Raw genomic sequence first — 576,716 nt, forward strand, 5'->3', positions numbered from 1 at the left:
TAGCAAATTACAATTATACAATACAGTGTTATCAACTACAGTCACCATGTTATACATTAGAGCCTCGGGCTTTCTTTGTATTATAGCTGAAAGTTTGTACCCTTTCTACCAATCTACTTCTACTTTCCTCAACTCCTGGAAACCACTTTTCTGCTATTTCTAGGAGTTTGGCCTTTTTTAGATTCTACATATAAGTGATATCATGCAGTACTTATCTTTCTCTGGCTTATTTCATTTAGCATAACGCCCTTTGGGTTCATCCATGTTTACCCAACTGGCAGGATTTCCTCCTTTTTAAAGGCTGAGTGGAGCACCTGCGTGGCTCAGTTGATTAAGCTTCTGACTCTTGATTTAGGGTCAGGTCATTATCTCACAGTTTTATGAGTTTGAGCACCACATTGGGCTCTGGGCTGACAGTGCAGACCCTGCTTGAGAATCTCCCTCTTTCTCTGCCCCTCCCCTGCTTGCGCTCTATCTCTCTCAAATAGTGAAAAAATAAAAATAAAGGCTAATATTCCATTATATATGGATACCACATCTTCATCCATTTAACCATCAATGGGCACTTAGGTTGTCTCCGTATCTTGGCTATAATGAATAATGTTTCAATGAATATGGAGGAGTAGATACCTTCTGCTTTTCTTTCTGCATGTTATAGAAAAAAGCCACCTCTCCCAGTTTTGTCAGACAATTTTAATGTAGTAGATGAACCTCATCATCAGCCCAGCACATGCTTCTCATTGCCTCTCAAACCACCATCTTTGTTTTGGGGCAATCCCAGTAGTTGGGAGTATGCCAAGACCAGTCAGTGTCTCAAATGAGATGTTTGTAGTCAGCACCTAGATGTAGTGTGATTAGAAGCCAGACACTTAGTCAGCAGCTGGGAAAGTATGCAGTCAAACCCATTTAAGGGGAAAACTGTGCATTTTAGCCTGCTCCCTCTGCACTAATCCAGGCTGTATTGCCATGGGTATGGAGGGGGGAGAGTGTTCCTACACCCACTTACAAAAACTCCTTTTCTGTTTGCTATAGTCCTGTAGAACTGTAAATGCAAGCCTTGTGATTTAGGGACCCAGCCCTCAGATGGTAGCTATAAAAGTTGGAAGTGCTAAATATGTGGACAAGCATCTTTCACGGAGATGCTAATAACAGTTTTGTTGGAGAAAACCAGAGGGAGAAAAGTGGGGAGGGGAGTGATCACCAGTTCTCTCATGTTCCAAGTTCAATCACAGTCAACACCTAGATGCCTACTAATCAGATGCCAGATCCTCAGGCAATAACTTGTATTCATCCAAAACCCTTCCAGACAAAGACCAAGAGAATGGGTGCTTTTGCCTGTTCCCTCTGCATTGAACTCTGTGGGGATAGCCATGGCCAAGTGATATCTTTGTTTGCTATAGGTCTGTGGGCCCCATGAATGAAAGCCCCATTTGCTTTCAGCTAAATGATCTGAGGGACCATACTTTGGGTGACGGCCTTAAAAGTTGGGGCACTAGATGTGTGGTCCAGACCTTTCCCTCTTCAGAGAGAAGCTGGGAGTTGGGGTTTCCCCCTGACTCTATACAGCACTGTATTGGGAGTTGATTTTATGGTGAGAACAGGTCTACCTATTTTGATGTAGGCATTTTCTCAGTCACCCAATACGTGAAATAACTCAAACAGTTTCTGGATTTCTGAGGAAATTCCTCCTTGTGTAACTATAGATTTGGTTCATCCATGGGAAGTGGGAAATTTAGGAACCTCCTATGTTGCCATGTTAGGTTGGATCCCCTAGCTTTTCTTATGAAATATGAAGTACTTCAGTATTTCTATCCTCCTCCCAAATTATAAGAACACTGGTATGCTTTCATACTCCTAGTCTATCCAGCTTAGAATTTTATAATTATCTTTTAGTGTTAAAAAAAGTGTAAGTAAAGTTTAAATAAAGATCATAAAAATGTTATTACTATCTGTGTCATCACATTATCCTCTTCTTTCTGTTTGGTGAAATTTATCCTTTAATAGTTCAAGTAAGGATCTATGTTTGATATTTGTATGCCTAAAAATGTCTTCATCTTTATTCCCTCCATAATGATAACCTAACTGGGTATAAATTCCAGGCCAAGAATTAGTTCCCAACAGCACTTGGATGATATTACTCTATTTCCTTCCCATATCCATTCTTCTTTACCTGCAATCTACCATTTACCTAATTACTGTTTTTTTAAAGGCAATCTTTTTTCCATCTGATAGTTTTTATTATCTCCTTTTCCTTGACATTTTTCATTTTCACTATGACTAGAAATTGGTATGTTTTTACTGACTACATTTAATATTCAGTGCATTTTATGATCTGAGAATGTATGTTACCATTCCTCAGATATTCTCCATCATTCACATGGAACACTGTTCTGAGTTGCTTTTCAGTATTTTTCCTTTTTAAAAAAATTTTATCTTTCCTTTTGTGATAACCTCTCCAGGTCTAAGAGTTTTGTGATAGGTCCCATCTGGTATTCCAGGCTTAAACATTATAATGTTAGATCAGGATTCTTGCTGAAAATGATATTGTAGAGATCTTACAATCCACAATCAAAGCTCTATGCAGATTATTTCAGTCACTAGGCTATATTAGAAAACAGTGCTATTCAAGAAGACTGACAGGTCATGAAAAAGAATAGAATAACACATCACAGCATGATGCAGGTGATTTCCTCACCTTCAAAAGCATCCTCAGTTTTCATGTTACTCCACATTACTCAGAGGTACAGAGATGATACTCTACAAACTCACATGTATCCCCAGTATTTTATTTTAGTGTATAAATTTAAAATACTAGATTGTAAGTTAAACATATACAACTAGAAATCATTAACATTACAATGATAAAGAAGCAGCAAAATCCTGTCAACCTTCATTTCACTAAAAACAATCTAAAAGGATGTCAGCAGGTGAGTGGCTCATCCTAGTGAAACAACAGACATACCATTGGTTTTAAGAGAGACTTCATATACAAAAATTAATTTTAATATAGAAGATAGAAACTAACATAGCTAACAGACTTCCGTTATTGTCATCTGGATCAATTGGACATTGTTGGAAACTTTTGTATCCTCAAACTGGTGACTTGTTCATATTGATACATTGATTTAAAAGAACATTTTTAACCTGCTCAATATATCCTGATCTTGTCATCAACCTTGATAAAAGCATTTTTCATTACCTAAGTATAACTGACATTTCTTGAATACTACTGAAAACCCTCTCAGTTTCATCTCCTATTCCAGCCCACTGCTACAAAAACCCATTTCTTTTAGTCACTCGGGAATTTCCCATCCCCACCCCTGTCTACATATCACAATCCAGAAGCAAGAGATTTAACATCACGTGGCAATCCTTGACCAATGGAACTAGCAGCTAAGGGATAAATGTTTCTCCTTTTTTCCTCAGGTAGATAATTCTTAGACATCATTTCCCCACAAGATTAAGCAACACATCACCAATGGGCACTGACTTCCCTCCTCTGTTCATTCCTTCCTTTTTCACTTGTGCTCCTGGAATCATATTCCCATATAAACCACCTGTCTTCAAGCTCTTTACTTAGACTTTATTTTCAGGGAAATCTACACTAAGATATTTTTCAAGAACCTAACCCTTGGGTACACAGATATATAGTCAATTGCAAAGCTACAACCCATGTAATGAGTCCATTTCTTTTTAATTACAAAGTTAATGTATGCCCACTTTTGCACTGAAAATAAGAGTCTCACCGTTTCTAATCTGATGTTTTTCTGTACAGTATTGGACATCAAATCCTTTAAATATAATTGAACTAATTTGCCTAAAATCAAGGCACATTCTTCTAGTCTCTGACACCCACCAGACAAAATGCCCAGAAAGACTCGAAGAGAAAACAAAGGTCCATTTATGAATTTGCTAGATTAGTAGATTCTGTAAGCATCTGAGGATACAAATTTGAAATAGGAGATATACCTGCCTTCAGTGAGCTCATATTATGGTAAGAGAAACATAATAGATTCATATATATATATATATATATATATATATATACACACACACACACACATATACATACATATAACACACATATATACATACACATATATATACACATACATATAACACACACACACCAATGAAGTATAATTACATGATATATAAAATAAAAAAATTATTCTATAGAAAATGAATATACAAATAACATGGTACTTAGATTCTACCTTCCCCCAAAAAGATCTTTGCTGCATAATTTTGGGTACATTATTTCTCTGAGTCTCAGTGTCCTGAAATGTTAAATAGAAACAATTATAACTACTTTAAAAAGTTTTTGTGAAAATTCAAGAAGACAATATGTGAAAAGTGTTTGGCATTTAATATATGGCATCCACTATTATTGTTCTTTGTTACAGACTTTTCATCGCTATCGTTAATAACAAATGTCATTTACTATCATTAATGTAAGAGGACATGACCATTAATTTAACAACATAACAGGAAAATAACCATGGTAAAAATAAATGAAGTTAGGGTATGTGGTCTAGAGAGAAGTAGGGAAGGCCAGAGGAGGCTTCAAACGTAAAGGTGAAGAGAAGGCGGCAGATCTAAAAATAAGTTCATAGCACAGGTGGGCTTGTGGGTGTTCCAAGTCCTTAGTCCACAGTATGGAGGAACTCACAATTCTAATTTGAGGTCATGACTTCCAGAGCCTGTCATTTGTGGAAGAGCAGCGTCTCCATCACCCCTGGATTCCTGACAAATACACAATTGTGGCTTCACTGGCTTCTCCCCTCAAGCAAGTGTTAAGCTGAAACTCACTCAAGCAGAGCTATTTAGCTGCCCTTCCCTCTCTGTTCTACTGGCTGTGTTGTCATCATGTGTATTCAATTAAGATTAATATCACTACCAAAAGAGTCTGAGTTCTCACCAAGCCCCAAACAGAAATCACTCATTGGGAACCAAAGTCCTATGGCTCCATTATGTTCTGAGGGCAAACAGCAACTGAATGATGAATTACATCCTCCATTTTGTTGTTGTTATAGTTGTATGGATTTAAAATGATTAAGATAAGACCCAGCTGTAACACATCAGTAACCAATGCAAACAAGACTACTCTTTATTAATGGATAGATAGTCCTTACATCCTTTTCCATTTTATTTTATTCACAATTATGGTCTCTAAGAACATTCTTGTTCTTATTCTTATTTTGGCTCATTTGAATTAACAAGACTTATTTCTTCTTGATAAATTATGTTTAATTAATCCTTTTGGACAGCACTGAGGACCAAATATTGGATGAGCTACTTAATCATGAGCCCTGTCAGAGCCCAAATCCACCCCAGACTAACTAATGGAAAATTGTACAAACAATAAGCATGCTAACAGAACAGATAAAGCTGTCCACAGCCACTTGAGAAATGCCCTCCCTCAGGATATGTTTCAAAACTCTGCGCACATATCTAAAAGGTTCCAGACTTTTTGTCTGGGATTAGTTTTTATAAAGTCAAATAGCAGATTCACCGTCACAAATCCAGTTTTGGGGAAGACTGAATCATATACAGTTTGAGGAGCCATTTTGAAGAGAAAGAATAAAAGTAAATAGGAGATAGATATAAATTTTAACATGGATTAAGGCTAAAAAAAGAAATGCTAATAAAATGTAAATTTTTTTAAAGTTGACAAATACCACAAACATCACTGAAGTCAGAAAAATAACATACATTCACTAAGTTACTGCGTGATCCATTTCTATAATACTTCCTCATACATATTTTTGCTGGTTTTTCTGGTTGTCTCTTCATATTACAACAATTTTGTAGTATCATTTTTTGATAGAAATAAATGGAAAGAGCCTTTTTCTAGCACGGTTGGTCAAATATTGTTGTTTTTTTTTTTAATTATTTTTGATGGCATTAAGTAGGCATCTGTGTGGACTGAATTCTTTACTTACAATGTTACATATCTGATGATGCAAAGAACATTCAACAGACAGGCTTCCAGTTCCTTCCCGTAAGCTCTGCTCACACAATTCCAGGGCCAGATACAGTAAGACACATTCACACTGTCATGTCACATCTTGATGTCACAATGTCCAGCATAACAAGCATTAGCAATATTCATGGAAGCCATTTCTATGTCAGGATGCTTAACAGCTTCACTCTTCATGTAAGTGGCCATTTTTCATTAAAAAAAAAGCTATTAGCATCCTTCAGCATACTAGTGAAAAATACTGGTCCACATCTTCATATGGTGACTTTAGCCTCATGTTCTCCCCCAAGTATATATGCCATACAATGTCTGGCCTTAGCATTGGAATCCAGATTCATTCATGCTGATATCTTTGTCCTTTTCTATATCTCTCCCAATCCTCTCTACGTTGAAAAAAATAAGAAAGAGCACAAAGCCTTCCTAAGCACAGAGTTCTTGCTGCATTTAATGGAAGGATTCCCTGGGGTTCTACATGTGTATCAGAGGACCTGGTTCTGCCAAAAATGGCAAATCTAATCATCAAAAGGACATTTAGAAAGGATTTTTCTTAAAAACACACCTTTGAAATTAAAAAAAAAAGTAAAGGGGAGAGAAAAATATGATTCTTAAGTTACTAGAACATGGTAGCTGCACACTCAGCTGTTAAAAAAAATTCTTGAAGGATTAACCATGTATTAGGGATTCTGCATTTTAATTTTGGCATGAGATCTTGGAGTTTTAAGGAAAATACAGTTGAAACCATTATTTTTTCAAGCTATCTGATAATTACATGGCTTACATCCTTTTCTTCCTTTTTTCAGATTCCTGTATTGGTTTTTTTTTTTTTTTTTTTTTAACTCTAAACAGGGCTACATTTGGAAGTGGTGACAAATTTAACACTTACACAGAATTTCTTAATGTCATTTCTTCTCCTAACAAGCTTAGTGAGAAATGAAAATATGAAGGAAAAGACATATCTTACTTGTGTGCTTCTTCCAAGCCAAGCAAGAGAATAGTTGTAACAGATTCCATGCATTAGTGGGCACTCCATTACCCCATTTTGCTAAGAATCAAATCAAAAGAGACATCTGTTCTCAGTAATTTCTCTTTCTTCTGTACCAGCAAACTGCTTCCAGCAGAGGAAGAACTCCACAGTGCCATAAAGAATCCCTCTGGCTTTCAACAAACCATTATGTGAAGGTCAGGTCTATATGCTACCAAGAAGAGTTAAGGTGAAATATACATATATATATATATATATATATATATATATATATATATATATATTACACACACACACACATACATACAGATATATAGATATACACACACACACATATATATATATATATATATATATATATATATATATATATATATATAATCAAAAGGGTAACAAATTGATCTTCTATTAATCAAAAATGGCCAGGAAGTCTATTAGATTGAATTTTTCCAGTTAATGGTAAACATGGGATACTTGTTATGGGACCTGTTATATGTCACACTATGATAGGACCATGCTTCTCAATGTTTTTTAAACTACATTCCTTCTTGATGAACATAAAAATCTCCACTTTCCTGGAGCTTCTACTCTCTGCCTAGGTCCATAGGCCTTGCTCTTGTCTTCATAATGGAATCAGTGAGAGACAAAGGACATTTTATTTTCTGTATGTTCCCATCAGCCAAGAAGTTCCCTTTAGCTTTTCTGATGCAGTTTACATTACAAAACTAATGGCCTTTTGTGACATTTCAATTTGAAAATTTGTATAATGTTAAATACATATTTTCATATTGCCCGCTGGGAGAGTGATACGTTCTCCTGGAGGAAGAAAGGTCTCTGCCCCGTCCCTACCCACAACTAAGAAATGCTGCTCAAAGACTAATGATTCCAATTTTCTGCTTTAGTAAATAGGATAGAGAGAGCATAATTGAATTCCATTTAGTGCTTAGGATCTAATAGTGCCTCAGGCTCTGGATGATAAAGTTGGATCTTCACTATACAGCACGATAGCTACAGATTTACAAAATAAGCAAGCTTGACTGGAAGGTGTACCACAGAGTCAGGAAATACCGCAAGTGCCCCTCCCCTATTGTTTTTTTTTTTTTTTTTAAACAGCGTTTCCGTCACTATGAGCATTGTTGAGAATTATAACTTGAAAATATTTAAACTACCCAATGCAGCTCATCTTTGGTGATTTTCCCCCAAAGCATCTTCTATCATATATGAAGAAAGAAGCTAATCTCTTTTTTAATCTATTGCCTTAGAATCCTCCTATATTTGCAGATATGTAATGACTTTGCCATGTCAGTATTTGCTCAGGCTCTGGATATTAACTTCCATAATTCTTTTCACATGCTCCTGGCAATTAATCCCTCATGCAATATGCATACTTCAGTGCCCTTTTACTGCATGACCTCCACGGTCACATCTCCCCAGGCTAATACCATGCTAACACCTTGATTCTGCTTTCCAATTTTAGGATATACTGAGTTCAGGAAACAAAAATAGAATGGGCTTGAACTGTCTCATTTTTGTTCCACCTTTTCATGGTCCCTGTGTGTTTCACCTTGAAATTAATTAAGAGAGGACAGTGAGGTGAAATTGCACTATTTCATCTGGATGTTACCCTGCTTACCCTTTTTTTTTTTTTTTGACTCTTAAAACACCAAAATTTCAGACATATATTTAAGCAATAATGAAAGGATCACAGCTCGTTACAGAGGTTTTTGGTCAAACACAGATGCATCCCCCCTCCTTGATTTTTTTTTTGTTCATAAGAATATGAAACTATTATTATGGCATAAAGTTGCCAAAAGGGGGAAAAGATTTTTTTTTAAGATGTTCATGAGATGAAGAAGTATGGTTGACTCCAGGTGCATGATGGAGACAGCAGATTCTGTATCCCACAAAAAGGTGTGATACCGGTACAGAGCAAGGGACAGTAGTAAATTAAATTTCCATGCCTATAGAGAGATGAGGAAACCAAGACAATACTTGCACGGCTGCTCACAGACAGGGTAGCAATTGTATACTTACAGGTGGGGGCTTGTGGGGGAATCAGCAAGATGAGGTAAAAATACTCATTCTCTTTGTTTCAGTATCCTAGGCCTCAGCTGATACCACATTGCTACTACCAGTCCAAAACTCACACACACACACACACACACACACACACACACACACACACACACCCATAATAGACACAATAGGGTTCAACAAATCATTCAGGCAGTTACAACAGGGAGTGCTGCACCTGGCCAGGCTGGAAACAGTAAAAGTAAAGAAAACTAATGTAATAAAGCATGAGCAAGCACCACTGGGGACACCAAGAGAGAATCTAGTATCAGTCAGACCAAGTGTGACTTCTAAACAAGAAATGCTCATCAAGGCATGAGGCATGTTTCCTGAAAGGTTTCCTCACGGTCATACCATGCAAGGGTATGCAAGCTGATTTACAGAGCACTACAGGTATTCTCCCAACAAGGCAATAAGACCTGGATCAGATGATAACTTGACTCATACGCATTTACGGAGGGACTACCATTCATTAGGTGCTATGCTGGGCATGGGAGAAGGCGAGCACAGACCCTTAGACAAGCAACAATCATGTCCTGTGCTGAATGAAACTACAAGTGCTCCTAGGGGTCAGGGAGATGGACATGGAAAATAAACTCATTCTAGAAGAGTCAAGGACAGCTTCACAGAGGTGAGTTCTCTGTGCGGAGTTTTGAGCATATCACACAGGATTCTTAGCTACAAACAACAGAATGCATTTGCCTATTTTTAGCAGCAAATCACTTTATCAGAGGAAAGCTCACAGGTTTTCTGAGAGACTATGCAGCCAGGAGTAACACCCCAAAGCTTATTATGGAACAGCTCCAGTGGAGAAACTGCTACTGCCACCTCTGGGCAGAGATCCAGTCCTGGGCCACAGGACTTGACCAAGTGCTGCCTCTGGAACTTGATGAACCTGCCACCTCAGAAGCTCTACTTTCCAATTCTGAATCTGGGGTCAGTGCATCTGACTGGTGGAGCCCGGGTCACATGCAAGAGAAAATGAGAAAGCCCACTTTCTGAATTTGAGACATACAGAGTAGAGAATGAATGCTTCAGGAATAGGAGGCATATTTGATGTTTCTGGGCACACAGAAGAGATGATAAAGGTTCACTTCAGAGGCCTATAAAGACACTCACAACATGAAGCAAGGAGGAATGGTGTGTGCAGGGGCACTGAGAGTGAAAGAGCCTGGCTTACAGCAGATCTGAGAGGTCATTGCTCTAGACTTTCAACCTCATCTTAGGAGAGGGATTCAAGAAGCAGCAACTCAGTTGTACACTATCAGAAGAGATTTTATTACTTTAGTTATTACTATTATTAGCACTCTTATTCCCAAATGTCGGATTCATTGTATCTTGGATGCTCTGTTCACACAGCACCCATCACTAGCCAAACCCTGTGCTCAAGCATTGGGAACTAAGACTGTGGAACAGCCACTGAGACCTTCTGCCCCCTCCCAGGGCCTGACACATTTAGATCTATTAAAGCTAAGACTTTTACAATTATTAACAATATTCCCCTATGCATCCTCAACTGGAGTTTGTCTAGAAGTATTTCCTATTAGAACATTTAATAACCAATTGCATATCATCCCATGCTGTATGAGCACATGGTTTTTGTTAGTTAAGACAGCAGCCATGGTGCATGCATTGTATAGCCACCTACTATAGAACACAGGCACAGAAGCTTGCTTACTACAAATATTTTATCATCATAAGCAACCCTTTCTTTACAGTAGCTGTCAGAGCGGTTTGCATTTACATTCACATATCTATCCACCTGTCAATCAGGAAACAATTAGAGGAGGCAATGAAGAGAGCAAACCTGCTCCTATTGGCTTGGCTTTCTCATGCAAATGCCAAGCTGACTTGGACAGAATACTTTCAATACTTTAATGACCAGTAAGTCAGAACTTCACACATTTTCAAACTTCCCTAACAACTCTGCATAGACACAGACAACACCTTAGGGATCAGTCTAGCTTATTAATTAGTCTTCACACTCTTGTCTGGTTTCTAACATTTTAGAGCCAGCTTGTAACATCAGCTCAAGTTACAAAACCTGCTGCATCAATAAGTTATTTCCCATAACACTAGAGGCACAATTAAATCAGTCTTTATAGCTTCTTGAAGATTTCATATTCAGTTACCAAATGCACCAGAAATTTCTCACTTTACTGAGCTAGGCATTTCCATTCTGTATTACTGCAATGAACTTCTTTCTGAGCTTTTTCAAGCTCTCCATTTAAATGCCTTGTTGAAAGAAAAAAAAAACTCCCAAATGTAACCAAACTGTTCTAGTTCAGTTTATGACTAAGAGCTACCTAAACACCCCTTCCCCCAGCTCTCCTTCTTCTGCCTCTATTTTTCTTTCTTATTGTTTTGATCAACTTTTAATTGGACCACCAGAGACAACTCAAAATCTAGGGAAGAAAGCTCATTGTCCTCTACCTCAGTGTCTAATGCTCACTCTAGGATGATCTTCTGCTCTTTTTTGATAGGTCTTTAGGGAGTAATCTCAGAGAAACCCATTTTTAATAGTCGGCCAACTCAAATAAAACCAGGAAAGATGTGGGAATATGGAAAGATAAATTATACTCCAACAAAACAGAAATATGATGCAACTCTAACAAATGAGTCCAAACTTTTTACAAAGAATTCTGTTGAGACCATACTTGGATAAGACTTTAGGACAAAGTATAGGGTTATTTAAAAGAAAACGCTTCAAAATGGATTTATTGCTTATTAGTGGACACGATTTCACATTTTAAAAGAACTATAATTTGTAATTAAACACCCTCACTCCACCCTACCCTGAATGATACCTACTTGTTCACAAATAGAGATAGGAAACTTCATTGGACAATTAGGGGTTTACATGACACGTTCACAGAAATCATCTCATTTTATCCTTAACATTAGGTAGAGAAGGTATTCTTAGGTCCATTTCAGTAACTAGTAAGCTGACCTCAGCACTTCCCCAAGATCACATATGTAATTAAAGAGGGATTAAGCCTCTAATCTTATCTTCTCACTTCTTACCATTCTCTTTTAAAGAGCCTTCAAACTAATGTTTGAACACCGAGTACCTGACTGTGTCAGTCATTCAAGAAGACCCCAAGGCCCTTCCTGGGTCTGCAACCCTTAGCACCACCAAAGTTGAAGGGAATGATGTCAAATGCCCCATCATACCTCAAATAGGAGACAGGTCAGTAAAGCAAATGTTTTCACCTTCATTACATTTTTTAACCACCTTACCCATGGAGGGTGCTCAGCAAAAATACCTTTCCAACAAAGCTTCACAATTTACAAAGGAAACACTCTGCATATCACTGTTCCAGGCCTTTCCCTTTTACCAGCTCTTACTTCCCCATCTTTCCATCTAATACTCTGTTTTAGTTGCCTTTATTTTACTAAATTTTTTTTTGCATTTCCTGCTTGTTATTTTGTCCAGTGATGAACTTTTAGCAAAGGCAAGACAATGAAAGCCACAAAAACCTTCACCTTCTTTAGAAGCAATGAAAGCCAAAGTCTACTATGACCACAGAGAAAGATTCCATTCCCTACCCATCCTATGTTAACAGCTTTTTCTCCATTCACAATATAGTATATTCAAGAATACATAAATGCTTCAACCCTTTCCTAATTCTGGACTTATGTGTTAACACAGAATCGCTAAGCAACCTAAAGCTAATTCTTTTATTGCTGGCCTCTTATACCAGTGCTTCCTGCCTTGGCTTCAAATGCAAAATCTGAATAACACTATGTCTGCCCTCATGAGACTTACATTTGTAATGGAATTCATCATAAAAATAAATTCTGTTTGAATTTTCTGGGTCTCTACCATGCCTAATACCATGGACTATATTTGTAACTCACCAAATATTTATTATGTTGAATTACAATTATGGTAAGAGTCAGGTATAGATATTCTGAAAAAATGTCTATTTTAACCACTGCTTCAAAAGAAATATAAGATAAGTGGTATATGATGGGGCACATGGGTGGCTCAGTCATTTAAGCAGCTGACTTCACCTCAGATCATGATCTCACAGTCTGCGGGTTCGAGCCCTACATTGGGCTTTGTGCTGACAGCTCAGAGCCTGGAGCCCACTTTTGATTCTGTGTCTCCCTCTCTCTCTGCCCCTCCCCAGCTTGTACTCTATCTCTCTCTCTCAGAAATAAATATTAAAAAAATAAAAATATATATAAGTGGTATATGAGCTTAAAGAGAACAGACATTAATATCTAAACTATAGCAAGGTAGCCTCAAATGTTCAAATGTCTCTCACTACTGAGTTGTGTCATTTATACTTAAAAGCAGTTTCCAGACAAATAGCTTTAATTCTCAGTGGGCCAGTTAGCCATTTCAAAACAGTTTTAAACAGGTTTCTCTACATTTCTTTCAAAAATTAAGTGTGTTCTTTAGTTTCAGCCATTCTTTTTTTCATTTTTGGTTATTGAACCTCCATAACACATCAATTTGTTTTTAATTCAATACAGCAGAACTTCTATTTTGGATTAGTTTTCATGTGGGCCCATACCTGTTCCCAGTGTTTTATATTTTCACATTATTCTTTATCAAAATTACCACATATGTTATACCCTTATTCAAACAACAAATGATGTCATGGATTAGTTCTATCATTTCCAAATTATTGATGGAGAAGCTGAGGTTCATGGCACCCTAAGCGGCCTCATAGAGGATTTCACAAAGGCATTTACTGAAGATGGTGATGGATGTAAAGAGATGGTAAGCAGGGAAGATAAGCATTCCAGGTGCAGAAAATAGCCAGTCAAGCATAAGTGGAAGTGCATAGCTGAGTGAGGACCCAGCTGCCCCAGGATCTTTCATTCGTGGGGAAATTCTCCTTTGTCACCATCCTGTAGCTCTTTCCTTGAACCACAGATTTAGAAGGACTACCTTGCCTCTGGTAAAATAAGTTTCTGATTTTTTATAAAGGAAATATAGAAAATACTCCTTTATTCTATAATACTTATTTCTACTGACTCTGACCCAAGTTTCAAAATTACCCTATTATACACAGAATTACTACCCACTGAGTCTGTATACTGTTTCTTGACACTAATACTATGTAACTTTGGGGAGACTCATGTACAAAATACAGGTAACAACACCTACTGTACATGGTTGTTGTAAGGACTAAACAAGATAATCTGTGAAAGTACCCAATGCCTGGCACAAAGAAGTATTGTTTGGGGATAATCTCAGTGAATTTGGCTATATTTGGCTAATGCCTCAAATCCAGCCTAAAAAAGAAAAGGCAGCCAGCTACTGGAGAGTTTATGCAATAACTTTCAATAATCAGTAACTAGGAATTTAAATTCTACCAGCAGTTTTAAAAAGTTGTAAAATGTTTTCCACTTCCCTCCAGAATCATGCTGATACCCCCCCAAAAAAAAATACATGAAAAATTATGTACAGACAATTGTGTTGAAGTAAATGGCTTAACTTTTTAATACTTCCCTCCTGGTGCATCAGTTAAGCCATTAGCACCAAGGACTTCTTCCTGGGATCCCATCTGCTCCCCGAGGTTTATTTTAAACAATAAGCTACTTATTCTAAGAGGAGAGATGCTCCCATCACATTAAACTAACAAGTCCCAAACACAGTTTGGTGTCCTAGTTATTTTGTCTAGAGACTTAACAGCTTAAATAATTTCAACCTAAATATTAGGAGTTGAGGGGAATAGAAACAATCTGGTATTAGATATTAGGCCAAGCAAACCTAAGTCAGGAGGCACTGATGGTCTGAAAAAGGAAATACACAAATGGGTGAAAAAAGGGTCAGATGAGAAGTTGAGTCCAGCAGCCTGCAGGCAAGTTAGGAGTTAGGAAGTCAGAGACAGAGAGGCAGGACGGAAACCAGGCACAGCCCCAGAGTATGGCAGATGAAGCACTTGCCGCACAAGGTTCTACTCTCAAAAGCAAGAATGGCCTGAGGTTAGCATTTGAAACATCCGCCCAATGACAGGTGCTGGAATTGGAAGGACACAGTTAGCTGAGGCCCCTGGCCAAACAACCAGTTATCAAATATAAAGGAGAATTTTCAGTTTTCATCTCTCTAACCTTTGTTATCTGAGGACATTAACCAGAAAATTAGAAACCCTTCTCCTTTGCCTGTAGAACATACAGAGGTCCTCATGCTGACTTCTGGCCTTTCCTTTACAGCCGTTTTAGCTGGGCCTGCCAGCTTCTAAACAGTAGTGTTTCCTTCCTGCTCTCTCTAGATGATCACATCCCTTCATGTTTCAACTACCACCTATTAAGAGATGCCCTCTAGATTAGTATCCCTTCCTAGATCTCATTTCTGATTGCCAGCCCCATTTGTCAAGTGTTTAAAGGACATCATGTGGGCATTTCATCACCTTCAGCCCATCCATACTTCCCCAGAATCAGTCATTCTCTCTCTCCCTTTCTCTTTCCCTTCCTCTCTCTTTGCCCTCCCTGCTTCATTTCCCTACACATACATACCCACACACCTACACATACCTACGCAAGTAAAAGCTCAAGTTAGTTTAAAATGCTGCTTCTTGAACCTTAATGTGTGTATAAATCACTTGGGTATTTTGCTACAGCTCAGATTCTGATACACTTAGGCTGGGGTGGGACCCCAGATTCTGCATCACTAAAAGCTCACAGGTTTCATCAATTCTGCTGGTCCCTAGGATATTCTTTTTTTTTTTTTTCAACGTTTTTTATTTTATTTTTGGGACAGAGAGAGACAGAGCATGAACTGGGGAGGGGCACAGAGAGAGGGAGACACAGAATCGGAAACAGGCTCCAGGCTCCGAGCCATCAGCCCAGAGCCTGATGCGGGGCTCGAACTCACGGAGCGCGAGATCGTGACCTGGCTGAAGTCGGACTGACGCTTAACCGACTGCGCCACCCAGGCGCCCCTCCCTAGGATATTCTTAAAGTCACAGTGATACACAGGAACTAGGTCACCTAAGTTAGAGTTTCACCTCAGTCACTGCCTCCATTCCCCTGTTTGGCCTCAGTGTCTTTATCCATAAAGGCACAACTACACTGTACAAATCGTGAGGTTTCCATCCAGCACTTAAAGCATGAATCAAGAGCTGAAGCCTGTTAACTGTAGCTAACAAAAGGTACCCCCATTTCTATGCAGTGAACCTGATTAAAAAAATCTAACCAGGACTTAGTAGCAATGCTAAATTAAACTAGGATTTAGTAACAATACTAAAGTGTTCAGAACACTGTCTGCAATAGATATGGGTCCAGGAAATACACACTCTTAAAGACACTGGGCCAGGGGCAAAATTGGCACAGTTAAAACACAGTGCTATTTTGTGAAATAATAACAATTTGAAATGACTTCTTTTCTCAGTGGGTCTGTAAATCAAATGACAGCCATCAGAAATACACTGAGAGAAAAGTCACTAAATAAATAGTACTGAAATAAAACCCAACAATAAGGGTATTCCAGGTCTAATGGTTATTTTTATGGCCTGTAAGCAAGGTGTTTAGGGCTGTAGTGTATGTTTCCCCAGTAGGTAGATGACATACAAGCCTATATTGGCTTTTATTTTAAAAGTGTTTACTTATTAAAAAGTATCACCTTTTATGGTGGTGGAGTATAGAAGAAACAAGACAAGGCTTGGAACACTAAGATTTGGGTTCAAGTAGAAGTTCTGTCTCTTGGTCAAATTAACGTGACCCTCTGTTTCTTTACTGGTGAAATACAGATCGTAATAAATCACGTACCAGTATACTGTTTTGGGAATTAGATTAACTAACTGGAAGAAAAGCTTAACAAAAACTACAGAACACCATAGAATACCAGAGAAGAGTGTAAGGAGAGAGGAACAGTGTGAGAGAGGAATAGTGGCAGTTATTTTGTGTAAACTGAGTTGACAACAGAACACTTCCTATCACTCCCTTTCTAAAAAACATTCAGTTACCCCACTGTCTACAAAGAAAAAAAGAGCATGCCCTTTGAGGACCACTGCAATTTTTTCTCTGCCTGCATTTCAAACCCACTTTTCACTACACCACATAGGCTTTCTACTGACAAGTGATGGGAGGGTCTCTGTGTTGTGTGAATGAATGAGTTACTACATGTTTAAGAGGAAAATGTAACTGCCATTTGAAATTACCTACCATGTGCAAGATGCCATGTGTTAGTTGCTTAATTTTTACAACCACCCTGTTGAGCTTGTAAATCATGTTAAACTTTATGGTCCCTTCTGATTGCCTTGGTTCTACCAATTAAAGGTCAAGTGACAGGATCTGCTCTGGAAGATTGTTCATTCCCCATATTTTACAGTTCTTCCTTTTGGCTTCTCAAAATGGGATTAATTAAATTTCTCAAAGATTAGAAATGGAATCTTTATTCTTCATTTCATAATACACCAGTGAAGACAAAATTTATGCCATGTCTCTCTGTCATTTGTTGATATAATATTTTCCAAAGAATAACTAAGAGTAGTAACAATTCTTATGTCCATTGCACATCTAGTCATATTTACTAGGTTATGTAGAATATCATGTGTTAGATACTACAGTACAATAATAGATTTACAGCTACTGTTTGGGCACTGGCTGTATAAGAAAGGGGAGAGGTATGAGGTTTGCCCCTGACATAGGGCTAAGTAAAATTGGTTCTAAGGTATCCATACCAGTTTACTGGGTGACTTGTACACAATTATCTCATTTTGATTCACTAATTCCTCTCCACCATCCTGTAAGGTAATTATTCTTATCTCTTTTGATTAGTTGAGAAAACCAAGACTAAGAGGGATTAAGTGACTCCCCCAAGGTCACATAGCCTATAGCTGCAGGGTGTCACTTTTTAAATATTTTTTTTAATTTTTTAATTTTTTAAAATTTACATCCAAATTAGTTAGCATATGGTGCAACAATGATTTCAGGAGTAGATTCCTTAGTGCCCCTTACCCATTTAGCCCATCCCCCCTCCCACAACCCCTCCAGTAACCCTCAGTTTGTTCTCCATATTTATGAGTCTCTTCTGTTTTGTCCCCCTCCGTCACTTTTAAATATACATCACTTAAGTCTGAATCCCTGTTCCTTTTATGACCCTACTTATTTCTTTAACAAGTAAATATACAGCACCTGCCACGGGACAGGCACAGATCTAGTAGCTCTGGACTTTCTGAGAAAATCATTTTATGGAGACGAAGACTCAATGCCTGGTTCCCCTACTTTCAAAATAGCATGTGATGTTGGAATTCATTTCTCCCTTGGACCAAGAAATTTAGCAATATCTAAATACCATCAGAAGTAATAAATTTGGCATTTCTGGAGACTCATGTTTTCAATCTTCTCTGTGATAACTAGTTACTAAAGGTTACCAATGTGTTGAAAAAGATGTTCGTTACTTCTCTTTTTTCCTGTTTTTGTCGGGGCACAAAAAGAACTCAGGGCAGGGGTGGGGAGTATAAACAACACATAGGAGAGAGAGATTAGAAACTTTTTAACTTTAAAAAGGTCTTTACTTATACACTCATTCATGCCACTGATTCACAGATTCATAAACTGCAAGAAGACATTAAAAATGGGCCCTTGGCAAGAAACATCATACATAAACCATTTTCAGTAAAAGGCAGTAGAGTGTAGAGGTTAAGAATATGAACATGGAAGAAGATCTCTTCCTAGCATCAAATCTCAGCTCTGTCACGTAATAGCTGTATGGCTTTGGGTAAGTTTTCTAACTTCCCTATACCTCAGTTTTCCATCTGAAAAACAGGGTGGAATATAATAGTGCCTATTTCATAGATTTGCTGTGAAGAGTAAATGAAACATTATGTATAAGGTACTTGGGAGACTGCTTGATAAATAGTAAGCACTTTAAAAGTACAATTATTACTGCCATTCTCTTGCTCAAAAACCTGCTTCTCTCTACCAACAGGCTAGGTCCAAACCACTCAACTTGACATTCAGGCCTTCTGAGATCCTAAACCATGACTTGAGTTTCATTTCCCACTATCCATTCAATTGTATTTCAGCAGTATTACCCAATCACTAAGCTCTTACTCTGGGCTAAGTGCAGTTTTAGGTGCTGGAGGTATAGAGGAGAACAGGCAACACATGCTCCTTGGACTCATAAAACTCAGTTCCTCGGATTCAGCCAGCCCAGTCTCCCCACTACCCCCTTGAAAAGTCATGGTAATCTTGACCTTTATTCGTAATATCCTCCTATCTAACATACTTGAGTAGCAGTTAGGATTCTCTCCTCTGCCTAATCAAATTTCATCTTCCTTTCCAAGTGCCCTCTTGCATGAAGTTTTCCCTGACAATTCAACTCAAGGTTGCTCCCCTTGAATTCCTATGTCACAGCATTTAATTAGCTACTCCTTCTATTCCTACGAAAATATTTTACCCACACTGTAACAGATTACAGCATTAATGGTCAGGAAAACTTTAGTGGAAAATCCAGCTCTGCTTCTTAAATATGTGGCCTTAAACAAATTTTTTAACCTCTATAAGCCTCGGTTTCCTCATCCATAATGGGAACAATAGGATTTACCTTACAGTGTTTTTATGACAACAATGCACATAGTGAGATTTCTGAGATATAGAAGATACTACATTAATGGTAGTCTCCCTTTCTTCTCTCCACTCCCATTGATCTTATCTTCCCATCTAACAAGTAAGTCCTCTGATTTGGTCGAATATGGCTCTAATGCCACATATGCAGGATTGAACATACGTTAAAAATTCAAATAATAAAGGGGAAGGGAAGAGAAAGTGATCTTAGTATCTAGAACTGACAGAGAACCTTCATGTCCTGCCTTGATGACACCATCCTCTTACCTAACAGCACTTTCTATTAAACTCTCTCATGTGACAAAATATCACATGCAAAGCACTTATTTCCAGTTTTCCACACATCTATGTTCATAATAGGTACCATGTGTTAAGCACCTCATTTTTGCTAAGGTGATTTACAATCCTTCAATGTCTGCTACAACCCTGTGAGATGGCAATTATTGTTTCCATTTTACAGATGAGAAAAAAAGTTCAAAGAATAAATAATTGATTCAAGGTGACCAAGCTAAAAAGTGGCAGCACAAGAATTCAAATACAAATCTGACTACTAAGCCATGATAATACTAAACATTTACATTACATCAAATCTAGAATGCACTTTTTTTACACCTCTGAAATCAGGATGAGCCCAACCCATAACTGACATTTTTATTAAATTACAATTATTAGCCTTTTTTTCTATCTTAGTGGCATTAAGTGCATAAAGATGATGCATTTCTCAGCCAATGGTTTATTTGATTCAACAAATGTGTTAACAGTACTTTTTATGCAGTAGGCATCACACCTTAAATCTACTAATTCATCTAATTCTCACAAGAACCTTGTGATATAGTCTTTTATTATCATTTTCATTCTACAGATAAAAAGACTAAGGCATAAGACAGTTAAGTAGCTTGTGTTCTCTCCCCTCTCCAACTTAACAGCTAGAGCACATTGTACTTAGTATTTGAAACCCAGATATGGTTCCAGATTCTGTGATTAAAACCAGTAAATTGCATGCATTGATGCTATGCTATAAACTGCTATGCTACATCAGCTCTCTCTGCACTGCTTTTCTGTCCAAAGATGTCCTTAAGAGTTATTTGTAGGTTTTTAACAAGACAGTAGATTTCTTCAGCTCTCTATAATTTCACAGTACCTAGCACAGTGTCTTGTTCATTGCCTCACTGGCAAATGCAGAATAAGTCTTTATTGAGTCTAATCTTAATACAAATATCAAAAGTAAAAATTTAACAGATTTATTGTAGCCTTTCAGCTTTCCTCAGGTGATGTTTACTGATGGATTCATTTAATTCAGTGGTTCTCAATAGGGCAATTTTCCTCCCAAGGGACATTTGTTGATGTATGGAAACCTTTTTCACACCTGGGGATGGGAATGGAGCTGCTACTGGCATCTAGTGAAAAGAAACCCTGAATTCACTGAATAGATATGGAGCACCTTCTCAAGCCACATTTTTCTTATCTATAAATCTAGAAATTCATAGTATCAAAAAAATTCTTTTGATCTGAATGTACTCCTACTCAATACATGAATTCCCTTTTCAGCAACCACATCAGATAGTCTTAAGACTCTATCTGAACACCTCACCTTCAGGGGCCAAAATTTTATAGACTCTGGGGAAGCCCACCCATTTCTAAAACCATTAATTACAATTCGTAACGGACATGCAAGAAACATGGCTACAATTCTGCTTAACATCAAATAAACCAGGCTCTATTACTATGGCTGATAAAAGCACTATTAAAAAAATCACCCATGACTTTTTCAAAATTACTGTTCTTTAACATGCAGTCTCAGTTCACTAACTAAACTCTTTCTTCATCTTAAATGCAATTTTCCACACAGAATATTTCTGACTAATGGTTCTTAGATAATCCTCAGAAATGTCAGTACCCTTCACTAATTCAGATTATCAGAGAAAAGCCAATCTCAAATAAGGACATTTAAAAATTATGACATAGCTATAAAATTGCCTCTTTATTACTTCTAAATGCTGTTTTCATTCATCCATGCAATAAGCCCTTTTGTATTCCCATGCTGGACCTCAGAAATACAGATGGAATAGAACCAAACCCTGGGATGAAGGTATCCACAGTCTGTCAGAGGAGGCAATCATACTACATTGTGACTGCAACCAAGGAAAGACTGATGAGGAAGTCACCAATTCTATCTGGGGGACTTGAGAATTTACAGAAGAGTTGCCTGAGCTAAGGTTTCAAAGATTTGTAGCATTTCCTGGACAAAACAAGGGAAGAGCAGGTGCAAACACACCAAGTCTGAAGGAATGAAGAGCATTCTGAGAACATACATAATCCAGCAGGCTGACACTCAAGCCCTGTGTACAGGATCTCCAAGGCAGGAGATTTTGTGGAAGCTCATATGTGCCCTGGTAGAGTTTGGACTTTATCCCAGGACCCAAGAGACCAAGTCAGAATGCACTGTAGAAAAGATCACTGGCAGAAGCGAAAACAAATTGGAACTGAGAGAGACTGGCATGCAAAGGTGATGGTGATTTATCTAGACATCTTGGAAAGGAACTGTCCTTCTTACAACAGTATCTGCCTAGCTTAATGAAGACCTAGAGTTTATTTTAAATGGAGCATATCAATTGCTATCATTGTATTAGGTCACTAAACGGCATGGAGAACAACTGTGGATCTTATGGAGGAGCCAACTAAGTCCAAGGAAGGAAAGTAGTTGTACTTAAGTGATACAGTAGTTAGAGAAGACATAGGAGGAGCACTCAGGGCTCTAAATATCCAACCCTTTCCACTTTTTCTACTGCTATGAGATTGTTGTTATTTGTTTGTGAAAGGCTGTTTTTTTTTAATCATGTGAGCAATTAAATGCTTCTCCTTTTTTTCTCTCCCATCATTCACCTGATGTTCTATTTACCCAATTAATTTTTACTGTGTATAAAGAGAGCCCTTTCAAAGCCAAGGTAAATTTCAGCCTAGACCTTGTCAACCTGCTGTTAATTCCTAATTAACTGAGATGAAAATGAATGGAGGTTTATTGTTATTGAGCTTCTGAAAGCCTTCTGCTTACACTGGATTTGGAAGCACTTGACAGAAGGATTGTGTGCCTTATATTCTGAACTCGACAATGGACAGATGACAGAGCAAGGGAGCCATCACAGGGCTATAGGACCCAGATGGGCAGGATGTTTCCCAAATTCCTTAGTAACTACTGTATTGATGCAGGGGGAATGCTCTAGGAAATGGCATTGGAGTAGGGTCAGAGTTCAAACCTTACACTGGTGACATCCTTGCATCTCCAAATTGAATAGTCTTGAGAACCTCAATATTGATGTAAGACAGGATTATCACTGCAAGTTTGTTATCATTTATTATTCTCATTCACACAACTATGGGGGTGATTATTATTCTGTGAAATTGGAAGTAATGACTACCCACAATTTCCTATGCTTTGTAAGTAGCTATAACAAGAAGAGAGAGAGAGAGTGAGAGTGTGGGGTAGAGGACAGTCAGAGAACACACACTACATAAATTTTCTGAAGGTTGCATAACAGCTTCTTTCTTCAAAAAAGAAGAAATAAAGTCAGCGGTTAATTTGTACAAAGTCACTTGGGAGAACCAAGAGTTATTTGCTGCTGAACCCACTCTCTTTGTAAAATCATTCATCTCCACTCCTCTAGTTTCCACAGGTAGGGACCTCTCCTACACAGTGACATTCAAAGCCTCTTTCAAAGCCTATCCCAGGTCTTCCCAGGGGTGGCAGAGTTGCTTATCTGTAGGGTTTAGGAGATGGACCTCCATGCAGCCTTTTATTCTCTTAATCAAGGTGAAATGTTAGTGAGCTGACTGCAAACCTTAACTACTTTCTCCAACTTCATTTTATGAGAAATAAGCTGATCTCAGTCTCTATATCTTGGGCTCCACAACCATCTCCTAATTCATTCTAAATATGAGCAAAGAAATTTATTTACTAAGTACTCCTAAAACACCTAATACTTTAACCACTCTACTGTGTGATACCTACTGCCTTGGAAGACTGACAATCTGGAATATATATAACTGAAAGTCTGGAGAGACTTTACTCTCCTCCTGAAACAACCAAAAAAATGGACAAAATATATCAAACTATGGTTTTGAAGATACTGGAAATCAGGCAAAGAATGACAGTGGTCCCTAAGAATAGGAAGTAAATAAGAGATAAAGTTGCCCAACTCTCTTGAGAGTGTTCAATACAGAGGGGAGGAAACCAGACAGAGCCCACTGAACTTCCTAAGTTGAGGAAATGAAATTAAAAGTCCAGAGGGACCAAGGTGGTTAGAGAGCAGACTCCTGTAAAGGAAAGAATAGCACAGAGAGAACTCTGAAGATCTGAAAAAATTTTCCTAGATTATTTAGCTAAGTGCTGATCAACATGTGCCTGTAAGGAAATGACCTAACACTGGGGGAAAAGCCACCCAAAGAATTAGAAGGAACACTGCCTGATCTTACATAGGCATATTGGAAAACTTCATAAATCATGGGGAATGGGGTAGAATACCCAAAAACTCTTGCTTTGATAGTGGGAAATAGTTATCTCTAGATTGAGTACTACTTGAAACCCAACTAATAAATCTTAAAAGTAAAACTCACAAGGATCAATCTATATCCAAGGAAAAGGACTGTATCCAGAACAAAGCTCAAGAAAACTTATAGGAATACAAAGATATCAAGCCCCCCAACAAGGTAAAAAAAAAAAAAAATCCATGTCTGGAATCCAGTCACATAACAAAAAAGCAGGAAAATACAACCCGTTATGAGAAAAAGCAAAACCCACCCACAACTGACATAAAGTTAGCAGAAAAGGAAATTAAAACATAATGTTATTCCATATGTTAAGAAATAGAAACATAGAAGGTATTTTTTTAATCCCAGTTACACTTCTAGAATTAAAAAATAAAATATGTGAAGTGAAAAATGCACTGGTTGAGATAAACAGCCAATTATAATTTGCAGAAAAGAGGACTAGTAAACCTGAAGACATTGTGATAGAAACTCTCCAGAATCAATCACAAAAAATAAAATATGTAGAAGGATAAAGAGGAGATTAAGGAAAGAGCATGAAAGTCCAAATATACAAATAAGTAGATCCCTGAAATTTATGTGTGTGTAGGGGAGGGGATTATTTGAAGAATAAGGACACAAAATTTTTTCCGTATTTGACTGATATTATAAATGTAGGGAGCCAAGAAGTTCAAAATACAAAAAAAAATGAAAAAACTATACCAAGGCACATCATAATCAAACTGCTCAGAACCAATAGTAAACAGAAAAATCTTAAAAGCAGCCAGAGAAAACACTACAAGTTACATGTACACAGGAATAAAGACAAGAATGACAGCAGACTTCTTATTGGAAACACAAGTGAGAAAAGAGATAACATTTTTTAAATACAAAAGGAAAATAACTGTCAATTAGACTTCTATACCCAGAAAAACAACTTTTGCAAATGAAGGTGAAATTATGACTATTTCACACATAGAAAATCTAAAAAAATTCAACACCAGGAGTTCATCAGTACAATAAATGTATTAAGAAAAAGGTCCTTTAGGCAGAAGGAGAGGAAAATATGAATCTACATAAAGGAAGGAAGAACACCAGATATGGTAATACCTTTATATAAAGATAACTGACTATTTAAAACCAGGAATCAACAGACTACAGCCCACTATGTTGTGGTATGAATGTTGTTACCTCTCCAAATTTCATATGCTGAATTTTGGCAACAGGAATTGCCTAAAGGTGATGGTATTAGGAGGTGGGGCTTCTGGGCAATGAGTAGGTCCTGGGAAGTGGACCCCTCATAAATGGGATTAGTGTCTTATCAAAGAGGCTCCAGAAAGATCTCTTGCCCCTTCTTCCATGTGAGGTTACAACAAGAAGTCTGCAAACTGGAAGAAGGCCTTCATCTGATCTTAATCTCAGATTTCTAAGCCGCCAGAGCCATGAGAAACAAATTTCTGTTGTTTATAAACTATGCAGTCTATGATATTTTGTGATAGCTGCCAAACAGACTAAGACCAAATCCTTCTTGCTTTTTTTAAAATAAACTACTATTGGAAAACAGTCATTCTCATTAATTTATGTATCACCTATGACTGCTTTGAGCTACAACGGTAGAGGTGATTTGTTGCAAGAGACCATATGGCACACAAAGCCTAAAATACTATCTACCTCTTTATAGAAAAAAAATGAGAGTATATGGTTAAGATTCTTCACTATGTGCAAAATGATGTAATATTTTTTGAAAGGTGTAATAAATTAAAGATGTATGCTATAAATCCTTAAGCCACCACTAAATTAAACAAGGAGTTGTAGTTAACAAGCCAATGAAAGATATAAAGTGGAATCATATTCAATTAATCCAGAATATAAGGAAAGTAGAAGAAGAGAAAGAATAGATGAAACTACTAAGAAAAAGAAGGTATATTTATACCTAACATATCAATACTTATATTAAATGTAAATGGCCTAAATACCTCAATTAAATGGTAGATATGATCATATTGGATTAAAAAGCAAGATCAAACTATATGCTGCCAAAAGGAACACACTTTAAACATAAAGACATTAACAGACTAAAAGTAAAGGAATGAAAAATAATATACCATGTTAACATTATCAAAGGAAAGCTGGAATGGCTATATTTGAACAAAGGATATTTCAGAATAAAGAATACTGTCAAGGGGTGCCTGGGTGGCTCAGCTGGTTAAGCAGCTGACTTCAGCTCTGGTCATGATCTCATGGTTCCTGAGTTCGAGCTTCACATCAGGCTGTGTGTGACAGTGTGGAGCCTGGAGCCTGCTTCAGATTCTGTGTCTCCCTCTCTCTCTATGTTCCTCACCACCACCCCCCTTCCCCTGCCTTGCTCTCTCTCTCTCTCTCTCTCTCAAAAATAAAGATTTAAAACAATTTTTAAAAAAATAATACTGTCAAGGATAAAGAAAGTTATTTGATAATGATAAGTAGGTTAATTCATGAAGAGAATATAACAACCCTACACATTTATGCATGTAAAAACAAAGTAAGCAAAATGTATGAAGCAAAAACTAAGAACTGAAAGGAAAAATGAATCCACAATTATAGTCAGATTTAGAATAATGTAATTAAAACTACAACGAGTACCACATCCCACCTATTAGCATTAAATTATTAAAGCTTAATTATTAAATTATAAAGCTTATCTTAAAAGTTGGCAAGGAGGTAGAAGGGCTAGATATCTCATACACTGCTGGTAGGACTTTGGAAAAATAGTTCGGAAGTTTCTCAAAAAGTTAAATGTGACCTACCATATGACCCAAACTTCTACTTCTAGATTTGCATGCAGGAGAAATGAAAGCATATGATCATATGCTTGTGTCCAAGGGCTTGTACACAAACATTCACAGAATCTTTATTTGTAATAGCCAAGAACTGGAAATAACCCAAATATCAATATGTGAGTGAATACACAAACTATGGTATATACATACATTACGATACTAATCAGCAATGAAAAGAAATGAACTACTGATAAGTGTTAAACTATGGAAGAATCTCAAAATAATTATGCTAAGTTAAAGAAATAAAACCCCCCCAAAAAAAGAGAGACTATATACTATATGATTTCATATATAGAAAATTCTATTAAATGAAAACTAATCTTACAGGAACAGAAAGTAAATCAGTCATTACAATGGGATGAAGGTAGAGGAGACCAGGGAGTAGCTAGTGAGAGGAATTATGAAGGTGCCATGAGGATAGCATAACTTCTAGGAGTTATGTTTTTATTAACTTGATTGTGGTAATAGCTTCACAGGTACATGCTTATGTCAAAACTTACCAAATGGTATACTTTACATGTGGCTTATCATACATCAATTAATCCTCAGTAAAATTATTTTTAAAAATGTATAGAGAGAATCACTGGTCTGTATCAAGGTCAGCCAAAGGTGGCTTGAGAGTGCCCACAAAGCATAATTGCTTTGTCTGCAGAGAGGTACAGGCCAAGTGGCTCCACAGTGTTCCTGGCCCCTCCCACTGTCACCTTCCAGTGCCTGAGAGAATATTTCTTCTAAACCCCATTTTCTTCCTGTGAGGTCACATACAGCTTCTGTTCCCCTCATCTCAAAGGTGTGGTAGGAGGCAGTTCTTCTTACCCACCACCATCTTTTCAAAACAACTCTCTCTGCCAGCACCAAACACTGACAGGCACTAGGGGAAGAAGAGCTATCCACAGCTTTCAAAGACTGCCAATGCCTAATTGGCGCTGTTAGATTATACAAGGGCTTCTTCTTATGTAATCATTTAGGAAGTATCCATGCTGGAAAATAACTTTTAAAGTACCAACAGTGTAATCCATCATTTTTTTTTCATCAATGTACTTCCCTGCACAAAGAGGAACAGTGTATAAATTAAGGAATTAGGGTAAGATTATAGATGTTTTGCTCTAACACAGTACCTTATATGTGCTTCCCTCTATGTAAAGTCTGAAAAGTTCTTTCCATCAATAAATACCACCCATATTCTATACTAGATACACATAGGAGACAATACTTGATGCACCCCCAAGTGATGAATCAATTGTCAAAATACCACTTATACATTAGCCAGAGGAAGACTAGACCAAGATCTCAAACTAGAAATTGAGAAAATGATAATTTGAGGAATTCAGAATTCTACTGAGTACAAATAAAGTCACCACTTGGACTTGATTTTCCACAAATTGACTTTTAAAACTGATAGCACTTAGACTTTGATGTGAAACATATTAATCTCAAATATATTCCACATGTTTTAAGATACAGAAATCTATTTAAGGGATACCAAGATGGTAATAGTCCATTTGGAGAGTGACATTTTCGTGGTGGTAGGAAAGATGGAAAAAAAAAAACTTCCCCAGTGTTTGTCAAGCAAAAGAAAGTGGGATCCCACAGCTTCCATGGACCCTCGCTGATACAAGCAATATAAGATAGAAAGAGGATTTTCTTCAGCTGAACCAATAGGCAAGAAATCTATCCACAGGCTTATCTTTCTCATAATCAGAAAAGGGCAAATTCTGTATTATCACTATATAATATATTCAATCACATTTCCGTTTCTGAGAGCAGATGAAAAGTGGGAAGCCTGGGATTCTAAATTAATTCCTTCTATTCCTTTTCAAGACATAGCTTCTGTGCTATAGAAGGGTATCACTGCTCCCTTCTCATTTCTTATTTATAAGTCAAACTCCCTGTCCTAATCATCTCCAGCTCTTCCCCACAGCTAAATGGTTTCAAAGAAACTGAAGTTTGGCATCTTTTGCAAAATGCCTACTGCTTTACTCCTTAAATACTCATATTGATTTTAGAGTTAAATAAAGTTAGTATGCCCAAGGATAATTCTGTATACCTACTGCTATCTCTGATTCTGACTGCTAATCCAATAGAATCATTGAAATAGTCAGAACTCTTTGATTCCAAGAGATAGAAATCCAACCCTGGGTTTTTTCTACAAGCCTGTAAATATAACCATAAACATTTTCAAGCTTATATCCTTCTAGGCTAATGGCCAGAAAGCAATTTTGAATTGCATATATGCAATTCAAGATGCTCAGAAAGGACTCTGATTTCTGCACCCCAAGACTGAGGTGTTATGATTTTCTGCCTACACCAAAATCACATAATTTGGCTGAGGAGGGAGCAATTTTTATAAAGGAAGGGGAAAAGGGGGAAGAGTAGGGAATAGGAAGTAGGAAGGGGGGGGAAGAGGTTAGGACACATAAAACCACTTGATGAATAGTTGGAAATTGGGAAACCAGTTTACTACATTTGTTCATCTTACACATTAGGTTTGGTTATTCATCTTACAGACCTTTTGAACCATCATAAAAAGTAACACTGATATGTGTTACCATCAAGCAATGGTAGGTGTCTTAATTTCATGGTCCAAAGGAATGGAATTAAACTATTTGCAGTTTTATTTGAACTACAGATTAGACATTCTCCCTTAAGTTAAAAAAAAATTAAAAATACCAAGAATTATGACATAGGTAACAGGTAGAACTCTTGTTTCAAGTAGAATAACCCTACATAAAATTTTGTGCTTGCTTGCTACTTCTTAACTGTTGCTAGAAATCTGCCTTCTAGCAGAATCTCTGCTAGAGATTTCTGCCTTCTTTCACCTTAAAACTTCAAAGAGTAAAATAGCTTCTCTCATATTGGCCCCTAAGTCTCAAAACTTTGAGGTTTGAACAACTTTCCAAAATGTGCTTTCACTTACAATGCAATTCTCTAAACTGATTTCAAAGTGGTAGATTTGGGCATTGTCCTCCATCTGTGTTAGTCATGGGAGGGATGCTTTCAGAAGATGAAAAAGAGATGTGCTTCGTACTGGAAAAATTCACAAGAAAACTCAACTAGGCTAACATCACCTTCTGTGTTATAGTCCCCTGGTGAGTCCTTCATCTTCTTATCCAGAGTGAGACCCCATGATGCTGCCCCACTTGCCACACAAACAGAAACAAAATGATGCTCCCCTATCTGAAGACACCTTAGACACCTTACTAACTTTCATAAAGACCTTCCCTTCATAACGTCTGTTATTTCTTCCAGCACAAATTATCACAGTAAGGTTTTTTCTTTATGTAAAAAAAAAAAAAAAACGTTTCCTATAGAAAACTGAAAATATAAATAAAATATTTCAAGAGATTACACCAGCTTTTTTCATTTGACATTGTATCACAAGCATTTTTCATGCAACTAAATGTGAAAACATGGTTATGTTGGCTGCAAACTATAATTCAGTCATATTAATGTTCTGTATTTTACTTAATCATTAGTATGTTTTCATGTTTTTTCTATTAATAACACTATTAAATATCCATAAATCTTTTTCTACACCATTATTACTTTGAAATTTATCCCCAGAAATTGATTTATCTCCTTCGATCTGTAATTTCTTTTCAAACTCTTAATACATATTGCCAAATTTCTTCTAAGTATGAATTAAATTCTCACTCTTACTAACAGAATCTGAGAGTAATTATCTTTGCCATCAATGGTATCATCATGTGAGTATTCAACAAAATTTAAGCAAAGTTATCAAAATAAAAATTTGAGATGGATTTTCACTCACCAGCTGACTTAATTTGCACCATGACTAGCATCCCAGTTGCTGATGTATTTTAAATGCAGACTTGCTTGTCAGTAACCTAAATGTTTATCAAAAAGGGGACAGTTAAATTATGGTACATTTATATATGTATTCCAACTATATGCAAGCAATAAAAAAAACTGAGAAATATCCATGCTTCTTTAAAAAAAAAAAAACCCAAACTATATACATTTCTACATACAGTAGTAACTGCATATAGTGTATACATATATGTTGTGTATATATCATGTATATAAAACTAAATATTCATAGAAAGATAAAAGGTCTGAAGAGATAAGCACCAAACCACCATGAACAGTCTTAACCTAGAAAGAGTGGGTTTCTTGACAGGGGGTGGGAGATTCTAGAGATGGAAATTTCAACTTGGATTTTACCACAATAAGCATTTATTATTTTGGCAATTATGCCTCAGTTAGAATAGATACAACACTCCATTAGAATTAATAGATATTTTTACTACCCTGTAAGGAAATTTTATTTTATAGATTTTGAAGCCATGAAGTAATTTCTGAGTGAGATGGGGAGAAAAACTAATTTTTTTATATCTACCTTTATAATATTTTAAGATCTACCTGGTAAATTTAGAAATAAAAAAAGTGTATTGTGGGTATAATTTGACTTGATCTTAAAATAATAATACTTTGTATATTTGAACATCAATGTGGGAGGGGGAGAAAAACACAAAGCAGAAAATATCAAAGGAAAAATTCTCTGGGAAGATTTATCATCCTCTCAAATGCTCTGGGTACAAGTCTAGGCATTATCCTGTACTCATTTCACTCTGATCTTCTGTATCCAACGTGGGTTGTATCTCCCAGTTCAACTCAGATCTACACCTCCTCTTCTCCCAAAGTCAAGGTCCCAATTCAGGCCCACAGTTCTCTCATCCTCAATAGCTTCCTAGAGAACTTTTTGCCTCTAAGTCACCTTCTGCCTCCTGCAGCTTATGTTATTCAGCACTTCACTTGCCAAGACTATTAGATTTTCATCCACTGTAAAGTCAAATACTAATTTCTTAGTACAGCATTCAAGGACCTATGCAATGTGCTGCCTGGTCCACCATTTTTCCATCACTAGCTACTGGATGTGCCTCCCCCATCCCAACTCAACAACCAATTCACATGTCTCTATACTTTCCTTCAAGTCTAACCTCCATGACTCTGCTTGTGATGAGCCATCTATGTCCCAGTTTTTTTAAATAGACGAACTATTGTCTAAGGATGTAAGAAAGGAGGAGAAACGAGGACATTCTTAACTTTGATCACAAAGATTTGGAAGTGAAACTGTATTATTTGAATTTGAATGCAAAATTCAAATGAAATTTCAAGGCAGTGATAAGCCTGTTTCTAACTATTCTCTCTAACACCACTACAGGTGGTGGCTGTGGTAGCACACACACACACACACACACACACACACACACACACACACCTCTCCAATCCCAGCCCCAGAGGTTTGTGGTCACTGCCTTTTGCTCTTTGGAGTCCTCTACTGGAAATTTTGAGAAGCACCGCTTGAAAATTTTTCCAACCCCCTTCTCTTTGACAATTCCTGTCCATTTTTAAGAGCCAGCTCCTCTACAACACATTCCAAAATCCCTCCAAAAAATAAAAGCAAAAATTAAACTCCCTTTCTTTACTCCCAAGAAATATATAATGACTATTACATATATTATATAATTATATATATTCCTATATAATTATATAATATATCCCTATAATATATAGGAATATATATAATATATATATTCCTATAACATATATATGTTCCTATAACATATAATATATATAATATATATGTTCCTATAACATATAATATATATAATATATATTCTTATAACATAATATATATATATTCCTATAACATAATATATATATTCCTATAACATAATATAATGTATATATTCCTATAACATATAATATATATAATATATAACATATAATATATACCATATATTCCTATAATATATAATATATTCTTATAATATATATGTTCCTATAATATATATAATTATATATAATATACATAGTATATATTATAAACTGTTGCTAAATTTAGGTGGGTTTATGGATTCCCAATCCCTGCCTGTTCACAAAGCAATGCATCTCAGTAAAGACCAGGAACAGCTTGAGTGAATTCATGCCAGGATGCAGCCTTACCAAGGTGTGGGGAAATAAAATTTCCCGGAATTTGTCAGTGATCCTGCAAAAAGCTTTAGCCTTCTGAGCTACAAAAATGTATATGCTCTAAAGTAAGGGAAAGCTTACTTTCACTTCTGGAAACATGTCTACATACCATAAGATTAGATCTGTCATTTAAAATTTATCCCCAAAAGTCAAGTGGGTACGTCCCAGGATAGGTACCTAGGTTAGGTGAAAAGGTTCTTGGAGAAGGGACCATTATCTACAAAGGTATTTCTATTTCAAGAAGTATTAAGTAATCCCTGTAATAAGTATCCCTGACCTTGGGATACCTCTTTGTCACAAATCCTAGAGGCAAAGGACTATCAAGTAGTTGGAGTGATTTTATTTGCATATCAAAGGGCTGGAGTCAGAAAGAAACCTTTCAGGAGAGATGGGAGACAGTTGCCTCCTTTCTCTTTGTGTGCAGAAAAAAGAAAAAAAAAGAAAAAGAAAAAAAAAAGAAAAAAGTCATTTTCCTCTTCCCTCATCTATGGGGTATCCAGCTACTTGCACTAAACAGCTAAAGTGGCCTTAATCACATCACCCAGGGGCCAAGACTAGGTCAAAGAGGAGGCCAGAGCACTTATTTACTTTGAAGTATTTAATAAGGAATGGGTCTCTGTTAAAGAATACTTCATGTGCACATTCAGCCGAAGTTAATAAAGATGAATATTAAAAACCTAAGGCCTATGAGAACTTAAATGTAGCCAATATTTGTCTTCATTTTTCTATTTTGCTACTATTGTTGTTTCTCCTCAACTCTCATCACCTGTCTCCAATCCTCCTGCCATCCATTTTGCTTCCAGAAGCCTCATTTATGTTTACTATTTACCTTGTTGTCCTGATTTTGGCATACGGCTGCTCATTAAAGCATCATTGTTTTCCAGAGGGGAGCTCTTTTTCAGTGATACAGAAGTGTTTTAATCTAGTTATAGACACCTGGGATAGTGAGTCAGCTAACCTGTAAGAGGCATGAAAGAGACATGGTAAGTCATAAATCCTCAATCATATCTCCTTGTACTAGCTGATAACAGTGAAAAAAATGCAAAGGTAGCAAATGAGCTTGTGGGATATAGAGGTTAGTGAGCTATGGGTGCACTATCCATGCTAATCATTCTCCTACTTAATATATTCATGGAAATTCTCACACCTACTTAACATATTCATGAAACTTCTAGTACTCACTTAAAATATTCATGAAACTTGCTCATTTTCAGTCCCACAGTGCTCACAAAAGTTATTACAAATAGATAAGGTGGGAAAGGTAATCTGAGGACAGAATGTGTCTGCCTCCGTCAATTGTGTTAGCATCTGGTCAGAAGCAGAGACTGTATCTAATGAATTCTGACTTCTCCAAACATCTAATATTATACTTCACACATAATAAAGTTTTACGAGACTAAATGTTTGTCAAATCAAGTCATTCCTACAGGGAAAAAAATGATTAATAGAGGATGAACTAAATCCTGTCAATGAAAAACTTAATCTCTGTAAAAAAACAAGTTATCACAGTGTTGGTAAGTGTATGGAGAGATAATTACAAATACATAGCTAGTGGCCATATAAATGTGTTCATTCTCTTGGAGGACCTCTTTTTGAGATTATCAAAATTTTACTACACACAACTTTGACCTAGAAATTCAACTTCTAAAAATACATCTTGTAATTGTACGCATATGCAAAAAAGAATGTGCACAGATAAGTGAATCCTGCATTGTTTTTAAAGCAAAGGAAAAATAAGCTGTATGTGCATTAATAGAGGACTAATAAACTGTATTACTTCCACTTATTAGGAATATAACATACCTACTACTAAGTTATTGACAAAAAACAAAATGTAGCAGATAGGTCTATATGATGTGAAAAAATCTTCAAGATAAATTGTTACTTGGAAAAAAATCAATTAAGATATAGAACAGTATGTTTAGAATAACCTGTGTTTTTTTGTGTGTGAAAGTAAACACACACACACACACACACACACACACACAAATTTACTGAAAGATTACACAACAGACAGTTGATAGTAGTTAAGGATTTGGATGAGAAAACCAACATTTCATTCTTCATTCACTGCTTGAATTTTTATTCTTTTTAATTATGAAAAAGAAAACAATACAAAGTTAAGAACAGAAAAAGGGCACTATAAGTTCTAGCCATAGCAATCAGATACGAAAAAGATATAAAAGGCATGCAAATTGGTAAGGAAGAAGTAAAACTTTCACTATCTGCAGATGACATAATACTATTCATACAAACCCTTAAAGAATCCACCAAAAAACAATTAAAATAAATGAATTCAGTTGGAAAATACAAAATTAACATACAGAAATCTGCTGCATGTCTACACACTAATAACAAAGGAGCAGGAAGACAAATTAAGAAAACAATTCCATTTATAATTGTACGAAAAGAATAAAATACCTGTGAATAAACAACCAAGAAGGTGAAAGACTTGTACTCTGAAAACTATAAAATACTGGTAAAAGGACATTGCAGACTCAAATAGAATGATATTCCATGCTCATGGAGTAGAAGATTTAATATTGTTAAAATGGCCAGATGACCCAAAGCAATCTACAAACTCAATGCAATCCCTATCAAAATAACCATTGCATTTTTCACACTAGAATAATCCTAAAATTTGAATGAAACCACAAAAGAACATCAATAGCCAAAACAATTGTGAGAAGTAACAAAGCTGGGAGTATCACAATCCCAGATTTCAAGATCTACTACAAAGCTATAGCAATCAAAATAGTATGGCACTGGCAAAAAAATAGACACATAGATCAATGGAACACGTTAGAAAGCCAAGAGATAATCCTACACTTATATGGTCAATTAACCTACAATGAAGGAGGCAAGAATACACAATGGAGAAAAGACAGCCTTTTTCAATAAATAGTGCTGGAAAAACTGGACAGTTACATGCAAAAAATGGAACTGGACCACTTTCTTACACCATACACAAAAATAAACTAAAAATGGATTCAAGACCTCAATATTAGACTTGAAACCATAAAACTACTAAGAGAAAACATAGGAAATAACCTTTGACATCAGCCTTAGCAACATTTTTCTAGATATGTCCCTTCAGGAAAGGGAAACTAAACCAAAAATAAACTATTAGGCCTATACCAAAATAAAAAGCTTTTGCACAGCAAAGGAAACCATCAACAAAATTAATAGGAAATCAACTGAATGGGAGAAGGTATTTGCAAATGATATATGCACTAAGAAGTTAATATCTAAAATACATTAAAAAAAAACTTACACAACACCAAAAAAACCCAAATAATCGGATTTAAAAACTAGTGGGGGGGGGCAGCTGGGTGGTTTGTCAGCTGAGTGTTCCACTCTTGATTTTGGCTCAAGTCATAATCTCACAGTTCATGGGTTTGAGCCCAACATTGGGCTTCATGCTGACAGCGTGGAGTCTGCTTGGGATTCCCTCTTTCTGACCCTCCCCACTTGCTGCCTCAGGCATGTTCATTCATGAGTTCGTTCGTTCTCTCTCTCTCTCTCTCTCTCTCTCTCTCATAATAAATAAGCTTAAAAAAACACAGAGGATCTGAATAGACATTTTTCCAAAGATGACTGACAGAAGGCCAGCAGACATATGAAAACATTCTCAACATCACTAATAATCTAAAAAATGCAAATCAAAACCACAGTGAGATCGCCTCACTCCAGTCAAAGTGGCTAGTATCAACAAGACAAGAAATAACAACTTTGGTGAGGACATGGAGAAAAAGGAATCTTTGTTCCCTGTTGGTGGGAATGTTAACAGCATGCAGCCACCATATGATCCAGTAATTCCACTATTGCATATTTACCCAAAGAAAACAAAAACAGTAATTTGAAATGACATATGCATCCCTGTGTTTATTGCACCATTACTTACAATAGCCAACATATGGGAGCAGCCTAAGTGTTCATTCATAGATAAATGGATAAAGAAGATGTGGGTTGTGTATACACATACAATCACACACAGACACAAAGAATATTACTCAGCCATAAATAATGAAATTTTGCCATTTGTGACAACATGAATGGACATAGAGGGTATTATGCTAAGTAAAATAAGTCAAAGAAATACAAAGACCACATGATTTAACTTGTATGTGGAATCTAAAAAATAAAACACACAAAACAAACCCATAAATACAGAAAACAAACATAGTTGCCAGGATGGGGGGATGGGAAAGAAGGGGGAAGGGGAGAGGGAGATATAGGCTTTCAATTATGGAATGAGTAAGGCATGAGAATGAATATAGTCAGAATATAGCCAATGATATTATAATAGTATTGCATGATGACAGAAGGTATACTTGTGAGCATAATATAATATATAAATTTGTCAAATCACTATATTGTACACCTGAAATACAGTAACATTGTGTGTCAACTATACCTCAATTTAAAAGAAAAAAAAAAAACAGAAAAAGGAAGTAAGCTATAAAATTACAAAGGTAGAAGTGTCATTAGAGGTAATTATCTCAAAAAAGGAGAAATGACAAGTGAGTTGTTAAAGGATACACAGCTGCTATTGGTGCTAGAAATACAACTAGGACCAGGTCCTCTGACTCCTAATTCAGATCCTTACCTAAGTTTCTTTAATAATGTGCATACAAGCTATCATTTATTGAGCACCTACTTTGTGCCATGTACAAGGCATCATACTAGGTACTTTATAGAGAATGCCTAGAATTCTTACAATAGCACTGAAGAGTATGGTTTGAAAGTGTCTTTCAATTTTCAGGACCATTTTATACCTTAGAGCAAATTCCCACGTTAGGGTAAAGTGGCCTAAAGTACTATGTACTTTATATACACTACCTCTGCTAGCTCTATTACCTTAAAAAGGTAGATGTTTCCACTTGACACGTAAGGACACCACACATCTTACTAGTGATAATACAGTTGATATGTGGTCAACCTGGGATTCCAACACAAGTTTGCCCAACTCTCAAATCTCTGTTCTTGGTACTACCTGACATTCTACATCCTGAAACTATGGATATTCTGAGAAGTTGATTCAAAGTTTTGCTTATTTGTCATAACTTATCAATTAACTACTGGCAGCAAATTAGTAGTGATACTTTTATATATTGACATGTATGTTCTCTTATGTATTGACATCCCACTCAAAAGCCATACATTTCATTGCCCAGTTTTATCATCTAGCTCTTTCACTACCACACATTCTGTTCTCTGTGATTCTTGAGCCTGAATCTTCTGTCACTAGCATTGCTTGCCAATATGCAAGCCCTGGTTTGATGCAGAAAAATCCTAAAAACACTTCAGATTCCACACCCAATTCTGCCTTTCCACACCTACTTCTCTTTTCAAAGGTATTGAAAAAAATCACCAAATCTTAATGCTATAAACTAATTACTGTACATCTGCCTTAATAATTACTATATTAAGCAACTTACAATTATGATTTCATTCATCTATAATTGGGCTCCACATATCTCACACTGATAGCTATTTTAGTTTCAAGACAAAATTCAACTCAACAGTTATGTTCGTCATTATGAAAATACATGGCTCCAACTATACATACTAACCAAGTGCCAGGGTGAGCTCAAGTTTCAGGCTTCTTGAACCTACATTTTTCTGTTCTCTATCTTCGGGTCTGAAATCTGGCTATATAACTCAGTTTTTGATATATTTTAATGATATTTAAGTGATATTTAAGTGATAAAAAATACTTTAGACATGGTTACATTTGTTTTGCTTAGTATCTCTCATTTTGAACAGAGACCTAAGTTTCACAATATCAATAATTACATCAATAAATAAATTAACATACAAGAAGAAACACATATTTAGAGTCCAATGTGATAACTTTTCATATATTTACCTGTGAAACCATCACTACAATCAAAATAATAAACATATCTCTCACCCACAATGAACTTATTATACACCTTTATAACCTCACCTTCTACCATTTCTTATTCCAGGCAACCACTGATTCACTTTCTATTACTCTAGATTAGTTTATATCATCTAGAATTTTCTCTAAGTTGAATCATACTTCATGTATTCTTTTTTGGTCTGCTTTCATTAAACATAATTATTTTGAGATTCATCCACATTGTCATGCCTATAAATAATACAAATCTGCTCTCAATATTTATGTAAAAATCTGTGTATGGATGTACACTTTAATTTCTCTTAGGTGAAATGACAGAATTATATGTTTGGCAGTTTCTAAAAACCTAACTGCTATCCAAACTGGTTAAACATTTTACACCACCACCAGCAATGTACAAGAGTTCAAGTTTCTCTACATCCTTACCAACACTTGAAACAGTCTTGTAAATTTTAATCATCCTAAAAGGAATGTACTATTGTCTCATTGGACTATTAATTTACCTTTCCCTGTGTACCAGCAACATTGATGATGTTTTCACACATTTATTTACCATCTGTCTATCTTCTTCGGTAAAGTGTCTGTTCAAAGCTTTTACCCACTTTGTGTTGGGTTGTCTTCTCATTATTGAGTTTTGAATGTTCTTTACATATTCTAGATAAAAATTATCAGATGATTTGCAAAAATCTTTCCCAGTATATGGCTTGTCTCTTCATTTTAAGTGTTTTACAAAATGCAAAAGGTTTTTTTTATGTATTTTTTTTCTTTTCAATATATGATATTTATTGTCAAATTGGTTTCCATACAACACCCAGTGCTCATCCCAAAAGGTGCCCTCCTCAATACCCATCACCCACCCTCCCCCCTCCCTCCCACCCCCATCAACCCTCAGTTTGTTCTCAGTTTTTAAGAGTCTCTTATGCTTTGGCTCTCTCCCCCTCTAACCTCTTTTTTTTTTTTTTCCTTCCCCTCCTCCATGGGTTTCTGTTAAGTTTCTCAGGATCCACATATGAGTGAAAACATATGGTATCTGTCTTTCTCTGCCTGACTTATTCCACTTAGCATAACACTCTCCAGTTCCATCCACGCTGCTACAAAAGGCCATATTTTGTTCTTTCTCATTACCATGTAGTACTCCATTGTGTATATAAACCACAAATTCTTTATCCATTCATCAGTTGATGGACATTTAGGCTCTTTCCATAATTTGGCTATTGTTGAGAGTGCTGCTATAAACATTGGGGTACAAGTGCCCATATGCATCAGTACTCCTGTATCCCTTGGGTAAATTCCTAGCAGTGCTATTGCTGGGTCATAGGGTAGGTCTATTTTTAATTTTCTGAGGAACCTCCACACTGCTTTACAGAGTGGCTGCACCAATTTGCATTCCCACCAAGAGTGCAAGAGGGTTCCCATTTCTCCACATCCTCTCCAGCATCTATAGTCTCCTGGATATGTTCATTTTGGCCACTCTGACTGGCGTGAGGTGGTATCTGAGTGTGGTTTTGATTTGTATTTCCCTGATAAGGAGTGATGTTGAGCATCTTTTCATGTGCCTGTTGGCCATCCAGATGTCTTCTTTAGAGAAGTGTCTATTCATGTTTTCTGCCCATTTCTTCACTGGGTTATTTGTTTTTTGGGTGTGGAGTTTGGTGAGTTCTTTACAGATTTTGGATACTAGCCCTTTGTCCGATATGTCATTTGCAAATATCTTTTCCCATTCCGTTGGTTGCCTTTTAGTTTTGTTGGTTGTTTCCTTAAAATGCAAAAGTTTGTAAATTAATGTACAATTTATCAATTTTTTTATGGATTGTGCTTTTGGTATTATATCTAAGAAACTTTCACCTAAGATTATAAAAATTTTTATCCAGAAATAATAGCTCTGGGGCACTTGGGTGGCTCAGTCCATTGAGAGACCAACTTTGGCTCAGGTCATGATCTCAAGGTTTGTGAGTTTGAGCCCCACGTCTGGCTCTGTATTGACAGCTCAGAGCCTGAAGCCTGCTTGAGATTCTGTGTCTCCATCTTTCTCTCTCTTCCCTTCCCCACTCATGTTCTCTCTCTCTCTCAAACATTAAAAACAAATAAATATTATAGCTCTTGATTTATGTCAATGATGCACTTCGAGTTAATTATTCTATATGGCATGATATATACACTGAAGTTTTTTTCTTTTGCATCTTGATACGCACTTGTTCCTGCATCTTTTGTTGAAAGCAACATCCTTTCCCCATTGAATTGCTTTTGCACGTTTTTCAAAAGTGAGTTGCTTGCTTTTAACTGTGAATCAATTTCTGGACTCACTATTCTGCTCCACTGATCATTTCTATCTTTCTAAGTTTTTTCCTCTGTGCATTATCCTTTCCTAGCCTTTCACTATTAACCAATTTGTGTTTTGATATTTAAAGTAGACTTCTCATAGGCAATATAGTTTGGTCTTGCTTTTTGTATCCAATATCTGCCTCTTAATTGATGTATTTTACATCATTTAATGTGATTAATATGGTTAAGTTTGATTTTATTATTTTACTATTTGTTTTATCTGTTATATTTTTCCATTCTTTGTCTTATTTGGATTAACTGATTATTTTTGTGATTACCCTTAATCGGCAGAGTTGACTTTTTATTAGCTGTAATTTTGTTTTTGTTTAGATTTGTAGATATTTTTAGTCATTATTCTAGGGTTAATAGTGTTTCTTTTCAGTCTATATTTAAATATTATACCATTTCATGCATTATATACTTTCATTTTTTCTCTCCAGGCTTTTTGCCATTGTTGTCACACATTTTGCTTTCACACATAAACCCTACTCTATATGGTTTTTATTTCTGTTCAAATAATTACCTTTTAAAGAGACTCAAATAAGACAACAATCTATAGACTACTTCTGGAAAAGATGGTAAAGTTAGAGGATCCTAAACTCACCTTGTCCCTCAAATACAACTAGGTAACACCTACATCAGTGTAAATAACTCAGAAAACAATCCAAAGACTGGCAGAACAGACTCTCTACAGCTAAATGTAGAGAAGCCACATTTGAGAGAGTAGAAAGGGCATAGTTGGGAGCCAAACTAACGTGTAAGACTGTTTTTCTTGGTGGGGGCGCGGGGGGGGGGGGGCAGAGAAGGGGAGGGAATGCCATGGGCATGGAGAGGGAAGAGAAATAGACTCGTATACCAGGCACCCAGGTATGGGAGACCTGTACTGGGAAGACAAATCCCTATAATATTTGGCTTTGAAACCAGAAGGGCCTGTGTGACTTGTTACAATTAGTGGGGCTTAACACCTAGAACTTTAAAATTCAGCCACTTGGCTGTCAAAGAGCCAGGAGGGCAATAGGAAACTGACTCCTCACCCTTAAAGAGACAGCACAACAAACAGCCCCACTGGGGATACAGCATAGAAGCAGCAGTTTAAAAAATGCCTGAGGTATACAGGAAGATTTGTTTACGAATCTCAGAGCATGTGCTAGAGGGGCAGGGATCTTTGGGAACTTCAAAAACAAAAGACCTAGAAGGTACTATTTCCCTCCCACCTCCCAGCCTATACACATGCAGCAGATAGTGCAGCAAGAACACTCTCCACCTAGCTTGGTAGCAGTGCACCCTGCTCCCAAGTTCTCCTGTGGACATTCCTCCTCTATCCAAGCTTCAGCAGGAGTTTTCCAGGGTGATTACAGGTCTCCTTACATAGTGGACCAGTATCGACCTTGCTGGCACCATGCACCCTACTTCAGCATTCTCCTATGGACTTGCTTCCTCCAACACACCTTTGCCAGGAGTCCACCCAAAGCAGTGTCAAAAGCATGGAAGTGTGCAAGCAGCCCCAACAGAAGCCAGTATCATGTCAAAGTGACTGCTACTCTGGGGATAAGGGAAGATAACCATGAACGTAAGTCTAACTGCAGCCCTAGCAGTGGGCTGGGGGCAGACATCTGGTCTGACTGCAGATCCCACCTACACCAGTGAAAACCTCTCAGGGGACAACAAGGGTAAAGTGCCCTGCAGATTGGTGCAGCTGCATCTCTGGCAAAGGCATGGTCTGACTCAACTCAAGCACAAGGCAGCCAGCCCAGAATGGCACACTAACACAGGACCAAACCCTGTCTACAACAGGCAAAGGAAACCATTACAGACAACTGGCCTGAAGGTAAATGTGGATCAGCCACAACAGCAAGGCACATGCATCACACATAAGAGATAACCCTGAAGGATCAGTTTGGGTAAATGAGGAATACTGCACTGCAGGACCTCTTCTTCCTAAGAACACTACTTAAAAGAGCAGGAGATGTAGCAGACTTTCCTAACACATAGAAACTGACATAGATGGTTAGTCAAAATGAAGAGACAAAGTAGTAGGTTTCAAATGAAACAAAGAACAAGAGAACAGGTCAAAAATCACAACAAGGGAGGTAAACAAAACAGAGCTAAGTAATTTACTTGATAGGAACTTAAGGTAATGGTCATAAAGATACTCACTGGGCTTGAGAAGAGCATGTTGAAACTTGAGACCCTCAACAAATACAGAAAGAACTAATCAGGGATGAATAACTCAATAAATGAAATTAAAAATAGACTCGATGGAATAAATAGTAGACTAGAGGAAGCAGAAGAATGGATCAGTGATTTGGAATACAGTAACTGAAAGTAATCAAACTGAACAGAAGAGTGAAAAATAACAATAGAAGAAAATATACTAAGGGAACTCAATGACACCATCAAGCATAATAACATTTGCATTACAGGGACCCCAGAAGGAGAAAAGAGTGAAAAGGGGGCAGAAAATTGATTTGAATAAATAATAGCTAAAAAGTTTCTCAATCTGGGGAATGAAACAGAAATCCAGATCCAGAAGGCAGATATCCCCCAACAAAATCAACCCTAGGAGGTCCACACCATGACACATAGTAATTAAGATGACAAAAAGTAGTATTAAAGAGAATTTAAAAGCAACAAGAGAAAAGAAAACAGTTACATACAAAAGAAACCCCATAAAGCTTCCAGTGGATTTTCAGCAGAAACTTTGCAGGCCAGAGGGGATATATTCAAAATGCTTAAAGAAAAAACAGCAACCAAAAATACTCAACCCAGCAAAGCTACCATTCAAAATAGAAGAAAAGGAGTTTCCTAGACAAGGAAAAGTTAAAGGAATTTATTACCACCAAACTAGCCCTACAAGAAATGGTAAAGGAGACTCTGAATGTATAGGAAAGACCATAAGTAGGAGTAAGAAAAGTAGGAAGCACAAGAACAGTAAAAATAAGTATATCTGTAAAGATCAGTCAAGGGATTAAAAAAAACAAAAGGGCACCCATTATGACACCATATACCTAAAGGATGAGGTGGAGGGGAGAGAAGAATAAGTTCAAACTGAATTAACCATCAATTTATATCAGACTGCTATATGCATAAGATGTTATCTATACACCTAATGATAACCTCAAATCAAAAAATGGTAACAGATATGCAGGAAGTAATTAGAAAGGAATCCAAGTATATCACTAAAGAAAGCTAGCAAGCCATGAGAGAAGAGAGCAAGAGAAGAAAGTAACAGCAAAGAACTACAGAAACAACCATAAAACAAGTAACAAAAATGGCAAGAAGTACATAGCAATAAGCACAATTACTTTGAATATAAATGGACTCAATGTTCAAATCAAAAGGCAGAGGGTGACATGGTAGATGAAAAAGCAAGACCCATCTATATGCTGCCTACAAGAGACTCATTTCAGACCTAAAGAGACATGCAGACTGAAAGTGAGGAGACAAATATTTGTCATGCAAATGGATGTGAAAAGAAAGCCAGAGTAGCAATATTTATATCAAAGTAGACTTTAAAACAAAGACTAACAAGAGACAAGGAAGGATCCTATATCATCATCAAGAGAGCAATCCAATAAGAAGATGTAACAATTGTAAGGATGTACGCACCATGGAAGCAACCAAATACATAAAGCAGCTAATAACAAAAAAAGTAATCAATAGTAATAAAATAGTAAAGAACTTTGAAACTCCACTTACATCAGTGAATAGATCATTCAAACAGAAAATTAACAAGGAAACAGTGGCTTTCAATGACACATTGTATCAGATTGATCTAACAGATATATTTAGAACATTCCATCCTAAAACATCAGAGTACACATTCTTTTCAAGTTCACATGGAACATTCTCCAGAATAGATCACATATTAGGCCACAAAACAAGTCCCAGAAAACTCAAAACAATTGAATCTTATCCAACCACAGTACTATGAAACTATAAATCAACCAGAAGAAAAATCTGGAAACAACATAAATGCATGGAGGTTAGAGAATGTGCCATCTCTAAAAAAAGAAAGGGGGGGGGGGAGTCCAACCAAGAAATCAAAGAGGAAATCAAAAAATACATGGAGACAAATGAAAATGAAAACATAATTGTCCAAAATCTTTGAGATGTAGTAAAACTGTACATATCAAGACAGGCCTATCTCAAGAAGCAAATTACCCTTAGTCCTAAAGGAGCTAGAAAAAGTACAGCAAACAAAACCCAAACCCAAAAGAAGGAGAAAAATAATAAAGATTAAAGCATAAATAAATGAAATAGAAACTTACAAAGAAAAAAAAAAGCAAACAAACAATGAAACCAGTTGTTTCTTCTAAAAGATCAACTAAATTAATAGCCATTAGTCAGACTCATCAAAAGGAGAGAGAGGGAGAACTGAAACAAAATCAGCAATGAAGGAGGAGAAATAAAAACCAGCACCTCAGGGGCACGGACCGCAAGATCGTGACCTGAGCTGAAGTCGGCCACTTAACCGACTGAGCCACCCAGGCGCCCCCGCACTTTTATTTTTTAAAGATAGGTTCTCTGCCTGTAAAATTCTAGGTTGACAGGTTTTCTTTCATTACCATCAAAAGCTTGCTACACTATATTTTCCCCTGCATAATTTCTAACAAGAAATTTGCTGTTTTTATCTTTGTTCCTCTGTTTATAACATCTTATTTTCTCTGGCTACTTTGAATTTTTTTCTCTTTATCACTGGTTTTGAGTAATTTGATTATGAAGTGTCTGCCTGTGAGTAGTTGTCTTCATGTTTCTCATGCTTAGCATTTTTGAGCTTCATGGATTAATCAGTTTATAGTTTTCATCAATTTGGGGACTGGGGGTAGAATCATTTCTTCAAAAATTTTTCTGTCTCTCCACTTTTTTTTTCAGGACTGTAATTACACATTAACAGGCAATTTGAAGTTGTAACTGAGCTCACTGATGCTCTGATGATGTTTTTATTTTTTCCTCACTGTATTCCATTATGGATAGTTTATACTGCTATGTGAAGCTCACTTATTTTTTTCTTGGGTGATGTCTAATTTATTATTTCCATCCTGTGTATTTTTCATTGTACATCTTGTGGTTTTTATCTCTAAAAGTTGAGTTTGATTCTTTTTTTATATCTTCCATTTCTATGAATTTTTAAATGTGTGAACCACCTTTGTAATAACCATTTTAATGTTCTTATCAGCTAATTCTAACATCTGTGTCAGTTATGGGTCACTTATGATTTTTCTCCTTTTATGGGTTGTATTCTCCTTTGAATGCATGGAAATTTTTTTTTTACTGGATCCCATACATTAGGAATTTTACTTCATTGAGTGCTGGATATTTTTGTATTGCTATAAATTTTCATTAGCTTCATCTGGAATATGGTTTTATTACTTGGAGTCAGTTTGATCCTTTGGGGCCTTGCTTTTAAGATTAGGCAAGAATAGCTTAACATTCAGTCTGAGGCCAATTATTCTGCACTACTGAGGCACAACCCTTCCACGTGCCTCATTGAGTTACTATGAATTGTTAGGTTTTCCAGGCTGGTGGGAACAAGAGCTTTTCCTGGTACTTTTGTGCATATCTGGTGTTTTCCCCTCTAATCTTTTTGGTTAGTTCCTTCCTTGCTTCAGGTGGTTGCATTACCTTCATGCTGATCAATACCCAGCTAAATACTTAGATGCAACACTCTGCAGATCTTTGCAGTTCTCTCCATGTGTGACTCTTTAGTCCTCTGTCCTGTTAACACTGGACACCTTAGTCACTTCATACTCACAACCTGTCTCCTCAACTCTTGGTGTCTCCCTACATGTGCCTCCACCTGATTTCTCTCTCTCTCTCTGCACCACGGCCTACAGCCCTCTCAACCTGAGACAATTTTAGAGCTCACCTCATTTGTTTCCTGTCTCTCAGAGATCATTGTTCTTTGATGCTCAGTAACTTGAAATCTATGGTTTCATAGACTGTATCCATATTTTTTTGGTTGTTTTGGGTAGGAGGATAAATCCAGTCCTAATACCCCAATTAAATCAGAGGTAAAATCCCAAGTCAATATTAATCTATCAAGGTAGAATTCCATCTGTAAAACTGATGACAAGAGGCGTGTTATGGTGAAGTAAAATAAGCATGGATTTAGGAGTTTTCAATTCCTGTTCCTGCTCCTAAACTGCCGTGTGGCTTTGGACAAGTGACTGCACATCTGTGAACCTCAGTTTTCTCCTGAATAGAAGATAATTGCAGATTTCATGTCCTAACATTTATTCATTTAAAATTACAACTACTTTTATATATACCCCTATATATGTATAAAGTGAATAGATGAATTCAGAGGGAGAAAGAAAACCCACATTGTGCCAGGCCTTGTCCTGGACTCCAGGAATATAGCAATAAACAACACAAGACTTAGTTTCTGCCTTCATAGAACCTAAGACACTTTTTGAGACACTATTGCATTCTAAAGGGAATTTTTGAATGTTTTGATATATCTTATTCCATCTATGACTGAATATTTTATTCATACTGCACGGCCCAATTAATATTTTATCTCTTCTTTGAGGTATTCTGTAATACATCCTCTTACCTCTGATCTAAAAAAATATATATATATATACACACAAGCTTTCAGACACATACATATATACTGAGTGTTATGTGCTTACTTTATTTATTAATTCTTTTTAATGTTTATTTATTTTTGAGAGAGAGAGCAAGCACAAACAGGGTAGGGGCAGAGAGAGAGAGAGGGAGACACAGAATCTGAAGTAAACTCCAAGGTCTGAGCTGTCAGCACAGAGCCCAACGCGGGGCTTGCACCCACAAACGTGAGATCATGACCTGAACTGAAGTCAAATGCTTAAACTAACGGAACCACCTAGGTGCCTCTTTACATGCTTACTTTGTATCTCAAGATATTCATTCATTTATCCATTTATTCATCTGTTATAAATTCAGTACATACTCTAGGCCAGGGCATGTGCTACGTATCAAGGATACAAACACTAAACAAATTTCAGTTGCTTCTCAAAATGTTTACAGTAAAGTATGTAATAGACTAGTATAATGCAGGGTATGTGATACAACGCTACAGTTGGGAGAAGTATACAATGCATTTCTTCATTGGAATGTGAAGAAAGGATACCTACCCACACCTGAGAGGATCATGGATGATGTCTTGTTAAGATAATTTTGGGGGCACCTGGGTGGGTCAATCGGTTGAGCGGCCGACTTCAGTTCAGGCCATGATCTCGTGGTTTGTGAGTTTGAGCCCTGCATCGGGCTCTGTGCTGACAGCTCAGAGCCTGGAGCCTGCTTCAATTCTGTGTCTCCCTCTCTCTCTCTCTCTGCTGCTTCCCCATTTGCACACTGTCTCTCAAAAATAAACATTAAGATAATTTATAAATTGAGTTAAATAAAAATAATTAGCCCACCTGAGTTCTCCTTCTGCTTAAAATGTAGAAAGATGACAGACACCTATACTCTGCCAAACAACAAGAAATTACTACAAACACTCAGAGATAGACTGGGACAAAACAAAGCAAGACGCAACTACATGATGTTTGTAAGAATTATACTTTATAAAACATCAGATTAAAACTCAAAGATTTGAAAAAGATATGCCACACAAACCCTAAATATAAGCAAGCTGGTTTTGGGACACCTGAGTGGCTCAGTAGGTTAAGCATCTGACTCTTGGTTTTGGCTCAGGTCATGATCTCATGAGTTCATGAGTTTGAGCCCTACATTGGGCTCTGTGCGGACAGCACAGTGCCTGCTTGGGATTCTCTCTCTTCTTCCTCTAACCCTCCCTGCTAACACTCTCTCACTCTCTTTCAAAAATAAACATTTTTTAAAAAAACTGAAGTTTTAATGTTTTAAAATCTGGAGTATTAATGTTAACTTCAAGAATATTAGAAGGAGAGGAGGATATTTTTTTAATTTTTTAAATTTATTTAAATTCAAGTTAACATACAGGGTAGTACTGGTTTCAGCAGTAGAACCTAGTGATTCATCATTTACATAAACACCCAGGGCTCATCCCAACAAGTGCCCTTCCTAATACTCATCATCCATTTAGCCCATACCCCACCCACCTCCCTTCCAGCAACCCTGAGTTTGTTCTCTGTATTTAAGAGTCTCCTAAGGTTTGCCTCCCTCTCTGTTTTTATCTTATTTTTCCTTCCCTTATGTTCATCTGTTTTGTTTCTTAAATTCCACTAATGAGTGAAATCAGAGAGGGTAATTTTATGATTAAAAAATCAATTCACCTGCAAGGCCTAACAGTCATAACATTTATTTAAATTATAGGAAGTGATAGTTGGCAGAGTTGGAGGAGTGAAATAAACACATCAGTAATTACAGTTCAAGATTACAACATTCCTTTCTTAGTAACTAATGCAAGAAATGAGGGGCGGGGAAAAACCCAGAAGATTAGACCAACACTATCAATTTGGTAATGTCAACGTTTACGGAACTACCATCAGTAACTAAATAATACATTTTCTTTTCAAGTTCATGTGAAACATTCAGAAAGATTAACCATATGACGCTGGCTCATAAAAAAAGGTTGTTTTTTTTTTTTTATGAACTCAGCGACTGAAATCACAAAGATTATATGCTCTGACCCTAACATTAAATTTTAAGTCAGTAATACTTTGTATAAAAAAGGTACGTCTATTTGAAAATGAAGCAAGACATATCTAATGCCCATAGATCAAACAAGATGTTTCAAAAATTTAAAAACATTTAACGGAATAATTCTAAAATATTAAAATTAATGAGATGCAGCTAAAGCAGTCCTCAAAGGAAAATTTATAGCCTTAATGTTTGCAGTAGATAAGGCATAAAATAAACGATTTGTACTTTAATCTTAAGAACCTAGAAATATAAACTAAAATTTAAGTAAAATAAGGAAAATAATAAAGATAATAGGAGACATAAATACTGTTATTAGTTGAAGAAATCAACAAAGAAAATAGTTTTTTGTAAGATTAATAAAGTTGATAAATCCATGGCTAGATTAATCGAGAGAGAGAAAGGGCAAATTCTCTGTGTCATTAGATCCTACAGTCATAGGACAATGAGGTTATATTATGAATTTTATGCAACCTAATTTAACTGCTTAGGTAAAATGAATAAATTCTTTTAAAAACACAACTTACCAGACTACAAGAACTAGAAAATTTTAACCATATTAATAAACACTTCCTCACTTTCAGAAAATATTTGCTTCCCAATTCATTTTAGAAGGCTAGCAAAATCATGATAAAAAATCCTTAAAAGGATATAAAAGAAAAATTACAAATACCCTTCATTAATATAGGCACAAAAATTCTAAACAATTTAATAGCAAATTAAATCTATCAACATATAAAATGATAATACATCATGACCAACTGAAACTTATTCTGGGAATACAAGGTTGGTGCAATACTCATATTAATTAATTCAATACACTACATAAACAGAATAAAGGGGGTAGGAACATGATCACAGTACAGGCAGAGAAGTATTTGTGTTTAAAAATGTTTATCCCTCAGCAAAGAAAACAGGATTTTTCTCACTCCGAAAAAATACATCTATAAAAATCCTACAGCTATCATGGTGGAATACTAAATGTCTTTACAATTAGAAATAAGACATGTTGGTCCATCTTTGCTATTTCTATTCAACATTATACTAGAGGTCCTAGCCAATATACTAAGTCAAGATAAAAAGGTAACAGACATTAGGACTATTTACAAAGAAAACTCTAAGGAATCTACAAAAAAAACAAAAAAACAAAAAACAAAAAAAAAACCTATTACCATCAACAAGAAAAATTAGCAAAGACATGGGATACAAGTTCAATATCCAAAAATCACTGCATTTCTATATAGCAAGAATTATAAAATGAAAATTAAGAGTACCACTTACAATATCTAAAACCAAAATACTTTAGAATACATTAACAAAAATGTATGAGATTTCTTCACTATAAAATATTACAGAGAGAAACTAAAGATGACAAATTAACTTAGGAAAAATAAATCTTATTCATAAATTGGAAGATTCAATATTGTAAAATTGCCAAGTATGCCAAAATTCATCTAGTTAAAATCTCAGGAGGTATGGCAAGCTAATTCTAAGATTTTATTTAGAAATCTAAACAACTTTGAATAGCCAAAACAATTTTGAAGAATAAAAATGAAAAAATTATACAACCTGATTTCAAGATTTACTATAAAGCTATAGTAATGAAGTCAGTGTGGTATATGTGAAGAACACACAGACCAAAGGAAAGAATATAGATCAAAGATAGACTCACATATACACAATTGATTTATTTTCAACAAAGCTTCCAAGGTAATTCCATAGGGAAATTATATTCTTTTTGACAAATACTACTGGAAAATTCTGGTATCAACATAGTACGAGTTGATTCTTGATTCCTACCTCAAACAATACACTGAAGTTTATTCAAGATATCCTAACCATAAAATCTATAATTATAAAACTTCTAGAGGAAGATGATGGAAAATATCACCACATCCTTAGTGTAGTCAAGGTTAATCAGGACACATGAGTTATAAAAGAAAAGATTGATAAATTGAATTTCATCCTAATATAAAACTTCTCTTCAAAATACACTATTAAGAAAATAAAAGATAAGCCCAGATTAAGGAAAAATCATAATATAAAGATATAACAAAAATGAGTTCAGAATATGTAAAGAACTTCTATAGATTTTTTAAGTTAGACAAATAGTGGGCAGAAGACTCATACATTTATCAAAAAAGATATAGGAATGTCTTAGAAGCACATGAAGAAATAATATCATCAGTCATTAGGGAATGCAAATCAAAAACATAATGAGATACCATGTCACAGCCACTGGAATAGTTAAAATTAACAAGACCAACAATACCAAGTGTTGTTAAGACTATGAAGCCACTGGAGCTATCACAGGCTGGTTGCTGGTGTAAATCCAAAAAGACACAAGCATTCTAGGAAACAATCTGGTTAATCATATATCTACCAGTAATCCTCCTAGATGCTTACTCCAAAGAAAACATGTGATCACAGAGGGAACAGGGGCTCCTCAGTGACTCAGTCTGTTAAACATCTGACTTCAGCTGAGGTCATGGTCTTGCAGTCTGTGAGTTTGAGCCCCACATCGGGCTCTGTGCTGACAGCTCAAAGACTTGGAGCCTGCTTCAGATTCTCTGTCTCCTTCCCGCTCTCTCTGCCCCTACCCTGCTTGTTTTCTGCCCCCCTTTCTCAAAAAAGAGTACAAAAAAAGTTCAAAGAAACTTTAATTCATAGTATCCAAAATTACAAATATCCCATATAGCCATCAACAGATGAATGAATTTTAAAAGTATGATAAATTCATGCAATGGATTCAGTAATAAAATAACACCAAAAAGAAAAACACACACACACACACACACACACACACACACACACAAAAAAAAAAAAACCCATCACAACATCATGAATGAATCTTAAAAACATTATGGTGAGTAAAAGAATCTAGACACAAAAGAGTACACACTATCTGATTTCAGTTATACAAAACTCTAGAAAAGGCAAAATTAAGCTATAATAGAAATCAAATGATCACCCAAGCCGAGTGTAGACAGTGAGTTGATTAATGTACCAAAAGAATTTAAGCGATAAAAATGTTCATTATTACAGTGGTGGCTACACCAGTGTATTTATTTGCCAGTACCTAAGACCTGGTTATATTGTCATCTGTAAATTATACCTCAAAAGCGTTTAAGAGTGCCAGTCTTAAAACAGATGAACATAAGGGAAGGGAAACAAAAATAATATAAAAACAGAGAGGGGAACAAAACAAAAGAGACTCATAAATATGGAGAACAAACTGAGGGTTGCTGGAGGGGTTGTGGGAGGGGGGAATGGGCTAAATGGGTAAGGAGCATTAAGGAATCTACCGAAATCATTGCTTCACTATATACTAACTAGTTTGGATGTAAATTTTAAAAAATAAAAAAATAAAGTTTAAAACAAAACAAACACTCTTCTAACTACCTACAAAAAAAAAAAAAAAAAAAAAAAAAAAAAAAAAAAAAAAAAAGAGTGCCAGCCTTGGGTAGATGCAAAGCTTTTCATACAATCGAACCACTTTTGCGAAGGCTCAGAAGGGAAAAGAAAATCAGTGCTGCAAAGTGGTTTATAAGTTACCTACTGGATGCTTTATAGCCAATTTTAATCCTAACTTACCAGTGTGTTTTAACTGAATTGTACACTCAAAAAAGTTCTTGGCAGCCTCAGAATATATGCACGTATGGTATGTATGTATATATGGTGTGTGTGTGTGTGGCATGTATGTATGTATGGTATGGTATAGTTTAGGGCTAGGCTCTGGAGCCAAGATTTAAAACCTAGTTCAAGTCCCGACAATACCTCCCCCTCCTGTTTAGTAGCTCTGAAATCTTAGTCAAGTATTTAATTTCTCAGTTCCTCTATTTACATATCTCTAAAATGGAGATGATGATAGTACCTCACTTTCAATGTTGTGTTATGTGAGCTAATACATATAAAGTAATTATTTATAAAATGATGGGCATAAAAAATAATTATAATTGAGGACGGGGTCTCTATCTCTTATTTTTATATATATATATAAATATAGATATATATATATAGAGAGAGAATATAAATATATATATATATTTCTATATTTATATATAAATATAAATATATATATTTCTATATATATAGAATATAAATATATAAATATATATAAATATATATATAGAATATATATATATATAAATATTTATATATATATATATATATATATATATATATATATATATATATATATTTCTACTCTTGGTGTTTTCCTTACAGATGGAAGTTACTTTCAACACCTCTAATACCACATCCACCAAAATTTTCCTCTTCTCCTGTGCAGCTACAGGAGTTAATTCATCCTAAGATGCATGAAGAAAGTAAGAAATAATTTAGTCTCAACTATCTTAATTTGCTTACCTAACATTTCATAATGTATAAGCATTAAAAATTGTGTACAATTCTCACTAAGGTACTTTCCACTCATTTATTCAAACCAACATAGCATAAATAAAATCTTTGATACGGCCCCTACTTCTTTTAGGCAATAAAGTTAATCATAAACCATATTCTCCAAGAAAATTCACCGTAGTCCGTTACCTGCTCCATTCTGCTATTCTCTCAAGGATTTATCGTAAGTCCTCTAATTACTGTACTATCCTAACTCTCAGAGTCTGATCTCATTGGAACTGGTCTCCTGATCCAGAATCCCTACAAAAATCTGGAAAACACAAACTGAGTTAAACCACCTTATTCTGAAACTGAGAGCCAGAGAGGTGAAGTCTCTTACCCAACGCCACACAAGTTGGTGTTCAATACACATAGATGTCAATTAAAGTGTATAGAGTGACAACTATGTGGCTTCTATTGGACACACTCTAGATCTTCAGAGAAATAAGAACTAGTCAGAACCCAAAATTCCAGCCTTCCTTCTGTTAACAATGCTTCAAAGGAAGAGAAGTAGAGGAAGGTATCTCCAAGAGGAAGATCAGGAAGAGCAACAATGGGATTTGGAGTGGGTGAAATTGAGGATAGCTTGATAAAATCTCCCAAGTCACTTTCATAAGGGGCTGCCTGTGATTTACTCATCTTTGTGTATCCTAGGATGGCTAGCAGTGTTATATCCACAGGATAAACTTCTGTTTGTTGTTCAATAAGCAGAGTAAAATTTTCCATCCACATCAATTATACGGAGCTTACAAAATGGAATGAGAAAGATGGAATGGAAGGGGATGGGATGAATTGGGATGGGAGGGAAGAGGAAGTAATCTGATGACCTTGAATGGAATGAAATCAAATCAAGTCCATGATAAATGGGCAGGAATCTATGTTCATCCATCTACATTCTCACTCCCCCCCCCCCCCCCCCCGCCCCTTGTGGCAAAGAGGCTGGCAACATTTGCTGAGGAAAAAAAAAATACCACATACCATTTTGGCCTCTGAGCTTCATGTAATAAACTACTAGGTCTACTAGTCTCAACCAGCAAGTCTAGGATTTCCAGCATGTCCCAACTAAATTAGAAGAGAGCACTTGCAGGGAAAGAGAAATGCTGAGCCTATTATAACATCTCTTACACAGAAACACAAAGTAGAATCAGAAAGTCGTCAGAGTTTCAGCCTACTTTCCCTACACCAAAAAGACAAAGCTCATGACCATTTTGAGGGCAAGTTATGTGGATGGATACAGCATTCATTACTTGAAGAAAACAGATCAGTCAATACTGCACATCCTAAAGAGAGAAAGGTATGGAAAAAAGGAGTCCAGGATAGAGTCCGGGACCTTCTCCAGCTTCATCCTGCACTAAGACTGAGGACAGCACTGCTGCCCATATCTGTATCAGGATCTTCATTACTCTAAAATTTAAGGCTGTGATTCATCATTATCTCAACAAGCATTTGCTCCATGCTCACTTCAAAGTTCTCAATACCTTCTTGCAGCTTCTTCAATGACTAGAACAACTTCATGCAGAGAAATCACTTCCATCAACACAAAGCAGATTGGCAGCACACCGAAGCATAGCATCTGAGTCAAGCCTGCTCAGAAAGATCATTTTACCTCTTCTTTAATTCCTCATGGCTGCTGTGTCAGAGTATTTTAGGTTATTTGTAACTCAGAATACGCTCACTTGGGGCAACAATGTGCCACAGACACAAGGTTTGACTGCCATTGTTCTCTCAATCTCTGTGCATTAGCTCATTGTCCAGCCTGATCTACCTGTCTTGCTTTGGTCCAGCAAGCTCTCCACAAATCCTATATCACCCTGTAGCTTCTGAATTTGCCTAACCACTTAGCCCTGCTACATATAAAAATAGAGAATAAATGTCTCTTTCTCTATTCTTTTTCAGATGGCAGCTGAAAATATTAGTCATAGGTTAGAAAACTCTACCATAGAAAAAGATGACTCACTTAACTTCAACTTGGTGATTTACAATGGGAGTAAAGTAGGGCAGATTTTTGGATTGGGCATTTATTCATTTCTGCACATTGAAAAATTTTACCATAAACGCAGTTACCTGTAATGCATTAAATTCTTTATGGTCATTAAGTCATTCAAGAAATCAGCTCATTGACTGCCTTCAAATAACAGGAAATGTCCTAGTCACTGGAGAATGAGGTGATTTCAATATCTAGCACAGAGAGTGGCACATAGATGTTGTTCCCCACATGTTATACTCTTTTAGGACTATTACATTCACTGCTATTATTGTCAACTCTGCTTGTGGACTTTCCTTTTCTTGGACAGGGGATTATTCTTACCTGTGGCTGACAACAGTGACCTTTATAATGTTCCTTTCGTTATTTCTGCCGGTTATCACCAGTGCAAAGTCCACCTCCCATACATTAAACTTTTCTTCCAGATAATAGAAAGACTGTCTGCTTTTTTTGGCCTCTGTTGGCAGCTTTAACTGGGATTTCTAGCTCCTGTTGCTAACGTATACCAGAACTCAGAAGTCTTACATACTTTGACAAAGCCTACAAAAAAAACTGGAACATGTCAAGTCCGTTGACTGGCAAGTCAGCCTTCAGATGAGGCCTGGCCTGTGGTCCCACCTGCTGCTTTACCACTTACAGGTGGTCCTAGGCAACAGTGGGAAGCAAAAAAAAAAAAAAAAAATTGATGCAAATGACCTGCCATCTTCTATCAAAGTATGTGTCACAGCTATCCTACCAAGCTACAGGAAAATTAAAGAAAAATGAGTACATCTCCTTTGAAAATCTTTCCATGAAAGGGATTTTTGTCCCCTTCCCTTGAAACTAGGCAGGCTTGTAACTTAATTATAACAGAATGTGCTGGACTTCTGAGGCTCAATAAGAGAAGGTGATACAGCTTCTGCCTTATTCACTGAGACACTATTTAAGGACTCCAACTTTCTTGAGGCCACCATACCGCTAGAAAGTCCAGGCCACATGTATAGGCCACCTGTAGGTGTTCTGGTCAACAGCGCTGGCTAAGGTCCACATTAATGGCCAGTATAAATTGCCAAACATAGAAGTGAAGTTGCATTCATAGGAGTCCAGTCCCAACCATAAAGTCATATCTGGAATTGCTGACCCACAGAATCTATGAACATATTACAATGGGTGTTTTAAACTACTAAGTTTTAAACTGATTAGTAGCAAGAGTAACTGGGACAAACAGTGTTTAAAGTCAAACAAGCCTACACTGAAATTCTATCTCTATCCCCTATGTGAAGTTCGCCAGCAACTCAACCTGAGTCTATCTCTGATATGTAAAGCAGTAATAACAAAACTTATAAAGAATTTGTGAACTAACTAATGAATACGGAAATAGTACCCCTCCCTTGGGTGTCTATTTCCTTTCTCCCTTGCCACTCATTCCTCAATCTCAGAGCTGACGAACCAAATGGAAGTTCATTAATCATTGCTATCAACAGTGCTAATGTAACTAATGCATTGTCTTTCATCTGAAACCTAATTAATTTATATAAATAAAGAGCAGTTGAGGGAATACCTTGCCCAAAAATAAAGATTTTCTCTCATCCTGGCTGCTCTTGCAAAGGCAGCTAACTTGGCTTCAGGCCAACTAGAGACATTCCCACCTTCAGCCAATCTTTGTGAGGGCTCTACAATTCCCTAGCAATTTCTCCCCATTTTCTCATGCATTCTTCACAACAAACCTATGAGCAGGAATGATTCTGCCCTTTCGAGGTTAAGAGATCGTGAAGCAGAGTCCACAGTACAGCACTAGAATTTATGAGGGCAGCAACATCAGGTTACTGTGGGTAAGCAACTGGTGTTATCATGCTATAGCTGGTCCAGGTGTCAGCTCAGCTCTTGGTTGGCAGCTATTTCGGAAGATAGCTTTAAGTGAGAAAATAGAAGAGGCTAATTTCGGCTTTTATGTAGCCTAAGTTACTGATATGGGGAGAGAAAATAAACATAACGAGCACTTAGCATGTGCTGAGCATTCTGCTAGCTGTTTTCCTACATTATATATTGCAGTTCTCAATACATTTATTTTACAGATGAGGAAACTGAGGCTCAGGGATAAGCAAATTTTCTTAAATTCACGCAAGAAGAAATGATGGTATATGCTGCAAGGCTAGTGTATCAGATTCTAAACGTATAGTTTCCCCTCTAGCATCTCTTATTTCCAGGAACAATGATTTATTGAATCAGTGTCATGTCAGTCAATGAACTTGGGCAGATTTGATGGATTGGTTAATTTATTGACAAATTAGTTGATAAGGCTTAGTTGGATTCAATATATCTTTTGGCCAAGTTAGTCCACGGTTTCCTCACTGACTTCCATGGGCTCAAGTCTACCTATAATTGACGTACAAATAAATTAGCCTGAGAGTAGAAGTTATTGTACTGAGAGCCTGGATTTCACTGGGTTCTGCCTGCTCAGAGCTCACTTGTTGGGCTTCTCTCCTACAAACAGAGATTCTCAGTAAAGGCAGCAAACCTGAAGACATCGTAAGCTTGGAATGAAAATTAACTTGAGTCTTTTATTCTCAACTTTCCTCAAATTTCATGGGAACCCAGACTAGATGTAAACATACAAGCCAGCAAAGGGAGAAATAACGACTTTAGCCCAGAATTAGAAAAGAAGTCAGAATTTATTGAAATTAGATGCAAGATGGCAGATTTCTGAGGGACCTCTCAATAGCAAAGAGAGGTGGGGCAGCAGATGGCCTTAGTTATACCAAGACTGTATGTGAGTCTTTCATTTGCTCACTGACTTAGGTTTTAAGGAACAGCTTCAAACTAGCTTTAGATGAGGAGGGTTGATTATAAGGAATCAGAAGTACTTTACAGGATGCAAGGGCAGGAAACACAGCCGAGCCATATACAAACTGGAAAATCTGTGAGCTGCTCCTTTGTCCAGCTCTTTCATCACTCTCTGAAGCAACATGGCCTCTTGTCTCTGCTAGAAACTTATTACATTCCTTTATCTTTTTCTATGAACTATTTTCTCTTCTTCCTAAAACCTCATAATTTCAATTTGCATGGAGCACCGTGTTGCCATGGTGCTGACTCTAGTTGCAATGTGACTTCACAGCTCCCTTACCAGTCCCCATCTGACAACATCTGGAGCATCAAGTTCTGGAGAGAGAATCTGATATTCAGTTCAGGGTCAGTAACAACAGAGTTGAAATCACTTCATACAACATTGTTCCATCCTTTCTTGACTTGGGTGGTGGCATGGCCTGAGAGGAACTTCCAAAGAAACTCAAAACGTACCTAGTACATAACTTCGGGGATGGGGGTAGAAATAGCCTAGATAGAATCTAGCCTAAAACCCAATAGAGGCATAAACAGAACCAAGAAAAGGTCCCCTCGAGTGTTTATATTTTAGGATTTTTACCCTCTTTTGTACAAACTATCTTTGTACATGAAATGTACCCAAACTCAAGCCCGGGTTTGAGTGACAGCTGTACATCCCATGGGCCTTCATTTCCTTATCGGTAAAATGAGCTGTAAGGACACCTGAGTAACTCAGTTGGTTAAGCGTCCAACTTTTGATTTTTGCTCAGGTCATGATCTCACAGTTGATGGGATCAAGCCCCACATCAGGCTCTGTGCTGATGGCTCAAAGCCTGCTTGGGATTCTCTCACTCTCTCGCTCTCTCCCCCACACCTGTGCCATTGGTCTTTCTCCCTCTCAAAATAAATAAACTTTAAAATGAGGTGCAATAAAACCATTAAAATGTTAGTCTTTTTCCCTGTGTCCCTAAAATAATGAGGGCGTGCTCTGTGCTAGACGGTGCTTATCACTGGAGATACTGGTCTGTGCCCAGACAAGCTAGTGTAACTGCAGAATAGACCACCTAAAACAAATAATTATACTGTCAGATGACACCCCAGGTGGAACAATGAGCTCCAATATTAGGGTTTATAAGAATCTTCTGTGTTCCTGCTTACAAGGCAGATTCCTAGGTCTTACCCTACATACACTGAGTCACAAACTCTGGGGTTGGAGCCCAGGAATCTGTATTTGGGGCAAACCCACAGAAAATTCTTTGAGTGCAATGTTTGAGAACCATTGCTCTCTTAGGTATATTGTCACAGTTGAGACCATGCCCCAGCCACAGGAAAGAGTGACTCCCTGTGCCTAAGAGTTAGAGAATGCTTCCTCAAGGGGTGACATTTGAGTTGAGTCCCAAATGTGTTTTCCAGGAAAAGGATAAAGATCAGAGAACCCTAGGCAGAGGGAAAAGCAAAAGCCCAAAAGCATGAAAGTCAAGGCAGGCTCTCAGAGGGCAGAGAAGACACCAAACATTTGCAGAAGAGCAGAATAGGAAGGAGACTGGAGCCTGTGGGGGGAAGAGCTAAGTATACAAGGCTTAAAAACAAAAGGTTCAAGGAGTCTTTTAAACAGTTTCTCTGACTTGTATTTTCCTTTAATACCATTTCTCCAAAATTCTTTTTTGCCATTGCCCTGGCCCACGAAAGGCCTCCACAATCTTCAAGGAGCTACTCATCAAACACAACTGTTGAAACAAAATGGAGACAGAGACCCTGGAGCTGGTTAGATCTGATGCCATTCACTGGAAGGAGAATTGAAATGCATCTTGAGATCTGTCAGCACAAGGAAAAAGGAGACTGTTCCTCAAACTTCTCTCTTGAAAGCCTGAGCAGACTGGGGATTGCTTTGGCCGAAATCAAACACAGTGTCAGCCAATGTCCAAGAGCTGCTTTGTCTCTTTGCCAGACAGGAGAGGCTGGGATTCTCCAGTGACTTCCTTCCCCAGGCCAGGAATATCCATTTATCTTGAGCCAAACCTCAATACTGGCTGCTTCCCTCCCAGAATCTGGCATTTCAATTTCTAAAAGTCTTCCAAATAGCCACATGCAGGGCAAAAACGCACACCCAGAAATGTTCTTTCTTTCCTTTTTCAAGAGGGACAATTTGCTTTTAAAATAGTCACCTAAGGTGTGATTGATGGGAAATCAGTACTTGTCATTTTTGGCTCTGTAGGAAATGTCATTTAGTCAAACTTAACTAAGCCTTTTATTTCCTATATGGGCTCCCTCATGAACTGGGGCCTGTCAGCCACCCATTCCAGAAACAACAGAGAGCCTGAGTATGCTGCAGTATTTTCACAGAGCAATGCCTCCAGCCTAACAGATCAGATTTCTAGGTCTTTTTGTTCTCTCCTCAAAAACAGACACCTCTCCCAGAGCTGCCGGTCTAACTTTACTTAGGTGCCAGTTAGAACAAAGAACAAGGGCTTAATTTTCTGCTTTCCCTTCTCTACACCTCCTCCATCCACCACCTGTATCCAGCAACACTGCAGGAACCCTGGCTTCCTGAGAAAGCCAAGTAATCTTCTGAGATTCCAACATTTTCCCTCTCACACTTCCAATCTCTAGAATTTTGAGGAGCTTGCCTTTAGGGCCAGCAGAGATGTCAATGTTCAAGGGTAGACTGAGCGTGCCAGGGCTCACGAGAAGGGCAAGGGCTTTGAAATCAGAATATGCAGGATTTAAATTCTAACTCTCCCAGATACTAGCTGTGTTACTTAGCCAAGGTATTTTCTTTATGTAACTTCAATTTTCTCACTTGTAATGGACAGTGATATTGACGTCTGTCAAGTTTTAGCATGAGCATAATTGTGGCAGACACTGTTTGATGGTCACTTAACACCTTCCACCTTAGAGGCTGAAAGAGCTTAACCCTCACTTTCCTAGGCTCCCTCTCAGCTAGGAGGGGGTGACTAGATAACACAGTTATGGGGAATAGCATAGAAGCAGAAGACTTTAAGTGGTTCTGCAAAGGTTTCTGTTTTCCTAATAAAAGGGACAGATGATGCTGACTCTCTTTTTCCCCTTCCTCATTCCTTGGACAAAGATGTGATGTCTGGAGTAGCAGGAGCTTTCTTGTGGCCTAGAGAATATCAGTATCATCAGCCCTGACATCAACAGAGATGTCATCAACACAATGAACCAATGCTGAATCCATCAAATTCCAGATTTCTCATATGTGGGGGAAAAATGACCCCTCTTTATTTAAACCACTGCAAGTTAAACTTGCTATTTCTTGCCAGCAAATGTATTCCTGATATGTGTAAGTGACATACATACAGCAGCTACAATAGTCACTGGTATTTGATAGTTTTAGTTCTGTTATCCTCCCCTCACTAAAAATGAGCAACCCTAATCTCCACCATGGGGTTGTTCATGTTTATGGTAGGGTTTGGGCCCAGAATATGGATCCAGACTTACTTTCGAGGCCTCTGCAATCTGTTTCTTCCTCTCATAGCCACTTGCATACTGCTGTCAAAATCCTAGTTAATGCCAGCCAAGCCAGTTGGTTACACTGCACATGTACTATACTCATTCTATTCCCAACCCTCTACTCTCCATTCCTGCCTTCCTTCCTTCTTCCCCACCGTCCTTTCCTCAGCCTTCCTGAATCTTCTCCATATTTCAGTTCTTAGCTGAAGCCCTACCACCTCTCTAAAACATACTTTCTGATGCAGTCAGACACAGGAGACGCAAGAGAATCCTGTGTACAAACATGGTCGCTCCACGGGGCAATGAGAATGAGCAAACAAGAAAACGTGGCTAGTCAAAGGAGCCCTTGGAAAGGAGGGATAAAGAGTTTTAATAATCAATAACAAAAGACAGCTGTACAGGGCAGTTGCAAAGCAGATCTCTGGGCTTGACTTTGGCGGCTATATTAATGCAAAGAACTGGAGAGCCAAGGTCACTCAGACGCTGCCCTTGAGGTGGCAAGAAGAGGTGCCCAGGGAATGTAGGATACAAAGACAGAAAGCACAGCGCATGTAGGGTCCGCAGAAGCTCCACATAGGCCCTGACCAAAGAAAAGGATAATCAAATTTCCAAGGCTTTGGAAGACTTCTTCTGCCACAACCCCTCAATACAAGGAGTGGTGGATTACCAGGTAGTTAACCAAATGAACAATGAACAATGACAGGATCAGCTATATTTGCCTTTCAGGCAGACTCCCTGGGGTCTACCAGCAGCTGCCATAAAGTCCCTGTTGTGCTCTTCTTGGGTAAACTGTGACACCTGCTGGTTTACAACAGAGAAAAACCAGGCTTCTGGATTTGGTTTAAAAAAAAAAAAAAAAAGTTGCCTGGTGCCAATGCAGGACAAAGGCTCCAAATAGACTAGGTTCTTTGCTAGTGAGATATTGTGCATCTTTGAGATTCTGTGGCCACATGCAGATTCGGCTTCCTATGGCCACAGTTGTTTTACAGTATTTGAAGGACAGTGGAAGTAACCAGAAGGTGAACCACTATAATAAGAAGATGTGACGGGAAGACTAACCACAAAGGGACTTGATTTTAGATTCTGCGACAATTCCATGGAGGAGGACATCTTTCCCCCAGCTGAGGGTCCTTCGGATGCACAGAAAAGGACAGCCTAATCCATAATGTCTGGTCAGAGAAGGCTTTCAGAAGGTGACCCAGAGTAGTGCCATACTTCAGAGAGGGGTTAACCAGACTAGGACCCAGAAGAAGTTTCATTATGCAAAAGAGCAGGAAACAGTAAATGCCAAGGAACTGCAAAGAGTTCAGGCTTAGGGTATATGGGCCCAATTGGAAAGAGTACAGTTGGAGAAACAAAGTCAGGAGATAGGTAATGAAGAGTCAGGTAATAAAGCCATGCTAAGGAATGTGGATCTCATTCAGTAAGCAATGGGAGTAGTTGAAAGATTCCAAAAGCAGGAGAGAGTGATATGGTCACTCTTACATTTCAGATAGGTCATTCTAGAAGGACAGTCAGACAGCAGCTGGGAAATTAGTCAAGAGGCTTTTGGAAGAATCTTGATAGGCAATGGTGATGGCCTGACTGAAGAAAGTAGAAGTGATGAGAGATGTGAGTGAATTAAAAATATAATTAGGATGTAAAATCCACAGGACTTGTGAACAAATTTGATGTAGGAAGTGATAAAGAGCAAATGATCCAGAATTTGACTTGGATGACCAGGTAGATTATGGAGCCACACACTGGTTCAAAGATAACAAGAAAAGCAGCAAGTTTGCAACAGGAAAAAGACCAGCATGGTTTTGTATATATTTCATTTGGGGTTTCTAAGGAGCCAATAACAATCCTCTTCTCTTATATAACACCATTTCCTCATGCACAAGCCACCTGCAGGGTTATATAACCATCCCAAATCTTTGTCTTTCAGCTCCTACCAACTCACATATTGATCTGGCAACACCACTGGTTTTCTGGCAATGGCTGTGTCACATGGTCAATCTGCCTACTTTCCATAGCTTTTCCCTGGCCTTCAGGATGGTGACTCAGACTAGCAGGCAACCAGGTCCCCAGCTAGCAGCTTCATGGATGGAGCTGGAACACAGAGCAGAATCAGAGCCAGACATATACAGTTGCGAGTAATCAACAGTTTGTGTAAGGGCAGCATGGAAAACAGCTCAGCTCACCCCAGGAAACTGTGCAGGGTAAGAAGATGAGCACAGATGGAAGCCTGAGGAGCAAGAAGAGAAACGTTAAGAGAAGAGCAAGGCAGAGAAGGGCTGACAAAGGAGGAACAGCCAGAATGACATAGGAAGAAAACCATGATAAACTCAAGGGAGGGGATAACTAAACACACAGTGGTCAGAGACATTCAGTGCCACAGGGAAGTCAGTACCAAAATCAAAATTCAGGGCTTGTGGATGCTCAGGTAGTTTCAGCAGACTGGTGGGAGCAGTTGAAGATGGAGGAAGTATAGACACTATCTTGTGAGGACAGCTCTTTGGAGAAATTTGTAAAAGAAAAAGAGGGGAAAAGCTAAAAGTAGTTCAATGTAGAAAGTATTTTTGGTTTTTATTTTGGACATTAGTGCTCATGGTGTGGCAGCACGTGTTGAAGTTCATGTATTATAGCTCAGCTTATAGAGCCAGACCAGCTGGGCACCTTCCTCAACTTCTCGGGATCCAATTTTGCTCATTCACAAGTTGGAGATACTAATAATACTGCCTATATATAGTTGTATTTAATAGTTACAAGTGTCAAGTGCTTACATGGTTCCTGAACCACTGTAAATGATAAATATTAGCTGCTTCTGTTGATATTCCTATTTCATAATAGGGAAAAGTGATTAAAAGAATGGAAAGATAAGGAATTAGTGATGGAGCAAAGTTCCTAAAGAGGCAGGAGATGGAGCAGAGCACTAAAGGAGGAGTAGCCTTAGACAGGAGGAAGGACTACCCTCCTTCCATCAGTGTGCTTACTGAGAGAGCTACAGGAAATCACCAAGGGAGTTTGGATTCCAATCTGTTGGTCTTGAAGAACAAGACACATAGTTGAGAGAGCCTCCATTTTCCTCTGTGAGATATGAAACTAGGTCATCTGCCAAGAATGAAGAAAGAAGTGGTGACATGGGGAGAGGGTTGTTGTCAGGAGGCATGAATGAGAAAGGTCTGCTACTGAGGCCACGGAGAGTGTAAGTCTGGGGCATGATTCTGGGGAGGAGTCCAACATCCCCCAGAGCACTAATGCATGTAATATCCTCAGGAATCTCAACAGCCTATGGAAGAGTAGAAATGACTATTGGTTGGACTGCTCCAGAGTTGAGACTTTGAGAGTCTGTGACAGAAGTTAAAGAGATAGGGACACAGAGTGTTGAACCGGTACAGAGTCCAAGCTAGAAGGTGGGGATATAAAGCCAGAGAGGAAAAAGATGGAGGCACAAAGGAACAAAGGTCTCCAACAGTAGGCACAACAGAATAAGTGAGTGGCACATAGAAGGAAAGGAGCTAGTAGCCAGAGACATTGTTTTTAAATATTGTAATAGATTAAACAGGGCCACAAATTCATTGTCATTTCTCCCAGTGAGAGGTGGAGTCTGATTTCCTTCTGCTTGAATCTGTGCTGGGCATAGTGATTAGCTGGACCAATACAACACGTTATAACTGATTATCTGGGCTTCACAGTCTGGATCATGAGAACTCTTATACACAGACCTCTTGGAACACTTGCTCTTCAAGTCCCAAGCAGCGTTATAAGCAGTACAGCTATTATTCTGAAGTCCCCAGGCTGGGGAGACCATGTGGAGATGCCACAGGGAAGGAAACTGGAATTATAAGAAGAGATGTCTACCCAGTCCACCATGCCAGGACCAGTTATTTGAATTATCCAGATGAGGTCCCAGATGCCATGAAACAAAGACTAATTGTTCTTGTTGACTCTTACCACCTTGCAGATTTAGGAAAATAAATGGTGGGAGTTGTTTTGGGTGGTTTATTATGCAGCATTAAACAACCAGAGCAATTGGAAGAGCTAAGCTTTCAGGCATAGTAGACTAGGCTACAGAGACAGCAACTGGCCATGATGACTGATAGCTGAAGAAGATGAAACTAACTGGTATTAAGAGTTCAATGGGAGGAATGACAGTAAAGATGGTGGCGTAGGAGGATGCTGGGCTCACCTCATCCTGCTGATCGCTTAGATTCCGCCCATATCAGGCTAAATAACCCAGAAAACTGTCAGAAGACTAGCAGAACAGACTCTCCAGAGCCAAGGGTAGACAAGAGGCCCAGAGAAGAGGGCAGGAAGGGAAGAGAGGCAGTGCATGCTACACAGACTGGTGGGAGGAAGCCGGGGCGGTGGAGGGGCAGCCCACCAGGCAAGGCAGAGCCCCTAAAGTCTGGCTTGCAAAAGCAGAGGGGCCGGACTGCATGAGTTCTGACAGCCAGTGGGACTTAACATCTGGAATGTTAAAAGTGAACAGCTCTGCTCTCAGAGAGCAGGGAAGGTGCTGGGAGGGAGAGTTGTTGAGCCCTGTAAGAAGAGCTCAGCTCGGCGGGGGAAAAAGGTTCTGGGAAGCCCCATCTCCCTCTCCCATTCCCCAGCCATACTCCAAAAGGGAACCAGTTCCCTTCACGGAACTTGCTTGCACTGCACAAACGTCCAACTCTGTGCTTCTGTGGATCCATCTCTCTGATGGGTCAGCCTCCATCCTGGTGCTGCAGGGCCCCTCGCACAGGGGACCACCATCGGCAAAGCAAGATAGGCTGCCCCTCCCACCACTGTGCACCTTGCAGATCCACCCCATCTAATACACCCTTGACCAGATCCCATCAAAGCAGCACCACAAGCCTGGCAGTGAGCAAGTAGCCCAGACAGGGGCCATACCACTCCACTGCCCCTGGGAGAGGGGAAGATAAAGTACACATCAGTCTGACTGTGGCCCCAGCAGTGGGCTGGGGGCAGACATCGGGTCTGACTGTAGCCCAGCCCACCAACACAAGTTTCTCTGGATAGCACAGGGGAAGAGCCCTGCTGTTTGGAGCCACCACAGTGACTACCCAAAATGATGAAACGGAAGAAGTCTCCTCAAAAGAAACTCCAGGAAGTAGCAACGGCAAATGAATTGATCAAAAATGATTTAAGCAATATAATGGACAAAAATTTAGAGTAATAGTCATAAAATTAATCTCTGGGCTTCAAAAAGCATAGGGAATGGCAGAGAATCTATTGCTACAGAGATCAAGGGACTAAAAAATAGTCATGATGAACTAAAAAAATGCTATAAATGAGACGCAAAATAAAATGGAGGTGACCACACCTCGGATTGAAGAGGCAGAAGAGAGAATAGGTGAATTAGAAGGTAAAATTATGGAAAAAGAGGAAGCTGAGAAAAAGAGATTAAAAAAAATCCAGGAGTATGAGCAGAGAATTAGAGAACTAAGTGATGCAATCAAACAGAACAATATCCATATCGTAGGAATTCCAGAAGAAGAGAGAAAGGGGTTGAAGGTGTACTTGAACAAATCATAGCTGAGAACTTCCCTGATCTGGGGAAGGAAACAGGCATTGAAATCCAAGAGGCACAGAGAACTCCCTTCAGACATAACTGGCATCGATCTTCTACATGACATATCATAGTGAAACTGGCAAAATACAAGGATAAAGAGAGAATTCTGAAAGCAGCTAGGGATAAACGGGCCCTAACATACAAAGGTAGACACAAAAGGGTAGTAGCAGACCTATCTACTGAAACTTGGCAGTACAGAAAGACATGGCCGGAAGTCTTCAATGTGATGGACAGAAAAAATATGCAGCTGAGAATCCTTTATCCAGCAAGTCTGTCATTCAGAATAGGAGACATACAGGTATTCCCAAACAAACAAAAACTGAAGGAATTCATCACCACTAAACCAGCCCTACAAGAGAGCCTAAGGGGGATTCTGTGAGTGAAATGTTGCACGGACCACAAAGTACCAGAGACGTCACTACAAGCATGAAAACTACAGATGTCACAATGACTCTAAACCCATATCTTTCAATAGTAACACTGAATGTAAATGGACTAATTGCTCCAACCAAAAGACATAGGGTATCACATAATGGATAAAAAACAAGACCCACCTATTTGCTATCTACAAGAGACTCATTTTAGCTCTGAGGACACCTTCAGATGGAAAGTGAGGGGATGGAGAACTATCTATCATGCTACTGGAAGTCAAAAGAAAGCTGAAGTAGCCATACTTATATCAGACAAACTAGACTTTAAAGGCTGTAACAAGAGATGAAGAATGGCATTATATAATAATTGTAGGGTCTATCCATCAGGAAGAGCTAAATTATAAATGTCTATGCACCAAATTCAGAACACCCAAATATATTAAACTAATAAGAAACAAACAATCTTATTTAAGAATGTGTTAAATGCAGGGACTTTAATACTCTACTTACAATAGACAGATCATCTAGACAGAGAATCAGTAATGAAACAATGGTCCTCAATGATACATTGGATCAGATGGACTTGACAGATATATTTGGAACTCTGCGTCACAAAGCAACAGAATATACTTGCTTCTTAAGTGCACATGGAACATTCTCCAAGATAGATCACATCCTGGGTCACAAAACATCCCTCAATAAATGTAAAAGAATTGAGATCATACCCTGCACACTTTAGATCACAATGCTATGAAACTTGAAATCAACCACAGGAAAAAATCTGGGAAACCTCCAAAAGCATGAAGGTCAAAATGACCACTAAACAATGAATGGGTCAACCAGGTAATTAGAGAAGAAATTTAAAAATATGTAGAAACAAATGAAATGAAAATGCAATAATCTAAATGCTTTGGGATGCAGTGAAGACAGTCCGGAGAGGAAAATACACTGCAATCCAGGCTTATTTCAAAGAACAAGACAAATCCCAAATACAAAATCTAACAGCACACCTAAGACACCCAGCAAAGAAGAGAAATAATAAAGATCAGAGTAGAAACAATATAGAATCTAAAAAACTGTAGAGCAGATCAATAAAACCAAGAGTTGGTTTTTTGAAAAAATAAACAAAACTGATAAATTTCTAGCCAGGATTCTCAAAAAGAAAAGGGAGAGGACCCAAATAGATAAAATCATGAATGAAAATGGAATTATTACCACCAATCCCTCAGAAATACAAGCAATTACCAGGGAATACTATGAAAAATTATATGCCAACAAACAGGACAACCTGGAAGAAATGGACAAATTCCTAAGCACCCACACATTTCCAAAACTCAAACAAGAAACAGCAAACTTGAACAGACCCATAACTAGCATAAAAATTGAATCAGTTATCAAAAACTTTCCAACGAATAAGAGTCCAGGACCAGATGGCTTCCCTGGGGAATTCTACCAGATACTTAAAGCAGAGATAATACCTATCCTTCTCAAGCTATTCCAAAAAATAGAAAGGGAAGGGAAACTTCCAGACCCATTCAATGAAGCCAGCATTACTTTGATTCCTAAACCAGACAGAGACCCAACAAAAAAAGAACTACAGGCCAATATCCCTGATGAATATGGATGCAAAAATTCTCAGCAAGATAGTAGCAAATCGAATTCAACAGCATATAAAAAGAATTATTCACCATGATCAAGTGGGATTCATTCCTGGGCTGCAGGGCTCATTCAACATTCACAAATCAATCAGTGTGATACATCACATTAATAAAAGAAAAGATAAGAACCATATGATCCTGTCAATCGATGCAGAAAAAAGCATTTGACAAAATTCAGCCTCCTTTCTTAATAAAAACCCTCGAGAAAGTCGGGGTAGAAGGAACTTACTTAAACATCATAAAAGCCATTTATGAAAAGCCCACAGCTAACATCATCCTTAATGGGAAAAAACTGAGAGCTTTCCCCCTGAGATCAGGAACACGACAAGGATGTACACTCTCACCAATGTTGTTTAACGTAGTGTTGGAAGTTCTAGCGTCAGCAATCAGACAACAAAAGAAAATCAAAGGCATAAAAAGTGGCAAAGATGAAGTCAAGCTTTCACTTTTTGCAGATTACATGATACTATACGTGGAAAACCCAATAGACTCCACCAAAAGCCTGCTAGCACTGATATATGAATTCAGCACAGTCACAGGATACAAAAATCAATGCACAGAAATCAGTTGCATTCTTATACACTAATAAAGAAGCAACAGAAAGACAAATAAAGAAACTGACCCCTTTCACAATGGCACCAGGAATCATAAAATACCTAGGAATAAACCTAACCAATGATGTAAAAGATCTGTATGCTGAAAACTATAGAAAGCTTAAGAAGATATAAAGCAACCTGGATGGAACTGGAGAATGTGATGCTAAGTGAAATAAGCCATACAGAGAAAGACAGATACCATATGTTTTCACTCTTATGTGGATCCTGAGAAACTTAACAGAAACCCATGGGGGAGGGGAAGGGAAAAAAAAAAAAGAGGTTAGAGTGGGAGAGAGCCAAAGCATAAGAGACTCTTAAAAACGGAGAACAAAGTGAGGGTTGATGGGGGGTGGGAGGGAGGGTGGGTAGGTGATGGGTATTAAAGAGGGCATCTTTTGGGATGAGCATTGGGTGTTGTATGGAAACCAATTTGACAATAAATTTCATATATTTAAATAAATAAATAAATAAATAAATAAATAAATAAATAAATAAATAAATAATAAACGGAAAAGCATTCCGTGCTCATGGGTTGGAAGAATAAATATTGTTAAAATGTCAATACTACCTAAAGCTATCTACACATTCAATGCAATCCCAATCAAAATTGTACCAGCATTCTTCTTGAAGCTAGAACAAGCAATTCTAAAATTTTTATGGACCACAAAAGACCCCGAATAGCCAAAGTAATTTTGAAGAAGACAACCAAAGCAGGAGGCATCACAATCCCAGACTTTAGCCTCTATTACAAAGCTGTAATCATCAAGACAGCACGGTATTGGCACAAAAACAGACACATAGACCAATGGAATAGAATAGAGACTCCAGCATTGGACCCACAAAAGTATGGCCAACTAATCTTTGACAAAGCAGGAAAGAATATCCAGTGGAAAAAAGACAGTCTGTTTAACAAATGGTGCTGGGAGATGTGGACAGCAACATGCACAAGAATGAAACTACACCACTTTCTTACACTATTCACAAAACTAAACTCAAAATGGATGAAAAACCTCAATGTAAGACAGGAAACCATCAAAACCCTAGAGAAGAAAGCAGGCAGCAACCTCTTTGACAGCAGTTTCTTACTTGACACATCCCCAAAGGCAAGGGAATTAAAAGCAAAAATGAATTATTGGGACCTCATCAAGATAAAAATCTTCTGCACTAGAAAGGAAACAATCAACAAAACTACAAGGCAACAGATGGAATGGGAAAAGATATTTGCAAATGACATATCGGACAAAAGGCTTGTATCCAAAATCTATAAAGAACTCACCAAACTCCATATCCAAGAAACAAATAATCCAGTGAAGAAACGGGCAGAAGACATGAAGACACTTTTCTAAAGAAGACATCCAGACAGCCAACGGGCACATGAAAAGATGTTCAACGTCACTCCTCATCAGGGAAATACAAATCAAAACCACACTCAGATACCACCTCACGCTGGTCAGAGTGGCTAAAATGAACAAATCAGGAGACTATAGATGCTGGAGAGGATGTGGAGAAATGGGAACCCTCTTGCACTGTTGGTGGGAATACAAACTGGTGCAGCTGCTCTGGAAAACAGTGTGGAGGTTCCTCAAAAAATTAAAAATAGATCTACCCTATGACCCAGCAACTGCACTGCTAGGAATCTACCCAAGGGATACAGAAGTGCTGATGCATAGGGGCACTTGTACCCCAATGTTTATAGCAGCACTCTCAACAATAGCCAAATTATGGAAAGAGCCTGAATGTCCATCAACTGATGAATGGATAAAGAAATTGTGGTTTATACACACAATGGAATACTACGTGGCAATGAGAAAGAATTAAATCTGGCCTTTTGTAGCAACGTGGATGGAACTGGAGAGTGTTATGCTAAGTGAAGTAAGTCATACAGAGAAAGGCAGATATCGTATGTTTTCACTCTTATGTGGATCCTGAGAAACTTAACAGAAGACCATGGGGGAGGGGAAAGGAAAAAAAAAGTTAGAGAGGGAGGGAAGGAAACCAGAAGAGACTCTTGAAAACTGAGACTAAACTGAGGGTTGATGGGGGGTGGGAGGGAGAGGAAAGTGGGTGATGGGCATTGAGGAGGGCACCTGTCGGGATGAGCACTGGGTGCTGTATGGAAACCAGTTTGACAATAAACTTCATATTAAAAAAAGTTAAATGGGAGAAAGACACCCTTGCCTTGTGGACACGGGGGAAGCTAGATCAGAGAGAGGGGATGAGGAAAGACTTGTCAGAATATACAAAACCCAGAATAGTTTTATTCTTAAGTACCACAGAAACATCTATTTTTATTTGAACACACTTATTAGGTTTCAAAGCGTTCATGCAAACTGGCCCCAAGGAACATACTTAGCAACTGTTTAAATTTAGAGTGTATGATGTTGCCCTAGGTGATCACTCTATAAATGTGAAATAATAAATTGCACTTCTTTAAAATAGTGCTCTTAAATATAGATGTTGTGTTACTCAATGATTACACCACCTCCCCCTCAACTCCCATTTATTGCCATATATAGTTTTGTTTCTCACTCTTATGATGTTAAACATTCAACAAGTCTGTAGGGAGCATCTGCTATGTGCCAGGCTCTGTGTTAGGTGCTGTACTTAGATCTTAATTAGTCAAGAAATGTCCATCTTTGGGGACTGCAATGGAGATGTTTATCAAGCATTTAATATAGGCTAGGCCCTATACTAGGCACTTTATAAGCCTTATCCCATTGAAACAATGAGTGGGTTCTGTTTCAGGCAGGGCTCAGTCAGAGAAACAGAGCCACCATAAATATAGAAAGATTTGTTACAGGGGGTTTGACACTATACAATCATGGGAGCTGGTTGTCCTCACATCTGATGTGGGAGCTGGAAGTCTGTAAAGGAGACAGTCAGCAAGGGAAGAAGGATGTAAAGTGGAGAAGAGCAAGAACAAACTGGAATATACAAAGTGGACTGAAATCGCATCAGTTTGTTTCTGATTTTCGTGATATGAATGTCCTGTAGAAGCCAGGGCCTCGTCCTGGAGCTAAACAGACATTCCCAGCCAACAAGTGAGAGAAGCCAAGGGAGGATCTGGGGGAGGCTAAGCCATTGCAGGCCTGATTGCTACCTCCCCCCACTGAGGTGAGCAGATTAACAATGTGTGTGAACGACCAAATGACTGTTGCTTTCCTTGCACTTTGCAAATCTCCCACCAGAATCTCTGTTGGGGCCACTCTAACCAGAAACATACAAGAAAGGAAATTCTGCTAAATGTGGTTCAGCCCCAACGAGCTGTCACATTACAAAGCCACCATAGAAACTATTCAAACAACAGAAACCAGTATGCACTATCATCACTGAAATTTCAACAAAGGCAGAAACAGGTGCTCTGTTCTCAGGAAACGATGCTCCGAGCAGACAGACTTGGACCTGCTTGATACCAAAGCCTGTGCTTTGAGCCATCACACACAATATTCTTGGCTTCTACTTCAGGAAAGTTTAAAATGGCAGACAAATAATAAAACAGGTTGGTCTCCTTACCCCTCAGCTGACACACACATGGTACCAGAACCTAGGACCTTTGCAGACGCCTAAATAAGTGGAGACCTGACAAAAGAAAATATATTCATTGCAAAATACAAAAAGAAAACTTACAATCCAAATGAATATATGCTTTATTATATATCAACACATCTTTTACTTACCTAAAACTTACATGAAATTTTAAATAAATTTTTTTATCATGCAAGATTTAGATGAACAACGTATTTAATATGAGAGAAGAGCTCCAAAACTAAGACACCTAGGGCTTACCAACTTCTTCTGGACAGAGGAAAATTTAGTGGGGGCATGGGGGGAACACATATTAAAACCCATTTTTTTGGAGACCACATTTGGAGCAGGTACTGCAGTCCTGTCTTACTCAGCAATTCAGAATTGCAGATGCGGCATGAAAAGGAACGGCACTGATATTCACTGGGGTTTTATATAAAATGAAGGAAAAAATGGGCAGCTTGGTCCTGGCACACTGCCCACCTTGCTGATATGTCGGGAGCATTTTAAACATATCACTGCGGGTGGTTGAATGAGAACAGAAACCAGAAACGTAGAGATCGAATTTAGCAGCAGATTGAATTGTGCTCACCAAGACGTTTGCCTCTATGCCTGTTCCCTTCTTCCTCTCAGCTCAGGCTGCAGGATGCCTAATCACAGAAGGCAGCCTTCTAGCAAATTCAATTAACCAAAGAGATCCTTGTGTGGGTTAACGGATAAGAGAAATGGAAAGAGACATAACTGCACAGAAATGGCCACGGGCAGGGTGGGAAGAATTCAGTGCTCAGCCAGACCGAGCTCATCCTTCTTGGGGAACCAGTTATCCCCCCAGGTATAACAGCTCCATATACAAGGTTGGAGGGTGAGGGAACACTTAGCTCTGAGACAGAAGCAGACTGCATCAAGGAGAGAGTTATACCTCTTCCTCCTCCCTTCCAGATGCCCATATTCTAAGATATAATGACATTTGTTCACTTAACCTATCTCTGTGGTATACCTATCTCATCCCTCTTACCTGGTCTAAAGTGACCTAGGTCTCTTTCTCTGGAAACTTCTGACCGGGCTTAGTTTTTAATCTCAAACTAAATTAAATTGCATCATGAATTGAGAGACAGCATTGGTTAAGAGTGTGGTCTTTGAAGCTACATAGCCGGAGTTTGAATTCTAGCCCTTATCATTTATGGTCTTATATGTATAGTCTTGAGGCTTTATACTTAAAATCTGTCACCCTCTGTTTTCCCATCTTTAAAATGGATGTAATAGTGCCTACCTCATATAAGATGTTGTGAGGAATAGCAAATATATATAATATGCTTAATACATGTCACATAATCCTCAATAAATACTGGCACCTAGCTCTAATAGAAATTGCTAATGAGTGTGCTGGGCAATGAAAATGACATTAGTCCAAACCCTTAGAAGCTCACACTTTAACTGAGGAAGCAGGCATTTAAGTATATAATCTTAATACAATAGTATGAGTACTAGAAGCCCAGAGATAGCGGTTCACAACCTTCCTTCTGTCCCCAAACTCTTGAGGAATAAGATGGAATCCCATGAGAAGCAGTGGCTCACCTCAGGACTAGCTGACCTACCAGGATGGAGGTATGAGAGGCCACCCTATTTCCCATTTCCCACTTTCCAACCAGCCCAAATTACCTGAGCAACTCTGATGACATACAGATTATAGCCCATTGTCTCTTGTCAACAAATGTTTGTTAAACACAAATATGCAAGGTCCTGTTTTACAGTGTGCATAGTGTTTGCAGTCTAGCAGAAAGACAACATTGAACAAAAAGTTAGGATGCCTGGGTGGCTCAGTTGGTTAAGCATCTGACTCTTGATTTTGGCTCAGGTCATAATATCAGTTTGTAGCATCGAGCCCTGTGTTGGGCTCTGCACTGACACTGTGGAGCCTGCTTGGGATTTTCTCCCTCTCTCTCGCTCGCTCCCTCCCTCTTTCTCTCTCTCTCTCCCCCTCTCTCCCTCCCTGCCCCCACCCCTGGCTTGTGCTATAAATATTTTCTTAAGAATTCCAAGTATTCTGAACATCAACAAGTAAAGGTGTTGAGGCTGAGAACTTTAAAATTTCCTAAAGGACAAGAGACCAAGGTGGAGTAGAAGTCAGTTCAGAGAAGGGGGTGAGAAGACTTAAAAGCACATTTGTCAAAATAAAGAGACTTCAGCTAAAATTATAATCTATACTATACTTAAATGCAGATGTATAGGGCGCCTGGGTGGCTCAGTCGGTTAAGAGTCCGACTTCAGCTCAGGTCATGATCTCACGGTCCGTGAGTTGGAGCCCCGCGTCAGGCTCTGTGCTGGCAGCTCAGGGCCTGGAGCCTGCTTCAGATTCTGTGTCTCCCTCTCTCTCTGACCCTCCCCCATTCATGCTCTGTCTCTGTCTCAAAAATAAACATTAAAAAAAATTTTTTTTAAAAATGCAGATGTATTAACAGATGCAGAACCCCTTAGGATGTAGACTGAGGACAGAACTCTACCTCCTTAATAGTCTGAAAAACTATTTCATGAATAGAACAGTTAAAATCTTTAAGGATACTGTAATAATGTGTAGCCTTTAATAAGGACAAGGAAAACAGCTACTTAAAACAGGTAAGAGTGTAACTGTAAATGCAGTGGTGTATAATTTCAATCAGTAAGAACATGAAACATACATGTAGACAGATATACACACTGAACCTTGGACCTCTTCCTCTCTGCCCCTAGAATTTCTCTTATGGTTGGCAATGAATGCTCTTATCTCATGAATTATCAAATCAAAGGCCATTTTATATTCACTCTTGATATAATTAACCAATAAACTAATTAAATAAAGCTGCCACCTTGCTTTTCCTCCAAGACCTAACCTTCCTGCCTTGAGCAGGCCACTGCTGTTTAGATTCTAGTCATGTCCTTCTGGCTGTCTCTACTGTCTCCCAAGAAATGCCATCTGGGGCATCCACATCCTCCCTCACAGTCTAGGAGATTAATGGACCCATCGCAGCACAGGTCAGAGGCAGCCTGGCAAGGAGGCTTTTCATAGTCTCTGAGTTTCTTAGAAATGGAGTGAAGAAGAGTTTAAACAGAAAAGTCTACAAATAAACTGGAATTAGACAAAAATGGCAGCTGAATATACAATTTTAACATACAATTTAGTACACTTTTAATTCCAGTATAATTAAGATACACTGTTATGTTAGTTTCAGGTGTACAATATAATGATTCAATAATTCTATACATCAGTGTTCATTATGATAAGTGTACTATTAATCCCCCTTACCTAGTTCACCCATTGCCCCATCCACTTCTATCTGGCAGCTACCAGTTTTTTCTTTCTAGTTAAGAGTCCTTTTTGTCTGCCTTCTGTTTGTTTTATTTCTTAAATTCCACATCGTCATGAAATCATACACTATTTCTTTCCAAATAGCAATCTTAATGCCATGGTGACAGGGTGACAATGTGCCCAAGGAGATGACCATACCTCCCCCTCTTTATAGCCTGGTGGTTAGGAGGCTCAAGGTCACAAGCAAGAGAAGCCATGTCAGAGAAGCAATCAAAGCAGTAAGGGTTTTAGAATCATGCAGAGTTCAATTTGAAACCCAGCCTTCCCACTTAGTAACTATGTATTCTTATACAGGTATCCTGAACCGGGGTTTTACATCTAAAAAGAGAAGAAGTGTATCTCATGGGGTAGTGGTAAGGATTATAAACACTTTATTCAAGCCAATGTATCTTGAATCAAAAAGCCCAATTGAAACTATTTTAAACTTAAAAACAAAACGCGTGTACCATGTAACTAGGGAATCTGGAAGCCCAAGGGAAGAACAAGTCTCAGAAACACAAATATTGTTTTCTCCTGTGTGGTGGGCCCATTCTAGCTTACTGCAGACAGCTTTCTTCCATGCAGCAGTGAGAGGAGAGGAGGAGAAACGACCACAGGCTAATCATCTGCCAGCAGAGAAGTAAAGCCTCTCTTGCCCAGCCTCTGCAGAGGATTCCATCAAAGTCATTTGGGCCAGGTTGCACCCTACGCTCATCCCTGTAACCACCACCTTGGCCAGCAGTGTGAGGTACTAGAATGAGCTAAGCCAGGTGCCATGTATGCCCTGCAGGTGAGGGAATGAGATTCCTGGATTCCAATCAGCCTCATCCATTCAATACTTGACCTTCTCCGTCTTCCCGCATTTGAAAAGTGCAACACTCATCCTGCTGAGATAAGAATAGCATATGGAGAAACAATATCCCCCTTGGCACTTCAAACTACTCAATCCATGTGAGGACACTGATCTGTATCTCCACTATCATAATTATCATTTAGTAACCAAACAAACCAGAAAGCAGATGCCTTTTATCTCGGGCCATTCTCTTATGCATGCACTTGTTATTTCATACATCCATTCATCACTTACTGAGCATTTATATGCGTCAGTGCACTAAACCCTTTATGTGCAAGATAACATTTAGTCTTTGCAGTAACATTAGAAAGCACTGTTATTAGCCCTACTGCACAGTAAGAACACAGAAGTTCAGAGAAATTAAGTAACTTGCCTGATACTTCACAAAAGCGGACTTGAACCTGGGTCAAATCAAATGCCATGTTCTTAACAGTTGGTAGAGGTTTGAATAAGACAGAAGATCATGGGAAACTGGGATTAATTTTGTCCAGGGGAAGTCTTGAAGGGTCAGACAGAATTTGCCCAACAGGAAACACGGGAAAGGGCACTTGAGGCAGAATAAGAAGGTGCACAAAGGTGTTGTGTGCTGCAAGTGTTCAGCATTTGTCGTCAACATCCAGGGGATCCTGCTAACTCAAACTACTAGACAGGACAGTCTTCGTTAGTGAAAGGTAAGAACTACGTCCTTTTATCAACAAAAATAAATGCAGTTTTATTACATTTCATTTGCTTACAAACACAAAATTCTCCAAAGAAAGGACAAGCTTATTAAGAGACCTATCTGCTTCATTTAGCACAGACTATTTTGGGCTGCATGGACATAGTGGACAAACACCAGTCTTCCCTGAACCATCTTAGAAGCATCACACAGCCTTTCTTTCTCTGAATTCCCACAGCCATCTTTTCCAGCCCAATTATTTGAAGGTTACTTCACATGTTAACCTGCTAATGAAGACCTATAGAAGACACCACCCATGTCGGGTATTTCGTGAAAATTAAACTTCATTTATATGGAGTTTTTGCATGTAAGGGGACAAATATCTTTGGAAGAAAATCAGGAAAGGTGTAAGTAGTCATAGGAAGTAAAACACAAAGACTGAATTTCCTCTTTCCTGTGATAAACGGTCTCTCCCCCCACCTCAATAAATACTACCTCCTTCACCCAGATTATCAAGTAGGAAAGTACAGCCAACATCATTCACTCCTCAAACCTCACATTCTCTCTCCCTTCCTCTTCAGGCAATTCCTTCATTCTGTGAGTTCTGCCTCCATATTTTTTACCTTTCCCTGGCTCACTGTTTCTTCTGTTAACGTATCAATTCACAATTCATCGCCTCTCTCCTCCCTGCCTCCAGTCTTGCTGCCTTCCTACCCGTCCTGTGGAGTGAGCTTTTTGATACCCAAGGCTGTCCTGTATCTCCCATCACTGGCAAGATTGGTCAGTCCAGACAAGGCTAACTGGAGTCCTTCCCCAGATCTGTGATACGGATGCTGACAAATTCAATTCAATGTCTCCTCGTGTCTCCTTCCCTGTGGGGAAAACTGAACGCAATAGGTGAAGCTAAGGCCAACATTTGAAAAGAAGGAGAGGTGGATGAGCAACGGCCAAATCCTTTTGGATTTGCCAAGGCCAAATCCTTGGTTCTCACCTTGATCTGATTCCTTATAGTTACCCCTGTATCATTATTAACCACCAAAGCCAGAAAATTTCTTTTTGCTCAAAAACAAAAATTTCTGGTTGTATCATCCCTGGATCTAGGCTAAGTTCAAGCCTGTGAGTCGGCAAGCTATAGCCTTCATAGCACGCCTTCTATCTCCCACGTCCAGACTTATCTTGGCAGCCTCTTTCACCACACTCAAAGTTCAAAGCTGTATTCATACTGAGCTGTTTTGCTGTTGATTTTGCTATGGCAATTATGGTCATTGGTGCCCGGACTCCACCATCCTCTTTTGATGCTAGACCTCTGTACTTCACATAGCCATACTTGGATCTGCTGAGCTAAATTCTATCTGTCCTTCTGAAGGCTCCTTCCTGACCAAACCCCTTCTCTACATACCCTTAACCTCTAAACACAGCTCTACTGTAGCAAAATAAATACACCATCTTGTAATCTTATAAATATATTTACTTTTTTGCCTTCTCCTATTCAATGAAAATGGGGAAGGATTGTTTCTTTCTCCTCCGTAATTAACAGTGTTGCTTTATAAACTGGCCCACATTCACAGAGGAAAAGGAGCAAATGAAGAGGTAGACCACACCAGAATGGTAAGTGACAGTTTTAATCCACAAGCGAACTTACACACAAGGCTTGGTTTTGGTGGCTGTAAGATAGGCAGATCTCTACCCATGCCCACCAGAATTTTAAAAGTTCATGTAGAGGCCTTAATGGGATTGAGGCAGGTCTATTGCCCAGATGGTCTCAATACACCAGTCTCTGAAGGTTGCATCCTTAAAACAGCTGTGGTAATGGTGGAAAGAATTTATTCCAAGGACAGAGGAGATGGTGAGGAGCCTCCAAATGCCCAGACCCACTCCTTAGGTCAACTGATGGTAACATCCTCTCAATGACCTCCTCCAACATTCCACTCCTTGTGGCTGGCTCTTACACCTTCTATGTTCCCTCTCCTTCCACAGTGTGCCCTGAGTGGTCAAAGGGTTTTACTAGCTTGGAGGTAGCTCATTGGTGGCTATCTGGCTGCACTATCCCGGTAGGACATTCAATTGCCAACTCTAGTAGGTAACACCTCTCCCAGGTGTGATGAAGCTTGCTGTTCCCAGCAGCATGGCGTGTTGATCCACTCTGAGAGGCAGGGAAGTATGTGATTTCCATACTTTTGTGGTGCTGCGTCCTTCAGCAGGGTCCCCAGTCTGGCATACGGGGTGACAGATCCTATTGGTTGATCATTAAGATATATTAAAGCCTGGAGTAGTTTTTCAGCCCACCTATCCAAGGTGGTTTTGTTAGTGGTGTAATTTATATTATATAAAATATTTAACCAACCATGTTGCTTATGGGTTATTGGGGAAATGGAATCACCACTTAATGCCCTGTTTTTTGGTCAGTTTTGTAGAGCATGACCTTTGAAGTGCGCCCCACCCCCATCATGATCCATCCAACAAGGGTATCCATACATGGTATTCAGTTTTTCTAATCTTCTAATGGCTGTACCCTGGTTCACATGGCAAAGGGAGAAAGCTTAAGTCAGACAATGTGTCCACACACCAAGGCATATTTAGAACCCTCACTCAGAGGGAGGGGACCGATTTCATCAATTTTCTAATCCCTCACCAGTTGGTAACTCCAGTGGATGGTCTCAGAATTCTTTGGCAGTTACCTTAGGCATTGTTTAGAACACACAGGACATTCTATGACTATATTAAATGGCATCCTTGGCTCCCACCCAGGACCAACAGTGGTTACTCTTTTTATGCTCCCAATCTGCTATATCTACAAAAGGGCCAGATCTTAGGGTTCATACCTAGGTTATGGCATCAGCTTCTCCATTGCCGAAGGGTATCAGTGCCTTATGAGCTAGGACTTGGAAACAGAAAGGATTGCCTTAGGCTCTTGCTGGTGAACTTGTCTTATCACATATCCTAAATCCACAGGGGCTTACTCATGACCATCCACCCCTTGGATTTCCATTGTTCAAGCCACAAGTTTAATCTCTTTAGAACAGCCCAACTAACAGCACGAAGGGTTAACAACCAGTGATCATGAGTGATCACCAGCCATCCCTGAGTTCAGCTCACTAGCTACTGTAGTTCCTTCTAGTTTCTATCCAAATGGGGTCAGTGTTGGGCTGAATAGTGACTGCAGTCCATGTGCATAGCTTGCCCAGACCAGACCCAGCTGTATACCAGGCATCAGGGGTAATAGTGGTAGGCACATTTGGAAGATCTACATACTCTACAGGGACTAGTAGCATCCACATTTCTAGTGGGCTGGCAAACAGGTGCTCCTCTGGTGCCAGTAGGCATGACACTTAGTACAAGTGGGAATTTGAGCCGTGGCAGAGGCAGGTTGATGGAATATATTCTTACCCCACTCTTTGCAAAGAAGGGGAGTTCTTACCAGGGAGAGCTATACCTGTAGGAATACTATATACATGGTTAGGACCTGTTGCTCTAGGCACCAAAATCCTAGCAGTAGCCTTTCCTTCTACTGATTGTCACAGTGACAATCCACACCTTCTGGAGTGACAGATACAGTTAATTCAAGAGGTATCCCTGCTTGGGAGACTTCCAAAGCTTTAATTTATTTCACTGTATTTTTGCCTTTAAAAGCAACTTATTGCTCTGATCCCTAGTCCCACACATGCCCTTCCTTTACCAGGTAGTATCAATGGCAAAGGACAGGTGGAGAACAAAAATTCCCCAAACCCTCAAATCCCTACCAAGGCTGCACCTCTTCCATGTTTTTAAGGGATGTATAGGCTTGCACCTTGTCAATCACAGCTTTTGGGACAATGCACATCTTATCCATCAAGTGGCTCCCAAAACTATGGCAGTGCCTGGGTCTGGAATTTTCTGTAGGTTTACCACCTATCTTCTCCCTTGCAGATGTTCCAGCAGTCTGCAGAGTATCCTGCAGCAGAATCAAGTCTTTACATGGTAATATACTTGACATAAAATGGACCCATTTTACTGTTGTGGAGGAGAATGGGGATATGATCAGGCTACCATCCCAGGACTTATTATGGAGCTATGCCCATAGCTTTGGGGAAGTACTTGAAAGTTCCATTATTGCATCCTCCCACATGAAGGCAAATGGTCTTGTGACTAAGTGGCCAGGGATATCTTGAAACACCCATTTGCTTAATTCAACATGGTACACTCCTACAACCATGGCCAAGGTGTCTAGGATAGTGGTGGGGCACCTGGGTGGCTCAGTCGGTTGGAACTCTGACTTCAATTCAGGTCGTGAGCTCATGGCTCAGGGGTCCAAGCCCGTGTTGGGCTCTGTGCTGACAGGTCAGAGCCTGAAATCTGCATCAGATTCTGTGTTGCACTCTCGCTCGCTCACGCGCGCACGCGCGCGCTCTCTCTCTCTCTCTCTCTCTCTCTCTCTCTCTCTGCCCCTCTCCTGCTTGTGCTCTGTCTGGCTCGCTCTCTCACTCATTCTCAAAAATAAATAAACATTAAAAAAAATTAAGATAGTGGCAAAGTTAGGCATAGCTGCATGGATGGGGACATAATCCTGTTCAATTTTTGGTAGTCCACAGTCAACTGCCATGAGCCAGCCAGCATTGTTACCAGCTGTACCAAGCTATTGAAACCAACATGGGCAGAGTGTAAAACACCCATTCAGTGCAGTTCTCAGATAGTTTCTCTTCTTATGCTCCCCTCACACCCAGGCAGTTTCTGTTGTTTGACAGTTAAACTACTCTTCCCAGGCATGGTAGACTTAATGGTTCCCAGGTGGGGTTTCCCCCTCAGCAGTGCTTTAACTAGTCTAACCCAGAGAAGAAATTCATCAACAGAGATTTACAGAGTTTGAGCTTGTAGGATGTCTATGCCCAGCATGTTCTCTGGTATTAGAAAGATAAAAGCCTCATTCTCTTCTAAGTGAGAACACCCAATTTGCGGTTTTAAAGGACCTCTCAGACCATAATCATCCGCTCTTTGTAACCACCAATAGCATTGAGGGGCCAGAAGACTTCTGAGGGTTACTGTGTATTAGAGTGTATTTGACTCCAGGATCAACCAGAATTCTTGTTTATTTCATGGGGAGGCAGCAGAAAACTAGTGAATAGAGAGCTCAACATGATACCCCGATTGCCTCCAATGGCCCTCACCTGGAGACAACCTTGGCCTGGACCCTGTACCCAGGGCATAGGAGGCACCCATCCCATTTGGACTACAACCTAGAGGCCTCTGAGGAAACAGGAGGTGTGTCAGGGACAATAGAGCCAGAGAGAGTAGATTGGGAAGGTCTGTTCAGGTGTTAAGGTTTTCCACATCAAGATCAACATAGAGTTGGGTTACGGATTCTACTTTTTAGGTAGTGTCTCCATAGCAAGGGCAAACCACTTACAGGTTACCTTTCCTGCACACTTTACAGACAATTGGGATAGCCTTTTGGCTTTTTGAGTTTCCTCCTTGTCTGGGATCTTTCTTACAGCTGGTACTAGTTCCTGGAATTTGTCAGTTTCCCCCAGATCAGGAGTAGACATCATAAATGTCTTGTCCTACAACTGGACTCAGCAAGGATATCCATGTCCCATACCAGATGCTTGGGGCATTCCTGCAGTGAATGTGGCTCCATCAAGGCCTAGGTGGCCTGGCTCATACCCAGCACCCTCAAGATTTATACCTCCTCTATGGATTTCCAAGACCCCATAACCAGGGAGAGGACCCTCACTGAGCCAAGCCTACCTACAAGCTAGAATAATCCATTTATAAGAGCATAAATACCTTAAACTCACCCCCTGCCCCCACAAGGGGGTAGAGGCACTATCAGAGGGCAGGGTGTGTGGTGATGACGCTCATTTTCTCTGCCTCCTTCCCAGAGAAATGCCACCTCTCCCCATCCCCTTAGTGGCACTAGCCACACCTGGCTACTTACCCTGGCTTTTTGCTGAAATTTGGCAGCTAAACTAGTGAACTCAGTGGGAATATATTCTTTCATCATGAACATTTCCTGAGTTGAGGGCTACCCTGTTGGCCAGGGTTCTTGTTGGTGTGCTTTTGTTTTCCTTTGTATTATTAGGGGTTAGACGGCATGGGGCATTCTGTCAGCTTCACTATCACAACATCCTCTCCTTCATTCTCCCCACTTTGCCTGGGATCCTCGTCTTGGCCTCAGGCTTTGTCCCAAATGCACAGGCTTTAATCCACCGTGGGCCCGCCCAGCTTTGCAAAACTGCAGCTAAGTTGCCCAGATGATTATCTTGCTCTCCCACCTTGTCTGCTGGCCCCAAAGCCAGCGGAGTAGGGGGCACCCGCCCTTCTCCAACCTCAGCGCTTACTCCTTTCTAACGCGAGCTCCAGCCCCGAGTGGGGCATCTAGAGCCCGCAAAGCTGCCCCCTTAGAGGCCAGCCCACCGTGGCCGCCACGCGCTTCCCTTCTCTGCGGCAGTGGGCTCGGCCCAGTTCCTCAGACAAGCACGTTTTTGGAGATGTCCCAGGGTGGTCCACAGCTTCTAGCGTACAGGCCACCCCTCCCCACACAGAGGTGGGTGGCCAGCTCAGGATTTCCCCCCACAGAGGCCTCTTCCCCAAGACTCGTTTCCGCCGACCCCGGCTGGCTCACCAATTGCTGGTTTGCAAACTGGTCCAGTACCCAGAGGGCGAGGACACGCTAAAGAAAGAGGCTGCTCCTGGATAGGTCCGTGGCAGGTTTAGTAAGGGAACTTACCTGCGGGTTTGTCTTGGGCTGACGCAAGATGAGTAAATCTCTACACCCGCCTGCCAGAGTCTGAAGCTTATAAAGAAGCCTTAAGGGGGTTGAGTCATTACACCATCCAGATGGTCTCAATAATACATTACCCTCTCCAGGTTTCATCCTTAAAATGGCTCCAGCTGTGAGAATGCTGAGTGAAACAGACATCCCAAGGACAGGGGGGCGCGCTAGGAGCCTCCAATTGCCCAGGTGCACCTGTTGGGTCAACCAGAGGTCATGTCCTCTCAGTGACCTCCTCCAATACCTAGGGTCTGGACTACATAGCAGGTAGCCAGAAATGTTTGTGGAATAAATAAATGAATGAATATACTGAGACTCTTCAGTTTGGACATCTTGGAAATTATATGGTACCAACTTGCTTTAGAAAATCCCCTAACTTGGGCCGCCCTGGTGGCCCAGTCGGTTAAGCGTCCGACTTCGGCTCGGGTCATGATCTCACAGCTCGTGGATTCGAGCCCCGCATCAGGCTCTGTGCTGACTGCTGGCTCAGAGCCTGGAGCCTGCTTCAGATTCTGTGTCTCCTTCTCTCTCTGCCCCTCCCCCACTCACGCTTTGTCTCACTGTTTCTCAGAAATAAATAAAATGTAAAGAAAACAGAAAGAAAGAAAATCCCCTAACTTGTGCAAGGCAGAATCTTCTCTCTGCCACTACACCTTCACTGAAGGCTGCAATACACATATATTCAACTCATAGGTTAGATTTTCTTGTGATTGAGCTGATTTTCTTAAAGAGTTTAATATTAGCTTTTAATTACATCCTGCCATGCAACAAGTACTTTAATAAATGTAAGGGAAGAAACCCCTCTGCATATCAACAGGGCTAATTCAATTCAATAATTCTATTTAATTAAGCATTTTTGTGCTTTAATAGTCAAATTGCTACAGGAGATGTCATTTCCATAAGCTCCTCAACTGGAGAATGCTGAGCAGTTACTTGAATACTTTCTAAGGGCTTCTTGTTTCAAAAGGGTTTTTAAATGATTTCCAAAGGCCAGCCAGTTCCCTCACACCTTCCCAAGAGTCTCTGCAACCTTTTCACTCCCCCTCCCAAAAGCAGCAGTCCTGGGGGCTGGGGGCTTTTTCATGCTACTTCCCTCACTTCTCATGCAACATACACCCATCTCCTCGCCTCCAAACAAAATGTTGTCCTCCTTTTCAAAGCTCATTCCAGAAGTCACCTCTTCTATTAAGCCTGCCCAGATTTACCAGGCATTGGTTTGGACCTATCAAAACATCCTCACTGTGATCCCTTAAAGCATGACTTTCAAGATAATTTAACCCAGTCATGACCTCAGTAAAATGAACGGATCTTCATGATTCACCTCCCTGAACTGTAAGGGAAGGAGTCCTGGACTGGAAGGCAGAGAATCCTATATAGGAACCCTAAGTCTACCGAATAGTTGTGCAAATTACAGCATCTGTCTGGGCCATAGTTTCTGCACCTGTAAAATAGAAAATATTGCTGACCTTCTAGGCGGTAGAGAGGATTCAAAGGCCTAACATGTGAAAGTTTATCACCTCACACCTGGGATTCAATCACTGATCAAATCACTTTTTCCAGCCAGGACATGTGGGACTAAAATGGCCATCTGATCATCACACTAAAGAGGACATCTGATAAATACACTCAATTATCCTTCAACCAGATTTCTCACCCAGTGGTTCTCAACCAGGCTGTGCATCCAAATCAGTGAGCAAAGGTTTTTCAAAATATGAATTCCGAGCCCTACTGAATTAGAATCTCCAAGGTAGGAGCTGTCAAACAGACATACATTAATTTGTTCTGCTGATGTTGTTAAGTAGCCAGCACAGAAAACTTCCAAACAACCTGCAACAGAAGTACCTCTTCAGCTGAACAGGCAACCAGACAGGAGGAGGTTCTATAACCACAAATTCCCAGCTCACAGTAATGTAGAAGTGAGCAATTATGGAAGTAATTGACTAGAGAAGGGGAAACTCCCCAAACTGTAGGCAGCCATCACATCAGCTCATCCAGGTGCACTGGAATAAAGAGGAAAAGCTCCTGCCTTTCTGACTGAAAGCAGTCGCCCCAGCAGGAGCATGATCAAAAAGACAAGTGTGTTTGGTGCACACAAGTGAGAGCTGGCACTATTCCACACCCACAGTATCTATTTGGAAAGGAGGTAAATGAGGTGTGGCAATAAGGTTAGCATGGCCTTGCTTGCTTCCACTTACAATGTGCTGGATACCATGCCTCCTACACATACCGTCTCTTACAATTTTCACAATAGCTAGCCCCATCAGGTAAGCATTATTATCCCCATTTTACAGAGGAGGAAACTAAGGCACAGAAAGATTAAATGACTTTGCAAGTATGGAGCAAGGCTGGACTCGAACAGAGATTTGCCTGACTCCAAACTCTGTCTCTAAGAGTTTGGGAACAATATGTCATTATTTCAATTCTATGAGCCTCTGTTTCTTTATCTTAGATAATGGGGATTTTTCCTATTGCAAAGAATAAGAGGTTAGGAAGGACACATGGCCATCACCAATAAATGATAGCTAGTATTGTTTAATGCTGCTAAAGGCCTCCTCTGAAATAGGACCACATAAGGGAGTGAGGTCTGAGGAGCAAATATGAAGGCATTTGCCGAGGAGATGTAAAAGCCAAATTTAACTCTTAAAGATGATGGCCTGGTTGAGATTTGTTACTTATTCACAACAACACACTTTGTTTTACCCTTCTTTGTCTTTTTTAGTAACTCTTAGAAAGTGATTAAAAATGTGTTCTATTGAGCCTCATATCGGGCTCTGAGCTGAACATGGAGCCTGCTTAAGATTCTTTCTCTCCTGCCCCTCCCCCACTCATGCGCACACGCATGTGCTCTCGCTCTCTTCGCTTTCTCTCTCTCTCTCTCTCTCGATAAAAAAATAAAAATGGGGCCCCTGGATGACTCAGTTGGTTAAGCATCTGACTCTTGATTTTGGCTCAAGTCATGATCTCACGGTTCATGAGTTTGAGTCCTGAGTCAGCTCTGCACTGACAGTGTGAAGTCTGCTTGAGATTCTCTCTCTCCCTCTCTCTCTGCCCCTCTCCCATGTGCTCACTCTCTCAATAAATAAATACATAAATAAATAAGTGGACTTAAATTTTTTTAAAATGTGTTCTTACTTGCAAAAGTCCTTCAAATTAAAAAGGAGTCAGTTACTCACAGTTGAAAAAGTAGATAATGTTGTAATGTGCTGATACACAAAAACCACAGTCTCCTGACAGAAACATGATTCTGGACATTTGCTCATCCTGTGGCATGTACACATTTGAGAGTCTGGGTTCCTCTTGCCTACTGAATCAGGGGTATCTGTGGGAACAGAAGGCACCCTTGCCCCATCATGCCTTCTGCCAAATGCCTGGGAAGCTACTGCGTGCCTCCTTGCTTCCTTCTCTTTTGTTCCTTCTCTACCCTTTTACCAGGCCATGCTGCAACACTCCATGGGGTTCCAGACCACGGTGCCCCTCTAGGGTAGAGGACAACTTCCACCAGTCCCTCAAGAAGACAGACAACCTAATTGGTTTGCTTCATGTTACATAATTATCCCACACTTGCAACTAGGGTTTTGGTACTTAACCACTTCAAGCCTACTAAGTGCGTCTACCCAGCATACAGCACCTTGAATTGAGTTAGCACTATAAACACTACATGTGTGTAAACTGTGAAGAGCTAAGCAAATGTTGGCCATGTCACTCTTATGTGTGCTGTGTCTTGCTTCTCTGTATCACCAGTGAATGCTCTGCTGTAACTGCCTGTTTGGTTTTGAATAAATGTTTGCTCAATGAATAAATAAAAGACAACAGAGTCTTTTGGAGTAAATAAAGACCTAGGGAAATGGTCATATCCAGTCCTGAGAACTGCAGAGGGCTCTCATTTACAGAGCACTTCCCTGTGTCAGGCATGAAGGATGTCACACATGCTCACAGAGGTGCTTTGATAGGAGTATTATTATTATTATCAGCCCCATTCTCCAGATGAGGAAATGGAAACAAAGAGAGGGGCAGGCACTACCCCAAGCCACCCCTGAAGTAACTGAGAGAACTGGAGACGGAGCTGAGACACTCCAGCTCTGGAGCCCGCGGCCTTAATTACCATGCTCAGCAAACATAAATTCAGATTTGGAAGAAAATGTGGCCATTTATGGAATCAAGCACACATATTTTGCTGATGATGAATATAAGACACAGAGCAATTCCAAACGACATCTATAGCCCTGAGGAGTGAAAAGAGCTTAGGCTTTTATTCTCAGAACACGGTGGGTTAAAATTCAAGATCTGACACTTAAAAGCTGTGTGGCCTTAGGCATATCACTGAGCCTCTCTGAGCAACAATTTGTTGTTTAAATGGCTGTTCCCTTTGGAAACCTGGGAAGAGGGTATGTCATTTCAAGTCTGTTGCCAGACTTAGAGATGTTGTGTATAAACACTCAACAAGAGTATCACAGAGTAGGTGCTCAACAGATGGTAAAATTGCTAGCTTTTAATAATCTGCTTCGTGCCACTATCTCTTTGAACCTGTTTTCCTCTTCTCTCATGTTCCTGACACACTCCTGTGCATCCTTAAAGGCTGCAGCTCAGGGCCTAGGCCCTCCGTGGAACCTCTTCTGGCCCTCTCTCCAGCGCCCCCTCCTCACAGAGGTTCTCATTCCTTCTTTAGAGCCACAGAAGATTCTGGATGTAGCAGCAAATCTCCGTAAGAGATGGGGGACCTGGCTCTGGGGCCAGGCCCCTCCCCAAAATAAAAGAGGACAAACAAAGACATTGGAGGACAAACTCAACAGTTATTGAACATCTGCCATGTGCCAGACATGGTTCTAAGCACTGAGGAAACAATGTTGAATACCGTATGCTTCCTGTCCTGCTGCAGATAAATGATAATGTGGAGGAGGATACAAAGCAACTCACCCCTTAACAGTCATAAGGGTGAAATCACACTGCAGGTAGGAGGAGTCTGAGGTGGAAAATTCTCCGACTACACTTTGGAAGACAGGCAAGAGTTTGCCATGGAAAGGAAGGTGGGAAGGGCCAAGACCGCCGGTCAATCAGAGTGGCTCACACAAAGTGCAGGTGTAGAAAACTGGGCACCCTGGCCTTGATCCTTAAAAATGTGTGGTGCCCCTAAAGGAATGAAGTGGAAGAGAAATGGGGTGAGATTGACTTTCTAGATAAATGCCAAATCCCTCCTACCCTCATGGCTCATTCTATTTCTTCCCACACATTCATTAAGACAACACTTCTCTCAACACCCATGCTGAGATTTGTTACTTTCGCCCTCTCAGATGTTGACAAGGACTGAGTCTTGCCTTACAGAGTAGAGATTAATGTAGTCCAACAGCACGGCTTCAATTACATGAAGAAATGTGATAAAGTGGTGAGGAAAGCTGTGAAGGATTTTTTTTTTTTTTTTTGAGAAAGAGAAATACCAAGACACTTGGCAGAACACATTTTATCATCTTGTGTTATTATCAGAAAAAGAAAGTCTGGTTCCCCTGCTCTGTAGGCCTTCTCCACCACTGTTCAGTGAGTAGTCTGCAATCAATCAGGGAGACGGTACTTGAATTCTGGATGGCCTGTCTGTCCGTCTCTCCCTGAGATGATTAAGAAAGACTCTTTTCATGACAGGGCCATTTATTAAAAGCAAGGTTTCAATACCCTTTCTGTGATAAAGCAGCCAGAGTCAGCTTTGGGCCCATTCTGTGATCAAGATATTCTACCTCTTCAAACCTCAGCACAAAGACTTACATCAACAAAGCTATTTATCTAAGAAGAGAGGAAGTCTCCCCAAAGTCCCTCATCTAAGATATCATAATTTTTTAACACTTGCTTTCTTATCTCTCTCTGATTTAGTATTTCTCTACCTAGTTCATGGACATTGCTACTTCTTTAGCTAATGCTGAATTCATTTTCTAGAATTTAATGGCATTTTAATAATAATGTCTTATCATTATATAGCTCTTTATGATATACCAAACCCTTTAATTTATGTTACCTGGTCCCCAAACCAAATGACCTCTCAGGTAATAGGTTTCTTGATTTTTTTTTTACTGCATTTAACAATCCTCATAACCTTGAAAAACTCCCTCTCTTGAAACCTTTGGTAGGATCTTGGGTCCTAAGTCTATGCCCAACCTACCTGTTGGCCAGCCTAGTGTATCAGTTAGTTTTCACTAGATAATGTTGGGGTAATAAATAATCCTGTCATAACTCAGATTTTTTTTTCTTAAATCAAGGCCCTTTCTATCACATCAAGACACCTAATCAGCTACAGACAAACTTCATTGAGTTTGCCTTCATGTGCTGTGGAGATGAGAAACTGTGATCCAGAAGATAGTGTGTTTAAGTAGAATTGTTCTTGGTTGAAAAAATATAACCAAAGAGTACTGATGAATCTGTCCATGCTCATCTTAAAGGAGGTCTCTAGAAGTATACTGTAGGAATATTCTCTAAGTCTTATCTTTGCCAACATTTTTCATATTTACTATATCAACAACATAAAGATCATGCTGTGACAGTCACCGGCACTGTTCATGAAATATCTTTGAGTACATGATAGAATTGCAATTTCCAACCTCCATGTGGTTGATGAGGCCATGAAACTAATTCCAGCTAATGAGCAAAATTAATGTGTATTGTTTGCAGGCATGGGCATCCAGTTGCTGCTGTGGAGTCTTCGAGAGTCTTCTTCCTTCTGCCATGTGAACCAGCAACATTTGAGGTGGAGGTTTCTCTCAGCCTGGTTCCTGGAGTGAAGAGACATGGAACAGAATACCGGGCAGTCCACGATGGACTGTAACATAAGCAAGCAACAAGCTTTCAGATTTTATTAACTACTGGGATTTAGAATTTGTTTATCCTTCAATAGAACCAATCCTATTCTGACTCTCATATTAACAAAATCTATTAATATAAAACAAAGGTGAGATAACCAATAGAATGATTGGCTAACTTACGGTGAAATAGGATTGCAAGAGGTTGGGATTAATGACCAAATATTTCAAACAAGATAGACTTTAAGAATGCAAATGTAATTTCCTGTGCTTAGGTTTCAGAAATCAACAACAGTTCCTAAGGGGAAATTGTGACCTATAATCTTAATAGAAATCAATATTATATTCTGGATGCCAAAAATACTAAACTTGTTGTGGTGTGTATGCATTAAAAAATGTAGTATCTAGGGGCGTCTGGGTGGCTCAGCAAGTTGAGCATCCGACTCTCGATTTCAGCTCAGGTCATGATCTCACAGTCTTGGGATTGAGTCCTGTGTTGGGCTCCGTGCTGAGCATGAAGCCTGATTGGGATTCTCTCTCTCTCTCTCTCTCTCTCTCTCTCTCTCTCTCTCTCTCTCTCCCTTCTCCCCGCTCAAAATGAATAATAAATAAACATTTTTTAAAAGGTAGTATCTAGATATCAAGAAAATGAATAGTCCTCTATACCATAGAAAACATAACAAAAGCACCAGCCTTCAATGAATGAAATATAGCTGATGGAGAATAACTTAAAGGCTGAGGAGCTGAACACTATGCCAGGTAAGGAATGATTAAAGGATCTGGGCTGTGTATCCCAGAGAAAAGGAGATTTAGGAGGAACATGGTGCCCTTCTGTGAAAACCTGGGGGAATGAAATAAGTGAGAAAGTTCTATTCAGTTTTGCATCAAGGTCCATAAAAAGGAATAGCAAAAACTATAAGAAAACAGAAGCAGGCTTTGGGAAGTCTCCCCTGACTTCCACAGAAAAGTGTGTCAGCTCCTCCCTCAGACCTATAGACAAGCTCGGCCTTTATTGAAACAAAGATCACACAGAATTTGTATGAAGATGTTAGAAAATTGTGAAATTCTTCAGGGGAAGGGGAGTGCATTACTTATCCAAATTCCAGTATTCAGTGTACATTCAGTATTTATAGAATAGAGTTCAATCAAAAGAAATGTCCTAATATGCAGAATCCCACAGCAGTGCGAAGAGCACAAATGCCCACATTTTTTGGGAATTCACCCAGTGAGGCAAGGGCTAGAAGAGAATTTTCTAAAATTTGTTCCAACTCTGCTTTCACCCTTCTGCAACTCAACTGAGTCTTCCCTGGAATCTGGCATAGATTAAACTCCACCTCCAATCTATGTTATGTTAAGACATGTGTAATTTGTGCTGTCTTCTTTTACATTTTTTTTTAATGTTTTTGAGATATAGAGACAGAGCATGAGAAGGGGAGGAGCAGAGAGAGAGGGAGACACACAATCTGAAGCAGGCTCCAGGCTCTGAGCTGTCAGCACAGAGCCTGACATGGAGCTCAAACTTGTGAACCGCAAGATAATGACCTGAGCCAAAGTCGGATGCTTAACTGACTGAGCCACCCAGGCACCCTGTGCTGGCTTCTTAAGAAAAAAAGAGAAGCTTAGAGTTCAAAATGGTAGATTATACTCCATACCTAGTTTCTTTGACTATATTCCAGTACCTGAGTTTCATTAGATGGATTTGTAAATAAATTAGTGCTATACTTTTCTCTTAGATCCATGTTTGACTTTCAGAGGCAGTGTGTGTACGTGTGTGTGTGTGTGTGTGTGTGTGTGTGTGTGTGTTTAACTTAAATAGAAGATCTTGTAGTATTGTATAACATGTCTGATATAGAGACAAAATGAAATCCCTTAGGGTAACTCTACATGAGAAAATATAGGTACATTCACTTAATCAAGAAATATGTATTAAGTTGTATGGTACCTCACACTGTACTAGGCTCTGATCATATAAAGATTAGATGGGTGGAGCCCCACATTCAAGGCACTTACAGTTTAGGAAGAATATAGACAATTATAATATATGAGAAGATGTGCACAAAAATCTAGGTGCAAGCAGGTTAACTGTAATGCTATTAATTAAAAAAAACCTAGGAGAAAAAGCCTAAATATCTAGAAATTAGAAACTGATTTAATAAATTAAATTTACACACACTTAAAAAATACTAAAATTTTAATAATTGACTTCTGTGGTAAATATGTCTGAGGTAAAAAGGATTTTGTTTTAATTAATAGAATTTATTTCTCAGAACAGACTTCAGTTCACAGCAGAATCAAGAAGAAAGCATGGAGTTCCCATTCCCACACCCCACCCCAACACATATATGCACGGCCTACATCCTGCACCAGAGTGGTACATTTGTTACAATGGTTGGACCTATTCTGATATGTCATTATAGCCCAAAGTACATATTTCACATTAAGGTTCTCTCTTGGTGTTATACCTTCTGTGGGTATTGACAAATATAGAATGACATGTATCTACCATCGTAACGTCATACGGAATAGTTTCATTGCCCCAAATATCCTCTGTGCTCTGCCTATCCATCACTCCTCTGGCAGGCATTGATCTTTTTACTGTCTCCATAGTTTTGCCTTTTCCAGAATGTCATATAGTTGGACTCACACCATAGGTAGCCTTTTCAAATTGGCTTCTTTCCCTTCATAGTATGCATCTAAGGTCTCTGTCACTTTATGGCTTGTTAGATCATTTTCTCTTAGTGTTGAAAATATTTCATTGTCTGAATATACCACAGTTTATTTATCGATTCACCTACTAAAAGACATCTTGGTTGCCCCCTATTTTTTCAATTACAAATAAATCTGTTATAAACATCTATGTGCAGCAACTTTTGTGTGGACATAAGTTTTTAACTCATTTGGAGCTAAGGAGTGTGATCACTGGATTGCATGGTAAAATATGTGTAGTTTTGTTACAAACTGCAAAACCACCTTCAAAGCTACCGAACCATTTCTTCCACCAACAATGAATAAGAATTCCCATTGTTCCACACTTGCCAACAGTTGGTAATGTCTGTGTTTTGGATTTTAGCCATTCTAATATGTGTGTCGTGGTATCTCATTATTGATTTTTTTTGAGGGGGGAGGGGTGGAGAGACAGGGAGAGAAATTCTTAAGCAGGCTCCACACCGAGCACAAAGCCTGACACGGGGCTTTATCTCATGACCATGAGCTCATGACCTGAGCTGAAATCAAGAGTCAGATACTTAAATGACTGAGCCACCCAGATGCTCCTCATTATTGCTTTAATCCAGTTTTCCAATGACATATAATGTTGACAGTCTTTTAATATTAATGCTTATTTGCCATCTATACATCTTCTTTGGGAAGATCATCAGATGTTTTGCCTATTTTTTAACTGGATTATTTCTTATTATTGTCTTTAAAGGTTAGCTATATATTTTGAATATAATTCCTTTCTCATATAAATGTTTTGCAAATATTTCTCCCTGTATATGGCTTATATTTACTTCATTATCTTAACAATGTCATTAACAAAACAAAACTTTTTAATTTTAACAAGTCTAACTTAATTTTTTCTTTTCATGATTGTGCTTTTGGTATTAGTTACAAAACCGTATCATCAAACCCAAAGCCACCTAGATTTTTTTCTCCTGTATTATCCTCTAGATGTTTTATAGTTTTACATTTACATTCAGGTTTTCCATTTTAGTAAAATTTTTTACAGGTGTGAGGTCTGTGTCTAGACTTATTGTTTTCCTCTTTGTCCATTTTTCCTTTTTTGTGAGGATGGAAATAACTTCTAAACTCCTTATATGTCAGAGCCAAATCCAGAATTCATATTTTCATCACGAATAAATACCATAAAGGTATAAGAAAATCTGATTTCAAATAATAATGACAGGAAAATGTTTAATTTAATGTAAGATGAAAAACAGAACCTTTAAAAATAGTATGATGAGAGAGAGAGAGTTTTTTTTTTTATCATTGTATATACATACAAGGGGAAACAACGGGTTATCCCAGAGCTGTACATTATCTAACTGCTTTTCATTTTTATATGTGATTTTTTTTCAAATATGCTACAATAAATATCTATGAATTTTATACTTAGAGAAAAACAATTAGTATTTTTTTGGAAAAGTAAAAGGAAATTTTCAAAGGTAGAGAGTATCAAATGCTGCAGTAGAGAATGGGCCAGACGCTTGGGGTCACAGGATGGGGTGGCTACTTCATGCTGACGGATTAGGAAAGGCTTCCCAGGGCCACTCCAGGGCAGCCCAACACACATTCAACCCAACGTTGCCTCAGATAGTTACACCAGGGATAGAGATCATGGCTTCTGAACTTTACCCAACTAATTTGGAAAACACAGTAAAATCTTTTAGAGAGTGTCCATTAGTGTGCCTAAACTCTGCATCTTTCTTTAATCAATTAAAACCTTGGTGGTAAAAAGCTCCCTGGGTTGCTCCCTGTTGCATCAAGTGATTCTTTTAGTTTTCCTTACATTGCCTTTTTTATTATGCAAGGGCTGTCTCTTCATTCTATTTCCAAATTCATATTTGGTGTGCAGTCACTTACAGAGGACGGCACCCTTCCCAAATTATCTGGAATGGGCCACAGGATTAAAATGAGCAGCTGAATAAAGGAGGCAACATTATGTAGACCAATGCAGAGCTGGCCCATCCCTAAAGATGTTGTGGGTGCAAGAAGATTTCCAATTCATAGTGGAATAGAGTAGCAACACACTCCTAGAATCAGAAATACATTTGGGTCAGCCAAGTTTAACACTTCACGTTGAACTAGCTGGAGCATTATTCCAAATTCAAGATTTGTCTTTAAATGGGAAATCTGCATTGAGAGAGAGAGTTATCAGAGAAACTAGTTCTATTTTAGTAACACAATTTTAAAAGATTGTACTAAAGTGACACATAGTAGAAAATAACTTAGGCATGACAGGATAAAATCACTTTAATAAAAAGTCTATCTGGGCTTCTGGTTTAAATGATGGATCAAAACCATATGCTCATCACTGTTTCTTCTGTCTATATTCATTTAAAATGATATCACAAGGATTCAAAAAGTATAAACCTACAAAGGGAATGAATGGGAGAAATACAGATGTCAACACATTTTGGGAAGATAGGAAGTGGAAGAAGGTGTGAGTGGACCTGAGGAAATTGAATACCAGGTGCTGCAGAAAGGATGTCAGTAAGACATGGTCCATTCATTCTGCACAGCTCCAGAGAAGCCAGTATAGAAGATGCCAATTTCCACCATAAAGGAGTTTAAGGCAAGGGAGTGAGTTGAAGTCTCTCTAACAAATAGCATCTCAGGTTCCCATCCCCATTTGTTGAAGCTAGATAACTACCTCTTCTGCTCAGGCAGGAAACTGGAGGAATATTTATGCCAGAAACTGACATAGAGCAGTTCTTGATTTGGGGTTACCAGGTAGAGTGGAAGAGGGCTATATTGGAAATAAGGAAATTCAGTGAAAGTCTACATACTTAACATGAGATCCCCCTAATGCCACCATGGTTTCAGGAATGCAGTTAGCCAGTGTGTTCTTCTCAGTTAAGAGATTAGTTTCCTGGAAAAATCAAATGCCCCACTGAGAAGATCCATAGACTCAGGTATTTGAGAATCTTTCAACAGAAAGGTCTGGGAAGTGCCCACCAAATCAACCCACAGTGGAATTCACATATGAGATTAGAGAGAGGAAGATGGCGGCATAGGAGGGTGCTGGGCTCACCTCATCCTGCTGATCGCTTAGATTCCACCCACACCTGCCGAAATAACCCAGAAAACCACCAGAAGACTAGCAGAACAGACTCTCCAGAGCCAAGTGTAGACAAGAGGCCCATGGAAGAGGATAAGAAGGGCGGAGAGATGATGCACACTACATGGACTGGCGGGAAGGAGCCAGAGCGGTGGAGGGGCAGCCCGCCTGGCAAGGCAGAGCCCCTGAGTCTGCCTTGCAAAAGCAGAGGGGCTGGACTCCATGAGTTCTGACAGCCAGTGGGACTCAACATCTGGAATGTTAAAAGTCCACAGCTCCGCTCTCAGAGAGCAGGGAGGTTGAGGGGATGCCAGGAGGGAGAGTTGTTGAGCCCCGGAAGAAAGAGCTCAGCTCAGCAGGGAACAAAGGTGCTGGGCAGCGCCATCTCCCTCTCATATCCCCAGCCGTAATCCCAAAGGGAACCAGTTCCCATCACCAAACTTGCTTGCACCACTCAAACACCCAATGCTGTGCTTCTGTGGATCCACCCCCTGACAGGTCTACCTCCCTCCCGGTGCTGCAGGGCCACCCCCGCAGGGGACCACCAATGGCAAAGCGAGCTAAGCCTGCCACTCCCTCCCCTGTGCACCTGCAGATCCACCCCATCTAATATGCCCTTGACCAGATCCCATCAAAGCAGCACCACAAGCCTGGCAGTGTGAAAGTAGCCTGGACAGGGGCCACACCATTCCAGAGTGAGTCCTGCCCCTGGGAGAGGGGAAGATAAGGTACACACCAGTCTGTGGCCCCCGCAGTGGGCTGGGAGCAGACATCGGTCTGACTGCGGCCCCGCACACCAACACAAGTTACTCTGGACAGGACAGGGGAAGTGCCCTGCAGTTCTGCGCCACCCCAGGGACTACCCAAAATGACACAATGGAAGAACTCTCCTCAAAAGAAACTCCAAGAGGTAGTGACAGCTAACGAGTTGATCAAAAACTATTTAAGCAATATAACGGAACAAGAATTTAGAATAACAGTCATAAAATTAATCGCTGGGTTAGAAAAAAGTATAGAGGACAGCAAAGAATCTATTACTACAGAGATCAAGGGACTAAGAAATAGTCATGAGGAGCTAAAAAAATGCTATAAATGAGGTGCAAAATAAAATTGAGGCGACCAAAGCTCAAATTGAAGAGGCAGAGGAGAGAATAGGTGAATTAGAAGGTAAAATTATGGAAAAAGAGGAAGGCGAGAAAAAGATTAAAAAATCCAGGAGTATGACGGGAGAATTAGAGAACTAAGTGATGCAATCAAGCACAAAAATATCTGTATTATAGGAATTCCAGAAAAGGAAAAGAGAGAGAAAGGGGCTGAAGGTGTATTTGAACAAACCATAGTTGAGAACTTCCCTGATCTGGGGAAGGAAAAAGGCATTGAAATCCAAGAGGCACAGAGAACTCCCTTCAGACGTAACTTGAATCAATCTTCTGCATGACATATCATAGTGAAACTGGCAAAATACAAGGATAAAGAGAGAATTCTGAAAGCAGCTAGGGATAAACACACTCTAACTTATAAAGGGAGACCCATAAGACTGGTGGCAGACCTATCTACTGAAACTTGGCAGGCCAGAAAGGAATGGCAGGAAATCTTCCATGTGATGAACAGAAAATATGCAGCTGAGAATCCTTTATCCAGTGAGTCTGTCATTCAGAATAGGAGAGATAAAGGTCTTCCCAAACAAACAAAAACTGAAGGAAGTCATCACCATTAAACCAACCCTAAAAGAGATCCTAAGGGGGACTCTGAGTGAAATGTTGCAAGGACCACAAAGTACCAGAGACATCACTACAAGCATGAAAACTACAGATGTCACAATGATTCTAAACCCATATCTTTCTATAATAACACTGAATGTAAATGGAATAAATGCTCCGACCAAAAGAAATATGGTATCAGAATGGATTTTAAAAAAACACCCATCTATTTGCTGTCTACAACAGACTCATTTTACACCTGAGGACACCTTTAGATGGACAGTGAGGGGAAGGAGAACTATCTATCATGCTACTGGAAGTCAAAAGAAATCTGGAGTAGCCATACTTATATCAGACAAACTAGACTTTAAATTAAAGGCTGTAACAAGAGATGAAGAAGGGCATTATATAATAATTACAGGGTCTATCCATCAGGAAGAGCTAACAATTATAAATGTCTAAGCGCCGAATATAGGAGCCCCCAAATATATAAAACAATTCATCACAAACATAAGCAACATTATTGATAAAAATGTGGTAATTGCAGGGGACTTTAACACTCCACTTACAGAAATGGATAGATCATCTAGACACACATTCAATAAAGAAACAAGGGCCCTGAATGATACATTGGATCCGGTGGACTTGACAGATATACTTAGGACTCTACATCCCAAAGCAACAGAATATACTTTCTTCTCCAGTGCACATGGAACATTCTTCAAGATAGATCACATACTTGGTGACAAAACAGCCCTTCATAAGTATACAAGAATTGAGATCATACCATGCATACTTTCAGACCACAATGCTATGAAACTTGAAATCAACCACAGGAAAAAGTCTGGAAAACCTCCAAAAGCATGGAGGTTAAAGAACACCCTACTAAAGAATGAATGGGTTAACCAGTCAATTAGAGAAGAAATTTAAAAATATGTGGAAACGAATGAAGATTAAAATACAACAATCCAAAAGTTTTGGGATGCAGTGAAGGCAGTCCAGAGAGGAAAATACATTGCAATCCAGGCCTATTTCAAAGAACAAGAAAAATCCCAAATACAAAATCTAACAGCACACCTAAAGTAAATAGAAGCAGAACAGCAGAGACACCCAAACCCAGCAGAAGAAGAGAAATAATAAAGATCAGAGCATAAACAATATAGAATCTAAACAAACTGTAGAGCAGATCAATGAAACCAAGAGTTGGTTTTTTGAAAAAATAAAAAAACTGATAAACCTCTAGCCAGGCTTCTCAGAAAGAAAAGGGAGATGATGCAAATAGATAAAATCATGAATGAAAATGGAATTATTACCACCAATCCCTCAGAAATACAAGCAATTATCAGGGAATACTATGAAAAATTATATGCCAACAAACTGGACAACCTGGAAGAAATGGACAAATTCCTAAGCACCCACACATTTCCAAAACTCAAACAAGAAGAAACAGAAAACTTGAACAGACCCATAACCAGCATAAAAATTGAATCATTTATCAAAACTTCCCAACAAATAAGAGTCCAGGACCAGAGGGCTTCCCAGGGGAATTCTACCAGACATTTAAAGCAGAGATAATACCTATCCTTCTCAAGCTGTTCCCAAAAAATTGAAAGGGAAGGAAAACTTCCAGACTCATTCTATGAAGCCACCATTACTTTGATTCCTAACCCAAGCAAAGACCCAGCAAAAAAAAGAGAACTATAGGCCAATATCCCTGATGAATATGGATGCAAAAATTCTTAACAAGATACTAGCAAATCGAATTCAACAGCATTTAAATAGAATTATTCACCACGATCAAGTGGGATTCATTCCTGGGCTGCAGGGCTGGTTCAATATTCACAAATCAGTCAATGTGATACATCACATTAATAAAAGAAAAGATAAGAACCATATGATCTTGTCAATCGATGGAGAAAATGCATTTGACAAAATTCAGCATCCTTTCTAATAAAAACCCTTGAGAAAGTCAGGATAGAAGGAACATACTTAAACATCATAAAAGCCATTTATGAAAAGCCCACAACTAATATCACCCTCAATGGGCAAAAACTGAGAGCTTTCCCCCTGAGATCAGGAACACGACAGGGATGTACACTCTCACCGCTATTGTTTAACACAGTGTTGGAAGTGCTAGCATCAGCAATCAGACAACAAAAGGGAATAAAAGGCATAAAAACTGGCAAAGATGAAGTCAAGCTTTCACTTTTCGCAGATTACATGATACTATACATGGAAAACCCAATAGACTCCACCAAAAGCCTGCTAGCACTGATACATGAACTCAGCAAAGTCTCAGGATACAAAAATCAATGTACAGAAATCAGTTGCATTCTTATACACTAATAAAGAAGCAACAGAAAGACAAATAAAGAAACTGATCCCATTCACAATTGCACCAAGAATCATAAAATACCTAGAAACAGACGTAACTAAAGATGTAAAAGATCTGTATGCTGAAAACTATAGAAAGCTTAGGAAGGAAATTGAAGAAGATATAAAGAAATGGAAAAACATTCCATGCTCATGGATTGGAAGAATAAATATTGTTAAAATTTCAATACTACCCAAAGCTATCTACACATTCAATGCATTCCCAGTCAAAATTGCACCAGCATTCTTCTTGAACCTAGAACAAGCAATCCTAAAATTTGTATGGAACCACAAAAGGCCCCGAGTAGCCAAAGTAATTTTGATGAAGAAGACCAAAGCAGGAGGCATCACAATCCCAGACTTTAGCCTCTACTACAAAGCTGTAATCATCAAGACAGCATGGTATTGGCACAAAAACAGACACATAGACCAATGGAATAGAATAGAAACCCCAGAACTAGACCCACAAAAGTATGGCCAACTAATCTTTGGCAAAGCAGGAAAGAACATACAATGGAAAAAAGACAGTCTCTTTAACAATTGGTGCTGGCAGAACTGGACAGCAACATGCACAAGAATGAAACTACACCACTTTCTTACACTATTCACAAAAACAAACTCAAAATGGATGAAAAACCTAAATGTGAGACAGGAAACCATCAAAACCCTAGAGGAGAAAGCAGGCAACAACCCCTTTGAACAGCAATTTCTTACTTGACACATCTCCAAAGGCAAGGGAATTAAAAGCAAAAATGAATTATTGGGACCTCATCAAGATAAAAATCTTCTGCACTGGAAAGGAAACAATCAACAAAACTACAAGGCAACAGATGGAATGGGAAAAGATATTTGCAAATGACATATCAGACAAATGGCTAGTATCCAAAATGTATAAAGAACTCACCAAACTCCACACCTGAAAAACAAATTATACAGAAGAAATGGGCAGAAGACATGAATAGACACTTCTCTAAAGAAGACATCCAGATGGCCAACAGGCACATGAAAAGATGCTCAACGTCGCTCCTCGTCAGGGAAATACAAATCAAAACCACACTCAGATATCACCTCACACCGGTCAGAGTGGCTAAAATGCACAAATCAGGAGACTATAGATGCTAGAGAGGATGTGGAGAAATGGGAACCCTCTTGCACTGTTGGTGGGAATGCAAATTGATGCACCCACTCTGGATAACAGTGTGGAGGTTCCTCAAAAACTTAAAAATACAATAGCACTAGCAATAGCAATAGCACTGCTAGGAATTTACCCAAGGGATACAGGAGTGCTGATGCATAGGGGCACTTGTACCCCAATGTTTATAGCAGCACTCTCAACAATAGCCAAATTATGGAAAGAGCCTAAATGTGCATCAACTGATGAATGGATAAAGAAATTGTGGTTTATATACACAATGGAATACTACGTGGCAATGAGAAAGAATGAAATCTGGCCTTTTGTAGCAACGTGGATGGAACTAGAGAGTGTTATTAAGTGAAATAAGTCATACAGAGAAAGACAGATACCATATGTTTTCACTCTTATGTGGATCCTGAGAAACTTAACAGAAGACCATGGGGGAGGGGAAGGAAAAAAAAAGTTAGAGAGGGAGGGAGCCAAACCATAAGAGACTCTTAAAAACTGAGAATCAACTGAGGGTTGATGGGGGTGGGAGGGAGGGGAAAGTAGCATTTAGGAGGGCACTTGTTGGGATGAGCACTGGGTGTTATATGGAAACCAATTTGACAATAAATTTCATATTAAAAAAAGGAATTCACATATCAGTTATCAAATCCCTCCCACAGATAGTTAGTATATCCAATCATCCATTAGGATGTCACTTTTAACCATGATTGGGCAGCAAAGGATCACCAGGCATTTGTATAAAGTTTTCAATATGAAAGACAGAGACCAAAATAAATATATGTTTTAAAAAAGTAATTCTACCCAGCGGAAACATAGAAAAGTACATGGGAAAAAAATTAGAAATCTACAATTGATAATCTTAACCCCATGTAAATCACATAGGAAAAACATAATCTAGTTTATTTCATGCATGTAAATAAAACAAGCTATTTCTTGCAAATACTTCTGATAATCATAATCAAAGTTTACATCATCTTCCTAAATCAATGTAAGATAATCACCTTTGCCAGTTTGGAAACCTCCATCAAATAACAGTCATTGTAAAGGCTGAACAACTTCCTCATTCTCACTTTGGAACATCATGCCTCTGAGCTTCATTCCTGTTATGGGTTCAAAGTCTACCAGTTTGTTTTTTGCTCAACAAAATATCCATATTAAGTAAAGCTCTCTGAATTTTCTTTTGACAAAAGAAAAGGCAATTAGAGAATCAAGTAAGAGGTCCAACATGCCGTATTCCAGAATCAGGAAAAGAAGAAAGGGCTAGGTAGGAGGAGGTTATATAAGAAACAATACTAGAAGTTTTTCAGAACAAAAGGATCTGAGTTTCTGAATTGAGTGTTCCCACTTACTGCTTGGAAATGTTAATGGAAAAAGGTACATATTTTTGTCAAATTTCAGAATTTAGGAGACAAAAAGAAGAGCTTAAACCTTACAGAAAAAAAAAACATAAGTGATATACTAAAGACTAAGAATTAGTATTGTATCATTTATAGCAATATTGGAAGCCAAAAATAAATGCATCAAATCCTTCCCAATTCTGAAGTTTCTAACCCAGAGTCATGACCAGACATGCTGTCATTAAAGTGTGAGTGTGGGAAAAAATACATTTTTACACATATAACTTCTCCAAAAAATTTTTTCCTTAAAACCCTTTTCCAGGAACTAGCAGATGACATTCTCCACCAGAGTGAGGAAATAGATCAAGAATGAAAAAAATATATATCCCAGAAATAGGAGATCTAACATAGGAGAGCAGTGGAGGGAAGTCCCAGGGTAACAGCTGTCAGGTGTGCCTGGAGAGCCCCCAGTCCAGGCTGTATCAGAAAGACAAAGGATCCCAAAAGAAAGGGATCCAGGAAATAAATAGATTAATAGAGTATATAATACCTGATGAGTTTGGCAATGTGGCTAATAATATTTAAATGAGCTTTTAAAATTAAGTTGAAGCATTTTAAGAATTAATAATAGGATCATAAAAATGTAGGTAAAATTCCAGAAAAAAAATTATCACAACACATGACTTACCTCAGCAGTAAAAAACACCTCCTCACACAATCTGACCCACTTCACACAATTACTGGAGTCATTGTTATTTAAGACCCATGTTATTTCTCTTGTTAAAACACCTTACTGTATTGTTAAATTGGGTTTGCTAGTATTTTTTTTTTTTTTTGAGAATTTTTGCATCCATGTTCATCAGCGATATTGGCCTATAGTTCTCTTTTTTAGTGGAATCTTAATCTGGTTTTGGTATCAGGGTAATACTGGCCATATAGAATGAATTAAGAAGTTTTCCTTCCTCTTCTATTTTTTGGAACAGTTTGAGAAGAATAGGTATTAACTCTTTAAATGTTTAGTAGAATTTACCTGTGAACCCATCTGGTTCTGGACTTTGGTTTGGTGGGAGTTTTTTGGTTACTGATTCATTTTCTTTGCTGGTTATCAGTCTATTCAAGTTTTCTATTTCTTCTTGTTTCAGTTTTGGTAGTTTATATGTTTCTAGAAATGTATCCATTTCTTCTAGGTTGTCCAACTTGTTGGCATACTTTTTTATAATATTCTCTTTTAATTGTTTGTGTTTCTGTGGTGTTGGTTGTGATCTCTCATTTGTGATTTTATTTATTTGGATCCTTTTTCTTCTCTTTTTGATAAGTCTGGCTAGAGGTGTATCAATTTTATTAATTTTCTCAAAGAAGCACCTCCTGGTTTCATTGATCTGTTCTATTGTTTTTTTAGTTTCTATTCATTTATTTCTGGTCTAATCTTTATTATTTCCCTTCTTCTGCTGGAAGCTGGATTTAGGCTTCATTTGTTGTTCTTTTTCTAGCTCCTTTGGTGTAAGTTTAGGTTGTTTATTTGATATTTTTCTTGTTTCTTGAGGTAGACCTGTATTACTACATACTTCTCTCTAGAATCACTTTTGCTGCATCCCAAAGATTTTTGAACCATTGTATTTTCATTTGCATTTGTTTCCATGAATTTTTTATTTCTTCTTTGATTTCCTCATTGACCCATTCATTGTTTAATAGCATGTTGCTTAACCTCTATGTGTTTGTGGTCTTTCCATAATTTTTCTTGTGGTAAACTTCTAGTTTCATAGCATTGTGGTCAGAAAATGTGCATGGTTTGACTGCAATCCTTTTGTATTTGTTGAGGTTTGATTTGTGACCTAATATATAATCTATTCTGAAGAATCTACCATGTGCAATTACTGTTAAAATGTCTATACTATCCAAAGCAATTTACACACTTAATACAATCCCTATCAAAATACCAACAGCATTTTTCATAGAGCTAGAACAAACAATCCTAAAATTTGTATGGAACCACAAAAGACCTTGAAGAGTCAAAGGAATCTTGAAAAAGAAAAGCTGAAGGCATCACAATTCCAGACTTCAAGTTACATTACAAAGCTGCAGTAATCAGAGGCACCTGGGTGGCTCAGTCAATTAAGTGTCCAATTTTGGCTGAGGTCATGATCTCATGGTGTGTGAGCTTAGGCCCTGAATCAGGCTCTGTGCTGACAGCTCAGAGCCTAGAGACTGCTTCAGATTCAGTGTCTCCCTCTCTCTCTGCCCCTCCCTGCTCACATTCTGTCTCTCAAAACTAAAATAAAATAAAATTTAATTTTTTTTTAAAAAGCTGTAGTAGTCAAAACAGTGTGGTACTGGCACAAAAGCAGACACAGAGAGCAAATAAACTATAGATAACCCAGAAATTAACCCACAACTATACAGTCAATTAATCTTCGACAAAGAAGGACAGAATATCCAATAAGAAAACAACAACCTCTTCAACAAATGGTGTTGGGAAAACTGGACAGCCACATGGAAAAGAATGAAACTTGACCACTTTCTTACACCATAAACAAAAATAAATTCAAAATGTATTAAAGACCTAAATGTGAGACTTGGAACCATAAAAATTCTAGAAAAGAACACCGTAACCTCTTTGACATTGGCCGTAGCAACTTTTTCCTAGATGTGTCTCCTGAAGCAAGATAACAAAAGCAAAAATGAACTACTAGGACTTCATCCTTCATCCTGTAAAAAGCTTCTACACAGCAAAGAAAACAATCAACAAACCTAAAAGGCAGCCTACAGGATGGGAGAAGATATGTGAAAATGACATATCCAATAAAGGGTTAGTATCCAAAATATGTGAGGAATGAATATGACTCAAAACCCAAAAAATGAAAATCCAATTAAAAAATGGGCAGAAGACCTGAATAGACATTTTTTCCAAAGAAGACATTTAGATGGCCAACAGACACATGAAATGATGCTCAATATCACTAATCCTTAGGGAAATGCAAATTAAAACTACAATGAGCTATCTCATCACTCCTGTCAGAATGGTTAAAATCAGCAATACAAGAAACAACAGATGTTGGTGAGGATGTGGAGAAAAAGGTACACTCTTGCACTCTTGGTAGGAATGCAAACTGGTGCAGCCACTCTGGAAAACAGTATGGAGGCTCCTCAAAAACTTAAAAATAGAACTACCCTAAGATCCAGCAATTGCACTAGTAGGTATTTACCCAAAGGATAAAAAAATACTGATGCAATGGGATACATGGACCTCTATGTTTACAGCAGCATTATCTCAATAGCCAAATTATGGAATGAGCTCAGTGTCCATCAACTGATGAATGGATAAAAAAGAGGTGATATATACATACAGCAGAATATTACTCAGCCATAAAAAGGAGTGAAATCTTGCCATTTGCCATAACATGGGTAGAGCTAGAGAGTATGATGCTAAGCAAAGTAAGTCAGAGTAAGACACATACCATATGATTTCATTCATATGAGGAATTTAAAACAAAACAAATGAGTAAATGGAAAAAAGAATAAACTGAGGGACAGACCCTTAACTATAGAGAACAAACTGATTGTTACTAGAGTGCAAGGGGTGAGGGAATGGGTTAAATAGATGATGGGGATTAAGGAGTGCACTTGTCCTGATAAGTACAGGATGATGTCTGGAAGTGTTGAATCACTGTGTTGTACACCCGAAGCTAATATTACACAGCAGGTTAACTGACAGGAATTTAAATGAAAACTTAAAAAAAAAAATACCTCAATGACTCACTGTGTCTTTCAGGGCACTCCATTTTATGAACTTAAGTGAATTTCCTCACTTCAGTGAGTAAACTAAGTGTCAGAGAGGTACTTCCTGCCTTACCCAAAATGGTTAATCAAGTCAGGATTAAGCCTGAAAGAATCCAGATCTCTGTCCCCCAGTTTATCACCCCTTCCACTGTCAGCCAGGCTGCAGAATCACATCTCCTATGATTATTTTACAGTGATCTGTGTTCTGACATTCCCAGTCATGCACAGTTCCCAATTAGAACATACACTCAATTCCAAGAGCTAGTCACTCTTATTCAGCTATCCCAGCTATCCCCTAGCCATTACATACAGAACAACAGAGGTTTGTTCCTTTGATACAATTATGTGAAAACCTACAAAGAGACTTGAGAAACTGGACTAAGCTACCATGAGATGCTCATTAACTCTGGTTAGGCTCTCGCCTGCCTCTGTCATGCTGCGTCACCTACACTTCCGCATTCCCAGTTTGAGCAAGGCATGAAATAACGGGCAGTTTTAAGAAAGATAATGGGGACAAGAGGCATCTAAACCTCAGTGCTCATGACTTAAGGCTGCCTTGATCCATGTCAGAACACCCCTCCCCCTTCACTTGCCATTCATCAAGGTTCCAGGCCGCTGCTGCAGTAGAAGTGTTGTGGGAACACTGTCCTTTTTCCTTGGCATTTATTCATTCACTAACCACATTTTTATTGGGTGTCTGCTCTGGTTCAGGCAGTGCTAGCGTATACAGCAGCGAGCAAGAGAGTCATAGTCCCTGGCAAAGATTAAGGGCAAGACTCTGGTGAAAGTTCACAGTGTGCACATGTGAAGGTGGAGCATGGTGGGTGAGAAAAACTGCCTCACTCACTCACAGCAACATGCCCTCCTTAGCATAACCATGGTCTGCCTGACAAACCCAGGCTCTGAAATAATGGATCAGAATAGGCTGCTGCCTTGGAGCAGAAAACTCCCTATCATGAAAGATGTTCAAGTGTAAGGTGATTGGCCACAGGTAGAGGATTTAAGCTGCAAGCCTGATTTTAGATGGAAAGTCCTCTACGATTTCTGCCCTTTCCCACTTTGCAATGCCTGATAAAATTCTGCTCTTCCTCCATCAGGAACAGGTTCACACATCCTGCCATGAGTCATATTTATCCTGATACCTCTCAACAGTGTCTGTTATCTCCACTCTGGGCTGCTCTAGCATGCTGGTCTGTTCACTACTGTTTCCCTTGCACTGTTTCCCGGGAATGCCTGGAGCATAATTTTTTTTTTTTTTTTTTTTTTTTTATTCACAAACCTATCTCTTCCACCAGGGAGTGGATGGTGTTTCTCTTACCAGCAAATTCTGGTGCACTGTAAGTGCTCAACCTGTTTTGTTAAAGGAATGAATCCAAAGCTTCACCATAAAACAAATCCTACCCTCTCTAATCTGTGGCTGATGGTCCTCAGCCTCCTCACATGCCCCAAACACACCAAGGTCAACCTCACTTTCTGATCTTAGCATATGCTGTTGGTCCTACCTGCAATGAATGCCCTCAGCTTTCATTCTTTCAATGAAGATTTTTTGAAAGCTTACTGTGTGACAGACCTGATGACAAATACAGACAAAACACTTTCTCCTCTCACATGGAGTGTACATTCTAGAAGAGAGGCAAGTAAGCAAGCAAATAACTGGATTGGCATGAGAAGTGAGGATTCAAGGACACACAGGGCACTGTGGGAGCCCACATTTGCTCCTAGCCCCATCTCATGGAATCAGAAAACTGTTACCAGAGGAGGTGGCAATGTTGCCAATTCCTGAAGGAGCAGCAAAGAAAGACTTGGATTCAAGCTCTTCTCAGCATTTTTCCTACCTCGAGGCCCACCTCCTCCAGAAAACCACTGCCCCCTTCCCTGCCACTTTAGCTCTCACTGAGCACTCTCTTCATTTTATCCCTGCATCAATGTCATCTATGACTGTGGTTCCAGTAAGGAACTGATTCAGATGGTTATTTAAGGGGTTCCTGGGAGGTTCAATCAGTCAAGCATCTGACTCTTGATTTCAGCTCAGGTCATGGTCTCATGGTCATGAGTTCAAGCCCCTTATTGGGCCCCATGCTCATGGTGCAAAACCTGCTTGGGATTCTCTCTCTCCCTCTCTCTCTGACCCTCTCCTGCTTGCATGCTCTCTCTCTCTCTCTCTCTCAAAATATTAAATAAACATTTAAAAACAGAAATAGATGTTTAAAAAACATGAGAGAACACAAAGCACAGATTTCTGGGTCTATCCTCACATACCCTAATTTGATAGAAACATATAGTTTCTGTGGGCTCCCCAGGTGAATCTAGTGTCTACCCAGGCTTTGGAGTTACTATGGTACACCATTCCTTTTAGTATATTCTACATTGAGCTATGTTTATTTTCTAAGGAGATGTTAACACTATTTTCTCACCTCTGTTAGAATCTTTTTGATCTTGAAATTGACATAAATTCTGTCATATCCACTGTCAACCTTATTTCCAACATATTGCTGCCATAAAAGAGGCACTCAATAAATAGTTTAAGTCAATGAAGAACATATATGCATAAGAGCCAGAAAGAATAGAAAAAGATAGACATTTGCCCTTTGAGACTAAAATTCATACCATATCAGTGAATGATTTTGATATACGACATTTATATGGTACTTTGCAATTTAAAACCTGTCTTCCCAGATGATTTTGTAGATGATCCAGCTACCCCATGGGGTGGGTAGGCAGGAATATTATTTTTACAATTTATAAATTAGCAAATTTAGGCTCTGAGACAGTAAGAGATTTGCTCAGATTCAAGAAAGAATCAAAACCCAGTCTTAAAAAAATCCAAAAATCTCCTTTGCATTTCTTTCCCACCCATCACCTGTACAAAGAATATTTTTTTAAAAAAAGGAAGGTAAAACATTATTTTCCTAGCTTAGATGGAGGGTGAAAATATTGGGGGTGGAATAAATCTCATGTAAGGGATATGTTTATCCATCGGCTAGCCAGTAATGAATTTGTGGGTACCAAGGAATCATTCCAGTCTGGTAGGAAGATAAATGTTTGCATTTGACAGGAAAAAAAGATGACTATGGCAGATAAAGGCCCAGGAGTCTCCAGAAGATTTTGTCGTTGTCCTCTGTGACACGATATCTGAAATGATTAATGGAAACTTTTTGTACAGTGATAGTTAATCTCTGAGTTTGGGGAGTTAAATTTAAACATTCAAACAGTGAAAAAAATTTCTCATCAAAGGCAAGATCTTGGGCTCACAGACAATATGGAAATGGAAGAAATTTGGACAGCTCAACAAAGTTACAGGGAAATGTGGACAACCATGCCTCAACTTATCCAGCTGCTGGTTCTAGGACTTTCTTTTGGGGAGGATTGGTCAGATTATCAACTCCTTACGGGATATTCTCTCCCTGGAAGATGGCTGCAAACTGGGCTTTTGACTTAGGTGGAAACAGTGTTCCCTTCTGCTGGAATAGCAATGGACAGAGATACCCTTAAGCTTCACAAACTTGCTTATCATCACAAGCTTGCTCAATCATTTTCATGCAAAACAAAATGTGATACTGCTTGGGAACCTTGAGTCAATCAGAGGGTCTTGAAGACAGAAAACGCTGTCAAGTAAGCAAGCATACATACTTCAAGCCCTGGGGCCCCTCCCCTTCTCCTTCAGAGTCACAACAAACTTAAACAGAGATGGTGTGCACCCCACACATTGACAGTGGAAGCACACTGTTTCCACGCCCACGCCCTGTTCCCAAGACCATCCTCAGCATCTCCCTCCTCCTCACTCGGCATCAGCTGAGCAGTAAATTGTGTCAGCTGGCTCCCTTCTCTTCCTTCTCATGGCCACAACTCTCGCTTTTGTTTGGAGTGTTTCTGTTGGGTGGAAAGGCGGTGACCACCACTGGAACCTCCAGAGTGGTTTTCCTCCTTTTGGGTTTTCTCTCCTTTTCCTCCTCTAACCTCCTGCCTGAGTCATTCTCCTAAAGCAACCATGGCCAGTTGCTTCTCTGCTTCAAATGCATCAAGAGCCCTTTCTTGTTATGGAGGCAGGGCGGGGGTAGGGGTGGCACGGAGAGAGAGATCCGGAGGTACACAAGTTGCTTGCATGTCTTTAAAGTCCTTCTTGATCTGAGCCCAGACTGCCTGTTTAAACTTCCTTTCCATCTACCCACCCCCCGCCCTCCCCTTCAAACCCACCATGGACCCTCAGGGCCCTATCACAATTCACCATCCCTCCTGTCCACTCTTGTGGTCCACATCAGGTCTTTATTCCTGATGTTCTTCTTGCCAGATCCACCCTTTCCTTCTCTCCACTCCTCACCTCTGTGTTTCTCAAGGCACAGCTCAGGAGTTCCTGTGCTATGACATCTTCCCAGAGCTACCCCCTCGTGGTTGCTGGTTCTTGACTCGGGTGTTCACATAGGCTTCTGTTTACACTTATGTCTTGGAATGTGGCATTTTGCATGTATTTTAGTTAGTGTGTATGTGGGGTTTTTTTCCCCTCACAAGATCCTTGAGTATAGTTCATGTATTTTTCGTCTGTTTTACTATAGTGCCTAGTAGGGAACAAATGCTTATTAAATTAGTAATTGTGGAACTGCATGGAACTGAACTGAAAAAACATTAACTGATTTTAATTGAAGACCCTTTTGAACCACTAGAAATAAGCTTATCATTCCTTTAATCTATTGCTTTAGCAAACTCAATCTCTCAAGATCAATTCAAGCACAAAGGAAGAAATTAAAAACATAATCCTGCTATGCAGAAATAATCCTATTTTGCATTTTAAAGCTAAAATGGTCCTACAACTAACTCTGGTCCCTAAAGCCCTGTATTAGACTTCCTAATTCCCACTGATGGAGACCCTCCTCCTTTCCCCTTCCTCCCTTCTCTCTAAACCTGATTTTCATGGTCATTCATTGCTTTCTTTCTTTTTTCATACTCACACGACCCAAGTTCACAACCCTAAATGCTATTGTCTAGATTTGCCCATTTCTGGACTTTACATAAATGTATTCATACATTACACACTCATTTTGCTCAGTATTATGTTTTGAAAGCTCATCATGTTGTTCTGTATAGCTATAGTTTACTCATTCTCATTGTTGTACTATATTTCATTTAACTCTCAATGGACATTTAAGTTGCTTCCAAGTTCTACCTATTTAATGTTGCTATGAACATTTTTGCACACGTCTCTTGGTGCATGGGTCCACACCTTTCTGCTGGGTACACACCTAGGGTATGTACTTAGGGTAGACTTGCTGAATATTTGCAATAAAAGTACAGAGTAACTTCCATCAATAGGGTAACAGTCCTTAAAGGAGATAAATATATGTCATATAAGGTGATACATGCTGTCAAAGAGGACATGTGACCACACAAGATATCATGGAGACCCAAAGATGAACATCACATATTAGCCAGAATGTGAAACAGTGGTAACTCTTATCCAATACTGGTGGGAGTAAAAATTGGTATATCATTTTGAAATTATTTTGACATTATCTAATAATGCTACAGATATGCACATTCCCATGACCCAGAAATTTTCTCTGCCTGATATATTGCTAGACTACATTTCCCAGCCTCTCTTGAAACTGGAGAGAGAAGGCACACAACTGAGTTCTGGCTTTAGGAGTACAAGTAAGTAGGAATATTTGCCATTTCCAGGACCAGTCCATAAAAACCTGACACATATTATGCTCTGTGCTCTCTCCTCCAAGCCAGTGACTGTGAATACCAAGTACTTGACAAATTTAATTGCACAAAAGCTTATAAAAAGAAGGAAGTTTTAAGCAGTGTGGCTGCACTCACTGCACTCAAGAAATGCGCATAACTAGCCCAGCCCGTTTTGGCATTACTTTTGATTACTGGAATGTGATTATCTATCTACTACAACACTGTAGGATTGGACTACATGCATAATAGTTCCAAAAGAAGTAGAGATCAGTCAATACATTTTTAGTGAAAAATTATGTGTCAGACTCTGAGCTTGGTGCTGAAGAAACAAAATTGAATATGACATAGGCCCTGCCATCAAGATGCTCAAATACTAGTGGAAAGGACAGAAAAGTGACCAACTGAATGCCCTAGAGTGGGGTGGGTGCTCTTGTAGAAGTGGAGGTGGGGGGCAGGGAACTAGCCTTCTTCCACCTTGTGGCCCAGCCACCTTCTCAGGGGAGATGGTAAGGACAAAAGTACACAAGGGTTTAGGAAAAAGTTAGGGAGAGAAGAAAGGAATAGAGTAGAAGGAGAGACTTGTTAGAGCCATAAAGAAAAATTAATATTGGCCTAGGAAAAAAAGGGGAGAGAACGAAAGAGATGAGAAGGACCTTCCTGACAAAGAAAACAGTGCATAAAGATGCAGACCAAGAGAAAGGGTGGTGGGTGCATCATGCAATTTGCAAGGACAGCAGAAACTCTTTTACAGACCTTGCTTAACCAACTGGTTGGTTTAGCTGTTATTCTCCACTCCTGTAAAATATATGGAGTGATGCCCACGGTACCCAGATGCCCACAGCTAGTCAGCTTCCTCCTCATGTGTCTGCTCATGCTGTGTCCCCCAGTTGAGTTGTGTGCTACAGAGAATCTGTCTTGTCTGTACCTACATCTGTGCAATCCAGTTGTACTTGATATTGTCATTAAATCATTTCATTAAATCCTAGGTAAAATTAGGAACTTCCGGAATGAAAAGAAAGAGAGTTGTTTTTTCTATGGAAACTAAATACTTGGGGAAAACTTGATAAAGTTATAAGAGAAACATCTGTAAAAGATACAGGAAGAAAACATAAATATCCAAAGGATGATAACCTTAAGTTGATTGATTTTCAAGTATCCTTAGGATCTTAGTCTACCTTAAAGGAATCAATACTAGAAATTGCCAACAATGCAGTAAGGATGTGTGGCTTGTGCAAGGAAGATAATACGTAATTTCAATAGTGGAACATGATCAAGGAAAAAGAGACTCTGAATTCCTGTCTGGGATGAGGTGAAGGGAGGACAACCTCAGGGCAGCTGCTCAGCGTCCCAGGACACAGCCCTAAAGAGCCTTCCTCTGCCCACATTCCCTCCAACGGCTTTCATTTCCTATGTCTGACATTTCCCCCCATCTTTCAGGTCAGGACTGTCTGTCTGCAGAGAACCCGGCCTTCAGCCATCATGAGAGCAGTGGCTTCCCACTGTCCCTGTCAGGAGCACCGTGAAAATGGTATAGGTTAATTTTCATAGCAGTCTTGCAGGGTAGGGGCTCAACCCCCCCAATTGCTGGTGAGACAACTGAAACTCAGATGAGACGATCTTGACAGATCTCTCCAGCTGTAACTGCTCTTTGTAAATGATCTGTGTGTTCAAGATGCATTGCTCATTCCTAAAGAGCTCATTCCTAAAGACAGTTCCTTTTTGAACTGTCAACCTATTACAATTAAGTGATTAATAAATAATCATTATTATTACAAAAAAATCGCTGACATTTCTTGAGAATTTATTAGGTGCCAAAGCAAATGCAAAAACCTGCATTATTTCACTTCATCCCACAATAATCCTTCCGTGGAAGATATTATCATGACCCCATTTTATACACCAGAAAGCTAAGGCTTAGAGGGTTAAAAATCCAGGTTGGTGTGTCTCAGATACTGGCTCCCCAGCCTCAGGTAAAATGCTGCCTCCCTGACTCCTCCCAATGTATGTTTGCAGATGCCTCTCTTGAGTCATACTGTGATCATTCTTTCCTTTGTTTCTCAAGTTTACAAAACTCACTCAGTATTGGAGAGTCCTGGCGGGTTATAATTAGTCACAACAGCTTGTCAATTGGGCCAAAAGTGGCTTGTCATCATTTCCCCTCACCTCCAGCACCAAGGACCTTACCATCTGCCACCCAGCAAGGATGAGATTGCTCTCTCGCTTGAGGGAATGAATCGATGGAAGTTTTCACTTCAAAGAAACTGGGCTCAGAGAAGATTCAGGCCACCTTGTGGCCTTGAAAAGCCTGGCTGCTCAGCATCTATCTGCCAGCATCTGGGGCTTCATTTACCTGGAAGCAGGCAATGAAATGGCATCTCCAAGAACCCAGTGCACTCAGTGAGGGTGTACCCTCCAGTCTTGAGGGTAGAGCCCATTATCCATCCAGGCTAGGAGTCACATCAGCAAAGTCCTGGCAGATGCTCCATCAGCCAGAATGATTGTGCCAGGGAGACTCAGAGCAGTGAAAATACAACCTCTTGTCCCCAGGACTCAAATCTGTTACTGGTAGGAAAGGGTTTAAGGCTGGAGAGGTAAGAGGGGCACTTGGATGGTTCAGTCAGTTAGGCTTCTGAATTCATTTCAGGTCACGATCTCGTGGTCTGTGAGTTCTAGCCCCGCGTCAGGTTCTGTGCTGACAGCTCAGAGCCTGGAGCCTGCTTTGGATTCTATGTCTCCCTCTCTCTCTGTTCCTGCCTGCTCACACTCCATCTCTCTCTCTCTCTCTCTCTCTCTCTCTCTCTCTCTCTCTCTCAAAAATAAAAATTTAAAAAATATTTTTAAACGCTGTAGAGGTAAGAATCATGACATCAAGTCTGGGGCCATGAGGCTGGAAGGGACCTTTGTCATCATCAAATCCAACCCTGTTGTTTTGCAGATGGCAAAGTTCTTGCTTCCTGTTACCTTCTGAACCCATAGCTAATCTTTAGATCTCAGATCAGATGTTGTCAGCCTTCTTCAGGAAACCTTCCCTAACTCTCTCTAAATTAGATAGGATCTCCTGATGCACACAACCTTAGTCCCTGCACTCTCCCTAACATGGCTTATCTTTTTGTCTACATACCAACCTCTTTGTTAGACTTGGAGTTAGTCCTGCTCACAGGATATAGCCCTGGCCCTTGTAATAGCACCAGCAAATACTTGTCCAATGATTGGGAAGCAACCCACTCATTTTGTCCAGGGGAGCTGGGACTTCAGACTCAGTAAGTGAGGTTGAGTCACAGCCTCCTCTTTCATTCAAAATCAGGGCTTCTACTTCCCTCCTGCACACAACTGAAGTCCTCACAAAACCTCTACCTGCCCAAAGATCCCAAGGTGTCCTGTGTGGCCTCTCCTGGGTTGACAGTCTCTTCCCTAGGTCTCTCTCCTTCTCCTCTCCATTCTTGGAATGCCCTCAGTCCATATTGCACAGTCTCATGGAGTCTCAAAAATGAATCTTCAGAGGGTCTCAGTAACTGATAACAAATGTTGCCTTCCAGGAGTGTTTCCACAATAACAGAAAAGTTGTAGAGATACAATATGATGCTTTAATTAATCTCTAACTATGCTCTGTTCTTCAGTTTATTGCCCTTTGTGACCTTGACAATTTGAACTTATTTTGTAGAATGTCCTCTAGTTCAAGTTTACCTGATGCTTCTTCCTAATTGTTTTTAGAATCAACCTTCTTTGTCAGAAATACCACAGATGTGGTGTTTGTCTTTCTTTGTAGACCATTTCAGGAGACACAGAATGTTGGCGATCATGTAATCATATGTACACTTCTGGTATATGTTTTCAGAACTCTTCACCCAGGATGGAGTGGTAGTTTTCTCCCCACAGTGCAGCCCCAGCACAATGTTGTGACTGCCCAGAACCACACAATAAGAAGGACTGTCAATACTCTGTGGAAAAGAGGGCCATGATCGGCCAGTATTGTCTGCCTCGAATACAAGTCACCAGAGAGGTGGAGCCCACATCATAAATGTGCTTTCCCTACTCTAACTCATTCAGCCTTTTTAAGTATAAATTATTTTAATGTTTATTTATTTTTGAGAGAGAGAGGGAGAGAGAGAGAGAGAGAGTGCGAGCTGGGGAAGGGCAGAGAGAGGGGGAGACACAGATTCCTAAGCAGGCTCCAGACTCTGAGCTGTCAGCGCAGAGCCTGACGCAGGGCTCAAACTCACAGATTACGCGAGATCATGACCTGAGCTGAAGTCGAACACTTAACCAACTGAACCACCGAGGCGCCCCTCATTCAGTCTTGATAGAAAACCTGAGGGGTAGGCAGGCCAGGAATCCATATCTACCCTTTGCAGGTTTTATTTGAGAAAGCCACAGGCAGAGATCCAGACTGGGTTGATTGAAGGTGGGTAGAAAGCAGTGACATATTTATGCACCTAACAAAGAGGGCGCCCTTGGACGGGGGTGAGGAATGTTTTTGAATTTCACTTCACCCTCACTAAAACCTTTTTTCAAGGGGTGAATCTCATCAACAAGGATAAATGACCTTCCATATCCCCGCTGTGAATAAGCTTTTAAGGAAACGTATGATTTTAATTAAAATGAGAAACTTTGGGTGAGTTGCTAAGAAACAAGACCCTATCTGTGGCCGTAGGAGCTCATGCCAATAACTTCTGGTTATAGATGGGTTTCCTTGGAAACAATTCACAGGCATTCTCAAGTATTAATGCTGAGCAAGAATAAAGTCATCTAACAGATGTAGATGAAGGCAGTAAAAAAGAATTGCTAATTGAGCAAACTGGCCAACAGAAAAGGTAAAATATGCCAGTAAAAATGATACTCAAATGCAATAACCTTCTCTCAATCTGTTCCCTGTTATGTTTCATTCTGGTTTTTTTTTCCTTTATAAGTTTATAGGGAAATAATTCAAATAGTAAGGAAGGGACTAAAGTGAGAGTAGAGCTATCCTTTTCATCCTCCACTCCAGGGTTCTTCCTAGAAGTAGCCACTATCAACTGCTTCTCAGGTGTCCTGTGAGATATTTTCTTCTCAGGCACAAACATGGATATGTATAGTTTTATTTCATACAAATGAAAATTGTATATCCCCTTCACAGAGACTTGCAATTCTTTTTCTCTCACAAGATGTCTTAAAAGGCTTTCCATGTCAGGATATAGAGACCTGCCTCATTCTCCTTGACACCCGCCCTCCAGCCCGGACAACACTGAAGAGAATGCTCACAACCATTCTCTAATATTGGCTTATAGTGTTTCCGTTGTTTGGCTATCGCAAACAATGCCGTTATGAATGCCCTGCGTCTATCTCCACAGCATTAGGGTAAATTCCTAAAAATAAAATAGTTAAGTCAAATTTCATACATCTAATTTCTCACTTTTGCCAAAATCACCTTCCAAATACATAACACCAATTTATTCTACCACCGACAACCTAGAAGGCTTCCTATTTCTGGCCCCCATTCCTGCCCCTGAGCAACATGGGGTATCATGGAATCTAAAAGGTCTATGGCAATCTGATTAGGAGAAAATAATACCTTACTTTTTACATTTAGCATCTTTTATTTTGAATGGTATTATGCATCCTTTCATATGCCTGTTGTCCATTTACATTTCTCTCTTTATTGACTGCCTGTTTGCAGCCTTTTGCTCACATTTGCATTGAGTTCTCTTTTCCTTACAGATGCCTAAGTACCCTTTGCTTACCAAGAAAATGAGCTCTTTATGTTTCCAAATATTTGTTTGCCTTTTCCCTTGAACAGAGGGGTCAGTTCTGCTGGCTTCACAGGGCTGTGCTAAGACTGGGTGAGATAATGGCATATGTGAAAGCGTTTTTTACTGATGCAAAGCCCTACCTGGTGTATATATTTTTATTACTATTATCATTTTGTTCATATTCTCAAAGCAGGAGAATCTGGTGGAAAAAGCACATCATTTGGAATCTGAAGAAAGCATCTGAGATCCTGGCTCCTGCCACTACTTGCTGAGGTAGACCGAGCAGATGAATGGCCCGACTTCACAGCCTCCCTCTTCCTGTGCCTACAGCCCTGCAACCCACAGTCCCCTCCCCCTGCCTCTGGCCTCAGCAGGGTGACTTGGTTTGCCTGTGCAGCACTAGCAAGCTCAAAGCCTGGACTTGAAAAAGTGCTCCCTCATTTCTGCTTCCTCTGTCGCTTCTGTGCCATCGCTGTGAAGACATAATCGTGTTATCCTGAGAAGAGAGACCATGTGGAACAGAGTTCCTCTCAGCCAAGACTCCAGGCATGTGGACGAGTCCAGCCAAGATCGGCAAGGTCATTCAGCTCCCTATAAACTCATGAGCAGCGATAAGCCACTGATGAGGGGGTGGTGGATCTGCTCTGCCATAAGAGCTAGCTGGTATACTATTTGTGTAATTAAGCTCACTGCATCTCAGTTGTCAAATTTATAAATTAGGGATCACATCAACTTCATAGGGCTATTATGGGCATAAAATTTCACTTATCCTAGTATTGATGACAGCCCAGTTCTTAATACCAGGGAGGAAACTCAACTACACGTAGTGTTTGGGAAAGTGGTGCAAGGCATATCAGTGGTTATATGTGCAGCCCCATGAAATAAAGGGATTGCTACAGCATGCGTTTATCACTAAGATCTTCTGCTAAAACGTCCAGGTCTACCAGAGTTGCTTAAAAGTACATGTTTAAGGAAGTGGCTTGACCTCTCTGGGTTTCCCACAGTCTCCTCCATCTCCCCACTGCTTTCCAACCTGACACATTCTCTCAACTCTTGGACTTAATCTGGGTTTGCAAACATTTGTCTTCATGTCTTTGTTCATAATCCAAGCCCTCCCCAACCCCCCAGCTCTCCACCTCAGTGTATCCCTCAAACTTCTATTACAGTAATAATTCTAAAATACAGGCTTGCTTTTGCAATGGGGTACTTAGCCCTCCACAGCTTGCCCTAGCCATGAGGAAGAAATGTACTTCTCAATGCAAGGACCCCACATCCTGTCTGACCTCTCTGGCTTCTTCCCTGGTCATTGTCATTGCCTGTGCCAGCTTGCATGTTGTCACACAGCTCTCAGGAAGTGCCTGCTTAGAGTCTCTGGGCCATCAGACATGCCATCTTCTCTGCCCTGCAGTACCCTCTCCATAACCTTGGATGTCTTGCCAATTTCACCCCCTAAGAAGCTTTTTCCAATCCAGAGTTGCCCAAGCTCAGTGCTATTGACATTGAGGCCAGATAAGTCTTTGCTGTGGGGCGCTTTCCTATGTATTACTGGATATTCAGGAGAATCCTTCCCTGTCCTCTCCCCACTTGATTCTAGTATCACCCCCTCCCAACTTGTGACAACCAAAACGGTCTCCGGACATTACCAGATATCTCCTCTGGACAAAATCATCCCCAGTTGAAAACCAATGCTCTAAGCCTACTCTTGGTCCTACCTCCAAAGGCAGATTTAATGCTCACTGCCTTCCTGGGCCTAATTATACTGAAGCACTTATGCTATAAGGTACATGTCTCTTACCAGCCTGTCTTTCCCATTAAAACTGACACAAAAATGGTGCCTTTATGCTTATATTCCTAGGTCTTTTCCCAGGTTCTAGAACAGGGAAGGTGTTCAATGAATATTATTAAAGATAAATAGAATAGCAATGTAAAAAATGAGCAACTATGGTTCCCAAACCTGACTGTAAATTACAGTCACCGGGGGGATGTTTTTAAAGTACAATTCCTATATATAAGCCCAGACTCTTGAATCAGTACCTCAGGGAGCAAAAACCAAGGAATGTTTACTGTTTAAACTCTGAAGTGATTTTAACGCAGCCCTTCCACAGGAAAAGCTGATCCAGAAGACAAATGGAAATGACCAACATTTACCATCTCTGCAGACTATCTGATAATGATTTCCATGACAGAAAAAAAAAAGATAAAATATTCCTCCAGAGAAAAGTAAATTGTTGTTTTACAAGGTGAGTGAAGAAGTCTCCAAGAAGCTTCCAGAAGAGACTAAGAGGACCTCTACATGTAGTCAGAGGGACCCTCCAATCAGGATGACAAGTAGCATTTATGAAAACATTCCCTTCTGAGGCAAAACATTTTTCCTATTCCCATGGCCTTCCCATGGCCTTCCCATGGCCACTGGAGCCCTGCTCTTTAAACTCCATGGACCATGCATGGCTCTTCGCTCTGGTAGCCTGCTCATTCTCAGCAGCCTTTCCTTCCAACAGAACTCAGAGGAACTTTGTGGCGTCAGCTTGCCCCGGGAGAACGGGATGAGGGCCTGGGTTAACTCAGAGCAATTTATTATACAAGTATGCACCATACAAAGCAATGCTGAAAATATATTTCACACTAATAGAGTTGTGCCTGGTGAAAATTGCTTTGTGAGAGGCTATGGAGGCCAGGTCTGAAGGAATGACTGATAGCCAGAAATTCATCGGGAGGCAGGGCAGTGGGGTGGAACTGGGTTGGGAAGTTGACAGGCTTGAAAAGAACATCCTCATTCACTCATCCCTGACAGGCTATGAGTACATGTTAATGGGGTAGGCCATCTGAGCATGCAGGAAGTTCTCTCTCTCTCCCACTGGGGGGACCAGCCATCTCTGGAATCTTTAATGATGTTATCCATTCTGAAAGCTATGGCTCTGTCAGAATGCTTTTCAGTCCAGGATGTCTGTATTAGTTTGCTAGGACTGCCATAACAAAGTACCACAGGCTGGATGGCTTAAACAACAGAAACCATTGTCTCACAGTTCTGGAGGCTGCAGTTGGAGACCTAGGTGTTGGCAGGGTTGGCTCCTTCTGAAGGCTGTGAGAGGAGGGTCTGGTCTCTCCTTGGATAGATGGCCATCTTCTCCCTATGACTATTCACATCATCTTCCCTCCTCATGGGTCTGCCTCCAAATTTCCCCTTTTCACAAGTGATATGGGATTAGCACCCATCCTAATGTTCTCAATTTAACTTGATTACCTCTGAAAAGACCCTATATAAGGCCACATTCTGAGGCACTGGAAGTTAGATCTTGTATATGTGAACTGGGGAGAGGCCGACATGCTTCAACACACAACAATATCTGACCCTACCAACCTACCCGCCCCCATCTCACATCCTGGGCATGCCCAGCTGCTCTTGTCTTCTCCCTTCCTCCATGTCCCTCAACTGTTTCTCTGTGGCATCTTGAGGAACCTTGGGAATCCACCTCATCCCACCAAAACAAATTGTGATAAACTAGAACCATCATGTGCTCTTGGAGAAAACAGACCTGGGTTTAAATATTGGTTCTGAGCTATAACAGCCTTGTGCCTAGAACAAGTTGCTTATCTGTTCTGAGCCCCAGAATCCTCATTTTATAGAACAGGTGCCTGACGAGCCATATCTTTAAATTACTAGTCATCTCTGTATCTGGAAGTGAAAGCCAGGAGTTGCCCAGAAGCAAATTCTGTTCTTGTTGAGGAAGCATTAATTAAAGTGGCCTTCCTGAGTTTCCAAGTAGAAAGGAGTAGTCGACACCTATTTCCCTTGGGAAAGAGTATATGGAACCTTTTGTGGCCTGTCAAAATCAGATCCTTGACCATAACTCAGGGTATGATCTCTGAGAAGGAAGTGAGCATATTTTCCTAAGGCCAGGAAGGATACTTAGTATAAAAGTCTAGAAACTGCACTCCCTCCTTTTAGGTATAAAGCAGGAATTCTCAAACTACCAGTAGTAAATGATATTTTAAAAAAAAAATCCCAATCCATCAGAGATGCATATTTTAGAAAATGCAATGAAAATGTATTATTTAAAAAATTAAACAAAAATAAAACGCATGTCATTATTTTCTATTATGAGATTCAACAGAATTTAATAATAACTATCCAAATTGCCATACAATGTTTCTAGATGCTTGCTGTCAATTTCTAAATGCATGTTTTTACAGGCTAGTTACAAAAAGTCTATGGACAGGTCCCTGTCCAGGCACCACATGTGAATTAACACCGGTTTAAGGTAGAACAAGGGAGTCTTCAGCCCCCATTAGAATCAACAGAAGACATCTATCTGTGGTGGTGAGTGATCAGGGTTGTAATATTAAGAATGCAATATTCAGCTTCAGACATTCAAGTAAATTTTTTGTCATCTACAGCAAGAAAACCAACTTGAAAGTCAAGCTTTGTCAAGAGAAGGAAAGAGTAGTAAAGTTGTCTCTTTCCACCCTTAAAACATCAAAAGCAAATAATCCAACTAAAAAATGTAGAGGACCTGAATAGACATTTTCCCAATGAAGTCATACAGATGGACAACAGACACATGAAAAGATGCTCAACATCATAACCATCAGGAAAATTCAGATCGAAACCATAGTGAGGTATCACCTTATACCTGTCAGAATTCATAGAATCAGAAAGACAAAAATAGCAAGTTTGGTGAGGATGTGGAGAAAAAGGAACCCTTATGTACTGTAGGTAGGAATGTATATTGCTGTAATCGCTATGAAAAAGAGTATGGGAGTTCCTCAAAAACTTAAAAATACAAATACCATATGATCCAGTAATTCCATTTCTGGGTATTTACCTAAAGAAAGCAAAAGCATTAATTTGAAAAGATATATGCACCTCTGTTTATTGCAGCATTATTTACAATAGCCAAGATATGGAAACAAACTAAGTGTCCATCAACAGATAAATGGATAAAGAGGATGTGGTATATATATTCAATAGAATAATACTGAGCTATAAAAAGTAGTGAGACCTTGCCACTTGCAACAACAAATGGGGTATTATGCTAAGTAAAATAAGCCAGACAGAGAAAGACAAACACATATGATTTCACTTACATATGGAATTTAAAAAAAAAATGAACAAACAGACGAAGCAGAAATAGACTCATAAGTTCAGGGAACAAACTAATGTTGCCAGAGGGGAGGGTGGCGGGGGGGTGATAAGCAAAATGGGTGAAAGGTTGTGGGAGAGACAGGCTTCCAGTAATGGAATAGATAAGTTATGGGGATAAAAAGTACAGCAAAGGAAATATGCTTTAAAAATCAAGATGCAAATAAGAAAGATCAATTTTGCTTTATGTCCAGAGTAAGGAGAAAGTGGTCCACTTCTCAGGGAAGTGTGAACATTATTATTAATATTTAAGATCACAGTGTTAATAGAAATAACATATTCCAGGGGCACCTGGGTGGCTCAGTTAGTTAAGCATCCGACTTCGGCTCAGGTCATGATCTCGCGGTCCGTGAGTTCGAGCCCCGCGTCGGGCTCTGTGCTGACAGCTCAGAGCCTGGAGCCTGTTTCAGATTCTGTGTCTCCCTCTCTCTCTGACCCTCCCCTGTTCATACTCTGTCTCCCTCTGTCTCAAAAATAAATAAACATTTTTAAAAAATTTTTAAAAAGAAATAACATATTCCATATGTATAATGACTAACAGCGTCCAAAGTGCTTTCACAAATGATGTACATTTACATCTCACTTCCCCTAAAGTCATATTTTATCCCCATCTTATAGACAAGGAAACTGAGGCAAGATTAGACTCAGGGCACTATTATCTTTCCCAGACATGGAAGGAAGGTGAGGTGTATTTTAAAGAGTCCCTGTGGGAGAATACTTGTGCAGATTACACTTGGGAGTGGAGCAAAGGAGTAACTGGTGTGAGTAAGGGAGACATCTCATCCTTGTCAGAAGTCAGATGCCCTCATCATCATCATGAACCAGCATTTGGTTGGCCCTATCATGTCCCAAACAAATGGAGACAATGGGAGGTAAGACAGAGTCCCTGCCCTCAAAGACCTTACAACCTGCTGTGGGATTTCAGGCAAGTCACTGAGCCTCAGTTTTCTCAATGGCAGATTAGGATAACAAAACCATCTACCTCAGTGTGTTGTGAGGATTTAATATAAAATGCACATAAACTATTTAGCACGGTGCATGGTGCACAGTAAATGTCCCCTATTTCCAACCAATCCTATACGAATTAGCCAAGTAGAGATCTGTCGGCTAATTTGAATGACTAGCACACCATTTTGCCTCTAGTCATTTCTATATACTTTGTCTTTCAAATACCTTTCATTTTCAAAATCCCTAAAGAATTCTATCTACTGTGAAATTAAATAACCAACCATCAACTGAAGAAGATTCTACAGAAGAACCCATCCTTGGAGCATCTTGATATTACATGTTTCCACCAAGCACTTTCAACAAATTCAGAGTAAGCTCTGTGTTCCATTCAGAACAGACTCTCCTGACCACTGCCCTTTGCCAGGAGTCTCTGTGTGAATTTCCTCCCAGCCCCTAGCTCAGGCTCCTCCCACATTACATATGGTCCCCTTTGGTTCCATTGCCACAATCTTCTCAGCTAGGGGTGGGATGATCTCCTGTAAGGGACTGAGCCCCTGAGATGACTCTAATACTTCCCACCACTGCACCTACTAAGAATCATTTGCAGTATAATGTTAATGTGAACTGTCAAATCAGTCCTTCAAATGGGGACAAAGACAATTGCTCTTGGCCCTGAGCTGGCATGGGGAAGGTTGCAGGTGCTGGGTGCATGCAGAGGAGGAGCGGTTTCTCCAGAGTGCTCCATCCCACCTCTACTTTCATTCTTAAAGCAGAAAAAGTATGACTCTGCTTGGACACATTCTCAAGCTTCCCCTCCTATTGTTTTGTTCCTCTTCAAGGTTGCCTTTGTGTCCACTGTAACATAATTCTACCCTGTTGAAGTTGGTTTGTCCTGCCATTAGGAAAGGAAGAATGAAGAGGAAAGACTTCTGAGCATCAGAAAACCTAGATGCTTGGCCTGTCTCTGGGACTAATTAGCTCTTTGGGCTGGTCCTTTTCATTCTCTGGGCTCAAAGAAGTTTAAACAGTGTGCTTCTATGATCATGTAGTCTGGCCCTTAACATAATCAGACTGGATGTGTGCATGTGTGTGTGTGTGCATGCACATACAAAATGGCAATAAGAACAGAAAATTTAACAAAGGCTTAATTATAAATACATTATTGTCAACTATAGGCACAATGTGGTTTTGACAGTCCATCCACTCCACCCTAGAGACCAGTAGTCCCATCATCATCACAGAGTCCTGACCTACCAGGGGATAGGAGGTCACAGATGACCTGGAAGGAGCTGGACATCTCGTAAGTCCTTCTTACACCACTAGGTGTCACTGTCCTACCTTAAACGCCCCTCGTCAAATTCTCAACCAGATTAACTGGAAACCCTCCCATGAACTTCTTGGTTCTTGGCACATGGATCCAATTTGCATCTACCTTTCTAGGCCCTTTTCCCCCTCTCCCAAAAAAGACTCAACACGACTATTTACAACACAACCTTACCTCCCTGCCTGACAGGTTTTTTGAATTGATCAGTGACATGGAATGTGAAGTGTACATCTGCCCAAGCTAATGGGCCTACCACCTTTATTCATTCTCATTAAATCATGAATTTAATGAGCACCTGCTATGTTCCAGGTCCTGTGCTGGGAGATAAAGACTCAAAGAATAAAGGCATATCCCATGCCCTCAAGAACTCACAGAAGACATGAAGACAGGAAAACAGGAAGAGCCCTTGGGTAGGCCTGCCTTGGGTAGGTAGGGAGGCTTCACAAGATTTGTCACAGCATTTGGGCTGAGACTTAAAAAATGTACAGGTCTTGTGCAATTCATAGGAACAGACCATTCTAGGCTGAAATCAACTTAGACCTAGTTACCTTGCATGGCAGAAAGAGAGGCCCCTACCCCATTTTCAATTTAACATACAGTCACAGTTGTCTGTCTTACCCTTGAGAGCAGAGATGTGACTTTTCATTTTTTTTTGTATCCTCAAAACTGACCACAATGGAGAATAATATATTCTGAGTGTACGAATGTATGAACAATTTGCTAGCTAAGCTACTACAAAGACCATTCAATTTCAAAGAGGCCTTTTACAGAAGGGAAACTGAGGCACAGGCCCACCATTAGAAGAGCCATACATGCCTCCTTTCTCCTGAAGTGCACTCTGAAGAGCCTGTACCAGCTCAGTCTTTCTCTGGGTAATTGACTCTTCAGGCTGATCAAGCTTAGAGAATTTCCTATACTTTTTTTCCTTCCATAGATTGTCTCTACTTCCCTTTCAGGAACACTGCCTGGCGGCAGGGGGTGGTGTAAGGAACTTGTGAAAACACAGAAGTTGAATCTAAGAGCAGTGCAGGTCATCCACAGTCTATTCTCACAATCTAGACCCCTTGGCCTTTAGCAGAAGTTAAATAACCCAATAATCTATACTGAGGCAATTTTTTTTTTACTCCCAGAAAATCATTATCAAGTTTTTGCTTCTGCCAAAACTTATTAGGAGCTTTGATACCTGGAAGAGTACACACTAGAGGAAAGGTAGGGAATGGAATGTGCAAAACACAGGAAGGAAAAAGGGACCACAAGAATGAGTCTGGCTCTGACCAGGTGTTGTGAATATTGGCTGAGGAGAGCTTGGTTGGGGTGTGGGAGGGAGGAAGTCAAAGTAGGTGAAAAGAAACTCTTCGGTCTGGCTCTGCCAAAATACTTCCACAGATAAGCCCCATTTCCAATGGAATGACATCCAAACTCCTTAGCCCAGCATTCATGACCACTCTGGTCTAGCCCTGACCTACATTTTCAACACTTGCTCCCACTAGTTTCCATTCTTTGCCCACACACCAGCGGAATGGTCCTGCCTAGCCTCACCAGAAAGGCCTGTTGGTTGCCAGCTACCTCTCAAACTTAGCTCTTGAGGTCTCCTCGTAGATCCATTTCATTCCACATCTACCTCTCCAGGTGGTCCATGCCCTCTCATACTACATTTACTTTCCTTCTTTAATTGTCAAATTTCTACTTAACCTATTTAAACTCCACATCATTCCGTTTGAAAGTCTTCCCTGATTCACCTCCTGCTTGAACTTTAGGACCCTCATCTTGCACACCGTGTACCTACAGTTATCATAGCTTTCTTTACCATGCCGAGAAATTATCAGTTTGCATGTCTCTGAATTCTGAGCATCTTAATGACAAGTGTCATGTCTCTTATTGTTACAGCACCATCTCTAGCATAAAGCTTAACACATAGTAAGTACTTAAGTAATATTTAAGCATAGAGTGCTAGGGCAGAGACTAAATAATATTCATCTTTGTGTCTCTAATCTCTAGATCATTGCTTGACGTGGAGAAAGACTTCAACATGTTTGTGAAATTAATGAATCTGCTACATGAAAAGAGGGTTAGTTGTCCATATTACAAGAGTTATTATGGTGGGGTGACCAGCTTATCCCAAGACAAGTACTGAAAGTCCCAAATCCCAGGAAATCCTTCAGTCCTGATCAAAACAGCTGGTCACCCTATGCTATGGCCACAACCCACTATGAGGATGGACCAGTAGCAGCTCTGCACATAAATTCATATTTATTTTTTCATTTATTTGTTTTGCCAACAAATATTTCCTGAATATATACACAAAGAACAAGACTCTAAAAATATAGTAATTTACAAACATGTGGATCCATTTTCTTACTTTTCTCAATTCACTAGTTAGAGCTAGTAATAACCTGGGACTATGCTTCACCTTGACCAACCTTGGCAGAATGAATAAAACTAACCCTCTCACTGAGCAGGATATGCTAAAGGATCCCACTGAAAGGAAGAAACATCATGGTCTGCACTGGAGCCCAGGGATCTAGTTTTATTCAAGATAGTGGTGCCCTGGCTAGTTGGTTTATCTATAGAAGAGGAACTGATAGCAATACTGGAGCTTGTTTGAAGAGCTTTTGTGAAGAGCAAATGAAACCAAGACTCTGTAAGTTAAAAAGCAAGCAGCAAATACAAGCATCCTCAGTTTCACCAGCCTTTGAGGTGATTATAATTTTGACTTTACTACAAACTCCTGATGGTGGGTAAATTCTGTTGCCAGCTAATTGCAGGAAGTCAACCTTTTCCCAAAATCCTACTTCCCAAAAATTTGAGGGGAATTCCAAGGAATTCTTTATACTCTTATCTCAAGATCAGTGAATATGGCCACTCCATGCAGCAGCCAGTACTGCCCCAGATACCAATAGTTCCACAGAGGGTCTATGCCAGCAGTGAATCTGTGTCCTGAATGCTACTACTGATATGGAACAGGCTGCTGCCCCTTGAAGCCAGGAGGAAATAGTTCTTTCAGTATTTTATGCAGATGACAGCAAAGGTTCCCACAGCAACAACGTTTCAGCCCAAAACCTCATGAGCATTAGTCACCCAATGCTTACCTTCCAGGATTTATATAAGCCAACATAGTAGATGGAATAGGGTAGGTGCTGACATCAGCTACCTCCATGTATCCAGAACCAGCTCTCCTTTCTGGCATTCAGGACTTTCCTGGGATCTGTTCACTCTGTCGCATATTTTCTTAGAGTGGTTGTTCTCAACTGGGGATGATTTTGCACCACCAACCCAGGGTACACTTGATCATCTCTGGAGACATTTTGGGTTGTCACAACTGGAAATGAAAGCTACTAATGGAATTAAGTGGGTAGAGGCTAGGGATGCTCTAAAACATCCTATAATGCATAAAGAAAAGCCCTCCACATGAAAGGTTAATAGTGCTGATATTGAGAAATTCTGTCTTTGAGTAATTTCTTTCTCAGGAATCCTGATGTTCCACCTTATTTGGCCTCCATGGAAACCATTCTTGTATATCAAACATGTTTCTTTGCATCTAACTCCAAGGTGGATGGATTTAAATCTTAGCCTCAGTCCTTGGTCCTTATGTAAATTATCAGATAAAAATAATTATGTATGAGGCTTTCTCTTAACTCTTTCACTCATAACATGTAAGCCCCGCAGCCCCTGCCCAGTTACATTATTATGTTAAAAGTAAGTTATTACAGATTCTTCCATTCAACAAATATTTGATGGGCACCTACTACATACTAGGCATGATACTAGACACTGGATACACAGTGATTAGCCAATAGACATTGCCCCAGCACTCATGGAGCTTACAGTATGGTCTGAGAATAAAAGTTAACACATGGATATATAATTACAAATTTTAATACATACCATGAAGGAAAAGTAGAGGGTACTTTGAGGGCATATAATAGCTCAAAAGGAAAGGCAGAGAATGTCTGTCTAAATAAGTAACTCTTGGGCTGAGGCCTGGGGGAGGCAAAGAAGTGAGTGTACTGAAGAGAGGGTGGGAAGAACATGTGCAAAAAGTTCTTGAGTGGGAAAACAATGGTGCCATCAAGGAGCAGGATGTGTGGCCAAGTGTGATGAGATCTAATTTATATTTTTTAAAAGACTGCTCTGGCTGCCATTTGGGTGATGGGTTGAAGGGTTATGGGTGGAAGTGAGAAACCCATAGGAAGGCAGTGGTCTTGGAGGTAGACAAGGGTGGCCTGGATCCCAGGATAACCGTGGAGACAGAACTGACAAGTCAATGAATGAGGTGCTGCTCTCTGAGGCAAAGAAGTCTATATCCGGGGCTGGGCAGTGGCTGAGACACTTTGAGACACCAAATATCACCACCTAAACAACTTTGGAGAGTTGTCATTCCTCAGAAATCAACACTCGCCTTCCCTGCTCAGCATTTCTGTTGGGAAGGAGCCACAGACATCATGGTTGGGTAAATTTTCCTACACTGCACTTGGGTTTTGGCCATTTCTTTTTTTTTTTTTCCTTTTTTTAAATTTTTTTAAGTGTTTATTTATTTTTAAGAGAGAGAGAGAGTGCAAGCAGGGAGAAGGACAGAGAGAGAGGGAAACACAGAATCTGAAGCAGGCTCCAGGCTCTGAGCTGTCAGCACAGAGTCTGACACAAGGCCTGAACTCATGAACTGAGAGATCATGACCTGAGCCGAAGTCAGAGGCTTAATCAACTGAGCTACTCAGGTGCCCTGGGTTTTGGCTATTTCTTCACCTGGGTGAAAAACTGAGTGGAATGTTTGTACATGTTTACTTGTGGCTGTTGGGCTGGAGGGAGGGGGAAATTAGTGATCTGTCACAAAACCCAATTTCCTATGTTTTCAAGAACCATTCATCACCATCTTGGTTTGATACCATTTCTTTCTGGAATGATGCTAACCAGGAGCAACCTGTAGCCAGGTTCTTGGAATCTTCTCCCTGGAAAACCTCACTGCTGGGCCTGGGCAAGTCCTCCTTAACCTCAAGTTGAGCCCCAACAGAAGCAACTAGTTGGGTAGTCAACAAGACCTGTCCTTGCAGGGAGATCCTTGCAAGCCCACTCTCAGGGGGGTTGACAGCACCAAAGAGCCTGAACTCACAAGGAAAATCATCTCATCAGCCTTCATGGCCATGGGTGGCAACCTTCATCTCTTCAGAGAGGTCCATCCAACATGTCAGTGCCACTGCCATCCAGACCAGAAGGAATCATCAGGCCTGGCCTAGATATGAGAGACTGGAGGGTCTGTGCTACAGCAGGGATCACCTACCTGGGAACAGCTGAGCCCCCAGGGCAGATTGTCGAGGACATCTGTAGTTCAGCAGCATTCACGTATGCACCAGGAGCCCACTAGAGGGGAAGTCCAGGTGGAAGGATTTAGTGAGCACCTACAGGTAGCAAGGCCCTAAGGAAGATGAAAACCATAGTTCCTGCCCTCAAGGAGCTGGTATTTAGTACGAGAAGCAGATGAGTAGATGAATAGTACTAACACGATGAGTCCTATGATGGAAGTGAACACATAATATTAGGCAGCTGGAAGGAGAGAAAGGAAGGGGCTTCTGACTCTGCCTTAGCGTATCAGGGAAGACTGGCAGGAGGAGGTGATGTTTCTCTGTTTCAAAGACAGCCCACCTGAATCTACAGGGTTTAATTAACTATGCTTAGAGTAATAAAGAAATGTGAAGGGCACATTTTTAAGGGTATACCAGCTCCATTATCCTGTTAAAAATAATGACCAAGTGAAATTAATTTCCCTCATTTATTTTTTACCCTATAAAATTATCCCTGAAGGGTGAGTTTTCAAATATAAAAATATTCCTTTAAAGGCAGATTGCTTTAGGGGCACCTGGATGGCTCAGTTGGTTAAGCGTCTGACTTCAGTTCAGGTGATGATCTCACGGTTCATGAGTTCGAGCCCCGCTTTGGACTTGTGCTGACACCTCAAAGTCTGGACCCTGCTTCAGATTCTGCATCTCCCTCTCTCTCTGCTCCTCCCGCAACTTGTGCTCTCTCTCCATCTCTCTCTCTCTCTCAAAAAATGAATAAGTGTTAAAAATAATTAAAGGTAGATTGCTTTAATCTTGGCATTTAAATCCAAGCTCCAGCAGTGTCCAAGCTATGCAGGAAATCTGCCCTTGAGATGCACCTGAAAAGATTTCAGGAACAGGGGCTTTGTTGTGGGGAGATAACAGATAAAATGTGGATTGAGCCACACTTGTCCAGCCCTCGTCTCCTATCACAGACACATTTCCAGGACCAATGTATGGAGGTGGGGAGAGGCAGGGAGAAGCAGGAGTAACCTCCATTAAATGCCTACATCATCAGAAGGCATGAACAGGCTGCAGAAACAGGTGAGCTTTTGAAGCTCTGAGCAAAGACCCTTATCAGAAATAAAGAAAATTCTGGGATTATTTTTTCTAAAATAAATCTTCTTTTTTTAATTATTTTAAGTTAATTTATTTTAAGAGACAGAGCAAGTGGGGGAAGGGTAGAGGGAGAGAAAGAATCCCAAGCAGGCTCTGCACTGTCAGCACAGAGCCTGATGCAGGGTTTGAACTCATAACCGTGAGATCATGACCTGAGCTGAAACCAAGAGTCAGATGCTAAGCAAACTTCTTTTTAAAATTTGTATTTCTTTATTTTGAGAGAGAGAGTGCGTGCACTCATGCAAGAGCACAAGCTGGAGAGGGACAGACAGAGAGGGAGAGAGAATCCCAAGCAGTCTCCCGTGCATGCTGTCAGCACAGAGTCCAACACAGGGCTCGAACTCACAAACCATGAGATCATGACCTGAGCTAAAATCAAGAATCCGATGCTTAACTGACTGAGCCACACAGTTGCCCCCAAAAGCAAATTTTAAAGAAAAATTTAAGTGTCATACTTTATCTTGTTTGCCCCAAAGAGTAAACATGATATAAACTGACAGATACAAAAAAGAATTAATAGTCCACTTCCATTCTCTGCCGTCCTCCTAGTTTTTGGGAAGAGAACCAGTAAGTCATTTGTATACCATCACTGCCCACTCTGCATGGGTGACACTGAAGTCTGCAAAGCTAGGGATATGCAGGGATGCAGAGATGGGGTGGGGGTGGGGAAGGAATTATAGTAATTCATAAGAATATAACATTTTGCCATTTATAAAGTGTCTTCACTCATATCATCTGATGGTGTCTCTTCAATCATTCCCTGAGGTAGCAGATCACAGATTTATTAAAGAGTGGAGAGAAGATTCAAATAAATTCATGAAATACATGAGCTATGAAATCAAAAGAAATTATTCCGACACTAAGATACAATTATAACAAAAAACAAAATTCACATCACAAACAAATGTAGCCAAGCCTGAAAAGGAAGAGATCAATTCTGAATAGAAGTCATGAAAAAGCTCCTGAATTATTTGATAATCCAATTAATGAAGAGGAGGGAATCATATAAATTCATTGGAAGGTTTTTGCTAATTGACACATTGAAAATGACTACATATAACATCAAAGACAAGCTGATTAAAGACCACTCTCATTTCAGAGAGTGTTTAATACAAGTACTATCCAATGGGGTGCCTGGGTGGCTCTGTCAGTTAAGCGTCCAACTCTTGGTTTCCATTCAGATCATGATCTCATGGTTTCATGGGTTTGAGCCCCACATCAGGCTCTGCGCTGCCAGCTTGGAATTCTCTCTCTCTCCCTCTCTCTCTACCCCTCCCCCACTTGTGCTGTCTCTCTCAAAATAAATAAATAAACTTTAAATAAAAATACAAGTATATCCAAGAATACTTGAATACAGCTTTTATATATATATATATATATATATATATATATATATATATTTTTTTTTTTTTTTAATTGACAGGCTTCCCAAAATTTTACACACTAGTGAAGCTAAGACCCTCTCAATACTCTAATAATAAAATAAAAATGTTGATGAGCATACAAGAGGAAAGAATATAGTATCTTTCTATTCTCTCTACAGACATTGATATTACAAAATTATTATTCTATGAAAAGGTAATCAGACAGGAATAAGGCACAAAAGGTGAGGAAAAACAGTATTGCCAAGGTATGCCTAGCAGCTAAATAATAATAGTTTATTATTTTTCTAAATTATATGATATTTTTGGTATTTTTTTAAATTTGGTTTTTAATTTGTAGTTTGTGGTGATTTCCTTTCTCATTCTAAATGTAAGCTTTGTAACTGATTTTGTATTCATAATCTTGTATTCTTTTTCTTAGTCAGGGCTCCCAAATTTGGCTCCCACAAAACCTGGATTTTATGCCCATTTCCAAGTGGGAAAATAAGCCCAAGAGAAGTCTCACCCTCACCCTGGGTCACAGTGATAGAAAGCAAAGAAGCCAGAACCCAAAGGTCGTGTTCCTCCTTCTCCACCACATTGTCTCTGCCAAGGGCCATTAACACACCAGATCACCCCCTACACATTCCCTTTGGAGAGGCACTAATAAAAGTAAGATAGGACATTTAAAAAACCCACAGGACTCGCTCAACTTTAAGGACCCAACATGACTTATAGTGCCCATCCCTTCTCCCTTCAAGACCCGTGTCTGCACAGAAGAATTCAACATACTGTCAGCACCCAAGTCACTATCACAGGCTCAAAGCAATGCAGGAATCCAGCACATGGGGTGGGGGTGGGGGATAAAGATGGGGCCCATGAAGTGCATTCTAGAAGTACAGGCTGACTAATTCTTCCTGAACGCCTCCAGACACTCACACCTGCATTTGTCTTTATCCACATGAACAATTCTCACCTTTCTAAGGAGAAGAAAACAGACACTCAGAGTGGCCCCACTTCTCACAGCTAGTAAGAGACAGACATAGACTGCAAATCCAGATCTGCACTGCCCCAAAGCCCACACACCCAGTTCTCCAGGAGCACGTTTTGCACTAGAGCTGGTTTACACTTGGGCAGGTCACTTCCAATCGGGTGACGCTGACAGTGTCACATGTCCTTGTTTCTTGGCCCCTCGCATGTCAAAGCAGTCAGGTGGTCATGTTCTTCTGCAAGCCCAGGTGAGCAGATGAAAACAAATATCCCTTTAAACCATACCTGGCACTAACTCCCCACCAGATGTGAGGTGATTCCTCCCAACCTCACCCAAGACCAGAGCCATCTGTGCAGGGTAGGAGACACCAAACCACAAGGGTAATCCCAGTGTCCTGAGGCCACGCCACTGTGGGAAAACGGGGTCACACTGTCTACAAGTGGTAGCTCTTGGCTCTTGCTGTCATCTAGTATGAAAACTGGGAGCCCAGGCCTCCCTCGAAAGCATGGTGGCCACCAGCCTCCCACTATTTCTGTGACTCCCCAAGGACTACCTACCACTGTGTCCTCTCAGCTCCCTCCATCCCACCCTTGCCTTCCATGCTTCTGAGGAAATTAGACTGATAATGCCAGTGCTTAAAATCCATGCCAAAAGCCACCAGCATCTGCTTCTGACAGAGGTTCACTTCTGTGCTAGCCCACTCAAACTTGACGTTCCTCGGTGTGCTGCCCCTTGTCAGACCATGTTCACTCTCCCCAGCTGACCTGATGCGTGGCCAGGACTCCAGTCACAGCGGACTTCCCTGTAAACCCTGGAACCTTACTGGGAGTCCACATCTCTCTCCTTGGCGGCTTTTAGGATGCATCAAATTGGAGGTCCCACATCTCTAGCCCGGCATATCCAAGTTAGATAAACCCACACCCTCCCCACCAGTCTGCCCCTCAGTGGATATTACCTAGCTCAGAGAAGGGCACCCCCCTCTACGAGGATGCCTGTGCCAGAAGCATGGGGCAATCCCCAGTCCTAGTCTCTCTTCCACCCCTCCGCTGAATCCTCACCCACATTCTGTCACTTCTACCTCGTCATGATCTTTTCAGTCTGCCCTGTTCTCTCCAACCCCACTTCTCTTTCCTTACTTCCTCCACCGTCATCCTGGCTGTGTGCTATCAGACCCCTAACCTTCTCCAAACAAAGTGTTTATCCATATTATGTAGTACATAATGCCAGGTTGAAATTGTTTTCTTTATCTTCCTGCAAGAACGAACTGTTTCTCAGCCAGTGTTGTGTCACAGGTTCTGGGACTGTACTGGGCACAATATAAGCCCTTGATTAGTATGATGAATGAATGAAACCCATTCTTTCCAAATCCACAAATGGTTGGTTCAGCCTAATGCTATCTCTTGGCTCGAGTATTTCAAAGTCCTAAGGGAAGGGCATTCCCAACTTCAGGCATTCTTTCAGGGATAGCAAATCCCTCAGGCCAGAGGTGCAAGAGGATTGGTCATCCTCTATATCAGGTTATGGTAAAATGTTTCTTTGTTAATTCATTCATGACATCAGTACATTCAGTCATTACATCAGTAACAATTTGCTATGACAGTTATTCACTACTTTAAAAAGATTTTCCACGGTATTTACTTCTTATTCTCTTTATAACCAATTGTAATAGTCTGACTGCATTTTTGATGTTTGCTGATTTCTCTTAGGCCTCACCCTCCCTTCCCTTTGGCCTCACATCTGGACAGGCTGATAAGAAGGCCTATGACCTCACCTCCTTTGGCACCAGCAGGAAATTTAAATCTCCCAAGTGCAGGAAATTCTCCCCAGTCCCATTCCTTAGCCACTACAAAGTCTCAAACCCACTACCTCTGCTTTGCCCAAGCCAACCTGGACTTGTTTGCACGTGCTCCACTCTTCCCCGGAGTCCCTCCTGTGAGTAATAAACTTTCTCTCAAATTCTTTTGGTGTGTGGACTGTCATCAGCCTCAACATCCAAACCAAATTTTGGGTGGGTCCTCCTGCTTTTACAGGGGGACTATACAACACCAGTGACCTGCATTAAACACTCACACACATGCACACTGAACCGCATCACATGTCACAACAGTTTGCTATCAGTTCCATGTTGATTCAGGTTTACATTCCCATCTGACATGTCAATATAGCCAGGAATGGATTCCCATTAATTCCATTTCTGCCACAGTGAAAATTGTGACAAGGTGAAATCTAGGAGGGTCTAGAAGGTGTCTCAGAGAGTAGGACAGCGACTAAATTCCTGCCTGTGATGCCTTCCTACACTCACCCTCTCACCACACATCTGAATAAGGCACAAGTTTCAATAATTAGTAATAACAACGGCTACACTGAGCTTTTACTAAGTGTCAGGTATTGTGTTCAGCATTTTAAACATATTTTTTCCTGTGTTCAGCATCTTGCATAACTAAAACTTTATGCCCATTTATGGTGAAGCTACTCTTCACCTCCCCTACCCTGTAACCTCTGACAACCACCACCTTCCTCTCTGCTTCTATGAGTTTGACTCTTTTGCATTGCACATCCAAGTGAGATCATGCAGTATTCATCCTTCTGTGCCTGGCTTATTGCCCTTAGCAGAACTGATATCAAGTCAGTCATCTGCTCGGAATCCTTCACTGCTTCCTATTTCACCCTGGAGTAAAAACCAAAGACATTTTAGTGCCCTGCAGTGGCCTGCACTCTGCCACCCACCGCCTCTGTGACATCATCTGTTACTTCTCAGCTGTGCCCTCCCAAGGCCCAGGCACACTACCGTCTGTGCTGCTCCATCAACCTGCCAGGCCCACCATCACCTCAGCACCATCATACTGGCTGCTCTCCTGCCTGGAACCATCTTCCCCCAGCCTCCACCTCCACCTCCAACTCTACATACCCAATCCCCCTCTATGCTTAATTTTTTTCCTTTTGTTAATTTCTTTCCATAGCTCTTATCACCTTCAAATGCCAAAGCTCCATGAGAACAAGAGATTTTGTCTGTTTGCTTTCCTGGTGCAGTCTAGCCCCCTAGGTGAGCAACAGGCACATAGTAGGCACCCAATAAATTGTTACTGCATGAGTGAAGGACAACGTAGAATGTAAGAACTCTGGCTCTGAGTCCACTGCACCTGGCTTCAAAGTCCAGGGCCACCACTCATAAGCTGTCTGATCTTGGACACATGTCCTGAGCTCTCTGTATTCCCATCTCCTCAGCTGAAGAAAGTCCTTTTGGTTTAAGGAGTGCCCTTTTGTTAGTACATATCTTTCACCCTGAGCACTAGTCCACCCTGTTTTAGCCCTGAGGAGAACGATTTTTAGGGAGGTTCTGTAACCTGCCAGGGCCACACAGCTGGAAATGTACAGCTCAGATTTGCTGTACCATATGTGACGACCCAAGAGAGATTGTTGATATTTCCTCCATAGTACAACCATTTTATAAGCATCTTAAGGACTCCATACGATGTAGGCCAGTGAGGAAACTAACAATCTTTCACATCTGTGTGGAACGTTTTAGTGAGAAGCAGATGTTCTCTCTAGGCAGGAGTTTGGGGTGAGTTAGGGCACATCAGAATTACCTGAGAAAGCCTTGCTGAAACACATATGCCTATGTGTACCCCCAAACCTCTAGGGGTGGCCCTGTGCAGGGACAGGTTCAAAATGTTTCTCAGATGATTCTGACATATTTCCTGCTAAGCACCCACTGCTTTAAATAACTGAAGTTGGTCCTTAAAACAATCTCATAAGATATATTTCATTGTTACCCCAGTGTGAAGGATTAGGGAAATGAGACTTAGGAACACAGAGGGATGTGTACACAGCCATACAGCTGGTGAATGATATGGCTGGAACCCCACCTCCACCCCTGTGATTCAAGTCATGTTTGACAGAAAGCCAGCGACTGGAGGTCAGTGGGTCTGGATCCTAGTCTTGATTTCTCCCTTCAAAAGTTAAGTGAATGCAGCAGGTCATTTCACTGCTCACCTTTCATTTTGGGGACAAAATATTATTGCTTATTTCTTTGAGGCAAAGAGGATGAGGAACAAATGGGAGAATAGCTATGAAATAATAAAGGCATAGTTTATCAATTATCTATTGAAAAAGAGAAACTCCCTACATTATCACACTCAATCTTCATAAGTGTCCAGCAGGACAGGTTTTATTACCTTTATTTTATTGAGAGAGACAGAAATATAAGCACAAGGCTGATACGTGGTGGAGAGGGATTCAAATGTCTGTCTTTCTGATCCCAAAGCGCACATACTTTCCAATAGGCCTTCCAAAGAGGATACCAGGAAAATTAATATCTGTAAGATAAATATTAGATACAAAAGGGTTGGCAGGCCATATATTACAAGTCCTATATATCTACTACACTGTACATAAGCAGTACAGCTTTTGTTGATGAGATCACACATGGATTTACAATTACAAATCATATTCAGTTAAATTCAAATGATATTTCCTAGGCACCTTCTAGGCACTGTGGTGGTCAGAGAGATGAATAACATTCAGCTCTTCCTGCAATTAGCCTGGCACATTTTCCCAGCAATGGCACGTATAGCACTAGCCCTCAGTTCAGATTTATAGCATGCAGCAGCACTCCTTCATACCTCTTTCTTTAGAAACAGTGAAAGCATGTTTATTGGGTGACTTTGGACAGGTACCTCCAGGGCATGGAGGCTGAGTAGAAAATCATCTGTTCCAAGACTGTTAGGACCCTGCCTACTGCACCTCATGATTGGTCAGATCCATCTGAGGCCCTGGGATTCAGAAAGACACTCGCCTAGTTATGCCTGAAGGCTAAACCAGACAACAGTTGGTAGAAGGCAGAGAGATGGGCAAGTATTAAGCACTCTCTGGTTCCTTCCAAGTCCCTGGCAAACCCGATAGTGGTCCTGGCATTCAAAGGGCTCCAGGAAGCAGCAAAAGTAGGAGAGACCTTTACCATGAGTATCCCAAGCCCACAACCCAGTGGGATAATGTGAGTTGTAGCTATGCATAAAGCAAATATCAGTACCTAGGGAGTATTAAGGACTAAGTTCAAACACAGAGCAAGAGATCTTGAGCTAAGATCAGGAGCAGGTTGGAAAGCAGGTTAGAAAGGGAGATCAAAGGTTTCAGAAAGCAGGCAATGAAAAAGTCACAGCCAACAGATTTCTGTTCATTTTTTTGTGTGTGTGATAAACATGTTAAATATCATGTTTCCATGGGTAATAGGAAGATAAACGATGCTTTTTTTTACAGTAAATACTGGCCATCCATGAGTCCCTCGGGCTGACCACATGGGGCATCAGCAAGAGTATTATACATTGGCCTTTGCTGAGTATAAGTCATTAAATGCACACACAGGGTGGGCCACTTCAGGACAAGGCCATGGAATATCTTATCTCCAGAGAAGGCCAAGGATAGAATCATGAGACTTAATGCTGAGTTCATAATGAAAACTGACTCCAAGTATATGGTTGTTTTTATTTGTTTTATCTAATTCTTAACCCCGTCTCTATGGTTGTATTATTAATAAAAATCCCACTGGACACCATGGCCTTAACAGCAATAGACTAGATTGAACCTAATAGTTTGGACAGTTGAAGTTAGAAGCATTAACAAGACAACTGATGACTTCCAAGTGTTTAACTGACATATGGCCCCTGGAATTCAGACAAGCAAAGCCTCAGGGAGGCTTTGCTCTGAAGGGAACTGGAGAAAGGACTGGGAGCCTTTCCAAGACTAGAGGAACTTGGATGGATCCAGGGGGATGAAAGGCATTCCTTTGCAGCCCCAGCCCCAGCGCTAAAAGAGCCTGGAGACCTTGGGAGCCAAGGTCAGGAAAGGAACAGCTTCTGCTCCCTGACAGAGGCAAGTAGGGCCTGGGGAGCTTTGGTTTACATGTTTTATTTTCCCCAACCCTTACCCACAAATTCAGGGTGACCTCTTCTCTCCTTTAACAACCTTGTGGAGCAAAAGGCCTGATCCTTGGCCCAATAGTCCCAAACTACTCCTGGAGAAAGGGAAATTCCAGGTATCCTTAGAGGTGTCTGAGATTGAAAAGAAGGAACACTGTTTATAGAATCCAAACTCCTGGCTATGTGCATTCCTCTAACCTGTCACTCATTCAAATTTTAACTAAACCAAAGTGGATTCACTCCTTGGTGAGTCAGAAACTGCACCAGGCTGAGCTGTTGCACAAAGAAGCTTTTATTTGCAGCAAATAGGGAGATCAGGGCAATGGATTCCAGAGCTGTGACTCCCAAGAGAGGGACAGAGGGTGAAAGGGTTCTTTGGTTTAGGGTTAGGATGAATACTTAGATATTAGATAGGGAAGACTTGTCATTATATGTAGAGGCAGACACAATGTCACCTATGCACCTTCAGGAAATGTGCCTATGCATACATTGTATGTTATGTAAACAAGGCTGAGGCTCTTCCCTGGGTGAAGATTTCAGTATTATAATGAGGTAAAGGTGCTGTAGGTCATTTCAGAGGTCACTCCATGACCCATCTGTGCAGGTGAGTCTTGGGTTTAGCTCAAAGGGTCTGGGTGGTCTGGGCCAAGAGAGACTTCATCAGAGCAGTCAGTCTCCCACGGGTGGTTTCAGGTTTCCTTTACCTGAGTGAAGGGGAAAGCCTAAAGAAGAACTTAGGAAAAATTTTAGACAAATGTTAGTGAGTACAAGCAGGTGGGCAATATAGGCCAAGTCTTGGGATTTAGCTGGTGACAAAATCTTATGCCTTTGCCCTTTATGAACAATTTCCTCTGTCCCAAGAAAGTAATACATATTATCAGCACTTTTCCAGATTCGTAGTAAGCATTACTGATAGAAAAATTACCAAAAATACAACAATGAAACAGATGACCATGAAAACTCTACAGGCTAAAATTGGTTATAGGCAAAAAGAAACTGAAGAATCACATATTATTGAGTACATTGCAAAATGCAAAAAGAAAAAATAATCTGAGGGGAAAAATCTGTTTTGAGGAAATAACAACAAAAAATAAAACTGTCAAAAGTTAAAACTTCACTCAGTAAATCTAGAAAAATAATCAAATATTGCAAATTTTACATCTAAAAAAGTTTTATCTATGAAAATTCAAGTTAATAAATCAACGAAAATTTTCAATAGCAAAACAAATGGCAATAATAAAATTAATGGCAACATCAAAGTTTGTTGTAAAATATACACAGAAAGCATTAATCCATGTCAACATTGGTAAAATAAAAGTAAAACTGGAACTGGTTTGACTGCAGTGTACAAAAAAATTCATCAAAGAACTAGATTAGTGCAGAGACCTTCCAAAGAAAAATGTTTTTCTCAATAGACATTCATCACTAAGGCACAATCCTGATTTAGAGCTTTACTGTTTTTAAATGTGGAGGTTAAATACGCTAAAGGTCAAAACAGCCATATCCAAACACCCAAGAAGTCCAAACAAGAGTCAATAGAATCAAAATATCTCATATTCATCTCACAGGATTGAATCTTGTCTCTGAAGCACATGGCTTTGATTCTAATAAACCATGTGACTTTGGCAAAGTCACTTAATGTCTCTAAGCTTCAATTAAATCATCTGTAAATGGACATGTTAATTCTATAATACTCTTCCTCTTAGTGTTTATACTGGATATTCCAAGAAAAGCCATGAGAGACCTTGAACATACCTTTCTTCTGAGAACTTCCCTACCCCTAGGTTTCCATGCTTTGTGTCATATAACCTCAGGCTCTAACCATGAGCTCCTGAACTAAGGATGAGTATCTGACCCAAAGATAACTTCCTCTGGAATGGCCAGCAGCCTGGTACAAAAACATTACCCAGAAAGACACTTTATATTAAATATTATCAGATAATCCAATCCATTAACTCCACTCTTAGGAAATTTTCCTACCGGATGTGCAAAAACAGTGAGCAGAGGGTAGGATCAATCAGCAGAAGCAGAGGGAGGCAAATAGAAGGCAAGAGGCAGAGGTCATGTGGGGACATGATTAATGAGTAAGTAAAAGGCATGAGCAAGCAAGGTAAAAGCAGAAAGGTTGAGAAGTGAAAGGAGAATGAGTCAGGAATGAAACAGGAAGAAGGTGGTGGGGAGAAACACAAAGATGGAGCTGCTGTGTCAAACTCAGAAGACTTCTCAGATTGTTATTGGGGCTCAGAGCTATTGACAGACTCTTGGTGCTGCTGTTGAATTATATGTGGTAACAATGTTCCAGGTCTCTGGAGTCCTGGTGCAGTTTTCCTAATTCTCCCATGTGTCCTTAAAATAGATGCCCAGTGCTAGAGAGAACAACCACAATAACAAAAAAGCAAATGGCCTTGTAGCATATGAAAAAACACTCACCTTCAATCATAAGATAAAAAAATAAATGTAAATTAAAACTAACCTCAGGTTTTTTTTCTCACCTCTCAGGCAGGTATTCAAAAGTTTGTTAAGAAATCTGTGATCAAGGCTTTGGGGAAATAGGTACTTCTTTGCTGGTAGGAGAACAAAATAATACAACTCATAGGTAGAGGAACTTGGTAATATCTAGCAAAATTACATATGTATTTGTCATTTGACACAACAATCTCATTTCTAAGAATCTATGCAAGCAGCCATGGGCAAAAATATAAAAAGATGTATGCACAAGACTATATATGTAAAAAAAAACAAATCCTAAAAGTAACATAAATGTCTAATCTATAGGAGACTAGTTGACTAAATGTGGTACATCTACACAATGGTATATGGTGATCTTAAAGAATAAGGAATGTTTCTATGTACTAAGATGGAATGATCTCCTGGATTTAATATTAAGTGAAAAAAAATCAAAGTAAAGAAGGGTACACATAGTATGTTAGTGTTTATCTAAGAAAGGAAACTACTGGAAGATGGTGGCATAGGAGGACACTCGGCACACCTCATCCTGCTGATCACTTAGATTCCACCCACATCTGCCGAAATAACCCAGAAAACCACCAGAAGAGTAGCAGAATTGATTCTCTGGAGTCAAGTGTAGACAAGAGGCCCACGGAAGAGGGTAGGAAGGGCGGAGAGGCGGTGCACACTACACGGACTGGTGGGAGGGAGCCGTGGCCAAGGAGGGGCATCCATCTGGCAAGGCAGAGCCGCTGAGGTCTGGCTTGCAAAAGCAGAGGGGGTGGACTGTGTGAGTTCTGACAGCCAGTGGGACTTAACTTCTGGAAAGTTAAAAGTGCACAGCTCTGCTCTTGGAGAGCAGGGAGGGCAAGAGGACATCTGGAGAGATAGTTGTTGAGCCCCAGAAGACAGATCTGAGTTCAGCGGGGGAACAAAGGCAGTGGCAAGTGTCATCTCCCTCTCCAATCCGCCAGCCAAAATTCCAAAGGGAACCACTTCCTGTCACCAAACTTGCTTGCACCTTGCAAACACCCAACACTGTGCTTCTGTGGATCCATCACTCCCACAGGCCTGCCTCCCTCCCAGTGCTGCAGGGCCCCTCCTGCAGGGAACCAGCCACAGCAAAGCGATCTGAGCCTGCCCCTCCCGCCACTGTGCACCTTGCAGATCCATCCCAGCTAATACACCCTTGGCCAGATCCATCGAAGCAGCACCACAAGCCTGGAAGTATGCAAGTAGCCCAGACAGGGGTCACACCACTCCACAGTGAGTCCTGTCCTTGGGAGAGGGGAAGGGAAGGTACACACCAGTCTGACTGTGGCCCCAGCAGTGGGCTGGGGGCAGACATCGGGTCTGACTTCGCCCCTGCCCACCAACACAAGTTACTCCGGACAGCACAGGGGAAGTGCCCTGCAGTTTGGAGCTACCACAGGGACTACCCAAAATGATGAAATGGAAGATTTCTCCTCAAAAGAAATTCCAGGAAGTAGCGACAGCTAACAAATTGATCAAAAATGATTTAAGAGGGGCGCCTGGGTGGCGCAGTCGGTTAAGCGTCCGACTTCAGCCAGGTCACGATCTCGCGGTCCGTGAGTTTGAGCCCCGCGTCAGGCTCTGGGCTGATGGCTCGGAGCCTGGAGCCTGTTTCCGATTCTGTGTCTCCCTCTCTCTCTGCCCCTCCCCCGTTCATGCTCTGTCTCTCTCTGTCCCAAAAATAAATAAATAAAAAAAAAAAAAAAAAAAAAAAAAAAACGTTGAAAAAAAAAATTAAAAAAAAAATGATTTAAGCAATATAACAACAAGAATTTAGAATAATAGTCATAAAATTAATCGCTGGGCTTGAAAAAAAGCAGAGAGGATAACAGAGAATCTACTGCTACAGATATCAAGGGACTAAAAAATAGTCATGAGGAGCTAAAAAATGCTATAAATGAGATGAAAATAAAATGCAGGTGGCCATAGCATGGATTGAAGAGGCAGAGGAGAGAATAAGTGAATTAGATGATAAGATTATGGAAAAAGAGGAAGGTGAGAAAAAGAGAGATTAAAAAATCCAGGAGTATGAGGGGAGAATTAGAGAACTAAGTGATGCAATCAAACGGAACAATATCCGTATCATAGGAATTCCAGAAGAAGAGGAGAGAGAGAAAGGGGCTGAGGTATACTTGAACAAATTATAGCTGAGAACTTCCCTGATCTGGGGAAGGAACAGGCAATGAAATCCAAGAGGCACAGAGAACTCCCTTCAGACATAACTTGAATCAATCTTCTGCATGACATATCATAGTGAAACTGGCAAAATACAAGGATAAAGAGAAAATTCTGAAAGCAGCTAGGGATAAACAGGCTCTAACTCACAAAGGTAGACACATAAGAATAGTAGCAGGCCTATCTACTGAAACTTGGCAGACCAGAAAGGAATGGCAGGAAGTCTTCAGTGTGATGGACAGAAAAAAATAGGCAGCTGAGAATGCTTTATCCATCGAGTCTGTCATTCAGAATAGAAGGAGATATAAAGGTTTTCCCAAACAAACAAAAACTAAAGGAATTCATCACCACTAAACTAGCCCTACAAGAGATCCTAAGGGGGACTCTGTGAGTGAAATGTTGCAAAGTACCAGAGACATCACTATAAGCATGAAACCTACAGACATCACTATTATTATAAACCCATATTTTTCAATAATAACATTGAATGTAAATGGACTAAATGTGCCAACCAAAAGACATAGGGTATCAGAATGGATAAAAACACAAGACCCAAATATTTACTGTCTACAAGAGACTAATTTTAGACGTGAGGACACCTTCAGATGGAAAGTGAGGGGAAGGAGAACTATTTATCATGCTACTGGAAGTCAAAAGAAAGCTGGAGTAGCCATACATATATCAGACAAACTAGACGTTAAATTAAAGGCTGTAACAAGAAATGAAGAAGGGCACTATATAATAATTACAGGGTATGTCCATTAGGAAAAGATAATAATTATAAATGTCTATGTGGTGAATATGAGAACCCCCAAATATATAAAAGAGTTAATCACAAACATAAGCAACCTTATTGATAAGAATGTAGTAATTGCAGGGAACTTTAATACCCCACTTACAACAATGGATAGATCATCTAGACACAGGATCAATAAAGAAACAAGGGCCCTAAATGAAACATCGGATCAGATGGACTTGACAGATATATTTAGAACTCTGCATCCCAAAGCAACAGAATATACTTTCTTCTCGAGTGCACTTAGAATATTCTTCAAGATACATCACATACTGGTCACAAAACAGCCCTTCATAAGTTTACAGGAATTGAGATCATACCATGCATACTTTCAGACCACAATGCGATGAAGCTTGAAATCAACCACAGGAAAAAGTCTGGAAAACCTCCAAAAGCATGGAGGTTAAAGAACACCCTACTAAAGAATGAATGGGTCAACCAGGCAATTAGAGAAGAAATTTAAAAATATATGGAAACAAACGAAAATAAAAATACAACAATCCAAACGTTTTGGGATACAGCAAAGGCAGTCCTGGGAGGAAAATACATTGCAATCCAGGCCTATCTCAAGAAACAAGAAAAATCCCAAATACAAAATCTAACAGCACACCTAAAGGAAATAGAAGCAGAACAGCAAAGACAGCCTAAATCCAGCAGAAGAAGAGAAATAATAAAGATCAGAGCAGAAATAAACAATATAGAATCTAGAAAACTGTAGAGTAGATCAACGAAACCAAGAGTTGGTTTTTTGAAAAAATAAACAAAATTGATAAACCCCTAGGCAGGCTTCTCAAAAACAAAAGGGAGAGGACCCAAATAGATAAAATCATGAATGAAAATGGAATTATTACAACCAATCCCTCAGAGATACAAGCAATTATCAGGGAATACTACGAAAAAAAATATATGCCAACAAACTGGACAACCTGGAAGAAATGAACAAATTCCTAAACACCCACATGCTTCCAAAACTCAATCAGGAAGAAATAGAAAGCTTGAACAGATCCATAACCAGCGAAGAAATTGAATCAGTCATCAAAAATCTCCCAACAAATAAGAGTCCAGGACCAGAAGGCTTCCCATGGGAGTTCTACCAGACGTTTAAAGCAGAGATAATACCTATCCTTCTCAAGCTATTCCAAAAAATTGAAAGGGAAGAAAAACTTCCAGACTCATTCTATGAAGCCAGGATGACTTTGGTTCCTAAACCAGACAGAGACACAGCAAAAAAAGAGAACTACAGGCCAATATCTCTGATGAATATGGATGCAAAAATTCTCAAGAAGATACTAGCAAATCGAATTCAACAGCATATAAAAAGAATTATTCACCATGATCAAGTGGGATTGATTCCTGGGATGCAGGGCTGGTTCAACATTCGCAAATCAATCAATGTGATACATCACATTAATAAAAGAAAAGATAAGAACCATATGATCCTATCAATCGATGCAGGGAAGGCCTTTGACAAAATTCAGCATCCTTTCTTAATAAAAACCCTCGAGAAAGTTGGGATAGAAGGAACATACTTAAAGATCATAAAAGCCATTTATGAAAAGCCCACAGCTAATATCATCCTCAATGGGGAAAAACTGAGAGCTTTTTCCCTGAGATCAGGAACACGACAGGGATGTCCACTCTCACCGCTGTTGTTTAACATAGTGTTGGAAGTTCTAGCATCAGCAATCAGACAACAAAAGGAAATCAAAGGCATCAAAATTGGCAAAGAAGTTAAGCTTTCGCTTTTTGCAGATGACATGATATTATACATGGAAAATCTGATAGACTCCACCAGAAGTCTGCTAGAACTGATACATGAATTTAGCAAAGTTGCAGGATACAAAATCAATGTACAGAAATCAGTTGCATTCTTATACACTAATAATGAAGCAACAGAAAGACAAATATAGAAACTGATCCCATTCACAATTTCACCAAGAAGCATAAAATACCTAGGAATAAATCTAACCAAAGATGTACAAGATCTGTATGCTGAAAACTATAGAAAGCTTATGAAGGAAATTGAAGAATATATAAAGAAATGGAAAACATTCCATGCTCATGGATGGAAGAATAAATATTGTCAAAATGTCAATACTACCCAAAGCTATCTAGACATTCAATACAATCCCAACCAAAATTGCACCAGCATTCTTCTCGAAACTAGAACAAGCAATCCTAAAATTTGTTTGGAACAACAAAAGGCCCCAAATAGCCAAAGTAATTTTGAAGAAGAAGACCAAAGCAGGAGGCATCACAATCCCAGACTTTAGCCTCTACTACAAAGTTGTAATCATCAAGACAGCATGTTATTGGCACATGAACAGACCCATAACCAATGGAATAGAGACTCCAGAATTAGACCCACAAAAGTATGGCCAACTAATCTTTGACAAAGCAGGAAAGAATATCCAGTGGAAAAAAGACAGTCTCTTTAACAAATGGTGCTGGCAGAACTGGACAGCAACATGCACAAGAATGAAACTACACCACTTTCTTACACCATTCACAAAAGTATACTCAAAATGGATAAAGGACCTGAATGTGAGACAGGAAACCATCAAAACCCTGAGGACAAAGCAGGAAAAAACCTCTCTGACCTCAGCCACAGCAATTTCTTACTTGACACATCCCCAAAGGCAAGGGAATTAAAAGCAAAAATGAACTATTGGGACCTCATGAAGATAAAAAGCTTCTGCACTGCAAAGGAAACAATCAACAAAAGTAAACGGCAACCAACGGAATGGGAAAAAACATTTGCAAATGACATATCGGACAAAGGGCTAGTATCCAAAATCTATAAAGAGCTCACCAAACTCCACACCCGAAAAACAAATAATCCAGTGAAGAAATGGAGAGAAGACATGAATAGACAATTTTCTAAAGAAGACATCCAGATGGCCAACAGGCACATGAAAAGATGCTCATTGTCACTTCTCATCAGGGAAATACAAATCAAAACCACACTGGGATATCACCTCACGCCAGTCAGAGTGGCTAAAATGAACAAATCAGGAGACTATAGATACTGGTGAGAATGTGGAGAAATGGGAACCCTCTTGCACTTTTGGTAGGAATCCAAACTGGTGCAGCCGCTCTGGAAAACAGTGTGGAGGTTCCTCAAAAAATTAAAAATAGATCTACCCTATTACCCAGCAATTGCACTGCTAGGAATTTACCCAAGGGATACAGGAGTGCTGGTGCATAGGGGTACTTGTACCCCAGTGTTTATAGCAGCACTTTCAACAATAGCCAAATTATGGAAAGAGCCTAAATGTCAATCAACTGATGAATGGATAAAGAAGTTGTGGTTTATATATACAATGGAATACTACGTGGCAATGAGAAAGAATGAAATCTGGCTATTTGTAGCAACGTGGATGGAACTGGAGAGTGTTATGCTAAGTGAAATAAGTCATACACAGAAAGACAGATACCATATGTTTTCACTCTTATGTGGATCCTGAGAAACTTAACAGAAGACCATGGGGGAGGAGAAGGGAAAAAAAAGTTAGAGAGGAAGGGAGGCAAACCATAAGATACTCTTAAAAACTGACAATAAACTCTAGGTTGATTGGGGGTGGGAGGGAGGGAAAAGTGGGTGATGGGCATTGAGGAGGGCACCTGTTGGGATGAGCACTGGGTGTTGTATGGAAACCAATTTGAGAAATTTCACATTAAAAAATAATAAATACATACATACATACATACATAAATACATAAATAAGAAAGGAAAGTACTAAGTACTCACACACACACACACACACACACACACACACACACACTACAGAGTCAATTCTTGTTATTCTTATTTTTGGCAGTTATGTTCAATAAAGTCACCATGATCACTGAATGAGCAAATACTGAGCCTTTTCTCCTAGGGGGTATATAAGGGTATGTTCCTGTAAAATTCTGGTCACATTGTTGCCGAACAGTCATTTTATAATTTTATTTTATGTATGTTTATGTTTAAAGACATCTTATTTATATATATTTTAATTTTTTAACCCTGAACTCACAGCGAAAAAGCACTATAGCTAATGCCTGAATGAAGCTAGTCCCACACATGTATTTTCTCTGTAAGGCATATCACAACCTTCTTATACTTAGGGACATTTCAGCAATATGCTTGGGGGCCATTTTAAACAGTGAAATCACCAGCAAAAAGCATAAAATGCAGCCCTAAGTACACTGCAAAAAGGACACTTGATTACTTATGAGAGCTGAAACAAGAACAACATTCTTTGTTCTACATCAGCTAGGAATGTCCACATCACATTGAGGTGACTCAAATTTTTCAGTGCTCTACACATGTCCATGAATGACCATGAAATGCTACAAGTAATGATTTCAGGGTTACAAATACATTTTAGCATGTAAGTGAATTTGCAAACATAGAATCTGTGAACATTGAGAATTTACTCTATATTTTTCATTTTTAAAAAAAGGAAAAATAAGCTATAAAGTAAATAAAATGTGAGAAAGGAATAGTGCAGGGATACAGAACTAGAAGATAAACATTTCTGTACATTCCTTGTTTCATGATTTGAACTTTGAACCGTGTTGAAGTTTTGTAAAATGCTAGAACAATATATGGGGTGCCTGAGTGGCTCAGTCAGTTAAATGTCTGACTTCGGCTCAGGCCATGATCTTGTGGTTCGTGGGTTCAAGCCCTGGATTGGGCTCTGTGCTGATAGCTCAGAGCCTGGAGTCTGCTTCGGATTCTGTGTCTCCCTCTCTCTCTGCCCCTCCTGCTAGTGCTCTGTCTCTCTCTCTCAAAAATAAGTAAACAATAAAAAAATGTTTTTAAATGCTAAAATAATATAAACCAAACTGAAATTAAAAACTATCTAAGTTGAATATGAAATATTGGCATTATATCATGAGGTACTTTCTTTTTAAAAATGCCTTTCCGGGGCGCCTGGGTGGCTCAATCGGTTAAGCGTCCGACTTTGGGTCGGGTCATGATCTCGTGGTCTGTGAGTTCGAGCCTTGCGTCGGGCTCTGTGCTGACCGCTCAGAGCCTGGAGTCTGTTTCAGATTCTGTGTCTCCCTCTCTCTCTGACCCTCCCCCGTTCATGATCTGTCTCTCTCTGTCTCAAAAATAAATAAACGTTAAAAAAATTTTTTTTAATCCTTTCCTAGCCCTTTTCACTGTTAAGACCTAGAAACAATAACCAATCCAGTAACTTTGAGCACTTTCATAACTTAATTATGGTCTCTAGTATTTATCACTAAAAGAAAACAGACCCCTTTGAAAATATGGCTCGTCTAGATCTGGGGCCAGAAATCTGCAAGATGATTCTAAAACATCTTTACATTCAAAAAGTAAAGAAGCTACCAAAGACTACTACAGTTCTGTCAGAAGGACTCCAGGGACAAAGTACAGAGAATCTCATTGCCTAAAGATGAGATTATTTGTGTACCAATAATAACTCCAGTTATATATATTATTATCAAATATATTTAAATCCATTGAGTTTATAATCACACACATACACATCCAACTCATTGTCTATTTTGAAGGATACTAGGAACTAATTCATTATTCTAAAAATTGTTAATTAAAGGTAAACAATCAAGCACTTTTTTCTCCCTTTCCTATATGAACTGAACTTTAGAACAATAAAATACATGCTGAAGAAAATTTTCTTTCTCTAGAAGCATTTCAGCTTACAAATAAATGAGGAATGATAGAATACTATCTTTTTCGCAAACTCCAGACCTAAGGATATGGCAATAAACATTAATTTCCACCAACTTCACAAAAGACAGATCAGAATTTATTACTGTTATTATTACTTCCTCATGGAAGCACACATCACCTATGAAATGGTTTTGTTTTAAAATTTCATACATCCAAGTCATATGAAGGGTTAGTTAGCTATAACCACTAATTAAAAGAAAATGGAAAGAATAGAGGAACTTGCTTCATGACACAGTAAGGCTGCAACCAATGCAACTCAGAATATGGAAAAACGTATACATCAAATGACTCTGTTTCTTCAAGAAAATAATACAAGGAGGAGAAACTACAGAATAAAAAATATCAACCAAATGCAAAATATGGGCCTTCTTTAGATGCTGATTTGAACAAACCAAAATTGTGTGTGTGTGTGTGTGTGTGTGTGTGTGTGTGTGTGTGTGGTGTGAGAGAGGAGAGAGAAAGGGAAAGAGAAAGAGAGAGACTTGAAATTTCACTAGATATTTGAGCATATTACGTAAATTTTTAGGCTAACTTTTAAATTCTTGATATAATATATCTAGTATTTGCTTCAAAATAATCTAATTGTTCAGTAGGAAAGGATGAGAGAATGTGGGGAATAAGCTTAGGAATCCCCCGGGCTTACATCAGTGGGTTAACAAGGCATAAAGAAGTACAAAGCATAGGATGCTCACACCAGAGTTTGGGTAAACAAGATTAGTACCCAAGAATAGGGAGATGCAAAGGCACCAAGAATAGGGAGATGTAAAGGCAACAAGAATAGGGAGGTGCAAAGGCACCCCAGAATAGAGAGGGGGTGCAGAGCCCCCAGAATATAGAGGGAGGGGCAAAGGCCCCATAATAGAGAGGGGTGCAAAGGCACCCAATATAAAGGTATATGAGGTAAGCAAGATTAGGCATTCAGGGCAAAAACGCCCCCGAATTTAGTACTATAGCAGAAAGCTGCTTTCACAGGAGGGAAGGACCAAGTTAGGTAAACAGGTAAATTGGGCTATAGACTGCTGTGCTGCACTGCAGGTGAAGCAGCCCAGAGAGGAGATGATTAACAAAAGAAAAGGTGCTTTGTTAACCCTGAAGCTATTTCCCCCCTCTGTCTTACCCCCGAAGCTAGCTAAGATAAACAGACATGGTGCCTCCTGACTGCCATTAACAACCATCTGCCCATCTGCCTGACTCAGGATTTTGTTTTATATTGACCTAAACCTCAAACACCGTCTATCTTCAAAACCCTCTTTCCCTCATGCCCATGAGTTAATGTTCACAGATTCACTGTCTCTTTGTGCACATCCATCACGTTTGTAAGCCTTCTGATCTTAATAAATATGGGCAAGGACCCTTATTCAGGGCTCTTGTCTTTTCCCAGACATTAGCCATCTCTCGTTTTCATCCTGCATCCTGCTCTCTTGTTAAGCAAGAGAGAACTTTAGACCCAGAGTCTATGACAAGACAGGGTTTACATAAAACAAGAACTTTTGTGGGGCGCCTGGGTGGCTCAGTTGGTTAAGTGTCAGACTTTGGCTCAGGTAATGATCTCACAGTTCATGAGTTTGAGCCCTGTGTCAGGCTCTGTGCTGACAGCTCAGAGCCTGGAGCCTGCTTCAAATTATGTGTCTCCCTCTCTCTCTTCCCCTCCCACCACTCGCACTCTGTCTCTCTCTTTCTTTCTCTCTCAAAAATAAATTAAAACATTTAAAAAATTTTTAAAAAAATAAGAGCTTTTGTGAATTAAGGTAGGAATTGTGATAGGTACAAAGGCTCCATTTTATAAGTCTAAGTTTAATATAAGTTTGAAATTTTTCATATTAAATTTTTAATTAAACATTTAAACCCCCATTAACCAGCAAACAATATATCTTTGTTTCTTGTATATTGAAAGAATCCAGTCAGTATAGAATTCTTGTCAAGATTGCATGAAGTAGCCTCTGTAGAACAGAGTCTGGTGGCTGGCAAAAAATAAAGCAGAGCTCCAGATATTGTGGTTAAAATATTATTATTATATGTCAGGATTTCAGCCTACTTCTGTTTGTTTGTTTACCTCAGCCCTATACAATTCAAAGAAATACTATTCAGCCCTATGCAAATAATATAGAATCTTCTCAAACACTGGTGTCCAGCCAGGGAGGCTTCCTTAATACCAACCTACCTGATGCACACTGTACTCCCAGACTTGGCACTGAATAACTGAGTAGCTCCTGACATCATTAATTTCTATTGTTCCTTTTCCCTATGCAGTGCACAACTGCCCATTGCTTCCTTCAAGTCTGATACATCAAGTTACTCTCTCCACCTTGATCTTGCTTCCTCTCAGGGCCCATTTCATTTCTCCAGCTAGACTCAGCTCCTCAGAATAGCACTTCCAACTCCTGAGGCATGGGTAGCTCTGCCACCAGCTTCATCATGACATCCCATGGCAAAGCTGACATACATTCCAAATGCCTCCTCCCTGTCCATCCTAACACCCCAGACCATCTCGCTATCCAGCCCAGCTGGTGTAAGTACCCCTTTGGTGTCTCTCTTTCTGCAGACACTTTGCGTCCATTTTGCAGTGGACTTTGTCCAGATTTTACAATAATCAACGAGTTCAGGATAACAAGTACAATGGTCTCATGTTGCCCCCCTAAAATTGTTACCACATCGTTGTTGACCTAGTTATTACATTTTACTGTTACCAGAAATCAAATGCTTAGGCAACTTTGAGATTATTTTGCATCTATTTATTTTATTTCACTAAGGAGGATGACCTTGTAGAATTCAACTGTTTATTCCCAAAAGTGGACCTAATGGTTGGCATTCTTAAAGCTTATGCAATTTCCAGGAATGCTGGATTCCATATATTGTTTGAAGGAAGTAATGCAGAACTCTGATTTTCCACCCCTGCCTATTCTAGTTGGGCCAAAAGACTTAAAATAATTTAGTACCCAACAGGATATATATTCAGCATAGAAAGAACAGAGAGATTAGTATTGTCTTCCATTAAATTCCATCTCCTAGGCTTCAGTTTTATCACCAATAATATTAACAGTTTTTTGAAATTTGTGTCAGTCCCTTGGAAGTCTTGTATGTATCCTGCAAAGAGTCCTTCAAAGTCAGGGACTGTATTTCATTTTCTCTGTATCTCCAATGCCAAACACAGTTCTGTCAAAGAGAAGACATTAATTTTGAATGACTGTGCAAGGTTCTGTAAAACTGTGACGTCCATGGAAGTATCCAAACCTCCTGACACCATCAACAGCTCAGTATGGCAGTAATAGCCATCCACTTGTGATGAAAAAGAGCTCTCGTCACATTAGAAGCCTGTCCCAAGTTACAAGATTCAATTCGAGGCCATGATCTTGGAGAGGTGATGGAGTACAATGGAAAGTGTGCCAGAGTCTCAGCAATTAAAGGGCGCTCTTGAATCTGTGCTGTCATGGATAAAGACTGACATGAGGAAATCACAAATGACAGGGTCAGAGAGACCTTAATGTGAAGTGGGTTCCATCAGTCCCCCACTTAAGTTTTTGGTTGTAAGAAACAGAACTTTGTTGAGCAATAGTAAGCAAAAGGTGGGTTTTTTTTTGTTTTGTTTTGTTTTTGTTTCTGTTTTTGTTTTGGATAAGGAGAAATATCAATCCAAACTCATAAGCAGGAGGGAAGACAGGCACCAGGTCTTTCTAAACTTTCGGAACTTCCAGAAACTAAACACATACCCTCCAAACCAGGCCATAGACCCATCCCACTACTGAGTCCCGCTCTCTCTGGGGCCACATGTTCTCTCATCATCTTTCCTATCCCTCTGCCCCTCTCTCTGCAGAATCATTTTTCTCATTCCACTTGTAAACAGGCTGAATATGGCTGCTCAGACCCTATTTTATTCTCAGTGTGCAGGTCAAGTACCCACAGCGGCTGGCTCGTGGCTCTGAGGTTTATTTCCAATTTTCTGGGAGATGCAGTCTGATTGTCTCCCTGTCCTGGACTGATGATCTCTGTGGGCCCACTCAGCAGAAGCTGTAGGAGCCTACTTTCTGAGGAGGGGTGATTTTATTCAGGGATATCAGATGGTCAGGTTCCCATTTTATGGACTCACACTGCAGAGTTATGAAAGATATCTAAGGCTGAGATTAGTTCAGTGGGTATTGCATCAAACCAGAAATGAAATGATGAAAGCTTAAGCAAAATCAGAAAAGCTCTCAGGGGCATAAAGGAGGAAATGAATGTGGGAAGTATCAAAGAATTAAAGTCACAACAGTAGATGTGGGGGATGAGAAAGGGAGGTTTCCGATCTCGAGAGGGAGGAATGGCAAAACTCATCAACCATCAGGGAAGATGAGAACCAGGAGGAATGGCAAGTGTGGGTGGGGTTGGGGGGAGAGGGGAGGGATGAACAAAGGCATTGCATTTTAACAAAGAACAAGAATCTGAATGAACAGATTAGGGAGAGATATCAAAGGTAAGGTAAAGAAAGGATGGTCTGTAATGATCAATTACAACTGTCTTTATTCTTATTTCTGCCCTGATTAAACACCCCTCAGCAGCAACTATTACTAGAGGATAAAATCCAGTCTCTTATGCATGGACCTCACAGCCCTTCATTACACAGCTTGTGACCACTTCCGTTTCCCAGGTTTCAGTCACAGCAAGCAATAAAACCAGCTTCAGTTTTCTGAATGCACCATCTTCTCATGTCTCTGTGCATTTAGACATCTTGCCCCCTCTGTTTTAATACCCTTCTTCCTTCAGCTTCCTTGTCCTTCTATTTGTCCTTCAAGACACCTCACCTATCCAAGGCTACCTTACTTGCCCTTTTCACTTGGTGTTCTCTGGGCCCTTAGCAAACTGCTAAATTGCAATATGACGTTTTGGTCTGACTCCCCCGACTATGAACCCATGAAATCAGGAGGTGCAACTTGCATCTCAGTATCCTCATGTCTGCCACATAGTCACACCTATCAAATATTTGTGAAATAGCTGGAATGGTAGAATGACCTCTTCACAGTAGGCACACAAAACCCTTAAGGCATTTTCCCCTGACAGTGTAACTCACCTCTCTCTCTCTTTCTTGTCTTTTTAAAAATTTTTTAAATATTTATTTTTGAGAGAGAGAGAGAGGCAGACTGTGAGTGGGGGAAGGGCAGAGAGAGAGGGAGACACAGAATCTGAAGCAGGCTCCAGTCTCTGAGCTGTCAGCAAAGAGCCCAACGTGGGACTTGAACTCACGGACCATGAGATCATGACCTGAGCCGAAGTCAGATGCTTAACCGACTGAGCCACCCAGGTGCACCTCTCTCTCTCTTTTATTCTTCTGCTTTTCCATTACTGTGCATGTCTTCTTTGAGTGAGGATAAAGGAAAATGGATTCAGCCTCTGCATTGAATGTGAATCCCCATGGCCTTGGTATTAAAAGAGCCATTGACCTCACAAAATTGTGTAGGGAAGGAAAAGAAAAAGAGACTTGTTTTAAGTAAATTAAAATATAATCAGGAACTGAGTCTACATGAGCTGCAAATATAAGGAAGAAGAGAAAATGGAATTCTTAAAAATTTACAGTGGATCAACCAAAAGAAGTTGACTCATAGATTTTAGATTTAAATGTTTAAAAGTTGGATACTGTATCCAAACATATCCCCTCTCATTTTTTTCTCAAGCCAGATTGCAATAGGATGGAGAGAATGAGAGACACAGAAGTAAAGAAAGTGAGACAAACTGCTCTTGCAAGAACTTCAGAAACTAGGTACTGAGAACCGTGAGGTGTAAGCTTAAACAAGACTGGAATGAAATGTGTGTGTGTGTGTGTGTGTGTGTGTGTGTGTGTGTGTGTTGTGTTGAAAGTTGTGTGTTGAAAGTGTTGAAAAGATGTGTGTTGTGTGTGTGTTGAAAGATAAGATGTAAGCTTATCTGTGGGTTGAAAGAGAAGATAAAAAGGAAGGGAAGAGCTCAAAGGGAACATTATTGGAGCAAGATCCTGGAGAAAGTCAAAGGGAGTGGAGCCAGGAGCACAGAAGAAACACACTTCTTCCTCTCAGATGATAGAGCCCCTAACAGCTTTTCCAGCTCCTCTCTCAACTGCCCTAAGACATCCTCCTTTCTAGGCCTTCTGTCTGTCTCTCTCTTATCATGCCATACTTTTTCAGGCCTTGATGGTTTTGCACATATAGTTCCTTCTACCTGGAATGCTGGTCACCTAACTGTTTCCTATTGAATTCTGACTTACCCTTTCAGACACAACTCACAGATCACTGCCACTGGGAAATTTTCCTGATTCTTCCATTTGAGCAAGGTAAATGCTCCTCCTTTGGTGTTAAGACTTGTAAGATACACAGTTACTGGTATACTTACTTATTCTGATTTCCCATCAGAGTAGGAGCACCCTGAACAGGAAGGACTGTGCCAGATTTAAAAAGATCAAACACTCAAGAAATGTTGAATGAATGAATGAATGAATGAATGAATGAATGAAAAGCCACTGGGTGCTTTAGGAGTTTGACATGGTGAAGCAAAGCATAGCCCCATGCTGGGCTGAAAAAGGATGAATGAGCTGAAGATTAAGGAGAAAACAGAACTGCCCTGAGCAGTCTCTGTTGGAAAGTCAGAGATTATAGAATGATTTAGAGGCACAGTGAGAGCTGAGCTGAGGTTTGCATGCCAATGGCACCAACTAATAAACAGAAATTCACAAAATGAGGTTCATGACCTTTCTGCAAAGTGAAAAGCAACTTTCCCACAGTCAATAGCTTTATCTGGGAAATAAATTAAGAGTGATCAAATCAGATTTGTGAGACCTCAGGGACAGAGAGTCTCAGACAGCTGGGGCTTTCTAAAAGTCATAAAAATACCAACATTCTGTCCAAGTCCATGATCAAAGGCTTGCCAAACTCACTCATGAAGAAGAAAATCTACTTAACAGTATTAAGATAGTCTTTGATTCCTAATCTTTTGCTGTGCAAAAATCTGAGTTTTATTCACCAAATGGCATTAAGTGTCAATTAGAATGTTTTTAAAGTCTGTATTGTAACTGATGTGTGGCTAGTGAGAAATCACCAGATATAAATCCAATGTAAGCTTGAGTGGACTTGTCTCATTTCATTCCCTTTCCTGGAACTCTGCAGTTCCATCACACAATGTTAGAGCTCTAAAGAACCTTGGAGAACATCTAGGCCAATAGACTCATTTTACAAGAGGCCAGGGTGGAAGAGTGAATTTCTCAGGCCTCCCATCTCATTAGTGGTAAAAGTGAGCTGGAAACGTGACTTTTCATCATATGGTCTTCCCTTCATACCATGTCACACACACACAAAAATTATCTTCAATGTTCTTATTTCAATTAGCAAATTATTCGGTATAGTTCAAAAGTTTCCTGTCCAAAAGAATTAAGTTAAATAATGTTTTCATGCCCAAAATGGTAACCCCTCAGTTAAGCAGAAAATACCGTTTTCTGCAACCCTTCATTTCCTTGGACAGCTTCAGAAAGAAGAAATGGCAAGTGTCCTATGAGTCTGTGACTAATGTGGGAGATGGTAGTAGATGACGGAGGACAGAAGCCTTGAATGGAAAGCCTGGGAGCATAGATTGACCATGGAGTCGAGCAGAATGGCATTCCTAACTAAGATAAAGGAGGGTATGACAATGGAACATTCAGGGGGCCCTGACTGCCAAATCTGGATTGGAATTAATTTGTTTAGAGCAGTGTTTCTCAGAACACACTCCATAGAACACTAGTTCCACACAACGTGCTCCATAAAAAAATAAGGTGGTGAAAGTTAATTCTGTTTGAAAACAAGATTGAGAAATGCTGTATACCCCACTACACATTAGCATATGAAAAGTACCAGGTTTTCCTATGGTCAAGTTTCTTTATTTCTTATACAGTATTTTAAAAATGTAAAAACTATTCTTACCTTAAGGACCATATTGAAACAGGCCACTACTTAATGTTTAGCTCTTAGCTGACCCTTGGCATAAAGGCCTCTTTCATGTTCCTTTTTTTTTTTTTAACATAATGCTTATTAATGTCCAATTTCTGATAAATAGGCTCTTGGACCCAATCTCAACGTGTGTATGAGGGGGTGTGTGTTCCCCACACCACCGACAATCAATGTTCTGGACACAAGCTGGATGTCCTACAATTCAACTCAATTCTGACACTATCTACCCCAAGATAGCATTGGATTCCACAGAGTAAGGGCTCAGTCCTATAGGCTTGCCTCACCTCAACTTCAGATGCAAAGTGCCAGCCAGAATGTTACCTGCGTTTCTGACTGACCAGCTACAAATTAGAGGTTCCAACAACCCACTTCAATTCAGGATGCCAATAGCGAGTCCAGGTTGTTGCCTATACTTCTGACCAGCAGGCTACAGATTGGGAGTTCCCACAACCTTCTTCTTGAGTTCCATTAATCTTCTAGAATGCCTCACAGAACTCAGAAACATTTTACTTTCTAGATAACCAGTTTATTATAAAAGTATATAACTCAAGAACAGTCAAATGGAAGAGATGCACAGGACAAGGTCTGAGGAAAGAGCACAGAGCTTCCATGCCTTCTCTAAGCACACCACTCTCCCCACATCTCAATATGTCTATCAATGGAAGCTCTTCAATCCCCATCATTTCTGGGTTTGGTTACATGGAGGCTTCATACATAGGCATAATTGATTAAATCACTGGCACTTGGCGACTGATTCAAACTCCAGCTCCTCTCTCTTCCCTGGAGGTCAAAAGGGTGGAAATTGGTTGGTTCCATTGGTGACCAGTCCCCATTCTTAGGGGCTTCCCAGAAATCACCTCATTAACATAACAAAAGGTACCTTTATCTCTCCAACATTAAGGAAATTCCAAGGTTTTTATAAGCTGTGAACCAGGAACCCTGAGTAAAGACCAAATATATATTCTTCATACTTTTTGGTTATCTGAATGACCAAATGTATATTTCTTACAAATCACAGTATCACAGCTTCTAATTCTGCTGGAGACATTTTAGAAAATACAGTTTAGGGGCATCTGGGTGGCTCAATCGTTTAAGCATCTGATTCTGGATTCTGGCTCAGGTCATGATCTCACAGGTTTGTGAGTTCAAGCCCTTCTTCAGGCTCTACGCTGGATCCATGCTTGATATTCTCTCTCTCACTCTCTCTTTGTCCCTCCCCTGCTTGTGCTCTCTCTCTCTCTCTCTCTCAAAATAAACTTTAAAAAAAATAAAATATAATTTAGAGAAATGGCTCTCAAACATTGAAGATGACCATCGACAAAGCGCTGGTTAAATGCAGTAGATTTGTGGATCTGGAATCTGTATTTTCAATCAAGCATTCTAAGGTGATTCTGGTACAGGTGGGCCAAGACACATTTAAGGGAAAGCTAACAGTAATGGAAAAATAAAGGTGATGACCTTGAGGTTGAAGGTCAAGAGATGACTACATACCATGAGGGCAAAAAAAGGGAGGTAGATTTTAGTTAGAGAACATTTTCAAAGCTTCTTTAGGGAAAAAACTGCCATCTCTCTTAAATAATCAAATGGAAGAATATGTTCCTGACAGGAGGAGCAGCCACAGTCCCCACACCCCTAAGATTCCCTGTGCCCTTGGGGACGTCTCACCAAGCATCTGTGTCACACCACTTGAGACTGGTCACTTGAGACTAGTGGGTGTGAGCCAGAAAGGTCTTCGTCCCTTTCCTAAATACCCAGTGGTGGAGCTGAGCCAGGAGAGGCATTCATTCAGCGCTTTAGGAAAGTCTTGTAGGAAATAAAGAAGGAAGAGAGCAATATATAATTAAATAAAGTAGCTCTCAAGGTTTTACTCAGCTCAATAACAAGTTTTATTTTCCAGAGCTTGCAGGCTCCACCCCATAGAAGTTTCTAGCTTGTTTCTACAATGTGGGTGACTTCATTCCAGAGGTGTGCTGGAGCTGGGTCACTGTGTGCATCTCTTTTCAGCTCCTGTTCAGTGAGGTGTCTTCGTGTTGGCAGCATGAACTTGACCATAGTGGGAATATTTACACCACAGAAATCAGCAAACATCAGGACATTCTTATTTATTTCTGAGAGCTGGTTGTTAAATAGTTACCAGCACATCCCTGCTTCAAATCCACTACCCAGAATGCATAATAGCTCCACAGATAAAAGTGCAGGCTATGTGCTATGTGTTTTAGAAGACCTGGTTTTGAATCCTATGACCATCCCTTATAGCTATGAAACTCTTAATCTTTTAGAGTCTCAGTCTACGTCCTGTAAAAATGGAGATAACTCCTTCCACATTAGGGCTGAGAGTTTTGAAGCAAGTACTATACAAAGAAATTTAGCCCAAAGCCTGGCACATGGTAAGTACCCACAGGTGCGTCTAGACATCATAAGGACTTAAAAGTAGAACAAAGAAAGGCCCCAAGAAAGACAGGAATTCTCTACCCCTCCTGTGTAAGCTCTTTACTTTCCTGCCTCTTCCATGAAAGACTGACAGTGAGAATATCCTCAGAGAGAGTTCTCTACACACAAGACCTTTTCCTACCAATTAAATTGACTAATCCTATCAGGATATGACCTCACAAAGTCCAGCTATCACAAGACACACATATACATTTGAGGTATGTTTTATTAAAGAACCTCCAAACCCATAATAATGCCATGTCTAGAGCACTTACTACTTTCTTCACCAGGTGCAGGTCTCGAGGACAAACACTGTGTCTGGTTTTCTGAATACACTGAACACTGATTTCTTGAAGGACTGATATGGCAATTAGCAAGAATGTAAAATTTTCATTAATCTTGAGATAGATTTCACTACTCTGCCTTAGTGGGTAAGAGCATTCTGCATGTGGTCAAGCTGTTCCAAGGTGTCTGATGATGTTCTGGGGCCTCTATGTCCTCCTCATAAACACAGTTCTCCCTTCCTGATACAGTAGCTAGAGAAGAAGAAAATTACAGTGACACAGTATGAACCAAGGGACAGCTCAGAGACATTGGTTGGGTTTGGACTAAAGCCCTGAAATTCTATCGTTTTCTTGTTATTTGCCCCTCCTAAGAGTTAAGAAGATTTACAGTGGACTGTGAGGCACCTTTCTACAATCCAAATTGATTAAGGTTTCAAAACCCAGATCTTACTTATCTGCCTCTCCTCTGGCCACGATTGGGTGAAAGCAGAGCTAGGAGACCCACAGTTTCCCTCCCTTCTGTCCTTTCCAATCTCTTTGGAAGAGCCCCATTGTCTTCCATGATTCCCCAAAAGGGGCAGGTTTTTTTGTTCCATAAGACTTTAATCGATTTAGAACAGAAATTAGTATGTAACCCACAGTCCCAGATATGTGAGCAGTGAGACAGATCAACATGTCACTTATTACATTAGCTACAATTTAATTACAAGCAGAAATTCTTTCCAGTTGTGTTTCCAATAGCCCTTGATGTTTAGAGTATAAGGACAACTTCATTTGGATGCAGAAAAGTTTTCAGGAAGAACTTCTGCAAAATCAAGCTTGGGAAATTCAAGTGTCTGCAAGAGATAACTTCAAAAGTATGAGTAGCCCAATCCTTAACATCCAACTTTTATTCACTATATATCTAGTAAAGGCCTTCTATCCCTGTGGCATGATGCTGGAAGTACAGGACAAAGGAGACCCCTGTCCCATGAGGGAGCATGCATGCCAATGAAAGACCAAACCTGAGACATGGCTGACACTAATAAAGACGTGATGACAAATGTAGGTAACCATCATGAAAGACAAGTGCAAGGAGCTACTAGGGGAAGTGGTGTAGCTGTGCAGGAGTTAGGGATGGTCCTCTGAGGAAGGGACATTTAGGTCAAGATTCAGAAGCTGAGAAGTGGGCATGGGATAGCATAGGGACAATTTTAGAATAAAGGACTACCAAGAGGGAAGTCCTGAGGGAAAAAGGAGCAAACCAAAAAACTGAAAGGTCAGTGAAGCACAGTGAGGGCAGACAGGCAGTGCCATGGAATGGTCAAGTTAAGGATTTTGGTCATTATCTGAAGAGCAAAGGGAAGCCATGAAAGGGTCTTCGGGAATGAGTGACATAATCAGCTTTGTGTTGTTTAATGATCCTTCTGGCTATCATGTGGTGAATGCGCTGGAGGGTGGCAGGAGAGGTTCTGGGAGGCCAGCTAGGAGGCACTGCTGTAGTCCAGGAAAGTACTATCAATGTGCTCTCAAACCAGAATATTGGAGATGCAGCCCACATGAAGGAAAATTCTATTCAACTAGAGCTTCCAGATCTACTAAGAGGTGGGAAGGAGGTGAACACTGTCCCTCAGACCAGAGACAAGTGACTCAGTGACCACGATTTCTCGAGTGCGAGCCTCAGTGTCCACAGAGACCCCCTGGCGGGGCCTGGGTCACTGGCTGCAAGCCGTCCTGTGTCATTTCTACTGGGACAAATACTCAGCTACACTACACGGCAACCCAAACATAGCTCCGCCTTTAACTGAGTGAAGAGACACCAGGCAGAAGAGGAAGAGGCACAGGAGAGGCAGGACTTCGGGTCAGACATGGAGCAGAAGCTATTTAGTGGCATTGTGACCTTACACCTGTTGCTTAACCTCCTGTGTCGTGTCATTTCTTCATCTCACTGCAACATGAGGCTGATACAGAGGTCCCATGGAAGTTTGTGGGGGTTCATATAAAGTAAATGGTTTATACGTATAAAGCAGTATTTAGAACAGAACCTGCCCAAAAGTCTTAATGAACAGCAGTTGTCGGTTTTCTTATCTGGTTGGCCCCATGGAATGTGGACTGGGCCCATGTTTGAATCCCACCTCTGCCACTTAGGCTTTGTGACTTTGGGCAAGTTAATAAAGTTCTCTAGGTCACAGCTTCCACATCTGTTAAAATGGGGGTGAGAAAACCTACCCAAAAATGTGGTCGTGGAGATCAAAAGCATCAATGCTAGTCACTTTGATTTCTACCCGGGCTTCTTCACCGGGAGCAGACTTCTCCCAAGGCCAGAGCGAGCACTGCAAGGTGGTGGGTAGAGGGAACTGAAGGGAGACAACTCTGAGTGCAGATGGGAGGACTTCAGGGCATCTAGGTAACACTCTCACTCCAAACACTCTCACTCCATACCTGCATCTCTGCACAAAGGGGCTGAGAAATATTCAGGGTGAAGCTGAATCTGCCAGATATCCCTGGGGGCAGACTCTAATTAGCATTTAAAGAGATGCTAGGAATGGATATCCCTGATAAGGTAAAATCCTTCAGCTTGGAACCTACTGTGCTAAAAATGTGCATCCTGCTCTCTTGTTAACAAAGGAAACCTCCACAAGTCCTTTTCCTGTTTTTCAATTGAGGAAGGGTGGTTTGTGCTTTTTCTGCCAGCTCCAAACCATCAGCGTCCAGCGAGCTTGCTCTGGGTGGTGCACTTTTTTCCCTTATTCAACACAGTCATGAGCATGGACTGAGAGCCAGACACCTCACTATGGGATGCATCGGCAAGGAGAGGGGCTTGGTGTGTGCCTTGAGGTGCTCACAGTCAGTCAGGGCAAGGACAACAGCTGACATGTGGGGAAAGGCCTACCATAAGGGCCAGGACACTGAGCAGCACACAGAGACTTTACAGAGGGAACATCTGAGCCATGTTTTGTACTGTGAGTAGAAGGAAAAGCAAAATAGGCACTCTGAACTGGGCAATGTATGAACACCATCCTGAGGTGGGAAGAAAGGTCGTGCAAGTGGAGGAAAGCAGCAGCACAAGCAGAAGTGGAGGGGATCTCAACCCCTGAGCTGAGCCACAAAACATCTTGTGAAATAATAAGAAATATGTATGCTGGTCTCTGCCCCTGGTTCCCAGCACAGAACTCCTGAAACCCTTGTAAATTTCTAAGTGACAGGAGGACCAGAAGCATCACTTGTTCGATGAGACGACTCTGGGTGGGCTCCTAGATGGTTTCAAGATGGGGGCTGGTCACCAGAAAGACCAGACCATGATTAGAAGTTTGGAATTTTCAGCCCCAACTCTCATCCTCCAGAGAGAGAAAGGGGACTAGAAACAGAGCTCATAATTGATCATGTCGACGTGAGGAAGTGTCCATAAAACTCCAATAGTGTAGGGTTTGGAGAGCCTCCAGGTTGGCAACACATCCAAACTGGGAGATGATGCATCCCAATCCCCAACCCTCTATGCATGTCTTCCATCTGGATGTTTATCTGTGTCCTTTATCATATCTTTTAATAAACTGGCAAACAGGTTTCCCTGAGTTCTAAGAGCCATCTAGCAAATTAATTGAACCCAGGGAGGAATTGTTGGAACATCCGACCTACAGTTGGTTGGTCAGAAGCACAAGTGATAACCTGAGTTTGCAAATGGCATCTGAAGTGTTTGTGTTGCGGGGGAAGGGGACATCGTGTGGGACTGAGCCCTTAACCTGCGGGAACTGATGCTATCTCTGGGAAGATAGTGTCAGAATTTAGTTAAATTTTAGGGCACTCAGCTGGTGCTGAATAGAATTGCTTGTTGTAGTGAAAGACCCCCATGCGTTTAGTGACCAGGAGTGTCAGAAGTGAAGCGTGCTTCCAAAAACCATAAAATACCTAGGAATAAAGCTAACCAAAGAGGTGAAAAATCTATACATGGAAAATTGTAGAAAGCTTATGAAAGAAATTGAAGACGACACAAAAAAAATGGAAAAATATTCCATGCTCCTGGATTAGAAGAACAAATATTGTTAAAATGTCGATACTACCCAAAGCAATCTACATATTCAATGAAATCCCTATAAAATAACAAAAGCATTCTTCACAGAGATAGAAAAAACAATCCTAGAAAATTGTATGGAATCAGAAAAAGCCCTGAATAGCCAAAGCAATCCTGAAAAATAAAACCAAAGCTGGAAGCATCACAATTCTGGGCTTCAAGCTATATTACAAAGCTGTAATCATCAAGACAGTATGGTACTGGCACAAAAACAGACACTCAGATCAATGGAACAGAATAGGGAACCCAGAAATGGACCCACACATGTATGACCAACTAATCTTTGACAAGCAGGGAAGAATATCCAATGTAATAAAGACAGTCTCTTCAGCAAATGGTGTTGGGAAAACTGGACAGCAACATGCAGAAAAATGAACCTGGACCACTTTCTTATACCATATACAAAAATAAACTCAAAGTGGATGAAAGATCTCAATGTAAGACAGGAAGCCATCAAATTCCTCGAGGAGAAAGCAGGCAAAAACCTCTTTGATCTTGGCCACAGCAATTTCTTACTCAACACGTCTCTGGAGGCAAGGGAAACAAAAGCAAAAATGAACTACTGGGAACTCATCAAAACAAAAAGCTTCTGCACAGTGAAGGAAACAATCAGCAAAACTAAAAGGCAACTGACAGAATGGGAGAAGATTTGCAAATGACATATCAGATAAAGGGTTAGTATCCAAAATCTACAAAGAATTCATCAAACTCAACACCCAAAAAACAAAGAATCCAATGAAGAAATGGGCACAAGACATGAATAGACACTTCTCCAAAGAAGACATCTAGATGGCCAACCGACACATGAAAAAATGCTCAACATCACTCATCATCAGGGAAATACAAATCAAAACCACAATGAGATATCATCTCACTCCTGTCAGAATGGCTAACATTAACAACTCAGGCAACAACAGATGTTGGCGAGCATGCGGAGAAAGAGAATCTCTTTTGCATTGTTGGTGGGAATACAAGCTGGTGCAGCCACTCTGGGAAACAGTATGGAGGTTTCTCAAAAAACTAAAAATAGAACTACCCTACGACCCAGCAGTTGCACTACTAGGCATTTATCCAAGGGATACAGGTGTGCTGTTTCGAAGGGACACATGCACCCCCATGTTTATAGCAGCACTATCGACAATAGCCAAAGTATGGAAAGAGCCCAAATGTCCATCGACTGATGAATGGATAAAGAAGGTGTGGTACATATATACAATGGAGTATTACTCAGCAATCAAAAAGAATGAAATCTTGCCATTTGCAACTACGTAGATGGAACTAGAGGGTATTATGCTAAGCAAAATTAGTCATAGAAAGACAAATATATATCTTCACCCATATGTGGAATTCAAGATAAAAAACAGATGAACATAAGGGAAGGAAGCAAAAATAATATAAAAACAGGGAGGGGACAAAACGTAAGAGACTCTTAAACAAAGAAAAAACTTGAAGGTTGCTGGAGGGGTCGTGAGTCAGGGGATGAGCTAGATGGGCAATGGGCATTAAGGAGGACACTTGCTGGGATGAGAAGTGGGTGTTATACATAGGGGATAAATCACTGGATTTTACCCTTGAAATCATCATTGCACAATGTGCTAACTTGGATGTAAATTATAAATAAATAAATAAATAAATAAATAAATAAATAAATAAAAGTATGCTTGTGACCTAGTAAAGGAGGATAAACATAGAAGATAAACATACAGTAGGGAAAATGGGGTTTCTCCCTACATGGAAAGGGAGAAACTTTTCTACTATACATCCCTAAGAAGAAAAGCCAGACTGACAGAATGAAGATTGAAGGCTTAAACACTATCCAATATTGGAAACAATCTAAATGTTTAGTACTAGGATCATGATTGAATGAATAACAATGAAACCACTCAATGGACTATTCCTCAGCTATTAAAATTTTACAAATAATAATAAAATACCCATAACATATTAATAAAAAGATATAAAGTAATGAAAATAATAAATATCTAAAAAAAGAAAACAGAAAAAATAATTAAAAACTGAACCAAAAATAATTGGAAAATGGTTATTTCGGTAAATGGTAATGAACTAGAAGTGATTTTTAATTTTATTCATTAATTCATTCATTCATTCATTTATTAATTTATTCATTTACAGAGAGCACAAGCAGGTGAGGGCCAGAGAGAGAGGGAGAGAGAGAATTCCAAGCAGGCTCCACACTGTCAGTACAGAACACGATGCAGGGCTCAAACTCATGAACAATGAAATCATGACCTGAGCCAAAACTAAGAGTCGGACGCTTAAGTGACTGAACCACACAGGTGTCTCAAACTAGAAGCAATTTTTAAAACTTTTAATTAGTTTTTTCAAAGTCTTTAATTAGTACGTTGTACCTTTATACTACTAAGGTATGCACAACATATATACGTAAATATTTATCTGCCTATGGAAATTAGGTTTCTCACTTCACCCTCTTTTGCTGGAAATAGTAAGCTAGCCATGTTTCAGGTCAGTTAATAGGCAATCTGTGCACATCAACTTGTGTGCCCAAAACTGTGCAACATACTGTGGGAGATAGAAAATAAAAATTAGGAGACACAGACCTGAGTTCACAATTCTTAGAGAAGCAAAACTAGCCCAAGTGCAGATTCTGGCGAATGGCAGGTCCTCATTACCCCCTGCATGAATGAGTGAATGAATGGATGGCTACAGGTCCATGCCAACTACACATATGTAGGCAGGAGTGTCTGTAATCATCTCAGCAGCATCCTGATCCCAGCCACTCAGGGGAAAGGCTCAGAACTAGCGCTAGAATCTCTTCTTAGTGTGGTTCTCAGAACTAGCACTAGAATGCCTTTCTAGTGTGGTTCTGGGTCAGTCTGCCATGGAGAAACTCTTGAAGGGCTCTGGAAGACTGAAGAGAAAGAGAAGTCAATATTCCCCAGGGGCAATTATTTGCAGGAACGGGGCATTTGGCAGGAGGCAATGTTTGGGGGATCACCCCGAGAATCATCCTTTTCCACAAGGAAAGCCTGAATCACCAACCATTGGCAGCCTTCTGGGAATTATTCCCCTTGGAGACACAGCTGAGGTCAGGGGCAGCTTCCCTGAGATGGCTGTACTTCATGGTTTCCTGAAAACAGAATCTCCATCTTCCAGCAGCCCCAGAAATGGCTAATTCCCTGTGTGAAACCTCTCCCTATTTGGAATACCTAGAGTGGCTTCTGTTCTGACACAATCATGACTAATACAGATGACATAGAGTGAAATGCAAGACTGAATGGATCCTGATATTCCATAAGCTCTCAGAATCCTTCAATCCTTCCTTCCCTCATTCAAGTTGCTTTCTGTATAGCATCTGCCTCTTTATCATCAGGGGACCTGAGAAAATCATGTCATGTGCTTTTTTAAAGCAACTGCTAATAAATATTGATTCTCCCCAGGAGGATCTAACTTGAGCAATTAGTTTGGTTTCTTGGCAGTGGTGGCGACCTTCCTGAAATAAGCCTGAGGTAAATCTTTGCCAAGTCAGAGACCTCTCAAACCCAGGCCACCCATTTCCTGAGAACCCCATACCCAGAGACCATGGAAGAGCAGAGCAAAGCCCACTTCAGTCTGGCAAATTCACTCAAGGCCAAGGACAGGTTTGCCCATCTCATTCAGACTCACTGTCCACATATTCAATACACACATGTCAACCTTCTACTCTGTGCTGGGCACTGGGTGGGTGACGGACACACAAGGACAGCAAGGCATGGGTCCTGCCCCCCATAGCAACAAATGTTAAAACTGAAATTGTAGAAGGATGCTTCTTTTAGAGTCAAATAGTGTTTTCAACCTAAGTGCTATTATAAAAATAAAGACTAAGAGGCTGAAGATTGAGCACTGAGTGGAAGTCATTTTACTCCCAGGGAGGAGCAGACAGCTGAGGGAGGTCCTGGAAGATGAGGCTTGGGAAAAAGAAAATGGAGTTTTTCTTTTAAAGCTGAAAAATAGCTGCAACTCTGTCTCATTTAGGAAAACAAGCCTCCAAATGCCACTGCCTGGCTGGTGACATTGAGGCTTCACGCTTAGGTACACGCAAGTGCCAGGATGGCTGCACAGATTTGTGCTGCATACAGGACACACCTGCCCTAGGACCATGGCTTCTGGCCACCTCTGCTCCTTACCCTGCATTGTCTAATTTTGTATTATGGCTCCCACTTGTCATTTTAGTAGAAGTCAGCTCCGTACCAGTGGCAGCAGATGACATGTCAGGGTTCATGAACAGGGTGACCATATAATTTATCATCTCAACCAGGACACTATTTAGAGTAGAAGAGTGAAGCTAATAATTATAATAGGACATCAAAACAGCTTTAGCTGGGACTGCCCCAAGGAAGGCAGGAATTGGCTAGAAAAAGAATCAGGACTAAAGCACAGAGAATACTGCATGCAAAGGAACAGTGACGTAAAAGAGCCTTTAAGGACACAGAGAAATAATGAATGATTCTGTTTGTCCAGAGAGAAGGGGGGGAGGAACACAAATAGGGCAGCTAACACCTCATTCCTTCCACTCAGCACTGCCTGGAGGAAGGCACCCATGGCTCAGCTGTGTCCGCCATGTATCCCAACCACAGTAAATGGGTCAATAGCAGGCACATGTTCCAAAGTGGACCAACAAAGACCTTCCTGGACACTTTTCTTCCAGATCTATTTTTAAAATCTTCATTCACCTGGGGTTGCTAACTGGGTAGCGTGTGAGTGGAAGCTGTTAGAACCATCTTGCCATAATGTAGAGAAAGCTTGTCAGCGACTTGGAGCCAAGGTTAAAGACACTGAGAGAGACAGATAGAGAAAAGGAGACAGAAAGAGTACCCAGAATACACAGCTTAAAATTCTGGATTGAGCCATGCCTGAAATTTGAATTTTACATGTCTTGTACAGTCCAGTTATATAAATAAATAATTTTGTTTTCTTGAATTCTATGGGCTTTTTTGTCCTAATACAGTGAATCTAGGATACAACCGGGCCATCCAAATAAGTATGTCCAAAATGTGTCTGCTGTTCAAGAGACAAGTCATGAGGCACCGATAAATTTGGAAATATCACCACAGGAACTGAAACCTCAGAAGTGACTGTCATTGTCAATTGGGGGCACATGGGAATAAAGGGAAGTGGACTAATGTCAGAGCCCTGGGGAGAGTAGTGAAGGGGAACCCAGACGACAAGACTGAGAAGGAGCCATAGAAGGAAAACAAGGAGAGAGTCTAAGCCAGAAGCTGAAGGATGAAAGCATAAAGAAGAGGGACTGCTCCTCAGGGCCCCATGTTACAGAAAAGTGAAAGGGATGGTCTCCTTACAGGACAACTGGAAACACACACACACACCCCGCACAAGGCTATAAGGTAGAGTAAGGTAATTTCTATAGGAGGGGTCAAAGTGCAACTGAAGGTCAAAGGCCAGATCCTATGACCATTTCTGCTTTCATCTTATTTGTAACAGTTGCCCATCCTTGACTATCTCTTCTCTCACTTTCGGTGCTACTATCTCCCTCCCCTCCACTGGCTTCTGGTTCCTTTCCTTCTTGGGGTTCTTTAGAGCTTCCTCATTCCCTAACCAACCTTGTCAGGATCCAAGACTCTCTTCTATCCTTGCCACACACTCTTTTTGGGGCCCAGGAGCACCCATGACTGCTAAGCCCCTACTGTAATCCCAGCATCCCCAAACCCACCCCTCCAGCATGGGAGCTGATGTGGCCGTGCAGTCCGGAAAGGGCATCCTCTCTGAATAGACCTCAAGTATGTCCATCAAGAATTAAGAACAAAGAAGTCCCCTGATGGGAGAGCCAGGGCCCACCAGAGATAAGACCTACAGACGTGTAGGTTGAGCACTGCATAAAAAAATGTCCAGCTGAAACTCAGTTGAGGAGCTGAAATTCAGCCTGTACTCCCTTCTCTGAGCTGCTCTCTTGAGCATGAGACTACATGCACATTGGAGAAGGGCTTCATGTCTTCATTAGCCCAGAGGCACCTCCAGGTTGCCAAAGTCACACACCAGCGAGGCTGCAAACACCCAGAGAGAAGCCCTTTTCTAATGTGTACAAAGATGGAGTACGTAACCATAGAGGCTCAGGGAACACAAGAGGCAATGACTAAGGGAGATCCTTCCAGAGAACAGAACGGGGGGCTGACAGATGAGACAACCCAGGAATCTACACCTCTACGAAGGTAAGGAGTCTTCAGAAACTCTGTCCTGGAAGATCGCTCATCGTGTCACGCCTGTGACTGTGCCACATCTCCCATTCTCTCCTTCCAACAGTGTTTATAGTGGTTCTCCTGCTGCTACTCCACCACTGCACACTGAACATGGGGGTGGGGGGAGGTGCAGAGGGGACGTGGCCCTCTAGTGTTTGCACCACTAGATAGTAGGGATGTGCGTGCACTGCCCGTCATCCAGAGATCCCGCAGTTCAAGCTGGTTGAGGTTTCAGGGTTGTCCCCCTTGGGAGGGGCAAGTGTGTTCTCTGTAAAGGAACAAAGGTGTTTTTGGTAACCAAATGGTGCAGTGGCTGGTGGCAGTTGCTGGCTAGATGATGACACTTCTCAGCCTCCCTTCCACTTACATGTACCCATTTGATCAAATGTCATTCAGTAATGTGTAAACAAAAGTTGCTGAGTAGGACTTAAAAAGAAGATAAGACAGTTGCAGTCGTAGGCATTTTGTCTGGTTTTATCTTTCATCCTTTCTCCTACTTCCTGCCTAGAATGCAAAGATGATGACTGGCACTCTAGCAGCTATATTTGACTAGGAGGCAATTCTAAGATAGCACATACTAAAATGGTGAAGCAGGAAGACAGAAGGGTTCCTTGCTCCCCAAAGACACTATGGAATCAACACACCCGTCCTTTAATATTAAGTACAACAAACTTTCATCTTGTTTAAGCCACTGTTTCTCCTGGTTTTTGACAATACAAGTAACAAATACACTAACAATATACAGAAGACTCCCAGATTTATAGTTGTGATCTCTTCCATTAATTACAAAGCTGCCCTCTAGCTGTCTCAAATTCAAAGTTCTCAAAATCAAATTTATTATCACTGTATCCAACCTCATCCCCCATTGAGTTTGTTCCTCAGCTTGGGGTGTGTGGGGATGAGGAATAGAAGAGCTGGCAAGCAATGAGCCCTGGGACCCAGGAAGAGGGACATGCACAGGACTGGCTGCCTGAGAATTCAGGGAGGAAGGGCTTCCAGCCATACAGCAGGAACCTTCCTGGGCTAAGATCCCACCATAGACTCACTGCAGGCTCCGCTTGCTCCAGACTAAAGGTCTGAGGGTATATACGTCTATCATGAGTGGGGAAGGAGGGAATGAAAACCCAGTCAAAGAGGCTCTGGGTGGTTTTTGTGGGAGTGGAAAAAGTATGGACCAGTTACTACTATTGGAAATGTCTAGTAATAGTTGATGAAGAAACAACCTTGGAAGAAATATGAAGAAAACCTATCTATCATGTAACACAGACATCAGACAGGAAATGGCCATGTTTTCAGGTTTGTTGGGCCTGAGGAAGGGCAAGGGCATATGGGCTGTGTGTGTAAGTTTGTGCAGTGCAGGACCCACAGTTATTTTAAATGGAGGTGGTAAGCAGAAACGGGAAGAAAGCTAGGGCTGCCTTTTCTGGAACGGAGGATCTAACATGTTGGAGGGGGTGACAATTTATGAAGTATCTTCCTATCTATGCACCCATGTGGGCCCCACTAAAGCTTGTGAGGTCAGAAGTAAAATTGCTCTTGCTTTTTCAAGAGGAGACTGAGGCACAGAGAGGCAAAATCCCATTAAAAGGAATGCCCTTCATGGAGGTGTCACGATGCCAAGCCACAGGAGAGCCGTGGGAATGCTGGTACTCTGGAAGGGAGAGGAGATAACAGAGTTACTGAGTTTAGTGTCCATCCATCAGAGGCTCTGGTGTCCCAGATGTGCACTTACCTAGCCATCCACTCCATCGCTGTTCACTGGCTCAGTCTCAAACCTGGATTCGGGCTCTCTTGCACAGCAGGCCTGCTGACCCTGGCTGTGTGATGGGGGGAGACAAGGTGAGAGGCTTGCATGACCACAAGATGCTCTCACAGGAGAAAACTGGCACAAGTGGGGAGTGAGTGGAGGAGGGGGCATGAGGGACGAGACAGTGGGCAGAATTTAGGTAAATCGTGAATACATTCCAAGCTTTCATTCTTTTACATTTAGGCCCCACCTGATTGAACTGCAGAGCCCCAGAGATTATGCTCTAAATGCCTTCTAAAATTGGCCCACACAGCCCTGCATGTAGTTTCTGCAACATGCTGCACACGTGAACAGCTGCACCGCACCTGGCCCAGCTGGGAGCGAGAGAGAGTACAGGCCTGGGTGGCCCTGGACAGGCGACTCACCCTTCTGGGTCTCCACTTATTCCAAGTAAAATTAGCAAGAAAGAGAAACTTCTCTCTTGGGGACTTGGGGTGAATGTGCAAGCATGTGTGGGCACGCAGTCCAGCCCGGCACAGGATGACATTGATGGCGTGGGGCCGGGCCTGGGAGCTTCTGACCAGATACCCATGCTCCTTGTTCTCTCAGCTTCCACACCGAGCTCATGAGCTCCTTTTCTCTTCCCTTCCAGATCGGCCTCTCTTCCCGTGCCAGTCTAAGAAAAGTGGAACTCTAAAGAGGTTTACAGGTTTGCAAGAGGCCTCAGCATCCGTCAGTGGAGAAGCCAGAAATCAGACCCTGGACCCCCAGCCATGGATCCGATCACTTCTTCCTTCCTTCTTCCCACACTTCTTGTATATACCTTCTGCATACCAGTCACACAGCAATAACCTGGATGGGGTGCCTGCTGGAGGTACTGAGAAAGGGAAGTCACCGGTCACCAGGTGGTCACACAGTGACAGTGACAGTGTTACGACTAAATAACCCGTCAGCTCCAGGGAGGCAGAAGAGGGTCCGTGCTGGGTTCTGCCCAGGAGAACTGGGAACCACTCTGTGCTTGCCCGGCGCTCATCACAGTGGGAGAGTGAGCCATGGTTTGCAGCCCGGTCCTGATGCTGGCCCCAGAAGGGGCCATCCCCATGGGCCTCACTCTGTGCCTCTGGACTCCAGCTTCCCCATCCCCCCATCCCTGGTGTGTCCCCAGACATCCGGGAGGCCCCGGCTTCGATTCCTTCCCAGAACCTTTGCTGCAGGGGCTCAGAACCCAGGAAGCCTCCCTGTACCACTAGGCCCTGGGGTGCGGGGGATTCAGGGATTGGGTATTAAGCTGAGAAGTGCACACTTGCTTCCCTTTTAGTCTTAGCTACTGGATAGGGCTGCTCGGGTCTCTGGGAGAGTTTTATTCCCTTCCCTCCATGTCATTCATGAGTTTTCTTTGTAATTTTGTTTTTAACAAAATATGTAGGTTATTTTTCTCAGCTCTAATCTGTTCCCATCAAAGCTGTTGAAAAAAAATATATATATTTTGATTCTGTTATGGTAAATGTCATGAGGTGAAAATGTCATCTCAACAGCTGGCCCCAGAGTTCCTCTTAAGGCAAGAACTATTCTTGTTTGGGGAAAATACTTTGACAAGCACCTTGGGGAAGAAGATGAGACTGACAGAAACCACTGGCTGAATGGACCTACAAGAAAACGATGAGAATTTGCTCACTCTGGAAAAGAAGGGGCGGAGTATAAAGCCAAGGGAAGGGGACTGGATGGAGAGAAAGCAGGAGAATTAAGAGTAAGCCTAGGTCTAGACAGTGAAATTCCTCACAGCAGGGTGGAGTCCAGATCCCGACCCCAGAGATGGTTTTGTGCCAGGAAATTGCAAGAACAGGGATGCCTAACATTCAACTCAAAAGTGTTTCATTGCTGTGGTGTAAACCCATCCATCTCCCCAAAGAACTTCAGCAAACTGAAGTTTTTTTAAGATATTTTTTTAAGAACTAGTTTCTTGTCTAAATCATGTCATGGAGAATGAAGTGTTTGTGAGATGTACTGCCCTTACTCCCTGGAAACCTGCAAAAATCTTTGGTTTAACTCTGGACTTCTGCAAAAGAGTTGTGGTTTGAGGAGGCCCAAGTTGACGTGCTATTTCACATAAACGCTAAACAATTAAACAAGTGACTGAGGGCACTGAGCCAAGAATCTAACTGGATGTAACTCTGTGCACAGCAATATCAATGCCCCATGCTTGCAAAGTGCTTTATTCTCAAGCATCGTCTCCTCTCACCTCACACCACCTCTAGGGGGCAGTTTAGCCAGAGCGGCTGGTCCTTATTTTAGAGGTGCAAAAGAGATGCCTCCTTTTCAGGCCCTTTCTGGCAGGGCCTTTCCCAGGGAGCTAGTAACCCTCCTAGTGGGCTCCCCAGGAGTTGGAACCAATAGGCTTGCTGAGCTATGGAAATTATAAGACCTGGAAGACCAGTATCGTTAGAAGGTACAGGGGTGGAGAGGGGGCTTTGTTCAGCTTGGAGTTTGGAAACAGTGTGTCCAGTGCTTCTGTGGTTTACCAAGATGCATTCTGGTGTAGAGCTCACTGGCTCAGGCACCCCCACTGAGCAGTGGGTCCTGATGTCGGCCCCCAGCTCCTCATAGAGGGCTCAGGAGAGCCTCCACATTCCTGAAACCTGAACCGTGCTCCTGAGACCCACCTCATTCCCACTTCTCAGCAAGCCCCAAATTCTGCTAATGACCTTTCTCCTCCAGCTGCTCTCCTATTCTCAGCACTAGGACTCTGGGTGGGATTTATAGGACTTACGCCTCTACTCATGCTTGTTCTCAGGGTTCACCTGAGGACCAGCTGCTTGGCCTCAGATCTGCTAAGGGTCTGAGTCCCCAGGAGGCCCGCCTGGATCAAGGCCCAGAATCTGTGAGCCAACACAGCCTCACCTCCATTTCATGCTCTGAGGCTTGGGGTGCTCTCTCAGATGTAGCCTCGTCCTGTGAGTTTTCTTAAGTGGGGGAGAGGGTATTTTAAGCTTTTTGCAGGGAGGAGTCATTTCCCGGCTGTGATCCAGGCACCGCGCGGCTCACTCTACCCTGCTTTCTCTTCAGTCCCTCCCTGCCTCTCCACACCAAACCCAAAGTCACAGCCTTCCTGGTGCTGTGGCTCTTCCTGTGTGACATATCCCCTAGAGTGTGTGTGTAGCAGGGGCTGGAATGGGGACTAAGCACCTTACGTCCTGTGCCATATAGGTCACATAAATGCCTCAAAAGCATCCTCTTGGGTTCCCTGGCTGGCTGTCAGAAGAACATGCTACTCTTGATCTCGGGGTGGTGAGTTCGAGCCCCACTTTCGAGGTAGAGATTACAAAAAAATAATAATAAATTAAAAATAAAAAACATCCTCTCTTCTAGAATTCTGCACAGAAGATATGGTTGCCATAGATACAGAAATACATGAATATATGAGAGTTCTAACCATTGCCCCTTTGTGACTGAGCATAAAACAGACAAACTAGGGCACCCGGGTGGCTCAGTCGGTTGAGCGTCTGACTTCGGCCCAGGTCATGATCTCACAGTTTGTGAGTTCGAGCCCCACGTCAGGCTCTGTGCTGACAGCTCAGAGCCTGGAGCCTGCTTCAAATTCTGTGTCTCCCTCTCTCTCTCTGCCCCTCCCCTGCTCCCACTCTATCTCTGTCTTAAAAATAAATAAAACATTAAAAAAAATTTTTTTAAAAACAGACAAATTAACCCCTCTATTTCCACAAGTCCATGCACACTTAGAACTCTGGTTTTCACATGAGAACTAACAGCTCCCAACAGCCTCTGAATGGGAAGTGGACAGTCCAGACAGACTGTGCCCAGAGCATGGTACCCACTGACAGCTGAGGGACAAGATGGGAGGGCTACAGAGCCCAGGCCCAGCAGGAAAGGAGCCTCTGCTAGGGAGATGAACTTGAGACGCAGCTCCAGAAATGGAATGGCATATGTGGCCAGGCCTGGCCCTGGGCACCCTGCTCACCTGCCTGAGCACATAAGTGTGTCCTCCTTACAGGAGGCTACCTCCAATCTCCCCCCAACCTGCAGTGCCAGCCTTTTCTCGCAGGTCAGCTGCTATTCAGAGGAAAAGCCAGTTAATGCTGGTCATAACAGGGACTGGCAGATGCGTGGCATTTCTGACAGCGGGCTAGGTGCAGGGAGGCAGGACAGCAGGAGGCTGCCTGGAGAACGCATTTTCCCACACCACTGTAAACACCTTGTAAACACCACTGAAGGGCAGACTCTATGACTGAGGATGCTGATAGCTCACGGCGTCCCGCAGGCGCTAAGCCCTCCTATGGCCAGACAGGCTGCCTGGGAGAGAGGCCGTCACCCAAGCTGCAGGGAACAGAATAAACACAAACAAAAGGCTTGCGGAGGAGGGGCATGGAGCCCCACTTGGGTGAAGACCCGCACGCGCAGTAGAGTGAAGACGGATATCGACTCATGGCTCGGAGAGCTGGGGTTCAGTTTATGGCCCTTTGATTCCATGGGGCAGCGCTGAACCACCATCTGGCCGGACACTGGATGTCCCCTGCACCCCTGCAGGATTCCCAAGGCTGGTCTCCGGCCAACAAGCAGAGCTATGCCTGAGACCAAGCCTAGCACAGTGAGCCGCACTCGTGGAGCGCGGGTGCCACCTGGTGGCAAGATCTGGCGTGACCGGCGCGCCCAGCGCCCGCAAGACCTACAGAACCAGCCAGGGCAACCAGGATCACCACTGCAGTGACTGTAATGATAGCAACACCTTATGAACACCACGCATCTTCCCAGCCATTCTGTACTCCGCCTTCTCTGTGGTTTGGTCAGGCTGGTCCCTCTGTCTCTACAATGATAAGGGTAACATCCACACCAAAAATAACCACAGAATGTCCACCATGGATCAGGAAATTACTTTCTGCCATGCACTGAGCTAGGCACGAGAGCGAAAATTACCAAGTTATGGTCCCTTCCTTCAAGGGACTCCTATGCTCAGATACTTACAATTAACCAAAATACAAGACAAAGGATGATGAGAAATTCAATAAGCTGAGCAGGCCCAGATGAGGTGGTAACTACTGAACATCAGGAGCTTAAAAGGAGGCATCACTGAGGCTGTGAAGTATGGACAAGATTTCAGCAGGTGACCAAAGGACGGACATTCCAAGCAGAGGAACTGTCCTGGCAAAGGCAAAGGCCAGCGAAAACACCCAGTAGGCGCAGGAACCAGCAAGTGTGGCCACGGAATTTTGTGGGAGGGGTGATGCATGAAGAGATGAAACTTTGAGGATAATTTGGGATTGAGTTGAGGTACGCCTTATACAGGCTAGGTGCTGGGTGTGAACATTTCTCCTGAGGGCTAAAATAAGCCACTGAAAGGTTTGAAGCAAGGGCATAACTAGGTTGATCTTTAAAGATCTGTTTTAAGAGGCAAGTGTGCAGGGAGACTGATTAGGGAGAATGGATGTGGCATTCCACTGACAGGTGAATTCCTTCAACCTTCAACAGACACTTGGCAGGCCTGCAGTGTGCCAGGCACTGGTTGTACAAAACGTCCTTCCCTCTTGGAGCTTACATTCTAGAGCATAATGGAGTGGGTAGGAGGCATGAACAGGAGGTGACAGGCGAGATATTGCAGAATCTGAAGCTCCATGATTTGATGGTCAGTGATAAGAAAGATGGGAGAAAAGATTTAGTGTAAGTGACAGTGAGAAAGTAAGACCATTCAAGGCTGGACCACAGCAAGAGCAGGTTTGAGAGGGAAGGAAATCAGACTACTTTTGAATGCGATCAGGAAACAGAACACGGAGCTAAGAAGCAAAAACTCCAAAAAAGTCAACTTTACGACGACCACCGCCCCATCCCCTGAAAACTCAGAGTAGGTTTTGCAGAAATTTCTCCTGCCTTTAGAGGTGAAAACTATATTGAATCAATTGTCAAATACAAATCTCTGTAAACAGATTCATTATGTGTTTGCTGAGGGAGCATATGGATAATAGTAACTGCTAATGTTTACTGAGTGCTCAGTGGGAATGAAACACTATGCTCATTTACTGCTTCCTCCAGTTGCCATATTCCAATCTCGTAAGTGGGCAATGAATAGGTCCAAGTCACACAGTTAGCAAGCATCACAAGCTCCTCAAGAAGGTCTGGATCTGTTTTTTACCCTCTCCTCCAGCAGGGGCTGGGTGCAGTAGACAGTTTTCAGCCTGGTGACACATCTCCAGCCATTTTCCTATGGTGGTCAATCTGCCTGAAGCTTTATTAGAAGAAGCTTCCGGCCCTTCCTGACTGGCCACAGTTAAGAGAGGTAAGATACCAAAAAGTGAGGGAAAACAGACCTTAGAGAAATAAAGAGCTAGCGTGCTGGTAGCACGACAGGGAAAAGAAGGGTACAATTGTTCTTCTCTTGGGAAGATGAAAAAAAGGAAACGTGGGTTTCAGTGGTGATGTGAAGGTGCAAGGCTGGGCAGCAGCAGTTATTTCTGCCTTCTAGAGGCTCGGACTCTCCCTCTGGCTCTTCCAGACCTGTGAAGAAAGCAGTTGCACAACTTCTCCAACTAGAAGGAGCCAGTCCAGGAGAGAAGCCCATCCACACAAGGTTCTGGGCCCTCCTGGGCCTGAGACTCCGGGATAAATGACACTTCAGTCCTTATCTTAGATGTGGAAGAATTTAATTTATCTTTGGCAGTCCTAACTTCCCACTATTCTTACTGTCATATTGAGCAGAATGCTTAATTAGTATAAAAGCATTCAAAACAAGACTGAAAAAAATGCCTAATTGAGTGAAACCTTTATAATAAGAGTAATAAAAATATATCCCTGAAGTAGCCCCCAGAAAAACTGTCACTTGACCCATATGAGGAATAAATATGGTCACACTGATATATATATATATATATATATATAAATTTAATTAATTAGAGAAAGAGAGAGAGCATGTACGCAGAGCCCAAGGCTGGGCTCCATACAGGGCTTCGTGTGTGACTCAAACTGACAAACCGTGAGATTATGACCTGAGCCAAAATCAAGAGTTGGAAGTTTAACCAATTGAGCTACCCAGGCGCCCCTGCTTTATGGTTTTTTTCAATTGATTACTCTTATAATCAGGAAGCCCAGTAACCATTTGCCAAATGCTTGCTATGTTACAGAAACTCTTAGGGGCTACCTCTTAGGGACAGGTCAGTGAATGAAACAGATTTCCATCCTTGTGGGGCTTACTCTCTAGCAGGGGAAGAGAGGGAAACAATACATTTAATAAATAATTTAGCACGTTGAAGGCTGTCAGTCGTGTTAAGGATAAAAAAAAAGTAGAGGTGGCCAAATGGGTCTAAGATGCAAAGATGGGGTAGGCCTCCTTGAGAAAGTAACATTTAAACAAATGAAGCACCTTGAAGAAGGTGACTTTGGCCTTCACAAAGCTACAGAAGTCCTAGTTATACCCATACTCCAGGACAAGTATCCAGTGCCTTACATTTATACTATTAAGATGGACCTCTCAAATAGGACTTCTTAGAACAAATTTTTACTTCATTGGGTGCCTGAGTGGTTTGGTTGGAGGAGTGTGTGACTCCTGATCTCAGGGTCATGGGTTCGAGCTCCATGTTGTTTGTAGAGATTACTAAAATTAAAAAAAAAAACAACAACAAACAAAACAAAACCTTTTACTTCAAAATGACCTACATCAAAAAGTAGCAGCAGTTTCTCTCATCAAAAATGTCAAGTTCTGCTCCCACAACTTATAAAACTAGGGTTATATTCCAAATAAAAGCTTCATAGAATACCAAGGCCAGTGGTACATCTGTAGGTCTGAGATCACTCAGAGATATTCCCTTGGTGTTTATTAGAAATAAATCTGTGCAAAGTTTCCAGGAGGTGACAGGGCACACAGAGAATGCTCAGCCAATTTTAATGAAAGTTACCCTCCATTTTTCTAAATCTTCCACAACCACTCCCCTGGGCTCAGGCACATGGCTTTAGGAAAGCTCATGTGGCCCCTGTGAAAAGCTCACATTCAGGATCACTGATACTACCTTAGGCCTACAGTCGACTCCCAGTAAGGAGAAGAATTGCTCTTTTAAAATTGAGAAAGATCCTCTTCCACCCAGAATTGTCTGTAGACATGAGGCACACAATAAATGCTTCCATAAATAATAAATGTTCTGCTTCCAGTAATGGTGGGATAGATATTTCACACACAAAAAAATCCTCCAAGTGAAAAAAGCCATCAAAAATGGGGAAAATATGAAAGAAACAACTTCTTGAAGGCATTAGAGAGCCAATTAGAAAATGAATTAATGAGCCAGATCCATAGGTAAGACAAGCCCAGAAAGATGAGCCAAGCATTTGGGGTTGCTTTCACTGAGAGACTATGAGACAGGACAAAGCTTTGACAGCCACAGAGCTCTGTGGTAGTATAAGCTGGAGTGGCCACGTTCCATAGAAGAGGTTGATCTAATAAACTTGAAGATGTGCAATCCCCTAAGCCCCACCCCCAGGTCTATAACCCATGGAAAAGTGTGTGCAGGGCACCGAGACTCATATACAGAAATGTTAACAGTGGCATCTTTATAATAGCCCTACACAAGAAACAACTCCTGTCCGTGGTATATTCAGAATACTGTAAAAAATAAAAATAAACAAATTACAGCAACACACAACAATCTAAAGCTGAGAGAAAGAAGCCAGATACCAAAAACAAAACGAACAAAACAAAAGCATCATGCATAATTCCATTCACATAAAATTCAATTCACTAGCCAATGTAATCTCTGCCACTTGGGAATGCATGTTAAGGCAGAAGTGACTATAGTAAAAAGGACACTGGCTACGTTTGAGGTAGATAAGCTTAGTGACTGCAAGAGTGTACAAGATCAGCTTCTTGGTGCTGGCAATTTCTTGATCTTGTTGGTGACTACATAATTATTTGTTTTGTGATAAATACTGAACTCAAGTTTTTTGTAGGATTGGAGGTTGTAATGTTGTATATTTCACGAGAGGTTTAAAAAAACCCATTAATGTTGTTGCATGTATCACTAGTTAATTCTTTTTTATTGCTGCATATATTTTATTGTATGCATATACCAAACTTCATCCTTTCACCTACTGGAAGACATTTAGTTTGTATCTACTTTCCAGCTATTGCAAAGAAAGCGGCTCTGAACATTTACACACGTCTTTAGTATGGATATAGAATTTTGTTTCTCTTAGGTAAATACTTAGGACTGCAATGCCTGACTAAAATGACACTATATGTTTGATTTTTTTAAGAAACTAGCAAATTACTTTCCAAATAAGTTGTTCCATTTTACATTCCCATCAGCTGTAGGTAAGTGTTCAGGCTGGTCCACATCCTTGCCCTCCTTAGTACACATCCTTATTATAGTCAGTCTTTTAGAGTCATTTTAGTGAGTGTGTAGTGGTTTCTCAGTCTGGTTTTAATTTGCAAGGATTCTGAGCATATTTTCATGTGCTAATTTGCCATCCATGTATCCAACTCTACTGCCTATTTAAAAAATCAAATTGTTTACTTGCTATTGAGTTGTAAGCACTTTGAATGTGTTATTCCATGGTCTTCTTACCTCCACTGTTTCTGCTAAGTCAGTTTATAACCTTATTAGGGTTCCCTTGTTAAATGATGCATCTTTTCTCTTGCTGCTTTTAATTTTTTTTATTGTCTTTAATTTTCAGCATTTTTACTGTGATGTGTCTATTTGCAGATCTCTTTTGAGTTTATCCAACTAGGAGTTCACTGAACCTCCTGGATGTAGGTTATGGTTTTCCAATAAATTTGGAAAGTTTTTAGCCACTATTTCTTTGAATATCTCTTCTCTCTCTTCTCCTCCTGATACTCCCATTATGTATATATCAGGGCATTGAAGGTGCCCATCTTCCTCAAGGTTCTGTTTATCATTCTTTTTCCTTTCTGTATTCTTTGGCTTGCACAACCTCTGCTGATCTATTTTGAGGTTCACTTAAGTCTTTCTTCCGTCAGTTCAAATCCATTGTTGAGTTTCTCCACTGAATTTTTTATTTCAGTTATCATACTTGTCAACTCTAGAATTTCCGTTTGGTTCTTTTTAAACATTCAACCTCTTTATGGTATTTTCTATTTGATGCTACATTTTCATCATACCTTCCTTTACTTGTTTTAATCAAGCTTTCCTTTACTGTGAACTTACTTGTAATGACTGCTTTGAAATATATTCCCATTAAATCTCACATCTGATTACTCTCACAAGTAGCTTCTGTTGCCCATTTCTTTTCCCCAGGTATACTTCCCTGTTTCCTTGCATGGTTAATAAATTTTCATTGGAAACTGGACATTTTAGATACCTTGTAGCAACTCTGGGTTGGAGGTCTCCCCACCCCCAAGACATATTGTTCTTACTTACTTATTTGTCTAATGACTGGTTGAACTATTTTAGTGAAGTCTATTTCTCTCTCAGCCTCTGTGGTTGCCCTGGGGGAGTGGGGGCTCATATAACTTTGGGTAGCCTTAGTGAACCTGAGATGACAGTAGTGATGGTAAGGTTCCCTTCCGTTTTTCCTTGACTGTGGAGTTGGGAGTAGAGACAATGGCAAGCTTCTTTTGGAATGACACTTTTACTCTTGGAGCTGAGAGCTCAGTGGAGGTGGGGAAGGGCAGTAGCCTGAGGTCCTCTTGGCTTGCTTTTCATAGCATGAAACCATCATCTCACAAGATGGAGAAAAGGCTGTCAGGGCCCCAGTATTCTCAGTATGCTGCACCCAAGGGAGAGCCCTCACTCCATGATGAGGGTTGGATAGAAGAAGAGAGTTCTCACCTCTCAACTGCACTTGGCAGGGACTTCGCCTCAGCATTAGTCAGCTGGGGACAGGATGAAAACCACTGAAGTCCTGCAACTCCTGAAAGAAAGCCTTCTTGCTAGCAGCTGGGGAGTGAAAGAGACCTATATTCTTGGCTGCAGCAGTATGGAGTGGAGTCTCCACAAAGCTGAGCTGGGAGGGAAGTGGGGAGGATATTGGTTCAAATACAACAGACTTTTTTTTTTTTTTTTACTGAAAGTAAGATTCACCTTTCTTACTCAAAGTACAATTCATCTTCCTTATTAAATTTTCATAGATATTCTTGAAGAAATGGTTCTTCATTTGCGTTTGTTCTTTGGGCCATTTCTAGAGGCTTTAAATGAGTGAATTTTAGCAATGATTTTCACCAGTTTCACTGGAGAGTGAGTCAGCAGAGCTGTTCATGCTGTTATGCCAGAAGTCATCTCCCTACTGAGTTTTACAGAATTCTTCATATATTTGGATAAAGCCCTTTAATAACTGTGATTTGCAAACATTTTCTCCTAGTATGTCAACTGTCTTTACATCTCCTTCAAAGTGTCCTTTGAAGAGCCAGTTTTCTATTTTGTTTGTTTTTGTGTTTGCTTTTGCATATGGCTACCCAAATGGTTCGGCACATGTGCTGAAAAGATTATCCTTTCCCCATTGAATTACCATGACATCTTTGTTAAAGATCAGTTAACCAAAAATATCTAGGTTGATTTCTGGACTTTGCATTATGTTTGACTGATCTATTTGCCCATCTTTGTATCAGTACATAGAATATTTTGCTTTTGGTAGCTTTATAATGTCTTAAAATCAGATAGTGTAGGTCCCCTTTGTTCTTTTTTGAAGTAGTTTTGGCCATTTTATATATTTTGCCCTTCTATATACATTTTAGAATCAGCTTACAAAAATTATCAATTCTAATAGTTTTTTATAGGTTTCTTAAGATTTTCTACATAAGTGAGCATGTTGTCTGCCACTGAAGACAGTTTTTACTTACTGTTTTCTAATTTGGCTTATTTTTCAAGTCTTACTGCAATGGCTAGAACTTCCAGCACAATGACATACGTGTCATGTTGATATTAGAGGGAAAGTATTAATTAATTCATAATTAGGCATGATGTTAACCATAGGGTTTTTTTTTCTCGTGGGTGCCCTTTATTAGAAAATTCCTTTCTATTCCTAGTTTGAAGAGATTTCCCCCTATTCCCAGTTTGCTGAGAGTTATGAGGAGGAGATGGTGAAATTTGTCAAACGCTTTTTCAGTTCTCTTGAGATGATCATTTTTTTTTTTTCTTTTTTAGCAGACTAGTATGATAAATGACACTGATTGATTTCCCATGTTTGCATTCTTGGGGTAAATTTCATTTGGTCATAATGTGTTCTCTTCTTTATTCACTTACCTAAAATTTCGTTAAAATTTTTTGTCTACATGTTCAGAAGGATGTTGGGCTTTGGTTGTCTTGTCATTTCCTCGCCTGTTTTTGTTATTAGGAAAATGTTGGCCTCATAGAATCAGATGTGAAGTGTTCTCTCTTTAACTTTCTGAAAAAGTGTGTATAGAATTGGTATTATGTCTTCCTTAGATGTTTGGTGGAACTCACCAAGGAACTGAGCTGATCCTAGAGTTTTGCTCGTGGGAAGGCTTTTAACTAAAAATTCTATTTAAAAGACTGCCAGCACTATTCAAATTATCCAGTTCTTCTTGCAGAAGCTTTGTTAGTTTGTATCTTTCAAGGAATTTGTCCAGTGAATCTAAATTGTCAAATTTATTAGCACAAAGTTGTTTATAATACTCACAATTTCTGAAAAATCTGTAGTGATGTCATCCCTCTCATTCCTAATAGTCCTGTGCTGACCTTTTATTTTTTCCAACCCGGCTAAAGGCTTACCATTGCTATTAATTTTTCTCAAAGAAACAGCTTTTAATTTTTCTCTTATTTTTCCATTTTTATTTTGATTTCTGATCTTACTACTTCATTTTTTTTTTTTATTCAATTTGCTCTTTTTCTGGTTCCTTAAGGTAGAAGTTGAGATCACTGATTTGGGGCGCCTGGGTGGCTCAGTCGGTTAAGCGCCCGACTTTGGCTCAGGTCATGATCTCACGGTCCATGAGTTTGAGCCCCGTGTCGGGCTCTGTGCTGACAGCTCGGAGCCTGGAGCCTGCTTCAGATTCTGTGTCTCCCTCTCTCTCTGACCCTCCCCCATTCATGCTCTGTCTCTCTCTGTCTCAAAAATAAACATTAAAAAATTAAAAAAAAAAAAAAAGAAGAGAATCTTCTATATAATACAGGCAACTAGTGTTATAAATTTTCCTCTAAGTATTGCCTTATCTATCTAATAAATGTCAATATATTGTGTTGTCATCTTCATTCAGGTCAAACATTTCTAAACTACTTTTATTTCTTCATCATAAGCATTTTGTTTACTTTCCAAATATTTGGAGATTTTCCAAATATCTGCTATTGATTTTTTAGTTTTTCTTTTGCCAGAGAATATACTTTGTATGATTTGAACCCTTTATTTACTGTAGCTTGTTTTATGGTCCAGAATATGGTCTCTGTAGGAAATATTCTCAACACACATGAAAAAAAAAATATATATATATATAGTGTTGTTGGGTGATCTATAAAGATCAGTTATGATGGCTGACCGTGTTTTTTCAATTTTCTAAATAGTTGTGGATGTTGTCTATATGTCTTACCAATTATTGAAGGTGTTGAAATATCCAACTATATTTATGGGTTGGTTCTTTCTCCAGGAAGATCTATCAGACTTTTCTTCATCTAGAAGTTATGTTATTATGCACATACTTAGGAGTGTAATTTCCTCTTATTGAACTGACACCTTTATCATAAATAACCATCATAATCCTTAATCTTGGTAATATTCTCAAGCTCTGAAATCTACTTTGCTAGTGCTATAGTATATCTGCTTTCTTTAGGTTATTTTACATATATATATATCTATATATATATATAGATATAGATATAGATATATATATATATAACATACCTTTAACTTACCAGTTTTCCTTCAATATTATACAACTTCGTGTATAGAATTCTATACTATGGTAATCCTTCCATCTTCCCCTCCTTAAACTTTTGTGTAATTATTATATTTTACTTTGACATTTTGCTATATTTGCTTTCAGCATTATCTTTTAAAGAGATTTAAAAATAAAGCTTTCCTTTTTATATGTTTATCATATTTTCACTGGTATTATTTCATATCTGATTTTTTAAAACATTTCTTGAACAGTGAGAAATGTAATACTGTACATCTGAAACTAATATAATACTGTATGTTAATTGTATTGAAGAAAAAATAAATACAACATTTCTTGTAATGTAGGTGTGCTGGTGATATATTCACTTTTTGGATGTTTGAAACATTATTTTGCCTCTGTTGTCTGAAAGATATTTTCACTGCATATAGAAGTCTAGGTTGACAGGTTTGTCTGTTCTTTTTACTAAGGATATTTGCTCCACTGTCTTCTGCCTTCCATTATTTACAATGAGAAATTTCCTGTCATTTTTATCTGAAATCCTCTGCATGTGCCATATCTTTTTCCCCTCCTTTACATGCTATAGAAGATTTCCTTTTTATCACTGGTTTAAAGCAATTTGATTAAGACGAGCTGTGACGTGATTCTCTTCCTGCTTCTTGTCCTTGGAATTCAGTAAGCTTCCTGGATCTGTGGGTTTCTAATTTTCATCTAATTTTAAAAGGTGGCCATCATGTCCTCAAATGACTTGAGTGAAGATGAAAACACAAAACATTTTTCTGTACCTCTCTCCTCCTCACACCTATCTTGTGTCCCTTGAAGACACTCCATTATATGTACATCAGGCTGCCTGACAGGTCACTGAAGTTCTTTGGTCCACTTTTTTTTTTTTTTTTTTCACTAATGAATGTTTCACTCTAAAGTTTTGGATAGTTTCTGCTGCTAGGTCTTCAATTTCCATAATCTTTTCTTTTGCATCTAATCTACTATTAATCACACTCAGGTTTTTGTTTTCCTCAGACATTTTAGTTTTCATCTCTTACAAGTTATTTTCTGGTCCTTTTCGTTTATTTAAGTTTGTTTATTTATTTTGACAAAGAAAGGGAGGGAGAGAATCCCAAGCAGGCTCTGCACTGTCAGCACAGAACCCTATGGGGGGGCTAGAACTCATGAACCAAGAGATTATGCCCTGAGCCAAAATCAAGAGTGGAACGTTTAACTGACTGAGCCACCCAGGCACCCCTCTGGTCCTTTTTATATCTTGCATGTCTCTACTTAACATGCTCAGCCTTCTCTCTTCTTCCTAACTACCACCTTCTTAAGGATATGACATACAGTTACAATACTCTTTTGTACTCATAGTAATTCTACTATTTGTGTCATTCTGGGTCTGGTGTTTTGTTGTTGTGTGTGTGTGTGTGTGTGTTTCCCCCTTTTCTTATGGGTTGTATTTTCTGGCACTTTGCAGGCTAGCAATTTTATTGGATGCCAAACATTTGGAATTTTACCTTGTTCTATGCTCAGTACATGTTTGTATTCCTATGTTCTTGTACTTTGGTCTAGGAGAGAGTTACTTAGAAACTGTTTGACACTCTTGGGCCTTTAGTCTACGGCTAATTTTGCTCTCCTACTGAAGCGACACTTTTGACTCTCCTATCTGGTGCCCTTTGAATTGCAAAATTTTCCACTCTGGCTAGCAGGAAGGCAAACTATTCATTGCCTTGTGCAGACTTCAATGATTGGCCTCTCTGCTCCTTTCAGAGGAGGCTGGTTCTTTCTCCAGCCTCAGGAGCTTCCTTCCAAGCATACAGAAGTACTCAGCTTCAGTCCCAAGGGGGACCCCTTTTAAAACCTCTGCTTCCTCTCAGCTTGCTCCTCTCTTGTACCCTGCCTTATCAACGTCACCCATTTTGGCCTCTCTGGACTCCCAGGTCTGTTTCTTCACCTCAGGAAGACCTCTGGGCACCATGTGGTGCTCTCTCCCTGAGTTGTAACCTGGAATCTCTCTCTGGATACTAGCTGAGGTGATCACAGGAGTCAACTCATTGATTTTCCTTCCTTCAGGGATCACCACCCTGCAGCGCTTGATGTCCAGTGTCTGAAAACTGTTGTTTTATATACATATTATCAGGATTTTTTTGGTATGTTTTGTTTTGTTTTTTCAAGTGAGAAGGTAATTCCAGTTCTTATTCTTCTATCTGAGCTGCAAGTAAATGTCAAAATCATTTTTGGAGGCATGATTTTTATTACAATTTTATATGATGATTTTTAAAAGAGGGGAGTAAAGATGCCACTTCTTGGCAGGGACTGTTATATTCTGAGAGAAAAGAAAAAGGAAAAAAAACTTAAAACTTTCAACTCTTGGAGATCTGAGCTCCAATTCAGGGAATGCCACCATGGGCAAATCATCAGCCTCTCTGATTCCCAGTTCTCTCATTGGTAAAACAGAACCAATAATATCTACCTCCTAGGCTGTAAGGTTTGAATGTGATATAAACGACCTACCCTGTATCACAGGCACCTCATGCATTTCATTCCCCTTCCTTTCCCCCTAAAAGCATCCAAAGAAGCTATTTGTTAAGGGCCCTGCCTATACTGTTAAGAATGATCCCAAGCCTTTCTCTCTCAAATATTTAAGATCCTCTCTGTTATGGGGAAAAAATAACCCTAATACGTGATTGAAAAGCCAGACATGAAGTGTAATTCTAGGAAAACTGCCTGTGAATTTTTACACTGTGAAAATGAATGGGAAGGAAGAGACTTGTGTCCTGCCCTGTCTGCTTCTGGTTTAGATTTGGCAGTTTTTAAAGTGGGGAACAATCCAGAATTCCAGCTCTGTCAGGAAAAAGCAAACAAATGAAACAGATGACAAATCATTTCTCTAAGACCTGAAGCCAAACTGGCTCTAATAGCTGCTGGAATGGTAGTAGGAGCCAATTTCCTGGAGTATTTACAAAATCATTTATAAGGATAATGTTTTCCAGACTTTTACAGGGATGGCTCAGGGTAGGTTTTCAGTCTGCAGACTCCACAAAGTTAGCATGTATTCGGTTGCTGAGACCACCACTTCCCACCCTAACACTCCACCCCACCCCTCAATACAAAGGCCTGGTTTAGGCACAGCCATGGGGGGATAAGCTGTGATCTTTGCCCTTCACATATACACACAATCTTTTAAAGGAGCAACAGGTGAGCGCACAGCTAATGAGACTCAAATGGAATGGGCTTTGTGGGAAGAATTAGCAAAATGCTTCAGGAAGACAGAGATAAACGATCAGCAAAACCTTCCAAGAGGTGACCGAATATTTCAAGACACATGCAGAAGTGGAGGAGGGGAGGAAAGCAGAGCACATTCTAAATCAAGGGAGGAGAGTATACAATGGGAAATGAATCTGAGGTCTGATCTATATAGGATTGGAATGTGTCGATTAGAAATGTTTTTAGCTGGACATAACAGAATCCTTGACTAAGAGAGCCTTAAGTGATGGAGGTTTGTTTTCTCAATTCTCAGAGTTATGTGGTTACTGGCGTTGGTTCAGTGGCAGAAGAATGTCATCTGGGAGGCAGGTTCCTTCCATTTTTCTGCTCTGACATCTTTAACATAATGGTTTTTCATGTTTGTACTCTTCACCTCGTTATCTGCAAGGTTGTTGCCACAGATCCATATCTCATTAACTAGTTTTCTGAACAAGAGAAAAAGGAGAGCTAAAAAAGCTTTCCTTTAATCAGGGAGGGAAAAATTTCCCAAGAGCTTCCCAGATTTCCCATTACATCTTACTGGCCCAAACTGGATCACATGAGCAGCTTCAGCAAAAAGGATGGAAAAATATCTGGACAAGAAGAAAGGAGTGACATATGAAACACCTAGAAAAAGCATGATCCATCACCTCAGCTGGGCATACTGCTGTCTTAAAATCAGTGCTCCATCAGCAAGGAAGAAGGATTAAACAGCCATTAGGTGAGCAATTAACAACAGCTTGCAATCCATTTTTGAAATTTAATTCGAGTTATATGAGGAGTTCTAGTGGGGGAATAAAAATGCCCGTATGATTTATTTATACCTCTAGTTCTGTAGATTTATTCATCCTGCCTCTTTAGGTCTTTATTTTTTATGTTTATTCATTAAAAAAATTTTTAATGTCTGTCTATTTTTGAGAGAGACAGAGTGAGTAGGTGGGAGAGGGGCAGAGAGGGAGACAGAATCCAAAGTAGGCTCCAGGCTCCAGGCTCTGAGCTATCAGCACAAAGTCTGATGTAGGGCTTGAACTTACGAACTGTGAGATCATGACATGAGCTGCAGTTTGGATGCTCAACTGACTGAGCCACTCAGGCACCCCTATGTTTATTCACTTTTGACAGAGACAGAGACAGCGTGTGAATAGGAGAGGGACAGAAAGAGAGGGAGACAAAGAATCTGAAGCAGGCTCCAGGCTCTGAGCTGTCAGCACAGAGCCTGACGCGGGGCTTGAACCCATGAACTGTGAAATCATGACCTGAGGGGAAGTCCCACGCTTAACCAAATGAGCTACCCAGGTGCCCCCTGCCTACTTAAGGTCTTAAGGAAACCCAAATTCCTGAGAATGATATGTTTTAAAATCTGCAGACTCAGATTTAGATGCAACTGAATTTCTTCCTGTAGTTTTGCAGATTTTACCTAACATACAAATTACAGTTCAAAAGGAGGAATTTTAAAACTTTATTCATATAAAACCTCTCTTAATACATTGAACACATTTTCAAAGTACTGTGGAAACAACTGCTGTCAGTCTTAAGCATTACAAGGCCATTCAATCAAGTCATGCCACCAACACTGAATACTTTGAGGAAGCAAAGCACCTTGTTAGTCAATACCTAGTTTGACCGCTGGCCTCCAGTCAGGTTCATACACATGTATATATGTATATACATATATACATATACATATACATATACATATACATATACATATACATATACACATACACATATACATATATATATATGTATATACCTACACACACACTCACACACACACATATATATAAAATGCTTGCAGACATGGCCCCTACACTAATAATTCTGAGAAAAATCCCCATTCCTTCTCTTTCATAGACTGTGTCTCTTCACTGTGCCAAGTCTGGTAGTATACACCTGTCTCATGTGTCACTGGAATATGACTCTAGATATTCCCATTTTGAATGAATCCCTCTCTGACTCACTTCTGAGGGGAGAGGAGAGGAAGAAAAGCTATCTCTTTTTCTAACACATTCCACAATATTCCTGCAGGCTCTTCTTTGACCGATGCTTATGTCTCTTCAGTTCTCTCAGAAACAAAAAGGAAAATAAGAACTTTCTTTTTCCTTCTAGAGAACTCAAACTGAAGAAATAAATGTCAAAGATGTGGTAGGACAGCACAGTGCTTGGAAGGTAAGAAATAGGGAAGAGGGGAGACTGAAACGTATGTGTGCAGTTTCCTCTCACCCACTCCTTTTGGCACCCCACCCCATAATGACCAATGACAGGAATACTTCATGCTTTAAACTTTTATGGGCCTTTGGCACCAATCCATCCCAATAACCACAGCATCCTCTTGTGTGACCAAAACAATCTGAAAAGAAAATTCACTTAAGGGGTTGACTGATGACTGAGTCAAGTTTAACAGACACTGGGGAAGCAGGCACCAGAAACTGCCTGGTCCAAATTAAGGGACAGAGGAAAGTAATACTCCTGGATGATTTCAGCCATTATAGGCCCACAGGTCCACTTGTGGAAGGCTGGACCTCCCCAGCCACACAGAGCTGCTGACACTTGTATGTTGTGTGCCAAGACCAGGAAACATCCTATTACCCACAGCTTAGGGTTTTCTTACAAGATTAGAATGTTATGCTTTAGGGTGGGGGCAGGGGAGGTGGGCACTAAACTGAACAAAAAACTGAACAGGCAAAGTACAGGGGCTTGTGAACTGGAGAAAAAGTACAAATTGCACCTGACATCCTGACGCCTCTGCTGTGGATCAGACGAAGTGTGTATGTGGTGTGTGTGTGTGTGTGTGTGTGTGTGTGTGCGCGCTATTACAAGGATTTGCAGGTTTGCAAAGACAAAGGATAAAACTCAATACATGATTTCACTTAGGACACATCTGGAGGAACCAGAGGTGGAAAGAAAATGGAGAAAGCAATAGGAAATAGGAAATAAATTCTTGCTTCTTCCATGTAGCCACAGCAAGTCAGGTGATGTCACAGGGTTGTTGAGAAGACATGGACTGTCTTGAATTTAAAGGCCCCACATTCAAAGAAGCACCTCTTTCCACACATGTACAATTATCCTCCATATGTTCTGCCCAAGAAATGCAGAGCTATATCAAAAGTCACTGTCCCTGAAAATGGTTATTCCATTTTTATGATCCCATTACAGCCTCCCCACCTTACCAGCTGCCACCAAAGGGAGCAACAGAGTGTTCACATTCAAGGAGATAGTTAGTGGAATGTAACACCAGTTGGCAGAAAAAAGGCAAGAGGCTTAGGGATGAGCGGGGTGGGGGTGGGGGGGGCGGGCAACACAAGGTCAGCCAGAAAGATTCCAAGGCTGGGAAGGAGGAGAGAGGAGAGAGCTGGGGCAGAGGTGAAGAAGGAGGAGAGAGGAGAGAGCTGGGGCAGAGGTGAAGAAGGAGAGAGAGGCCACGTCACAGACTAAGAGAGCATTACCAGATATTAACTCTTTCTCCCAGTTAAGTCACTCATTTTTCCCTCATGTAAAGTAGCACACATCTTATTCCCCACAGCTGGAAACTTAAGGCTATGCACTGCCCTGCTGCACTCCCAGGGCTGGTACATCATGGCCAAGTTCCTGCCCCTTCTCCACTTCCAGAAATCACACACCAGTGTCAGTCTCATGCCTTTGTCGTTACCCTTTCACAACCATAGTGCAATAGCAAAGTCACCTGAGGCTACAGATGAAACAGAAGCACAGCCTCAGTCCTGGGGTCCCCATATCACAGGCTTGAGGGAAGAATCATAGCCCCAGGATCTATGTCCACACCCCTAATCTCAGTCCCAGACACCCCCTTCCTCACCAATTTGACAAGAAAGAAGTGCAGAGCTAGCTAAGGCACCGACAGGGAAGGAGCTGTGAAAGGGAGGGTGCAGGCTTGAGGCAACTATAAGAACAGTCTCCTGGGCATCCACAAATAACTAATCTTATTTATTATTCATCACGGTTTCAACCCAGCCCTAAAGGAAACACTCATTTCTTACTCTTTTTCCTGTATGTTTTTCTTGGTCGTTCATTTTCAGTTATCCAAGTTCACCCCATGAAACTGAATACCAGACTGATAAGCAGCAACAAGTGAAGGTGTTAGGGGAGATGACGTTTTTCAGATATCTTAACAATTCAGAAACGAATACTTTTGTAAAAAAAAAAAAAAAACCATCCATGTAAGAATGATCTTGTTGCTCTGTCAGACTACCTTTTTTAAAGTTTATTTATTTATTTGAGACAGAGACAGTACGAACATGGAACAGGCAGAGATAGAGACAGAGACACACACACACACACACACAGAGGGTCAGGCTCTGCACTGGCAGCCCCTGATGCGGGGCTTGAACTCACAAAACCGTGAGATCATGACCTGAACTGAAACCAAGAGATGGACACTTAACTGACTGAGTCACCTTCTGTCAATCTACTTTCTGTCTTTACAGTACAGATAAATCACAGAAAGAATTCAAGGACTATAAGGGCGTGGCGGCGTCTCTGATTCAAGGCAGTAAGAACACCAGGCCACTGGTCCCAGTGGGCCTGCCCCTCTGGCACTGCTGAGAGGCTTCTTGATCACCACAGTGAGGGGGATGTGACATAAGACAATGGACGAAGCTCTTTGTGGGAAAAGGAAATCGATTTTCATTAACTATACACTGGCAGGGGACTCAGAAACTTGGGACTGTGATACCATACAAGCAGAATACAATTTTGTCAGTATTAACAACTAAATCAAATGTCAGCCTGAGCACAGTCCACAAGGAGACGAATGCTCAAGCTCAACAAAGAAAATACTAGGACAGCTGACCAATTTGGGTTTCATCACACAAGACATGTTCAATATAGAAAAAAGCAAATTATAAAATCGGAGAGCAAAGAATAAAAAGATAAAATTCTAAATAAAGTAACAACTGACTAAACTTCAGATGAGTACCAACAATAAACTACATATCAGCCAAGTGACAACCATGTGCACAGACCAAGAAAAAAGTTACCAATGTGACCACAGAATTTATGAAACGGCATAACCGAACCAAAGGTTTTATTCCAGAAATGAGTAATATAATGGTCTAAAACTATCTGACGAAACATTGGCAAGGCTTGAACAAATCGGAGACAATTTGTTATCCTGCAACCTCAGTCTTTACTGGGTTGGTACAAACCCTAGGATTTTATGACACAGGAAATAGCAGTGAAACAACCACACTACTACAAATACTCCGATGCACTGTTTTGCAGTCTACACATTAATGTTCGCTGTAACCAGTTCTGGTGGAAACTTAACATAGGCACAATTTCCTTAGTGTATAAATGGACTAAAAAAACCATCTATTTGACTTTATTTATGGTGTCACATGGTTTATTGATACCTGATTGGTTAGAGGTAGAGAGATATCATTTTGATTGTCTTCAGGAGCACAGACACAGTGTCTATTTTCTCAAACAGCTACACTGTGCAGTCTGCCTCAATGAAATCAAATTGGATTTCTCTTTTCACCCCTGAAAATTCATTAATTATTCACTAAAGCTATACATTCATTATCATGTTCTGCTTCATGACGGTTATTTCATTTTACATTTTATATTAAAAAATGACTGTAGCTTGAAAAAAAAAGGAAATCATAGAAATGCACCTTTTGACAGTAAGATTTTACTAAACAATCTCATCCAATTTCAGTAGGATTTGCCTTTCAACATTATAGCTTTTTTAATGTTCATGAAAACAGCAACGTATGAATTAAAATGTTTTTCTTTTAAACTGACAGGAAAAATATTATAAACATAATTTCTAAATAAAGAAAATAAGGTACAGGAAGCAGTGCTTTCTTCACTGCTGTAATACTTCATTTTTAAAATTAAACACAGTACCAATCATCATTTTGATTCTAGGTATAAAAACTGAAAACTTAATTTATTAAGCAATTTTGAAGTCTGAAACCAAAATGATTCCTTAACAGTATTGCCTAATAGACAAGTCAATTCTAAAAAATTAATCACAATGCAAAATTTTGACCTCATTAAAGTGGCTCTGTTACCACGGTATCAGAGTCTGTCTTTTTGTTGGGTTTCAATTTGCCGTAACTACTAAGGACAGGATTACACGTAAACAGAAATATACAGGGCTTGGTGAAATTGAATACGGCGGATTAAGCATTTTAAAAGTCTGGGTTATAATTCTTGTTGCAACACAAGTTCTACTGCATAATTAATTTACAACGGCCCAAAACTTTTCAGCAACAAAATGATATTAAAAAAATATACCATTATCCCTATATGTTGCATTACCTATAGACATCATAACCACTTAAGCCTTTTATTAAGTTAGAAAAGTATGACTTTTCCCTGAAAAACTCTGAAGAGTAATCATATTTCAATCACAGCTGTCCCGAACTAACTCATAATCAACACTACATTTTGTCACTTCTTTGTTCTAACAGGAATAAAAACAATAAGTTTTTGAAAAGAGGCTAGAGAACCTGAATCCCATAGTGATGAAATGGACTTTTAACAACTACTGGATTTTTATATTGTTTGTAGCTGTAAAATATCCACTGTAAAGGTGGGATGGTGGAGAGGGAACAAACTGACAAATTTGCCCAAACTACTTTTGATCCCTTCTAAGTCAGCGATGGCAGACAAACCGAGCTATGAAGAATTCAGTCCTTATAAATGCAAACAAACACCGTACACCTTCACGAGGTTTAAAAGCAACTTCATTTGCTTTTAAATATTCAAGTGTAATGCTTCTGTAAAAGATTAAAACATACATTTCAGCTTTATCAGATATGTCAAATTCCATTTGCTCCTAACCTGCCATTAGTACATAGGCTCACTGGGCTGCCAGACAGCCCGACTGACCATGAAGAGAGATGAAGGTATCAGTGGAAGGGGAGCATGGATACCACGGCATTTATCCGAACAGCACAAGACCCGTCTTCGCATCCCTGAAGTGAGAATGGCCACTTTCTTCAATTAAATTTCTTCACACTAAAGCAGCATTGTCTGGGAAGAGTTACTTCAGTTCCATAATATTTCACTACTATAGTTACCAATTCAAAAGTTAAAAAAAAATACAGACCAAATCCATGTACCCGTGATCCTCTGTATCCTAAAACATAGAAATATTCTTAGTTTTAACCAAGAATTATACTGGAATGAACTAAAAACATATTTTAAAGTAATTTTAAGTATACTCTTATTTGTTACTACATTTCTACGTAGATTATTTAAGATTGCTTGTAGACATAATTTAATCAATAATATATCATAATGTCAACCACTACAAGTGACCCAGAATCAGATTCTGGCTACAGAGGGCGCTTAATTATTAAGCAACACCTTCCTAAAAAGCTTCTGTACTTCTGACTGGTAAGAAAAACTAACAAGAAAAGAGTATCTCTCATTGAAATAACACTGAAGTTCAAGCTCAAGACTCCTTCTTTGTGTTTCAACATAGTTAACTCTTCAGGATAAAATAATGAAACATTAAGTCACATTAATAAATTACAGTCATCTTCAAGAAAACTCGATGGGCAACTCTGGTGTTACAGTTGTATATCTTGGATCCAACCTAGGGATAAAATCCTGAAAGTGTTTAGACGCACCAGTACCAAAAACATCAAGGACTTTTCGGTTCATGACAGCAAATCTGCAAAACAGAGGACACAGTGAGCAAGTATTTAATGAAGTTTATAAAAGAAGATGATTCACTTGACCTATCTTTCATGGAATGGGAAAACAGAAAAGATTGACGTGATGAAGAACTCAATGGCAGATTCAAAGTGGCAGAGTCACTTTGGTACTCTACCTCAAGATCCACTGTCTCATATTTTGTTTAAAGAGATCAGAATCCCTAGACCTGAAACCCCAGAAACCACCATTGTTATTTCAAACCCCTCTCAAGTTCTTTCCACCAGATTGTGTCAAACAGAAAAACAGATACATTACAATTTTTCTGATGAATGAAATCACAGGATATAAACAATAAAAGAGCTTAATATTTGCCAATGAGGCAAAGGTACTGAATGTAATTTCTTTCATAATTGACATTTTGATGTCTCACAATCCACAGAATATACATCCGAATGTGTATTTAACGATTAAAGGGAAAACAGCATATAGGATTTTAAATTTCTAATAGACATGATGAAGTAAAAGCATACCCTCATTTTATCCATCACTTAATTTAAAAGGTAAAAAATAATTTTTTTTACTTTTACTTTTATTTTTTATTTTTTAAAATTTACATCCAAATTAGGTACCGTATAGTGAAACGATTTCAGGAGTAGATTCCTTAATGCCCCTTACCCATTTAGCCCATCCCCCCTCCCACAACCCCTCCAGCAACCCTCAGTTTGTTCTCCATATTTATGAGCCTCTTCTGTTTTGTCCCCCTCCCTGTTTCTATATTCTTTTTTGCTTCCCTTCCCTTGTGTTCATTTGTTTTGTCTCTTAAGCAGATGCAGAGAAAGAGGATCTCTTTTGCATTGTTGGTGGGAATGCAAGCTGGTGCAGCCACTCTGGAAAACAGTATGGAGGTTCCTCAAAAAACTAAAAATAGAACCATCGTACGACACAGTAATTGCACTACTAGGCATTTATCCATGGGATACACGTGTGCTGTTTCAAAGGGACACATGCACCCCCATGTTTATAGCAGCACTATCAACAATAGGCAAAGTATGGAAAGAGCCCAAATGTCCATCAATGGATGAATGGATAAAGAAGATGTCATACACACACACACACACACACACACACACACACACACACACACACACAATGGAGTATTACTCGCCACTCAAAAAGAATAAAATCTTGTCATTTGCAACTACATGAATGGAACTGGAGGGTATTATGCTAAGTGAAAATAATTTTTAAGGACACATATTTAGATAATGTGCAGGATGAACCCATATCTCTATGCCCGATCCCAAGCATTTCTTCTGGGGAGAAGACAACAGGGTTAATTTTGAGCCACTGGCCACCATCACTATTCCAGGAACGATAAACGTAACTTTCGGTGCCTTTCCAAAGTTAAGTTCCCTCCCAAAATAATCAACTGCTTAAACTCCTTAATGGGCAAAAATCTAAATGACAAAGAAATAAATGATTAATAATAATAATATAAAGGATGCAGTCTCATGGCTAAGAGGAAGAATGCTAAAGCCAGACTGCCTGGCTCACAGCCCACAGCTCTTTTATTTGCTAGCTGTGTGACTCTGGCGAGCTAGCTGACCTCTCTGTGCACCTCAGTTGACTCAAATGTAAAACCAGGATACTAATAGTACTCATCTCCTAGAGCTATTTTAAGGATTAAACACATATGCATGTGTACACATGTTGTATGTGTATGTCTGGGACACAGTACAATACTATACAACTGCTGGCTATTAAAACTACGAATGATAATAATAACAGCTACAATTTATTAAGTGCTATTACACAACCATACAAAGAATGTATTACTGTTTCATAGTAGAGAGTGAGAAACTGAGGCTCATGAGGTAAAAAAACTTTCCACCAATAACACAGCTAAAGTTATCAGAGCCAGAGTCAACAGAGTCCATGGTCTCTCTAGTAGGTCAAGCTGCCTCCCAAAGAACTAGATCAAGATCAGAAAATGCTAACTAAAACAATAAAGAACATGATAATAAAGGCAAAGGAAAAGTATGCTTACAGAATCAAGCAAAATAATATGATTATTTTTCCCCCATTGGAAATCATTCAATTATTTAGGAATGATTTCTAATGAATCTGCTGAGTATTTCTAATCAAAAAGAAGAGATCAAAGATTATAAAAGTGAGACTTAAGTGTGTTATGTAGCAACTAATTTGCAATTTTCAAATCAATACAGTATTTTCCCACAACATTTAAAATATCTAAAATAATACAGGGAAAAGAAAAGTCAAAATAATGTTACCAAAAGAATACCCCATGTTATACATATTAAGTTGGACATATTTGATTTATATGTAGCTGTTTACTTTATCACTGAAAGAATATTCCCTCAAAAAGATGAAAAGATTCAAAACCTTTTTAGGGGGAAAATGCTTTTTTTTCTATGGTCAGGTACAACATCTCAGTCACTTACTTGCCCTTGGTGAGTCTTAAAAGAAACTTCCAGTAAGATGGTCGCAAAGTCTGAACTTCCATCACAGCCTAAGATTAGAGTATTCAATTTGAGACTTCTTTAGTAAAGAGCAAATATAATTAGTCATATTAGGCAACAGAGCACTTTTTTATTTTTATTGCTCACTGTATTTTAAAAACAACAGTGATGATAATAACGAAAATATGTACTTATGTTTAACTTGACAACTATCAAGAATATTGCTTATGAAATAATAATTAAGTCATTATTATCAGGAAAGCATTTACTGAATATTCATTAGATAGCTGGTATTTCCTTAGTTATAATAAGTGTATAAACTTGGCAGCATTACTCTGAAAAAGTGCAAATAAAAGTGGTGCCCCTGAATTTTGCAACAGTCCTAAAACCACTAGCATCAATAATGATGATTACATAATTTAAAGAAATTGAACAATGCTTCTAATAGACTAGATCCTACCTCTACCCACACTGCCTGAGTAATACGGGGGAAATGCAATTATTCTTATTTATGCTCATGGTATCTGTCTTCTAGTAGAAGTATAACTAAAATAGGCATTCTAGCCAAGGTACTAGTGTAATAATTTGCCTATAAATTGCACTCAATTTAAACCTAAAAATTATTGTGTTCAGAAAATTTTAAAAATGATCTAGCCCATTAAGTTAGCATGTTTACTGATTTGAAACTTGCAAGCTATCTTGGTAAAAAAATAAAAATAAAAACTAAAATCTAATCCATAGAAATTTTCCCAGGTCTTTATTGCCCACCCCCCCCCCATTGATTTAATGTAAAGAAATAATTCATTTCTCATATCAAAAAGCTATACTTACTGCCTGGAAGCAAATTGCTGTAGAGATGGAATAGATGATAGTATCTGCATGGGGAAAATAGGGAACCTTTCCTGCTTCAATGCCTTTGAAATACATTGTCTGTAGAACAAACATAATGTAAGATTTAGAAAAAAACCCACAACTTTAAATAGCATTAACAATAGAGTGGAGCAACAGACTCACTTGCTATCTACAACTATTTTGTCTACCTTCCAAACCTAATAATCCTTTCTGAGCTCAAATTACAGGTTGCATCTTCCATGACATTAGTTAAGTGTCAGCCTTTTCCTTCCCTCATTCCCTCACCCCAAACCGAGATACTAGTAATAATGCTTTTCTGTGAAATAGAGTAACATTGTATTTCTACTTCTTTTATATCATTTATACCTCAATGTTTGTTTGTTTGTTTGTTTGAAGTTTACCTTATTCTAAGAAGTTTATCTTATTCTGAGATAGAGTGCACACAAGTAGGGGAGGGGAAAGACAGATAATCCCAAGCAGGGTCTGTGCCGTCAGCACAGAGCCCAACATGGGGCTCGATCTCACAAACTGTGAGATCAGGACCTGAGCCAAAATCAAGAGTTGGACGCCCCACTGACTAAGCCACCCAGGCACCCTTCAATGCTTTTTGTATAATCCTCAGGTCTCCCTTCCCTGCTAGATCTAGTCATTCACTCATTTACTCATTCATTCATTCATTGGTTCAACATTTAATGATGTTAACTAATGCTGTTAACACTATGCTAGGAGCTAGAAATTTAAAAATGAATACAATAACATCTAAGTTAGTGCATAAGAGAAATAGCTAATGCACTTAGATATTTAACTATATATATGTTTAGTATGTGTGTGTGCATTTTTGCCCTCCCCCCCCCCCAAGGAGGGAACAAACTGCTCTGCCTAGGACAAAGGAACAAGGAGAATTTCAGAAATGACTACATTTGAATAGTGCATCTCAAACCACCTGCAGTGAAGCAACACTTCAAAAAAATTTTTTTCCAATTGCCATAGCTTGATACTTTTATAATACAATAAAAATAAATTACTAAAAACTAAATTTTAAAAACACAAAGTGAACAAAAATTTCACTTTTGTATTAAAAAAATAAATTACTCTGTCAAGTTGCTACAGAAGTTTCCAAATGCTTACTCTCTATTTCTATGCTTACTATGAACTAGTAATAAACAGGTCATAGACTGGCACTAGTCTACTGACCACACTTCCAACAGTGCTGCCTCCTAAGAGGCCTAGGATTAACAATGAGATAAGAGAGAAAAAGCAGAAAAAGCAGGGGTAATGAACTGGGTGAAAGTACACAATACATATGGGGAAGGCCCAGCTAATTTATATGGATAGAAGATGTAATTATTCACGGCAATAGTTTCTCTGAAACATGGGAAAGCTCAAGTAGAACTAGTAAGAAAAGAGGAAAGAACCAAGAGAGAATGATGTTACAATCAGGTGGAGAAAAGTTCAAGAAGACATGGGTGGTTCATGAACTAAAGAACATGAAATAATTTTTCCCCAATCTGGAAGATATATATGTACAAAAAGCTACACTCTACTTAGGAAGGAAGATATACATGCACCACTATTTTGAATATACTATACAGTATATTACAAGGTACAGGTATACTGTAGTGTATTCATGTTGACAAAAATGAAATTCAGATGTGGTAGAATAGCATCACAGAAACATTATATAACACAGGTATCTCCTGAAATATGTAACAATTGTGTTCCTAATTTCTTATAATAAACCTTATCTATTGAACCAGATTCTAAGTTAATGAAGGGTGGGAACCATATCCCATAGTTCTATATGCTTACCAGCACTTCATACAGTAGTGGGAACATAATAGATATTCAATATATACATCTTGGAAATAATTATTTCCAAGATAAAAGTTATCTAGTCAGCTGATTTTTATTTAATATTCATTATATAGTAATGCAGAATTTTAATATAAAATTAACTTCAATCATAGGAAAATGACTGCCTATTACACCACAGTCATTAATTCCACAAAGGACCTATTAGTAAGCTTACATTTGTAATTTCCTAAATTAAAAATAAATTCTTATCAGTACATTTTATATCTAGTTTCTTCTGCCAAGATCAAACATGGTCTGTTGATATAAGAAAAGAGCTATGCCAAGGTGCCTATGTGGCTCAGTTGGTTAAGCACCTGACTCTTGATATTGGCTTAGGGCATGATCTGACAGTCCTGACATCAAGCCCAGCATGGAGCCTGCTCAAGATTCTCTCTTTCCCGCTCCCTCTGCCCCTTCCTTGTTCATGTGCACTCTCTCTCAAAAATAAAAACAAAACTAAAATAAAAATAAAATAAAATAAAATAAAAATTTTAAAAATTTAAAAATAAGTTAAAAAAGAGCTATGTCATTGCTTGGCTTAAAAAACTCTAGCCATGTAGGGAAGCAGCTATAAAATACAGGTTTTACAAACCAGATCTCAATATTGGATTCTCCCTGTGTCAAAGAATGTATTTTTGCTAGCTAAGGGATATTTTCTTTTTCTGACACTCCTTTTCCTCTCCATTAGCAAATCTTGTCACCCTTACCTCCTAAACATATACGAAGTCTGTGTATTTCTCTCCATCCCTACTGCTACTATACTGGCACAAGCCATCATCTGTCTGAGACTAACTGTTCTCCCAGCTTCCAGTCTTGCCTCTATTCCATTCTTTATATAATAGCCAGAATGTTTTCTTCTTCTTAAAATGTGAATTAAATCATGCTACTTCCACACTTAAAACTCTCCAATGACTTCCAATTGCACTGAGAAAAATATCAAACTCACATATTCTCTCTCTCTCTCTCTCTCTCTCCCCTACACACACACATAGACACAGACACACCTGAATAAAGCAAGTATGTAATCCTCTTAATATCATTAGGGCCACAGATTTTCAGTGAGATAAAATTTTTCTTCTTTTTTTAAATTTTTATTTATTTGTATTTTTTTAGTTTTATTTTTTTAATTTACATCCAAATTATTTAGCATATAGTGCAACAATGATTTCAGGAGTAGATTCCTTAATGCCCCTTACCCATTTAGCCCATCCCCCCTCCCACAACCTCCCCAGTAACCCTCTGTTTGTTCTCCATATTTAAGAGTCTCTTATGTTTTATCTCCCTCCCTGTTTTTATATTCTTTTTGTTTCCCTTCCCTTATGTTCATCTGTTTTGTATCTTAAAGTCCTCATATGAGTGAAGTCATACGATATTTGTCTTTCTCTAATTCCACTTAGCATAATACCCCCTAGTTCCATGCACACAGTTGCAAATGGCAAGATTTCATTCTTTTTGATTGCCGAGTAATACTCCATTGTATATATATGCCACACCTTCTTTATCCATTCATCCATTGATGGACATTTGGGCTCTTTCCATACTTTGGCTATTGTCGATAGTGCTGCTATAAACATGGGGGTGCATGTGTCCCTTCTAAACAGCATACCTGTAACCCTTGGATAAATACCTAGTAGTGCAACTGCTGGGTCATAGGGTAGTTCTATTTTTAGTTTTTTGAAGAACCTCCATACTGTTTTCCAGAGTGGCTGCACCAGCTTGCATCCCCACCAACAATGCAACTTTCTCCACATCCTCGCCAACATCTGTTGTTGCCTGAGTTGTTAATGTTAGCCATTCTGACAGGTGTGAGGTGGTATCTCATGGTGGTCTTGATTTGTATTTCCCTAATGATGAGTGATGTTGAGCATTTTTTCATGTGTCGGCTGGCCATCTGGATGTCTTCTTTGGAGAAGTGTCTATTCATGTCTTGTGCCCATTTCTTCACTGGATTATTTATTTTTTGGGTGTTGAGTCTGATAAGTTCTTTATAGATTTTGGATACTAACCCTTTATCTGATATGTCATTTGCAAATATCTTCTCCCATTCCATCAGTTGGCTTTTAGTTTTGCTGATTGTTTCCTTTGCTGTGCAGAAGCTTTTTATTTTGATGAGTTCCCAATAGTTCATTTTTGCTTTGGTTTCCCTCGCCTCCAGAGATGTGTTGAGTAAGAAGTTGCTGCGGCTAAGATCAAAGAGATTTTTGCCTGCTTTCTCCTTGAGGATTTTGATGGTTTCGCTTCCTGCCTTGCATTTAGGTCTTTCATCCATTTTGAGTTTATTTTTGTGCATGGTGTAAGAAAGTGGTCCAGTTTTCCCTGCATGTTGCTGTCCAGTCTTCCCAGCACCACTTGCTGAAGAGACTGTCTTTATTCCATTGAATATTCTTTCCTGCTTTGTCAAAGATTAGTTGGCCATACGTTTGTGGGTCCATTTCTGGGTTCTCTATTCTGTTCCATTGGCCTAAGTGTCTGTTTTCGTGCCAAGAGATAAATTTTTTCTAAAATGAAGTCAAATAAATCTATAATCTTAACTTTGAATTGGAAATATCAATATGCTCATTATTTTCTCTTTCTCTAAAAAGAAAGGGGGAAAAAAGTATTCTCTAGCTCTTTTTACTGGGAAGCCCAAAAAATAATAACTACCCTAGAAGCAAGAAGTACCCAAGTACCCAAATTGAAGTCTCTAAATACCATTTCCCACCAAAAGAACAGGGGTCATTGGAGAAAAGACTGATTCTGTTTCTAGGGGAGGAAATGTCCAAAATGAGCCTGGACCATTTCATTTTATCACAAAGCAAGAAAGTTATCAGAGATATTGGCATTATATAAAAAAGAAACAGAAGTCAACTTGAAGAGGCTCTCATGGTCAAAGGTAGTGTAATTCCTGGGTTGAAACAAGACCAAATATTCTAAAATTTACATCTTCATAATGACATTTGAAAATAAAGACTCATAAATAAGTCAGTTTTGCAGAATGCTAGAGGCCAATTCTTTCTGAACACTGGTAAGTAAAGGGAAGTAGTCAAGCATTTTATTATGACTTTGTGAACAAATCAAACTATTTCAGAGTAACCAAACAGTCGAAAAGGGAAAAGTTTTTTTTAAAAGAACTCATGGGGCACCTGGATGGCTCAGTTGGTTAAGCATCCAACTTCAGCTTAGGTCATGATGTCATGGTTTGTGAGTTCGAGCCCTGCATCAGGTTCTGTGCTGACAGCTCAGAGCCTGGAGCCTGCTTCAGATTCTGTGTCTCCCTCTCTGCCCCTCCCCTGCTCATGCTCTGACTCTCTCTCTCTCAAAAATAAACATTAAAAAAAGATTTTAAAAAATCTGCACAAGTAAATAATTAGAAGAAACAATAATGTTATAATATCATTTTGCAACTCTCAATGAAATAATAAACCCTGGTAATGATTAATAATGGGTGCTACAACAATTAAGTGAAAGCCTAATGGGGAGCTTTATGTTAGTTGTATTAATAGAGCCCACTGATCAATCTTAGCATCACAAAAAGAGACACAACTAATGTGCTTCCTAATGTGATGCAATAGGAATTCATACACATAGTAAACGTGAAGTATTTCTGTCCCCTCCACCCCCTAAAAATTGAAACTGAATTGCTTAAACCTCTATATCTAACAAACAGTTCATAGGAAACACTTGGGTTAAAGAAACATATTAGTATCACCAGTAAGGATATAATTAGCAAAATCCAAAATGTGGGAAATTTCCCAGAACTAATAACATAGATCTTCAACAAATAAATGGCAAGGAAAAAAAGAAAGGGAGTTAGGGGGAGGAGGCAGCTATTAAAAACTAAAAGAGACTTTGGATCCCAATTAAAACAAAGAGATTGCAGAAGATATCTGTGAGATATGAGAATATAAGCTCTAATTGGATATATGATAATATTAAATACTAGGTTTTTTAAATGTGTGACAATAGTATTTTGATTGTACTTTGGTAGTAGTGTTGATTTGTTTTTAAGGAGTCTTTATCCTTTTAGCCATAGTCTTTAAGGAGTCTTTACCTTGAGTTATTTATGGAAGAAGTGATATGTTGTCTGGGATTTGCTTTAAATTAATTCAGTACTTGTGGGGTTGGGACAGTACAGGTGGAATAAACTGGTCACATGTTAACTGTTGAAACTGTATGAAAGGTACACAAGAGTTAGTTACTTTATTCTTTCTACACTTGTGTATATTTGAAAATAACACACATAAAGAAAGAAGAAGAAACAGGAGAACTGACTTTGTCAGTACTTTTATAGGATTGACTAGCCCTTGTAACTGGGATATGGAAGGCTCTACATCCTTTAGAGCTGTGCACGCATCAAGATGTTTGCTTACCTCTACCAACTTGGAAGCTAAATACATGGAAATTGTTGTACTTTTATAAAACATCATTGATACTCCTGCCAAAAAGCCTGAAACAACAAATAAAGCAAAACTGATCAAATCTCAAAGTATTTCTTTGTTATTAAGTCATTCAGAAATGTTCACTCACTTAAGCAAGACACAATCGATTTGTAGCACTGCCCTTTGTTATACAAAAATAAGGACAGTAATATATGTGATGACATTAAAATGAGGTGAATTTGTGGATATCACACATTTTTAAATTATGAAATTGACTTTCAGAGTTAGGAACACACAGTTTTGACATATATATTACAAAGACACTTTATATTCTAAATATAACTTTAAAAACAGTAGTCTTAACAAATATAATGATTTTCAAAAATAATTTTTAAAGGCTATTGATACCATTTCTCATTTTAAGTGAAAATATTTATTAATCAATTCTTCTAACAGCTCAAATTACTTTTAGTGATATCATCAAACTTCTCTCCATAGTACTGCCTTTGTTCCTTAAATGGGAAACAAAGGCAGAGGGAGACCAGGAATACTGGTAGCAGGAATATCACTAATAAATATCTGTAAACTGTCAATTTTACTTAAGTAGCATGTATGCTGTACTTGCAGAAAATGTTAATCTTGAGTTCTTATTTTTATGAAACTAAGTTCTTTAAAAATAAAAATATATATGATTAAAATATATGTCACTTGCCAGTGGCAAAACCAGAATGCTTCAAGCAATATAACTGTGCTTCCATTAGTCACCAAATTTTTTGAGTTTTATGTTCTTTTATAACACATTCCCTAGGATCCCAGGCCTGTAGCAGGCCAGATACCCAAGTCATTATATTGCCATTTCAAAACATCAGATGGCAAGAATGCCTGGGTATGTTAAACTTGGCGAATACAAAATGTGTGGACTGGTTCCTCAGTAGGGATTCTACTATGGAGAAAAAGAGTTATACAGAAATCAGATGAATTTGGAAACTATTTCTGAGTCATTCCTACCACGGATTGATGCAACAGCAGTAACTCTTGTGTTATCATTGCCTTACCAGCTATAATAGCATGCAATTCATCATCCAGGTTTCTGACCCAGCGCAGGAAGCAACTAGTACCCTACATCAAGAAGAAAATGCAGTGACTTCAGTTGTTTCATTTCTAGAAAACATGCATGTAACATCTATAATGAGTGAGTCACTAGCAGACCTTGATGGCAAATTGGTGATCTAAATCAAACTATTTTAAATATATGAGTTGGAAAACTATCAACAATAACCTGTTATAAAGTTATTGTTCTGGATAGACTCTATTAAGAAATTATACATAATATTTTTATTGTCAGGGCGCCTGGGTGGTTCAGTCAGTTAAGCATCTGACTCTTGATTTTGGCTCAGTTCATGATCTCACAGTTCGTGAGATCACGACCCACACAGGGTTCTGTGCTGACAGTGCAAAGCCTGCTTGGTATTCTCTCTCTGTCTCTCTCCTCTGTCTCTGTCCCTACCCTGCTTGTGTACTCTCTCTGTATCAAAATAAATTTAACAAACTTTAAAAAAAATATACATAATATTTTTATTGTAATTATTTTCCAAAATGAAGGCATAAATTTTCCTTTGCCTAGATGTAGAATCACTCCCACTGTAACAAGAAGAAAAATCAAATACACTATAACTCTAAGCCAGAATTCCAAACTCAGATAAAGTATTTTTCAATATAATGGTGAAATAAAGACTTTTTCCAGTAGATAAATACTGAGACCCACATAGTAGCTTTGTAAGTGATGAATTTTCATAAATGGTAAAAGGTAATTTTGCAGGCAGAAGGAATATAGTATCATTTAGATCTGAAAAAAGAAATGAGGAGCTCTGAAGATGGCAAAATGAAGATAAACTTAGAAGACATTTTTTTAAATATCATTTCTTTCTATACAAATAAACTATCAAAAGAAGAACTATTAAAAGAACTATCAAAGAAGGGGTGCTTGGGTGGCTTAGTCATTTAAGCATCCAACTTCAGCTCAGGTCATGACTTCATGGTTCATGAGTTTGAGCCCTGCATCGGGCTCTGTGCTGACAGTTCAGAGCCTGGAACCTGCTTCAGATTCTGTGTCTTCATCTCTCTCTTCCCCTCTCCTGCTAGCGCTCTGTCTCTGTCTCTCTATCAAAAATTAATAATAATAATAATAATAATAATAATAATAAAATAACTATCTAAAGCAGTGGTCATAAAATATGGCCCACTAGCCAAATCTGGCTTGCCAACTGTTTGTATGTGGTTCATGAGCTAAGAATGTTTTTACACTTCTCAATGGATAAAATAAAATTGTAATATTTTGAGACATGTAAAAATCAAATGAAATTCTAATTGAAGTGTGACAAAGTTTTATTAGAACATAGCTATGGGTGGCTCAGTCGGTTAAACGTCCAACTTTTGATTTTGGGTCAGGTCATGAGCTCACAGCTCATGAGTTCGAGCCCCATGTTGGGCTTTGGGCTGACAGTGCAGAGCCTGCTTAGGATTCTCTTTCTCTTCCCTCTCTCTGCCCTTGTCTCACTTGTGCTCTCTCTCTCTTTGAAAAATAAATAAACTTTAAAAAAAAGAACTATGCTCCTTTATTTATATATTGTCTATGGTTGCTTTCACACTACAACAGCAGAGTAGAGTAGTTATGACAGAGACCAACCATATCAGCCACAAAGCTTGAAACAGTTATCATCTAGCCAATTACAGAAAACGTTTTCTGACTCCTGGTCTAAAACAAAAATGGTAACAATAGATCATGGGGTTTATAACACATGAAAAGATAAATGTATACCACAAAGGATGAGAAGGAGGAATTTGAGGTATAATATTCTAAGAGTCATACACTATACATGAAGTGGCATAATATTTGAAAACAATAACTGATGAATTTAAAATGCTTATTATAAATGTTAAGGCAGTCACTAAGTTAAAAAAGAGGTATAAATAGTAAGCCAAGAGTGAAGACAGAATACAAAAATACAAAAAACAAAAAAAAAAACTAAATACATAAATTTTTTTTAAAAATCCAGGAGGAATAAAAAGGAAAAAAACAATGGAAAAAAATACAAAACAATTAGCAAGAGGTAGTGCTAATGGTAAACTATACCATTATCAAAAAGTACATTAAATGTAAATAGCTTAAACATACCAATTAATAGAGATTATCAAATTGGATAAAAAAGGAAGAACCAACTACATGTCATCTAAAAGAATCAACCTTTAAACTGAAGACACAGTTAAGACTAAAGTAAAAGGACAGAAACAATGTACTATCAAATATAATCAAAGGAAAACTGGAATAGCCATATTAATATCATACGTTGTAGACTTCAGAGCAAGGAATATTACCAGAAATAAAGAAGAACATTACAAAATGAAAAAAGAGTCCATTCCCTGAGAAGACACTGAAGAAATATGAATTGTTGCTCCGCCCTTCTCCCAATTACATCCTTATAAAGACGCTAATGGCATTGGCAATTTTATTTTAAATCCCATATGGCTTTGGAACACACTGTACCATTTTTTTTATAAGGGATTTTCTGACCCGGTTGTATTTTTCTATAGTTTAATACCATTAGTTTGTATTACCTGGGCAAATAAATAGTAACAGAAATTAAAGCAAACAAATGAAACATGCTCTGAGATATGCTGGATGGTGGAGAATAACCAATTTGGGATAAAAATGTTGGGAGACAATCCACATGCGACACTTAGGGTTTATGTTAAGAATAAACATAAACACTATGACATAAGAAATGAAAAAGAATATGAACATATAAAGTTACAAATATTCTGTCCTATTTAACTCTTGTATATTCAAAGACAGTAATGTTTCCTAATCAAAACTATTGAAAATATTTTCAATATTAGTAATATTTCATAACAAGTAATTAACTATAGCTTATCATTTGTTACTCCTGTTCTCCTTTCCATTTAAAAATACTTCCCCTATATGTACCTTATATAAATAAACTTTTACATAAAATGATACATAACCATCTTACCCAAAATGACTCCAGAATTCAAGTTTCCCTGCACTATTATTATTTTTTTTTTTTCACTTTAAAAACAATGTGTGTGTGTGTTTGCATATAGTCAACCTTAGTTAACATATTTTACCATTTGGAAACTACGTTTAGGTTTATAGTCTAAATTTTAGATGTTTAATAAAATGTCAGTAGTATGACTTATATATGAGTGATCCCCATTAAACAAAAGGCCATTACTTAAAATTTCAGAGTACTATGTCATGGATGATCCTTACAAATGTGTTTAGGTGTGTGCTTATACATGTGCTGGTATGTTTATAGGAACATGCAGAAACGGTGGAAGAATGTTAACAATGGTTATTTGAGAGAGTGTAGCAGGAATAGTGAGTAGATCAAAGAGGGATAACAAGTCATTTCTTACATAAGTCACAACAGAAAATCTTTACTGGCTCTATCAAGTGTTGATATCAGCTAGAAGGGTCTGAAATAAGTTTAAATTAATAACCAGGCAGTAAGTATGATCAAGAAAAACAAAGAGACCAGATATATTAATATAATTTTTGATGTTAGAAATATAACAGTTAAAATTTTTCAGTATCTACATTACTGAAAAAAAAGGAAGTCTTTGAAAATCTTTCATATTATATATAAATGCAAATATATCTACACTTTGAAGCATATTAAATAACATTTTAAAAGAAATTTTTCCAACCTCAATTCCCAATATATATTGCATATATACTTGGAGACATTAAAACATTTATGAATACAACAGAAAGAAGCATTAAAAAATGATAGATGGGTTAAGGCCGTATCTCATTCTAATAATAGCCATGTTATTTATTTCCCATTTTTCTCTCCTCTGCTGAAAGCCTTACCTTGTATATACTAACAAAAGAGCCCAGAAAAGCTCCGAGCTGGAAGTTTTCTTTATTGTAGAAGAGAGAAAATAGCCGGGATGGCTGTGTAAACAGATGCCGAAATGCAGAGGGAATTCGGAGGCAGCACTGGATCAAGTATCCCACGCTAAACATTCTGATGAAACCCTAGAGAAAATTGGGATAAAATTCTGATTTACATCCAAATATTTAAGTCCGACAGATATAAATTTTACTGGTTTAGAATCAAAACAGAACTCAAAAATAAATAAATAAATAAATAAATAAATAAATAAATAACACGTTTATATCAAAGCATTTTCAAAATTAAGTCCTAAGACCTCAAATAATTTTAAAACAATTACCTTAAAATAAGGGTAAAATTTTTCAGTGATTACACTTTCTTTGATTTTCAAAACCTTGGAAGTCTCACAAGCACTGGCCAAACTTGTCTATGCAACAAACTTCCATTTCCTGACATTCTGTTAACAATAACCAGGACTTATGATTCCTAAACCAAAACTGAATTTTAGGAACAAAAGCAATGAAATTCCAAAAAAATAGTTTACAAAACCAATGTGTTTTGGAAATTTTAACAGGGTACTTTTCTTTTTCTTTTTTTATGTTTATTTATTTTTGAGAAACATAGACAGAGTGTGAGTGGGGGAGGGGCAGAGAGAGAGGGAAACAGAATCTGAAGCAGGCTCCAGACTCTGAACTGTCATCACAGAGTCAAACTCACGAATCACAAAATCATGACCTGAGCCGAAGTCGGACACTTGCTTAACTGACTGAGCCACCCAGGCGCCCCAATAGTGTACTCTTCTTAATAACTGGTGTAAGTAGGAATTCTTTTGACAGAAAAAAATAACTTTATTTTTAGACCTTTGGTATCAACTTTTTAAATGATCAGGCTAAAAGAATTTTCCAGAAAAAAAAATTATACCTAGGTTTTTATTTCTATGCTTAACTGTGTCAGGTCAAAACATCTCTAAGAATCGGTAGCATTTAAGGTACACTAAGCAAAACTTGAAAAAGCAAATGCACTACAAAGGCATACTTGCTGCCAACATTTTCCCATATTACCTCCAACTATTTATAGGGCAAAAAAGAACAGAGAGGATGACTAGTGCTGGTCAATTTCATTTCAGTATTTAGGGAAATGAAATTTAAACATCACTTCTTACTGACAGACTGAAAACTTCTTATTAACACAAAACCAAACGTTATCTAAAAGAACAGTATTTTAAAAATTCATGTTTATGAATGTTTATGAAGTTTCATGCTCATAAGGAGGAGCACATAAGTCAGTGAACAAACAAAATAACTACAGATTAGTGTAAGTGTTATGCAGGAAATAATCAAGACTCTAGGAGGGAAATTAACAGGCAGCCTATATTAAATTGGGTGATAAGGGAAAGCGATGGAGGATGTGTCATTTAAACAGACAGAAGAGAGGAGCTGGCATGATGAAAACATTTCAGATAGCTTGGACAGAAAGCACAAAGACAAAACAGACTGGCAGGTATGAGGAACCAACAAAAAATGTGAATGGAGCATAGTGAGTTGAGGGGAAAGTAATTTGTATATTTCCTCAGGGATATGATTTAGCATGTGGTGTAACTGAGCTGATGGAATAATGAGGTACACTGTCAAAATATATTTACTATATTTATGGTGTAAATTCCTCACCTACAGGTCTCCAAATAATTTTACATTCACAGACATATTACTCCCATTTATATGAAAATTGCCAAGTTTATAGTATTGGTACACATTTGCTGATACAATGACTAGATTTCTTCAATCCTCAGTAATTCTCCGTAACATTCTCAGAGAATTTTTTTTTTTAACGTTTATTTATTTTTGAGACAGAGAGAGACAGAGCATGAACGGGGGAGGGGCAGAGAGAGAGGGAGACACAGAATTGGAAGCAGGCTCCAGGCTGTGAGCCATCAGCCCAGAGCCCGACGCGGGGCTCAAACTCACGGACCGCGAGATCGTGACCTGAGCTGAAGTCGGACGCTTAACCGACTGAGCCACCCAGGCGCCCCACAGATAATTTTTTTTTAATATCACTTCCCCTCTTCCCAAACTTTATCAAATACATCTGATTTAATCAGAATATTTCTCTTAGTTACCCTCCTGAAGTCTTCCCTTGAATTAGCAGTACGTCCAGTTGGAGGAAATAATGACTGTCTGGGAGCTGGCAGACCCTGACTGAGGCTGCCAGCAACGTTGCTCTCCTCCCCATTTTAAAAGTGGGGCAGAAAATCAGATTTAGAAGCAGTGTATCAGAAACCACTGCACAAGTGAAAAAACACTCTACTGCTTTAACCTCTGGTCATATCCTTGGGGACTCTAAGGTAAGTGTTGGCTTGGGCAAATGCCACCATCAACATTAATTAGATCACAGGCACTCATGTTCATAAGCACTAATGTGATACAATCCCTCTCTCCCAGAATGACTGCTGAGAGGCTTTTTTTTTTTAAATTATTATTATTATTTTAAAAAAATTTAACCTTTTTAAATTTATTTTTGAGGCGGGGGGAGGGGGGGTGCACAGAAAGAAAGACTCAGAATCCAAAGCAGGCTCCAGGTTCCAAGCCGTCAACACAGAGCCCAACGCAAGGCTTGAACCCACGAACCGAACTGTGAGATCATGACCTGAGCTGAAGACAGACACCTAACCTACTGAGCCACCGAGGCTCCCCCGGAAGGCTATCTGTTGGGGATGCTGTACAACTCTGCTCTTCTCATCATCAACTGAGTGGGGATAAGACATTATAAGAAAGAACATAAACTTTTTGAAGTATCAGGATTGTGAGAGCCCCATCCACAACCAAAGAACTTGTAGCAGATGGTGCCACCTGTGCCAGACTAACTGCAATTAAAATAACTTCCGTCCCAGAGTTGGTGGCAATGGAGGATGGGGGGATGACAGGCACAGAATGGGGGATGGGCGAGGAGAGACACTCCAGTACACTAACATATTATGGAGTGAAGAATTTATGCCAGTGGATATAGCTAACTTCCTTCATATAGAGCAACTGTGGACATGCTCCAGTTACATCCATGCGTTAAAAAACGTAACAACTTTACAAGTCCAACACCAAATACCACCGTACCAGCTTGTGCACAGTGTATGTGTGAGACTGCTCACCCACTAGTACACAGCATACTCCAGGGACCTTGATCTAAAATGTATTCTAGTGCGAATACATTACAAAGTACAAATTTTAATAACTTTCTTTTTCTGTCTTTTTTTGCTATGGTTGCTTCAGCTTCTCTTCTGCTTTGAAATTTTAACACTAATTTTTAAATAAGCGGATTTTAAAATTATTTAACAAAGGATCTGGTAAGTGAATACTAAAAGCTAAATTGTTACCTAATTTTCACAAATTCCTTATTTTTCAAGTCAAATGCAAAGCATGATAGCAATTACTGTCAATTTTTCCATTTACTTTGAAATCATGTTTTAATTATAAAGTTATTTCTATACATATTTCCTGCAGCGAATAAAGTGATACTTTCATATACTTACTTTAATGCAATAAGAGATGCAATTATCTTCATAGTGTTTGCAACATCTATGCCTTGGTCCATGCTTACATCTGAAATAAAACACAAATAACAAATTATGTGTTTATATATGTGTATGTGTGTATATGTGCTTAAAACTCTGTAACCTAAAAAGGAGAAAATATTACCTACTTATATTTAAATGCATACATCTTTTGGTTTCTTGGGACATAAAAAAGCAAATATAACAGATTTTTTTTTCTTTGCAGTTCAGCATTTGATACAGTGCATAAAATTTGTGACTGCAGTCAAAATACTTAAATGTGGAACAGAAAAAACATTGGTAAATATTTGTGACTAAGTATGAAAAATATGTATATATTATCTCTATACTCTGCCAAATCTTTTGGAAGCTTTAAGTTGCTTACTGAAGAGCATAACAGTCATAAATCATCCATGAAGTCAGTACTTGAGCAAAAATCATAATGGAAAGTGCTCAGGTTACTGGAATGTATACTTAATTATATTTGAAAGAAAACATCTGGAAAAGAAACATGATAGAGTATTAGAATTCAAAATTCAATTTTAAAAATAAATATAGAAATAGATCATGTGGGAATTCAAAAGTAGGTTATTTGTGATTTGACTACAAACCACTTGGTCCTCTTGTGTTTAGTAAACCCTTCTGCAAGGAAGACTACTGTTCAAGACACTGAAGATGCTGACTCCAGGACTATACATACATTCACTCGAGGCTTAAAAAAGTAAGTAACATATCTAACGTGGGTCTAGCTCTCCGCCTTTCCCTCTGAAGGATTCATGTTCTAAAATGAGTAGTCTTTATAACTCTTGCAGACTGCAGTTAATTATCTTCATGGTTACATTAACTTTCTTGTTGATAATAATTTGTAGAGTAATATTCTGGCTCAAGGTCTCTCTAATTCCATTTGCAAATTGATTAGCAAAACCTTTTGGGAAATCCAATTCTGAGCCACAGCTGGAGTATGCAGGCAGCCTTTCATACACAAGGATGACAGCAGTAGTTCCTACTGACCGTAGCCCTTATGTCACTAGAATGATGGGACATGTCTGGCCATGTGAAGTTGAGGGCTTAAAGCTGGAGCCTAAAAGAGGTAAAGCAGTGAAGGGTGGCCGTATGTAAACCATCACTCTTCATACTTCTAAGTGTCCTCTTCAAAGACATTCTTCAGCCAGTGCTACTGGAACTACACAGAGATTGTTAAACTCTCTTTGCTAGTGAAGTTAAATTCTAATAACAGCTATACTGTCATTTAATCTTTCCTTAGTCTGTTCTTAAAACTTCTCAAAACCTGGACTCCCTGTCTTATCTGCTCTGCTTATGCATTACCCTGCATCTGCTCTCACAGCAGTGGGTACTCTGACAAGTTCTACCACGACCTGATTAGCTCTGATACCCAAGGTATCATTCATCCACATAATACATTCTCTGCACTTCCCTCTGATTCTTGGTGAACATGATTTCCATGAATAGGGATTCCCTCTCTCTTTTCTCCACTTAGGTGATTCATAACTATTTTGAACTTACTTAAGAAGTTCACTACCAATCACACCACTGGATATTTACCCCCAAATTACAAAAATACTAATTCAAAGGGATATATGCACTTCTATGTTTATTGCAATGGTATTTACAGTAGCCAAATTATGGGAGCGGCCCAAGTGTTCACTGATGAATGGGTAAAGAAGAGGCGGTATGTATGTATGTGCGTGTGTGTGTACACACACAGTGCAATATTATTTAGCCATATGATATTGCGCATATGTGGAATTTAGGAAACAAAAAAATAAATGAGCAAAGGGGAAAAAAGGAAAAAGAGAAAAACCAAAAAACAGTCTCTTAACTATAGAGAACAAACTGATGGTTACTAGAGGGGAGGTGAATGGGGGAATGGGGGGATGGATGAAACAGGTAATGGGGGATTAAGGAGTATACTTATCATAATGAAAAAATCAAAACAAGAAAAAAAGATATACATAAAATTCTTTTAAAAAGTTCACTACCACAATTATTCCTGCCATCTGTTATCCCTTCCTTGCCTCTTACCTTCTGTATGTGGTGTATACTAAAATGAAGACAAACTCTTTAAATTCAGTAAAAATTCTGAGTACCTACACTGTGCTCATGTATGTGAGGCCACTCACATGTTATTTCATTTAATGCATACAGCATTCCTTAACAAAGATCGTTAACCCAAGTTAACAGATGAGCACTTTAGGATCCAGAGTGGTTAAATCACTTGCCCAAAGTCACAAAGCCAGCAAGGGGTAAAATGAGAGTCTAACATAGGTCTTCTGATTCCCACTTCAGCTTCCTATAACCGATGTCTAACTTTCTATATTGGTTATTCATTCGATACTCTCTCAAATATCACTACCAAGATTATTTTTATTAACTAATGTTCTAATTTTAAATCATTAAATTAATTTTCTTCAATATCTATACTAGAAATACAAATATTTGTATGAAATTCATACTTATTTGTATAATATACAAATAAAGTTATCTTATTCCATTTCTAAAGCCCTGAACATTTCCACTCTTGCAAAAACAAAAAAACAAAACCCTTTACTTAAGGTTTGCTCCTTGTACCTATATCTTCTTGAATCTCTCCCAGAACTTTTCTTTCTCCTTCCTACACTTAGCATATTTGATTAGCACATATTAATCTGTTTCCCGAAGTTCCCCATTCCAGCCTCCTGCAACTCTGCCTAGTTAGACATAGAAAACTATTATAAGTTCATATAAATCTATTAAAAAGACCATATGATGGTCTATAGTCCAGACAAAAATAATAAATAACATTGACTTGCTATTATGTGCCTTTTATAAAACTCTATGCATTGTTTTTTGCAAAACAAACAAACAAACAAAAAAAAAACAAAAAAAAAAAACATCATTACTGAAAAGAAAACAAAAACACTTTGACATGGTACAAATATCATAGAAAACAGTGACAAAGTGTGCTAAGTATCAAGATAAAGAACTTACACTGAATCCACAAGTTTCCTGATTAGAGCAATTACATTCATTCTTCTTGGCTTTTGCTCATGTTTCTCTGTCTTCTGTTCCACTTTTGCATATGCCGCTTCTGGTGAGTAAGAATGTGTGGGAATTTCTTCCTTCCCTACAATAAACCTAAAGAAAAGAGCACAATCTGAAGAATTTTTCACCTTAAAAAAAAAAAAAAAACCAAAAAAAAAAAAAAACCTTGACTTTGTTAATATATAAATACATTTTGGATAGTACCTTATCATTTAAAATAAGATTTTTCAAAATTTACATAAAATCTTATCCTTTAGAAATACAAGCTTTAAAAATCTGAATGCTTCGGAAATGTTGACAGCCATTTCTTTAATACAAATTCTTCCACTAAGTTTTTTTTTTTAATTCCAGGATAGTTAACATCCAGTGTCATATTAGTTTCAGGTGTACAATATAGTGACTCCACAATTCTGCACATTAGTCAGTGCTCATCATGGTAAGTGTACTCTTAATACTCTTCATGTGTTTCACCCAACGCCCGCAACCCACCTGCTCCATGGTAACCATCAGTTTGTTCTCTGCTTAGTTAAGTTTCTACTTCTTGGTTTGTCTCTCTTTCTTTCTTTTTTTTCCTTTGATCATTTGTTTTTGTTTCCCAAATTCCACATATGAGTAAAATAATATAGTATTCGTCTTTTTCTGACTGGGTACTTAGCATTAATTATACACTCTAGCTCCATTCATGTTGTTGCAAGTGGCAAAAGTGCATTCTTTTTGTGGCTAAATAATATTCCATTATATGTATATACCATTTCTCTATTCACTCATCAGTTGATGGACACTTGGGCTGCTCCCATAATTTGGCTAGTGTAAGTAATGCTGCAATACACATAAGGGTGCATGTATGCCTTTAAATTAATGTTTTTCCATTTTGGGGGGGCAAATACTCAGTACTGTGATTACTAGATTGTAGGGTAGGTCCATTTTTTAACTTTCTGAGGAATCTCCATACTGTTTTCCAAAGTGGCTGTGCCAGTTTGCATTCCCACCAACAGTGTAAGAGGGTTCCTATTTGGAGAAATAAGAACACCAACACCTTTTGTTTCTTGTGTTATTGATTTTAGCCATTCTGACAAGTGTGAGGTGATATCTCATTGTGGTTCTGATTTGCATTCCCCTGATGATCAGTGATGTGAGCATCTTTTCATGTATCTGTTGACCATCTGGATGTCTTCTCTGGAGAAATGTCTATTTATGTCGTCTGCTCACTTTTTAAAAAATCTTTATTTATTTATATTGAGAGAGAGCACGAGTGGGGAAGGGACAGAAAGAGAGGGGGAGAAAGAATCCTAAGCAGGCTCCACACTGTCAGCACAGAGCCTGATGCAGGGCTTGATCCCATGAACCTGAGATCATGACCTGAGTGGAAACCAAGAGTCGGACACTCAACCAACTGAGCCACCCAGGTGCCTCTCATCTGCCCACTTTTTAATTGAATTATTTGTTTTTTGGGTGTTGAGTTATATAAGTTCTTTATATATTTTGGATACTAACCCTTTATCAAATATGTCACTTGCAAATATCTTCTCTCGCTCTGTAAGCTTTTAGTTTTGTTCATTATTGCCTTTGCTGTACAGAAGCTTTTTATTTGATGTAGTCGCCACAGTTTTGTTTCTGTTTTTTCTTCCCTTGCCTTGGAGACAAATCTAGAAAAAGTTGCTATGTCCGATGTCAGAGAAGTTACTGCCTGTGCTCTCTTCTAGGATTTTTATGGTTTCATGTCTCACATTTAGGTCCTTTCAAATTTATCTTTGTGTATGGTGTAAGCCAGTGGTCTAGTTTCATTCTTTTGCATGTTGCTGTTTAGTTTTCTCAACACCATTTATGAAGAGGCTTTTTCCCATCGTGTATTCTTTCCTCCTTTCTCAAACATTAATTGACCATATAAACATGGGCTTATTTCTGGGCTCCCTATTCTGTTCCAACGATCTATGTGCCTATTTTTGTGCCAGTACCATACTATTTTGATTATTACAGCTTTGTAGTATAACTTGAAGTCTGGAATTGTGACACCTCCAGCTTTGCTTTGCTTTTTCAAGATTGTTTTGGCTATTTGGGGTCTTCTGTGGTTCCATGCAAATTTTAGGACTATTTGTAATAGTTCTGTGAAAAATGTTGTTGATATTTTGATAGGGATTGCATTAAATCTGTAGACTGCTTTGGGTAGTAAGGACACTGTTACAATATTTATTCTTCTGACCCATGAGCATCAGTTTGTGTCATCCATTTGTTTGTGTCATCTTAAATATCTTTTATCAACATTTTATAGTTTTCTAAAAATATGTATTCTATATTTTATAGAATACAAGTCTTATAGTTTTCTAAAAATATGTATTCTTTATTTTATAGAATACAAGTCTTTCACCTCCTTGGTTAAGTTTATTCTTAGGTATTTTATTACCTTTGGAGCAACTGTAAATGGGATTGCTATCTTTTCTTTCTGTTGCTTCACTATTAGTAAATAAAAATACCATGAATTTCTGTATGTTGATTTGGTACCCTACAACCTCACTGAATTCATTTATCAGTTCTGGTAGTTTTTAGGTGGAGTCTTTAAGGTTTTTTATATATAGTATCATGTTGCCTGCAAATAGTGAAATTTTTATTTATTCCTTACCAATTTGAATGCCTTTTCTTCCTTCTTCTTTTCTGATCACTATGGATAGGCATTCCAGTACTTGTTAAATATGAGCGGGAAGAGTGGATTTCCCCATCTTGTTCTTAACCTTAGGGGGAAAACGCTCTCCATTTTTTGCCACTGAGTGAAATGTTAGCTGTGGGTTTTTCATATATGGCCTTTATTATGTTGCAGTGTTCCCTCTAATCCTATTTTTTGAGGGTTTTTTTTTTATCATGAATGGATCTTCTACTTTAGAAAATGCTTTTTCTGCATCTATTGAAATATTTTTTATCCCTTCTTTTAATGATATGATGAATCTCACTGAACCACTCTTGCATCCCAGGAAAAAATCCCACTGGATTGTGGTACATGATTTTTTTTTTATTTTTTTTAATGTTTTTATTTATTTTTGAAGGAGAGAGAGACAGAGCATGAGCGGGGTTGGAACAGAGAGAGAGGGAGACACAGAATTCAAAGCAGGCTCCAGGCTCTAAGCTGTCAGCACAGAGCCCGATGCGGGGCTCAAACTCACGAACTGTGAGATCATGACCTGAACTGAAGTCAGACACTTAACCGACTGAGCCATCCAGGTGCCCCTGTGGTGCATGATTTTTTAAAGTATCATTGGGTTTGGTTTGCTAATATTTAGTTGAGGATGTTTGCATCTATGTTCAACAGAGATATTGGCCTGTAGTTCTCTTTTTTGTAGTGTCTTTATCTAGTTTTGGTATCAGAGTAATGCTGGCTTCGTAGAATGAATTAAGAAGTTTTCCTTCCTCTTCTATTTTTTGGAATAGTTTGAGAAGAATAGGTATTAACTCTTCTTTAAATGTTTGGTAGAATCCACCTGTGACGGCATCTAGTCCTGGACTTTTGTTTGCTGGGAGTTTTTTGATTAGTGATTCAATTTCATTGCTGGTAATCGATCTGTTCAAATTTTCTATTTCTTCTTGATTCAATTTTGGGAGCTTATATGTTCTAGGAATTTATCCATTTCCTCTAGGTTGTCCCATTTGTTAGCATATACTTTTTCACAATATTCTCTTACAATCTTTTGTATTTCGGTGGTGTTGGTTGTTATCTCTCCCAGTTCAAATTCTATTTTTTTGAGTCCTCTCTCTCTTTTAATGAATCTAGCTAAAGGTTTATCAATTTTTTGATCTTTTCAAAGAACTGTCTCCTGGTTTCACTGACCTGTTCTGTTGGTATTTTTAGTTTTTGTTTTTTTCTGCTCTAATCCTTATTATTTCCTTCCCTCTGCTGGTTTGGGGTTTTGTTTGTTGTTCTTTCTTTAGTTCCTTTAGATGTGTGGTTAGGTTACTTGGGATTTTTCTTGCTTCTGAGGTAGGCCTGTATTGCTATAAACTTCCCTCTTAGAACAGTTTTTGTTACATCCCAGATTTTGACTGTTGTGTTTGCATTTTCATTTGTCTTCAAGTATTTTTTAATTTCATCTTTGATTTCTTGGTTGACCCATTCATTGTTTAATAGCATGTTATTTAACCTCCATGTATTTATGTGCCTTCCATGTTTTTTCTTGTGGTTGATTTCTAGTTTCATAGTGTTGTGCTCAGAAAAGATGCATTTTATGACTTCAATCTTTCTGAATTTGTTGAGAATTGTTTTGTGGCCTAAACCGGGATCTATTCTGGACAACGTTCCATGTGCACTTGAAAAGAATCTGTATTCTGCTGTCTTAGGATGGAATGTTCTGAATATATCTGTTAGGTCCATCTGGTCTGATATTCAAAGCCATAGTTCCTTGGAATTTTCTGCTTTGTATGATTGATTACATATTGTCTTTCTTTGTCCCTAATTTCATGAAGGCTTTGTTTTAAAGTCTATTTTGTCCAATATAAGTTGGTACTCAGGCTTTCTTTTCACTTCCATTTGCATGATAAATGGTTCTCCATCCCTTCACTTTCAGTCTGCATGTGTCTTTAGGCCTGAAATGAGTCTCTTATCGGCAGCATATAGATGGGTCTTGCTTTTTTATCCATTCTGTCACCCATGTCTTTTGATTGGAATATTTAATCCATTTACATTCAAAGTAATTATTGGTATGAATGTATTTATTGCCATTTTGTTACATGTTTTATGGTTGTTTTGTAGTTCCTCTCTGTTCCTTTCTTCTCTTGCTCTCTTCTTTCATGATTTCTTGACTTTTTATAGAAAAATATTTGGATTCCTTACTCTTTATTTTTTTACAAATCTATTACTGCTTTTTGATTTGTAGTTACTATTAGGTTTATACATAACACCTTCTGCATATAAGTCTATATTAAGCTGATGGTTGCTTACTTTTGAACTCATTCTTTACTCCTCTCCTCCCCACATTTCAGATATTTGGTATCATACATCCTTTGATTTTGTGCTTCTCTTGACTGATTTTTAGATATACTTTGTTTTTATTTTTGTTTGTGTACTTCTCGTTTCTTCTCACTCTTACTTACGGTTTTTGTTTTTCCTTTTACAAAGTCCCCCTGAGCATTTCTTGTAGGGCTGGTGGAGTCGTCATGAATTCTTTTAACTTTTGTTTGTCTGGGAAGCTCCTTCTACTATTCTTAATGACTGCTTTGCTGGATAGAGTATTCTTGGCTGAAGACATTTCACTCTGAGCAGTTTGAATATATCATGCCAGTACCTTCTGGTGTGCAAAGTGTCTGTTAAAAAATCAGCTGATAGCCTTAACGGATTTCCTTTGTATGTAACTGTCTCCTTTGCTCTTGTAATCTTTAAAATTCTTTCTTTATCACTATTTTTTGTATCATTTTAATTATGATGTGTCTTGGTGTGGACCTCCTTAAGTTGAATTTGTTGGGGGATCTATGTGCCTCCTGAATCAGGATCTCTGTTCCCCGCCCCCACCACCACACCCCCCCCCATCCCCGCAAGATTTGGGAAGTTTTCAGCTATTATTACTTCAAATACATTTTCTGTCTCCCTTTCTCTCTTTTCCTTCTGAGATCCCTATACTGTGAATGCTATTACACTTGATGGAGTCACTGAATTTTCTAAGTCTATTCTCATACAGTATTTACTTGTCTCTCACCTATTCATCTCGATTGCTTTCCATTACTCTATCCTCCAGGTCACTTATAGGCTCCTCTGCTTTATACAGCCTACTATTTATTCCATCTCTTATATTTTTAATTTCATTTATTGAGTTCTTCATCTCTGATATGTTACTTTTTAGCTCTTTGGCAAGGGTCTCATTGATGTCCCCTACCCTTTTGTGAAGTCCAGTGAGTATCTTTATGGTCATTACTTCAAATTTTCTATCAAGCATATTATTTTTGTTTTACTTAATCTCCTGCTGTGATTTTGTCCTGTTTTTCATTAGGAACATATTCCTCTGTTTCCTCACTTTGTCTATCACTCTGTGTTGGTTTGTCTGTGTTAAGAAAGTCAGCTACATCTTCTACTCTGGAAAGTAGTGCTTTATGAAAAACAGGTCCTGTAGTGCCTTACAATGCAATGTCCCCTGTTCACCAGAACTGGTGCTTCAGGGGAATCTCCTGTTTGTGTTGCTTGTGTCCTGCTGTTGTGTCTGAGTCACTTTCTTTCAGTCCAGACGTCTTTACAACTCTGTGCTTGATGTGGCCTTTGCTTGCTATCTGTGGTGTTCGTGAGACTCTGGCTGCAAGCTCTGAGGAGGCAGGACTGCAGGATGGCTCAGAGGTGGGATGGTGGTGTTAGCAAAATCTACACAGAGCCCAGGACTGAGGCCAGCAGGCTTGGAGTGGGCCAGTCTTCAGGAGAACACTTGGGCAAGGCACATCGCTAGCAGGTTAGATAGCAAGTATCTGTGCAACACCTCCCACAGGTGGCCCTGTGTTTATACTGTGGGGCAGATGAGGAAAATGGTGCCTGACAGCTCCTTTGTTCTCAGAGAAGTCCCCCAACACACTTGAAATCACTACAAGGAGACCTTCCTCCCTCCCATTTGCCCCAGGCACTGTGCAAACTGTAGCTTCTAGGTTGTCTATGGTCTTTTTAAGGGCAAGACCCAGCTATCACTCACCCTCCCATCTTGCCCAGCACTGAGTCAGCTGACTTTTTAAGCCCCAGGCTCTAAATCCTGCTAGTTATACAAACCCATAGAATTCAGCCCTTCTGATTTTCAAAGCCAGATGTTATGGGGATTCATCTTCCCAGTTTGGGCTCCCAAGTGTGAAAGAGCAAGACTGTTTCTTTGACCTCTCTGCACCCACAGTTCCCTCCCTTCTGTGGGCACTCCCAACCACTGTTTCTGCCCTTCCTAATCTCCTAAATGTGGCTTCTTCTCTACATTTAGTTGTGGAGTTTGTTCTGTCAGTAGTTGGATTGCTTTCTGTTATTTTACACAGATGTGGATGATCTCTAGTTGTAAACATGGGATGAGGTGAGCTTAGGGTCCTCCTACTCCACCATCTTCCTAAACTCTCAACAATGCAGGTATTTTAAAATCAAATTAACCAAGTAAAATATAGCATAGAGCTTTTATGACACACTGTTTTAACTTAAGTCACCACTTTTTAAAGATACTACACACCTTAAAGTTTTTTCAAAGAAGCAGGTGAAATATTTACTTGGGTCTACTAATTGATCACAAAAATTCTATTTTTGCTCTAAATTCTACTAATAGTTACAACTGAATGAGTTTCTCATTTTTCAGTATAAAGTTATATCCCATCACTTTGAGTCATAAATAGCCACATTGCGGTAGAAATTCATATAACAATACTCAGGGAAATGGAGGGAGCTGAAGAATGAGGATCATAAAACAGTCAAGATTCCAAGTATTCTCACAAAATTTCATTAGAAAACCTTAAATTCAATGTTATCCTAATCTATTTATTTATCTTTGGAGAAATTTAGTATCAAGGAGAAGACACTATTCTTATCTCATTAAAACTGGACTATTTTTTTCCCAAAGACAATGCAAAAAGAAAAGAGAGGGGAAAAAAAGAAAGGAAGAATGAAAGAGTTGCCACCATTAGATATCCCTCAATCAGTATCCTTCATCTGTTTTCATTTTTGCTGTCTGTACCTTCACTATAAGAGTCATTGTTCTTTTAAAGAATAACTAAGCTTTCCTAAGAGAACTCTACCTGCCGAACTTTCAGGAAATACCTTAAAATGCAAACAAAACCTAGGGATCTATAATACTACACTAAGGTTCTGGAACATGGGACCTATGACAAACACAGTAAGAAAATGTAAACACTCAGAAAAGAGAGGTGAAAAAAAGCTATTACTATCAACTGCAACCCAAGTTTGTTAGGACAAACTTGATAAAACATCTAGCTTATTAAATCATAAGGGATATGCAATGAGATTGTGTGCCACAAGATGGCAGTTGTGCAGTCTAAGTAGCTCTCATTCCAAAAGAATTTGGTTCTTATTCATGGGTGTGCATGGACAGTTTAAGATCTGTACTACTGTTCTTTATGAACAAGATAAAAACTATGTTGGAACAGTTATAATAATCTCTCTTACACTGTTCATAACACTGTTGCTCTTTTAGCCAGGACTGACCATCTCAGATTAGAGGTAACTTCCTCAGAGAAGCTGTCCCTGCCTAAACTGGAGTGAGTTAGCAATCCTTCCTTTGTGCTATCATGTCCCAATAAATCCCCAATAGTAGACGTACCTTGTTAGTAGGCTATGTCTCCCGTTAAACTGTGGGGTCTTGAGAGACTCTGTACATCTTCTTTGCTATTATACCCTAATGACTGGTATAGTGTCTGGCACACAGTAAATATTTAATTAATATATATTGAATGAGTGACTATAGTAATAATTAGCATTTTCGGAGCATTTACTAAATGATAGGTACAGTAGTGATATTAAATCATTTAACCCTCATAGCAACACTACAAACTAGGTGCCATAATTTCCATGAGAGTGAGCATGAAACCTTGCCCACAGCCAATAACAGTAACTATTTGAAATCAGAATTGTCTGACTCTAAATCCTGGGTTCTTAACCACCAAGCTGTATATACTTCTAAGTATTAAACTATGTTGATCCAGGCTTACTATACCTTAAGGCTCCTGAACTGGCTCTTCCCCTTTGGTTCTACTCTTGACTCTTTCTATCTACTCTCATAACTTCTACTAAATTTTAAGCAATAAGTAATAACCATTTTTTTCCAGAACATTTTCCTCTAATACAGAGAAAATTCTAAGTACAAAAAGTCCAGCCCAGTCCTTCATTTTAAGTGGGTTTGAAGAAGAGACACAAAAATATCTGACACATTTTAAGTTTTTGTAAGGATTCTGGGAGCCTAAGGAGAGACAAGGGAGAAAAGGCTAAGTTTTCTCTTTAGGAAAACCAACTTTTGGTTTTGTTTTAAACTTTCAATTTAACACAGAATCCATTACAGCCAATGCAACAACAGCAGCAACAACAAGTTATTTCCTAAAATGTTTCATCATCTGTAAAAAAAATTTTTTTAACGTTTATTTATTTTTGAGAGAAAGAGACAGAGACAGAGTGTGAGTGTGGGAGGGGCAGAGAGAGGGAGACCCAGAATCCAAAGCAGGCTCCAGGCTCTGAGCTGTCAGCACAGAGCCCGACCTGGGGCTTGAACCCACAAACCATGAGATCATGACCTGAGCCAAAGTCAAATGCTCAACTGACTGAGCCACCCAGGAGCCCCCATCATTTTTTAATGAAGAATATAATATGAAGAAATCACTGCTGTGTATACTTAGTTATTGCTACTACAGAGTTTCCACAACCAAAGATATTCAAACAGTGGACTCAATCTGTCCCCTCCCAAACTAGTCTTGTTGCATGCCATCTGATTTTCTGTTAATAGTACCTTTTGTCAGGTACTTAGGTTTTCAACACTTGGCTCCTACCAAGGATTAGAGGGAAAGAGAAAAAAGGAAACTATCAGGCATTAGGTCTTCATTTTCTTCTACTGCACGTCTCAACTTTGCCTCTTTCTCTTTAATCCTCCACTATCACCCAATCTCAGTCCTTTTCATTTCATCTTTCTTCTTTCTTGTTCTTTCTTTATACAAGGTCCCAAATACTGTGGCCAGACTAATCTTTCTGAAATAATGTCAACTACCCTGCTCAAAAACCTTTAGTGGGCCCTTACTGCTCATCTTATCAAATTCAAATCTGTCTTCTTTTCGTGTTGTTGTTCAGATCTTCCATAATGTGGCCCTGCTTGATTCATCATAAAAAAAACAAAAACAAAAACAAAAACAAACAAACAAACCTTATAATCCCTAATATAAGCTTTTCATGCCAATTAAATTCCCACTCTTACTTCACATTTCAGGTTTATAATTTTCATGCTTTTGCTAACATAATTCCCTTCCACCCAGAAGCCTCTTCCCTTCCCTTCTAGTTCTCTAAAGCTACCCTTCAAGTACACTTTAAGGCTTATCCCCATAAGAGTACTAATGTAATAGGGAGCACCTGGGTGGCTCAGTCAGTTAAGTGTCCAACTTTGGCTCAGGTCATGATCTCATGGTTCGTGGGTTTGAGCCCCGCATCGGGCTCTGTGCTGACAGCTCAAAGCCTGGAGCCTGCTTCGGATTCTGTGTTTCCCTCCCTCTCTCTGCCCCCACCCCCACCCCCACCTCCCCACCCCCTGCTCATGTTCTGTCTCTGTCTCTCTTAAAAATAAACATTAAAAAAAATTTTTTTAAGAATAATAATATAATAATAGCCAACATTTCTTGAGTACTATGTGCCATGCACAGTTCTAAACATTTTTCATGCATTAACTCATTTGATCTTCAAAATAAATCTTCTAGTATTGAAATCCACTCTTTTCCCTCCTATACTTACATTGAATACTACACTGTTAATGTTCACTAAGCATCTACTATATGTACTTAGGAGAACAAAATAGGCAAAATTTATGACACAAAATAGAAGAGCATTAGGTTTCAAGTAAGTATATATATACAGTCACTGTGTGAACATTAAATTAGTCAAGGATTCTTAAGCCTCAATTTCTTCTTCATGACACGTGGGCATAAAAATACCCATCTCACAGAACTGTTGTGAAAATTTTCTAATCGATGTGAAAATGCTTGGTGAACTACAATATACAATGTTGGCGCTAACCAACATTTCCACAGTTATCTACCATCTGCCAATAACTACGGTAAGAGATGGGCTACAGGGTGAAAAGCAGATTCTAGTGACTCTAGTGAAGCTAAGAATCCGAAATGTGTCTGACATGAGCCCTGCCCTAATGAAGTCCAGACTGTGGTACCACAGAATTCAGTATTTAATTTTGCAATCATTGTCCATGTGTAGCTTTGTCTTTCCAAAGCTCCTTAAAGAGAGAGTTCTTGCAATTCTTTTCTAACATCCAATGATATGAGGCACACAATAGGCCCCAAAAGTATTTGGTGATTGACTGGGTTTTAGGGGAAAAGAAATCTAATAAGTTACTCTTTTAATGAAATATCACAAAAGTGACTTTGTGACTTCTACAATTATTTTCTGCTAGAAAACTGAGTAGATATATATCTCTTATAATATATGTAATGGTATTACTTTTTGAAAAAGTTAACTTGCAAATGCTTTCTTAACATGAAGTTAAATAAAATACGTTACTTACCTGAGGGCAGAGAATGTAAATCCTTTCAAACCATCTTTACATCTAGAACAATAAAAAATTTTATGCTAAGATAACATGTTTTGAGATATAAAGTAGTATATTAAATAGCTATTAAAAATTTTTCCTGAAATAGATTATTTTTAAAAGGTGGAACTCTTGGGGCGCCTGGGTGGCTCAGTCGGTTAAGCGGCCGACTTTGGCTCAGGTCATGATCTCATGGTCTGTGAGTTTGAGCCCCGCGTCGGGCTCTGTGCTGAAAGCTCAGAGCCTGGAGCCTGTTTCAGATTCTGTGTCTCCCTCTCTCTGACCCTCCCCCGTTCATGCTCTGTCTCAAAAATAAATAAACGTTTAAAAAAATAAATAAATAAATAAAAGGTGAAACTCTTTTAGGACAGTGATCTGAGCACTATAAATGCAACAAACAATGAAGCAAGCCATCTTACACAAGATGATTAAAATGTCCTATGCCAAATTAACATAATTTAAGGCTCAACTCTCATATTTGCAGGTGGAAGACAGATTTAAGTATATCTTCTCAGGGCTCCATGTGGACTTCATTTTTGGAGGCTGGGAGTGGAGTGTTTCACTTTAGGCAATCCCCAGGGGAGCAATTTGTTGAGAAGAAAAGGCCACATACACCTGCTGGGTATTATGAATAGGTCAATTCTAGGTCCTGACTTCTCCCTACTTAATAATTCAGTGAACGTGGAGCAACGCAGAGTTGGCAGACACAAAAAGGCCTCAAGTTTAGTTCACCGGTTTTAACTTCTGAGCGAGCGCAATCGGAACGGATAACATATCCTGGGGAACAGAGTGGGGCTGAGGGGAGGGCACAGGTGCAGAAGCCCAAATAATATTTACTGAGTACTTACTATTGCTGGGCATTGTTTTGGGCCCTTGATGTGTGTTGTCTCATTTAATTAGATCACACCTCTTTGAGTAGGTATTTCTCTAATCCATAGCTGGGCAGAGCCCCCACTCCTGTCCCCAAATGCAGCAACTTCCAAGAGGTCACAAAATAAATAGCAATATGAATTTAGGAAAAAAATTTTAAAGTCCATCTGAATTAAAAGCTATGGTTTTCTCTTATACCTCCTTCTGAAACAGTGTATTCCTTTTAATTGGGGGAAGATTCAAACTGTGTGACAAGTAAGAAAAAATGATTCTCAGATCTGCAAAAAATATTTAAAGAAGATTTTAAAACAATAAAATTGCTAGACTAGTTTTAATGTCCTGCTTTATAAGTTATGATCAAGTTAGTAAAGAATTATTGGGTATCTAATATCAAAATCCCTTGGAGAAACTATAGAGATTGGTGATAAAATGACGCTCTAATGTATGTTAATTTTAGATACTGGATATTCCTGGATAAAATGTACAGCCTCAAATCTAATTGGGCAATTCTCACAGTATGCCTTTTATATGAAAGGTCACAAAGGAAATGCACAAAATATAAGAAACCTATCTTAACAAGTTTAAATATATACATTTTTACTGGAGGACACATAGAATCTCAGAAAATAATTTAATTTAATTTAAAAGATCAGAGATCTTTTAAAACACTTAAGAATTCATTTCAATTAAGCAACATGACCTACTTTGTGGTCATGTTAGCAGTGAGAAATGTAAGCAAAGAATTTAGCGAACATACTAACATAATTATCCACCCCACACGGACTGAGGGTAAAGGCAAAGTAATTCATACGTTAAGCTAAAAATGTGCATGGGAAAATTGTAGCATTAAAATTCTTAAACTTATCCTTTTCCATCTAAAGAAAGTGTTTCTCAGTAATTTAAAACCCATAATTGGGCAATTTCTAGATAGGTGGGGTGGTGAAGGGGTAGGCTAAGAGTCTATTGACTGGAAAACAGCGGCAGATTGATTAAAAGATTATATACAAGGGGGAACAAATTTTTGGCTTTGGTATGTTATTGTTAAAAGATAGCCATTTATCTTTGTGCAATGCTGAATAGATAAAGGATTCTGACAACTTGGTCTAGTCAGGATTGCATATTTGTGACCTTAAACAATAAATCTAATTGCAGACCAAACATCAAAAAGTAGCTTTCAAAAAAAAAAGGGGGGGCATGCACAAATGAATTTGCAATTTCATTATGATGGAAGTTTGGTTCTTTCAGCAGAACCCTGTGGGAAGCACTTCATATTGATAAAGTCTTAGCCCGAATTCAAAAGAGGCTATTCTTTTTTCCATTCATGTGTATAAGGTCTGTTAATGTAATTGAGGGTCAGATGTCTATGTCAAAAGAACAAAAAAGTAATTATTCCCATAAAAAGAATCTTTAAAATAGTAATATCTCCCTGAATTTTGATACCAAGGGTATTGTCTGAGCTTTAACCTAACTAGGAAACACTATTGTAATTGGAATTAAATGTATAAAGTCCGATACACACACAAAGATTTATACAAAACACCCCATTAGAAGGGTGCCTCACTATTTAATGGATTTGGTTATTATAATGCAAATCAAATTACATTCTCCATTCACGTATTAAGGTTCACTGACTTACTCAACAAATATTAAGTGAATGCCTACTATGAGGAACCAAAGTTTAAGTTTTAAGGATGTAACAGTAGACAATACAGAATCTCTGTTTTCATACAGCTGACCCTCTATGTCTGGGAAAGGTACGACAAAACAAGTAAATATGTCATGCGGTGATAACTGCTATGGCAAAAAACAAAGCAGGATAAGAGGAGAAACAGATGGGAGTTAGGCTTTATTATTTTACATAGTGTAGTCCAGAGGGCCTCTCCAAGAAGGTGAAATTTGATAATTTGATCAGAAGCCTTATAGAATCGAGGGAACAGCATTGATTTGAAGGAAGAGCAAGTACAAAGTCCCTGATGAGGAGTGTGCATGGCATGTAAGGAGAACAGCAAAGTAGATTACTGTAGACAGAGCCGAACAGGGAAGGGAAGCAGTGGTAGGAAATGAGGTCACAGTAACAGTGTGGAGGGAAGGAGTGGTCTACAATTCTTGTATGGCCCTCTAGGCACCCTGAAAACTTTGGGTGGTTCTCAGCAGAAGAGTGACAAAGATCTGTCTTAGATTTTAAGATTATCTTTGGCCGCTAGATGGAAAACAACAGGAAGACAAAGTTAACAACAAAGAGGCTAATCAGGAGGGGAAAGATGATTGTGGCCTGACTAGATAATGAAAGAGGTAAAGACAAGTGGGAGGATTCTGAATGCATTTCAAAAGCAGAGTTGGTAGAATTTCTCGATGGACTGAATTTGTAGTGCACAAGAAAGAGAAAATTTACTAATTAGTAGAATATTTGGGGTTTGAGCAAATAGAAGGATAAAATGTCCATTCACTCAAGTGAAGAAGACTATAGGAGAAACAGGTTTGAGGAGAAAATCAAAGTTTTATTTTGGACATGGTAAGTTTGAGATTCATGTTACCTATAAATGGAAATGTTAATGAAGCAAGCAGCTGCTAGACAGGTTTGGGTTCAAGGAAAAGGTCTGATTCATTTATAAGCAGAACTTGAATCCATAGGACTAGATACAATCATCTAGGAGATAAGTGCCAATAGAGAAAATATCCTAGGACTGAGAATATTTAATTCCTCCATATTTTATAGTGCAGAAAATCTCTTCTAAAGGGGTGGGGGGAAACAAAGTCCTTTCTCTTTCTAATAAAATCATTCTCTAATACAAAGTCTTGTTGTTATTTTTGAGTGTGCATATAAATATAATGCATATAATGCATGTATACATAGACTTTTCTATTACAGTTAACCTACGTAAATGACATAAATAACTAGTATGACTCCATCATAGTTAATGAATCTCTACATTTGCAATGTTATGTGCAGGAAAGAGAAGGAGGAAAAAATTGCAGCACTATATCAAACAACGTAGCTGACACAACTAATTATAGAGGTTCAGGCTACAATTAAATAGTGTATGAGAAAGTATAAAGTTTATTGTTATTAGAATATACTTGGTCAAATGCCAATGTGAAGGGGAGCCCACAAACACAATTTTTTTTTCAATTATAAGTGTAAATGATAGTTAAAAAAACAATTCTGCCCACAAAGATTCTTTGTTTCATGCTTAACTTCCATGAAATTACTTCCAGGAGATACTTTTATCTTTATTACCACATTATACCAGCAGATGTCACTAGTAAACCATTTTTGGAAGAATTTCAAAATTAGAAAAGATTCCCCTTTGAATCTTGGCAGGAATAAGTTCCACATCAGTAAGTATTACAAAAACAATAAGCAAATATTAGTAATAACATTAATAGCAGCCAGTATTCTCAAGACAAATTAAGGATTTTTTGTATTTTTTTTACGTTTTTTAATTCTCAATGTTGGTGAGATAATCTGTATTACTAGTGATTTAGAAAAATAGTTTAATTTAAAACATCAATACTTGAATACGTAGAAAAAGATTAAATGGTGCAAAGGTATTCATCTCTATTGCCAGAGAATGTGAACTCAAAGTGGTCAACTTCACTAATAAATACTGCTATAAAAGTTTTGCCAGAAGGCATAAAATTACTAACGAAAATAGACGGTTTAGATTAAAATTTTTTGAAATTATGTTCCCAATGAACATGGACAATTGGGTGACAACAATGATTAAAAAAAAAAACTCATTAAGTATCAATTTCAGAGTTATTTTGTTCATTTTTAATCACTCTATTGGTTAGAAGGAAACTCAAATATTGTTTGAATATTACATCTTCTATCTTTATTGCCTCACAAATCATTAATTTATTGAGCACCTAATATAAAGAAGACACTATACTGCTGATCTTTTTTTTTTTAATGTTTACTTATTTTTGAGAGAGAGAGAAAGAATGCGTGTGAGCGTGAGTACAAGCAGGTGAGGGGCAGAGGGAAAGGAAGACAGAGGATTCCAAGCAGGCTCTGCATGACAGCAGCAACCCCGATATGGGACTCTAATACACAAACCACGAGATCCATGAACTGTGAGATTATGACCTCAGCCAAAGTCATACTCTTAACTGACCGAGCCACCCAGGAGCCCCTATACTGTTGATCTCTTGAGGAAAGCAAAGATAAATTATACACCACCTCTGACTATTAAAAAAAAAAAAAAAAAAAGTATTTGCAAATTTATGTGTAGGTTTGTCATATAAATAAAAATAACCTTGACTAAAGGTTATGACACAGTTTCTTTCATCAGTAGTGCTGTCCAAGAGCTTAATTACTCTATTGTACTTTGTAAGTTCAGCTTCAAATTTTAGTCCAGGCTTTTTCTTCATCTATCTCCTTAAATTATTATTTAATTTGACAAAAGTAGCATATGCAATATCATAATTAAAGATGCTAGAAAACTGGAAAAAATAAATAAAGATAAATTAAATTTAAAATAGTTGAGTATATTGATAATTCTTAAAATAATGTGTTGATTATATCATAATCACCTAAGTCAATCAGAATCAAAAACAAGTTGCATTATTTTATGTGAATAAAATTATTTAAAACAAAATGCTTCGGGGCGCCTGAGTGGCTCAGTCAGTTGAGCATTCAGCTTTGGCTCAGGTCATAATCTCGCAGTTTGTGAGTTCGAGCCCCACATCGGGCTCTCCGCTCTCAGCACAGAGCCAGCTTGGGATCTCTCTTTATCTCTCTCTGCTCCTCCCCCACTCACACTCTCCCTCTCAGAAATAATAAATAAATAAATATAAAATAAATAATTTTTTTAAAAAACAGAAGATGTTTAAAATTCAGTCATACTGAAGGTATAAAAAGAATGACATGAAGTTAATTATGAATAATAGTTACAGATAATAGCTGAATCTTCAAAATTTTGATTTGTCTAATTATCTAAATATTACTGGAACTAAAAACATAAGTATATTTTGGAGTGAATACAACTGAAAAGTTTAATTTGAAATTCAAAAAGCAACCAGAATGCCTATTTAAATGCCTCAAATTTGTGACTCACTGTTGTTATTTATTATAAAGGAAACTTATGCAAGTTTACATAGTTCATTTTTAATGAAAGAAAAAGTAGCATGATTTTATTGAAATGTTTTAGTACAATGTTGGAAGACCTTAAAATCCTATATTCTAAACCAGTACAAGCGCAACAAATGACGTACTTCTGAACCTAGCTGGCGTTTTTCTAACAAAGTTATAATACGGGTACCTGTAAGTTGACTAACAGAATTTATGTTAGAGGCTGAGCAGCTTTGGTATATTCTTATTTCTCGCTCCCCTTTTTGACTAGATATATGCCAAGTCCAGCCCATTCAGCTGAGTTGGACAGGACCAATGTATTTGGTGGTTTCTCAGTGTTAATGAAAACTTAAATGTTTCCACAAGGGATGTGCAAGTTCTGGGAGTAGGCTGCTCTTAAGGCCATCTGCATCATCTTTGTTAAATTGTATAGTTTTTTTTTAAGTTAAAATTTTCTTATTTTGTTTAAAAAACTAATATAAAAGAATAAGCCCCTTTTTCTAATTAATTATCCTAATTAGAATAATTAGAAGTGTAGAAGCCACCTCAGTACTCAGTTATAATTTAGTAATTGAAACTTGATCAACTACAGGATTTTGACTGACACCTGTTTATCATAAGAATTATCAAAAAAAAAGATTGACATAGAATTAATTCCAGCCTTTTATTTTTGTTTAAAAAACAAAAAATCCTCGCCATCCTAATCACATAGCATGCATTTCAATTTACTACTCAGAACTAAGGGTGTGCGATTAAAATACATTACATTGCTTATATACACACAACAGCGTTTTCCTCTTAGGTCTAATATTACTTGAATAATAGAGTTCAGTTTCAGACTGCATATGTCATTTTATATAAGAAAACAAAATAACTGATGTTATGTTCCTATCTTAAGGACATCATACAAAAATCTTAAATTGGAATAGTAACAAATTAAGAAATTTGAGGAAGACTATTTTGTTTGCTTCCCAAACACAAAATAACTTTCAATTGGATTTCCTTAAATACAAATGAAGTCTCCCAGTGCTTTAAAAATATTATTTTTGATTCTGGTAAATACTTTACAGTACTTATTTCCTATGCAATGGAACACTGGTGCTTAGCTTTGTTCTCAAGAACCTAAGAAAGGCTGCAGAAGCAGGCGGCAGTTAAGGGTAATCAAGAGTCATTGTAAATCCCCAGATGATTACTGTGCACTTTTTTCTGGTGCGTCCTAAGTATAAACTGGAAACATTTGGATACAAACTTAAAGTAACCACTCCAGTAGAATTGTATTTCTCCTTAAACTTGCAGAGGCGGGAACTGGTTTTGCTTTAAAATCCAGACTAAGGAAGGTCATACTCCAAAATGTCTTCAATTGCTAAGGAACCAAGAATCCCCTTCAGAATGTTTCTACAAGAAATGTTAATTAGGAGGAATTTCTTTCTCAAAAGGAACTAGTCATAGCAATACTAGTCAAACTTTAAAATACTTGTAAAAGGAGTAGATTTTAGTTGTCCTGGACCTAGCCTGGAAGACCTGTTTGCAGTTGCTGAGGAAATGGCACGTTTTTAGATCTGACAAATTAACTAGGGGCAAAAACCAAATTTAAGATCAAAATGGTGTTTTATATACATCCAAGGAAAAACTTAGCAAGCTTCTTAAAATCAAGACACTGCTATGACCACAAATTATTTACATTAAACTTAATTATAAGCACAATTCTGAACCAATCTATTTTTTAAAGGCCTCAAGACTGGCAAGTATTTTCATTTTTCCCCTCCTATAATGGTTGTAAAAAAGATTAAAAGAAATGTTTTCAATTTTAGAGTCTTTGAATCAACATTAATTTATTTTCAAACGCATGTCAGTATCTATGTCATTAAAATAATGGCAATTGGTTTTCATATTGGAACAAAATGAGCAACTATCAGAAGCTATACTAGGCCATGCTTCTTCATAAGTTTATGCATACTTAACATCAAGGTTCAAATGTAAAATAAATAAAATATGCATCTACAGGTAATGGAGCACAAAGAACACTTTAGAAGCTTTTATAAAACTACTATCTTCTGATGAACTGATCACTATAGAGAATCCTAACTCTGAAAGAAACATACTCACTTCAAATACTGCCGCTTACTGCATGCATCTCAAAGACCATGAACTTGGGGCGCCTGGGTGGCTCAGTCGGTTAAGTGTCTGGCTTCGGCTCAGGTCATGATCTTGCGGTCCGTGAGTTCAAGACCCGCGTCAGGTTCTGTGCTGACTGCTCAGAGCCTGGAGCCTGTTTCAGATTCTGTGTCTCCCTCTCTCTGACCCTCCCCCGTTCATGCTCTGTCTCTCTCTGTCTCAAAAATAAATAAACATTAAAAAAAAAAAAATTAAAAAAAAAAGACTATGAACTTAACTTGTGGTATGTATAATGGACATTGGGCAAGTTAACACATATTGGAATTTTATTGGCCAAAAGGCACTGAGAAAAATGGAATTTTGGAACTTGGGAGAATTATATTCTACAGATTAAGAAGCCAAGAGACAGGTTAAGTGATCTGCCTGAAAACAGTTGTTCCTAGATATCCTCAGACAACAGTAAAATCATTCTACCTCCCAGGCAACTACCTTTCTGCCTGCTGAGGTCTCACTGTGAAGGAGAAACACTCCAGAGAAGCAGTGCAATCTTGGGCTATAGAAGATAAACCACAAATCATCTGAATGAAGGGAGAAAGCAATGTTCTTCCAACTGGAACCAATTTCCATTTCCTCCCTTCCACATGTCTCCTATCTAAACCTGACTTGCCTGAGAGTGGGCTTTGGTCAGGCCTCCACGCTGGCTTCTCTCACGTGCTTCCTTGTCACAATAGCTATCATTCACCGCAGTCTTCCTGCACCTCCTGGACAGTCCTCAGGCCTACCCTGGGTATTAATTTGCCACCTTCAGCAACGGAAATTCTCAAAGCACCTCAATCCCAAACATGACTACCAAAAACATTACTGAGTTGAAGCTCCATTGTGTTTCATGTTATAGACCAAGAATCTGGACACTGTCCCTTTTATCTGTCTCTCAGTAGCAAACTCTGCCAGCAGTTATGTTCAGACGCATTTCACACTTTCTCACCTCTCCCATTCCATATGCAATGCCCTCTTTAGCCACCCTCCTTTGTTGAGAGAATTCCTTACTAAGTCCATCAGGATGGTATTTTCTCCCACCATTAGATGTGACTGTTTCTTTCTCAAACTCCCTTTGTTATTTGTATATTTTTAGCAACTTTTATGTAAATCTAATATGATAGTAATTTCCATGGTTATCTAATCCACTCTGAATGCTGGTGATGGCCGCCTTCACTTTCCGGGTACTTGGGGGGGTAGGCCGCTGGGCCTTGGGGACCCCTAAGCTGTAGGTTATGGAGCCTGCTGATAGAGAGGAGAGCATTTGCTTAGCCAGACGTGTCTGGAGCCCATCTTCTGGGTCCCCCAACTTAGTCCACCCTGGGTTACCCGACACCCACCTCTGGCACTAGGGAAAGGGCTAGTAGGGGCTGGGGTAGCAGTGGCAGGGGCCGGTGGGCCCTTGGGCAGGATGGTGCTAGTGGCCAGAGAGTAGATCAGGCCTGGGGGTGCCTGGGATGGCTGGCTCAGGGGTGCTGAGGAGGTGGGTGCAGGGCTGCCAAGGTATAACGCCATGAAGACGGGACCTCCGGGGCCTGTGCAATCAAATTTAGGGTTTCTTCCGGCATTTTGTGTACCCATGCTCCAGAAACCAAAGGAATGGTTTAATGGAGTTTACTTCTTTAATAATGAAGTTGGGAAATATTCTGCATTTTGTTGCTATAACATTTATTGAGTTATTAAAGTATCTAAGACTATGAACTAACAGGCTGTATCAGTCAGGAAAGGCTAAGTCAGTGGTTCTCAAAGTGTCGTCCCTGGAACACCTAAGCATCAGATAGTAACTTGTTAGAAACGCAAATTCTTGGTCTCCATCCCAGACCTACTGAATCCAGAAACTCTAAGTATGAGGCTCAACAATCTGTAAAACCTGCACAACCATGTATTAATAAAATCTTCACATGATTCTAACGCATGCTCAAGTTTGACAACCACTGGGCTAGGTTATGTTGCAGTAATAAAATTTCCATGGCTTTCAACAACAAAACTTTTCTTTTTCTTGCTCATGTGACATGTCAAACAAGGGTTGGCTATGGTTCAACTTATGTGTCGTCCTTATTTCAGACTTTAGGGTGAGGAAGAAGCATCTGTTCAGATCTGATTGTCATAGTAGAGAAAAAAGAGAGAATATAGGACACTATGTTCTGACTTAAAGCTTCTGCTCTCAAGTAAACATAAATCATTTCCACTCATATTTCATTAGCCAAGGCAAAACTAGGGCCTGGCATGATGTCAGCAGGATTGGGCAGTATAATGCTTCCCCAGGGAGGAGCAGCAGAGGTTTTTGAAAAATAACACAGTCTACCACACAGTCCAAGTATATTATTGCTCAAGATCAGTTGTATGTGTTTATTATACTTAAGGAAATTAAAATCACAAGTCCCCTTTTCCTCCCAAATCCTACCACCATTTAGTTTTTTTCACAATAACTTTATTATTTCACTTTAAATAATCTTAAAATCTTTTAGTACTGGTTTGAGAAATAGGCTTATCTACAACATATTAATTCATATTTTACATATATGCATAAACACATGTGTATGTTTGTGTATGTGTATACTAGGCTCCATTTTTTCTAGTTACTAAAGCATTCAGGAAGTTAACATTGTTCAGTTATGTATCCCAAGTGCCTACATCAACACAGAGCACCTAAGTCACTCAACAGACATATACTGAAAGACAGAAATTTTTATAATCTGTGTAGTAACTGAAAACATCATACTTCATAATAATTATATTTCTAATTGGGTACCAACTTTCTTGGATTCATTTTTTTTTAACAGCAATTCTAGAGTTTAGGGTTTTTTTAATATTCAGTTTCAAAAGAAATCGGTATATTTTTAAATCAGCTACCCCAATACTTATTTAAACTTTTTTTAATGTTTATTATTTGTGACCTGAGCTGTAGTCAGCCGCCCAGCCAAATGAGCTACCCAGGCGCCCCAGCTACCCCAATACTTATTAACAGCTCCCAGTGATTGTCTTTAATATCAATTTGTATTAGTTTTTTTACACTAACAATTTGGCATGAATTTACACTTAGACATAAATATGCATAAATAAGGGTCCACATAGGAATCTCTGATCTTTTCTTAATGAGGAGTTTTTTTTTTTTTTTTTTAAGTAGGCTCCACGCCCAACAAGGGGCTTGAACTCACAACTTTGAAGTCAAGAGTTGCATGGTCTTTTATTTTTTTAAGCTTATTTTTATTTATTTTGAGAGAGCAAGCGGGGGAGGATCAGAGAGACAGAGAGGGAGACAGAATCCCAAGCAGGCTCTGTGCCATCAGCCCAGTGTCTGATGCAGGGCTTGAACACAGGAACACAAGATCATAAGCTGAGAGGAAGTCAAGAGTCGGACGCTTAACTGACTGAGCCACCCAGGCACCCCAAGAGTCGCATGTTTACCAACTAAGCCAGCCAGGCGTCCCTGGAGCTTTTTGTTTTTTAATACCCCAGATGAAACAGAAGTGACTGTAATATAAAACTGTCAAGTCTAAAAGGTAGGACTGGGGATGCTGCTATAGATAGCTTTGTTAATTTTCAAGGAATTGTAACTGAGTAAAAAAAGTGAGACCATAGTTTGTAAGATGGGGCATTATTCACATTCATTCATCATGCATTCACATATTCACACACTTCAATATTTCACAAATATTTACTATGAGTTGACTATGTACCAGGCAGGTCCCAAGGATAGCTATTGTCCCTGTTTTCCTTAGAATTTCACAATCCAGCATGGCATATATATAAGTGAAAAGTGCTATAACATTATAGAAAGTACTTTAATATAAGGTCCACGGTGTTATAGGAGCACAAAGGTGAGGTGCCTAACCCTGGCTTGGTCATCGAAGTCTATCCAGAAAAATGACATAGTTAAGGTGATATGTAAAGGAAGAAGTGGAGGAAGAAAGTGGGGAGAGACAATATACAGAATTTAGAGAAAAGAGAACTTTTGGTGTTTTGGGAACTGAAGAGGTTTAACGTAACCGAGAGAAAAAGAAACAGAGTGGAGAGAGACTGGCACAGGTGAGACCATGCCAAACTAAGTTTGAAATTTACCCACAAGGCAAAAGTCACCATGCTCTAGAAGAATGGCATGACCAGATTTGTGTTTAACAATGATATTCCAAGTATAGTTTTCATGACCTACTACTGAATCTCATCTCGTTGTTTACTTCTAAACTAATCTCACTTAGTAATATTTGTTTAAACTTCTTAGTATGTCAACTTACAAACTTCTGTTGAAAGCAACAGATATTAAAGCCATCTAAAAATTTACATTGTTCTTTAAGGTAACAGATTAAACCACGCAAACTTTTAATACCCCAGATTAACAAATAGATTACTCTCAGTGCTTTTAACATAATACAGATCTGTTACTTGCCTGTTACTATCCAAGTAGGAATTCACGCAGACTGTCTCTACCTCAGAAAGTAACCTCATTTTCGGCAACCATAACAGAGTTCTACATATTGCTCTGTGTGTATATGATTAATAAAGTCACATCATTCATTTATTGCGGAAACAGGGAAGGATGATGACAATGAAGACTACCAACGAGTCATAGTAGATGGAGTTATATAGATGCTTTTGTGTTACTGATACCATATCCAGAGAACCCTGAAGTCATGGTTATTCATTTACACATTCACTCATTTGTTCCATAATTATTAAGCAATGAGGCAGCAGAGTTAAAAGGGAGGTCTATAGAATCAGAAAAGCAAGATGTATAAATTCTGTGTTTCTCTGTGTAAATTGCAAAAAATAGCACAAACTTCATATGATTATTATACTAAGTGCTCAATAAATATCACCTATTACTACTGCTTCTGTTATTACTACAATAAACTACAAAGATGAATTTGTGGCAGTTACTGTCCTCAGCACTGGAACTGTAAAGAAAATATAATAATCCCTACCCAGAGAAGAGAATGGGTTCCTGAAGTCTTAGTCCCTACTATGAGGATCTCTTAAGTTTGATGGCTCTTACCAGCCTTACAACTCCATTATAGTGAACACTGGGGGGTGGGGGGGAGGTGTTGAGTAGGGGAGGGAAGAAAAAGGGACTGGTTGCAGGGACACCCTGGTATTTTTTGAGAAAATTAAAGGAAGATGTGTTTTACTCCCTACCCCCCACCAAGCTTTATTGAAAATATAATTCTATACAGGTAGAAAACTAAAATAAAAAGGCTTTAACTCACCAGATTATGTGAAAAGCAAAGTTTTTTTTAATACACACATAAAACATGACAATGGATTTATATATAAACTATCATGTTTACCTTAAAAACAAAAACAAACCCTATCTGACCAGCCTAAATGAGGAACCATTAGTGTTGCAATAGAGAGTTTACTAAACAAACAGTAAAGCCATCTGGAAGATATTTCTGAGATATCAATCATGTGGCATTGATAATTTTTTTTTAATTCTGGCTCTTTGAACAATTAAAAAACCTTAAACAGAAATGTTGGTTTCTGAGCTTTTAGTTTCTCCAAGTAGAAAATGAAAGAACTGAATTGAAGGGTCCTTCAGATTCTTCAAAACTCAAAAATTCTGGTACAAAATATTATCTACAAATTTTTATGATTTGCTCAAACCTGATACAGTCCCAATCTGATTCTAAGTTTCAAAGTAAAAAACTATAATTGAATCAATACCAGATTTGTATGAGGTGCAAAGGAACATTCAATTCTACAGACAACTGAACATATATTCTATGTTCTAAAAGTAGAAAAGAGTATTGTATAATTAACATGCTACCCAAAGTAAAAGAACTTGTAATACAAAATGAATATTCAAATATTCAAATTATATTTTACTTTCAAGGGCTTACCTACTTCTATATGTCTATATAATATTTCCCTATGTGGAAATTACCTGAGTTCTGTTGAATTAAGTACTGTAGCAAATAACCTACTGTTCACAGTATCATCTATATTTTCTCTAAGCTGACTTTCTGCAACATGCTCTTGCTTTTATCAGCTCTGAAAGGTGAAACATTCATGTGCGACATTTTACAGGAAAATATCTTAGAGTATTTAATGTATATATGATCTAATATTTAGCAAGAAAATGTCTTAGAAGATTTAACAAACCTCCCTTAGGAAACGTTTGAAAACATATTAAAGAAGCTAACAAGATTTATGCACACACATACTTTTAGGATTATATATGTTCTTTTACAAAGATAGCAAAAAAAAAAAAAAAACAACTTCTAAGTGATTCTAATTACATCTTAATTCTCTCTTTAAATACCATACTAGCTAATGCCTATTCTTTATAGTTTTATATTTTCCTTCGCATATGTAAATTGAAACGCTGCTGAGTCAAAAGCAATAATATTATTTAAAAATGCAAAAAATATTTTTTCAATGGTACATGATTAGAGGTCCCTGTGGAGCTTGGCAGTAGGGGGAAAATGGGAGGAAAACTTTAAAACTCCAAGCTAACTTGGCTTTTTTCACTATGAGACTAACTTGGTGAAAAATGCACTTTGTCTTCCAACAAGTTTGTATGCGTGGGCTATACTTTAGGTTTTCAGTATCCTGCCAAGCAAATACTTAATACACAAAGTCATTTTTTTTTCTTAATTTTTGGCAACAGTATATCAAAACTCCACATTCTTAGAGTTAGTCCAGTGCCCTTTCCTAGAACATATAGTCACCTAACAGTCAAGTGACTAACAGGCTTTCGCCTTAAGGAGCCTGTAACGGTTGCTAGAACTTAAAGATGAGAATTTAATTTTGACTTCAAGCCATGCCTTGTTCTGCATCTCATTTTTGTAGAAAAAAAAGGAAGGAAATTCAAGCTTCAGAGGCAAAATTCCAAGAGGCTAAAGAGGAGGGAGAGTCCAGTGAAAGCACAAAAGACAATCATACAGTAGGATAGAAGAATGGAACAGTCTTGTATTTAGTTTGAAATAAAATTACTCAATGTAAGAGTAACACTTCACATATTTTTTAAATAGAAAAATTGTAGAAGTCTGAATGTAGAGATAAGAGCTTTTCAAATAATCATTCATCTGAATAAAACAGAAGATGAAGAAGAGGTTAAAGGTTATTTATTCTAGAAATACAACAGATGCCTCTTTTTTCCTTTTCCTTTTCCTTAAGGGAAAAAAAGATTCCTTTAGAAACCAGTGCACTTACAAATCATATTTTATAAATGTCCTGTCTGGCCTTCTTTAACATGAGCACATGGACTTAAAAATATGGTATTTATTTCTCAAGAGTTCATTCACTCCTGCCACTAATTCTCCACTTGAGTCAAAATGCAGATTTGCCACAAGACTTCTAATGCACAAAACACTCGGCGTATTTGGGGTTTTCTAAAAAACAAGTCAGAAAGTCAGAAGGTAAGAATGGACTGGTAGAACCTGAGAAAGACATGTTTGGGGTAGAGCACCGGGGAGCTAGAAAGCAGAAAAGCATGGACAGAGAGGAGAGCTTTGAGGGAAGCGGGCAGAGATTGTTATAAGCCACATTTGTGAAGACATGTCACATAAGTCTGGAGTTAGCCCTGAAAGTCACAGCAAAATGCCCAAACTTACAATTACCATTTAGCCTTGCCTACCAGTAAGGGGAGTAGCTGGCAGAAGAGCTGGGTTCTAAGGGAATGGGAGCAAGAAAACCAGACATTGAGAGGGTTTCACTTTTAGTGTTCAACAGTTTGCAGACCTGCAAGTTCCACTGACATTTTTAGCCTAGGAAAGGAAGGCCTTCTGAATGACTGCTACCACCCTTTCCACCCACACTAAAGACTGGCCTTGAGATCTGTTTCCCAAAACAGTACAAAATTCATTTCATAAATATTGTATCTATTATCCTTGTTTAAAAATGCTCAAATTTCATTGTTTTCTAGTGCACTTGAGACCAACTCGATATACATCATTAGCACAGAACTGGAGTGCCCAAAAGTAAACAGTGCTTACCAAATGGTGGTGGGGATGGGGGTGGGGGGATGGGGGTGCAGATAAACAATAAAGAGGGACCTGAATAACCTAAAAGCAAGTTACTTAACATGCCTGGTCTGCTGTAGTTCCTTTCTCTATAAGGTAGGTGGAAAAAAACAAAACTCCCTTAACAAATTGTAGTGAATACGAAATAACAAGAGGTAACATAAAATCATTTTTCAAGGGCAGTGCCTAGCACATGACAGGTATTGTCATGAATACCTTAACATCAAAGTGTTATATTCCTTTCTCCCTTCTCCTCAGACCTTGTTTTCTACAATATGTGGTGTTGTCCCTCCTCCCCCCTTGGTGTTTGGAACTGTTCTCTGAATCTATGATATCAGCTATTAAAAATCTACATGCAAATTCCAAGTGATGCTTTCCATTCTGTGCGCAATATTATGTATTTGTTCTATTTTTGTTTACAACTATAGTCTGTTAGAAGGACTGAAGATTGTAGAACCACATCAATGGATGAGGGAAAGAGAAGACTTAAAATGATAAGAGTAAACAGCAAGGAATAAACAACACTAGGAAAGCACAGTACTCTTGAAGTGAAGTGCTGTCAAGAAGAAGGCTAAAAGGCTACCTCTAAACAAGAACATGGGTAGGCTGTAACAATATTTAACCAGACTTGTCTTTTCCATCTAGATGTTCTGTGAAACCTAAACTTTTAAGAGAAAAACCTCAAACAGCTGGAACCTAGCTTAGGTACACAAAATTAATCACTTCTCACTGAAATTCACTCTCAAAACCTCTGATCAGGTTTCCACGAGCAACAAAACAAAGAACGTCAATAACACTAGTAAACTGGGTTTACTAATTGCACAGCAAGAGAAAAAATACAACAGCAAAGAGGAGACAGAATAGAATTGTTAAATCCATAATCATCCATCCAGTATTTTTGACGCTTAAGGTCAGAATTTCATTCCTAACACTCTTGAAATAAAGATGTAAAGGGTTTTCTCATTCTAATTCAAATCCTAGGTCATTTACTGGAAAATGAAATCACCTAAAGTGTGATAGTTGACAGTGTGTATAATGAACAAGTCATGTAAATATTTGTATTCAGACCATCTTTAAAAAAGAGTAGGTATACTTAACCTCCTCTGAAAATAAACAAGACTTTACTTAGCTATCCTGCATTCCAAAGCACACTGTCTTGTAGGGAAATAAGAATATGGATCATGACATTTAGTTTCATATATAGGTTTTTTAAATGTATATCATGCATACTTTCTAATTTCATGAAAACTTTTTACATGCTACCAAAAGCCATCATGAAATCCAAGCTGTGAATAAAACAACAAATAAACTTAAGTAACTATTTGAAGCTTAATATTATCTTCAGTGGAGGGAAAAAAAACTTCCAATGAAATGTTTTTCCTCCAAAATACTTTTGCTTTTCTTTTTCTGTATAATAAAACCTACACAACTCCATGTGGAATCAAATAGCACATCATCCACTCTTTAAAAGGGGGTGGACAAGAGTACTTCTCTCCTGAGAGAGAATTAAGAAGGAACTTTCCTCTGATCATTTAGGACTTTCTCAGTTCAATAATCAATCTTTTCCTACATACCTAAATAAATGAACTAAGTAAGAATTTTTCATCCACTCCCTTCCCATGTAGGAACAAGAAGCTCAATTTAAAAATACTGCTTTTGAGGCACATGGGTGGCTCAGTCGGTTGAGCGTCCGACTTCGGCTCAGGTCATGATCTCACAGTTCGTGGGTTTGGGCCCCACGTTGGGCCCTGTGCTGACAACTCGGTACCTGGAGCCTGCTTTGGATTCTGTGTCTCCCTCTCTCTCTGCCCCTTCCCTGCTTGTGCTCTCTCTCTCTGTCTCTGTCTCTCTAAAATAAATAAACATTTAAAAATAAATAAATAATATTCATTTAAAAAGTACTGCTTTTTATTAACCTGTTAACACATTTTATGTGAACGTCTAGTCCAACTTCCCTTGTCACTGTGTGGAAGACTTTTACTCCAAAGGAAAACTACAGTAATTATGACTTATACCCTCTCCAATTTGCTGTTTGTGCTACTCTCAACTATATGCCATGAGTGCACCCAAGCCCCATTCTATGGTTTCTCAATCCTTCTCTTCACCCGTGTCTGTTATTTAAATTTTCAGTTCAAAATGTGCTGATAAAATCAGTAAAAGACCAGCATGAAAAGATGTGGATACCAAGGATGGTATCTTGCAGACTGCTGGATACTTAGCTAACATCCATTCTCCCTAAGAAACAAATCCATTGTCTAGTTAGGCAAGCCGCTATCCAGAATAAAGGATCGCAATTCCCAGCTTGTATGGCCACATGACTTAATTCTAAATAATGAAATGACAGCAAAAGTGTTGTGTGGGCTTTGTTTAAAGAAAGTGAATTTTTTCAGAAGCGCCCCCCCCTCCCCGAGGCAGTGGGTCAGGACATAATGACTAGGGAGTTGACATATGCACGACTGCCTACCTCGGGTCTTCTTTTATGTAAGAAATAAATTTCTCTCACCTTTAAGCCACTGTATTTTGGGTTTTTCAATCTTAAACACTGAAACCTAAGTAATCCATAGGGACTAAAAAAATAGGGAAGAGAATGTAAAAGAAAAGTTTTATTTTTTTATGGGCCATATTCTTCCTGATATCACAGTTTAACATAATGTTTAAGATCATACATAGACTCTAGATTCAGACAGCTGGGTCCAGGTCTTGGCTCTGCCACTTATCAACAGGTTGGTTAACCCTCTGTACCTCAGTTTACCCATCTATAAAGTGGGATGATGACAATAATGGTACCTACCCCCACGGGATTGTTTTGAGTATTAATTGATGCATGTAAAATACTTAACCAATACTTAGCACAATATAAGTGTTACATGTATGTTAGCTATCATGATTACAGCCTTCATTATAAATTTGTATTTCAATAGTAAACAGATTTGAGGAAAATGTTCAACACAAGGAAATTTTCTCAAACATATACAGAGTCCAACACTGGAAGATGGGTACAGCCAAATATATCTGTCTAATAAGAAAAAATTTATTCTACTAGGAAACTTTAAAAAATATTTCCAAGAAACTGTAATGACCTCATTCAATAAGATAGCAATTTTTTATTTAGAAAAATAAAACAATTTTTATCACTTAGCAGGTTAAATAAATCATTAAACAGAAAACAACTTTTATACTATCTTGATAATTTATAAGCATGATCATATTATTATTAACTCAAAGGACATAAAACTTGGAGGCATGTTCTTGAAACAGCATGAGACATTGAGGAAAACTTAATTCCAACATGTGCATAGTCAGTTCATCACATTCACAAATAGAAGTCTACAGTCCTTAGCCTGTAAATGTTTCATTTGACTTACAAATTTTGCACTGATCTCGCCCATAGTTTCTCTTACCCATCCTAGTACTACTGACCTCATCTCATTAATCTTGAGATGATTAAAGTCTACCTGTAGTATGTATACTCCATTCCAAACACTAATACACATGAACCAAAAGAGATATGGACATAGTATCAGTGTTTAAAATCATCTTTTACAACTCAATATATCACCTTTTACTGGGTACATGTTACTTTGTGTGCTGTCCTATAATCTTAACTCCATCTTGAAAAGGTTTTGTGTGTGAATGTATGCTTTTTTTTTTTTGTCTCTTTGTCTCCAGTGAAAACTAGCTGTTCCTTAAAGACATCTATGTCCTGTAGCCACCTCAAACAAAAGCTATTTGTTTACTAATCACATTCTTCCTTGCTCACTATTTCTAGCGCTTGCCATTTATCTCTAATTCTTTAGTAAAGATCCTGATCATTGGAGGTTCACACCATTCAGTCATACCACACCCTTTGCCTCCTCATCACCATTGTATCTACTAATCTCTTGTCATTCTCCTTTATTCATCAAAGGCTTTGGAATTTAACTCACAGTCTTTCTCTCAATTCCAAATCCTTCCATTATTCTGGGTGACTTCCATATTCACATGTGTGATCCATGTAGTACTCTGGACTTCTCAATTCCAGAGAGTAACTCCACTTCATTTCAGCCATCTATTTCCACGGTTATTACTATAAGCTTGCCCTCCTAACAGCTCTTGAATCATTTATTCAAGCAGTCCACCTTATAACCACTTTCACCATTACTTCTAATTCTCTTGATGAACTACTCACACCATGAAGGTCCTGTGGTCTCTTAAGAGACTTCTAATTCATTAGCTTCATATTTCTTTCCATCTATGAGTGCTTTCTTTCTTCATTATCCTCCTAATCCAGTTTAAATTCCATGATCCTAGAAAACATTCTATTACTCTAAACTCTTTTCCCATTTAGTCCGTGCATTGCCTCCATTAGCAAAATTGCAATCATTGTGAAACTAACTACTTTCTCTATAACTATAATGAAGCTAGTGTGTGCTGCTAAGGAAAACTGCACAGCAAAATATAATCACAATGCTCAAATGAATCCTGAACATGGACCAGCAATCCTATTCTTTTCCTCTGATTTTTACAAAACAAGTATTTCAAATCCTCTTAATTCTGTTCAGGCCTTTGATGCTCTATCCTTAGTTTCATAAAACACCCTACCTTCTACTTTACTGACAAACACAGAGGTTAACAGACATGACTTTTCAATGAAAAGTTGAGGGTATTCATGCCGACAGCTTCTGCTTTATACGATTTTCTCTTTCTTCCCTCCTACTACATTAGATAGTAGTTAAAGCTATGAACATGAGATAATTCTCATTATCAATATCAATGGGATATTCTCATTATAATGAGAATATAGAGAGCTTAGAATCAGTCTCTGAAGAATTCTAAGATTTGATGGCTGAGTAGAGGAGAATGCAGCTTCAAATCAAGGTATGAATTTTACACTAAAAGCAAGTCAGCTACATTTGGGCTTTGTGTATTAATTCACACATTTCAGCTATATTTTGTGTATGGGTATGTATATATGCATTCATACACACATATACACATATTTATACAAGAAACTGGTTTTGAAGGCATATATGACTCTAGTGTTTTCCAACAATATTAAACATTAGTCCTTTGACAGATGAAATTTGGAAATGTTATTATTACTGAGTTCCAAAGAAATCTTTTCCCCTGTGGAAATGAAATAATCTTGGCAGAATTTTACGAGCCAAGGGTGGTGGGGAGAAACATGAAATTATTACCCTTTGTGGACATAAAACTTTCTAGTTGAAACAAAGATAGCTCTTGCTCATCAAGAGCATATGTAGATTTAAGATCCTTAACTATAAACAGTAGGCTTCAGTCTTGGGTGGTCTGTGTTATGTCCAATAATATATAAATTGGCTTATCCTCAAAATAAATATTTCCCTTTTCATAACTCTGAGCCATAGAAAAGATTCAATCTTTGTTTAAAAAAGAAAGGTTTTCACTAAGGTCTTTTAGATATAAGTCTACATATTCAATAGATAGTTCAGGATACTATACTTCATTTAATACCTGTAAAAAGATCTTAAATGATTTTCTCAGTATCTCAAGGAACATTCAGTAAACTGGGAGATGCTTAGTGAGAAGTGAATCCTCTGCATAGAATGATCACTGATATTTTTTTGCATAGTGTTTAATAATGAGCTATGATCCAGGGGATGAAATGAAGAACAAAATATCCTGTATTTCTGCTTTTATCTCAGAGATAACTTATTACTATACTATACTATTTGGTATGACCTACAAGCCACCTAAAAACTATTTTTAGTGTACATGTCTTTCATTTTCTTTAAATTCTATATTAAATGATAGCTGATTAGTTTAAATGTGTCTTTAAGAGAATATGTGAATATTTTATAAATGATGCATACAAATTATTTTCAAGGTTTCAGATCCTTATTGAAATTTGGTCTAAAGATAAGGAAAATTAGCATAAAGTGAAACAGAATTTCTTTTCTTTCTTTTTTTCATTCATTCTTTTTAAAAAAAAAAAAAAGAGGGGAAAACACTGGAGTAATATACTCCATTTATGTACAATATGGCAAAATGGCTCCATGAAACCATCCAAAGAATTGTTTTTCTCTTTCAGGATGAAAAGAGTCCAGTATTCTTCATGCATGATAGGAACTTGGTCAGACTCAGGATTTGTTTCCATACCTGCCTAATGACTTGGCCAGAATATATTCTAAAGTCATAACAGAGACATATCATCAGTGTGTAAAGATTCCAAAATCATCATGACCAGATGTGTAGGACTAAAAATCTTGGCTTCTGGCTGGATTTCTCACAGTTGGTCTATAAAATGAGCATTAAATATTATTTGTTCTAGCTCTAAATTTCCTCCTTCTAAAAGAGCTGATCTAAGTGTGAAACACTTTCTCTATGAAAAGTTAATGAACATTATGAGGAAATGTTTTAGCTGAAACTGGCTGTTTTCCAGAAGGTACATATGGACTCAGATGTTCACTCAACTCTTACATAATCCGATTCTCAGAACTACAGTTGTGGAACACTAACTGTACTTTTTTCCCCCTATATTAATATGACACTTTTTATTTTATTATTTAAATGTTAAAAAATTTGACCTTCAATTCTTAATACTGCAGTTTTTCCAATAACTGAAATTTATGACAAACACCATAACCACCTTTTAACTGAAAAAATCTTTATTGTATTGGGATAAAACAGGTAGAAAAAAGCTACACATTTTTGATACGGAGGAAGGTAAGATTTAGCTTGAGTCTGAATCTAAACATTATGCTAATATTACTAGGTACATTAAACTAAGTCTAAATAAATAGAAACCTAATAATGTTAGGGGGTGGGGAATGGACATTTGAAGTAAAAACTATACATTTTTTAAAAAGAGAATGAATAATAAAGAATACACGCTATCTTTACATTATTCTAGTTAAAAAATGAAAAACATTTTCTTTTCTTCCCTATTATAAGACTTTATTAACAGGAGCCATAAGCATGCAAACAGGAAACCTTTCATGTATTTATAGAAAACTTCACTTTAGAATTATAATTTAAACATTAGTAATTGCTTTATAACCCTTGGATGTGTCCATTCTGGAAGAGTGTATGTTTTCTATAATAAATTTCTTCAAGGATGACCCTCTTTCATATTTCATCCTTACTCTGATTATTATTATACAAAATTCTGGGGTGTAATATACCATTAAAACAATGACTTGATAAATTAGAATTTTATTATAATATCATTTCAAATAGATCAAAATTCTGGATAATATACTGTCATTTTATATGCTAATCAAAAGTAGCATTAGTTATTCAAAAACTAAAGATTCTTAATGAAATTCAACTCTTACAAGGCATGAAATAATAATGAAGAATATTATAACATTACTCAAACATAAAGCAAGATTATTTCTAAAACTAAACTAGAATTTGTTTTTAATTTTTTTTTATTGTTTATTTATTTTTGAGAGAGAGGGGCAGAGAGAGAGAGAGAGAGAGAGAGAGAGAGAGAGATAGAGAGAAGGATACACAGAATCAGAAGCAGGATCCAGACTCTGAGCTATCAGCACAGAGCCCGACGCAGGCCTCAAACCCAAGAACCATGAGATCATGATCTGAGCCGAAGTCGGACGCCCATCCAACTGAGCCACCCAGGTGCCCCTAGAATTTGTTTTTAAACTGTTTTTAACATTGGCATTTGCCACCAAAGATGCTTCAGCTACATATCACTAAATCTATTAATTTTGTCAGTTCTTTAGAATCCAAATATATACAAAACTTCCTGACATAGATTAGGATAAATTTGCAATTGTGGGATGTTTTTAACTTCTGCCTAAGTTTCAGCTGAATATTGCCTCTCTTCTCACATGGCAACAACATTCAGAAAGCCCTAAGCAGGGAAACAAGATTTTTTCAAATGCAAGACAATAAACAAAGTAGGACTTGAGATGAGAAATTTGCTTCATCAACAACCTTTTACTGTCAGATGAGCACAAAGCAAACAGCATTTTGATGATTTAATTTAACAGAAAATTTCAGGACTAATACCTATTCATATAGGAAAGTCAAGAATTAATATCTCTATATTAAACATGGAGAGTTTGTATGTATAAATATGAGCATGAGAATTATGTTATGGGATATTTAAAGAAGAAATTCAGTGTAACCTACTATTTATTGAGGGACTATACTACAGACAGAAATGAGGACCTATTTTGATAGGGTATTTGGTAGGCTTCTAGAATTAAAAAGAGTTCATGCCCTTCACGAAACTGTCTAGTGAGTTCTATGTAATATTACAGAAAATAAAGGGATTTTATAAAGGATACAACTCACAAGAAAATAAACAGTATTACTCCTTTCTACATTATGTATAAAAAGACGGTCTTAAGGTATCAGCACCACCTTTTGCAACAAATGTAGTTAACAAGAGGGTAGAAGGACTCCAATATTTTTAGCACCTTCTCAATTATAGTCACAGAGCTAAACATTTAATGTCATGCCATATACATTAGCTTCTATTTTTACATCATCAGAAGGTATTACCCTGCCCATTTTATGAGTACGAAAACAAAACGAAAAGAAATTAAAGAACTTGCCAAACATTAAGCAGCTAGAGCAAATGCTACGCATTTTCACCCAACCCCCAAATCAGGCAAAACAGATGCTCGGAGAGGCAATCATAACAGCAATCTACGTGGCAACAACGAGCCAAGCATTGTAAAATACTATTCATCTATAGTTCCTAACCTTCTTTTATCTTGCTTTCAGGACCTGTGGTGTTCAGTGGTATTAAACAACTACTCTCACTGTTATCAGACCTGGGGTACTCCACATTAAATGAAACCCAGAGGTTTTACGGCCAAACAATGTACCCCAGCCCCATGTTACTCCATAAGCATACTCATTAAGAATGTAACTTCTAGATTCCAACATGCCATTTAAGCAACACATTCTTATAAAACATATTCTCTGTTTTCAAAGGCCAGGGTGCTCAAGATTAATTTTGAGTTAAAGAACAATGATAAGTAATTTGTGTTTTCTAAAGGTCAAATCTTCACTTAGACCAAGTGAAGACTTTGTTTCATTCAGATAAAAATTGCAAACAATTTCTGAGTAGTTCTGTATCACTCAGGACATGGTTTTACAGCAGTAAGGAATTATGCCCCAATCTCAAAGGCAAAATACAGTAAGTTTATTTCTAGCTCACACTGCAAGGTCAGCAGGAGAGCTCTCTCTGTTCACTGCAGTCACTCAGGAACCAGGCTGGTGGGTGCTCCATCTGGACACATATTTCCTGAATCAGAGAAACAGGAATAGGAGACACGGCAACTGACACACGAGCTCTTAAATCTTCTGCCTGGAAGGGACATACATACATCACATTCATTCACATCCCTTTGGCCCAAGACTGTCTGCAAGTGTCAGTAGAGCACACTCCTACTGAGTAACACTACGTACGTGGACAAATCAAGATATTTAGTGAATAACACTAATAACTACTACAAAACCTAACAAATATTTGTTAAATATTTGCTAAAATGAAATATCTTCCTTAAAAGAAGTGGCCCAATCCCTACAAATTTACTGAGTACTTACTATGTATTAGGCATTGAACGATGCCTTACCAGCATTGTCCCTAATCCTCAATACAATCAGTGTAGGAGAAATTATTGGTATTTTATGAATGAATAAATAGACTCCAAGAGATTAAGTAAATTGCTCAAGGTTGAACAACCAGTGAATGGTAAAAGTGGAATCTGAATCCAGATTAATCTAATTCTAAAGCCTGTGCTCATTCCACTACAAAACCACCAACAAAAAAGGGGAGAGGGAGGGAGTTTAAGATTACATTTTCCCTCACTCCAAATTCAAACTAAAACGTCAGGAAAGATTATCTAAAATCACTGATAGAAATATAAATAGTAAAAAAGAGAAACCTAATCCCCAAGACTTCATTTCCAAGATGTTATTTAAAGGGGCGATGGGGAATCAGAAGTCACCTGGAATACAAATACACTAAAACAAATAAATATGTCTGGAAGAAAAATCATCAAAGAAAAAAGTCTTCTTCTATCTGGTATTAGTGAAAAGCAAGAAGTCATATTCCCTTTATAAGTGCTCAATTAACTTGCGAATTGTATTGTCTACATCTCTACATCCTGACAATTAAACACATAGCTTATAATCTCTTTATCAAAGAAATAGAAAGAACAAAACACTTTAATATTCTGAAAACTAAAAACTTTTCATAGTTTTGGCCTGCTAGGGCAAGCTATCAAAAAAATATATATACATATCAAAATTAACTTGTAAAGATTTTTTAAAAGAAAGAACAAAAAACAAACTGCAATAGGTATGCAACATAGCAAAATAAATCCGGGATGAATGACAATCATTGTTAGATAATCTTTTCCAATGAAATGAAAGAAAAAGGCATTACCACATAGGTGGCAACCAAAGCCAATCTATCCTCACAAGAGAATCCAACGTGTTTGGTGTTCAAAAATACAGTACTTGTTGTAACACCGTTTAAAGTCTATTACAAATAAAATAAAAACCCAATATAAACATCCCAAATCTGTAGACAAAACTCCTGTTCCAAATGCTCTCCTTTCATGAAATGTACTAAGCCTACAGAGTCAGACTAAATCAAGCCTGAACAGAACTTCTAAATTGTCAATAGGGTATTAGTTCTTTTTTTATATTTGCAAAAGTACAAAAGGCCAAAGAGATGGACATATTTAACACAAGTTCCTCTAAACACAAATCAGAACGTTTCACTTAAAAGCCTGAAGTAATACAACATGTCAAATATTTATGTATTTTTTTGCATTTGAACATTGACTATCATATTCCCCCAAAATCCTTCATGTTACAAGGCTGATGCTTGGAATTTTTTTCTTTCTACTTGCTGAGACTATAATTTATTTGAAGAATATATTTCATGCATAAGAAAGTTTAGATAAATACACCATATTTCATATACACTTAAAAATAACACTACATTGTTGTTAAACACTACTAGAAAAGGAGACAGAGAGAAAAACCATGTGTGTGTGTTTGTGTGTGTGCACTGACTCAAAAGACTTGTGACAGATAAGGAAAAACATTTTAAAACATGAATAATTGGAGGACTTCTTTGTCATCTATCTGGATTTCAATTCCAACTCTACATTTGATCGGACTGCCTAATTTTTTATGCTTCAGTTTCCTCATCTCTGAAACAGCTACAAATAATATTTCTGAAAGCTCTTTCAAGGAAAATAATGCACATAAAATGTTAACACAGTGCCTGGCACACAGTAAGAGCTCAATAAACATTAGCTGCTGCAGCTACCACTGCATCGATTATCTTTTTTAAAGGACAGATCAAATTTTCATAAGATATCTTCTTCTTTTTTTGAAATCCTATGGTGTTCAAAAGTCTATATTCTCAGTTGGCACCTGGCATATCAACCATTTACATTTTGCTAGTGTGTATCTGCAATAATCACTCGTTTCCTCATGCTCCCCACATATGCTGAAATCACAGAAATCTTTGGACTGTAACAAGTGAATGGCCATATTAAGTGACGCCCTAAGAATGGACTTTATAATCATGGATTTGGGTAAGGTAACAATTGCAGTAATAAGAATTAACATGTTATCAATGAATTACTACCTACCAGGTATTGTCCTAACAACTCTTTCAATCCTAGCAATAATCCTAGGCCTTATCATTAGCCCCATTCTTTTCTTGTTTTAATTTTGTTTTTAATGTTTATTTATTTTTGAGAGCAAGAGAGACAGAGTGCAAGCAGCGGAGGGGCAGAGAGAGAGGGGGAGACACAGAATCTGAAACAGGCTCCAGGCTGAGCTGTCACCATAGAGCCTGATGTGGGACTTGAACTCAGGAATGGTGAGATCATGACCTGAGCCAAAGTCAGATGCTTAACCAACTGAGCCACGCAGGGGCCCGTCATTAGCCCCATTCTAACAAAGCAAAGAACTGATGCAAAAGAAACATAATTTGTCCAACATCACATAGTAAGTGGTATTCAAATCCAAGCAGTAGACTCCAATTCCTGGGCACCTGACCCAATTGAAACCAGACCTTTATAAAAGGCCTTATAAATAAAAACACCTGAAAGAGTATAGACTTTACTCTAAGGGCAAAAATTGCATTGAATGCTTTAAACTGGAATCACAGGATCATAATAGTCTGGTTATAGTTCGGAAATGAACTGGACAGGTGAGACGAGAAGTGTGGAGACCTATAAGGCAGTTATGGAATCACGGCAAAGAAGGTCTTGAATAAGGAGTAGAGCAGCAGTAGGGGGCATGGAGAGAGTCTCAAGGATTCGACATATATTAAGGAGGTAAAATAGACAATTCTTGGTGACTAAATATATTGGACTAACTGAAAGGGAGAAGTTTAGGATGGTGGCCAAACTTCTAACTGGTAAGTGGCATTTCCATTCACTGAAATGAACAGCTAAAGAAAAACAGAGTTTGGGGGAGAAGAGGTTAGGGGAGGGGTTGAGACAGAGACAATAAATTCAACTTGGGGGACACTTATTTGAGGAGCAGTGAGACAACGAAGCAAGCAGTTCAGGAGAGATCTGAGACACAGATATGGATTAGGGGGTCATCAGTATATAGATGGTAACTGAACCCAGAGAAATCTGTAAGATTATCCACAGGATGTATGAAGAGTAAGAAAAGCTGAGGTCCTGGAAAAGAATACCGAACATAAGAACACTTAGGGGATGGTACAAGTAAGGAGAAGAATGAAGAGGAATGACGAGACAAGAGAGGAAAAGTGTGACTTCAGGGAAACTAAGGAGAGATTTTAAGGGATGAGACATGGGAAATAATGTCATAACCAGCTGAGAGACCCAATAAGAACATAAACGTGTCCATCAGATTTAGTTATGGGCTGTCTTTGATTATCTCAGTGAGATCAACCTCAGAGGCATAATACATGGAAATCAGATTACAGTGGCACAAAAGAAAAGCTAACAGCAAGTGTGGGCAAAGGATTTGAGAAATTTGGCTATAAAAGGAAGAAAGAAATAAGGTAGTGACTGGAAGAAACAATGGGGCAAAAAAGGGTTCTTTTCCTCATCTCGTTCCTCCCTTTGTTTTTAACATGTAAACATTGTTCTAAGTATCTAATACTATCAACTCTATCTGCATCACTGCCCTCATCACCAACCTCTTGTGTTTAACTTCTACTAATCTTTCAAAGCTTAGATAAGAGGCTATTTGTTAGTGAAACATTCACTATGTTCACTAATTAAAACCAATCACAGTACCCTTCCTGTTTGTTGCACTTTGTTCATGCCACTGCTACGATACTGCACATGTCGTATTAAAGTAATTTATGTACAAATATCTTAGCCCATTTGAGCTATTTTAACAAAATGCCATAGACTGTGTAGCTCATAAATAATAGAAATGTACTGCTTACAGTTCTAGAGTCCAAGATCAAGGCACCTACAAATTCGGTGCATGGTGGGGACTTGTTTCCTGGCTCACGGATGGCACTTTCTTGCAGTGTCTTCACATGGCAAAAGGAACAAAGTATCTCTCTTGGGCCTCTTTTGTAAGGACACTTTTCCCATTCATAAGGGTTCTACCTGCATAGCCTAATCACCTCCCAAAGGCCCCTCCTTCTAAACCATCACCTTGAGGGTTAGAATTTTAATCTATGAATTTGAAGGGAGAATGTGAATCTTTTTAACTACCAAAGCACTGCACACAGAAATACTCAAATGTTTCTTGAATGAACAAAACTCAACCATCAATTATATATGTTGTTATTATTACAGAAATAGGGGGAAAAGAGAGAGAGAGAGAGAGAGAGAGAGAGAGAGAGAGAGAGAGTAGTATAACAGATCTGAGAACACACCACCAATCCAAATTTCCACCACCAGGCCCGTAACGATAAGGTGAGCTGGAGGCACTGTGAACTTAAGAAAAAAAAGCATTTACTTCTCATCTCCTATTTTCTACAGAGACAATGTAGTGTAGCACAGAGCTTCCCAAGGATGTGCCTGCCACAAAAGACTGAAGAGGATGACTAGGTACTAAATCCTTCTTTACTTTGACTTGACTTGGTGGGGGGATAAGGGGAGACCTCTATAGTATCCATAACCTACAGGTCAGTTGCCTCCAGTTGTAAGCAGCCTTAGCCACTTTCCCCACCATGTGGGGAAAACATGTGTAAAAACACACATGTTTTCTATGTACAACATGATGTGGAAGAGACTGGGAAGTTCTGGTGTAGTCAGATAGAGTGAGAATTAAGGAGAATAAGCTCTGAGATTAGAGAGACCCAAATGCAAATCCAATCCCTTGTTTATTTCTAGTTACACAATCCTTGGCAAGTTACTTAACCTCTCAAAGCCTCAGTCTTCTCACATGTAAAACAGAGAAAATATCAGTACCTACTTTACTGTGTAGTGGTAGTAAGGATTAACCCAATACTATTTATAAAACACTTAGCACAATGCCTGGCACATAATAAGCATTCAACAAATATTAGCTAGCTATAATAATTTCATTTTTCATCAAAGCCTCAACATCCACAGCCCTCTCCAACTGCAAAAGAGGGACACACTGGCTCTGAAGCTCTGGGAGACACTGACTACTATGGTGGGTTTTTTGAATCATGTGAACTTCATATGCTATTTACATAGTAATACATGACTCCTTCAAGTTGGTAAAACTTCAATATCTGTTCCTCAGATTCATGCTATTTGTCTCTTTCATTGGTGTGATATTAATTCTTACCATAAGAATTTAAAACTTCTTCTACTTATGTTGCATACCCAGAAATCAGACTTTCTGCACTATTTCCTATAGAAAAGTGTTTCAAGTATGGGTGAATATGTGCTTAGGGTACATTAGTCATACTCCAAATATGACTTGCAGGGTTAGAAACAGGGCACGAGGTCAAGATCTGGAGCAGATCTAGATGTCATTCACCCATAAAAAGTTAAACCCAGAGGAATTATGATTTGGAAAGAATACTTTTATTTATTTGTTTAAGTTTATTTATTTATTTTGAGAGGGAGAGCACAAGGTCGGGGAGGGACAGAAAGAGAGGCAGAGAGAAAATCCTAATCTCCATGCTCAGTGTGGAGCCCAACATGGGGCTTGTTCTTACGACTGAGAGATCATGACCTGAGCTGATATCAAGAGTCAGACGCTCAACCAACTGAGCCACCCAGGCACCCCTCGGAAAGAATACTTTTAGACATGACAGAACATTATACAAGGTGGATGCGATCAGCCTAATATCCATTTAATTCAGTTATGGGACAAGAGGAAACAATATTTGGCTCTAAAAGAGAGATGAAAGCTGAACAGAATTAGAACTAAATTCAGTAAGCTAAAAAAGGAGAGTTGTGAGATGTGTTAGACACACAATAAAATTCTAGTCAATCTCTTTTATGACAACAGCTGTTAGTAACATTCCAGTTTCTGCTCTATGTCAAAGTTTCATATTTCAGTTGTAGTTTATTATTACTATAGTCAACTTGATCTGAAAACCAAGAATGTAAAACCTGTATTCTACAACATAGTTTCAGACTCATCTTATGAAATTTCAAGTAGTACAAGACCTTTAAAAAATAACAATTGTTTTATAAACTTCCATGGAAATCTAGTCATTTATTTTTTAGCAAAATAAACTTTAAAAGTAGCAATAAAATAATGTCCTCAAAGGGAATAAACACAGAATAAAGTTTAATATGTTTCTGATGTCCTATATTAATATATTAAAATATCTTACATTTATAAGATTAAATTTAAATGACAATTGACTATATGCACTGGCCTTAAGGCTGGAACTACATTGTGGAAATTAAAACAACCGAAATCTTTAACATGCAAAAACTGCTGTTCAAATAAATGTTTAATGCATATTTATTTACATTTCATAAAAACAATCAATACATGATAAAATTTTAGTGATGATTATAAATATATGCTAATGTATAGTTTCTTCCTCTTAAGCAATTAATAATAATGCATAAGGAAAGGGTAACACAAATTTAATTCCATTCTAAAATGCTATTCATTGACATATTTGGCACATTTAAAATGACCTAATGGATATTTAATGGTAAGTTCATAAAGCAATCCAGTTATTTCCTTGACAATATATATGAAAGCAAAAAAAAAAAAACAAAAAAACCCACAAACCAGAAAACAAAAAACAAAAATATTAAAAAAGAAACAGGGTGGTGAAGAAGAAGACAGGTAGGAAGAGAGGGAAAGAGAGACACTGAGACACAGAGACAGAGAGCACAGCAATATGACTACAAAGGAACTTTTCTCCTTTCTGGTTTAAAATCTAGTCATAGGTAAGGAATTCCAAAGATTTCACTTTTTTAAAAAAATTTTAATGTTTATTTATTTTTGAGAGAAAGAGACAGAACATAAGTGGGAGAGGCGCAGAAAGAGAGGGAGACACCGAATTAGAAGCAGGCTCCAGGCTCTGAGCTGTCAGTCAGTATAGAGGCCGATGCCGGGCTCGAACTCACAAGCAATGAGATCATGACCTGAGCTGAAGCTGGACGCTTAACCGACTAAGCCACCCAGGCGCCCCTCCAAAGATTTCTAATGGCAATAATCAGAAATACTATTTCAAATATAAAGACGAATAATTTCATGAGACACTATTTCTACTATAGTTAAAACTATTTCAAACACAAAATCCAAAATATGTCTGAAGAAAATTTTGACCAAACATCTATCTTCCTTAATTTCTAGGTCTGTTTAATTTCATCTTTCCTCTCAAAAAGACTTTCCATTATATTGTACATTTAAGAGTACAAAAAGAGCTGAATCTTTTGCCAAGTTCCTCACATAAATTTCTAAATATTCAACTGTTTTGGAATAATTTACGGTATTTAATGCAAATTATTCAAAATTCTACTTCTACCTCTGCCCTAACTGCTAACTGAGCTAAGACAAGTCACAAAAATCCTCAGAGATTCCACTTCTCACCAGGAAAGGGATAATGTTATATTACATAATCTCTAATTTGCTCCCTACTCTAAAAATGTATGATCCTCTGAAACATTAAGTATTGGTATTATTCACTTTAAAGGAAAATACTTTTGTTTACAGAATTGTGCAACATATTAAATGACCTCAAAATAATATAGCCCATGAATTTCTGAACCTCAGTTATTTTTAGGCTAGAATAAATAAGCATCAAGATCTATTTCAAATACATAAACTGATTCCTAGAATAAAAGTATTACCGAAGTCTGGTTCTACTAGGATAAATAATAAGCTCCCTCCCCTGCCAAAAAAGGAAGGAAAAAAAAAAAAAAAAAAAGGATAAGAGCCAATTTTGAGGGCTTTAAAAGGCATAGAAGAAATCTTCAAAGAATGGAAAAGAAGCCAGTGATGGTGATACTGCAGAGATAAAAGGTGTAGAGTCAGAAGTTGGTAAATATGTTTTAAATGTGCTCCTTACTATAAAAATAACCTAATCTCCATTTAGGAGACTACATTTAATAAGACAAATTTATTTTAGCTTCTCTCTTTTCTCTCTGTACAACATTCTAACGGTCACATTGATTGCTCAGAGATAAAAACACCGCTCTCAAATATGACCACATACACATCTGTCCATACTAGTTGAGTTATATGTCTGTCAACAATCAGTTGTGTTTGTCCCCAAATGTGTTAATGTCATTTATATTCACTAATGTAATTATGGAACTGACCTATATATTACATACACCAAAAAGGACTAAATTTTTTTTTCCATGGAAACAGAGTTGAATGTTTTGGAACAACAATACCTTAGAAGTATGGTTTATACAATGAAAACACCTCAGAACCCCAGCTAGAGACCTCATACTCAAAGAAAATGCCTTGATAAATGAGCGGGTATTTGTGTGTGCTAATACAATATACACACACAAATATTTCAGAGACGGAGTGAAAACAAATCTCATACCACTGCCATGAGGACAGCTTTCCTTGCATAACTTTTGTCCCCTCAGCTTGGGCATCAGAATGAACACACATGAGGAACAGAACTGCCCTAATTGACCCAGAGACCTGCAGTGTGACACAGAGCTGGCCTGGCCAACTTGTTTCTTACGTGGCTATGCTAGATACGTAATTTGCAGCTAAAACTGGGATAATAAATTAAAGTAAAATACATATTAAATGCTAAAAGAAGTTGATGTTGAGAAGAATGTAAGAGAGAGAAAAGGAAGCCTACTAATCTCTAAGCATGTAAAGTGAGTATATGAATAGCTGTTTTCTGTCTCAACTAAGAGGACTTAGTTTTCCTCTTGTTACAGATGTTTAGGATATTTGGGGGAAATGTCCTGATTCTGTATGTTGTCAACTATTACAATACGTTGCCAAGAGTGGCAATGAGATTAAAGTCTCTGGATTTTTATTTTATTTTATTTTATTTTAATCTTATAATTTATGTCTTGAGGTGACTTACAGATTTGCTGCTCAGAATGCGATTACAGGGCCAGCAACACTGGTATCACCTGGGAGCTTGCTGGAAATGCAGGAGCTAAGATGCCATTCCAGACCAACTGCATTTTAATAAGTAATCATCTGCATTTTAAGAAAATCCTCAAGTGATCTGTAGGCACATTAAAGTTTGAGAATTCCCTAATAGCTTTTACGTAAGATATCTGAATTTGCAACAGTTCAATTTACACCTCTTGAACATGAGTAACTGTATATTTTGGAATCAATAAAAAGGAATACCTCATTTAACAACAAAACCTTTCTTTATCATCCTTATTAGAACCATTTTATTTCTGCTTTTCTAAAAAATAATTTAAATGAGCTCTAATTCACTAGGCCTATATTCTTTTAAGGTGAAAGCCCTATCAGTTCAACTCATTCATTCACACAGTTCTTCCTATCATTAGAATGTAATAGAAAATTACAAGAGATATGAGCTAAAATCCAAAAGAAAGAGTCAATAACTTTAGTAAAGTGACCAAAAACTTTGATGATTGTAAAAGTCTTAGGACTCACGTAATTTCAACAAGGTTGACTTGCTATAATAAATACCTCAACATGTTTCATACCAGAAGTTGCTGGTGATTTTAAAAGGCAAGAGGAGTTTCACTTTTCATTAAGAGTCCCTGAAGATATCTTAAAATGACACCCTGCCAGAAGGGTTTGTCCAAAATATTAGAATCAGGAATTATCCAGTTGCAAGAGCATCTTTTTAACACTCAAGCAAGAAACAGAAGTTAAAATGGCAATTGTGCTTCTATTATCAGAGCTTGAGGTTTCTTTGATAGAAGAAATTAAATCTGATAAGCTCAACTGCTTTCTATTATCTGATTCTGAATATCACTCTTGTTCTGACTGTGCCTAAGGGGCTCAAATCCTAAGAATTACATACTTCATTTTTTTTAACAATCACTTCAGAAAGCAATCCAAGGTAGCTTGGATTCAGAGGTCCTGGGCTGCCACAACCAACTTCTTCTCTAAGGCCTGAGAACCCAAAGTTATGTTCTCCTCCTCTTTTTATTTTGCATTTTAGGATGACAGGAACATGATAAACAGCCAGCACTCAATCACCATCCAGTACAAAGAGGCTTTGTGATTGACAACAGAATATAAAAAAGGGAGGAGACCCACTTTTTTCTTCCTCTAGGGAAGACTATGGCTGAAATTTTAGAACTTAAAAGCTTCTCCCATTTCGACCAGCTCACCTTGCAGGTAAACACCTTCCTGGTTCAGTGACTCAGTCACACATTAGAGACAGAATCTGTGCTGAAAACTGACAATGGTGGAAAAATACTCTTTTAACTGTGAATTTCAGCTCAGGGCAGCTGTAGGTAATGTACTTCCTCTCCCAGTAAACCCTGTCATTAAACCTGTGCAGCATGAAAAATAAGCCTTCATAAGTGAATATTTTATTTGAAGTTTTAAGGATAGAGATTAGAATAAATCCAATACTCCTCATTTTTGCTGTGACTTTTTAGAAAATGTCTAGAATAGACCATGAAAGAAAAATAATTAATATTCTATATGATATAAATATTAATATAATTTCTTTCTATGCCTCTCTATTCAACTCAATAATTTTCTATGGCAAGGACAGTGATTTTGAAACATCTCCCCCCCAAATAAACAGAAACTACAGCAAAATTCTTCAAAATATAATCAATATCAATATATGTATAATCAAATGTAATCTATGAAATACATATTCAAAATATAATCAGGTTATTAACTAATAAATTCCAAAGACTGTAAATTTAATTTTCATTCAAACTACATTGGAATGTATTAGCAATGAACTTCCTAGGTATTTAAAGAACATCCTCATGATTGGTCTTTAGATGGCAATCCATGGCTTTTCATTTTGAGAAGAATGTATCAGACTTATATTTGAGAACATATTCATTAAAAGCCTGTTTCAGGGGCGCCTGGGTGGCTCAGTCGGTTAAGCGTCCGACTTCAGTTCAGGTCTTGATCTTGTGGTCTGTGAGTTCAGGCCCCACATAGGGCTCTGTGCTTACAGTTCAGAGCCTGGAGCCTGCTTCAGATTCTGTGTCTCCTTCTCTCTCTGCTACTCCCCTGCTCATGCTCTATCTCTCTCTGTCTCTCAAAAATAAATAAACGTTAAAAAGATTTTTTAAAAAATAAATAAATAAAAGCCTGTTTCATAAAAATAAGTTTATTTCATCCTTCATCTTATTTTCTTCCAATTAATAAGTACTTTTGATGTTGCGCCATATCTGCATATATTTCTGAAATTAGTCTTCATTGGAAGGCCTATAAAACTTTTAAGTAAAAAAGTTAACACCCTAAGTCAGTAAAAAAATAAAGTAAAAAAGTTAACATCCTAACTCAGAAATATAAAAAAAAACAAAAACAAAAACAAATTTCAGCACAATGTTATGTTAACAATATATACACTTGTGACTTCTACTGTCGTTTCCTCTCTTGTTTCCCCTGTAACTCCAAAGTGTAGTGTCTCACAACTAAGAGTATGCATATTCTAAACTGCAGTTCTGACAACTCTGGAAAGAGAGCTGACAAGCCTAGCAGTGCACGTGCATATTCTTCATTCTGTCAATCTCCACGGGAACGCTCCTTCAAATACACCTGAGAAAAAGGTAAGTCTCCCAATGTGCTCTTTCAGTGCATGTCTACGTACCCACAAAACCAAGCAACATCCCTGAGATGCAGCATCAGGGATATTTAATGCACCATGCCACTGTGCAACAAAGATCTGTTTCTAGATCAGATTTTTTAATAACTGCTATGATTTATGTAATATACAACTCTCTATTTGAAGTATATCATTCAGTGGTTTTTACAGTCACAGATTTGTATAGCCATCATCATAATTACGTTCAGAACATTTTCATCACCATTAAAAAAAACACTCATTTGTAGTCTTTCCTCATTCCCTTCAAGCCCCCTTGTCCTGGCAACACAAATCTACTTTCTATCTCTATGGATTTGCCTATTCTGGACATATCACCTAAGTGGATTCATACCATATGTGACCGTATAGCTCAGATTTAAATAATAAAAATAGCAAACATTTATTGAGTGTGTACAATAATTCTTAATTCTTACTTAATAATTAAGTAATTCTTAATAATTACTTAATTCTTACAGTAATCCCATGAGGTAAGTACTATTATTATTCCCACTTCAGGATGAGAAACCTAAGGCACAGAGTGGCTAAGTAACTTAGCTGCAATCTGAAAACAAGCTAGATGAAGGAAGGATTTGAACATATGCAGCCTGGCTTCACAGTGTACCCTCTATAACAATGCTACTACACTATGGTGTCCTTTAATTACCTCTAAGAAAACTCATGCAGTAGAAAATAATAGAAACATACAGTCAGGCTTGAAAAAAATCATAGTGAATTATAGCATTCCTCATAACCGATAAAATATGCAGTTAACTTTGCTGATGCAAAGTCTAAGAACTTTCTGTGATTAATAATAATTCTCCTTAAACAAGAAAGAGCACACAAAGAAGGATTCCCAGAACTTGATGGAATCATTATTTCAGTCCTGTTCACATTATTAAGAGTTATCACCAGTTTTCTTGGTGAGGAATCGAAGACTGGTATCAGAATCCTTTCTCCCACTTCTAATAATTGGTTACATATGCCTGTGCGAGTGGGTGTGAGTACAGGTGGTGTAATTAAAGAGAAGACTTTCTGCTTAGACTAATCACAGAAAGATCTTAGTCTTTTCTAATGCAGATACGCCAAGAAAAGGCATTTCATCATACAACCTACATGATATGATCTCATTTGAGAAACCAGAGGAAGAACATGAAAATATGTATATGGAAGGAGAGGGGAAACAAGTGAAGGAGGGAGGAAGAAAAGGAGGAAGGAAAGAAGGGAAAGAGGAAGACAAGAGAAGGAAGGCAGGTAGCCAGGAAAGAACGATGTGGCAAATGGCCAGTAAGGATATACACAAGGTGGTAATCTTTCTCCAAAAGATTTTGTTTAGTGGTATTTTCCTACAATGAGGAAAAAAACAAAGAAAAAAATACATATATTACCAAAAAAAATCAATATAATCTTAATTTGAGGCTATTTGCCCTCTAATGTATTCTACAAAATTCTGGTTATTTTTCTAATTCACAAGGCATCTGATCTCATTGCAGAGTAAGTTTTATCATTCTCCTAAGCTCACCATAATTCCCAAATTTAAAAATCTCTCTAGGTATTAAATCATAACCCAACCAAATAAAGCCAAAAGGTAATTCTTAAAAGAATCTGCAAGTATTTCTTCATCATCTTTTCACACCTAAATAGCTTCAAGCTTCTATATTTATCACTTATGAATTATATTCAATTCCAAATAACTTTAATCTCATATTTTCAAAAACACGATACTTATATGTCAAGCCCAAAGGGGATGGAGTAAGTTACATTTATGACTATGGTGTGTATAGGTGTGTGTGTATAGCTGGAATCCCTGGTTTCAGCTAATACAATAAATCTTCTAACAATATTTAACCATAACGTGGTATTTGGGTTAAAAATGAATAATAAATTCAATTCAAAGAAGTTTATAATTTCATACTTCCCTTTAAAGACCCCTATTAATGATAGGCATTAAGGAGGGCACTTGTTGAGATGAGCACTGGGTATTACACGTAAGTGATATATCACTAAATTCTACTCCTGAAATCATTATTACTCTATATGTTAACTAAATTGGATTTAAAATTTTCAAAATTTAAAAATATATAGAAAACCCCTATTGAAAGACTTTCCTTTAAGAGAAAGAAAGCTTACATGGAGATATTAGCTAGCCTCCACCTTGGGGTAGCAAGCAGGTCTGCAGGCCAATTTTTTTAATAGAAACCTGAAATATTAATGCACTAAATCAGAAGGTTGAAAAGCCCTTCTCAGTTGTTTTAGTTCAAGCCATTATAACAAAATACTAGACACTGGGTGGCTTATAAATAACACTAATCTAGTTCTCACAGCTTCAGAGGCTGGCAAGTCCAAAACCAAGGTGCCAGCCAACAATGCCCACTTATTCACTGGTAGCACGCTTCTCACTGTAACCTCACATGGCAGGAGGGGCACAGGAGCTCTCTTGAGCCTCTTTTATAAGGGCAATCAATCATTCCATTCATGAGGACTCTGCCCTCATGATCTAATCACCTCCAAAGGCCCCACCATCTAATACCATTACCCTGACATATCAACATATGAATTGCAGGGGAACACAAACATTCAGACTATAGCACTAGCTTTTAATCTACCAAGAGGATGACATACCAGCAAATTCTGGAAAAATATTGCCTTTTAACTACATTGAAGATATACAAAAATGAATGTAAATCCTTTAAATACATATGGCTACTCTGGCCAACATAACTTAGGCCTCCTCTTACCCTACTGCTTCTAGCAATTGTTTTCTTTTTCTTATTCCTCCTCTTCTCCGTTCCCACCCTTACAGGCAAGAGGTAAAACAGAGTCAACTGTATGAAAACAAGATCAAATACATGGCAGCTGTTGGATTATGAAAAATGACAAAAAAATGTTGCAGACACTTTCAGGAATCACTTGTGGCTTTATTTCATATATAATATGATGCAGTATGATGCCTAGAGAGATTTGGAACTTGGAAGGGAAAAGGATACCCTGATTGGCTGCATTCTTCCTTCATTAAGTTTTTATTTTAAGTTGTTAGTTAACATACAGTGTTACATTAGTTTCACGTGTACAATATAGTGATTCAACAATTCCATACATCAGCCGGTCGGTGCTCATCACAGCAAGTGAACTCCTTAATCCCCATCCTTTACCCATTTTAACCTTGTTAGATTTTTTTTTAATCCAGTTTTCAATGGATGGACTAGCAGCAACTAGTTGAGAGTAAGGCTGGCAACAGAAAGACCCACCCAGCCAAATCTTGCTGCTCCGGGAATTTGGGGCCAATACACTTCTTTTCTTCTCACTCCACTCCCCCCCTCCTACCCTCAGCCCCCACAGCGCCCATCCACCCTATACTTCTAAGACCCTTTCTTCTCTAGCCTCACTTACTCTGCTGCCCCAACACCCCTCCAGTCAGATGGCATCAAAGTAGGAAACAGATGGGAGAAGAAGAAAGAAAAAGGAAGACAAGAGAAAGGAAAGCCCCAGGTTAAACCATAATCCCAATCCCATGGCTCTTAAATTTGCAGGATTAGCCTGCTTTTATTTTGTTTTTAACCACTCTCTTCCTAAGAGGTCCAGTTCTGTTCTTCTACCCCTTCACTTCCCTTCTCCTATGCTCTGAGCTCTTGTTGGGACAGAGGACTCTGTGGAGTAGCTCAAGAATTGGATAAGTCCCAATCCTTCTGCTTTAGCTCTACCACATTGGAAATGAATGCATTTTTCCAAAAATACATTATCATAAATATTATTTGTTTCTATAGTACCACTGGCACTATACTCTAAGTACATTTTATAGATTCATTTATAGGTTAACTTTTAAAGATTGGCTTGGAAACATAAATATCATTTAAAAAATTATTTTCTTGTAGGAGCGTCTATTCTAAATTCTCATAGCCATAGGGATAACTGTATGAATAAAAAATTTAAAAAGAAACCAAACAAATAACTTGCTGAAGCTACAGAATTAGTAAGTGCTAGAGCCAAAACCTAAAGAGAGGACTGTTCGAATGTGTGGCATCAAAGACTATACAATTTCTATTATACCATAGAACCTCCAAAAATACATCTGTGTTTTTCATTAAGTAAATGAAAATTCTGAAAAGCTAAAATTTTACTTCTAATCATTAGATATTTTAAATTCAGTATCATTTATTAAAACATTTCCTGAGTACCCTTCTACCCAAACCACATCCAGTAATAATCACCGATGCTAATAAACTATTACTGACATTATCAGGGAAAAAAAAGTATTTAAATTATTTCAAGAATTCGCCACTATTGTTAAAAATCTATCATATTATTTCTCTTCCCTGTGTACATTTGATTTGCTCATACTTCTGTAAAGGGAACAGATTCTTATACCCAGGAAGAATTCCTTATTGCTCAAAACAAAAATGTTTATTGAAAAATGCTTTTCTCAAATCTTCTATCATCATTTCCAAAACAAAACATTTTCATTTCTCCTAACTTAAGAAGAATTATTTATAAGAATAATTATTCTTTTCTCAATAAAATAAATACAACTGTAGAACATGGAACAAAAGACTTTTTGCTCATGACACAGCTATTACTACTATTAAATTCTAGCTAGATCATATCTTACAGATTCATTAAAAAATAAATTCAACTATATACTGCCAACTTGATTTAGCTGAACAATGCTAAACAGAGGTTAAAAGGGTTTTAGGTCAGAAGTGTAAATCAGGCTATTAGTAAAAAAAAAAAAATAATAACATACTTATGGTTTATCCTTTTTAATGTTTATTTATTTTTGAGAGAGAACGAGGGGTAGGGCAGAGAGAGAGAGAAACAGAGAATCCGAAGCACACTCCACAGGGTCAGCACAGAGTCCAATGCGGGGCTCTAATTCATGAACCGTGAGATCATGACCTGAGCCGAACTCAGACACTTAACCAAATGAGCCATGCAGGTGCCCCATTTATGGTTTATCCTTTATTATAACTCGAAACTGCCATCTTGATTCACAAAGAGGCTCCAATATCCAGTGGAACCTCAGAACCACTATAGAACTAGAACAAGCCAACTGGCAGTGAATGACAGTAGTATGTTAATGGTATAAACTTTTCACTGATTCAGTAATGTGTAGACATCACCACCTCTTGAACTTTGACATTAGTAAAAATAAATAAGATATTTACACTTAGAAAATCCCCTAAAAATGCCATTTTTACTTTTTTTTTTTTTTAATTTTTTTTTCAACGTTTATTTATTTTTGAGACAAAGAGAGACAGAGCATGAACAGGGGAGGGGCAGAGACAGAGGGAGACACAGAATCTGAAACAGGCTGCAGGCTCTGAGCGGTCAGCACAGAGCCCGACGCGGGGCTCGAACTCACGGGCTGTGAGATCATGACCTGAGCCGAAGTCCTGAAGTCAGATGCTTAACTGACCAAGCCACCCAGGCGCCCCCCCATTTTTACTTTTGAAAATAAAATTGCAAAGACAACTGACCACTTCTACTGTGACTGTGTCCCCTTAGGTCTGTAAGGATTTGCATTTTAAATTGACAGTATTTCTCCAAACAGTATTTCTCTTTGATTGATACTAAAAACAATAAACATATTAGACATCAAATATTTGAGTACAGTATATTTCTTTATATGGGCACAGTATATCATGTGGCTGACAGGCAAAAAATGAAAATAGACTTGCCACAACTTCCACCCACAGATGGGAGTACATTCACCACATGGGCAGACTAATTTTCTCCCCCCAAAAACAAAGATCAGAGTCATATGGCTTGAAAATAAGCTCTCTATTGTCAGAGAAAGTGATTTACAACATTTATGAACCTATGTTTTCTCACCTTTTCCATTTGCTTTGAGGAAAGCGACAGTCCTAATGATCTCTATATTTTATCTTTGCATGGGCAGAATTTGCATTTTTGGTAAGCTCACTAGTTTAGTTACCTATTATGGAAGTACCTCGATTCACTTGCATATATCTTCTGAGGAATACTGGTTTCCCAAGCCCATGTCAATTTTTATTAACAAGTTAATTTACCTTTGGAGAATGGCAATGAATTTACGAAGCCAAAGGCCTAAGATTTTTCTATTTACTACCTCTCCTATGTATCAGTCCTCATCCACTTAAAACCATATGTTCAAGGCTTCCAAACAGAATGTCAGTATCCTCCTAGTCATTTAACATGCTCTCTCCCAGACAAGCAGGTTTAACAATCTAGCTATCTATGTTTACATTCTGCACTGCATGTTAGGCCATTTCTCTCCTCTTTCTCATTCCTCAACTTGTCAATCTCTCCTGCTTGCATAACTTTCTTTTACCCACTGAAACTTTCCCATGGTCTGGTCTCTCTTGTCTAAAAAAATAATAAACTAAGAAAGAATCCAAAAGAAAAACCTTAATCCTGTAACAACTTGCCTTATCCTCTCAAACTTCTTGAGTTTATTATACTCATTTCTACTTCCTCATCTCACATTTTTGCATTTATTTAAAAAAATTTCCCAACTTTCTCAAAAAAAAAAAATTGACAAATCTAACTATATATATTTAGAGTGAACATCATGTAACACAATCTACTCTTCCAACTCAACAAGAAAAACTTCTCCAGCAGTTTACCACTCCCCACTAAGTTGCTAGAGCAAATAAACAATTTTTAGCCCTTATCTTAAAGAATATATTTATAGTATTAACACTAAAAATAATGCCCTCATTCTTGAAATCCTTCATTTTAACTAACATTCTTTCATAGTTTAAAAACAATAATGCTGACTGGGAACTCTACTTCTGCTAAAGTAATAATCACGGTGCTAGGTGCTCACATGTATTAGCTTGGCAGTTTTCTCACTGCTATTGTTACCCATTAATGTTTCAATGCAGCTTCTTAAATAAATAAAATAAATTAGAATAAAAAAGATCCAAGTGTATTCAATGCAGTAAGGCTAAGTATTATTCTGGAAAACTTATGTGTGTGTGTGTGTGTGTGTATTCACAACATACAATTTAGCTCTTATTTTGGGTCATATTCAAAAAAGTCTGAAAGACACTGTGTCTAATTTAATCACCAGAACCCTACCAGTGAGGTCCATATAATTTACACTTTTTAATAAAGAAAAAACTAAGTATACAAAAGCTGTATAATTTGTCTGTAGTCAACCAGTTGGTGTGACATTCCAGAATAGCCTCTGTTTATCTCCTGATCTCCAAATACCCAAATGGTATCTATATTTCTCTATGCAAATATCTTAAAACACACTCCAATCTCAGAATTTAAAAAAAACTGTACTCAATTTCCACACATTTTCTCATTTGCTAATTTCCAGTGTTTCACTCTTCATCATCCAAGCATCAATCCTCATATCTTAGATACAACCACTCTTCACCATGTCATTACCACAATAACCTTCAGTCATGACCCACCCTTTCTTTCTAGAATAACTGCAAGAGTATCCTACCATTACCTATCATTATGCTCCCTCCAAGCCTCCAATTCACTCTCTGCTTTGCTGGAAGAAATCTCTTCAAAATATAAATCTAGGGGTGCCTGGATGGCTCAGTCAGTTAAGCGTGCAACTTTGGTTTCAGCTCAGGTCATGATCTCACGGTTTGTGAGTTCAAGCCCTGCACAGGGCTCTCTGCTGTCAGTGCAGAGCCACTTCAGATCTTCTGTCCCCCTCTCTCTCTGTCCCCCCACCTCAAAATTAAATACACATTTAAAAAATGTTTTTAATATATATAAACGTAATTATTTAGGGCAAACTCTCATAACTCTACAGTCAAACTGTAAAGTTCAAATGCAATACATAATTTCCTAGAATGGATTTTTGTGTACTTTGGGCAGTACTTTAAAAAACAGAACCTAATTGATATTTAAAGGACTTTTATTAAAATCAATAATGGTTGAAAGACCCAGATCAAAAACTCTTTACTTGCTGTTAAAGTTACTTCAAAGATAATAGGTTACGTTTACATAAGGATAGTTTCAAGAACAATCACAAATGTCTTTCACTCAAAAATTGCAGATAGCTAATAAAATATGCCATTTTCCTAAAAACAAAATACATCCATATCTTGAGACTAATGAAAGGGTTTATTATTTGTACCTTCACAGAGAGTTGACTAGAATTCATTAAATGGCAGGCATCAATGCTGTTTCTAAATAACGTTTCAAAAACAAAACAATAAACTTTAATTTGTGCTGGTTTCTTTTTTTTTTTTAATTTTATTTATTTATTTTGAGAGAGACAGACAGTGCAAGCAGGGTAGGGGACAGGAGAGAGGGGGAGAGAGAGAATTCCAAGCAGGCTCCGCACTACCAGCGCAGAGCCCAATGGCTCAAATTCACAAAACCATGAGACCATGACCTGAGCCAAAACCGAGAGTCAGATGTTCAATCAACTGAGCTACCCACACACCCCTGAGTTGGTTTCTAAATAAAAATGCAATGCTTTTCAATGTTTATAGCAGATTAAGATATGTCTACTGTGAATCAGTCATACACAGTCTGTAGATTATCTGCTATGACAACACTTCTAAGCCCTTCAATCTACACGTTTAAAAAAACTGTTGGATTTGTTGCTTCGCAAAGACAGGTGAAAAGAATTTCTAACTAAGTACTCACTAGGATGTGATCAGAGTTGTCAAAATATGCTTTATGATACTATTTTAAATTAAATTCTTTAAAGAAAAGTGAAGCTGAATCATTTTATTTTTCTAAACTATGTGTTCTTCATACACAGATATTTAGTGTTGAAAATGAAACCAATCAAATAAATTGTTTAAAAGTGTAGCATGCATCATTGTTTTTTTGAGCAGGATTAAGTGTAATAGTTTTGGCATGATTTTTGCGTTGTTGTTGATTCTTCCCTTTGCTTTTCAGTTAAAACAAAAAATAAGAGCTAATGATTCCAAAGAAACTCGTTTCTTTTCTCCACATGACTATTGGAAAGATCCTAATCAAGCCTGAATCAACAACTATAATAAATCCTTGACTTAAAAAAAACAAAATAACAACAAGTTGCTTTGCTCACAATACAGGTTTGTAAATTGAAAAAAAAAAAAAAAAGGCTTTACAGGTATACATGAGACAAAATATTCTACCAAGTTTTCAACCAGGACTTCTGCTTCATAGTGATAGGCATTTTTCTGAGGCAAAGTTATGACAAACATGCAAAATAATAAGACGACTGAACAAAGGAGGCAGAATCATTATGAAGAATGCCCACTAGGGTTGTACAGAGAGACTTCTTTCAAAACATCTTCAAAATATTGTACCCCAGTTCCTAACAGAATTGATTTCTGGTACACAGACTGAAAATCAAGATCGCCATGTATGAGAAAATGCGTGTAAAAAAAAAACCAAAACTACCTCTTAAAAAAAAAACAAAAGAGCTATTCAAAAGTAAGATACTTTCACTACACATTTAAATAGCCATAATTTCAAAACTAAGAACACTGGTTTGTTTTTTAAGTAAATTCATACAATAACCATCACATCCTACATGTCATTTTTAGAAAATACCTACAGAACTATTCCTCAAGTTCCTTCTCTAAATAAATAAAACTGGCACATTTTTCTCTCTATTGAGAAAAAATCTATTTCTATTTCCCTTTTTCCCATTTAGAGGCTAGGATAAAAAGACAAGTTGATTACTTTCTAACAAAATGTTTCCCTTATCCTCTCTTTTCCAAAGGCAGTTACTATGAATGGGGGTCAAGGAACAATATCATTTGATATTTATCTAATTTTACACAAAATTAAAATTGTTAATAAATGGAAAATTGTGACCTCAAATATCCGTACCATACACCTGAATTTTAAGAATAGAATATTCTAATGCAATTAGACTCACTAACTCCTATGTACAATATTGTTTGTTCATTGCAAACACATGCCGGAATTCAGCCAAACATGTAGCAGTGTTTTGTTTGAGTGTAGTACTTTATAAATGGTTTTTTTTTTTGCCATTTGCCAAACCTCTTTTGTTGAGTTATTCAAACTAACTTCTGCCAAGAACACTAGGAATTTGGTGATAGTGCTTCTTTTAGGAGAAAACAACCCCTTTCCTCAGAAAACGGAAAATGTTTATCTTGGCACTAAAACCTTGTATTGAGCCTTCTGGAAAGTATTTTAAATTGTTGTTTTTAACCTAGACTTTGTGACTGAAACAGGAAAAGGTTTCATAGCTCTACACCAAAATACATATTTATAGGGCTGATTTTCTTTCTACACCAAAAATACTACGTTGATGGCAGCAATTTTCAAGCACAATTTCCTAGGACCATGCTAAAGTTTGGGTATTATCACTATATTCAACATATGACTTGTTTTTAAACCTCAAAACTAATGACTAAGAAATGATAAATGATGATCAAATATGCTATCCTTAGATGTCATATTGGGAAGGATTGTTGCATTTAACTATGTTCTTTTAGGAATTATCACAAAAGGAAAATTTACTTGATATTGTACTTTCCTCCTATGGATGTCAACAAAAGAAAGGTTTCTACGTTTTCAGCTTTTTTATATTTTCCCCACTAAGTATGCTTTATCTTCAGACTAGATGAACATAAAGATCAACCATGTGAACTTTTTGCAATATTGTCCTACTAATAATCTGAATACAATATGAAGTTTTGGAAAATTGATGCAATGATACAGTCTTTGTCCTTAACACCTCTACCTCGCCCCTAACAGTTCAAACAATTTCACAAAGACCTCTAGAGAGCTGCAATGATTTTTCAGTCACTAATAACCAACAAAAAATACTATGCACTCATTACCAATCCTTTGCAAATCAAGCCACCCTAGCCTGAAATTTGATCCATTTTTTTTCCCTTCTATGGGCCTGGCTGTCCCTTTACAAGAGTAACAGCAGCAGTATCACTTTATAATGCATGTAAAATAGCTGATAAAGTGATAATAAGTTAAAATCATATCGTTGTGCTTATCAAATATTTATTAGGGTGTTCTGGAAGAAAATTGTTTTAAAATTCTGGTATGGTTAAATTGTCTTATTTAAAGGTATCTACAAAATATATCTTATTAAAACATGTAACTGCCTTTGTTAATCAAATACAAATTTTAATTTTAAAAGTTTGGTCCTTCCTGCTGTGATTGAATTCTTCCTATATCCAGAAAAATCATGAAAAAGTGTCTTCAAATTAGTGTAATAAGAGTGAGATAAATGGAAATTACTGGTATCACTGACAGAAAGGTTATGAAGGAGTGGACTCTTCCCAGTGAAAAATCCCATCCCTGCACTGCTATGGTTATACAGCGATGGTATCCTTTTTATTGGCCTTGAAATCCTGAGCCATCCTAACACTCCTCCACAGGCCTCACAGTTTCAGTGTGAATGAGAAATATAACTCCGACATTATGGACTAACTCAATACTTTAAAGACTATGACGAATATGCTAGTTTATCCCCACAGAAAATTTAGATTAAGCTCTACCATCACTTTTCTCTCATCTAAATCTAAAATGCTGACTGTTTTACAAGGAGAGTGAAGAATATCTAAAATCAGGTCCAGAAAAAACAAAAATTCACTTGTCAGAATTTGAGACTATTAATTTACATATTCAGCTTCCCAAGATGAACCTATAAGTAGAAAGTGAAAAAAAAAAACAAAAACAAATCTTCTTTCCCTCCCTCTATTCACTAAGAAGCAGTGATTTATCTCTATTCTAGAGGAAAGAAAAAAAAATACAACTCATGCCACTTGTGAGAAACAATTATTTAGGGAACAACTTTAGTTATATGGCTGATTCAAAAAACCACAAAGGACCACTATTTTTTTCCATTAAAATAAATAGGTATAACAGTACATACCTGAAAAAGAACATGTACATGGCAGCTGTGATGCAGAACAAAAGGACCTACAACAAGGAGAAAATACATTACTTGCAAAAGACCACTGACATCATTTGTGTGTCTTTCTTTTCAAATTTTAATTCCAGTATAGTTAGCATACAGTGTTATATTAGTTTCAGGTGTACAATATAGCAATCAATTCAACACTTCCGTACAACACCCATCGCTCCTTACAAGTGCCCTCCTTAATCCCCATCACCTATTTAACCCATCCCCCCCACCGACCTCCCCTCTGGTAACCATCAGTTTGTTCTCTCTAGTTAAGAGTCTGTTTCTTGATTTGTCTCCCTCTCTCTCTTGTTTTCCTTTACTCATTTGTTTTGGTTGTTTTTCTTTTGTTTTGTTTCTTAAATTCCACATGTGAGTAAAATTATATGGTATTTGTCTTTCTCTGACTGACTTATTTCGCTTACCATAATGCTCTCTAGCTCTATCCATGCCATTGCATCATTTGTATGTTATGAAGGCAAAATTCTCACTATTAAATCTTGTGCCTGAAACAATTTAAAGATGTGCACAACTAGTCATGCATGTACCACATTCCCTGTCTTTCAAATAAACCATGTTAAGGCAATAATGAGTCTGTTCACACACACACACACAAATGAAATTATACACATTATACAATATGTATATATATTACAACATGTATTATGTGTACATAGACTGGGTAGAAAGGTAACATGGTTCAAGAGGAACGATGAATTTTTTTAATTATCTGTAAGAATCCCTGAAGAAGCATAAGTAACTTAAGAACAAAGACATTTGTTCATTTATATAATGAAGTCAGCAAATAAATCATAAAGCTTATTAACTATTATACCAAGATGACCAGATTTGTATTCAAATGTAAAAAATGCTTCAGTGGTCAGCCAATTCTAATCAATAAGAAAAACTCCTAAAATTATAATCATCCTTTGTGGGATACAGACTAGCTGTAAAACAAAATTCCTCTAAAAGCAGGCATCCGAACACAATAAATCTAAATTTAAAAAGCTCCTCTCAAACACAACATAATAAGGTGTATGTGGAAAGAATCCAGAATCCAAGTCCTGACCAAAAGCTTAGTTATGCCAACAAAGTGGATCTCCATAAGGTGTTTTAAATCACTGAAAAACAAGTTGTAAAAATGTGTTCTTGTGTTAACAGTATAAACTAAAACATGATTGTCAATGGCCTCACATCACAGATAAATGACAAATGAGCAATCTTTAACTGTAAAAGGCTTACCACAAAGTACAACAAAAATGAATATAGGACAAAATAGTGTCTTGGTACTTCCAACACAATTTCTAGTCAACTAAGAAAAGCACAGTAGTTTTGCTATTACAGTTAAGCTTGACAGGTTTGCCACCTTGGCTTAAGATAAGCATTATAAACATAATCTGAATGGCTTAGAAATCTATAAACCTGAGACCCAAAAGAAAATAGGTATCATTTACTACAAAACAAATATTTCTATTATTATATAGAAAACACATAAAATCTCCTTCTCTATATAAAATATATAAAATCTCTTTCTAATAAACACACACAAAATCTTCTGTCCTCTCTCCTTCCTTTCCTCTTTCTCTTTTCCGTTGCCTTAAAAAATACCCTATCAATGATACGTAAGGTTTATATCACTGTTTTTGTAAACATAACATAAAGTGTATGGAATAACTTTCAATTACTGATTAACCAAAACCAATTAAAAATTAAAGTTCAAGTGAGTTTGTGTACTGGCCAGCCAATGACCCAGATCATGAAACTCAATTTTTAGTTCCCTATCATTCTATACCCTTTGGGCAAAGCCTTAGTTCCCAGATGTTCAAGGTTTCATTCTTTCCCTGAGCTAGTCATTTTTCCCCCTTGCAAACCTACTCACAAACCTCTCTAGAAGTGTCCCACAAATCTTTTTCACACCCTCCACCTTTCTCTAAGGAAAATTTCCTTAGTCACTTTCTCTTAAAATGTTGCTATGCTCTATCCTAATGTTCTAAACCTATTGATACTCATGTTAAACTAACATTTATCTTTGCAAATAATACACCTGAAAATGGGAAAAAGAACAATGTTAAAGATCTCAAGCTCTGGAATACAGCAGATCTGGGTTTGAGTCTAGTTGTATGTCACTTTCAATGCCTTATATAATTTCCCCTAAGACATAGATCTCTTGTCTATAAAGTGAGAATTGGAGTTCACTTTTTTATACAGTAGAGATTCAAGAGATAAAAATCTATACAAGCGGGGGGGGGGGGGAACCTAAAGGATATTAATGTACAATAGATCAATTCATTTAACAGATATTTACTGAATGCCTACTATGTTCCAGAAACTGTTCTAGAACCTACAACAGTACACAAAATGGGCGAAGTCCTTACCCTAATGAAAGTTATCTTTTAGTCAGGTGAAAGAAGATATTAAAAGAAAATACTATGTTAAATAGTGATAGCAGTTTAGGAGAAAAACAAAGCAGGATAAGGAAATAAAGTGCAGGAGAATAGGGGTCGTGGTTTTATACAAAGTGGTCAAGGAAGCCAAGACTTAGTAGAGAGAGTGAGGAGATGAGGAGTAAGCAAGGGGACTGTATCAACAGAACCACTGGAAAGATTCTGATTTTTATTATGAAAGGTATTCAGTACTGTGTTAATTAAAGGTGCTAAAGAAAAGATTTAATTTTTAGTGATGTAGTGTTTTCAAAGTTTTTTAAATTAATTGTGCTAATTTATTAAACATGGTGTCTTCAAAAAAATGCTTTTCCAAATAAATGACAATCTGCAGTTAAATAAGGAAGAATATTTTCTGTTTTTCAAAATTCAGAATTTGAAGGCAAAAGGAACTTAGATAAACCTCTATGGGTTTTTTTTTTTCATATCAGGAAACTAATGTCTTGAGAAGTTAAGTGATACATCCATGCTTACCCCAATAGCTGTATTTTGCATTTCCTTCGTTAAACAAATATTGGTCAAATGAGTCACTCTAGAGCTGCTCTATACAGAGAATATTTAAATACAATTTAGACCCTGAAGAAGCTTACAGATAATGACTGCTCCATTGTCCAAATCTGTAGCTGCTGTTCACATGTGGCTAGTTAAATTTTTAATACCTTTACTGAAGTAAAATTAACATATTTAAAGTACACAATTTTGTAAGTCTTGACATAGGTATATATACCTATAAAATCATCATCATAATCAAGATAACAAACACATCCATCACATCCAAAAAGTTCTTAACCTCATTCCCTTATTATCATCTTCATATCTGTAGAATCTATAGTAATGTCACCTCTTTCATTCCCAGTATTTGTAGTTTGTATCTTATTTTCTTGATCAGTCTATAGTAACTGCATTGATTTTATCAAAGAACAAACTTTTGGTTTAATTAATCTTCTCTGATGTTTTTCTGTTTTCTATTTCATTGACTTCAATTTGATCTTTATTAGTTCCTTTTTCTGTTTGCTTTAGATTTCATTTGCTTTTGTTTTCCTATTTTCTTAAAGACAGAAATTTAGGCCATTGATCTAAATTTTTTTCTTTTTTAATATCAGTATATAATGCCAAAATACCTGTTGTACATGTATTCTGATAATTTTGATAAGTTTGTTATTCATTTTTGTTTATTTAGAATACTTCTTTTAATGTATTTATCTATTAACTTATTTATTTGCAAGGGGTGGGGAGAGAGGGAAAGAGAGAATCCCAAACAGGCTCCATGCTGTCAGTACAGAGCCTGATGCAGGACTCAATCTCACAAACTGTAAGATCATAACCTGAGATGAAATCAAGAGCTCAACCGACTGAGCCACCCAGGCACCCCAATTCAGAATACTTTCTAATTCTGCTTTTGCTTACTGCTGTAATCCATGACTTAATTAGAAGTATGTAAGTTCCCAAATATTTGGGGATTTTCAGTGACTTTTCTGTTGTTAATGACTTACTTGATTCTATTATGGTCAGAAAGTACTTTATATGACTTGATTATTTCCAAATTTATCAGGACTTATTTTGTGTTCCAGAACACATCAGAATATGTTCCATATATTTGGTAAGTACCCATGTGTATTTTATTTATTTTTTTAAAGTTTATTTTCTTCTTTAGTGATCTCTATACCCAACATGGGGCTTGAACTCCCAATGCTGAAATCAAGAGTCACATGTTCCTCAGACAGAGCCAGCCAGGTGCCCCTCCAACCATGTGCATTTGAAAAGAATGTGCATTCTACTTTTGCTGGGAAGAGAGTATCAATTAGGTCAAGCTGGTTGATAGTGTAGTTTAAATCTTCTGTATCCTTATTGGATAAAGGGCTAGTATCCAAAATTTATAAAGAACTAACCAAACTCCGCACCTGAAAAACAAATAATCCAGTGAAGAAATGGGCAGAAGAAATGGACACTTTGCCAAAGACAACCAGATGGCCAACAGACACATGAAATGATGCTCAACGTCACTCTTAATCAGGGAAATACAAATCAAAGACACACTCAGATACCACCTCACACCGGTCAGAGTGGCTAAAATGAACAAATGAGGAGATTATAGATGCTGGTGAAGATGTGGAGAAACGGGAACCCTCTTGCACTGTTGGTGGGAATGCAAACCAGTGCAGCTGCTCTGGAAAACAGTGTGGAGGTTCCTCAAAAAATTAAAAATATGACCATTTGACCCTATGACCCTATGACCCAGCAATAGCACTGCTAGGAATTTACCCAAGGGATACAGGAGTGCTGATGCATAGGGGCACTTGTACCCCAATGTTTATAGCAGCACTTTCAACAATAGCCAAATTATGGGAAGAGCCTAAATGTCCATCAACTGATGAATGGATAAGGAAGATGTGGTTTATATAAACAATGGAATACTACTTGGCAATGAGAAAGAATGAAATCATGCCATCTGCAGCAATGTGGATGGAACTGGAGGGTATTATGCTAAGTAAAATAAGTCAGTCAGAGAAAGACAAATACCGTATGTTTTCACTTATATGTGGATCTTGAGAAACTTAACAGAAGACCATGGGGGAAGGGAGGGGGAAAAAAGTTACAAATAGAGAGGGAGGGAGGCAAACCATAAGAGACCCTTAAATACAGAGAACAAACAGAGGGTTGATGGGGGGTGAGGGAGAGGGAAAAGTGGGTGATGGGCATTGAGGAGGGCACTTGGGATGAGCACTGGGTGTTGTATAGAAGCCAATTTGAAAATAAATTATATTTTTAAAAAATCTTCTGTATCCTTAATGATTTGTCTACTTGTTCAATCATTGAGAGAAGTTATCAAAATGTCCTGCTGTAATTGTGAAGTTGTCTCCACAATCTCTCCTTGCAATTCTATCACTTTTTCCTCAGTGTATTCTGAAGCTGTTTTTAGGAACATAAATGTTTAGCATTATGTCTACTTTATCATGATGAAATTACCTTCTTTATCTCTGATAATATTCCTTTGCTCTGAAATCTATTTTATCTGACAGTAACTCCAGATTTCTTTTAATACTATTATCCATATTTTTACTTTTAACTGATGGAGTCTTTATATTAAAAGTTCATTGTGCATAGACATCTTGTTGTTTCTTGTTCCCTCTATTCTATCTGAAAATTCTCCATCTCTTCATTGGCACAGAGTGTTTAACATGACTACTGGTAAGTCGAGAATTAAATCTATCATCTTGGTATTTATTTTTCTATTGTTTCTCATTTGTTTCCTTTTTCCTCCTTTCTACCTTTTCTGGATTATTTAAAGGACTCCAATTTTTCTCTTTTGTTGGCTTATTTTAGTGTTTGTTTTAGGGTTTACAGTGTAGATCTTTAAACTGATGCAGTCTCCATTCAAGGGATATTATACCACTTAATATATAATGCAGAACTTTACAATAGTATTCTTCCATTTCTCTTCTCCTGACCTTTGTGCTACTCTTGCCATCTATCATACTTTAACCTATGTTATAAAATGGCTATATTTTAACCCTTTTCTTCAGAAATGTAGATCTAAAAATAATTCCTTTGTTTTGAAAGATATTTTTGCAGGGTGTAGACTTCTAGGTTGATAGACGGTTTCATTTCAGTAGCTGGCTCAACAAATGTCACTCTAATATCTTCTTCCAATTTGATTACCATGTGCCTTGGAGTAGTCTTCTTCATGTTTCTTGTACTAGGGCTTCATTAAATTTCTTGAACCTGTGGGTTTATAATTTTCACCAAATTTGAAAATGTTTTAGCCATAATTACATCAACTGTTTTTTCTTCCCTCCTTTTGACCTTTAGGAGCTCTAATTAACATACAGTAGGTCTCCCGAAGTTGTCCTACAAGTAATGTTCTCTTTACTTTGTAAAAAAATTCTCTTTACTCTGTGTTTCATTTTGGGTTGTTTCTACTGTTATGTCTTCAATTTACTAATATTTTCTCCTGCAATGAATGTCGACGCCATTCAGTAAATTTTCCATCTGATGCATTGTAATTATCTCTATAAGTTTGATTTATATTTTTTCCCCTATTTTCCATGTCTCTAACTTTCTGCAACTATGGAATTCAGATATAACAACTCTTTTTAATGTCCTTGCCTGCTAACTCCAACAGCTTTGCCATTTGGGTTTGGTATTAATTGACAGATTTATCTTCTCATTACAGGTTAAATTTCGTTTCTTCTTATTGCATGCCCAGTAATTCTGACTGGATATCAGACATTCTGAATTTTACCTTGGTGAGTACTGGATATTTTTGTATTCTCATAAATCTTCTTGTTTGTTCTGGGACACAGCTATTTGGAAACAGTTTGATCATTTAAGGATTTGCTCTTAAGATATTTTAGGAGGGAGTGGAGTAGTGCTCAATTTAGAGCCAATTACTCTCCATTACTGAGATAAGACCTGTATGTGTACTTTACCCAATGCCACAAGAATCTCAAGATTTTCCCATCTTTTTCCAGAAACAGACACTATTCCTGCTGCTATCTGAATGCCAAGCAATCAAGTAAGGACCTGGAATCCTTTCAAGTTGTTCTTTCCTTGGCCTAGGGCATTTCCCTCAGGTACAGGCCCTAACTGGTAAGCAGTTGAGCACTTTTCTCTCCGGTCTTCTGTTCTGTGAACTCTATCCACCATTGTTTCCTCTCGCTCTCTACTCTGTTTCTTCAACTCAGGAAGTCCTTGACTTTGTCTGAATGCCTCTTCTTTGATCCAAGCCTAGAAACTCTCCCAAGCATTAAGCTAGGGTACTCATTGTTTCCCAGCTCTGAGGGCCCTCTGCCCTTCAGTGTCTAATGTCCAGGACCTTGAGATCATTGTTTCATGTGTTTGTTTCATGTGTTGCAATTTGGTTGTTGCAGCTGTAAGAGTAAGTGCTACCTGAATCAACCCATAACTGTTATTTATTACATCAAGAACAGAAGCAGAGTGTGGTTCTTTAAATTTAAATTATTTACAATTAAATAATATTAAAATTCAGTTCCCCATTCACACTAATCATGTTTCATAGAATCCACAGCCACATGTGGTTGTGGATTCTATAACAGACAGGACAGCCACAGAATATCTCCATTACTGCAAAAAATTCTATTAGACTAATGCCTGGCCAGTGAATGATATTTTCACTGTGAATTGTGGTAATGTTATATAGCACTTAAAATATTCTCTCTTCGGTTGTAAAGTAGACATCTGCATACATCTATTTTTATACTTTACACTTTTATGTCTAAATCAACACAAAATTTATAGTCCTACCACTTACTTTACTCATTTGTAGAAACAATACAATACCATCTCTTGCATATATGTATGGAGTAAATGAAATAACATACATAAAGCCTGAAAGAGTTACTAGTATATCAAACATGCTCAGTAAATAACTACTAACAAGAAATAATTTCTCTGTAATTCTCTTCCATTTCACAACCATTGCACAATACACTTACGAAGGACAAGGAATTTTGCAATTGCTTTTTTCACTTTAATTTTGTAACATTTTTTTAACTCAAAAAGTAATGTAGGGCATGCTACAACATGGATGAACCTCAAAACATTATTTAACTGAAAGAAGCTAGTGACCACATGTTGTATAATACCATTTATATGAATTCCAGAAAAGACAAATCTATTTACAGAAAGTAGAGTTAATGGATGTCTAGAGCTAGGGAAATGAGGGGTGACAGCAACTGTTTGCTCATGGTACAAAGTTTCTTCTGGATGGGTGATGAAAAGTTTCTAAAATTAGATTGTAGAGATAGATGCAGAACTCTACATACTAAAACTCATGTAATTAACACTTCAAAATGGCAAATTTTATAGCATTTAAATTACATGTCAAAAACACTATTCAAATTGCTTTTTACACAGTAATGCATATACACAATAAAAACAAAACTGCAAACTAAACAACAAAAATACAAGGAAACGAAAGTTCCCTCCTATTCCAGATCTCTCATATCCTGTCTGTACATACCTCTGTACAGAGACACATATCTAATAAAGTATGTTTTATTCTTTTCTTTTAAATTTTACACACACCCATATGGAAATGCTGACATTTCTTAAAACAGTCTATGAATAGACATTTGGAGTGAAAGGAGCCAGTAAATACTGAATACCAAAGTACATTTTATAAAAAAGCGCACATAAAAAAAAAATTAAAAAAAATTAAAAAAAAAAAGGGGGGGCGCCTGGGTGGCTCAGTCGGTTAAGCGTCCGACTTCAGCTCAGGTCATGATCTCGCGGTCCGTGAGTTCGAGCCCCGCGTCGGGCTCTGGGCTGCCGGCTCAGAGCCTGGAGCCTGTTTCCGATTCTGTGTCTCCCTCTCTCTGCCCCTCCCCCGTTCATGCTCTGTCTCTCTCTGTCTCAAAAGTAAATAAACATTAAAAAAAAAAAAACTTAAAAAAAAAAAAAGCGCACTTACATCTCTTGAGGTAAATTCTTAGACCTGAATTCACTACATTAAGGCCTATCAGCATTTTTTATTTTGATGCACTCCCATCAACAGTATTGAGTGTATCTACTTCCTTACACCAGCCATTTCCCTATACCCAGAAAAACTGTTTTATCAAACTTGTTTATCCTTGCCAATCTGATGGATGAAAGAGGTGGTATCTCATATTATAGTTGCTTTTTCTATCAGTAAAACTAAGCCTCCCAGATTTATAAACCATTTTGGTTTCTGGTCGATCGGTTTCTTTTTCATATCCTTTGCCAATTTGTGGATTGTTGATCTGTTAGAAACTATTCTTATTTTTTGAAACTGCATATATTTATATAAAAACATAGAATGAATTTCATTATTATCTATTTGCACCAAGAATGGGAGTGGTTAAATAAAAGTAATCATATGAAGGAAATCTCATAATGTACTAAACCAAAAAAACATTTTAAGCCAAGAGTATACACAAAGTATAACAAATGATGTGAAACTAAAGTTCATTCAGCTGAAAAATACTGTTTTTTCTGGAATGCCTTTTTAAGAAGTGATTGTTTTACAATACAGGGGGCTTCCTGCTATAGAGCTTATAAAACTTCCAAAAAAAATGTGCTATTCCTCTCCTCACTATGTCATGCAGAATTTTATGAAAACTATCCCTTCTCAAAGCTCTAACAAATAAACAGTATCACAATATATGAATACTTTAAAATCCTAAAAACAACCAGAAATATTAAAAATGTGAATATGGCCCAATGTGAATACGTCCTGGAAAAGAGAGCTGTTTTTAACATTTAAGCCTCAAAAATGGTTAAAACACATATCCTGAAGTCATTTTAGAGCATACTAGAGACCTGAACAGATGGTGCATTTAAATATTTCCTACCACAGAGCTCTACTGCTTTTCTTTAACATACTCAATTAAATGTTCTTTGTCCCTGATCACTTCTTCTTGAGTGTATCCAAAGACAATGATGCCCCTTTGCTGCTTAGCCTTCATTACTCATTAAGCCCATTTCCCCCCCACCAATCCATTGAGACTTCTTCTTCCCTTATGCAAATAAATAATGAAATCTCATTTCTGTTTCGGGAAAAGAAGCAACAAGCTTCCCCTTGCCCATGTGGACTTTATTAATATTTTAGCCATGTATCCAACCCACCCATTCACAAAAATTGATCTGGTGTCTATGTGTTGCTAACACTTTGTGACTTAGCAAGTCAAACAGAGTGAAAAAGAAGAAAGAACCACAGGTTCTCACCCTCATATTTGCTACATTGCCAGTACACTGGGGAAACAAAATTACATAACACTTGATACCTATTGCCCTTCTGATGTCAGTCTAGGGGGAATGTAGGCATATTAAGAAATCACTCCAATACAATACACTAGGACAGAATATTTACACTTCATCCTACAAGAGATACTCACCAAAACACCTGATTATGTTATTATTGAAATTATTCAACATATTTAGGCAATGCTTTTTTGGCCATCTATATATCTTTCTTAATGTCTGCACCAGAACTTACTTGAAATACAAAGTACCAAAGGACAGAGCCTTTACTTCGTCTAATTCCATACATGGATACATTTCTTTACATGTAACCTTTTAATAATGATGTTTGTTTCTATTTATAGAATCCATCTTTCAAAAAAATAAACAGTTCTCCTATTCATACACTATTTAAAAGGCTGAACTTTAGACTCTAAGCATCTTTTCATTTTTTTCACAAACACAAATCACCACATGGTCTCTTGAAGAAACCACTCTTACTGGATGAATGAGTGCATCATAATTTGCAATGTAAAGATTTTGACTTTAAACACACAATTTATCATTATCATAATACTGACTGACTTTAGATAATGCATAATCTTAAACAGCACTATTCTCATGTTAAATAGCTATGTATTGCTTTATAATTTTAAAAAATCTTAGGTAACTAAAATCTCATTTAATATATAGTCCATCTTTATAATCTGTCCCTTTGTTTTAGACTGGCAGTTTTACCTACTGATTTTTTAAAAATTTCCCTCTGTGAGAAAACAAATACAGGGACAGTACAAAATACCTTAAGAGGAATTTTAGAGCCACAAATGCCAGACTTGAGGTAAGAAAGAAGTCTTGGGTCTCCAGAGTAAGACTATAAACTTGATCAAATCACTTCCATTTTTTTTTTATTTCTATCTTTTTTTACTTTAGACAGAGCATACGTGCGTGAGCAGAGGAAAGGGGCAGAGGGAGAGAGAGAATCTCAAGCAGGTCTTGATCCCATGACTATAGGATCATGCAGGACCTGAGTCAAAATCAAGCATCCAACATTCAAATGGACTCAGCCACCCAGGCACCCCAAATCACTTCCACTTTTTAAACCTTAACTTGTTCATCTTTAAAAGAAGTTATATTAATCTCTAGAATTCTTCAGAACTCTAAAATTCTATGATTCCATGTATCAATTTTTTTCACCACAGAACAAAGTTATTTCTTTTTTTTTTTAATATATGAAATTTATTGTCAAATTGGTTTCCATACAACACCCAGTGCTCATCCCAAAAGGTGCCCTCCTCAATACCCATCACCCACCCTCCTCTCCCTCCCACCCCCCCATCAACCCTCAGTTTGTTCTCAGTTTTTAAGTCTCTTATGCTTAGAACAAAGTTATTTCAAAGCAAACAGTCACTAATACATCATGAGAAAAATCTCAGAATATATGTGTATAATAAGAAAATTAAAGTATTTGCTCTGAGAGGAGTGTAGGAAATTACACGATGTATGACAAAAACTTGGGGCCAGTCTCTTCCTTCCACTGCTCACTATTCTTGATTTATACCTTCAAGGTTAGCAAACAGAGTCTGGCAACACAATAACCTTGAAATTTTCCAGTTGTAAAAGAGTTAGGTTAGATAGCAGCTGGGAAGTATAGACTATGTGATATCCTGTCCTTTTATGGTAAATGAGAAAACTGTACTTGTTTTCCATAAAAATAAAACAATTTAAAGTATACAACTGCGAAAAATTTCAGTACACAGGAACTAATACAACTTATAAGTTAATTCCTTATAACAACAAAATTCTAATTTCTGCTAGCAGATTTTTAAAAAACAAATAGCATTAAACAATTCACTATTTAAAAGACCACAGATAAAGGTTTATACATAGAAACAGTGCTTATAAAAAATTGCTTTAAAACTTAATGGTCAAGTAAAAGCCAAGACATGAATTTATTCACTGAACAATACTCATTGAAAGTATATTCTCAGAACTGCGCTATCAAAACCAATTAGACATTATCATTACATACCCACAATATTTTATTCACACCTCAATTATGATCAAGTAAATAAATGCAGTATATTGGAAGTAAGGTTTGGACACTGACTTATATTTAAAAAGTTAACAAGATAATCAACTGCTTTTTCCACCCCCCCATAACCATTTCTCTATTGTATGGTCAATTCACTGGTCATTAAAAGTCATCAAAAATGCACCGGGGCGCCTGGGTGGCTCAGTTGGTTAAGCATCCAACTTCGGCTCAGGTCATGATCTCACAGGTTCATGGGTTTGAGCCCTGCATAGGGCCCATTGCTGACAGCTCAGAGCCTGGAACCTGCTTCAGATTCTGTATCTCCCTCTCTCTCTCTGCCCCTCCCCCTCCCCCTGCTCATGCGCTCTCTCTCTCTTTCTCTCTCTCAAAAATAAATATTAAAAATTTTTGAAAAAAAAGTCATTAAAAATGTAATTCAAAACAAACAAGAAAAGAGCTAAGTATGAAAAGGAAGCCAAAATAAACCACAGAAGAGCTTAAGATAGAAAGTCAGTAAAGGTAAGTCAAGACAATCAAAAGGACCAGAGAACATGGAGAAAGAAGAAAGTAGAGAAATAAAACAGGTAACAAGCTGCTATGGATTAACAGTGCCAGGTACTACAAAAGATATTTTTAAAATACTGTTGACTTTTAACCCTAACAATAGCTCTTTAAGGTAGGTTTCTATTAGTCCCATTTTAAAGATGAGGCAATTGGGCTTGGAAGATAAATTACTCACCTAAAGTTACAGAATATTTAAGTGGTTGAAGACTATTCTGATTTCAAATTCAAGGCTTTCAATTATACTCCTTTGCCTCCAGAAAATATTTTATTCTTATTAATGTTGATTGAATATAGTGCTTCCATGATAAGAATAATCCCCATAATGCTTCCACCAATGTATTATTTTTTTAACCAGTGTCTGTCATTTTAAAAAAAAAGGGAATGAGGGGAAATTTTATAGAGTTCAATATAATAATAATTAAAATAACGGTGTTGGGGCACCTGGGTGGCTCAGTCGGTTGAGCGTCCAACTACAGCTCAGGTCACGATCTTGGGGTTTGTGAGTTTGGGCCTCACGTAAGGCTCTGTGCTGACAGCTCAGACTGGAGCCTGCTTCAGATTCTGCGTCTCCCTCTCTCTGACCCTCCCACGCTCATACTCTGTCCATCTCTCTCAAAAATAAATAAACATTAAAAAAAATAATAAGGTTAACAACAACATCAATTGCTGATGTTATTGAATGCCTGCTATATGTCACATGCTGTTTTAAGTGCTTGATGTGTATGACCTTACATAATCCTTAAAACAGCCTGCGATATAGGGATTATTATCCCCACTTCAGAGAAGAGGTTTAGGGAGACATACATAGTTACGGGATTGACACAGGTTTAGAAACCAGGTGTGATAACAAAGCCCATGAGCCGTCATGGATTTCTCTCAAAGTTTCCTTTTAAATCCTCATTACAGCATTACAGCTTTTATAAGTTTCATTCAAATTAATTATGAAACATCTCTTATTTTCATGGACAGCAAAGAAAAATAGTAAGTTAAGATACAGTCTCTGTGTAAAAGAATTATTTGCATAATGAGCCAGATTTAAGAAAAGCAAAGATGACAAGAAAATTCCATAATCCTCAAAACTTGTCTAAAATATTTATTCTAGTAAAGAAAAACACATCTAAAAATATATTTTTCATTTCCAAAATAAGTAATTTAAATATTACAATAAAAAACTAAAACAACAACAATGAAAACAAAACTCAAAATCCTCCATGTTTATATATTGAGATGAGAAAAAAGTGGCATGAGCCAGTTTTCCAGTATGTTTACATAGCCTATATAAGGGACTATTCTTTGTCCTAACGTGGCCAAACATGTTACTTTTTCATTTGAGAAAAAAACCAAACAACACAAAAAAGCTTACATGTCATTCAGCACATGGAGGAAAAAGGTTTTATATGGACTCAGAGCAAAGTCGAAGCTGAAAAAATATTGTGTTTTCAGCAGGGCAAAGTAGACAGGTCACCTAAGTGAAACTTCATTATTATAAGTAGACAGTTTGTAGAAGTTTAGTTATTTTCATCCAAATGGTGGTACTCTCCTTAACCTCAAATAAGAACGAGGCTTAGGGTGATATTCTGTTTTTCCCTCAGAGACATTACAAAAATAAATAAATAAACATACCCAGATTATTTTAGAGAGCTCATAGCAGGGCTACATATAAACAGCACATAGCAGTATGCAATTCAGATTTTCATCATTTTTTAATTTTATAATTTAATATAATTTATTGTCAAGTTAGCTAACATACAGTGTATACAGTTTGCTCTTTGCTTCAGGAGTACATTCTCATGATTCATCACTTACAAGTGACCTCCTCGATGCCCATCACCCATTTTCCTCTCCCCCCACCCCCCAGATTTTTATCATTTGATAAAGGTAAGAAAGACCATTAAACTGAGAGTTATTATTATCCTAACCAAGGTGTCCAGTGAGACAGCACTCACTACCTCACCAAACAAAGCTGTGCTGTGGACCAAAGGCCAACAGCTGCCCTCCACCTGGGTTCCAAATGTTTTAGGTGTCCACTGAGAACCAACTCAATCCCAATGCATAACCTCCCACAAAACAGCTATCAACAATAAAGAACAGGATATATAATTTCTTTACTGTTGTTTTAAACACAGCACATGGGTAATTTTACTCATGCATTGGTATAATAAAATGTCATTTAGTTTTCCCAAATAGTATACCCCATGCCCATTCTTCGGGCATATGCTTATTCCAGAACTCATTTGAGAAAATCCTTCCTTGATTAGGCATGGCATTGCTCATATCTTAGTTCTCACTATTTCTATCCAGCTGCTGATTGCTCTCTGCATAGGTTCCCACTGACTACCACTTTTTCAGGCAGGAAGGTCCAGAACTGATGGGCTATTTTATGTTGTTTTGTTTTTTCCTAATGAATATTTTTAAAGTCTTACAGCATAATGTAGTCAGCATTACCTCTACCAAAAAAGTGAGGGCGGGGCGGGGCGGGGCAGGGGGAGTGGTTATAGCTTGTGCTTGAATTCTGAATCAGATAAACTATGGAAGACTTTTCAATCATCTCTTCCAAAGTGAATCCACACAAGATTATTCCTTTTGAGCTTCCTATGCTTATTACATCAAGAAAACACAACAGATCAAGGCCTCTCAGTTATGCTGGGTTAACAAATTTTAAGAAACCTTCATTTTCTGTGTTTTTTTTTTTCCCTTCCCAATCACCAAGACAGATTCAGTACCTAGTTTATTACTAAGAGATACAATGATACTGAAATGTATACTTTTTCAAAATACCTACAAAAGCATCTTAACAGTTTAACAGAAAAGATAATGATAAAAAGACTTTGAAAAAATCACCAATACCTTTTAAAAGTCAACTTTGTTTAATACTTAATGGGTCTAGCAATGGGAAGAAACTTAAATGCTTATCTGGTCTTGTTACAACAGTAAAAATGATTTAAGAATAAACAGAAATAAAAATCTAGCACAAATGTAAAATGAAGTTTACATCCAGTATTAGCTACTAGTTATGGATTGCAAAATGATTTAAAAAAAAAGAATTAAAGAGTGGATGTTATTTCTATCATGGACATCTCTACTGCATGTGGTCAATCAAGATCTTGTATGAAATTTGTGTATAGGCAGTTTCAAGGATGAATGTGGACCATATGATCTAATATGCAGGCAGGAAGTGTTTGTCTGTCTAAAAGTCAAAACCACAATTTTAGGCACTAATACCTGGGAATGTTCATTCGGACTCTTCACCCCTTATAAATACATTACTCTTACAACATTGACGTCAGTGTTGTGTAGGTATGTATGCATGTATATATATGTGTCTGTGGAAAGACAGACAGAGATAGATAGGTACATAGGTTGCTTTATATTCAACAGTTCAGAATTCTCTTACCAAACGAGAGTATTCCCTGAACTTTCCAAATAAACTCAAAATAATGTACTGGCAAACCTGAGTACAGGCTATATTTGGAGAAATTTCTACCTTGTTTTTTTTTCTCCCCATCTTACTTGCTCTTTTCATAATGCCTCCACCTAAAAAGACGAGGAGTCTTCAGAATGAAGAGTGCTTTAGTCCCTCAACTATGTTCACAACCTGATAATCATCTACTCCTAAAGAAATTGTCACAAAAGGAAAAATAAGTTTTGTTTTCTCTTCTCAATCCTGAAATGAACAAAAGTCTTCTTAAACTTTCTCACAAAAGTATTGTTAATGTTCTCAGTCTTTTCTAGTAGCAATTGGCATAGCTGCAGTTATAACTTACTTCTCTTGCATATTACAAATACATTCATATTAATTTTATTTAAAAATACCCAAAATGTGAATTTATACTTCCTCTAGGTCCTATCCCAAAGAAGTGCCTTCAAAATGAAGATTATTGGACATATAGACATATGGGACATAGATTCATGGTTAGGAACAAAAAAACCCATTCATTTAAGTTATAGACTTAGTTATTTCTCTCATCTGACCTGAATTTTTTTGAGGTAGCTATTTTAAAGGTATCTTACAGTTTACAAAGTTACAGCTTTTTCAAAATAAAATTCTGAAAAATAGCATACACAAAGACACCCTTGGCATATTTCTGAAATACCATGTCTCAACACCACTGTTGCCTCCAGCCACAAAGTTACAATGAGGTGCACAAGCAGGGTTATCAACAGAGCAGAACAACCCAGTACAGGACTGTCATGCTGGGAAGAGGATTAGAAATGAAACAGACTAACATCCTAAAAAATAAGTCCTTGCAACACCCAAAGCACTTTGAAACTGATATGACATGGGCTTCTCAGTCTTCAAAATTTAATTAGTAACAATAAACCAAACTAATTGGGAGTAGAAGTTCTGAAGAGCATTTCTAAATGTAATTTTCTCAGTGTATTAAATACAGGGCATGGCAAAAATGAGGTATGCATGTATGTCAGCCAAAATTTTCACATGGAAATTCTGTCTATAACAACAAATAGTCTGATTAATATTTTAATAGAAAATGCCCCTAAGGAAAGCAGGTGGTTCCTGGTACACACAGTCTCGGTGTCTGAGCTATCCTAAGTGTACATTCTTTCATCTTAATCAAGCTAGGAGCCAAAGTATAAACTGACATTTGTGGAAGCATGATTTCATTATTATAAAAATGAAAAAGGGTACAATGACCAGTTTTCAAATGAAACCTAAACATTAAAATATCGGTATTTACACTGCTTCAAAAATTTCATTAGAAATAAGACATTCATATATATTGAGACCTAGCTGAGCAAAAAATAAATTCTTCAATTAAATATACTCAGTATTTAGTAGTGAGCATAGTATGAATGACTGAAGAAACTTTCCCCATTATCTCTAACAATAAGGTGACATTTGTATTTCATTTTGGATTACTAAGTCACCAAGCTAAAGATTAAAGCATTTTATTTATATAAACTAAATTTCAACACAAAACTACTGCATGATTCCATTTCTGCACACATATGTAAATAAAAATGATGGTCAGCTAACCTTCAAAAGTTAAGTGGTCTCCTGGGGGCACCTGGGTGGCTCAGTCCATTAAGCATACGACTTTGATTTCAGCTCTGGTCATGATCTCACAGTTGTGGGACTGGGCTCTGTACTGGGCATGCAGCCTACTTAAGATTCTCGGTCTCTCTCTCTCTCTCCCTCTCCTTCTGCCCTTCTCCCATATGTACACACACAACATACACATGAACAATAAATAAATAAATAAATAAATAAATAAATAAATAACAGTGAGTTCTTTAGGGAAAAAAAGGTTAAGTGATCTCTATCTCAGTTACTGTAGATCATTCTTAGTATTCATAATTTCCAGTACTCAAATTGCTTTCATTGATACTTTAATCTTGGTTGGTAGCTCTAATTAGCTTCATATAAATATGTGAAATATTTCTAATGTCTTATTTGAATTTTTATTTAAATCATTTGGAATAGATATTAGACAAGAATCACATTATCTTGCTTTAATAAACTATTCATATATAATCTGTGTGAATGACAACTTGCAAATTTTACAACCCTGTGAGTAGATTCCTGGCCATCTTGGACAGCAGAATCACCAGGAATCACCAGGGGAGAAAAAGAAATTCAGGCATTATTACCAATTAAGGAAAGAACACTAAATCAAGGAATAGGCATATTCATTTTCCTATTATCTACATAATAGAGAGCAGAGTGAAGAAACAGGGCCTAAGGGAGCAAAGTTCAATGAGATCAAGAGTCATTAGAGAGGACAGGCCCAGAAGGATGGACAGAGGCAACAGACCTTCAAGAGCATGATAGCAATGGAATTTACAATGTGATGGGCAAGGCAAGAAACTGTTGAAAATAATTGTTTCCTACTTCACACCTCTGCCTAAGGCCAGCATCAGTTGCCTTACACTAGTCTAAACAATAAATTAAATAAATAAATAAATAAATAAATAAATAAATAAATAAATGTCAAATGGACCACCATCTAAATCAGTCACTATGCCAAATCCCTAGAACCAAATCCCAGAGTTTCTCACCCTTGGCACTAGTGACAATTCTTTGTTGTTAGGGGTTGTGAAGTGCGAGGCTGTCCTGTGCACTGTGGATGTCTAGCAACATCTCTAGCCATCTCATGGCACCCCCAATACCAGCGAGGGCAACCAAAAATGTCTCTACACATTACCAAGTATCTCTTGGAGGATGTACAAAATTGCCCCCAGATGGAATCACTGACCTACAGGAAACCTACAGATTTTTTTACTTGGACCACTCATATAATCAAACAGTGACAAAACCCTGTGAACTATCTAATATAACCTCTTCTCTGCTATATGGCTCCCTTCTGTGATGACCATAAAAGGTCACTATATCGCTTTTGCTTAAAAATCTCCTAGAATGAAAAACTCTCAACTTTACCAGGCAACCAAATCCATCTTTCAGATACTTATATTTGAAAATTCTTCCTCATCAATGCACTAAAATCTATGTTCTCTAAATTATGCTTGTAATGTCTAGTTCATTTAAAAAAAAAAACAAAAACAGAATCTTCCATAAAACCAGTCCTTCAAAGATGATCACCTCTATACCTTAATCCCTTTGTAGGTCAGAACTACAAGTGACACTTAATCTCAACCAGTATTTTAGGCACCCAATGGTAAAGGAATCACCCAAGCTATTCCACGGAGGTACAGAGGAACTGGACTATCTTTCAGCTCCAGACAGGTCCAGTCCTGGATCACATATGCATTGATAGCAACACTTATAAACCCTTTTGTATTTTTTTTTTCATTTAAACCCTCAAAAATATACCTGTAACTTATGGAATAACTTTCTTTTCTAATTATTTCCTTTTCACTTAAATAAGCATTCAATTCCTGACAAAGACTAAATTTTAAATTCTTTTAAAAAATATCTACTCCCTCACTGGTGGACTAAATGATATATATTCCCTACACATAGTAAGACTTGTCATTTTGCTGCTTTACTATATTCATTGTCTCCTTAGATGTTAGTCCTTAATTCTGTATAATTTCTGTGTGTGTGTGTGTGTGTGTGTGTGTGTGTGTGTGTGTGAGTGTGTGTGTGTGTGTGTGTGTGTGTGTGTGTGTGTGTGTGTAACCAGTGCTCTGAATCCGGGATTGCCAAGTTTATAGTACATGTTTTTAAAGTATCTGATAAAAACTAAAGCATACAACTTCCCAATTTAGAAAATGTATTTTAGAAATGCTTAAGGCAAAAGTATTTTTATAAGGCCTTAGATCATTTGTGTTTTAACTATATAATTAACCTCATATATCCAAAACTCAGCTGGTCAATAAGTATAATTACCTAAAATGGCAGTTTTGTTTCTTAAGCAAAGAAACTCTTTGTTCAAATAATATAAAATCTATAAAAACTATAAGTAAAATAAATAAATGTAGAGATGTTCTGAGGTACTGCTTTGTCTTCCATACCATGCACACAGTAGTTCTTGAGAGGTTCTGCAAAACTCTAGATATATGTGAAGAGTATCTTAGGAAAGACTATCTTGGCACATAGTTTAAAAAAATGTTCAGAGCCTGAAAGAGATGCCACAATTAGCATGTACTTGATTTGATTTATAGTAAATTACCTCACAATAAATCTGTTTCTTAGTTTACATGTCATTCTAGCAAAGTGGATTAAGTGGTTTCAAAAAGATAGTAGCAAATTCAGCATAGGAAGGAGAGGTAAGAGACGGGATGCCAGAGGAAGGCACAAAAATAATATTGAAAGCAAAAGCAAAATAGGAAATTGGTTAAGAATGATACATTATTTGCAAAGTTGGCCAAAATTTCTCCTATCCCTGTATACATGCCCCCTTGTGATTTGACCCCACTGCTCTCTTCATTACAGATAGAAACAAGTTTCCCTCCCTTACTGGGTTAGCCCTATGATTTGGTTTCACCAAAAGAATGTGGCAAAAGTAACACTATGTGACTCCCAAACCTAGGCTCCAGTATCACCCTTTGGATCCTCGAGATCACTGTGTAAAGAATTCGAAGCTAACCAACTTGACAGCGAGAGACCAGGAAGACAGAAAAGTGAATGACTATCTCAACATCATCCAAGACCATTAAGTGCCCCAGGTCAAGGCACCCGAAGACTGGAGTTGTGTGAATCTAGAAGAAGAAATGCCCAGCAAAGCTGGGCAGACTAAATTGTTGATGTACAGAATTATAAGCAAATAAAATTGCTGCTGTTTTGAAGCCACTAAGTTTGGAGGAGGTTCACAATACAGCAATAGATAATAATAAGTAAACTAAGCTCAAAATTAATAGTCATATGCAGATCATTTAGTGTAGAATACAGAACCTTACCTTTTTTAATAGGTCTTAAATGTATAAATATTATAGGATTAGAAAAATTTGTATTAATAATCTAGGATGATATGAAATATTTTAGTTAATCCAAAATGTATAGAAAACTTGGGATTTTGCATTACTAAATACCAATGAATTGTTGGTTTTAAATATACAATAGAAATTATAACAAGTAATAGAATAAAATTCTTTAGTACCTATATTTCCTTATATATTATTCCATCAGTGTTGAACAGGAAATCAATTATGGATATATAAAACCTAGAACATACTTTTTATGACCTAATAAAGATGCATATTTTGGCAACTAACACATCTTTATCCAATACTTTATTCAAAAGGTTGGCTGAAAAATATCTTAGAATCATTCAATTGTTGTAGCTGCAGAAAACTGCATAAGTGAACCATAGCTTCAGTCTTTCCTTCCCATAACATTCCATAGTGATGTAATACTAAGGGAAAATGTTTTAAATACTTAAAATAAGACCATTTAATTAAGCAAACACTATAATAACTAGCATATATATATATATGTGTGTGTGCGTGTGTGTGTGTGTATATATACATTTATAATTTGCCTCATAACCTGGTACTGTAGCCAAAAGAAAACACACACAAAAAAAAAAAAAAAAAAAAAGGAAGAAAAGAAGAGAAAGTATTACAGAGTCCAAACTATATAGGTACTGTATTTTTCTTAAAGAAAACTCTCCTTCATGTGATGACCTACAGCACAGTCTACCAAGAAGCAACTTACCAATCCAGGTATTCTGTGAATAAGGTTTAAGCATACATAGCACCAATCTTACTAAATACAAGAAAGTTTGAAAACAGACCGGTTTTTACTGGCAAGGTACCTACAGAAGATCACCTAGTGGCCCCACAGATCCTTAGCAGGACTACCTTACATTGAGAATTCACAACAATGTAGAACAGAGGTTCTCAACCTTTACTCAGAGCACTGTAGAATTAAGAAATTAAGACTCCAAATAACACCAAAGTCAACAATGCTTACAACTACTACAAAAGAGCAATATACACAGTTTCCATAAACGACTTCATTTTCACTAAAAACTATTTTCCAACATCACATTATGTAATGTTATGAGAAGGAAAGACTGAAGTAACAGTTCACTTATACAAACTTTCTCCTGCTAAACTGAACAGCTATAAGGTCTTTTTTAATCACAGGGCGCCTGGGTGGCTCAGTCAGTTAAGAGTCCTACTTCGGCTCAGGTTATGATCTCGCAGTTTATGAGTTTGAGCCCCGTGTCGGGCTCTGTGCAGACAGCTCAGAGCCTGGAGCCTGCTTCGGATTCTGTGTCTCCTTCTCTCTCTACCCCTCTGCCACTTGTGCTGTATCAAAAATAAATAAACATAAAAGAAAATCTTTTTCAATCACCATTTCGAAGAGAATAGGTGTGTTATCAGCCAAAATATGACCTTTATTAGGTCATTAAAGAGTATGTTCTGCAAAAGCAAAACAAAACAAACAAAAACACACAATAAAAGAAAGAATAAAGAGGTGTGAAGAAACTTTTGGATGTGATAGGCTTATGGCATTTACCGTGGCAATAAATTCATAGGTGTATGCATATCTCTAAACTCATCAAGTTGCATACATTAAATATGTAGTTTTTTGTATGTCAACCGTACCTCAAAAAAGTAGCCTTTCCAAAAAAAAGTGTATTCTATGTTTTATATGTCCACAATTGACCTCCTATGCAACACTGATTGAACATTCATTCTACTCACCCATTCCATCACAAAAATTTACTGAATACATACTACCATGCTGAGGATCCAGTAGAGAACAAGAGATATAATATCTACTAGTTTGGAAGCTTAAAAAGCTGCCCTTCTATGCAGTCTGAGTATAAGTGGATGTTCCTCTAACTGTATTTTGTCATTTACTCTCGAGGCAAAGTTCTCAAATGGCCCAGAAATCTGTCTTTGGTGCTGGATTCTCATCACAGTGTACCTATCTCAGGTTATGTCACTTTGCATGATTCATTCAGGTCAATGTTCTGCCATATGATGTCATAATAGAACTGTATAGTTGCAGCAACAATAAAAAGTTTGTATTTACTGAAACTGGTAGCACACCTTCCATGGAAAACTACTGCAGGGGCACCAATTTGACTCTCAGCAGGCAGGCAAAGAAATCTGATTTCTTAGCATGCAAAGAGACTATTTACAAATGCTTACTGACATTCATCAAGCTATCAGAGACAGCTCTAGCTAAAATGTAGTTTATAAATTTATACTATATAACTGCCAAAGCAACAATTCATTCTAAGTCTCTTCTCCATTAATACTCTCCCTAAATGTAAGCTTCATAAGAAGCCAGATTATAACCAGAAGATTTATTGGTGAACAAAGCATCAGAGCAAGATGAGTTAATCGAGGTTTGAATACAGACTGATGTCAAGCTAAAAAACAAAAACAAAAACAAACAAACAAACAAACAAAAAACACCATTTCTATTAAATCAGTAGAAATATACCTAACACACACAGGACAATTTACAAAGTTCTCCTTTAGAATTATTGTTATATTCAGTTATATTACAGGCGAATTTTATTCTGATCTAGGAACTGTTCTGACTGTTTAGAGAAATTACATATCTCTGCTTTAATGCATCCATTTTGTAACTCTCACAATTGGGGCAAGAGATATTCAGTTACTACCATTTACTGGTAAGAAAAACAAATGCAGAAGAGCTAAAGTGGGTAGTGTTAAAGTAATTAAACAAGAAAGCCTTTACACTGAGGTGGCTCTAATGCCTTGGCAAGCTTCATTAGCAAGCCAAAACCTAAACTAGAATAAATTCCCGTAAATGCCTCAAGATAAAGAAATCTAGGGGTACCTGGATGGCTCAATTGGGTCTGGACTCTTATTTCGGCTCAATCATGAGGTCATGGTTCCTGAGATGGATCCCCATGACCCAGCTCTATGAGAACAGCATGGGGCCTACTTTGGATCCTCTCTCTCTGCCCCTCTCCTGCTTGTGTGTGTGTGTTCTCTGGCTCACATGTGCTCTCTCTGTCTCTCCCGCTCTCTCAAAATAAATAAACATTTAAAAAAAAAGAAAATTGAAACCTAAGAACAAACAATCACAGCAACCAACAAACTAGGCTTTCCCAAATAAAGCAACCACTTAAGCTATAGCCAATCAAATAATTTCCTTGCATTTCTACCATTTCTGTTCTATAAAAAAAGCCTTTCCCAGCTCCTGTCCACCGGAGCATCCCCAACCACTTTCAGTTTACTGTTGCCTGATAAGAGTTTTTGTTTGCTTAAATAAACTCTTATAAATTTTATGGTGTCTCAGTCTATCTTTTAACAGTGCAAACTGAAAGAAGTCTACAAGTTTTACTCAAAAACCAATGGCTTTTCCATAGATGAACGACCCAACACTAGTATCATCCTCACTGGGGAAAAACTGCAGCTTTCCCCCTAAGGTCAGGAACAAGACAGGGACGTCCACTCTTGCCACTGTTATTCAAAATAGTATTGGAAGTCTTAGCCTCTACAATCAGACAACACAAAGAAATAAAAGGCATCCAAATCGGCCAGGAGGAGGTCAAACTTTCACTCTTCACAGATGACATGATACTCTATAGGGAAAACCCAAAAGATTCCGCCAAAAAACTGCTATAACTGATTCGTGAATTCAGGGAAGTTGCGGGATATAACATCAATGCACTGAAATTGGTTGCATTCCTATACACCAACAATGAAGCGACAGAAAGAGAAATCAATGAATCGATCCCATTTATAGTTGCACCGGAAACCATAAAATACCTAGGAACAAATCTAGCCTAAGAGGTGAAAAATCTATACACTGAAAACTATAGAAAGCTTATGAAAGAAATTGAAGAAGACACAAAAAAATGGAAAAAGATTCCATGCTCCTGGATAGGAAGAACAAATACTGTTAAAATGTCGATACTACCCAAAGCAATCTACATATTCAATGCAATCCCTATCAAAATAACACCAGCATTCTTCACAGAGCTAGAACAAATAATCCTAAAATTTGTATGGAACCAGAAAAGACCCCGAATAGCCAAAGCGATCTTGAAAAAGAAAACCAAACCAGGAGGCATCACAATCCCAGACTTCAAGCTATACTACAAAGTTGTAATCGTCAAGACAGTATGGTACTGGCACAAGAATAGACACTCAGATCATCAGAACAGAATAGGGAACCCAGAAATGGACCCACAAACGTATGGCCAGCTAATCTTTGACAGAGCAGGAAAGAATATTCAATGGAATAAAGACAGTCTCTTCAGCAAGTGGTGCTGGGAAAACTGGACAGCAACATGCAGGGAAAACTGGGCCACTTTCTTACACCATACACAAAACTAAATTCAAAATGGATGAAAGACCTAAATGCAAGGCAGGAAGCGAAACCATCAAAATCCTCAAGGAGAAAGCAGGCAAAAACCTCTTTGATCTTAGCCGCAGCAACTTCTTATTCAACACCTCTCTGGAGGCGAGGGAAACCAAAGCAAAAATGAACTATTGGGAACTCATCAAAATAAAAAGCTTCTGCACAGCAAAGAAAACAATCAGCAAAACTAAAAGCCAACTGATAGAATGGGAGAAGATATTTGCAAATGACATATCAGATAAAGGGTTAGTATCCAAAATCTATAAAGAACTTATCAAACTCAACACCCAAAAAACAAAGAATCCAGTGAAGAAATGGGCAAAAGACATGAACAGACACTTCTCCAAGACATTCAGATGGCCAACTGACACATGAAAAAAATGCTCAAATCACTCATCATCAGGAAAATACAAATCAAAACCACAGTGAGACACTACCTTACACCTGTCCAAATGGCTAACATTAACAACTCAGGCAACAACAGATGTTGGCTAGGATACAGAGAAAGAGGTTCTCTTTTGCATTGTTGGTGGCAATGCAAGCTGGTGCAGCCACTCTGCAAAACAGTATGGAGGTTCCTCAAAAAACTAAAAATAGAACTACACTACGACCCAGCAATTGCACTACTAGGCATTTATCCATGGGATACACGTGTGCTGTTTCTAAGGGACACATGCACCCCCATGTTTATAGCAGCACTATCAACAATAGCCAAAGTATGGAATGAGCCCAAATGTCCAACGACAGATGAATGGATAAAGAAGATGTAGTATATATATATACAATTAAGTATTATTCAGCAATCAAAAAGAATGAAATCTTGCCATTTGCAACTACGTGGATGGAACTGGAGGGCATTATGCTAAGTGAAATTAGTCAGAGAAAGACAAAAATCATATGACTTCACTCATATGAGGACTTTAAGAGACAAAACAGATGAACGTAAGGGAAGGATAACAAAAATAATATAAAAACAGGGAGGGGGACAAAACAGAAGAGACTCATAAATATGGAGAACAAACTGAGAGTTGCTGGAGGGGTTGTGAGAGAGGGGATGGACTAAATGGGTAAGGGGCATTAGGGAATATACTCCTGAAATCATTTTTTCACTATATACTAACCAATTTGGATGTAAATTTTAAAAAATTAAAAATAAAATTAAAAAAAAAAACAATGGCTTTTAAAACGCAGATTATACTTACCTGTTAATATTCACCATTAGTTACTGGGTGTTTGCTATGTATCAAGTCTTATTCTTTATACATGGATAGACAGATGTATAATATCTGATTTTGTTCTTTTACTAAATCATGAGTATACATCACTGTGCACATTTTACATGAGAAAATACTAAAAAAGTTAATAAACATGCTGTGAAGTCAAAGAGCCCTCTATTAACCAATTTACAATCGGCTATACTATCTCAAGAGAATTTCAAAGCTTTTTACTTGGCAATCTTTACAAACAGTCTCTGTAAGAAAGAGTGGTTTAAAAACAGATCTCTTTAGTTACTCTGTCTTCCCAAACTCCATCTCCCAATCAACTTAAATGCACTTTAAAGGGAACAAAGGGAAGGTAATGCACACCAACTCAAGAGAGTGAATGGCTGAAGTTACCATTCTGTAATGGTTCTTGCAGCCTCCTCAATTCTACAAGGTCTCCTTACTTTCTAGGTTTTCTTCCTAATTCTCTTCAATATACTTATTTACTCTGTGGATCTCACTAAGCCTGTGACGAAAGGATGCCTAGAAACAGAAGACCAAGGACACAGTATGTAGCAATAGCAATGACAGCTCTGCTTCTAAAACCTTCCATGAAACAGAAATATGAAAAGTATATAGTTATGTAATGGTAATAAACAGAATATTGATAAGAAATATCAAAATCCAACTTCGTTAAAAATTTCATAGTCCAAGAGGCAGTGTGTTATTCTAGAAAGTACTAAGGCTCTGAAGTCCTTATTGTGTGTGTCCTTGGGCAACTGAGATAGCCTCTCTAAACCTCAGTATTATATTTGTAAAAATTGTGCTATGAATGCATACCTTTTGAGCTATTTTGAGCAGTTAATAATACGTATATAAAGCATTTAGCACTTTACCTGGCAAGGTGATGAGGTTCAATAAATGGTAGTGATTATTGCTACTACAGCTTGAAAAATTTATGTTTTCAATTAAGTAAACAATGTTACCTAATGACAAATCATTAAACTAGAAACATGTGATCTTTGAATCCCAAAGAAAGATCTAAGGGACACCTGGAAATTCTCCTGAAACTATTTCAGGTATAGCAAAGATCACAGGGAATCAGAGAATAAGAGCCATAAGGTAAGAGGATCACAGCAAAACTTCCAAGGCAATACAAAAGCAGAATTATTACTTTCACAACCTTAGGTAAAACTTTAAAATATTTTAAAACATAAAATTTGGTGCTGCTTTCAGAGTCTATCCTAAGATTCCAATGTCCCAAAACAAATAGCCCAAAGTTTCAAAATAAAACCTATCTGAGCTACAATTTCTAAAAAAGTTTCCTACCTCTCTTTCCTCATCCTTTGTTCCATTACCTAGCATTATGTTCTGTATTAATCATGAATATATTTAATCAGAAAAATCCCTAAGAGTGGTAGCTAGCTACTACTTTGGTAGGCATACTGTCTCATCATGGCTTGCCCAGATAAAATGCATGTCTTCAAAATTTTCAGCATTACAGCAGGCTAGGAAGAGAGAATTTTCATTAACCTTACCTTTAAGTGGGCTATTCTGACCAACACAGGTTCTAACATACCAACTAAAATAAAAAAACATATTAAATTAAAGAATCCAGGAATGGAGATAATTTCAAGTCTAGTCATCTATGGCAACAACAGTGTATAAATGAGACTTTAATGAAAATGAAAATTAAGTCACCAAAATAATGCTTCCTGCTAGAATGGCTTTTAAACTATTAGTATCCTGCCAAAATAAATTTCAAGACTAAACTTGTATAGACTGAACTTTTTATTCTGATTAACTACACTACACACATGTAATAAATATTCTTAAAACTAACATTAAATGTGAATATTCCTAACAGATGTTTCTGATTACTCTCTTAGCAACACTACTGCAGGTTACATTCTGGATACTTTAGAAAAATTTGCCCTTACTGTGAGATGTTATTACATTATTTTATTTAATAAATCTTCATCTCTGAACAATTATGGCAGTAATCTGTACCATGATATAGAAAGAAGAGAGCATAACATTTAAAAATTCCTGATGAGTTAAATGTACCATCATTTGCCTTTCTATAGTCCTGGAGTAATTTGAGGTTAATTATAACAACTTTTCACAATTCTCAATTTTTATCCATGCTATCCAGACATGTATTACTAGCATTATTGAATACTAAATCACATTTCACACAAATGACTACATATTACTCTCAGATGCAGTTCCTGAAGTTTTGCCAACAATCTGGAACAGGGCATGGACTTTTCAAACCAGATGCATATCATTTCCTCACTTTATGAAATGTTACTACAAAGCTGTGTTTCAATAAAAGTATTACAAAATGAATTACATTTTAAATGACTAGAACAGTAGTTCACAAGCACCTGTGCAAACATAAGTGACCAGTCAGGCCCAGTGATAAAAGGAAAATGAAGATCTATTACAATTAGTAAGAAAGTGAATCTCCAAGTTCATCCTATCAAGCCCATCTGCCAAAGAGGTTACCTCTGTGAGGGGAGACAGTCACCAAGGCACTCATTATTTTTCCTAATTCTCCAATTCCCCATCCTTTTGATCAACAGTGTGTTGAGAAACCATGTAGGACAGAGCATGGGATATGGACTTATCACAAGGAAGGGACACAGCATGAACAAAATGTAACAAATTACTATGTTCAGCGAACTTTTAGGTTTGAAAAAATAAACTGTCTCCTATTCATCTGTATCTCTCTAGGGCCTATGACATTAGCATCACCAATGTTAAGTAATTAACTATACTTTTTAAAAATTTGGCTGTAACATCACTTGCTATATCAAACTTTCAAAGATTATCAAAATTTCAGAAAAAATGTGGTATTCAATTATGTCCCTCTACAGAAATGGCAATGTCCAGCCTCTGACCCTCCCAAGTGTTAGTTTTAACACTAAAGTATTTATGCTGTCCAACAATACAAATATGTTCTCGCTGGCTTCTTAGTATGTACTTCTCCAAATCCATAGTAAATTGACAGACATGTCTTTCCTAATGAACTATTTTCATCATACCATTCTTACTCAAATATCTACAGTGGGTCTTCATTGCTTACTGAAAATCCACAGCCACCATTCCATCAAACAATCTTAGAACTACTCATCCCACTTCACCTTACTCCTTAAAAGAACCCTAAGTTTCGACCATGTTCCTATATCCTTCTTAAAACTTATCTCCACACCTATTTTTTTCTGTCTACATAACTTCTCATTTCTACTTCTAAAGCTCACAGCCACCATTTCTTTCAGCAACAGATATGCAAAGAATACAAATGACATAGTCTCTGACTTTTGCCATTAAAAAAATAGCAAAAATTGTTTTAATGCAACAATAATTAGCATTAAATAGGAAATACTGACTTAAAATTCAGTAGGAGCTCACGAAATGCACATTCAATACTGTCTTGAGAGGGTTTCATGGAGAAGGTAGAGCAGAACAGGTAGAACTCAGTAAAGAACTACAAAGGACATTTCAGATAGAAGAAACAATATGAATAAAGAATAGTTATGGAAACAAGTATGATATTGTACTCTGTAGTGAAGCAGTAGGAAGAAAAGTTGAATAGACAAGAAAGGAACAAATTATAGTGATCTAAATACTAGCCCAAAGGGTCTGGGTTTGATGGGTCATTTGTATGAATATTCAATCCATCCATTCATAGAACAAAGACTAGCTAAGTAAACCTATTATAGATTCATAAGGGACTTTCAGAAACATGCCAAAACAAAATGAATGAGAAAAACAAAAAGCAAGGGAAAAGACCTCCCAAATTATCTATAGTAATTGAGTCAAAAGTGGACAAGTGTACAGAAATGGGTAAGGGCAGTGAAGCTGGAGAGAAAAGGATAATTCTAAACATTATTTGCATGACTGAGAGGAACCTAGGAAAGACTACAGAGAGGTGAAAGGAAAAGAAAGAATAAAGGCAAAAATATTTTACTTGGGGAGACAATATAACAAGGAACAGTTAAGAGATACACTCTAGAATCATTCTACCAACATTTGGCTGAGGGGAAAATTCTACATAGGTCTTTCATGTTTCTGCATGTCTTACAAGAGAGGTACTCACGTTTTGTTCTAAACTATATTTCAATGATGTCTGTATACAGTGAACAACTTTAGAAGATAAAAAGGCATGCTTACTGCCCATTATAAAAGATTTGGGTTCCCCAGTCTCAGAGTTTTCTTCTTGTATGCAATCTACTGTGCTTGCAGGTGTCACCTGAAGCTCTTCACTTCACCATAGAGAACTGGGGCTCAAGAAATCATCACATCACAAGAAAATGATGATATTCTGTCTACTGCCATTGCTGTAATGAAGTCTTTTGTCTCTGAACAGAAATCTCATGTCTTCTGCCAGCATCCATGAAACCAAGGCAGGCTAATTTGTTAGCCTGAAAATAGGGTAAAATTTCAAACTCTTTATAATTCGTTTTTTTTTTTTTTTAAGATTTTATTTTTAGGTAATCTCTACATCCAACATAGGGCTCAAACTCACATCCCCAAGATCAAGAGTCATAGGCTCAACTGACTGTGCCAGCCAGGTGCCCCCAGACTCTTTATAATTCTTGACAATACCCCATTCCTCAAGAGTGTGATCATGTGGCATTTAGTTCATTTCAAGTCATAGTTTTCTGTAAAATGAAAATAACAATAGCATCTACTTCATAGGTTATCCACATTAAAAATGAGAAAATCCATGTAAATAACTCAGCACAATGCTTGAAAACAAATACCAATTATTATTTACATGTAATATGTTATACACACATCTGCATAATATAAAAGTATATTTTATATGCATACATGTGTGGTTTGCCACTTGTCCCTCAAAAGTCATATAGATTAATAAAAAAGCAAACTACTGCTGTGGTAATTATGGAAATACTTTTATAAAATTTTCTTTAAAATAAAAACCAAAAGCATGTGTGTATATGTATGTGTGTGGGTGTTTTTAAATCTCCTACCATGTCAAAGAAAATGTAATCACATGACAGATTCCATTACAGTACAATACATGTGTAATGGCCATTAAAATTAAGTTCCTTAATGGCTTAATATAAATTCAATATTAATAAATTTTAGCAAACTAAATGAAATTTTTCAGCATAGTAATTATATATGTAATTTTTTAAAGTGTCAGTTTTTTGAAAATATGAGATAAAAGGCACATTATACATGAAACCAAATCACTTCTCACATTTCCCACGCTAGGAACTTTGATAACATACAGCTGACATTAGCTATCATCATAGGATAAAATTAACTCCTTTAAGTAATAGGCATTTAACAACAACCTAAACAATTAGCATATTATATTCACTGACTACATCAGGAAAGATACATAATTTACAAGATTACAGAATGAAAACCAGGACACACTTTGTTCTGCATAAAAACCTAAAGTTAGTGAAATTTAAACCGCATCTACTAACACTCTAGTTAAAACCTCAGTAAAATGTCAATATATACGACAGACTCATTACATTTTCTTTTCCCAAAGCAGTTTATTTATTTTCCATACAAAAATAATGTTAATGTGAAAGATGTAAAAAGATAGTATTTTTAATAAAAATTTAGTTGCACTTAAAATTGCAACAATTACTATTTTATATATGCTAACATATTCCTTCTCCGAGACAGGATGATAGAGCAGCAACAAGATCTTCTGGGATTCAATTCCTAAATTTATAATCCCTAGCAATGTGATTTGGGGAAACCTATTTAACTTCTCTGTATCTTATGTTCCTCATGTGTGAATAGGAATAACTGTATTTGCCTTCACAAGGATGAAAATTGAAAAAAAAATTTTTTTTTAAATAACAGCATTAACATATGTAAGCTTCTTCCATTCCTAAAAGCTAAACAAATACAATGAAATTTTACTCAGCACTTGAAAAAAAAAAAAAAAAAAAAGAGCTATCAAGCCACAATTAGACATGATGGAAACTTAAATGCCTATTACTAAGTGAAAGAAGCCAACCTGAAAAAGCTACATACTGTATGATTTCATCTATCTATATGACATTCTAGAAAAGGCAAAAAGATTGTAAAATTATCAGTGGTTGCCAGAGGTTTGCAGAGAAGAAAGGATGGACAGATAGAACACAAGGGATTTTTAAGGCAGTGAAACTTTGTATTATGCTACAATGACAGCTACATGTCATTACAGATTTGTCATAACCCGTAGAAGGAACAACAGCCAAGAGTGAACTCTGAAGTAAACTCCAGACTTTGGTTGGTAATTATGCAGCCACATAAGGTTCTTCAACTGTAACAAATTCACCACTCTGGGGGTATACTGAGAATAAGGGAGGCTTAGAGAGGAGGAGGTAATACGAGAATTCCTCTCAACTTTGTTGTAAACCTAACACTTCTCTAAAAAATAAAGTCTACTAATGTCAAAAAAAAAAAACTAAAATAAATCCTAAAATAACGTATACACTGTAAAGACAACCCATTATATAATGTTGACCATCTTGAATTCTAAGATTACCAAACACCAAACAAGATAATTCAAATATCCAGTTAGGTTACTTTCCAAATAATAAGATTTTGTTTTTGCATGTATGTAGACAAAGACTAAAGCCCTGTGAATGCCCATATTAATGATAATATTTAGGTAGACAACCTATTTCTTATTAAAAATAAAATTAGCTATGATCTCATAATTTAAAACCCACATTTCACTTCTGTAAAATAATTATCGAGTCAAGAATTACTAATAATTACATGTTTTAATGAGGCATTTATAACAATTATTAAATAAGACTTAGAGAAAGACAAGTTATAGTGAAATTAAAGTAAAATTCCGTTATAAGTATATGGGCTCAAGGAAAAGACTAAGGCTAACAATGGCAAATTTCTCTCCTGGCTTTACAAACCCAAGTTCTTTCTCCCTCTACTCACTTCTTAGTCCTATGCTAGTTTACTCAAATGTCTCAACTAGAAATCTGTAAGCGTCCATCTCATGCCCAACAAGCTCAATAATTATTAAATACTACTACTCCATGCTCGGTTGAGTAAATTATTGTTCATTCAAGTTCACAGTCAGTAGTTCCAAAGTGAATGCTTATATATCAAACAGAGCTCTGAGTAGAGGTCACAGCTTTCTGTGTTTACAGCTTCCCCACACAATTAATCTTGCAGCTGCACTTGATTAGTTTTTGACATGAATGCACTGTCTCAGAGAGGTCAATACAAGGAGGTTTCCATCCTTTTGACACTCCCTCTAACCTCTGCCATTCAGAAACATTAAACCACTTGTAATAGCATTGCACAAGGACTTCCCAGTGTCTACACTCTAAGAAAGTTCTCTTTGGTTACTGCTGCATTCCCTAGACTGCAAAAGGTACTTTGAACGTGTCCTTCTTTGTGAAGAGCTTTTTGAAAAAGCGAAAGTTCATTTTTGTTCAAGCATCAGCCCAAATTTCCAATGATGATGTCATGCCATTTCAGTAGAAACAGAGCCGAAATAATGAGGATAATGACTGCACACCCAGGATTTGAGGTTAAATTCTTCTCCCTTTAAATATAAATTACTAACCTGTCTTCATTCAAACAGAAATCATGATGAACGGTAGGTAATTCACACCAACAATTATGTTAATATAACAAAGAAATGGATGAATATAAGAAAAGTGATACATATGTATGAAATCATTAAAGGACTGAATTATGAATTAATTTTCCCGAAAGGTAGAAAAAAAAAAACACAGTTCAATCAAATACACATATATACACACATTTTTTCACCATGGCTTGTGAACTAATGAGTTTTATCCAAACCAGAATGTTGACAAAATGTACCACACTACAGAGCAACAGTTAAAATTGGAAAAAAATTAAAAATTATATATGCACATACATGTATACACACACACACACACACACACACACACACAGGCAATTACACAGAGAGAAGGCTTACATGATATAGGTGTATTTGTCTCATAAAATTAGCCTGTTTGTAAAGTGGCAGAACTATATACGGGTAGGATACGCCTAATTGCAGAGAAAAGCTTGTTTCTATGATTAAGGAGCAATAGCTTGAAAACACTTCTACAGTTAAAAAACAAGCTAATAAAAAAAATACAACTTAATTTTTACAAAGTAAATAAACAACAATTTCATGCCCAACTCACCATGTTTGTTGTCAAATATGGCATGGCTTTATGTGATCCTTATCAATTTGCAAGGTCCTTTCTGAGTGCCCTTAAGTCAAGAGCTGTAAAAATTGCCATATGCCTTCCATTCACTCCACTGGTGTAGGCTTTGAGTAAAAACTAATCAGTTAGAGGGGAAACACTACCACAGATTTAACAGATTATAACTGTTAACTAACACTCTTGGACTAATAAGGTGATGTAGTTATAAGGACTTCTAACATTGTCATTAACTTCAAAAATTGACTTTTGGGATGTGGGGTTGTGGGTTAAAAAAAAAAAACATAAAAAATTTTGTTTAGAAGACAACTACTGTTCAAATGTAGCCAATAAAATAAAATGCTTCAGAAATGCCAAAACAATTATTAAGCATCTCAAGAGAAACACTTCCTTATTTCCTGAAAACCTCTTGGACTATTTTAGTTTGCATTCAACAAATAGAATCTAATTTAAGTTAACAAGTGACCCACTAATCTAAAGTCATATGTGGCACATCTAGTTTAACTCTGGCTGATCTCCAGTGCCTTTTATGACTATTTTAGTTCTGCATCATGCAAAACATTCATATGAGGTAAAACTAGGAATTTTAATTCACAGGGCCATCGTAAGAGTTTACTATTTTTCTTCTAACCTGTATATGCTATAAGCCACTCCTAATTTATCATAAAATAACCAAAAAACTAAGCTTCACAAAATCTTTCTTCTAACATAGGATAAATATGTTCTCATTTAAATCTTCTGTATTTCCTATCCTCAAGTACATATTACCAATTCCATTTATAAAGATAGCTGAAGACAAATTAGATACTTAATAGAAGGCAGATTTCTCTAAAGAACACATCTTCACTATCTTTTCAAAAGAAGTAAAAATCTTCATTTGAATTTTCTCCCCAAATTGTGAATATTTTTTGTCAAGGAAAATAGGAATGGCAGCTAAAGAAAGACAAAAGTTAAGGAAGTAAAATATACTCAAAAATGAGATTCTGTTATAAAATAATCAGCACGACTCACATTGAATGCAAATCTTAGGGCTTATCTAGGATTTATTTCCATTTTCCCTCCCAATAACTTGCCTTTAATTAAAGAGCTTTCCTATTTGCTCAGTATCCACCATTCATATCATGTTTTTAAGTATTCTTAGATGTGAACCTAGAGGAAATTATGTTTAAAAATGAGTAGTAGCGGGGGTGCCTAGGTGGTTCAGTTGGTTAAGCATCTCAGTTGGTTTTGGCTCAGGTTAGAATCTCACGGTTCATGGGTTCAAGACCCGTGTCAGCTCTGTGCTGACAATGCAGAGGCTGCTTGGGATTCTCTCTCTCTCCCTCTCTCTCTGCCCCTCCCCTGCTCATGCTCACTCTCTCTCTCCCTCTCTCAAAATAAATAAATAAACTTTTTTTAAAAAATCAGTAGTAGCAAAAACTCTAATGGTAATGTTAATTTCCTTTATATTAAACACCTATACTTACCAAGGTCTTTGGAGTGAAAAAAGCTCTGATATGGCAATAAAAAGCAGAATCTCCAGAAGTGTATTTATAAATCCATAAGAATTACTAATAAATATCTAAACTTGTATATTCTAGAGAAATTTAAGACCTTCCAAATTCTGGAATTCAGAAACCTTTTTTCTTTTTTTTTAATGTTTTTATTTTATTTTTGAGAGAGAGAGAGAGAGACAGTGAGAGCAGGGGAGGGGCAGAGAAAGATGGGAGACAGGATCTGAAGCAGTCTCCAGACTTTGAGCTGTCAGTACAGAGCCTGGCGTGGGGCTTGAACTCACACTCTGCGAGATTGTGACCTGAGCTGAAGTTGGATGCCCAACCAACTGAGCCACCCAGGTGCCCCAGGAATTCAGAAAATTTTTAAACTTTACCTTCTATTACATTCTTCCACAATTTCCAATAAAACCTATACACTAAAGTTCCCAAACTTCTTTTTGTTCTTTTTCTATTCCAAATTTCTTCAAAATACTGGGAAAAGCATGAAGTTTAGAATTAAAAACAATTAAATTTCTCACTCTCTCCCAAAATCAAAATTGTACTCTAATACTGCACTAATTAAGGTTGGCCTTACATTACAATTTCTCATATATTTGGTGGTCTTCAAACTAGACTTGAGGTCCTAGGAGAACAAGGACAATGACTTACTAATATTTGTATGCCCTATATATTTTAATCAGTATTTTTTATACATTTATCTATACACTGATTTAATATTTTTTATTTACATAAAATTAGTGTAAATATAGTGTAAATATTTTTTATTTACACTATAGAACATTTTTAACAAATAATTTTCCTATCATATTCAGTTTTCTAGGATATTTATGCCCTTTACTGTGTCAACAGTCAAAAATATCTGCCAGCTGACAACGACTGTCATCAAACCCATTGGTCACTCTTAAAAGAAGGGAAGATAGGAAAGAAGGAAGAAAGGGGAGGAGGAGGGACAGGGAGAGGAGGTCCCTTGGTTGAAGAGATAGAGATAGCTATTTTTGGTAATATCTATACTGATTCTGGGCATCCTACAGGTCAAGTCACTAAATACCTGAAGGCAGAAACCATGTCTTTTAACTTAGTTGCGTACAGAATTTAGTACAAAATAAAACCTACTTTGACGCATTAGCAAATATAAAAACTAGAAGGACCAGATAAAAGTCTAAATACGTCTTGGGTTTTAAATATTTAAATAATATCAATTTCTACATCGATCCTCAGAATACTGCCTTTGATTTTGCTCTGACAATTATCAACATGCTGAAAATGGGTAAAAATGTTAAAGTGGTTTATTATCTTTAAAGTTATTATTTTTAATTATTTATATTGTACTGATACTATTTTAAAAAACCTTTTTACACGGTAGTTTGGTCAGAAATAAAAAGATGTTGATCAAAACTCCAGAACATAACACCGCAATCTATTCCAAGAAGCCCTCTATTAACACATGGGTTATCATTTAAACGTTTGTTTTTAAATTATTTGGGGGTGGGGGAATATCAATACTACTATATGTTAGATAACACATAAACTCTTGAGAATAAGACTTAGTATCTAAGAAGTTTTGAAATATTTTTCATAGGGTAAATTTACGGTGGCAAGAAGATGATGAAGTGGGGACAACACATATTTTTAGCAGACTGACCTGATAAGAAACAAATATGAGAGCAGCTCCAAGAAAGCTTATGTTCTGAGTATGCCTATAGCCATCCCTTCATGTACACTGACAACAAGCAACATTTCATTTTCTGAATGAAACATATCTTTCCCTATTCCCAGACCACAAGCATGGTGACCACATACTCCCCAGAATATGGGGAGAAGATAACTCAGTACCAATACAGGATGTTTTCCCACTGCCACCTATCTATAACTCTAAAGATTCTGGGTGTGCAAAAATGCAGGCTTGAAATTCATAAATTCTGATATTAACTAGATAACTCTTAATAACACGAGGTGTCTGAAAAAGGCCTCCAAATATCAGCATAAAGAATCTTTTTTGAAGGCTAAGATGCTCCTTTCTTTATACTCCCCTGGTACTTTGCATACACTTCCATGATACCACCAGATATTTTTACACCTCTTATGAGCAAAAAATCCCTAATGCCTAGCAAAGAGACTTTGAGAATCCATTTAATGAGTTTACAAAACCAGACACTCAGTCATATAATCTCCATTTCTAAGCATCTTTTTTAACTCATTTCGTTTCCATTCACTTGTTCCCACCACCTGCCATAGTGCCTGAACATAGGTGTTTAATCATCATTTGTTCATTCACTGAGAAACACAGAAAGGAAAAGAAAAAAAAAGGATGAGGGAAGAAAGATGAGAAAAATCAGAGAGGGAGGGGAGGGAGGGAAGAGAGGAATGAAAGAATGAAGCAAAGGAAGGAAAGGATGAAAGGATGACATCAACTAACCAATCTCAGTCATTTCCATATTCAGAACTTGGAAAGTCACCATATTAACTTCTTTCATTGTTTTTTTTGTTTTGTTCACTTGACTGTTTAGAAATACCTTAATGGTTTTCAAGGGTTCCCAAGGTTCCTGCTCGAATTTGCCAGCTTCTAAATAAATTATGATTAAAAAGAAGTATCCCAATAAAAATAATGAAACAAAATACAAATGGACTCTGAGATGGAATTAATTTGTGCTTTGTAAACTGTTTTCCAAATAAATAAAATGTCAACTTTCTTCCATGATAACATATACATTTTAAAATTTTTATACATTTTTCATTCTAATTAGCATTGTATTTACATAATACCCCAGATAAAATATATTTGGATTTGCAATACTTCAAATAATTAAACATGAAAAAAAAAACCTTAAGCTTAGATTCATGCCACCCTAAGTGACAGGCTTTTTGCCAAGCCACACATAAAAAAAAAAAAACCCACACTGGCCACACTGGCCACAAATAAATCAAGATAATGAAAAACTACTAATTTTAATAGAACCTTTAAGTACCATTATAAAGAAACTTATCTCCTCAATAGCAAATAGCACTTGCTAACTCAGAAAGAGATATTTATCTCATGTTAAATTACAGGTTATTGTCTCCTTCCTTGATTCTGATACAGGAATAAAGTGTTTTCTCAACACAAAGGAATTCATTGAATTTCTCCTTTTATATTACTTAACAATATTCTATATGAATGCGATGTATGTTTTACCATTTATGCTGAATTGCAATTTCTTGCATTAAATTAAAAGAATGCATAATCATATAGATTGCATACCTTCTGTTTATATCAGAAAATTTCTAAGAAGAGTATGAATATTTTTTTAAGAAAGAATACTTAATTTTGTTTGTCTGAAGTAAAAAATAACCTAAACCTGAAAAATATTTTATTTCCTTTTTGTGGTACTGTAAATAAGTTCAGCTCAGTTTTTTTAAGAAACATAATTTGCTTCATCAATAGTCCCTCAATGTTCTAAATCTTAAATTTTAAAAACCCATATTTAACATTAGATAATAGGTGTTACAAAAACATGAATCTATACATAAAGTAATTTTAATTCCCTTTTGGCTGATAATTTCAAAAAGAATTCTTAGTATTTTTTGAAGCCCACTAAAAGTATATACAGTATGATCCTACTTGTAGGATTATGCAGTAAAGTCTAAAAGTTCTGTTTCACTGAAAATTTCACTCAGTCTGTGCTTTGCCTTATCATAAAGTCAGGAAATGCCGAATAAGTGGCCAGATTGTGCACAATTATATTTGGAATCTACTTCCTGACAACTCTGAAAAGATCTTCCTGTAAAACTAAGCCTCAATTTCAGGTTCCCCGCACCAAATTCCATAAAAATAATGGTCCCAACTGTGCACAAAAGGAAAAGAAAACATTCTAATAGCCAGTAATCTAAATCTGACATAATCAAATTACAACAAGTTTTAGGCTACAAAGACTGGCATATCCTAAAATAATCAAACGTATAGTGGATTTCTGTGACTTTATCATTCTTTTTAATTTTATTTCCTCAGCATTTGTACTAAGTTAACTAAGTTAACTATACTGAAAAGGAAAAAAGAATAGTCTGTTAAATGATAATCAATGTAATTTTAATAACAATGTTGATTATAAGTATAGCAAAAGTTATAATATGAGCATACTTGCAATTATGTAATCCAGTATTTAACTTAATTTCTGAATATTTCACCACTGGAAAGGTCTATGAAAGTAACAGACCACTTTTTAGTGCAAAATCCCCAAATACTTGCCAATAAAACTGTCACAAATATTTTCACATGATCTTATTCCCTCAACCAAAAACAAAATAATAATAAAGGGAGATTTTTTAAAACTGGCTTTTTTTTTATAGTTTGCAGCCAACAGAATGGTATCATTTCATACAAGTTTATAGCTGCTGTAAAATAGTCTTGTCCAAATACTGAAAATTGTTTTAAACTGCTATCATAACAAGCAAATGCCATATTTCTGAAATACCTCAAATTTTACTCATTGTTATTAACATGGAACATCAATACTAGGAGGCAGACTCCCAGAAACCAAAGGCTGAAAATAACAGACAAGCAAAAATAATGTTCACTTGTGCAGAGTGGGGAAATAACTTTTTCAATATTAGTGACCGAAATTGATCATTCTTAACAGCAGCACCTTATGAAAGAAAAGAAAAGGAAGAAGGGGGAAAAGGAGAAACAAGAGAGACATTTCACAGTAAATTACCTAAGTTTGGCTTCTACAAAGAATACTCATTTTTCTAGGTAAAATATAATTCAGATTTTAATAAACTGCCTTCAAATAACACACAACTAGGACTTGATTTTTTTATGTTTAATTATTTTGAGAGAAAAAATATACATGCACACGTGCACATGAGCAGGGAAGGGACAGAGAGAGGAGATGGTCCCAAGCAGGTTCTGCACTGTCAGCACAGAGTCTAACACGGGGCTCGATCTCATTTCCACAAGATCATGACATGAGCTGAAATTAAGAGTCGGTTGCTTGGATTTTGGAGGAAAATGGATGCGTAAGAGGACGCTGGGCTCACTGCATCCGGCTGACCACTTAGATTCCACCCACATCTGCCGAAATAACGCAGAAAACTGCCAGAAAACTAGCAGAATGGACTCTACTGAGCCAAGAGGCCCATGGAAGAGAATAGGAAGGGTGGAGAGGCAGTGCGTGCTACACAGACTGTTGGGAGGGAAGGAACCGGGGCGGTGGAGGGGCAGACCGCCCGGCAAGGCAGAGCCCCAGAGTCTGGCTTGCAAAAGCAGAGGGGACAGACGGAGTATGTTCTGACAGCCAGCAGGACTTAACATCTGGAATGTTATACGTCAACAGCTCTGCTCCTAGAGTGGGAGGGCTAGAGGACAATGGGAGGGAGAGTTGTCGAGCCCCGGACAGCAGAGCTCAGCTTGGCAGGGAAAAAAGGCACTCGCCAGCGCCGTCTCCCTTGCCCATCCCCCAGCCAAAATCCCAAAGGGAACCAGTTCCCCTCACGGAACTTGCTTGCACCTCGCAAACACCCAACACTGTGCTTCTACGGATCCATCCCTCCCACAGGTCTGCCTCCATTCGGTGCCGCAGGGCCCCTCCCGAAGCACACCACCGAAGGCAAAGGAGCTGAGTGTGCCCCTCCTGCCCCTGTGCACCTTGCGGATCCACCCCAGCTAATATGCCAGATCCCATAGAAGCAGCACCACAAGCCTGGCAGTGTGCAAGTAGCCCAGAGAGGGGCCACACCACTCCACAGTGAGTCCTGCCCCCGGGGGAGGGGAAGATAAGATACACACCAGTCCCACTGTGGCCCCAGCGGTGTGCTGGGGGTACACATCAGTCCAACTGCCACCCTGCTCACCAACACAAGTTGCTCCAGACAGCACCAGGGAACTGCCCTGCAGTTTAGAGCCACCGCATGGACTACCCAAAATAACCAAACAGAAGAATTCTCCTCAAAAGAAACTCCAGGAAGTAGTGACAGCTAACGAATTGATCAAAACTGATTTAAGCAATATAATGGAACAAGGATTTAGAATAATAGTCATAAAATTAATCGCTGGGCTTGAAAAAAGTATAGAGGACAGCAGAGAATCTATTACTGCAGAGATCAAGGGAGTAAGAAACACTCAGAAGGAGCTAAAAAATGCTATAAATGAGGTGCAAAATAAAATGGAGGCGACCACAGCTCAGATTGAAGAGGCAGAGGAGAGAATAGGTGAATTAGAAAATAAAATTATGGAAAAAGAGGAAGCTGAGAAAAAGAGAGATAAAAAAATCCAGGAGTATGAGGAGAGAATTAGAGAACTAAGTGACACAATTAAACGTACTAACATATGCATAATTGGGATTCCAGAGGAGGAAGAGAGAGGGAAAGGTGCTGAAGGTATACTTGAAGAAACCATAGCTGAGAACTTCCCGGATCAGGGGAAGGAAAAAGGCATTGAAATCCAAGAGGCACAGAGAACTCCCTTCAGACGTAACTTGAATCGAACCTCTGCACAACATGTCATAGTCAAACTGGCAAAATACAAGGATAAAGAGAAAATTCTGAAAGCAGCGAGGGATAAACATGCTCTAACATATAAAGGGAAACTGATAAGACTAGTGACGGATTTATCTACTAAAACTTGGCAGGCCAGAAAGGAATGGCAGGAAATCTTTAATGTGATGAACAGAAAAAACATGCAGCCGAGAATCCTTTATCCAGCAAGTCTGTCATTTAGAATAGAAGGAGAGATAAAGGTCTTCCCAACAAACAAAAACTGAAGGAATTCGTCACCACTAAAGCAGCCCTACAAGAGATCCTAAGGGGGATCCTGTGAGACAAGGTACAAGAGATATTGCTACAAGCATGAAACCTACAGACATCACAATGACTCTAAACCCATATCTTTCTATAATAACACTGAATATAAATGGACTAAATGCTCCAACCAAAAGACATAGGGTATCAGAATGGATAAAAAAACAAGACCCATCTATTTGCTGTCTACAAGAGACTCATTTTAGACCTGAGGACACCTGCAGATGGAAAGTGAGGGGATGGAGAACTATCTACCATGCTACTGGAAGTCAAAAGAAAGCTGGAGTGGCCATACTTGTATCAGACAAACTAGACTTTAAATTAAAGGCTGGAACAAGAGATGAAGACGGGCATTATATAATAATTACAGGGTCTATCCATCAGGAAGAGCTAACAATTATAAATATCTATGCACTGAATACAGGAGCCCCCAAATATATAAAACAATTACTCACAAACATAAGCAACCTTATTGCTAAGAATGTGGTAATTGCAGGGGACTTTAATACTCCACTTACAACAATGGACAGATTATCTAGACACAGGATCAATAAAGAAACAAGGGCCCTGAATGATACATTGGATCCGATGGATTTGACAGATATATTTAGAACTCTGCATCCCAAAGCAACAGAATATACTTTCTTCTCGAGTGCACATGGAACATTCTCCAAGATAGATCACATACTGGGTCACAAAACAGCCCTTCATAAGTATACAAGAATTGAGATCATACCATGCATACTTTCAGACAACAATGCGATGAAGCTTGAAATCAACCACAGGAAAAAGTCTGGAAAACCTCCAAAAGCATGGAGGTTAAAGAACACCCTACTAAAGAATGAATGGGTCAACCAGGCAATTAGAGAAAAATTTAAAAATATATGGAAACAAATGAAGATTAAAATACAACAATCCAAATGCTTTGGGATGCAGCGAAGGCAGTCCTGAGAGGAAAATACATTGCAATCCAGGCCTATCTCAAGAAACAAGAAAAATCCCAAATACAAAATCTAACAGCAAACCTAAAGGAACTAGAAGCGTAAGAGCAAAGATACCCCAATCCCAGCAGAAGAGAAATAATAAAGATCAGGGCAGAAATAAACAATATAGAATCAAAAAAAAACTGTAGAGCAGATCAATGAAACCAAGAGTTGGTTTTTTGAAAAAATAAACAAAATTGATAAACCTCTAGCCAGGCTTCTCAAAAAGAAAAGGGAGAGGACTCAAATAGATAAAATCATGAATGAAAATGGAATTATTACAACCAATCCCTCAGAAATACAAGCAATTATCAGGGAAAACTGTGAAAAATTATATGCCAACAAACTGGACAACCTAGAAGAAATGGACAAATTCCTAAGCACCCACACACTCCCCAAACTCAAACAGGAAGAAATAGAAAGCTTGAACAGACCTATAACCAGCGAAGAAATTGAATCAGTCATCAAAAATCTCCCAACCAATAAGAGTCCAGGACCAGATGGCTTCCCAGGGGAATTCTACCAGACGTTTAAAGCAGAAATAATACCTATCCTTCTCAAGCTATTCCAAAAAATAGAAAGGGAAGGAAAACTTCCAGACTCATTCTTGAAGCCAGCATTACTTTGATTCCTAAACCAGTGAGAGACCCAGTAAAAAAAGAGAACTACAGGCCAATATCCCTGATGAATATGGATGCAAAAATTCTCAATAAGATACTAGCAAATAGAATTCAGCAGCATATAGAAAGAATTATTCACCATGATCAAGTGGGATTCATTCCTGGGCTGCAGGGCTGGTTCAACATTCGCAAATCAATCAATGTGATACATCACATTAATAAAAGAAAAGATAAGAACCATATGATCCTGTCAATCGATGCAGAAAAAGCATTTGACAAAATTCAGCATGCTTTCTTAATAAAAACCCTCAAGAAAGTCGGGATAGAAGGAACATACTTAAACATCATAAAAGCCATTTATGAAAAGCCCACAGCTAATATCATCCTCAATGGGGAAAAACTGAGTGCTTTCTCTCTGAGATCAGGAACATGACCGGGATGTCCACTCTCACCGCTGTTGTTTAACATAAGGTTGGAAGTTCTAGCATCAGCAATCAGACAACAAAAGGAAATCAAAGGCATCAAATTGGCAAAGAAGAAGTTAAGCTTTCACTTTTTGCAGATGATATGATATTATACATGGAAAATCAAACAGACTCCACCAAAAGTCTGCTAGAACTGATACATGAATTCAGCAAAGTCGCAGGATACAAAATCAATGTACAGAAATCAGTTGCATTCTTATACACTAATAATGAAGCAACAGAAAGACAAATAAAGAAACTGATCCCATTCACAATGGCACCAAGAATCATAAAATACCTAGGAATAAACCTAACCAAAGATGTAAAAGATCTGTATGCTGAAAACTATAGAAAGCTTATGAAGGAAATTGAAGAAGATATAAAGAAATGGAAAAACATTCCGTGCTCATGGATTGGAAGAATAAATATTGTTAAAATGTCAATACTACCCAAAGCTATCTAAACATTCAATGCAATCTCAATCAAAATTGCCCCAGCATTCTTCTCAAAGGTAGAACAAACCATCCTAAAATTTGTATGGAACAACAAAAGGCCCCAAATAGCCAAAGTAATTTTGAAGAAGACCAAAGCAGGAGGCATCACAATCCCAGACTTTAGCCTCTACCACAAAGTTGTAATCATCAAGACAGCATGGTATTGGCACAAAAACAGACACATAGACCAATGGAATAGAATAGAAACCCCAGAACTAGACCCACAAATGTATGACCAACTAATCTTTGACAAAGCAGGAAAGAATATCCAATGGAAAAAACACAGTCTCTTTAACAAATTGTGCTGGGAGAACTGGACAGCAACATGCAGAAGGATGAAACTAGACCACTTTCTTACACCATTCACAAGAACAAACTCAAAATGGATAAAGGACCTGAATGTGAGACAGGAAACCATCAAAACCCTAGAGGAGAAAGCAGGAAAAAAACCTCTCTGACCTCAGCTGCAGCAATTTCTTACTTGACACATCCCCAAGGGCAAGGGAATTAAAAGCAAAAATGAACTATTGGGACCTCATGAAGATAAAACACTTCTGCACTGCAAAGGAAACAATCAACAAAACTAAAAGGCAACCAACGGAATGGGAAAAGATATTTGCAAATGACATATCGGACAAAGGACTAGTATCCAAAATCTATAAAGAGCTCACCAAACTCCACACCCAAAAAAAACAAATAATCCAGTGAAGAAATGGGCAGAAAACATGAATAGACACTTCTCTAAAGAAGACATCCAGATGGCCAACAGGCACATGAATAGATGCTCAACGTCGCTCCTCATGAGGGAAATACAAATCAAAACCACACTCAGATATCACCTCACACCAGTCAGCGTGGCTAAAATGAACAAATTAAGAGACTATAGATGCTGGAGAGGATGTGGAGAAATGGGAACCCTCCTGCACTGTTGGTGGGAATGCAAATTGGTGCAGCCACTCTGGAAAACAGTTTGGAGGTTCCTCAGAAAATTAAAAATAGGCCTACCCTATGACCCAGCAATAGCACTGCTAGGAATTTACCCAAGGGATACAGGAGTACTGATGCATAGGGGCACTTGTACCCCAATGTTTATAGCAGCACTCTCAACAATAGCCAAATTATGGAAAGAGCCTAAATGTTCATCAACTCATGAATGGATAAAGAAATTGTGGTTTATATACACAATGGAGTACTACAGGGCAATGAGAAAGAATGAAATATGGCCCTTTGTAGCAACGTGGATGGAACTGGAGAGTGTTATGTTAAGTGAAATAAGTCATACAGAGAAAGACAGATACCATATGGTTTCACTCTTATGTGGATCCTGAGAAACTTCACAGAAGCCTATGGGGCAGGGGAAGAAAAAAAAAAAAAAGAGGTTAGAGTGGGAGAGAGCCAAAGCATAAGAGACCCTTAAAAACTGAGAAAAAACTGAGGGTTGATGGGGGTGGGAGGGAGGGGGGAGGGTGGGTGATGGGTATTGAGGAGGGCACCTTTTGGGATGAGCACTGGGTGAAATATGGAAACCAATTTGACAATAAATTTCATATTAAAAAAAAAAAAAGTCGGTCGCTTAACCAACTGAGCCACCCAGACACCCTAGCACTTAATTTTTAATATGTTTCACACTCTAGTAAAAAGGCATGCTTTGTTTTAAAGAAATATGGTTTTAAAGGTTAGAAAAATAGAATCCAATATTAAGTGGCTTATGCATGCATCTCTTTAGGAAGATGCAATGCATCTATTCTGATGTTATGCAAAAGCTGAGACTATGACACAGCATCAAGAAATTAGCGAGACATCTAACAATTTTCTAAAAATACCACATCACAGGTGGCTTGTTATATATTGTAGATACTTCAATGATGAAAGAGGGATGCATTTGTTCACAGTTAACTGTCATCAAATTCAGTGGAGCTCTAAGCACCCTAGGTTAGATTCTTATTTCTCTCTTTACTTCCATTCTTATAACAACAGTAACTTCAAAGAGAATTCTAGGAAATTGATAGAGGATGTGAAGGGTAACAGGAATCTTGCTCAATGTAGTAGATTAGGAATACATGGAAATCATTTTAACATGAGTTTCATGGTTACCTAATTTGTATATTTTGTGACAGTAAAATTTTCCATGATACATAAATATATTGGTATTATTGGTGTTCATATTATTTAACATTATTGGCATTGATATTATTATTCTTTAAGTGGAAGTATAAAATGTAGAGGAAACTAAAAAAGAAATCGCTCCAAAGAAGACTTGACATAACTATAGAATTTTGAAGTCTGTGTCCACTAAATTATTTAAATGTTTATTTATTTATTTTGAGAGAGAGAGAGAGAGTGGGTGTGAGCAGGGGAGGGGCAGAGAGAGCAGGGGAGGGGCAGAGAGAGAGAGAAGGCACTTGTTGGGATGAGCACTGGGTGCTGTATGTAAGCCAATTTGACAGTAAATTATACTTAAAAATAAACAAATAAAAATAAATAAATCTTTAAAAAACAACAAAAATAATACTATTTCTTACTGCGAAAATACTTTATCACTTTCCACAGCAGTGCTTCAATACACACAAATAGAATAGAAATTTACAGGGTAATCTACTATATCCTAGCATGACCCTAGGGCTAGCAAAATTTCAGAAGTATTATACATAATTCTCCTCATTACTGAACATCAAAGACATGAATATGAACCAACTAAAGAAAATAAAAGAAAACTGAGCTCTTAACTCTATTTTTCTGATTACACAATGAAAAGAGAATTCAGGTAATCTTAATGTCATAACCACAAAATTAAAAGCTTAACACTTATTTCATGGGTACTTCATAGAAATTACTCATTTCCCCCCAAAAAGGGTTCATTTCCAATACTTAGTATCAAACTAAAATAATTTTTGCATCTGGAGTCTCATGAATATTTAGGTTTATGGTAAAATAAAATGGGAAAAACCTGAAAAAATTATATAAATTACAAAGAAAATGGATAAAAATTAACAAAAGCTAAACTGTTGAGAGATCCATATCCTCAAAAAAACTGAAGACAAAATGATTTTATAAACCTCTCTCACAATTTTCAGACATCTCCTAAATATTTCTTAAACCACTGTCTCCTAGTTTAGAACCAATTACAGACAAGTTCCTCCTCAAGAGCAAGTACCAAGTGTCTCCACTTTTGTATTATCACCCAATTCTAACCTAATGGTGGACTACAATATTTAAAAAAAAAAGGAATGAGTTAGCAAAGAATGAAAACCTGACAACCAAAATATTTACTAAAAACAGTATCACATAGCTCATTCACATTATCACATTCTTACCAATATGTAAACTGATTTTATAAAGAAATAAACCCAAGGAAGAGTGTTTAATTGGGAATAGATCTAAAAACAAATTCAAATCACTATATAAAGTCACACAGGATAAAGATTATCTCTCTCGTTAGTACTAGGGTGACTTGACTGATGTCTCAAATAGCACACATAATACAAAAAAATACATGCTTGTTTGAAAATTCTTACATTCATTCATATTTACCTAACTAGTAATCCCTCATCTACAGAGTAAAAAACAAATGTGTGTAAGAAAGGTATACTTCTCTTTAAAGAAATATTTCTGAGGTTTGCCTATATATAAAATATGTAAGTCTGTAGTAGCATTTTTATTTTATTGCCATTGGCTTATAGTATAAAAACAAAAGATACAGACTTCTGAGTACAAATTTGCTTTTAGAAGTGATCTTTAAAAAAATAATGAAATTGGTACCAGATATGGCTTTAATACAGAAAGTCTACTTAAATCAAATATTATGAAAAAAATAGAAAAAGTAGTTAACAGTTCCCAACAAAAGAAACCTCATGCTCAGAGAGTTTCTCAGGAGAATTCTAGCATACTTTTAAAAACTGTAAACACCCAATGATACTTGAAACTATTACAAAAACATGAAAACATACAAAAAACTTCCAAGTTATTTTTGTAAAGTGAGTATAACACCCATTGCAAAACCTAAAAACACTTTCCTAAAAAACAAAGTATAGCACATCTCGTTTATTAACATTGCTGCAAAAATCCCAAATAATACACTCACATTTTTTAAAAAATCATATAGCATAACTATTGTGGTTTTAAATACACTGAACAGTTCCTTTATATTCCTCCCTTCAAAAGGTGGAACTTAATTCCACTCCTTTTAAGTGTTGGCTGTACTTGATGATTCACTTCTAATGAACAGAATGTGGCAAAAGTGATGGTGGATGGTGTGTCTTATGAAATGAGGACATAAAAGATTGTGGCTTCCTTTTTTGCTTCTCTCAAACACTCTGGGGAGTGTTAGGGTGTCTTTTTTGGCAAGTCTTTGAAATCCCAAAAGATTTCAGATATGATTGTCTACGAGTCAGTTTCAAGTACTCCAATTACTAAAATACCACCAAAAAAGAAAAAAACTAAGAAAAAGTTTGCTTGATTCTTGTCAAAAATACACATTCCTCCCACCCCACCACCCCCACTCTCTCACCCAGTACCACTACAGCCCTACTTCTTTTAACCAGATGGTTTTCCTTGGCACTATCTGTAATAATCCTCAAAGACAGCTGTCAAAGATAAACTGGAATTAGGTAGTGACAGTACACCACAAAGATGGTGATTATGTTTATCAGGGAGTAGTAACAGCTCTGAAGTCTGGAGAATATCTGTAAACAAGTAAGAAAGTCAACTTTGGTCCTATCTGGCAAAGTTATGAAATAAAGTGAATGAGATTTTTGCAGGACAGCTCTCTTAGGAATCAGTAGATTCAAAAGTATTAAAATAGCAGTTCCTTGTTCGGCATGATTGAATTAAAAAGAAAATCCGGATCTGCTGCTCTGTTTTTGGCCTCTCAAAATTTTATTTTTTTAATTTTTTAATGATTATTTATTTATTTTGAGACAGAGAGAGCAAGTTGAGAGGGGCGGGGGGGAGAGGGAGAGAGAATCCCAAGCAGGCTCTGTGCCACCAGTGCAGAGCCTGACACAGGGCTCAATGCTACAGACCATGAGACCATGACCTGAGCCAAAATCATGAGTTGGACACTTAACTGAGCCACCCAGGCACTCCCAAAATGATTTTTAATCCCACTTTAAAAGCAGTTTCAGAATGCATATTTCCCAGTCCCATAAACATTTCTGTCAGACACATGTTAGCAGAGGGATGCTACCCATTGAGATGTTCTATCTGCCATCCTTATCACTATACCAACTCTTAACATGTTCATAATAATTATTATGTGTCTCAGAATGCATGGGATTCTTACAAGGGGGGCAAGAGGAAGGTCAGGAATACTGCTGGTACATAACAGGTAACAATTCCATGCATGAGACTGGTAGAACCTTTAGAAAACATGACATCATCCAATAATAAAACTTAAAAAAAAAACATTTTAGTACTTTATGCAATCATGGAAAGAATATATTGCATTAGGAAATGTACATTTTAAATAATTCAAAAAACGACAAAGATAGTCTCTGCCCTCTGGGAACTTATGGAGTTAACAAGATATACAAAAAAGCACTTAAAGAAAAACACAGAAACAAGGGAAAGTGACTAGCATGAAATAGAATATTCAGATGGAAATGTATTTTAATCTACATGTGTATAATTCTACAAATAAAGTTGCATGTGCATTCAAATTTATTTTATGTAGTGGTGGTTTCTGCACCAAACTTCCATTCATATTATAGTCTTTATAGGATTCTCGTTAAGATTTATTTGAATTCCCTGGGCATACTACAAGTAGCATCAGAAAATAATATCAAATAAAAATATTTAAAGACGGGGAACAGTACAAGGTTGCAATTAACCAAGACTCAAAACTGGCCAAAAAGTATTTCACAAAATCAATAATTCATCTTCCCAGGCAGGTGAAAACTGACCATATTTGGGGAAAAAACACCATTAAATGAGACTTGACTTCTTCAAACTTAAAATTTGAAACTTTTTCCATAAATTTATTCCCTTCATGAATTTACAGAATAAATGAATGTCTGGTATTCCAATTCTGGACTGTATGTAAGTCAATCTAAATTAAGAAATCCTCATTAAGGAGTATGGAAGATTCTGTGCAAGAAAAAAAACAGAAGTAGAAGATATAGACTCTGTGACCCTGGAGAGTTTAATATCCCCTAGTGTAAAAACAAACAATCAAAAAACAAAAAGCAAATAAGACTAGAATTTTTAAAAAAGAAAAGAAAATCTATTAAGCTTCATCTACCATCAATCAATGTATGTTTTGAAAATGTGCTATCATGCTATCTTATTTCTCATCTTTCATCTTCTAAAACCTCAAAGTTGGTATACATTTTAAAAATATGAATGTTAATAGCGGTGTCACTTGTAAGCTCCAGCATGAACCTAAAAAGCCTAATTCACATTTAAACAGAAAAATACTGAAGTAACAAAGAGAAATTTTCCAAATGCCAAGAAACTTTACCATCGTTACACTTTCTCATTTCTTCAGTGAAATCTTTATTGTCTGTACTCACTGTCAGCTGCTAATAAAAGTCACAAGTCAGAGTAACAATTCAGGAAAACTAAGAAGCAGTTTGAAATGAAAATGTAGGGTGAAAATAGTGACTTTTTTAAACTTACTAAGAAGCCCAAAGTTTAAAATGCCACTATGGGCAAACATATGAGGAAAAGAACATTCTTATAATGTATCCTGGGGTATAAAATAATTCTAACTTTTGGGAAAGCAATTTGGACATATCAATCAATATTTTAAATGTACACACCCTATCGCTCAGCAATTTTCCCTGCAGAAATCTATGCAACATAAGAATAAACAAAAGTACCTATGAATATATGCTCAAGAATGCTCATTTTACCATTAGAGAAATAAAATATTGAAAGCAACCCAAATGTTCAATGGTAAAATAAGAGTAAATAAATGATGGCAAATCTAAACTAGCCAATATTTATACAACAGTTATAAAGAATAAATTGGATGGACACATGGACCACCTAGAAAGATGTTCACGATCTACTCTGATGTGTAAAGGTAATATGCAGAATATGTATGATCCCATTTTTATTATAAAGCAGCTAACATACATAGTCTTTTTCTATGCTCATACAGAATGTATGCTTACATATGTGAATGAATACAGAAACAGTCAAGAAGGATACATCAAACTGTTACCAGTGGTGAATCCAGAGGGTGAGAATAAGGAAGAGTGAAACAGGGGACATTCATTTTTACTTCATACATCTCTATGTAGTCTGAAATTGTCAAATAGCATATAATACTTCTCTAACTTTTTAAAATCCAATGGTAACATTAAAACACAGGATAAAGACAAGTAGGGAGTGAGTAAAAACAAAATAAAACACAGAATGCTAGGCTATAACATTTTTTCTTCAGATTTGACTTCAAATCAGTTCAATTAACCTAGAGAAATTTCATGATTTGTTTTTTAATAAAAGCCTCTGTATGAAACTGGGGATGGAGCATGAATAAAAAGGCGACTGTGCAAACACTGCATTGATTCCCTTTCTACAACACTCTAAAAGACAGACATTGGAACACCATTTAAAAGTTATCCACTAATTTTCACCATTGAAACAATGAGGAGTCTGTGATGATGCTCTTTCTCACTGTTCAACTCTGAACCTGTAGCTGAAAATGCTGAATAAATAACCTTATTTAGCACAATATCCTGAAGCATAAACATAGTGCTCTTTCTAAACAAAATCAGATATACACATTAACTGAGTACCAAAATCTAATACAGTCTAAGAAGGTTTAACTTTGAAAGATTGGCAAGTAAACAGCCTCTAGCCAAGCATAAGTAACACTGTGTGTTAAATAAATAAATGAACGATAAAGGAAACTGACTTTGGGGGCGCCGGGGTGCCTCAGTCAGTTGAGAAGCCCACTTCCGCTCAGGTCATGATCTCGCAGTACATGGGTTCGAACCCCACGTCAGGCTCTGTGCTGACAGCTCGGAGCCTGGAGCCTGCTTCGGATTCTGTGTCTCCCTCTCTCTCTAGCCCTCCCCCATTTGCGCTCAGTCTCTCTGTCTTTCAAAAATGAGTAAATGTTAAAAAAAAAAAAAAAAAAAAAAAAAAGGAAACTGACTTTGTTTATTCTACCACAAACAAGAAGAAACTATTGGAACAGCATGGTGACTAGATATTTTCCTTACAGTTTTACAGTTTGGATGAAAAACGCTCCAGTCTTTGAAATCTGAAGTTGTAAAATACCATCAAAAGATTCTCAATAGTTAAAATACTATAAGCATAACGCATATCAAATGGTACTCCATCTACACACAAGTGCACGCAGAGACACACAATACACACATTTCAGGTCTTCATACTGCGATCATTACAAGAGACCACATTCTGAATGGGCTCAAAGACTGTAGTTTGTGGATCCATGGTGTTAAGGTCAAGCTCTGAAAGATCCCCAAAGCCCACAGGAAGGTTATATTGAGTTCAACAGGATCTCTTAGACTTGGCCTTTCCAACCTAACCACAATACTTTACGACAGACAATAACTATTTCTCCATTCCCTGTTTTATTCACATGAATGAATTAATCAGAATCTGGCTTCACGTACTCCACTTTGTCAATTTGACACATTGTTTTATCTCAGAGACTTTCTCTGAAGTATTCATTCTTATGTAACCTTTCACATATAAAATCAATCTAAATCTCTGTGAGAAATAAACTATAAGAGTTTTATTAATGCACTCTTACTGAGTATGACATATCTCCTTTTGAGACACAAACCAAACACGGACATTTCTAAGTATTTAAAATCTCAAAGTCAGAAAAAGTTTTTAAGAGCCCAACAGTTTTGATAAAATATTCTTAACTAATTCATATAAGCATTTAGTCAAACCATTAATTTTGGCAAAGACTCATTTAATTATAAATCATGGAAACAAAGTATCCATAATACTAACCATACAATAATAACCACACTTTCTAGTATATCATCTATAATAATGCTTAATAATATTTAAATATTATAACTTTTTATTCTTAATTTTTCCTTTCTCTTGTTTGATAATTTTCCATTCACTCCTATATCAATTTTAAAAGTGGCATCTCACCAAGTGAAAAGTAATAGATCATAAATCAGATGACTCAAACTACTGAGTTTTACAAAGTTTCACAAACAAAACAAAATCATAATTTCATAAATCTTTGTTTTCCTACTTATAAAATAGAGCTAATTATAAACATATGTACACAGCTAAATGTGTATTATAATGCTAATCATTCAAATTCTGTATCACAAAACTTAAACCATCTTTACAGATGAACCTTATTGTAACAGAAATTCCTGGGGGGAAAACCTAAATCTCAGACTGCTGACTTCAACAGCAGACAAATCTGAAACAATGATCCACTCAATCAAAACTGTCTAAGTTAAATAAAAATTTTAATTCATGGGTAAGAAGAGTTAGTCTGAAAGATAAAAACATTTTTTAAATTAGACTCCTTCTTTATATTAACCATGGCCACTTGGAGAAATAGTCAACTCCCACTGGGGCCAGCAAACGTACAAGAGAAACATCTTATCAGAACTACTAAGATTACATAAAAAGGATTCAGAAGCCAATTCAGAAGCCAATATTGGCCAAAATAGGAACAATCTGACTATGAAAAAGGATAAGGATAACTACGATGAACTGAAACACATAAAATCTGTTTAAATCTATGACTTTACAATAATCATTTTTAAAACCTCATTACTCACTTTTGGAGCCAGTTTCTAGGAAATCAGAGTGAGATGGATGAAGGGGGAACCAACCAATTAAAACAATTTAAAATTTGTTAACCAACTGGAATGCCATTTGCATTCTCACTTAGACAAAAAGATGACTAAGGAAATATGAACACTGAAGTGTACTGTGTAAATAATGGGAAATTTCTGAGGGAGGTAAATGGCGTTATGTTTATGTTTTTCAAAGGGGAGTCCTTACCTTTTAGTGATACACACTAAAATATTTATAGACTGAATGACAGAATGTCTAAAATGTGCCTCAAAGTTATTGACAGAATAACAGGAAAGTGGGTGGGGGTATGGATAAAAGATATTAGCAATCAGTGTATAACTAAAGTTGGAAAATGGCTATTCTTTTTTGTATAAGTTTGAAATATTCCATACTAAAAAGAAATTTTTATCATAAAATTCTTTGATGATGTAATAGATGGTATCCTAAATTTTTTATTTAGCCAAGGGATTATTTGCCTACTGGGTTTTCATAAAAAGAAGTAAACCAATGTGTATTAACACTTCTGCCGGGCATTTAAAATCTTATAAATCAATGTTCACTCCTAAGTGTTTAACAACACCAACCTTTCAATGAGCATCTGAAAGAGGACTTCAACTACCTCCATTTTGACCTGAGTCTGTTCTTTCTAATTGATTAAGTTCTTTCTAGCCCTTCTCTTCACTCAGGCAAAAGGCCCAGTGGGCAAAGTATGCCCTGATAGGAAACAAAACTACCCCTCAAGCAATAACGACTGCCCTGAGCCAGCAAGACCCACGTGTTTGACCCCTAGACAATGATCAACCTGACCTTTATTGCCCAACTGTTCTACCCCAGCGACCTTTGTCTCACACTCTCCTTACATAAACCCAGAAGTATTTTCAGTACTTTAGAGACCTTCTTTGAGACATTAGTCCACTATCTTCCTAATGTTGACCTCACTAATATTTATTTATTTCACCACCACTCGTCTCTCTGCCTTTGGATTTTGTCAGTGGCGAGTAGCTGAACCTGGTCTGTTTAGGACCCCCAGAGCCAGGTACTCTTGTACCCTTGGGTCCCAGTTATACATAAACTACATTCCAGCCACTGGAATTCAATATAGAAAGTAGTATGTACAAAACAAAAATACCTCATTATATGTAATGCCCCTTATATAACACAAGAATATTTAAGAAGGAAAAAGAAGTGAGCATCTAACACTATGACATATACTTATTAATACAATGTGTCATGTTTAGAGTGTCTGAAACATAGCATTAGAAATTTCTTCATTTACTATGGAACAAAGAGTAATTTTCTAAAAACCATTGTGAACTGATGATTTATAAAAACCTAAAGTAATCAGATGCTCCTCAAAGTTCTTATCTAGAAGCCATTATGTCAGGCAAAACTACAGATTAAATCGTCACTATGCATTTTGCAAAGAGCAGCATTTAAAGGCATACTCTTTTGCTACTAAAGATTGAAAACTTGTTATATCAAAAAAAAAAAAAATTAACCCAATGATGGAAGAAACACCAAATAGAAAGGTAATCTGAAATTAAACTGCCCTTATATAATGGCTAATTTTTTTGATCAGTTTTTCTGGAACACAGGCAATTCACAAATAAATACATAGGGAGAAAGTTTCAAATTCTCTTAAATAATTTTCCAAAAAAACAAATAAAACAACTGTGACACAAAGTCCTTTTTGAACTTAAAAGGTTCTAAAATATTTGAAAGATATATGGCGGAATTTTCCAACTTAGAGAATGTTCACTAAACATTATGCTCTTAGAACAAAAAAGATTATTAGTATTAATTAAACTCTGTTGGGATTTTTAAACAATGCTGTTAATACAGAAATAGCATTCAGAAAATAGGTGATTTGCAAGTTTCACTGTCAATGCATGCATTTCAACTAGGCTAACCAATCTATCAGTAAAAAAGTTTACATTTATCAGATGATTTCATTACAACGTCTTCCTTTTTTAATCTAAGTTAGTTAACATATAGTGTAATAGTGATTTCAGGAATAGAATTTAGTGATTCGTCACTTACCTGTAACACCCAGTGCTCCTCCCAACAAGTGCCCTCCTCAGTATCCATCATCCATTTTGACCATCCCTCTACCCAACACCCTACCAAGCAACCCTCAGTTTGTTCTCTGTATTTAAATCCTATGGTTTGTCTCCTTCTCTGTTTTTGTCTTATTTTTGCTTCACTTCCTCTATGTTCATCTGTTTTGTTTCTTGAATTCCATACATGAGTGAAATCATATATTTGTCTTTGACTTATTTCACTTAGCATAATACACTCTAGTTCCATCCATGTTATTGCAAATGGTAAAGATGTCCTTTTTTAACAAGAAAGTGCCCTGGAATTAAAAAACAGAGCTAAATTTTATTTGCCATTAGCTTTACTATAGACTATAGAGGAAAGAAACAGAAAATTTTGATGATTATTGAACCATGCCAATTGAATAGGAACATCCGTCATTTAGACAGCTACAATTCAAATACAATAGAGCTTTTGGCTTCAAGCAATAGCTTTCTTTCCTTGCCCTTCCTTAACCTCAACTCTATAGAACTATTAGAATTAAAAGGATTTAAACCCTGGTAGGTCACGTGAATGTGATGGAAAAAATTTCCATCAAATACCATAGTAAAATCAAACATTAATTTTACTTACATTCTATAAGAAATAAAACTAGAAAAAAAATCACATTTAAAATACTTAACACTAAATATTCAAGAGATAAATTAAAAGAAGCCTGTATGAAACAATACTTTTTAAAATGAGACGCATGAAAGCATGGGCCATGAAAGCAGGGGCCATGTCTCATCATTACATTTCCCTATATCTTAGAACGCAGTTTAAAAACATAATTTTCTAAAGAAGAAATATTTTCTAAAGAAATCTGATCTTCATTAGGTAAATAATCAGTAAGCAGAAAGTGATGCAAAGTACCTTCACAAATTCCCATCACATTCATGTTAAAATCCATCATTTCAATAATACAACACCAGAAAAACAGGCAAATCAAACTTGTATCTGCTGCAGCCCTAGGTGTGGATATTTAAGGAGCCCTAGGAGATTTAAGGAGATTTACATTTCTGCACACAAATATTTCTCATCATCTACAATTCATAGTACCCCGATAAAGGTACTATCATTTTAATCATTTTATCACAACAGGTATGTTGCAATTACTACAGGCCATATTGAACAACCTTCCACCCAGTCACACGTCTAAGCAGTGAACCAGAAACTGTAACTTAAACAAACATATATACAAGAGAGGACTTTCATTTGTAGTTTTCTCCTCTTAATTTACCATCAGTTTGTCTTCCATTAACTCAATGAATATAAATTGGGATGCTATACTAACTGTTATATAGAATACAAAGGAAAATGAGATCAAAAACCATCCTTGAAGAGCTTAAATCTAGCAGGAAACATAAGCCAAGTAACTAAATAACAAATGTAAATGCAGGAAATACTGAAAGCTTATACAGTTACAAATACTGTGCTATTTCAGAGAAAGGAAAAATGACTTCCAGCTGGGGAAATCACAGAGGAGGTAACAATTGAGATGAGTCTCACTTGAAGAATGAGTAAGATCTGAATATAAAAAGTGGAAGAAATAGGAAAAGGCACACAGTTTGTTTTCAACAAATATTTACCTGCTTTTGAATCTTCCATTCTCTTTTGGCATGGTACAGCTAGATATCACCATCTGCTTTTTAGTGTTGAGGTAAGGAAACACCTTGATTCCTTTTCTCATCAGCAGTAGTGGTGATAGAAGAGGTGGTCATAGGCTGCAATACCCAGGTTTTTGCCTCCCATGTTGCACAGCCTAGGCAACACCAGAAAAGGAAAATACCTTCATATGGTTTAACCATAATTCTTTGGGAGCAACAGGTCTCACCACGTTGAGTATATTTGATTTGTTTAAAATGTTAATTTATATTTGTACCTTAATAATAAAACATGTTTAAGAAAACTACAGAAAAGACTGTTTACCTAGTATATAACTTGACTTTCTCTTCAAGGGTTGTCATCTACTTAACATTTAGTTTGTGAAAGTACAACACAATGGTTAAAATAATTAATAATAATACTGTCAAAATTGCTTTGACAAAACCCATACAAGCCAAAACTAAAAACAGCTTTTAAGACAGCAGAATCTACATTTTTAAAACACAAGATAACACTGTGAGATAGCTGTGAAAGCAATAAGATCTGGTGCTAAAACGTCACTATCTGAGAATTCTTATTTGAGTCTGTAGACCTCCACTTAATCCACCTTGTTTTCAATTTCATCACGAACAACCCTGTACCCAATATCACAAGTGTGAGCAGTGAACAAGAACTGTTACTTAAGCACATACAGAAAGCACTTTGGTTTATCTTCCTACTAATTTTAATACAGAATTTTTTAAAAAGAAATTAAGTCAGTAGGTCACAAAATGTACACTGTATACTACTACTATTAACAAGAAATACAAAACATATGGAAGTTTCACTTTGGCACATAAACTTGGAAAGCCTGGAAAAACAATAAACAAAAACTTCATTTTAATACTGTTAAATATCAGTACATATTCAAAATTCTGTTCTGAATTTTTATTTTTGGTAAATATTTTTAACTTCTTTCTGAGCCTTTATTAAATACTAAGTCTTACTTCTCCCATGTCAAATACATTCCATGTTACCAATCCTGTCTTTAAAAAAAAATTGGAACCTTCGTTCAAAAGAAATTGAGTATTTCAACATCATATAAAAATCATGAGTGCAAGGATTCAATTCTCCTTAAAGAATCTGAGGGACTTCCAATTTACAGTTCCACATGGAAGGAACTTGGAAGTCACAACTCCATCTTAACAAGTAAGAAGCTGTTGAACAAACTGAAAAACCAACAACTCTTCTTGGATCTGTAAGAGGTGAGGACACAGGGCAAACCACTGCCCCCAACACTGGAGAAACAGACTGGCAAATACAGGGAGTCACGGCTTACCTCAGCAGAGACTCAGGAGTAGAAACCACAGGAACCAGCACTGGGGTAGGAAAACCTATAATTGACTAAATTGCTGGAGGCTCAGTGTGAACAAGTCTGAGAGTTAAAAACTCCAGAAGAACCCAGTCATGGGCGGGGAGGGGCTCACGTTTAGGTGAGTTTTACCTGCAGAAGCTTGACTGAGTTCTCACCATAAATATCACACAAAAATCCCCTAGTGCTTCTAAGCAGAGGGAAGAGAAAAGGAACCATTTTGAAATAAGCCATAAAACTCTGTTCTTAACAAGGACTACCCTCAGAGCCTATGTTGCTAGGGTATTATCAGAGCCTAATCGATGTAGGGGAAGAGAACTCCAGCCCACGTTAGCCATCCTGTCCCACCTAAGGGAGTTGAAAAAAACCTGAGAAACATCTCTGAAGTTCACAGTCCAAAACCACAGTCTCACTAAAAGACTGAGAAGAAAGCATATGACTACAGAATGCTTCACATCTTCTCACACTTCATCATCACATTACAAAAGTCTTATTTGAGCAGTTCCTTTTACCTAGTACTTCATGTCTAGCTTTCAAGAAAAATTACAAAACATACTAGAAAGCAAAAACCAAATCTGAAGCAACAAAGCAGGCATCAGAACCAGACACAGCACAAATGTCAGAATTACCGGACAAGGAATTTAAAACAATAATGATTAATATGCTAAGGGCTCTAATGGACAAAGTAGACAGCATGCAAAAACAGATGGGCAATGTATACAGAAAGATAGGAATCCTGAGAAAAAAATCAAAAACAAATGCTAGAGATAAGAAACACTGTAACAGAAATGAAGAATGCCTTTGACTGGCTTATTAGTAGCCTGAACATGGCTGAGGAAAGAATCTCTGAACTTGAGGATACACAATAGAAACCTCAAAAACTGAAAAGCAAAGAGAACAAAGACTGAAAAGAGCAGAACAAAATATCCAAGGACTGCAGGCAACTAAAAAGGTGTAACATATATGTAATGGGAATAAACAAAAGGAGTAGAAAAAAAAGGCACAGAAGAAATATTCGAAACTGACTGAAAATTTCCTAAATTAATGTAACACACCAAACAACAGATACAGCAAGCTCAAAAAAAAAAATACTAAGTAGGAAAAGTATGTATAAATAAATAAATAAAATAAAATAAAATAAAATAAAATAAAATAAAATAAACAAAACACTATACCTAGGCATATCATTTTGAAACTACAGAAAATCAAAGATAAGGAAAAAATCCTGGAAGAAACCAAAGGAAAAAAATAATCTGTAGAACGAGCCTCCTTCATTCTGCTCCTTAATCTTCAACAGTCCAGGAGAAATTGTAAGAATCAGAGTATTCTTTTTTTTTTTTTTTAACTTTTTTCATGTTTATTTATTTTTGAGAGAGCGAGGGAGACAAAGTGCAAACAGGGGAGGGACAGAGAGAGAGGGAGACAGAATCTGAAGCAGGCTCCAATCTGAAGCAGGCTCCAGGCTCTAAGCTGTCAGCACAAAGCCGGAGGTGTGGCTCAAACCTGCCGATCCTGAGATCACGACCTGAGCTGAAGTCTGATGCTTAACCAACTGAGCTACCCAGGCGCCCCAGAACCAGAGTGTTCTTAATGGCATTATCTTCCAATACACATGTTTTGGTTGCCTTAACTTTTTTCTTTTTTAATTTACATACAGTAAATTTTAGTTTATACTGTATAACTACATTGGTTTTGACAAATACACAAAATCTTGCACCTACCACCAGCACCACAATACCAAAATAGTTCCAACACCAAAAAATTCCCTTGTTTTGTCCTTTTGTAATCAACCTCTCCTCCATCTCCAATCTCTGACAATCATGGATCCATTCTCCCATCCCTATAAGTTTTGACTTTTGCAGAATGTTATATAAATGGAATCATATAATATTTAGCCTATTAGTAGGTGTTCACTGAGATTTATGAACATATAAATTTGTCTTTCATAGAAATTTGGAAGTTTTCAGCCATTATTTCTTCAAATATTTTTTCTGCACAAATCTCTTTGCATTTCCTCTGGGACACTTTTGACACAAATATTAGATCTTTACTAGTCCTTAAGCTCTGCTCATTGTTCTCTTTTTCTGATTATCGTGTAGATTGCATAATTATTATTGAGCTTTCTTCAACTTCACTGTTCTTTCCTTTGTCTTCTCTATTGTTGAACTCAACTAATGCATGTTTAGTTATTTTTATATTTAATAATAATATTTGAGTTATTTTAATTTTCTGTCCTAAAATTTCAATTTGGTTCTTCCTGTGGTTTCTTTTTCTTTGCTGGGAACTTCAATCTTGCTATTCATATCAACAATGTTTGCAGGGTTGTAACAGTTGTTTTGAAAACTTTTTCATAATTCCAACATCAATGTCATCTCAACACTGGCATCTGTTGATTGCTGTCTTCCCTACAATTGGTTATGATTTCCTTGGTTCTTGGCATGCCAAATACTTTTGGATACAAGTCCTAGAGACTTGTATTATGACATTCCTGATCACGTTAAAGATTCTTGGTCCTCCAGATAATTATTGTTTGTGGTTGTTGCTGTTGCTGCCATTTTTGCCAATGTTGTTGTTGTTGAAGGCAATCATCCGAACTAGGTCCCAACCACAAGTCCCAACCCACCTTCTCTGGGCTGTGGTTTCAATATCATTTTCAATCTCCCAAGTTTCTTCAGTGTATTCAATATATCTCCACATGCACCACCTAAGGGCAATGGTCTATGGTATAGTTCAGTTTTCAGTCTTTATTGTTAGTACATACATGCTCTGCTCAGAGGTGAGTCGCAGATATCATAGACAGATTTAGGTCATCTTTTTCTCTACCTCCTGTCTCTCCATGACTTCCCCACATTCTGTCTCCTAAGCTCCTTTTCTTGATCTTCTATGTTGGGGTTTTGCCACCCCCCTCATACCATTGCACATGGACTGCAACTACATCTGCCTCAGAGATGAAGTTGCAAGAAAGGAAGAAAGCAAAAAATAACAGATATTCTCCCCACACTCTTTGGACTATAAGAACCCCTTTTTCTAGTTTCTCTGGTAAAGGGAAAGATCACAGCTGCGACTGTCACTACCACCACTGTTGCTAGAGGACAGTTCTTGGAGTCCTACCAGGAGAATAAAACCAAAATGCAAAACATAATAAGAAAATGGTGATTTTCTACAGTCTTCTTCATACAGGAGCCCTCGTTTCTAGTTCTCTGACCATAAACAGAGGAAGAGGGGGTCCCTTAGAGCTTTTTCTGTCTGTACTCATTGTACAGATCAAGAATAGGAGATTCCTCGGAGTGCAAACAAGGAGAAAAAGGATGGTGAGTGGGAAGAAACAGGAAACTTCACTGGTATCAGTCACACTTCCAGTTTTGACCCTTTTCTCCAATCTTCTGCTATCATTTAAGGTTGCAGATAGTTGCTTTATGTATACCATTCAGGGTTTTTAGTTGTAATCAGTGGGAGAGACAGACAAAGACAGACTCTACTTCCTTCAACTTAGCAGAAAGAGAATCACAAAATTTCCAGAAATAAACCCTACCATTTATGGTCAATTGATTTTGACAAAGGTGTCCGTGCAATTTAATAAGCAAAGGAGAGTTTTTTCAACAAATGATTCTGGAATAACTGGATATCTATATGCAAAATAAATAGCTGAACCTCTGCCTCACACCATCTGCAAAAGTCAACTCAAAATGGATCACAGATCTAAATGTAAAACCTGGGGTGTCTGGGTAGCTCAGTCAGTTAAATGTCCAGCTCTTGATTTCAGCACAGGTCATGATCTCAGTGTTTGTAAGATTGAGCCCCACGTCAGGCTTTGCGCTGACAGCACAGATCCTGCTTGGGATTCTTTCTCTCTCCAATCACTCTCTGCCCCTTCCCCACGTGCATACACACTCTCTCTCAAAATAAGTAAACTTGAAAAAATAAAATAACAATAATAATAATAAATATAAAACCAAAAAATATAAAACTTCTAGAAGAAAACATAGGAGAAAATCTTCGCAACTCTGGATTAGGGAAAGATTTCTTAGCTAGAATACAAAAAACAATTAATAAACTGAACCTTCATCAAAATTTAAAACTTTTACTTTCAAAAAGTACTGTTTACAAAATAGAAACACCACAGACTGGGGAAAAAATTTTTTACATCATGTATTTAACATGAGATTTATATCCAGAATTTTTTAAAAGTCACCTGCTCCAATTCAATGATTAACAAACCCAATGAGGAAATGGGCAAAATATTCCAATAGACATTTTACCAAAGATACACAAATGAATAAGCACACAAAAAGATGCCCAACATCATTAGTCATTAGGGAAATGCAAATTACAACCATAATGAGATACCAGTACATATTTCTAGAATGGCTATAATCAAAAAGACTGGTAATACCAAATATTGGCAAAGATGTTGACAAACTGGACTCCTTGTCCACTGCCACTGGGAATGTAGAATGGCAAAGCCACTTTTTCGTAAATAGTTACTCAGATGACCTAGCAATTCCAATCTTAGGTGTCAACCTAAGAGACATAAAAACATATACCAAGCAAAGACTTCTAGGCAAATACAGAAGTAAATTTTTTTAATTTGTTTTATTTTTAGAGAGAGACAGCAAAAGCAGAGGAGAGGGGCAGAGGGAAAAAGAATCTCAAGCAGGCTCCATGCTCACCATGGGATCATGACCTGAGCAGAAACGTTCAACCTACTCAGATGTTCAACCTACTGAGCTACCCCGGCAAGAAGTATTATTTATAAAAGCCAAGACCTGGAAGTAATCCGAATCTTCATTAACTAGTTAATAGATAAGCCAAATATTATCCATACAATGGATACTATTCAGTCATGAAAAAGGAAAAACCTGATATGGATAAACCTCAAAAAAACACTACGTGAAAGAAGTCAGACACAAAAGAGTGCCTACTGTATAATTCCATATATATGAAATTTTCAGAAAAAGCAAATCTATAGACTATGCTATAATAAAGAATATATCTGGTCTCTGTTCCCAGTTTCTGGTACACAACTTCAAACATCCTTAGAATTTCCAGAATGATAGGAGTATCTCTTATGCTAATGAGGTGATTCACAATGATAGATTTAGGATCAGAGTTGATCACCAGAAAGACCACAACCTTTTCTTTTCTGATATGCCACATCCCTACTAGTCATCACAAACAATACTTGTCACCACACAGCAAATTCACCTATTGACAATACAGCCAAGAATCAACAAAGAAAGAAAAAAGATGTACAAACAAAATAGTAAGAAATATATTATACATATATGTGTGTATAAATTAAATTTCTTCGGCAATTCAAAAAGTTTAAATTACTTGTTGGTGGACTCATCCCAACATTTTATACAAAATTCCTTTGGTATGCTTTGTACAAAAAAAATTTTCTGTATATCTAAAGACTATTTTTATAATAGACCCTGCATTTTCTAATATATTCAACCACATTTAGCTATATAACCAAGATAGGCAAGTTTAAGTTCAGTGGGTTGGTGAAGGGGAAGTAGTTGGGGCTGGCTTTACCCATGTGGAAATAATTGCTTTCCTGGCCTAAAGCTCTTCCTATTAGGATCAAAACAAACTGATGTTATCTTAAGAACCCTTCCAATTTTTGAAAAATAAAACCTAAGTGTTCCATACTTAGCCAGACATTGTCCAGATATTGTTTGTTTTGGTTAAGGACAAAATTATGGCACATTTATTTTTGTATTTAAATCAAAAGCAGAGTTTCTATTATGAAGAAAATAAGGGCACTTCAATAGATAATTACCTCGGTATAGCAAGGCACATACAGAATTGGTATAGACAAGGCCACCAAGCTTAAATATTGTGATCTGATATTTTTAAAAACTCAGCTTAGCCCCTGGCCTTCTTTGTCTGCACCAGAATTTTCCAAATAAACTCTGTTCAACAGGAGTATGAAATAATGTCACAGCATATAACATGATGAGCCACTTGAAGCAGATTTAGTGACAAGGACAAAATTTTCCAGCAAGAATAAAATACAAGTCCTGAAGATCAATGTAATTCTGGCATGGATTCTAAATTTTCTGAGCACCTGCCAAAACATAGCATGCTGTTTTGATTCATGGAATTATAAAACTGAAAAAAAAAAAAAAACAGAATGAAAAAAAAATATGTATCTGTATATACACATATATATATATTACCAAGATGCTATGTAAACCAGTCTTCTGCCTCTGGCAGTTCAATATCTAAAGCACCCAGATTGATGGCTATTAAGAAATAAACCTTTTTAAAATGAGCAAGATAGCAATCCCACAACCTCTCTGAAGCCTCTGAATGTTTCATCACCCTAAAGTAATGACCAGTGGCTTCAGTTATCTCCAACTTTCTGTTCTGCAATCAAAACTCATTTCTTCCCATCTCATTAAAGAAAGCTTTGGGATTTCCCTGCATTAGCTTACTTGTTATAAATCCTCTTTGGGCCCTAACCTTTCTCTCTAGATCATTTTCCATATTTATTCCTTCTCTCCTTCTCTGGATACTATCCATTTTCCCCATATGTTTTTTGTTTTGTTTTGTTTTTGTTTTTTAGCTATATTCTATCTGTTGCTTGAAAGGAAGAAACATTATAATAACTTTTCTAGGTTAAATTCCAATAGATTATTTATATAGCTTGTCAATAAGCATACAATTTGGAAATCACTCCCAGGGGGGAAAACAAAAAACACAAGAGACTTGAAAGAGTTATTCAGGAACATTCTAGAATGGTCAGATTTCCTTTTTTTTTTTTTTTTTTTTTTTTTTAATTTTTCCCTTACATGATATGGGAGGGAGCTAATCAAGTTAACAAAGAGTATATTTTAAATGGCAATGGACATGTATAAAGCATCTTAACATTTTCTTCCTGTTAAAATACAATACATAAATCAGAGGCCTTCTTGCAGAAGAGATAACCCAATTTTCCTTGACAGGATCACTGAGCCTTAGGCTGCACTTCTGGAAGGTCAGTGTCTCACCAGTCACAGCGGGACTTTTGTCCCACTAAGACTTGGAATTATCAGAACTAAGTTTCTAATATTCAATGATTTCACCCTGTTTTTCTAATAGAATTCTTATGTTTATTTGTACATTTCAGTTTTTCTGCCATTGCACTAACTCCTGCTATGTTTTATTCTATGTATGTAAACAAAATCATGCTCCATAGAATTTGGTTGAGTAGGAGACGTCAAGTCCGTAACTAAATATATTCTTTCTATAACTGAGCTATCGGCATTAGACAGCAGAGGGCACTGACAAATATGCTGACCAAAATATTTAAAGTCTGTCTTTCATTACCAACTCTCAGTTCACACACTGTTACAAATAACCACAATCCAGAGATTTCCATATACTCAAATACAGAATATACTTAATCATATTTAATTAAATAAAAAAGTTATAATTCAGTATAGACTAAATTTTAATAGACTTCCTTTGGGCCAGACATTGTGCTAACTGCTTTATACATGTTATCTAATTTGCTTCTCACAAAGTAATGCATGAAGTGGATGCATTTATTCCTATTTACAGAACAAGACACTGAGTAGCAATGTCACAAGTGGCAGGTTGTGGGTTCAGCTACTAAACTATATATATAAAGCTTCCTGAGAGAAGAACCCATACTAGGTTTATTTACCATTAAAACCTAGCACCTAGTATAGTCCCTGGGACTCAATATTTAGGGAAAGAAAGGAAGGGAAGGGACACTAGATCTGACTCCAGTGCCATGCCTCAGATCTTTAAGATGCTCTCAATAGTATTTCCTCATTTGATCAGAGTTTACCAGCCACTAGGCCCCGGCATTCACTAGACACCAAGCCACTAAGATCTCAGTATTTGAAATACCAACACTTTGCTTATTAGAGACATACATATTTCCTGAGGTGGTATTAAAACAGAAGAGTAAAAATAAACAGATAAATAAAATATTTAACTAAGAAAAACTAAATGCAATTTTAAAAATATAAATATATGAAAGCTTACTTCTAGGTTTATTTATATAAAGAATTCTCATTCACAAAAAGAAAAAAACACTTAAAAAGTAAACTAAATTGAATACAATTTTTAACAGTTTTAACAATGTTGGAAGTATATCTTAATATCTTAAATACTCGATTAACTTTGTGAACAAGATTGAATATTAAATATGTAAATTTCAGTCTCTTCAAATAGTCTTTCACTCATGAAAAAATGTCACAAAATTTATCACTAATATCACAATTTCATGATTTTGAAATAATATAACCCTAGTATTTACTACACATATAAATCTATATTTATGGTTACATTTATCTTAAACTGAGAGGTGATTAAATCAAAGTGGTATTTATCACAGATATTCTTTCTAAATAACTCTATTACTTGTTCATCAGAACTATACTAAGATCCTTATTATATGCTAGGCAGATGCTAAATCTGAAGAAACAGAAATCCGTAACAAAGAGCTCCTACTCTTACTGCAGCAATTACACTACAACAAGATATTCCGTATTACTTATGTAGGGCATTTTGTTCCTGAAAGGCAAAAAAGATTTCTATTCTTATAAAGCATGTAGAATACAGCAATATAAAACAAAAGTAGATACTGAGTCAAATCCCCTATCCATCTTTCCAAAATAGCAATCCATGCTGCTGTGTTCTACTTTATATACAAAAATCTTTAAATACATTTCAAACCCCTTGCTATGTCTTCATCTGTTTTGCCTTACTCAGACTGTGTGTTCCTTGAGTTCAAAGAATAAAGAACAATGAAAAATATTTATTGGGGTGCGTGGGTGGCTCAGTCGGGTAAGCGTCCGACTTCAGCTCAGGTCATGATCTCACAGTTCGTGGGTTCGAGCCCCGCATCGGGCCCTGTGCTGACAGCTCAGAGCCTGAAGCCTGCTTAGGATTCTGTGTCTCCCTCTCTCTACCCCTCCCCCCTCACACTCTGTCTCTATCTCCCAAAAATGAATAAACGTTAAAAAAAATCTTTTTTAATAAAAGAAAAGAAGAATACTTCTTTAAAATAGTTTACAGAAGTGGCTAGGCATTAAAATCAGTAGATTTTAGTAATTCTGTATGATAGATTAGTAGTTCTATACTAGATGAGTAAATCTATATAAATAAATATAGACACTGGAGCCATAAGCTAGACCCAAGAGACAAAGTCTTTGGGGATGGAGTCCATGCACCTAAATTTTATAGAGCTCCAAAGGCAATTCTCATGTACAGTAAAGGCCAAGAACAACTTTTTTAAAAAAGGGGAAGGGGGATATACAAAGCTGCCTAGAAGTAGAAAATGTTACAGCTGTATAGGATCTTAAAGATCAACTAACCAATTCATTTTCTAAAGTACGAATCTGAAATGGTAAGAAGTTAAGTAAACTGCCCAAGAACACATAGATAGTACAGCCAGGAAGAGAACCCACACCGACTAGCATGCAGATGAGTGCTCTTTCCAGCACACAAAACTGGCTATTCCATTTGGGAAGGAGATAAAAGTATTAATTCTTGATTCATAAGCTTAATCAATGTAAGTAAGCATTCATATGGTAAATTATCAGGGAAACATGAATTCAAAAAAACAAACAAACAAACAAACTACAGTTGACTCTTGAACAATGTGGAGGTTAGGGGCACCAAACCTTACCCAGTAAAAAATCTGCATATAACTTTTGACTCCCCAAAAACTTAACAACTAATAGTCTACAGTTGATTGCAAGCCTTAAGATAACTTAACCAGTCAATTAACACATATTTCCTATTTTATAAGTTTTATATATTGTATTCCTATAATAAAGTAAGCTAGGAAAAAAATAAAATGTTAAGAATATCATAAAAAGACAAAATGCATTTATAAAATTAAAAAAATCCATATATAAGTGGACCTGTGCAGTTCAAATCTTGTGTTGTTCCAAGGTCAGCTATACTTTCTTGAATTTTAAACACCTCCTTTGGAAAGAACTGTGATAAAAGAATCTAAAATGGAAAGTTGTTTTGATATATAAAAGAGCTGAATAATTACTAAGTGCCCAGAACAGATAATAAATAAATGTTACTTCCCTTCAACACCACACCCTACTCCCCTCCTTTTTAATTCTACATCAAGATGTCTCTCCTTAACTCTCAACTATGCCCATTTGTACACTTTCTCCTAATTAACAATGCCTTCTGACCTCCTCTCCTTCAGCAATGTTCATAAATTCCTATAAGGCCCAGCTGAAGATATGCTTCCTAAGAAACTTTCTAAACTAACTTAACCTTACTCTAATTACTTGTTTCTTTCTCTATTAGTTAAATTACTTGTACTCTTAAACCTTACACTTCTTCATAATTTCTTTTAAAGGTATGTAATTGTAATTACTTTCTAGCTCCTTTCTATATTTTTATTTTCTTCCATAAGTTTTTAGTGGGCTGGAACGTAAGTCCCCCAAAGGCAAGGATACTGGTTTGATTTGCTCACTCATAAATTACAAGCACTTAAAACAATGCCAGAAATATAGAAGGTGCTCCATAAATACTTGCTGAATAAATGGGAAAGGATTATTTCTCCTTCCATTCATCTCTCCAAAATTCCAAATGTAATGCTAAAGACATAGATATGAAAAATTAAACTTTTTCAAAACAATGAAAATAAGTATGCATATTTAACATTTTAGAAATACATAAAATTTTTAAAAATTAACAGAGCTACAAGGGCACCTGGGTGGCTCAGTTGGTTGAGCATCCGACTTCGGCTCAGGTCATGATCTCACAGTTCATGGATTGGAGCCTAGAGCTGCTTTGGATTCTGTGTCTCCCTCTCTCTCTGCCCCTCCCCAGCTCACACACACACACACACACACACACACACACACACACACACACACTATCTCTCTCTCTCTCTCAAAAATAAATAAATGTAAAAAAAAATTTTTTTTAATTAATAGAGCTAAAAAGATAAGTAAACTCACTGGCTATAAAAAGTCATTTAACTTCTTTATTCTACACTCCCAGTGATATCCTTGTAAGAACTGGATAGGATGAGCTGATAAATAGAAGGTAAAGGATTAAATTAAGACCTGGAGCTTGTAATCCTACCTTCCCAAAGTAAAGAATTTCTAAAATTTGTTCTCTCTCAAAACTTTGAATTAAGAATAATCTAATGAAAAAACCCACTTTCTGACTTACTTAGATCTTAAATTATATAAAAAAACAGTAGATTTTTTTAATACATAAATTTAAAAGAATTACTCTATCTTTCAACAAAAGGGTTGTTTTACTCTATGCATAAACACCTGGAAGACTGAACATAGAATCACATCTTTCCCAAAGAAATCACAAAAGTGTAATTTTTGAGCCCAGCACATTCAATAACTGCGATAATGGTAAATTTCATAAATAAGCCCCACCAATAAAGAAACAAATTTAAAACAATTCTACCCAGCCCACAACTATATGGTCAACTAATCTTCAACACAGCAGGAAAGAATATTCAATGGGAAAAAGACAGTCTCTTCAACAAACAGTGTTGGGAAAACTGGACAGAAACATGCAGAAAAATGAAACTGGACCACTTTCTTACACCATACACAAGAATAAATTCAAAATGGATGAAAGACCTAAATGTGAGACAGGAAACCATCAAAATCCTAGAGGAGAACAGAGGTAGCAACCTCTTTAAACCCAGCCACAACAACTTCTTATTAGACACATCGCCAGAGGCAAGGGAAACAAAAGCAAAAATGAACTACTGGGACTTCATCAAGACAAAAAGCTTCTGGACAACAAAGGAACAATCAACAAAACTAAAAGGCACCCTAAGAAATGGGAAAAGATATTTGCAAATGACAGATCTGATAAGGGGTTAGAATCCAAAATCTATAAAGAATTTACTAAACTCAACACCCAAAAAACAAATAATCCGGTGAAGAAATGGGCAGAAGACATGAATAGACATTTTTCCAAAGAAGACATCCAGATGGCCAACAGACACATGATGAGATGCTCAACATCACTCATCATCAGGGAAATACAAATCAAAACCACAAGAAGATACCACCTCACACCTATCAGAATGGCTAAAATTAACAACACAAGAAACAACAGGTGTTGGCAAGGATGCGGAGAGGGAAGAACACTCTTGCACTGTTGGTGGGAATGCAAACTGGTACAGCCACTCTGGAAAACAGTGTGAACGTTCCTCAAAAAGTTAAAAATAGAACTACCCTATGACCCAGCAATTGCACTACTAGCTATTTACCCAAAGGATACAAAAATACAGATTCAAAGGGGTACATGTACCCCAAAGTTTATAGCAGCATTATCAACAATAGCCAAACTATGAAAAGAACCCAAGTGTCCATACACTGATGAATGATAAAGATGTGGTGTATATACATACATATGTAGAGACATACATATACACCACGGAATATTACTCAGCCATCAAAAGGAATAAAATCTTGCCATTTGCAACAATGTAGATGGAGCTAAAGTGTATTATGCTAAACAAAATGTCAGCCAGAGAAAGACAAATGTTGTAAGATTGCACTCATGTGGAATTTAGGAAACAAAACAGATTAACATATGGGAAGTAGATATAAAAGAGGTGGGGGGAACAAACCATAAGAAAATAACTCTGTTATTTTCTTAATTTAAGAATTTCTTATTTAAGAACTCTGTTCTTAACAACAGAGAACGAAGGGTTGATGGAGGGATGTGCATGGGGAATGGGCTAGATGGGTGATGGATATTAAGGAGGGCACTTGTTATCATGAGCACTGGGTGTTGCAGGTAAGTGATAAATTCTGGATTTCCACTCCTGAAGCCAAAATTGCACTATATGTTAACTTACTCGAATTAAAATAAAAATGTGAAAAGAAAAAAAAATTCTACCCAGAAAAACTGTCTGCTTCCTTGCCTATGTAATTTAATAAAGATACAAAAATCTAGCCCACATATAGGACTGTACAAAGAACATATCAACATGGTTAGACATTTAGTGACAAAATAGAACTGTGAAGGGTACTTTTTCCATTCATTTTACGCGACATATTTCTTTACACATATGAAAAGGGGACAGTGATAATCAGAATGCATAAAAAATCATGGCTGATTACAATAATCTCAGACGTCTCAGCTACTGTGCTCTTTTTTAATTGTCAAAATATAGGATAATTGAATAAACAGAAAACTCTAGTCTAACTAAGTGAATTACATTGAAGGAGATTATATTGTATGATGGGAATGAATGGGAATTAGAGTCAGACAGGGGTTCAAATTGTCTCTCTCCCATTTCCTAGCTGTTTGATCAGACTAATGTCTAAACTCTCTGAGCCTCGTTTTATCTATAAAATGAGAATAATTTCCCCTTTGCAGAGTGGGGATGAAGAATTAAAAATATAATGTGTCACTCCTTTGCTTAAATCCTCCAATGATGCATTATAACATATTATAAAGTCAGTTTCAAACTCCTTCAAAAACTACCTTATTTTTTTTTAATGTTTATTTATTTTTGAGAGAGAGACAGACAGACAGAGCATGAGCAGAGGAGGGGCAGATAGAGAGGGAGAATCAATATCTAAAGCAGGCTCCAGGCTCTGAGCTGTCAGCACAGAGCCCAATGTGGGACTTGAACTCACAGATCACAAGATCATGACCTGAGCCAAAGTTGAACACTTAACCGACCGAGCCACCCAGGTGCCCCTACCTTCTTATTTTCTGAGAAAGAAACCATGTTTTCTGGTCTCAACAGTTCTTAAAACATCCAAGTAGAAATTCCCAATAACTAGACAAAATGTGTAGGCTTAGACTTAGAACACAGGGAAGGGCAGACAAGAAAAGTTCAATGTCATCATGCAACCAGATAACAGCTTACTTATCTTTTTGTAATTCGGATATACCAGTCTTTATTCTTGCTACCTGATAGCATTGTCACGGGGTTACTTCTTAATCTACTGTTTAACAGAAATTTTCACAGCAATGCCTAGAACAATTTTGTAAATGCCCTAGAATAAGTAAGCTGCTGACCCCTCTGCTCCCTTAGCATATCATAACGTTTCCAATATGATAAATATGGTGATTTCAGCTTCTCTTTAAATAACCCATTAAATTGTTAGCCTTTTAGGTTTTCTCCTACTCCCAAACAAATTATCGATTATTGCCTTGATACTAACTAAAATTTAGCACATTCCAAATGGAATCTGGACTCTAGTTACTTCTAGACTCAACATAAACTAAGTATTTTTTACTCTCTACCAGATTTTTTTCCCCAGGTATTGAAGCAATTATTTTCTCAACCAGAGAGTAAGCACTTCTAAAGGCCAGAATCATGCTATATTATCCATTTCCATAACACTTAGCCCAGCATCTCCAAAAATCTATGCTAACTGTATATACACATATTTAATATCTTTGGGTTTTGTCTTAATTCTCTATTTTCCAAGTCAAATAATTAAAATTAATTTGTAGCCTATTCTAAATACCATTTACTGAATACTTACTACATCACTGTATTTTTTTAAACTACAAAATATTATCATTTGTTATCAACACCAACATATCAGAGACTTATAAGAAACCTCAAAACTTAAGACATATTAAAACATGAAAAATACTATATGGTAACTATGAGATATCAGATTAGAAGACACATACCATTTTCAGAGATCCTAGAATGTAAAAGAAAACGATGTGCATCTTAACAGTTTTAACTTCATTTTAGAAACTGAAAGTCAGTGCTTAAAAACTTTGTCCAACATTAATACCTATTAACAAAGTTAGCAACCTCTGCAATCCCTAATTCCTTAGTAACTGGGGGAGAAATGGATCAAAAGTGGGCTGCTTTACCCACTTCCTCTCCATTATGTAAAATATGTACATATCCAATATGTGTCGATATGCTCAAAATATTACTTTTAAAACTGTCTCGCATGCATTTCCCCAAACTTCCTTCAACAGAAGATAAAATTTAAAAATTAATTGCCACCGCCCAAGAGAAAATACATAGTATTTACTAAAATATGAAATTTATTTTGATATATTCTAGGCAGATAAATATGTCTGACTTTATTAGTGGGATTTTTTTTTTCTCAAAATGGTACCACATACTATAGTTAGTTGAGAATACAAAGGGATCAGTTAAGTCTTTTTCATTGACAAAATATATACTACAAGTTAACACCGAAGTGCCTTGCCAAGATACAATTCAACACTTAAGAGTATATCATTTCCAAATGATTGTACATTTTTGCCTAACAAGAAGATATATTGACTGACAAAATTTATAATCATACAATAACACAATTTCAGTTAACTCCTCAGATATTCAGTCACTTCTACTATTAAATACTTAGGTTACTGAATTATAAATATTAAATTAAATAAAAGAACTTAATTCTAGAATGAGGAACACTATATTTTATCCTTAAGTATTTGCTAGTAGAATAGAAAAAGGAATATGGCAATGTGATGTCATATTCTACATCAACTTAAGCATGTCTTAGTGAGAAAGTGAATTAAGAAAAGGCAGACAGAGTGGTAATTAGGCTGATAATCATTCTGGAATGAAAATTTATTTCCAGTGGTAGCATTTTTTTTTTTTTTAAGAATTGGTAGAAACATTTAGAAAAGTCAAAACTTAGAATCTGTTCCTTCATTGAGCCTCAACTATAAAACAGACTAAATTCGTTTCTGTCCCCCCACCACACATTTTGTCTCTTGTCTCTCTCGTTCTCTGTGTGATAAATGTCAACATTACAAATTATTTTATCCTAAGAAAGAAGTATCAGATCTGTAGGACATAGGATAAAAAGAAAGGAAAAAGCACAGGATTATTTTCATTAAAAATATATATATGTGTAAAACTTACTATTACATAAAATATCATTTTCTTTTAACAGTAAAAGCAATCGGCAACCAAAGATTAAAAGACTTAGCATTTTGTTTTCAACCTAAGGTCTGGTTCCAATATGACTGAACTAGAACAGATTTGTAGGTAAGATTCACTCACCAAGTATTTCTCAATTTGTTATATAAATTATCACAGAATTCCCATTTTATATTTTAAAAATGGCAGACTAAGGAATGAGAAATAATATTTATGTCAAAATTCTCATCTTACTTCTCCATTTCTTAACGTTGTGATGGTTCCTCTTGCTACTCCCATTCTAAATAGTGTTTCTGTGGCCTGTGAATTAAAAAAAAAAAAAAAAACAGCAAAAATATATCATTTATATTCTTTACTCTCACCCCAAAACTGAAGAAAACATTCATTACTATTACATTTCCAGCAACTTCTAGAGGAGCATCAATACAGCACAATAAGAGGTACATGATCTACATTCTACTTCAGAAACATCATTTTCAGAATGTTTTAATGTTATCAAGAACTCAAGTGAAATTGTTTCAAAGGTTATTTTGATCTGATAGTATTCACCCATATCTATATGGTTTCAAATTAGTACACTTAGATAAGTTTAAACCTTAGTTTGATTAAAAAGATTAAGTAATAAGCTAGCACTTGAATTCAATTCAGAAATTATCATTTATTCTATTTTTCATTCCATTTAAGTTCAGTTGAAATCACTTCACTGCTACTGAAATACTGACAGAAGATGAAATAATTCAGTGATTCCACACATAAAATAATACCAAAAAAGAGTGATTGCTTTTTATACACTAACAATGAATAATCCTAAAATGAAATTAACAGTTCCAAAGAAGCAAAAGACTTGTTCACTGAAAACTACAAAACACTGCTAAAAGAGATGAAAGAACCATAAGTAAATGGAAAGACATCCTGTGTTCACGAACTGGAAGACAAATGTTAAGATGTCGATACCACCAAAAATGATCTATAGAATCAGTGTGAATCCTACCAAAATCCCAATGACTGTTTTACAGAAATATAAAAAAAAACATCCTATAATTGATACAGAACCCAAGGGTCTCCAAATACCCCCAAACAATCTTGAAAAAGAGGAACAAAGTGAGAACTCAAACTTCCTGATTTCAAAACTTATTTCAAAGCTACAGTAATCAAACAGTGTGGTACAGTCGTAGACAAACAGATAGGTCAATGAAATAGAACAGAGAGCTCAAAAATAAAACCCCTGCATACATGGCCTACCAAAATCATTCAATGGGGGAAAGGACAATCTTTTTAATATCCACATGCAAAAGAATGAATTTGCACCTTTGCCTTATGCCACATACAAAAATTAACTCAAAAGGGATCGAAGACCTAAATATAAGAGCTAAAATTATAAAACTCTTAGAAGAAAAATAAGGGAGGATTCAGTGTCTAGCAAGGACTTGCTTCCTGGTTCCTGGATGGCTGGAAACAAACAGAAACAAGTTCTTTCTCTACTCATAAGTGCCCTGATTCTACCCTGAGTGCTCCTCATCTAATCTGATTTACCCCACCTCCTGATACCATGACACTGAGGGGTAGGGGTTTGACATGAATTTCTCATTCAGTCCATGAGAAAGTATTCCAGTACAAGGGGGCAAGAAATACAAAGGCCAATAGGTAAGATTATGCTTGGCATGTGCAAAGACAAACAAGATAGCCAGTGAGGCCGAGAAAAAGGTTTCATGGGACTAAGGTTGAAAAAACGAGAGGATGCAAATTCATCTCCTCAACATGTGTTTCTAATTTTTAACCTGGCATAAGAGAAAGGCATTTCCAACCTTCAATAATAGAAAATATAACTCAAAAGATGTTCAACAAAACACACATTTTAAGAATTAGGAACCCCAAAAATGAACCAAAAACATAAAAAAGACAATTCTAAATTTAAAACTGAATGAATATCTAAAGAAATCCAAAGGGTAGGAGGGATGAAAACCTGGAGGACAAAAGAAAGGAAAGTGCACATGATCATTAAAATATATATATTTGCAAAGGTTATTATTAGGTAAAATGTTGCAAAATCAGTGAGATCAGGGTAATATAAGTAGACACAAGATCATTTAGATTTAATGAAGTAAACAACAGAAGAAATAAATAAAAGTTTGCATATGGTTGCCTCTGGGTTGTGAAAATCAGGCATGAGAAGAGGTGAAGAAGAATACCACTCTTTTTCCATTAGCTTCGCAGCACACTATTTGCTTAAACTACATATAAATCCTGATCAAAACTTTTTTTCATAACTTTTAAAGATTGATTTTAAGTATATCAATAGTGTCCAATTTTGCAAAGAGGTCAAATACTTTACAATTTCTATAGAGTGGTGCACATAAGAATATAGTCAAGGACTGAATGAAAGGATATAAAAGTCAAACAGTGTAAGCAAACTCTTTCAAAAAGTTTGACAATAAAGGTAAGAAATGAGAATGAGTTGTTTGTAGAAAGAACAGAGTTGAGAGAAAACTGAAAACAGTACACTTTTAGGATAGAAGAGATTTAAACAAGTTTTTAATGGCTAAGTAGAAGTTGTCAGTAAGGTGGAAGAAGTTTAGACACAGGGAGGGAAATGGAAGGGGATTCCTGTGGAAGACAGGATCAAGAGCACACAGCTATCCATCCGCTGTGTTAAAAGGGACAAGGTACAAATAGAGGAGCATGCTTTCCCTATCCCTCCCTCTGCCCTTAGCCCTCCCCCTTCCCCCAGGCAACTAGAGGACAGGATAATCTTCTGAGAATCACAAAGACACTGAATGAAGGAGGGAGGGGGGTGGAAGGGACTATGTAATGTAAAAGTAAAACAGAAGGGGACAGAACTGCCAAGCAACACTAAAAGCCCAGCTAAGGCTGAAAATCATACATCTTTGTTGTTACAAATCTACACAGTCACAGAATTAGAAAGCTAAAAAGATTCACAGTTTAGGAATTATCAAGGCAAAGTGAGCAACCCTAGACCAGATATGAATTTAAAAGTAACTTTTAATTCAACATTTATTGGTAAAATACAGCATGTGATTTATAAATAAAAGTAAATTTTTTCTAACATTTTTTAAATTAGAAGAGCAATCTTTAGTTTTAAAGTCCTAAACACACACCCAGAGGTTGGGGGGTGATATCTACATGCTAAGTTAGAAAATAAAAAATCTTTTAGAGAAAACACTGCTAAATTTTGTGAATGTATCACAATAAGAAGATAATTCCAAATTCATAATTCACTAAAATAGGCCATTATTAGAAAAGGAAAGGGGTTATTCACATACCCAAACAAAAAACAGATTTTAAATGAACAACTTTGCTGACAAACGAATTTTACTAAAGCATATAAAGCTAGGTGTTGAAAAATCTATTTACAGACATTGCTACTGAAGGAAAAAATTTTCACACCAGTGATGTACTTGTATTTTTTCTATTCTTCATGATATATACATTAAATTACATCTTCCATCTTCCTGTTTCTTTTTAAACTTTAATCTGGGATGTGATTAATGGTACTCATGTAGGTCAGGTTAGTTACTGTATATATTTGAGGAGCAAAAGGTGACAGGCGGAGGCAGCAAGCACTTGTGATAAAATATGCAAAAACTTCTCTAAACCAGATCAAACTATTTGCTTTCTTGTGTCTCAAAAACCAGAGGTAGTTTGAAGATCTACTTCTTTTTCTACATTATCTCCAGTAGAAGAATACCAAATCCAATCTTTTGTTTCCAACTAAATTGATTTATTTCATCAGCTCTTCCCACCAACATTTTCAAGGATGGCTCATTCTAACCGCACTCTGTCAATTCAGCTCAGGCTCCTTTGATTCTATAGGGAAGCGCTGGAGTGTACAACATTCTTTTGACCTCTACTAAAGAGACTGCTTTTAATTTACTTGTACCCAAACAATGGCTAACAAGTGTCAAAAAAACAATGAGATACTGGGCTAACTCTTACCATTTATAAATTTACCACCAGCAAATTCTTCATTGAAATTCCCCTCTCCTTGAGTTTTGATAATTAAAACGATTACTACAAAAACACTCATTAAACATTTTCTGTCAGTGGCAAAGGAAAAAAAATCTACAGGTCCTTATTTAAAAATAGGGTACCAAGAGAGACTGCTTTTTAAAAGAGTGTTAGATAAAAAGAGACTTAGGAGACATGAAATCTACATAATAAATGCAAAGCTCTGGGCTGGATCCTTGTGTTTGTATGTGTATGTGTGCAAATCTAAAAAGATCCAGGATTTATAATGAGTTGATAACAGTAGTAGTCTCTGGATGTTTTCCTTTTCTTTACTTTCTAACATTCAACATGCACATATACTGTTTGGTAATAATAAAAAGGAAAAAAAAAAGTAACAACTTTTGTTACACTAAAAGATAAAACATTTAAAATAGAATTTTGGAACAATGAAAAGTGTTATAACACAAGCAGTACTACAGTAAGTAGCTCCTACTAGGAAAGATAGCCAAATTCAACAGAGACTCATGCTCTTAAAGTCTAATAATTTTTCATTCAATAAAGCAACAGAAAATAAGCAAAATTAAGAAGAAATGTATACTGGGATGCCTGAGTGGCTCAGTCAATTAAGCTCCCAACTCCTGATTCAGCTTAGGTCATGATCTCACAGTTCAGGCTCTGTATGGACATCACAGAACCTACTTGGGATTCTCTCTCCCTCTCTCTCTGCCCCTCCCCAGCTCACATGTGTACATTCTCTCTCTCAAAATAAACTTTAAAAATAATACATATTTAATATACTTTACCTTGAAAAGCAATATAAAAGCTTTAAAGCATCTTATTACAGAAAGAATTGAGTGCATTAATTTAATATATGGTTTATTAATATAAAGACAACAATTGTAGTTAGCAGGCATTTGTCTCCCATTAGTCAAGCAACTAGAATTCTAGTTACCTTATTCCCATTATTTACTATCTGGGCAACCTTAGGCAGATAGCTTAAACTCTCTAAGCTCTGACCTCCTCTGTAAAATGGTAACAGCTATTACCAACCCATCTTCTCGTGGTGGTCAATGCAGGTTTTAACATCTGCAAGAAGCTCAGTAAAGAGCTAGCTAAATAGAAAATAGTGAATCCAAAGTCTAGCTTAGGACAGTACTTTTGCAATGAAAGAGTTTTAAAAATACTAATTTTGATCCTTTTAATGTAAAAATAAGAATTGGACTAAAAAAAAACCAAATATGAATGAGCTTTAACATCAGCTATGAATCTAAAACACAAAAATCTATGTCAAAGACTCTTGGCACTTACTGTTCTATGACTATCTCTTAATTGTCCTGGTTCACCACCTAAACAGAGAGGTCCTAGATGGTATGAATTAAATTTTTTATTTACATATTCCCAGCACCTTGTGTAATATATAACAATATAGCATAAAGATTAAGGAAGCTAGGTTTAGAAGCAGGTTTTTCTTTAGAAAAAGATTGTTGAGTTCTGTTCTAGCTTTGCCATTTGTAAGATGTGTGATCTTGGACAAGCAACTTCACTTCTTTGAGCTCAACTACATCATTAGCAAAATAATGATACATAACTGAAGGAAAATTCTAAGTGCTCAATAAATGATCATTTTACTACCAATAATATGACAGAGAAAATTCAGGGACGCCTGCGTGGCTCAGTTGGTTAACCGTCCGACTTCAACTCAGGTCACGATCTCCCGGTCCCTGAGTTTGAGCCCTGCGTCGGGCTCTGGGCTGATGGCTCAGAGCCTAGAGCCTGCTTCAGATTCTGTGTCTCCCTCTCTCTCTGCCCCTCCCCCGTTCATGCTCTGTCTCTCTCTGTCTCAAAAATAAATAAACGTTAAAAAAAAAAAGAAAAAAAAAAGAAAATTCAGAATTCCACTCTAACTTAAATATCAGTCATCAATTGCAATTAAAAATGCAATTAAAAACTACATCTGGGGGCACCTGGGTGGCTCAGTTGCTTGAGCGTCTGACTTCAACTCAGGTCATGATCTCACAGTTCATGAGTTGAAGTCCTGCATCGGGCTGTGTGCTGACAGCTCAGAGCCTGGAGCCTGCTTTAGATTTTCTCCATCTCCCTGTCTCTCTGTCCCTCCCCTGCTTGTGCTCTGTCTCTCTCTCAAAAGCAAACATTAAAATATTTAAAAAATAAAAAATAAAAAACAAAAAAATAACATCAGATGATGATTAAAAATGTATTATAACATATAAAACAATCAATCACAATTAGCACATTACACGAGATGGTCATTTATTTATGCTAAAATTCTTGAAAGGATAACTAGAAAATAGAAAACTTACATTATTTCAAAAAGATTAATTTAGCAAAAGCCTTCAAAAATCATATGCAAAATTTATTCCCCAACTGTTTATCCTAGCCATAGAAGAAAAAAGATTTAAACATTGAGGTTTTCAAGCACCAGCTACTTTCCTTCCTTGTAATGATAAAAACACAAAATAAAAATTAGGAAAACTAAAAGAAACAACAAGAACCATACAATCCTCTCAACAGATGCAGAGAAAGCATTTGACAAAATACAGCATCCTTTCTTGATACAAACCCTCAAGAAAGTAGGGATAGAAGGAGCATACCTCGAAATCATAAAAGCCATACATAAACAACCCAAAACTAATATCATCCTCAATGGGGAAAAACTGACAGCTTTCCACCTAAGGTCAGGAACAAGACACGGATGTCTACTCTCACCACTGTTATTCAACATAGTATTGGAAGTCTTAGCCTCTATAATCAGACAACACAAAGAAATAAAAGGCATCCAAATCGGCCAGGAGGAGGTCAAACTTTCACTCTTCACAGATGACATGATACTCTATACGGAAAACCCAAAAGATTCCGCCAAAAAACTGCTAGAATTGATTCACGAATTCAGCAAAATTGCAGGATATAAAATCAATGCACTAAAATTGGTTGCATTCCTATACACCAACAATGAAGCGACAGAAAGAGAAATCAATGAATCGATCCCATTTACAGTTGCACCAAAAACCATAAAATACCTAGGAATAAATCTAACCAAAGAGGTGAAAAATCTATACACTGAAAACTATAGAAAGCTTATGAAAGAAATTGAAGAAGACACAAAAAAACTGAAAAAGATTCCTTGCTCCTGGATAGGAAGAACAAATGCTGTTAAAATGTCAATACTACCCAAAGCAATCTACGTTTTCAATGTGATCCTTATCAAAATAACACCAGCATTCTTCACAGAGCTAGAACAAATAATCCTAAAATTTGTATGGATTAGCCAAAGCAATAGCTTTGTATGGAATAGCCAAAGCTATAGCAATAGCTTTGTATGGAATAGCCTAAGCAATCTTGAAAAAGAAAACCAAACCAGGAGGCATCACAATCCCAGACTTCAAGTTATACTACAAAGCTGTAATCATCAAGACACTATGGTACTGGCACAAGAACAGACACTCAGATCAATGGAACAGAATAGGGAACCCAGAAATGGACCCACCAATGTATGGCCAACTAATCTTTGACAAAGCAGGAAAGAATATCCAATGGAATAAAGACAGTCTCTTCAGCAAGCGGTGCTGGGAAAACGGGACAGTGACATGCAGAAGAATGAAGCTGGACCACTTCATTACACCATTCACAAAAATAAACTCAAAATGGATAAAAGACCTCAATGTAAGACAGGAAGCCATCAAAATCCTCGAGGAGAAAGCAGGCAAAAACCTCTTTGATCTTGGCCACAGCAACTTCTTCTTACTCAACATGTCTCCGGAGGCAAGGTAAACAAAAGCAAAAATGAACTACTGGGAACTCATCAAAATAAAAAGCTTCTGCACAGCAAAGGAAACAATCAGCAAAACTAAAAGGCAACCAACAGAATGGGAGAAGATATTTGCAAATGACATATCAGATAAAGGGTTAGTATCCAAAATCTATAAAGAACTTATCAAACTCAACACCCAAAAGACAAAGAATCCAGTGAAGAAATGGGCACAAGACATGAATAGACACTTCTCCAAAGAAGACATCCAGATGGCCAACAGACAAATGAAAAAATGCTCAACATCACTCACCATCAGGAAAATACAAATCAAAACCACAATGAGATACCACCTTACACCTGTCAGAATGGCTAACATTAACAACTCAGGCATCAACACATGTTGGCGAGGATACGGAGAAAGAAGATCTCTTTTGCACTGTTGGGAATGCAAGCTGGTGCAGCCACTCTGGAAAACAGTATGGAGGTTCCTCAAAAAACTAAAAATAGAACTACCCTATGACCCAGCAATTGCACTTCTAGGCATTTATCCACGGGATACACGTGTGCTGTTTCAAAGGGACACATGCACCCCCATGTTTATAGCAGCACTATCAACAATAGCCAAAGTATGGAAAGAGCCCAAATGTCCATCAATGGATGAATGGATAAAGAAAATCAATGGATGAATGGATAAAGAAATGGATTGTATATATATATACAATCGAATATTACTCGCCAATCAAAAAGAATGAAATCTTGCCATTTGCAACTACGTGGGTGGAAATGGAGGGTATTATGCTAAGTGAAATTAGTCAGTCAGAGAAAAAATTCATATGACTTCACTCATATGAGGACTTTAAGAGACAAAACAGATGAACATAAGGGAAGGGAAACAAAAATAATATAAAAACAGGGAGGGGGACAAAACAGAAGAGACTCATAAATATGGAGAACAAACTGAGGGTTTGTGGAGAGGTTGTGGGAGAGGGGATGGGTTAAATAGGTAAGGGGCACTAAGGAATCCACTCCCGAAATCATTGTTGCACTATATGCTAAGTAATTTGGATGTAAATTTAAAAAAAAAAACAAAAAAACTTCAGTCTGGCAGAAAATAGTTGAAAATGAACAGGCAAAACCAAGAAAGAGCTTTTAACAACACTAGGATAAATTTAGGCATGATCTGTTTTCACATGCCTCACCCAGTCATTCACGAGGATTTTCTTTCATTGTTACTCATTTCCCAAATTGACTTTAGATATGGGCATCTGATACATGGAGGTGAGGTCAAATAATCATTGATGAGTTTCCTTTACAATGTAAAAATCGCTTCCCATTGTAAAAAAAAAAAAAATTAGGAAAATTGAGCATTAGCTATCTGCTTCTCATCAAAGGAGCAATGCATGATACAAATGTAATAATATCTCTTCAAAACACCCAAACTGGTGTATTTAGCATAGCAACTAAGATCTTTGTGATGTCCCTAAACCACTCTCACTCTCTTTCTCCAGGAGGCTGCATATAGCCCAACCCTTTCCCAGCTCACTGAACACAGTTCATAACTTCTGGGCTCATCCACTGCAGCAGGTCCAGCACAGGCAGCAAAATCTTTGCAAGCAAATCTATCTTCCTAGCCAGAAAATGGGGAAGAGGGGCCCAAGTGAGCCTCCGAATGTGCAGGGAATTAATCCCTGGATGTTCAGGGGGTTTTCTGTGTTTGTTTTCTCTTTCTGGTCCAAGGATAAGCCCTGGTTATAAGATAAAGCGGCAGTAATGGACGTAGTTAACACTGGAAAAGAAATCATGTTTCTCTGGTCAAAGGCATACGGAAAGAGGACCAACCTCTCCTGTAGTGCAAAGAAGAAAGGAAAACACCCATTATATTTCTCACTCTCTTTTCTAGCCAGTTTGCCCCAAAGCAGGCCCTGTTGAGTGTGTGCAGCTGTGATAGTGATGCAGGCAGCTGTAACTCCAAGAAAAACCCCATCCTTCTGGACACAGGACCCAGAAAAGGATGTCTGTGAGGCAGAGAATAGATGGGCAATCCCAGAAGAGAATAGCTAGAAAAGGAGGATCCTCTAACTAAATCTGTCTGAACTGGCACAAGTACAGAGCTCACCCCAAATCACAAAAGCCCTGAACAGACCCAAGCAGCAAAGCAAAGGCTTTGAGAGCAAAACTACAATTAAAATACCACCCAGGCCCTAGCATGACCCATGAGTGGCACACAGATGGGACATATCCAAAGCATCACAGGGGAAGATACTGAACACATGACTACTTGGACCTACTAACCACTGAAGATGAGACAGAATCTGCAGTCCGAACCTAACAGGTTGACGGCTATTAGCAACAATGACAGCAACCACAACACATCAACAGTCTTCAAAGAATTTTAACAGGACCCAGAGTCTCACAACATGATACTCAAAATATCCAGGATCAATGCAAAATTATTCAACCTGCAAAGAACAAAAAATCATGACCACTTCTCAAAGGAAAGACAATCAGAATGTTGAAATAACCAAAGCCTATAAAAGCACTCATTAACTGTGTTCCATGAAGTGCGGTTAAACACACTTACCATGAATGGAAAGAGAAGTTCTCAGTAGAGAAGTAGAAACTATTTTTGAAAACAGAAATTTTGAAACTGAAAAATACAACAGGTAAAATTAAAATTTCAATGAATGGGGGCTCTCCAACAGAGCTGAAATGAAAAGGGAAAGAAATCAGTGAACCTAAGGATGAACCTATAAAAGTCATCTATCCTAAATAACAAAGAGGAAAAAAAAAGACTGAAAAAAGAAATTTACAAGAGACCCAGAAACTTGTGGGAGAATAGCAAAAAAATCAAGCATTTGTTCTACCAGAGATCTAGAAAGAGAGGAAAAACAGATTAATATAGAGAAAATATTTGAAGACATAATGGCTGTAAACTTCCCAAATTTGGTAGAAGGCATACCATTTATAGACTCAACAAAGTCAGCCAATGAACCCCAAGTAAGATAAGCGCAAAGAAAACCATACCTAGACACATCATAAACAAAACGCTGAAATCCACATTTTTTTTAAATCTTGAAAGTAGCCCCTCCAGAAAAGTACCCATACATATTACATATAGAAGAACTATTAGAATGATTGTGGGTTTGCCATCAGAAGCCATGAAAATGAGAGAGAGAACATCTTCAAGGTTTTTGGACAAAAAAACCCTATCAACCCAGAATTCTATATCCAGCAAAAATATCTTTCAGGAATGAAAGCAAAATCAAGTCATTCTCATGTGAAAGAGACTACAAGAATCTGTTGCCAGCAGAATTGTTCTAAAGGAAATGCTAAAGAAACTTCTATAGGTTGAAGAGAAATGATCTTAGAGGGAAACATTAAACTTTATGAATAAAGAAAAGTAACAGAAATGGTAACAGCTTGCATTTCACATTTAAGTGAATATAAAAGCTTGTATTCTTTTTTTTTTTTTTTAATGTTTTTATTTATTTTTGAGACAGAGAGAGACACAGCATGAGCAGGGGAGGAGCAGAGAGAGAGGGAGACACAGAATCCGAAACAGGCTCCAGGCTCTGAACTGTCAGCACAGAGCCCGACATGGGGCTCAAACTCATGGACTGTGAGTTCGTGACCTGAGCCAAAGCTGGACGCTCAACCGACTGAGCCACCCAGGTGCCCCAAAAAAGCTTGTATTCTTTTAAGATCTTTAAAATACATATGACTGTTGAAAACAGTATAATATTTTCTGATGGCATTTCCAATGTATGTGGATTTAATATATATGAGCACTACAATATAAGAGGGGGAAAGTAAAGAGGTCTATGTGGTCATAAACCTTCTACATTTTACTATAAGTGGTAAAATATTGATCTAAGTAGACGATAAAAGATTAAGCATATACATTATAATCACTAATGGAACCACTAAAAAATAATACATAAAGATATAGCCAAAGAGCCAATAGACAAATTTAAATGTAAAAAATATCCATAATCCAAGAAATCCAAGAAAAGAGGAACAAAGAAGCAAAAAAGAGGTGGCAAAAAGAAAACAAATAAGAAGACAATGTACCCACCTATTTCAAACGATAAAAAAATTAAATATAAATTATCTAAAGCAAGATAGTAAACTTTACTGCGTAGGGTCAAATAATAAGTATTTTAGACTTTTCAGACTACACAGTGTCTGTTACAACTATTCTGTCACTATGGCATACGACTCTTGTCATTGCAGCATGAAAACAACCACAGACAACCCATCAACAAATGGATATGGTTCTAATAAAACTGTATTTACAAAATTAGATGGCAGGCTGTAGTTTGCTACTCCTGGACCTAAACAAACCAATTAAAAGACAGAAATTGTAACATTATATTTAAAAACCTAAATTCAGGTTCAATTTGGAATTTCTCTATTAAGTCTTCCATGTCCCTTTAATAAATTTCCCTCCTAAGGGGCGCCTGGGTGGCTCAGTCGGTTAAGTGCCAGACTCCGGCTCAGGTCATGATCTCACAGTTCGTGGGTTTGAGCCCCGTGTCAGGCTCTGTGCTGACAGCTCAGAGCCTGGAGCCTGCTTCGGATTCTTTGTCTCCCTCTCTCCCTGCCCCTTCTTAGTTCTCTCTCCCTCCCTCTCAAAAATAAACATCAAAAAAATTAAAAATAATTAAAAATAAAAATAAATGTCCCTCCTAAATATAAATATTTCTACAATAGCATACATTATACCTATATGTTTTTTTCTGTACCTTACTCACCTCTGAAACAGAGAAATGGTTTTATTAGCATTCCCATCACAGTGATTTCAATATTCTGGACATTAGAGAACATGGACATACTTTCTTCTATGTGCTAAGCACACAAGGTGAAAATTAAAGTATCAACTCTCCAGCAACTACCCTTGAAATAAATTTATTAAAATGCATTTAAAAATGTTTGCCTTTAAATAACACACCTTTTCCTCATAGCAAAGTACATGTGTAATGCATATGTAGTGAATTAGCACATTTGGGGTCTACTTTCTAGAAAAGATGGCAGTTTCACTATCCCCAACATAAATTTATAATATAGTAGATATTATATTATATAGTTATATATACAATATATATATATGTATAATATACAGTTATATTATATATTATACAGTAGATATTATATAGTAGAAAATACATAACAGGGGCACCTGGATGGCTCAGTCAGTTAAGTGTCCGACCCTTGATTTCAGCTCAGGTCTTGATCTCATGCTTCGTGGGATCAAGCACCACGTCAGACTCCGTGCTGACAGCACAGGGCCTGCTTGAGATTCTCTCTCTTCCTCTCTCTCTCTCTGCCCCTCACCTGCACATTATGTCTCCCTTGCTCTGTCAAAATAAATAAATAAACTTAAAAAAAAAAACATAATAAACTTAATGTACCTCCATCTATGTTATGCTCAGTCATTAATTTTCAAACTACAACAGTATCATCTGGCTAAAACTGCAAGACACCTGGTAGAGTCTGAGACTCAAAGACACTCTTTTGGAGATGTAAAACATTAGGGTTAAATAGAATGAATTCCAAAGTTTGTTTCAAACTAGAAGGTTGAAGGTAAGACTTTCCGATCTCAAATGAAAAAGTAACACTGGAGTAATGCTGCTTGCTAAGAAATAGTGGTTTACACTACTGAACATTCATCATAAAAGGAACTGATGTCTTTAGACCAAGGATCATTGAACTATATGGCCTGTAGACCAAATCCTGGTATTTTTGTTGAAATTGACAGTCTGCCTATAAAATATATATCAAAATGTAAAAAAAATAAATAAAATAAAATATAAACACAAAAGAGCCAAAACAGTGTTAAAAAAAAAAAAAAGCACACTTAGCCTACATGATTTGAAGACTTACTAAAAGGCTTCAATAATCTATATATGCTATGGTATTAGCATAAGGTTAGAATCTAGAAATGGACCTCCATCTTATGTTCAGTTGATTTCTACAAAGGTACCAAGGTACATGGCACAAAAGGTAATCTTTTCAGCCAATGAAGCTGAAACAATTGACTTTCCAAACAGAAATATGTGAGCCTTGACCCATACCATACTCCATATACAAAAACTAATTCAAAATGGAACACAGACTTAAATGTTGGTGCTCAAACCATCAAACTTTTGGAAGAAAACACTGGAAATACACACTTTCTAATCTTGATTTAGGCAAAAGTAAGTTACATCAGGAAAAAAAGAACAAAACATTAAAGAAAAACTCATTTTGGCAGATTGTACTGTCTAAAGGTAGCCACACCAATATATATCCTACACCCCAGGTGCTTCTTAAAATGTGACATCTACTCTCCTACATATTTCATTTGTTCCCTCCCCTTGGACCTGGGACCTTTAAAACTACCCTTATAACTGTAATTTAACAAGGCAGAAGAGATGCTTTTTTTAAGGTTAAATCATAAAAAGCAAAATGGCTTCTGTATGGTGTTCTTTCTTTGTATATGTGCCTTCAGAGCCCTGAGCCAGCATGTAAGAAGGCCAACTATTTTGAAGCAACCATGCTAGAAAAACTACACAGAAATAGAAAGTGATGTCCTAGCTATTCCAACATACAGCTAATCAACTACTCCAAGCCCAGGTGTCATTCATGTGAGTGAATATTCAGAGGACTCCAGCCCTTAGCTTTCAAGCTGTACCAACCATGTCAAGTGGAACAGAAATGGGCCATTTTGAGTGAGCACTTCCCAAACTGCAGATTCATGCAAAGTAAATACTATTGTCATTTTTAGCCACTAAATTTTGAGTTGTTTGGTAAGTAGCATGAGATAACAATACATTGATAAAATATGCTTCATGAAAATTAAAAGCCTTTGCTCTTTGACTCATTTGAGAAAATGAAAAAGCAAGCCACAGACTCAGAAAATATCTGCAAATATATACCCAACAAAGCACTTGCATTCAGAATATATAAATAACTCTTACAACTCAAAAATAAGACACAACCAAAAAATTTTTAAATGAGCAAAAGATTTCAACAGATACTTCAAAAAGAAAAATAGATATCTATACATATACATAATATATGCACACATACATACACACATACATATACGTGTGACTGGGCAAAAAGCCAACAAAAAACGTTCAACATCATAATCGTTAGGGAAATGTAAACTAAAACCACAATGAGATAACACTACACATGGACCAAAAGGCTAAAAGTAAAATGAATGACAATACCAAGTTACAGTGGGAATATGGAGCTACTGGAACCCTCACACATTGCTTGTGGAAATACTACAATCACTTTAAAAAACAGCTGGGCAGTTTCCTATAAAGTTAAACATACACTTACTATAAGACCCAGAAATCCTATCCCTAGGTATCTTGCGAAAAGAAATGTAAACATATGTCCATTTATATGAATTGCAAAAGAGCCAAAATTGTAGTGACAAAGAGCAGATTAGTGACTGCTTGGAGCCTGAGACATGAGGGGAGGCAACTGACTGCAAAAGAAGAAGAGGGACTTTTTAGAGGAGAGAGAACAATTCTACATCTTAATTATGGTTGTAGGCACATGACTATAAACATCTGTCAAAACTCATCAAACTCTGTCCTTAAAACAGGTGAAGTTCATTAAATATAAAGCTTTTTTTTTTTTAAAAAGAACACACACCTGCCTCCCTCCCCAAAGCTGTCCTCAATTAATTGGTAATTTAATTCCTCCCAACCATTAGGAAAAACATGGATCCTACACTGATGAAAAAAAATTTCTGAAAGGACATTTATATGCTTTAGATATAAATTTTATCTTATATTCATATAACTGAGGGCAGAGGTAGAGGGTAACCAAAGTAGAAGAAAATAAGCAATAACACTATAGCCGACAATAAATTCAACACATGAATAATCTAGGAAAAATAAGATGAATAGAGTCTACATTTCACACTCATAGGAAGACTTAGGGATCCCAGAAGAGTAATTTGTTATGAAAACTCTGCATTCCACACAAAATTCTACATATACCACCAATGAAGAACCACTTTCCTGATAATGCACTTAACTAAGTAGTTTATATACAAACTGGGCAATCAGCAAAGGAGCACTGCCAATCTCATCTTCACATGCAGGTGAGTGTTCTTGTACCTGTGCTTCCACCTGCCATTTGCCCAGTCAGAAATTTGAGTAATCTCTAATTCTTGCTGTACTTTCAAGAATTTATAATATTTAATATAAATAATAGTTATTATATTATACTTAAAATAATTTTTATTGTATACTTCTTATAGTAAATAGGATAATTCACGTAAAATTCTCACTAGACGGTAGGTTGTGTTTTGCTTATCATTAAACCTCTAGAACCGAGAATCTGAGAAACAGGTGGACAAATCCAAGAATTAAGAGCTAATGAATAAGTAGTTTGGATTGTGTCGAATAAGTGCTTATTTATTGATAGTTTGGGGGTATATGTTTTACCAAAGTGTGAACAAATATGTCCTAAACTGTATTATAACAATTTTAAATGCTGAAAGTATAATTCATTAGCCTTTCACGTGACTGTAGTCAACTTGATCTTTGTAGACATCATAAATGTCATAGTCTGTTTTCATTCAGTACACAGGAAATATGCATTCATTACATATGGAGACAATGGACCTTCGCAGTGGTTTTAAGGTTATGAAGAATGCTACTTCTGTTTATGGATGTGGGTTGGTAAGTTATCCAGGAATTTAAACAATAAGCAGATGGTTTGTTTCCAAATTGATAGCAGTCATCTGGCTCTAAAGAAGAGTGTATTTTTATAAATATATGTTCTGTCATGTTCTATTCAGTGCGACATGATGAAATAACATAATATGCTATGTTCTGCTTTTCCTTAAGAAACTTAAGAAAATTTAAGGAAAGCATGGGTTTTCCCCCTCACAATGCTATCTTCTTGAAGTCAAAACAAAGGATAACAAACAAATAAAAACACAAATGCTGAAATTTAGAGTGAGATTTCCATTCTGCTTCAAAACAACAGAGTCGAGTCAATCTTTCAGCTGAGTTTTCTTAACCATTAAATGGTGATACTACACAATGGTGATACAACACAAGAAATGGGGTCATATTTACATAACGCATTCTAAGGCAGTGTTACCCTGATAGTAAAACCAGGCAAAGATATTACAAGAAAACTACAGACCACTACATCCCAAAAATATAAATATGCTTAACAAAATTTGAAAAGATTGAATCCAACAATATGCAAAAGGAATAATAAATCAAGTGGGATTTATTCCAGGATGCAAGGTTAATTTAACATTCAAACATCAAGCAATGCAATTCACCATACTAACCTGAAAAAAGACAACCACATGATCAACTCTACAGATACAGGAAAAACATTGGACATAATCAAACATCTGCTACTGATAATAAAAACTTTCATAAAAACTAGGGAACAAAAGGAATTCTCTCAAATGGAAAAAAGGTCATCTAAAAAAACCTATAGCTCACATATTTAAGGGTGAAAAGATTGAATACATTTGTCCTAAGATTAGGAACAAGGCAAGACGTCAGCTCAATTTCTATTCAATATTGTCATGTAAGTCTTAGCCAGTGCAATAATGCAAGCAAAAGAAATAAAAGGCATCCAGATTATAAAGTAAAAAGCAAATTTCTCTCTTTTTTTTCAGATGACATTCTAATAATGGCTAAAGTAAATAAACAACAACTTTCCCATTCTAGAAAAGGCAAAAAACTTTAAAGACGGTAAAAAGATCAACGGTTGCTAAGAATTGTTCTACAGGGGATTTTTAGGGCAGTGAAACTATTCTATATGACAATGTAATGATGGATACATCATATTATACATTAATATTGGTAATATATTAAAGTGTACAATGCAAATACCCTAATGTACAGGTTTTAGATTTAGTTAATAACAATGTATTAATATAGGTTCATCCAGTGTAACAACTATGCCACACACTCATGCAAGATGTTAGTAACAGGGAAAAGAAGAGAAAAATATAAAAACTACCTGTACTTCCTGCTCAATGTTTCTATACAACTAAAAATACTCTGAAAATTAAGTCTAATTTTTAAAAGTATATATGTACAACCTAAAAAGACCAAAGAAAATGGAAGGTCATATACCAAAGATAAAAAATAAAAACTCTAACAAAACATATAAATTAGAAATAGCACCTTTTATACAACCAAATTAATTCAATAAATACTAAAAAATGGGTAAATTAGATGACAATATGAAAATAACCCATTTAAAACATCTAACAGCTATTTATTCCATAATAGAATACCCAGAGTTACTAACAATGATTGTAATACCCAGATACATAGTCCAATTATTCTATAGGCCATGAAAAATAACAGTAAAGAAGGAAAGAGCAAAAAAAGAAAGAGGAACTGTGAATATGGGAGGACTTCCTTTCCCATGATGTCAGGATTTCAGTCATATGATTTCCAAAATATCAATAGAATATTATTTTCAAAGAGTTGTATCCCAGTTGCCAACCTGTTCACCCAAGTCCTCCCCCCAAAAATAGAAATAATAATTGTATGTCTTTCACCACCATCACAATCATCATCATCATCATCATCATCATGGGATTTACTGACAAGCATGAAAGCAAAAGGCCAATGAACCAAAGATGGCAGAGTAGAGAGATCTAAATAGCCTGAGTTTTTGACATACAGAATCCTGGAACTGCTACTCTTCAGACTCCTTGAAATTTAATTCTCTTGTAAGTTGGTATCCAGCTACTTGCATTCAAAGAAATCTAGCCCAGTGAAGAACCTGCTTCAGAATTTGTTAAAATACGATCTTTGCCTTGGAGCAAACTCCATATTTATCACTTCTTAAATATTCAGGGTCCTAGATGTCTGGAGAATTATGAAAATAGTTTCTCAAATATTTATATTTTATTAACTTGAGGCTCAGTTTTTCCAAAGAAAAAATGTAAACAATTTTATACTATTTATGACAAAAAGAGTAAAGAGCATGTATAACAAAAAATAAATTGTGCTGATAGTACAAACTCTGCCGTTTCTTTCAACTACAGCCATACCACTAATAAGTTGTTTTTGGCTTTTTTTTTTTCTTTTTAGGGAAAGCAGAAGCTATTAATTACAAAAACAGAAAGTAAGAAGATGCAAAAAAGCCCCAGGTATTAACAATGTTAAACTGTAATACTAAGAAAAACAAACTTAAAGCAGCTTAATTTCCAAATAGGAAACAGCATGTTTCTCAGAACCAACTTGAAGCTGATATACCATATAGTATCACAGGAGATGAATATACGATTTACTTATCTTCAATTGCTGGTGGATCCTTAAGTTGAACTGAGTTTTTATAATTATGAACACGCTGTTCTAAACATTCTTGACCGTTTCTCCTGGTACACACAGGTAAAAATTTCTCTAGTACGTAGTTAATGAATTGATGAGTTGTAAAATGTGTGTCTATTAAACTATACTTAAAAGTACAAAATTTTTTCCAAAGTGATTGTACTAATGAGCACTCCACCAGCAACAGACAGCAATTCTCATTATTTCCTAGTAGTATTTTTCTCAGGGTTAACAAAAGAAAGTTTATCAAGTATCATGAAATATCTAAAGAAATTTCCAAAGTAAACTTACTCATTTCTTCAATAAATGGTTACTGTTTACCTACTTAATGGTACCATGTGATAGTAACTCAGTAATCAATTTTCTTACCCTTCTCTTGGTAGCAAAAAAACAAAACAACAACAAAAAAATCACAGATTCTTGTTCTGCCAAAAATGGTCTGATTGTAAGTAACAAAACCTACAAGAAAGGAAAAGAGTATTCAGAGAGTTTGAAACAGCTGGAGCAAAGATCTAGAGTCAGCAGAGCAGAAGGTCTGAAGGAAGTGTGTATACACACATACGCCACGCGTGCAATCATGCATGCTAACATGTATGCACACCCACAATGAAGACCAAGAAAAAAAGGTGTCGTCAAAGTGTAGAGGGGCTGTGGTCTTGTTTTCCAGCTCTAATATTCTGAACAGGTAATTATAAAAGGTTAGAAGCCAAGAGTTTTACTACACTATACAACTATATCTATAGCAATCTTTGTTATCTATGTAACCAACCCATTCAAAGAATAACTGAGACTAGACACAACAAAGCCAAAGGGAGACTCTAGATCCAGCATGATCAAACAGAGCACTTATTTGCCTACATAGATTTAAGAGATGTTGAAAGTCCCCCTCACCTCCAAAACAGATCTTCATTTCCTCTCACAGTGCCTGAAACCACATTTGCATTACTGTATTCTGTTGGACATTCAGGATTTTTCATTCATTAATAAATATTTGCATTAAGTTGCAAATATCTCTGGACACAGGAAACTTATTACAAAATAGCTGACAAGGATAGATACCTGAAGAAAAACAGAAATAGGAACAGAGATGCTGAAAAAGAAGATAGGAGAGTAGCAAACAAAAAATGTCTTACTTCACCATTTTACCATCTGGTCCTAACACAGAAGGAAAAAACATTACTGTTGTCTTTCACTGAAAATTTCATCTCCTGAAGGCCAATATCCTAAATTGGCATAAAGTTTCCTTTGGGTTTATTTTTTTATTGTTATAACTTTCCAGTATGCTTTACCAAATTATACTCATTTCTAACTGTATCAGTGTATCATACTCATTTGATTCCATACATAACTTAAAATGGGAGAAAGAACTGGGGACCAAAACAGAGAAGCTCATAAAAAGAAAAAGTGACGCTTCAGATAGTGAAATGCCATGCCACAAAACCTGGAGGCCATGAGTCTTGATTAGTCCCCAGAAAAGCCTGCTTATGGAGACTGTGTGGCTGGCACCCCCGGAGCAAGTAACTTGGAATGAATGGAGCCCTTAGTATTTTGTATTAATTGAAGTAAGACATTTAAGAATCTGGCACTTCAACTAGTTCATTCACACTAATTGAACACAATGCTAAACATTATCCTCAGACACCAAACTAAAATATTTAACAACCTATAAACAGTGCCCCAATATTGAATTCTTTGTCTTATTTTAAGTCAAAAGGAACCAGATTACCTTGTTATGGCTTTAACAAAGTAAACAGGAGTTGGAAAAAATCCAAAATTGCTCAATCAATGTTACTTTCTACCAGGCTCAAGCTGTTAATAAATATATCGTAAATGAACTTAGCCTTTTTTATCTACACTTGTATGTGTGTTCTTAATAAGAATGTAATAGATCCCAATTCTTAATCATTCCCCCTAATTCCACAATTTCTCACCATTTCCTGTACTAGTTTGCCTCTCCTGTTGACTTTTATTTCCATCATAAATTACTCTAATAAGAAGTCAGAATGCAAACATAAATTTTATAAACACATACTGTATATATGCCTACTTAGTAATTAAAACCAGCCTTCTTTAAATGTAATGCTTCCTTTCCAGGACTTTCAAATAGGTACAGGCTATCCTGCATGGGACATTATTTTATAAGCAATTTTTAACACCAAAAATGGAAAACATGTCTTTTTAAAAACATCAGATTCATAACAGTGCAGTCACTGAGGCTCTTTCTCCCACGTGTGTGTGTGTGTGTGTGTGTGTGTGTGTGTGTGTGTGTGTAGTGTAGTACATGGAAAAAAAAAAATATATATATAGCATGCTGCATGCAAAACAAAAAAGCCATAGCACTTCTAAATCTATATACTGTTAGCAAGGACTAAATTTCCTTCTTAAAAAAAAAAACAAAAAAAAAAAAGCTGAAGAATACAGTATACTAAATTTTTTTGTTGGAAAGTTAAATAATGTAATTGTCTTAATTATGGTCATTTAAATTATCATTTTTAATGAAAGTATAATTAATTATCAACACTGTTAAGTAAAATATTTTAAAATACTTATTAAAGTGAAATTAAGATAAAAATTTTTGATGCTGCCATAAATGTAAAAATTTGCATTCATATACATAAGCACAGTAGTCCAGACTTCAAAAGAGATAGTCACGAAAATTAAGTTTCAAGAGCCTAGTGATAAAGATATGAATTATACTTACTTTTCAAAACAATCAAAAATTTATATTGACCCTGTGAATTAAAATTTTCTGTATTTCTATAATACTTTAAGATTTACAAATCAATTTCATATATTCTAATGTAAATGATAATTTCTAACTGAAATAAAATTAACATATTAATAAATAAATAAAATATTAATAAAATTAATTAATAAATAAAATGGTTACCTTTCATCTGGAACTTTTGCATCATGACTCCTGCATAAGGTGACTGACTTAACATTTCCATGGGATCTCCCAAGATTATGGGTAATTAATGTCATGCTAGCTACAATTCACCTCTTTGTCTTCCACTCAAGAAATATTTCAGGATCCAATTCAGGGAAAGTTATGTTATTACAGAGATAATTAGGATATTTTCGATAGCACAAGTAAAAATATCCTGGAGCATGCCTCACAGCAGATTGCACTACAATACTGTTTCTTCATACCATCTTGAAAACATCCACTACAAGAGACAGGGTGGGTAAGAAGATCACCAAGAGAGAAAGTATAGGTTCCACATGCTTACTACAAATTTTGCTTTGGTAAAAGAGTAAAATACATTAGTATAAATTTTAGAGGCTAACTAAAATAAACTATCTGTAAAGTTTAATCAACTCAATTTTATATGACATTTAAATTTTCTGGAGCTCTTATAATCTCTTATAATAGCCTGAGAACTGGCCCCAAGGCTTCCAATACTGTTACCCATCTTCCCTACAGTTTCTTCTTCCCAAATCAGCTAGAGTAACTGTTTGAAAAGGCAAATCATACCATATCACTCTTTTGTTTAAAAATCTTCAAAGGTTTTCTATTAAACATAAAATCTAAACTTACCATACCCAACAAAGTCCTAAAAATGAACTGTCCTTTGCCTACTTCCCCAGTCCCATTTCATACCATTCTGTCCAGCCATAAAGTCACCTTGGCTACAAATCAAATGTACCAAGTTTGTTCCCATCTAGGGACCTATTTACTTACTGTTCACTCTCCCAGAATACTCTTTCAAAAGACTGTCTCAAGATCTAGCTCATTAGAATACAAATATGACAAAACAAAATCTCAGCTCTGAAAGAGCTTGCCAGGGTAATAATAGAGAAAAGAAGAGGAAAGGAAAAAGGAAAGAAAGAAAGAAAGAAAGAAAGAAAGAAAGAAAGAAAGAAAGAAAGAAAGAGGGAGGGAGGGAGGGAGGGAGGGAGGGAGGAAGGAAGGAAGGAAGGAAGGAAGGAAGGAAGGAAGGAAGGAAGGAAGGAAGAGGGAAAAGAGGGAGGAATGCAAAAGGAAAGGACACTGCTCCTACAGAATCATAAAGTTCCATAGGAGAACACAGGAGAATATAACCTACTCTAGAGGAAAGATTTCTAAATTGAGATGTGTCACTGTCTTAGGTACATGACCAGAAAATAACAATGACACATAATATGTATCAAATGGGGATTATTCTATTTGACCCTCTATACCACAGAGGAGTCCCACAAGTGTGTGTGATACGAAAGATGTCACTGACAAAATTGACAAAATCCCCCACTTTGCTATGGTCATCTGATCCAGGATCAGATATACTATACCCAAACTAGGCCAATCAGATTCCCTCTCAAAGGATTTGTAATTTTAGTGTAAGGGTAAGGGGGAGAGGGGAGAAATGAGGACATTGGAGCTGAATTACTACAATGATAGTGTCATATTTCAAAAAAGGCCCTATTGCTGAGTTCCCTAAGGCTGCCCTAGTTCCAGTCTTTCCTGAGACTGGATTGTTAAGAATTTCCCTCAATTTCTGTGAAAGATCTCAATGAATCCCTAATCTCTTAATCCCTATTTTTGTCTTAAGCTAATCAAATTATTTTCTGTTACGTAAACCAAAGCAACTGTAATAGATATATGTGAAACACTGTGAATGTACAATCATCCTAGTGAAGGGCTAAAACAGATTAAGGGTTATGGATCTATTCCAAGGAGTAGTATGAAGTCACTAAATACATATGAACTATAGTGATAGAAAGAGAAAAATATTAATGTCACTCACTTCCAGATGCAGATTCAAATCCTAGTTGCCTATTTGCTACCTATCTATGTATTGTGAGTTTGAACAAGTAATTTAACCACATTATCAGTCTGTTCCCTGAGCTGCTAATGATAATAATGTTTGTCTTACAGGACTGTCTGAAGATTAAACAAGATAAAAGATGTCAAAACACTCAGCAAAACATCTGGGAGAGAGTAGAAGCTCAATAAATGTTAATTCTCACTTTCTTTCCCAGTAAGCATAAGATGTTTAATCAGAGAATAAATGAAAAGCCAACTCTGGCTAGAGCAGAGGTTAGCAAACACAGCCATGGGCCAAATCCACCCACCACCTATTTGGTATGGCCCACAAACTAAGAATGGTTTTCATATTTTAAATAGAGACATAGGTTTAATATCGCCCTTGAAAAAGATGTTGAAATCATAAGCACTGGTACCTGTGAATGTGACCTAATTTTGAGATAGGGTCATTGCAGATGTAATCGAAATGAAGTCATATCGGATTAGGATAGCCCCAAATCCAAGGCCCAGTGTCCAGAAGAGAAAGGAAACTGAGATGTGGAACCAAACACATGTACAAGGAAGAAAGCTATGTGACAATGGAGGCACCGACTGAAATGATGCAGCTAAGCCAAGAATTCTTGGCAGACATGCCAAGAATTGACAGGAACCACTTGAGGCTGGAACAGGTAAGGAAGGATTCTTCCCTAGAGAATTCAGAGTCTTCCAATACCTTAATTTCAAGTTTCTAGTATCCAGAACTGTGTCAAAACTGTTGTCTTAAGCCACCAAGTGTGTGGTAATTTGTTATGGAAGCCATAGGAAACTAATTAAAATAGCGTTTTAGTTTGTTGTTGTTGTTGTTTTAATCAAAAGAATAGTATTTCCTGACATGGGAAAATTATAAAAATTCAAATTTCAGTATCCATAAATAAGTTTTATTAGAGCACTACCATGCCAATTTGTTTACATATTGTTTATGGCTGCTTTTGTCCTACATTGGCAAAGCTGAATAGTTACTATCAAGACCATATGGCCCACAAAGCCAGAAGTATTTACTATCTGGCTCCATATGCAAAGTTTGCCAATCCCTGACCTTAAGCATTAATGCCTGAGACACAAACAGTAAAGCTCTAAAACGAATCTGTACCAACAAGAGATGACTAAGTAGTAGCTAGATAGATTAAAAACCTAAATGAATAAACAAAACACCGAGGGATTTTTATCATGGGAAAATGGTTTAAAGTTTTAAAATAAATCAGGATTTGGCAAAAGACTAGCAAAATACAAAGGCGCTAGTCAGGAACAGTCTAACATGTCTTATTTGTAAAACAAGTTAGAAAACATTAGTTGTTGTTATAGAGAAGCTGGATATGGTGGAAGAATGTAGAATAAGACTATTAATTTGCTTTATTATGCATCACAAGATAGGCAGAAAACATCCAGTAGAGGTCTCCTGAAAATAGTATCAAATGGAATTGAAAAACTGATTTAAAAATTGAGATATACATTGACACACCCTAGTCTTTTCTTTCCAGTCTAAATGCTAACTCTAAGCAATTAAAACTCTCTGTTGACTAAATGTTATAAAAACCTCTCAAATGGCCATGTTATAAATCTATCTCTGCTCTAATTCATCCATAAGAATACTTTCAGAATGACTGTCATAAAATAGAAAGTTTGATCGTGCAATGGAATTTCTGTTAATTTTTTAATTTTTTAATACGATATTACATAAACTCCTAAGCTTAGTATATAATGTTCTTCAAAATTAGACTCCAACCCCTATTCAGTCCAATTTTACACCATTCCTCAATACTCCAAAAGCTTCTCCTATATTTGACATTGCTATATACATACCTATAACATCCTATGCTTCCTTCTTTGTAATACCCATTATGATTTTAATTACTTGTTTATTCTTCCACACTAAACTGAATTTTATGATAGGAGCATGTCTGTCAGTTTCACTACGATATACACAGCACTCAACCCAGTGCCTGGTATACAGGTACACAATAAATATGCGCTCAATGAATAAACTAACAAAGGATGACTAAATACACCAGGCCAACTTAAAACTTCATTTTTGTGTGTTCTCACTTCTGCTGAGAATTCTCTTTGCCTTGCTTATCTACCTGGGAAATATGTGTGTACTCATTCTTCAAATGCAGCCTCCTCAGTAAAACCTTTCATGACATTTCCTGACAAATTGTTGTGTCCTTTCTTCACATCACTAAAATAATATTTACTGTCTCATACTCTAAGGTATCTATTTGCCATTACTTACACTTGAGTTTCTCAAGGGACACGAACTATGTTTTATTAATCATTGTTTTCCCCAACACTCAGCCCAATGTATGGAGTATGTGAGAAGTGAAAATATATTTGCTAAGAATATATATTAAGATTACATTACAAATTTAAGACAAAAAATAAAGTTCCAGACCATAGAACAGTGCACCTTTAAGTATTTTCTCCATTAAGAAGTTAGTTTCAATAATTTATTGAATAGTGTTTTAAACAATTATGATGCATATTTAATTAAAATAAAATTTAGAGATTAAATATCTCATGTTGCAAATTATTTTATTATAGTAATAATATATCCCCACAATAAGACTGAAAATAGTATTTAGAATAAAATCTGAAATTCCTTTTCACCAACATTCCCATTTCAGACATATTAACTATAATTAAGACATTTAATATTTTTCAAATGAATCTTTTTGATCCTCTGTCTATATTTATAAACATACATATGAATATATATGCATATGTTTGTACACATACGCTATAAATCTTAATAGATATAACTCATTAATTTGTACCAATCCTATTAATAAGACAGTTCAATTTAAATGCATCCAAAATAAATGCCATATTTTAATTGTAATTTTCTAATATCTGGAATCAATTAAGTTCACAAAAGTTTCAAGAAGGCCACCCAGTAATAAACACAAAATAAATTGTGTCTGCTGTCCTGTTAGTGATAATTTTTTATTGCTACCTCAGTTTCAGATGTCAGAGTAATGACTTCCATATTCTGATTAAAATGCAAATTGAAGCCGTATGTTACAAATGCTTAGGCTTTCAATGTCACTGTTTTCTGACTGAAAGCACTATAAAAGTATGTTTATAAAGGCTAATAATTATCCAGATGAATTGCACCAATTCTAATGTAGAAAATATGTAGTTTTACATTGTAAACTGTGTCAACATATGAAGTTGTAGAACATAAATTATCAGCTACTGTCATATATATATTATTGGCCAGAAGTGGGTCAAAACTATAAAACAATAAAGAATAGATCTTAATTGATTTTCTTCAAGAGTAAAAACTGAAGGGGCGCCTGGGTGGCTCAGATGGTCAAGCATCCGGCTTCAGCTCAGGTCATGATCTCGTAGTCCGTGAGTCTGGGCCCCACATCGGGCTCTGTGCTGACAGCTCAGAGCCTGGAACCTACTTCAGATTCTGTGTAACCCTCTTTCTGACCCTTCCCTACTCCCTCTCTTTTTCTCTCTCTCTCTCTCTCTCAAAAATAAACAAACATTAAAGAAAAAAATTTAAGTAAAAATTGAAAAGTGATTTTATAAATGTAACTTTAATCTTCAGACTTGCTAAAGCAACTAAAATTATCTTTATATTCTAAGATAAATGAAAAGTAAACAAGGATTGACATTTATTTTGCTGATATGTGAAACTAAATTCTATATAAATCGATTTTATGTTTAATAAGTTTCTAATACTATGCCAGAAGTTTCCCAAAGATCTTCTTAGATTGCGATTCCAAAATGACCAGCCCAACAATAAATTTAAATTACAGGCTTTACTCTTTTCTTTCTTGTGACATTAAACTAAAATTGCTATGTAAGGAAAACTCCCTTTTGTTTTGGAAAGCAAAATTATAAACAGTACTCCTAAAAAAACTGATGAGTATTCTAACTCAAGAATAAGTATTTCTAAATTTAACTATCTACCTAATATCAACTAGATGTAAAAAATTAATAGAAAAGTCAATGCCAGCTAAGCCATTAAATTACACAATTTATAGACCTCAAAGGCAGTAAACTCAATGTAAACAGAGTTCAGTTGCATAAGTATAAAAGTGAAGTTGACTACAAAAGCATTTACTGAAATAAAGAACGACTGGCATGAGGTAGGGTAAAGATAAACCACAGTTCTCAAGACAAAATAACTACCTTAAAAAATGTCCCACTTGAAATATGGAGACAGAAATCTTTAAAGAATAAAGTCACTAAAGTCACTTTCAATGTAGAGAAAAAGAATCTATAAACTAACATGATCTAGCATTATTAAGGTATATAAGTCAGAGAAAGACAAATACCGTATGATTTCACTTATATGTGAAATCTAAAAACAAAACAAATGAACAAGCAGGTCAACAAACAAACAAACAAAAAGCAGAACCAGACCCATAGATACAGAGAACAAATGGATGGTCACCAGAAGTAAAGGGGGATGGGCAAAATGGGTGAAGGGGAGTGGGAGATACAGGTCTCCAAGTTATGAAAAGAATAAGTCATGAGGATTTAAGGCACAGCACAGAGAATATAGTCAATGGTACTGTAGTGGCATGATATGGTGACAAATGGTAGCTACACTTGTAGTGAGCATAGCACAACTTATACAGACCTATAGAATCACTCGCTATGTTGGTACACCTGAAACTAATGTAACATTGTGTATCAACTATACTTCAACAAAAATAAATAAATACATACATGCATTTGTTTATAAATTTTTCTTTCGAAAGAAGTAAGGATTAATGAAATATTACAGGCTTTAAGCATTACAATGAATTTTTTTAAACAAAATAATGGACACTTCTTAAAGATCTGGCTTATGACATTTCATAAAATTAAATGAACTTAATACATTTTTTAAATATTAAGTGCTTAATTGGTCCCCTTTTTTAAAAAATTAGTTACCAGAGCTTCTCTTATAGAGCTCAATACTCCACATTTCTCCAAAAGTCCCTGTATATGTTGCTATTGTTTGGGTTCAAAGATAACAAATAAATGTGATTATGCATGAATTTGCTGGAATAGTCAGTGCTCTATTCTAGACTTCTGTTTTTCTAGCTATGTGCAGGACTAGCTAGTTTGCTAAAGTCTCTGTTAAAAATGTAATATGCCACCACAAGTACAGCATCCTTGGTTAACTGATCTGTACAATTACTTCCAGACCTTGCACAGATATGTCCCTTAGTTCACAGTCAGCCTCAGTATTATTTCTTTTGCCCTTCTTATTTACAGTAGTATGCAACACATATAAAAACAGCCTAAGTGTTACACTGTAGTCTATGATTCACACATCTAACAAGTCACATAGGATTCATTCTTGTCAGTTTAAACTACAACTCGTTGACACAGAAAAAATTATTCAAATTGATTTTTTTAAGTAGGCTCCACACCCAACGTGGGACTTGATATTTATCTAGCTGTGTTACAGGGAGGGGGCAAGCCTAGGATCTCCCTCGGCCATCTTAACTATTCCCCAACGTGAGGCTTGAATTCAAGACCCCAAAATCAAGAGTCACATGCTCTACTGACTGAGGCATCCAGGTTACCTGAAAGAAACTATTCAAAAAGCAAACTCAGCCCTGTGGACCAAGTCTAATATACCAGCTGGAAAAATGATGATTCCATCTTCCATCCTTGGGCTATAAGCCATATTCTAAGTTTTTTCCCTTAATTTAATTTAAAATTTTCAAAAAAGTACTTTGGAAGGTCCACAATATCTAAGAATAATTAAAACTGAAAAGTCACAAAGAGAATTTGGGTCAACTTAAAATAAGGACAAATATTCCAGGATAAATAGTAAGGAAATTGTCTAACTGGAACCATAATTTAAAAAAATAAATTTCAGGGGCACCTGGGTGGCTCGATTAAGTGTCTGAATCTTGATTTCAGCTGAAGTCATGATCTCACAGTTCATGGGTTCAAGCCCTGCATCAGGCTCTGCTCTGACAGTGCAGAACCTGCTTGGGATTCTCTTTCTCCTCTCTCTTTCTCTCTCTCTCTCTCTGCCCCTCTCCCACACATTTTCTCCCCTCCCTCTTTCTCTCTCTCTCAAAATAAACAAATAAACTTTATAAATAAATAAATACATACATATATAAATTATAATTATTATCAATTAATAATGTTCATTATTAGTTATATTAACATTCATAATTATACTTAATTATGCTTAATATATTAATTATATAATTATAATATTAATTATAATTAATAATGTTTGTTTATAAATTATTTATGAAATAATGTATGATTATTATTAATTAATTACAATTAATATTATTTGTTTATTTATTTATTTATTTATTTATTTATTTATTGGCTTTCTTCAGCTGTTAATTGACAGGTCCACATTTCTCAGTGATTCGATTATTCCATAAATATTAACTTTTAGGGGCTTCGTGAAATGCTACATCTTTTAAAAGACCTGCAGTTTCATTTTGCAGTGATTTACACTGAACTTGCATCAAATTGCCAAATGTCTGCCACACAGAAGATCATCTACAGACTGCCAAGGACAATGACAAGTTAACCTGAGAGAGTGTTTAAGGATTAGTGAGTGTTTTGCATTATACTAATTTTGGTTATACTATACATCCTAACAGCATTGGCCTGGATAATGAGAACTCCAACCCATAAACACATGTGGGTAAAAATAATAATAAAATAAAATAAAGAAGAAGGAGAGAAAAACAAAGTCAGAGGGACGACATAAAAGTGAATACCTAGTCAGGTTCAAATAGCAACTAAAAATTTACTTTTAACTATTTATGATTTTATTCAACTGGGTTATCACTTTGATTATTATAAATCAACATAGTATGCTTATACACTTATTTTTTAATCCAGCTTTCCTGAGATATAATAGAAATATACTTTTTTTTCAAGTTTAAGGTGAACAATGTGATGACATCATACATGTATATACTGCAAAACGACTACCACAATAAGGTTAGTGAACATCTCCATCATCTAACATAATTGTCTTCTTTTTATGCTGAGAAAATTTAATATCTACTATCTTAGCAACTTTAAAGTATATAATACAATATTGTTAACTATCATCATAATGCTATACATTAAATCCCCAGAACTTATTAATCTTATAACTGGAAATTTGTACTCACTGACCAGCATCTCTCCATTCCCTCTATCCCCGTCCCAGCTCAGGCCAAACACCATTCTAGTCTGTTTCTATATCATCTGCTTTGTTAGATTCCGCATATAACTGAAATCATATAGTAGTCATCTTTCTTCATTTCACTTATTTCACTTAAAAAAAATCCTCAATATCTGACCCAGTTATTCCAAATGGCAGAATTTTCTTCTCTTTTATGATTCAATAATATTACATTATACACACACACACACACACACACACACACACACACACACACACACATTTTCTTTATCCACTTATTCATTGAGAGACACAGACACATAGGTTCTTTAAATGTCTTGGCTCTGGTCAATAATGCTGCAATGAACATGGGAGTGCAGATATGTCTTCAAGATAATGATTTCATTTCCTTCAGATATATACTTATAAATACAATTGATGGATCATACGGTAGTTCTGTTTTTAATTTTTCGAGGAACATCCATACTGTTTTCCACAGCAGTTGTACCAATTTACATTTCTACCAACAGTGCACAACTAACTGCTCCCTTTTCTTCACATCATCAACATTCATCTCTTGTTTTTTTTTTATTTGTTTTTAATGTTTGCTTATTTCTGAGAGACAGAGAGCATGCAGGGGAGGGGCAGAGAAAGATGGAGACACAGAATCTGAAGCAGGCTCCAGGCTCCAAGCTCTCAGCACAAAGCTCAATGCAGGGCTCAAACTCATGAATTGTAAGATCATAACCTGAACCGAAGTAGAACACTTAACCAACTGAGCCACCCAAGTGCCCCCTTTTGTCCTTTTAATATGGTCATTCTAACAGGTAGGACATGACATCTAACTCTGGTTTTGATTTGCATTCCCTGGATAATTAGGAATGTTGAGCATTATTCTGGGTACCTCTTGGCCACTACATGTCTTCCTTGGAACGGTGTCTATACAAGTCCTCTGACAAATTTTAATCAGATATTTTTTTCATATTTCGTTGTTTGAGGTCCTCACATATATTTTGGATATAAACTCCTTATAAGCTCCTTTTAATGTATGATTTGCAAATAGCAGAAAGAGAAATAAAGAACAGAATATCATAGATAACTGAATCAAAGAGAATGAAATACCTAGGAATAAATCTAACCAAAGAGGTAAAAGACCTGTATTCTGAAAACTATAAAACACTGATGAAAGAAATCAAAGGCAACACAAATAAATGAAAAAATATACCATGCTCATGGATTGAAAAAATTAATACTATTACAATGTCCATACTACCCAAAGCAATCCACAGGTCCAATGCAATCCCTATCAAAATACAAATAGTTATTTTTCACATAACTAGAACCAAAAATCCCAAAATGTGTATGGAACCAAAAAAGATCCCAAACAGCCAAAGCAATCTTGAGATCTCAAGAAGAATAAAGCAGGAGGTATCACAATCTTAGATTTCAAGAATACAAATCTACAGTCATCAAAACAGTATGGTACTGGCACAAAAGGAGATACATAGATCAACAGAAAGCAATTGAGAGCCCAGAAATAAACCCAAACATATATGGTCAATTAATTCTTGACAAAGGAGGCAAGAATATACAATAGGGAAAAGACAATCTCTTCCATAAATAGTGCTAGGAAAACTGGATAGCCACATGCAAAAGAATGAAACTATAGCACTTTCTTATACACAGAAATAAACTCAAAATGGATTAAAAACCTACATGTAAGACCTGAAGCCATAAAATCCCTAAAAGAAAACATAGGCATTAATCTCTAGGATATCAACCTTAGCAATATTTTTCTGGCTCTGCCTTCTCAGGCAAAGGGCATAAAAGCAAAATAAACAATTGGGATTACATCAAACTAAAAAGCTTTGCACAGTGAAGAAAACCATCAGCAAAACACAAAGGCAGCCTACAAAGCAGGAGAAGATATTTGTAAATGACACATCCAATAAGGTGTTAACATCCAACCTTTATAAAGAACTCATGACTCCACACCAAAAATAATAACAATAACAATATTAATAATCTGATTTTAAAATGTACAGGGACACCTGGGTGGCTCAGTCGGTTAACCATCCAACTCTTGGTTTCAGTTCAAGTCATGATCTCATGGTTCATGAGTTGGAGCCCCACATCAGACTCTGTGCTGACAGCTGCAGGGCCTGCTTGGGATTCTGTGTCTCCCTCTCTCTGTGTCTCTCTCTCTCTCCCTCTTTCTCAAAATAAATAAATAAATATTTTTTTTTAAACTTTTAAAAAATGTGCAGAGGACCTGTCTTCTCTAAAGAACACACACAGATGGCCAACATCACTAATCACTAGAGAAATGCAAATCACAACCACAATGAGAGCTCACCTCATACTAGTCAGAATGGCTCATATTAAAAAAACAAAAAATAACAAGTGTTGACAAAGATGTGGAGAAAAGGAAAGCCTGGCCTAGTTGGAAAGAATGTAAATTAATGCAACCACCCTGAAAAATAGTATGGAGGTTCTGCAAGAAACATACATACCATATTATACAGCAATTCCACTTCTGGGTATTTCCGTGAAGAAAATGAAAATACTAATGTGAAAAGATACATCACTTCTATGTCTACTGCAAAGTTATTTAAAATATCCATGATATGGAAGCAACTAAAATAGCCACTGATAGATAAATGGATAAAGAAGATGTGGTATATATACACAATGGAATATTACTCAGCCATAAAAAAAATAAAATAAAATCTTGCCATTCATGACAATATGGATGAACCTAGAGAGTATTATGTTAAATGAAATACCCAGACAGAAAAAGACAAATACCATATAATTATACTTATATGTGGACTCTCAAAAACAAAAAAGAAAAAAAGAGAGAGAGAGAAACAGACTCATAAATATAGAGAACAAACTGGCTGCCAAAGGGAAGGGGAAGATGAAGACAGGCAAAATGGGTAAAGAATTAAGAGTTACAGAATTCCAATTATAAGATAAGTAAGTCACAGAGATGAAAAGAACAGCATGGGGAATATAGTCAATAAAATTGTAATACACTTGCCATGGTAAGCATTTCATCATGTATATAGTAATTGTTGAATTGCTGTGCTGTAATTTGATATTCTATGTCAACTATACTTCAACTAAAATAAAATATGCTGGCCTCACTGATTATGAAAGTGATCACTTCTTTTCAACTTTCTGATATAGTCTGAGTAGAACTGGTATTACTTCTTCTTTAAATATTTAGTAGACCTCACCAGTAAAACCACTAAGGCTTGGTATTTTCTTTGGAAAAATGTTTTTAACTACAAATCCAATTTCCTTAATAAATACAAGAATGATCATGTTATCTATTTCTTCTTGAGTGAATTCTGGTGGTATCTTTCAAGAAATGAAACCATTTCATCTAAATTGTCAAATATACAGACTTAAACTTGTTCAAAATATCAAATATTAGTATACTCTTAATACCTATATACTGTATACGGATATCACTTCTCTCATTCCTGATATTGGTAATTTGTATCTTCTCTCATCTTTTCCTGATCAGTCTGGCTAGAAAGCCATCAATTTTATTCATTTTTTCAAAGAACTGGCTTTGGGTATATTTATTTTTTTCTCTGGTTTTCATAGTTTACTATTTCATTTATTTCCACACTAATATTTATTATTTCCTTACTTCTGCTCTCTTTAGGTTTAACTGCTCTTCTTTATCTAGTTTTTTAAGGTAGAAACTAAGTCACTGATTTAAGACCTTTCTTCTGTTTCATTTTTTTTTCTTTTGAGAGAAAGTATACACACACATATGTGCACATAGGTAGGAGAGGAGCAGAGGGAGATGGGGAGAGAGAGTCTTAAGCAGGCTCCATACCCAGCATGGAGCCCCATGCAGGGCTCGATCCCACTTACCCTGAGATCATGACCTGAGCCGAAATCAAGAGTCCCATGCCCAACTGACTGAGCCACACAGGCACCCCAAGCCCTTTCTTCTTTTTTTAAACAGGCATTTAGTGCTATAAATTTCCCTCTAAATAGGCAGTAAGTATATACCACAAATTTTGATATGTTGTGTTTGCTTTTTCATTCAGATCAAAATACTTTCTAGTGTCTCTCATGATATCTTCTGAAGTATGTTTCTTTCCAAATATTTAGGGGTTTTCCAGTATCTTTTACTCACTTCAAGTTTAATGACAATTTGGCAAAACAACAAATTGTAGGACTTGAATCCCTTGAGACTTGCCTTATAGTCCAAAATATGGTCAATCTTAATGGCACTTGAAAATAATGTGCATTCTATGAGAGAAGATATTTGCAAATGATGTATCAGATAAAGGGTTAGTACCCACAGTCTATAAAGAACTTATCAAACTCAATACCTGAAAAACATATAATCCAGTGAATAAATGGGCAAAAGACATGAATACTTTTCCAAATAAGACATCTAGATGGCTAACAGACACTTGAAAAAATGCTCAACATCACTCATCATCAGGAAAATACAAATCAAAACCACAATGAGATACCATCTCACACCAGTCAGAATGGCTAAAATGAACGACTCAGTCAACAACAGATGTTTTCAAGGTTGCAGAGAAAGAGGATCTCTTTTGCACTGCTGGTAGGAATGCATACTGGTGCAACCACTCTGGAAAACAGTATGGAGGTTCCTCAAAAAATTAAAAATAGAACTACCCTATGACCCAGCAATTGCACTACTAGGTATGTATCCAAAGAACACAGGAGTGCTGCTTTGAAGGGGTGCATGCACCCCAATGTTTATAACAGCACTATCGACAGTAGCCAAAGTATGGAAAGAGCCCAAATGTCCATCAACAGATGATAAAGAAGATGTGGTATATACGTGCAATGGAATATTACTTGGCAATCAAAAAGAATGAAATCTTGCCATTTGCAACAACATGGATGGAACTAGAGTGTATTATCTTAAGTGAAATAAGTCAGTCAGCCAAAGACAAATATCATGACTTCAGCCATATGTGGAATTTAAGAAGCCAAACAGATGAATGTAGGGAAAGGAAGCAAAAATAAGTTAAAAACAGAGAAGGAGGCAAACCATAAGACTCCTAAATAGAGAACAAACTAAGGGTTGCTGGTGGAGTGTTCGGTCGGGGGGATGGGCTAAAGAAAGAAAGAAAAAGGACAGAAGGAAAGAAAGGGAGGGAGGGAGGGAGGGAAGGAGGGAAGGAAGGAAGGAAGGAAGGAAGGAAGGAAGGAAGGAAGGAAGGAAGGAAGGAAGGAAGGAAGGAAGGAAGGAAGGAAGAAACAATGTTCATTCTGTTGTTGGGTAGAAAATTCTATAAATGTCAACTATACCAAGGTAGTTGATGTTATTTAAGGCTTCTATATCCTTAATGATTTTCTTTTGACACTATCAGTTATTGAGAGAATAATGTTGTAATCTCTAAGTATAGATGTGAATGTGCTTGTCATTGCAGTTCCATCAGTTTTTGCTTTACTTATTTCGAAGCTCTCTTATTAGCACTCTTATTTAGGACTATTATATACTTTTAATTCAATTACCCCTTTACTGTTATTAAATAATCTTCTGTTTCTCTGGTCATATGCTTTGCTCAGAAATCTACTATGTCTAATGTTAATATATCCACTCCAGCTTATGTCTGCTTCAAGTGAGCATGATATATCTTTTCTCACCTTCTACTTTATTTTTTTAACCTGTTTTAGTTTACTTTAAATATGTCTATCCCTTTATTTTTAAAATGGCTTCTTTTGAAACCCATTTTAGTTTACTTTTAATATATGTGTCCTTTTACTTTTACAATAATTTAGCTGGGTTGACTTAAGATTTATAATATGCACCTTAAAAGTATGACAGTCTACCCTCAAGTGATATTATACAATGTCCCATACAGCATGAAAATCTTGCATCACACTCCCATTCTTCCCTCTTGAACTTTTTACTATCGTTGCTATGCCTTACTTTACATATGCTATAATCCTCATAAACTACATTGCTATTATTTTTACAATTATACTTTTTAAAGGGATATATATGTGTGTGTGTGTGATACACACACACAAAGTATCCTTCATATTTACCCACGTAGCTAACCATTTCCAGTGATCCTAATTTCTTTGCATAGACTCAGATTTCCAACTGCTATCATTTTCCTGACTACTTCCTGATAAGCTTCAACATTTCCTAACTACAGGTCTGCTGGTAATGAATTCTTTTTTATTTTTTATTTTTATTTTATCTTTATCTTTTAAAAATATGTTTCTAGGTATACAACTCTAGGTTGACAGTTCCTTTTCTTCAGTTCTTTAAAGATACTGCTTAACTGTCTTCTGGTCTGTATTATTCCCAATGAGAGATTTGCTGCCATGATCTTCATTCCTCTGTATAAAAGGTTCTCTGTTCTCTGGATGCTTTCAAGATTTTTTTCTTTATCACTGGGTTAATCGACTACGATATGATTCATCTCCTTCATGTTCCCAGAGTGCTTGAGGTCCATTAAGCTTCTTGGATATGACAGTTAAGTTTTCATCACGTTTCTCCAAATGCCTTTACTGACCCTCCCTCCCCCTCTCTTTCAGAGACTCCAAATGTATGCATATTGGGCAAATTCAAGTTGTCCTATTAGATCACTAATATTCTGTTCATGTTTTTTATTTTCTCCTGGTGTTTCATTTTGGATAGTTTCTATTGCTACACCTTCAGGTTCGCTAATATTTTCTGCAAAGTCCAATATGCCATTAAACCTACTCTGTGTATTTTTCATTTCAGATCTTATAGCTTTCATCTCTAGAAGTTTAATTTGGGTCTTTTTTTTTTTTATATATCTTCCATATCTCTGCTTAACATGTTCAGTATTTCCCCTAACTTCTTGAGTACATGGAATACAATAATAAGTACTGCTTTGAGATCCTTGTCTACTAATTCTATCACAGGTATCACTTCTGAGTTCGTTTCAAATGATTGATTTTTATCATCATTATTGGTCCTAATTCTTTTCATGCCTGACAATTTTTCATTGTATGCCAGACATTGTGATTTTTACCTTGTTGAATGTTGTATATTTTTGTTTTCCCACAGTTTTCTTTATATTTGGGGATGCAGTTATTTGGAAATAGATCCTTTCATGTCTTGCTGTTTGTTGTTGTTGTTGTTGTTGTTGTTGTTGTTGTTGTTGTTGTTGTTTTTAGTTGGGGCCAGAGCAGTTTTTAGTCTAGGACTAATTTTGCCACACTCTGAGGTAAAAAAATTTTAATGCTTCTAAAGACTTCTAATGCTTCTGACTCTTCCCAATACCTTGCAAATTATGAAATTTTCTACTCTCAATGGTGGGAACGTTAACTATTCCTAGCCCTGCATGATCTCAGAGGATTTTTTTTTTTTTTTTTTTTTTTTTTTTTTTTGCCTCTAATGGGTTTCGCTGGTTCCTTTCCCAATCTCAGTAGATTCCTCACATGCATGCACAAATCAGAACTCACCTAACTATTCATTGGGATCCTCTGCACATTTCTGGAGCTACCTCTCTCCTCTCCTCCATGCAAACTCTAGCCAGCTTGTTTCCTTGGACTCCAAGCTATGTCTTGTCAACTCCCGAGATAGAAATAGGCTCTGCCTCAGTTTTACATCCCTTCTCCATGACCTAGAAATGCTCTCCAGGTAGTAAGTCAAAGCAACCACAGGACTCACCTCACTAGTTTCCAATCTTTCAGGGATCACTGTTCTTCACTGCTTCATATACAATGTCTTGAGAACTGTTGTTTCTTTTATTTTGTCTGTTTTTTGTTGTTTCAGTCAGAAGGGTAAATCTGTTCCCTGTTACTCCAATTGAGCCTGCATCAGAAGTCATCTTTTATTTTAAACATAGTAAACACACTAGTTTTAAAACATTTTCAGATACGGGCGTTAAGCGTCCGACTTCAGCTCAGGTCAAGATCTCGCGGTCCGTGAGTTCGAGCCCCGCGTCAGGCTCTGGGCTGATGGCTCAGAGCCTGGAGCCTGCTTCTGATTCTGTGTCTTCCTCTCTCTCTGCCCCTCCCCCGTTCATGCTCTGTCTCTCTCTGTCCCAAAAATAAAGAAACATTAAAAAAAAAAAAAAAACATTTTCAGATAATCCCAACACACGTAGTCTCTGCAGGTCTGTTTTGTTGTTAATTGTTTCTGCCAGATCTTGATCTTGGTAACTTGTTTTTCATAAGTGTTTATTTCTGACTACCAAATATATATACACACACACACACGCACACACACACACACACACACACATATGGGGCACCTGGGTAGCTCAGTCGGTTGAGCATCTGACTTCGGCTCATGATCTCACAGCTCATGAGTTCAAGCCCCACATCAGGCTCTGTGCTGACAGCTCAGAGCCTGGAGCCTGCTTCGGATTCTGTATCTCCCTCTCTCTCTGCCCCTAACCCACTCACATTCTGTCTCTGTCTCTCTCAAAAATAAATAAACATTTTAAAAAATGTTGAACATATATATGAAGAATATATATATATGTACATATATATACACATATATATATGTACACACATATATATATGTACATATATATATATGTACATATATATACACATATATATGTATACACATATATATGTACATATATATGTGTATATGTATATATACATATGTATACATATATGTGTGTATATATATATGTACATATATATAAAGAAGGACTTCTACTTCTGGGAATGTCAGTTATATACATTTTCCTTATTCCTCCCACTAATTAGAACTAAAAACACTGGACACTGGATATAAAGCAAACATTAAAGACTGAAAATTGAAAAGAAGAGAGCAGACCATCTAGAGATCTTACAATCCAAAGAATGACATGGTGGTGAGTACCTACATTTTCTTTTTGCCTTATCTATCCCACTGTTAGAGCTGAAGAAGCCTGGTAAGCTGTAAATGCTAATAAGCACAGACAAAAACCTGCTCTGTCTTGCTAAAGGACCAAGAAAAGGGCAGTCTATGAAAACACAAACTTTTAGACAATAACCACTCTACTCAAGTCAAACACCACACACACACACACACACACACACACACACACACACACACACATACACACAAACCTGTGGCCCAATATCCACCATCAATGACCAAATGACCACCCTCACAAAGCTATAACAAGGCCTCCAATGAGGAAGAGTCAGAGAATATCAAGTACAGAGCTGAGACTTTCAGCCCCACCAGCTGATAACTAGGCCTCTGCTCCCCTACCCCCAACTAGGGGTGTCAGCAGAGACCATGCCCACCCAGAAGTAAAGAAGTGCTACACCCCCCTTCAGGTGTCAATGAAAGCCAAATGCTTATTACATAGGTTGTTATTGTATTTTACATTTTCCTTTCTTATATATTACTTTCCTTTGTCTCTTTTATTTATATTTCTTTGTAAAACTGTTTCTTCATATCTGCTTCTTTTAGATTTATTTACTTATTTTTATTGATTTTCTTTTACATTTGTCTCTTGCAATTTCCCAATATGTATTTTACATTATCTTTACCAAGCAAATAGAAAACAAAGGTATGTGATAAAGACTAGTTATGAATACAAGCTATACCCAAAGAGAAATTACACTCTCTTTCCCTGTAGTCTAACTGACCTTGCACTACTACTCCAAACCATGTATAGCAGAGTACCTAATAGTTTCAAAGTTCAACCTCCAAGCCTGAAATCTCTAAGATGAGTAATCAATTATTCAAATAGAAACACAAGACAAAGAAGCACAAATTTCTCTCCTAAAATAACAATAATTCTACCTCCAAATGAACTCCAGAATAATGGTCTGACTCACATTCCAAACCATCCTGACCTTTACCAGAAAGCACATGATCTAAAAATTCACCTCCTTAAATTTTATTCACACACACCCAGAAAAATTCACAAAACAGTCATGTACAAAGATGTTCATTACCACATGGTGATGCTGAATTGGAAGCAATTTGTATATCCATTGCTGGAAGAATGAACAAATAAAATGTAGTGGATGAAATAGTCTAAAATTAGACAGTGGTGACAGATGCACAATTTTGTGAATATACTAAAAACCAATGGATTGTAAACTTTAAAGGGGTAAATTTTATGATATATGATTTCTACCTTAAAATAACTATTATAGAGCATACATGAGGATGAATATTCTGGCACTTTATACAGCAGTTAGAAGCAATGCATTGGAAGTACATAACACACACAGGTCTTGAAAATATGTTGTGAAGTTCAAAGTAAATACTTACAACAATAAGGAAATATCTCAAAAACACAGTTTTAAATTATCCAGTAAAAGAAAATAAGAGTCTCTAACAATTCCCCTTTTTTAATTTTTTTAAGTTGATTTATTTTTGAGAGAGAGAGTGAGCAGGGGAGGGGCAGAGAAAGAAGGGGGCAGAGGATCCAAAGTGGGCTCTGTGCTGACAACAGATAGCCCGGTGTGGGGCTCAAACTCATGAACCATGAGATCATGACCTGAGCCGAAGATGCTTAACCAACTGAGCCACCCAAGCATCCCAATAATTTCCCTTTACATGCTCACAGTCTCTAGGAAAATTCCTCTCTATTCTGCCTTTCTGACCAAGAAAGCCATGGCAAACGTAAGGAACCTATTATCCTCAAATAACAAAGTATCTCACCTCCTACTAATGAAGGTAAGAGCTCAACATTGTCTATTGTTATACTGGGTACCAGCAATACATTCCTCAATTTGACTGAGTCAGAGTTAAGAACCTAAAAAGCAGTATCACCACTAATTCTGGTACTTCTAAGAAGGCTTCCAAAAACGGATCTACAAGTTCAGGAACTCAACCGAGGACAGATCCACTTACTCGTGGGAAAACAAGGTCATTTGGTTGGCTTAAAGGACTTAAGACTTATGGGTATTGAAAGGGGTGAAATAAGAATAGAGATCATTCTCTCTCATTTTTGCCATTTTAAGTAGTATCTGCTCCCAGTCGACTTTCATTCAATAATTATTTATTGAGCATATACTATATGCTAAGCAGTATTTTTAGGTACTAGAGATATGTCAGGGAGCAAGCAAGAGTCCCTTGCCCTTAAGCAGCTTACACACAGTGAGGGAAATAAGACAACAAACAAATAAAAAATTCAGTACTTACAAATGCCATGAAAAAAGGTAGGATTACCAGTTAGAGAGTAGAGAGGTGAGGGGAAGTTGTTTAACTATGATAGTAAGAAAGAGCTCTCTCAGAAGGTGACAATGGGCCAACTACACAAGGAGGAGAGGCTAGCCAAGAAATCTAGGGAAACAGATTTCCAAGCACAAAGAAAAGCAAATGCTAAGGCTGTAAAAGTGTTCAAGAGACAGAAAGTGTTAAAGTGTTCAACGGACAGAAAGAAAGCAAGTGCAAAGAATGAGAAGAAAAAGTAGATGAAGTCAGAGCCTTGTAAGCCACAGTAAGGCATTTAGATTTCATTTGGTGTACAGTGGAAGGGAAGGTTTTTCTGAGTTTTAAGCAGAAGACTGACATGCTGTAATTTGTATTTCCAATGACTCTGACTGCTTATGTGGAAGACAGACTACATTCAGGAAGACAAGGGTGGGAAGATGTAAATCAGTTATTAGGCTATTAATGTAGCTCAGGCAAGAGATTTAGAGCTCAAACTATGGTGAGAACCACAGAGGTGGCAAGTCACTATAACCCCCAGAATATATTTTAGAAGTAGAATAAGATTTCCTAATGGACTGAACTAAGAGTATAAAGAGAAGAAAAGAGTTAAGACTCCTAAGTTTCTGGCCTGAGCAGCTAGATGGACAGTAGATGTCATATGCTGCAGAGGGAAGGCCTGGGGGAGTAACTGGAAAAAGCGTGTTTAGAATTGTTTTTGTGAATTTAATACTTTCAGTTTATTTCTTTCAAGTTCATCTGTCAAATTTCTCCAACTAATTTATAATCCATTTTGTATTTCTTTCGTATCCTCATGTGCCTAGCACAGTACTGACATATAATAAATACCTGCTGAATCTAATTTCACTGAAGTGGCCTTACAAGAAAACATATGAATCAACATTTTCAAACCTTATGTTTGAAAAATCAAAGACAGATGTTTTATTCAAAGACACTGTGTGTGTTTAAAATTAAAAAGCAAATGCTAGAAGCAGGCCTACTAGATACATTTTCCAGTTTTAAAATGCACCCCTTGTTGAATGCGTAGTGGCATAAATGAAACTGCAGAGAAAAGTTTTATAAAGGGTCTATACAGAGAGGTTTTTTTCAAGTTTTTTTTTTAACATTTATTCATTTTTTTGAGAGTGAGAGAGACAGAGCATGAGCAGGGGAGGGGCAGAGAGAGAGGGAGACACAGAATCCAAAGCAGGCTCCAGGCTCCAAGCTGTCAGCACAGAGCCTGACATGGGGCTTGAACTCACGAACTGTAAGATCATGACATGAGCCGAAGTCAGATACTTAACCGACTGAGCCACCCTGGCACCCTAGAGAGATTTTTAAATGTCCTAAATTATAATTAAACTAAAAAATAAATGAACTTCACCTAACACCGCATTTTAAATAACTGTTAGCAGTATACGATGAATTTTGAAAGCCTGGGATCCTGTCATTGTCACAACCAACACAATAAAGGGAAATCATATCAATGCAAACTTTTATGTGTACTCTTAAATTATACTGTGGCAAAGTTGAATCCTGGCAGCTGGTGTTTGTGTGGGTAACTGGTTCTAACATATTAGTCCCAACAAAACATTTCCATAATTTTATAGCCATATCTTGGGCAGAAGCAAGAGAAAACATTTAATTCTTTATTTCATACTTGTCTATACCTTTCGTACATTTTTTCCTTTAACAACTAATCCTCCATGAATTCTAAAAATCTAAAAAAACTATACTATTTTAAAAATTGTACCCCTTTCCTTTCAAAATAAGCTAACAAACACATAAACAAAACACACTTTCAGATGGATATGAATTCAACTGCCTTAAGTTTGTAATTATTGAAACTGCTAATCATTAAGGCTATAAACCACTGATCTAATAACAGAGACTTACCAGGGCTTACTTACAGATATCATGGGTAATAAAAGTAACTATAGGAGACCAGAAAAAATCTTTTCATAATAACAGAAGCAGTAATAGATGTGTCCTTTATTTAGAGTATATAGCTCTTCACCTGTTTCCTACAACACTAGCAAAAACACAGTTAGCAAACTGTATCCTCACAATTGCATGGTACAAACACTATACTGTTTTCTGTTCTGAGACAACTGTCAATACTAAAAAACAGAGATGAGGTTTATCTCCATTGGTTTATGTATTTCTTTCCTCTTATATATTTCTTTCTTCTTAAGTAGAAGATCCCCCAGAAACAGAACTATATGGGGCAGAGAGAGAGAAAGAGAGAGAGAATCCCCAGCAGGCCCCGCATTGTCAGCACAGAACTTGCCATGGGGCTCAATCTCATGAACCATGAGATCATGACGTGAGCCAAAATCAAGAGTTAGACACGACTGAGGCACCCAGGTGACCCAACCTTGTTTAATGACTACAGTTTCACTCACAGTGTCTAACATGGTAGATACTGAATGTTTCTTATCTTTTTCTTTTTTTGTAAACCTTGACCCCAACTTAGCAATCCTTGGAAAGGGAAGGATTTTGTTTTATGGTTACCAATGACATGTTTCTAAGATGAAGCTGCCTCCAAGTCCCCTCCTTTCCTCAAGGTTCAAGTTCCATGTAATTCATAAAACTTTGTGATTGCCCTAGCCCAAAGCTAACTTCCTTTTCTAAAGTTCTAAGGACTTTATTATCTTATCACATATTTGACATGAATGCACTCTCTTGGCCTATCAATCACCTAGGTATTGATCCAGGTATACCTTGTACCCTCAACTAAATCAATTTCAAGGACAGAATGATAGGTTATATTTGTGTCCCAATACCTAGCAAAGTACTGTGCATACAATAAATATTTACTAATAAAAAAAAAGACAAGACAATAAATAAAGACAATATGAAGACAAATCTACATATTCTTCTATCTTGTACTCATTCAAAGGCATGTCAATGCCTTTGAAATTTTCTGATCAAAGTAACCAAGGAATGGGTAACTATCACAACCAAAACTAACAAGATGATATTATTATTAGCCAAATAGTTATTATTTCATTGTCTCCCAACATTTTGAGGGGGTCTATGTATATGTGTTTATGTATAAAACCAACCCACTGTAATGAAGATATAACAAGAAATGAAAAGGTAGGAGTACACCCTCCAAAAAAAGATTACTTAATATCGTGAGCAATAAAAGCTAGATAGCACAGAAACAAAAGATGTCACAAAACATATGTCCCTGATTGTTTAAAAAGGATATATAATATGTACCCACTCAGGAGTGCAGCTGACATTTGAGATGGGATGTTCTTCATAATGCAGAACTGCCCTTTACTGCAGGGTGTTTAGCATCCCTGGCTTCATCATTAAATGCTTGCAACATCCCCCAGTCACTGCAACAACCATAACACCATCCACATTTCCAAATGTACTGGAAATCTATGCATCTATATTTGTGTACTTATGTATGTACATTGGAGGAGAAGGAAAGGAATAAAAAATAAATACTAAAATTACTACATGGTAAAATTACAGATGATTTTTTACTTTCTTTTTTATGCTTTTTGATACTTTCCAAATCAGAAATACATACAAAATACAGTAAATAATTTTAAAATAAAACCTCCTAACATTTAGAAATATTGCTCTTGATATTATATGCCAACAATTTCAACTTAGTCTAGGAAGCAACAATCAAATTATAGAACAAAGTTACTTCTTAAGGATAAATTCAGTCTCTGAAAATATTTAAATCTTTACCTATTCTGCACCAGCCACTCTCTTATTACAGAAATAGTTGTATAGTAACTGTATAAACAAAAGGCTCTATTTAGATAAAGAGAAGAATTAAACTTATTAGATTATCATTAGTACTAAGAATATATTATATACAAATTTACTTTCCTTTAAACATAGTCAAAATCGAGGCATTAAAAAAAATTGAGGTATAAAAAAAGGCTTTGGTCTCATTAAAATTTTGTGGTTAATGATAAAAAAATGTCCTTAATAAAGGATCAAAATTAACTTTTGATCCTTGTCGAAAGGAAAATTCCTTTAAATATCAATATAAATATCATAATTTTGATACTACTTTGGTTTTGGAAGATATTACTACTGGGGAAACTGAGTAGAATGAATATGAGATCTCTCCACCATTTCTTACACCTGCATATGAATTTCTGTATGATTCATTCAAATAAAAGGCTTATTCCCCAAAACTACAGTATTTAAAGACCAATCTCTAGCACTGATTATATCAACCAAAATCAAAGATCATCTCTCCAGAAATTAACAATCTAAATGAGGCAAAACACACACACACACACACACACACCACACCACACCAAAAAAAAGTTTGTAAAATTTTACTTAGAATTTAAAGACAAGTATATAAATACAGATAGTATTTGGAGTGCCTGGATGGCTCAGTCGCTTAAGTGTCCGACTTCGGCTCAGATCATGATCTCACCATCAGTGAGTTTGAGCCCCACATCGGGCTCTGTGCTGACAGCTCGGAGCCTGGAGCCTGCTTCAGATTCTGTGTCTCCCTCTCTCTCTGCCCCTCCCCTGCTTGCGTTCTGTCTGTCTCTATCTCTCTCTCTCAAAAATAAATAAACATTACAAAAAATTAAATACAGATAGCATTTGGGTATTGAAGTATACACACCATGTGGCAGTATAGAAAAGTATGTGCACGTTTAAAGAAAAAAAACGCATTAAAATTCAAACCCACCCTAGTATGCAGGGGAAGTATTTTTAAGTTTTTTAAAAAATAAGAAAGAAGAGCAGCACCCAGAATAATTTGGTGCTACTATTATGGTTCTCATAGCATACTATAATTTATATTCTAGTCCTTTTCAAACATTGTTATTTTTACTGTGACTCCTTTACTAGACAGCAAACTCCATTAAGTGTAAAGACTATCTCCATCCTGTCTACCAGCATATAGCACAGTAAGTGACATATGCTAAGTACAAAGCAAAAATTAAATATTACTAATTTATAATAAAAAATTTACAGCTGAAAAGAATTGATAAATGTAACTCTGAATTATATTCCCTCATTAGAGAATTCAACAACCTATCTTCAGATAAATAAATAATTTTTTAGTTGTAGTTTTCAATGTTGACTACCAATTCTATTAAACAACTTTAGAAGATTTCAATATAAATACATTCTAAATCATGAACTTGGCAATGAAAATTATATAATCTTGACTGTATATTTACCATAAAGAATAACAGACTAAACAACATTAATTTCATTCCTGTAGACTTACAGATTAAGAAGCCTAGCTAATTATGTTATTAAATATACTCAGACTTTAGAGATAGAACCAATGCTGTCCTGACGTCCAAGAATAATGACATCACAAAAGCTCATCTTTAAATCATTTTTCTGTAAGAAATGGCAACAGAAGCAGAGTATGAAATTAAATCAAAGATACAGAGAAAGAGATACACAGAAATATATATCCTATCAAAGATAAAGATCTAAGCTTAAAGAAAAAAAACAGCCATGAAGGACACAGGGCAGTGAATCACTCTCCTCCTGAAATAAATGAAATTAAGTCATGTATGACAGGAATAAATTGGGTAGCATCAAGGCTTTTTTAAACATTTAAGACTATGCTTTAAAACTGAGACAGAAAATATTCTGAAATTTAAGTAGCTTTCCTTCCCATTTTTTAAATGTAACTTGATTTTAAAAAGAGAAATAAAAAAGCACAATGAAACTTTAAAAGCAACAACAACAAAAAGAAAGGAATTACTTACCAAATTGGCCATATAAATAGTGAGCAGCCCTCTCCTGCAAATAATTTTAAAAAGATACAAAGTGAGATGAAGTATCAAATTAACTTAATAATCACGTTATCATTTTTTTAGAAATCAAAACGATGATCAGGAGTTGAGAAAAAAGTAGATTATACTGAACTAAGTTTTCTGTACCCTAACAATTGGATCTAAATAGATTCTACAAGTCATTCTGTTCAGTGGTCATTAAACATTCTATTTAGTGGTCATTAATTAAAATTATTTAAAATTACTATTGCCTTGTAATTAACAAGATTTACCATAGGGATCATTTCACAATATATACCAATATTGAATGATTACATGGTACATTTGAAAATAATATAATGTTGTGTCAATTATATCTCTAACTTAAAAAAATTACTATTTCCTTATATTAATAGAAAGTATAATTTGCTATTAGCCTATGTTTACTCTAGAGTTCTAAATTTAATAAAGAACCTTAAAGAATTCATCTTGCCAAGATGTCAAGGCCAAAACAATGCACATCGATTGCACAAAAATCAGGTCTTCTATCTGTTTCATACACAATGCAATTGTTCATTAGATGTTCTTACAACTCATACTAAATCACTTTGGTTTTAACTTCATTGTTAAGTGAGAAGTTAGGCACTAAGTGAACTTTCTAATGCCAAAGGACAAACAAAAAATTTCTATAAACTTTAACTTTCCAGAAATATTGCACATTTATCAAACTTGTTTACTGAGAATTAAGGTAGAAACTCAAAGATAGGGATAACGTTCCACCCTTAATCACTTCATTTAACTTATATTGCATGTAAGACCATGAATGAAGTAGATCCTATTCTTTAGGAAAGAAGTCTTTAACTAAACTAGCCCTGCAGGAGATCCTATGGGGGACTCTGTGAGTGGAAAGCAGCAAAGACTACAAAGGATAAGAGACAACACCACAACTACTAAACCTACAGATAACACAATGACACAAAATCCCTATCTTTCAATAATCACTCTGAATGTAAATGGACTAAATGCCCCAATCAAAAGACACAGGGTATCAGAAGGGATTAAAAAAAAAATCTACCTATATGCTGCCAATAAGAGACTCATTTTAGACCTGAGGACACCAGCAGATTGAAAGTGAGGGAATGGAGAACCATCTATTATGCTACTGGATGTCAAAAGAAAGCTGGAGTAGCCATACTTATATCAGACAAACTAGATTTTAAAACAGAGACTAACAAGAGATGAAGAAGGGCATTATAAAATAATGAAGGGGTCTATCAATCAAGAAGAGCTCACAATTGTAAATGTTTATGCCCCAATATGAGAGCTCCCAAACATATAAATCAATTAATACAGATATATTCAGAACTTTTCATCCAAAAGTGGTAGAATACACATTCTTCAAGTGCACATGGAACATTCTCCAAAACAGATCACACACTGGGTCACAAAACAGCCCTCAACAAATATTTGAGATCATACCATGCATATTTTCAGGTCACAACATAATGAAACTTGAAATCAACCACAAGAAAAAATTTGGAAAATCCTCAAATAACAGGGAGGTTAAAAAACACCCTACTAGGGATGCCCCAGGTGGCTCAGTTGGTTAAGCATCTGACTTTGGCTCAGGTCACAATCTCATGGTTCATGGGTTCAAGCTCCACACCAGGCTCCTCACTGGCAATGCAGAGCCTGCTTGGGATTCTCTCTCTCTCTTCCTCTCTCTCTCTGCCCCTCCCCAACTCTCTCTCTCTCAAAATAAATAAACTTAAAAAAAAAAATCCTACTGGGGCACCTGAGTGGCTCAGTCGGTTAAGCAGCTGACTTCAGTTCAGGTCATGATCTCAGAGTTCGTGGGTTCAAGGCCCGCATCAGGCTTTGTGCTGACAGCTCAGAGCCTGGAGCCTGCTTCAGATTCTGTCTCCCCCTCTCTCTCTGCCCCTCTCCTACTCATGCTCTGTCTCTCTCTCTCAAAAATAACTAAACATTAAAAAAAATATTTTTTTATATCCTACTAAATAATGAATGGGTCAACCAGGAAATTAAAGGAGAAATTAAAAAATATATGGAAGCATAATGAGAATGAAAACACAATAGTCCAAGATGCAGCAAAGGCAGTCCTAAGAGGAAAAAACATAGCAATCCAGACCTATCTCAAGAAGCAAGAAAGGTCTCAAATACAGAACCTAACCTCACACCTAAAGGAACTAGAAAAACAGAAGCAAAGAAATCCCAAAGCCAGCAGAAGAAGAAATAATAAAGATTAGGACAGAAATAAACAACATACAAAAAAATAAAAAAAGGTAGAACAGATCAATCAATCTAAGAGCTGGTTTTTTGAAAGAATGAACAAAATTGATAAATCCCTAGCCAGACTTCTCAAAAAGAGCAAGGACCCAAATAGATAAAATCACGAATGAAAGACGAGAGACCACAACCAACACCACAGAAATAGAAACAATTATTAGAGAATACTATAAAAAAGTATATGCCAACAAACTGGACAATCTGGAAGAAATCCACATGCTACAAAAACTCAAAAGGGAAAAAATAGAAAATTTGAACAGACCCATAACCAGCAAAGAAATAGAATCAGTTATCAAAAATCTCCCAAAAAATAAGAATCCTGGGCCAGATGGCATCCCAGGGGAAGTCTACCAGACATTTAAAGCAGAATTAATACCTATTCTTCTCAAGCTGTTCCAAAAAACAGAAACGGAAGGAACGCTTCCAGACTCATTCTATGAAGCCAGCATCACCTTGATTTCCAAACCAGACAGAGACCCCACTAAAAAGGAGAACTACAAGCCAATATTCCTGATGAGCATAGACGCAACAATTCGCAACAAGATACTAGCAAATAGAATTCAACAGAATTATTCACCATGATCAAGTGGGATTCATTCCTGAGCTGTAGGGCTGGTTCAATATTCACAAATCAATCAACATGATACATCACATTAATAGAAGAAAAGATAAGAACCATATGATCCTGTCAATAGATGTAGAAAAAGCATTTGACAAAATACAGCATCCTTTAAGTTTTTTTTTTAACATTTCTATTTATTTTTGAGAGACAGAGAGAGACAGAGCACGAGCAGGGGAGGGACAGAGAGAAAGGGAGACACAGAATCCGAAGCAGGCTTCAGGCTCCGAGCTGTCAACACAGAGCCTGACCCAAGGCTCGAACCCACGAACTGTGAGATCATGACCTGAGCTGAAGTCAGACGTTCAACCGACTGAGCCACCCAGGCAGCCCAACAGCATGCTTTCTTAATAAAGACCCTCAAGAAAGTCAGGATACGGAATGCCTGGATCGCTCAGTCAGTTAAGCGTCCAACTTCAGCTCAGGTCATGATCTCATGGTCTGTGGGTTCGAGCCTCGCATCGGACTTAGTGCTGACAGCTCAGAGCCTGGAGCCTGCTTCCAATTCTGTGTCTTCCTCTCTCTCTGTCCCTTCGCTGCTTGCACTCTGTCTCTCCCTCTCAAAAATAAATAGATATTTAAAAATTAAAAAAAAAGAAAGGGGCGCCTGGGTGGCTCAGTCGGTTAAGCGTCCGTCTTTGGCTCAGGTCATGATCTCGCAGTCCCTGAGTTCGAGCCCCGCATTGGGCTCTGTGCTGACAGCTCAGAGCCTGGAACCTGTTTCAGATTCTGTGTCTCCCTCTCTCTGACCCTCCCGCACTCATGCTCTGTCTCTCTCTGTCTCAAAAATAAATAAAGGTTAAAAAAAAATTAAAAAAAAAAAAAAGAAAGTCAGGATAGAAGGAACATACCTTCACATCAATAAAAGCCATATACGAAAGACCCACAGCTAATATCATCCTCAATGGGAAAAAACTGAGAACCTTCCCACTGAGATCAGGAACACAACAGGGATGTCACTCTCACCACTGTTGTTTAACATAGTGTTAGAAGTCCTAGCCTCAGCAGTCAAACTACAAAATGAAATCAAAGGCATCCAAACTGGCAAAGAAGAAGTCAAACTTTCACTCTTCACAGATGACATGATACTCTACATGGAAAACCCGAAACACTCCACCAAAAAACTGATAGAACTGATACATGAATACAACAAAGTCACAGGATACAAAATCTCTGTACAGAAATTGGTTGCATTTCTATACTCCAATAGTGAAGCAACAGAAAGATATATCAAGAAATCGATCCCATTTACAATTGCACCAAGAACCATAAAATAGCTAGGAATACACCTAACCAGGGGTAAAAGATGTGTACACTGAAAACTATAGAAAGCTCATGAAAAAAACTAAAGAAGACACAAAGAAATGGAAAAATATTCCATGCTCATGGATTGGAAGAACAAATATTGTTAAAATGTTGATACTACCCATAACAATCTACACATTCAATGTAATCCCAATCAAAATAGCACCAGCATTCTTCACAGAGTTAAAACAAACAATCCTAAAATCTCTATAGAACCACACAAGTCCCTGAATAGCTAAAGTAATGTTGAAAAAGAAAACCAAAACTGGAGGCCTCATAATCCTGGACTTTAGCCTGTACTACAAAGCTGTAATCATCAAGAGAGTATGGTGTTGGCCTGAAAACAGACACACAGACCAATGGAATAGAATAGAGAACCCAGAAATGGAACTATTTATATATATGGCCAACTCATCTTGGACAAAGCAGGAAAGAGTATCCAATGGAAAAAAGACAGTCTTTTTAACAAATGGTGCCAGGAGAACTGGACAGCAAAATGCAGAAGAATGAAATTGAACCACTTTCTTTCACCATACACAAGAATAAACTCAAAATGGATAAAAGACCTAAATGTGAGACAGGAAACCATCAAAATCCTACAGGGGAAAACAGGCAGCAACCTCTTTGACCTCAGCCACAGCAACTTCTTACTTGACATATCTCCGAAAGCAAGGGAAATAAAAGCAAAAATGTACTGGATGTCATCAAGATAAAAAGCTTCTGCAATGCAAAGGAAACAACCAACAAAACTAAAAACCAACCAGTGGAATGGGAGAAGATATTTGCAAATGACATATCAGATAAAGGATTAATATCCAAAATCTATAAAGAACTTACTAAACACAACAACCAAAAAACAAATAATCCAGTGAAGAAATGGGCAGAAGACATAAATAGACACTTTTCCAAAGAAGACATCCAGATGGTAAACAGACATATGGAAAGATACTCAACACTGCTCATCATCAGGAAAATACAAATCAAAACCACACTGAAATACCACCTCACACCGGTCAGAGTGGCTAAAATGAACAACTCAGGAGACAACAGACGCTGGCGAGGATGTGGAGAAACAGGGACCCTCTTGCACTGTTGGTGGGAATGCAAACTGGTGCAGCCACTATGGAAAACAGTGTGGAGGTTCCTCAAAAAATTAAAAACAGAATTACCCTACAACCCAGCAATAGCACTATTGGGAATTTATCCAAAGGACATAGGAGTGCTGACTTGTAGGAGCACTTGGTACCCCAATGTTTACAGCAGCACTATCAACAATAGCCAAATTATGGGAAGAGCCCAAATGTCTATCAATTGATGAATGGATAAAGAAGATATGGTATATATATACAATGGAACACTACTTGACAATGAAAAAGTATGAAACCTTGTCATTTCCAACAACGTGGATGGAACTGGAGGGTATTATGCTAAGTGAAGTAAGTCAATCAGAGAAAGACAGATATCCTATGATTTTACTCATATGTGGAATTTGAGAAACTTAACAGAAGACCATAGAGGAAGGGAAGGGAAAAAAAGTTACAGAGAGGAGGGCAAACCATAAGAGATTCTTAAATACAGAGAACAAACTGAGGGTTGATGGGGGTGGGGACTGGGCGGGTGGAGGAGCTGGGTGATGGGTACTGAGGAGGGCACTTGTTGGGATGAGCACTGGGTGTTGTATGTAAGTGATGAATCACAAGAATCTACTCCTGAAGCCAAGACAACGCTATATGTTAGCTAACTTGACATACATACAACATACATACATACATACATACATACATACATACATATGGAAAGAAGTCTTTAATGTTTTAAGAGTTTAAGGACAGAGTTAAAATAAACTTTGGAAATTATAAAAATCTATTTGAGTTTCAATTATTAGCATTTTTCATACTGAAAAGAAAAAAACCTTTATAAATAAAACAAGTACCCATATCAAATGATTTTCACTTAAATTTCATGTCAGGTCTTAATATTAACATGTCAATGAAATCTTGAAGTCCAACCCAGTCATACACAATCTTGACTGTTCATTATTTAAAATGGCTTAAGGGGCGTCTGGGTGGCTCATTCGGTTAAGCGTCCGACTTCGGCTCAGGTCATGATCTTGCCGTTCATGAGTTTGGGCCCCGTGTTGGACTCTGTGCTCACAGCTCGGAGCCTGGAGCCTGCTTCAGATTCTGTGTCACCCTCTCTCTCTCTGCCCCCTCCCCTGCTTGTACTCTGTCTCTCTCAAAAATAAATAAACATTAAAAATAATTAATAAAATAAATAAATAATAAAATGGCTTAAGAAGATTTCTATTATCACTAAAGCCACATGGAGGCAGTATGGTTTCACTTAACAACTGAAGTTTGAAAATCAGAATTTTATTTAACTTTAATTCTCTGGTACTCTGTAATTTAATTTTGTCATTAAAATGAGGGAACAAGAGGTGCTGGAGTGGCTCAGTAGGTTGAAAGTCTGACTTTGGCTCAGGTCATGATCTCGTGGTCAGTCCATGAGTTCAAGCCTCACATCGGGTTCTATGCTGACAGTTCAGAACTTGCTTGGGATTGTGTGTCCCCTCTCTTTCTGCCCCTTCCCTGCTCGCACTCTGTCTCTCTGTCTCTCAAAATAAATATTAAAAAAAAAAAAATTTTTTTTAATGAGGGAACAAGACTAGTTACCTAACTTTAAACATAAAAATTATTTAACAAAAACATACATTTATCACCAATATAAACATAATGTTGGGTCTACTCGGGTTGAAAGGGGAAGGAGGTCTAGGCAAACCCACTGAACCAAACCCCACAGGCAATGACCCTGTTCAGCAGGTCCTAACACACCTCAGCAAAAACAACAGAATTCTATTGCTCCTCTAAAAAAGAATTTGAAAATCACTGCAAGGATGATCTAGAAGCTTCCTAGTAGCTTTCTTGTCTATGATTTCTACAAATGAATTGAAATTGTTCTTACTAATCTTTACCAATCTTATCAACTCCTATCAAATTCTAAATCAAAGATGGTCTTATTTTAAGTAAATTACATAAAGAAAAATTAGGGTAACATCAACATCTAAGAGTCACACATACACAGAAAAGTTAAATCCTTTTCAAGTGATACCTATCTTCCCAAAGCTGGTTACATATAAAGAAAAAAACATTATACTTAATTAAAAAAACAAAATAAAAGTATATCTCTGCAATTTCAGTAGTAGTACCCAATCATACATTTCCTTATGAAGTGAACTACCGTATTTGTTCCACTAATCTAATTCCATCTCTAAAATTCAATAAATTATCTACCTGATAATATAACCGTTTATCTTTAACTAGCAGGCAAAGATTATCTTGTTTACCTTCACATTTTCACACACCCGCAAAAGTACCTGGCATATCTATTAGGCACTAAACAAATGGTTATGGAATTTCTAGACAAAGTGTTACTAAGAACCCAGCCTACTAGGAATATAGTAGAGACATAAAATATATTATAGAAACATAATCACAAAAGATATCCACTAGACAGGAGAAAAAAATAGTGATATCAATTTATTAGCAAGCAAAGATGTGATCAAGTAATTTACATTTGCATAAAATGTAATAATCTGCAAGGTATAATAAATATTTGAAAGCAAATTTTATCCTCTTAGGAGTCTTACAAAGTGTGATATAGATACTATTATCCTTTCTCTGTCAGAAAATTTATGTGGTTTACTTAAAAATATAAAAGTAGCACAAAGACAAGTTGGAATTAGAAGTCAGCTTCATGTTCTTTCCAAAGCACTGCTTCTATGGTAGAAAATCTGTCCATTACTAACTTACCTTTAAATTCTGTAACTCACTGACTTTAGAATGAATAAAACCCTGACACACTCTTACTACTGGGAAAAAGCAGAGGATGTATTGTTATTAGATGAAATCCTATTCTGGTCTTAGGTTTCAATTTATTGTTCCCAAACAATGAGAAAGAGCATCTCCCTCCCAGCTTTATCTGAATTCCAACCCAGAACTAACAGCCTCAAGAATGAAAAGACAGTATCTCTGAAGGGCATGATATGCTGTATTAAAAGCAGACTCTTTTTGATAGGTTTCCCAGATGTGGTGTCTTCAACCTCAGTTCCAGTGTCAATTCGGTAGGTGCAGAATATCACAATATTGATTTATTTTATCACTTCTCCAGGGATGCTGAGTATCACAAGAAACTGGTAAGTCTATTAAATGCCATTTTACTATTAAACATTTGACTATATCTAGCCAAGATCTGAAGACAAACAGGTCACTTCCTTTTACTTGAGTAAATTCTCTCTAGAAAACAAGTTACCTATTAAAATACTACTACAACAGGGGCACCTGGGTGGCTCAGTCAGTTGGTTAAGCGTCTGACTTCGGGTTGGGTCATGAGCTCATGGTTTGTGAGTTCGAGCCCTGCATCGGGCTCTCTGCCTCCAGCACAGAGTCCACTTTGGACCCTCAGCCCCCAACTCTCTCTGTCCCTCCCCGCCACACACACACACGCTCTTTCTCTCTCAAAAATAAAAAAATAAACATTTAAAAATAATAAAATAAAATCGTAATAATAAAATAATACTACATCAGTTATGGGGAAGGAAGAAGTGCCAATAAGAACAAAAGGTGACCTAGGCCTGAATAGGAAGAACTAGGGCCTAGAAAAACAGTAACTTTTTGAATTTCCCAGGAGATTGTGACCCTTTACTTCCATTCTTCTGTGAATCACTGGATTGACTGGAAGACAGGTGAAGCTCAGTGAACCACAACTAATGTTTTTTGATACAGGAAAGGGTGAATGTCTTCAACTTCTATGCAAAATTTAAGGAGGGGTGTGCACATCAAGGGGTACTGCCGAAAAAAGTGTTAAGAATCACTGTTTAAGAACTCTGTGTAATTGGGGCACCTGGGTGGCTCAGTCGGTTAAGCGTCCGACTTCAGCTCAGGTCACGATCTCGCGGTCCGTGAGTTCGAGCCCCGCGTAGGGCTCTGGGCTGATGGCTCAGAGCCTGGAGCCTGCTTCCGATTCTGTGTCTCCCTCTCTCTCTGACCCTCCCCCGTTCATGCTCTGTCTCTCTCTGTCTCAAAAATAAATAAACGTTAAAAAAAAAATTAAAAAAAAAAAAAAAGAACATTATTCCCGCAGGAAAACATTAAAATAATTAAACTTCCTTAACACCTCAGTAAATTAAAAGGTATCCTCACATTCTATTGAACTCCAAATTTTCTTATCTTTTAACAACATTATTGTGTCTAATTAGATGGACAATTGTCTTTTCTTTTTGTCTGGAAACCTTAATGTATATATTCTTTGGCTAACCTTCCAAAACTTTTTTAAAAAATTTTTTTACATTTATTTTTTTTTTTTTTGAGAGAGAGAGAGAGAGAGAGTGAGAGAGAGAGAGCGTGCACATGCACACAAGTGGGGGAGGGGCAGAGAGAAGGCAGGGAGACACAGAATCCGAAGCAAGCTCCAGGCTCTAAGCTGTCAGCACAGAGACCAACCCAGGGCTCAAACCCACAAATCCAGAGATCATGACCCGAGCCCAAGTCGCTCAACCGACTGAGCAACCCAGGCGCCCCTAACTTTCTCAAACTTTTGAATGACACTGTAACACATTTCATAACTAAAATTATTAGGGAGTACAGTAGGCATCGTATAACTTCCAGATTCTAAGTGTTTATATATATTCCTTCTCCCTCTCTCTCTCTCTCTCTCTCTCTCTCTCTCTCCCTATCTTTGTGTGTGTGTGTGTGTGTGTGTGTGTGTGTGCGCGCGCGCTACAAAAAACGGGAAATTATAGATGAGAGAAAAGCATAGTGAAAGTTGCTAACAATTGTAATGACTACTACGAGATATTTAATGATCTCAGAAAGTCTTTCAAGATACAATATATTTTCATCTGTCACAATGTTTTAGAACAGTATAAAAGTACCACCTTAAAGTACAGGAATGGAAAAATAAGAGCAAGAGTCTATGATCATATTCTGTTATACACAGCAGATAATACAAAGTAAACTTCTCAGAAGACTGCAAGGTAATTTAATTTTCTTCCTGTGAAGATAACATGACACTTAAAGATGAAGATGCCAAGAATTTATAAACCAAATTCATGGTATTTTATTCACATATTATAGAGTTCATTCATTTTGGTCATATCTGCTTAGGAGTTTCATAACTACAACAGTGTAATCTAACAATGCAACACATGGGTAGGTTTAGAATAAATATGCAATTTTCAATATTTTAATCCATGTCATGTTTGAGCACCCTGCAGTTTTAACTTATCTAAACTAATACTAAATATCAAAGCAAATTCCATAGCAGTTCTACAAAACAAAATCCATCAGAACAACTTTCTGAACCACAAACAAAACACTTCCTAGAAACAGAAAGAAAAGACTAGTTCTTAACAGCCCACCTAGGGATAAACTAGATGTTACCAATGCTTCCTGCTGAGTTACTATGATCACAGTTCTTTGTGGCACAAATTTTTTGAGCAACCCTGGAAACAACTTCAAAGTTTTCTCAGAATCCCACAGTGACACGATTAAGATTTAAGTAAACTGCCCTCTTAGGAGGTTTCAGGAACTAGCTGGCAAAGCATGCTTAATTCTGTAAAGGGAAGGGGAAGACTGGGAAAGACGGATGGATGGATGGATGGATGGATGGATGGATGGATGGATGGATGGGTTGGAGAGGGAGAGAAGTAGGAAGGAAAGAAAGTCAAACCAATATAGATGAAGACCTACTTATGAAGACAGACAGATCTTCACTTACATATCTGTATCTATGTATATCATCACACATATGTGTATGTGTACAACCATAGTGTATGCTCTTACCTCATTAAATGCTTCTCGAAAAACCGATTACACAATTGAGTACAAAAATGTATAATCTCAGAGTAAAGACTTCACTATTAACTAAAGTTTTGGAGATTTAAAAATTAGGGCTACCACTATAATTTGACACTGCTAATCCTCCATATTCTGTTATCTTCCACTCTATTACTGACGTTATTAAAAATATGAACCGTACACTCAACTCAATGGACAACTGACTACTTAAACACTGTCGTTTACCACCTTCTAACCTCAGATTTCTTTTTATTGTGGATTTTCACTCTAATCTCCCACAGCCCCAGTGACCACCTATAAGAAGAAAATTTCAAATTTTATTTATGACTACCATGCTTCTTCTGAATCGAGACTCACACTTCAAGCTGCCTGGTGGCTATCTCCACCAACATATCACTGATTTTCTTCATGAATTAAGGGCATAATTACAAATTCTTTTTCCTTAAAGTAAAAACTGTAATATTAACACACTTCACTTTGGTAACTAGATGTACATAACTTCAACCTTTCTAGGTTACATATAATCTATTAAGGAGTCTTGATATTTAATGAAATCTTACTAAAATTTGTGGTAAATAAAAAATACTTTCTCAAAGCAAATAAGACCATTAACCTTTACACAATTTTAGATAAACATAGACCAGACTCATTTAAAATAAGATATACTATAAAGAAACTTATAAAAAGATGGAGCAAAAAAATTGCTTTTCTATGTTTAAAGGTGAACTCCAAAAAGTTTTTTTTAATCTGCTTTTTAAAAAATAAGTCACAGAGTGCCTGGGTAGCTCAGTTAGTTAAGTGATCAATTCTTGATTTGGGCTCAAAGTCATGATCTTGTAGTTTGAGGGACAGAGCCCCACATCAGGCTCTCCACTGAAAGCATGAAGCCTGCTTGGGATTCTCTCTTCCTCTCTCTCTCTGCTCCTCCCCCATTTTCTCCCCTTTTTTCTCTCTATCTCTCTCAAAAACAAGTAATAAACATTTTTTAAAAATAAAAAATATTAAAAATAGAACTACCCTACGACCCAGCAATTGCACTACTAGGTATTTATCCACGGGATACAGGTATGCTGTTTCAAAGGGGCACATGCACCCCAATGTGTATAGCAGCACTATCAACAATAGCCAAAGTATAGAAAGAGCCCAAATGTCCATCAATGGATGAATGGATAAAGAAGATATGGTATATATATACACACACACACACACACACACACACACACACACACACACAATGGAGTATTACTCGGCAATCAAAAAGAATGAAATCTTGCCATTTGCAACTACATGGATGGAACTAGAGGGTATTATGCTAAGTGAAATTAGTCAGAGAAAGGCAAATATCATATGATTTTACTCGTATGAGGATTTTAAGATACAAAACAGATGAACATAAGGGAAGGGAAGCAAAAATAATATAAAAACAGGGAGGGGGACAAAACAGAAGAGACTCTTAAATATGGAGAACAAACTGAGGGTTACTGGAGGGGTTGTGGGAGGGGGGATGGGCTAAATGGGTAAGGGGCATTAAGGAATTTACTCCTGAAATCATTGTTGCACTATATGCTAACTAACTTGGATGTAAATTTAAAAAATAAATTACATTTTAAAAAAAACTAAAAAATAAAAATAAAAATAAAATAAAAAATAAAAGGCTAAAATTTAAATTGTTAATTAGACCCCAAACCAGGATTTGTGGTAGCTATACATATACACACACAACCACACAACTCTCAAGAAAAAAAAAAGAACTAGAAAGCTATTTCCAGGTAATAACTTCATCACCTAATAAACAACAGAACTAAATCACTATACATCACACAAGGTTCAATTACTCCACAATCACATCAACATAAGGATCAATTTTTCTTCAGCAACCACAAGAAAATCCTTACAAAGAAGCTACAGTTAAAATTTTGATTAGGTCAGACTATTCCAATTAATATTCAGAACAGATCATAATTTATAACTACCTACAAATTTTCTGAGACTATCTAGTGTCTACATATAAAACACTAGTGCAATAGCTCACTTAAAAGAAATGAAAGCAGAAAGCTTTAAAATAAAAGTTTGTTATCAAAAGCAAAAAGAGAGCAGGAATTAAACTAGTAACTAAAATCCAAGTTATCACCTCACTTCCAGGAAACCTCTTTGTGCCTTAAAAAGTTATAGTTCTTAATATCAATAGCACAATTTTACTTTGGTGTTATTGTATTTAAACACATGTTTATCTTCAAAGAAAAGTTTGATTTTTTTAACTAAAATTATAAAAAATAATACCTAGACTAATATATCAAGAGAAAACAATGGAGCAATCGACAATGCACACATATATTAAAAATTGGTATATGACAAGGGCCATTACAAATCCATGGAGAAAGAATGGATAATTGAATCCCTGGTGCCAGAGAAAGACCATTCACCAGTCAAAGAAAGGGAGTGGGGGCAGCAAAATAAAAGAGATCATATGGCAAGCAGACTTAAAATGGACCTAAATACATTTCTACGTTTTGCAAGATGGTGGAATATTAACACTAAGAAGCTCTAAAGTTAAAGATATCTAAGTAGTCCTTAGAGCAAGCACTAAAAAAAGAAAAACAAAAAAATACATAAAAATGGACAAAAAAAAAAAATGTCTTCTTCCAAGTTTCCAGTTTCTGTGCAAGGAGCTTGGAAGTCCTCACTTATTCCTAACAGCAAGTAAAAAAGCTAAGGAAACTGAAAACTCAACAACTCTTTTTAGATCCATAAGAGAAGCGAGGTCACCCTACAAACTATTGCCCCCAAAACTGAAGAGACTACAGGCAGATAGAGAATCACAATCTACCAGAACAAAACCAGCTAAAACCTCAGAGGGAATGAGAGCCAGAACAGGAAACCCTAAACTGATAAACCGCAAGAGGCTCAGTGTGGACAAGTCTGAGAGTGAAAAACTCAAGGGGTGCCCAGTCATAGAGGGACCCTCATACCTTTGTGCATTTTGCCTCTGGGAACTTAACTAAGTAAGTAACAGGGGGAAAGCCGCTTATTTACACTTCCAAGTAGGGGAAACACAGAGGAATCATTTTGAAATGAGCCAGAGCATTCTGTTCTTAACAGGGCCTGTCCTTGGTAAAAGCTAGTTTACCAGAGCCTAACCTACTAGGGCATTACAAGAGCCTAAGTGACATGGGGAAGGGAAATACCTAACTCCAGCCAGCTTTAGAATTCCACATGCAAGAAAGCAAAATATCCAGCTCCAGCACATTCTAACCATCCTGCCCCACCTAAGAGGAAAAGAAAAACTGAGAAAGGCTTATAAAGTTCAGTCTAGAGACACAGGCTCACTAAGAGACTGAGGCCTAACCACAGGACTATAGAACAGTTTCCCCCAACACCTCACCACATTAGTAACAGCCTATTACAGTAATTCCTTTCACCTGGTACATCATGCCCAGCTATCAAGAAAAAAATTACAAGGCACATCAAAATGCAAAAATCACAATTTGAAGACACAGAGCAAGCATCATAACCAGACACGGCAGAGACGCTGGAATTATCAGACCAGGAATTTAAAATTAAAACAATGATTAGGGCACTCTCCTGGCTCAGTAGGTAAAGAACCCTGGACTCTTAGTCTCAGGGTCATGAGTTCAATCCCCACAATGGGTGTGGAGTCTACTTTTAAACAAACAAACAAACAAAACAGAAGAATGATTAATACTAAGGACTCTAATGGATCAAGTAGATAGCATACAGAAACAGATGAGCCAGGTAAGCAGAGAGATGAAATTCCACAAAGAAAAGGAACTACAGCAGAAATGAAGAGTGCCTTCGATATAATCATATCGTTAGTAGACTGGACACAGCTGAGGAAAGAATCTCTGAGCTAGAGAATATATCACCATACCCTTGATATATCACAGAATCCTTGAAAACTGTAAAACAGTAAGAACAGAGACTAGAAAAAAAAATACAGAATATCCAAGGACTACAAAAAGTATAACATACACATAATGGGAAAAGCTAAAGGAGAGAAAGAGAGAATAGAACAGGAGAAATATTCAAAACAATAATGACTGACAGTTTTCCTAAATTAATGTTAGATACCAAACCACATATCAATAAAGTTCAAAGAACACCAAGCAGCATATATGCCCAAGAAAAAAAACACACAACAACACAACTACATCTAGACATACCTTATTAAAACTACAGAAAAATAAATATAAAGAAAACCCTGAAAGAGGCCAGAGGGAAAAAAACCACCTTACCTATAGAGAAACAAGGATAATTGCATCCAACTTCTCCTCAGAAACCATGCAAACAAGAGAGTGGAGTGAAATATTTATTGTTGACAAGGGGAAAAAAAAAAAAAAAACAACCTAGAATTCTGTACCCTGAGAAATTATCCTCACTTTATCGCACCAAAAAAAATTGAGAATATTTGTTGCTAGTGGACCTGCTCTGCAAGAAATGTTAAATGTTCTCTAAAGAGGAAGAAAACAATACAGATAAGAAACTCATCTACATAAAGAAAGGTGGAACATTAAAGAAAAGACAATTTTATTTTTCTTATTCTTAATTGCTCTAATAGATAACGGTTCATTCAAAATAATACTGTAACAACATAAAAATAATGTAATAATGTAATCAAAGCAACAATGTAATTGATTTTGTATGCTTATGTATATATATGAGGGGTGTGTGTGTGTGTGTGTGTGTGTGTGTGTGTGTGTATGTGTGTGTCATGAATACTTAGATATAACTGAATGATAGCAATGACATAAGGGACAGGAAGAAGGAATTAGGATTACATTATTATCATAAGGTATACTCACTACCTATGAAAAGCTATAGTGTTATTTGAGAGTAGGATTAGTTGTAAATGTATATTACAAAACTAGGGCAACCACTAAAAAAAGTTTAAAAAAAGTATAATTGATTACTAAGAAAGGAGAGAAAAATGGAACCATATAAAATGTTCAATTAAAACCACAAAAGGCAGAATAAGTGGGAAGACAGAAAATCAAAACAAACAACAAGGGAACAAAAAGAAAACATGAACAAATGTAGTAGATATGAATCCATCTATATTAATAATCACTTTTAATGTCAAGTCTAAGTATACCAATTAAAACACAAACATTACCAGAGCTGATCAAAAAACCACGACCCAACTACATGTTGTATACAAGAAATCTACTATAAAGACATACAGATTAATTAAGCACATAAAAAATTATAATAAATAAAATAAAATAAAAAGCACATGAAGAAATGCTCTATAACATTTGCCATTAAGGAAATGTAAATTCAAACAATGAGATACTACCACACTCCTATTAAAATGGCCAGAATGCAGAACACTGGCAACACTAAGTGCTGGCAAGGATGTGGAGCAACAGAAACTCTCATTCACTGCTGGTGGGAAAACAAACTGGTACAGCCACTTTGGATAACAGTTTGGCAGTTTCTTACAAAGTCAAACATACTCTTAACATATGATATAGCAATCATACCCCTTGGTAATTTACCCAAAGGGGTTGAAAACATAAATACACAAAACCTGCACATGAATGTTTACAGCAGCTTTACTGGTATTTGCCAAAACTTGGAAGCAACCAAAATGTCCTGCAGCAGGGCAAAAGATAGAGAGTTGTATATCCAGATGATGGAATATTATTCAGCACTAAAAAGAAATGACCTATCAAGTCATGTAAAGACATAGATGAGGCTTAAAGGCATATTAATAAAAAAAAGAAGCCAATCTGAAAAGCTGACATACTGTATGATTTTAACTATATGACACTCTGCAAAAGGTAAAACTACAGAGACAGTTAAAAAGATCAGTAGTCACCAGGGGTTGGGGGAAGGGTGAAATGAAGGCCAAGTACAGAGGATTTTTAGAACAGTGAAATTACTTTGTAAGATACTATAATGGTCAATATGTGTCAATGTAAAAGCTGGTGAACATGAATAAGAGCTATAGTCTAGCTGACAATATTGTCAATTTCCTGGTTTTTTATTATACTACAGTTACATAAGATGCTATCCTGCGGAGAAACTGATTAAGTTTTCATGTGTCTCTCTGTATTATTTGTGTAATATTCCATGACTCTATAATCGTGTCAAAGTTAAAAGTAAAAGAAAGATAATAATAAAACAGAGTACATAGTGACAAATATAATAAAAAGCCAAATATATTAGTTGTGTAAGTAAATGTATATGGACTGAACTTACATTTTCAAATAAAATTATTTTTTCAGATTGGAACTCCAAATATAGCCCAAATTTATGCGGCATATGAGACAGACATATAAAGTGTTTCAAGAAGATAAAGACATACTAGGCAAATGCAAGCAAAAAAAAAAAAAAAAAGATAACTAAAAATTGTTGTTGTTGTTGACTTTTTTTTAATTCAATTTTAATTTTTTTTAATTTACATCCAAATTAGCATATAGTGCAACAATGATTTCAGGAGTAAATTCCTTAATGCCCCTTACCCATTTAGCCCATCCCCCCTCCCACAACCCCTCCAGTAACCCTCAGTTTGTTCTCCGTATTTAAGAGTCTCTTCTGTTTTGTCCCCCTCCCTGTTTTTATATTATTTTTGCTTCCCTTCCCTTATGTTCATCTGTTCTGTGTCTTAAAGTCCTCATATGAATGAAGTCATATGATTTTTGTCTTTCTCTGACTAATTTCACTTAGCATAATACCCTCCAGTTCCATCCACATAGTTGCAAATGGCAAGATTTCATTCTTTTTGATTGCTGAGTAATACTCCATTGTATATATATACCACACCTTCTTTATCCATTCATCCATCGAGGGACCATCTGGGCTCTTTCCATACTTTGGCTATTGTGGATAGTGCTACTATAAACATGGGGGTGCATGTGTCCCTTTGAAACAGCACACCTGTATCCTGTGGATAAATGCCTAGAAGTGCAATTGCTGGGTCATAGGGTAGTTCTATTTTTAGTTTTTTGAGGAACCTCCATACTGTTTTCCAGAGTGGCTGCACCAGCTTGCATTCCCAAAAGAGCATACTTTTTAATGCTAGAAATTGCACCTGGAATTAAAGATACAACCTAAAACCATATTCAATAGCATAGATCTGATAGCTATCTACCAACCTTTGAACTCCCAATAAAAGAATGCACTTTTTTCAAATGTTCAAAACATAGTTACAAAAATTGAGCATAAATTAAGCCACAATAAAAACCTTATAAAGTTTCATACAGAGAAAATACTGTGAACATTCTCAGATAAGAATGCAATAAAACTAGAAATTAATAACAAAGGGACCCTTTAATCTTCTTTAATACAAAATTCTCAAAAGCCAGAAAATTCATCACTAAACTATTCTAGAGCAGTAAAAAAGAGGAAAACTTCTGTAATATTTATGAAGTAAATGACACTCAATCCTAATGAAGAATACACACACACACACACACACACACACACACACACACACACACACAACAATTAGCCAATCCACAAATTGTGATTATCATGATCAACTCAGGTTCACTCCAGCAAAGGACTGTGGAATGTCAAGAAATCTAATTCCCCCAAATTAACAGGTTTAGTGAAAAGATCTGATGATTGCCACTTTAATCACATATTCAACCTTGGAACTACTTGGAATTATGGACCTGATATTCTGATGGTAAGTATATTCTTACCAAGAATGTTTAATCTAAATGCTATCAAGTCTTTAGACTAAACTTCAGTTTATAGGAAATACATGAATTAAATGAAACAATTAAACAATTCCATGAGGAAAAAATTCAGACAAAACCAGAAAAGTTTTACACCCAAGACAACTGTCACATCAATAAGTCAATGTCATGGGGAGAGGGAAGGAGTGAGGAGATTTAGCTAGATTAAAAGAAAATAAAGAAACAAAACTCTATACATAATCTCCACTAGAGTCTATTTCAAAAAAACAGCAATAAAAGCATTTTAGGACACTACGGACTAGCTGGTATTAGGGAGTGACTGTTGATTTTCTTGCTTTGATAATAGTGTTGTAATTAATTACACAGGAAAATACCCCTATTTGAATGCTCAAGTATTTAGGAGTAAAGTGTCATGATGTTTACAATGATTCACACACATACACACACATAACCACACATACATATAATCACTTACAACTAAGTAAAAATAGCAAAATGTTAACAACTGTTGACTCTAGGTGGGTACACAAGTATTCAATTTCAACATTTTCTTTTGAAAAGTAGGCAAATAACTTCTAAAATGCTTATTACTCAAGTGCTAAAAATAAATAAATAAGAGCAAACTTGGTTTAAAGCATCTTTAAAGTTTCGTGTATGATTTAAAATCATTATTTCTAAAACCAGTATTCACATTTTTAAATAAATCAAGTAGTTGCAGTAAGTGACAGAGCCAGTTGCCTAAACCAGATAGTACAGCTCCAGAATCCACACTCTTAATACTCAGTACTATTCTGTACTATACTCTCAGGTGTGATAACCTATGTTTCTAGTGATTCTGACTTGATTATGCTGGGGCAACAATATCCACCAGTCCTTTGATTTTGGTAATTTTAATAATCCAAAAGTATTCTGACACAAGCAAAGAACCAAATGTTTAGACACCATTATGTTACACAAGAAGGCATTAAAAATGGCCTCAGGTGGTTTAAGTAAATATTTAATTAACTGATAAGATCTATCTATACTCTTAACGTGAGATGAGTGACTCTAGCGAACATCTTCATAAACTGGATGATGACCTTATCTTGATTAATACATGACCCCACTGTGACTCTCTGGAAAAAAGATGGAATCAAAGCAGTTCTCAGCAATGAAAATCATTATTCATGAGACAGTAAAAATTCCTTTATGCAAAAGTTTTACCTTCAGCTGTTTACCTGACTGAATAATTTACATAACAGCTTATAGCATTTTAAAGAAATCTTATGTCACTTGAAACACTTTCAGGCTTATATAAATGAACATATTTTTTTCAATGAGAGGATGCCTTAAAAATAATAACTGACTTTAACAGATATCACTCAATGAGTTGATGCAAATTACAGATGTAGATGATAAAAGAAAACTGTTAATTTTCTCAAGTGTGATAATGGTATTGTCATTATGGAAAAGACCTTCAATTAGATTTGTGTATGTCATGTTTTACTTAGAGATAACTCTCTAATTTTTTAGTAAACAAAGACCAGTGGGTATTATTATTCTATAAAGTCAATCTTTATATTTTAATGAACTTAGTAAACATAAATAACAATACCAATACAAAATTAAATTTTCCATCAAGTATCTGTAAGACTAAAAATATATGTGGAAATATATCTCACCCCTGGACTATAAGAAATAGTAAGTCAAAAAAATTTTAGTTGGGGTAGAGGACAGTAAACTAGTTCTATTAAATATGTAGATACATGAAAATTTACCTGCTTTTTCTTTCAATTAGAATGGCCACATAAGATGCTGGCAAAGCGGCACCAAAGCCAGGACTCCAAGAGTAGAATTTTCCAAGTATCCTCCTGAAATTCAAATTTGGAATTTTTGTATGAAATTTTTATTTGGTTATTTCAGTTATTACGAACAGAAGTTCCCCTTCTTCACTCCACACTCTACCTAAATGTCTCACAGCACCTCAAATTCAACATGTCCATAACCAAACTAACTCATTAGCTCTCTCCCCTATCGCCATGAACATGCTCTCTCTCCTCTATTTTCCTAGGTTAATAGGATCAACGACGACCTACCCACTTACGTGTGACACTTTGAAACAGCCTTAGCTTCTCCCTTTTCCTTTTCTCCACACATTAAATCATTCCCTTAAGTTTTTCCATATGCAATTGAACTCTCAAATTCTCCAATCTGCTACCCCTGCCTTAGTTAAGTCTCTTACCATCTCCGAATCTGGTTACTACAACAGCAAACTAGTAAGTATCTCTCCTTCCAATAGTCAGTCACATTCATTCAGACATTCCCTAGATCCAACATTACTATGCAAACCCTCTATGTTCTCAGTTTCCTTATCAAATGGGAACAATAATATTACCTATCTCATACAGTTGTCATGAGGACTACATGAGCTATTTCTTAGCACCATGCACAGCACATGGAAAGTGCTAAGGAAATGTTAGCTGTTATAATTATTTTTACTACCCCTATTTCTTAACGCATGATAAATATTTAACAAATGTCACCCCTTCTTTGCTTCTACAATCCTTGATAACTTTTTCTTATGGTACTTACTAAAGTAATGTATATTTTTTTAGTTTTATTTAGATATATATGTATATCATTTTTCACTTACTAGAATATGTCCCTTGAAAGTAAAAATCTACATGGTGTTCACATGCTATAAAATGGCCATTAGCTGCTTGGGTTTTTAAAGAGATCAAAAAAAAAAAGATATTTGGAAATGTTAGGAAGATTTTTTTCCTTTCAAAGACACTATGTTCCTAAGAAAGGGAGAAGCAGCACATAAAACTTGCAAAAAAATAATCTGAACAAAGTTGGTCCATGGATAAAAAACACATTATAAGAAAAAATGTAAATACATACACATAAAGATTAAGGATCACCAATGAAATGATATTTTTAACTGAAGCTTAGCTTTAAAAGAATTAGAAAACCTACAGAGCATATGAAATATGGGTATTTCTAAAATGAACATCAGCAACTTCCTGTTCGAGAAAACTAGAAGTGATTCTTCCTCCAATATAAAATCCACAAAGGCCATAGGAAGTTACTGAATGTAAAAATCAAGAAAAATAATGAGTCAGTTAAAGGAGGAACATAGATGTAACTATAAGCATTTTAAGTATAAGTATTATAGGTATTTGCATTTCCACAAATTAACCAGTTTCACAGAACATAAAGAAATATGCTACAACAGCAATTTATGATTATTGTAATATTTTAAGCCTAATTATTTTATAACTTTATTTTTAGCGTATGAACAAGTATTAGAAAGTTTCCAGAGTACATATGGTAGTTTCTTACACATACTTTCAAGTCAATTTAAAGGCATAATTTCCTCAGTAGTATAAACCTTATCAATTATTTTCTGCATAATCTGTAAGTTTATAAATATTAATGTTTTGACGAGAAAAAATCTGTAAAGGATATTTGAAAATTGTCTTTTTAATTGCAGTTAATGTATACCTACAGAACTACTCTGGGCAACAGTAATATGAAAATGATGTAAAGTTAGTATTTTAACTTGACAGATTTAAGAAAAACACTAGTTGGGATTTTCAACAATCAATGGGAAAAAAGATAAGAAGTAAATATCTAATAAACATGTTAAGGCATGTCACAGCACTAAAAACTGAATTCTAACTGATCTATGTCACAGGAAGCCTGTGACATAGATAATTATAAGACTTAATGAGGAGAAGTTTCATCAATAGGATATGCCAGAAGTTAACTTACTGTTTTACATATAAACACAAGCATTTTATAGTCTTTTTGAAGTCTAGTCACTGTATGTGGACCTCACCTACACCATGCACAGTTGCTTTGAATTCTTGATCCATGAAATTGGAAAGTTAAGATATCCTAATCAACAACTTGGTAAATATAGTAGGCCTCAGAAAGCTCATGATACACCAAAGCACTTTTGCTATATACTCATAGCAATAATTTGAAGTCTGTATTAATCTTTAAGCCAAGAGGCCCACAACTCCTATTTAACAGCCTTTCTTTGAGATACATAAATGCCAATTGATAGAGAAAAAAAATATACAAGCAGTGACCTGCACAACATTTACATAAACATCTGTTTGTTTCACAGTTCCAACAAAAGAATCTGTTTTAACCTCCAGTGGTGATTATGAGTACCAACCTTAAAATGCAAAAGAAAGCCATATACAAGGCCCCATTAGCAGTCAGAAATGAAGCAGATTGTAGGATCTCAGGGAGTAGTTTGTGTAAATAATAGTCTAATTTTCGTTTCCGGAGAATTGCTGCAATCTGGAAAGAGAAAGGCTTTTTTGTTTAATCCAACCAATTTTTCCCACCTAACTTAGCTCTTATGTGAAAGCTACTGAATAACAGCATATATTCTAAAATTGAAGTTAAAACTCTGGTATTTTACTGACTCCTCTACAAAAATACAATTTCTGGGACAGAAAAGAAGACACTTTAATCTATTGAAGGTATAATGGGTAAAATACATACCAAGAAATTACATCATGGGTCATAAAGAATAACTACCAAATGTTGTATTTATAATGCCTTAAAAACAGTGTTAAACTGAATAATGGAATGCATTTTTAAATGGCAAAAATAAAGCACAATTCAAATAGAAATTGAATGTCAAAAACAAAACTATTTACAGATATTATCAGCCTGGATATTAGAGAACCTCAGTGATAGAAACCAAAGAAATTCATTCAGCTATTCAAATAGGACTACTGTGTGACAAAACCATGCTAGGAACACAAAAAGCAAAAAGTAAAATTAATAATTTCTGGCCCACTGGAGCCCGTTAAAGAAAAAAAAAAAAAAAAGCCCTGAAGAACAAAACAAACATTGAGAATCTAGTCTACTACAAGTTGGTACCACAATATTGGAACAAGTTCCTGTACCAAGGATTGCAGAAGTTTGTCACAAAAATATTTCATAAAGAATATCATGTTATGAGTCTTCATGACTTATCTTTTAAATTTAAATTTAGATTGAAAACATATTTTAGTATTTTTTGTATGTGACCTCAGAATTTAAAAAAATTTTCAAGATTAAAACAAACAAAATAAGCTCTGAACTAATTTAGTAAGGATATTTAAAAATCAAGACATGAGATCTAAGTATTTATCAAGTACATACACAACATAAACAGAATATGAATTGCAATATGGTATGATAAGATACAGTTAGAGATCCTGAAGAATCATTAAGTGTTAGTAATACTATACGAAGTGCCTTGGAAGTTTATCAAAGAGTGAGTTTAACATAGGAGTGTGCAGCAGTTTCATTGAGAAAGGGATATGAGCTATATTTGGAAAAATAGCAGAATTTTACAAGCCACAGGGAAAAAATATTTTTCCATCACAATGAAACAATGTATCAAAAGAGGAAAAGTTAAAACAGCATAATTAGGGAATGAGGAAGGGATTGTAAGGAAGGACAACACTGACTTGAAAGAAGACTAGAGAACTGTATTCACTCCCCACCATCCCAGACATAACGCTTTTCCTAAGGTCAGTGATCAATAAATCCAATGGACTTGTCTCAGTGCTCTTCTTACTCCACCCCTTTGAAGACCCTGAAACTGACCATCTCCTGTTGCATTCAATTAAACAACTTGTTAATAAGAACTATGCCATACACAGCAAAAACGATGACTAAGATCGAATCCCTGCCTTCTAGGCGTGTAAAATCTTGATAGGGAAATAGACACATAAACTAGAATATGGCAAATGCTAGACTAGAGGAAGAAGAAACTGCTATAGAAATACACATTAGGAAATGACTAAAAGGAAATGGGACTGGGAAGGTGATGATGTCTAGAAGATATCACTGAACTTTCTAAGACAGATCTTAACAAATAGGTAGAATTTTGATAAAAGAAGTTGCTATCGTTTCCATGACAATGAATTCTTTTCATCCTCCCATTATATCTCTAAATGTTTTTTCCTTCATTAGCATTTCTTCAGATCACTACTCATTCTACATATGCTCTCTTTCCAATGGCATCATCTATCATCTCAAAGTAGGAATTCCTATTATAACTCCAACCTCTTCCCTAAAGTCTTAATACATCCTTCAAATATCTATTGGACATATCAATAAATATGTAACACAGGCATCAAAAAACTCAACACATCCAAAGCAGAACTCACTATATTTCACAAAAAAAAAAAAAAAAAAATGGTTTAACCTCTGAGTTTCCCACCTTATCTCAACCACCCAATTACTTACAAACAAAATCTGTCTGTCACAATCACTCCCTGATCCTCAAGCATCTCATCGGTTCTAATGGTCTCCCAGTATCTTCAGGTTTGAAAATGTAATGTCTCTTTCATTTTAGACTTAACAATGGGCAGAATCTGGCACTATGTTATATATTCAAATAGTTACAGAAAAAAATCTTCTCTTTTCCTGGAAAGGAAGAAACAAAACTATCCCTGTCTGTAGATAATCTGATTGTCTACACAATATCCCAAGCAACATATAAAATCAAACAAACAAACAAACTAAACCCAATCTCCTAGAATAAGGCAGCTCAGCAAGGGCACAGGATACAGATAAACCTAAAAAAATCATTTGTATTTCTATATAAAAGCAATCAACACATGGATGCAAAAATTTAAAATACAGTAGCATTAATAAATCCTCAAAAAAAAAAATACGTAGGGAAAAATCTACCTGTATAGGACGTATACGCTGCAAACTACACAATGCTGATGAAAGAAAGCAAAGGTGTAAATAAATGCTTGTGGACCAGAAGACTCAGCATGTCAATTCTCCCCAAAGTGACACAATTTCTATCACAATCTCAGAAAGATTTTTGCAGACAGATATAGACAAGATTATCCTGAAATAGATACAAAAAGTGAAGAGATTATAAGAGCTAAAACAACTTTGAAAAAGAGAATCAAATGAGAAGAATCAGTCCACTCAATTTTAAGATTTACTATATTGATAGAGTAATCAGGCTTTATGATATTGGCAGAGAAATAAACAAATAGGTTAATGAAATAGAACAGAGAATCAAACCATAAGAGACACTTAAAAACTGAGAATAAACTGAGGGTTGATGGGGGGTGGAGGGGAGGGGAAAGTGGGTGTTGGGCATTGAGGAGGGCACCTATTGGGATGAGCGCTGGGTGCTGTATGGAAACCAATTTGACAATAAATTTCATATTAAAAAAATAATAAATAAATAAATAAATAAATAAATAAATAAATATTAAAAAGCAAAAACAAACAAAAAAGAAATAGAACCATGCAAATACTTCCAACTAAAAGACAGCCTTTTCAACAAATGGTGCTAGAGTAAGTGGATATCCACAGACCCAGAAAATTTTAAGTAAAAGTTAAAAAATAACCTTAACCAAAGTCTCACACTTCACACAAAATTTAATTCAAAATGGATCACTGACATAAATGTAAAAAAACTACAACATTTTAGGGGAAAAAAAACAGACAAAATCTTAGGGATTTAAGGCTAGGCAAAGAGTTCTTAGACATGAGACCAAAAACACAATTCATAAAAGGATAAACTGTAGGGGTGCCTGGGTGGTTCAGTTGGTTAAGCATCTGACTTTTAATCTCAGATCAGGTCTTAATCTCAGGGTCATGAGTTCAAGCCCCGTGTTGGGCTGCACACTGGGCATTAAGCCTACTTTTAAAAAAAAAATTTTAAAGAAAAGGGAAAACTGTAAATTACACTTCAGAATTAAAACTTTTTCTCTTTAAAAAACTTGTTCAGAAGATAAAAAGACTAGATACAGACTGGGAGAAAATACTTGTAAACTACATATCCAGCAAAGGATGATATAGTATCTGGAATATATAAGGAAATCTCACAACTCAATGGTAAAAAATTAATATAATTAAAAAGTGTCAAAGATATGAATAGACATTTCACTGAAGATGTGCAAATGGCAAATAAGCACACTAGCCATTAAGGAAATGCAAATTAAAACCCACAAATGAGCTATCACTATACAACCATCAGAAGTGGCTGAAATTAAAAAATAAGGGAAACACCAATTTCTGGCAAGAAAGAGAAACTGGATCACTCGTGCATTTCTAGAGAGAATGTCAAATGGTAGAGTCATTCTAGAAAGCAGTTTGACAGTTTCTTGAAAAAATAAATAGAGACACACAACTATCCTATGACCAAGCAACTGTAGTCCAGGGTGTTTATCCTAAAGAAATGAAAACGTATGTTAATACAGAATCTATGCACAAATGTTTACGGCAGCTTTTCCATAGAATAGTCAAAAACCAGAAACCACCCATATGTTTTTCAAGAGGTGAATGGTTTAAAAAATAGTGGAGTATCCTTTTCAGCAATGAAAAAGAATAAATGAATGATATATAAAACAATGTTGATGAATCTCCCAAGAAATATGCTGAGTAAAAAAGGCCAATCCCTAAACACTGCATAATGCATGATCTCATTTACATGACATTCTTGAAATGACAGAATCATAGACATGAAGAATAAAGTAATGGTGGCCAGGGGTTAGGAGGAGGGGGCATATGGGAGGAAAGTGGGTATTGTTATAAAAGGGCAACAGGAGAGATCCTTTTGAAGATGGAAATCTTCTATATCTTGACTATATCAATAGCAGGGTTTGGGTTGTGATATTTATTTACTATCATTTTGTAAAATGATACCATCAGCAGACACCAGATAAAAAGTACAAGGAATCTCTCCACTATTTCTAACAACTGCCTAAGAATCTACAATCATCTCAAAATAAAAAGTTCAATTAAAAAAAAGTAGGGGCACTTAGGTGGCTCAGTCAGTTAAGCATCCAACTCTTGATCTCGGCTCAGGTCATGATCTCACAATTCATGAGTTCAAGCTCCACATGGGGCTCTGCACTGACAGCATGGAGCCTGCTTAGAATTGTTTCTCCCTGTCTCTCTCTGCCCCCACCCCACTTGTGCTCTCTCGTTCCCTCTCAAAAATATAAGTAAACTTAAAAAAAAAAAAAAGCAGTCATCCACATGGCCAATAGGAAATGAAACATGCTCATCACTATTACTCATCATTGCACAAAGAAATACCACTACATACAAACCAGAATGACTAAAATAAAAAGAACGGATAAAGCAAAGTACTGATGGGAATGAAAAAACCATCTGTAATTACAAATACCGCCAAAAACTAAATGCCCATTACCAGTAAAGTAGATAAATTGTACATATTTGCAATATTGGTATACCAAACTGTATAGCCTATTGTAAGAAACGGGGGAAATCTTACACAAAACAGGAAAACAACCTAGGACCTTATCATCACTGTGCTCTAACCCAGAGATTCCAACCAGGGTTTACAAATGGCCAAAATACTGATCCTCTCAACAGTCTGGGTAGTCAGGCCTAGGGTAACAGAGCACAGCAATAAATATTTCAATGTTCCCTAGTGTGCCACACAATTATTATCATTTTCTAGGTACACCATACATGCTACAGCATAAAAAAAAAGGTTAGGAAACACTGATCTCACCAAACAACATAACAGCAATCGTACACACCATGTAGAAAGAGCACACGCACATATCTATAAAATCATTATCCAAAATCATCAGACACCTTCAGAAACATATTTTTATAGCAAAAATGTTACAATGTTCATAAGATTTGACCAAGAAATTCCACATTAATCTCTTATGAATTTTCCAAATATGCTTACAAAAATTTAGCTAAATACAGGTACATAATAGTACTATGATTAAAATATAAACTTATTTGTCATAGTGTTATAATCTTGTTTTAGAAGACCACTTAATGACCAGGGAAAAATAAATCAAAACATATAAATTAAAAATGCAAACTACAAAACAGTATTTTTTAATGAACATACGGAACAAATACGAGAATGTTATTCATTGTTATCTCTGATCATGGCAACATACTATTTTAATCTTCTTTTTGTTTTGGGGTATTTTCCAGAAATTCTACAATAAACACATGATACATGTGTAAAACTGGTAGGAGACAAACAAGTAGGAGAAAATAGGGATTATTATAGTAGAAAGAATCTGAATGAGAGACAGAAATAAATACCCTAATAGAGTACAAAATAATCATATGATAAGATTTTTAACTTTAGCTCTACAACTAACAATTGCTATGAAGGATCCTTGTTTAGATATAATTCTTTAGATTTCAGTTTCTTTAGTTATTAAATAAATTGAATTAAATGACACAGGAGTGACACCCAGATAGCAAACCAGCAGATTCCAGCATTCATCCCCTACAGAAATGTCAATTTGAACAACTATCCATGCATGAAAATACCTTCACAAAAGCTAAGGATTCCAGGTGAGAGATTACAGCACTTCGATGGAACACAGAAATAATAAAACACACACTGAAAAGGGTAAGAAAGAGCATCTCATGTATGTTACCCAGCCTCCAAGTCCAGGCATCCCAGGGTGGAGACAGACACTCACCCCATGAAAGAAGAGTGAAATGAGCACCCAACTTCACCAGAAGTGTGTGAGCCAGCCCACACAAACTAGGGACTCAAGCTCAAGGCCCATCCCAGCACCAGGCTAACTCCTAAGAAGCCAGGCTCCAGTCTTACTCTAGGCCTAACACCAAATTCCAAGCCATCAGGACTGCTCCCTTATGGGACCAAGCACATGGCCTACACCAGTGAACCTAGGCTCTAGGCCTACCCCTAAACACCAGCCCAGCCAGCCACAAGACTTCAACAGCAAGCCCATGCACAGACTTCACCAAAAAACCTACCCAAAATCTCTGGCCAGTCTACAGGATGAAGGGCTTGCACTACAGGAGCCAGAATTTGGACACTGTAAATGATGCCTGACACCTGGGTGGCTCAGTTGGTTAAGCATCTGAGTTTGGCTCAGGTCATGATCTCATGGTTCTTGAGTTCAAGCCCCACATCAGGTTCCATGCTGACAGCTAAGTGCCTGGAGCCTACTTTGGATTCTGTGTCTCCCTCTCTCTCTGCCCCTCCCCTTCTCACATGCTGTCTCTCTGTCTCTCTGTCTCTCTCTCACTCTCTCTCTCTCTCAAAAATAAGTAAATATTTTTTAAAAAACGCACACATACCAAAACAAAGCCACAAGGAATACAAATAAACATAAAAACAAAGGAACAAAATAAAACACCAGTAACCAACCCTAGGAAAACAGAGACGTATGAATTGCCAAAGAATTCAAAATAATTATCTTAAAAAAACTCAGTAAACTACAACAGAACACAGACAACTAAATGAAATCAGAAACACAATACGTAACCAAAATGAGAAGTTTAACAAAGATGAAAACTACTTAAAAAAAAAAAAAAAAAGGTGGGGCACCTGGGTGGCTCAGTCAATTGAGTGTCTGACTCTTGATTTTGACTCAGGTCATTATCCCAGGGTCATGGGATTGATCCCCACATCAGGCTCCATGGTGAGCATGGAGCCTGCTTAAGATTCTCTCTCTTTCCCTCTGCCCCCTCCCTTGCTTACGCTCTCTCTAAATATATATATATATATATTTTTTTTAACTATAAATAGGATTTAAATGAAATCCTAAAAATTCCATTTAGAAAAGGAATAAAGTATAAAAAGAAAGAGAAAAAATTCTGGAGCTGAAGAAAACAATGACAAAACTAAAAAAAATTTCATAGACAGTTTCAACAACAGACTAGTTCAAGCTGAAGAAAGAATCACAGAGGTAATAAAATGGCAATAAATACATATCTTTCAATAATTACTTTGAAGGTAAACGGACTAAACACTCCAATCAAAAAACACAGAGTGACAGAATGGATAAAGAAATAAGACCCTTCTATATGCTGCTTCCAAGAGAATCATTTTAAGCCTAAAGACACAGGCATAATGAAAGTGAAGGAATGGAAAAATATTTACCATGCAAATGGATGATAAAAGAAAGTGAGAGTAGCAACACTTGTGTCATACAAAATTCTTTTTAAAACAAAACAAAGACTATAACAAGAGACAAAGAAGGACACAATAATAAAGAGGACAATTCAATAAGAAAATACAATAATTGTAAATATTTATGTACCCAACATGAAAGCACCGAAATACATACAGCAGTTAATAACAAACATAAAGGACCTAATTGATAATAATACAATAGTTGCAGGGGACTTTAACATCCTTACATCAATAGATCATCTAAACAGAAAAACTACAAGGAAACAAGGGCTTTGAATGACACACTAGACCATACAGACTTAATAGATACATTCAAAACATCCCATCCTAAAACAGCAAAATACACATTTTTTTCATGTGCACATGGAATATTCTCCAGAACAGATCACATATTAGGCCACAAAATAGGCCTCAACACATTCAAAAATATCAAAATCATACCATGCATCTTTTCTGACCACAACTCTATGAAACTAGATATCAACCACAAGAAAAAATCTGGAAAGAACACAAACACATGGAGATTAAATAACATGCTGCTAAACAATGAATGAGTTAACCAGGAAATAAAACAAAAAATTAAAAAGTACACGGAAATAAATGAAAATGAAAACACAATGGCTCAAAACCTGTGGAAGGCAGCACAAGCAGTTCTACAAGGGAAGTTCAGAGCAATGAGGTCTATCTCAAAAAGCAAGAAAATATCAAATAAACTACCTAACACTTCACTAAAGGAGCTAGAAAAAGAACAACCAGCAGAAGGAAGGAAATAATAAAGATTACAGCACAAATAAATAATATACAAACTAAAAAAAAACAATAGATCAGTGAAGCCAGAAGCTAGTTTTTTGAAAAAAAAAAATCAATAAAATTGCTAAACCTCTAGCCAGACTTATCAAGGAAAAAAGATCAAGGACTCAAATAAAATGACAAATGAGACAGAAGAAATAGCAAACACCACCACAGAAATATAAACAACTTTAAGACAGTACTGTGAAAAACCATATGCCAACAAATTGGACAACTTGGAATAAGTGGATAAACTCCTAGAAACATATAAAATACCAAAACTGAAACAGGAGGAAATAGAAAATGTGAACAGATCAATAACCTGCAAAGAAATTGAATCAGAAATTAAAAAACTACAAAGTCCAAGACCAGATGGCTTCACAAGCAAATTCTACCAAACATTTAATGAAGAGTTGATAGCTATTTTTTTCAAACTATTCCAAAAAAAATAGAAAAGGATGGAAAACTTCTAAAGTCATCCTATGAGGCCAGCATTACCCTAATACAAAAACCAGACAGACACCACTAACCAAAAGAACTGCAGGTCAATATCTCTGATGAACATAGATGCAAAAATCTTCAAAACACTAGCAAACCAAATCCAACAATACATAAAAAAAATCATTCAGGGGCACCTGGGTGGCTCGGTTGGTTAAGCGTCTGACTTTGGCTCAAGTCATGATCTCAGGTCCATGAGTTCGAGCCCCGCGTTGGGCTCTGTGCTGACAGCTCAGAGCCCGGAGCCTGTTTCAGATTCTGTGTCTCCCTCTCTCTCTGCCCCTCCCCTGTTCATGCTCTGTCTCTCTCTGTCTCAAAAATAAATAAACGTTAAAAAAAAAAAAATTTTTTTTTTTAAAAATCATTCACCACAATCAGGTGGGATTTATTCCTGGGTTTCAAGGGTGGCTCAGTATTTGTAAATCAATCAATATGATACATCACATCAATAAGACAAAGGGTAAGAACCATGAAATCATTTCAACAGGTTCAGAAAAAGTATTTGGCAAAGTACAACATCCATTCATAATAAAAAGCTATCAAAAAAGGTTTAGAGAGAACATATCTCAACACAATAAATGCCATATAGGAAAAACTCACATCATCCACAATGGGGAATAACTGACAGCTTTTCCTCTATGGTCAGGAATAAGACAAGGATGTCTACTCTCACCACTTTTATTTAATATAGTACTGGAAGTCCTAGCCACAGCAGACAACAAAAAGAAATAAAAACATCCAAATCTGTAAGGAAGAAGTAAAACTTTCACTATTTGCAGATGACATATACCATATGTAGAAAACCTGAAAGAGTCCACCAAAAAACTGCTAGAACTGATAAACCAATTCAATAAAGTAGCAGGATATGGGGCGCTTGGATGGCTCAGTGGGTTAAGCATCTGACTTCAGTTCAGATCATGATCTCAGGGTTCTTGAGTTCGAGCCCCACATCGGGTTCTGTGCTGACAGCTAAGAGCCTAGGGCCTGCTCCAGATTCTGTGTCTCCCTCTCTCTGCCCCTCCCTCACTCACACTCTTCTCCCTCTCTCTCAAAAATAAATCAACATTTTTAAAAAATGTTTTAATAAAAAAAAATAAAAAATAAATCTGTGGCATTTCTATATACATATAATGAAACAAAGAAAAAGTAATTAAGAAATCAATCCCATTGATAAATGCACCAAATGCACTAGGAAGAAACCTAACCAAACAGACAAAAGACCAATACTCCTAAAACTATTTAAAACAAGGAAGAAAGATGGGGTGCCTGGGTGGCTCAGTCGGTTAAGAGTCCAACTTCAGCTCAAGTCATGATCACACCATTCATGAGTTGGAGCCCACATTGGGCTCTGTGCTGACAGCTCAGAGCCTGGAGCCTGCTTTAGACTCTGTGTCTACCTCTCTCTCTGCCCCTCCCCCGTGCGCGCTCGCTCTCTCTCTCTCAAAAATAAACATTAAAAAAAATTAAAACAGTGATGAAAGAAATTGAAGATGACACATAGAAATGGAAAGACATTCCATGCTCATGGATTGGAAAAACAAATATTATTAAATGACTATCAATCTACACATTTAATGCAATCACTATCAAAATACCAACAGTATTTTTCACAGAACTAGAACAAACAATCCTAAAGTTTGTATGGCACCACAAAAGACCCCGAATAGCCAAAATAATGTTGAAAAGAAAAAGCAAAGCTGGAGGCATCACAATTCTGGACTTCGATTCCATTACAAAGCTGTAGTAATCAAAACAGTACAGTACTGGCACAAAAATAGAAACACAGATCAATAAAAGAGAATAGAAAACCCAGAAATAAACCCACAATCATATGGTCAATGAATCTTCGACAAAGCAGGAAAGAATATCCAGTGGAAAAAAAACAGTCTCTTCAACAAATGGTATTCGGTAAACCGGACAGCAATGTGCAAAAGAATAAAACTGGACCACTTACTTACACCATACACAAAAATAAATTGGGATTAAAGACCTAAATATAGAGGCCCCAGGGTGGCTCAGTTGATTAAGTGTCCGACTCTTGATTTCGGATCAGGTCATAATCTCACAGTTTGTGAGATCAAGCCCTGTGCCAGGCTCCATACTGACAGTGTGTAGCCTGCTTGGGATTCTCACCCTATCTCTCTCTCTGCCCCTTCCCACTAGTGCCCTCTTTCAAAATAAATAAACTTTAAAAAAAAAAAAAGACCTAAATGTAAGACCCAAAACCATAAAAATTCTAGTAAAGAGCAAAGGCAGTATCCTCTCTAACATCAGCCATAGCAACTTTTTTCTAGATACATCTCCTGAAGCAAGGGAAATGAGCAAAAATAAACTATTGAGACTACATCAAAACAAAAAAACTCTGCACAGTGAATGAAACAGTCAACAAAACCAAAAGGCAACCTACTGAACGAGAGAAGATATTTGCAGATGACATATCTGATAAAAGGTTAGTATCCAATATATATAAAGAGCTTATAAAACTCAACACCCAAAAAACAAATAATTTATTTAAAAAATGGGCAGAAAACACGGACATTTCTCCAAAGAAGGCATACAGATGGCCAACAGACACATGGAAAGATGCTCATCGTCATTTATCATCAGGGCAATTCAAACCAAAACTACAATGTGGGGGTACCTGGGTAGCTCAGTCGGTTGAGCATCCAACTTCAGCTCAAGTCATGATCTCATGGTTCATGAGTTCAAGCCCTACATCAGGCTTGCTGCTGTCAGCGCAGAACCTACTTCAGATCCTTTGTCCCCCACACTCTGCCCCTCCCCCACTCAAGCACACTCTCTCTTCCCCAAAAATAAATAGCCATTAAAAAAAAAGAAAAGGGGGGGAGGGCGCGCCTGGGTGGCTCAGTCGGTTAAGCGTCCGACTTCGGCTCAGGTCATGATCTCACGGTCCGTGAGTTCGAGCCCCGCATCGGGCTCTGTGCTGACCGCTCAGAGCCTGGAGCCTGTTTCAGATTCTGTGTCTCCCTCTCTCTCTGACCCTCCCCCGTTCATGCTCTGTCTCCCTCTGTCTCAAAAATAAATAAACATCAAAAAAAAAAAAAAAAAAGCTACAATGTGATATCACCTAACACCTGTCAGAATAGCCGGAATCAACAACACAAGAAATATCAGTCATTGGCGAGGATATGAGGAAAAAGGAACCCTCTTGCACTGCTGATGGAAATGCACTGGTGCAACCACTGTGTAAAATGGTATGGAGGTTCCCCAGAAAGTTAAAAATAGAACTACCCTATGATTCAGCAACTGCACTACTGGTATTTAATCAAAGAATACAAAAACACTAATTTGAGGGGATACATGCACCCCGATGTTTATAGAAGCATTCTTTACAACAGCCAAGATATGGAAGCAGCCCGAGCATCGATTGATGAATGGATAAAAAAGATGTGGAGGGAAATGGGTGGGGGATGGAATAGATGGGTGATAGGTATTAGGAGGGTACTTGTTGTGACAAGCACTGGGTGCTGTATGTAAGTATGAATCACTGAATTCTACTTCTGAAACCAATATTGTACTGTATGTTAACTAGTATTTAAATAAAAATTTGAAAAGAAAAAAATTTATATATATAACTATGTGAAAGGCGATATGTGAATTAGTTTGACTGTAGTAATTATTTCATTTGTATATACATCAAATCATGTTGAAAATTAATATGTATATCAAAACATCCTGTTGAAAGATAAAAATTAACCGTCAACACTAAAAACAAATGACACAAAGAGTTCTTTATTTCCCCACTTTTAAAACTGCATCTTTTTTTAAATAAATGGTACTGGAGGAACTTGGTATCTGTGTAGAACAAAACATTAACCTTGACCTCTGCCTCATACTATGCACAAAACTTAATATGAGATGGATCATAGACTTAAATTGGAAAATTATAAACAGTAAAGTATCTAAAAGGAAATACAGGCAAATATCTTTATGAAAATTCCAAAGTCAAAAAACAGAGGCAGCATTAAGGATAGGCCATGGAGAAAAAAAAGAAAAAAGGATAGTCCATAAAGGACAAATATGGTAACCAACCTGACTAACACAATGGCTACAGACTGACGTATGATGCAAAATTATAATTATGAGCCTCCAATTTAGGAGTTTCTCTTTATAAAAATATCATTATTAAACATCTATCAGACCTATATGCATTTAATCTTATTCATTTACATTCCCTTGTCTGTTTCCCCATTCAATTAGTGCAGCACATTTATCACAGAGATGGCTGACTACTATTTGAATTAGAGCCTATGGCCATGGACTAGAACAAAGCTAACTGGCCCTCCTCAAAACGGCTAACCCCATGATCTTAGCCTTATTAGTACCAAAGTCCAATTCAGCAGTCTTTCTTGGCCCCAGAGTTTGATCACTAAATCTTCTAGAAGACTATTTCTAGAGGGACTGACAAACCTAGTTCCTTTGGAAAATAAGAAGTGAGAATTCTTCACAATAAGAAAGAATTGGTGGGTGCCTGGGTGGCTCAGTCAGTTAAGCATCAGACTCTTGATCTCAGCTCAGGTCACAATATCACAGTTCGTGGATTCAGCCCTGCTTGCAATTCTATCTCTCCCTCTCTCTGCCCCTCCCCTGCTCTGACTATTCTAAATGAGGACAAATAACACTTATCCATAGTGCATGTTACAAATAGAAATGTATGATTTATTATCTCCTATAGGAGTTTAGGCTGTCCATCCTGGAAACAAAAAATACAAAAATATAGGGAAACACAACTGAGATGTATAAATAACATAACAGGATATTCATAAATTTGGTATATACATATACCAGTGTCCTAACCTCGGGGGAAGACTAAGGCTCGATGATGGCTCCAGAGGGAGAAATTACATTCTCAGTCTACAAAAGTAAAAGGTGAAAGACAATGGAAACACAACATTAATATACCACTAAATCAGCAAGTAAAAAGAACTAATCCTAATAGAAGAAAATAGCATCCACTACTTGTGCAGCAAACTTTACTCTTTTCTTTCTTCCAATATGTCAGTACTTTTTAAATAAATGAGATGACAAATATACTCTGTAGAGTAACTGGCACATAGTAGACACTTAAAAATGTTAGTTTCCTTCACTCAGCACAATCACTCCCCATCCCAACCCAAGTTCCTCTTTGTGTTGTGCAAGTTTTAAGTAATGTGCAGAGATTTCTGCCTGTGGTAATTAAGATGTTTGAAAAAATAAATGGCAATTAAGAACTCAGCTATACTTCACGGCCTCATCCTGCCTTCTCTTATAGCAGGATTTTCAGGGAGCCCTGTTGCTCAACTATAGATCCTAACAGTTAAAATCAGAAAGAGAGAAGACTGGTTCACTCTTGCTCTAACTAAAACCTATTGTGCTTATTTCTTATCTCACTTTCTTCAGTCACTGAGGAAGACATTTGGCAATGACAGGAACATTCCAACCACCAGACCAGAAAAGCCCTGATAGCAACAGAATGTCTAGAAAACTACACACCCACACATCCCCTTCGCTGCTCATGGTCACTGCTGAACACATGCCAACCCTAACCCATGATCATGTGTTCTCTGCCTGCTCTCAAGGCCATATCCCCCCAACCTCTCTCTACAAATCTCTAGGTGTGGGCAGAGAGGTCAGTTGTTAAGGTTTGAGCCTAACACCTTCTCCTGTCTACTGCCAGCACCCAAAATAATTTTTCCCTTTCTCTTTTCCAAACCCTCATCTCTTGAGTTACTGGCTTCTCCTGCCAAGAGTTTATCCGAGTTTGTTGCACAACAGTGTTGGCAAAACCTACCAGGAGCTGTGCTCTCCATCTGTCCAGCCCCTTCAGGATTCCCAGGATAGAGTAGTTCACCTGGGCAGCACAGCAGGGCTTCCCCATTCACTTCCTGGGGTAGCAATTGAAGTAGATTAGATCCATCAGTAACAGAATCAGTAGATATCAGGAGTATTCACTATAACCTAATTATTACATGGTCAGGAAAGAGCTACACTGCATTATTCAGGGAAGTTACCTGGTCCTTATGAGAATCAAAATTAAACCACATTTTTATAGCACCACCAGCTTCAAAATAAAAACAAAACTTCAAAGACCAGAACTAGAGTAGGATATTCATCTAGGGTCAAAAGACTGCCTACATCTTTCCTCTAACAAATTTCAAAATATTTTATAAAAATAAGACCACAGCGTGCCTGGGTGGCTCAGACAGTTAAGCATCCGACATTGGCTCAGGTCATGATCTCATAGTTGGTGAGTTCGAGCCCCACTTCAGGTTATGCTGACTGCTCAGAGCCTGGAGCCTGCTTCGGATTCTGTTTCTGCCTCTCTCTCTCTGCCCCTCCCCACTTGTGCTCTGTCTCTCTCTCTCTCTCATAAAAAAACATTTAAATAAATAAATAGATAGATAGATAGATAAATAAATAAATAAGAAAGACTCATTTTGGGGCCCCTGGGTGGCTCAGTCAGTTAAGTGTCCAATTTCACCTCAGGTCATGATTTCATGGATCGTGAGTTCAAGCCCTGTGTTGGGCTCTGTGCTGACAGCTTAGAGCCTGGAGCCTACTTTGGATTCTGTGTCTCCCTCTCTCTCTGCCCCTCCCTTTGCTCTTGCTCTCTTTCTCAAAATAAATAAACCTTAAGAAAAATTAAAAAATAATAAGACCTCATTTTTTAAAATATTTAGCATAATAAAGGAGGTAGAATTACTTTACTGTAACAAATAAATTTATGTTGCATGTGCTGGCTAATTATGTGTCAATTTGACTGGACCACAGGATGCCCAGACATTTATTTGATCAAACATTATTCTGGGTGTGTCTGTGAGGGTGTTTCTAGTGAAGATTAACATTTTCAGTAGACTAAGTAAAGCAGATTGCCCTTCCTAAGGTGGATGGGTCTCATCCAATGAATTGAAGACCTGACAAAAACAAAACAGCTGAGTAAAAGAAATTTCCCTTGCCTGCCTGCCTTCAAGCTGGGACATTAGTCTTTTCCCTGCTTTTAGACTCAGAATGAAACATCCCCTCCTCTTGGGTCTTATTAAGCCTGAGGGCTTTCAGACTGGAACTTATACCACTGGCTCTCCTGTGTCTCCAACTTCCAACTATAGATCTTGGGACTTCTCGGCCTCCATAACTGTGTGAGCCAATTCCTTTTAATAAGTCTCTTTGTGTGTGTGGTGTGTGTGTGTGTGTGTGTGTGTGTACATACACACATACATACCCCTTTTGGTTCTGTCTCTGGAAAACCCCAACAAATACACTACATTTAAATTGCTTCTAACATCTTCATTTTTTTTCAAATATATTTTTTAAAGTTTATTTACTTAGAAAGAGAGTATGCAGAAGCAGGGAGGAGGCAGAGAGAGAGGGAGAGAGAGAATCCCAAGCAGGCTCCAGGCTGTCAGCGCAGAGTCCAATGTGGGGCTCAAACCCATGAACTTCAAGACCATGACCTGAGCTGAGATCAAAAATCGAACACTTAACTGACTCTGCCACCCCAGTGCTCCGCCCCCAACATCTTTGCTTTTAGGGTTAAAACTATAAACTACAGGGGCTCCTGGGTTGCTCAGTGGGTTGAGCATCTCTTGATTTCATCTCAGGTCATGATCCCTTGGTTATGGGATCCAGCCCTGCATCAGCTTCACATGGAGCCTGCTTGAGATTATCTTCCTCTCCTCTGCCCCTCCCTCGCTTCCTCTCTCTCTCTCTCTCTCTCTCTCTCTCTCTCAAAATAAACTTTAAAAAACTTTAAATAAAGACAAACTTGAAAGTATACTTTAAATATAATATTGAGACAAAATATGATCAAGAACAAGGTTCAGATTGAGCCTTATGTAAATTATACCCATGTTCCAAATCAAGTAATATTAGTATTTTTGGTAATGTAGGGGTAGGGAGTCTTAAGAACACACACCTGTTCTCCACCTACTGAGAATATACACCTGTTACTTCCACCTAACACTGTAGTCTTAAACCAAAACATTTTTCATACCCTGCCATCTTCTAGATACTTAAGCACAAATATCATGGACTCTAATATGAAATACCTTAATTAATGAAGAAAACTTCTAATAATACACTTCTTATTGAAGAACTTTATTCAGATGAAAAACAAAGTATGCCCATATATTCCAATCTCTCCAATAATATTGGGTATACTGAATTGAATCCTTAAAATAGAATTAAAGAGTTCAAGCCAGAAAAATAGGGACAACTTCAGCAAGAAATCACAGGTATCAGGGGATCATGCGGACTGAAAAATACCAAACTGCTTCATCATTGGTTGATATACAAAATTCCATTAACAGAAAACAAAGCCATTCTCCAAAACTGCACTTGTACTGATATATTTGCTAAAACTCACTCATACTGAAGCCTAATAATTAGCAACTATGTGATAGATCTAACACCTCTTATTATTTTTTAATGGGGATAACCCTAATCACCTACCTGAACCAGAAAAGAAACTTAACCACAAATTTAACTATGAGAAAAAAAGAAAAGAGCACAGAAGAAGAAAGCTTTAAAAAGATGCTTAACTTCCTAGATCCCATAATTTTGTCTTAAACATCCTTGATTTACCTTTAGATGAGTGAAGACAAACAGGTTAAAACAGCTTTTCTAACATTTGTAACAGACATTTGTAATCCTTTGTAACTGAAAACTCCTGACTACTTTGATTTAAAATATATATTTTATACAAAAGGAGGTTCAATTTCAGCAAATCTAGTAATCAAGGTGTTATGTACGGTCTGAGATACCTTATAACTGCCTTTGGTTTCAAGTTTAAACAAGAGCTAAGTCAAAAGGAAAGAAATCAAAATCCTGGCCAGGATATTGGATTTAAGAAATCATTAAATACTCTCTATAAAGTAATTGCTTCTTTTTCTCTCAATTTCCTCATGGTAAAATTTGGGTTTTGTGCCATAAGTGGTAAACCTAATATATACGTACTTAATATATATTCATATATTCACTGTGTCTCTTCATTGGGAAAGCCCTCCCAAACCTACCATACCAGAATGGGTCCTCTTGTAACACTCTCTAGTAACCCCCTGTACCTCTTAACAGCACCTACCACAGTTTAAATAATTTTCTTGTCTATTCAAGTTTATCTTTCCCCTTAACTGTAATGTCCAAGTACATCTTGTTCCCCCACCACTGTATTTCTGACTCATTGTAGGCAATCTGTAATATGTGAAGAATGAAACAAAGGTAGGAGAGTGAGAGGAAATAAGTTTCAGTAAATACAGTTACATTAACACTCCATGGGCTCCAAATGGAACTAGAGCACACTCTGAAATTCACTCTGATCCTGATTAATATGAGAGTTTCTGAGACACAGGTCTGGAAAAAAATGGTCCCATGTCTACTTTCTTCAAGGTTTAGAAATCGCTAATGATGGGAACAGGCCTTCTTCCATCACTGCCAAAAGATGCAAAGGTATCTCTGAGGCAACGCCCAAAATGGATTAATCGCTATCCACACTGCCAAGATAGAGCTAGAATCAATAAACCAGTGCAACCCGACACATGTAGTAAGTCAAAAGACTATACAAAATAAATGGTAGTAAGTTGAAAACACTGTAAATTCAGCATTCTGAATTTAAGAATTCAGAAACTGCTCAAATATATTTGAGCTAGCATTCTTGAGCTAGCTAGATACTTGATCTAGCATTCTTCTTTCCTTTCACACTTCTTTTCACATGTAAGTTCATTTTACTTAATATTTTCCAATGCAGCTAAAAGCTAAATTACTTAAAATCTTCTTTCATTCACTTCAATTATTGATTCTCCTCAGGTATAATCATGAGGAAAGAGAGTACCATATACAGTTTGTAATACCAATTGACAATACTAATTTAATTCACCAATAAATCAGGCTCATTAAGGAATACACTTTAACTATACTCTTAGTTTCCCAAGATGAAACAGACATATTAAACATGAAGGAAAACATTAAAAAATTCAAATGACAACACTCTTTAAGAGATGAACAATTAATAGAAAAAAAAAAGCTAAGATTAATGATAAACCAACAGACAATTTTAAAGTTTGACCTTGTATCAACAGAGACTCAAACAAATCTTTAACATGATACTACGTTATGATGAAATAGTTTAAGGCCCCTAATCATCAAAAGCATCAACTAATATTATGCATTACTATGTGGCTAGTACAGTCTCAGGGATATAAACATTTTCACAACATCATACTATACACATATCGCAAGAAATTGTACCAATATGTTTTGAAAAAACTCTCCAAAACCTTTTTATTTAGCTTTTTGTTAAGCAGTCACTTCAATTAACTCCCCTTCCCTAATTATCACCTAACACAGTACCTGGTAGATAGTCAATTAACATTTGATGAACAGATTATAAATCTATCATCAAAGTCCTACCACATTTTTTTTATCACTATCACAGCTTACCAACATAGATGAATGGGATATAAGTCCTTGCTTCAGTCTTTTAATCCAGGTTGTCTTGTCATAGTCAATAAAAGAAATTACTTATATGTATATTGCTTATGCACAAATATAAGGCAAGATTTCTTCCTCTCAAAGTCAAAACTCATAAAAAGAGGAAGCCACCTTGTATTAGTTTACTCCTTAGAAATGTTCATTTTTTGACAATCTGTTGTCCAATTTAACATATTCCTCAGAAATCAAGAGCTCTCTATTCTAAATAATAAAACTCAGGTTCAAAAATATAAAATAAATCATGTAACTGTATCTTGGTGGAGGTAAATAAACAAAAGGGGGAAATGGTATGATATGTAATCAAACAAGCAACAGTGAGGTCACGTACGACTCTAGGCTATGGTAAAGCTTGCACATTAATCGAGTTGGAAAACCAATGGAGAGTTCTGAGCAGAAGAATAACAAGTACTGATTTATATTTCTAAAAAATATGAGATAGATATTTTACCCCCATTTTTTGATAAGAATATTGAGGTTCAAATATGTTAAGAACCTTGCTCAAGGTCACTAAGCTAATATGTGGCAGCACTGAGATTCAAGCCCACGCTCTTCCCACTTTTTAACACCTCCCAAAACTCCCTGCTCAAGATTTTTCTGCAACATTCTCTTTTTAACCTCTTCATACCTCTGACTGCTTCTTTCATATTTTTTCCTCTACTCCAAAAACAAACATTCTTCGGATTATGTTCTCTTTCTAAACTCTCTCCCTTATTGGCCTAAGGATCTCTCTTCCTTATTGACCTACCATAACTTCAACTCTCATCTATATTCTTATGACATCTTAACCTAAATCTCTAGCCCCATCTTCTCTCTAGAATAGCAACTCCACATTTCCCAATGCCTCCAGGTCATTCTCCACTCATAAATTACACTAGTAGCTAGAATTCAAAATGCCCCAAAGCAATCCACCCTATTTCACTGAAAATACTTTCTCCAAGGCACTACCTTCTACAAATCCCAATAAACAAGGCTTATAATTATATAGCATCATTTAATTTTTTCCCCTACTTTAAAAGTGAGTTACTAAATCTAATCGAATAATTCTATAAACCACTGCCAGATTAAGCTTTCTGAAACAACCTCAAGCATACCACCCCCTGTTGGCAACTTTTAGTGATTGCCTACTATATCAAATAAAATCCAAATTCCATCTGCCATTCTCCAACGCGTACTATATCCTATTCTACCTGAATGTCTTAGTTTAAGCCATTCTTTCCCTTATCCATCACCTATTTCTACCTTTCCAGATCATATTTTTCCTTCAAGGACAGTAAAATGCCACCTTTCCCATTAAATTTTCCCTTACCTTCCATTCAAATGTAATCTACCTCTGATTTCTCAAACCATTTGCTCTGTACCTTATAGTATTATCTCAATGAATTTATGTTACAGGGTACTGCATGCCTTACCTCCCCTCCTGGACTATGAACTTAATATTAAGAAATACATCCCATTCATTTTTTTTATTCTTTACCATACCACATGGCACACAGCTGCTGTAACAGCACGCTGCAAATAGCAGACTCAATAAATAACTGGTAAGTGAATAGGGGGTAAATATTCCAAATACCAATAGTCTTGGTTCAGATATTATAAAAACTAATCATCAAACCTCAGTATCCCCTTCATTAGTATATATTTTTAATCAATATTTATCAGTAAATAATAAAAAAAAAAATTTTAGAGTCCAAAGTTTATGACAAATATAATTTTCTAAGTAGTAAATAAGAGGTCTGGTTATTCAAAATAATCTGCATCACAGTGAATCAATTAGAGTTGGATATGAAGGCATTCTGATGAAAAAAAACTCTGTTATCACAGGGATTACCAGTATGTTTCTGGCCCTCTCACTCCTCCAGGTAGGTTCCTCTCTCTACCAAATGTATTCCCAGATAGAGGACTACTCCCTTTGACGTAAAAAGAATTTTCTAGCAACAATGCAAAAGTAAATAATGCCTACATTGAAAAATACATATTAAGGATTTGAAGGCTGTTTTAAGTTTTTTTTCATCAACCGAACAACTGTTTTAATAAGAACCTACTGACTCAGAAACATGAACAATAATGGATCATAGTTATTTAGATCCTATATTCTAATACTTATTAATTTTTATCCCTGATCGATGATAACTAAAGAGGCAAACAATAGTAAACCAGATTTGGCCGGCTATACTGAGACAGCTGCTACAGGAAAGGGTGAGTTGAAGAGTGTTTAGTGTAATGTAACGCTTCAACTTTCAACTAAAAATGATGTGCTGGAAGGACAATTTGTACTCAACAGAGATCAATCAAATAAATCATATATTAGACACAAGTTTCAACAAGCTCAAAATGTCATGTTAATGAATAGGAAAAGTCATAATTTAATTGCTTATTTAAAAAAAAAGGACCAAATGACTGTTAAATCTCTAAAGATGTAATAACAAATTGTGTAAAAATTATCATATACTTACTGAATAGAAAGATAAAGTGAGTCCCTTACCCCTACCCCCTAAGCCAGGCCTCAGACCAAAAAAAGACAAATTCCAAGATCTCCAAAGGTCAAATAATCCAAATAGATATCTCAGGCACTTCATGACTTCCGTGTCTTTTTTTTCTTTTTTTAAGTAAAACCAGAAACAAATGGTGTATTATCAAAAACTTTGAAAAGTCTCACTGCTGGTCTCCTTTGCTGGTCTCGTTTTCTCTAGCAAACCCGCTCACCCACTGCCTTTACAAACTCAGACCACACTCTGTGCCAGAAGCACTTTACATATTATGCCGCATTTAATCTTCACAAAGACCTCCCAAGTTAAAATTTACCATTTCTCCAATACTGCAGACACAGAAATTGAGGCTTAGAGTGGTTAGGTAATTTGTCTGAGGTTACCCAGCTAGCAAGTAGTGAGCTACAATTCTAACATGGGCAATCTGATCCAGGGTCCAGGATCCTGCCTCTAAGCCACACTAAAATTCAGAAATCGGAACAGCTTCTTGGAAGTGGAATCAAACTTTGGAAGTGTTGTAGAATTACTATTTTTTCCATAAAATAAAACTGTAAGAACATTAAAAAAAAAAAAAAAAAAAAGACCTAAGTCCACATTAACCAACTGATTCCTGCAGTCGGTGGTTTCCAGGTCTTTCACAACTAACTAGATTCTGCCCATAAGTTGTTTATTTCTAACAATTCCAACTCTTTTTAAATGTTTATTCAGTCTAGAGGTGATGAACTGATAATAGGTTAGATAACATGGCTCACAATGAATAAACATTATGTAAATATATTTGTTCTCTGAAGAACAGTATAAACATCTAAAGGTCAGTGAAAAGGAAGGTTTTTAAATTATTCCTTCCAAAAGTGCAAAGAGTTGTACTCTGGAGTCAGCTACCTGTAAATGCCAGTATCCGAATCTGGAGGTCCTGAAGAAACCACCTGGTAAAAGCATAATTAAGAATAGTCTTAGGGGCACCTGATGGTTCAGTTGGTTAAGTGTCCAACTTCAGCTCAGCTCACAATCCCACAGCTCGTGAGTTTGAGCCCCATGTCAGGCTCTGTGCTGACAGCTCAGAGCCTGGAGCCTGCTCTGGATTCTGTGTCTCCCTCTCTCTCTGCCCCTCCCCCACTCAAGCTCTTCTCTCCCTCTCAAAAATAAATAAACATTAAAAAAAAGAAAGAAAGAAAAATGGTGTTAGGGGTGCCTGAGTGGCTCAGTCACTTAAGCAACTCTTGATTTTAGCTCAGATCAAGATCTCATAGTCATGAGATCTAGCCCGGGGCTCCATGCTAGGTGTGGAGCCTGCCAAAGATTCTCTCTCTTCCTCTCCATCTGCCCCTTCCCTGCGAAAGAAAGAAAGAAAAAGAAAGAAAGAAAGAAAGAAAGAAAGAAAGAAAGAAAGAAAGAAAGAAAGAAAGAAAGGAAGGAAGAAAAAGTCAGTCAGTCTTAGGGTCTTAGAACCACCCAAGTGAGTTAAGTGAGCAAGTTTTCCTTAAAGAAGGCACCTAAAAACCTGAACAACATAGAATCCATCCCCCTAAATGGGCAACTATGCATTCTAAATTTGTATTCTAAATTATGGTGGGCACTAGCTTTCATTCATCTTAGTGGTGGCCTACAGCTAAAATAGTTCAACAACTGTTTCGTGCTGTTGTGTTGTTTGTGTGTATATGTGTGTATTGTGTGGAAAGGGGTACCACTTGTTGTGAGTGTGTGGTAATAACTAACATTCTTTTGCACTGCCTTAGGCCTGCCAAATATCTCCTTACTCCTGACCTATTCATGAGTTCATTAATTCACATCTGTACTCATTCAGACATTTATTAAGCACTTACAGAAGTACTGTGCTAATTCTAAATACAAACCACCATCCTAACAGGACACTAAAGAGACAATATTCAAAGTGTGACTCTTGATCCAACAGCATCAATATTACCTGGGAGTCTGTTAGAAATGCGGAATCTCAGTCCCCACCCAGACCTACTAAATCAGAAACTCTCATTTTCATTTTCACATGATGGGAGAGGGGGTAGTGTCTTAACACATATTAATGTCTGGGTCTATATGATAAAAAGTGAAACTGACTTCTGCAAGCCCAGAGAAAGTTACCATATTCTTTGTTATCTCTGTAAGAAACAATCAGACTTTTCAAGAAGTACCACAGATATGGCCCTGACACACTTTCAAAAATATTAGGCTATAAATCCAAATTATTACTCAATGAGAAGTAAAAACTGATCATCCACTGAATATACAATAAAACTCTTAGGAAACATACAAAATATATGATCTCTGCCTTCTTAAGACACATACTCTACTGGGCAAGAAAATGAGAGGATGAACTTTGATAGCCAAAGTAATACATCTTTAATATCAAGAACAAGGTTATCGGAAAAAAAGATGCTGGTGAAAACATTTAAGCACAAACTTGTTTTAACAGTTCTCAGTGGTACATATATGTATTTACAAATATTCTCTACTAAAAACTCCAAACTTAAATTGCTTGGGTGACCTAAAGTCAGATCTTTTAATCACCTTCACTGATCCTGTCGAGAACCATCCTTTAAATTGGCACCCAAAATCTCAACCAGAGTCTACTCTGTGAACCTGCAAGAACATTTGCAAAACGATCAAGCCACAATACTGTCATCCCAAACTGAGACAAGATCTGAGCCCGCAGGGATTTGCTGTCAAATATGCCCTTTAAAAAGGGGGATGAGGGTTAGAGAGGGAATTAGATGAGAAAAGACTGAGGGCCATTTCTCAACGTCTCGCTGACCTACAAACTCCTCTCCATCAGAAGGCGAGAGAAAGAAAAATTACTGCAGTTCCCTTAAGTCACAATTTTAAGTGTCCTAACTTAATTTTAAAGTTGGGAGCCCATCCTCTTCCCATCAACAGGCATTCGGATGACAGCTCAACATCAAGTTCCCCTCCCCCTTTTCCCGCCGAGTGTAGCATTTGGGATATCCGTCCCCTTGCGACCTCCTCCATCCCACCCACAACCCCCAAAACACTCTGGCCCCTCCGAATGAGAGCCCGACACAGAACGAGTCGCCCAGGCCGCTGGGAAGCACGACTGCGTCCCACGGCCCACCCTCCACACTAAACTCGCCGTGGGGGAGGGGCTGACGGATCTCACCAAGTACAGTGGGGCGTATATCTTCAGGGACTCCTCCAGGGCGCCCCCGGTGATCTGCACGAAGGAGACCCCACAGGAAGGGTGCCAAGTGTGGCCGATCTCGTAGCAGTTATGAGGGATGGACTTGCTGAGAGCCGCCATGACGGAGAGCCGTGCGGACGGGCAGCAAGGGGGCGAGCAGAAGCTCGGGAGGCAGCTGGGCAAGAGGTAGCCGAGCGCGCGCCCGACCGCAGCCGACTCTCCGGGCTGGCTGCTGGAGGTGCAGAATAGAGGGGAAAGGTCACGCGAGCAGGGTTACTCTGGGCCAAAGTCCTCGGATGTTAAGCGCTCGGCGTATCGCAGCTCGAGGGGGCGGGGCGCGCACCGGGGAGGCGGGGAGAGGCGGAGCGTGCGCGCGCCCGGCCCTCGGAGCCCTGGGCCGTGCGGAGAGCGGAAAGCGTGAGAGCGCGACTCGGGGACGCGCCTGTCTCCCACTGCCCACGTCAGCCCCTCGCTGGCCCGCGACGTCTGCGTCGGGAGAGCCCTGGTAGGTGACTTGGGTCACACTGTACTCGTCTCTGCCCTCTCAAAGCCCTGCCAAGTAGAACGGAGGGCAGTGGAAGAAAGGGATAAAATGTCTTTGTTGGGAGCTAGCTGGTGGAGGAAGACGGTTGCCACGAGTCTGGACAGCCTTCCTCCTCAGAACTGCCACCTTCCCTTCCCTAGACTACCAATTAATAAATGGCTAAGGCTGCCTGCTGGTTGAGACCGCGCTGCTCCTGGTTGCTGGGCTTTCTATTCTGTGGTGTCTGAGAAGTTTGAAAAATCTATTAGCAAAGTTTGTACACTTCCTGTGTGGGAAAAGGGCAGTAGATCATTCTGTCCACTGAGCCACTGAGCGATTCTTTCTGCAGCGCACATGACAATCATCGGCCAAATGGTGGACAGAGTAGAGGGGACAGTGGTCTTAGAACTCATACCCGATAGAGAGCTTGGCCATCAATTGGCAGAAGGGACCTGTGTGACCTATAAATCATATAACCCCTCTAAAATGTCAGTTTCCTCATCTATAATAACCCAGGTTCCTTGGAATCCTAAATTCTATAGCTTCTTAAAGCAGGAGCATACTGCCTTTAGAGGACTCCCGTTCTAATCAAGCCTTCATTCATTCTAGAAAGCTTTACTGAGCACATACTATTTTCCTGGCACTGTTGTAAACTCTCGTTGATTCACATGTGAACAGGAGAGACCAGGTTTTGACCCGCTCCTCCTCCCACTCCCACGGAGTCTGAGCCTGAGCTCCTGCTGCAGCCGCTGGTATTGGGGTTTCTGGAGTTACAAATGAACAACGATGTCAACAAAGTTGTTAATGATATGAAAGTAAGGAAATCTACACGAGATCAGAAAAAAGAAAGAAACTCGTTCTCTTCCGTTTATGCGATGGCAAAAGAAATCACTGTTAGAGAAAGCAAAGCAGATGTTGGTGGGTGACACTAGTGATATTGTAGAGGACCCCTACACATCTTTTGTGAAGTTGCTGTCTCTGAATGATTGCCAATTTGCTTTGTATAATGCACATTCAAAACAAGAGTCTAAGAAAGAAGACCTAGTATTTAAATTCTGGGGTCCTGAAAGTGCACTTTATAACACGAGATGATATATGCTATCTCTAAAAATGCCATTAAAAAGAAATTTACAGATATTAAACTTAAGTTGCAAGTAAACGGCTTGGATAATATTAAGGAGTATTCCTCACTTGGAGAGAAACAAAGGCAGCATAGTGGTCCCACTTGAAGGAAACCCCTTATAAAATGACAAATACCATCTGGATGTTAGGGAACTTCCACTTCTCCAGCTCAGTCAACCGGCATAGTATGAGGTTTTGTTCTGTTTCTTGCCCTTCTCAATGGGCCCTTCCAAAACAATGAATGAAAGAAATAGCATTCATTTAAGCAGCCTATCAGTGATTGCTGTTAGAATGTTTCATACTGTTACTTTTACATAGAACCCAAGGAATGCCATCCCATCATATTTTAGCCAAAACAACTGGTTATATATGCCTTCCCTGCAGCAAGTGCTACAATGAATGTGATCGTCAATGTGAATAATTTAGAATACTGCAAAGTGTACGTTAATTGCATTGAGAGTAGTTTTCACCTGTCAGATGGTAAACTTTACTTAGTATTATTTATACTTGCACTTGATTACAGTTCTGTAACTCTCCAGCATTCATACACCTCACCTTCCTTGGCAAGTCTGTTTTAATGACATGACAGGATGGATATAACACCATGCATTGAAAGCACTTTTTTGTGATGAGTTTAACCCCTCACTCCCAAAAGGAATGCCAATTAAGTTGTGCTAACTGTGTCATCAACTTATCCTCATACCCCAGTGTTCATTCCCATTACCTGCATATCTTCTTAAAAGGAATAGCTGTTATGACTGCCTTTTTGTTTACCATTCTGTATACAGTACTGAATAAGTATAGTTTTGTTTACCATGTGAGTCTTACAACACTAAAGATATTTTGAATATCAGCCACGATGGCAATTTCTGTATAAATGAACCTCACCTGGAACATTATTTTTAAGATCAAACTCCTCATCCTCACAAAAATAGCCACATTGCATAGTTATTACTATAAAATTATAGCATAAAAATTATAGCATATTACTAAAAAGGGGGGTTCTATTTTCATGAAACTAGCATTCTAGGGGGGGGAAATGAAAAATAGGCAAGAAGATAAAATAAGATAGTTGTTTAAAGTCAACAAGAGAGGAGTGCTCATTGATGAAAAGCCCAAAATAGCAGGGGTAAAAAGATAAAAGTTTCTCTCAGTTCAGGTAAACATTAGCAGTCCCTAGGCTAGGAGGATGGCTCCATAACCATCAGTGATCCCAGACTCCTGACGGGTTGCTTTACCAACTGTTAACTATGCTTTCCAGCCCAACTTATAAGATGACATCCACATGCCAGCCAGGAAGTCAAAAGAGGAAGAGAAGACCTACTTCTTCTCTTTAAAAAACCTTCCCAGAAGATCTATGCAAACTACTACTTATATCCCATTGGCCAAAGCTTAGTCACATGGCCATACTAAGTTTCAAGGAAAGCTGGGAAATGGGGCTTTTTTTTTTTATTTTAATTGGTTGGACAAATGCCCAGCTAACGTTTAGGGTTTTATTGCTGAGCAAAATGGAAAAAACAGATACTGAGAACAATGAGCAGTGTCTGCCATATTTCTATGCCTCTAGTCACTCAAATTTCTGGGCACGTTCTTCTTTCCACGGATAAACATACCTTCCCCTTCACAAAAGGGACAATCTAAAGTTCCATGCAGTTACCCTATCCTATTCAAAGTCCAGGATCTTTCCTAGGACCAAATACAGCTCTCATGATTAGGGTATCTCCAGGCTTAGCATATCCAATCTACAATGGTTGGACAAGAACAAAATAATCACAAATTATTTAAAATTTCCAATTCAAAATATGAGAGGATCAGAAACAACATAAACCTGTCCACAGAAATTACAGGAATAGCAATGCAGGTTTATCCTACTTAATTTTAATAAGCCATCCCTGAAAATCTGATAGTCGGTAAGAAAATGCTAAACGGGAGCCTATTTTTAACTAGGAAAAATGAAATATGTTACACATCAATCCCCAAATTCCTAATATGTATTTAAAATAAAATAAAATGCCAAATACAAGTAGCAAACAATCGTGTTAGTATTTACAATCCTTAAAAAATAGCATTTTAATCATCAGTCAATACAGTTGCCAACTATCAGTTGCTTTTAAATGTAATAGCACATGTAGTTTGCATGCACAATGATAAACATTATGTTTACCATAGAGCACAACAAATATATACCAATAGCTAAGGAAATTTTAAAATTACAATTAAAAGCAGGCAATTTTGTTTTAGTTAACTGTTAAATGGAGACTTAAACCTTAAAGACATTTAAGAAGGGAAAAACACAGTTATTACTGTCACAGGGGCCAAAGGTGACAGTGCTAAGGAATTGGATGGTATAAGGCAATTTCAGGCAACTATTGCATTCAAAGGAATGGAAAGGGTATTCTCTATGCTGGTGCTGCTGTAAAGACTCCAGAAGAGGAAGGCATTGGTAAATTCTCAAGGAGGACCATCTGTACTTCAGGATGAAAAAAGAAATTGCAAAATAGAGCAGTTCTCAGTAAACCAGTTTACATTTGTAAATTTCTTTATATGGTATTATAAGATCTGTGTTTTAAAAGAAAGTCTTCTCAGGGGCACCTGGGTGGCTCAGTCGGTTAAGCATCCGGCTTTGGCTCAGGTCATGATCCCGTGGTTCACGAGTTTGAGTCCCACATCGGGCTCTGTGCTGACAGCTCAGAGCCTGGAACCTGCTTCAGATTCTGTGTCTCCTTCTCTCTCTACCCCTCCCCTGTTCTCTCTCTCTCTCTCTCTCTCTCTCTCTCTCTCTCTCTCAAAACTAAATAAATGTTTAAAAAAATAAAATAAATAAAATAATAAAAATAATAAAAAAGAAAGACTTCTTTCTCATCATGCCACCATTAAGTTTAAAGGTAATGTTACACTTGGTATCTACATGAGCCATTTATTCTTTTAGGCGCCTACGACCAGTAGCTGGCTGGATACTCTCTCGGGCCTTCATTGTTGCTTCTATTCCATAAAAAAGGCTTTAGGGTTCATCAACAAGGTGAAGCAAAGCATTCCTTCAAAGTAGAAGCACAGTGTATGAAGGAAATGAATCTGGAAATTTGCGGCTGAATTCTAAGGCTTTGAAGACATGCCAGGCTGAAAACTGTTGCTTTTGCAAGATTCTGGCTTTGAAGATGTCAATAATAAAGAATGGAAGAGCTCTTAGGATTTCAGACAGAGGATTTAGCAACAGTGAGTTGTTCAGCTTTACAGGCAGTCATAGAAATGGGTATCAGTCATGAACACAATGACAAAGCATGGCTCAAACTAGGTATAACACTGTGGTACCTCTTAATTCCAGCAATATTCAGATGCACACTCCCTTTGTTGATACTAGGCAAGGTTTCCAAAATAGCTACATATGATTCTGATCTTCTACCAATTTTGGTTATAACATAACTTCACATTTTTCTTCACATCATTTTATTTAAAATATTACATTCAATTTTTAACGTGTAGATATACATTTTTGCCAAAAAAACATTGAAAGCTGTTGTGTTGATACTTAATGCTCTTTCAGTCCAAACAGATAATGCTTCTGCCAACATAACTCTCTAAAAACTTGAAAGATTCTTATATATCAAATTATATAAGCACCCCTTAAAAAAGCCACACCAACAGACACTTTCCATCTTGAGCTGAGACTCAGAAGGTTTTTTGAAAATGTCCTTAAAATATTAGAAGCCCTTTTATCAAGCTGAGAGGGTCTAGGGAGAACAATCAAATATTTCTACAGTCTTGAAAAAGAGTCTTACAGCTGCACCCTGGATTTAACCTTTGCCTTAAAGCAATTCCTTAGTTTCAGAATCTTTTAACCATCTGGAGAGGCTCAGAATGAAAAACAGCTTTACTTTTGAACCCAAAGATCCTAGATTCTTTATATTTCCTATAAATTCTGCTTTAAAAAATTGAATAGTCCTTTTAATTTCATCTCTCTCTATCTTACCAGGCTTCATTTAAAAAAAAAAATCAGTCAAATGAAAGTTCAACATTCTGCCTGGAAATATCAACCAAAAGAACCAGTTTGTTAGAGTATTTTCTATTTCCTACAATTTAGCAGGCAACAGTGTTGCTAAAATTTCCTCTACTACATAACAGCGATCCCTTTTTCTAGGCTCTGGTAAGAATTTCCTCCCTGTCCTTCAAGCCTTCAAGAATTCCACAAAATGCTCTCAAATAACCTTACAAAAGATTCAGGTACACTGTCTATAGAATTCCCAGTGTTTCTGTTAGTTTGATGATGTTACCAGTACTTATAATTACGACTGAGGACACCATCCTCCCTGACTTAGAACTCCCTTTTACCATAAGTAAAAGACTTATGATTATTCTTTGATATGAAAAACACACAATCTACACACAATAGGAATAGATAGGTAAAAGGAATGCCTCAGAGACCAGCCACATTCACCTAAAAAAGTTAGACTGAATGCAATGACATGCCTAGAAGGAAAAGTTGAAGGATAGGAAGCAAACAAAAGGAGAGCCACTGAGACAAGTCAGGCATATGCCTACAGGGGCAGAAACAGTAGTTCCAGGACCCTGGGTATTCTGGACCCACTGACAAAACGATCTTCACCGTGAAATAGATCCACAAGGGCTTTCAGAGGGATTTCATTGAACTTTGGATTCATTTAATTCTGAGAATTCATCTTTTTCCGAGAACAGGTGCATAAAGCAAACTTTTATTACGATTTGACTTCTGCTGCAGGTCTGTCTGAAGTGAAAGGGCTTGCTCATGGCAACACTGACATCCTAGTTTGTGCAAGAGGGCTTTTTTTCCTCCCTGTAATTTAATAATTTGATGTTTTGATTTATGCATTCATTTCTAAACTTACTCTGTGTCACTTAGCTTATGAGAGACAGAGCCTCCCCTGGTGTGCTGATAAACCAGGTTTCTGACCTTGGCAGTCTGTGGGTGATAAACCCTGTATTAACCAAGAAAGATTAGGCTGTGCTGAGATAACAAATATGCCCCTAAATCTCAGGGGATTAAAATTAGAAAGATTTATTTTGTGCTCACATGAAGTCCAAAGTGGGTTGGCTGGCTCTTTAGGGCAACTTTCCTCCAAGTAGTGATTCAAGGTTAAAGAGTCGTGCATCCGTATTGAGCCTTCAGTGGTCAATTTTCCTTTTTCTTTCTTTCTTTCTTTCTTTCTTTCTTTCTTTCTTTCTTTCTTTCTTTCTTTTTTTTTTTTTGCTTGCTTGATTTTTTTGTGCATAATTTTTAGTTATTGTACATAGTCATGTATAAAAAATGTAAGTGTACCATTTGATACATTTTTCCATTTGACCTCGTTCCTGAGACAACTATCCAGGAAAAAAGTTTTTCCATCACACCAGAAGGTGTTCTGGTGCCCAGTGCCAGTTAATACATCTATGAACAGAGGTCACCACTATTCTGACTTCTATCACTATAGCCTCATTTTGCCTTTTCCTCAAATTTACATTACTGGAGGCATACATTAGTATTTTTCATGTCTGGGTCTCTCTCACTCAGGAGTTTGTATATGTTGGTCCATGTATTTGTAGTTCATTAGTATTTTGTTGCTTTGCTATTCTATTGTATGAATACAGTACAGTTTTTCCATTCCAGGACATTTAGATTGTTGTAAGTGTTGGGCTATTATGACTAAACTTACTCCGAGCATTCTCTTACTTGTCTTTTTGTAGGCATTTGTTTTTGTTTCTCTTGGGCACATACACAGGAGTGGAGGTGCTAGTCATGGGGCAGGCATATGTTTAGCTTTAGTAGATACTGATTGATTATTTTTATTTTTAAGGGTCAGGACTCAACATGGTTTACATTACTTCTGATTACATCAATTTCCAGAATGTATTTACATGTTCCCAACCTAACTTCAAGGGTGGATGGGAAATGTAGTCTTCCTGTGGGACTAGAAAAAGGAGATGAAATGAGATTTGCTAAATATCTATCACTGTCTCTGCCACAAACACCAACCCCAGTGTCAGGCTACTGGTTCATCTTAGTTGATTCTTCTTCACCGTTGTGAATGGCATGACCTTTCTTTTTCAAATGAATATATGTGCAACCATACAACTTGTTTTCAATGAACAAATGCAAACTGATCATCATCACTTACTGCACTGGACTGGAAGTTTGTGTCCCTCCAAAATTTGTATGTTGAAATTCTAACTGCCAATGCGATGGTTTTAGGAACTGGAGCCTCGGGAAGATGATTAGATCATGAGGTGGAGCCCCTGAAAAAGGGATGAGTGCCCTTATAAAAGAGCTCCAAAAAGAACTCTCTTGTCTCCACTGTCTGGTGAGAACACTGCCAGAAGGCACCAGACATGAATCAGGAAGCAGGTCCTCACCAGACACAGGATCAGCTGGTGCCTTCATCTTGGACTTCCTAACCTCCAGAACTGCAAGAAATAAATATGTATTCTTTAAGCCACCCAGTCTATGGTATTTTCGTAATAGCAGCCCCAAAGGACTAAGACACTTACATTTAAATTTTTAGTAAAATTCGGGGCGCCTGGGTGGCTCAGTCGGTTAAGCATCCAACTTCGGCTCAGGTCATGATCTCACGGTCTGTGGGTTCGAGCCCTGCGTCGGGCTCTGTGCTGACAGCTCAGAGCCTGGAGCCTGTTTCAGATTCTGTGTCTCCCTCTTTCTCTGACCCTCCCCTGTTCATGTTCTCTCTGTCTCAAAAATAAATAAATGTTAAAAAAAAATTTTGTTAATAAATAAATAAATAAATGAATAAATAAATTTTTAGTAAAATTCCCTCTCATTCTAAGCTCCTTGAAGGCAAGATCTATTTCGGATTCTTCTTTGCTGTTTTCAGCACTATATAGCACAGTGCCTTGAACATAGAACACATTTAATAAAAATTGAATGAGTAAATAAATGAAGACCTTGGTGGGAGAGAGATTTTATTTTTTTTCTTAAATTTTTTTTTAACGTTTATTCATTTTTTTGAGACAGAGAGAGACAGAGCATGAATGGGGGAAGGTCAGAGAGAGAGAGAGAGAGAGAGAGAGAGAGAGAGAGACAGAATCTGAAACAGGCTCCAGGCTCTGAGCTGTCAGCACAGAGCCCGACGCAGGGCTCAAACTCACGGACCGCAAGATCATGACCTGAGCCAAAGTCAGACGCCCAACCGACTGAGCCACCCAGGCGCCCCAGGGAGAGAGATTTTAAAACACTATGTCTTCTTCTTAAAGAAAAAGCAAGACAAAAATATTCATTACTTATAATTTCTTATTTATTGCCTTATTTGTTTGGGGTTTACTTCCTTAGCTCCCTATTTACCTTTCAGGTAGAATCTATGCCCTATTTGTCATCTTTATATTATCTTCCGCACCTAGCATACTAGTGTGAAAATGTAACATTTTGAGGGAAAAAATAACTGACTCCTACATCGAAAATTTGGTTCTAGAAATGGCCTTTTACCCTTTTTTTAATACAAGGACAATATTAGCCCAGCCTCAAGCTTCTGGTCTTCTCAAACTCTCCAGGAGTATACAAAACTATCCCTAAGCCCCATAAGTCTACAAGATCTACAAGTTATTATAGTTCTATGATGTAATTTACTTGAGCTTAGACACCCAAATTCATGGGAAATAGCTCAATTCTTATTGTCTTCTCACCCCTGGGTCTTTAATTATCCTTAATTTTATTCTTCCTAATAAATGATAATTGGTTTTGCTAGAAAATATAAAAGCAAAGGAGGAGTTAATGACTTTGTCCTGTGCCTAACATGCATGTAGATTACACTATTTTCCCCTAAACACAGTGTTTACTCCTCCCCCTATCTGAGGCCAAACTTGGCCATTGTGTCCTATTTGTTGGCCATGAGACTCAAAGAATTGTTTATTTTAGGATTTAGCTACATCCACAGTGTTCTTGTTGCTACCCACGTGTGTCCTTCCTTGAAGATGTGCTTTTTTTTCTAACTGTTCACAACTCTTGAAAATCTATGCACGGGGCACCTGGGTGATTCCATTGGTTAAGTGGCTACTCTTGACTTTGGCTCTGTTCATGATCTCACAGTCTGTGAGATCAAGCCCTGCCTCCAGCTCTGAGCTGACCTCGTGGGGGTTGCTTGGGATTCTCTTTCTCCCTCTCTTTCTGCCCCTCTCCTGCTCATTCATGCTCTCTCTCTCTCTCTCTCTCTCTCAAAAAAAAAAAAAAAAATGTACATATGACATGGAGTACCAGCATTTTATTTTTCTTTGTGAAGGTTCTACTGCTTTTCTTTTAAACAATATTTTGTGAGACTCTTGGTTTCAGTTCAGGTCATGATCTCGCAGTTTGTGAATTTGAGTTCAGCATCAGGTTTTGCAGAGCCTGCTTGGGATTCTCTCTTCCTTTCTCTCTCTGCCCCTCCCCTGCTTGCTCTCTTTATTTCTCTCTCAAAATAAATAAATAAACTTTTTAAAAATTGTTTAAATGAATAAATAAATAAATAAATGTTACTGTTTGCCTCTCTGCAATTGATATCACCCATTTGCAAAATGGAGGTACATTTTTGCTTAAAGTAATTTAGAAAATTAATATATATCAAATGTGTTAAGTTCTTCAAAACTGCCATTTCCTCCAAAATACATGCAGTGTCTTTGGTTCCTAACCTGGAATCTAGCACATGGGCCCACTCAAGTATCTGCTAAATTAGTAAAATACACTTCAAAATATACATTTATACCTAAATTTCTATAGTTACCACTCAATAGTTACAGTTCCATTTGAAGATTCAAGTAATGGCCATTTGTATTTTTTTTCTCTCTCTACACTTTCAATACCTGTTTTCCCAAAATCTTTAGTACATGTCTAAATCTTCCCAGCAATTGCATTCTTACATATTACAAATATTACAAATTCTAAGGTAATGAAGATACTTTTAATCCGGGATCTTATTAGTTTGACTATATTAAGTCAGTGCTCCATGATGGTTAGAATCAAGTCCAAAGGCAGAGGGTTTCCTCATAAGATTACCATGTGAAAGATAAAGTTATCTACAAGAATTTATTTGATGGTCGGTCTGCTCTTAGTAGAATAAGACCTAATTGAATAATTGAAGAGTTACTAAATCTCTTTGGATTCATTTGTGATCAATTTTGGAAAAGGATTTTTTTTTTTCACATAGTTTGGAGGACAAAGTCATCTGTCATATGCTCTCAAAGTAATGTTTATTTTCTCTTTTCTAAAAAAAACTCACAAACTCTCTGTTTTGTGTCTATGCTCATGTTTGAATATTTCCTCCCTTAAAGTATTACATCTCAGATACTTGTAGTCTGAGTATAAATTAGTAGTATTTTTAGAAGTCATTTTTACAGGACCTATGAACATTTTGAACACATATACCCTTTGACCCAGAAATCCTACTTCTAGGCCTTTATTATACAGAAATACTGACAAAAAAATTTTCTCCATCATTATCTGTAAGAACACAAATATTAAAAATAATCTAAATGTCCATGCTAGGGACATGTCAAATAAATAAATTATGGTGCATCCATATTGTAGAATGTGGATACTGAAAAGGGAAAGGTATATCTGCATGTATCAACACTGAAGGATGTTCATCACATTCCAATGAAGGAGGGAAAAACCCACAAATTCTTTCATACAGAATGAGCTCATTGTTGAAAGAAGAAAAGGTATTTTGTATATATGTATTTGTGTACATATTTACATAGGCATTGAAAAATGTGTAGGAGAATACACAATAAGTAAAGGGATCAGGACAGAGTTCTTTCACTTTTTTGTCTTATATACTACTTTATTGTTTAATTTTTTCCCAATTAGTGCACATTATGCTTGTATTCTAACACTTCCTTCTGGATTTTTTGTTTCTTATTAGAGTTTATTTTAGGTCCTGAGTGCTAATTGTTGTAAATCTTCATAAGTCCAAAAACAGCATTATTTTACCCTCATTCTACATCAAACTACTGATAATTTATTTGGTTATAAATAAAATTACAAATTCAAAGTAAATTTCCCCTCAGTATTCTAAAAATATTTCTCCATCATTTTCTTGCATATCACTGTTAATTACATATTCAGTGTTATTTGATTATTTTTTTATTTTTTTTTATTTTTGTCTTTCTACTCTGGTAGTTTTTAGAGTTTTCTCCTTATTGCTGATATTTTACTGTATGTTTCATTTTTTTTAATGTTTATTTATTTTTGAGGCAGAGAGAGACAGAGCATGAGTGGGAGAGGGGCAGAGAGAGAGGGAGACACAGAATCTGAAGCAGGCTCCAGCCTCTGAGCTGTCAGCACAGAGCCCTAGGTGAGGCTTGAACTCATGAACCGTGAGATAATGACCTGAGCCGAAGTTGGACACTCAACCAACAGAGCCACCCAGGCGTCCCTGTATGTTTCTAATCATGTCTCTTTATTTCATTTTTTGTATCATTCTGCTAGAATTTAGTGAACTATCTTAATCTGAAGTATGTTATTTTTCACTTCTAGAAAACTTAAGTATCACATTTCCTCTGTTCTGGGGAAATCTCATGGAAATTCTATTAACCAGGACCTATTAACCAAGTTAATTCTATTAACTTGAGATATGTTAATAGAACTCAGGGAAGTCCATGAATTTGGATGAAAAGACAATTTCATTTTTATTTTCACTAACTTCTAACTGAAATACAATATCTTCCATCATTTGAAAGGAGGCAAGAAACCACAGTGCTTATGACATTATCACCAGTAGAAATCACAGATATTTTCATATTATATTATAACTGTAGCAGATATGTCAAAAATCATAGTAAGCTATCAGATCTTGTTATTTGATTTGTTAATGTTAATATATCACAAAATTTTTACTATTATGAAATTGAACTTAAATATAATTAATATCTTTTATAATCCTATATATTTTATTTTATACATTTAAAGGTAATGTTCTAGGAAGGTGTTATGGTCTGAATGTTTATGTCTCCCCAAATTCATATGTTAAAAGTCTAATGCCTGGAGCACCTGGGTGGCTCAGTTGGTTAAGCATCTGATTTTGGCTTAGGTCATGATCTCCTGCTTCGTGGTTTTGAGCCCCACGTCAGGCTCTGTGCTGACAGCTCAGAGCCTGCTGGAGCCTGGTTCGGATTCTGTGTCTCCCTCACTACCCCTCCCCCATGCTCACTTGCTCTCTCACGCGCTCTCTCTCCTCTCTCTCTCTCTCTCTTTCAAAATAAACATTAAAATGGGGCGCCTGGGTGGCTCAGTCGGTTGAGCGTCCGACTTCAGCTCGGGTCACAATCTCGCAGTCTGTGAGTTCGAGCCCCGCGTCGGGCTCTGTGCTGACAGCTCAGAGCCCGGAGCCTGTTTCAGATTCTGTGTCTCCCTCTCTCTCTGACCCTCCCCCATTCATGCTCTGTCTCTCTCTGTCTCAAAAATAAATAAACGTTAAAAAATTAAAAAAAAAAAAAATTTAAGTCTAATGCCCAATGTAATGGTATTAGCAGATGGGGTCTTTGGGAAGAGCTTAGGTTATGAGAGTGGAGCCCTCATGAATGAGATTAGTGACCTTATAAAAGAGACCCCAGAGAGGTCTCTTACCCATTCCACAAGATGAGGACACACTACCCGCTAGGAATACCCTCACGAGAACCATTCGGGCACCTAGATCTTGGATTTCCAAACCTCCAGAGCTATGAGGAACAAACTTCAGTTATAAGCTACCCAGTGGGTGGTATTTTGTTAGAGCAGCCCAATTAGACCTAAGACAGAAGGGATCCACAGTATTCACTAATCTGCTGAAGAGATCCATGGCACAAAACATTTTTAAAACACCTGCATGAGATTGATGATAAGCTCTCTGTAACTTCAATGCCTTCCAGTATCAGCCTCTTATCTCTTCATCTCTCTGGTTAGATTAGAACTATAAGGCCTCCAGTTAGGTGGCCCAGGACCAAGAGTAGTAACTCTGAGATAGCAGGAGCCTCAGCTCCCTGCTCTGGTTTCTCATATGATCACAGCTTCTGATCCAAAAAAAAAAGTCCCTTCCCCGTTTTTGAATATTTACTAATCTATTCTTTTTAGTCCTACAATTTTGATGAGGGAGGGAGAAATGATAAGTATGTACTCCATCTACCATCTAAAAGCTGGGACGCAGGTATTAATTTGCACTTAAAAAAAGAAGGAGAAGAGGGAATGCTACATTCTTTCCCCTTCTATTAATTTTTTTCTTTTTTTACAGTATATAATATCATTAGAATAAGCTCTTACATAGCTAGTTTACAAGTGAGAAAATGGAGGGTGGTACAGGGTAATCACTGATTCGAGGTCATGTAACTAGTTAATAACAGGGCTGGAACTAGAACCCAGGTCTGGCTTCTTCTCCTCTACAGCTTGTTTTTTCTGAGTCACCTTAGGACTTACCTCCTTCCTTTCCAGAAGCTAATGGTGCTGATGTTATAAACCACTGTCTAAAAAAATCACTGTGTTATTTATTTGCTATTGTATGCATGGTTCTCTCTGCCTAAGATACTTTCAGTCATTTAGTCAACAAATATTTGAGAACATTTGATGTGTGCCACGTGCTGAGCTGGGTGCCAGGCATACAACAGTGAACAAGGCCCGGTCCTTCCCCCACATGATGCTAACAGCCAGTCTAGTAGGAAGACTAGGTATCAAACAAATACTGAATTCTGCTCCCCCTCTTATGGTGACTCTCTACTCACCTTTCAAGATCAGACCCAATGCACCTTGTCTGGGAAGTTTTCTAGATAGAGTTAGTCGCTCTCATCAGTGCCTCCACAACACATACTTTGCACCTGTTATTAACTGAGAACAGACTTTTTATTTTAATATTTTAACACAGTTTTCTGCCAACCCATGCACCTCTATCCCTTACCTGGGTGGTAAGGAACTCAAGGGCAGCTTTGCTTTTTCCTCTTGATAGCAACTTCATTTATAGCAACATCCATTCATTTCATTCATAGCACAGCCCCTGGCACTTAGTAGGCAGTAAATGTTTGAATGAATGGAACTGAAGTTGAGAAAAAAGAATAGAAGTTCTCTAGGACTCCTTTTCTGCATACTGTATATATGTATTACAGTGCATTTTAAAATTAAAAAATGACATTCTCCATTGATGATTTTTAAGTTTATGATTGGCAAAAAGTCCATTTTTATTGTTTGGGCTGGTCGCCAATAAAAATAGAAATAGATGTGAGCACTTGCCAGCTGTTGTGAATTATAGAATCCTAAAGTCTATTCAGAAATGTGTGGAGAAAATCCACCTTTTGCTTCAATTTATCTGAGTTGACAATCTCCACAACCTAAACCCACTAAAGTCCACACCTCCAAATCCATTTAATTCTGCATGACCTATGACTACAGAAATCGACTCCCTAAAGAATCTCAATTTCACAATTTGGCTAACTGTAATTCTTTTACCTTTATAAAATTCTTTTTGAATGACTGTTGACAAGGTATCTAAGGTTCAAGGAAAATAAATCAAAATTCATTCCATATTTATGTGGCAGGGAAAAGGCTATGTCCCCTTCACCTTAGAGCTTGGACTCCCCAGTGAATGAGACCCTTGGAAAGAAAGAGACCTCTGGAGGTAGACAGCCACGTAGCACTTGTAACTAGAGCCTTGACAGAAATGTGCCTGAGATTTTCAAAGGTGGGGGTGGGCAGAGTAGCTTGAACATTGTAATTTCGTATCTTCAAGTAGTTTTTCAAGAAGTGGAAATTTTCATCCATCGTGAATCAGATTCACCCTTGGTTTGGGGGAAATGATCTAAAGGGACAAGGTTAAATGAACAAGGCCTTTTTCTGGAATGGAAGTTTGACAGCTGTGGCTCCAGAGATCGAAACTGTTCTGCATAATAATATTTAAAATTGCCTTTAGTGTGGGCAGAGCTGCATCCCTGTGGTTTATGACACCTTTGGAGGAATATTTCCTTTCAGGTGTTGGTGTAGACACCCCCAGCCTATACAGCGTTATTTATTTTAGTTGAATGTTTGTACTTCCCGTTAAAAGCGTCTCACAGGAGACTGAAAGTAAAGATGTTAGGGACTACCAGGAAGCTATAGTTCTGGTTTTTTACCTCATGTGGATAAAATTTCGTAAAAAGAAATGAGACTGGGTGAGGCTTAGTACGAAAATACTGGCCTGTCACACGTGGTAATATTCAAACACAGACCTGGGAAATGTAGTCCACTGGGTATTTTGCTTTTATGTGATGATCTCACAGAGGACATAGGAATGGACCTGACTCCATGAGTGGGGGAGGGCTGGGGTTTTCTCAGAGGATGTGGATGGGGAGGTAGACTGAGACCACAGAGAACACAGGGAGAAAAGTGCTCTCCTCCTGGGCTTCTGGATATTGGGGCCTGGACTTGCAGGAGGGCAAATTCACTGGAAGTTACCCCCAAAGGAAAAAGAAATGCAGACCCTCCCAAGATAGTCTAAGCCTGGGAACTGGGCTGGAAGGCACCTCCACAGCCCTAAGACAACCTATGCATTGGCTTGTGGACAAAAAGCATTCAGAATTCATAGCCATCTGTAAGTTTGGCAGTTTTATAATTCCTTCCTCTCATCCTTAAACATTCTGTAAAATTTTGCTAAATGTCATGATGTGGGAAATTAAAGGTCTTTGTTTACCTTTGGGAACATTTAGGGAAAGGAAGCAAAGCCTTTTCTTGAGGCCAGCATAGCTGTGGTGGCTTCAGTCGTGGAGTGATAGAAGTCAGAAGCGGCAGTGGGGATCTGTGATGAACAATCTGGGACCACAGAGGTGGCTGGGACAGTATGAATTTGTGGGATGCGTGAACAGCTGGGAAGTGCAAAGACCTACTTGTGGAGGGGAGTCTCATAAAAGATGAAACTTCCTGTCATCAGATAAGATGGAAGTTTGAGCCACAGTAATTTGAACATCACAAGGTAAACCTGACCTCATTTTTAATCACAGTCTGGTGAGGTCTGTGAGACTGGGTACATGCATCTGGAATGCACTATAAAATGCAGTCTTTGTATCTTAGTAACCTGTTTAACATAAGGTTTGCAGACTACAAAAGCAGGCCTGAAATGGGTTCCCAACCAAATCTGTGGAAATCATATTGATCACATTCTGTTTATGCATTTGTTGGTAGTCATGTACTGGATGCCAGCATGTGCCAAGCAGTACGGTAGCAACCAAAGCAAATCCATTGGCATGGAGCTGGTATAAACTGCTCAATGTTGAAGGTAGAATGAAGATCACATAACCAACTCTTTCAATTAAAGGAAGAATGACTTGAGCCCCCTAGTGCTAGATTAGTGTGGAATCTGGTATCCCTTTATTAGGGTCCCTTTCCCTTCTTCTAGATCTTCTGAGAACCCTGGAAGGTATACACTGACCATTTAGGAGGTCAGTGAGGTCAGTGAGGTCAGTGTGTATATATACACACACAGATATATATATATGTATAAATGTACACAGATACACACATAAATATGCATATATATACACACATACATATTTGTATATATTTGCACATACACACTATTTACATCTATACTTATTTCTTTATTTATTTTTATATTGAAAACCATGAAAGCCTCCAATGACAATCTTACACTGTAAGATTCATTCTAGTTTCCTCCTCTTCCATATTTGTAACTGTCCAATAGTAAGAGAATTCCCATCAATAAATTTACTTATTTACTTACTTACTAATTTTTTCTTACCCTGGTCCCCAACACCTATATGGTTCCCTCCTCATGCTTCTGGGGCTCTGACACTTCATCCAAACAGGAAGATGCTGCACTGAGACACAACCTCTCATCTTGCCTGGACACCCCATGGGGATACCCTCCTGACTCTGTTAGGCTCTGATGCTCCTTCCCAGGCCCCCACTGCATCATCCTCTGTGAATGCCCTTCTCACTCTGCTGAGGCTCTGACATCCATACCATCCAGGTAACTGGATCTGACATCACCCTCCCACCCAGGTACACTATTCATCCAGCTTAGGTTTTATCACCCCACCCTGGGTCTCCATCTCCCCACCACCATATGAATGTCTACCTTGTTCAGGTCCAGTTAATGGCACTGGACTGAATTGTTTAGGAAGGAAAACAATGGAAAGAGGAGAGGGAAGAGGCAGAGAAAGAAAGAATCATCTGGGAGATCTGAATTAAGAATAGCTCTGGTGGAACATCAGTACCTGTGTTTTTAAATGCTCCCTCAGGAGATTCTAATAATAGCCATGTTTGGGGTCCACTAGATTTACAACTCTTATACTAGGAAGCCATATACTTATACTAGGAAGCTTATGCTGCAGAAACCAACCATTTTAACATTAATTATTTACTAAATAATTTTATTATTTACTTAGTAAATTATTTACTTAGTAAATCTGTCCATGAGACAGATACATAGAAACATAGAAACATAGATACATAGAAAACAAGATACTATCCCTGCTCTGAGGAGCTAACAATCCAGAAGAGGAGACAGAGATTGAGAAAAGGAACTAGCATACATGGAGTAACTCGTGGAAATGGGGAAATGTGTAAATGCTATGAGGGCAAAGTGGAAATTAGTCATTCTACCTGGGGAGTTGGAGAAAGCTAATAGTTGAGTGGCTTGTAAAGGATAAATAGGGGCACCTGGGTGGCTCAGTCTGTTATGTGTCTGACTCTTGATTGTGGCTCAGGTCATGATCCTGGGGTCATAGGATTCTCTCTCTCTCTCTCTCTCTCTCTCTCTCTCTCTCTCTCTCTCCCCCCCTCTCTCTCTCCCTCTTTCTCTCCCTCTCCCTCTCTCTCTCTCTTTCCCTCTCCTTCTCCCTCTCTCTCTCAAAAATAAATCATAAAGTTTTTTTTTTTAAAAAAGAAGTTTACCAGGAGAAGAGGAAGAGGGAACTTGTAGCAGAAGGACCTGTTTATTTAAGGTAAGAACAGGTAAAAGCTGGGATCTTTATTAAACCAGAACCTGCCACGAACAGTATCATTTGAATTGGGATGTGAGTTAGTTGTTCAGATCAGTCAACACAGCATTACATGTTGGTCCGTTGAAACAGCCAGTCTCGTGAGGGCAATATCTAGGAAAAGGGCATAATCCTACATCAGCCAGCTTGTTAGGAAAATCAATAAATGCTAATATTGAAAATTTTAAATATTCTAGAGACTATCCAGTGTAGAAAATTACAATGCCTGCCTGCATCTCCATCTCCCAGACATAACCACAGCAATAATTCGGTATATCTTCTTCAGAATGTTTTCTATGCACAGACTACCAATTATGTGTGTGTATGTTTACATCTTTCCCCAAAATAGAACTTAGAATATTTACCACTTAAACTTGCTATTTTTAATTTAACATTTCTTGGGTAGCCTTCTATATCACTATAAAGAATCTTACTTAGTTGTTTTTAAAAACACATTTTTACTTTATTGTAATCATTTTTCTTTATGTTTATTTACACACTACACAAATAAAATGTCAATGTAAAAAGGTGACATATGTAAATCAGTGGTGTGCTCTTACCTATTTACACTTCCTTTCTCAGAGGTAACCGTTGTTGTGTGTTGGCATATGTCCTACTTGTTCTTTATTCATTTACACACACACACACACACACACACACTCACACACATGTGTGTTTGGCGGGGGTGGGTCTTCTTTCTCATACATGGGATCATGGACAATGTTGTATCTCAAGAATTATCAAATTTCAAAGGCTGAAAGAACACACAAGAAGGACTGCAACCTGTCCATTACTCCTGACCTTTTTCCTCAGTGCCCCCCAATCTCACTTGTATCATAGCCACTGCAAACATATCGTAGGCAATGGGAGCCGAGCCACATTAAAGAAAGAGGTGCATAAGTAAGATCCCTTTGGGACAGCTGACCCCTGGCACTCTTCTCTTGTGACTTTAGCGTTACAAAACCAAACTGAGAAGAAACAGATGGAAAAGAGAGGAGAGTAAGGGAAACACGATTAGCCCACTGGGCCCCTAAGTCTCTGGGGCTTGAGGTTTAGATATAGTTCTCACTAGGGCTCTAGACTGCTTTGCCTCTTGTAGCCAGAGGGACAGAGTTTGAAGCATGTAAGAGCTTGGAAAATGTGCAACTGAGCAAGGTCTAATCATCAGTGATTGGAAGAGAAATGTACAATAAGAGCCAACTGGGATTTAACTCAAAGGCGTTTTGAAAGCTTGCTTCAGTGAGTTAGAATTGCAGCCTTTTGCCCCAAATTTCTCCACAAATATTCTATAGGCATTTTTTAAGCCCCAGAGCCCTTAACTAATGTTATTTAAGGCAATTTTATGTATCTAATTGTACAGATTCTTTTATAACTTTTGAGCAAGAAATGATCCTTAAATCCCCTTGTGTCTACTGATATTTCAAGGTAAGAGAATGCTCTGGAATACTTCCCATTTTCCAAATGTAATATTTTCCAAAATAAATGTTGGAGTAACTGCATGGTTAATACCATGTGAATATTTTAATTCACACAATAATATTCTGGAGTTTATGGAAGCTTGGCCTTTTTCCAGGAGGTTTGAAAGTCCAAAAGTGGGCTGTTTCTTCTCAGTGGGAGAAAAGGTGGAGGATGTGAATCACGATTGGTAAATTGGAGAGGAGGTCACAGGCTGAATGGCGCTAAGTAGGGGAAAGTGCAGTGCAATCTTCCATGGGAGGAAAGCCAGTTGCACAAAGGGGAAGGACTGGTTACCATTAAAGGCTTCAAAATTAGGGCCTTGGAGGAGAATTGAATGGGAAGTTAACAACCCCTTGTTTCTCTTCCTCTTCTAGAGGATGGAGCTGTTGTAATGAGATCCAGGTGCCACCCTGGGATATCAGACATCCCTATCTTTGTCTGTTTAGAAGCTCCCCAAACCTTCAATGCTATAGCTCATATGCCCCCTCTTCCAAGGAGCCTGCCCTGATGGCCAGATTGCAGTCATCAGATGACATGACACTGTCAAGATGATCTGTTTCTTCGTCCTTTCCCCCCATGGTCTGTAAGATTCTTGAGACCAGGATGTAAAAGTCATGCAATAATTACATACTGAATGTTGACTGAATGAGCTTCTCTGACTGGAAATAATCCCACCTCCTCTAGGCTCTCTTGGTGCTTTATACCTCACTCACGTAATTTTTTACACATTCTACCTTGCATTCTCATTTCTGTACATTTTAACTCCACTATTAGAGTCAGAATTCTATCTCAAGAAAAAAGAGATAATGCATATAAAGTATTTGTGCCACATCCGCTGAATAAATGGTAGCTATTATTTTTTGTGTAATGAAGGTGCCTGAAGGAGCAGAAAATATCTTATTTTTTAAAAACAAGCTTCAGGAGCACCTGTGTGGCTCAGTCGGTGGGGCATCCGACTTCGGCTCAGGTCATGATCTCACAGTCTGTCGGTTCCAGCCCCACAATGGACTCTGTGCTATCAGTTCAGAGCCTGGAGTCTCTTCGGATTCTTTGTCTCCCTCTCTCTCTGCCCCTCCCCCATTCACGCTCTGTCTCTGTCTCTCAAAAAATGAATAAATGTTAAAAACATTTTAAAAAGATAAAATAAAAACAAGCTTCAGAAAATCACTTTGAAAAGATCTTTGTTTTGCAAGAGTCACTTGTTTTGCAAGAGTCACTTCTTTTTTTCTTTTAATGTTTATTTTTGAGACAGAGAGAGACAGAGCTTGAGCAGGGGAGGAGCAGAGCAAGGGACACACGGAATCTGAAGCAGGCTCCAGGTTCCTAGCTGTCAGCACAGAGCCCTATGCGGGCTCGAACTCACAAACCATGAGCTCATGACCTGAGCTGAACTCACAAACCATGAGTTCATGACCTGAGCCGAAGTCAGTTGCTTAACCAACAGAGCCACCCAGGCACCCCACAAGAGTCACTTCTTAGTTTTGCAATGACGAGACCTACTGCCTTGGAAGAAGGAATAATAGGTTGTCTTAGTCTTGAAATATCTGTTCTTTCTCATTCCTCTTGAATAGAAAGCTGGGATTAGGGTTAGGTAGGAAAGTTGGTGCTGAGTTGCACAACACCAGGGGGCACCATTCATAGTGTAATCTGGTTGGGGTTTGTTTGTTTGTTTGTTTTGAGAGAAAGAGAGTGTGTGCACTTGAGCAAGGGAGGGGCAGAGAGTGAGAGAGAAAAACCCAAGCAGGCTCTGCACTGACAGGCTCTGTGCTGGGTTTGATCCCACGAACTTTGAGATCATGACCTGAGCCAAAATCAAGAGTCGGACGCTCAATTGACTGAGACACCCAGGTGCCCCCATATTGTAATCTGTTGTGATGAAAGTAAATATTCTTTGGAGATGTGCTTCAAGGGATATCCTTCCTTCTGAATAATATAAATGGTCAATATAAATGATGTCCCTAGAATTGTACAAGAAGGCAGCCCTAGGACAAAGTGAAGAGAAGAGAAGAAAGGGTCTCTGACCCTTTCTCTTTGAGGTTCACATTAGCTCACCAGCTTTCTCAACCTGGCTTCTGGAAGAGGGTTATGACCCTTTGGATCATGGAAATGTTTTGAATTCTTGAATAATTCAGGGGAGAGTAATATTGGACTTTCCAATGGTAAAGTATCTTCCTCTTTATTATCATCAGCTAGCTTTATACACTCAGAACATCTGCCACATAGGTGGCATATAATGGGCAATCCATGAAACCCAGAGATCTCTGGAAGTCTAATTTCTCAATAAAATTGAGAATTCAGGTCTTTCTAGATTGAATCTGGAGAACCCAGAGTCCGAGTGTGAAACAGTCTCCAAGGCCACCTTGAGAATGGACTTGAATCCCCACAGGAACACTAATCAAAATACCTTTCTGGGCAGGGGCACTTGGGCATCTGACTCTTGATTTTGGCTCAGGTCACAATCTCATGGTTTGTGGGTTCAAGCCCCACATCGAGCTCTGTGCTGACACTGTAGAGCCTTCTTGGGATTCTCTCTCTCTCCCTCTCTCTGCCTGCCCCTGATCATGCTCTCACTCTCTCTCTCTCTCTCTCTCTCTCTCTCTCTCTCTCTGTCTCTCTCAAAATAAAATAAATAAACATGAAAAAAATTTTAAATACCTTTCTGGGCCACCTTCAGCTTAGGTCAGAAACACTGAGGTGAATCTGGAACTCTCTTCCTCACTGTATTTTACCTGTTGCTTTTTCTAAGGGTCCAAGAAGTTGAGGCTGATGTCTTACTTCCACTTTAAGTTCATTGCTCAACACATATTAATAACTAACCAGTTTGCTGCCTGAGTGCAAAGGTTTGATACTGAAAGAACTAGAGTAGCTCATTATCAACTGATTCCAGACATGAGATCAGAGTAACAATTCAAAGAAACTAGTTCCTTGTGATTTTGTGTATGTGCATGACTTTTATGATTAAAAAACTAAATCTACCATTTCAGAAGAAACATTCCATTTATACCTTTATAACCAGACAAATAAAAATATCCCCTGGCTTCACCTTCTCTTCTGGCCCCAGTGTGGTAGTCAAGGTCTTAGGCTTTGAGTCCATCAGCACTAGGCTTGAATCATGTTTTTACAACCTCTTACTTGGGTGATCTTCAGCAACTCTGCACTCCAAGCAGGCTCTGCACTGACTGGGTTTGATCCCACAAACTTTGAGATCATGACCTAAAAGTATGTTTCTGAGGTATAAAAAGGGATTATAATTAAACATAGTTCATAAAATGAAATGAGAATTTATAGGTCAGGCACTGTGCCTGACACATAATAAATGTTATCTATCACTATTTATTATTATTCCCTTTATCACCTCTACTTCCTTCTTCTTTTTTCATGTTCACACATGAACCCACTGCAATCTGCTGCCCATGCTCCACACTCTGGATGTTGTTGTCAAGATCTTCAATAGCCTTCTCACTGCCAAGGCAATGAATACTTTGCATTGTTGCTTCTGCTTTCTCTGGAGTATCTGACATCACTGAACACTCTCTTCTTTTTGGAATTTTCTCCTCTCTTTGTTTCCAAGGCAATCCATTCTCCTGATTCTTCTGATGAATCTCGACATCTCCCAACTTTCTTAGCTGGCTTCTTCCTCTGTTGGTCAGCCCTTTCATGTTACCATTTGTAGATTCAATCCTCTACCTGTTTTTCCTTTTCACCTCATGCACTACTCCTTTGACTTCAGTTATGATCAATAATCTAATTACCCTTACTTACATTTATATTTGCAGTTCTATCTGAATCTCCAGACCTGCATGTTTGACATGTTTTTTTTTTCAAATTTATTTATTTATCTTGACAGAGAGGGAGAGAGGGCGAGCAAATGAGCATGAGCAGGGAGAGGCAGAGAGAGAGAATCCCAAGCAGACTGCACTGCCAGCACAGAGCCTGATGTGGGGCTGGAACCCACGAACCAGGAGATGATGACCTGAGCCGAAACCAAGAGTCAGATGCTCAACCGAATGAGCCACCCAGGCGCTCCTGCATTTTTGACATCTTACTTGATGTGTGGATTTGCCTTGGGAACCACAACCTAGTGTATATAAAGTCCTCTCTCACCCAAACCAGCTCCTTTTCCTATGGTTCTTTTCCTGTTAGTGGTATTACAATTCCCAGTCATTCAAGCAAGCTGACTTTATCTATGCCTTCTTCTCTTCTCTCACCCCACCCTACCCCAATATCTGGCCATTCTATTCATTCTACCCTACGCAGCTCTCAATCTATCCTTTCTTCTCCATCCTCATTCCCACAACTTTGATTTAGACCATCATCACCTCCTGCCCAAATAGCGCAGGAGCATTCTCAATTTTAGCTGTCATTTTGTGTTTCTAAAATACAAATATAATCCTGTCACTTACCTGCTAAAGTCCTTTGCAGATTTCACCCTCAAAACTGGACAGAGGAGAGTAAGGCTGCTGGACAAAAACAGTAAGAGTAATTCGCTTTTTAAAAACAAGAGCAGATTCAAGGTCATCTCTATGGCAACCTTGTACTCACTTGTATTCTAATATGCTTTCTTAAGTGGAAAAGACAGAAATGGAGTTAGAACCAGCACCCTGGAATTCATATTCGCCTGGGACTGCCCACGGGAACTGTTCACGTGAATAGCATTTACCATGTGTGTTATGGAATAAAGGGTTGAGAACTGCTGGTCTGTGTTTCAGTGATCGCCAACTTCCAAGATTTCTTCCTCTGCTTCGCTAGTCCATATGCTTGCCGAGTTCCATGCTCAGGGATGATGGGGGCTTGCCAGTGACTCGTGATAAATAAATTGCACATGAGGCTAAAAACATACACCAGCATGATTTAATAATCTTCAAAGACCAATGAAACTGTCAAATAGATTAGAATATTAGCATTGTATTGAAGAACTCTTTTGCTCCTTGTTATTAAGCTGCACAGGAAGCCTAATTATAATCCTAATAATTGCTTTGTGAGCCTGGCTAAGAAATTCTGTTACATCTTTCTCACAGTAAGAATGTGTTGCTGGTGGGAATGGAAACTGATAATGTCCTGTATCTGTCCACAGTAGGAAGAGCCTTGTTATTAGACCTGGAAATAATTCAACGTTTATCTCCAGAAAGGGAATTTCATCCCCGGGGCAATCCTGAGATGGGAAACATGCACATTTGCTGCTCAGACTCCTATTCTGTGCTTTGCAACTGAACAATCTCTCTTGGAGTTGTAATGTTTTTCTATCAATCAAGTTACAGTCAAATCCTATAGGTTTGGGAACTTTCCTATCTCTAGGTGATTCTTCATGTCTGCTTTTATTCATTGTCTTTAGCATTTCAGAATTATATGGGTGGTTTATTTCACAGGTTTCCAACTTCTTGAACTTATGATAGACTTTAAGTTCCAACAACAACCAGTACTGACAACCAGAATGGAGGAATTAATCTTTTGAGGAAGTGACTGAGAGTGTCACAGAAGTGACAAATGAGTGGATTCTTAAAGGATGGATAGGGGTTTTCCAGGCAAAATGACTGGCATTTACAAAAAGACAAAGAAGCTTACAAAAGCCTGCTATGTTTTGGGAATGCTCAGAAATTTGGTATGGTTGTTTTGATAGAGAGTAGGAAGTGGTAAGAGAGGAAACAGGTCAAACAGGTCAGGGTCAGACTGGAGAGCCTTGTGTACCATGATAGTTCATGGGTATTCAACATGGCCATTGTTAGTAAAAAGTAGACTCCAGTCAAAACTCTAATGCCCACCCCAACCCCAATTATAAGAAAAAGCATTCCTTTCCTTTTTCTTTTACATGGCGAACAGGGTAAGTGAGCATGTTTATGCTGAGATAAGGTTTTTGAGAGAAAACAGACTTTGTTTGGTATTCTATGGTAGAAGCAAGCTTACCACACAATGAGCACTGGGCATATGGCCTGGCCATAGTGGGCACTCAACAAATGCTAGTTGAATGAACAGTTGGATGAACAGATGAATGGGTGGATAAATGGTAGATGCTTTTATAATGGAGACAGTTTCCAAGCTGTAGAGTTGCTAGTGGGTACTTCAATAAATATATAAATCAAAGGCAGCTGTGATCAGAGGCCAAACAAGTCACAATCAGGAATGTGGATGGAGGTGGTAGCAGCATCAGATTCCATATTACTTCACTGCTGCCTTGACTGTTTCCTCTTGGACTCCCAGGGGCCACAATGCTTGGCCATGCTACCTACCTCAGCCACATCTCACATAGCCCACATCCACATTGCACTGAATTGACCACGCTACTTAATTTCATCTTCACCTCTGATTTCTAGACTCACTCCTTTCCTTAAAAAGGCTTAGATCCTTTCTCTCTTGGCCATGAATGGTTCTTCATTACAACAATCCATATTAAAAATCCTAAACTGTGTACAAGTGCAATAGCTCATGAACATTTTAATACAGAATTGCTGCCAAGTTTTCACAATAATAAATAGAAAAAGTCCTATTTCTCTACCCTTTTTTCCCCCAAACATGAAAACTTTATTAAAATAGGCTTAAGGATTTTCTTTTTAATCATCAAAGATGGAAGTGTTAAGAAAATTCTATCCAGTAGGCAGAGTAACCCTTTAGACAGATTTTCTAATGAATAATGATAGTGGTAATGGCTTATATTTACATAGTGTCCTTCTGTGTTCCAAGAACTTTCAGTTACTCTCAATGACATTATCTCATTAAGTAACAACATCTTTCACATTAATTCAGGGTTAAACTCTATGTTAGCAGCTCCTAGGGAACATAAGCTCCTAGGTTTGTCATAATCGTTTGATAATTCACAGCAAAGTGATGGTGGTTTTTTTTTCAAATCTGCACTACCTAAATAACTATCTGAATTATCTATTTTTGACTGTACAAAAATAATTTTTAAATAATTTATTTATTTTTTAATTTACATCCGAGTTAGTATATAGTGCAACAATGATTTCAGGAGTAGATTCCTTAATGCCTCTTACCCATTTAGCCCATCCCTCCTCCCACAACCCTTCCAGTAACCCTCTGTTTGTTCTCCATATTTAAGAGTTTCTTATGTTTTGTCCCCCGCCCTGTTTTTATATTCTTTTTGCTTCCCTTCCCTTATGTTCATCTGTTTTGTATCTTAAAGTCCTCATATGAGTGAAGTCATATATTTGTCTTTCTCTGACTGACTAATTTCACTTAGCATAATACCTTCTAGTTCCGTCCACGTAGTTGCAAATGGCAAGATTTCATTCTTTTTGATTGCTGATTAATACTCCATTGCGTGTGTGTGTGTATTTATATATGTATATATATGTATATACATATACATATATATACATACATGTATATATAGAAATACACACACACACACACTTTTCATACTTTGGCTATTGTCAATAGCACTGCTATAAACATTGGGGTGCATGTGCCCCTTCAAAAGAGCATACCTGTATCCCTTAGATAAATACCTAGTAGTGCAATTGCTGGGTCGTAGGGTAGTTCCATCTTTAATTTTTTGAGGAACTTCCATACTTTTCTCCAGAGTGGCTGCACCAGTTTGTATTCCCATCCCTACCCCTTTTTTATTGAAGAGAATGTCAGTCCCTTCGTGTAAAAGGAATCAAGCCCCAGAGAAAAACAAACTGGTTTTTTGTTTTTGTTTTTTTGGTTTGTTTTTTTGTTTTTGTTTGTTTTTTGTTTTTTACAAAGGACAGAAAATAAACATTTCATTTTACTGGGCCACTGATAAAACAATCCATTCTGCATCTTCCAAGCTATTTTGTTGGAGCAAATAGTAAGCATTCCAAGTACATGTTCACACTAAATTCTGGTTCAACATGGATTCAAACAAACAGAAAGATCAAATATTTGAAACTTCTTCTGCAGGTTAGTTTTGTGGTTAGTAGACAAAAGTGACAGCAGGAAGTTTCTCTGAAGCATCTTGTAGAGAATGCTGCAGAATCAGTCCACACTCAATTCTACTAAATCCATCAGGCATTTACTGGACACTTGCTGCATATAAGACATCATCCTAGGCATTGGTGGGGTGAAGCACAAAGAACAATATGGCAGGATTAGGGGACTCTGACTAACATTCTATTGGAGGAGAAACTACTATGCAGTCCATGATAAGCTACGCATTAGCTCCTTCTTGGCATCAAGTGATGAAAAATCCCACTCAAACTGACAAAAACAAACAAAAACTGTTAGTTCATGTAATGAAAAGACAAGTGGTGTTGGGCTTAAATGGGGCTTGATCCAAATGTGCATCGGGACCCCAACTCTCTCCACTTTCTGGATCTGTTCTCCCAAGTGTAGGCTTCACCTGCAGAGTTTATTTGAAGGGAAGATGACTTCCCACAGCTCCAGGTCTATATTCACCCAGATTTAAGTCTAACAGAAAATAGTGTGATACAAGTCTTGAATGTGAGTTGCAGTGGCTTGGATTTGCTTGCAAGCTTATCCCTAAACTTTTCACAGCAGCCACAGGGATGCCATATTGTAATTGATCGAGACTATGTGACTTGCTCAGCCCTGAGAACAAAGATAGAGTCAGCACCTGCTAAAGCAAGTGGACCCAGATTGAAAGAATAGGGGAATCTTCAGAGGAAAAAAAAATCAGAGTTCTATTACCAGAAGGAGAAATTATTAAAAACAACAACAACAAATACAACAGAGGAATGAACATAGTGTGATGGGAGGAGCCAGATATATTCTGGTTTTAAGGGTCTATGAAGTGGAACCAAGAAGTGAAACAGAGTTCAAATTCCTTCCTATTCTGAGAATCAGTGACTATGGGGATTGCCCTAAAACACACAGCTGAATAAGTGTTGGCAGTGTGATCCAGTGCCTGAGTTCTTTCTTACTCTGATGTCAGACATGTTGGGGTGTGAGACCCAGATCTGCCCCTTACATGACCTTGGGTCTTAAAGCCTGTTTACATCTGTAATATACGATAGTAACAGCCCCTACCTCATGAGGCTTTTAAAGGATTAAATATGATGTTTATTACAACACTCACATGTTGAGACAAAAATCTCCAAATCTTGAGAGAGTGTATGTCTTTATAACATCATCTTCCATTTCCTTTTCAGCTCACTGAAGTTAGGGTTCCTCCTCACCCTACTATTTAAGCTTCTCTTACTAAGGCTCTGAATGACCTCTTAATGGCTAAGGCCAGTGGATAATTCTCAGTTTCTATTCGATTTGACTTCTGTATAAAACTAACCTTCTTAATCACTGTTCCCTCCTTCTTGAAAGTCTTTAATCTATTTTCTTCCATTATTTTTCTTTTTAAATTTTCTTTCTATCTATATCATCCTTTCTCCTCTGTATTCTTCTCTGGATCCTCTTCCTCTGCCCACACCTTAGATTTTGGGTTTTCTGGGACTTTCTTTGTTCTTGTAGTAGGTAAAGATTGTAATCATGACTGACCATTGTCTTTTGAATAACCTTTCTATGTTAGGAAAAATTCCTGTATTTAAGTGGCAAATTTTCCAATGTAGTTGCTGGTCTCCTTTGCAATGAGGCTGCAGGCACACAATCTTCATACATCAGTCAGTTCAAACCATATGAGACTCCACTAGAAACCTGGTGTCCTTTAGTTAGTACCCACCAGTTTCCCCATCTTCTCAAGCTCTAAGCAACTATGAATCTACTTTCCATCTCTAGAGATATGCCAGTCTGTACATTGCATATTAATGGAATCATAAAATATGTGACTGAGCATGTTTTCAAGGTTCATCCATGTTGTAGCCTATATCATACTTGATTCCTTTATATAACCAAAGACTATTCCATTGTATACATGTATCATATGTTGTTTATCCATATTGGTTGGTGGACATTTGGGTTATGGCAATTTCTATTATTACTATTCCTATTTTACTTTAGAGATAAGGAAACTGAATCTGAGGGAAGTAACTTGACTGCTAGAAAGGGGCAGAACTGAGATGCACGCAAACCCAGTTGTATCTGATGCTTTCTTACTCTTAACCACTATACCACTGCCTCTTAACCATGCCTCTACACAGATTTGTAGAGCCCACGCAAAAGTAGATGGGGCAAGACCAATAAATTCTCAGTGGAAATCTTTTTAGAAGCATGGCTGAGATTTATCCTGAAAAACAAGGAAGTAAAACTATCCAAGAAATTTTTGAAAAATAAGCAATTTTTTATGTAAAAAAACTTTTTTTAATGTTTATTTATTTTTGAAAGACAGAGAAAGAGAGACGCAAGCAGGGGAAGGGCAGAGAGAGAGGAAAACACAGAATCTGAAGCAGGCTCCAGGCTCTGAGCTATCAGCAGAGCCTGATGCGGAGCTTGAACTCACAAACTGTGAGTCATGACCTGAGTCAAAGTTGGACGCTTAACTGACTGAGCCACCCAGGCACCCCAAAATAAGCAATTTTTTAAAACAGGAAAAGAGAGAGAGCTTAACTCTATAGATTTTAAAAGAATATAAATCTACAACAATTAAATATTAATAGACAATACTTACATAGCACTTACTATAAGCCTCTGGGAACAATTCTAAATGCTTTACATATATTATCTAATTTAATCATCACAAATGTTTGAGTTCTGTGTTCATTAGTCCCCATTTTGTAGATGAGAAAATTGAGGTGCTGTGAGTTTAAGTAACTTGCCCTACATTGCAGAGCTGGCAGGCAGTAGAGTTGGTATTTGAATTCAGGAAGTCTGACTCTAGATTTTGGGTTCTTAATCACTACCCTCTTGAGCCAACAAACAAACATAATCAAAGCAAACAAAGAAAAGAATGGTTATCAAATATCTGGGAGGAAGGCTATTTAAGTTTCAAAGTCACAAAAGATAACACAAAGTTAAATAGCAATACATTGAAGTACAAAAAAAAATTCATTCTGTATCCTAAACAAACCGAAATGAAATGGAAAACAACAAATGGAAAGACAGTATTTATAGTATATGTGGAAGAATCAATGCACATGAAAGTTTTTTTTTTTAATTTTTTGAATTGTTTATTTTCATTCAGGCTGTGATAGTAAGTCTTATCTAACCAGAGCGTGAGCGTCTCAGACACCAGATCTGCTTACTTAGTCCCTCACATCACTTAGGTGACTCAGTGTGATAAATCCATGAGGCATTTAATGTATCTTTTATCAACCATCAATTCTGGGGATTTTGTCCCAAATTCTTTTATTTTTTTAATTTTTTTTCAATATATGAAATCTATTGTCAAATTGGTTTCCATACAACACCCAGTGCTCATCCCAACAGGTGCCCTCCTCACTACCCATCACCCACCCTCCCCTCCCTCCCACCCCCTATCAACCCTCAGTTTGTTCTCAGTTTTTAAGAGTCTCTTATGCTTTGGCTCTCTCCCACTCTAACCTCTTTTTTTTTTTCCTTCCCCTCCCCCATGGGTTTCTGTTAAGTTTCTCAGGATCCACATAAGAGTAAAAACATATGGTATCTGTCTTTCTCTGTATGGCTTATTTCACTTAGCATAACACACTCCAGTTCCACCCACGTTACTACAAAGGGCCATATTTCATTCTTTCTCATTGCCACGTAGTACTCCATTGTGTATATAAACCACAATTTCTTTATCCATTCATCAGTTGATGGACATTTAGGCTCTTTCCATAATTTGGCTATTGTTGAGAGTGCTGCTATAAACATTGGGGTACAAGTGCCCCTATGTATCAGTACTCCTGTATCCCTTGGGTAAATTCCTAGCAGAATGCACATGAAAGTTAACAAGAACAGTATTAAAGGACCAAATGGAGAAGTAAAAAAGGACATAAATAGATGATGATGTCCAAAAAGAAATACTTACTTGAGAAAAAATATTTACTCTCATTAATAATGGGAAAAATGCAAGTTACACCTATGATGATATTTTTCCTATCAAGTAAGAAAAATATACAATATTGAAGAAGACTATCTAGTTTTGGCTAGGGTGTAACACACTGGCATTCTCTAACATGCTGATAGAAGTATGAACTAGTAGAGTCTTTCTATCAAATCGTCTTACAATATAAGCCAAGAACTTAAATATTCATCTCATTTGATCTCTCCCAGGAATCTAGCCTAAGGAAAGAAGTAAACATACAGAAAAGATTTATGTGTTCAATAACATTCATAACAATTCAGACAAAAAATCACTGGAAACTATGTAAACACCTAACAACGAGGAAACTGTGAAACAAATTAGTCAATTATACTTACTATGCCGCTATTGAAACTATATTTATCCAAGAACGTAAAAAATTGGGGAAATATTCCTGTTATGTTTTTAAATGAAAAAAAGCCAAGATATAAGTTCATATTTATTGTAAAATGTATATAATCACAACTATTAAAGAAATGACCTAGTGGACAATGAAAGCGAGTCATACCAAACACAGTATATCGTTACGGAATTTTTTTCTTTCCACTTTTTGTTATTTGCCAAATGGACTATAACAGCACTGATTAACTTTATCATGGGAAAAAATAAAGTAAACCCTGCTTTTTAAAAACAGCTAATGGGTTGTGTTATGTGTTGAGCTGAGTGATCCCAATTACTCCAGCCTCTTACTGACACAGCTATCTGACCCAGGGGAGTGGAGTGTGCATATCTCTTTGAAGTGCCAGCTCCGGAGATAATCCTCCATTGACCTGTGGGCCTGCTGATTTGCTAGCGAGGCCAGATAAGGAATTTTAAACACAGAAGGAAACTACAGAGCCACTGGCCAGTCTGCATCAGGGGAGCCCAATCAGTGCTTTTCTGTTCCCTCTGGTCAGTGGCCCTGAAAGAAGAAGAGATTACACTGTGGCTTTTGCACTCTGTCCAGGACCAGGCTCCACCACTTAAAGAGCTGAGGTGAACAGCAGAGGAGTGCCTGGCTGGAGAGATGGAGGAAAATGACACCCAGTGGTGAAGGATGCAGATAAAATCTACAAACAAAGATATTTGTTCTGGTTAACAGTTTCCTCAGAAACTGAGAAGCAAATAGAAACCTCCAGGGAAGAGGGAATCACATGTGGGTAGGAATCCCGGCCTGCCCAGGGGAAGGGTTAGGAGCCCAATGACTTCTTCCTCCTCTTCTTCATTCTTTCTTTTGCTAGTTTTTAATTGAACATGTAGAATTCGCCGGATGCGGCTCCTCAAAAGTTAGCTTCTACACTCATACGAGAGACAAACAAGCGGACGATTAGGTCCCCATGCACAGAATGCTCTGGGGAGTCTTCAACTAATGAGGAAGGCTTTTTGGAGGAAGTTGACTTGAACGTAAATCTTTAAGAGTTAGCCTGATGAAGGTGAATGAGGGTGGGAGAGAAGAAGGATCTTCCAGGCTAAGGAAATGGCTAATACCTGCAAGCCAGAGAGGTAGAGAGCACTTGAGGAAGCATAAGATTTCTGAAACGGAAGATGGGAAGAAGGGATGTGGTTTCTCCCAATGCCCCTTACATTGGGTTACGGAGAAGGATGAGAAGAAAAAGAAGAAAAAAAAAAAAAAAACCAATTTGTGAAAGCCTTCCTTTTTGTCTCAAAGCTTTGCCCTTTTCCTTTGTCCCAGAGTACACTGTTTTTGGCTCTCCTACCCCTTGTGCCGTTGTTTCAAGGTTGCAGAGAAAATGAAGGGACAGAGGCAGCCCAAGTTTGAAGCCTGAGCTTGATATAGATGCTGTGGCTATCACACAGAGATGACATTGACCAGCCAGGCTGAAGGTGACTCACGCTGCCCTTCAACAGAGCAATTGCAATCACTTTCAGTTCCAAGGGGCCAGTGGTGGGGCAGGGATGTGATTTAGTCATTCTGTATAGGTTTAGTGCACGGTAATTAATGTAATTAATAGCCTTCCACTGATGTAATTAATAGCCTTCCTGGGGACATAATACACGCAAGCATGAGTGGTGTATATTTACATGGTATGAGACATTATGGAGTCAGGGGCGGGGGGTACAACAAAGAAACATATTTAGTCCTCATTATGTGTTGGGTACTATGTGAAGTGCTGGGGAGAAAAGATGAGAAAAAACTACCCTAAAGTAGATCAGGGTCTAGCAACCTGTGTATATGTGTAGTGGAAAGAGAGTAAAATGGAAAATGGGCATTAAAATACAATTTAAAAGTAAGTGCTTAACTATCTTGTGAACCTATTAAGATAGATCCATTAGCTCCCTGCCCTTCTGTGCAACTCATGTAAGAGTTGAGTAACAGATGGATATCTCACAGCTCCTTCAGAGATGAGAAAACTCACAAAAAATAAGGTATGATCAGAAAAGCATGAAGTCAGAGAGCCCTGAATTTGAACTTACCTTTTCTGACCCTCAGTCTCCATCTAAAACAGATAACAATAGCTGTGTGTAGCAGACAATGTTTGTGGCCTATCCAAGGACAGTGTCCTCTTCTTTTTGCTGTCAGAGGCTCTCCTGGTTTTGTTTGAGGGAGGAAAATGCCTAGCTTAGGTGATGGCTCAAGAGTGGTTTAAGGCAGGAATTGCCAAACTTTTATGTTAAAGGCCAGAAAGTAAATATTTACACTTTGCAGACCTTTGACTCTGCCACAACTCTGCTGTTGTTACATGAGAACAGCCAGAAACAGTACATAACTGGACAGGTGTGGCTATGCTGCAGCAAAACTTAACTTACAAAAACAGGTAGTGGTCCAGATTTAGTTGTTGTTTATCCATCCCTAGTCTAAGGCCACCCTGACAATTCTGTTCCCTATTTTCTCCACCTCCTATGCAACTAAGGTATCCATGTGATCCAATTATGACCAATGATATCTAAGTAGAAGTCTCATGAGCAGCTTTCTAGGAAAGCTTCTGCTTTCCTGATAAAATGGAGACTAATGTGGCTAGCCCTGTACTTCCCTCTCAATTCTGCCTTGAATGTGGTTGTGATATCTGGAGCTGATGCAGCCATCTTGCAATCAAGAGATGACAAGTGTAAGACTAAATGTCAACTTGCTAAGGTTAATGATACAGAAAAAGGAACTAGTCATCATCACTAGATGTCATCACTGAGAAGCTGAATCAATGCCAGTATCACCTACTACACTACTAAACCCATAATATTTTAAGCCACTGTGGTTAGATTTTCTGTATTTTGCAGTAAAATCTGTTCTTATGTAATTTCAATATATCACAGGCTTACTGTGAATATGAGATAGGATTCATATACAAATCACAAAGTAGATGCTCAATAAATGATGGTTCTCTTCACATTTCACTTCACAGAAAATTGATGAGTATTGTTAACATTTTGTGCAAGGTCCTTTTAAGAATAAGTCACCTAGGGGGTGCCTGGGTGGCTCAGTTGGTTGAGCATCCGACTTCGGCTCAGGTCATGATCTCGCAATCTGTGAGTTCGAGCCCCATGTGTGCTGTGCCCCGAGCTGTGCTGACAGCTCAGAGCCTGGAGTCTGCTTCGGATTCTGTGTCTCCCTCTCTCTCTGCCCCTCTCCCATTTACACTCTGTCTCTCTCTCCCTGTCAAAAATAAATAAGCATTAAAAAAAAAGAATAAGTCACTTAGAGGAGAGTGTGGGTGGCTCAGTTGGTTATGAGCCTCACTCTTGGTTTTGGCTCAGGTCATGATCTTACAGTTAGTGAGTTCAAGCCCCGAGTTGGGCTCTGTGCTGACAGAGCGGAGCTTGCTGGGGATTCTCTCTCTCTCTCTCTCTCTCTCTCTCTCTCTCTCTCTCTCTGCCTCTCCCCTGCTCTCTCTTCCTCTCTCTAAATAAATAAACTTAAGAAAAAAACAATAAGTCACCTGGAATGGAACATTTATTCAGAGCCATCTCTCGTTTCACTCTACTTTTAATTTTCCAAGACCTCAGAGAGACCAGGAAATGGAAGAGCTAGGAAGCATATCTGGTTTAGCAGGAGCCCGAGTATGCAAAGATCCCAGGTAATTGTTAAACAAATTGGAGAAACAATCTCTCCCTAATAACTATTAATGAGAGCATCCTTCTATACCTCCTTCCTCAGCTGCTTGCCAGTGTTCCTCATGCCTGCCTGCAACTGCCTTCAGATGTGAAGCTAGGAAGCATGCAGGGTGCCTGGATCAGCACATGGCTCATAGGAGACCCTCTGTGATGCCACTCGATGCTCCCTTCCTCTCTTCCCCATGCCTTACACCCTCACAGTCTCAGCCTGTTAAAGAATCAGACTCGGTAAACAAGGGAGCCCCATGAAGAAGACACTTTCAGCCAGAAGGAGGAGGACAGGTCAGAGAATTAGTCCAAGGATTGGCAGCAAAAAGAAACAGGGGTTTAGAGATGTTAAGGGTCGGGGAGCCTGGGTGGCTCAACGGATTGAGTGTCCAACTCTTGATTTCAACTCAGGTCATGATCCCAGGGTTGTGGGATTGAGCCCTGTATGGGACTCCACACTGGGCACGGAGCCTGCTTAAGATTCTCTTTATCTCCCTCTACCCCTCTGTCCAGCTCATGCTTTTTCTCTCTCTCTAAAATAAAAATAAATAAAAAGAAAGAAATGTTAAGGGTCAAGCGGTTCAGAAGCAAGTTTCTGAGAAGCAAGTGTCTGAGATCTTTCTCTTTCTCTTAAAATAGTGCTATGTGTGTGTGTTGTGCACGTGCACATGCCCCTCAGCTGTAAGTATCCACGCAGAGAGGTGGCATCCCGTGAGTGTTTGTGGAAGCATGGGTCAGTGGGTGGGTGGATAGATGGATGGCTCATTAGACACAGGACTGGATATGTGAATGATGAGCAGTAGTAGTCTGGCTGTTGCCTGGCCTGGCCTGGCTTTCTAAGAACTTTTCAAATTCTCTGTTGCAACTACTCAATTCTTCTGTTATAGAGCGGAAGCAGCCACAGATGTTATGTAAAGGAACTCGTATAGATGTGTCCCCATAAAACCTAACTCATGGGGCGCCTGGGTGGCTCAGTGAGTTAAGCATCCGATTTCGGTTCAGGTCATGATCTCACAGTTTGTGAGTTCAAGCGCCACCTAGGGCTCTGTGCTGACAGCTCAGAGCCTGGAGCCTGCTTCAGATTCTGTGTCTCACTCTCTCTCTCCCTTCCCTGCTCAAAATCTGTCTCTGTCTCAAAAATAAATAAACATTAAAAAAAAATTTTTTTAAAGGGGGCACCTAGGTGGCCTCGTCGGTTGAGTGTCAGACTTCAGCTCAGGTCATGATCTCCTAGTTGGTGAGTCAGAGCCCTGCATAGAGCTTTGTGCTTACAGCTCAGAGCTTGGAACCTGCTTCAGTTTTCTGTGTCTCCCCATCTCTCTGCCCCTCCCCAACTTGCACTCTGTCTCTCTCACTCTCAAACATAAACATAAGAAAATTAAAAAGAAAACCTAACTTACAAAATCAGGTGATAGTCTGGATTTGGCCCATGGGTCACAGTTTGCCCCCCCCCCCCCCGCCCTGCACTATGTCTGTATCTGGGAGTGCCTCCTGAACCGCAGCAGCCATTTGGCTACCCACTTGAGGATGGAGATGGATAGGTGCCAGATGAAGAAACCTGGTCCTTTGAAGGAACCTATTACTGATACACCTAGAACTCATCCTTATCTGTGCTTCTTATCTTGTGAGATATATGCAATTTTTTTTTTTTATGTCTACTTGAGTGGGCTTTTCTCTTGTGGCCAACAGCATCCGAGCTACCATACTTCCCTAAGAGGAAATGCTCCCTCTTGTCTGTTTCCCTCACTAGCTCATGGTGGAACAGTAAATGTACTGAGGGCTGGAAGCAGGAGGAGAAATAAGGAAAAAAAGAAATGCCTCCTTACTGAAGACTTGTTTAAACAAAAATTCATCTTAATTGAGGAGATTTTAAAATCTGTTAGGAATTACTAAACTGCCAAACACCCTGATAGATATGTGGTAGAGTAGTGTTCAGGGGGGTTTGGAGATGACTGGGATATAGCTCCTGCCCTTGTTTAGTGGGCTAACTTCACTGAGCCACTCATTTATACTGTCCTTCATCTGTCTTCATCTCTTCTGCCACCTTAGAGGGAAGCTCTTTCATAGAAGGGAACTTTCTGTAGCTCTGACAAAATTGGGCACTTAACAATATGCAACATATGCATTCACTGAAATTATGAAGGGGTGTTTTCATGAACATACTACAGAAATAAGAACCATTAGTAGTCATCTTAACCAGCTCCAGTCTGATGTAAGCTACACATAGCAAAAAACCAAACAAACAAACAAAAATTATCAAGTCTACCTGGGAAATGTTTTTAAATTCAGCTAATCTTGAACTCATGGTTTGTTCTTTCTCCCAGAGGACTATTTTCCCAGTAGTGAAGTTGGTCCCACAGGAGTACACTCTCTGAATATGTGTTTTTTCCAGTCAGGATCTCACAATAGATATGGGTTTACCACTCTTTCACTGAAATTAATAGACATTCTCTGTTACACATGAATATCAGAAATTGGCCTATAACTTTGGGGCACTTTTCAAACATAGTTGGGTAAAACACATATGAGCAATTGGTAAGGAGAAATTAATTATGGGAAACAAGAAAAAAGAAAAGATCAGTCTAGTTTAGACTTGTCTTCCCTACAGCCTCTATGTGATGTTCTGTGGTAATTTGATCCCAGTTGATGTTTTTCCACTAGTAAATAGCCCCAAATTGTCTTTTGTATGAACTATGTTATACAAAATGCGTAGTTTTATCAGAAAGAATGCTTAAACAAAAGAGGTAGAATTTTAAAGGTGGTCTTAAAAAAAAACAACCATGGGGATCTTTTTAAATTGAGATTCCTACCAACTCTAAGCACCTTTAAAAAAAATTTACAGATTTATTTTCTTGACTGTGTAAATAAAATATACATACTGTAGCAAATACAAAGAAGACACTAAGATTATGTATGTGCTCAAAATCCAAAGATAATCACTGTTTTTCTCTCTCTCTCCCTCTTTCTGCCTCTCTCTCTCTCTTTCTCACACACACACAGAGAGAGAGAGAGAGAGAGAGAGAGAGAGAGATCTATTTTAAGGTCTATGGTTAAGATCACATCATTCATCATAAACTTTCTCCCAAACCATTAAGAATATTTCATCAAGATTTGTAGATGATGTTTCATCTTATTTTTCAGGACACTATATCCTTCCCCTCCATTTTAGTTTAGAAGGCGGGACACTCATGACATTTGAAAAGAACTTTTAGATAAAAATTATTCACAATCCTATTATTTTAGTACAGTTACCCTTTTTCCTACTCTTTCCTTTCAGAGTCAAAGCTATTTTGTATTCTATTACACAGTGAATACCTCTGAATTTGACCATGGGATGCCTTCTTCAGAAAATATCTTATGGTAGTGGTTCTCGAAGTGTGTGCCCTGGATTAGCAGCAGTATCACTTGGGAAATGCAAATTCTCAGGCTCCACCCCTGACCTGCAGAATCAGAAACTGGTGGCAGGGAGTGGGGGTTGGGGTAGGGTCAGGAAGGAAGGGGCAATCTGTATGTTTTTTACTAGCTATCCAGGCAATTCTGAAGCTCACTAGAGTCTGAGAATCATTGTCCTATAGGATCAACAATTTGCAGAACACCCTTTGGGAAACAATTTGCAAAATTGCATTTCTGACCAGTCTCTGTATTTCCTGGAAGGAAGATACAAATTGCTGGCTGTCACTGTTCCCTCAAGGATAGAATAGGGATATATGCTGCCTCCTAGGCTAAGGATTAAGTAGAATAATCAGTAAAAGTGTTTTGTAAATTAGGTGGTAAAGTGATATATAGATATTAGTTATCGTTATGGTGACCTTGAATTTAAGCTGAAAGATTTATATTACTAAGCTCTGGGGAAAGCCAAGTGGAATGTGGACACAGATGGTCCTTAACTTTCACATATTCAAGTTTTATACAACTGGATTTTCGCACATTATACATGCCACCCCTAAAATGCCTTTCCCACACAGAGTGTGGAATTTCCTCCACTTGCAGTTTAATGAGCAATTTGAGGTATCCCATGGCTGCACCACCTGCCAACCCACAGCTCTGCTTTGGCAGGGTCACATCTTTTCCTATTTCACAGTTTTTGTGCATATTTTATTGCATTTAGCCATTATTATTTACAAAGAAAACAAGAGAAAAACAGTAAGAGACACAGTGCTCAGCTACGTTGAGTTTCTGTTACATTTCTTTGGCAGTCTTAGATTGTAATTGTATTTTTGTTAAAACATGCATGGGATAGCCTCTCAAATATCTCCAACTTACACGAATTCGTATTTCCTTCAAGTTCTCCTCTGCTCCCTGAGTTATCTCTGCTTCCTCTGATCATTTGTTCTTCTTACTCCTTCTTAGTCTTAATCTCTGGAGATCCCCAAATGCCTGGCAATCCCTCACTGTCTGTTCATATTTTTATGATTTGGGGTGCTGGCGTGGGCTCCCTCTGCAGCTGCTGGGGCTTATTTCCCCCAACAGGGCTCTCCCCTAAAAAGAAAGGTGGCTGTGATCTTGATTCAAGTGGGTAGGGCCTTGACCGAGAGACTCCACTCTAGCGACTTGGACATGGGAAAGACAGGCAGGCTGAAGACACCTACCCCTCTCCACTCTTACCTCCTGCCCTCATTGACAGGCATCATTGGACTTCAATGAATTTTTCACCTCAGCAAAGATGCCTTACATATTTCACTCCTTCTAAATCCATTTTGGAAGTTTTGATTTATCTCTCTTAGCCCTCTAGCCCCCACTCATCATTATCCCTCTCCAGGTAGAAAGTTCACATTATTTGAAGAGGTATTTCTTGGGGTTTTATTTGAGGGACTAAGGCTGCTGCTGCTACTGGCTACTCAGTGGTGGTGGTGATGGTGGGGTCAGAGACATGACTGGCTTTGCTACTCTGAATGCTGGTCTGAAATTAATTATCTTGTGATTAGTTATCCTGATAATTAACTATCACAGGACTCCCTACCACTCTTGACTTATAGTCACCCTGACTCTGAGCTGGGAGTTTCTTTTAATTTTTTATCTTTCTCTCTGATCCAATCTATTTTTTATAGATTTCTCTGGAATGGTAGTTCTCCAGTTCTAGTGCCTGAACCAGCAGCATCAGCAAAACCTGGGAACTTGTTAGAAATGCAAATTGTTTATCTATAAGACTGCTTGCTGATGAGCATTTGGTTGTTTTGAGATTTTGAATATTACAAATAAAGCTGATGTGAATATTGTTGTGCAGGTGTTTCTATGGAGATATGTTTTCATTTCTATTGGGTAAAAACCTAGAAGTAGAAATATAGGACAAATCCAATCTGATACAATCCAAAAATTCTTCATAGTTATCCTCCATTAATGGTACAGGGTTATGGATTTATTCTTTTTGTGGCTGCCAGATAAAATACAGTAAGCCCAAAATATTCCAATAATTTACTAAAAAATTATTCTTTGTTTACTTGAAATCCAAATTACTGAGTGTCCTGGATTTAAAAAATTTTTTTCTTTTTGCTACATTTGCCCACCCTAATTCCTTTTTATCATCATTTATGCTATGTTAAGAGCTTTGGAAGGTAGAAGAAACAAGATTTACTTGTATGATCATTTCACCATCTTAATCCAAGATAGAAATTTGGCAGAAAACTGATAGCCTCATAATCCACTTATTAGACTGTTCATTCCAATGCAAAATACCCTGCCCAAGCCTGTGAAAATTTACCATCGGAAAGTCCTTCCTGGGGCGCCTGGGTGTTCAGTTGGTTAAGTGTCAGACTCTTGATTTCGGCTTAGGTCATGATCTTGCAGCTGTGAGATCAAGCCCCGCAAAGGGCTCCACGCTGGTGTGGAGACTGCTTGGGATTCTCTCTCTCCCTTTTTCTCTGCCCCTCTGCCCCCCTCAAAATAAATAAATAAACTTCAAAAAAAAGTCCTCCTTCCTAACATGAAATCAGTATCTTATGTCTACAAAATGTCATTTCAAATAGGCTAAGAGCAGAATTTGAAGTACAAAATTATATTAGATAAGAAATTTTATTGTCTGTATTTAATGTTTCTGTTTGAACATTTTTAATAATCACATATATCATATAACATTCAGGCTTCTATTTTTAATCCAAGATTAAAACATTTATAACATATACTGGGGACTTTTATCACTTTTTTTGTTTGTTTTTAGCTCTTGAGGGTAAAATTCCTCACAAAGCATGTGAGGCTATTGCTTGATTTTCATATATTAAACTTTTCATGTACGTTTTCAGAAACTCATTAAACATAAAAATAGAACTGCCTCCAAAAAGATGTAATGGGCAGGAAAAAAAATTAGATGTAACCATTAGACCCTTGGGCTAGAAAAAGAAATATCTCTGTGTTTTATTAGCTTTCTAGCAAGCTTAACCAATTTTGTTTCCCTACCGTTTTCTTTTTGTTTTACCACATAAAGCGTGCTGGTGTAGTTAGCTCTCCCTTAGCAGTTATGGATGTTATGAGATTATTATACATTCTGCCTATGAGTATTTTGGACTTGGGTTTCTTTGTCCTGTAATTTTTAAAATATGGGCTCCTTCTACCCCACTGCTCTGGTACAATCTCTTGTGGTAAGTTGGTGGAAGGACACCACCCTGGCTTTGAGGTTTCTGGCAGAACATTGTTCTTGTGCGGCTGTGGTTGCCACTAGGTTATTGCTGAGAAATCATGTCCAAGGCCTATCCCCGGTTTGGGTTTTTCCTATGCATTAAATACCGCTAGTGGCTTAGTCCATTCATTGTTCCCATTTGAATAAAATAAAAACTCATGTGGAACAGGATTTCTGGAGATGGTGGGAAAAGCTCTAGGTCCAATAAAGGCCAGGTTGCTCTGCATAGAGGGGATTTACTTGTGTTTTACTCAGCTGTTCTCTCGAGAGGCAAGAGAAATTCTGTTTACAAATTTTTTTTTCAGATCTGGTAGAAACATTAAGGACAGTGATAATATAATCAGAACTTACTGTATACCAGGTTAAGTACTAGTCTAAGAACTTAACATGTATATCTTGCTTGATATGAGTCAGAATCACAGCCAATATTATTTTTTAAGCCACATCTATATGCCAGGTGCTTTATATACACTATTCTATCTCCACAACAACTTTTGTGTTTTTTTACTTATTTATTTTGAGAGAGTGAGAGACAGAGCACTTGCGTGCACATGAGCAGGGGAGAGGCAGAGAGGGAGAGGGAGAATCCTAAGCAGGCTCTGCACTGTCAGCGTAGAGCCTGAGATGGGGCCTGATCTCACGAACTGTGAGATCAGGACGGAGACGAAATCAAGAGCTTAACCAACTGAGCCACACAAGTGCCCCTCCACAACAACTTTTTGAGAGAGATAGAGATCAGGACATGCAGGCACTGACAGCTAAGAAGCATGTCCAAGATTATACAGGTGGTAAATCACAGAACTGGGATTTAAAGGCAGATTCTCAGGCCTTTTTCATATAATGCAATTGAATTGATTTTTATATTTAAAAAAGCATTGGTCACTTATTACTTTATTTCACTTTGACAAGAACTTCTGTGGGAAGAAAAGAAGACAGTATTATCTCCATGCTAAAAGTAAGGAAAATGAGACATAAGAGGTGAAATGGCTTGCCCAACTTCACACATTAAACAGTAGAGTTGGTCCACAGTCCTCACTTTCCAGCCACTAATGCAATACCTTTTCTGCTATTTGCCCACCCTATGACTGGGTGAGTTCATGTGAAAAGAGTACAGTCTTAAATCCTTCCACTCAAAGCAAACCTTAAGAGGGTCATCATCCTTGAATTTCTAGCTCCCACATAGTCATTGTTTATACCTAGTCTAATCGTGGTAAGGAAATAGGCAGTTGTTTAAATATCCAAGAACCCAGAGCGCCTTAGTTTATGCCAGCAAACACTGATCTTCAAAGATAGAGTCTTCAACAGTTTTACATTCCAAACCACACTTCCCAATAAAAATGATCCTCCAGAGCAAGGTCCAAAGTAAGCTCCAGGCCTGGATCCATGGGCCATGAGTTCTATGGGAGGGCATCATCCATAACCCACCGGAAACTTGGCACGTTGTTTGGACAACCCGTTTCCATCAAGCTGCCTTTGATGGCAAAGCCAGATGGGTTTCTCTGGGCACCAGCTGACCTCCTCCTGCTCACCTTCGCAGGGCTCTCCTCTTGTTGCCCTTCTCCTCCAGCTGATAGTTCCCTGTACAAATGCTTTTCTTTGCCAAGAAGATACATTGACTCAAATGGTCAGATAACTGTGCTGATAATTTTTCTTGGTCAATCAATGCTGTGTCACTTCAGGTCTCTAGAAAATTTCCTCCAACTACTTGACAGCCGTATCCATTTACAAAGTTCTTAAAACCTAGATGCAGGTTGAGCCCAGATTCTAATTTCAAATCTCCGTTGGCTCACACTTGGGATATGTTCTGTCTTCCATCTCCAGCTGGCCTACTATCATGCCCTTTCCTCTGGAACGAAGACTTCCCCACATTCATCTCCACATTCCTCACACTTAGACGAGTGGAATTTATAGCTTGCTAACTCAGCCTTGCCCCAAAGAGCAGGCAAAGGGGAATTTGGTTCAGGGCCTGCCTGCCAGGCGGAAAAAAGCCAAAGTTCCAATTTTTTACCTTTTTGCCCAATTTTCCCTCCTTTGCCCTCTTTCCCCATTTGAAATACTTGCCTTCTAGAGGTCTCTGCTTAACTTTTTCAGCATCCAGCACTTGATCACTGCCTGGTCAAAGTTCAGCAAAAAAAAAAAAAAAAAAAAAAAAGGCATGCAGAAAGTTTGTGGAATTAGACCCTTTCCCTTTTCCTGCTTCAAGCTATTCCTCAGCAATCCAGGAGGAGGTGTTTTCAAAAGATGCATTGACACTCGTAGGCCCCCTCAGGGTCATTAGGTAAATCACTGCCTATAAAATGACCTGTGAAATTGGGTAAATTCTACTCCACTGCACTAAATGGTTATGTAGATGCCCCTAAGAGTTCACACAACTTCTTAGAGTTCTCGAAAGCAACTTAAACAAAGAGAGGACCTCACCAAGCCAGCATCCCCTCAGCCATTTAATGTTTTACAGAAAGCAGACACTTGGACTCATGTACTCATTCATTCAACAAACATTCTTTGTGCCCCTGCCCAGGGCCAAGTATGAATTATGCTGAGGGTACATCAGGTAAACACAAAAATAACAATAATCCCGGCCTTCAGAAAGTGCCAGAACCTGAGGAAGGATTCAGGCCTCAAGTCCCATTTCTATTTCGGGTGACTTGACGCATCCTGACCAACTACTGAAGGCTGGAAACGCATTACCCCTTTCTTCTCATTTAATCCCTCATCCCCTTTGGCAGGGAGGTGAAATAGAGACAGACAAGGTGCAAGTTCCCCTGACTTCCTAGTGCTCACCATTTTTTTAACTTCTAGTCGTCTCAGTTACCTTGTCCATAAAATAGTAGATACTATTTCATGTCTACTTGTAGGGGTGTTAAGATGATTAAGAATAACATAAAGTGCCTGGCACACAGTGATTGCTTAGAAAACAATGGAAGCTATTTTAATAAGAAATGGAAAGAGATACAGTAGTTGTCCAATAAGTAGTCACTATTAATATGGCAGTTCTTTGTCCTCAATCCAAAACTCAAAAGGCTAATGTACCAAGGTGAGGGTTAATGGATGTGAAGGATTATTTTCCCTGGCTCCTTTCTCATCCTGTATCATGCAAACCCTGTTTGTGCAAGCCTTTCTGTTCTGTCCTAAGGAGCTCAGGGTGTGTCTGCTCCTCAGGCAGGCCAAGTCCTACCTGCTGAAGCTTCCTGTGTAGCCAGGGGTCAAGCAGTTGGCAAAGTCAAGCCAGCCAGCTGCTGTGAAGTGATACTTCTGAAGGAAATCCTGGATCGGTCCTGCAAGGGAGTTGTAAGCTGCAGCCTGGATTAACCCAGGCTGTTCATCAGTGTGTCTCAGCTGCTCATCCTCTCGGCCGGGCAGCTGGGCAAGAACTCCAGGACCGCCACTCCCCACTGCCCAGAATGGCCAGAGGGAACAGTGGGGATTCCTGATCAGTACATGCTCTCTTTCCCAGAAAAGGGATTAAGCGTGCCCTGACAAAGTTCACTCTTCCATCATTCTTTCCTGGGGAGTGAAGTGGGTGAGAAAAGAGACCTGAACCATCCATTTCTTAAAATCCTTCAAATCCCTTAAAAATCCCTTCAAACCGTTCCATTCCACTTCAATCATTGGATCTGAACAAGCAATCTACTGCCATCAAATGTGTCTGTGTCCTCGGTAAGATGAGGATAATAACGCCAACCTTAGAGGGGTGTAGTAAGAAGTAACGGAGGGATCACTGGTGAAAGCACTTACCAAGCTGTCTGGCACATGATGGGTACAGAATACACACTAATATTATTATTGCCTTTTTCTTAATTATTTTGTAAGGCACTATTGCACAGTGTGAGGACAACAAGCCCATGTGTCTCTATCAGAACTCCCTCAGTGTACGTGAACAAAACCTGACCCAAAGTAGATTAGAAGAAAAATAAAAGGAATTTACTGGCTCATGGAATTAGTAGGCGTGGCTAGATCTGGAGGCTCAAAGGATGTTCTCGGGGTTCTTTTTCTCTATCTATCTCTTAGCTGCTTCTGCATGGCTCTAATTCTTTTTACTGTTGGCCTTATTCTCTCCTGTCACAAACAGCATCTCTCCGTGTGGGAAGGAAGACGGCCATGGAAATCACCACCCAAAAGGAAGAGGCACACGTTCTCTTCCGGTGCTGGCATATTAAATCTCATGGCAGGACTTTGGCCTTTTGTGGGTCAACATGCCCCTTTCTTAGACCAGGAGTAAACAAACTGTGACCCACAGGCCAAATCAAACCTACCTCTTGCTTTTGGACAGGATGCAAGCTAAAAATGATTTTGTCATTTTTTTTTAAGTTTATTTATTATGTTTGAGAGAGAGGGAGAGAGAGAGAGTCCCAAGCAGGCTCCGCACAGTCAGCACAGAGCCCGATGCAGGGCTCTATCACACGACTGTGAGATCATGACCTGAGCCAAAACCAAAAGTCAGACACCCAACTGACTGAGCCACCCAGGCACCCCTGGTTTTGTCCTTTTTAAACGGTTGGGGGGAAAAAAAGCACAAAGGAAGGATAATATTTGGTAATGCCTGGAAATTATATGAAATTCAAATTTTAGTGTCCATAAATTTCAGTTTTATTGGACACACTGCACCCATTCATTTATGTATTGTTTATGTCTATTTTCCTTTACAATAGTAGAAGCAGAGTAGTGGTGACAGAGACCATATTGGCCCACAAAAGCGAAAATATTGACTTTCTGCTCCTTACAGAAAAATTGCGCTGACCTTGCCCTAGACCCGTCTTGGTAAACAAGAAGAGACGACAGTCTGATTGGCTGGATCTGAATCATGTGCCCACGCCTAGAAGGCAGACAAGGTAAGAATAATAGTAATATTGTATACTTACTGAGTACTTACAGTGTGATGCACTGCTAGAAGCATTTCATTTGTACTAGCTTCTTTTAAGTTGTATTTATTTATTTTGAGAGAGAAAGAGAGCATGAGCAGGGGAGGGGCAGAGAGAGGGAGAGAGAAAATCCCAAGCAGGCTCTGTGCTATCAACACATAGCCCAAGGCTGGGCTCGAACCCACGAACCGTGAGATCATGACCTGAGGTGGAGTCAAGAGTTGGACGTTCAACCGACTGAGCCACCCATGCACCCCTGTACTAGCTTCTTTAATCTTTATAATAAATTTTATCATCCCCATATGATAGACAAAATTATTAAGGCACAGAAAGGTTAAGGAATCTGTCCAAAGTGACACAGCTAATAAGTGGTAAAGGTGAGATTTGAACCAAGCCATTTGGCTCCAGAGGTCACTCTTTGGCCACTATTTGGGTTTGTTCTAGAGAAACAACGTGGGATGGGGGCAGGATGGTTCTGTGGGTAAGGAGGGGTGTTGGGAAAAAGAAGCAACAGATATCCATAATAAGGTCAGATCAATATGGGTTTAAAAACACTTTTATTTAACTTCTTAGAACCTTAGATTTTATTTTTATTTGGTTTTGTTTTTGATCTAGTGTGAAATAGACAAGATCTGCCTTTTGCAGTGGTGGTAGTGGTGTTGGCTAACATTGATGGAGCACTGACTTTGGACTAATCCTAGCCTAGGTGTGTTGTCTCACTGAGGAAGCCAAAGCTTTGAAAGGTTACACAGACTGCCCAGAAGTGCATGGCAAAGCAGTGCCAGGGCCCTGACGAGAAGCTAGGTCTGTCTGGCTCAAACGCGTGGGCACATAACCATTATACCACACAGCCTCCCATCTGCGAGGATGCAGAGAGATAAGTTTTCAAATGGACACAGTAGAGAGCCTGACACATTATAGGCAGTCAATTCAGGTTAGTTTCTTTTCTTCTCCATTCCTGACTTTTCCTATTCCCATAATGGAGATGTATATAAGCAAGGAATCCATACGTATCCTTGAAGAGTCCTTTTGAAGAATGCTTTAAGTAAAATTTAAAAAAAAAAACCTCCCTTTAATCAGTCTTGCTGTCAAAAGGCAGAGCAAAAATAGTAAAGGTTCAGAGAAGGGCAGTGAAAATAATTTGTGGCATGCATGGCAGAAGAGGCATTCCAAACCCTGGGATCATTTCATTTGGAAAGGAAAGCTCCCAGAGGCACAATGTTTACAGTATCACAAGCTGACGACAGGTATAGGAAAGGCTAATCAGGACCTGGTATTTACTTTTGCCCCCAAAATACAAGGACGAGACTGTTTAACACATTGTATAATAGCCGTGTCACCTTCCACTTTGGAACACTATCAAAGTGAGCTTTACCCTCCCTTCCTACTGGCCGTGGTGCCAAGCCACACCTCCAGTCCCAATCAGTACACAAGACACTGCACTCTACACGTACTGTTCAGAAGAGAGTTTCTAGCGGGAAGGTGTGCTGGGGCCATGCAGACCAGCGTCCTCTGTTATACGTAAAATAGAAGCCCCAGTAAGGTGAATGGTTTGTCCAAATTTGCAGGGTGAGCTCACTGCACACCTAGATTTAGTTTGGCCTTGTGGTCAGAGGAACTGGATTGAGGTCCTGACTAGACCTTCATGACCTTTGGGAGACTCAGTATCCTCATTTTTTAACACGGATGGAGATCAAATAATGAGAGCAGCCTAATGCTCGGTTCAGTGTATTGTGGCTTTACTGCTCAGTTCAGAATATTCCCCCCTATCCTTTTGCTCCTTGGAATCACCTTACATAGGAAAAGAGCCCAATGCTGGGTTGTTGAAAAAACAACAAAAAAAAAGGAAGATGCAGCACCCCCTCCCCCTGTTCACTTCCTCCCACCAACAATAAAGTCCAAACTTCGAAAGAAACTAACTTGCAAACGGTCAATGCTAGAGGCTAGAGGCCTTTCCCTGAGTGCAACCTTGTGGTCAGATACTGGCCTGGGCAATCCTTGAACAACTTGGTTGCCATCCAAGTCTGTTTTCAGCGGGGAATAAAGTTCATGTTTTGGAGGCAGTATCCTTGACTTTTTTATCCTGTTATTCAAATATTTCCTAATAATCTTCAGCATTTATACACTCAAGAGACCTTGAAGGAAAAGGATGCAGGGCTCCAGTCTTTTTTCCTTCCTTTTGCTAATGAATAGATGTTTTCTTTCTGAATTCACTGGCCCTATCACCCTATTTTTTTTTCACACTCAACCTTACAAGCAAGAGGTCAAATAGCAAATGGGAAACTGCAAGTTACCAAGTTAGGTTTGGATTTAGTGCTGTGAGTGCCTTTTCAACATGGAAAACCTAAGTAGAGTGGAACTGAAATTTTAGCAAATACATACATAATACATAAATTATTTAGAATAAGTGTGGGTGTTTCTGGTGCCACCTATTGGTCATACTGTAAGACTGTAAGACTGAACTATATGCAGTATTGTTCATTCCATAAATGGAATTTATGCTGCAGCAGTAACAGTTACATATTTCAACAGGCTGGCTGAGTGTGGAAATAGGGTGACTGCTGCCTGAACATCATCTTTGGTCACAGCTACTTGGAAGTGTAAGACTATTTTATTATGTGGTTTTTGCCTTGGTTTACTCACCAATTACACGTGTAGAGAGAAACACAGAATGAGGCATAATCTCTGGGAACTCTGAGATTAATGAACCAATACTCAGATTCAAATGATTTTTGTGTCTTGTGATTCAGAACTGGTGTTGGTGCCCTGCCCAGATCCCTTTACCAGCCAGTGCACCAAGCAGTTTCCCTTAGCTGCTGGGAAGTTGGCTAATACAATGCATAGCTACCCCCTTCTCTGGAGAATTGCCCCTGGCTAAGAGGGAGTCACCTTGACCAGAAGGCTACGTGCACGCACACACATGCATGCGGCCTCCACAGCTAGTGGCCAATAACTGGCTGTCGTGGAGGTATAAAAAGCCAGGCCTCCTAACCTTAAGGCGACACTAACGCTGTCATGCAATTTGTTGTTCAGAGTTCCCCACGGGATCGAGCTGAAGCCAAATTCTTGTTCGGCCCCCTTTCCCTGTCCTGTGTGGTTTCTCCTTGAAAATATTCCATAAATCACTTGAACACAACTCATCTCAGGCTCTGCTTCCAACTATCCCATGGGAAGACATATCTGTAAATGATGGAAGCCATGGGAGCAACATAGCCCTCCAGGTCTATGAATGTGGTTTTCCCAACATGCTCAAGTAGCTAAACAAAGACTTATAAGTAGGCAGCAGATCCCAGTGATACTGCTCTGTGGGACCAAGGACCTGTGTGATGATACAAAATATATCCTTGAAATGGCACTATGCCTGCCTTTTCTGAGAAATGCATCCAGTTTCAAAATAGTACATCCGTGCTGGCATTAGACCTAGTGCTCCCAGGGGCAATGAAGAATGACCTGGAATTGGAGGGCTTGAGGCCTTAACACATTTCTGCATCTTCTGGAAGAGCCAGGGCTTTCTGGCTTGTGTCAAAGGAGAACTTTAGGGAAACAAAAAAGCTCTGCAGAGGGTAGCTCTGGAAATCTCCTAAGGATGGTTGGTTGACTAAGTTGGGTTTTAGGTTGTAGAAGTTCCAGCTGGTTCTCCAGAAGTGGCATTGCCAAGTAAGAAGCTAGAAGTTTTGGGTCGAGTCAGGCCTGGGTTTGGATTGTCCTCCAACTTACTAACTCTGTTTCCTCATCCACAGAAAGGGGACCATAATATTTATACCCTAAAGGTTTTTTTTTGGCGGGGGGGGGGTAGAAATAGTGTCAGTTTAGCATCTGGTATACATTAGCCAGTGAAAAAAAAGGAAGCTATTTTTCTGCACTAGAGTTGTAGCATCTGATCAGCCTGGCCTCTCTCACTAATAAAGGTCATATTCTTGCCTTGTTTATTTATACAGCTTGTTTTGAGCCTGATGGAGAAAAGGATGGTGTTCATTTAGGGCTCTCTTGTGAGCCCCAAAAAGCTATTTTTTTTTATTAATCCTCAGATTATTATGATCTTCACTTGGTGAGAACTAATAGAAGTGTCTTGCATAATGCAAGGTCATCCTGTGTGGTTAAGAAGATTATACAGCGTTCAGATGTGCCCCACTGTGTGTAAGCAGGGCTAAAATCCAGCCTTCTTTCTCTCACCAAGCCATGAACCCCACAGGTAGTGTCCACCTAGGGGCGATCACTTTACTAATTCTCACAGAAAAGGGGTTAGAAGCAGACCTGACATTGTGCAAGTCCTTTGTTCAGGGTTAAGGTCCTTATTGGGGCAGAGGGGACCATGAGGACCTTCTGAAGAGAAGACCCAAGCATCATGCTCTCTAGACTCACCTTCTCCCACCTACATGCCTGTCCTCACAAATAAAGCCTGGCAGAGATATTTTATGCCATAGTAATTACCTGCCAGGGGTCTCCTCAAAATATGCTGCCTAGCTCAGATGTCCCCATACCATAATATTCAAGGTAGGGTCTGAACAATTACCAACCTCATCACCTGGGGTACTTGATGGAAAAATTTAATTTCCTGAGCCATAAACCTGGCCTTCTAGATTCTATAATCTCTAGAGGTTAAATTAGGGAACAGCTATTGAAATATCATTAATGTCTTCCTCATAGGCTTGCTGACTAAAGAAGGCTTCCTTGGTCAAGGATTCCTTTATCCATGAAGTCTACAGAAGAGTCATGGGAAAGAGTTGAATGTTCCCTAGAAAAGCTCTTCCTCTTGGAAGAAGCCCAAAGATACAGAAGTCCTGGGCTTCCTTTCCCTTGATAACCTCCTTCCATTCCACATCCCATTACCCCAACATATATATAATATTATCTCTCATAGGGATCCTCCTCCTCTCTCCCTTTGTTGTTTCTGGTTGGTAGTGTATAAACATATCCTCCAACAGGCAGAGGCAGCTTGGTGATGGCTATCTTTAAAATTCTTTAAAATTTGTGTTTACTTTTTAGAATCACATCTAGCATTTTCTATTGCTCTTCCTAGAGCCCTGGGTTACCCAAGACATTCCAAGCAATCCAGTTTTGTCTTCAGTAGCAATCCTAACAGTCAGGGAATGCCCATGTCCACATGATGGATTGTTAAGTTAATGATATCTTCAACTTAGCACAGTAGTAGTAAGTAACTTACATAATAGTAGTTACTATATAAGCACGTCACTGTCAACATAAGGTTTGCCAATCACAGAACCAAACCGAGCTGTCTAAAACCAACAGCTACACTATTAGGCACACATCTAGAATTGTGTCAAGTTTACTTTGCCTGGTTCTTACGTAATTACTTCCAAGTGAGCATTAAGGAAGAACTAATTCATTAAAAGATACAGCCTAAGAAACGTTCAACACCTATGCTAGGACCTAGCACTAGAGATAAATCAAACATGCCTCAATCTTCGCAAAATTCACAGTCTATTAGGAAGAATGCCTATGGAAGCATTCTGTGACCAACAGAAAACTATACCACTTAAGGGATTATCATTATTAAGGAGACAGTCTTGCACTAGAACTTAGATGCTGAGAAGACTAGTAATATTTACTGACCACCATTGAATTTTCACAAAAATCCTACTGGTATGATTGTTGGGTCAGTTATGATGCCTCTAAGTGCAAGAACTAGCAAGTTCAACTGAAAGTGACTTAAACAAGAAGAAAAAATGTATTATCTCACTTAACCCCATGTTTAGACATAAAGATCAAGGGGTTGATTAATTCAGTAGCTCAATCGTATCTGCAAGAACCCATGTTCTTTCCATCTCTCTGCTCACTCATTGTATTGGTCAGGGTTCCTCAGAAAAACAGAACCAGTAGGGTATATATATATATACACACACACAGGCATATATACATATACATACATACATATATATACACATACCTATGTACACACGTATATTTAAAGGGATTTATTATAACAACTTGGGTATGGAGGCTGACTAGTCCCAAGATCTTCAGGGTAAGCCAGTAAGCTGGTAACCTAGGAGAGCTGATGATGTAGTGTCAGTCTGAAGGCTGGAAGGCTCAAAACCCACGAAGAACCAATAGTTCAGTTAGAGCCCAAAGGCAGAAACAAAACAGTGTCCCAGCTTGAAGGCAGTAAAGCAGGAGGAATCTCCCCATTCCAGGGGATGGTTGGCCTTTTTATTCTATTTAGGTCTTCAACTGATTGGATGAGGCCCACCCACATTAGGGAGAGCAATCTGCTTTACACAATCTATTGATTTAAATGTTAAACACATCCAAAAGTCCTGACAGAAACACTCAGAATAATGTTTAGCAAAACATCTAAGTGCCCTATGGCCCAATCGAGTTGACATATAAAAACTAATCATACATTCATCTTCAGTATTTGGCTTACACTTTTGGTTATGAGGGATGGCAGGAACACTTCCAGTTATCATGTCCTCATACAACATCCACAAGCTGGAGTAAGAAAAGGCAGAATTGGGGGTGCCCGGGTGGCTCAGTTGGTTAAGTGTCTGACTTCAGCTCAGGTCATGATCTCACACCTAGTGCGTTCAAGCCTTGCACTGAGCTCAGTGCTGACAGTTTGGAGGCTGGAGCTTGCTTTGGAGGTTCTGTCCCTCCCCCACTCACACTCTGTCTCTCTATCTCAAAAATGAATAAACACTTAAAAATTTTTTAAAAAAAGAAAAGGCAGATTTTTCTCCATTTCCTTTCTGAAAGTTAGGGAAAATGTCCCAAGGGATGAGCCTTCCCTACCTACCCCTCACACTCCTACATCCATCCCATTAGCTAGAATTATGTCATATACCCATTCCTAATGCAATCACTTGCAAGGGGAAAATTTATCTCATGCCCTAAGATTAGGGAAGAGCTCATCTTTTTATGAGGCACTTGATATCCTGATACATTATTGTTAGGAAGGAAGAAAAGTCTGGATTGGGCACATAGGGTTGGGGGAAGATACTGGCTCAATAACCAACAATGTCTTCCATAATTTCTATTATCCTATTTTAAAGGTATGAACACTAAGGCTCAAGAGACTGAGTTGGTCAGCATCACATACCTAGCAAACTGTCTGGCATGAAGTTCCAATCAAATCCTTCTGGCTCTAATTTGCTTGTTCTTGTGCTATTTGCAGGTCTATTTTAAATACTCCTAACTAACTCTGTCCTGTACTGTAGTCTTGGGCACATACCTTATTCCCTCCAATTCTTTGTCTTTATCACTGATAAATAGACATAACAATAGTCCTTACCTTTTAGAGTATCACTTAACTTAGTGTGTGTAAAGCACTTTCACTATTACAGATCTTCCTTGATTCGTGATGGAGTTACATGCCGATACACCCATCAAAAGTTGAAAATATTGTTAAGTAAAAATGTATTTAATCTATTGAACATCATGACTTAGCCTTGCCTACCTTCAGTGTGCTCAGAATACTTATATTAGCTTACAATTGGGCAAAATCGTCTAACACAAAGCCTACTGTGATTTTATAATAAAGTGCTGAATATCTCACGTAATTGACTGAATACTGTACTGTGTGAAAAATAGAATGGTTGTAAGTGTATGGATTGTTCACCCTTGTGATTATGTGGCTGCCAAGAGCCGTGCCTTGCTGCCACTGCCCAGCATCACGAGACAGGATCATCCCCCACAGTGTTAGCCTGAAAAAGATCAAAACTCAAAGTTCGAAGTACGGTTTCTAGTGAGTGTGTATTTTTTTTAATGTTTATTTTATTTTTGAGAGAGAGAGAGAGACAGAACATAAGCAGAGGAATGGCAGAGAGAGAAGGAGACACAGAATCTGAAGCGGGCTCCAGGCTCTGAGCTATCAGCACAGAGTCTGACGCGGGGCTCCAACCCATGAACTACGAGATCATGACCTGAGTCCAAGTTGGACGTTCAACCAACTGAGCCACCCAGGCGCCCCTCTACTGAGTGTATATTGTTTGTGCACCTTGTAAAGTCAAAAACTCATGAGCTGAACTATTGTAAGTTATGGACTGTCCATATTTGCTGCTCCACCACAGTGTAAAAAACCATATATTGTACAACTGTAGGGGGCACTATTTACCTAGAATATAAAATGAATTATGCCCCTGGAGTTTCACCAATGCATCACACTTACTAAGAGGCACAGAAAACTTACCTCTAGAATGAGGAGTGGTGACTTCTTGGGTTTAAGTAGTACAACACTGGCAAGTTTTAACTCAATGCCACAACAAACAGGTGAAAGAAAGCCAAGAAAATTTTCTAAGGCCAATGATAAGGACCTTCATATATGGATCTCATTCTCACATAAGCGCTAGGATGATAAAGAAATTTTGTTACTGCTTCTGTTTTCCCTGTAGAGAGTTATTGTGCTAGGGCTTAATTCTAAGAAGGAAACAGAATTTCCTAATTTCCTTGCTAGAAGATATTGTCAGTCATTCAACACCCTTTCCTGGGGGCTCACTGTGTTTTTGTGTTCTACATGCCAAAAGATGATTCATGTAAATACTGATCTGTGAAGTCAGAAGACCTGACTTCTAGTCTTATTCTGTGTCTAGCTAGCAGTACCAAAGTGGAGAGTCACTTAACATTTCCTTTTCTCTCTGTAATCACATGTATCTGCCAATGAGGTGATGAGGTAGATTCTTTGGTCTCTAAGAGTGTCTTCCAGTTCTGACATTCTCTAAGCCACATAACTCCCATTGCCCTGGCTTCATGCTGATGCTGGAATTCAGATGTTGGAATTATAATGTTTCATTAGCAAGGATGTCTTGGCTCATGCCTCGAGGGAGGCTTTAACAGCACAGAAGCAGAAATGGGAAAGTCATTCAATACAACTCCTCTGAAAGCAATGTTTGGACAAGAAGGAAGGAGAAACAGGATGGTTGGAGCAGAGGAGGGACTGGCCACTCTGAAGGGCGGGCAGGCAGGGCAGATCCCGTCATCCTTAGTGCAAGTGGTCATATGTGGCAGTATAACTGAGAAAGCAGAAGGGCCCAGTTTTACTGAGCAATCTATCACCTCGCCGTCTGTATAAGCAGGCTGAACCCTCAGGTCTGATTAATGGGTCTGCTGCTTTTTACCCACAACAATGCAGGTTTGCCTAGCAAGGAGGTGAAGGGAAGACACTCTCATGTGCTGGGAACAGTCCTGGAGGCAGGGGAAAGGATATCTAGTTCTCACTCTGTCTTGGGGAAGTCATCTCCACCAATTGGGTCTCAGCTTCTCTGTCTGTTAAGTGGGGTCCTGCAGAAAATGACCTGAAAGGTTCCTTCCAGAAACCATGTAACAGATGCTACTGTTTGTTTTCATGGGTCTGAAAACTGTTTTCTTTTTGTAACATTTATTTTTTATTTTTGAGAGAGACAGAGCGAGCGAGGGAGGGGCAGAGAGAGAGGGAGACACAGAATCCGTAGCAGGCTCCAGGCTCTGAGCTGTCAGCACAGAGCCCGATGTAGGGCTTGAACCCACAAACTGCAAGATCACGACCTGAGCTGAAGTCGGACATTTAACCAACTGAGCCAACCAGGCGCCCCTCAAAACTGTTTTCTTAAAATGTGTCCCTTCTTCTTGTTTTAGAACAGAAATGAAACCCCAGGTATGGATTACTGTAGTCAAAAGGGATAATAGAGAAAAACAAGGCAGGAAGCCCTAAAATTCAGTCAAATTTTGAACCTAAAAAATTGAGGGCTACTAAAAGGGAAATCAGAAAAATGCAGGCATTTGGAAATTCCCAGGATGGGATAAATGAGTGATCTTTAATGTCTTCCCTGTTTGGGGGAGCTACTTCAGTTACCTTAGCAATGCATACTATAAGGACTCAATAAATAGTTATTGGCTGATTAACTTTACTATAATGATTAGGCAAGGAACTAGCTGATTATCAAAGGTTCTTTGTAGTTCTAACATCCTATGCTACATTTTGCTGAATTCCAAGACAGGTCCGCCTGATTCCACAGCCTGAGCTTTTAACCATTATGCATCCTACTTTACACAGCTTCATTGCCTCCCCAAGTTGGAATTCAGCCTTCTCGGGACTCTGTTTCCTCACCTGTAAAACAGGGAGAATAACAGTAGGTACTATACAGTTTTGTTCACTGAACAAATATTTACTGAGTACCTGCTAGGCACCAGGGGTATATTAGTGAATCAGACAGTTAAGACCCTGTACTTGTGGAAACTCTTTCCAGTTAGGAGAAAGAGAAAATTGACAGATAAGCGAGTAACCTAGACAATGACAGGCACCAATAAGTGCCATGAAGGAAATAAAACAGGGCTAAGGAGTATGTGACGGGAGGGAAGGATGAGATGTGAGTGTTGGAGCAGATGTCTCAGAGAGAATGACATTTGTCAGGAAGGAGCGGCCCAGAGAAGATGGGGGAGAACGATGATGGCATTCTATGCAGAGGAGAAACTAGAGACCTTACAGCAAGAACCATATGGGCATGTTTTAGGAAAAGAGAGAAAGTCAATGTAGCTGGAGTGTGGTGAGCAAGGCAGGGGGTATGACCAGAGGTGAGGGAAGATGGCCAGACCTCATATAAGACTTTGTAGGCCTCCCTCATAAATTTTGTTCTAACAGCACAGGAGACCACTGATGAGTTTCCAGCAATTTCAGAGAAGACATGATCTGTGGAAGCTGGTTTGAAAATTTCCCCATTTGTTGTGTAGAGGAGAGATTGTCAGTGAGCAATGGTGGAGAGATGCCTGTCAGGAGACAGGTGCCCAAGTGACAGCTGATGAGGGCTGGACAGTTTGTGGTGGTGGAGATAGAGAGCAAAGTGATTCAAATTTAGGATATATTCTAGAGGGCATGTGGATTAAATGAGGTAATCTGTGCAAAACACCTCACAAAGTGCCTGACAGAAGGGGCTCAATTAAGTGCTTGCTGTAGATAATAAGACCTAGTGCACGCAGGCCAGTCACACTTCCATTAATTCAAAGAGAAATCTGCCAAATACTTAGGTCACAGAGCAGGTTAGCAAACTGATTTAAGCTCTGATTATTTATGTGCCATTTGGGCAAGTCACATTTGTGGGCCTCAGTTTCCCCATTTATAAAATGAGGAGTGGACCAAATGAACTCTACGGCAGCTTCCAGAGCTAACATCCTATGAATCTTTTTGATGGGATATATCGTCAGGATGTGCTCAGAGAGGAAGAGTCACTATGAGTAAGGTAGAATAAAGAATTTATAACAAGGATTCCCCCCTATAAAACTGTGGAAACTAGTGAAGTATTCTATGCCAGGCATTGCCTCTGTGCCTGGTGTTGGACCCAAAGTCAGTATAGATCAGCCAGCCCCAGGATCAAGAAGGAAAGCTAGACACAGAGTTCGGGAAGTCAAGGGCAAATCAGAACACACAAACTGGATCCCAACTCTGTCTAAACATCTCTTCTCTTGATACAGGTGTCCTGTAGAAGCTAGAGCCCTTAACTACGGAGCTACTCATGCACCTGGACCAAGACTCAGAGAAGCTGAAGGAGGAGCTCATACAGGTCTGAGCGCGGACCCTGCCGACAAGTGAGCCAGCACATTCAATGTGGATGAACCACCACCATGCCTGGCGCCCAACTCTCACTGTCAGAGTATAAAACATGGCTTCACATCCACCTCCCCAGCCTTGTGCCAATTTCTCTTGTGGCCAATGCTGATCTGGAACCACATAGGGAAGGGAATTCTGGCAAGCGAGTTCCAACATAGCTAAATTGACAGTACAGAGCTACCAGAGTCTACTCCTTGTCAACTTGGCATTCATATACACTTAAAAAAATTTTTTTAAGTTTATTTATCTATTTTGAGACAGAGAGTGTGTGTTGCACAAGCAGGGGAAGGGCAGCGAGAACGAGAGACAGAATCCCAAGCAGGCTCTGCACCATCAGCACAGAGGCAATGAGGGGCTTGAGCTCACAAACTGTGAGATCATGACCTGAGCTGAGATTAAGAGCCCGACACAGAACCGACTGCGCCACTCAGGTGTCCCTCATACATGCTTTTTAAAATGATACTTAGCTTTTAAGTGAAGACAACAACAAAATCATGTTTCCAGTTAACAGAACCCAATTGCCCCTCATGCAATTGAAAACATGCTATTCTTCTCCCTAAGAGACAATATAAGGTCCCTTTATCCATCTTTGGGTAACATTTATTCTTTTTCTAGCTCAGTCACCTCCCCCTTTGGAAGTAAGAGCTTTGGGAGGTGATTAGGTCATGGGAGTGGAGCCTTTATAAAATTATTTTTTAATGTTTATTTATTTTTGAGAGAAAGAGAGAGACAGACTGCAAGGAGGGGAGAAACAGAGAGAGAGAGGGACAGAGGATTCAAAGCAGGCTCTGAGCTGACAGAAGCAAGCCTGACATGGGCCCCGAGCTCATGAGCCGCAAGATCATGACCTAAGCCAACGTTGGACGCTCAACCAACTGAGTCACCCAGGCACCCCGAGAGTGGAGCACTCATAAAAGAGACCGCAGAGAGTTCCCTCATCCCTTCTTCTGTGGGAGGACATAACAAAGAGACAGACATCTATGAACCAGGAAATGTGCCCTTACTAGATCCATAACCTGCTGGTGTCCTGCTTGGAGCTCTTAGCATCCAGAGCTGTTAGAAATAAATTTCTGTTTCTAAGCCAGCCAGTGTGTGGTACTATGCTATGGCATCCCAAGTGAACTAAGAGAGACATAAAACAATAACCATCATGGATTTTGTGTGTCAGGAATTTGGAAGAACCACAGTAAGAATGGTTCTTCTATGCCTCAAAATGTCTGGGTTGAGATGACTCAAACAGCTGGAGGTAGGAACCACTGGAACCATGGAATCTACTTCCAAGATGGTTTATTCTTTCATACTTCTGGCACTTAGCCTGGTATAGCTGAAGGTCAGGCTCATCTGGGACCATCAGCTAGAAAATCTGCAGAGTGGTCTCAAGGTAGCGACTACTTAAAAGGCTGTTCAGAGCTCCAGAATGAATTTCCCAGTAAATAAGGTACAGGCTGCATGGCCTTTTATGACATAGTTTTGGAAGTCACCTGGTGTCACTTACACTGTATTCAATTGGTTGAAGAAGGCACAAGCTTTCCAAAATTCAAGGGAGGGAAATATAAACTGCCCTTCAATGGGAGGAATGTTGAATTTGAGGCTATGTTTTAAAATCACTCTAAGATTTTTTCTAGTCTAGTTCATGCTTATCCACAGCAGGTGGCTAGTTCACCCTTTTTCATTATTTAGCATCATTTCTGTTCTTTTCTCACCTGTATCAACAGATGAGAGGGCTGTGTATGAGAATATCGTTACACGTGCTTTCTTTCCATGCTTCCCCGGCTCTCTTAGAAACTCATACACTCCTCATAGCTAGACTCACATTTCAAATTTTCTACAAACTTACTACTCACAGGTGATCTCCTGACTTATAACTCTTTGTCTGGATACACCTGGATTTATGATTCCTAATGACTTCAATTGATAATAATGAGATCACTGGTCAACTAGCCAATGAATGTTGACAAGAAAATATCTTGGGCTGATTCATGAAGTTTAGAAACAAGCTTCTGAACCAAACAAAAATTCTAGCCAAGGCATTTTTCTACCTTAAAATGTTTAAGAATCAGCACAGTAAAACAGAAAAGGAAGGTAAGTGGTTGGCATAACATCTGAGTTCTGAAAGCTGAAAGCTGTCTTGTTAGGAGTGGCCTATAGAATAGACTTGACCATCATTCTGGAACCAGTTAAGTTGCATTTTGATGGTCTCCTACACCCAGAACATAATGAAGGCTTTCTTTTTCTAAAGAATTAGAGCACATATAGCCTGAACCATTCCTTTACTTATTCAACAGGCATCTATTAAGCGCTTTGAATGGGTCAGGTAGTGTTCTCCTTTGCTGTTCAGAAACACAGCGGTGAAGAAGACACAGCCTCTGACCTCAGAGGACTGTGAAAGAGAGAAAAACCAAGCCAAACCAAAACCAATACCAATGAGTAATGGAGCTCAAGAAAAAGCACTTAACTATAAACAGGTTTCACTAAGGGCATGGACCACCTTTTACATGTCTCCATACCTCCCATAATGCAGCTCAGTGACAGGTCCACAATAACCTATCACTAAACATTTGCTAATGGTTTGACTAATAAATACTGAAATGTAACGAGGTTGTAGAGGTACAAAGTGTGTTTGCATTATTTTTTTGCCTCCTGCACAGGTTTGTGGTTGCCCATCTGTACGTTAAACCATCTCCATGAACGGATACAAATGTCCTATATACCATCTTCTGTTGGTAGGAGGAACAACAGGGTTCTGATTCCTTCACATGCAAGAGCTCTCTGCTGACTTCATTCTTCAATGCTGGCTAGTGGTGCAAGTGATAAGAAGACACTTTGGGGTCTGCCACTTAGGAGCCGTTACTTAATCTCTTGGGGTCTGTGATTCCTCAACTTTGAGCAAGATTAGTGCTCCTTTCTGCTTTACTCAGTACAGATGACTTTGTTTCATAACTGGTTTGGGTGCAGAGGAAGATGTAGCACCCAGACTATATACCAACTGATGGGATCTGGCCTGGCTTCTCCCCATGCTTCTGTTGTTCCACAGTCAAGTCCCCGTCCTTATGAGGTTTTGGTCCCAGTGAATTTTCCCCTCAAAAACTGAACAGGATAATAATGAACCATTTTCTTGCATTTTCTATCAAGACTGCTCTTTGTGAGTTCTAAATGTTCTGTCCATATTCAAAGAAGCTGGTTTCTTCATGAGTGGTTGGAATAAGACTTCTCTTGGAAGCTACTGAATATGGATTAGTTGGATTGTTTCTCAGGAAATAAAAAGCAGGCTCTGGGGTGGCTACTTCAACACTTAATTGGGTTAGCAAAGACCTGCAAATGAGAGGCTCTCCTTAGGAGGGAAAGGATGTTTACGGCCCCCCACCCCCCTAGGTGGTGGGTTTTAACCTAAACCCTTGTCTTTAAATGCAGCCTTTAATTTAGAAACCATTACAAGAATCTATTAGAGCAGAAAACGTCAGGTTGGAAAATTAACACATCACAGGAGTTAATTAGAACCCAGCCTCTCATTAGATGCAAATAGAGAGCCCTCCAACTGCCCAGTGGCCTGCCGAAGTCACATTTTGTCACAGCTCTAAAGTGGCTGCATCTTCCCCACTCAGAGAGTGGACAGAGGAAGCTTCCCAAGCACTCAGGCCAGAGCCTAGAGGCCCTGCCCTTTAGGTCAGTGGAAGGTACAATTCACATGCCCTCATCTTCTACTCCTCTCCTAAATGCTCTGCCTATCACAGGGTGGAGAGCCCTCTGCCTGGAACTCCCTCAGGGAAGTGTTTTCTGCAACAAAGACAAACATGCCGTGCCTGTCACCAGGAGCAGACTGGCGACTGTGTAAACCACTCTGTGAGAGGGAGGCTGAGGGGCTCCAGGCCATTCAGACTTAGCTCTAAGTCATGGTCTTTGTTTTCTTTCCACTTTCAGACTGAAATGTGATTCCCCTGGCTTTCTTTTTTGGAAAATACCTTTGAGGAGTTCCATGCAGAAAGAAAAGCTGTTGACAGGAAAAGCTCCTGCCGGGGAAGGGGCTTCTTCCAAGGGTTCTCAAAGGAGACAGTGCTTGAAGCGAGCTGAGGCAGGGATGCCAGGGCTAGGAATAAGAAGTCCAGATCGCCAGAGGGTCATCTCTAACTACAGACTAGGCAATGTGTCAAGCAGTTTCCTCTGTAAGAGTAATACCGTGCACATAAACTTTTAGGCCAGGCAGACATGTGTCTGAGTCCTCTGCCTCTCACTGTGTGATCTTGAATAAATTGCTTAACCTCTCAAAACATCAGGTTTCTCACGCTGTTGTGTGAGATAAATGCAATAATGCACGTAAAACTTGTAAGGCAGTAGCCGGCAGAGAGCAAGTGTCCTATAGGCATTGTTGTTGGTTTGATAATAGTATTGCTTCCCCCACTAACGGTGTTCCCTCTGTGTGCCAGGCCCTGTGCTGTTCCTTGACCTCATGGACTTTATCGTTTAATAAACCATGTGCACATACCTTTAGCACAAAGAAAGCCCCCTCTCCTTTCTGCAAATTCCACAGAAGTGCCAATTGCACACGAACTCTGCTTTGTTGAGTAGCTCAGACTGCTGCAGTCATCCCCCTTTGAGCAGCCCTGTAACCTCAGCTACCTCTACCCTCCATTTACCCACAATTCTCTCCGTGTGTACTTACCACAGTGAGGTACATCTGTCTGTTCATTTTCTGTCTGCTCCTGTGAGTTCCCTAGGGGATGAGGATCACCTGGTCATTTGATTCATTCATCTCCTCATTTACTCATCTCTGGAGGCCAATGGTCTCCTGCATTACTCAGCACAGTCACACAGAAGATTCAAACCCACTGCTGAGTATGTAGATTTCCAGCTGGGAACATTTCTGGGGAAATAACCCTGCATCTCATGTTTGAAAGGCCTCCTTGGGTGCTGGTTTGATTGGTCTTCCATTTTCTGACTATCATTTTGGTTACAGCCTCAGTTTCTTCATCTCTTTAAGGTGCTATAATAGAGTCCTTCCCTGGGAGGTTGTGATGATGGCTGGAGACACAGCAACTTTTATGTGCCCAACACAATTCTAAGTACAGAGCGAAAAACCCAGAAAAGTTGATTCCATTCTTGCCTTCAGCCAAGTCTAGTTGCCAATGTAAGAAAACTAAAACTGTAAGGTAAAATATGAACACCACAGGAGAGGGGCAGATATCCTTCTGACTTGTATTTCTGCCATATGGCTGAAATAGAGGATACAAAAGCATAAAAATTTGGTCCCTGTCACCAAGCCTCTGGAAAACTTTGGCAAGTGTTGGCCAAAAAGATCTCAGGAAGAGAGTCGAAAGCTCTTCATCCAGATAGTCAGACCTGGGCTTGCAGGCAGGCGATGTCTTTGGGACCTGACTGGAAGGCAGGACTCATTTCACAACAAAAACCAGGCTATTTTGCACTTACTTTGTGCCAGACACTGTGCTAAATGATTTAGGGGCATTATCTCATTTAACTCTTAGAACAACTGTGTGGGATAAACACGAATTTCCTTATTTTACACATGGCCAATTCGAATCTCAGAGAGGCACAGTAGATTTACCCCAGTCAAGCAACAAGTAAATGGTTTAGAAATCCACCTGCTGAGGGTTTCACTGGTCTGATTGGAAAGGGAAGGGGTGGACCAGCACAAACCTCCATCCGAGGGATGGGGAGTGGGATGGGGAGGAATGAGAGAGAGGGAAATTTGGATCACAACAGAGGTCGCATGATCCCCAGACCTCCAGGACCCTTCGTAGAAGAGGAATAAGTTAGAGATGCAGGCTGCAGGGGAGGGATGCCCGGGAGGCTGGGGGAGGGGACCCTCGGTGGTTGTGCGCCTTCTTCGCCTCCTGTGCACACAGGTCAAGCCTCTCCCCTCCCGCCCTCTCACCCTCCCAACCTTATTTAGAAACCGTGTCCCCGAGACAGGAAGGGCGGCGGGCCGAGAAGCACGGAGCGTCCCGGTCTCATTTCCTTTCGAATCCCCCTGTGGAATTTCATTTCATACGGTGAGGAAATCGGAGCGCGAGACCGTCGGCTGGTCTGCTGCTCCGGGGCGCCTCCCCCACTCGCGGCTGGAGACAGGCAGCTCCCGGGCGCAGGTCGGGCCGAGTCTGGGGGCGGGGAGACGGGGCCGGGCTCCAAACCAAGCAAGTTAGCAGGGAAAATAGCTGCGAGCTCGCACTGTACCAGGCACGGGGCTAAGCGTTTTACGCATTATCTCTAATCCTCCCGAGTCTCTTCACGGATGAGGAAACTGACGCCGAGACGTTGAGCAATTTGCTCAAGGTCACACAGCCGGGATTTAAAGCCACAATCTTGGTAAACCTGAATCCCGTGTTCTTTGTGTACGTTTCTCTGCCTGATAGGTAGTTTGCCACGGGCCGAGGTGACAGCCGGAAGAGGGAAAGGAAAGGGAGCCGACTAATCTGGGAACATTTCTCACCTGGGAGAGGAGGGGGCTGGCTGGCCCGGCGGGAGCAACTCGGCTCCATCCCCGCCTGGCCCCCGAGCGCCGCGACCCGGGTGGGAGGAAAAGTGAGAGCCGGGAAGCCGGGCGGGGCGCTCCGGGAGGGAGGGAAGGAGGGGGGGGAGGGGGGAGAGGGAGGGCGGCGGGCGGGGGCCTGACCCTGCCAGCGGCAGAACGGCCCCGCCCCCCGCTGCCCCCGGCGCCCGCCCATTGGAGAGGCGCGCTGTCCGTCCCGCCCCGCCACCGCCCAGCGAACCTCCAGCGCCGCGCAGGGCTCGGGCGGTGAGAGCGGCGCGGCGCTGGGTGCTGGCGGGATTCGTTGAGACGCAGAGCGGACGCCGCCGGCGCCGGGCTGGGGGCTCGCAGCCTGCAGCCATGACCCTCGCAGTCTGTCCTTCGGCCCCGGCCACGGGCGTCTAATATCCCACACAGTCGCGCGCAGCTGCCAGAGAGCCGGCCGCTGCCCCTTCGTCGCCCTTGGCGCCTTATCACACTCTCTTTCCCGGAGCTGGGAGCAGCGCGGGCAGCCGGCGCCCCCGTGCAAACTGGGGGTGTCTGCTGGACCAGCCCCCGCCGCCGCCGCCGCCGCCCCCGGCTCTGGCCATGGCCTGGCGGGGCTCAGTGCCGAGCGTCGTGGGGGCGCCCGGGGGCGTCGATCTCAGTCTGCGGCTGCTGCTGCTGCTGCTGTTGCTGCTGCTCCCGGGGCCAGCGCGAGGCTTCGGGGACGAAGAGGAGCGGCGCTGCGACCCCATCCGCATCTCCATGTGCCAGAACCTGGGCTACAACGTGACCAAGATGCCCAACCTGGTGGGGCACGAGCTGCAGACAGACGCCGAGCTGCAGCTGACAACTTTCACGCCGCTCATCCAGTACGGCTGCTCCAGCCAGCTGCAGGTGGGCGCCCCCACCCCCACCCCTGGCGGGACAGGGACCCCTTGGGCAGGGACGCCTCAAACTAACTCCGTGGAGCCCTTGCCAAACCAAGCCCCCTGCCCCCTTCCTAGGCAGAAGGATATAACTATCCTGGAAAAGTGATTTCCATCCCCACCCCCACTTTTGTGTCCCTTCTCAGGGACTGAAAGCCAAAACGTTGTGTAAGTCATCTGGCCTACGAAAGAACCCACTCTTACACCCCGCCCTTCCGTTTTTCTCCCCTGTTCACCCGTGTCTGGCCAAGCCCCTAACCCCAGTGGAGCTGAGGGGGTTATCTTTGCCAAGGATTCTGGCCGCCGCTGCTCGGTGGGCGAGTCCCCAGCAGGACAGCCAGCTGAAACTAAGACTTGGAAGGAAGGAGAGATAAGGAGACGGGAACTTCTCCTCCCTCACGACCTCCATTCTCCCCCATATTTTTGGGTGGGAGAGTAAATGAAACACCACTGCCCCATTTTCTGCGGAGTGGCCCCTCCTCGCGTCATCCCGCATGACTTTGGAGGTCATGCTGGATGGAATGCTTGGGTGGCTTGAGACGTTCTGATCTTTAGGGTTGAGGGCAGGTTTAGGACTTAGACGGCAGGAAACACTCCCCGCTTGGGAAAAAGGTGACGGAGTGGTCAAACACCAGGAAGGTAATTTATATAATGGAGGATTCTTTTTTTCAATCATTAAAATTTTTAAAGCTTATGTAATGGTAGAGAAAATGTTCGTCCTACAATAAATGAAGAAATAATTTGCATATACAGTGTGATTATAATCTGAACAAAAACAACAACCAATTCATTTTTCTTTTTTTAAGGAACTGAAAGAGAATTCTTAACAGTGGTAGCACTAGGGAAAAAAAGTGTTAGCACTGGTTGTGCTTTGGTTGGTGAGGCTATGAGTGATTTTTATAAATTTAGAAAAGAGAGAACTTGGGGGAAAAAATAGAGGGTAGTTTTCCAGGCTGAAAACTTCAGAAATCCGTGGTTCTGGTTGTAACTTCTGAGAGATAAGAAACAGGCAGACAGCTTACTTACTAGGTGCATGTTTTTACATAGGTCACTTTAAAAGTTGGATTGTGGTTTCAGAAAGATGGTTGGGATTAGACCTGTTGCTGCTGAAATGTCCCTTTGGAGCTTTCAGAACTTTAGAACTAGGTTATAAAAGCTTAAGAAACGATCCTCTAGCTCTCAGTTTGGAAACAGCACATATCCTGACATCAGTGGCAATTTCGTTGGAGAAACAGCTTTTGCAGGGATATATATTTTTAATTACATGTATCCTGGGGAAGCAGCCAAGCTGTTTTGAAGGACAGGACTGGATCCCTTTACATGCTGGAAAATAGTTACTTGTAACTCTAGACTTCATAGACAACATCTGTAAGGAGCCAAGCAGACTGTTTATCAATGCTGGAGGAATTGAGGACAGCAACTGGGCTCTCCCCTGCTGGTGTTGCAGTTTCAGGGACTTAACATTTATATTTTCCTATTGTGCTTCATTATTATGCATTGGGGAAACCTGGCCAAACAAACCCCTGGTGACCAGAGACCTCAACCTGCATCCTATCCTTGGGTCTCACAGTGTCTTAATTAGGACATTTTCTCTTTCAGTATGGGAACTGATTAAAAATTAATTTTAGGGGATCAAGTAGAGAAAAGACAGTATATTAACAGGAGAAAAGCTGGATCTACATATTTTTTTTTACATTTATTTTTATGGTGATAAAGAAACGAGGATGAAAATAAATCTCCCCATCGCTGAAATGACTCAGTCATTTGATTAGTCTGTTCGGCTCTTTCAAACAGGGAGTCTCAAAGTCAATTTTTAAGGTTTATTTTCTTAAGCGTTTTCAAAAAGGAATTATGTAACTCTTCAGGTCCTTTTTATGTATGTATTTATTTCTGTTCTCCTGGATTTGTGACAAGGATTGCTAGAACCAAAAGAAGAAATGTGTACAAGCCATGGATTTTTAGGCACCCCAGTTTGAGGTCAGAGTAAACAGAGTCCCTATGGCTGGTTTAAAAGTAGATAGATACTTTGCCTGGAAGCATTCACCTCCGCTTCGTGCAAGCAGTTGGTCAGACTTCCAAGTCATTGTTTTCTTTGTTCATTTCATTACTTTTCCAGTTCTTCCTTTGTTCGGTGTATGTGCCAATGTGCACAGAGAAGATCAACATCCCCATCGGCCCATGTGGCGGCATGTGTCTTTCGGTCAAGAGGCGCTGTGAACCTGTCCTGAAGGAATTTGGCTTTGCCTGGCCAGAGAGCCTGAACTGCAGCAAATTCCCACCCCAGAATGACCACAACCACATGTGCATGGAAGGGCCAGGGGATGAAGAGGTGCCATTACCTCACAAGACCCCCATCCAGCCTGGAGAAGAGTGCCACTCTGTAGGAACCAACTCGGATCAGTACATCTGGGTGAAAAGGAGTTTGAACTGTGTTCTCAAGTGTGGCTATGACGCTGGCTTATACAGTCGCTCGGCCAAGGAGTTCACAGACATCTGGATGGCCGTGTGGGCCAGCCTGTGCTTCATCTCCACTGCCTTCACAGTGCTGACCTTCCTGATCGATTCTTCCAGGTTTTCCTACCCTGAGCGCCCCATCATATTTCTCAGTATGTGCTATAATATTTATAGCATTGCTTATATTGTCAGGCTGACTGTAGGCCGGGAAAGGATATCCTGCGATTTTGAAGAGGCAGCAGAACCTGTTCTCATCCAAGAAGGACTTAAGAACACAGGATGTGCAATCATTTTCTTGCTGATGTACTTTTTCGGAATGGCTAGTTCCATCTGGTGGGTTATCCTGACACTTACTTGGTTTTTAGCGGCAGGACTCAAGTGGGGTCATGAAGCCATTGAAATGCACAGCTCTTATTTCCACATTGCCGCCTGGGCCATCCCTGCAGTGAAAACCATTGTCATCTTGATCATGAGACTGGTGGACGCTGATGAACTCACCGGCCTGTGCTACGTGGGAAACCAAAACCTCGATGCCCTCACAGGCTTTGTGGTGGCCCCCCTCTTCACTTACTTGGTGATAGGAACTTTGTTCATTGCTGCAGGTTTAGTGGCCTTGTTCAAAATTCGGTCCAATCTTCAAAAGGATGGGACAAAGACAGACAAGCTGGAAAGGCTGATGGTCAAGATTGGGGTCTTCTCTGTCTTGTACACAGTTCCTGCCACCTGTGTGATCGCCTGTTATTTCTATGAAATCTCCAACTGGGCGCTCTTCCGGTATTCTGCAGATGACTCCAATACGGCAGTCGAAATGTTGAAAATTTTTATGTCTTTGCTGGTGGGCATCACTTCAGGCATGTGGATTTGGTCTGCCAAAACTCTTCACACGTGGCAGAAGTGTTCTAACAGATTGGTGAATTCTGGGAAGGTGAAGAGAGAGAAGCGAGGAAACGGGTGGGTGAAGCCTGGGAAAGGCAATGAAACTGTGGTATAAGGCTACCCGGCCTCCATACTTTCCAAATGTTGAAGGTGGGAATGCTAGCATTTTGGTGCAAAATGCGACAAAAAGTTTCATGCAGTGAATCTCAGTATGAACCAACTGGCAACACTTAAGTGACCCCTTAAGCCACCGCCACCTGCCCCCCCCACTCCCCAGCAATCATAAAAGTAATGATTTTGCTGCAGACTTTGGAATGATCCAAAATGGAAAAGCCAGTTAGAGGCTTTCAAAGCTGTGAAAAATCAAAACATTGATCACTTTAGCAGGTCGCAGCTTGGAGCGTGGAGGTCCTGCCTAGATTCCAGGAGGGTCCAGGGCGATGCTGCTTTTCCCTGCAGAGTGGGATTTGAGCTGTGAGTAGATAACTTGCAGGGAGAAAGATGAACTTTTTTAACCCTTAAAATCTTAAATACTAACTGGGTCTGTCAGATAGCAAAGCAATCTATAAACACTGGAAACACTGGGTTCAGAGAAGTGTTACAAGAGTTTTATAGTTTGGCTGATCTAACATAAACATTTTCTGTGGTGCGCTGTCTGCTGTTTAGAGTTTTGTGGATTGCTCTCCCAAGAGGTGGTGTCAGAATCTTTCAGTGCCTTTGTCATAAAACAGAATTGTTTGAAAAAACAAGAGTACTGTGCAAACACACGTAAGGTATCCAGTGGATTTTTCTTCTCTCTCTTCCTCTTAAATTTCAACATCCCTGTTCTAGGCTGCTGCTGTTTTCTTCATTTTACATTAATGACTCAAAATAGGTATTTTTATAGGAATTTTTGCACTGCAGCATGTCTAATGAGGGGAAAAGTAAGGGTGATTCACTTTCTGACAATCATTTAATTCAGAGGAAAATGAGATTTACCAAGTCGACTTACCTTACCGACCCCAGAGACCTATTGCATTGAGCAATGGGGACTTAATATATTTTACTTTGTGTGATTGCATCTATGCAGACGCCAGTCTGGAAGAGCTAAAATGTTAAGTTTCTTGGCAACTTTGCATTCACACAGATTAGCTGTGTAATTTGTGTGTGTCAGTTACAATTAAAAGCACATTCTTGGACCATGACATAATAGCATACTCAACTGACTTTAAAACTATGGTCAGCTTGCATTCTCAGAATGATAGTGCCTTTCTTTCCTTTACCATAAGAATGTTATCGGAGTCTAGTCTACTACCACAGTGAAGACTTTTTCTGTTTCGTAGAGAGAATTGAGGACAGCTAATCCAACTAGTTGGTGCATAATTGTTTCCTAGTAATTGGCAAAGTCTCCTTGTAAGCTTTCATTGGAGGCAATGTGGCCTGGAGTATTTATATGGTGCTTAATGAATCTCCAGAATGCCAGCCAGGAGCTTGATTGGTTAGTAAGGAATAAAGTGTAGACCATATGAAATGAACTGCAAACTTGTAGCAGCACAGGTCTTAATTGCCTTTTGCAGAGGTATCCAGAGCTTTTAAAATTTATGCTTTATGTTCCTCACAATGGGGTACCCCCTAGCAGCCTCTCAAAAGTTGCAATTCTTTTAAAATTGTAACTGGACTTTCTCTTAACCTGCCTCAGGCCTTCTAATCACCAGATCTCTGGGACAAATTGTTGACAATGTCACAGGCTGCTCTCCTTGTAGCTCATACCTATCTTTGCTTCAACAACTACTTTGCAATGACTCATTTATTTATTCATACCCCACCCCCTCCCTCTAAAAACAGGTAGGAAATCTTTTATCATATTTCTTTCTGGGAAAACATTTCCAGGGACTCAAAATCCCAAATAGGTGGTCAAATTCTGGAAGTAAGCATGCCCTTTTTTGTTTTTGTAAGCTTTATGCCCATGGTTCCCAGGGTTTGACATTTTCCTTTCTTCTTTCCTCTGTTTCTGGGGGCTCTTGAGTGGAGTCTGAGGCAAAGATGCATATAAGATCTGTTGTGTATTTTGGATGGGAAAGTCTTGGGGCTTTGAAGACAGATGCTAAATGGGCACGGGTGGCCCCTGGCATGTGTGCTGAGCCCGAGTACCTTGGCTGGACTCTGGGTCAGGGTTCTAGGAGCATGAGAAATGATCCCCAGAAGGACCGGTTGAACTCCATCTGAGACTGAGTCGCCTAGGAAATATAAAATGTGAACTCCGTGTGCTGCTTGCAGACAGTTCCCATAGCTAGCCAGGGCCCTGGAGCATGCGTCCCCGGGCGGAGCCTGCCCTTACTCACGCTCCACTCCAGTGTCTTGGGAGTTGTGCTGAGACTCTGGCCCAGGAAAGGGAAGAAGGAGGGTGCAGCAGGGCACTGGCCTGACTGCTAGGTTATAGGGGTTTGTAATGCAATTTTGTTTGGAATGTTTCCGCGATTGTGTGCCCAAGGCAGCACCTAGCAGAGGGCCAGGCACAGAGTAGGTGCTCAATATTTGTGAACAATGAAATAATAATAAGAGTACGTGGGGGAAACTATACACCCGAGTTCTGGAGCCGTGGCCTGACAACTTTCTGGGTTTTAAACGATCTCTTCTACAAATCTCTTGCCTTCTCAGGGGAAAGTCTATTTGATCCGAAGTGGCTGTTGGTGCAGACGGGATTAGTAGCCCTGGCAATGTCACAGGGCTGCGGGCCTTTCCTTTCACATTCCAGACAATGGAGAGTGTTTATGGTTTCAGGAAAGGAGCTTTGTGGCTGAGGAGTCAGTTACCTTGTTACCTTGACGCGACTCCATCACCTTAAGTTGGTATTTGTTTAAAAAAAAAAAAAAAAGTCAATTATTAGCACACTTACCGCGTGCCAACCACGTGTAGAGCCTTGTGTTAGGCACCAAAGGGGACGTCGTGCAGTATAAGCTCTGTCCTTCCAAATGACGTGGACTGAGGATTCTGGGTCTGCTGACTTGCTGTTGGTTTTTTGGGAAGGAGCATGGGCCTCTGAATTGTCATCTGTTTCACTGTGTCCATCCCATAAACCTCTGCAAGTCAGTAACAGGGGTTTGACAGAAATCATCAGCCCTATTTCATGACAATCTCTGTGGGAATCCCCTCAGAAGGCTATGAACATTGGCTTAAAACAGACATGAGCTCCCACACCTAATGTGACTGCGGGGACAGGCACTTCATGGCTTGGGTGTGCCATGTAATGAATACAGGTGAATTTGAGGACATCTTGCTAGGGAAAAGGTTAGGGCTGTTTTTCTTTGATATCTAGAATAAGTAGGTGTGATTGTAGCTTCCTACCTCACCAGAAGTCAACTTCCTCTTCCTGCAGGAAGCTATAGTCACACTTCTGGAGATTTTATTCTACAGAGCCCAAAGGCACCACTGTCCACCCTCCACTCTGGCAAACTCCTCTTTATCTTCCTTCATAAAGGCCACACCTCAGGGCAGAGGAACATGGGGTAGGGTGGAACTGACCTGAACCATCTGGTTGAGCTACTTGGTTGATTCATATCCTTTTTCCTCCACGGAGACCCGTTTCCTGATCTCTGAGACTGCTTCTGAGCTGGCAGCTTGCTCAGGGTCCTGAAACCGGAGAAGGGGTGATACTTTTTATTTCCCTGAGAAGATCTCTGATTTTCCTCTCCCCAGTCACTCCGTCGCCTACACCCCCAAATCAGGGAAACTTCTGTGTTTAGGTTCTGAATTGTGACTTTACCAGCACTCTGAACTCTGTCCTCTCTCATCCCCCCTCAGCCTCCTGGTCACTGAATTCAGGGCTTACTGTGTTAGGAACCAAGCTGGGACCTGAGGACACAGAGGAGTTTAGTAATCTCAGCCCTGGAGGGCAGACCTAATTTAAAAAGATGTCACCAGGCTAGTGCAGTCTTTGGTTCCTGGTGAGGTGGCCACAGAAGCAGGGAGGAGAGCCACAGAACAGACTTTGGAAAGGAGCCCCCAAGATCAGGCTACATCCTGAATTTCATTCTGTGATGGGAGAGATTGGAGGGAGTTGCTTTTCCAGCCAATTATGTCAAGTCACTGGACTCTAACGGTTCCTTGTGTTCTTCTATTGTATTTGGGTTCAGAGTCCTCATCTAGGTTTGTATAATGTTTGGCAAAGGACCCGGGTTATCATTTTTCCTCTGGGTCTAGGTCATAGATCTTGGAAACTCCTAGAAGAGTATTTTGCTCCTACCAAGGATCAGATACCAGAGTGTTAAATAATGGATTTTGTTTTACTGTGGCCTGGTCAGAGCTCTCTGCCTCTGCCTCTTGCCATGCACATGCACAGTAATGGCATACTGGCTATCACCAAGAGGGAAGTGAACCCTGACCCTCCCCAACAGGCCTCTTCCCCTTGGTGAGGCCACTTGCCCTGTAGCAACCTGTTCCTATTTTCCCTTATTTCCCTTCTTCTTGGCACCAGCAAATTCCCAGTATTTGCCCAGGTGGTTTATAGAGAGCCTGTCTGAGGTCTTCTATGAGCCATGTCCTCCAGGCTTTTGTGGCTCCCTGATCTCCTGCAACATTCAGTATATGACCACTGTCATCTCAGAAGGCTTCTGAGAAGAGGGGCAGGAGCACCTCTGCCCCCCGAAGCCTGGTCCATCTTCTCCCCCAGGATGTGCACCTCTCCACATCCTGCTCATGGGCTCAGGCCCCAACTTGGTTGTGTGTTTTGGGAGGGGGAGGCTGCTCTCCAGCTCTCTCCCAGCGGGGCATCTAAGTGGTTCTGAATTTTTTCCTACCTCACAGGGATGTTGTGAGACTTTAGAAGGTCTCAAGATGAAAGGCCCCTTGAACTCTTTGTAGGAAAGGTGAAGTAAATGTCAGGTGTGCTTCTTTGTGACAAGGTGAAATGGGACTCAGCATCTTGTGCAGCAGTCAGGCTGGTGCTCTGTGACCTGTCCTTGGATCCCCATGCCACCCTGCAGCTCCTTCCACCTTGAGGCCAGCCTGGGGGGGGCTCTCAGATGTTCAACATAGAGGTACCAGGCAAACCCCTGCTACACATGCCCTAACAAATTGCTGAACGTCAAAGGAAATGGACCCTGCTTTTAAGGATGTACAAATGTATGTCTGCATTGATGTCTGTACTGTAAATTTCTAATTTATCACTGTACAAAAAAATAAACTTTGCTATTTAATTTTTGTATTAAAGGAAAATAAAGTTTTGTTTATTAACTAGTCTGTGATTTGGCATATTTCTGGGGGTGTATGATAGCCTCCAGGAAGCACACATTCCCAGCAGTGAGAAATAGAGAATTTGGTTTGCAGGACAGATTGAGAGCCTTTCTGAGAGCCTCTTTGTTTCTTTTTTGCTGGTGCTATTTTTCGCCTCTGGGATTTCTCCTGGGTCAGCAAACCCCCAAGGTCCAAGGTCAACAGAATTTATCACTACTGTGGTCATAAGTACCACTCAAATGGTCACATGACACTCTGGACGTAACTGTAGTTCCCAAGCTGTCATCCCATGACACTACTTTTTGACATTTCCAATATGTGTGACCATTTTTAACACACTTTCCAAGCACCTTTGACTTAATCTGGTGGCCTGAAAAAGTTTTTCCTATTACCACTAGACCTTTATGATTCTTTAAAAGGGGTAAAAGGACTTCTTTTTTTCCTTTTCTTTCTTTCTTTCTTTTTTTTTTATTTCCATTTTAAAAATATATATATATATAGTCCTGGTCACACAATGGTTGTTTTTGTGTAATAGATATGGGAGTATGTCCTATCAGTCAATCACGAGAATGACTCCTTTCAGTTAACTTTATAAATTGTGTGGTCTGTGTCTCCAGATCCAGAAAAGTCATCAGACAAAGCAAATTCAAAGCCATTATCAAGACATTGTCATGGAAGCAAATAATAAGGACCACACAGACACAGAAGGAAGGGGAACCACGGCCATTGGAGATGTCTGCTGATGTCCCAGAGGAGAACATAGGCCCCCTTGGTTTGCCTTTAAATTACGTCCCACACCCTAATTTCACCTGAGTACCACCCGGTTTTGGTGTAAGTAAAAAGCCCAGGGAAGAAGGATCTGTAATACAGTTCTCCTTCACTGCAGATTGCTATTATACTTTTATCTCAAACCATAAATGAAGGGAGGTATATAATTTAAATTCTCTTCCCTGTAAGATAGGCTGTGTTTCTCATTTCATTACCTACTCATTAAGTAGTTATGAAGTTAAGGAAAAAACACAATCTGGAATGAATTCATAATTGCACTTGTAGAAACACTGTCCATATAGAAAATACTTTTATTTACATGATTTCATCTTACTCTCATGGCATCTCTAGAGTAAGCAGGGCAGGCATTGTCTTGCTGAAGGGAGAACGGAAACTTAGGGCAAGAGACTTGCCCAGGGAAACCCAACAGAGAGATAACAGGTTGGACAGCCTGGTCTCACACCCAGCCCGTGGGTTTTAGTTGTTTTTACACATAGTGGTGGGTTGAGTTGTGTTCGCCCAAAAGACATGCTGAAGTCCTACCTCCCTGTACCTGTGAATATGAACTTACGTGGAAATAGGGTCTTAGCAGATATAATCAACTTAAAATGAGCTCATAGGGTGGCCCTAATTCAATGACTGGTGTCCTAATTATAAGGGGAAATTTGGACACAGACACCGAGAGGAGAGAACACCTTACTAACACAGAGGCAGAGATTAGGGTGATGCAGCTTCGGTCCAGGCTAGAAACACCAAAGATTTTCAGCTGCCACCCAGAGTGAGGAGAGAAGCGAGAAAGATTCTTCCTCAAAGCCTCCAATAGGAGCCAACCCTGGCAACACCTTGATTTTGGACTTCTAGTCTCCAGAACTGTGTGAGAATACATTTCTGGGTCTTAAACCACCCAGTTTGTGATTATTTGTTACAGCAGCCCTAGGAAACTAAAACATACTTCGTTCCTCTGATATCTTCAACTACTGCAAATAGTTTGTTGGGAATGGATAAATGCTTTGGCAGGCAACTCAATAATGAGATCTGGCCATGAGCTTCTGTTGTTTAAGGATTATGTAGCATAATCACTCTGCTAAATTTCTTTATCTATAAACTAGACACCTCTAGATTAAACCCCATGATTCCTGACACTCAACTGACTTGAACTGGTCTTGGCTGGTCTCCCACCCACCCACCCCCAATGGGAGCTCTGTGTGCAGGGCCAGGACCTTGACTGGAATGTGGCCCAAGGGTTTTTAGCATTTCTGTCCTGAGAACTGATTTTTTTCTTTCCCATTTTAGCTTTCACATGCAATCATAATTTTAAAGTTGAGCTCTCTCTTGACTAAAGAGGTCAGCCTTGGCTTCCTGTCTTCAGAGGTTCTATGAACAGAAACAAACCACACTTGGAGAAGAGCATAAACCTCTCCTCAATTTTCCTTCACAGTGCAGCAGGCTTGGAGGAATGAGAGCATCTCGCTAAATGTTGTGAAAATGTGGGACATGCAAAGGTATATTCCAAAAGGCTTTCAAAATGGTCCTTGGCCCCACCTGAAATTCTCAAAGTCACCCTGTCCTCTTTCTCAGCTCATTCTCAGGCTAAGAGAAGCCACACATTCACCTGCCCTCACGCAAACAGTTCCGACATCTCACTCCGGGAAGAGAATAAAAATGAAAATTTATTGTCTTTCACATCAGTCACCTGATTTTTATTAGCCTCCCACGTAGTTTCCTACAAGCACCCAATCCTGTTTTCACCCAAAGACGTGCTTAATCTCCCTGTGAGCCCACCTTATCAGTCCCTTTTTCTTTAAGAGATGAAATGATTGGCTACCAAAGTTTTCTAAAATGCCTGAGGGTTCCATCGGTATAAAGCCAGGAGATGGACTTGATAAATCACATAGAACAATTTGTCCTCATCCACCCTTTGCCTCTAACTCCTTTGCCTTTTCATAGGTGTTTCCCTTTGTCTACAATGCCACTCAGTCTTTCTTCAATGAGGTTGTGTCTGTTCTTCATCCAAGACTCAAGTCTTAGGTCATTTCTTCTGGGAAGACTTCCTTGACTCTTCTCCTTATACATGGGTGAGTTTAAGCCTCTGAGCTTCCAACTCTGGGAGCCTTGACGGCACTGTTTATAATGGTCTATCCTTGTGTCCATCTCCCCACTGGACTGATATCCCTGAGGATGACTCTGGGTGCCCAAAGGCTCCTGCCTGTCTGCTCTCGGGGCCTGGCACTGTGCCTGACAGAGGGCACAAGTTTCAGGAATGTCTATGGAAAGAAGAAGGGAGGGAGGCAGGGCTTTACATTGCTAGGTTGGGGAACTGAGGGGGATTTGGTGACAAATGTAACCAGCATAGAAAAGAAACCAAAGGTAACAACAAGAACCATCACATAGGTAGGACTTTCTGGATAGATGCTCAGGCAGTAGCCTCAAAGAAAATTCTCTAGTCTCAAAGATAGGTTTGAGAATGATCTACCCACTGTGTTGCTTATTGTTAAGTTGTCTTTCTTCCCTTCCTTTTTCCTCCTCCTCCTCCCCAACAACATTTGCTGAGAGCCTACTGTTTATAGAATATCAGGCCAGGCTGGGGAAGGGAGAGAGGGAGTGGTTGTAAAAAGCCATGAAAGACAAGGTCCAACTCAGAGTCCAAAAGTGCAGATGACAAAACAGAGAAAGAATCCAGCTGTTATTAACAAGCTTAAAACTCCAAACCTGGAAAAACAAATCTTCTACTGCTTAGTAAATATTTGTTGAATAGCTGAATGAGGGTCCACCATGCCCCAGCCACTGTCTTGGGAGGGCACTGTAGGGGACACTGAGATAAATAAGATCCGGAGTCTCCCTCCAGAAGTTCATGGTAGCACCCCATTCCTGCTCTAACCCGAGCCCCTAAAGGATCAGTGCTACCATTCCTCTCACATTTACTATGTAATTTCTTCCTAACAGAAGTCCCTCAAGTGGGAAGAACAGCTTCTGAGTCCCAAGAACAATGGGAAAACGTTTTTCACACTGTTGTCATCTCATCATTGGATCTGGAAAATGACACTTGTGTCTCAATAGGTAAATGTGTAGGAGAGGCAGGGGGAAGAGGAAGAAGAAAGGGGCAGATCCCAGAGACCAGCACTCTTTTAAGATTTGGTCTGCTCATCAAAACCACACACTGATCAGTATATAAAAAGTAAAACTAAAACTTACCCATGTTGTGCCGCTGAAGGCACTGAGTCATCAGAATGGCTAACCACTGCCACCTGAACATCTTTTCTAGCAGCCATGTGGATTTGTAATATTCGCTCTGAATCCATGGTTGTACAGGTGGATCTGCCTTGTGTCCTCTGAGCCCCGTTCTCTTCCTTCTCTCATGTCATAATTCTATAAATCCAAAGAGACTATTCTAGAGAAGTTTTTTTTTTTTTTAAGTTTACTTATTTTTGAGACAGAGAGCAAGCATGAACGAGAGGGGGAGGGGCAGAGAGAGAGGAGGACAGAGGATCTGAAGAGCTCTGTGTTGACAGTATTGTCAGTGATCCCCAAGTGGGGCTCAAACTCACAAACCAAGAGATCATGATTTGGGCCAAAGTCGGACGCTCAACTGAGAGCCATCCAGGAACCCCTATTCTATAGAAGTTAGACATATATATATATATATATATATATATATATATATATATGACATATATATATATATATTTTTTTTTTTAATGTTTATTTATTTTTGAGAGAGACAGAGTGCAAGTGGGGGAGAGTAGAGAGAGAGGGAAACACAGAATTTGAAACAGGCTCCAGGCTCTGAGCTGTCAGCACAGAGCCCCACATGGGGCTCGAACTCACGAGCTGTGAGATCATGACCTGAGCCGAAGTTGGACACTTAACTGACTGAGCCACCCAGGAGCCCCACTACAGAAGTTTAAAAAAGTGTAAGGTCCATCCCCATTTCTTCTTTTACACAGAGTGAAAGGAGTAAGTGTGTTAATTAACCTTGCTGAGATTTGCCCATTGGGGATGCAGGCAGTCAGTCAATTGGAGGGAGATTCTTGCAGCAGGAGAGAAAGTGGCCTGAGGCCAAGTTATCAAGGGCCTGAGAGCTTGTGCCTTCTCCCGCCACCCGGGCCCAGATGCAGGGCAAGGAGGGCTCACATCCGAGTTGGTGTTTCACAAAGCTCTCAGCTGCGGGGACTGTGGGCTGGAGAGCAGGCAGGCCAGGTCGGATGAGAAACCATGGAGGCCTGAATGAAGGTGGTAGCAGAGAGATGGAAAGGAAAGGGCGATTTTCAGAGAAACCACCACAAGTTTCGTCCTCCATGGCCCTGTTCAATGAGCCGAATCTTTGCTTTCTGTGCTGCGGGTGCTTCAAGGCCAGAAGCTTTCTGTTTGGTCTGCGCACCTGATAACAGCACACTCCCTGCATTGCACGCTATGGAGAAATAACGACCGCGAAGTCACCAAAGGGCCTCAGCAATTTGCAACGCTGACTGACGGAGCAGCCCTGGACAGCTGGGCTTCCTTGAATGAGACTCCCTCCCTGGAAGTATACAGGTCTGCGTGACACCACTTGCTGGCTGCAAGTTACGGGGAACTTGTGAGGACAGGGTAGCCTTTAGTTGTTTATGTAGTGCCAAAAGGGGTCCCACCACCTCTTTTGGACTCAGAGTTTCCTATCAAAACACACTCCCTAGAATAGCTGATGCAAATTCCATAGTAAGGGCTTAATTTAGTACAAACTTCATTATAGTCACATCTTCCATCTAGATTTTATTTCTTGACACCGTTTTCTTTGTGGGCAACTGTTATCGGCAAAAGTCTTCACGGCCTGACCAGATCCACGGGAAAAGATATCACGGGCACACACATTTTTCCTAGTCCTCTTCCTTTTAAATGAGAAATTCTGTATAACATTTTCCATAAGTGAAAGAGAGGACTACTTCCTAGCTTTTTTTGGTTCTTTTTTTTTTTTTTTGAACAGCAGACCTTCCTTTTGGATTTACATCAGCATTTAGCTAACTTCCTGAACACTTCACCCATTTCCTGAACTTATTCTGAGGAAGGAAAAACATCCTCCTTCAGAAATAAATGCAAATAATCGCAGAGATTATTTTTTATTAAATAAATCGTGTAAATGCAATGGAATTTCCTGCACGATGTGCATTTACCATTGGATATTTCTACAAAACTGTTGTGATCCTGTAGGAACCATCTCACTGACAGGTACTCTGAGGAATTATAACCATTGTGTAGCTATTCAAGAGATAAGTTCTGAACAGTTGGCAGTCTGTATTCTTGTTAAAAATATTTTTTACTGAAAAATCTGAACGCTAGGGGGAATTGTTTGCTTTAGGTCCCCAATTTGGAGGCTTTGTTTCTTTTAAAACAGGGTTCTGGTGACACCTCGTGGTGAAGAGGGGAAGAACATCTTCAGGGCAGAATATCGACTGCATAGAGTGGCCCAGAAGTTAGGATTTTCTTGTTTCTGCATTTCCTTGGGAGAAAACACACTCCTTCTCAGCCTGTGCTGCCCGGGAAACCTGAGAAGTAGTGACATGGAAACAGCACAGTTATGCATTTCTGGAGATGTTCTCTTCTCTTGATTAGTAATTCTTCAGAGGCAGCCCACCGCCTACGGCTAAACTGGTTCAGTTGGAAGAATGAATAAAAAAATGTGAGACTTTGCAGAGGAAACACATCAATATGTCAAGCTGGGGTCAGGCTTTTAAGTTTTTAAATTTTTTAAATGAAAATATTTTCTCTGTATTTGTGAGCAGGCCTCCTCCCATTTAGCCATCTTTTAGTGGAGAAGGATGGTACTTGTCTGGTGAATAAATCTCAGGGGCATCTTAGAGATGTATTTTAGGCTGGCTTCTCATCATTCATGAATGCTTTACAGGGCCCTTGTTATGTTCTCTAGTGTTTGGCAGCAGTCGATTTTTTTTTTAATTTTTTTTTTTTAACGTTTATTTATTTTTGAGACAGAGAGAGACAGAGCATGAATGGGGGAGAGTCAGAGAGAGGGAGACACAGAATCGAAACAGGCTCCGGGCTCTGAGCTGTCAGCACAGGGGCCCGATGCGGGGCTCGAACTCACGGACCGCGAGATCGTGACCTGAGCCGAAGTCGGCGCTCAACCGACTGAGCCACCCAGGCGCCCCATCAGTCGATTTTTAAAGAGAGAGGTGATAGGGATCTGAGAGAGGCCGCTTGTCTGCCATCTCTACCCCACCCCCGCCCAGAAGTCCATGCGGAACAGATGGATATCTGCCCTCCTTGCAGCATCCCCAAGAAGAGACCCCTTCATCCATCACTCAGACTGATATTCCTCTGTAGGTCCAAGGCCCCCAGAATCCGGCCCCTTCCAGCATCACCTCCCACCTCTTCCTCAATAATAGCCTACATTCTAGTCAATCCCACCCACCCACGTCCAGCTTCCTATATACCCCAAGCTGCCTGCCTCATCCTTCTTGCTTTGTACATGCCGGTCCCCTCAGCCAGAAGGCTCTTTCCCTGCACGACCCTGGGCCCATTCTTCAAGATCCTGTTGCGGGAGTCTTCTTTCCCAGGAGGCTTTTGTGATCCAACCAAACAGAGCTGATAATGCCCTTCTGTCTGTCGTCTCTCAACCTAGCTCAAATATCTGTAACTGCACATGTTCTAGTACATTCTGTTGTTTATATGTGTCTCTCCCCCAGATGTCTACAAGCTTCTCAAGGACACGGACTATTCTTATACCTAACGTCCTTTACATCAGCCATTTGTGGTGTTAGCTTGTCCCACTTGGCTACATTGTTTTGATAGGAGCACATTAGGTGTGGGGCAACAACTTCAAGGAAGAGTTGACAATCAGGGAAGTGAGTCTTTGAACATATACGGAACCTTTTATTATCCCAAATGACCTCAACCTTCACCCCCTCTGAGCAGTAAGATGGCTTCACAAAAATAATCTCTAAATTCCTGCCTGGGCCCAATACTGTAGGTTCTATAACTGGGGAAGCTATGATCTAAAAATTTGGGGTCTGTGCAGGGAGTCTATAACTGTATACAAAATACTTATGTACACGTGTCCTTTTTCTGGGGAGATGTTCCATATCTTCATAGATGGGTCTATGATTTCAAAAGTTTAAATACCACTGATTAAGAATTGCTAACCAAAAGGGCAATCATGATGTCTACAGGGTCAATGGGAGCTGACACCTTGAGTGCTTCAGGAGAGAGGCTTATAAGCCAGCATATGCCAAGCCCTGTTGTTTTTTACCCACTGCTCTTCACTAGAGTACACCTGCAGGTCTGATCCACAGTTTAAAAAGAGAGGCTAAGAGGCTTGGCTGTGTTCCATTTGTGCTACATTAATGTCCCCCTAGTCAGGTTCTAAATGTAAGGCAAGGGTGTGGCCAGAACCCTTGCCAGCCCAAGATTATCTGTCTTTCCCCACATATAATATTTTCCTTCTCTGTGAAAGCAACTGCCCAGAGCCCCAAGTTCTGCCCAAGTGATCCAGGCTGATCCCTCTGGGTAACATCAGGAAACATGCACAAGAAGCCTGACCACTAAAAAATTCTGTCACTGTGGTCTGGGCCTGCCAATTCCTATGATACTTTGGCTCCTTGATAGGAGATTCCATCTGCAAAGTAAATTGTGGCTGGCAGGGCAGACCTCATGGGTATGTGACCTGAACAGGTGTTCAGGGCCCCGTGCTTTATTTAATGCTCTACTGTTACCGTCTTGGAATTCTTAATAATTTCTGAACAAAAGACCCCATATTTTTACTTCACACTTGTTTTCACAAAATATGCTGAGTTGCTGCATATACCTGAAACAGTACCACATAGCGGAAAAAACATAAGCCTTGAATTTGACAGTTGGGGGTTCATATCCCCGTTCTGTAACTTCCTAGCTGTGTGAGCTTGAGTAGGTTACTTAACCTTTCTGAACTTCACTATTCTTATATATAAAATATCCAAAATGGTGGGGCACCTGGGTGTCTCAGTTGAGCATCCAACTTCCCACTCAAGTCACGCTCTCTCAGTTCATGAGTTCAAGCACCACATCGAGCTCGCTGCTGTCATTGCAGACAGAGCCCACTTCAGCACCTCTGTCTCCTTCTCTCTTTGCCTCTACCTTGCTTGCGTTCTCTCAAAAATAAAGAAAACATTTTTAAAAAATAAAATACCCCAAATGGTGATCATAATATCTAACTTGTACAATTGTTGAGGCAATTAAACAGTATGTAATGCAGTAATTGGTAATGGTTTATAATAACAAAAATTATTTGAAAGTAACTAAGTCAAGAAAGAATAAAGTGCATTAGTGTGAAAGGCAGATCAAAATGAAACAAATAAGAAAGACATACACACAGACTTTTAGAGCTGGGTCAAGTTGCTTCCACCTTTGCCCTTCCATTGCATTAGCACATAGTACCTGTAGAACACTTAAAAATACTGTATTATTATTATTAATCTTCCTTTATTAGTATAGTTTCCCCCTTTAAACTTAGAGGCCACTTGAGACCAGGGGTCCATCTATCTTTTAACAAGTATTTTCAATTCCTAGCACAAGGCCTGTCACGAAGTAGATGTTTAATAAGTATTTGTTGAGAGAATAAACTAGTTCATTACATCATTTTATAATTGAGGAAGTGAGGCCCAGAGAAGTGAAGTGAGTTGCCAAAGCTCCCAGAGACTGTCCATGGCAAAGCTAACACTGAAGCCCCCTCTGTTTGTTTTGAAGGGATTGCCTAGGGGCCCCATGTGGCCCCAGTCCTTGGAGCTATTAGACACAGTCTTTACTGCTTGCCAAGTTGCAATTATCAGATTACCTGGCAAATGCTTGAGCCTTTTATACAAGTACATATTTATTTATTTATTTGGAGTAAAAAATCAGAGGGGAAGAATAGCCACTGGAACTAGAATATGCTTGAGACTCTCCCAGGAAACTTCTGGAGAAAGCAATCCATCAGATCACCTTCACTGAGCTCGCTATTCTGGGGCAGCTCACTATTCTGGGACTTTGCTTTCTCCTTCCCCAAGTGCTCCCATTCATGAGATTCTCTTCTGTGATGCTGATGTCCTGGATGTGATTGATTACCTGCTCCTATCTGGGGGACCTGAGAGTGACCTTCTGGATGCATTTGTAAGGAACCAGCTTGGAAACAAAAACAAAACCTTGAAGGCATCCTCTGGTTGGCCTGAGATAAGGGGACCTCAGAGTCTTTTTTCATTAGTCTAGCAAAACAATCCAAACAATAAAAATCCATAAGAAAATAATCTGCTTCCAGGGACTTAAAAGACACTCCTCATTTCACCCACCCCATCAACATGACACCATCCCTACTGCAGGAAAAACAAATGTGTTTGTGGGAGGAGAGGAAGAGGGGAAAGAAGAGAAGGAAAGGAGAGGAACAGAGAAAGGGAGGAGGGAGGAGAGGTGGGAGGCAGGGAGAAGGTGAAGAAATAGACGTATACATATACTTGGAGAGAGATGAGGGACTAATGTTTACCTGCGTGATCCCAGGAGGCTAAATCAAATCATCGGAATGAGTCAATGCAAATTCCTTTGTCAAGCCCAACTGGTATGTAATCATTCTTGTGTGGGGCAGGAGGGGGCTGGGGGGGGGGGTACAGTGAGAGGGTCTGGGTTTGAGTTTTCCCTGAATGCCAATTTGTTGTGTGAGCACGGACACGTTATTTCAAGTCCTGGGCCTCAGTTTTCTCATCCAGAAGTGGGGGGAAGCAGATGAAATAAACCATGCAAAAGTAATTTGAAAAAATAGAGTGTGAGACAAGCAAACACAGTCTCGAATTTACACTCGAGCTAGATCCATTCCATTTAAATCAAAACAGGCTTCAGTGCGCCTGCAGCTCAGCTTCTCATGGGCTCAGTAAAGTTTTCTACCTCGTGTTTTTAAGATAAATGAATACCGAATCCAATGATCTTGTCACATCATTACAAACTCATTCCACATCATGGATACCACTCATGGAGATCATACTATAAAAAGAAAAAGGCACATGTTTATTCACCATCATTCAACACACTTTTTAATGTGGAAAGGCCAGATCTGGTTAGCAGTACCATCTGGTTCAGATGCTGGCTCTGCCATCACGTGCTGTGTGACCACGGTCGAGTTTCTCAGCCTCACCCAACCTCACTCTTTCCACTTGGCATGTGGAAGCACCTCCCTCTCTGTGCTGTTACCACGAGGGCTGTGCTTAGCACAGCTGCTGGCAAATGTTGGAGCCTCTGCTGACCCTCGCTATATACCCTCAGTCCTAGGATGGAAAATGTGTGGTTCTTTCCCTTCTCCTGTCCTCTATTGCTTTCTTCTCTCCCAACCCCCTCTCCCATTTATTCAAGTGTCTTTCTAGTGCCCCCAAAGTAAAGCCTTGGATCTGAGTGTCTGCATTTCTATGAAGGCTTGAGATGGGAAATGAAACCACTATTTTATGATTGTGTATCTGTCTTGGATGTCAGCAATGAAAAGACTCTAGAAAACTTACATAGAAGGGAATTTATTAAAAGGAGTATTGGAGGATAGAAATGGGTAATATTAAGGGAGATTCTAGTGCTGGGCAGGAAGCAAGGGGGTACAGTGAGAAATCTGGGTTTGAGTTTTGGCTTGGATGATAATTTATTGTGTGAACACAGACATGTCATTTTAAGTCTAGGGACTCAGTTTTCCAATCCAGAAGTGGAAAGTCAGCGGGCGAGGCCAAAGGAGTCACAGTAATGGTGTCTTGGCAGGAGTATTTGGTCAGCATGCCAGTTCTGCTACTTTTGAACAAATGACTTCCAGCTGTCTCCATGGATAACCACCAACCACATCCATGTTCTTGTATTGCTCCCCTGAGGCTCCCAGTTCAAGGGTAGACCACTGGGTGGGCTAAGCCTAAGTCAGTTGCCCACCATCAGATTTGGCCAGGCCAAGGGCGTGTGTGTGTGTGTGTGTGTGTGTGTGTGTGTGTGTGTGAGAGAGAGAGAGAGAGAGAGAGAGAGAGAGAGACAGAGAGACAGAGAGAGAGAGACAGAGAGAGAGAGACAGATCCTGTCTACTTTTTTTTTTAAGTTTTTAAATTTATTTTGAGAGACAGAGCGTGCACACGTGCAGGAGGAGCAGAGAGAGAATCCCAAGCAGGCTCCGCGTTGACAGCAGAGAGCCCAGCACCGGGCTTGACCCCACAAACCACGAGATCATGACCTGAGTCAAAACAAAGATCCGCATGCTCAACTGACTGAGCCACCCAGGCACCCCGATCTTATTTTCAATGTGGAAGATAGGTCCTACCTCACACCAGGAGAAAGTACAACAGAAGTCAAACTTTAGAAAGAGAGGGGGATTCAGTGACAGACACTAGATAATAAAAATATGGCAAATGTCCAATGCAGCGCTGAAGAGGATCATTAGGTCACGGAATCTAAGGCCCCGACTTGTGCAAGAGTGTCTCTTCATGGACAAAGTGCTCAGGTACAGTGCAGGGTGTTTAGCATCCCTTTGTGTGGCTGGGGAGGACCCAGCTGTGTCTGCTCACTCAGAGTGCTTTCGGGGGGAGAAAAATAAACGTAAAATGCAAGCAAATAATTAGGGATTTATTAACATTGAGCAAAAGCACATTAAAAAGTTGTGTTCAGTTAGATGGTGAGGAACCAACTCTTCAGATGGCTTTGACTGGTGTCCACACAGCTGTTTCCCTAAACCTGTCTGCACTCAGAGGCAGATGCTTCACGCAGCCCACGTGGATTTCCCACACGCCCTCAGCTCCCAGCAAATTCTCCTGAACACTGGGTGGCCATGTCACTGATCATTATGGCCCCTGCCTCAGGAACTGACAGCCTGCTTCCTTTTCTCTGTATCCTTCAAACCTGATCATTAAAAAAAATAAATAAATAAATTCAAGAGTCAAGCCCAGGAGCTAAATGCATTTTTGTTGTTGTTGTTTGGAAAGCCCAGTTTTTAGTAGAAAACTATGCCTGTCAAAGGCAGCTCTGGCTCCCCACTCACCCTTCATTATTTACAAAATTTTTTTAAAGATTGTATTTTTAAGTAATCTCTACACCCAACGTGGGTGGGGCTTGAACATACAACCCTGGGATCAAGAGTCACAGGAGCCACTGACCGAGCCAGCCAGGCACCCCACCACAGCTTTATTTTTGCCTCAAGATCAAGCGTTCTGATGCATCTCAGCGGCCACTGGATCCATTTCCTGCCACATGGTGACAAACCAACAAGAAAGATCATGATTAACAGCCCCCAATCCTTCACTGCAAATACACAGGACTGTCTCAGGCACTCAGATGTCCCACATTCACCCCCAGAATTTGCTATGGGTTAGGTTTGACTAAATCTTCACTTTTGCACAGGGCTTGACAGCTTGTATACAACCTTATGGTTTGCATGGACTTTGTAGTTTGCCTTCTCCTATACATTATTTTACTTGTTCCCCACCGTAGGGTACCAGGCAAGCATGACTTTTCTCCTGGATTATTAGAAACACCTCCTACCTTTCTCAATGACCACTATTTCATTCTTCCTTTTTTTTTTTTTTTTTTTTTTATTACTGGGCTATACTTAACAATGAAAAGCATAGTGTCAGTTGTTCACTTTGATGAGTTTTGACAGTTGAACACACTGTGTAACTGCCATGTACAAGATACAAAACATTTCCACCGCCCCAGAGCATTCCCTCATTTCACCAATTTCCCTCTCCCTCCAGGCAGCTACTTTTTGATTTCTACCACTATAGACGATTTTTTCCGTACATGGATTTCATTTCATGTCAATAGAATCATACAGTATATGCATTTCTGTGTCTTTCTTTTTCATGGATTTAAGAATCATTCATGTTGTGTGTATCAGGCGTCCCTTCCTTCATATTGATGAGTGGTATTCCATTGTATAATTGTACAATTTGCTTATAAACTCATCTTTTGATAAAAATTTGTAGGGTTTGGGGGAAATAATTTTTGCTCCCACAAATACGGCTGCTATAAAAATTCTTGTGCAAATGCTCTTGTGAACATATGTTTTCATTTAACTTGGATAAATACCTAAGAATGAAATTGCCAGGTCAGAGGGTAGGTGTATGTTTAACTTTATACGAAACCACCAGATAGTGCTCCAGAGCGGTTTCTCAGATATATGAGTTGTCAACATCCACTTTTGCTTCCCCCAATCATTTCTCCTCAGAGGTTCCAAAAGTAATCTATTCAAAACATAACCTTGATCCCATCACTTTCCTGCTTAAACTCTTTCAATGGCTTCCCACTGCCCTTCGGATAAAGTCCAAATTTTTTAACATAGCTTGCATACTTTGGCCCCTCGCTTTGTATTTAGCTACCGCTTCCCCATCTCCCTACCGCCTTGCGTCTGCATTGCAGCTGCTCGTGATAGTTTCTGCTCCTTGACTATGAAGCTCTTTCCCTCCTGGGGGCTATTGCATGTGGGATCCTTTTCCCTGGACAGCCCTCATTCACTCATTTGCCCCTTTGCCTATTTATCCTTCAAGTTTCAATTTAAAAGTTACTTCCTCAGGGATTTCCTCTGCAGACCAATGTCAGGTACCCCATCACCTGCTCCTGTGGTGCCCTGGCCTCTTGCTTAGCATCACTGCACTGCTGTTATTTTTAAATTGTGTGTATTTATTTCAATTTTTGAATGGGTAACACATTCATGATGTTCAAATGTTCTCAAAAGATATTCAGTGAAAAGTTTTATTCTCACCCCTTTTCTCATTTGCCTGGGTTCCTACCTATATATTTTTAAGTTTATTTATTTTGAGAGAGAGAGAGAGCACAGTGGGAGAGGAACAGAGAGAGTAGGAGAGAGAGAGTGAATCCCAAATAGGCTCTGCACTGTCAGTGCAGAGCCCAATGTGGGGCTCGAACTCATGAACTGTGAGATGGTGACCTGAGTCAAAATCAAGAGTCGGCCGCTTAACCGACTGAGCTACCCAGGTAGCCCGCACTTACATATTTTTTAAAGCCCAAAACCCTTATATTGGTTTTAAAAATCTTTCCAGAGATGTTCTTAAAATGCCTATACAAGATTTTACACACACAAACACACACACACTATACTAATTACTATTACTATCATTTTATCATACTAGCATTTAACCATTACTAATCCTATTTGTATTGCTATACTACAATTAGTATCACTCTACACGGCCACATTATTTGTATTACTGTGCCATCATGAGCATTACATTTGTACACTCTCCACCCTATCCCACACTTTGCTTTTCCCACTTAACCAATATGTCTTGGCAACTTTCCATTTCAGCACTTAGAGAGTTTCCTCATCTTCTGTCACTGACACTCTGTGTTTCACCCTATGGCTGATCCAAGCCCACCATGATGGCCAGTGAAGTCATTTCTAATCTTTTGCTATTACCAACAAGGCAGCAATGGTAACAATCATATGCATATGTTACTTTTTATGTGTGAGAGAACATCTGAAGGACAATTTTTCAGAAACAAATTGCTGGTCCAAAGAGTGTATGAGTTTGTATTTTAACAAATTTTGGCATGGGGTTGTGCCACTTATATTCCCACCCACAATGTATCAGCGTAAATGTTTCCCCTTGGCCTCACCCATATGTGTTGCAGAACATTTGAGGATGTTTGGCAATCTGAGAGCAGAAAAATATTATCTCAGCAGAGTTAGTTTTACTTTGCATTTCTTACTTAAGCAGTTGAGCATCTAGTAGAATTTGTTGCATTTTTGATTATTTAGCATAGTGCCTGAGATATGGTAGATATCCAATACATTTATTGATACAATAGTAAACATCTATATTATATAGTTACATATAATGGGATGTATCATATGCTATATATATGTATGTCTTATTATTAACATATAATACACATATGCATTATATACTAATATGTATATTTGTTAAAGAGATGAAGAAATGAATGATGATCAAAGAGCTTAAAGTGGAGTGATTTAGGACACATAGCTTCTAAGTGGAGACTTTGTGCATGAGATACAGTCTGCTTTCTATCAGTCTGTGCAGCCCCACATTTCTAGGCCAGTCCAGAAAGAGGAAAAGGAGATGTCACTGGAAAGAGGAAGGTAAAATCTTAGCTCTGCCTTGCTCTCAATGTTACTGTTGAGATAATATTTACATATGATGCCAGGTATTGTCTTTAACGCCAACTAGAGAACACCAAGCTCAAGGCCAGCTTCTGGGGCCTCACTACTCTGTGTTGGGTTAAGAACACAAGAGTCCATCAGACTTGGGCAGGAATCTCAGCTCTGATAGTAGCTGTGAGACTGTCTTCTCCTAAGGTACAATTTCCTGTTGTGGAAAAGGAGATGACAATCCCCACCTCTAATAGGAACCTGGAGGCTTCTGCTCAGCCTGATACTCTTCCTCCAGTGACTCTCCTCCCTCTTTGTACCTGGTGACTCCAGGAACCTGGCAGGACTGACTGGACCCCAGGTGGACTGGCCCAAATTAGATCAGTCAGAATCCCAGAGGCACTTGGGCAAAGAACACAGAGGTGCTGCTAACTCTTGGTCTGGGAAGTGGGATGAGACGCTGACTGGTTAGCCCTGTGTTTGACTACATGTGGAGTTTGAGAAGACCCTCTAGGTGGTCTCCCCTTTCTTTGCCTCACTTCACAGCCAACTGAAGGATGGACAAAGAAAGAGCAATACATCAGCTTTTTGCGGACATAGCTTAGTGTGGCATTGCTGAACCCCACAGTGAGAGAGACTTTTTGTAGGCAGCCCTAAATAGCCAGGTAGATGAAGGAAGGGAGACTGGGGGGTTTCTGGGGGCTTTCAAAGAAGAAAGGGAGGAGAAGGGTTGAGCTTTGGGTGCCTGGTTCTTTACCTAATTTCACTGATCAAAGGCTGGAAGAGTAACCCTAATGATGTCCTTGTACTTGAAAACAATGAAGGTCACCCTAACACGGAGGTTCAGAGAGATAGCCAGGCTAAGAGATAACACCTCCTAGAGAAGTAGCTCCAGTTGTCTGTGTTCTGATTTCCCAGCTTCTGCCTGTAGTTTCCCTTATGGAGCCCGGCCACACTTCTTGCCCTTAAATTCTCTCAGATACAGCACATTCTTTATACTCACCCTTTATTTAAATTCTTTCATGTGAGTGCTGTTACTGATAAGGATTCTAAGTCACACAATTCTTGTGAAGTTGCACCCAACACAGTGCACTCATGTATGTTTAGTTTTACAGATATAGATGCAGATACAGATATAGGCAGGGGAGGTATGGGGCCAAAGTTTTAAGCCTCCCATCAGTCAATTCATTCCTGCTTTGAACATGACACCAAAAACACCTCAAAGTCTTGAAATTTCTACTTGAAGGTCAAACAGCCATGCAAAGTAGTCTTTTTGCAATGAAAACATTGTCGAAGACATGTGTGTCATATGCTGGGACAACAGTATGGGAGCTGGGGCCAGATATACTTGGGTAGCGATTCAGGCTCCAACACTTACTAGCTGAGAAGACTCACAGAAGTCATCACCTCTGTGAATCTGAATTTCTTCAACCATAAGAGAAAAACTTAATTTGCATGGTTGTTGTAGGTGCTAAATGTATTCCTGGCACATAATGAATGCTCAGTGAGGAAACGGTAGGTAAGAGTTAGTATTTTCACTATTGCCAAGAAGGGTCAAGAGGATCCTCCTTTCTGATAATAAAAGCTCAATTATGTTTCTGCTCAATTATGTTTCTGTTTTTGCCTGGAATTCAGAATCAATTTTTTTATTGCATTTTATTTTTTAAAATATAATTTAATGTCAAATTGGCTAACATACAGTGTGTACAGTGTGCTCTTGGTTTGGGGGGTAGATTCCTATGGTTCATGGTTTACATGCAACACCCAGTGCTCATCCCAACAAGTGCCCTCCTCAATGCCCATCGCCCATTTCCCCTCTCCCCCACCGCCTCATTCACCCTCGGTTTGTTCTCTGTATTTAAGAGTCTCTTATGGTTTGCCTCCCTCCCTCTCAGAATCAAATTTAAAATGTAAAATTTAAAATCATGACAATCCTGTTACCATTAAAGTTGTCATATCATAACCCCCTTTTCCTGGCTCTTGATTTTCAACTTCTGGAGCTTATTGATGAATGAGAAGCAGTTTATCAACCTGGCCAGGGCATGCATGTATATATGTGTGTATACTCCCCCACCCCCCACAAGCTCAGTTAAACAGTGATTTTTCAAGGCAATTCCCACTTGGGTGATTCCCTGCCAAGAGAAAATGTATATTACTTTTCAGTCCAGCATCTAGCTCTGCAAACTAGTGCAAGAGAAATTTAATCTTGGTCTATATAACAGAAATGGGGCAGCCAGCCAGCAAACTTTGTTTTATGTTTTAAGAAGAACTGAAAGAAATGCAAGGTGCTCCTTGTCAAGTGATGTCTGTGGGGATCAAGCACAGCCCCTGTGGACTAAGGCTAACCCCAGGAGAGGACGGGGGTACCTCGGTGGGTTGGGCTGAAGGAAGGTCTTTGAGGTATCAATTCCCTTGATTGATTGAAAGTCCACAGAAAACACTAAAGAATGAAACACTGAGCTTCAGGGTCCAGGTTGTTGGATCTAAAAGTGTCACAGATCAGAAGCTGCTAAGGATGAGTAGGGGGAGGGGGGAGACAGAGGGGGTTGTGGGCAGGAGCTGGGGGCTGAGCTGGGGCCAGATCACAGAGGGAAGGGAATTGGACCATTTTAAACAACAGTATTGTCTTTCCTACTCCTCAGCTCAACATCCATTGAACTAGGAGGTAGGAACTTTCTCATTATCATGTAATTACTATGACAATGCTTGGAGGTCACTTTTATTACTTTTCTTCTCCAACTGTGAAAACTGAGACTCAGAGGGTAACTCAATTGCCCAGGATTACCCTGCAGGTCTAGCCAACACTTGAACCCAGTCCTGGAGTCCTCAGGCCCAGTGATTGCATTTTCCAGTTTGGCTTCAAGGCAAGAGCATTATCTTATTTATTCATCTTTGTTTTTCTACCCCTCCCTACTTGGTCCCAGTTCTCCAAAACTGAATGGAGTTTGGGGAGTTGAAAAAGTCAAACGTGACCCAGTGATTCTTTTTTTTCTCCAGCAGACCTTGGAAATGGCTGTAGGAGCTGGCAAAATAAGAGCAATTGAGGCCAGAGGCCCCTTTCCCTGCTTCTGAACACATTCCCTCTTCCTGACCAGTCTCTGGGAGAGGAATTTTGCCCATGGGAGCTGTCTCAGGTGCCCACTGCTCCCACTGACCTTTCCGCGCCTCCCTGACACATTCCTGCATCTCAATCAGAACTGGTCAATGTGTCACTTCCCCCAGCTTGCCTCCCAACCAGACCTTCTGAAGCTGGTGAACAATTAACCTCCAGCAGCTCTTGATCTTTCCCCAGACACCTCCCTGCCTCCCCGCACTTTACTGCTGGGTGTCAATGATCTACCAAGCCTGAGAGACACCGGGTGTCCTCTCCAATCTTCAAGGAGTCACTTAGATACATCTTTACAATGATTCTGACGATACAAGATTTCTCTGAACAAGGAAATACACGCTTGGGAACAACTGAGCCCAAGCACCTGCATTAACTCTCAGTCATGTTTTCTACTGGAAAGTCCCACAAAGAACCAGAGAAGGAGGAAGATTCTAGTCTAGCTCTAGCCAGCCGAGCTTAGCCAAGTCTCTTAACTTGTGTATGTCTTCTCTTCTTCATTTGTAAAATGAGGACTGTCACACTTCCCACACATTTTCATACATATTAAATGACAATGTATGCAAATTTAATGCATGATAGCAATTTAATTTAATAAGTATTCATACTTAAACTGTAGCTTAAAGTTGATAAAATCACAGATGCTGGAATTGGAAAGCGCCTCATAGAGCTTGTACATCTTTTATTTTTTTTTTAAATGTTTATTTATTTTTGAGGGAGAAAGAGAGACAGAGCGTGAGCTGGGGAGGGGCAGAGAGAGAGGGAGACACAGAATCCTAAGCAGGCTCCAGGCTCTCAGCTGTCAGCACAGAGCCCGACGCGGGGGTTGAACTTACAAACTATGATATCATGACCTGAGCTAAAGTTGGACTCTTTACCAACTGAGCCATCCAGGCACCCCTAGAGCTTGTACATCTTACAGAAAGCGAAGTCTGGCATATATTCGATGATCTCTCAGTCAGTAAGTAGTCTATAGTCTAGCTCAGCTCTGCCTCGTAGAAATCCAACACATAAGCCAAACTTATAATTTAGAAGATTCTAGTAATCACATTTTAAAAAGTAAAAGGAATCAGCAGAAATTAACTTTATTTTTTTAAGTATTTTTTATGTTTATTTATTTTTGAGAGAGAGGGAGACAGAGTGTGAGCGGAGGAGGGGCAGAGAGAGGGGGAGACACAGAATCTGAAGCAGGCTTCAGGCTCTGACCTGTCAGCCCAGAGCCTGATGCAGGGCTCGAACTCATGAACCGTGAGATTATGACCTGAGCCGAAGTCGGACGCTTAACTGACTGAGCCATCCAGGTGCCCCTGGAGAAATTAATAACATATTTTACTTAATTCAACATATGCAACACATTATCATTTATGTAAGCACTATAAAAATTATTAATAAAATACTTTACTTCTTTTGCACTAAATCTTCAAAATCTGTTGTGTATTTTATAGTCACAGCACAAGCAACTCAGACTAGCCACACTTCAAGTGCTTGATCGTCACACGTGACTAGCAACTGCCATATTGGACGGTGCAGGTCTGGTTGAATTACAGTTAGCAAATACTTCGTGCACTTATCATATGCCAGGCACTCTATTAGATGCAGGGATATGAAGGTGATCAAACAGCATGGGACCAGGTGGGTAAGTTTGGAAACCGTAACCATAATCCAAGCCTGGGAGTCATTCCTCATCTAGGCAGCTAGATTACTCACCCATATGTTTGGTTGGGCAAGTCAAGAAGAAAATCCTCCTGGGAAAATATCAATATATCCAGGGCATTTTCCTCTGCTTAGGTATCAGAGGATAGAAAAGAATGTATTTGTACTGATCTCCTATTATGTCCTAAGCACTGTGCTCTACACTCAACAGGTATTGTCTAATTTATTTCTCATAGTGACCGTGTGGGGACATTATTTCATCCATTTCAAAGAAGAGGAAATAAAGGCTCAGAGAAGTTAAGTAGTTTGTCCACGAGTCATACAGTTTATCAGAGGTGAACCTAGGGCTCAATATCAGAAAGCAGGCATGTTTAACTTGGTCATGGTCACCCCGTGGAGATATAAGAGAGATGAATACTCCTTGGCCCTTACTATTTTGACTTATTCGTAAACATTCCCATAGCTTCTTGAATTGACTGGAAGTATATTTTAATAACAACCTTCCATCCCAGTTGACCAAAGTTCCCCCTGCCTGAGGCTCTTTCAGCAAAAGAAGAGATGATGATGTTCTGTTTCTCAGTTCCTCCTTGCTGCTGGGAACCACTCTGTGTCTCAGAGGCCTCATGGTGAAAAGGCTCTCAGCGTCAAGTTCATCTCAAGGTGGATTTACCTCATTTCTCTAAACTGAGCGTGCTGCCCACAGCTTTTCTTTGCCAGGATGCCAAGAAGTCAGGCCAGGAATGGCTTTCTCTTTCCCATAGCCTGGACTGCTCTGCCTCTGGCTCCTGTACTGGTCACTTGGGAATTGTGTATGCTGGTAAAAAAAAAAAAAAAAAAAAGAACACCCAGAATGTGAATACCCAGCAAGCTGGGACATGGCCTGCTACAGCTACCGTATTTCCTGAAAGAATGTCAACTGCCCTGAGGGTCACAGATAAAGAAGCTTGTAAACTCAGAATAATCACAGAGAATACAATATTCTGATCAAGATTGTCAGTGTGATTTAATGGGGGAAATCTCCCATTAGAGGAGAGTAGACAGTGGTGTGTGTGTGTGTGTGTGTGTGTGTGTGCGCATGCGTGTGTGGAGGGGGAACCAATTCCTAGAAAAGAGTGATATTTTGCATCAAGAAACCATTCAAACTTAGATCACATTTTGAAGCATAGAGCATCTGCACCCTGTGAGGCTTACCTGGCTGAGCTTGAAATGGATTGAAGAGAGATTTTTTTAAAATGTTTTATTTATTTTTGAGAGAGAGAGCGAGAGAGAGTGAGCAAATGAGAGCAAGCGAGAGCGAGAGTGAGTTGGGGAGGGGAAGAGAGAGAGGGGGACAGAGTTTCTGAAGCAGGCTCTGCACTGACAACAGAGAGCGTAATGTGGGGCTCGAACTCACAAACCATGAGATCACGGCCTGAGCCGAAGTTGGACACTTAACCAACTGAGCCACCCAGGTGCCCCTGAAGGATATTTAAATAAAAAAAAAAATCAAAACTACAGGTTTATTCTGTTATTTGAAATAATGTGTTTACTTATATTTCATTCAGTCAACAGATACTTTTTGAGTTACCCACTAGGCACTGTACTTACCACTAAACATATAAGTTTGAAGAAAGTAAAGATGGATTTACCACCTAACTACATGGGGGATTTTCAGGAGGCAGACACAAAGAAGAAAAATGCCAGGGAAAGCCACCCAACCTTCAGATACCACAAGGTGAGACCCTAGTAGTTGAGAAGTCTGGCTTTCACGAGTCATGTGTGACTAGGCAAATTTAGAAGCTGCTACATGATATTTAAAATCATGGGAATGGATGAAATTCCCAAGGTAGAAAACAAAAAGGTTCAGGACTGAACACCTAGGAATACTGACAGCTCATGATGGGTGCAGTAGGAGGAACTGACAAGGGAGAGGGAGAAGGCAAGGAATAGACAGTGAACTTCAGCATGGAATGTGCCATGCTATGGCCAAATGGCTGCTGAGAGAGAAAGTAAGCCAACAGTAAAAAAGGGTCCTTTAGATATGGTGTCATGGTGACAGTGGCTATTCATTTAGGGGTGGCAGCTAAGTTTGGGTGAAGTTTCAATAGGATGTAGGTATGTGAGGACAGAACAAAAAGTTTTCGCTATTGGAAAGTTTGGCCAAAACAGGGAGCTGAGAAATATAATGATATCTATCTAGACAGGGAATCCCTTGGGTTGGCCAAGAAAGTTTTGGTTTTTGATCTTCAGATAGGGCATAGAGACGGTGTTTTTGTGTCCATATACACCCTGTTCCTTCTTCCTGGAGTGCTCCTCTGGCAAATTTCTACCCATTCTGTAAGAGCCAGATTTAGGTGTCCCATCCTCTGTCAAACATTGCTTCCAGGCTCACGTAGATGTCTGTCTTGAGCCCCCATACCATTCTGTGTGCACACTGTCTTCCTCAAGGCTTATCTAGTGCATGGTAATGGAAGGTTTTTCTGTCTCTCTTCTCCATCAGACAAAAACGATGTCCTTCAAGGCTATGGATTGTGTCTTTTCAAATTTGTATCATTAACACAGGTAGGTCCTCAGAACTTGGTGCTTAGAAGACACTCATTAAATATTTGACAAATGAATAAGTAAATGAATGAATAGACTAACCATGAGTTTGAAAGCAGTTTCAGTGGCAACTTCATCATACGAATGGAAAAATGAAAGTACAGAGCAATTTGGAGTTTGATTATTTCACAAATTTGGGGGAGTCCTGCAAAACCACCAAATCTCCAGTCCTACCCTGTTTGCTGTTCCCAGGTCCCTTCCAGCCCACAAGACACCTGGGGCTGAGACCCTCCCATTCACATCATGTCTCAAACTTCACCACAGAAGCACAGGCCTTTAGTGTGGGGTGGGGATGAGGGAGGTGACAGGAACATGGCTTCTGTGGATGAATGCCATCAGTCCCTGGGCTAGAAAAACCAAAGCTCAAGGGGCACCACAAGGTGTCACTGTTGATCCTCAGTTTAACAAAAACTGATTTGGGCAGAGACTTTAGAAAGCCTTTAAAAGCACTTACTTTGCAGATGAAGAAACTGAGGCACAGAGAGGGAACATGATTTTAACTGAGATCATATAGCAAGTTAGTGACAGAGCAATGAGTAAAACCCAAGTCCCTTAACTTTGGGGCCAACAGAACCACCCCCGCCCCATGGCTCCTGGAGTGACATCTGGAGATGAGGCCCCAGCTGTCTCTGCAATGATTCACTCAAGACAACGGCATTAGATTGGAAATAGAATAGAGAAAAAAATGGAGAAAGAAAAAAGAATGAAAAAAAAAAAAACCCTCGGCTTTCACCTTTACATGTGCCATATTCAAAGTGTCCAGTTCAGATGCCATCTCTGACCATGACAGTGTGGCACGCAGGGCCTCCATCTGTGGTGTGGTTTGAATAGCTGAATAGAAAAGTATCGGGTAGTGGATTTCATTCTCTCTATGGCTTCTACATAAAGGGAGTCTGGTTCCCAAGGAAAACAAGAAGCCAAATTGCTTCAGCAAAGAATTGCTGAAACCTAAGTCAGAACTAGATAAAAACATTTGTTGGATAGAAGGACAAAGATAGGTTTCTGGGCCCTGCTGTTTGGGGAATGGGAAGCTATAGAGTAGAAGATGCTTTGTGAGCCAGTGAGCTCAAAACCAGCCATTTGTCTCAGGGTCTGGAAAGGACAAGGTAGCCCAAGAGCTGTGAGGAAGGGACTTTGTCTCCCCCCCCACCCCCCCAGCCAAGGTGTCTCATGAGGTCGTTCTCATGTTCCTCGGCCACTGGCATTTTCTGCTCCCAGTGTGGCTTCTACTAGTCTCCTTTTCTTGCCTCTTAAGTAACTGTTTGGGTTTTTTTAAATTAATTAATTATTTAATTAATTTAATTTAATTAATTATTGTTTTCTTAGGTAATAAAATTAATATGAGCTCATTACAAACATTCAGAAACCAAGTAGCCGAAAGAAGAAAAGGTAAGTTCCGTAATCCTTCCATTCAGAAATAATTGCTGGGAACACACTGCTGCCTAGATAGGTTCAGGCAGTTGGTCTGCAGAGCACCTGCCTGTATGGGAGGCACTGGGTTCCGGACAAACAACAGCTATCCATCTGGGCTCTCCCAGAGCTTACATTCCAGCTGGGGGAGACATTAAGCAACTAAAAAAAAGGCGGGGGGGGGAGGAATATATACAATGTTGGACTGTGGGAAGCACTATGAAGACAAATAAGCCAGAAAAGAGGAGGGGGTTTTTACTGGCGGTGAGGTGGCAATTGAAAGTAGGATATTTAGGAAAAAACATTTGAACAAGGACCTGAGGCAGACGAGGGAGCAAACCATGTGGACATCTGACGGAAGACTCTCCTTTACCTTCTATTTTCTGTGCATATATAATGCAATTATAGCATAAGCAATATACGACTCATCCTCAATGTGAAAAACTTCAAATGACACAGAAATATACGGACTACCCTCTCACCACCTTATCACCTTCTCCCTCCAAGTAAACACTTAGACAACAGTGTGTTCCCTTCCTGAACTTTTGCTCTCCATTATGTTCATTTCTGTATGTCTCATCCACAGATTTAGCTTTATTTTATTTCCTACACAAACGAGATTATTCTTTGTCAAGGTGATGCCTTTTTTTAAAAAATTTATTTATTTTGAGAGAGAGAGAGAGAGAACAAACATGCAGGAGCAGGGGAGGGACAGAGAGAGAGAGAGAGGGAGAGAGAGAATTCCAAGCAGGTTCTATACTGTCAGTGTGGAGCCTGACAAGGGTCTCAATCCCATGAACCATGAGATCATGAGCTGAGCTGAAACCAAAAGTTGACGTTTAACCAACTGAGCCATCCAGGTGCCCCGACGGTGATGTCTTTTTATTTTCAGCAGAGAGGCTCTTTTTTTTTAAGCACTTTTTAAAAAAAGTTTATTTATTTATTTTGGGAGAGAGAGAGAGGGGTGGCAAGGGGCAGAGAGAGAGGGAGAGAGATTCCCAAGCAGGCTCTGCAATGTGAGAACAGAGCCAGACACAGGGCTCAAAATCACAAACTGTGAGATCATGATCTGAGCTGAAATCAAGAGTCCAATCAGAGTCTTTCCCTGACTCTAGTATTCACTGCATTATATTTGTTTCCGCCTCTGTCTCTTGTCCTGGACAATGAGTTCTTTGTGGTCAGGGATTCTGTTTTGTCATCCCTGAATTTTCAGTGTCTGTACAATGTCTAGCGTATGGTGGGTATCTGGAAAATAAATGGGCAGACCTCCAACACTGGGTAGGATATAGTCTGAGGTCAATGTTATGGTGTGTCATAACAGGAGCCAATTTATTCTCCATTGAAAAATCTGTGTCACTACACAATACAGGCACTATGGATGCAGCTAGGATGACTGTGGTCAGGTCCTTCAAATCAAGAAGTCCAATGTTAGCATTAGAATTAAAAGATCAACTAATGAGAACTTTCACTCCCTTTGTGGAAAGAAATGAGCATTTAATGAGAACACAATGCGCTAAGCATTTGCCATTCAAGGCAGAAAACAACTCAATAAGGTAGATATCATTTTGCAGATGAGGAAACCACGGATCAGAGATTAATATGGATATGATGTAGGTCCATTCATGTACCACTATCCAGGTTTATCTTAACATTTCCTATTTGTTTGAAAAAATTTTTTTCAAAAAATAAAACAATAAATATACCCTGGAGGGCCCTGTTGACAAATTTCATTGCCGACACTAGATAAGATATTTTAAAAGTCACTTAAAGCAACGTGGCCACGTAGTCAACAGACATCAATTGAGCCCAGACACTGGACTAGGAATGAAACATGGTCCCTGCCCAAACATGGTCCCAAAGGGACCCACTTGTTTAGGGGGAGAGGCGTGGCAGATACAAAAGCTTTTTTATAGTTGAGAAACTGAGGCTCAGGGACGGATGGTGACTCTTCCAAGGGACAAAGCCAGGTTTAGAGCCTGGCGGCTAAATGACTGCCTTCTCTGGAAGGACCCTACAGCACATCCCTACCGAGTCACAGCAGGCCGGTCCCTGGCTGAGTGGTACCAGCTATGCTGGAGAGTTGGTCTGATACAATCAAGCAGAATCTGTGAGAAACACGCACGGGTGTTTTCTCTCTCTTCACCAACCATCTTTATGCTACAAAGAATTAAATTCTTTCCTGGTGACACATACTTCCTGTCAGGATGAGGCACACCCAGTCAAAACCACACAAATTAAATGAAGAAAAATCCTTTTAATTCCTCTAGGTACACACTTTTGGGTTCCACTGGATTGTTGCCATTTTCCCAGGGGCTAAGCCAGAGGTGGATTTGAGGAACAGCAAACAAGAACAATATACTAATAAGGGTAACAACCACAGTGGCATTAAAACATCCACCATTTATTATCTCTAATTCCTATGTTCTGTAAATGCAATTCATTCTCACACAGAAATCTAAGAAAATGACAAAAAAAAATTGTATGATTTTTTGGTAAAAACAAAACCAAATCTATAATTTCCTGGTCCAAACAACTACTGTTAGCATTTTGATATAAATACTTTCTTTTTAAAAATAATATTTATATGTGCTTATATCTTGCTCTGGTCACATAACTTTATATGGTAGATATTACCCCATTAATTACATTCTTTAAAACATAATTAAAAATGATATATAACATTCTGTTATGCAGTTGCTCTGGGTTTGGTTGATCAATCTATTGTTGGACATTTAAATTCCCTCCCCACCCCTGAGTTTTGGTTATTATATTATTACAACTTTCTCTTTATTTTAAAGTTACATCTTTTTGTTGTTGTTGTTAATTTTTTTAACATTTATTTATTTTTGAGAGAAAGAGACAGAGTGTGAGCAGGGGAGAGAGACACAGAATCTGAAGCAGGCTCCTGGCTCCGAGTCAGGAGCCTGACGTGGGGCTCGAACCCATGAACCACAAGATCATGACATGAGCCGAAGTCAGACAATTAACCGACTGAGCCACCCAGGTGCCCCACGGGAATGAAACATGGTCCCTGCCCAAACATGGTCCCAAGATTTTTTTTTTTTTAAGATTTTACTTTTAAGTAATCTCTATATCCAACGTGGGGCTTGGACTTAAAACCAACCCTGAGATCAAGAGTTGCATGCTCCACTGACTGAGCCAGCCAGGTGCCCCTATTATAACTACTCTCAGCAGATACTTGCTTCATTGAGAGACACCACTGGTCTCTTTTTTTATATTATTTTATTCCCTCATCTTGAGCCTCCCAAGTAGGCATTGCAGTGTTTTAGAAATGAAGGAACTAGGATTCAAAGAGGGTAAGGAACTGTCCCAAGGTCAGAGTCAGGTTTGAACCAGGTCTTTCTAACTCCTGAGCCAGCCTCACCCATTATCACACCCTGGTTGCGCTTGGAGCTTTCTGTCTTCCCAGTGCATCATTGCCTCTGATAGAAGAATGTTCTTGTACTTCCCTTTGTCCAAAATCTTAATCTTGTCTCACTCATTTCACGTCCCTGTGGATACCCTGGTCCCTCAATAAGATTCAAGACTTTCCAACTAAATCCTCTCCATATGAAAGTTCCCGGGCCGCTGGGCCGATGAGATTGATGATTCCTAACTGCTGTGCCATGTGTTCTCAGCCTTTCTCGTCCTCAGCTGTCCTCAGATAGACAGGCTGTGAGGCTCATCACATCTCTACACTGTACACCTGAATCCTGATATACTCACTAAAGCCCTCATGGTTACTCATGTTCCATTTAGATTCCCATTTATATTCTCTACAATTTCCAAGATCAGAGATGGCCTCAGTAGCTCAGCACATTTTAAACAGGACGCTGAACTTAAAAAAAATACATCAAGCTCAAACCTCTCTTGTGAATTCCAGACTCATACAGCCAACAGTCTAATTGACATCCCTTCTCAGACATTTTGAAACTTGCCATGTCCATAGCAGAATCCTTGGCTTTGGCCATCTAGCTGGTAGCCATTCCCTGCCTCCTGCACAGTTCATAGGACCTTGCTTTTGTTCAGGGACAATGTGTCCAGAGCAGGGGTTGAACCAGGATTGGTCTAAGACCATTACAGAGATCTTGACCCCATTGTAGGGTACTCCTGTTTCTGACTTCCAGCAAGGGGAGGTCAGTGAGATTTAATGGAAGTCTGCTGGAGAGTTTCTAGATACCAACTGTCTTCAGGAGAAAAGGGAAGCTGTCTTTGACACTTCTTATGCAGCATTTGAAGTCATCTTGGCCTCACCTCTTATTCCAACCATCTCTCTGGGCATCACTTCTTCAAGATTCTACTAGCTTCCCACTGGCACAACTTCAGCCTGCAGCCAAGTGCCTCTTGCTCCCTTGCCCTGGGACACCCCACCTATCCAGCCACCACCCCAGATCTCGTCATTTCTCACTTGAACTTCTACAGCTCAGCTTCCTAATCGATCTTCTCCTTCCAACTCCTGCCCCTTCCCTGATATATTCTCCATATCAAAGCAAGAGTGATCTTTTAAAAATATATCCTGAATCATGCTAATTCCCCGCTTCAAACCTTTTGAAGACTTTGCATTATATTTTGAGCAAAATCCAAACTCCTTACTGTGGCCTGCAAGACCTAGCATGATATGGCCACCTGCCCCATTTCTAACCTTTGCTTACCTCAATTTTCCCTTGCCAAAGTGGCCCCTTGAGTCTTACATGTTTGGAGCCTTCACAATGCAGATCCTTCTGCCTGGTATTCTCTTTCCTAATGCTTCCCATGGCCAGACCCCTTTCGTTAACCAGATGTCAGTTTTAATGCCTTCTCTTAGAAAGGCCTTCCTTAACCCCCAGGCTTAAGCAATCCCCCATTATTCTTGTTTATTTTCTTCATCAAACAACATTCATCTATGGCAAGTTGCAATTACATATTTGTTTGTTTGCTCACTCATTAATTGCTTATCTGCTTGGTAAGGTTAGAATCTTTTACAGAAAAGTCCAGATTTTTATTCTCCACTATATACCCAGGTCCTTGTACAATGCCTGTCTCTGAATATGTGCTCAATAAATATTTGTTGAGTGAATGAATGGTGATAATACCAATATCAGTTTCCATTTAATGAGGTCCTTGTTGTGTTTTCAAATCCTGCCTCTGCCACTTATTAGTTCTATGAACTTGGGCAAGTATCTTAATTCTCTGTACCTCAGTTTTCTCATTTAAAAAAATTTTTTAATGTTTATTATTTTGAGAGAGAGACAGAGCGTGAGCAGGGGAGGGGCAGAGAGAGAGGGAAACACAGAATTCAAAGCAGGCTCCAGGCTCTGAGCTGTCAGCACAGAGCCTGACACGGGGCTCAAATCCATGGACTGTGAGATCATGACCTGAGCCAAAGTCAGACCCTTAACCAACGGAGCCACCCAGGCACCCCTCAGTTTTCTCATCCTAAGTGGGGAGAGTAATACTACCTCACTGAGTTGTCAGAGAAGAATTAACCTATTTATGATATGTGAAGAACATAGAACAGTATCTGGCAAATAGTAAGCATTATATAAATGCTTAGCTGCTACTGTTGTTGCTATCATTAGTATCTCTGCCTGGAACTGAGGCTCAGGAAGATTAGAGCAATATAGTTAGTAATCAGCAGCTTGGGATCCCAAAGGACTGGAAGTATGAATTAACAAAACTATAAAATCTTTTGAGGAGAAAATTATTCATGGACACTATTCACAGAGTCTACCACATTATAATCTGTTTGCCAATTGTTTTCTTCTAAATGCTTTTGAAAGCGTAATCGATAACACTTTTTTCCAAGGATATTTATGTAAATATGGGAACAGAAAATGGCTTAACACAATTACACTTTTCAGAAATTATGTGGTACACAATTGTGAAATTTATGTGTGGCGAAAGAACAGGGGGAAACAAGTGAAATGCATCTGTAGATACAGAACAGCCTGTATCTCCTCACTTTCCATTCACTTTTTAACCCCATCCAACCTGGCTTCTTCATCCTCCACTGAAACTGCTCCCACCAAAGTCAGTATGACTTTCCGACTGCCAAACCGGAACGTGGCCTTTTTGGACCTCAGCTTATTGTGCACATTTAAGGTACTTGCTGTTATTAACCAAAACACTCCTTTTGCAGCTCTGCTCTCAGCATGACCACCACCATGTTCCTGCTTCTCGTCCTTCTCCAGCTCTTCTTAGCGCCTCGGTGCCATTTGCATCTTCTCCAGGGTCCACTCCTGGTCCACTTCCCTTATGCTTCCTACTCTCTCCGAAGAAGACGCCACCCAAGACCATCACATCAACTCTCACCATAACCTACATCTCTAACTGGAAACTCAACATTTTTGGCCAGACTCCATTGCTGGCCATTTTCCTGAAGAGTCTGGGACTCTCGCACATCTTTCCTTTTCATCTACTTGCTGCTGCTCATGTACCCTCATCACCTGTTCCCTGGGCCTTCTACCAGAGCATCCTGACTGGTCTCTCTACCCTGAGTCACCTCCAACCCATTCTCCACACTCCCAAAGAGTACTTTTTAAAACACGGAAATCTGACTTGCCACTTCTGATAATGGTGGACTTGTTCCTGTAAGACATCCCTCCATGAATAACAACTATCAACTGTAAACATAAAAATAAAAACCAATGACTTGAAGGCACTAGAGGGGAACCAAAAGTAGACAGTGGACAAGGGTCAGACTTGGAAGAATAAAATCTGTTTTTAAAGGATTTTCACCTGAGAGCAAACTCCAGTCAGTGCTAAGCGGGGTAGCTAAAACTCAGATAGCAGCATGCAGTCTTCCTGGATAGAAGAACCAGAGAAAAGCATTTAGGGTAACAACCATAGCAGCTGTAAATTGGAGAGGGTGGAGTCTAAGGTAGAAGGGAGCAACTTCAGAACTCATCATGTGATGATCCATATCAGGCACTTTGGGATTCCGTTACTTCTGAAGTAATTCACTATTTTGATTTCTTATTACAGAAGTAATGAACAAGACATTTAGAAGATAGAGGAGAACAAAGGTATGATGATTCCCTATTTAATAATTATTCACTGAGCACCAGTTACGCACCAGACACTACCCTTGATCCTGGGAGCACAGCTTTTAAAAAAAGTCCCATGGGGCGCCTGGGTGTCTCAGTCGGTTAAGCGTCCGACTTTGGCTCAGGTCATGATCTCACGGTCCGTAGGTTCGAGCCCCGAGTTGGGCTCTGTGCTGACAGCTCAGAGCCTGGAACCTTTTTCAGATTCTGTGTCTCCCTCTCTCTGACCCTCCCCCGTTCATGCTCTGTCTCTCTCTGTCTCAAAAATAAATAAAAAAAAGTTTAAAAAAATTTTTTAAAAAAAGTCCTTGCCCTCACTCTAGTATGTGAGTCACATGAGAAGAAAAGAAACAAATAGATGTGTAATATAATACTCAAGTTGGGAATTTCAGGAAAATAAAAGCCAGTGTTGCTGGACAACATTGAACAAGAGAGAGAATATTTAGAATGCTAAAAGTGGCCACTGACAGGAAGTCTTTTTTTTTTAATTGAAAAGAATTTAGCTCATCCTTGATACTCTAGAAATTACCTCCAAGTCGTCAGTAGTAAAGATATACATATTTTGCATTTAGACACCTTATTTATAGTCGATGCTAAACTCTATCCTACACAAGTACACAGGTACAATCTAGGTTTTGTGGATGGATCTATGAATCCAAACCATTTCTGACTGATTTTTTAAAGCCCTGAATTGACTCAGTGTTTTGGTGTTATTTAGATAGAGTATGAATTTACTCGTCTGTCATTTAGAGAAGGCACGAGGTATTATTACAGTCAGAGAAGGGCTGTAATGAAAAGTGATCTCCCATCATCTATCATCTCCCTTTGTCTAATGAGATACTGCTGTTAGCTCCTGATGAAATATTGTGCCACAGAACCTTGCCTTGTCATGCAATTTCTGCGGGAGACCTTACAGGAGCAATCTGAGCTCGGGCAACATTAATTACTGTTCCATTTATCTCTAAATAATCGTGGATTTTAATGATCTCCTCTTTCCTGTGGGTTGTACAGAATTGTTTTGGAGACTCATTCAAAACAGTTGAATTTTTTGGTGAAAATTTTAATTGAATGTGTATTTCTCTTTTGAAGAAGCCTGTCTTCAAATTCTATTTTGGAAAGAGCATAGATGAGTAGCACAGTGCATAGCACATCGTGGATAGCTAGTAACCTTGTGTTTTTTAGCAGCCCTTACCTGAAACGTTCCTTTGAGTTCTTTAAACTTACCCTTTAAATGACTATGATTCTGTTTCAGCACCTGAGATGCACCACACCTGATGGGCAGAGTGGACATTCATCAGGGAGGAGGGGCAGAAGGAACTTTTGATCAGAGCAGGTGCATGGCTAACACAACACACAATACAGGGGGAGGCCGCTGCAGGCCTTTTCTGCAAGGAGTGCTCTGGACAGCCCTGCTCCTTTCCTGACCCGCAAAGAGGAGGACTGTTCCTCCCCTGCCAGTGTCTTTGCAGATGCTCCCAGTTTCTGGGAAGCCTCTCCTCTGTTGCTTGGGTCAAGTCACTTTCCCTCTCTGGGCTTGTTTCTCCCTCCAAAGGTGGATGGGGTTGGACTCGATGAGAGCCAGGGGGCTTCAAACTGATGATGTATGGTGGCCCTCTCCCTTGCTCACACCCATCCATACAATCCCATGGTAGTTCACAAACACCAAGCCACGCCCTCCCAGGTTGGTCAGCATATAGTCATCAGGGTCTTATAGGAGAGACAGAAATGTCCTACAGGAACCTCTTCTTCCTGTAATAGGGGCCCCTGTGGTCTCCTGGCTGTGCTATGAGCCTAAGGCAGGTAACAGTGGGTGGTCCACCTCAGGCCATATGTAGGAAGGTCTGGCACATAAACACAAAGCCAGGCAGGCTGTGGCTGGCATGGATTCAGCCCGGAATCAGGAGACTGGCTTGAGAGTTGATCCAGACATGATACAGTGTGTGGCCCTGGGTAATCACTTAGCTCTAGCCTTGCCTTTTCATCTGTAGAATGAAGATAACCACCCCTGTGCTAACCACTCAGGATTGTTTGAAGACCAAGTGAAGAAACTCACTCAACAGTATCTTTTCCTCTTAAAAAGGTAATATAAACCAGGGCACCTGGGTGGCTCAGTCGGTTGAGTGTCCAACTCCTGGTTTCGGTTCAGGTCATGATCTCAAGGTTCTCAAGTTTGAGCCCTGAGTTGGGCTCTGTGTGGTCAGCGTGGAACATGCTTGGGATATTCTCTCTCTCTCTCTCTCTCTCTCTCTGTCTCTCCCCTTACCCCGCTCGTGCTTGCGCTCTCTCTCTCTCTCTCTCTAAAAAATTAAATAAATAAACTTAAGAAACAAAGATAACATAAACAGTAATGCACATAAAAATCACATGGGGATCTTGTTAAAATACAAATTCTGACTCAGTAGATCTGGGGTAAGGCCCCAAATTCTGCATTTCTAACAAGCTTCAGGGTGAGATTGGCTGATACTGCTCATGTTCAGGTGGACCACCCTCTGATGAGCAAGGATCTAAACCATTAAAGTTTTTGAAAATGAAAATAACAAGAAATTATCTAAACCCCACCACCCTAACACTACTTTCACTTTTGATATTTTTTACTTAACATTACATTTTAAATGGTTTCCATGTTTCTACAGATTCACAGACTATAAAGTTTCTGTAATTATTACTTTTAAACAGTTGTACAGCATTCCACGGTGTTGAAGTACTATCACTTAGCCAGACTACTGCGGGGCTTGAAGCTATCCCTGCTGTTGGCTTTTGTGTGTGGTTGGGCCAGAGTCCGCAGGAATGGGGGTAGGGCAAGCAGTGTGCTCCTGGGACTTATTTCCTCCTGTCCCTCCCCAGGGTCAATCTGTAAGAGGAAACTGGCTTGAGACTATGAATGTCTTCATAACTCTTGTTAGTTTTGACATACTATTTTCCTAATGGTCAACAAAATGATAGATACACAAAGATTTTGTTGATTAAAAATACAAGTTCTCCTTCCACACTGCTGGTTAAGAATGTATGATATGCACCACAATGGAAGATGGTAAGGAGGTTCCTCAAAAAATTAAAATGAGAACTTCTATGTGATCCAGCAATCCTACTTCTGGGGACTTATCCAAAAGGACTGAAATCAGGATCTCAAAGAGATAATCTGCACTCCCATGTTCATCGCAGCATTATTTTTTTTTAAAGAGAGAAAAAGAGCTAGCACCCACAAGTGGGGGAGGCGCCGAGAGAGAAAATCTTAAGCGGGCTCCATGCTCAGTACAGAGCCCATCATGGGGCTCGATCTCACAACCCTGGGATCATGACCTGAGCCAAAATGAAGAGTCGAACACTCAACCAACTGAGGTACCCAGGTGCCCCTCACAGCACCATTCACAATAGCCAAGGTGTGGAAACAACCTAAGTGTCCTCTGATGGACGAATGGATAAAGTAAATGTGGTATACACATACAGTGCAAAAAGAAAGGACATCTTACCATATGTAATAACATGGATGAACCTTGAGGATATTATACTAAATGAAATAAGCAGTCACAGAAGGACAAATGCTTATATGAGGTATCTACAATAGTCAAATTCATAGGAGCGGAGAGTAGAATTGTAATTCCCAGGGGCTGGGGTTAGGGGGAAATGGGGAGTGGCTGCTCCACTGGTATAAAATGTCAATAATGCAAGAGGAAAAAGTTCTAGAGATCTGCTATATAGCATTGAGCCATAGTTAACAATACCTTATTGTGCACTTAAGCATGTGTCAAGAGGGTAAATCTCATGTTTAGTGTTTTTACCACCACAACAAAAAAATTACATGTTCTTTATAGAAAAATATAAAAATGACAATTGACCTAATATCACTGCTGATATTTTGATTCTTTCCATTTTCCTAATCATTAATTTATTCAATAAACACTTATTGTACACATAGAATGTGCAAAGTACTCTGCCATGCATTGAGGTTAATGCAGGGAACAGTCTTTCTGTCTAGACATGTGCAAAATCATCTATCGATCTATATCACAAAACTATATATAATGGTGTATCTATTACATAATGCATTTATTACAAGATGTTTTCATTCACAACAGTTTTATGTGAATAACAAAACAGAACTACCTTAACTGAGCCAAGGAGACATAAACGAGACTAGTATGTGGGGAGAACTACAGGTATTTTATGGTCACTAGGATTCAAAGTGCAGGATGGGACTGTAGAAGATAAGGAAACGAGTCTAGAGTTGGATGATTTACTTGAGTTTATGTGTCTAGGTGGAGCAGGACTAGAATCCAGGACTGAATCTGACTTCCAGTACTGTGTGTTTATGACAACATCAAGGACAGCAAATGCGCAGCAGACGTGTTGTCACTCCTTCAACCCAGGTCTGTGGCAGATAGTGTGAGCGGATCACAGAACTCTGGCTGGGACAAGCACAGCTTCAGAAGGCATCTCCCCCTCACAGGTACTCAGGTAGCCACCATCCAGCAGGGCTAGAAGGCGTGTTGAAATCTATTTGCTCTTCCTGATCTACATTATTTAAGCCCAATTTGCTTTTCTCTAATGCTGCTAGAAAAGGTCTTTCGAAGCAAAAGCTACCAATTCAAGCAGTCCCGCTTCAGCACATTCTAAATTACTGTTTGCCCTGCCTGTACCAGGTCATACACCTAGTGGTTTATATGATTTATCTCTCTCTTTTTTCAATTTTTAGAGGAGTGGGGAGGGGCAGAGGGGGGAGAGAGAGAGAGAGAGAGAAAGGGAAAGGGAGAGAGAGAGAAAGGGAGAGGGAGAGAGAGGGAGAGAGAGAGAATCCCAAGCAGGCTCCATGCTCAGCACAGAGCCCATCATGGGGCTCAATCCCATGACCCTGGGATCATGACCTCAGCCAAAATCAAGAGTCAGAGCCTCCCCTACAAGGTTTATCTCTTAATCCTCACTTCAAGGGAATGAGGGAGGTAGAACAAATACATCATTTACCAATGGATCTGGGAGTAAGCTTTTTAATTGTTTTAAATGTATTTTAAAAGATTACCCACTAAAAATTACAATAATATAACTTGGTATGGTGGTATATCTACTCCAGTTGTAAATGACTAGTGGGCATCTTTGGTTTTTGTTCTTGTTTTTTTAAAGATTAAAAAAAAATTTAATGTTTATTTATATTTGAGAGAGACAGAGAGAGAGAGACAGAGACAGAGCATGAGCTGGGGAGAAGCACAGAGATAGGGAGACACCGAATCCAAAGCAGGCTCCAAGCTCTGAGCATAGAGCCACACACAGGGCTCAAACCCACGATCCATGAGATCATGACCTGAGCCGAAGCTGGACACTCAACTGACTGAGCCATCCCTGTGCTTCCTTAAAGACTTTATTTTTAAGTAATATCTATACCCAACACGGGGCTTGAACTCACAACCCCGAGATCAAGAGTTGCATGTTCTACTGACTGAGCCAGCCTGGCGCCCATGGTGGGCATGTGTGAAAGGCTCCATCCTGCAACATAGATGGTGTGGTGTGAACCATTACAGTTGACTGCAGTTATCTTGAGACATATAGCTTATAAAACAAAAAGTGGGGTGATTCTTGACTGTATTTTGGTGGATAACATATCTTTTACCTTTTTTTAGAGAGAGAGAGCACGTGAGTGGAGGAGAGGAGCAGAAGGAGAGAGAGAGAGAGAGGGAGAGAGAGAGAGAGTGAGTGAGAGAGGGAGAGAGTGAGTGAGAGAGGGAGAGAGAGAGAGAGAGAGAGAGAGAGAGAGAGAGAGAGAGAGAGAATCTTAAGCAGGATCCACACTCAGTGCAGAGTCCAATGTGGGGCTCCATCCCACAAACCTGGGACATAACCTGAGCCAAAACCAAGTCTGATGCTCAGCCAACTGAGCCACCCAGGCGCCTCCTTTTACACCTTAACTGCAGTTGTGCAAACTAACATTAGACATCTCATCTCTTAATCCATGGTGGGGGGAGAGGGAGAGGGAGGAAGGAGGAGGACATATATCTAGAAGATGCTGGATGTGGATCACGTGGTAGCAGGGAGAGCTGTTTTGAAGATAAGATATCTAACCTTTGGTAATATCATTCATTTAGGGGAGGTGAGGTCCCAGACATCCAGTGAGCAATCTTTCCCTGCGCTCTTATTTTCTGTATCCTGATGATAAGCAAACCGAGGCTTATAGAGTTTACATAGCTTTCCTACACTAATCAGAGGGGGACCCAGAGTTTCCAGATTGGTCTCCCAGAAGCCACAGTCCAAGCTCTTAACAACTATCACATATGTCTTTTAGCCTTAGGAGGAAGGGAAGAAATTTCCAACTCAGGACTGAAAGCATAAAGTGGTTGAGAGAGGAAGTTTGGAATTTGTTAAGATCAGAAAAAGTAAGCACCAATCTTTGCCTTGACGCTATTGTGTTTTTGGTTTGTATTTTTACTGTCTTTCTAGAAAAAACAGAGGTAGTGGCATTGTGTGCACTAATGCTTTCTCTTCGGTCATTCATATCTGGAGGTGGTTTAATAGCTGGGCCTTTGACACCAGGCCTGTTACTTATCAGCTGGTGGCAGCTAAGCAATGTATTCCATTTCCAGGAGATTCACTCTTTCAAATTTCATAGAGGGACTTGGGCTGAGGGGAGGTAGGTGGGCCTGAGCTGGCTGAAGCTTGAATGAAGACTCTTATCCAACTCAGCCAAAGATGAGAATGAGATAGTCTGAATTATAGTCGTTAGGAAGTGCAAAATTGAGTACAAATGCCTTGTCCAAAAGGAGGGAAGACTCCAGCTGGGAGATATCACTGTAGGTCAGAGGACAGGCTAAGTCTCAATACAGCAGAAGTTGGGAGAAAAGTGACGCAGTTCCGGAGGTTGCAGAGAATGTCCCCACAGGGTCTGAGCACAGGTAGACCTGAGCTGATGATCTACTCTGTGCCCAGCACTGTTCCAGGCTCCAAGTACACAAAGAGAGCAAGCAACATCCAGCTTCTGGCCGTGAATTCAGTCCTGGTTCAGTAGAGGGTGACAGACATGAGTCATGAGTTTCTCTCTTTATCTACTTTTCCCTGGCAGTCTCCTGGTTTTCATAAATGACCATGACTTGACATGCTATGCCCTTATAATAATATTTTATAATCAGTGGAAAACCAAAGGAATGACTGGAAGTTGCCTTTAGTTATGGGAACAGCTGGGCCTCTCAGGATAACACTGGAAAATACTACCCCATGTGAGCAAGGGACTGTAGGGTCCAGGTCCCCTGGAGGTGCAGCTGCTTCTTTTTCAAATAACAACTTTAAATTCTGACATTTTGGCAATTACGTGAATGACTGTATGACTAGAAACCTGAGTGGCCAGCTCTCCCAGAAAACTGCTGATTAGAGGCTTTCTGGTTTTGAAAAATGGGCCTTATTTTTCTCAAAGTTTGTTTCCTCCCCCTCTCTCTCTATCTTTCTTTTTTAAAGTAGGCTTCATGCCCAGCACAGAGCCCAATGTGGAGTCTGAACGCACGACCACAAGATCAAGACCTGAGCTGAGACCAAGAGTCAGATGCTCAATCAACCGAGCCACACAGGCACCCGTCTCTCAGAGTTCTTTATAACTTTGCAGCCCAGTGACCTCCCTTTATCAGAGTCCTCTGGCTAGAAGGAGAAGACAGTCCACCAATCTACCATTTTGCCTAATTCAATTTTGGTTATGGGCACTTTTAATAATTTGATATTCTGTTGTGAGCTGACTTTGGTCAGAAGCCATCAGCTGTAGGAGTAGATAATCTGGAAGTTCTCTTCAAACCAGCCATCCATCCACTTTCTGAACATTTGTCACACACTGCACTGAGCCAGGAGCTGTCGCAGGGCTGTCGATACCCAGTACACATAAAATAGCTGTAGTTGAGGCCTCCATCTCTCAGAGGTGGGGTGACATACATTAAACAGATAACCCCACACATTTTAATAAGTGCCACAAAGGAAGAGACTAGGCTATAGTGAGCGCATCACAGGGGTGGGCCTCATTTGGAGAGGCAGACAGGGAAGGCCTCTTTAGGAGAGACACAGTAATGCTATGATTTGAAGGAATGGGGACCAGCAAGCCAGAGTCAGGTGAAGGTGGCCAGGCAGAGGGAACAGCATAAGCACAGACTGTGCAGAAAAGAAGAGGGCATCACCTGCAAACTGTCAGGAGGCAAATGTGGCCGTGACATAGTCGTGGTGGGGCAGAGTGATGCAAACTGAGTGTGAGAAGGTGGCTCAGAGCCACCATGCATGGCCTTGTAGCCCCTAAAGACTGTGTATTGCATTTGGAGTGGCAAAGGGTGTCACAGATGGGCTAAAAGCAGGGAAGCAGTGTGATCTGCTTACGTTAAAAATCTGTGAATTCTGTGTGTGCATGGATCAGATGTAGATTTAAGAAAAACACATTACAGAGCCTGAGTCACGCATCTGGTTTACCCACATTGTGTCCTGGGTGGCTTGTTTGCCAAGCTGTAAGGTGAGGTGAGCCCAGAGACTGGGCATGTGCATCCTGGGCACACGTACACATCCCCTTCCCTCTTGCCTGCCCTTCCACATGTCCTGCCTGGGAGACGAGTGCAGCCTCCACACCCTGAAACCACAGGTCTGTGACTGCAGCACAGGAAGGCTTTGAGGGGAAACCATAAATCAAGTTTTAAAGATGTCACCAAGTTAAAGAACAAGATTCCACTCTGAGGTTGATTCTCAGCGAAAGGAGTATACTAGGTTGCAAGCATCTCAGGAGAACATGTCCTTAGGGCCTGTTGATTTAGAAACATCTCTATTTCCAAGTGGTGTTTAGTCAGCCCCTTCCTTTTCTAACTCAATTTCCTACTTTTCTCCCTCACAGACCTTGCATTCTTTGGTTATCTGATTTGCCTTTGTAATTTTTTTTTAAAAGACAAGTAAAAACATCTTGAAAAATCCCGTCTTTTTAGTGTCACTTGTCATTAGCTTCCCCTCTTAATTGACTTCATGGCTGAGGCCTCCCTTGGGGTAATATTTTTTTCCTGACTTGTTAGAGTTAACTTGGTTCTCCTCTCAGCAGCCATAGGCAGGGGTGTGGGAGTTGGGGTAGGCACCAGTACAGGAATGTGCTGGCAGGGTCAGGATTTGTTGAAGTAGGTGGGGGTGGAAGGGTGAGGGACAAATACCTCCCAGCTTCACACTGTAAACATGGTGGCCATTCAGCTGGGACTTACAGGGTGTACTTTGTCTGCAGGGTGTCCATGGAAGTAGAATGATGCCTCAGAGCACATGTGACCTACTGGTCAGGATACCTGGGTTTGATTTCTTTTTTTTTTTTAAATAATATTTTTAAATGTTTTACTTATTTTTGAGAGAGAGAGAGAGAGAGAGAGAGAGCGAGCACAGGGGGAGGGGCAGAGAGAAAGGGAGACACGGAATCCAAAGCAGGCTCCAGGCCCTGAGCTATCAGCACAGAGCCCGATGTGGCGCTCGAACTCACGAAGTATGAGATAATGACCTGAGCTGAAGTTAGACTCTTAACCAATTGAGCCACCAAGGCACCCTCCTGGGTTTGATTCCTTATCACTCCCTAGTGGATAACTCTGGCCCACAAAAGAATTAACATGGATGAGTGCCTGCTGGCACCAGACACTGTACCCAAGTGTTCATGGGCATTCGGAGATGTAGGCGTTGTTTTCTCCATTTAAAAGTGAGGAAATAAAGGTTCAGAGAAGTTAAGTAAAATACCCAAAGACACCCAGCTGTTAAGTTTCAATTCTGTAATCTGTTAAAGGAGGATAGAAACATATCACTGGATGATAAAGCCCGAGTTAGTAAGTTGTACACTGCGAAACGTCCATGAAGACATGTGGCATTGTGTGGCCCATGTTGGCCTCAGTGCACATAATTTGAGGGGTCTCCAGAATATTCCTGTTCCTAGGAAGTTGTCTTAGTAAACACAAAATGTGTGCTCTGCTTGGAGACCTGCTCCTGGCCCATTCCTCCCTACTTCCTGCTCCTATTCTCCATCTCCCCCAACAGACCCACTATCAGGAGCCCTGCCCCTCTTCTCCCAAGCAGTTCCCTCTGCCTGGAAGGTCTTTGCCTGCCCCGTCTCTCTCTTCTGAGGAACTCAGATTCTGTCTGTTAGTGGCAGCACATATGTCACGTCTTCAGTGTGACACACTTATCTCCCACACAAGACTTAGGCCCCCAGGGCAGGGACCTGTGAAGGGACAACAGCAGAAGGATACAGATCTGGAAGGTTCTCAGCTCCATTTGCCTTTTCCTCAGAAATGTGGGAAAGGGGCCCATAGCTCTGGCCAGGATGGAATTCCCACAGGGAATTTTTCCCTATGACTACATTCAATGGAAAATGGAGTCCAAGGGACTCTCTGATCTCTAATAAAGAAAAGATAGATAGATAGATAGATAGATAGATAGATAGATAGATAGATAGATACTGGTAGATAGGTAGAGATTGGTATCAATATTTAGCAATCTTATTACATTAAATTGGCTTTAATGAGTCATGGTATTTTGCTCAAATCGTTTCTATACTGTATTTAAGGAAATAAAAAAGAATAATTCAGTTTCTCCTCTGGTTTAGTTTGGGGGCCTTCTTTATTATTACCATTTTTTTAACATGCATGGAAACAGAGGTGAAACCCTTCTCCTCTTTCTTACTGCACTATTGACATTATAAACATTGATTTAAATTATAACCATTAGGTTCCCATTGAAATGAAAGGTCTGCCCTGGGGTTTAAATTCCTAACTTGCTGTGTAAGTTGAGCCCCAATTAAAGTCTTCTAATAAGAAAAACAGAGATATGGTGTTAAAATGTTTTCAAATAATCTGTGGGGAGCTTTACTTGTAACCGTGTAGCACTTACCACAGTTGGGTCTGAAAAAGAGCATCAGCCTGTCTCCTCTACGAAGGAGAGAGTTTCTTGAAGACAAAGAATTTATCTCATTCATGTTGATATTTGGCACCTATTTGAGCCCATAGAAGGCATTCAATAAATGCTGGTTAAACAGGAAGGAAAAGGGCACGCTGAGAGTAAGAGAGCAAGGTAAAGCCATTCTGGTCTTTTTCTACTTCTTGATGGTGATGGTGATGGTGATGGTGATGGTGATGGTGATGGTGATGGTGATGGTGATGATGATGATCATGGTGATGATAGCAAGAGTTACTATTGACTGAGTTGCTGCTATGTGCCAGGCACTATATCAAGCACCTTACATGCAATGTCCCTTCTAACTCATATAATCCTATGAGGTACCCATTTTCCCCATTGTAGATGAGGGACCAGAGTCATTAAAGCGACCAAAGTTACCTGACTTAGAGGTGACATTTCCAAGATCTCAGTTCAAGTCTCTGTATGCTTTTAACCACTCTGCTATCTTTCCAAATGAGCCAACATTTCTTGTCTGTTTATGCAGATAATAGGGTCAAGTATTAGAAAACATTCCATATGTCCTTATTTCAGTTAGTTTGCAAAGCAACTCCACTGGGGCTTGAATATGGTAAATGAGGGGCCTGATGGGCCTGATGGGCCGAAGTTAGATACATAAATGTATAGGATGTAGAGGATAATATTTGCTAACCCCAAAGGGTTAAAGAGAATTAAAAGTTTCAGAGTAACTAACAATTTGAGGCAGGAAAGTGTTAGCATGTTATGAGGAATTTCCCTTTCTCTGAACCACTGGGTTTTTGCCAAGGCTGCAGGGTAGATTCTATATTAGTAGAGAACGAATTTGATCCAGTAAGACATCTTCTCAATCCCTGTGTAATATTAGTCTGAGTAGGAATCACTTGGTAACAATTTGGAATGGAGTGTGTTAGAAAAACATAGCTTTGTCTGGGTTGAGCCTAGAAATGGGTGACAGATGTTAATGATGAACGACTGAACAGATGTTTGGGGGAGAATTACAAAAAGGGTTTCTATCACACAGGATCTAAACCTTAACCTTCCTGGCCGATGCTGAAAGGAGAGCTTGTTTATGAAACATGTTCTTGCAAAACTGTTTGGCGGACTGTGACAAAGATGAATGACCGGATACTATAATTTAAATGTGAAAATAAGGTAAATGGGAGTCCTTGTTTGTGTGCGTGTGTGTATGTGTTCTCTCTGACAAGGGTCAGTGCCTTACTAAAGAAGAGGAAGGCTGAGTAAGTCATTCCTCTCTGCCTTCCTCGTTTTTCTACCCACGAGTGGAAGGAATGGGCAGTATCTGAAACCACACCTTAAGGCTCAGCAAAGTTGTTAAAATACCATGGCTTATATACATTCTGAAATATCTGCCCTATAATTACATGTGGAAAAAGGAAAGATTTTCTGTACAACTGAATCAGTCATTTTAACTGGGGGCTCAGAGACTTACTTAAGGTTTTAAGGAGTCTAAAAAGATCACTCATCCAAAGTAAACAAGAAATACAAGCAGAGTTTAAAAGCTGTATAGTTACTACCATGAGCCAGTCCCCACTTACCCACTCCACAGGAAGATGAACTATTATACAAATTACTGTGTACTTCTGATAATTTGACTGAAATGATTGATGGGCTGAGCAGAGGCATTGGTTAATTCATCTTTGTAAATAGCTCATAATGGACATAAACATGATGTACTTTCTGCTAACTGTAGCTTGCCACATAGCAATACCATACATTTGGTTTAAAGGTGAATGCAGTCAAAACATCCAAACACTCTCAGTTTAGTGTTAGAATAATAACAAATGCCACTGAATTGGTAACAGACACTGTATATACAATAGCCTTATGTGTCATAATAGCCCTGTAAGGTGGATTTATTTTCCTCATTTGATGGATGAGGAAGGAGACACCCAGAGAAGTTAAGTGACTTGCCCAAGGTTACGTGTGCCAGTAAGTAGCAGGATCAGGATTTATATTCTTGCTGTGGTGTTCAAACTTCCTCTTACTTTCTAATAGGCTAGACTGTCCTTGGTAGAATAGGCATTTAATTCTTTGATTACATCTTACGTGTTACTATATATCAAGATGGAATCTGATTTAAAGCCATGATTTTCAATCTCAGGATCTGAAGTCTGACTTGTTTTTTCAAACAATAACGAGTTTTGTTGCAAAAGGACCCTGTACTCATTTATCAATTCTAGTATCTTAATAGCTACACAACAAATCATTAACATACAGAAACATGCATCATAAGAAGCAAGAAATATCATCCATTCCTTCTTCATATTAGCAACACTTCATTCCTGAACAACATGCTTATATCACTGAAATCTGTGAACAGTCATTTCTCACATTCATGCTGAGTGAAAGATGTAATGAGTACTATTCAAAGACTACTGTTAACTCTCCGCGCTGTTGAAAGGGGAAGGGAAATACTAGACTCTTCTTTTGCTTCAGACTGAAGACAGACCAATAGGGAGGAAGGTGATAAATGAGAAGGATGTCAGCTGTGGGCAAGGCATTGTACTAGAAGCTGTGAGGGCTGAAAAGATAAATGAGGTACTTAAAACCTACAGGAGAGATAAGACACATACAGAAATAGTCAGCGATCAGGAAAATGGGCATACGTCAAGGGATACGGGAGCTTAGGAGATAATGAGATTTTTAGCCCTGGGGATTAGGCAAGGCTCCATAGGAGAGATGGCATTTGTACTGTGAGCTTTGGAGCTTGAGACCAGGAAAGATCAGTCCTTTTCCCCTTCCATCTGACTTTCCCTTCTTGTTCCTAGTCTCCTTCTTCCTTTCTTGCCAATTCAAAGAGTAATCAAGGTCTTCTGTCTTCATTTCTTTATTATTTAGTAATAATTAAACTCATGTTTCTGGTTTAGGTCCTTTAGTTGAGATTACTAATTGTCCTCTAATATCTGTTCTCTCTGTGTTCTTTAGGAAGAGAGCCCTCAAGTTTTAGCTAGGCACACGGCCACATGGAATAAAGCCTACATTTGCCAGCCTCCCTGGAAGCAAGGAATGAACCTATGACTAAGTTCTGGCCAACAGAATAGGATCAGAAGTGACGTACACAACTTCTAGGTTATACCCGTAAGGAAAGGGTACTACTTTCCCTGCTTCTTGTTGAAAGGAATGAGGTTGTGCCATTGGTGAGCCATCTTGGTCCATGCAGAAGAAAGTGTCACGCTAGGGATGGAGGAGGGATAAATAAGATAGAAGGAGCTGGTCCCCCAGCCCTGGGAACTCCATAGTGGTGCTAGAATAGGTACACTCGCATTATTATATAAAAGAGTCTCAGGAAAAACTGAAAGAATTTTAAATGAGCAACAAAAAGTTTTATGGGTGTCATGAGGATCTTACTCAGCCAGGTTACCTCTACCATTCATTGTCTTTGAACTATTTTACAGCTCTGAAAGTCACAGGTAACTGACAGTGGTGCAAATGACTATTTCTCTTCCACATGCAAACAAATTATGACCAGTGGGGATACTGCCGATTCCCCTTGTCCTGCTCCCCACTCCTGCCCCACAGAAAAAAGCCAATTTTGTATCTATTTGTAAATCCATTTCAGCATTCCGGATTGACCTATGTCAGTGTGATACTTTGAACTCTCCATTGAACTGGTAGCCATATCTTACTGGTTATCAGTGAGTTAAATGAGTTAATGAGTTAAAATCTTTGACATCAATTCAGTTTATATTGGTATGACAGTTGAGCTTTTACCTTTTATCTAAAAGAATTATTCTTTAAAAAACAGGAGGACACTGTTTAATCAACTGCTACTTTGGGTCTTTGTTAAATGATTAAACTTCTATTCTAATTAACAGCTCTTACTGTCCTACTTCAATTATTTCCTTGCTAATCACCATTGACTCTCCCCTCCACCTCCACCGACTTTTTGTTTGTGTTTATTTAATGAGGATCCAGCATTGACTTTTAACCACAAATCCAAATATCCTTTCTCACTCAACATTCATCCTCAATGAAAGACAAGGTAGAATAATTTTTTTCCAGTTGTGGGTGACAACCCATCAGTGGGTCATGACATTTATTTTAGTGGGTCACAACCAGCATTAAAAGAAATTATCAAAGTGCATCACATATAGTGAGAATGTTTTGCAAAGCTTCGGATTCAGATACCTGTAAGCACCTGTATGAGTTTCCTAGCGCTGCTGTAACAAATTAGCACCAACCAGATGGCTTAAAATGACAGAAATGTATTCTCTCAGGGTTCTGGAGACTACATATCTGAAGTCGTGGTGTTCAGGGCCAAGGTCCCATAGAAAGCTCTAGAGGGGATTCATTCCTAGATTCTGTCAGCTTATAGTAGCAGTCCTTCAATCTCTGCTTGCATCTTCACACCGCCTTCTCTATGTGCCCTTTTCTATCTCCTGTAAGGACACACTCATTGGACTCGGGGTCCACCATAACCCAGCAGGATCCCATCTTGATCCTTGCCTGAATTATATCTGCAAAGGCCCTCTTTCCAAAGAAGCTATTTAGAATATTCCAAATATTCTAAGCTTCAGGGTAGATGTGAATTTTCAGTGGATTGTTTGCTAATAATTTCCTTTTTTCCACTACCTCTCTGCCTTAAAAACCTTTCCTGTTCTGTAGCCCTTTGGCACTCCCCTCTACTTGCTGGATGGGACGCAGCTCAACTCATGACCTAATAAATAAAGCCAATTAGATCTTTAAAATTTACTCGGTTGAATTTGTATTTAATGATATTTTTATGAATAAATGTGTTCTTGAACACTATGTAAAATGCTTTTCTTATCATGAAAAGAAGTTTCAAAAGTTTAATGGACAGGCCTAGAAGATCCCCACTACCTCTGATTCCAGAGAAGCATTTACATTGCTGGCCAGCCCTTCCCTTTTTGCCATAGTAACAATTATGTAGTATAAAAATTCTTTTAAGCAATTTTATATACAGTAAATCATTTTAATTGCATAACACTTCAAGAGGCGGGTTTTAATAATATCATTGTTTTAAAGATTGTCATAAAGCCAGAAAGTGAAGGAGCCAGGATTCAATTCCAAACCCATGTTTTCCCAGTGCACCATGGTCTTTCTCGGTTCTGTATTACTGTATTGATATGAGTGTCTCTGACCTAGTTCCATTTTCTGGCTTCTATTTTTTTCTTTCCATATCCTAACACTGTCACTCCCATCCACTGCTGGCTATGGCCTGGTCCCACCCAATCTCATTTGCTTCCTTGCTTCCTACTTTGCAGGGCTGGAGAAGACTTAACCCTATCCCTGCAGAAAGG

General features: G+C 38.4%; 2 protein-coding genes, 3 long non-coding RNA genes and 1 pseudogene across 15 annotated transcripts; 3 read left to right on the forward strand and 3 right to left on the reverse strand.

Annotated features, from left to right (window-relative positions):
• Window positions 1–92,171: 92,171 nt before the first annotated feature.
• Window positions 92,172–454,361, reverse strand: TMEM135 (transmembrane protein 135). 9 transcript variants are annotated; one of them, XR_006207971.1, is made up of 16 exons: window positions 454,059–454,360; window positions 428,913–429,040; window positions 426,502–426,594; window positions 405,987–406,020; window positions 358,414–358,479; window positions 281,780–281,826; window positions 232,779–232,820; window positions 221,524–221,670; window positions 218,515–218,584; window positions 214,970–215,137; window positions 211,131–211,194; window positions 210,067–210,143; window positions 203,843–203,941; window positions 202,994–203,061; window positions 144,545–144,635; window positions 140,338–140,472 (listed from the first exon to the last, which is right to left on the reverse strand). XR_006207971.1 is itself a non-coding variant. In XM_042957326.1 (16 exons), exons 1-15 carry the CDS (start codon window positions 454,197–454,199, stop codon window positions 144,605–144,607), a joined length of 1,275 nt encoding a protein of 424 aa, XP_042813260.1. In that variant the 5' UTR covers window positions 454,200–454,360; the 3' UTR covers window positions 140,338–140,472; window positions 144,564–144,604. The 9 variants fall into 9 exon arrangements, 8 of the variants coding, with proteins under 8 accessions (XP_042813256.1, XP_042813260.1, XP_007079062.1 ...); XM_042957326.1 differs by having other exon boundaries at window positions 144,564–144,635; XM_042957324.1 differs by lacking the exons at window positions 140,338–140,472; window positions 144,545–144,635 and adding exons at window positions 174,801–175,774; window positions 175,856–175,940 and having other exon boundaries at window positions 454,059–454,361.
• A 1,017-nt stretch (window positions 454,362–455,378) lies between these two features.
• LOC102955305 lies at window positions 455,379–455,847 on the forward strand (annotated as a pseudogene).
• A 16,759-nt stretch (window positions 455,848–472,606) lies between these two features.
• On the reverse strand, window positions 472,607–519,568 carry LOC107179341. 2 transcript variants are annotated; one of them, XR_001509942.2, is made up of 4 exons: window positions 519,454–519,568; window positions 517,669–517,719; window positions 478,509–478,562; window positions 472,607–472,761 (listed from the first exon to the last, which is right to left on the reverse strand). It is a non-coding gene; the product is annotated as an uncharacterized LOC107179341 (long non-coding RNA). The 2 variants fall into 2 exon arrangements; XR_006208260.1 differs by lacking the exons at window positions 478,509–478,562; window positions 517,669–517,719; window positions 519,454–519,568 and adding exons at window positions 477,149–477,332; window positions 477,461–477,603.
• Window positions 490,207–513,191, forward strand: LOC122231109. 2 transcript variants are annotated; one of them, XR_006208259.1, is made up of 4 exons: window positions 490,207–490,300; window positions 501,340–501,445; window positions 504,008–504,075; window positions 512,876–513,191. It is a non-coding gene; the product is annotated as an uncharacterized LOC122231109 (long non-coding RNA). The 2 variants fall into 2 exon arrangements; XR_006208258.1 differs by lacking the exon at window positions 504,008–504,075.
• Window positions 519,569–519,774: 206 nt separating the features above from the next.
• Window positions 519,775–526,615, forward strand: FZD4 (frizzled class receptor 4). The gene is made up of 2 exons (XM_007079060.3): window positions 519,775–520,371; window positions 522,520–526,615. Exons 1-2 carry the CDS (start codon window positions 520,081–520,083, stop codon window positions 523,846–523,848), a joined length of 1,620 nt encoding a protein of 539 aa, XP_007079122.3. The 5' UTR covers window positions 519,775–520,080; the 3' UTR covers window positions 523,849–526,615.
• LOC122231235 lies at window positions 523,579–527,315 on the reverse strand. The gene is made up of 3 exons (XR_006208420.1): window positions 527,235–527,315; window positions 526,609–526,792; window positions 523,579–523,774 (listed from the first exon to the last, which is right to left on the reverse strand). It is a non-coding gene; the product is annotated as an uncharacterized LOC122231235 (long non-coding RNA).
• Between the last annotated feature and the right edge of the window lie 49,401 nt (window positions 527,316–576,716).

Source organism: Panthera tigris, chromosome D1, assembly GCF_018350195.1.
Source record: "Panthera tigris isolate Pti1 chromosome D1, P.tigris_Pti1_mat1.1, whole genome shotgun sequence".
Taxonomy (NCBI): domain Eukaryota; kingdom Metazoa; phylum Chordata; class Mammalia; order Carnivora; family Felidae; genus Panthera; species Panthera tigris.

What these genes read in the sequence shown, in the direction of transcription:
- FZD4 (XM_007079060.3), top strand. Translation starts at nt 520,081, where the DNA reads ATGGCCTGGCGGGGCTCAGTGCCGAGCGTCGTGGGGGCGCCCGGGGGC. An exon ending in GCTGCTCCAGCCAGCTGCAG is followed by an intron (nt 520,372 to 522,519) that starts GTGGGCGCCCCC and finishes TTACTTTTCCAG; the next exon opens with TTCTTCCTTTGTTCGGTGTA.
- TMEM135 (XM_007078999.3), bottom strand. Translation starts at nt 454,199, where the DNA reads ATGGCGGCTCTCAGCAAGTCCATCCCTCATAACTGCTACGAGATCGGC. An exon ending in TATACGCCCCACTGTACTTG is followed by an intron (nt 429,041 to 454,058) that starts GTGAGATCCGTC and finishes TTCTCTTTCCAG; the next exon opens with ATTGCAGCAATTCTCCGGAA. An exon ending in CAGCAATTTGCTTCCAGGCA is followed by an intron (nt 203,062 to 203,842) that starts GTAAGTATAGCT and finishes CTCTAATCTTAG; the next exon opens with GCTGTGATGGAAGTTCAGAC.